Source organism: Pleuronectes platessa, chromosome 10 (genome assembly GCF_947347685.1).
Source record: "Pleuronectes platessa chromosome 10, fPlePla1.1, whole genome shotgun sequence".
NCBI classification, from domain to species: Eukaryota; Metazoa; Chordata; class Actinopteri; order Pleuronectiformes; family Pleuronectidae; genus Pleuronectes; species Pleuronectes platessa.
In genome coordinates, this window is record NC_070635.1 from 12150516 (window position 1) to 12663939 (window position 513424).

At 43.7% G+C, this 513424-nt stretch overlaps 39 protein-coding genes, 1 long non-coding RNA gene and 1 other non-coding gene across 79 annotated transcripts; 20 read left to right on the top strand and 21 right to left on the bottom strand.

Annotated features, from left to right (window-relative positions):
- The first annotated feature begins 358 nt into the window (after positions 1-358).
- On the top strand, positions 359-21483 carry nr4a3 (nuclear receptor subfamily 4, group A, member 3). 2 transcript variants are annotated; one of them, XM_053433116.1, is made up of 8 exons: positions 359-762; positions 3540-3710; positions 7446-8281; positions 12730-12859; positions 13922-14085; positions 14201-14400; positions 17597-17775; positions 19620-21483. In XM_053433116.1, the coding sequence occupies exons 3-8, from the start codon at positions 7448-7450 to the stop codon at positions 19880-19882; spliced, it is 1770 nt and encodes a 589-aa protein (XP_053289091.1). In that variant the 5' UTR covers positions 359-762; positions 3540-3710; positions 7446-7447; the 3' UTR covers positions 19883-21483. The 2 variants fall into 2 exon arrangements, with proteins under 2 accessions (XP_053289091.1, XP_053289090.1); XM_053433115.1 differs by lacking the exon at positions 359-762 and adding an exon at positions 4146-4227 and having other exon boundaries at positions 3635-3710.
- Positions 21484-24516: 3033 nt separating this feature from the next.
- stx17 (syntaxin 17) lies at positions 24517-33997 on the top strand. Of its 4 annotated transcripts, none has more exons than XM_053432632.1 (7): positions 24517-24703; positions 25869-26059; positions 26159-26224; positions 28302-28613; positions 28844-28894; positions 30615-30701; positions 32886-33997. In XM_053432632.1, the coding sequence occupies exons 1-7, from the start codon at positions 24685-24687 to the stop codon at positions 33126-33128; spliced, it is 969 nt and encodes a 322-aa protein (XP_053288607.1). In that variant the 5' UTR covers positions 24517-24684; the 3' UTR covers positions 33129-33997. The 4 variants fall into 4 exon arrangements, with proteins under 4 accessions (XP_053288607.1, XP_053288608.1, XP_053288610.1 ...); XM_053432633.1 differs by having other exon boundaries at positions 24517-24699; XM_053432635.1 differs by lacking the exon at positions 25869-26059 and having other exon boundaries at positions 24517-24699.
- A 576-nt stretch (positions 33998-34573) lies between these two features.
- On the bottom strand, positions 34574-45117 carry erp44 (endoplasmic reticulum protein 44). Its single transcript, XM_053432631.1, has 11 exons — positions 44942-45117; positions 42254-42326; positions 41319-41358; positions 40851-40966; positions 39880-40064; positions 39682-39797; positions 39424-39598; positions 39100-39211; positions 38841-38982; positions 36806-36908; positions 34574-36712 (listed from the first exon to the last, which is right to left on the bottom strand). The coding sequence occupies exons 1-11, from the start codon at positions 44999-45001 to the stop codon at positions 36602-36604; spliced, it is 1233 nt and encodes a 410-aa protein (XP_053288606.1). The 5' UTR covers positions 45002-45117; the 3' UTR covers positions 34574-36601.
- Positions 45118-45269: 152 nt separating this feature from the next.
- On the top strand, positions 45270-68746 carry invs (inversin). 5 transcript variants are annotated; one of them, XM_053432636.1, is made up of 19 exons: positions 45270-45348; positions 46963-47071; positions 52691-52790; positions 53917-54083; positions 55413-55586; positions 56120-56287; positions 56401-56581; positions 57214-57323; positions 57539-57710; positions 58731-58886; positions 59036-59157; positions 59571-59678; positions 59792-59898; positions 60001-60210; positions 62853-63055; positions 63187-63742; positions 64319-64461; positions 67683-67769; positions 67851-68746. In XM_053432636.1, exons 2-19 carry the CDS (start codon positions 47069-47071, stop codon positions 67964-67966), a joined length of 2883 nt encoding a protein of 960 aa, XP_053288611.1. In that variant the 5' UTR covers positions 45270-45348; positions 46963-47068; the 3' UTR covers positions 67967-68746. The 5 variants fall into 5 exon arrangements, with proteins under 5 accessions (XP_053288611.1, XP_053288615.1, XP_053288612.1 ...); XM_053432640.1 differs by having other exon boundaries at positions 53920-54083; XM_053432637.1 differs by having other exon boundaries at positions 45274-45348; positions 46859-47071.
- On the bottom strand, positions 67409-67481 carry trnat-ugu (transfer RNA threonine (anticodon UGU)). The gene has a single exon. It is a non-coding gene; the product is annotated as a tRNA-Thr (tRNA).
- Positions 68412-77690, bottom strand: tex10 (testis expressed 10). Of its 3 annotated transcripts, none has more exons than XM_053432643.1 (16): positions 77474-77690; positions 76866-77074; positions 76573-76760; positions 76160-76486; positions 75858-76070; positions 75133-75385; positions 74937-75049; positions 74497-74744; positions 73992-74127; positions 73434-73603; positions 72331-72508; positions 71272-71494; positions 69741-69821; positions 69442-69626; positions 69121-69331; positions 68412-69013 (listed from the first exon to the last, which is right to left on the bottom strand). In XM_053432643.1, exons 2-16 carry the CDS (start codon positions 77046-77048, stop codon positions 68891-68893), a joined length of 2832 nt encoding a protein of 943 aa, XP_053288618.1. In that variant the 5' UTR covers positions 77049-77074; positions 77474-77690; the 3' UTR covers positions 68412-68890. The 3 variants fall into 3 exon arrangements, with proteins under 3 accessions (XP_053288618.1, XP_053288617.1, XP_053288616.1); XM_053432642.1 differs by having other exon boundaries at positions 77454-77690; XM_053432641.1 differs by lacking the exon at positions 77474-77690 and adding an exon at positions 77318-77465.
- Positions 77691-77883: 193 nt separating this feature from the next.
- si:ch211-197h24.6 (uncharacterized) lies at positions 77884-84831 on the top strand. Of its 3 annotated transcripts, XM_053432646.1 has the most exons (12): positions 77884-78013; positions 78239-78302; positions 79493-79526; positions 80553-80630; positions 80713-80852; positions 80940-81065; positions 81249-81294; positions 81393-81458; positions 81546-81949; positions 82069-82173; positions 84380-84479; positions 84578-84831. In XM_053432646.1, exons 2-12 carry the CDS (start codon positions 78255-78257, stop codon positions 84619-84621), a joined length of 1191 nt encoding a protein of 396 aa, XP_053288621.1. In that variant the 5' UTR covers positions 77884-78013; positions 78239-78254; the 3' UTR covers positions 84622-84831. The 3 variants fall into 3 exon arrangements, with proteins under 3 accessions (XP_053288621.1, XP_053288622.1, XP_053288623.1); XM_053432647.1 differs by lacking the exon at positions 79493-79526 and having other exon boundaries at positions 77936-78013; XM_053432648.1 differs by lacking the exons at positions 77884-78013; positions 79493-79526 and having other exon boundaries at positions 78156-78302.
- Positions 84826-87423, bottom strand: rbm12ba (RNA binding motif protein 12Ba). Its single transcript, XM_053432645.1, has 2 exons — positions 87239-87423; positions 84826-87072 (listed from the first exon to the last, which is right to left on the bottom strand). The coding sequence occupies exon 2, from the start codon at positions 87045-87047 to the stop codon at positions 85251-85253; it is 1797 nt and encodes a 598-aa protein (XP_053288620.1). The 5' UTR covers positions 87048-87072; positions 87239-87423; the 3' UTR covers positions 84826-85250.
- A 1845-nt stretch (positions 87424-89268) lies between these two features.
- Positions 89269-91380, top strand: LOC128449462 (eukaryotic translation initiation factor 4 gamma 1). Its single transcript, XM_053432649.1, has 2 exons — positions 89269-90508; positions 90674-91380. The coding sequence occupies exons 1-2, from the start codon at positions 90293-90295 to the stop codon at positions 91178-91180; spliced, it is 723 nt and encodes a 240-aa protein (XP_053288624.1). The 5' UTR covers positions 89269-90292; the 3' UTR covers positions 91181-91380.
- Positions 91381-93009: 1629 nt separating this feature from the next.
- tmem67 (transmembrane protein 67) lies at positions 93010-100521 on the top strand. The gene is made up of 28 exons (XM_053432672.1): positions 93010-93236; positions 93812-93900; positions 94067-94157; positions 94249-94348; positions 94460-94523; positions 94637-94708; positions 94806-94868; positions 95259-95413; positions 95561-95669; positions 95756-95842; positions 96073-96138; positions 96227-96380; positions 96461-96581; positions 96697-96802; positions 96938-96994; positions 97097-97195; positions 97297-97395; positions 97725-97811; positions 97919-98018; positions 98101-98243; positions 98341-98481; positions 98610-98690; positions 98782-98898; positions 98994-99110; positions 99227-99334; positions 99467-99569; positions 99676-99818; positions 100244-100521. Exons 1-28 carry the CDS (start codon positions 93032-93034, stop codon positions 100322-100324), a joined length of 2958 nt encoding a protein of 985 aa, XP_053288647.1. The 5' UTR covers positions 93010-93031; the 3' UTR covers positions 100325-100521.
- A 2317-nt stretch (positions 100522-102838) lies between these two features.
- Positions 102839-111689, top strand: pdp1 (pyruvate dehydrogenase phosphatase catalytic subunit 1). The gene is made up of 9 exons (XM_053433067.1): positions 102839-102963; positions 105017-105304; positions 105395-105562; positions 106088-106299; positions 106683-106764; positions 107478-107572; positions 107669-107837; positions 107915-108133; positions 109558-111689. The coding sequence occupies exons 2-9, from the start codon at positions 105074-105076 to the stop codon at positions 109936-109938; spliced, it is 1557 nt and encodes a 518-aa protein (XP_053289042.1). The 5' UTR covers positions 102839-102963; positions 105017-105073; the 3' UTR covers positions 109939-111689.
- Positions 111690-114173: 2484 nt separating this feature from the next.
- Positions 114174-125333, bottom strand: cdh17 (cadherin 17, LI cadherin (liver-intestine)). Its single transcript, XM_053433388.1, has 19 exons — positions 125247-125333; positions 123663-123719; positions 123032-123127; positions 122302-122439; positions 122069-122204; positions 121683-121841; positions 121217-121369; positions 120239-120444; positions 120010-120141; positions 119764-119914; positions 118949-119158; positions 118790-118866; positions 118517-118705; positions 117563-117807; positions 116384-116514; positions 115957-116175; positions 115733-115843; positions 114732-114848; positions 114174-114605 (listed from the first exon to the last, which is right to left on the bottom strand). The coding sequence occupies exons 2-19, from the start codon at positions 123708-123710 to the stop codon at positions 114517-114519; spliced, it is 2607 nt and encodes an 868-aa protein (XP_053289363.1). The 5' UTR covers positions 123711-123719; positions 125247-125333; the 3' UTR covers positions 114174-114516.
- Positions 125334-131790: 6457 nt separating this feature from the next.
- Positions 131791-133719, bottom strand: gem (GTP binding protein overexpressed in skeletal muscle). Its single transcript, XM_053433389.1, has 4 exons — positions 133365-133719; positions 132984-133060; positions 132667-132868; positions 131791-132555 (listed from the first exon to the last, which is right to left on the bottom strand). The coding sequence occupies exons 1-4, from the start codon at positions 133717-133719 to the stop codon at positions 132272-132274; spliced, it is 918 nt and encodes a 305-aa protein (XP_053289364.1). The 3' UTR covers positions 131791-132271.
- Positions 133720-138717: 4998 nt separating this feature from the next.
- Positions 138718-151754, bottom strand: rad54b (RAD54 homolog B). 3 transcript variants are annotated; one of them, XM_053433392.1, is made up of 16 exons: positions 151588-151754; positions 150100-150275; positions 149775-149970; positions 143705-143926; positions 143128-143421; positions 142868-143030; positions 142495-142720; positions 141862-141948; positions 141653-141773; positions 141437-141576; positions 141055-141345; positions 140686-140849; positions 140334-140595; positions 139510-139576; positions 139222-139419; positions 138718-139145 (listed from the first exon to the last, which is right to left on the bottom strand). In XM_053433392.1, exons 2-16 carry the CDS (start codon positions 150244-150246, stop codon positions 138919-138921), a joined length of 2805 nt encoding a protein of 934 aa, XP_053289367.1. In that variant the 5' UTR covers positions 150247-150275; positions 151588-151754; the 3' UTR covers positions 138718-138918. The 3 variants fall into 3 exon arrangements, with proteins under 3 accessions (XP_053289367.1, XP_053289368.1, XP_053289365.1); XM_053433393.1 differs by having other exon boundaries at positions 138718-139142; positions 151560-151754; XM_053433390.1 differs by having other exon boundaries at positions 151560-151754.
- On the bottom strand, positions 144676-147472 carry LOC128450000 (fibrinogen silencer-binding protein). The gene is made up of 2 exons (XM_053433394.1): positions 146742-147472; positions 144676-146093 (listed from the first exon to the last, which is right to left on the bottom strand). Exons 1-2 carry the CDS (start codon positions 147146-147148, stop codon positions 145538-145540), a joined length of 963 nt encoding a protein of 320 aa, XP_053289369.1. The 5' UTR covers positions 147149-147472; the 3' UTR covers positions 144676-145537.
- A 2008-nt stretch (positions 151755-153762) lies between the features above and the next one.
- rnf41l (ring finger protein 41, like) lies at positions 153763-157665 on the top strand. Its single transcript, XM_053432859.1, has 7 exons — positions 153763-153923; positions 154037-154282; positions 154406-154612; positions 154738-154877; positions 156141-156303; positions 156383-156503; positions 156752-157665. The coding sequence occupies exons 3-7, from the start codon at positions 154407-154409 to the stop codon at positions 157145-157147; spliced, it is 1026 nt and encodes a 341-aa protein (XP_053288834.1). The 5' UTR covers positions 153763-153923; positions 154037-154282; position 154406; the 3' UTR covers positions 157148-157665.
- Positions 157666-157929: 264 nt separating this feature from the next.
- Positions 157930-172408, bottom strand: virma (vir like m6A methyltransferase associated). 2 transcript variants are annotated; one of them, XM_053432858.1, is made up of 27 exons: positions 172279-172408; positions 171734-171846; positions 169111-169197; positions 168094-168142; positions 167843-168005; positions 167605-167724; positions 166941-167147; positions 165636-166360; positions 165179-165316; positions 164873-165099; positions 164236-164763; positions 163986-164140; positions 163822-163904; positions 163119-163212; positions 162612-163000; positions 162352-162507; positions 162031-162266; positions 161697-161946; positions 161394-161611; positions 161145-161277; positions 160868-161011; positions 160634-160788; positions 160307-160403; positions 159467-159633; positions 159017-159363; positions 158454-158600; positions 157930-158358 (listed from the first exon to the last, which is right to left on the bottom strand). In XM_053432858.1, the coding sequence occupies exons 1-27, from the start codon at positions 172339-172341 to the stop codon at positions 158114-158116; spliced, it is 5436 nt and encodes a 1811-aa protein (XP_053288833.1). In that variant the 5' UTR covers positions 172342-172408; the 3' UTR covers positions 157930-158113. The 2 variants fall into 2 exon arrangements, with proteins under 2 accessions (XP_053288833.1, XP_053288832.1); XM_053432857.1 differs by having other exon boundaries at positions 166911-167147.
- A 1076-nt stretch (positions 172409-173484) lies between these two features.
- Positions 173485-185805, top strand: esrp1 (epithelial splicing regulatory protein 1). 5 transcript variants are annotated; one of them, XM_053431674.1, is made up of 16 exons: positions 173485-173869; positions 174314-174475; positions 174590-174706; positions 175038-175149; positions 175692-175925; positions 176593-176647; positions 176765-176875; positions 177028-177160; positions 177303-177345; positions 177938-178257; positions 179041-179265; positions 179356-179608; positions 181104-181284; positions 182588-182729; positions 183280-183369; positions 184423-185805. In XM_053431674.1, the coding sequence occupies exons 1-16, from the start codon at positions 173738-173740 to the stop codon at positions 184555-184557; spliced, it is 2445 nt and encodes an 814-aa protein (XP_053287649.1). In that variant the 5' UTR covers positions 173485-173737; the 3' UTR covers positions 184558-185805. The 5 variants fall into 5 exon arrangements, with proteins under 5 accessions (XP_053287649.1, XP_053287650.1, XP_053287652.1 ...); XM_053431675.1 differs by having other exon boundaries at positions 179356-179596; XM_053431677.1 differs by having other exon boundaries at positions 183280-183402; positions 184423-184560.
- A 1552-nt stretch (positions 185806-187357) lies between these two features.
- epb41l4b (erythrocyte membrane protein band 4.1 like 4B) lies at positions 187358-205938 on the bottom strand. Its single transcript, XM_053431680.1, has 23 exons — positions 205660-205938; positions 202069-202173; positions 201947-201989; positions 201373-201451; positions 201064-201108; positions 198530-198582; positions 197481-197601; positions 196851-196938; positions 196648-196736; positions 196266-196335; positions 195996-196165; positions 195088-195197; positions 194621-194654; positions 194284-194317; positions 194042-194145; positions 191974-192110; positions 191063-191193; positions 190844-190957; positions 190695-190750; positions 190455-190607; positions 190158-190278; positions 189909-190042; positions 187358-188470 (listed from the first exon to the last, which is right to left on the bottom strand). The coding sequence occupies exons 1-23, from the start codon at positions 205936-205938 to the stop codon at positions 188407-188409; spliced, it is 2334 nt and encodes a 777-aa protein (XP_053287655.1). The 3' UTR covers positions 187358-188406.
- A 437-nt stretch (positions 205939-206375) lies between these two features.
- LOC128448859 (uncharacterized) lies at positions 206376-207934 on the top strand. Its single transcript, XR_008339817.1, has 2 exons — positions 206376-207612; positions 207737-207934. It is a non-coding gene; the product is annotated as an uncharacterized LOC128448859 (long non-coding RNA).
- Positions 207935-208486: 552 nt separating this feature from the next.
- ptpn3 (protein tyrosine phosphatase non-receptor type 3) lies at positions 208487-224154 on the bottom strand. The gene is made up of 27 exons (XM_053431679.1): positions 224018-224154; positions 223050-223118; positions 222306-222447; positions 221263-221397; positions 221046-221088; positions 220508-220589; positions 219552-219596; positions 219403-219455; positions 219131-219248; positions 218946-219033; positions 218708-218796; positions 218567-218630; positions 218175-218377; positions 217962-218087; positions 217280-217441; positions 216675-216768; positions 216511-216588; positions 216313-216369; positions 215485-215641; positions 215193-215368; positions 214460-214550; positions 214195-214256; positions 213873-214019; positions 212999-213127; positions 211265-211410; positions 210477-210612; positions 208487-209086 (listed from the first exon to the last, which is right to left on the bottom strand). The coding sequence occupies exons 3-27, from the start codon at positions 222372-222374 to the stop codon at positions 209012-209014; spliced, it is 2625 nt and encodes an 874-aa protein (XP_053287654.1). The 5' UTR covers positions 222375-222447; positions 223050-223118; positions 224018-224154; the 3' UTR covers positions 208487-209011.
- A 5151-nt stretch (positions 224155-229305) lies between these two features.
- sgk2b (serum/glucocorticoid regulated kinase 2b) lies at positions 229306-233611 on the top strand. The gene is made up of 12 exons (XM_053432873.1): positions 229306-229472; positions 229871-229946; positions 230047-230116; positions 230222-230247; positions 230728-230785; positions 230878-230961; positions 231356-231487; positions 231728-231840; positions 232042-232261; positions 232354-232509; positions 232584-232673; positions 232759-233611. The coding sequence occupies exons 1-12, from the start codon at positions 229406-229408 to the stop codon at positions 232918-232920; spliced, it is 1254 nt and encodes a 417-aa protein (XP_053288848.1). The 5' UTR covers positions 229306-229405; the 3' UTR covers positions 232921-233611.
- LOC128449615 (transmembrane protein 244) lies at positions 232946-236504 on the bottom strand. Its single transcript, XM_053432874.1, has 6 exons — positions 236416-236504; positions 235999-236084; positions 234804-234877; positions 234588-234713; positions 234454-234498; positions 232946-234365 (listed from the first exon to the last, which is right to left on the bottom strand). Exons 1-6 carry the CDS (start codon positions 236446-236448, stop codon positions 234271-234273), a joined length of 459 nt encoding a protein of 152 aa, XP_053288849.1. The 5' UTR covers positions 236449-236504; the 3' UTR covers positions 232946-234270.
- Positions 236505-237810: 1306 nt separating this feature from the next.
- On the top strand, positions 237811-249049 carry l3mbtl1b (L3MBTL histone methyl-lysine binding protein 1b). 3 transcript variants are annotated; one of them, XM_053432875.1, is made up of 22 exons: positions 237811-237957; positions 239146-239281; positions 239780-239975; positions 240098-240296; positions 240814-240943; positions 241113-241164; positions 241667-241761; positions 241848-241952; positions 242069-242204; positions 242329-242420; positions 242518-242669; positions 243426-243529; positions 243871-243956; positions 244063-244173; positions 244268-244382; positions 244569-244671; positions 245725-245919; positions 246072-246173; positions 246280-246344; positions 246491-246663; positions 246895-246957; positions 247561-249049. In XM_053432875.1, the coding sequence occupies exons 1-22, from the start codon at positions 237884-237886 to the stop codon at positions 247687-247689; spliced, it is 2613 nt and encodes an 870-aa protein (XP_053288850.1). In that variant the 5' UTR covers positions 237811-237883; the 3' UTR covers positions 247690-249049. The 3 variants fall into 3 exon arrangements, with proteins under 3 accessions (XP_053288850.1, XP_053288851.1, XP_053288852.1); XM_053432876.1 differs by having other exon boundaries at positions 240125-240296; XM_053432877.1 differs by having other exon boundaries at positions 240125-240296; positions 243426-243502.
- A 2053-nt stretch (positions 249050-251102) lies between these two features.
- LOC128450087 (uncharacterized) lies at positions 251103-254880 on the top strand. The gene is made up of 2 exons (XM_053433534.1): positions 251103-251452; positions 251939-254880. The coding sequence occupies exon 2, from the start codon at positions 251953-251955 to the stop codon at positions 252757-252759; it is 807 nt and encodes a 268-aa protein (XP_053289509.1). The 5' UTR covers positions 251103-251452; positions 251939-251952; the 3' UTR covers positions 252760-254880.
- Positions 254881-259512: 4632 nt separating this feature from the next.
- On the bottom strand, positions 259513-268252 carry msh5 (mutS homolog 5). The gene is made up of 25 exons (XM_053432977.1): positions 268011-268252; positions 267807-267930; positions 267558-267638; positions 267216-267269; positions 266978-267099; positions 266762-266871; positions 266571-266606; positions 266102-266184; positions 265965-266010; positions 265459-265597; positions 265257-265319; positions 265037-265165; positions 264499-264571; positions 264315-264424; positions 264045-264125; positions 263827-263914; positions 263452-263519; positions 262657-262775; positions 262448-262574; positions 262056-262205; positions 261755-261829; positions 260302-260448; positions 260036-260173; positions 259873-259946; positions 259513-259757 (listed from the first exon to the last, which is right to left on the bottom strand). Exons 1-25 carry the CDS (start codon positions 268167-268169, stop codon positions 259637-259639), a joined length of 2517 nt encoding a protein of 838 aa, XP_053288952.1. The 5' UTR covers positions 268170-268252; the 3' UTR covers positions 259513-259636.
- Positions 268253-272587: 4335 nt separating this feature from the next.
- On the top strand, positions 272588-281440 carry LOC128449694 (B-cell receptor CD22). 4 transcript variants are annotated; one of them, XM_053432980.1, is made up of 10 exons: positions 272588-272860; positions 273950-274019; positions 274146-274505; positions 277356-277643; positions 278318-278569; positions 278668-278928; positions 279027-279117; positions 280720-280809; positions 280927-280999; positions 281078-281440. In XM_053432980.1, exons 2-10 carry the CDS (start codon positions 273971-273973, stop codon positions 281111-281113), a joined length of 1500 nt encoding a protein of 499 aa, XP_053288955.1. In that variant the 5' UTR covers positions 272588-272860; positions 273950-273970; the 3' UTR covers positions 281114-281440. The 4 variants fall into 4 exon arrangements, with proteins under 4 accessions (XP_053288955.1, XP_053288956.1, XP_053288954.1 ...); XM_053432981.1 differs by having other exon boundaries at positions 272588-272808; XM_053432979.1 differs by having other exon boundaries at positions 272589-272860; positions 274143-274505.
- A 4037-nt stretch (positions 281441-285477) lies between these two features.
- On the bottom strand, positions 285478-287650 carry LOC128449699 (uncharacterized). Its single transcript, XM_053432990.1, has 9 exons — positions 287560-287650; positions 287351-287411; positions 286889-287260; positions 286757-286783; positions 286613-286651; positions 286384-286498; positions 286156-286230; positions 285841-285922; positions 285478-285735 (listed from the first exon to the last, which is right to left on the bottom strand). The coding sequence occupies exons 1-9, from the start codon at positions 287617-287619 to the stop codon at positions 285670-285672; spliced, it is 897 nt and encodes a 298-aa protein (XP_053288965.1). The 5' UTR covers positions 287620-287650; the 3' UTR covers positions 285478-285669.
- A 994-nt stretch (positions 287651-288644) lies between these two features.
- Positions 288645-295231, top strand: si:dkey-238d18.4 (TBC1 domain family member 15). The gene is made up of 10 exons (XM_053432988.1): positions 288645-289670; positions 290978-291163; positions 291321-291439; positions 291911-292014; positions 292686-292753; positions 292880-293026; positions 293344-293434; positions 293537-293685; positions 293785-293926; positions 294022-295231. Exons 1-10 carry the CDS (start codon positions 289454-289456, stop codon positions 294188-294190), a joined length of 1392 nt encoding a protein of 463 aa, XP_053288963.1. The 5' UTR covers positions 288645-289453; the 3' UTR covers positions 294191-295231.
- A 732-nt stretch (positions 295232-295963) lies between these two features.
- hsc70 (heat shock cognate 70) lies at positions 295964-301312 on the top strand. The gene is made up of 9 exons (XM_053432987.1): positions 295964-296138; positions 297490-297694; positions 297875-298080; positions 298829-298981; positions 299064-299619; positions 299747-299949; positions 300052-300250; positions 300383-300615; positions 300800-301312. The coding sequence occupies exons 2-9, from the start codon at positions 297490-297492 to the stop codon at positions 300992-300994; spliced, it is 1950 nt and encodes a 649-aa protein (XP_053288962.1). The 5' UTR covers positions 295964-296138; the 3' UTR covers positions 300995-301312.
- Positions 301313-301861: 549 nt separating this feature from the next.
- On the top strand, positions 301862-304213 carry LOC128449700 (chymotrypsin-like protease CTRL-1). Its single transcript, XM_053432991.1, has 7 exons — positions 301862-302016; positions 302192-302295; positions 302400-302479; positions 302572-302653; positions 302801-302981; positions 303173-303303; positions 303601-304213. Exons 1-7 carry the CDS (start codon positions 301971-301973, stop codon positions 303760-303762), a joined length of 786 nt encoding a protein of 261 aa, XP_053288966.1. The 5' UTR covers positions 301862-301970; the 3' UTR covers positions 303763-304213.
- Positions 304214-304496: 283 nt separating this feature from the next.
- On the bottom strand, positions 304497-307343 carry lin37 (lin-37 DREAM MuvB core complex component). The gene is made up of 9 exons (XM_053432992.1): positions 306879-307343; positions 306589-306664; positions 306450-306500; positions 306296-306325; positions 306006-306091; positions 305694-305854; positions 305224-305349; positions 305006-305079; positions 304497-304888 (listed from the first exon to the last, which is right to left on the bottom strand). The coding sequence occupies exons 1-9, from the start codon at positions 306910-306912 to the stop codon at positions 304801-304803; spliced, it is 726 nt and encodes a 241-aa protein (XP_053288967.1). The 5' UTR covers positions 306913-307343; the 3' UTR covers positions 304497-304800.
- A 67-nt stretch (positions 307344-307410) lies between these two features.
- proser3 (proline and serine rich 3) lies at positions 307411-312221 on the top strand. 6 transcript variants are annotated; one of them, XM_053432984.1, is made up of 14 exons: positions 307411-307445; positions 307733-307872; positions 307990-308098; positions 308185-308444; positions 308633-308763; positions 308890-308990; positions 309529-309626; positions 309691-309827; positions 309913-310148; positions 310240-310745; positions 310815-311007; positions 311443-311614; positions 311848-311929; positions 312072-312221. In XM_053432984.1, the coding sequence occupies exons 2-14, from the start codon at positions 307862-307864 to the stop codon at positions 312142-312144; spliced, it is 2109 nt and encodes a 702-aa protein (XP_053288959.1). In that variant the 5' UTR covers positions 307411-307445; positions 307733-307861; the 3' UTR covers positions 312145-312221. The 6 variants fall into 6 exon arrangements, 5 of the variants coding, with proteins under 5 accessions (XP_053288959.1, XP_053288958.1, XP_053288957.1 ...); XM_053432983.1 differs by having other exon boundaries at positions 307430-307644; XM_053432982.1 differs by having other exon boundaries at positions 307430-307872.
- On the bottom strand, positions 312154-313684 carry hspb6 (heat shock protein, alpha-crystallin-related, b6). 2 transcript variants are annotated; one of them, XM_053432994.1, is made up of 4 exons: positions 313513-313684; positions 313266-313423; positions 312818-312940; positions 312154-312738 (listed from the first exon to the last, which is right to left on the bottom strand). In XM_053432994.1, exons 2-4 carry the CDS (start codon positions 313419-313421, stop codon positions 312583-312585), a joined length of 435 nt encoding a protein of 144 aa, XP_053288969.1. In that variant the 5' UTR covers positions 313422-313423; positions 313513-313684; the 3' UTR covers positions 312154-312582. The 2 variants fall into 2 exon arrangements, with proteins under 2 accessions (XP_053288969.1, XP_053288968.1); XM_053432993.1 differs by having other exon boundaries at positions 312154-312741.
- A 1423-nt stretch (positions 313685-315107) lies between these two features.
- psenen (presenilin enhancer, gamma-secretase subunit) lies at positions 315108-317112 on the bottom strand. 3 transcript variants are annotated; one of them, XR_008339862.1, is made up of 5 exons: positions 316959-317112; positions 316513-316594; positions 316228-316332; positions 315497-315696; positions 315108-315450 (listed from the first exon to the last, which is right to left on the bottom strand). XR_008339862.1 is itself a non-coding variant. In XM_053432451.1 (4 exons), exons 2-4 carry the CDS (start codon positions 316571-316573, stop codon positions 315557-315559), a joined length of 306 nt encoding a protein of 101 aa, XP_053288426.1. In that variant the 5' UTR covers positions 316574-316594; positions 316959-317112; the 3' UTR covers positions 315108-315556. The 3 variants fall into 3 exon arrangements, 2 of the variants coding, with proteins under 2 accessions (XP_053288426.1, XP_053288427.1); XM_053432451.1 differs by having other exon boundaries at positions 315108-315696; XM_053432452.1 differs by having other exon boundaries at positions 315108-315696; positions 316513-316591; positions 316959-317103.
- Positions 317113-319651: 2539 nt separating this feature from the next.
- kmt2bb (lysine (K)-specific methyltransferase 2Bb) lies at positions 319652-342021 on the top strand. Of its 3 annotated transcripts, none has more exons than XM_053433203.1 (36): positions 319652-319989; positions 321388-321466; positions 321639-325133; positions 325250-325431; positions 325572-325691; positions 325844-326030; positions 326176-326407; positions 326496-326563; positions 326653-326910; positions 327107-327213; positions 328048-328173; positions 328569-328682; positions 328924-329070; positions 329169-329261; positions 329358-329475; positions 329580-329693; positions 329857-330041; positions 330162-330263; positions 330558-330668; positions 330856-330932; positions 331146-331369; positions 331473-331576; positions 331698-331835; positions 332022-332180; positions 332287-332404; positions 332488-332566; positions 332661-332821; positions 332922-333089; positions 333191-336242; positions 336677-336777; positions 337031-337168; positions 337282-337534; positions 337845-337952; positions 338150-338233; positions 338653-338782; positions 338924-342021. In XM_053433203.1, exons 1-36 carry the CDS (start codon positions 319660-319662, stop codon positions 339197-339199), a joined length of 11538 nt encoding a protein of 3845 aa, XP_053289178.1. In that variant the 5' UTR covers positions 319652-319659; the 3' UTR covers positions 339200-342021. The 3 variants fall into 3 exon arrangements, with proteins under 3 accessions (XP_053289178.1, XP_053289179.1, XP_053289180.1); XM_053433204.1 differs by having other exon boundaries at positions 319652-319965; XM_053433205.1 differs by having other exon boundaries at positions 319652-319827.
- On the bottom strand, positions 339689-345124 carry igflr1 (IGF-like family receptor 1). Its single transcript, XM_053433206.1, has 7 exons — positions 344872-345124; positions 344592-344784; positions 344165-344192; positions 343543-343651; positions 343378-343458; positions 343132-343221; positions 339689-342462 (listed from the first exon to the last, which is right to left on the bottom strand). Exons 1-7 carry the CDS (start codon positions 344969-344971, stop codon positions 342137-342139), a joined length of 927 nt encoding a protein of 308 aa, XP_053289181.1. The 5' UTR covers positions 344972-345124; the 3' UTR covers positions 339689-342136.
- A 5110-nt stretch (positions 345125-350234) lies between these two features.
- Positions 350235-359720, bottom strand: zbtb32 (zinc finger and BTB domain containing 32). 4 transcript variants are annotated; one of them, XM_053433431.1, is made up of 6 exons: positions 359595-359684; positions 357515-357627; positions 356315-357377; positions 355285-355394; positions 353300-353476; positions 350235-351508 (listed from the first exon to the last, which is right to left on the bottom strand). In XM_053433431.1, exons 3-6 carry the CDS (start codon positions 357355-357357, stop codon positions 351279-351281), a joined length of 1560 nt encoding a protein of 519 aa, XP_053289406.1. In that variant the 5' UTR covers positions 357358-357377; positions 357515-357627; positions 359595-359684; the 3' UTR covers positions 350235-351278. The 4 variants fall into 4 exon arrangements, with proteins under 4 accessions (XP_053289406.1, XP_053289405.1, XP_053289404.1 ...); XM_053433430.1 differs by having other exon boundaries at positions 357515-357630; XM_053433429.1 differs by lacking the exon at positions 357515-357627 and having other exon boundaries at positions 359595-359720.
- Positions 359721-368130: 8410 nt separating this feature from the next.
- Positions 368131-398325, bottom strand: aplp1 (amyloid beta (A4) precursor-like protein 1). Of its 2 annotated transcripts, none has more exons than XM_053432053.1 (17): positions 398092-398325; positions 377848-378018; positions 376346-376475; positions 374644-374756; positions 373750-373943; positions 373322-373644; positions 371700-371827; positions 370952-371026; positions 370689-370847; positions 370097-370225; positions 369658-369757; positions 369200-369382; positions 369057-369071; positions 368890-368957; positions 368717-368782; positions 368428-368571; positions 368131-368280 (listed from the first exon to the last, which is right to left on the bottom strand). In XM_053432053.1, exons 1-17 carry the CDS (start codon positions 398155-398157, stop codon positions 368179-368181), a joined length of 2166 nt encoding a protein of 721 aa, XP_053288028.1. In that variant the 5' UTR covers positions 398158-398325; the 3' UTR covers positions 368131-368178. The 2 variants fall into 2 exon arrangements, with proteins under 2 accessions (XP_053288028.1, XP_053288029.1); XM_053432054.1 differs by having other exon boundaries at positions 368132-368277.
- A 913-nt stretch (positions 398326-399238) lies between these two features.
- On the top strand, positions 399239-421440 carry st14 (ST14 transmembrane serine protease matriptase). Its single transcript, XM_053432055.1, has 19 exons — positions 399239-399459; positions 406713-406860; positions 407491-407651; positions 408878-408948; positions 409358-409521; positions 410246-410281; positions 411306-411534; positions 412852-412991; positions 413155-413258; positions 413634-413743; positions 414473-414603; positions 415089-415193; positions 415964-416071; positions 416432-416545; positions 417360-417479; positions 417873-418053; positions 418684-418952; positions 419546-419682; positions 419826-421440. Exons 1-19 carry the CDS (start codon positions 399436-399438, stop codon positions 419985-419987), a joined length of 2514 nt encoding a protein of 837 aa, XP_053288030.1. The 5' UTR covers positions 399239-399435; the 3' UTR covers positions 419988-421440.
- A 1314-nt stretch (positions 421441-422754) lies between these two features.
- Positions 422755-454672, bottom strand: kirrel3l (kirre like nephrin family adhesion molecule 3, like). Its single transcript, XM_053432613.1, has 15 exons — positions 454056-454672; positions 433865-434020; positions 433087-433236; positions 430915-431072; positions 429129-429279; positions 428895-429000; positions 428414-428562; positions 428160-428287; positions 426848-426974; positions 426593-426693; positions 425667-425865; positions 424758-424865; positions 424503-424612; positions 424248-424337; positions 422755-424136 (listed from the first exon to the last, which is right to left on the bottom strand). Exons 1-15 carry the CDS (start codon positions 454093-454095, stop codon positions 423645-423647), a joined length of 2265 nt encoding a protein of 754 aa, XP_053288588.1. The 5' UTR covers positions 454096-454672; the 3' UTR covers positions 422755-423644.
- Positions 454673-513424: the final 58752 nt, after the last annotated feature.

The window sequence follows — 513424 nt, forward strand, 5'->3', positions numbered from 1 at the left end:
ATTTTATACACATTTACAAATAGAATAAACTATCTGCAAAGTAAGCGCAATATGTGAATGGCTAAGTATTATACAGTGGCATAAAGTAGCCTCACACCATGTGCTGTATAGAAATGAATGGTGCTCGCCCACTGCCTTCTCCCCTGCAACCATCAAACCAACCGCCTCTCCCTCTTTCGCTCTCTCTCTCTTCCTCCCTCTCTCTCTCTCTCTCTCTGGCACGGCGCGCGAGGCTTATGTGTCTACTGTACGGAGGGAGATAGGAAGGGGGGTGTCCACTCTGAGTGACGTCACCTCTCCCATGGCGTCACATTGACGTAGCGCATACCAGACGCTCTGTGGAGGCAGAGCCCACATAAATGCACTATTTGACTTTCTCCCCGAGCTCAGACGGGAGCGCACATAAACAAAGTCGCGTTACAAACTCCCCACACTTAGCAAATCGCCCAGCAGCTCCGACACGCTCGGCTCGCGGGAACGGACGCAGACAAACTCCTTACACTCGGGAGTTTTAATTTCTTTTAATATTACTTTTTTTTAATTTTCTATTTCATTTTTATCCTACTTTAAAGAAAGAAAAGTAAGAGGAAGAACTTTTTTTTTTTTGCTGCCGATGCATCCTGTACGTCCCCAATATTACTTAGAGTTTTTGTATTTACTGTAAATGTATCTTTCGACTCTTGGTGATTATTCTGGATGGGAGTAGAATACTTCATGCGAGGTTATTGCCGCATGTAAAGACGGAACCACTACAGCACACCAGTAAGTAAACTGTGAATGAATGAATCTCTGATCTCCTGCCTGTGTAGCGCACTTGTCACTTCACCGTGAGAGGACTTTTACGCACAGCTCCGTGCGTAATTTAGGTTAAATTACCGTAATGTTGTGCCATGTCCGCTTTATACCCGCTTTGTATTGGTCTGTTCAACTTGTAACCTGTTGATATGTCCGGCTCCAGATCGCGTGGAGCTGCTCATATCGTATCCGCACGCGCGCGTCTCTGTGTGTGAGAGTTTCTGTTGCCACGAGCGAATGAAGCTGATATTGAAATTTAATTTGGGCTGTGGAGGTATCATCGTGTCCTTTATGGTTGTCATGGAAATTAGATGCCTCTCACTCACACAATGGACAGTGGAGTCAGACAGGAGCACTAATGGTCCCAGTGGATAGACGAACCTAAACCCGGACAGAAAGAGGCGAGTTAAAGCTCTTTTGACTTCATGCCATGTAGAGGGTTTTTTTTTGTCAGGTGTAGGATTTTGTGGGGAGGTTGTGTTGTGAATGAGTGGTTTGTAAGTGTGACACAGTGTGTTGTGGGGTAAAGTGGAATAGTGGGTGTGTTTGTGTTTATATGTCATGTCACTGACAGGCATATGACTTCTGATTCGTGTCGAAGTAAACCCGCCACATGTCATGAAGCTGTCCCCTGACAATTTCTAATATTATCACTGACATCGTCTTTGCGAGGAAAATATTTCCTTGCGGAGAAAACACATTTCACCAGAAAATCCACCCAGTGTCTGAACCCCTTCAAGTAGAAACATCTGGATCAATTCTTATACAGAGTCAGTGACTAATCCATGTGTCATTTTAAAATACATCACTGCTGAGTTACGCTTCATCAGTAACTTGCTGATTTTGCATTTAGTTCTTTCACACACTCAGGTTTACGCATGCACGCAGGCACTTCTGACAGCTCCCCTCTCAGAGCTGATTTACAGTACTCACATATTTTTCCTGTCTCTTCTTTATGTCCCTCCTTTTCTCTGTCTCTGTTTGCTGGAACCCTCGCGCTGTCCGGCGTTATTGGTGCGAGGGGCTTACCGGGGGCTACCGGCACTCCGGGGCGCGTGCTTTGCAGCTCTTATGTCGTTCTCTTGGTTACCGGTGCGCGCAGGGCCAGAGCCCCTCACCGACCGACTCCGGCCTGAAAAGACAGCGAGGGGGAACCGTTTGTTCATTAAAAAAGTAGACTGAATGTCTCACTTTACAGAAACATGTCCATTTATTTACAAATGGAGATGACTGTTTAACCCTTCACAAAGGTAAAGACAAGAGCGCACAATCCCCTTCCTAATATAGTTTACAGAAAGGCTGTTTTGGCTTGAATCAAACATGATCTCATTCCTGTTTTCAGGCCACAACACAGAATTAAATAATGGCTAAACTTTTCCAAATCAACCCTAATAAAATAAGTGTTACCCAGCCTTGTTTGTTTACTCTGGGTTGTCTTCTTCAATTCAACATCTTTAAAATGTTCTGAGAGATATTCAGAATGAAAGTCTTAACCTGACCAAAGAACCACGAGAAGAATTGACAAAGGTTCCTCTCAGAAAAAGGTGTGTAGGTCCGGAAAAGTGCTTCACAAAGTGGACGAGTGTGGTGTGTTGACACAAAGACAGGAGATGGTGGCTGCAGGTGACTGCCTATGAGGGCTGCAGCTTGTCAACAGATACTATTGAGATGCATACGGGGAGATGAGCTCTGCCAGCCCCCAAAAAACGACACACAGTTGTGTTTCTGAGAGAGTGTGTGTGTGACAGAAAGGGGGCGCTCTGGGCCTTGAAATCCCCCGGCCGCTGTGCGTCCTGCTGCAGTGTGAGGGAGTTGGAGGTGCGCGGCACACAGGAGTCAGCGGGTCTGGTTTCGGGTTCAGACTCTTCCACATTTCTCCCTCTTCCTCTGGATGAACCGTGCGCAGCCGAACACGGCGCTGATCAGAAGGACGAAAAGCGATGGGCTGCAGGACGCACTGGCACAGACTGCTTTTATAAAAGTTTTCGCTTGTTTAGGTCTGTATTTGTAGGAGTTACGGTCTAGAGTGTTTTTTTTTACTCCAGGTTGAATTTCTCTTTTGCGGCACAAACGGAAAATTATAATAATAACGGAGTGATGCTTAGTGTCAGACAGAAACCTATCACCCACGTAAGTGCAAGTCTTGAAATGAGCATTAAGTCCTCAGTTGTGGTTCTTAATATTATCTTTGCAGCTTGGATTCATAGTCATCTCTGAGGCTCCGTTTAATTATTTTGTATTGATAAATGTCTTAATGTTCCTATTTTGCTTCAATAGAATAATTTCAGTCAGTTATTACATTTCGGTCTAACAGTTCGGTCAAACTAGTTCTTTCTTTTCATCCGATTTTCTGACTTCATCTCTCTTCATTTAATTTTTTTTAATGTGTGATTGCTTCCTTAGTGTTAAGTGAAATTGTTGGTTATTCTTTTTAAATTGTGGAAACATTTCTCTGAGTTCAGGTATTTTGCGGTTTGTGGATGTTATGCAGTTGAACCTCTCAGAGAACTCGCAAACTTAAGTTTTGGGAAGCATCGTGAAGACAGGATTTCTAGTTATTAAAATACTAAAACATCTATATAATTTACCGTTAAGTGTGTGTGTGTGTGTGTGTGTGTGTGTGTGTAAGCGTGCGTGTGTGTGTGTGTGGGGGGGGGGGGGGGGTGTGATGATCGCTGTAGCGGTGACGGTTCTCCTTTATTCAGCTGTCATCACATAGATGTAACCGGACATCTCTCCTCCAGACACAGGTTCGGAAGAGCGTGCCCAGCCCAGCTCGGAGCACCGGCGATCGGACACATCCACCGCGACACCCGCCGAGCCCTACCCGCTCCAGGAGCCCTGTCCCGGCCGCAGCCACGCCACCCCTCAACCCCGGACACCCAGCACCATTCAGCGCGAAGCTCTTTCACCAGGTACAGTCCTTTCTTTCTTTCTTTCTTTCTTTCTTTCTTTCTTTCTTCACTTCACTTTATTTTTTTCACAGTAACATTTTATGGCGCATGTCTCTTTTTGTGCAATTTTGTGGTGTGACATTTGGTGGTTTTATTGTACGGAAAATGCTTTATATTCCTAAAGAAGGACCAAAACAAAATTAAATCTCTAGATACCAGGATACAATTAAGTCTCTTTTGTCTTATTTCAGATTTCAATTAAAAAACTTGGAGAAATAAGGCACTCAAATTTAGATATATATTCAACATAAAGTCTCTGGTGGTGTCTTTGGAGTCTTTTTGGGGGCCACTGAATCCACACAATATTTTTCACGATTCAAGGACCAAGAAAGAATTCAAAAATAAAATCCTGTCTTTTTCTATTGACGTGTGCAACTTCATATTTTTATTTGTTAGATCTATGGCATTCTGACAATGAGCAGGCGCGCTCAGTTATTGGAACAGCTGCAGTTTGTCCAGTTGAAATGCACACCTCGAGGTTAGAGACTTTCCCTTCGCCTCACTCTGCTGCACCACCTGCGTCTGACTGCTTGGGTTGTCTGTCCCCTTGCTTAAACACGCACGCGTACACGCACACACGCACGCATACACACACACACACACACCACAAAGGCAATCTGGTGGTGGTGTTGGAGTATGAGCAGACGGATTTTCTTGGGTGACACTAAAGTAAAGATGCTCCACCGACACAACTCTATTTGTATTAGTTTGTGTGAGTGTGTGTGTGTGTGTGTGTGTGTGTGTGTGTGTGTGTGTGTGTGTGTGTAGCGCGCTCAACATTTAAAGCACCGAGGAGGAAGAGACCCAAGTGGTTTGACAGGTTCTTCTCGGGATCAGGGCGTATGTTGTTGGAGCAAGGAGCATATGCAGGTTCATGTTTACATCTTGAACATCATTTCAGCGTGCGTGTACGTGCTCGCGTATGTATTTATGCGCGATGATCAAAGGCTTCTTTCTTCACCTGACACACACACACTGACACCATTATAATCCTGATAATATTGCTCAACAACATTCTTTGCTCTCTCTCTCTCACTGTCTTACACAAACTCAACTTAAACCCTGTTGTATTTCTGCACACGCACACTCTCACACACGCACAGGGATGACACAAAGTCCGCACTGTGGTCTCCTTCTCTTCTTCTTCTTCTTCCTCTGATGCCTAATCGGTTGCAAAACTATTTAAGTAGGCTGCAGCCCAGAAATGCCCCATGACGCCCACAATGCTGCATGTGTGTTTTTTCCACGTGGGCTGAAGAGCTGGTCACTGGCAGAAGAGAAGAAGAAAAAAACCTCATGACGTCAAACACACGTAGGCCTGCAGCTTGACTCATATCCTCAGTAAAAAAAAAATTGCACCTAATTTTTCCTTATTTAGACAATTATATCTATAATGTGCTTATTAATGAATTGTTATAGAGTGTAATTTTGAGATAAACTCCAAACATGTGGGTTTTATCCAGGGATTATTTTCACAATAGTTGGATTATTATATTTACTCCACATATACTCACAGACAGAGAAATATCAAAATAGAGAATATATTAATAGTTTATGTACAAATAAAGCAACACACGAGTGAGTGATTGAATGAAGAACTATGAGGGCCCCTGAGGAGTTTTTTTTTTTCTTTAACTCAGATTAATGAAGGTTTGAGTCATTCTTGTGTTTTCTTCAGCCCCCACAGCCAAAACAGCTCCTCAGGTATTATTTAATGGTGATGGAGCGACTTAAATGAATGCGTCACTCAGTCTGATTTCCACTACGAGTAACATTCATGTTAAGCATCTGACCTCAAACTAAAGCTTTAAGGCTATTATAGGGGAAATGCGTTTTTGCCTGAAGTTTATTAGTAGAAGTTATTTAAATAAGAAAAACATGGGGGTTTATGAAGTTATAAGAGGACTTTTATTTCGGAGCTGCTCATAAAAAATAATGGTCTTTAATTCCCTGCCGTTTGTGTGCGTGCGTGAGCGTGCGTGCGTGTGTGTGTGTGTATGTGTGTGTGTGCAGTGTGTGTGCTCTAACAACAGCAGGGGCGACATGTCCCGTATTTGACCAGACAAACATGACGCGCGAGATGCACGGCCGATTACGGCAGAGCGCGCTCATGCTGGGCGTCAATGGGAGCAGAGCAGTGTTGACAGTTCCCTGCGCGAGAGCCACGAGCAAACACCACAAACGCTACGGCTACGATGAGCCCGCGCACACACACACGCGCACATGCACACTCAACACATACTCGCAAATGCAGGTGGAGTGTAATACGTCAGGAGTTTGATAAGGAAAGCCCATGTATTGGCCATCACACACACATACACACAATCTCTCTCTCTCTCTCTCTCTCTCTCTCTCGCTCTCTCTCTCTCTCACACACACACAAAGAAACAGTATAAGTTGGTGATCGGTTGTTCTGACTGTCAGAATTAAATCAAGGGGGGGACGTCAAGACATACTGACTGGCGTCTGCTGCAGTTAGAGGGTCTATCTGAGTCTGCATTTACCAGTGTGTGTGTGTGTGTGTGTGTGTGTGTGTGTGTGTGTGTGTGTGTTCTTTTCATATGGTGCATGAGGATGCTTGTGCATCAGAAAAAGAGTTCTGAACTGTATAATCAATGACCAAAGTTCATTTCTGATGTCCATAGGTCAGGGCTAAGCTGTGAATTGTGGTTAGGTTAAGGTTAGTCATGGATTCGTCATGGTTAAGGTTTCAGGCTGAGGGTTTATTTATGTTGTCAACAATGAGGGAAAGTCTACGAATATAGACCTAACAAGTATAGCTGCACAAACCTCTGTTTGAGTGAGTTCGTTTGAATGTGTGTGTCTGTGTGTGTGTGTGTGTATGTTGCAAAGCATCCAGCACCACCATGGGGTTCCATTAGAATTTAATGTTATCTCATCAGCGTTGCCATCTGACTATTAACCAGAGCCCACACATGCACCCACACAAACACACGGTATCACACACACACACACACACACACACAAACTTGGACAGAATCTCCGCTTTGACCGCGCTAATCTCCGGTGAACTGCAGCTTCTCTAACGGAACTAACTGAGGGAGAATCAGCAGCGGCTGTTGTGGTTGAGTGTGTGTGTGTGTGTGTGTGTGTGTGTGTGTGTGTGTGTGTGTGTGTGTGTGTGTGTGTGTGTGTGTGTGTGTGCGTGTGTGTGTGTGCGTGTGTGTGTGTGTGTGCTCCAAATATTTCAGCTCATTCAGCAAAGTGCAAGAGGTGCTAGTGTGTCGCAGGAAATTGGGTAAATGGCAGTAACTGGAAAAAATTACCTCAAAGCTCTTTTTGTTTTAAATCCCTTGAAAAGTGCATTCAGAAAACTTTTATAACATAGAACAATTTCTGACACTTCAAGAGCTGTTAAAAAACTGCCTGTTCCAATAGAGCTGTGCTTTGTCAGTCACTGTTCTAATTGTTGACCCTGTTTAACACGACCTTTATGTGCTGCTAGAGGAGTCCGATCCGATTGTTCCTCAGCTGTGCATCAGTCCTGCTTCTCTGTTCAAATCAGTGTTCAACTAATATGTCATCAAACGCTCTTCTCCGACTAATGATTGTTGCCGAGCAGCTGACATTGCTACTAACACCGTAACAGGGCTTTTGGAAGGAGGTGTGGTTTGAATACATGTGGTCTGATGTGCCACGTATCTCTAACCTACGTGTGCTCTGTCTCCCTGGTAGACATGCCCTGTGTGCAGGCTCAGTACGGGCCCGCCCCTCCAGGCTCAGCCTACTCTGGCCAGTCCTTCAGTTACCAGGGCGACAGTTACGGCTCTGACCTCATGACCCCCGACTACACCAAGCTGGACCTGGGCGGTGGTGAGATCTCCGCCGCCGCCGCCACCACCTCCCTCCCCAGCTTCAATGTGTTTGTGGAGGGCAGCTACGAGCCCAAGTCTTCCTGCCTCTACCAGATGCCCCCGCACCGGGCCACCATCAAGAAGGAGGAGGAGAGCTACCCGACCGCTCCGGCGCTGGAGGCCATGTCGTCCTCCGCCATGTACTTTAAACAGTCCCCCCCCTCCACTCCCACCACTCCATCTCTGCCCCCCCAGCCTGGCACATCCTTCTTGTGGGAGGATCACGTCCTGGCCCCTCCGTCGCACCCCCATTCCTTGGGGTCCAGCCTGGAGACAGGCCCCCTCAAGTCTCCCCGTTTTACCCACTTCTACCAGCACTCACCGCCCCACAGTGGTGGCAGCGTCGGTGGCTATGAGAGCCTGGGAGGTCTGATTCGAACATCCTCCTCCTCCTCCTCCTCTTCATCCTCGGTCTCCCATCCTCATTGTCCACCCCTGGACCAGCCAATGTACCAGCTGCACCGTGGGGCCGGGGGCAGCAGCCTCGCCTTCCGATCCCTGGCCCTTGGGCCCTGTGGCCCCCTCCTGGGAGACAGCCTGCCCTCACCTCCCCAGCGTGGCCCTCAAGGTGAGGGCACCTGTGCAGTGTGTGGGGACAACGCGGCCTGCCAGCACTACGGCGTACGCACATGTGAGGGCTGCAAAGGCTTCTTCAAGGTAATACTCCTTCAAAGCTTTTAAGTCATATGAGAGTGTTACTGCAAAAAAGAGGCATTGTTACAATTCCAGGCTGTCAGCTTTACTTTTAAAGAACATCATCAAAGCGTGACATTGCGTAAACAGTGACTGCAAATACAAATCTGTGAATCAGTGACTCTGTCCTCTCTTGAGAAAGCTAAGTCTGGTTTTATATCAGTGGATCTTGTGGTTTCTTATAAGACACGATCCCAGTATATACCTCCTCTTCTGTTAGCCTTGAAGTATTCGCTCCTGACAGCTTCTGACATCTGTGCTCTCAGTCCCTCCAACAGACCCACAAGCATTTCCATAATTGATAATCTACCTTGAAATATTACCAAGTATCCGTAAACTGACTGACGTGTTTCATTTGAAGCTGCATTTGCCTCACTCCCACTCTAGACCCTACTTGCTAAATCATCTTTTAAGTCATTATGAAAGCACAACATACCTGCAGGGGTCGGCTCTCTCAGCAACCCTTGCAAGGTCTGTGTGTGAGTGTGTGTGATTGCTTGTGTTGCGTGAGAACACGGAGTGATAAAAGGACATATACTTCCTCAGACAACCGAGGAAAATCGCTCTCCACGCCTGGCACTCAGCTACGAAGAAATAAAGTATGATGAAAGTGCCGTGGAAAAGGAATCCTCCTCGAAATTAAATTTTCCTTTCAGCGTCTTTGTAGTGAGTCAGTGACCACAAAATTGACCACAATTCACTGACATAACACTCGATATGACTCAGTTTGAAATTTGTTCAAATGATTCAGTCTAACACTTGTCATGTAGGTGTCTCACATTCCCTGTTGCTGCACCACAGAGTTGAACCTCCCCAAGGAGCCATGTTTAATCAGACCGTTTTTTCACATTAGACATGACAACAAACTTCTCCAGCACATGCAAGCGGTACAATACGTCAAGCACATAATAGTCAACTCAAACCCGGTATACTGAAGTAATTTCTTTGCACAGTTTTTGAATTATTATGCACACTTGTTAAGCTTTCTATTTGTTGCATGAGACAAGAGAGGGGAAATTAAGAGACAGCAAGAAGCCAGATGCAAACACATGTGATTGAATAATGCCTCTGGTAGGTGGAAATGAATTATCCCTCTTTTCAATTAGTTTCACAATTTGTTTTTATTTAGTAATTAATGGGAGCAGCGTCTGGTGGCAGCCGGCCGCGGGCTGTCTGCTTGCTGTACAGCGCTTTGCAGCCAACAGCCTGTCAAACCTCACTACGTTTCCTTTACACACATGCAGATGCAGCCAACCATGCACACACACTCACACACTCAACATATGCACACAACCACACATGCACATATAGAAAAACATGTTTGCGCGTACAGTACAGAGTGCATGTTTTTCACTCTGTTGTACAGGATGTAACAGCAGAAACACACACTTTTCTTTCCATATTCATATTTTCATGTCCATTATCCTGATAGTTTTATTCTCCCCTAAAAAAGTTTTTCCTGGTTAGATTTAATTATTCTTGAATAGTTATTACACATTAAACCATAACACAGGTTTTTTGTAATTTATTTAAATTTTATTAGTGCAATTTGAAGCGTATTTTTACTGTGAATTAAGGATAGCTCCTAAACAAGAAATTCACTTTTCATGATTAATTATTTTTGGCAGAATAATGTGTTCCATTCACATGCTTCCCATTAATATAGTGAACCTTTTCATAGGTAAATAAATACATTTTTAAAATTTTAAACTGGAAGACGACCTTCAGTGCAATACAAACATTGTGAAAGAGGCAACTCTGGCTGTGGTTTTGTTGGTTAAAATACATTGTCAGGTCAGTTCAGTTCAGTTCATCGCAGTGTGAATATTGTAGCTATTTTTTGTGGGAAAGAAAATTTTATGCATTAAGGACCAAAATCTCACAATAAACCTAAATTTGCATGCGCACACATGTGCATGTCTTACCTGTATAATTTTTTATAGATATGATTACTTTGTTATCCCATAAATAATATAATTTATCTCAAAATACCTTTACACATTTTTCCATACAAACCATCACTTTCTCTGCAGAGAGAAAGGGAGATTGATTTAGAAGCAGAAGAGAAGAGTAAGAGACAGCAAGAGGAGGAGGGGGAGCAAAGTCCCTAAAGGCTTTTAATTTAAGCCACGGCCATTAGCACATGTTACATGTCAAGAATCTGCCTCTGCATGCCTCCGTCCAGCCCCACAGCACCCGCAGCATGGGAGCCTCTGGAAGCCAGTGTTCATTTGTGAATGTGCTTTAAGTGAACATAAGTCATGCCTCAATTCTGACTCTTTTACCCACACAAACAATACTGCCACCCCAAGGTTTGGGTTTCTGATAGCTAGCAAATTTAACAAATGTCGTACTTTGTCCCCATATAGCCAGATTAAGCAGATACCATGAGGAGACATCTGTAGAGGACACATTATTCAACAACAAAAAAAGTTTACTCCACATTCCAGCACACCCACCCATCCACTGCCCTAAATAGAGAGATCTACAGATTTGATAATCATATTGGGATAATTGGATCTGTGTGTGTGTGTGTGTGTGTGTCCCCTGCACATATATAGAGGCAGCCCATTGATGAGTATCAGAGACGGATGAGTTACAATATCAGCCCTGATATGTGGCGTCTCTGTTCAGATGCCAGTGCTCCACGTCGCTTATTAGAAAGCGAAGTCACAGGACACACGCAGCAGAGTGGAGGGAGACAGGGCAGGAGGAGACAGCTGGAGACACACACCAGCACTTTGCATGAGAGCCTAATTTATCTTTAATTGATCTTCTCAAACTCAGGCCTTTCTTGGAGCCAGCTAAAAAATTAGGCCCCCGGGGTCACTGAGGGAAGGATTTCTACATCAATCACCTGGGTCAACTGCATCACCGCCCACAGGATGCTGAAGGGAAAAAACTCAACTCTTATTGCAAAACATGGAGAGAATCGTAAATCTAAACCTCAAAGTGTCACTAAGTTGAGAGAGCTCGAGTGCGTTGATGTCACCGTGCAGCTGGACAACTTGTACAGAAATAAAGACAGTGTTAATGTCTTTAAACTTTGCGTTGGCCTGGCTGCACACTTGTAAAGGTGCAAATGAATGCTCGCATGTCTCAGTGCGTCATCCGACCTCTCCTGCAGCCTTATGTTCAGTTCGGACTCTCCCACTAAACGGATGTTATTTTCCCCCTCAACCACATTAATGACCATAACCAACTTATCCCCGCGCGCACGGGTCACTGACCACTGAGGGGACGAGCGGAGGACATTCACAGTGATCTGCGGCGCCATGGCAACCACTCTCATCCGGCAGTGGCGACCATTACGCGCCAGTTCCGCGCTCGCGCCGGAGCATATGAAATAATTGGTGTGTTATTGGTCTCCCGGGGGCGCGGGCATGTGTGGCGCGAGGGGTTCCTAATTGGATTTATTTGTTTTGATGTGTTTTAGCGGCGCTAGAGAAGAGGGGAGGCCACGACACTTTGCGCGGGTTTCCGTTTGTTTTGCTTGATAGTTTGCTCGGGTGCTGTAGTTACTGTAGTGGAGTCTGCGCAGCTTGACAGGGAGAGTGAGTGGAGTGCACATGGAGTTATTGTGTGGACTCCAGGCAAAGGCGCGCCCAAGAGTGTTCTCATGCCTCAGGAGGCCTCACCTGGGACATGAAGTGATGGCAGGCTGTAGTCTGTGTTTAGTTTGCATCAGCGGTAATTACTCCTGCTTACTTTACTTTAAATAAACTCACCCATCTCACTCTGCGCTGCATAAAACTGAAGTTCAGTGTCCGACTATGAAAATCACCCACTTCTAATTCTCCGCGCGCGGGCACGTTCGGCCATTCTCCAGCATTTATGTTATTATTATTATTATGGTCCCCTGTCCACGCGCGGCGGGAGCGCACCCGGCTCCCACGTGGACCGTTTCTGGTTTCATCTTAATAAGGTCAGTAATAATCGCTGGAGCCAGTCAAGGAGAAAACCGCTCCCGCGGGGCCCATTGAGAGGAGGCGCGTGGGCCCGGAGGTGCCACGAGCTGACCCGCGAGCTTCACAAACTATCTGATCACGCAGCTCGTGCGGCCGCTGCAGCACCCCCCACCGACCCCCCCCTCACTGTCTCGCGGTACCCGCCTCGGCACGGCACGCCACGCGCTCGGTCCCCATTGTCAACTCGGCCGCTAATAAAATTGTCCCTCCTGCAGGCGAGTCTTGTTGGAAAATTAATTTTATCTAATTATACTGATGTCACCGCCGCCTTTCAGCGCGTAATTAAAATCTGACCTGCGAGCCTCCGCTTTCATTCTTTGATGGGGAGGCAGAAAAAAAGCTGAAATTGAATTAGACAAATCAAATATTAGGTGGATGATTGTGTTTGGAGGCTGATTATCGGTTTGCATGTTTCATCCTCTCTCTCTCTTTCTCTCTCTGCAGCGCACCGTGCAGAAAAACGCCAAGTATGTGTGTCTGGCCAGTAAGAACTGTCCTGTGGACAAGAGGAGGCGCAACCGCTGCCAGTACTGCCGCTTCCAGAAGTGTCTGAGTGTGGGCATGGTGAAGGAAGGTACGAGAGCGCGCACAGACACACACACACACACACACACACACACACACACACACACACACACACACACACACACATCTGATGCACCTATTGGCATCTATCAGCGAGGCATATTTCAGCCAAATGAATCCACAGCCTACAGTGGCCTTCAGGTAATATACAGTTGCAAAAGTGAAAGACCCACTCTCGAGCAGGGTTTAATTTGTCCATTCTGGGCTACCATAGAAACACAACATGGCAGTCTTCATGGAAGAGGACCCACTCCTGTTGACATAAAGGACTCACAAGGTTACGAAACACAGTGATTCTTAGTTTCATGTGATTATATACTAATACAAACATGATCAGATATAATATTGCTGCTGATGGATCTTCCTAAATACTGCAAATTGGACCTTTAAATGAAACACACACAACCAGGGCGCCGCAGCGGATATCTGACTTCCACTCCATGAAGTTTGTCTGTGCAATTAGGGTTTAATAGGCTCTAATGACCAGGCCTGTGGCGGCATCACACACATCCATGCAGAACTAACTCCCTTCTCCAGTGGAGGAAGCAAAAAGGAAAATACACGATAACAATAAGTACCCATCATCTTTGAAACGTCTAAATCTGGGCTTGTTTCAAAGCTGGGACAAAGAAAAGGTGACCAACCTGCTCACATATTCTCACACTCTCACACTCTCCATGTTTCCATCGTGTCATTGGACTTGCTGCACTTAGATGTTTTGTGTAAAATCAGAATCTTGCAGCACTAATGTGTTATAGGTCTCTCACCTGTCACATGCCATGCAAAATATCCACACACAGACCTAAACACAAACAAACCCACACAGACACACGTGTTTCTCTATCCCGTGAACACAGGTCTGCAGACCTTGGAATAGCTTCACTGCCATCTGCTGGCTGGTAGCCTTCTGTGTATGAACTGTGGGAATGTTTGGGAGCTCCTGAGGAACAGAGCTTCCTCAAATTCCTCTGACCAAAACAAAGGAAATTCAGCTTAGGCTGAAGAACCTTGTCATTATTGCCTGTTGACCTCGATCCTCTCTGGTTCACAGTGGTGCGCACTGATAGCTTGAAGGGGCGCAGAGGCCGTCTTCCTTCCAAACCAAAGAGCCCCCTGCAGACAGAAGGATCTCCACCTTCTCCACCCTTCAGCCTGCTCTCCGCTCTGCTCAGGGCTTATTCCCACAGCACGCCCCGTGACTTCGACTACAGCCAGGTACCCCCCCACAACACCCACAATGTTTCATTCCACTTCCACAAATACATTCATGGGTTCCCTGAGAAATAAAGCTTTGGAAGTCATTTCTCTCCTCTTTCTCCGTGTGCCACAGTTCAGTGCTGCCGACCCCCCCTCCTCCTCCTCAGACGCCGAGCACATCCAGCTCTTCTACAGGCTGCTCACCATCTCGATGGAGACCACGAGGTGCTGGGCCGACCGGCTGCCGGGCTTCTCCGAGCTCCAGCGTGACGATCAGAACCTGCTCATAGACTCTGCCTTCCTGGAGCTGTTCGTCCTGAGACTGGCTCACAGGTAAGAGGCCACAGAGATTCAGTTTCACACCAGCACAACACAGCACAGCACAGTGATGTGATGGATGAGAACTTGTGTACACACACACACACACTTCTGAAGGTTGTGGATCACTTCAAATATCAAACCTTCGACTTCTTCAGTGACTTAAGCTCATTTGGCATCTCATGTTGTGTTATGGACAGCAGGCAGTGGATGTGGTCTAGCATCACAGCACAGTGTGTAACTGTGCTGGCAAAGCTGCGTGCTGATGTGTTGGTGTATCTCCAGTGTAGGAGGAGTGGATCTGAGTAATCGACCATATGCACGAAAATTATGAATGGAGTCTGTAGCTATGACAGCAGCTGCACCCACAGAGTTCCGCTCCGCTCGTCTGATAGCTGACGCACAGAGAGCTCTGTGTGCGTCCTGCAGTCTGAAACTGTGCTCACATTGTGAGCTGTGAGTTGACAGGATCAATTCCATCTGAAAGGTAGTCAGCTGAGACACTGAAAAGGGCCGTTATGGAAGGAAATACATATTCAATTCAGCTGACTGATAAGAAAAAGGGTGGGTGGGGGGGGGGGGGGGGTCAGCTTCGTTTACCTCACACGTCCTGGGATGTGTTTTTTGGGGGAAAGTTATGTGTGTGTGTGTGTGTCTCACTCGTGGATACCTGTGGTGCCATTATGACTGCCCCGGCCCATCTCAGCTCCAGGATCGCCCTGGGCTACCGGCCTGCTCTTGTAAGGCATGTGGCTGGTTAAATTTATAGGCGGGAGGGGGGGGTCGGGCTACAAGCTCATCCTTTTGTCTGCACTGTTGTCTGAGGCCGAAACCAACACAGTCAGACACACAAGTGCACCTACTCACACACACACACACTCACTCACTGATGATGTAGAGTCCCAACTTTGTCTTCTCCTCCCAGCGTAGGTCCAGGTGCAGGGTGGGCAGAGGATGGGTGGTGACATCACAGTCCCAGCAGGAGGGGGATCAGGCTGGGACTCTGACTCACATTAAATGGTGGACTCATAGGGGCCTGTATCAAACACACTCATAATCACACACACACACACACACACACACACACACTGCTCATGTTCCCATCAGCCAAACTCCCACGGCACAGTGGAAAAGACACAAACACGGCACTGTCTTACTCTCTCCCTGTTCCGTGAGAGAGGAAGAAAAAACGACGTGGCCCACACTGCTCTATCTCGCCGTCGACCGAGCCCTGCGTTGACCCCACACTGAACTCAGATGCCTCGCGAACCCCCACCGCGAGTGTACGTCTGTATGCCTGTGAGTTTGTGTGTGTGTGTGCACGTCTGTGTGTGCTCAGTGTGTGTAGAGCAAATTTGCTCCGCTCTTCTGGGCCGGCATTGCTGCAAGCAGCCCGTTACCAAACAGTTTCTGTGGTTATTGGTTGATTGCCGTGGTGACAGCGTAGTCAGGGGGGAGAGGAATGTGTGGCAGTCATCCAGCGGTGTGTGTGTGTGTGTGTGTGTGTGTGCGTGCGTGTGTGTGCACATCTGCTGGACTGCTTGTCTGCCAGCCTGTCTCTGAAGCTCTGCTCATAATCAGACATGGGTCAGATTATTGAGAAATGACACTTGACGTTGTTCTCAACCCGTGTTCTCTACTCAGCATCTTTGTTTTTCTGCTTTGCTTTACAACGCGGACATTGTCAACCAAGAATCACAGACAGTGATTTGTTTCATCCTTTAATTCTGTTACATGGTCGGTCGCTCTTAAGACTTTGTTGACTATTCCACAAATTAAATTAAATGCCATCATTCAAATGCATTGTGCTGCATGTGGTAAAATGTCACATCGGAGGGTAATGTTTTAGAAACAAGCTAAATAAATAGTTTTAGTTTTTTCAAAATTGAAAAAAATGCAACCATAAAACTGATGCCTTGATTTATTTTGTTCAATATACAGAAACTGTTCAAGACAGTATACAGTAAGAATACATAAAGGGACTAAACATAGACTATATACATACATACAGATATATTTATATATATATTATACTGAATAGTGTAAAAGGTTATTCTATATACAAGGTGGTTGTCAAGCATGCAGGTGTGTATCTGAAGGATGCTGACTTCAATCTCCGCCTGGAAGAGACGATAAGGAGGTTGAGATAGAAAAAGAAATTCATCTTTCACTTTCCCTCAGTGACAGAGGATGGATCCGTCCCATCCATCTGCCTCCTCTCCATGAGTGAACCTCTCTCCTCCCTCTGCTTTCACGTCTCTCTCCCCCGTCTCTCACTCGTGGATCAACATTTTGGTCCTGATAGCTATATTTGTACGGCTGACGGAACCCATGATGTGCGAGCATCTGCGTGCGTGTGTTGTGCCGAGAGTGGGTGGAGTAGCCCTTTTAAACCGTAGTGAGGATAATTGGACACAAATGGCATTTCATCTTCTCCTCATAACTGCTAAACCAATGTTTGTGCAGGGTGTAATTTGAGGCTTCCCCCTCTTTAACCCCCCTCCTTTCCCCTCCTTTCTCTCGCTATTCTCATCATCAGCTGTTTTCCAGCCACCCACGTCAGCCGCCCTCGCCTTTGTCCTGCATATTCAATCTGTCTTATCTTCTCGCAGGCCTTTGTCTTGTTCAGATCCTCCAACTAAACACTCTACCAGCCCTCTGAAGAAAGCCACGCTCTCTAATAGGAACCAGTCATAGCCCTCCCTCACTCCATGCTTGTTCTCTCTCCCTCTCCGCTCGATGGTGAAGGAGTGGGATGTTGTGTGTCGTGAGGAGCTGATGGTTAAATGCATCCGAGAAGCCTTTTCATTTCCTCATTAAGGCTTTGTGTTTCCACTGCACACCGCAGCCTGGGCACATTAAAGCCGTAACAGTTTACCTATCTGCAAATACATACACACACACACACACACACACACAGAGCAGCCCTCTGCCCTAACCCTTCACCCCGCCCTGCCGAAAAAAGGAAACAGGAATGTTTTAAAATGCTATAATTTGGAAAACGCAACCTTAATCAGCCGCATGCCTGTGTTTGATGTGTGCCCCGCTTGTGTGTGAGTGTGCGTGCTGCCAGGTTTTCTCATTGTTTTATTGTAATTGTTTCCTTGCCCCTGTATCTGCAGCCATATTTACAATACATGAGGGAAAATGCGGCATTTCATTGGAAGTGAGATCTAACCAGAGTCTTTTCTCTTTTCTCTCTGTTTCCCAGGTCAGTGCTGTCAGAGGACAAACTTGTGTTCTGTAATGGCTTGGTGCTGCACAGGTTCCAGTGCCTTCGTGGGTTCGGAGAGTGGCTGGACTCCGTCCGGGATTTCGCCAACCACCTACAGAGCCTAAACCTGGACGCCTCTGCCTTCTCCTGCCTGGCCGCCCTCGTACTGCTCACAGGTAAGAAACACAAGCCAGTGATGTCGACTTTCAAAATCTCAAAATGACCGACAGGAGAAAGCAACATTTTAAAAAGCAAAGTCTTGAAAGGTGTCTTGCCATGAGGCTCCCAGCTGCCCCTTGCTAAACAAAAAACAAACACTGTCAATCAAGCGGATTTTACATAATACACAGATACAAATCTACACACACACACACACACACACCATCCTTTGTCCAGAGCTTTGTCTGTGGCTGATTCAATGTGACAGTGATCAGGTGGATATGTCCGCTAACGTCACACATGCACTCAGAAACACACATGTGCATGCGTGTTCTCACACATCCCGGCCTGAAACCAGAACCTGATACCCAGAAGCACCTGCTGCACCTGCCAAGCACCTGGCCCACTCTCTAATCAGTGTGCATGTGTGAAAAATGGAGGGAGAGTCACGGCGCTCTCTGGGAACACACACCTGAGACACAGGAGGGGAGGCAGCAGTTGAGTTGTCAGTACGTTTCATTACGAATGCATTAGAAACAGTCAATTACAGACGAAGCCCAAGGTGACGCCACTGCAATTAAGTGTTCACATTTAATTTTTATAACACCTTCACGTCAGAGCCTGTATAATCTGTACATAAACGTGTAATGGCTAAAATACCCCTCCCCCCACGCTCAGCCTCCCTACCTCACCCGCCCCCCCGGCCACCTCCTCTTCCTCCACCTCCTCTCCCGCTATCTAAGCCCTCCAACCCCGTCCTCCCTCTCTGGGGGAGCACTTAACTCTGTGCCTGATCGACCAGCCCACCGTGGAGCACAGCTCCGGAATGGCGCCTGCGCTGTTCTCAGTGGCACTCTGCCACCTCGGCAAAGCACACAGGCCCACCACCACAACAGAGCCGCCAGAGTCACCAGGCTATCGACTGCCTCAGAGTGGCCTGTGCAGAAAGGCAACCATCGATCCCTCCACAGGAGCTCGCACACACAGAGAAAGATGGGATAGGGGGAGCGAGGAGAGAGAGCGAGAGTGTGTGAGAGGTCTGAAAGCTGCGGTGAAAGGAGGGCTGGAGTGACTCCGCAGCCGCAAACACAGAAACAAACAAAAGAATCACATAAACAAACAATAAATAGGCTTCGGATAATGGATACCTCAAAGTGAGCCTGGTCTCACTGACAGCCTCCCTGCAGCACAGCTTGCGTGTGTGTGTGTGACTGTGTGTGTCTGAGTGTGTCTGTGTGTGTGTCTCTGTGTGTGTGTGGGGGGGGGGGGGCTGGACACCCTGTTCTCTACAGAATGAGTTAGTGTCACATTAAGCTTGGTACGGGTGCCACTGGAGTTGCTATGGGCAGCCGTGTGTGTGTGTGTTTGTGGATGTGTGTAAGCGTGTGTGGATGTGTGCGGATGTGTCTCTAATTTAATTTGGCTGCTCACAGGGTCGAATAATTTGCTAATTGTTGTGCACTGTTGTATCTGTCAGTGTCTTAAATTGCAGAGACTATTTGTGTGTCTGGTAGATATGTATGGTTTGTGTGTATGTGTCTTTGTGTGTCTGTGTGTGTGTGTGGGGGGGGGGGGGACAGAGAGTGTGCATATAAACAGTGTACAGGGGGCTTATTAGGTTAGACTGTGTATTGATCTGTAGTGAGCGCGACAGGTTAAGGCCTGTTAGGACCATGAGCCATAGAGGCTAATGACATGGAATTCAATATAAAAGAAGATGTAGCTAATGCTCCTTCAGCTGAATGAGCTCCGGTGTGTGCGTGTGTTTGCGTGTGTAGGTGTTTGTGTATTTCTTTTCTTCACTGACTTAATTTTTGGCCGTTTAACGAATTAATCCCCTGACGTCTGTGTCTCTCCTCAGAGCAAGTCCCGGGTCTGAAGGACTCCAAGCGCGTCGAGGAGCTGCAGAATAAAGTGATTTCCTGTCTCAGGGACCACCTGGGCTGCGGCCCCTCTTCATCCTCGTCCAAGGCCGCGCCGCCTCTGAGTCGCCTTCTGGGTTTGAGGGCAGAGCTCCGCTCCCAGAGAACCCAGGGCCTTCAACGAATCTTCTACCTGAAGCTGGAGGACCTGGTCCCGCCTCCACCGTTGATCGACAGGTTCCTGGACACTTTGCCCTACTGACAGCCCGGCCGGACCACGCAAACAAAGACCCACTTCACGTCCTGTTCAGGTGTTTTTCCCCCTGAGGAGCACGCGCACACGTCCAGAAGAGAGACTCGTTCCACTCTGTCTGATTCAGAACAGAGAGAGCCAATCAAATGCTTTCCACTCTTCAGGACAACCAATCAAGAATGTCTTTTCACAAATGGACAACCAACTAAATGCTTTTCACCAGTATAAAAGACAATTGCTCAAATGTTTTATCACTTTTTGTTCGGTCCTCCTATTTTTCTCACATGGGGGAGGATGACGGAGGCTGAGACGGACAATGGAAAAAGACTTATCACCGTCCTCTCTCCATCTGGGTGGCAGCTCATCCAGCATAAAAAAAGAAAGCAAGGTTTATAAGTACTGTTTATCTGTGTTTTCACTCCGGCTCGTCCAGTCTGAGGACTTTTTGGTAAAGAGGGAACGGGAGGTGTGATCGAATGTTATCAGAGCTGAAGATGTCCCAGTCAAACAGTGTATTCTACTTGGTCCCGCTGAAAGTGTGAGCGCAGACATGCAGAGACATCCCAAAGCACAACGCAGATATTTGATAAACACATGGAAGAGGCTGTCGAGTAGAGCTCCTGATTCCAAGTGCAATTTCATAAGTGCTCTCTCGCCACAAAAGGAAGAGAGACGGGGGAAGCGCCGGTTGAATTTTCAAACTCTAAATTATTTTATTACAAAGACGTGTCCTGTACTGTCAGTAGCTAAAAAGAATACGAGACAGTCTCCTCCTGCCGTTAGACAGCGGGGGGGAGATGCCGTGCACTAACGATTGATGACTGAGTCACCCAGACTTGAACTTGCTCTAGTATGTTATGTTTTTTTTTTATTATCAACTCATTTTGAAATCATGGGAGGAGTAAACGTGGAGAGAAATTGGCTTTTGAAGCACTTACACCCTGAGAAGGGCTAGAGGCACAGACACACACCTGAAACCTGCTCGCCTGTACGATGGCTGGGGGGGGCGGAGGGTGCTCGACAGATAGCTGTACATGTACGTCAAGGGGTGGAACATTCCGCAGTCATGCTCTTTTTTTCTATTCGTTTCTATTGTGGGGGGGGGGGGGGGTTGTGTGAGAGTGCGGAGGACACAGTTGCATACTGTCTTTGTGTGTACGCTTAGAGAAGCCAGGATCATATGCATGGTGTGTTATAAACTGTCAAGAGCTGCCATAGCCTGTCGAAACAGCTCGACCTGTGTTTGTGTCTCAGACTGCGGCTCCACGGGGATCTCCCCCCCCCCCGGGCCTCCACCACCCACTCACAGCAACAGTTTGACATATGAAAAAAGCAGATTATATAGATATAAATATAAATATAAATATATATATGTATACATATATATATATATATATACAAAACTAATATTTTGAAGTGTTTTTAGCTTTTTCAAATATTGTGGTACGAGTTGTGCATTGTTTTTTGAAGAAGAGAAACAAAAAAGGAAAAAAAGTTGCTGTTTTTTCAATGTCCCTGTTTGGTTTGAGTTTCCTGTTTGTTCTTTCTCTTTGGTTCACTGGATTTTATGTTCAGCACTTTGAAATCATAAATAGTTCTGATTAATCTGACCGGCTGTGTCCTGTGTTTTGATTCTTGGGAATTATGTCACATACATACACACAAATGTAAACATATAACAAAGTGAGCAAAGGACCAGATTTGTGATAAATACCTGTGTGTGCATTTGTGTGTGTGCGCGCGTGTGTGTGTGTGTGTTCTGACGCAAAAGCCTCTTGGCAGGTAAAAGGCCTCATCTCTCTCCCAAGGGACCACCGGGCTCTCACTGACAGTGGAGGGGGATTAGGGGATTGGGGGGGGGGGGGGAGAGATTCATGTTAGCATGAGGTCCAGATCAGCCTCCAGCCTCGTTAAACACCATCGATCGCCATGGTGACATTTCACAGCACATGCCGTCTATACTGTCACTGCCATCACTCACTAGCCCTCCCGCGCAACAGCATGAGTACTCACACTCAGACACACACACACACACACGATCTCACACACACACACACACTCTCTCTCTATCCGGGACAGCCAGGTGATTGATAGTAACTGTGGTTGTGACATTGTCAACGGACTCTATCGCAGTACGTGTGTGTGTGTATGTGTGTGTGGGTGTGTGTGTGTGTATGTGTGTGTATGCATCGGTGTGGTATGCACATGACACCAACTCCGCTCTTCCAAGTTATTCATAATTGTCCCTAAAAATGAAACTAAGGAACAAGAAAGCACAAATGACTGCAAGTCAACAATTACCAAAAAATGTCATGTGTGTGTGTGTGTGTGTGTTTGTGTCAATGTGTGTGTAGTTTTGTGACAGACAACGATTGGTCCACCACCTCATGCTTCTGGGATTGGGACATCGGTGTTTGATCAGCATGCAGGAAAAGACCACTCACACCATTTTTGTAGTTTTCCTGCGTATGTGTGTGTGTGTGTGTGTGTGTGTGTCTGTCCCTCTATATCAGTGGCATTTCTGAGTGACAGGTAAAATAACATGACTACAAAGCAGGGAGCTCTGCTTGATGAGGGAAAACACATACACACTACACGTGCGCCCCGACATGCACACAGCCACAGCCACACACACATTGAGCTGTCAGTCTCCCTGCCAATCGATCACTGCTGACAGAAAGCAGATACACCCAGAGTCTTAATTAGAACACACACACACACACACACACACACACACACACACACACACATACACACACACACACAGAGACGCATAAAGAATCAATTTTTTTCTCACTGTGGGTTCATAACTTTCCCTAATCTATTCAGAAATTTAAATTAAAGCGCTCAAATATATTCAATAAAAATAACCCCCAAAAAATAAAGCCAAATTCTCATGAAATAATATTTTCTACATATATAGAAGACATTTAGTCATAGTCCAGCTATAAACAACAGCATGAGTGACTGAGTTCCATTTAGCTGCGTCAGTTTCAAGGTGTTGATAATGTGCGCGCTGCCTCACTGTCACACTGATGCTGGGACACTGATACAGAACATTAGTGTTAGAAGTAAGAACTCAGCTTTACTGTGACAAGTCAAAATGCTCACTGAGCTGTGAGGATGAGCCGATCACACCTGCTTTCAGGAGCAGTGTAGATGCAGGAGGATAGAAATGAACGGCCCCATAGATACAAATGACTGACACCTGAGTCCTCCTGAGTACACACACACACACACACGCACACACACACACACAAACACACAGACAAACACACACACACACACACACAAATAAGTGTGAACAGATGTTGAATGCACTGATTGAAAGTCGCTTTAAATAGAAGCGTCAGCTAAATGTAATGTAATGTAACACATTCTCCCAATAGCAGACACATGAACCTGAATATTTGTAATGATAAACTGTTTCGATTTCATCCTCTGCTTTCCTCACCCTCAGTCTGCAAGTTCGGGAGTCCCCTGCAGCGGACACACACACACACACATACACACACACAGGCCAACACACAAACATACACAGACATCGGGGGGAAAACCCTGTAGCTGGAGAATGTACTTTACTGTGGCTCCGGGCGCAGAGCATCCACTACGGGTGGAGTGTGTGAGGGGGTGGCCTGAATGTCAAAGGTAAGAGGTGCTGAAGAAGAGATATGGAAACATACAATAGACCCACTCACATGAGATGGTCTCAGATAAGAGGGGGGAAACCCTGGTTCTCTCTCTTGCTCTTTTCCAAACACCAACACAGAATAAAACATCACATTTAGTCTTTCGCTCCACAGGATTGACACTATTTACACCTGCAGCTAAAAAGAGAGAAAAAAACAATATCTCACACTGAAATATATCGTTTCTCTCTTTGCTTCAAACTGGAGCAGTGAATAACAACATGTAATTGTCCGATGTTATTTAATCATGTCAGGTTTAGGGAGTTTGTGATATTTCTGTCGCAGCTTGAAATCTGGTCATGGTCACATTTCCTCTGATAGCGTAGCTGTTATGAGTTGTTGTGACACACGGTGACCACGCAGTCACTTTCATAACCACTATAGAATTATCACCACAGAGCTGAGCTGCAGCCAGAGCTTTGGTAAGTTTGAGTTCGTCAAATCCAAAGAGTTTCTGCAAAACCAACTGGGAAAATGTGAATTGGGCCTTTTATTTAGATATAAAAATATAAAATATACTCTGCAACTCCTATTTGATTTTCATACCACGTCTCATAACAGTGACATTTAGATTTAACATTTAGTCTAAATATTCCGTTAGAACCAACAAAGTGTATGTGTGTTGTAGCATAAAGTACTCATGTTATTTAAATACTACTACTTATAATGATAATAGTAATAATAATAATAATAATAAAAAGGAATTTTCCAGAATGTGATGATTCCATTTTTGTGATTGCTGTTTTCTCTTTTTGTTTGTTGCACCTTTATAGCACAAAACATTCAAATACGATCGGTACTAAAAAATAAACGCATCATGTCTCCATAGAATTCTTTCTTTGTGTAATAATATCTTTTCACCTGAGATACTAACACAGGAGTTATTAGTTTTCATCCCACCACGGGACCCTGTGAGGAGGAACACTTTGTCACGCGGGTGCTGGTGGAGGTCGGAAACCTTTCGCTGATGCACGGGGAAGAGAGTTGTTTACAAACAAGTAATTGTCAGAAAGGAAAAGTGAAAGCTTCGCTGAAACTTGCGGGTTTAGCTCAACGTTAGTTTTTTCATCGTCATGGAGACTCACAGCAGATTGTATTCTGTAATATGAAACACTTCGCTGGATGATATTTCCTCCGGTAAGTGTCGCCGTGTGTCCTTTAAGTTTCCTTTAGCCTTCCTTCCCTTAGCATCACACTGGTGTCTGGAGCTAATACAACTTATGTTTATTAACTTTATATTTCCCCCTTGAAGCATGTTGACAAACACCCTCACATGTTTTCTGGTGTTTGTCTGTCATCCTCCTGTGAACCACTTTCAGGGAATCTCTGTAGTATTATGTTTATATTGTTAACAGCTAATATTAACCATTAGTGATTGAGCAACTTAGCATGTGGATCACTGGAGTCTTATAAACATCCACATGGTGCTGTGTTATATGGGATTGCAGCTACATGCTATGACTATTTATTATTTCCTTAATTGATGAATCTATTCTTAAATTTCCAATCACCTGCTTCATGGTTTGAAGGAAAGAGTGAAGGAGTCAGGGCTGGGTGACTGGGCTGAAAATGACATGAAGACAAAAATATTTCACATCAGTCGATATTGCTACAATAAATGTCGCATTATTGTGACTTTACAGGTTACAGACAGATTTTTGCTCCTGATTGAAGGTTGTGGTTTTAAACTCTTCATGAGAGGAGAATAGGAGACACTTGATAAACAGTTAAACGTTTTACAAATCTGAGGTTGATCAATGATGGGTTATACTTCCTTACTGTGCCTACACAATGTAAATATTCATTTATAATCAACATACTGGACTTTTGTTATATTGCTTGCGATATTTTCATTTAACAATTTTCCATGTGAACCTTAACAAATAAAAACCCAAAGGTACTTCATTTGAAATTAAATGGAATATATATATTTATATGCAGCTAATTCAGTCACATTTGAGAAGCTGGAAACAGGACAAATGTGTCATTTTTGCTAAATTAATTGATGATCGATATATATTTAAAAAAAGATTATTCAAATAAATGACTGAATTCCCTCTTGACTGAAAATAAAACTGATTGACCGAGTGATCGTTTCACTGTAGATACTTTTCAACTACAAGTAATACCTCCAACACTCTTTTCACTGAGAGCAAGCTGGCGAGGAAAACATTTTAATCATCTTGTGGTGGTGCCAATTTCAGATGAGTGGGCAGACTTGCATGTGTCACAGAGTTTATTTTTCTGATTTATGTATTTTATTAACATACTCTGATGGCTTTCCCTGTGTCTGTGGGGGCCGATAGATAAAGCTGAGCAGGTTCAGTGTCTGAAGTTGCACAGAGGTGTTGGCTGTGGGCAGTCTGCAGGACACATGGCAGATGAAAGCAACAAGCTGACACTGAGGCGCCTGGAGGCACCGATCCACAAGTTCATTAAAGTGGCTCTGCCCACGGACCTGGAGAGGCTGCAGAAACACCACAATAACATACTGAAGGTGACGGCGGAAATCTGGCTGGAAACATGATCTCACGTCCACACTCGTACTTCCGGTCAACAGATGGACAACTCATACTTTTCTCCTTCATTTCCACAGTACCAACACAGCCAGCAATGGGACCGCCTTCATCAGGAGCACATCAACGCCAGCAGAACTGTTCAGGTATCACAAGAGACACTGTTTAAAAGCACCAGTGACATATGGCAAATGGTGACTGGCCTGTCAATACTTTACACTTAAAAACCATGAAGCTGTATTATATTTTTCCAGTTTCCTGATAACAATAAATTTTTCATTCAGTCTTCCAGCCTCTCTGTCATCACGGAGGCATTAACTACATTTTTCCAGTCTTACTCCTGCAGATGTGTGAATGTGAGGATTGTTCAGAAGATGATGTGATTCACCACCTCTCGAAATTGCATGACCTTGCCACAGCAGAGCGTGTTTGTGGCCGAGGTTTTCACATTTTCAAATTGAAAGTGACGACCAGTAGTGGCAGGACGTGAAGTGCTGTCTTTGTCCAGTCAAATATAGACAGAGTTCCTTGTGAGTGAAGGAGATGAGTGTCAGTCGTCTGTTTGACTGTTGAAGCCGACACCTTTCTCAAACAAATGCATTTTGAACTGTGTTGAAACACAATGAGAAGGTGTCTGGGACAGCCATCGGTTATTACCTCACCAGGTCACATGATGAAAAACGTTATGATCTCCATTGAGATCTGGTTAAATTTAATACATAAATTTGATTAAATCTATACACTTTGATTTGCTCAGTAAAAGTAATAAGTAAACATACCATAAAACAGGGAAACATTGAAATTAGAAATAATATAAAAGCAAAACACAGGTATAAAAGAGACTAAGGTATACAAAAATGGGCTGCCACAAGGGGGACACCACACCGGATAAGTCATCAAAGACTTAATTAAAGTTCTGCATAGAAATTCCATCTTCTGAAAAAAATCAGGATGAGAAAAGCCAAACCTTGAACACACCAACTCTTGTGTGTGTGTGTGTGTGTGTGTGTGTGTGTGTGTGTGTGTGTGTGTGTGTGTGTGTGTGTGTGTGTGTGTGTGTGTGTGTGTGTGTGTGTGTGTGTGTGTGTGTGTGTGTGTGTGTGTGTGTGTAAGTGCTTGTTTACTTGTTCACATGGTGAGTGTGAAATGCCTTGAGGGATGTTGTTGCCTGGAAGCCACCGTGTCTCTGAAGGTGAACTAAGTCCGAGCAGACACACACCTATCCTCTCACCATTCCCCACAAATCCCAGGGACATACGCAGAGTGCTTTCTCATGTCTGCACAGTGTTAATACAGAGGCGGGGGTAGTCTGCCCTGCTTTCCATGGGTACTGTATATACTGTAAGTGTGTGCTTATGTCCCAGAGATAGACACAGTAGCGAAAAGGTGGCTGAGTATGTTCAAGTTTAGACTGCCTTTTCTTTCCTTCTTGCTTTCCTTTCATTTGTCCTCTGCCGCTCCTTGTACAGAAACAGGCTGCAGTCTCTCTCCTCACCGATGATTGACATGTACTCTCACTAGCCTAGCACCAAGCTAGCCCCCCAGAGGAAGGCACAGGCAGACTCAGTGCCCCCACCTTTGCCACAGCAGCCACAGCAGACACTGTGAGACAGCGGCGCAGAGTCAATACTGTTGTATCATGAATATCTGCTATTGAGTATGTGGTGGGTTGTCTATCCGTCCGTCTGTGCGTTCAAGCCACTTACGGTCACGGTTAATTTGCAGGCTGACAGGTGCCTGACCCGACCGTCTCGGTGCTAATCAGTGTGTTTTTCAGTCTCATGCACGTGAGGACAAGTGTATGCATGTATGTTTATTCATGCTGCGTAATTAGCCGAATGTGTTATCGGCAGCAGGTTGACCCCCTGAGCCCGGGTCGTCCTGCGGCCTGGAGGGCTGATGGCTGGGATGTAATCCTCCTGTCACCCTCAGGGCACGGCGGGATGAGGGGGCTTGCTTTCTCCAGCCTCACATCTGAACCTTATTAAGCCGCCGCCAATGCACACACAGACAGACAAACCAAGCAAAATGACCATGAATGATTCGTTTTAGGTGAATTTAGAAGAAGTAATGCATTTCATTGCTTTCTAGAAGTTTTCAGGTTTCCGTAATATATGTAGCAGGTAACATCAAGTTAATTCCAGTTGTTTTGCTTTACAATATTGTGCTGTACGTCTTTTTATTTGTTTTATCTACATAATGTATCTAACTGTGGCCCTGCAGCAGCTGAGAGCAAACATCAGGGAGATGGAGAAGCTGTGTTCTCGGGTTCGTGTCGAAGACGCTCATGCTCTGGAAGCGCTCGTGAAGCCAGTCAGGGACAGAGCATCAGCCGCCGCATACGACTTCTTGCTTCTGCACTCTAACCCCGTGCCCCAGCCGGCTCCACCTCCATCACCTGCGTCTGCCAGCAGGTTCCACCATGACAACCATGTGGGCATGGAGTCGATGTCTGGCGGCAGTCAAATACAGCTGCAACTTCCAGAGATTCCTGCAGATCAGAGTGCGGCTGAGTCCTGGGACAACCTGGAGGAGGTATTGCATGTGTGGAACTCGATTCTGTGCAGAAAATAAACCAGGCCTAACATAGGGCTCATTTTTGGTCATGTGTCCTATAAGCTGTGGCAGAGTAACCATGTGAACAACAGGACCAGGACCCTGAAACTAAATGGAATTTGTCTGCAGTATTGACTTTGACTGCAGCTGTACATTTTTGTGATGAGCATCATTATATTGAAATAAATCTAATATTTTTTCCCTCTCAGGATCTGAAGGAGCTGAGTGGTTTGGTGACAGAGTTCAGTCTTCTTGTCCATGTGAGTATGAACTCTTAACTCTGCCCTACATCTCAACGTTGTATGCATTTCTCCATCTACATGTGTGCACAGCTACGCCTGTGAACAAAAACAACGTGAAGGAGTGAGTTTGTCTATAGCGTTTCCAGGAAGTAGTGCGTATTTGACCTTGTGTGCGTGTGTTGCCTGGTAAGGCTCCTCCGAGAGAAGGTTACACGGATCAGCCTGGGACTGCCGCTGGGGCCTCGGAGGCCCCTCATCGAAAGCAAGAGGAGAAGCGGGGGAGAAGACAGGGGAGACAGAGAGTGGGAGGATTTGGGTGAGGACAGCAGGTTGTCCACAGGGAGCAAGGAGAGAAACAAGGGACGCATCGGAGCAGGTGGAGAACAGACGGTCCAGATTATCACTCTATCCTCAGGGATGGAGGGAGAGAAGCAAGAAGGCTTGGTGAAGTAGAGATTATCAGCAAAAAGAGAGATAGAGAAGATGTACTTATGTTAGAAAAAACAGACAGAGGCATGGGGAGGTAAGAAAGAGCATAGACATGTTGTTGTGTTGTCTCTAGGGTGAAAGACGCCGTTAGGGGAGTAATATTCCAGCGCTCAGCCACAGTGGAAACACTGAGTGTGTTTGAGTGTGTGGTTGTGTCTGTACATGCGTCATGTGAGTGGATGTTCCGGTGCTTGTCTGCGTGCTTGTGTGTTTTTCTTTGTGTCGTCTGGGGCTGTCAATTAACTCAAGGATTATTTCAGCTTCAGATTTTTACCAAATAGACAAATTAAGGAATTTGAGAGTTTATACTTGTTTTGCTTAGATGGTCGACCGGAGACAGCAGTAGAGTAATCAAAACGTGACCACACTACAGAAAAAAATATTAATTTTAATTATAATTATGTAGCTATTGTGATAAAATAATGGTTTTTGCGATTTTTCTTGATCATTTTTGTTTTCGTTATTACAGTTTGGTTGCATTTTATGCCTCTATGAGTAAAAAATTGTGTAGAAATAAGAGGAATTGAGAGGGAGAGACGTTGCAATAATACCAGATTTGGCGGTTCCAACTCTGGCTGTAGGAATTTATTAGTACTGCACTACTTTCAAAGGATTATTGAGAAAACAATCTGTAGAATAGTAAATAAAGAAAATAGTATCAGCCCTATTAACATTTAATCCTGAACAGTATGGCTCATGCTTGTCGGATCTAACAAGAGTTAATCCAAGTCATTAGAATCTAAACTGTCTCAGTGAGAAAATATTTATTTACCTGGAAATGTAAGAGAAGAGGTAAAATGGACAGAGCTGAGTGAGGAGGTGAGAGAGGAAGAAGCTGTTTTGAAGAAAGGTGAGGAAGAGGAGGAGGAGAAAAGTGTCCTGGTTGTTGTTTGGTCACTGTGTCTATCTGGGCCTCACATGGAGAGAGACAGCTGCCACTCTGAATATTTCATGAGATCTACACAATCAAACACACACACACACACACACACACACCATATAGCCCTACCCCCAGTATAATCTCCATTGAATATACCTTCAGCCTCCACACACACACTCACACACACACACCCTTCCCATGTTATCTTGTGCCATGGAGCAGAATCTGGACACTAAAGAATACGTACTAGTGCACAACAGGTGGTCACTCATTCACACGAGCAAATGCGTGCGTGCGTGTGTGTGTGTGTTTTGTTTGTGTGTATATATGTTTATATGTGTTTGTGAGTGTCTAACTCCTTTGCATCAGTCCCAGCAGGAGACGATTGACAGCATAGAGGACAACGTCAACACAGCCGCTGCCAACGTGGTGGAGGGGACCAAGAGCCTGGGGAAGGTGTGTATATGCGTTTGTGTGATTGTGCGATTGTGTGTGTGGTGTTTGGAAGATAGGGAGATCGATGGCACTTTGCCTCCCAGCCATTCCACGGCGTTTGTCCCTATTGATCCGTTCGAATACGGAGGAAAGCTGCAATTAAGGAAATAGAGAGAAGAGAGGGATAGAGCAGAGGGGAGGGCAGGAAGAGTGATAGAGAGGTAGGATGAGAGGTTGACAAGCGTGGGTCTGTGTGTTAGTGTGTGCGCAGCATTAAAGAGAGGTTTGAATGACTGTTTAATAGTTTTTCAGGAGCAGCATTCAGGCGGCAATGTCAATTCGATACACTCTTAACACTGAGTGTAACTCAGAAGGACACATCAGTGCCCTTCACACATATTACACACTTGAAATGATGAACTTTTTGTCCGTATTACCCAGAATGAATCACTTGTTTTTCTCAAACCACAGTCACACATACACACACACACACACATACACACACACACACACACACACACACACACACACACACAGACACACACACACACACAGCATTGAAAGCAACGCTCTCTAACTAACTTCCAATATTTAGTTTGTGAAATGAAAGGAAAGAAATCTTCACTCTCTCAGATGAAATATTTCATATTGATTTTTGTTTCACTCACACTTTGAGGAACATAATGTAGGTGTGAAGTATTAAGACACTAATTTTAGAGAGGGTGAGGACATGAAGGTGTGATTCTCTGTGTGCTGAAACGTCTGTATATGCAGTCCTCCACCAGAGCATACAAATACGGTTTCTCCTGTCTCCTGGAGCAAGACGCTAAAGTCCAAATTGCTTTCAGGCAAGGGCATGGAGGGGAGAATTAAAGTCAATTCATTTCACTTACTTTGATAGTGATATAATGGCTAGAACACCACAAACCATATTCTGATCTTTTGTCTTGAGGTGGCAGCAGGAGTCCCAGATGATTATATTAATAGAGTGGCACTATATGGACTTCTCTTAGTGACTCAAGCTGCACTAAATTACACATCCTCATAGATATCAGTCCTTTTTAATGTGCTTGATTATTTCCATCAAGATGTATGAAATACACGGTGGGAAATCAGTGAAAATGTCAACAAAATGCCCAACCTCGCAATATTAATTAATGTGGGCAAAAAGTGGATCCACCCCTTTGTTCAGATTCAGACCTAAACTGGTTCTTTCCTGGCCCATGTCCCACCATTCCACCCAGTCTCAAGAAATCCAGTTCAGTATATTTTGCGTTCTCCTGCTTAAAGATAAATGCCATTGAAAACATAACTTCCTTTGCAAAGGTAAAAAATCTAGTTGGATAAAACCAACAGTATCTGCATGGCTATAATACTAAATACTGATAGGAGCACGGGCCTTCAGGCAATTTGAACTTTTGTATAATATAATGATTACTTCATATAAAAATATATAATTAAAACAAACCACATGGTGACACAAACAAAGGTTGACCTCTGTAAGTTTAGCAGCAGATGTAGTGGGCTGCACATTAGAGGAGAGGGCTGCGGAGAGATAACACAGATGAGAGGGAAGTCGGATGTTTGAAAGCTTGTAATCTGTCATCAGGTCAAACAGCAATACACACACATACGTACGCACACACACACACACACACGTTCAGTCACACAACACCCACATTTCCTGCCGTCTTCCACAACCTGTACCCAGTGTCCTTTTAACTCGGCTTGGATGAAATTAAAAAATGTCCTCAACTGCCACAGGGGTTGGGTCAACCTGGCTTTTGAACTAGATTAATTTAATGGTGAAGTGTTAATCAAGTGTGTGTGTCTGTGTGTGTGTCTGTGTGTGTGTGAGGACGGTCAGAGAATCAGTCATTAATTGCCATCAGCAAAGAGCACCTTCCACTGTGATGATAACGGCTGTAATAACACACCGGCCACATCTCTCTGATTTCCCCCGAAATGCAGATAATGAAAATGCTTTGATGCTGCTGTGGAAGAGTCGGTTTACATTTACACATGCAGCCTCGTCTTCTTCTCTTCCTTCATTCCCTTGCACCATGTGTGATCATGAAAGGATCGACACGTCCAAACTCTATCTCACTCCGTCTTCAAGCCACAAAGTACTAATACCTCCAAAGCGCATGTGTGTGTGTGTACGTGTGTGTCATATTAAAGTGTCTCTGCCTCCCGTCTCTCCAGGCGGTGGGCTACAAGATGGCGTTGCTGCCAGTTGCCGGGGCGCTGCTGGGCGGTGCGCTAGGAGGACCACTGGGGCTGCTGGTGGGGCTTAAAGCTGCTGGGGTGGCTGCTGCTGTGGGAGGTTCTCTGGGGTTCGCGGGGGGCAGCCTGGTCCAGAAACACCGCAGAGGCCGAGTTGATATACAGATGAAGCAACTGATGCCGCCACAACCGGAGGAAGCAGAGTCCAGCAAAGACAAATGATGGGGCTTGTCCTCTGTCCTCAGCTGCTGGTTAATCACTGTGGTTTCCCATGTTGCCCGAACAATTAGAAGGAGAAGCCAAACTCAAAGAGATTTCTGGTACCAAGCACCGCCAGGAATCAATGACACATATACAGCCTTGTTGAAGATCTGGATACTTTTATGTTTGTGTGGAATAGTGTTTCTACTTTTATACACACAACGGAATATTTTTTTTAATTCTGATCACAGCATAGCAGTGATTTATAATTCAGATGTGAGTTAGGCCAGTCTGACATAGCCTGACTCATTTAAATACATTTAACTGACACATATATTCTTTCACACGCTGGTTAGGGAGACACCTGTTTTCACCAGGGTTTGTCAGTTTACCTAGAATCATGACTCAATCAGCTTTTCAGGCACAGTCACACATAAACGAATGAGAAGCAAATATCGGGGGTCAAAGTTCACCAACACTCCACGAGGAGCCACACTGCAATTCGCCCCAGGAATCGAATGCTTCATTCTGGCTCGCACGGATTGGAAGTGAGAGGGAGGTGAAGGTTCGCCACTGAAACATTTGTGTGACCGGGTCCTTGTGCAGGAAATAACCATGTGTACAGCTCTACTACTGAGACTATATAATACTAATGTGTAAAGACAATGTTTTTTGACTGACATCTCTGTGGTGCTGCATTTATTCATTCATGTAAATTTAAAGCTGCACTGCTTCAGAGTTTATATCAGTTATTCTCCATTTACACACAGACCTGTTGTTTTTGCACAAAAGGCACCTAAGGGCCACAGTCCAGTTCAGTGACTCTAAGAACCGGCCGTGTATTGATTTCACCTCTGACGGTTTTCTGCCAAATAAAACCTTTCCTTTCACCACTGATGTCTTTATTCATAGGTTCCAACAAGTTCAACTTTAAACCATTTGTCATGTAAGATGGATATGAAGGAACATCTGAGTCCCAGAATTTTTCTCATATGATTGAAGATAAGTTGAAGTAGCGAATAGAGAATTACCTTTAAATCACAAACTACAGGCAGAGGCGAATGCAGTAAAATCCTACCAGGGTGTTTGTAGACTCAGTTATCAGTTGCATGTTGGTTTTTGTAGTTTTGTTACAGCGAACTTATATCCTCATCATTGAGAAATAAACCTCAACACAGTGAGACAAAACATTGATAAATTAACTAATTTAAAGTACGACAGAAGTTGTGTTAAATAAGCGTTAACATAAATAAGTAATACCTCAATGTAGTTGAGATGTAGTACGTAATATTTCAGATGTATAAAATTAGTAACCTAAAATTTTAATGATTTGATTAAAAAAAATTTAATTAATGAATTTAGAATTTTGTAAGACCCCAGCAGAAACACTATGGTTCAGAAAAAAGAACAAACGACAGCAGTAAAGTTCAGACAAACCCACAAACGACGCATCAGACAACACAACATCCTGTAAAATGATTTTTTAATTTACTTTACTCCCCTCTGAGATGACTGGTTTGGAAATGGCATCACACTACCCCCTGTTGACCTCCTGTATGTGGGCTGATATGTCACTATGCAGGCATCTGCTGGCCTCTGGAAGGGCAGGACGCACACTGCAAACTAAGAAGATGGGTCCCCCCCACACTCGTGATCTGGCTTCACTTCATTCAGTGGATCTCAGGGATCTAGACTTTGCACCAAAAAAATCCCCAAATACATCAGGGAGATAAAAGCCAGTTTTGAGAGGACTTGTATTAAAGTCTGAATGAAATTTCCACCGTTCACTGAATGATCTCTCCCCCCCAGTTGTCTCGAGACTTTTTTTTAAACACTAGGAGGGACACAGTCTTTCCTCCCCCAGCAGGACACATTTGACAACAGGTAATAGCAAAAAAAAAATAGCCATTTCATAAATGTACTATCATGTTAAAGTACAGTTCAAAAACATGTTTTTCCTCTACTTTGATTCCCAGGAACACAACTCAGAGGTGTCATGGCAAACATGGTGCCTATGAAAATGACCCGTTCCCCTTTGACCTGTTCATATTTTACTGTTTTAAAGCTGTGAAGTTATTGAGACTTTTAGACACAGAAGATCATTTCCAATTCAAATGGGATTTCTACAAATCAGTATCAGGGTTTAGAGACTGACGACTCACCACATTTCTTGTTGGATTCATATCCTTAAAGACAATTCTTTAAACAGGCACATTTGGCATCAATTTTTGCCGCGAGGTTATGTGGATAAATCTGTAAAACTACATCTCCTCCACCTTCCTTTGCTCAGTGAAATTAGAGCGTGAACATTTAATTATCCATGTAGGCAAATTCTGAATTGGACTTTAAAGTCTGGAAACAGATTTATCCTTGTCGTCATTTCTGTTAATTCATGATTAAGATAAATAAATTAACGTAATCAAAGGTTTTCCTTTATTGTTTCTGTTAGTTGCTTCAATTTGACGCTTTCTACCAAAACCAGCCATCCAGGGCTGGCAGCAGAGACGCCTCCATACAGCATGATGCTGCCACCAGCAGGCTTCATGGTGGGGATGGTGTCTTTTTGGTCATGTGCAGTGTGAGAACAGTGGTTTTTAAGTTTTCTCTGTTGATTGGTGACAAAAATAAAAAAGGTCAGAGGGGTGAATATTTTCTACAGGCACTGTAAGAGACATCATTATCTATTACCATTAGTACCAGGGATAGCAGGGGTGCATCTCAATAGGCTGGAGTAGCTCTGTCTCTTTATCTTCTGTTTCAAGTCAGGATTTGAAATTGCTTTAACCCTAATTTTTCTAAATATGTTTTCTATTCCTTCAGAGCTCCGCGGTTGTGTGGAGAAGATATGGAGATACAGCTTCTTCAAACAGGCATATAGTTAGAACTTGTGCTATACAAATCAATCCGACAAGAGTTGGTCATATTGAGACGCAGCCATGAGGTCAGTGAGACTAACTAAGCGTCTCCTATCAGACAAGCTGGACTGGACTACCCACAGATAAGAACCGTACAACTGGAGTGAGGGAGCTCATCCGTTTCCTACAAAAAGCAGGGTGATGAAAATCAAAATAAAATAAAGAAAACTCTGCATTTAATTTAGACCAACAATGAGACTCCCATGTAGCAAAAACATATTTACAAGCTCCAAAAAAATAAAAGTAAAAACACTTCTCTTGATGTCCTAATGCTCCCGACCCCCTGCCCACACACACTTCTTCTTCTTCTTTACCCCCCCCACTTCCTTTTAATCCAAAATAAAAATTGTATGTGAAAGAGTTATGAAAATATAGGTTATTCCAACATGGTTGTGTCATGGACTGTGCTCCTCGCCGTCTCCCTCTTCATCCTCCTCTTCTTCTTCTTCTTCATCTCTCACTCTTCAGTAAGGGTGTTGGGTGTTGCTGTTCTGTCCCGCTGGCCTGTCCCAACCCGAACCCCCTCCCAGACCCCGGGGCGTGGCATTGAGTCACAGGATCACTGAAGGACCGTACAGGTCACAGCTCGTCGCGGTCCCGATTGAGGATGGTGTAACGATTCTCGCTGGGCGCTAGCTTTTGGAATGAGCTCTCTGGAGGGCTGCTGGCCGCTTCTTCTACCGTTTCCTCCTGAAGAGAAAAGTCAAATTCAAAACCATCCAACTTCACATGACAAAGAAAACCCAACTGTCAGTGACTGTCCAGTGTGTGCTGCTGTCTAACCTGTCCAGGTGTGATGTCTGTGGGGTCAGGACCATGGTGGAACTCTCGGTGAAGCTTTCCGGAGTGAAGGTCTAACACAAACTGTTTCAACTTGCCAGGGATACTGCGAAAAAACACACAAATGTACAAATTGGACATCATGCAAGACATTTTTTACATCTCTCAAATGAGTGTACAAACCAGCTGGATTCTTCAAACTGTCTTCACTGGAAAACCCATTTGTAATTCGCTCATTTCAGCCACCTTCTCATCTATGTGCAAATTTGTGAGATTTAATCCTGAAAAGCAGAAATTGCTTAATTAAATATTTCGACATATGAGCTTCATGTGCTGATGCTGGAAATCCGCAGATGAAAGAGAGAGAAAGAGAGCCAGTCGTTCTTGTATCTGGTTTTCTAGCGCCACGGAGAAACCCCGTTAAAATGTAGCTTCTTATTCACACATCAGTTGTGTTGAAGCTGCAGTAGAAGACACTGGTCCTGTCAGGAGCTTGGGATCGAATCCCCAAACCAGCAATTAATGGACAACCTGCTCTGCGCCGTGAGATCACCTTCCCCGACAAGCTAAATACCAAAATGTCTTTCTGAAGCAAAGTGGTATGGGAGGCGGTCGTGGGGATGTGACAGTCCGGGAGAAAGGCAACAGCAAATCAAACCATAGGTTAGGTTACACTGTCAGGGGTTTTAATGGAGGACGTATCCCTGGACGGTGACCTGCATTAAAGACCCTTAGGCAGCTGTTGGAGAAATATAAAAGCTATGCTAAAATGTGCCAATTAAAATGGTTTTCTTGAAATAAATTAGCAGGCAGGAATGACGCTTGATGACTTTGCATTAGGGTTTGTTTAAGTTGCATGTTTGAAATATCATACATACATTAAGATGTAGGAATCATTCAGAGAAAGACATTATCCTGAATCCTGAGGGTTTTTCGTCTGCATGTGCAGGACTCATACGCCAGACCACTCGTTTGCACTACGGGAAATTCAATGTGCTACTTTAAAGCAAATCTCTTTGTTAGAGAGAATCTGAGGGTCAGACAAAGAAATTCCTGCACACCAAGTCCAACAATAAAGACAGACCTGCTTGAACTACAGAGCAACCACTAATATGAGACAAAGCAGCTTGTGGCAGTGGAGGACACGAGTCCCTGCGGACGTGTCATGAAGCCACATTAATCCATATCAGCGTTGTCCTGTGAGGAGCGCTTATTAACGACAGGTCATGAGCTGTTGTCATATCACACAGACGGAGCTGGTCCCCAGTTGCAGCTAACCCTGTGTGTCAGGACAACATGAAGACACACACACACAGACATATATATAACATACACTGCGCTAATGTAATTACAAGCTGTGCGCCACATGCAGTGGTGATGTGATGCAATTAGGTTGTGGAGGCTGGTCAGTCCTCGGGGCTTCTGTCTATCTGATCAGACTCTGATTGGGGACGGGGGGAGGCGGAGTGGTGGAAGGGGGGGCAGAATAAATACGATTAAATTAGATTAGTTTAGCACTTATTGCACGTGCCAAATCATGTCACATTAGCACTGGTGTCCTGGCCCATTCATAAAGGAGGGATTTTAGGAGGTGTGACATTTCTCTGATGCTCAGTGCGCGATGGACTGTGTCGGATGTGGTCCTGTGTGTGTGGGGGTGTGTGTGTGTAATGAAATTCACTTTATTTTAGGAGATCCTGTCATGAATAATTTCACAATGATATCATTTAGCTTATCAGCATCAGGCAATAACAGTTCAAAAATGTCCAAAAGGGCCGAACACATCACACCCATTTGACATGTGGATGATTCATGTGTTAATTACAGCTGCATCTGTGGTGAGTTGTCATTTAAATTTGGGCATTTTCCACTTGTATTAAAAAGTTACCAACTTCTAATTGCTAAGGTTTGGAAGAGGGACATATGTTGGTATAACATGTGAAACATTTCTTTGTGAGATGTGTCAATGCAGTCATTCATAGGCTTTGCACACATGCAGCCACACAATTATGTAAACCAAGTGAAAGGTGGTACTTACGCGAGGTCTTTGTAGTCGGGAAAGACATACATGTGTCTGAACGAGTCTATAGCGATGACGGGACAGTCGGCTGGAGTTTTCTGGATGTGGAGCAGAGGATGGCGGAACTTTTCACAGTCTGCATGAAGGAAGTTTATAGACCCTGAGGAGGAGAGAGAGAGAGAATACTGTTAATGTCATGAAAACCACTTCTTCACCCAAGGCTTCTGACGCCAAGCTATCACAAGCCGGACAGGTATTTCATTTCACAACCACACACCTTTCTCGCTGATGAGCTGGCGAGCCACTTCGTGTTGGAATTTCTCTAAGCTCTCTCCGTCTTCTCTAATGTGGAACAGGATGAGGAAAGGGATCCCTTCCTCAGTCAGCTCCTGGAAAACACACAAACACAAAGGGTCAAACATAAATGTGAGTCTATGTGGCTTATCAGATGGACTATCCACAGACTCCCAAGATTCCAGGCTGTTTTACATTGTAAATATCCATTTAAATCTACAATGCACTCATGCATAAAAATATCAGGTTAAAATATAGAAAATCTTAATACGAAAATTTATTTTTTACACAAAAGCAGAAAACAAACCTCTCCATTTTCGAAGGTGATCTCTCTGACCAGGGGCACACACTTGTCTTGGGCCCAGGCGTAGGTCAGGTCAAAGTTGGCGAGTGAGCCGAGGTAGATCATGTCAGGGACGTTCTCGCCCACGGGTTTGTAGATGATGTTGTCTCCACTGAAACGCTCGGGCTCGGAGACAGAGCTGGAAGTCAAAGTGGTTAAGAATAGTTTAAAATCAACTGTTATAAACAGAACATCAATGACTAGTATATATAACTGACTCACTCAAAGGCAGCCGAGAACGTGCAGTCGTCTCGAAGGATGTTGGAAACTTTTTCATATGCGTGGTAGCTTTCCGAGTCCTTTTTTTCAAAGTAACCAATGATGTTCCTCTTTGACCTCTGTTCAACAGGAAAGATGAGGTGTTAAGAAAATAACTGATTCACTTGAATGTTCGTTTTTTTATTACCTATCGCCACTTACGTCCAGAGTGTTAACCTCCTCCATCGAGTGCAGTTCTTTAACGGGGTCGACCTGCTGTTGGCGTATGAAGTCAGCTATGGCCGACACTGACCTCTGACCCCTGTACTCCCTCTTCATCATCATCCCATTGCGGAACAACTTCAACGTCGGATACTTGGAGATGCGGTACCGCTGGGCAATTTCCGCTACACACAGGAGGCAGAGGGGAAGTTAAGTAAAGAAGGACAAATCAATTGATGAAGAGGAGGAAATGGAGTGAAAAAACGTGGGGGTGGGTGGATGAGGAGCGGCGCAGCGACAGAGACGGCAGTTAAACCTCAGTCTGAAAACACTAGCTTCAGTCAGCTCGGAGCTCTGATCTCCCACATGAAAGAGTAAATATTCTCCCCCACCAAGAGTAAATATTCTCTCTGCACACAGTGAATGAACGTGTGTGTGTGTGTGTGTGTGTGTGGCAGGTGTCAATCTCCCTGTGGGGTGCCTCTAAGCCTCCAGTCTTCACAGGAACCAGCAGTTTTGTCATTAGTCTTCAAACAGTTTGCAGGTCATCAATAATTCTCTTTAATTTGCTTTATCTCAAAAGGCTGAGGCTGACGGTTTATGTGCCTGTGCTTTGGTGTGCTGGGCATCTACGTGTACATATGTGTATCAAATATAGCGACAGATTGTGTGTGTGTGTGTTTTTTGTTTCCTGAATATACACTGTGAGGGTGTTGTAGCCGTTTAGGGCAGTAAATCCCCATAAATAACAAACACAATTAGGAAACATATACTTACAATTCTAACAACTTGTATAATAGACTCATTATTTATATGAGCTGGTAAATAAATCCAAATAAATTTTCCAGATTCAGCTTCAACATTACTAATAATACTTTGACTTGTCTCTTCATATTTTCAGGTTTTATGTTAAAAAGGGTGGTACTTTTCTTGACACATTAACAAAATACACATAAAAGTGTTAAACTCACAGTGCTGGTCACAGTCGACGCGAGCAAACACCACCTGCGTGGCCTCAGGGAACTCCTCCCGCACCGTGTTCGATGCCTCCTCAAAAATTGGGTGGAGCATCTGACTGAATCTGCACCTGCAGGTTGGTTGAGGGAGAAACGTGTTGTGAGGTCAAAAGGCGTTCTATAACTTGTGAGTACATTAAGTAAATTTGTTTCCCTCATCTAGACGGGATCTTGCAGAGTTTGATTAAGCAGCTTAAATGTATTTCTACTTGAAACTAGATATAGACAATTTACCTCCTGATTAATTTCAACTCAGAAAACAGACACTACATAAAACCCATTAAAAAAAGTTCCCCTGCAAAAGACACTAGCATCATCATATTAATGGCACTAAGTGTAATTCATAGGAAATGTTGGCTTCATGAGTAAAACTGCCATAATGTGCAAAAGTCAGTGAGGTGGGGAGAGAAGCAACACACTTACCAGTCTGCATAAAAATTCACTAATGCCACCGCAGCATTATCTGAAAGAAAATGCACAGAAACCGGAAATAAATACATGACTCTATTCTTCATTAAATTCACTCAATATATATTTTGCTGTCAAAATAAATGAATTAGACTAATTCATCTTAAATGGCTCAATTTTCTATTTATGAAGGTAATAAAACAAAATAGCAGAAAAAGAGCCTTTAAGCAACATGAATTTATGACCATTGACTCATGGCTAAATAAATATATCCATCATACCACAGATTGGTGGAATGCCAGACAAAACGATAGTAAGTCTTCAACCATGTGGTGTTGTGCTTCAAAAGGTTTTCTTTCTAGATCATCCGACATTTAATAACTATGATGAATATTAAATGAAATTTGTAAAAGGACTGGTTAGACTATGAGAAGGCAGCAATAGGTGTGGTCAGTATGAACACATGTGTGATGGCAGGAATACAGGAAAAAAGTGATTTGCTTTTCCACCTCATGGTTATAAAAAAACATCTGCTTTCCACAACAACAACTCATTTTACATTACAGGTCAAGATCTTCCTAAGATGCTAAGTTTCACTGAAGTCTAATGGGCGACATGTAAACAGTCTGATGAACTGGACTGAAAACATAAAATCCTCCCAAAGTAACAAAGAAGATGAGAAATAATGAACCTCTCTCTGCGGCATAAAATAATAGACAACCAAGACCTGGTAAGAAAGAGTTGGGGAACTAGATTATTTGCTCTTTTTGAGAAAGAAAAAAAAAGGAAGGAAGTACAAAGATAAGCTAACCAGCTGCGGGGCTGTGAGTTAACATGGTGGTGGTATCTTCTCATCTATATCTTAGCAAGAAAAAAAAAAAAACACATATTCTCAAAATGGGGAAATACTCTTGTAAGACACTTCTGAGAAGTAACGTCTGCCGTCTTACTTAAGACATCATCAATGTTGCCCGAGTCCAGACTGGTGATTTCTGCTGCACCAGGGGTAGAGAGGCCCATCACCTGCAGACACACAGGAAAAAATAACCCATCAGCAATTGAAACAGAAATATGCTGCTTACCATAAGAAGGCGGCGGACACAGAGATAACACAGAGTGAACAAACACGTTTGTCAGCATACTGCTAATTGGCATTCGTACAGACTGAGGTGAGCACCAGTATTCAAATTGAAGTATCCACAAAAGAACTGAATACTAGGGTATCATTTTCTTTAATTCTGCCTATTTTTAACACATGTAATGTATTTGCCTTTTTATAATTTACATCAAGTCAAATAATGTGATCATTACACACTTCGATAGGAGCAATTTAATTTTTTTTATACATTCTCTTTTAGTCAGACAGTTTCTTTTACACATTACCTGTTAAACACATGGGATAGGGCATTTATTCAATATTTGCATTCATTATCTCTGAGAAATATGTATTTATCTTGATGAAAAAATATCCAGCATGTATTAAGGATTGAGTCGGTGCAATTTGGTGCATATCCACATCAAAAAACCGAAGTCTAGTGAATTTAAACGTGGTTTCATACAGAGACTGAAAATGTTTGTACTCTACTGATGCTATTTTAGTTCTTTCGTTTTTCATTCACCCTCTCGGGCATCCACACTGGAGCAAACAAAGATAAAGTTGTAATTATGGGGATTTCTGAACTCCAGCTCTGGTTACAGTACTGTATAAAAGAGTCTTGTATGAAGAGATTGGCCCAGAGAGAAGTCAAGGCCAAACCAGATATTCACTGGTGGGTCAAATGAGGAGAAAGAGCACAGAAGCGGGCGCAGCTGACTGCCAACTGAAAACACAGAGACCAAAATAAACAAGGAAACTGTAGCCTGAATTAACTCTTTAATCAAAGAGCCTATCTGCCAGATAACCTCATCGAAGCTGTGACAAATACAAATATCTTATATGGATTTAGTGACAGAAACCAATGGCACAGCCAGAGCTGGTGCTGCTCCACGCTTTTCTGAATAACTTAAATAAGTGAGTGAACTTCTGCTCACACTGAGGTCTGCTAATATATTGTATAATGTAAAATAATTTGATAAAGTTTGATCACATATTAAGCAAATTTGAGAATGTTGTGGATACAGGTGTTAATACAGTAGCACTGAATGTCAATGGGGACACTTCAAATAAAAGAAAGATTCATCTCTGTAGGCCACAGGCGTTTGGAATGTGAAATATCTAGAAAGGTTAATATTTTTGACATATGTCACATCCACTTACAATCAATACAAAATGTTACGTTTATTATTCAATGACAAAGCAGCAAAGCTAGTACCTAGTATCAAACTTTGGTTGGAATTTGAATTAGGAGCTTTAATTTAAAATTATCATTTTTCACGCAGGTTTAAAAATATAAAATTTCAAAACATTTGACATTCCTATAATAACTTCTTGTCAGCATTATGTTTATATTCATTTCATGAAAATTGGACTTTCACTTCCAACTAAAGCATGAAATTCATGATTTTTTGTTACCAATTAATCTCTAAATTGTATGCTCAAATAAAAGTTACTTGTTCGTTCTTTAAAACTAATTAGAAAATGGTGAAAGAATCACAACTCCTAAAAAGACCAGTGTGACATATTGAAAAGTCGTGTTTTGTCAGATCAACAGTACAAAATTGGAGTAGAGAATTGGAGAAGGATTGGAGAAGCTGAAACAAGCGAATTTTGTCATTTTATTATAGTGACTCCACCCAATTGATCAACAAAATAAAGATGGTAAATATTCTCTCTAGATCAACCAATTGTTGCAGCCTTATAGATATAGTTTCCTGTCTCCCTTAAAAAGTTACAAAGTCTCAACACAAAAAGCAGAACAAAAAGCAGAACAAAAAGCCTGTTCCTCACGCACTCTCAGTCTGGTATAAAATGCCCCAGCTGTTAAACCTGTCACGATTCTTCTCTGAACCTCTGATACAAGTTTTGAAGTTTTTCTTGCAGGCCCAAACTGCGCCCTGTCTAGTTCCGGGTTGTCAGCCAATGAGAATGAGCCACAACAGAGGACTTCACCAACCGGCGAGCATCATTCAGAAACACGCTAAGAGTCCAATAATAACGGTGTGCATCTCTGCAACATCAAATAAAAAGGCTTGGTGAATACTGCAGGGGCCATTCAGGAAATAAAAAGGTTTTTGATTAACCGTGCTAGCAGATAGCGCCCATCTTCCCACTGATACTGTGTGATAGCATCCGATGCTAACTGGCTGCATTACCCCCAAACAAACTTGGTGCAACTTCTACTCGTGTGTTTAAAGTTGGAGAACATACATTGTGTTCTGTGAGAGACGTGACGTTGTATAAGATGGATTACGGCTAAATAAAACCCCAGCTAACGTTATTCAACACTACCGGCTAAGTCGACACTGCACCTGGATAACTCGATTAGCCATAGGGGGGCAACTGTGGGTGGAACCCGGTGCAAAGGGCCCTTCGGTGAACCTGGTGAATACCTTCGGCCCCAGGAGAGAGTGGAATTGTCACCTTCAACACTTTATTAGCCACGTCTCATGCCACCACAGGCTCATCGCTTAGCTAGTGGCTAGCCGACGCTAGCTTAAAGCGGCTAGCCGTGGTAGTGCGTTACAGACCGCAGACTTACCAGCAGAATGACCGTGAAGCAGCGGGTGTCCAGAGATGGAGATGGGGCGAACAGTTTCATCGTACAGTGGAGGTTATCCCGGAGGTGCTGCTCTGGAGTTGTCCCTGTTCTGTCTCGACGCCGCTGTCCTCACCGCAGCAGGAAACCGACGGCGAACCGAACTCACGGTGACCACGGAAGCGGGAGCGACGCTTCCGGGTATGTCTCTGGTGATCTGGGTAATGCAGTTCTCAGAGCCGGGCTGACGGTGCGGCTGAGCGAGGAGGAAAACTCCAATCATGGCGGTTGGTGTGTGTGCGGCGGCGATGGGAGTTGTAGTATTTATTGACCCAGTCGGCGGAGATTGAACGGGACGCCTGGGAAGAAAACTTTCCCGTTTTTCATCTGAGAGGAAGAGGAATCAAAAGGTAAATACAGCACCGACGAAGCGGGAGTTTACGTTATCTTTTCCCAAAACACACTAACGTAACACTCAGTTTATCCGATGCCACACGTCCCGTTCTCTTTCCCTGATTTGACAGATTTCTCTGAAAAAGGGGGAGTTGCATCATTGGGACTTTTTTCTGTAAATCTCTCTTCATCCTGTTTTTCACCATCTTGCATGTGTGTTGCATGGCACTGAGGGAGAACACAGTCCACAGCACTACACTGGGGTTATAGAACATTTAGGTAGTGTGATGCAAAACTGGTCACGATCAGTTTGATCCCTGAATCCTGCAAAACTTGTTTGGGGGGGTTTAGTTGCAGAGGTGGAAGAGCGAATCAGATAATTTACCCAAGTGAGAGGTTAAACAAAACACTGTAAAAACATCCTGCATTTAAATCTCTTCTTCTTCAAGTCTCCAAAGTAAAAGTAATGCATTCTAATGACCCCGTTTCAAAGTATGGATCCTCCAAGGTCCTGCAAGACATTGATTAGAAATCATTTGCACAAAAGACGTTGCTTTTGGAAAACCTGTTTAAATATATAATTTCTCAGGCATTCAGGAGGTTTCCAAGTTGTTTTGTTGCACGACAAGTTACAACTTCATCACTCGTATTAATGAGCTCATGTAAATCCCAGCACCAGTTTTCCCCAGCTCCACCCTCGTTATGTCCAGTCAACCTCATAACTGAAAACACCCGTGCGGGGCCTTTAATCTATAATAATACGTCGTGTTTTGGGAAAGTCATATGTTTTCAATTTGGAATCAAAGCACTTGTTGTGACTGTAGCTGTCAGATAACTGTGCAGTAAAAACTTCAGTATTTCTCTCTGAAATGGCGAAGAAGAGTACAATTTGAAATACAAAGTACCTACAGTACAAAAGTACCACATTAGCTATTCTACTTGAGGTCAAGTGAGTACTTGCTATCAAATATACTTGATTTAAAAACAGTAAAATGTCTTGCCAGGAGTGGCCTATTCCTTAATGTTGTGTTATATTCTACTACATCATTAACTGTGCCTATTTTATATTCTGTTTAATACAATAATAATGATACAGACTCATGTCATTTTAATGCTGCAGATGATGCTCATGAAAACACTTGTATTGTCATATTCAATAATGACTGAGAGTGGGTGGAGGCCTCTTCAAAATCCATGTCATTTGTTTCTTCACCAGTGATGCTGCTGCTGCAGGAGTCGGGGTCTAATGTTGCCTGGTCGCTTTGATTGGATCAGTTGATAAATTCCTCTGTAATTATTGATTACTTTTTATAATCAATAATTACTTATTATTTATTATTTATAAAATATAAAAGCCATGTGAATATCTAACGAAAGTACAGATTTTTGCTGATGTGTGTCGTGGAGTTAAAGTGAAAAGTATCCATAAAACAATCTAATAAAGTAAAGTACAGATACATACAAAAAATGTACAGTAACTAAGTAAATGTACCATTGTACTTACAAAAGAATGATGTTTCTCACCAGAAGCCGTCTGTGACCAGTACAGTCTCATTATTATGCTGGCAGTCTTCAGTGGGAACAGGTGGGCTGCTCTCAGTACGTGAGTGATCCTCTTTTTCTGCCCACAGCAGGAGCCAGGATCAGGACAGGTAGGGGACCTGGACGTGCACTCACACTCACCAACAATGCGCTGAACTGGGAAACATCTGCCAGAGTGTGCCCTTCAACGCCGTGATGGTAAGAATCCATCACTCCCAGAGCAGATCCCAGAAGAGTTCCATTCTCTGTCGTTCCTCGCTGTATCCATCGGTTTCTTTGGTGTCTCCCCTGTTTTTAATTCTCTCTCAAGAGTCAAGACCATGGAGGCCATGTGCAACCAAACATAATTATGTGAGCTGTAACAGCCTAATTGTTAAGAAGATTAAGGTGGAATGTTGAATTGAATCCCAGCATTAATATTTTATGGGCTAAAGCTGTCCATGGGGGGTTCCCAGTGTGTGTGCAACTCACAGATGGAGTCAGAAGAAGATTGGCCTCTCTCTCCTTGTCAGATTATCAGTGATGAGGAGAAACAAGAGTAAGGTTTCCTCAGTGCTAAGAAATAAGAAAAAAACATAATCACAATAACAAAGTATTGATTTATATCATTGTATCATTTGACCACTTGTTGAGTTATTGTATTAACAAAGCATTTAAGATCTTATCTCAAGTATTGCAGAAATAACCAGTTTTCTTCTTCAAATTTGTACATCACTGGAAAAGATAAAATGGAAAACACAATACAATTGCCATGATAAATAATAATAAATACAAATATGAATTGTGTTTTGCTGCGATAAATTTACTGATCTTTTACCCGTAAGATCTGTAGAGGTCAAAATATGAAGCAGCCATTCTAATTTATTCTACATAAAAGTGTTACAACGCTATTAGTTTTTTTTTCCATGACATTTTGTTAGTGGAAAGAACCTATTTAATTTTGGTGCAGATCTTCTTTAAATAAAAATCAGGCATGTTTAGGGGACTGAGTAACTTTATGAATAATTTGGTGCAGATCCGGATAATGATCATAATCTAATGGATTTAAATTTGCTTTCATTAGGGAAACATTGGGCTTTTGTAATTGATGTTATGATTTTCTCTCGATGAACTGGTTGTTAAGTCAACAAATATCTCTATAAATAATGACAGATGTATTTGACTAGTTTCCAGTGCTGAATGTGTTGATCGCAAAACATGCAGTACACACCCGTACCACTCTGCCTGCACTCTAGATTTCATCTGACCGTCCTCACCCTTTTCTGTTTTCTCCATCTTTTTCCATTTCGCGTTGCTCTCATTGATTTTTTTGTTTGTTTTTCCAGCTGATTATGTCCCTGTACTCTGATTCGCCGATGGGCACATTGCTCTCTGCACTTTAATTGGACATTTAATTAGATCACAGTTTTAGTCCAATTAGACTCAGAGGTGTTGGGAAAAGGGAATGGAGGGGAGAAGAGGCAAAAGTCCCCGAGCTGGTCTCTCTCTCTGTCTCAGCCCCCCCCCTCCCTGTTCTCTCCCTCCTTTCCTCTCCTCGCTGTTTTTCTTCATCTGTCTTTTTCTGTCTGCCTCGCTGTCTCTCTCCCCCCCTCCCTCCTGAGGGCGGCTCATTAGTGATATAATGGGATGACACAAAACACACAGCTCTCCTAATTCTCCGAGTGTCTAGAGCAGCAGCTGAACCACACACACACACACACACACACACACACACACACACACACACACACACACATACACAAAGTGACAGTGTCTATGCTCACTGCTGCAAAACTTGTGTGGTTGTTTCAAGGAGTGTTATGTTATTAACTCTTCCACCTGTGTCGTACTGAAGGCAGGAGGGGGTAAGCAGAAGTGTTTTGAGATGGAGCCTGGGCGTTAGAAGTGCCGAGGTTTCATCTCCAGCACCGCCTGACAGTCTGCCAGTCACAGCAGCATCGACCAGCCCAGACACACACACACTCACATGCTGGGAGGAATCGTAGCCTATCGACACGCCGGAGTGCTCCGGTATGATATCACGACACCTAATGAGACTAAGTTAAGCCTCATGACCGGCAGCGCTAGCTTGCATATGCTAGTCAAATCCAGGGCTTCTCTGCACAAGGTTTAGCTCCCCTATGATTCTGCCCTCTCCCCCCTTTTGTTGTCATAGTCCTTGCACAGAGCTCAGACTCAGAGCATAAACAACACTGTGCCCCAGTGGGCCAAAACACATGGGCAAAAGTAAACAGACACTAACACACGCCCAGATGCACTGTATGCGGATATGCACAAACCCACACTCAGGTGATAGGTCCTCGGAGGACACAAGTCAATCCCTTGGTCCCTCAAGTAGTCGCACACACACACACACACACACACACACAAATGCTATCTCCCACCATCCACTCGCAGGAGAAACTTTACTCTTACTCTACACACACACACACACTTCTATGTCCTACTCTTTATATAGAATCACTGATGTTAGAGGGGTCTACATGTCATACAATATATGTGTGAGCATTTATAGATTGTGTGTGTGTGTGTGTGTGTGTGTGTGTGTGTGTGTGTGTGTGTGTGTGTGTGTGTGTGTGTGTGTGTGTGTGTGTGTGTGTGTGTGTGTGTGTGTGTGTGTGTGTGTGTGTGTGTGTGTGTGTGTGTGTGTGTGTGTGTGGGAGAACCACAGGCAGCAGGCAGGGGTGCTTTAGCCACAGGCATCACTACCTGACCCCCGTAGCTGTAAGATTGACAGCTGTGGTCCCGCCTAATTGCATTACTCTCCCAGGTGATTGGCTCACACCCTGGGGGCTCATTTGTCGGGATGCATTGTGGTAATGATGTAAAATAGCCAATCTGTGTGTCACTCAGCCCTCTCCCCCTGCTGATTGGCCCCGCTGTGCCCTAGGACTCGGCCCCCAGCTGAGGGAGCCAGCTCATTGGTCCTTGGGGAACCAGGAAGTCCCCCAGAAATAGGGCTTCACAGATTGGGCATCCCTGTGGGCTGATATTATACTTCCTCCCACCTCTTTACATGTCAGTCAAAACCCAGGGACTGATCCCTGCAGCCTCTATCTCCTATCTGAGACATAGGCACACACAAACACACACACACACACAAACACACACACACAGAAACATGTAGGTAATATAGACACCTGTAATAACACATGTCGACTAAGAGCCTAAACATTCTCTGATATAACTGAAAAAGTACATTTATGTTTGTGCGTGTGTGTGTGTGTGTGTGTGTGTGTGTGTGTGTGTGTGGGTGGGTGAATTGAAATAAAGGCCACAGGCTCAGGCTCTGTTCCCCACTGCTTACCCAGCATGCTCCGAGCTATATCCTCTATCAAAGCAGACACCTTCGCAGTGACAGACAGCTCGAGAAACACATAGACAGACACATTGTTTCCACACACAAACACACGCACACATTCACACACACAGGTACACGAACACACTTTGTCTCCCTGGTTTCTTTGTATGACTTTTTCAATAGCATCAATTCAAGTGTTAGTTCTAGCACATGTCAGGTGTGTATGTGTGTGTCAGGAGGCAGCAGTGTGTGTGCCAGGAGGCAGCAGTGTGTGTGTCAGGAGGCAGCAGTGTGTGTGCATGCGCCACTCTCCTGTCGGGTTGCTGAAAGGTTTCATGGGAGTTCGGAGGTTCTTTGTTAAACTCACTGTGGTTATATGAGGCCGAATATGAATAAAGACTGAGTAATGTCAGCATCAGCATGAATCGATTCTTGTACAGATGCACAATCACTTGGTCTGGACCTCAGCCTGTGATCAATGGTTTTCTCTGAGTTATTGTCTTCTTATTAACGAGTGGAGTGCTCCCTGAGGACCATGTATGAATGGCTAAATGAGTCCACTCTACAGCCCTCACCAGGACCCAGTGTCGTTTTTTACACCCTCCTTTGTTCGATTTCAGACCTGGCATCGCAAAAGCCTTTTTAGTCAAATTTGGACGCACTGTAGGTGTTTCTAAAACACTCAGGTCCTCATGAAACTCTTAATTGCCTGCTCTTGGTGATATGAATGTCCCTCACACAGATTCATATATTGACTTATGTCCCTCCCTGTCAGTGTTTGGGCCAAATTATAACTGCAAGATTATTCATCAATCAATTCATATTTGTATTGTGGCAGCTGGGGGCTTGCATATTGATTTAAAAAAAAAAATGCAGAAATAGATGAAAATAAGTCAACAAAAGTGAAGAAAAAGTTTGGAATAAGCAACTGGACGAGATGGAAATGTAGAAAAGCAGAATTTTTTTGTTTATTTCTTCGGATGTTAATGTCAGAAACATGATATTTGACTTTCTGATGTGCAGTGATCTCCGTTTTATCTGTATCTGCATGTGCTCTGTGTTTGTGTGTGCGTGCGTGCTCGCACATGAATGTACATTACTGACTCACTAATCACTGTAAATTAGGTATGTTTAGAGATGCTTGTGGTTGATTTTGGTAAAACCCCTGTAAAAATTCTCTCTCACGGAAAAGCATTTCCCATGACGTAGCAACATGTGCCAAACACGCACACCTCGACACACACGCGCTCACACACACCTTTAAGTGCTGCACCCACCGTCTTTCCCTCCAAGCCTCCCTCTTTTATACACACATAGAGCGACTTTGTTGTTAATGTAGTAACTAACCAGTGTACGCCACTACTTGGCAGAGCGTGAGAACACAGCGAGTGTAGTGGGTAATTGCCGTGCTGCACGCAGTGTCTACGGGAGCCCTCTTTATGAGGTGGAGGCAGGGAGGATGAGAAAGAAGGATGGAGGTCACCGGTGTGTTTCCATCTCCATTCAGATTCTTTAAATGTTCTCAAGAGTGAAACTGAAGTCAAATTAATCTTTGGTTTATTGTATGAAACATGTATATAAACAGGAGGTTTTTACAGGGAGTGAATCTGATGTGTTTCTGAGGCGGCTAATGAAAATGTCTCCGAGAAATCTCCAGATTGTGACGGGATTTTTCTGCCTCCAGCATTTATGTGTTTAGGGACAATAATTGATTTCTGTGTTGTGCCCCGCCGGGTTTGTCCCACATCTCTAAACCCACACACACACAGCAAGGCATACTGCAGTATTAATGAGACATGAATAAGACATGAAGAGAGACCCCCCTCTTACATGCTCACACAGGGTCTCCCCCTCCCCATGCTGCTTCCTGTCTGCAGATTACCCAGCTTTCACTGGGCTCTGGTTAAGTGGGGCCAGGAAGAGATTTAACCCCCTCAGCAGGAGCACACACACACACACACACACACACACACACACACACACACACACACACACACACACACACACACACACACACACACACACACACACTCCCGAGTGTCAGGAAACATTAGCTTGATTATTACGTTATTGGAAAATATCTGGTTTATTGTGTAGTTCACTGCTTAGAGAGCTTCAGGTGTTAAACTGGCTGAAATATGATTAAGATTTCAGAATAATATTTGTAAGTTTGCTCCTTTCTGACTCTCGCTTTTTAACATCACCTGCTTGAAATGAGACGTGTACATTCACACCCCAAAATAAAAAATGAGGTATGTTTTTTTTTGTGAGTGGGACCTAAAGTGATTTTAAAATTTGCCGTTAAACCTGTAGCATTAGTAATAAAAATATATGATTATGCTATGACGTATGCACAACTTATTTGTAAATGTGTGTCCAAGCAAATTCTGAGGTAAATGAATGGAAAGGAAACTGTCTAGACTCGGTTTAATGTCATGGTATGAAACACTTGATAAGTCCGCTCAGCGTATGTTGCTGTAGGTTGAGTCGTGACCTTTCATCTGTTTCTGCTGTAGGCGTCGGCGACATCCAGCCCGGGTCCTGCCTCTCTGGGCTCCCAGGTTCATGCTGCAGCTGTCAACGGAGATAGGAGCGCCCTCGTCAAACTCATCACAGGTCAGCAGTATACAAGAGATCGTTGGGGCGGCGCTATGAGTGGTTGGCCCTCTTGCCTCACAGGTTCCCGGTTAGAATCCCAACATGTTAAGGGCCTTTCTGACCGTAGTTTGCGTGTACTCTGGCTTCCTCCCAAGACATGTTAGGTGAGGTTAATCTAAGACTCGAAGAGTGAATGCTGGCCAGTCCAGTGTTTACCCCGAATTTTGCCCACTGACAGCGGGGATTGGCTCCATTTCTCCCCTGTGACCCTCAAGGGATAAGTGGGGTAGATAAATAAGAAATGGATTGGGATCCCACTGGCAAAGCATTATGACTTTATGATATGCATCCTAACACTATAAGCAAGACACCTGAAGCACAGAGGTCCCGCTCACATTAAGATATAGTTACGTGTTGCTTTGTTTATTTCTTTGAGGAAAGTCTATTGTATTTAGCCCATGTGAAGAAACGTCAGATTGGAGGATTAGTTGCAGCATCTGGTTGAAGTTTCAGGTTTTGCGTAGACAAACCACAGCAGAGCAGGTGTTCATCAGCATGAGGTTTGAACCTTCATGCTGCTAAATGACGCTGGAATAGCTCATATCATCTGTCCATTTAGTGATGTTGCTGAAAACTGATTCCTATTCTGACATGGAATAGAAACATTGGCAAAAAATACATGAAGAACATCACATGAGCTTTGCAAATTCTTTTCATGAATGGGCACCATTAGCCTCCAGGCTAACTGTGTTAGAGATGTTCCTACCTCCAACTGCTCTGAATAAATTGACTAATTTAGGTAAGTGGAAGTGGAGGTCCTATTAAACTTGTTATTTTTTTTTAAACGGCACGTAAAGTACAAGGGGCTGCATTCTAAAAACAGCTTACAAGATATTCCATCACAAGCCACTAATTGTACTTTCTGTTTTATATGTTGTGAAATTCAACACATATTGACCCAAATCTTGGTTTTGATAAACACCTTTACCCATAGACTTAAACCTGTGTGTGTGTGTGTGTGTGTGTGTGTGTGTGTGTGTGTGTGTGTGTGTGTGTGTGTGTGTGTGTGTGTGTGTGTGTGTGTGTGTGTGTGTGTGTGTGTGTGTGTGTGTGTGTGTGTGTGTGTGTGTGTGTGTGTGTGTAGTAGAGCCCTCACTGCGGGACCGTGAGGACCAGTTTGGTCGGACCCCTTTGATGTACTGTGTGCTGGCTGACCGCCTGGATTGTGCAGAGACTCTGCTGAAGGCCGGAGCCTCGGTCAACAAGACTGACCACAGCCAGCGCACCGCTCTGCACCTCGCCGCACACAAGGTATGGACAAACACACAGACTTAAAAAGAAAAAAGACCGGACACTGTTTATCCTGTAGTGTCTCTTTTCTGAAAATATGTTGCCATTCTTTTGTAAAGATAAAGTTGGAAGGAGTATGGGGATAAAGTTGGATGGAAAAGGGAATATTTGCCACAAGCTCCAGTGGGAAGCCAGTGCCCCCTAGTGGTTGTCGTCAGGGCCTAAGGGCTTGTGGTGGGGAATGACTTTCACTTACACACACCCCTGTAAATAAAAAATTATTTTGCTCGAGGACACAAGTGTTTCACAGTGTTTCTACGAAAGAAGAGGGAGATTTTCTCAGACTATATACGAACAAGAATATCTTTAGACAGATGGTCTGTGCATCAGAAGAACATTGGGATGTAGAACTAATAATATCCTCAGTTATTTATCATTATTATCATCTATTGGAGTGTACTGATACAGGTTTATAATATCATTGAAGAAAGAGGGGAGGTAATAGGTTATTGGGGCCTTTCTCATAGATGGGGAGCGTTTGTGTGTGTGTGTGTATGGGGGGGTGTCTGTGTGTGTGTGTGTGTGTGTGTATGTGTGTTTGTGTGTGTGTGTGTATGGGTGTCTGTGTGTGTGTGTGTGTGTTGGGGGATACTAGTGATGTCTCTTTGACATCTGATCAATAAGTGGCTGAGACAGCAAGAGAGGCCAGGGATTACCGATCTAATTGGACTGAGAATAGGGAAGACTGGAACACACACACACACACACACACACACACACACACACACACACACACACTCAAACACTCGCTGTCTAGATGCATGCTCACACACAAGATAGATCTGTCAGACTGCGGCATTGTGGTCACAGAATGGCAAATATACAAAACACACTTATATGTGTACTCAGTCATGTCTGCATGGACACGGACACACACACACATACGGACACACACACACACACACACACACACACACACACTTCGATGTCCTCTGACAGCTGTTACAAAATACATCTCCAAGTGGCCTGGTGACAAGAGACAGAAAGTGAGGATGATGATGATGATGATGTGGAGAGGACGACAGGTGGAGACTGGCTGCTCTTGTCAGGCCAAAGAGCCGCTGTTTACTGTTTAGCAGCTCCTCTCACTCGTTGAGCAGAGAGGCAGGAGGAGGGGACGGAGATGGATGACCTACCGATTGAACCAGACACGACTGAAAGCCTGGGGAGAGTGTGTGTGGGAGTGTGTGCGTATCCTTGCTGCTGGTTCACGACAAATGCTGAAGGGAATCAGTGATTTCTGAACTACTTTTTAGCACAGTTTTGAGGTTGTGTCTGTGTGTGTTGCAGGGGAATGTGCGCTTCCTGAAGCTGCTGCTGTCCAAACGGGCCAACTGGCTGCAGAAAGATTTGGAGGAGATGACCCCGCTCCACCTGGCCACCCGACACCCAACCCCAAAAGCGCTCGCCCTGCTGCTCAAACACATCGGACCTGGAGAGGTGGACACGCAAGACAAGAACAAGGTGCCGCTGTACAAATACACACAAGTGGTTCAGTCCGTAGTTTGACTTCAGGCAGAAACCAGCCCAGTTGGGCATCTCACCAATAATCTGCAAAAAAAGAAAACTGACGTAGTGAAAATAGTTTGTTAGGAGCATTGGAAATTTGAGGTCATGCACACGTAAACACAGAGAGGCACACTCACACAGCAGCGAACGTTCCAACAATCTGCGGCTTTGTACTGTGTTCTGCTGATAAGACCACAAACACACAGTCTCCTCTGTCTGTCGGAGCCGATGTGGATCTGACATCAGTAGTCGGTTTTGTAATAATCCAATATGCATCATCGCGTCAGATGACAGTGGTCTCAGGAAATCTCAGAATAGCTCAGTATGCGCTTTGTGCCGCACGCTGCCCTCGTATTTCGTGACCATTTCATAGTGGAATGATTTTGTCAACTTAAATGGAACCTGGCGTTACAACGGCCCCCTCTGTTCCCCTCTCCATTCATCCTCTCGTTCTCACCCTTTTGATTTCTCTTTCTCTCTTTCAACAGCAAACGGCTCTGCACTGGTCTGCGTTTTATAACCGACCAGAACACGTTCGCCTCCTGATCAAGCACGATTCCAACATCGGCATCCCAGACAGTGAGGGCAAGATCCCCCTGCACTGGGCTGCACACAGCCAGGAGCCCAGCGCCACGCAAACTGTCCGCTGTATACTGGTAAACACCATTGTGCAGACAGACAGACACACAAAAACAAGAAAACACAAGACTAAGTTCATCTTCTTTCAGTATCCTCACCTGTGTGTGTTTGTGTGTGTGTCTGTATTTAGGAGGCAGCTCCAACCGAGTCCCTGTTGAACTGGCAGGACTACGAGGGGCGGACGCCGCTGCACTTCGCGGTGGCTGACGGGAACGAGGCGGTGGTGGAGGTGCTGACTTCTTACGAGGGCTGTAACGTGACAGCCTACGACAACCTGTTCAGAACTCCACTGCACTGGGCCGCTCTGCTCGGTGAGTGAATGTGACCTGCTGCGGCCTGAATGACAGCTTTGCTAATAATGTCCTCCCATCATCGGAAACAAAACTCTAATTCAATTTGTTTTAATCTCCTTAGCTTCAGTCAAAGCCAAATTGGACTTGTTATTATCCACATGTTAAAAATCAGTTCTATTCATTTTCAGCCAATGTTGTTATTTTTGTAAGTAGATTCAAAACAAAATGTTAATCCGTTATCCTTTGGCAGGACAAAATAAATGACACTTTAACACAATTAAAAGAGATCACAGTTCTGGTTTCAGATGAATTTTAAAAGTGGGAATGATTAGCATTCCCCAATTAAAGTAGTAGGCTATTCCAACTTTTCCTTCTCTTTACTAACAGCGCAGTCTGTCCAAATGTTGTGCGCCCAAATGACACCATACAGTTCCCTTCAATAGTGGCCCTGGTATTATTGTCAATGTACGTTTTTTAAAGGTGGGGAGCGAGTCTTCACAAAACTATAATTATTAGTGATGGCAGACCAGAGACAGTGAAAGCTATAAAGTGCCCTTGTTTAGTACTGTTGAGGAATTGTCGAAGCTCCTTACTTTGTCATGTTCTTTACCCAATTTGTTGTCCCACCGATGTAAACGTGTGTTTTTCAGGCCATGCCAAAATCGTCCACCTCCTGCTGGAGAGAAACACATCGGGCACGATTCCCTCGGACAGCCAAGGGGCGACACCACTGCACTATGGAGCTCAGAGCAACAATGCTGTGAGTCGCACTCTGTCTCATTGTGTATGATAATGTAGGGTTGCTAAAGCCAGTTGTGTTCAGATGTTGAGATCTTTCTCTTCTTATAATTAAAAAGAATGTCACATTGTAACTTATATTAAATTTCGAAAATACAATGGCCGTGTCTGATTCATTGGCTTTTTTCTCATCATGTCCAGTAAAGTAAATCTAATTCTGTGTCTCTGTGTGAGTAGGAGACAGTTGGTGTGTTTCTGTCCCACCCCTCAGTGAAGGATGAACCTGACCTGGAGGGGCGGACGGCCTTCATGTGGGCCGCTGGGAAAGGCAGTGACGATGTCATCCGCACCATGCTGGGCCTCACCCCTCACATCGACATCAACATGGCCGACAAGTACGGAGGCACAGGTGAGTGCCTGAGGAGCGTGAGGAGGAACCGAGGCTCCTCCCACCTGCTGTGACCCCGCCCTTCTGTCTGTCTGCGGCGCCTGGTGACATAAACCATCCTGGTCATGTCACTTTGCACCTAAACAAACAAACACCTTTCACCAGAGGCGCTCTCTCAATTTTAGGCCTCGGATGATGACGATGATGTCACAGGGGGATTCCCCCCAAAGGTGCTAGAGAGAGAGAGGGAAGTGATACTGTCAGCAAAATTAGTGTGAGCTTGCTGAATAGACTCACACCACTGCCAGCGTGGTCCTCTGACGAACACACACACACACACACACACACACACACACACACACCAAGACAGGCTCTGACCCCCTGGGCTGTTTGGACATATAATCTTCACGGCGATAGTCCCTCTGCTCAGCCAGGCGGTCATTGTTTATGCATGCATAACATGTCACGGTCGAGTCATGCTAATGAGACGGTGTGAAGGGCAGTGGAGCTGACTGGTGCCCGGGTCACATCCATGCACTTGACTCTAGTCTGTATTGTCTGGGGATCAGAAGAGTTTGTGGGGGGGGGGGGGGGGGGGTGCACTGGCCACGAGGAGGCTTTAGTGTAATGCTCCTCATTATGGTTCTGTGTCTGTTTAACCCTCCACTGACCAGGGTTTAGCCACATGTCCTGGAACTGCAGTCCAGGACATGAATGAAAAAAGTCTGATTTATTTTTCAGTTAGATCCATGAATGATTCCTTGCATGGGATTTTCTTAAATTTCTTTAAAATATTGCATAATAAATACATTTCCTGGATCCACCCTCTCATCCAGATCACACACCAAATTGATTGTGTTCTTTTCTGACCCATACCTTCCATCTAACTTCATGGTAATCTGTCCAGTAGTTTTTGTGCAACGCTTATAAATAACAAATAAACAAGGTGGAGGTTATGAATGAGGAGTAGTAGAGTAGGATTCAGGAGGACATTGTATACTTTACATTATTGTAAGTGTGTTTGTGTGTGTGTTGACCCAGCGCTCCACGCGGCCTCCCTGTCGGGTCATGTGAGCACGGTGATGCTGCTGTTGGAGAAGGGAGCGATGGTCGATGCTCTGGATGTGATGAAACACACGCCGCTGTTTCGTGCCTGTGAGATGGGACACAGAGACGTCATACTCACTCTCATCAAAGGTGGGTGCATCCCATTTTTATTTTCAGTACTTTTCTATTTTTATTGACCATTAAAGAGTCGTGGCTGAGTTGATATCCAGTGATGATGATGAATGAAATTAGGTCTTTACATGCATCAGTTAACTGAAATGTAAGAGTTCTGCTTAAAGGTTCTGCACATGTGGACCTGGTGGACGTGGATGGTCACACTGCTCTGCACTGGGCAGCTCTGGGAGGAAATGCTGAGGTCTGCCAGATACTGATGGAGAATGGGATTAGTCCTAATGTACAGGTATGAAAGTGCACGTGCAGCAGGGGCCACAGTCAGTGCATGTGATCCTCTGTCATTGTTCTCATTTAGTGCACAAGTTCTTCCTATCATCTGATGTGATTGGATCTCGGGCATCCGTCTGTATACACTGCAAATAATATTAAAAAATAAACTATTTACATGTGTATATATATTTTTATAGTAATACTCATTTGTTTGGCTTTGGCTTCATCATGTAGTGCTTTCTAACCAGGACTGTAGATTGGTTCACAATTAATTACTCATAAATACCATTCATTATTTATTTGGATGGTTGAATCAATGAACATATGAGGATGAGGATATTACTTCCTAAGAAAGCTATAAGCTCAGGATCCACTTCATTAATCCTTTGCTATTCTTTTAATTGTTCTGTTGAATATGTGACTGGACAGGACCAGGCAGGACGGACTCCTCTGCAGTGTGCTGCTTATGGCGGCTACATAACCTGCATGGCTGTTCTCATGGAGTACAACGCTGATTCAAACATACAGGACAAGGAGGTAAAGATCTTCCCTTGAGTCCATAAATGGAACAACAATTCTCTCTGTGGTTTCTGAGATTCATTTGGACATGGTTGCAAAGTGAATGGATGTTTTTATTTATGGGTGTGCAGGGGCGGACTGCTCTCCACTGGTCTTGTAACAATGGCTACCTGGATGCAGTGAAACTGCTGCTGGGCTACAACGCCTTTCCAAATCACATGGAACACACTGAGGAGAGGTGAGAGCCAAGCCGTGCACGAAGGCTGCAGAGGGGAGGAGTCAATAAAAGTGAAAGTGGGCAAACGGATCCATGACTGACTCCGGTGTTTGCGTTGAACAGGTACACCCCTCTGGACTACGCTCTGCTGGGGGGACACAGCGAGGTGACACAGTTCATGCTGGAGCACGGCGCTCTCTCCATAGCAGCCATCCAGGACATCGCTGCTGCCTCCATCCAGGCCGTCTACAAGGGCTACACTGTCCGCAAGGCCTTCAAGGAGAGGAAGCAGCTCCTCATGAGGCACGAGCAGCTGCGCAAGGATGCAGCCAAGTGAGTGACAAGCACATGCACGCACGCACACACACAATCACACAGTTGTGTCTCCGTGACCAACCCTAATTACATTGATTTACGTTAATGTCTTGGAGACCTGGCGCAATTTTAGACCTGCACTGAAGTCTGGGCATTTTCCTGAAATTGTTTTGCCGAATGTGAGAACGCAAACATTTTTCAAGACAGCTCCGTTGTTAAATGTCCAGAAAATCCCCAAGTGAGACTACAGAAGGAAGATGTCAACACAAGCGAGTCGATGACGTTTCCAGCACTCGACAGACACAAAACTGAAAAATACAAAAAGAAAACAGATATCTCTGGATGAAAAAGAGGTTTTATACGAGACGCCGATAGAAGATGCTCATCTGGAAATAAAACAAGATAAAAAAGCTTTAGAGAGTAAGGGCGTCCATGTGCTCTAAACAAATACATGTGTTTTCCACAGTGGAATTTACCCATCATGTTCTGCCTCCTGCAGGCTACTCAGTCCCCGCCCCTCGACTGAACGTTCTTGAAATGTTCCCGTCGTTGTGAACGCGTCTGATTCAAACAATCTCCTGCTGGGATGTGAAATGCAAACTCCGGGAAAAGTCCGAAACCAATTTTCTGGGCAGCTTTGATGGAACCATACCTACTAATTGCCAAGCACTAACTTTAAAACACATCTTCGCCTCAGGATTTAATGATTACTGTTCTGACAACTCGTTCAAGTCACCATGAAAACAGATTAAGGTCTTCGCAACATGACGAATTTGTAGACTAAACAAAAATCCACACGTGTTAATTTACATGAAGTGAAACAGTGCACAGAGCCACACTTAACTTGGGCCTCTGTCATAGTTCCTGTGCTTTGAAGTTGCCTGTATTCACTGTGAGGAACTCATTAACCCTCTATTTGTCACTTGATACCATTTGCATTTAACCTTGTGTTCATCTCTCATTCTCTGTCTCTCTCTCTGTCCCTCCGCTCCTGGAGCAGTCACACTCTCTCCATATCTATCTTTCCTTCTGTCATCCCTGCACACACATATGTCTTCCCCCTGTCTGTCTTTCTTAGCTTGTTCTCTTTTTTGTCATTTGCTCACCAGCCTCCCCTTTATTTTCTCACACGAAGGTTTTAGAGAAGTAAATTTGTTTTAAGAAAGCACGTTAACACCAGATTTTTTTTCATCTTGGTATTTTAAGCTGGGCAGATCCATCGAGATGACAGCTCTGTGAGAAGATACTAAAAGTATTCTTTCACAGCTCGCATGAGAGAAGAACATACAAAGTTGAATTGCTTATTTTAACCGATATATATATATATATACCAGCCTCACCTTTATTTTCTCACACGAAGGTTTTAGAGAAGTAAATTTGTAAATTATATATATATGTGTTAACGTATTTATATATACCGTCTGTATAAACATTAGAATAATGTCAACAGATTACATTTTAAAACATTTTGAAAAGATATGAACTCAAATGAAGTGCATTGACCTGAACACCTTGAAAACGAATGGACTTGCTTTGTCAATTCCTTGAAATTTCGGTTTAATACCATAGATGAATAGGAAGAGTTCAGAATTTCCATGTTTCCCCCTGATATTTACATCAAGATGTGTTGAACAACTTGCACCTCTTATTTTAGATCGCCCAATTTTGTTGTGAGCAAAAGTAGAGGGAGGTCAATGTCAAATAACTTTTGATTAAGTTATATTTAATATTTGGTTGCAAAACCGTTTACGTCGCTGTTACCTGAGTTTGCGGTTTGATCCGTGGCTCCTCCGAACGCAGGCTGGATCAGAAACATGGCGTTAAAGATAGATACCGAATGAAATATGCAGATGGGGATCCATTGTGGCAAATTCCAGTGTGCCTTGATGTTCTCACAGGAGATGAGTGGTTTGCTTCTTGTGGTATGGCCGTTATCCTTTTTACATGGGAATCTAAAGGCTAAACTCAAGACTGATGTTCAGAGCTATTTAACGTTTCAACAGGCAATCTGAAAGGCAACACCTGGTCAACATCTGTTTGCCTTTTCAATCGTATTAGGGGAGGGGACTGTGTGATTGATATCACTTTAAAAACTACAGCTGTAAGAAGAAAAGAAGTGCAAATGCTCCTTAATGCTGTTTTTAAAGACACATAACTATGGTCAAAAACATATATAAAATAAATGAAAAAATATATAAAATACAAAAATATTTAAAAAAAATTAAATACATTTTTTTCAATTAAATTTTTTTTTTTTATTAAATTAAATTAATGCTGCCCAGTCCACTTCTGCGCAGGATTAATTTAATTTATTTGAATTTAATTTAATTTAATTGTTTAATTTAATTTTTTTTCTTTCTATTTAATCTTTGTTATTTTAAATTTGTTACATTTAATTTGTTATATTTTTTTATAATATATGTTTTTTTATTATCGTGTTTTATTGGAGTGTATTCAAACTTTGACGCCACGCCACGGTCACACCGTGTGACGAAAAATCGATACTTGAGTTAGTTTGTATCTCCATCTTGTTGTGATGACACTCATCTCTATTTGAAGTTGATCTGATGTAAGCGCTGGTACAAGTACCTCAAAGTAAAAATGGCCACTAAACGTTTTTCACACACACAACCTTTACCTGCCGTCTTTTTTGTGTGCAGGAAGCGAGAAGAGGAACAGCGCCGGAGAGGAGCCGTGCAGCAGGTTTCAGAGTCCAAAAGGAAGTTGTCTTTGGCGAGAGCAGAGCAGGACAAGCTGTCCTCAGTCAACATTATGCAGAACTTAACCATGAATGACACTGCGGTGGAAACAAAGACTTCTTCCAAAGCTGAACGCACGAGGAGCAAAGAGGAGAGACACAAAGGTACAATTATGCTCAAGTCCTGTCAAGTTGTTATGATGGAGCTCGCAGAGTGAATTGCGATAATGGGTTTCACTATTAGAGATAGAGATTAAAATATGCTTTTGTGTTTATGGCTCCTGATTCCACCCCAGCGGACCACAAGAGCAGATCCTCCAGACGACATAAAGCAGCCGAACCACATGAGGCCCCCGAGGCTTTGAGTCACCAAAGTCACGTTACCGATGACACAGTGTCTGGTGCTCCACAGACCACCAGGCTGAAGGAGCTTCCTTCTCCTGCCAGCTGCAGCCAACCCCCCAGCCTCAAACCCAGACCTCCCTCCATGCCCAAGGTCAGGGAGAGACTTTCCTCTAACACAAGCGCTCCCATCACAGGTGCCTCCTCTACGGAGCAAATTGAGGCCACTTCCAGAGAATCCATCCCTCACATGCCGGCTCCCGGCAAAACCAATGCACCCACCTCTCCACTGAAGCCCAGAAACAAGGAGCAGACCCCAGAGAGGGGCTCCACCAGAGACCAAAGTCTCACTGCCTCATTGAGGAGCACTTCATCTTTAGACCACAAACGCCCCTCCAGAAAGACTGGCACACATGGAGCGGTGTCAACACGCGCACACAGGGGACACGACAGAGAGCAGCGCCGGAGGAGGACCGAGGCTGCACGCATCATCCAGCGAGCCTGGAGAAGGTGAGCGTGCATTCGTGTTTGAAACCGAAGAAGAGGTGCTTAGAAGCTGAAGCTCAGAGGCTGGAGCTTCTGTGGCGGTGGGAGATTAGCTGTGCACATGTGGCGCCCACATGTGCACTCTCTCCCTCATATGTGCCACAGTTCCTCTCCTGTAATGCCGCCCTCATCTTCGATCTGGATGCCATCAACACTAGAGCAGTGGGGGGGGGGAGAGCGTGGGAGATGGGTGAGACGAGGAGGCAGGGGACCGACGGGCTGTAATCTCCAGCTTTCAAACTGGTTTAACAAGGGGCGAAAAGTTCAGCCATGCTGCTGTAATAGCTACCAGCAGCCTCTCTCTGAGTTTCTCTCTCTGAGTTTCTCTCAGACGCTGCCAGTACACTGCAGGAGTCCCTCTGTTTCCATTCAGCTCCACAATTAGATTCTGTGTGTGCTGCCTATTAGCTGCCTTGAACAAACTCTGTTTACCTTGTTTATGCTTTGTGAGTATTACAGTGAGGATTTGCCAGCTTTGAACACTGTTTGAGATGTTTATTTTTTTTAAACTGAAAGACGTGCATGGATTTGTGTCGGCAGGTTTCATGCACGCAGATGGAGGGAGGTGAAGGCCTGCGAAGAGGTGGAGTCAAACAAATCCCAAAACAGGAAGAATGTGGAAGTCAGAGCTCCTTCCGTGAAAACATCTACGAGTAAGAGCTCCGTCCTTCAAAGCATCTACGGTGAGACAATTTGCAAACCACATTTGTGCTCAACCTTTTATTTATGTCAACTTAAAATAAAACTTTTTTTATATGGCACTTTTTAAGACAAAGAACAAAAAAAACTGATAATGCAAATCATAAAATTCAAAACATAAATTGTATCAGGGTTGAATACAATTAATAGTTCCAACATGGTGGTGCAGTGGTTAGCGTTCAGAGCAAGATGGTTCCTGGGTCGAATGGGTTCTCCCCGTGTTTGTGTGGGTCCCCTCCTCCCACATCCAAGTCCACATTTCGGTCCCAACGTCTGCTGGGATTGGCTGTAGCTGCCCCTGTGATCCTTAACGGCATCAGCGTTTTGTACTTGTCAGTTTATTAGGTACACCAAGCAAAAAGAACGCAGCATTAAACAACAGTTCTGCATTGAATCCTGAAGGTTCTAATGGTCTGTTGTTGTTGAAACTGTAGGCGGCAATCTGTGCTCCTGTTGAACTGCGCTGGCTTGTGTTGACAGATATTCCTATTTACTCCCTATTTGTCCGTCCCATTCAAATCAATGAACACGCGCGCTCCTCTTTTTAGAACATATTACATTTGAACAGCTCGACAAATTGCAGCTGTTAGATTCATCTCAGTGTGCGTCGCTTAAAAAACTGAAAACACAGGCAAATATAATCCAATGAAATAAAACAAGCAGAGAGATGAACCAATTTACACTTGTTCACGCACACTTAACATCACATGAAGAAGAACTCTTCTCTATCCCCAGCAGAGCCACCTTCTCAAGCCACCCACCCCTCCTGAACCCTTGGACTCATTTAACAAAGAAAGGACTTTGATATTATGCATCTCTCTCTCTGAAACATGTTAAAATGTATTTTCTCATTTTTAGCAGTATAAGTGCCCTGAACTCAACACTGAAAAAAAAGACTTGATGTCATGGCAACATTATGAAAAATTCACAATAATAACCGAGCAGCACATTTTCAAACTGTTGAGGCTCTGAGAGCAAATGATGTAGTTAATAGTCTGGTGGAGGGAAATTGTGCTAATCGATTTTTTATTTCCAGACATGGGGATTGAATATTTTCTTTTGGCTGAAACTAAACAAGTAGAATCTATGACCTGTAAATCTGTCTGAGTCCGTCAGAGCTCACATGGAGACAGTCAACACACTCATGATATTATCAGTTGCATGAGGTTCACTGGGAGTAATAAGAGCCAAAGTGCATGTTTGTTGATGCTGATGAGAAAGGACCAAAAGTCCAAGAATTTCTTTATAACTTTATTTAACATTGTAATGGTGAAAATGTTGAAAAACATATCATCTTATTCATGGGTCCTGATGAAAAGAATCAGGCACATTTAGGGAGCTGATATCTAGGAGTTGGTTAAAATTTGGTGCAGCTTGGTTGACTTGAAGGGGACGTTTGGGCCTCGGTAGAGGTTTGACAGTAGAGATGAATATATCCTCCAAATTTTTCCTGCTTTTATTTGGGATTTGATCGTGCAAAAGTGACCAGAAATAAGGGCCAGACCCTTATTTCTGGCCACCCATTGCACGATATCTCCAACCAGGAATCGTCCATGCGTTTAGTGACCCACTTGGCATCAAACACCCAGCAGCAGCAGCAGCATGTGGTTCAGTAATGGTTCACTCCTGAAGGTGGCCGTCTCACGTTTAGCTCCCAAATTGCTTAAAAACCACAACATTGCAAACAGACTGAGATATAGTTGGATTAGAAGCTGGAAGTCAGGCTGGCTGGTTGTCATACCGGTACACTTGTAAATGTCTGGGTGCTGCTTCAGTCCACATACCAGGACAGTATCAGCCTGGTCCCCTGTGTGGACCCTCTGGTAGGGTTTCGCCCGGCAGACAGGCCTGACCTTCATCACACATCACCAGGTGATGATGGCAGGATGGACAGAAACTTTGCTTCGCCAAAACATACAAGCACACGCTGCACCTCTGCCCACAGATGCCCCCGCCTACACACACACACACACACACGCTCCAAGCTAACCTCCTGACGTGGTTGTCCCCTCCCCCTTCTCACCTCACCTCCCTCCCTCTCTCTATCTGACAGTCCTGGCATTGTGAAAAGTTCAGAGCTGTCACTGGGAATGTCAGACAACTGCGTAGAGCGATCTACAGAAAACACACACAGAGGCCCCGAAACAGTGCCACACACACACACAGAGGCCCCCGACACAGTGCCACACACACACACACACCACACACACACAGGCCCTGACACAGTGCCACACACACACAAATTCACCAGATTCTCTCTCTCATTTGCAGCCTCGTTTTTATCCTGAGTAGTAGCCTGAGATTTGACACACGACTCTGGACTGGGTCACGTCACTCGTTTAATCATCACAAAACCTTTTTTATTTATTTTTTATTTTAATTGATGTTAATCATTTTATCTCAAATATTTGAAATTAAGAGATTTTTTGTGACTAGAGTTTCTCTGCAGAGATTTGATTGATTTGTCGATCAAATAAATTATTATATTAAATAAATACCGTGACTCTGCACCGCGTTGCAAACATTTGTCGTAAAAAATGCAATAAAGTCAAAATTAACTTTCAACATTTGACAATCACTTATACTGTAAATACCTAATGAGGTGGTGTTGTTTGTATGATCTAAACTCTTCACGACATAAGACAGGCAGCAGCAGGTCACTGAGATCCGTACTCAAGCTCTTTGATGAGATTACCTTCACACTTGTTGGATGATTATTGTATTGTAGCAGAATTCAACAGTTATGGATCAAATATATTTTACAAGTCGGCCTTGAAGTGAAAGAGTGATAAATGTGCTCAGCTCCCTCTTGCAGGATACATACAAATGTCTTAAATCAGTCCCAAGTACATCCCTTCATACATCCGCTGTGTATTCATAATGTAGGCGTATTTGTAATTGGCCTTAAAAAAAAGATAAAGATGATTTCCCAGGCCCCAGCGAGATTTGAACTCGCGACCCCTGGTTTACAAGACCAGTGCTCTAACCACTGAGCTATAGGGCCTTAGATATCGGAGGTACAGTCAAAGGAAATTATAAAGAACAACCTTGTACAATCATGGGTGTGTCGCCTGACAAGATCAACCAGTTACAGGAGTGTCCCTGGCTTTGTTCCGCAGCACCTGCTGGTTGAAGCTGGTGACATGAGATGACGACATGGAGATACCATCCTGACACACTGACATATCTCTTTACTGTACTTTAGGAAACGCCGTGGCCAGACGAGGGCCTTCACTCCGGGGATCTCAGTCCCAGCTGCTCTTGGACATGCCGCTCCGCACCCAGAGCCAGTGTAAGTGCATGAACACACACACCCACACTTTAAAAGCAGTTAAAGTGTCTAAAATGTCATTTGTTTGGGCTTGATTTACAGTGAGAGGTATAGACTGTGTACACCTGACTGATGTGGTGGACCAAGCCAAGCAGTACTCGTATCACCTGCGACCGTATAGCGCTGGACAGGGGACCAGAGGACGGGGGAAACATTGAAGCCACACAAACCCACACAACTCATGTTCTTTGAGGTTTTCTCAGCTGGCTGGCTGGCCTCGCCTCTATAGAATTACTATACACATTGTTCGCATACTGTGCCAAGCTTTCTAAAATTAAGCCGTATGACATCAGAGCCATGACCTCACAGGGTGGGGTTAAGTCTACAGAAACGGTGTGTGTAAAAGATAACCTTTCAGCCATTGTGGAAGGAACAAATAGACCCTCCATCGGCCCTGTTCTCCATCGCTCTCGCACACACACTGAGATAACCTTTCCTCCCGCTGTGGAGCATGAGGCAGTCTATCAACAGCCAGTCATACAGATAGCCCACCTGCAGACACACACACACACACATACACACACATTCACAAGTTACTCCCTCCACACCAGTTTGCTCTTTAAGTGCTTTCCCTCGCAAGACAAGATGTATTTCTGAACTATGAAGTTTTTATTTACTCTTTATTCTGCATTTGCACAAAAATATTCCTCATGTTTGTTGCCTTTTGATTACATTATAAAAATAAAAAGTGAAACAGAGGACAATGCACTTTGATTTAACTTTGTTTTGCCTTTATTCAGTTTTTTTTGGGGGGGGTGTTTGTTTAGATTTTTTTCCCCCAAAAGTTACCAGGTACCTCGATAAGGACTGGACAATGTTCTGCAACAGCAATGATAACAATGCTCAGAAAAGGCAACAGGACAATTAACAGAATAAGGACGAAGCAATAAAGAGCTTTAAAACAACAATTGTCACTCACAATAAAAAAAAAAAACTTTTCCATTGTATCCCTGGCTGAAAGTTTTTGCCTTGTGAAATTATCAATACTGATCTTTGTCTGAGTTTTGTTTCACAAAGTAACTGCAACATGTCTGAGGGTAAACTGAGTGACACACCAGGTACTTGTCTAGTGAGCCGGTCGGTCAGTACATGTCTCGAAGGCCCAGGTTTCCACGGTGAGCAGAGGAGCCATGTGCCACAGTGAGGCTGTAACAGTACAGCAGGTCTGTCACCCACTGCTCTCTGGTCGCAGCCCGGTTGTACCTCTGAAACACACATATAGAAAGAAATGAGGTGAACAGCCTCCATTAGAGGTTAATGTACTTTGTCTCTACACCCAATTTCACTGTCAAACACACGTGCTTGTTTTTACCGTGAGGTTCTGTATGATCTCCTGCAGTAGAGCAGCATTGGCCAGCAGTTGGTTGTGGAGCGGTGCGTGCTGTAGCAGCATTGACAGGATCTGTCCGAGCTGCGGCAGCTCCTCCTCACTCAGATCTCCAACGCGCATCATCTGCAGAACCATCCGCAGCAGGCGAGGAACGCTGCTCAGCACTAACACACAAGCACTCCAAATCGCCTCCCTGGGAACCATTCGCAAAGGGGTTTTCATTCAAATTATTTTAAAATCATTATAGCTAACAGCAAAAGACTTAGGTCAACATTTCATATCCACAGTCGTCGTCGTTCAAACCTTTTATGGTTGGTTTCGGCAGGTTCCTCCTGCTGCAGCGTGACGACCAGAGCTATCAGGCTGAGGCAGCACTTAGACAAGAAGCGCAGCACAGGCTCCATGGTCAGGACAGACAGGTCCACTAATCTGGACACCGCTCTCAGCAGCCCGGCCACCATGCTGTCAGGAACCACTTCCAACTTGATCTGAGAAAAAACACATTCACACACATTCAGAGTTTTTACAGGATTTTCAAGTGCAGAAAAACAGTTGAAGGAATAAAGCTTAATTACAACAAATCAATGAAAACAATTTCTCACCAGGTATTTGCAAATTCCATTTTGCAAAATGTCATAGCACTGAGACTTGGAACCCAGAGTTTCCAGACAGTGGCACACCTCCTAAAAGACACACCAAAAAAACATTATCAAACACAAGCTTTTCCCCTCAGAGTTACATTTCAGATATAGATTCCATGTGTTAAAATATCTGTCACTCAAGAGGCCTTCCCATGTGTGCGACAGAAACATTTAATCTAAGCAATACAACAGCAGGTGAAAGTGATTTTAAGGTTATCTAGCTTCATTTAGTTATTTGACTCTTTGCAGTGGCTTGTAAATATGTGCATAGGAGAGCTGAGCATTTTTAATAAGCTTAAAATACAGTTTCAATTGTCTTGCCTACATTTTTTCTGAATACAATACATATTACTGATGATAATTTTTATTGTTACTGATATTGTCCTAAACTCTGTTCTCTATTTCCAAAAGCTTTAAATGTGTAAACTGAACAATGTTGTTTGAAACATTCAGAATGGTATTTTAAAGAGATGATTTAGGAATAAATTAAGAAAGTAAATAAACAGGCATTTAATCAGACAATTTATATTTCTACTGTACATGAACTGAGCATGAAGGCACCACAAAAGCATTTCAGGCCTTCACTGCTCAGCATACCCTAGAAAAGGTAGAAGTGTATGCCATCATTAACAGCATACACTTTTTTGGGGGGGGGGGGGGGGGGGGGGGGGGGGGGGGAGAGACAAGATTGGTTTCAGGTTAAAGAAAGCTTGACACCACCAACGCAGCTTTTCCTCATTAACTTCAAATCTGAAATCAAATTTGTCATTAGCTTTTATCAAATTAAAGTGTGGGCAAGTGCTGGGCTGCAGACCTGAGTGTGAGCCGGTGTGCGTCTGGACTGTGCACCTGTTGGCATTCTCTTCGTCATTAAAAACAATCCAACGGTCTCATTAGTCAAACCAGAGTTGACACAGTCCGTCCCTTAATGCCGCCCCCCCCTCACCACGTGGACCCTCCCACCACTTTCTTGTGATTGACTCAGACAGGGACATGAGAGAGGCAGGATCTGAGGCCCTAATTGAGCAGTTGAATTAGTGATTATAAGCCCCCCCACTTGCTCACACACTCACACACACTTGCCCCAGGGCATAGTTACGGTAACGGTAATTTCTGTGCAGAAATGTCACACTCCCATCATGCCATGGGCTCTCATTAGCATTTGTGCATATCCTCTATGCCCGATAACCACGCATCTCCAACCTGTGCAACGCGATAATGGTTCCCCTCTCAGCCTGAGTGCAACGATAAAGCTTCCACCCTCTGAGCCGTATATGAGAGACAGAGAGAGACCGGGGGGGGGGAACTGAAAGACCACGGCAGTGTCCAGAATACCAACACTTTTTAATTTTCAAAACAATGTCTCTTCCTTCACCCTCTTCTCGCTTCTAGATTGATTTCTAATACGTCCAGGTGTTGAGGAGCAGTAGCCGTTTGGTCCAGAATTATAATGTATGTGAGGTTTGGGGTAATTGTAGGAAAGTTAACGCACCTCGACTATGTCCCAGTGGTGCGTGAACTGTTCCAGCGGTACAGGGTAGAGACTGATGGGGAAGAGAGGGGAGCAAGGCAGGGCTTCTTCCTCTCCAGCGTCCTGAAGGGAGGCCAGCTTGGCAAACGAGAAGCCCGTCAGGGTGGAGAACAGGAAGCTAAAGAAGTCCACGTCCTGCAGGGCGGCTTCCTGGCTCCCAACTGACCAGCAACTCAGAGATGACCTGGAGAAGGTAATCAGTGACGATTATATACAATGACTGATGCAGAATGCGCATCAATATTTACACTGAAGCTGAAAAGGCAAAGCTTTCTGCACATCAAAATAATGTATGCAACATTTCAGCATTTTTACACTGTACAAACCACTTTCATTTATTTTCTAAATTTACTCTTGAATACGATCATATTTTTCAGTCTTAATCATGTCAAGTTTTATAAGAGAATTCATATTGAGTGCATGAAGACAGTTATGAAAAATTCTTCCTTGCAACCCTGTAAAAGTAGGAAATGTGTGTGAATAACAGTGCTTTTTGAAGAAGCCCTGGAGGAACATGCAGACTTTCTCCCCAATACTCCATGACGACACTACATTCCAGCCTCCCAAAGAGCTCTTTGTATCATACCCATTACACACACGTCCAAATCCCAATGAGTTCACCACTCCCTGCGCTCAAAATTTGTATAACACTGCCCCACTGACAAAGGTCAAAAAAGGTCTAAAACAAATGCAAGCGTTCACAGGGAAATGCAATCTGAAGATGAGTAAAAGAACAAAGATAAAAGATTGTATTGTCACCGGTCAGATGAATATCCGATATACAGGGTATCCACATCAGCACACAGGTGAGACACCAGATCAAATGTCACGGATTCCTCAGTGAAAGCACAACACTGCCATCTAATGGTGACTGGCAAGAATGCTTTCAGTCTCTACTACTTGCCTTCAAAAAGGTAGGGGCAATCATCTGCTGCCCAGCATCTCACACAGGGAAATCTCCGGATACAATCAAGTGAGTTCCCTTGCTCTCCTTAAGTCTACGAGGGTTTCCAAACTCACCTGAGGTGTACGATACGAATCATCGAGGTAGCGAGGCCGGCAGAGATTCGTCCAGCGGTGCAACAGCAGCTCAGGTTGGCCAAGAGAGACTGGGGCATCTTGGGTAGGAAGTAGAGCAGCTGCACCATTTGTATTTGGGACTCAGCCGGTAAAAGCACAACGACTCCTTCCTGTGGATCTTTAAACACACACATACATGCTTCTTTCACATTTACTTGCAGCGATGCCATGTATCCTCTAGGGAAAGGGGATTCAACATAAAGCTCTTTCAAGAAAAAAATGATACCAGGAAACCCAGACTTTGTTAAGGACCAATAAAAGAAAAAAGAAGGAGACAGACAGGCATGGCCACTACAGTGTGGGCACAGATAATGTGCGTGCGTAGTGCTCTGTCTGGCTCTGACGCACATGCTGATGTCAGAAGCCTTTAGACAAAAGGAGTCTTGTGATGGGGAATAGCTGGCTCTGCAGCAGTTTCTATCAGAATGCTGAACCCCCCCCCTCTTTCTCTCCTGGCCCCACACCAGCCCAACTATCTGACCATCCTCTGAAAAGTGGCCTCCAGGCCTCCAGAGATTTCTTATTAATGCTTTCACCCTCTGGTCTGGTTACAGTTCAATTTTGCTAAGTTGTCTGGGGTGGAGTTATATTGCCTCCTAGGGACACTGGGGTGTACACTGTGTGTGAGATGTTTCTCAGTTGTAATCAGGCCGTATTGTTTCTGTATCATGTACCATACTGAACAGTTTTCCATTTAAAATTACTAATTATAAAATGTTATACCATTTTATGTTTATACCTTCTGTTCCATGATACTAAGCTCAAAATAAGCTTTTTTTTAATGAGAATGATAAAGATTTAACACTTAATCTCAGAGTAGAAAATCTCTGCTGCTCTCTGTGGGTGGAAATTTGTAAAAAAATATATAACAATAATAACTACATGTAATAATCCTCGACATATTTGCAACACGTTTCAAGATCAGTGTAATGGCAGCTCTCTGTCCTGTGTGAGTTGGTCTCTACCTTTCAGTCACGACTGTGATACAGGTCCAATAATGATATAAAGCCTTAACATCCGTCTGTCTGATTGAGTGTGTGTACCATAGAGCTTGCAGGCGTGCGTCTGCAGACTGTTCAGCAGATCCTTGTTTCCTCTAGATGCAGCGGCGTGGATGGACTGGATAAGTCGTGCAGAGAGAGTAGGGTTACGGTGGCCCAGTTGGGACAACTGTACAGGAAGAGATGCCAACCATCGACACAGAACCTTACTCCTTCAGAGACAAAAAGAAGGGGTGAAGTAAATAGTGATATCAAGGCACAAGGGAAGGTTTTGACATTTAGGAATTTTCATTTGGGCTTTGATTTGTTGCCTCTCAACAAGAACAACAAAAAAAGAGTAAATATATTGTAGAAAGGCAAAATGAAGGAGAAAATATGTTTGGAAAAATGTGTAAAAAATCCTGCAAGGGTCTTTTTCTGGTGGATGGTGGTAAATTTGGTGGGGCTAATGCATGGTAAAGTAAAAATCAATGAATAAATAAAAAAAATTCATGTCTGCATTGGAGCAGACTGGTCTATCAGATGGGAAAAATGAACAAGACATGGGTCACTTAGCTACATATTACATTTCACACGCTATAAACCGATGAGGCAGGTTACCTGGCTATGTGTGCATGGCCTTGTTCCTGCAGGTAGAGCTTGCTGTAGAAAGACAGCAGCAGAGATCGTGTCTGCAGAGTCAGGTTCCTCTGCTTATAGTAGATGTAAACTGCTGCTAACAGGTCGTCTGTCACGGCTGCACAAACACACACATAAAGATAATCATATCAAAATGGCTAAACATTAAAAATGTCTTCATATGATTCACAAACTTGTATCGAGATAGCAAACCACAATCAGGATTACTCAAATATAAGACAACACAATCAATTTTAATTAAATTATTGGAGTGACGTGGCATGACCTGAGGACAGAACCTATTACATTTTGGAGTGGATCCAGATAAATGGGCGGATCCAGGAATTTTATTTCACACTTTCTTAAATATGACGAGATAAGGTGTGAGCCTTGGCAGAGGTATGTGCTCTCCTAGTGCACTAGGAATCATGCTTCCGAATTCATTAAATCAAAATACAAAAATTTTAAATACACGGCATGTGCTTACTTTTGCTCCTCTGCGTGAGCACCATCTTCCACACAGTACCCAGCAGCATGTGCAGCTGCCTGGAGCTCAGTTTCATTCCGTTGCCCAGAGTGTCTCGGACAAACGTCCGCAGCAGAATCAGCCAGTCTACGTCTGTCTCTCGGTCGAGTTCCTGCCTCTGGCTGAGGGACACCATCACCTGGCAAATTATGATGTTTAGGGCCAGGGGTTCCACAATCAGACCTGGAATGGCTGCAGTCTGTTTACTCCTGAGGAGAGGACAGTAAGATGAGGGTAGTTACAGCTAATTAAGATCTTCATATACAGCATGTGATGGTCACGAATCAAATATACCATAACTTTTAAATTATTATACCACCATCATCATCCATATAACTATACATGTATATATTTATCAGGAGGGATGAAGGATGAATGTTAGAATGACACAGATTCCATACCTTTTGAGATCGATCTTCCTTCTATGTTTAGGTGTGTCCTGGGCACCGTAGGGAAAGTTTTTCATGAAGTGCTGCTTAAAATCTGCCAGGTATTCTTTACTGAACCATGCATCCTACACAAAAACAAACCACTGTCATTTTTAAGAAATATTTTCTTGTACAACAAGCATAAATATCTGGTCATTCCTCATCTCACCAGTGCGTCCTGGTGCTCCTGCTGTGGTGCAAGTTTCCTCAGGAGCTGCAGAATAGACAACACCTGGAACATTACCGACATGGCATCTGCGGTGAGCAGGTGAGCGCCCTCGTTGTTGTCCCAGGGGGACTCACTTGCACTGGCCTCGACCCAAACTTCCAGCAGAAGAGGCACCAGTGTAGCTGCAAAGCTCTGAACAGCCTCAGCTGAGTCCAGATTCTCAGTCACCGCAGCTCCAGCATCCATCTCAGGTCTTCACAGAGGGATAATAACAGAAATGGTGAGATGGCATCGTTCTCCAGGCATTTGCATAGCCTATCAAACGGTTAACCATGATAGACCAAATGCTTTATATCACAACAGATGGACATCAGTTAAAAATTAAGGTGAATAATCCAGAAAAACATAAATCAAGGGATCTGACAGAAAACTATGATGAGTAGAAAAATACCGGTCAGTAAACCTGTAAGTACTGAATAACACTACATGTTTAGGGTAGTGTTGTCGTTAATTCTTTTTTCAGATTATTAGATTTTTATCTGTATACATTACTGAACACCAAACATACACACATGCACATCCCTGATGTCAATCGTCCATCACAAAGTTTAACTGACAGTGAGAAAACATCTTCATTTTAAGCCAATCTGATAAATAATTTTCATAACACTTCTCGGTTTCTGATTTTCATTCATGGATGGTTGCAGGAGTTTGTGGTATGGTACCTGAGCTTGAAGGTGGAACGTGGAGTTGGTTTGGCCCCTGAATGCTCATACACCTTAACGCCGATCTTGCTGTAGGTGAGCTCTTCCCAGTTGAGAAACAGAGGAGCAAGTCGGTCTTCACCACTGCAACCAAACACTCCTTCTGTTCCAACAGACGTGTCTCCTTGGTCCACTGGTTTCTCCTCAACTACTGCCTGCAAAAACCGGCCGAGCCTGAAACACAAATAAACCACAACGCGGGCAGCCAGTTAGGATTTTAGATATGTTTTTAAGTAAACTCTGTGTGTGTTGGACATACGTACCTGAGAAGCACTGAGAGCCTCCACTGCTGACTAGTCACCGTCCTGTTAAGACTGACTGATAGTGCCCAGGTTCGCCCCTTGGTATCCTGGGTCTTTTTGGCGCCACTGCTGCTTTGTCGGTGAGAAATCAGCTCTAGGAAGTTAGTGAGGAGCACTGCCGGCCGCGCTGCTAGCAAAGCAGGGTAGTGTTCCAGCAACACATCAAGGATCTTCATTGCATCCTCCTGGATGCCTGTCTCAATGTGGGTCATGGCACAAGAAAGGTGGGCACTGAGGAGAGGGAAAAATGGGCCCACTCGTTCTGCAGGCACAGACTGTGCAATGAACCTGGAAGGAGTTTAAGAAGAATGTTAATGTTTGTTAAGTTTATAACTTCTACTGTTGCATTTCCAGATTATGGTGGTTGTTCTAACCTGAGCACACGTGTAGCCACGATACGAACGTTTCCATCCTTGTCTGTGAAAACAGCTGCGACTTCAGAGAGCACACGAGAGAGATGCTGCTCTAACAGAGATGGATTGACGGACAACAACTCTTTCAAACCCAGCAAGGCACCGTGTTTCACATTGGCGTTGTAATGATGAAGCTGGGACATGAGTTCCTGGTGAGGTGCAGGGAGGTGGAGAGAAAGAACACAAATTGGAGTTAAAAATTAAAGTAGCATATGATTATACCACACGGAGAGAGAAAGAGGTGAAAGTCTCACATTGATACCGAGCTGTCTGTGAGTGGTGGGCCCACTTTTGTCCCTCTTCAGCTGCTCAGTTAGATGGATTCCCTTGGAGCGGAAGTTGGTGTTGGTGGCATTATCCGCTTTGGGCTTCGTCTTTCCCACTTTCAACTTGACCTTCTGGAAATCGTCCTGTCTCTTCTTCTTCTTGGACTTCATCTTGGCAGCCTAACTGTTTATGTTACCTGACATGGATGTGGGAAAAATGACACTGAATGAGTTTGTGTATGTGTTCATTTAGATATAAAAAAACATACTGACAGCAGAAATAAGAATGAAGTGTAGAGCTGCGTTGCTAAGGCACAAACTAAACGCATTGCTCAATCTTTGCTCTGACTAGTGAAGTGAGGGCAGCTAGTTAGCTAGCTTGTGGCTAACTGTATCGTACCCGGTTCAGCATTAAGTATGCAGCTCCTTCTTTTACTCACCACGATGAAGAAACTTGTTGTTAAATTACCATACGCGTCAAAAGCTAAGTAACAGCAGCCCTGCTAACTAATATAATTATATATAGAGAGAAAATATTCTGTGTGCACTCTCGTGGTGATGGATTGGGTCCTCCACCTGCGTGTGTGTGTGTTTACAAGCCGTTAACTCCGCAGCCCGGCGGAGATAGAAATCTTCTCTGACGGGGAACCCATGGAAGTAATTTGTTAAGATGTAAATTAATAACTGGAACTGGAAAAATTGTATCTGGAAAAATTAAATAAAATAGTTGTCCCCAAGTGTCCTGGGAAATTTTACACTGCATTTCCTTTTCCTCTGAGAGGCTTTAGCTGTGAGCTCTGGTGTCAAAAACGAGCGCACTACATAGTTGTCTAAGAAAGTGCCTTCAAAATATTAGTATTATTATTAATCATTATTATCAGTTTATCATTATTATTCATGTTTGTATCCCTTGAGATACTTCACTAAATTGTACGACTTCAAATTCAGTTTTGTAGGGTATGAAAGTCTATTCGGTTCCACTAACGTCACATGTCGTCTTTTTAAACAGGCGAAAGCACCGCTCACCCAAAGCCACTTTCGGGCTATGGTGTCTGCATTGTGATTTTACACCTTACGAAGAATACCCTTTGACATTGTGCCCCGAGGAGCTCTTAGTTTTCATTTAAACTTCCCTGGTAAGTTGTGAACCGCCTTCCCCTTTAATATCGGAGGTGTAGGTTGTATTTTATTTTTTATGGCAGGCGTAATGTTTAGAATAAACCCCGCCCAGCCCCATTGGGCCTGAGACGAAACGAAACAACGCAGTAAACCTGCTTATTATGACAAACCTCGACTCGGGAAGTTCTCCCGTATTTGAGAGCTTATTTTGATATATGTTTTATATAATTGGTGTCCCACAGGGGAGGAACTGAAGAGATGGAGGTCCAGGCTCTGATGAACATGAAGCAGGCTAAGAAGAGAAAGGTAAGCCTCACATTAGTCCAGATTAATCCGGTTAAAACATTTAGACACACGTCCCCTTCACCTGGCACCCGGACACCTGTAGAAGGAGCTCTGCTGGTTCCTCAAGGTGCTGTCTCCTTGCTGTCCACTGGCTGTGGTGATGCCTGATGGGGAAAGCCAGGCGGCAGCAGTCCCCGGCGGGTGGACGTCACTGCCTGCCTCTGTGCTCTCAGGCCTGCTTTATTTGGCCTCTGGAGACCCCCCCACACAGTGGTCCAGGCCTGTCAACCGCAGCCTGTGTTCGCCCCGGAGGTTTTTAAGAGAAGTCACAGCAGCAGCTCTTCGTCAGCAGGCATTCTGTCATTGACACCGTTATCACACATCTTTGGATCTGAAATTGAGCTTTGTTTGATTTGGACTGGTTCTATGAACCGATATCAAATGGCAGGTCGCTCAGTTTTTATTTCTGAGTGCTGTCACGCTGAAAATCAAAAAGGCTCAATGTTACACCGGTCCCTTTGACAGCAGGACGCACTGCCTTTAAATTTTTTGTATGAAACAGTTACATCTAACGTTACACAATTGGCTGAGAAACCAAGTATTAATGCAGTGATTATTACACACCAGTGAAATCAAATTACATTAGGGAATTTTGATTTCAGTTCCGATAGTTTACGTCTATGGTTTAGGGTCAACTTCCCTCGTGACCTCTTTCTGCCTATTACCTCGTTGTTAGTCCTAATAAAAGGCTCTAAAGGGGCACGTTGGAGAGCTCGTTTTCTTCTTCCCCAAAGGGGTTGTGACATCAGTTTCATTTTCCTGAGTAAATTACGGAGGTTACGACCTCAGTGTTATGTATTATGGCCACTACAGACATGGTTGCATATTATACTTTGTGTTGTGACCTTCATGCAGTTTCTCAGCTTGCCTTCTTTCTAAATACCAAATGTGACTGTTCCAAATTCTCATTTATTTCATGAGAATTTAGACTTATCCACAGACTACATGATTAAGAAACCTTTATTAATTTGTGTCTGTGACTGCCACTTCTTGGTGCAGGGGTCATGGAGAGTAAATAAAATAATGGATGTATGGCATAGATAGTGTGGCGCACATGGACGAGGAGTTCGGTCCTCTGCCAAGTGTCATCCTGTCACTAATGCCTGTATCTGTCTCTCTCCTTCATGTGGGTTTATTCCCTCCATTGACAGAGAAAGCAGTATCCGCAGCATTCTGCTGAAATAGGTAAGTGTTTTACACACGGTGCTAGTGCCAGTCCTGAGATATGAAGCTTGAGATCTATAAATCTTATTCTTCCTGCTTCATGTCATGCGGAGTGACACGTTCAACACTCTTGACTCACTCACTCTCAGATTGGGACTGTTGCGGTTGCATCCGCGGTTTTGGTCCGTGTAGATGAGTCTTTGCAACTCCAGAATCTTCCAAAACATATACCAGTATCTTGCCACTAGATTCCTGTTTAGAAAATCAAATTTTTAACTTTTAGAGCATTTTAAATATATATTGGGCCATTTTAGAAATAACTGTCTCCTAGATGTTGCTTCCTTGAAGACCAGCACTGTAAGCTCTCTTGCTACCAGACACCAACTGCACATGGTCTTAAAACAGTAGAACATACAATGACGCAATCCTACATCTCTGGTGGTTGCTGATTACCTCTTCATGCACTTTTTGTGCTGTGATGGGTGCTGTATGTTCTCATAATATATTTTTTCAACTGCAGAATGCAGTTCCCTTTTTTCTGAAGCCAGTGTTACATTGACTTCAGCAATAATGTGTATGAAAATATTTTTGAAAATAACCTTACCTGGTTATCACATAATTTTGACACATGCATTTTTTTTTATCATGCATTTGCTGGGCTGCATCATCATTGCGACACACAAGTGACGACTCTGTGGCAGGGCACTGTGAAAAGCAACGAGGCAGAGGAGCTTTTGTCCTGGTGCCCATTTGGGGCCTTAATCTGGGGTGAGCCGTTCCTGTTCCCTCCCACTAACTTCAAAAGCACAAATAAGGAGTGTGGGTTTCTAATGATGGCTCAGTTAATATCGACAGAATACAATTTATTGGCAATTTGACACTGCCAGCAACACGTTTTCTATCTGGTTTACAAAGATCACTCTTGTCTCTGGTTTCCTTCCAGCAATTATTAACGTAGTGGCTCACTAAAGTAGTTTGTTGAAAATCAACCGTCTTGTGAAACCATCGTTAAAGTTTTCTTTTTGCTGACCACTGTTGTTTTTCCAGTGTTCACGAAAGGGGACTCTATCCAGACTGTGCCCTCTCTCAGCACACTGTTGAAGGGGGTCACAGAGTGCATCATTGGTAAGCAGGACTATTTCCCTTACATTTACCTTTTCATCCTATATTGAAAGGCATAACCAATGATCAAACCCCTCTCCAACAGGTCTTCAGTATGTGTGGGAGTACCGCAGCCCCAGTAAATCTGTCCCACCACACTACCAGTGCAAAATGTGTGCTGTGTACCGCCTGCAGCACGACATGGTTGCCCACGTGAGAGGCTGGAAACACAGCTTCAGATACATGGTGAGTAAATGGTTCTTTTAGTCTGGAGCAATTATACGATATTGTGTAATTATTTGTAATAATTTGTATTTTTCTCCCTGTTTTCAGAAAATGGTCCATCCTCGCAGGGTCAACTGGGATGAGGGGGAGGCCGTCAAGGACCCCTCTGTAAGGAAGAGCATTAAAGAGGCTGCTGGTGAAGTGCAGCAAATGGAGGGAAGGGGACAGATCAAGGTGAGCGTCAGGCCCCTCTCACTCACATATTCTGATACTGGCCAAATTAACATGGTGAAATGTACTTTTGTGCTATGGTAGTGATTTTGGGGAATTCAGAGAATAGCACTAGAAAAGATGTAAAAAGATGATGGTGAAAAGAGTCAATACAATCCATGTGTCTGTTCCTGTGGTCGCTTTTAGGTGATCCTGAAGGAGCCTTGGGAAGTACCTGCTTTCGAAGGACTCCGTAAGTAACTCTCTGTGTATAACATGGGTTTTAAAGATTTCCCTGTTGGTTGCCTTTGTGAACTCCATTTGTATCTATTGCCCTTATCTCTGTCGCAGGTTCTGCTATTCCTAAAGTCATGCCTCCACCAGCTCTGCGAATGGGACTAAAGGCACCAACCTTTGGTAGGTCATATTTGTACTTGTGTAATTGTAAGCTCATCTTCTTTTCTGTGGGTATAATAAAATATAATTTATCTTTTTCTTTTGCAGGTCCCAGATTTTCTGGCTCGGGGTATCCAGGTGAGTTTCCTCCTGAAGGTGGTCCGCTCCCTGACTACCCAGTGGAAGAATATGAGGAGTCTGGTTTTGGAGAGTACTCGACCAGGCAAGATTTCCCGGACTCTGAAATGGAAATGAGACCTTTCTCAGATGGTATGGGCCATCATCCAGATAGGAGTGGCGATGGTCTTGGACCAGTTGGTGGAAGAGATGGCTATGGAAGGAGTGGACAGCTGGAGGAGAGCTCAGGTAGAATGTATCCTGACGAGTACAGAGTTGGCCCAATGGGGAGTAGCTCTATGGACAGACCAATGGACAAGCCAATGGAAAGGCCAGGCTTGATGGGAGCAGCTCCAGAAAGCAGAAACCCTCCCAGTGCATTGCTCAGTTACTTGGTATGTGTCTCATTTGTCAGTATGTTCCTTCCCAACTTAAGAAGAGTGATAATGTTTTTTAAATTATACTTTTTTTTTCTATAAAAATGTACAGTAACTTAACAAAATGTGTCTTTCAGGATACTTTCCGAATAGAGAACGAGAGTGATGCACAGCTGGTGCTGAAGGTTACACAGAAACTAACAGATGTGCTGATGGAGTACAGACTGAGGAGCGTATCATCGGTAGGGGGGAAAACTGTTCTCAAATCTGAAAAAATCTAATGTGTATGATTCAGGTGAACGGGATCTCTTCACACTAGTCCTACTGGAGAAACTAAAGACCTTTTTCAGTTTTCATGACAACTGAAGGCTGGCACAGGTTCTCTTCCATGTTCGGAAGGGGAGGGTGAGGTGAGGGGCCGTTCAGCTTGAACATGCAACTTCACCGCTAGTAGGCACAACACTTTACACACTGAACCTTTAAATGCCAAGTGCTCAAGGTAGTTGAACTGTTGTCTAGAATATTGTCTTTATCATATCCATCCTTCTGAACCTATTAAGATATTAACAATCTGAGCAAATGTGTCCAGGGTCCTCATTAATAACCTGTGCACATGCACAAAACGGGGCCTGAAAGATGCGTACGCCACTTCTCACTAAATTGTTTAGTGGCTTTGTAAGCCCCAAGGATCTGTTCAAAAATAGTTGACTAGGGTAAGTGTACAGAATCTGTAAGTATCCATTTAGCATAAAGGCAATGTCCACAACTCTTCAATCTTTAATTGTATATTTATTGCAATGGTTTAGCAGGGGCATAGCATACAGCATTGATTAAAATCTATATAAAAAGTAAAGAGTAAAGATATAAAGATGATAAAATGTTGTAGAGAGAGGAAAACGTTATGAAATTTGAGAGAGAGCTAACAACTTTTCTTCTCCTGCCGAAAGATCTGAATTCTGCTGAAAACTCCAAACTCGTGTCCTCCTTTAAAATCCAAGCTGTCGTTGTAGAGCAGGCCAGAGTGTCCGAAGAGCGAAGTCACAGTCCACAGCTCAGTTGGATTGTCTCTATGTTGACATACTCCCAGACGCTCAAGAATAATTACTCTAAGCTGTAGATTTACTCTGTAGATGCTTTCTCTAAAATGAGCAGACAGCATTCTCTATCTCTTGTCTGTATCTGGGAAGGGCCTTCACCGGTCAGCACGGCCGCTGAAAATAAAGAACATCTATTCCGTCTAATTCTCTCCTTAAATATCATTACCTATTTTACCATCCCATTTACTGGGAATCGTGTCCTCGACTAGCTCTGCTCCACACCCTGTCGCTGTTCATGTTGCGCAGGCTCTTGTTCCTCATTTGCACAGAGCTGTTCCTCTTTTTCAGAACAGGGGACTTCCAAATCAACATAATACCAGTGCTGGGAGGGTCAACAATACATTCAACTCATTTTACCTCTTTATTCATTACTTTTAAGAATTTACTTGTGGTTACATTTTATTCATTTTACCAGAGGCTTTTTACTTTACTCACCCATGATTATTTCTAGTATTTACAGCATTTACTTAATACAACAGTTTATAGGAAATCTCTATTTCGGCATGCTATATTATTATTTTACTTGCTAAGCTTGGCAGATCCCGCACCTCTTTCAAACTTCAATTGAAAATGATATAAAACAACTTACAGCAAGTTACAGAGCCGAGTCATTAATCATTTTTAATCTTCTAGAACTTTGCGTGTATCATGAAGTCCGAGTGTGTGTAAAATCGCTATATTGAACCTGACTGTGCCATCAGACGCACAGGAGATATCTCACCGAGAATAAAGAGAAACTACTCACTTTCAAACTTCCATTTCCGAATTATATCCCAGAGTGGAGGTTATGATGTGTGAAGTAATTGGTCCGATGGCTCTAAATATATAAATACTGCAGTGACTTGTGCGTAATGCTGCGCAATTGATGCACAGGCAGTGATAGGAGTGTGCAAATGGAAGGATTGGGAGGAAACAAGTGTTCAGCGATCACCAAGATTTTTGGTCCCATGATGATGATATCAATTCTATAGATCTATGATCTTGGATCTCTGTGCTGTTCTGAATCTAGTATTACACAGACCAACCATCAGGGTGATTAAAATATGTATGTATTCTGTTCTATCATACTTTCTGTCACTGTATTATCAGCAGCATCAGTGTATTATCCCTATTAATGACATCACTGCTGTCCCATAAGATCGCTCCTCACCTCCACCTCACTAACAAGCTCCTCGATGTCAGTGGGAGAAAGTGGCTCTTCCTCTTCTCTTGATGCCATGAATCCTACACACTGTTTTATAAATGAGGCCCCAAATCTTTCATTTATTTCACATTCAATGTCAGTTTAATGGATGTTTTAGGGAACAGGTGTATTGTCTTCTCCTAAATGTCATCTTCTTTTCATCCACAGGGTTCCAATCTGAACAGCTTGTCAATGAGCTCTTCGAGTTTCTCCTCTACACCTTCCAGATTGTCAAGTAGTAGTGACCGCTACTCGAGTAGTCTGTCAGGTAAACCAGCACCAGAAGATCATGTTCCAGTTGCTCATTTTGGAAACAAAATTCTTTGTTTTGTCTTTACCTAATGTATTTTCTTTGTCTTTCTTCAGGTCCACCAAGGTATTCTGATATTCAATCCAGGTATTACAAATAACAAGGATGATGTGAGAGCTTACTAACTCCTGTCCAGCGTTTCGATCAGTCATTGCATCCAGGAGTAGTTCACTTTGATATTCCTGCTTTCAGGCAATTTTTTTGTTGTTGTTTTACAATTATGTGCATGTTTTTCTCAGCTTTAAGTGATCGTCAGAGACTGTTCTCCTTTCCCCAAGATCAAGTTTTAATAAAAGAAATGTAGAAAGGTGTTTAGAAATTTATTTCAGTCGGAACACTACAATGAAACTATTTCCTTGGCTCTGGCCTTGTTCTTATTACTGAATGGAAAAACAGAAATTAACAGCAATGTTCCAGGACTTTCACAGATGGATTCCTACCCGTAACATTAGATGTCAGCCAGAGTGGATCCTCTTCCAACACTGGATGCCGAGATACTGCCACATAAATCTCAATCGCTTGCATTATCATCTGAAATTGTCTTTGCTAAATGACGAGCCTGAAACAGTGTTTAAACAATATTTACTTTTAAATCGACGGTACAAAATAATAACAGAACAAAATTAAGACATTTGATAGGTTAAAAAAAAGTTTAGAAATTCAATGGGCTGATTAAGTGGAGCAGAATAACAGCTGGAATATAAATGTCTTGAAGGGAACATGAAGATCTCAGTCATTCTTTGGCAACGGTGATGGCAATGTTTTTGCCAAGATGTCATTCATCTGCTTTACACTAATGCAGGTTAGGAGCACATGTGCCCCCATTAAGTCCTGACCATTGAGCCTTTGGGCCAGGGCTGCAAGCTTCGGTGACTTGAACTGAACTATGGCCTCACCAATACTGTTGCCATCACTGTCATGCAATATATGTATATTATCCATCGGTTTGTACTTGCAGAACAGGTTTTGTATTTGACTCACTTTTACATCTGACGCCAAGTTTCTAACAAACAAGCACGTCTGAGCAGCTCTATTTGAGTGTAGGGCGGATTTCCTCTTCTGATTTGGTTTCATCCTCATGCGCATCCTGGGATTGGTTTTAGCCATCATGTCCTTCATCTTTTCCTGTGTGACTGATGATACCTCAATGATGGCAGAACCCACATGGCACCCATTGAGATTTATTGCATAGTCATTATCCTCAATGCGGTTAAAAATAAGAAAAGCTGTGTCTGTTCTGTTGCCTTCGTTGTCCAGCAGGTGAAGTACACTTTTGTGTGCAAGGTTTGGACATTGAAACAATTCCTTTATTTCAGTCTTAGTCATCTTTTGGGGGAGATTACGGGCCATGACAATGTAGTCCATTCTTGGAGATAAGGTAGATACTGAGTCACAGTATGGTCTTGGCTTTTTTATCTGTCTATTTGGAGACAGATGATCTGACCGCCTCTTCCTCAGCGGTAATATAGGGAATGTTTGTTTGGGGTTTGGGTGGGGCTTCCCTCTCATACCATCATCAACATTCTCACATTCCTGCAGCGCACTGGTCCACATCTTCTCAGTTGCTCCACGTACCTCCACACGGTTGGGCCCCAGGAACTGATTGTTGAAATGAAGAGCATCGCATTCATCGTCCACTTTTGCAAACTTCACAAGGCAGCCATGGCCGCGTCCCAACTTCACATTCACCATGGCTTCCTGTACTTCCAACCCTGCGAAAAAGCTGCATATGTCTTCTTTTGTAGCTGAGGTAGGCAGACCAAAGAGCCTGACATATCCAGGGCTTGAGTCCAGGGTTAGTTCTGATGTCCTTACAAAATCACACGCGACAGATTTGCTGTCTGCATTGGGGAAATCAGTATTTTGCCCCCCCTCACTGTTTTGTTCAGGACTGGATGTCTGGAGCCTTTGAAGGACGGTGCACATCCCGAGAAGAAAGGCAGTATTGGGATCAAGTGTGTTCACTACTGCAGTTTGTAGAGTTGCAGTATTTTGATGCAAAGGCTGATGCCGTTTTGCAATGCGGGGATCAAGAGGCCGAGCAGTAGATGATGCTAGATTTAAAGTATTGAGATCATGTGCATTCAAAGGGGGCCAATTCGCATCCGGAGATGTTTGAGGACTCTTGATACCTTGTTGGGTGGGGGAGGGTTTATTTATATTCTTCTCCTCCTGTATCTTCATTTGTAACTTCTCCTCTTTCCTTTCCATCTGCAACGTCACATCCTGTGTCTTCTTCTGCAACTTCAAAGCCTCTTTCCTCTTCATATGTAGCTTTAACTTAAGCTCCAGCTCCTCCATGCTGCTGATGTGTAGAGTCACTTTGGACCCCTTGAGCAGATCTCCAGTGTGCGTCATGGCGAGTTTGGCATCTCGCTCGGTGGTGAATGCAATAAAAGCCTCTCTGAGACTTCCTCCCACTATGTACACGCCACCATTGGGTATAAACAGGCATTTAAAGAACTTCCTTATATCTTCAGTACCTGCCTTCACATCGAGCCCTCGCAAGCACAGGATTATGGCCATTTTGTCATAGCAGGTAGGGTGTGGTCTGAAAAATGAGGGCAGACATGGTGAGTAAGAGACACGAGGCTTTCAGGAAATCACGTGCGTCACACCGAGCACAGAGGAGAAAAAGGCGAACAATTAGAGGGGGGGAAGAAGAAAACAAAACAAGCTCGGCTTTTTCTCCTCCATGAAACCCCTCACATACTCACCGCAACTCAGGTAAAAAAACAACAAAAATACACCGCCGCGGTTAACAGGTCGCTTTGCTACTTGTTGCTGCTGCTGTTCCTCCGTCTCAACCTCTGCTCCAGCGGGCTGGATTCCACTGACTCCCCCACAAGCCGTTCTTCTGCTTTTTCTTTAGCGTCTCTGCTCCGCCTGTTCCCTCCTTTTTTTCACTCACTACAGTGTGAAGGAGGAACCTTTTCGCCTCCTAGTGGACCGGAGTGTGAGCTGCACCCAGCACATCACCACTGCCACTGCTATTTCCTGATTTTGTGACATAGAAGCTTTTGCTCTATCTATCTCTCTATCTCTCTATCTATCTATCTATCTATCTATCTATCTATCTATCTATCTATGTATGTATGTATGTATGTATGTATGTATGTATGTATGTATGTATGTATGTATGTATGTATGTATGTATGTATGTATGTATGTATGTATGTCTGTCTGTCTGTCTGTCTGTCTGTCTGTCTGTCTGTCTATTTCTTCCTCTCTATCTTTTTTTCCTTTACTTTTCTCTTGGCTTCTCTCTCACTCTCTCTCTCTCTCTCTCTCTATCTCTATCTCTCTCTCTATTCATATTGTTTTCACTCATTAAATATACATTTGTGATCTGAGGTCCCAAAATTATCAGATGACGTCAAAATCTTAGATAGTGAACTGCTAAGCAAAAAGAGCTATGTTTGATTTGTTTTGATGTAACTTTCATGAGTTAATTTGATCCATAATATTCTTTATTCTCTACATTTTTTTATCATTTATATATAGTAAATAGTAGGGTAGTTAAGTTATGAGATGATTATTAATCAATGTATTATAGAGAAGGGGTTAGATTTGTCAGTTCGTATCTCTTCGAATATGTAGATTAAATGATTAAGTGTTTAAAAAAAAAACATCCCTCTGTGTAAATAATATTTCTCATTTGTTTGTATATTTTATCCCTTTTTTATTTACATGTTCGAAATAAATATAAATATAAATGAAGGAATCATACATGTATATTTTCCTTTCGGTCAATTTCTGTTTATTTTGAGAACTTTCTTATATCTGACTTCATTAAACACAGACCAACTTTAATCATATACACGCGCATGGCCGGCCCTGGCAATGTTGGCGCCCTAGGCGAGATTTCAAATTGGCGCCCCCCAACATACACACGCAAACTGTCATGCATCCCCAAGAACTTTTTAACTGTTCTTCCGCCTGTACCAGGAGCCGCCCTTGTACATGCGAGTATTTATTTTCGTGAACAGGCCATAGACTATATTAAATAGAGCAGTGGTTCCCAAACTTTTTACAGTCTCGTACCCCTTCAGACATTCAATCTCCAGCTACGTACCCCCCCCCCCCCCCCCCCCCCCCCGACGCACGTATACAGCCTATAACACTTGAAACTTTGAAATTGTCAGGGATTTCAGGACTTATAATAATCGTAGATGACAAAATAATGTCATCTACGAAATTCTTAAGGATCAATTAATCGATTGTCGATTAATTATGCCCATCCCTAGTTTTGACTAACGGTCACTAACCTACCTGTAACTTTTTTTGGCAGTGTAATTATTTTGCTGAATATGGGTATTTTTGGCAATGCGAGTTGGCTATTTAATATTGCGCGATTATTTATAGCTCAGTTTGAAAATGTAATGGGCTTTTTCACTTTGAAAACGCAGATAAAATGTTCTCCCCACGTACCCCCTGAACCACTTCGCGTACCCCTTGGGGTACATGTACCCCAGTTTGGGAACCGAGGGTCTAGATTAACTAGATTTATCCCTGCCTTTCAATAGGGTTTTTAAAAGGACATTTTACCGATTTCCTAGGGAACAATCCTATTTAGGGGTAAGATTTCAAGCATAATCATTTGTTTGAAATGAGTCAAAAAGAAAATGTATTCAATGTTTACAAGAACTATGATCTGGTCCCATCTGTGCAATAAATGATTATATGTCAATTAAAGGAATTTACAGATGCAAGTGTCCATTTTCTAACAAATGTTGCTATTAACAGAAAGTGTTTTCTTCATTTGCAGTGCGTTCAGCTCTCTCGGCCACCGTAACCATGTAATCCCACCCCGGAGCGGCCGGAGGCGGTGTGGAGCATCAGACAACACCGTGGTAGTCTCACACTAAACCGGAAGCAAGAAGTCCCTCAAACGTGTATCCAACATGTCCGACCTCAGTGTTGTTACTTGCTGAGACGCTACGAGCCGAGATCTTTTCATTTCACTGCCCGCACATTAAAGTTGTCCAGCGACGGTTGAAGGAGCGTTAAAGCCTCAAAATGCCTGAGAGGAAGAAGAAGCTGACGAAGAAGAGTAGACACCCGTTCAATAAAGACACGGAGGCGGACTCTGACTGTACATCGTGCCCACTGACTTCAAACAGCGCTGCAAACGTTTTGCCTGGCATATTAGTGCCAGTGATTTCCCTCGAAGGACACATTTCCACGTGGTGGTTTGACCAAATTAAAACTGTTGTTGTAAAAACTCTTGAAAGCGACACATTTACCAATATGAAACAGGCATTATCGTTCCTTATTAGCATGAATGCTACTAGCCCCCCTATACCCCCCCCCCCCAGATAGATCTAAATTGATGTAGATAAATAGATGTACTTTATTTTTGTAACACACAGTTTCAGAAGCATCATCGGGGATTTTTCACTCAAACCGTTAAGTTTGAATTTAATGTTTATCTAATTTAAACTTGTACATTTAAAATTAAAAATAGGCTTTTTCTGAATTTTTTTGAGCGTTATCACTCAGGCTTTGTTCCTTTGATGAATGTCACTGAAGGTCACCAAAGCAGCAGCCATATACCTTTGAAGTCTGTCCCTACATAAGCGTCAGTTTTCAGTCAGTTTTCAGTCAGTTCTCTTCGGAATACTTGGCTCGTTGCACCTGAACTCTGTTCTTGCTCCTGAACTCTGTTCTTGCTCCTGAACTCTGTTCTTGCTCCTGCACCCTGTTCTTGCTCCTGAACTCGTTTCTTTGGATTTGCCTTTAAGAGAACTATACGATTGATTTGAATCAACATGATCCCAACACACGTGGGCTTTCTCGGCGCTGCCTCCTACGAGTCCGTCAGCTGCGTCACTGCAAACTTTCAAGCCTTCGTGACAGATCTGAGTCACGAGGACTTGGACGTTGAGGAGAACCTGCAGGAAATGGTTGAGCTCATTTTCAAGAGGGCCGTGAAGAAACCAGACTCTGCTGCAGTCTTCGCGGAGCTGTGTCAACACCTCTCAGAAGTAAGTGATGCATCTATGACTGGAAGCTACTTTATCCTGTTTCTTACTTAGTTGGACACCTTGTATTTGTATGCAGGTTGTAACCTTAATTCAACACACTGATCACTATGTATGTATGTGAGTTACATTAGTGTTAATATTCCTTTATGGTTTTCTCCTCTTCAGGTGGAATTCCAATCCTTGTCTGACTGGTCAGCCAGCGTCTCCTTCAGGTCTCTGCTGGTTAAACACTGCCAGGCAGAGTTCATGAAGAACTTGGACAAGGAGGGCATTCATCAAGAGAGTTGGTCCTGCCTGAAGCCAGTCCAGGACGTGAGGGTCACCGACCGGCTGAGGGAAGAGCAACAGAACACCAAACCTTCCGGTCGCTTCCTCAATATGCTGAGGTTTATTGGGGAGCTGTTCCTCTCCAAGGTGCTGGCAGAGAAATCCATGCACTGCTGCATCAGGAGGCTGTTGCAGAAAGGAGACGGGCCGTCTCTTGAGGGCCTCTGTCAGCTCCTCCAGATGATCCAGCAGGACCTGGAGGTGGTGACGGAAAAGGAAGTGATGGACACCTACTATAACCAGCTGAACTATATCACAGAGAAAGGGAAGAGGGCACCAAGGCTCTCCCTTTTGTTGAGGGAAACAGTGGATGCCAGGAAGATGGCATACTCCACCCCCCACTAAGTTTTTAATGAAAACTCATGTGGGAAATACAACTTATACACTTATACAACTTATACAGTGATGTTTGTAAATGGACACTAACCCCCCACTGCAACCCCTGCTCCTACTCTGTATAATTTGCACTGGGTGACATCATGTCTGTACTCTGTTTCTGGTTTGTACTATGTTGTCGACTAATGAATAAAATGTTTTAAATTTAATTTGGGTGTTTTTATGTCTTGCATGCAGCTGCCCTCACATTTCAATTAAAACACATGTGGGAAATACAACTTATAAATTTCCCTTTTTCCCAATAATCAATGAAAAGCACAGATGCCTGGAGAGTTTCTGGGACAACATTTGACAAAAGTACTTATTCTGAGCTGAACATCAAATCCAAATGAGAATTCAGTAAAAAAAACATAATTGATGTCATATTTTATCTTCTAACAGCTGGTTGTGTACCACTAGTTTCACTTCAAGCTGTGAGGATATTCAATATAAGCCTCTGGAGAGTGATATTTATGAATGGACAAAAAGCTTGGCTTTATTATATCATCAGCAAGAGCATGATATTATTTGACAAGGACAGACAAACTGCAGCTTTGTGTTGAATAACACTATTTTCAACCAATCCTTTAGACATTTCAGTGCATGTGTAATAAATACGGCATCAGAGGTCAGACTCCTAAAATTGGCTCAGTATCGTCTGCTGAAACTCAGAGACTCTGTCTGTGAGCTTATGTTTGTGCACTGGACTAAAAATGTGTTTCTTTTGGGAGACAAACTCGCAAAATATTTCAGGATTCCAGTAGCTTAAGTGTGACAGTTGTTGCATGGATGGGTTGGCCTGGCCTGCCAAAACGTCCTATGCACTCACTACATGAAAAGTTGTGCAACAGGCAGTACTGGACTGATTGTCTTCCTTGGCCCCATGAGCTTCTTCGAGTTATGTAAATATACAGTCATCACAAACAAGGCATTAAAATTAAGGCATATTACAACAGTGCTTTAAGGATTTATTTCTCTCATTTGTACACGTATAAAGAATTGCTTCATGAGTTCCCAGATAATAGGATAGACAGACAAATAACTGAGATTATTCCTGAATAATGAGCAACTGAGAATTTGAAATTGCAGGACAGTCTGACACTGGGTCCGCACAATACTGTCAGTGTCGGCTTTACTTAAGAGCATGCGATTCTGCTGTCTTCTTGCCATATCATGCACCAAAGAATGAGGCTGTGAATGAATAAATAAAAGAATAAATCATAAATATTAAGAAGTTGGGGAGACCAATTCAAATGAATGGAGGTTAATCTAGATCAGTGGTTCCCAAACTTTCAGACATTCAATCTCCAACTACGATCCCCCCCCCCCCCCCCCCCCCGACGCACGTATACAGCCTATAACACTTGAAACTTTGAAATTGTCAGGGATTTCAGGACTTATAATAATCGTAGATGACAAAATAATGTCATCTACGAAATTCTTAAGGATCAATTAATCGATTGTCGATTAATTATGCCCATCTCTAGTTTTGACTAACGGTCACTAACCTACCTGTAACTTTTTTTGGCAGTGTAATTATTTTGCTGAATATGGGTATTTTTGGCAATGCGAGTTGGCTATTCAGACTATTTAATATTGCGCGATTATTTATAGCTCAGTTTGAAAATATAATGGGCTTTTTCACTTTGAAAACGCAGATAAAATGTTCTCCCCACGTACCCCCTGAACCACTTCGCGTACCCCTTGGGGTACATGTACCCCAGTTTGGGAACCGAGGAAATAGAGGAACATACGCACACGCTACTACGTCATCACGCTGAACGCAGAGGATTGTGGGTAAGAGGAAGCCCGTTGTTTACCATGGCGACGGGGACGCTGCAGTTTGTCGCCATCAGACACAAAGTTCGTCTGGTGTTCTTTCTCTTGATTACCGCAGATTCACTTCGCTGCCAGCAGTCTGTTATTCCCTTCAGGGCTCCTGCGGACTGTGGCGCGGAGGAGCTCTTCGACATTTCCAGCTTGTCGTGTGTGAGGTGCGGTTCAAATCAGCTCCGGAGCTCCACAGGTCTGTTACCGCCTCGGCTCATCGTCCCCAGCACCGATTCACACGCGATACTCCGCCGTTAAATGCTGTTAAAAGACTTACATTTAAATTTAACTAACGTTGTTGAGATATAGTTATCAACACACAATGCAGAGAGGCCACAGTGACCCGGGTAACAGTTAGCTCGGGACAAATGTGTGATAATACAGACAGTTCGAAGATTAACATGAGGGCCAGACTAATATGGATGTGAAGAAAACATTAAAAAAAAAAAGGGGAATTCAACCATAAAACTTAACGATATCTTTGGTGTTTGGTTTATAAAAGGATAAGATCAATACCCAATATATGTGTTTTGAGAATCAATACAGTATCATAACACATAATATCAAGACATTGTGAGGTTTTAACATTTTCTTATTGCTATAAAGACTTTAGTGCTGTTTGGAGGAGGTGGGGTTACAACCTCTTGGGAGGGATTTAGTTTATATTACCATCAGGAAGGACATTGCTGTGATTTTTTAATAGACTATTATGTTAGAACTGAAGATTATATAAACTCCACTAACTGTGTTCTGGTTTCCTTCCCATTTTAGGACTGACCTGTGTTTGCAAAACAGGCTACCGAAGTGTCACCACTGATAAGGCATCCCTTACTTGTCAGCTGTGCCCCCCCGACAAGCCTGTATGTAGAGTTTACAACTTAATATCTTTATTTACTGTGTAGCACACATTATACTCTGACATTCCTTCACACAATCATCTCAAAACTACAATACAATGTGCCTTGAGGTATGATGTGATTTCGTGCTTCTATATAAAATTGAAATTAAAACTGTCTTTTTACACAGGCAGTAACTAAAGACGGGTTTGGGTGTATTCGCTGTCCGGGCAGTCTCAGTGATGAGGGGAAGTGCCTCTGTCCACCAGCCAATGTCATGGGTGAGTCACTAATAACAAATTGAACAACATGAGGCAATGGTTTTGATAATTGTTTTTTTATATGTATACATTACAACCTTTTTTTCCCCAGTGGAGCGAGACGTCAGTGGGAAACTTTTGGAGGAGGCCAGATGTGAAACATGTGATGGAAACATCAGTGCTTTGTCTGTGCCGAGCAGCAGTGGAGACAGGTAGCGTGGAAGTTACATCAGCGCAGGATCATCTAATAAGTCACAGAGAGTATGAGCACTGAAGAAGATTATTGAGATTATGGTAACAGATGATTTGTTATTGTCTTTCAGATGTGAGAGATGTCAGGCCACCTTCATTGACACCTCCTGCATGTGTAACCCTCCAAATATCCTTGTAAGTTCAGTCAAACCACGATCCCCAGTACTCCCTCAAACCATGTGCACACACCATTCATTAACAAACTGATGGAACACAAGTATCATCAATGGTTCGTATGTATTTTACAGGCCGGAGGATTATGTTTCCCTCCAGGCAGCTTCCAGACAAACGTGAATCCCAGTGTCAACTATGCCCAGTTGGTGAGTCATCCTCTCCCCTCCACTCTCACTTACTTAAATTATTTTTGTTAATTCTGACATAGTCTGATTTATGTTTTCTGTTCTGTTCGTCTTGTAGAAGCTCAGTGTCCAGTCCGCCTGGTTCGTGAAGAACCTCTACTCTTCATCAGCAGCCTGTCTTGTAATTCCATTTCTCCTTTTATCCCTTGTCACAACTTATTTTGCTCAAACATCATAGGGATCAACCATCTCGGTCTGGACAGCAATGTACTCAGTATGATACGTGAGGATATTTGGAGTGGATGGTTAGAACGTTAAGCTGGTATTTATGGCAAAAACATATTCAACAAATACATAGAAATGTTAACTTTAAATTGATGCCAAATGTTTCTTATAACAGAGCAAATCTAGTTAAACTATTCAAACAGTCTTCTAGTTGAACAACTGGAAAACAAGTGAAGTATGTTGATTGGTGGGATTTTTGAGTATTTTGTTATTATCAGGGGGCACTAGGTCTTTTCTGAGGGGTGAAATTTGTGATTACATGTGTAAATAAATTGTGTGTTTACAGGTCTTTTCCAACTTGACAGCATGCCAGGCTCTTGGAAACATGTGTGTGATGAACATGCACTCCTTTAGTGGCGTGTCCAACGACGCCTGTGGTCTATTCAACTCCATTTTCAGATCAATGGCTGCTATGAGCTCAACTCAAGACATTTCCTACTGGTACTCACAACACTCTCATTGCATATATGCATCATATTGTGCTATCTCTACTGTTTTAGAATGATACAAACAAAGTTTCATCCCCATTAACCCTTAATTTAGGTTTACCCAGAGATGACATTAAGCCTTTTAATGTTGTTTCTTCAGGAGAGCTAATCTGCCGTGGCTTTACTATGGGGACGAACCAGGACTGGCCAGTCGAGTGCTTCAGACCGATCCAATTCCTAATGGTTTCAGCTTCAGAGGAAAAAACAAAGCAAGAGACAAACCCTGTTACACAATTTCTAGGGATGACATTTACAGACATTTTTTGTTAATCAACATGTTCTGTGTATTTGACAGAACAATGACATTAAGCTGCTTGCAGCTGTCTATAATGTCAGGGGAGAGTTTCTCAGATGGGAAGAACTTGGAGGAAATAATCTACAGGTAAGGTATCAATGAGTCCAAATACACAGGAGCATTGTAACGCATGCTTGGTTCAACTGGATAGCTTTACGGTCGAGCAAATCTCACACTCTTCAACGTTAACAGTACGCATGTTTTTACTCCTATGCAGTTTGACGTCCATCTTTAACAGACAGGTTTTCATGTGACACATACAATTTAAAACACACAGATAATTTCACCACACCTCCTCTCTTCTTCTCTTCTTTAAGTTATGTCCGGGAACAGCAATCAAACAAGCTGCAGCCTACAGCTTTGGAACTGCTTACAAAGAAAGTGTGAGTGTCCAGGGCTTCCTTTAACTCAGAGTGCACATACTCAATGTGTAGTGCGCAGTTGTGTTATAAGCTGTATGTGTGTGTACAGTGTAAACTGTCGGTGGCAGAGCTGATGGATTCCCACCCCGAGCCGCTGTTCTACGATGTGTTTTTGGATCTTGGTGGTGGAGAGAACCGAAAACTTCTCCCCCTTCCCACACTCGTCTATAACCAGCAATATAATGGACGCTTCATCAACCAAGGTTCGATTTCATTTTGTATGTGTGCTTGTGTGTCTCTGTGTGTGATATTAATTGTTTTAATATATTTTGTCTCTACACAGAGAGCATGAAGAACTGGTACCTGTCTCGACGTATCTTTCTTGTCGACATGTTGAGTGGAAGAGAGAAGAGTGTGAGCTCTCAGCCTAAAGTCATCCGTGTGGCCAGCAGTGTCACAATTAGGTGGGCTCCTGGTGTGAATTACACTTCCATGATAAAAAAAATATAGAAAGTAAAATCTCTCTAAACGGTTTGTGCCATGGTGGTTCTGAGCTTTTCCAATGTGTGTGTTTGGCAGGTTCCAAATGGTTCCACGAACCCAGAAAGGACAAGTATATCCCCCTCTAATGACTGTAACCTACACAGATGTCCCCATCACGGATATCAATACACAAACTGTGTCTGTGAGTAGATCACACAGACACACACACACACACACACACAGACACACACATAAATGGTAACATGAGTCACTGACTTTATCTCAAACACAAGCTTTGGGTTGACTTATGTGTAAAACTTTATTTATCTGTTTCTAGACAACGTTTGCTGTGGAGTACGACATGGATCAGAGTGAGGCTCGCATCAAGACAGATGTGAGTAGAAGCCTGAATGAAATGTTGAGGAGCTCTTGTGAATGACCGAGGACACAATGCTGTGGTATCAGCCCAGGATTTTGAAGACCTTTGTGTTTGCAGACCGCTCTGGGTGTGATGGGCGGCGTGGCCGTGCTCTACTCTCTGCTGAAGACAGTCAGCTGGAAGAGAAGGATCGCCTCTCCGCTCATTGATGCCGGGGTACTGCATCTTTAACTTGTTTATAATTTAAAACACCTCCATCCACATGTTGGTGTAAAGCTTGGAAATAATCTTCTTCTCTCTTGTTTCTCCTGCCTCAGACAATGTTTAAGTTTTTGTTGTTTTACGCTGGAGATCTGGCCAACGTTTTCTTTGCAGTCACCGTGGGAACTGGGCTTTACTGGCTCATCTTCTACAAGGTTGGTCTCATTCCACTGGGACCTTTTTTTTATAGTATTGATTATTTGCACATTTGTGTTTTACTAACTGTTTTTACCAGTATCCCATTTCTGTAGCTGTTTTCCTTTTTAACTTTTTAAACTTTATTCCTTTTCCGAACACGTAACATTTCTTTTTCTCTTTGCATGGACTTTGGTTTGTTTTTTCCTGTCTGCACTCTTTAGACCTTAAAGGCAAGTCTTTTTCCTCCTTTACCTCCTTTGCCTCAACATTGTTTTATATACACAGATTTTGGCTGTGAGTTTTGTTTGTCATCTTTATTGAACTCAATTCTTCTGTGTCTGTTTAGGCCCAACAGTTTGTATCGGTGCTGTTACCACGGCCTGCTCAGGAGGAGCAGTTTGTGACATACATTGGTTGTGCCTTCACCCTAAAGGTGAGACAACTGATCTGAAATGTTGCTGTGTTGTTTTTGAACGCTAGGGGGCTTGTTTATTTTTGAATGCTTAAAAATAATTGTTTTCTGTATTTTTGTGTCCCCAGGCTGTCCAGTTTCTCCACAAGCTGGTCCTGCAGGTGTCAGTCGATGTATTTCTCATCGACTGGGAGAGACCACGAAGCAAAGCTATCAGAACTGTTCAAGGTACAGCCATATTTACTGTGATCTTATATTTTGTAGTTTTCCAAAAGTTTTATTGTGGTCACCATATTTGCCACTGCTTTAGCCTCTTCCGGTGAGCCAAAACGTGATGCTGCTCCGGTCAGCATCTGGAGAACCTACTTTGTAGCCAATGAATGGAACGAGATCCAGACCATCCGCAAGATCAGCCCAACCTTTCAGATCATGGCTGTGCTCTTTTTTCTTGAGGTACAATTTACACTCAGCACATACAGTACTTCTTTTTTTTGCAGCTTTGATTATCTCCCGTCTCCTCATTGCTGGTATGTCACCCTGTGTCCTCCAGGTCCTTGGTTTTTCTAACTTAGCGCTGAGGGATCCCTGGTCAACTCTCACCCGCTCCTCACAGGCGTACACGCCCCCGTACAGCCTGATCCTGCGCTACGGTCTTGCAGCTACACTCTGGCTCTGCATCGGCCTTCTGCAGGTAAAGCTGCCGCCATTTATATTTATCACTTTCCCCTGATCTTTTACTTCATTTAAAAAAAGAGTCAAATACAGTGTAAACTACATGTGTAGAAAGCTTGTTAAAAAAATAATCATTTATCCCAACAGGTGATTTTCTTCACTGTGTTTTACGAACACTTTGTGGAGGACAAAATTCGTCAGTTTGTAGATCTCTGCTCCATCAGTAATGTAAGTACCAGTGTGTTTACTATCCATCCGACAATGTTCTGCCTCCGTCTGCATTGTTTAATTGGAGTGTGTTTTGTCTGTGTCTATAAAGGTATCCGTGCTGCTGTTACCTCAGCGTTGTTTTGGCTATTACATCCACGGGCGTTCAGTGCATGGCCATGCAGATACAAACATGGAGGAAATGAACAACAATCTAAAAAGAGAGGCTGTAAGTGTACCAACAGACCACATGTTAAATATCCATAGAATAACTATGACCTTTCTTGTAACATTCATCCTGTTTCTGCCCCTTTCGGTCTCAAGGAGTCTCTGTGTGGTCAGAGAGGGCTGCTTCCCAACACAGACCTCCAGACCTTTCAGGTGTCGCTTACCAATCGTCTGCGGTCCCAGTACGACAGGATTCGGGAGCCACTCAGCAGGGTGGGTGCTTTCGCTGCCATGTTTGTAATTCTGTACTAAACACAGAAAACCTAAAATAAACAAAATAATATATAAAGGGATTCTCCGTGATTTGTTTGATGTCTCCTATGTTGCAGAGGAACGGGCCTTCACGGCTGAACGACGCATCTACAGCCAACCCGTTTGAGCAGAACATCAGAGCCTACCACACCATGAACCACTTCCTGGGATCCATTATAGACCATGTTAGTACAAATTTGCTTAAATAAACTCATATTCAGGATGTGTATCTATTTGTTTGTACATGAGCTGTTTTCATTGACCTAGAATATTTTGCACAAACAGATATGTTTCTCATGTTGCCCTATTTACCCTAGGCTCACCCTGACATGGATTATATCGTCAAGGACAAGCTGGTGTTTGAGCGGGTCATAGGAATGGAGTTTCTTGAACCCAGTGACAAAAGCATATTTTACAACGGTAACGACCTTTTGGCCTAGACAGGCTGTATGTTTCTAGTTGTCCATATACATTGATGTTTGTGTACATGACAAAAACACATATCTGTTTGTGTTTCTCACATCAGATGAAGCCCACTCCTTCAGCGATGTGCTGTTTTATGGGAATGAGGCCACGCTGCTGATCTTTGACACTTTGTTCTTCTGTGTCGTCGACCTTGGATCTCAGAGTTTTGTGCTTGCAGCTGTTCTTACATACGCACAGCACATGGTCAGTATATGTTGTTATTGAAATGGACATTTTTTTTTTTTTTTTGCACAATTAGACGTCTATGTGGAAGATTGACCAAAATCTTAAAGGGCAACTTTAAGTTTACGATTATTGCCTAGAGACTATAACGCTATGGCCTCTTGAAGCCTAAACTTTATGGTATCTCTTGGCATTTGGTTGGGGTCTCACTCTTTGGGCCTTGGGGTTATAAGAACACAGCTCTCATCTCTGGTCTTTGCTCATTTGTACATGTCATTCAGGTGATGTGTACTATGTGCCCATCTGCAGATGCTGAATTTAACTTACAGAAAAAAGTTCTTTACTTTGTGCTTGATTCACAGAATTTGCCACCACAGTTTACAGTTAAAGTTGCCTTTACTTTGCTAAAAACATCTATGTATTGAAAACCATCTCATTCATTTCAGATATTCCGGTTGATCCGTAACTTTCTTGGAAGGAAGAACCTCGTCAACAAGACTCTGGTGGATGAGAGATTTCTGATTTAAATTCCCAGCTGAGTAATTTCTTGTGTCAGTGGTAGTTTAGTGCCATTATTTTCAAACATGTTTACTGTTCACAGCTTGTGCAGCTTCTTTTTTGTACTGTTCTTTTTCGTGTACAGTGTTTTTACTTCTAATGTTATTATGATGTAAATATCATAAGTTTTGTAAAGAGTTCGAATTTTATATTGATTAAAATGTTTTGATACAAAGACAATCTTGTTGAAAGTTGTGTTACTGTAACAATTTATAATTTTTTGTGTTTGCAGAAATATCAATATTGGAGGAAACATAGGTCAGTTTGAGTGGAGTTAACAGAAAGACATGTTTTTACTTTCTATCTTTTAGGAGAGAGTTGCTCTCTTTCTACATTTGAAAGCACTAAAATGATTAAACTATATATATATATATATATATATATATATACATTACTGTTCAAAAGTTTGGGGTCACTTAGAAATGTCCTTATTTTTCAAAGAAAAGCACAGTTTTTTTTCAATGAAGATAACCTTAAATTAATCAGAAATACACTCTATACATTGTTAATGTTGTAAATGATTATTCTGGGTGGAAACGTCTGGTTTTTAATGAAATATCTACATAGGTGTACAGAGGCCCATTTCCAGCAACTATCACTCCAGTGTTCTAATGGTACATTGTGTTTGGCCAGAAAATTTGAAATTTCATGTGAAACTCGCCAGTCTATTCTTGTTCTTAGAAATGAAGGCTATTCCATGCGAGAAATTGCGAAGACACTGAACATTTCCTACAACGGTGTGAACTACTCCCTTCAGAGAACAGCACAACGGGCTCTAACCAAAGTAGAAAGAGAAGTGGGAGGCCCCGGGGCACAACTCAGCAAGAAGACAAGTATATTAGAGTCTTTAGTTTGAGAAATAGACGCCTCACAAGTCCTCAACTGGCAGCTTCTTTAAATGGTACCCGCAAAACACCAGTGTCAACGTCTACAGTGAAGAGGCGACTCCGGGATGCTGGCCTTCTAGGCAGAGTGGCAAAGAAAAAGCCATATCTGAGACTGGCCAATAAAAAGAAAAGATTGATATGAGCAAAAGAACACAGACATTGGACAGGGGAAGATTGGAACAAAGTGTTATGGACAAACAAATCAAAGTTTGATGTGTTTGGATCAAACAGAAGAACATTTGTGAGATGCAGAACAGGTGAAAAGATGCTGGAAGAGTGCCTGACGCCATCTGTCCAGCATGGTGGAGGTCATGTGATGGTCTGTGGCTGCTTTGGTGCTGGTAAAGTGGGAGATTTGTACAAGGTAAAAGGGATTTTAAATAAGGAAAGGTATCACTCCATTTTGCAACGCCATGCCATACCCTTTGGACAGCGCTTGATTGGAGCCAATGTCCTCCTACAACAGGACAATGACCCGAAGCACACCTCCAAGTTATGCAAGAACTATTTAGGGAAGAAGCAGGCAGCTGGTATGCTGTCTGTAATGGAGTGGCCAGCGCAGTCACCAGATCTCAACCCCATTGATCTGATGTGGGAGCAGATTCACCGTATGGTACGCAAGAAGTGCCCATCAAGCCAATCCAACTTGTGGGAGGTGCTTCAGGAAGCGTGGGCTGACATTTCTACAGATTACCTCAACAAATTAACAGCTAGAAAGCCAAAGGTCTGCAATGCTGCAATATCTGCAAATGGAGCATTCTGTGACGAAAGCAAAGTTTGAAGAACAAAATTAATATTTCATATAAAAATTATTATTTCTAAGCTTGTCAATGTCTTGACTATATTTTCTAATTATTTTGCAACTCATTCGATAAATAAAAGTGTGACTTTTCATGGAAAACACGAAATTGTCTGGGTGACCCCAAACTCTTGAACGGTAGTGTATATATATATATATATATATTATATATAATGCTTCTTTTTTTTTAATTGTATAAAATGTAGCATTATTTCATTTGAATAGTTGACACACTGGTCTTCTAATCAAGTGTGGGATTTATTTGCTCAGCTTATTCATTATTTTATTTATGTAGATATATGAAATAAAATAAAGCAACATTAACCTCTACCTCTTTAAGCCTCTTTAAAAATACCTTATTCAATATAGAATACCTAACAAACACATGGACAGAAAAAAAATCTACTTTCGGGAAAAAAAGAAAAAAAAAGTGATGGAAAGAACTTGGTTTTATGGATGCTGACTTTGTGTTGAACTTTCTTGATTTTTACTTTCATCATATAATAAAACATTTCTTACTTCCAATTTGATAGGGTGGTTAGTATGTGTAGCAAAATAATCCTCCTTTCCCAGATAGCTTCAGTCTCAAAGAATTTCGACTTGTATAGCCATAAATCTTGATGTATACTTTTTAAGTTGGATATATATAATGCACTCTTTTATTAAGTAGGCAACAGTGATAATGGGTTTGAAAGTTTGTTTTTCTTTTAAACTTTATTAAAGATCAGCTGCTGGTTTGAAAGGTCTCGTCCGTGCGTGAGAGGTGGGGCTGACGTCACGATGGCTGTCACTGCCCAGCCAATGAGCGTTGAGTGTGCGGTGCGGTGCTGCGGGACGACACGCAGCTCAGGAGACAGACAGAGCGTATAAAGCTCCGAGGAGGAGACATGACCCCCGCGCACTTACTCTCCTCCCTGTAAAGGTGAGTCTGAGCTCCGACATGTTTCCCACTCTCGGCGGGTTGGTGGTGGTTGTGTAGAGCGGCTCCGGGGAGCGGCTCTCCTCTGGCCCGGGGAGTGTAACCGGAGCCGGGCTGTGGTGTCACCTCAACTAGCCGCGCTTAGCACGAACTTGGGTGCTGCTCCACCCGGGTTAGAGACGCACGTCCCGATGGTTCATCTGTTCGTGTCTCACTATGGCGACCGTGTGTCAGCCTGGCTCTGGTGTGACGTCGTGACTCCTGCTAACAGGACCGACGTTAGCCCGCGTTGCACGAACCTGCTACAAGCTAGCGCGGGCTCCTAATGTCAACAAACATGGCAACTTTGGTGCACAGCTCCCGAGCGCGAGCGAGGCCTCCTCTGTCCCATTCTGACTCATGCACTGGGTGAGGGAGGAGAACTCGATGCTCAGCTTTAACCAGGACCAGCCCCTGTAGGATCTCCCCTCTACTGCACTTCTGGGAGAGGGATCCCTCACATGTTGGTGTCCCTCTCTGAGATCTCTACGTTGTTCCCCTGTTAATGGGGGTTTGTGGTGGTTTTCCTCACTCTTATTGATGGTTTGGGACAGAGGATGCCTGTACCTCTAGTTGTCAGGTGAGCGGTATCATCTGCTGCAGGAGACTGTGTGTAGACTTCACTCTGCAGGGATGCAGATCTACTAAGGTTATGTAATGAGGACACAGTATAAGAAGAGACCCAGCCTGGATCCAGTTCAGTTGGCCATGACCACACAGAACATTTCTCAAGATCCAAATGTCAGGGCTGACAGCTAATAATAGCGAGGCGTGCAGCACTGCTGACCTGTATTTGGAGACGAGTGCAACCCAAGCCAGGACATCTCCCTGTGGGGCCAGCTCTAATACCGGTTCTCTTCAGACTGAACGGTGACTTGTCCTGCAAGGTCACTAACACAAAGTCAGACGCGTTTCCATCGGCCTCAGCACTCAACAGAGATGCAATGTGGTATCCTAGGTTTGGTATTCCCCTGTTGAATGCACATTGAGTAGGAAGTGCATTCAAGATTAACAGATAATTCAGGGGAATTTTCCAATCGTTTCATTTCCTCTATACTAATTCTCAGGTACAGGTGGTGGATCAACTTCAAGATAATTCTGAATGTTGTCTTGTCAGATTCTCTCTCTCTCTCTCTCTCTCTCTCTCTCTCTCTCTCTCTCTCTCTCTCTCTCTCTCTCTCTCTCTCTCTCTCACACACACACACGGCAGAATGAAAACAACACAAGACAGCAATAGAGAAAGCTCAGGCCTCTTTAGTTTTGAGATGTGAAAAGTGGTTTGAAAGGAGTTGATGTGAGGGACAACCTTAGTGACCTGGGGGGTAGAATGTGTGATCAGTGACATAGTGGGGGGGGAAGACCACTGACAGGTTGGTAGACAAATTCCATAGTAACCTTTTTTTTAAACGTGCATCCTAGTTTGTGGAGCTGTCAAACTGTAATTTCATTATAGAGAGGGAATTCTCTTATTGAGCCTGTATACTGTTTGAATTGTTTTGGAATCAAAATGCAGAACAAATGTCCCCAAGATAGAAAAACTACAATTCAACAGAGGTCACTGCTGATCCTGAGGATGAGGGGAAAAAACATGTACCTGTCAACTATGGTGTTTTACTGGCCATAATTGTATGATCTTCCATTTATTACAAATGATATTTAATCACATTTCCCACCATTGCATCTTTTCTTTGGTTGTATCCACTTTGATGGTCTCTTTTACTGTATTACACTACCTGGGAATGAGGTTTTCATCTAATGTTATCAAAGATTGATCACAATGTAAATATCATGGTTAAAGGTCAAGTACATGGCCAGTTAGTGAGCGGCTCTTCAGACACATGTATCTTGTTTTGCAGGGACTTATATAAAACCCTGCAGCTGTAGGCCCCAGCTTCAGAACCTCGTGACACCATCATCCTGTTTGCACACTGTTTGCTTAATGGAGCCCAGAGGGAACACTCTCGGCTCCAGATGGTTGTACTGACTGTGTGTCTGTCTTTGTTGGCTTCTTCAATAGGTCTAAAAACATTGGTGGTGAGCTGTTTGTGTGTGCGCCTTCACTGCATCGTCAGTCATGCACGTGACATCTCAGCTGCTCAGGGGTTTGCCCCGCTCCAAGGTCCTGGCCTCCACTCTGTTACCATGCCAACAGCACCAGTCCCATTCAGCCCAGCGACCCGCCTCAAGACGGTTGCAGGGTCACCAGCACTTACGAAGTTACCAGACTGCCGCCGCGCTCCGTAGCTACATCCTCTCACCACCACAGGTCAACTCCATTCTCAAAGCCAACGAGTACAGCTTCAAGGTTTGTGGGGTTTTCATTACTTTAAGAAAACATGAATCTCCATCTCTACACTTAAGTTCTAAACTAACCACTTGTATGTTGTGGTTATAGGTGCCAGAGTTTGATGGGAAGAATGTATCAGCCGTAATGGGCTTCGAGAGTAACCAGCTGCCAGCCAACGCTCCCATAGAGGACCGTCGCAGTGCGGCCACATGCCTGCAGACACGAGGAATGCTGCTGGGTGTGTACGACGGCCATGCTGGCTGCGCCTGCGCTCAGGTAGAGCTGATTGTGCTGCTCTGTGCAACTTGATGGGACGTTTCCTCTGATTTCTGATAGTGATTCTTGCATTGCTCCAATATTTGGTATTGGCACATGACAGAGTGTGCTGGTAAACAACGTCTTATCTAATATGTGGGAAAGTTCCACTTTATTCTTATACATGAACTTCTTATTTGTTTATATGAGTTTGTCCAGGAATTGAGTCCATATCAAGGTATACTTAGGACATTTAGAAAGTAATTCAATTCAAATGCATTCAGCCCCAGATTACTTACAGATATTAACGCCAGTCATTTCTAAAGCATTAAACATTCACTGTCACTTTAACTATAGTGTATGCCATCAAAACATTGGAATCCACATGTTCTGTTAAGTTTTATGGTATATGCAGGTGTTAGGCTGCACATCTGTCAGAATTAGCCAACAAAGAATTATTTGGAGGATTCATGGTTTAATGGTCAGCTTGTATATTTATACCCTGTTGGATCTTCATCATTATCTTCCTCTCTTCCTCTCTGCCAGGCGCTCAGTGAGAGGTTGTTTTACTACATAGCAGTGTCTCTGCTGCCCCACGACACACTATGTGAGCTGGAGGCGGCGGTAGAGTCTGGCAGGGCCCTCAGTCCCATCCTGCAATGGCACAAAAGCCCCAATGACTACTTCAGCAGGGAGGCTCAGACTCTCTACTTCAACAGCCTGCGGACCTACTGGCAGGAGCTGATCGATCTAACCAGGTGAGGGCTGGAAAACCAAATCAAGGCTGCACAACAGAGTCTAAATGTCAATCACACTATTATGTTACAGCAGGTAAGTGTTTGCCTTAATGCAATGCCCAGCTTTGGCCTCTCAAAAACACCAGACGTAGTATCTTATATGGTAAAACAAGGCAGAGGAGGAACATATTGAGATATAAAATCAGGTTTCCGTGGAGTATATATTTCTGCCCAGTTTTTTAGAGTTCGCCCACATTTCAAACTGGACTCGCTGGTTTCTTCATCTTTACCCACACTGATGCTGGCTCGTCTGTTTTGACAACAGTGCTTTTATTGTTCTCAGTTCTCGACCTCTGGCTCCCTCCCTCTGTTTCACACACGTTGCCCTCCTTCTCTGTTTTCAGCCCGGGGGAGGTTCCAGACACCCGTGAGGCTCTGCTGAATGCGTTCAAGAGGCTGGACAATGATATTTCTCTGGAGGCTCAGGTGGGAACTGTTTGCTGTCGTAATGACAAACTGCGAGTTTGTTCTCCCAAAGGAATATTGATCCAATCAGGAACTCGGATGTTCTCTGGGTAAAACTGGTGTTTTGACATCAGACCATGTTTCAGACTTGCATATTTGCATTGTGAAATAAGCCCTGGAGCAACACTAGGGATGAGTAATCAACACACATCTGAAACTCAGTATCTGTGACTCAGTTTGCTAAATATTTCAATTTTAGAACTTCCTCATTTAGTTTTGAATTTAGACCTGATTTAGATAATTTATGTAGAATCCATGGGAATTAAGCTCACAAAGTATAACCTGCCCATCTACTGACTTAGGTCTTACCTGAAGGCAAGTGCACTGATCTATCACATGTTTCATTAGAAACATGTTCATAACATACTGTAATCCTATGTTGTTGGAACACCTAAGGAATTGTTTGTCCAGGCTCAAATTCATGACAAAAATATTCTGCCATTGTCCAAAGTCAAAGGCATTGATGTTGAAGTCTGAATCAAGCTTTTCATTGACTTCAGTTTAATGATTAAAGTGTAGGACTTTCACACATGTTGAATATTTCACCTTTCCCCCACAGGAGCAGGCCAAAACAAATGGGAACAGCCAAATTTAAACTTTTTTTATGGTCTCAAGAGAAGCTCAGATGTCATTTCTTCAGCGTGTCATTTAAACCATGCTCTCTATCTACGCAGGTTGGAGACCCGAACGCTTTCCTGCACTACTGGGTTCTGAGGGTGGCCTTTTCTGGAGCAACAGCTTGTGTGGCTCACATCGACGGATCAGACCTGTACGGAGAATAAATACATACATCCATATGAATAAAACTGATAAATATTTCATGTAATATTTCAAGCATTTCTTCCTCTCCCCTCTGTTCCCAAAGGTTTATAGCCAATACAGGAGATGCTCGGGCGGTGTTGGGGGTGCAGGAGGAGGATGGCTCCTTCAGCGCTCACACACTCTCTAATGACCACAGCGCCCAGAACGAGGCAGAGATGGAGCGGATAAGAGGGGAACACCCTCCATCGGAGAGAAAGACCGTTATAAGACAGGTAATGCAGCTACTACTCTCCTCAGTGTGGTTGTTTACACCATTTTTTTTAAACGTCTCTTTGTTTTTGAAAACCAGGACCGGTTGCTCGGCCTCCTCATGCCGTTCCGTGCGTTCGGGGACGTGAAGTTCAAGTGGAGTATCGAACTGCAGAAGCGCGTGTTGGAGTCTGGACCCGATCAGCTCCATGAAAACGAACACACCAAGTTCATCCCACCCAACTATCACACACCACCATACCTGACGGCTGAGCCTGAGATCACGCATCACAAGCTGCGGCCACAGGATCGCTTCATGGTGAGAGGAGAGGCAGCTACACAAATATATCTCCTGTTTATTTGAATGATAGAGGCTGTGAAGTATGGGATTGTTAGACTAGGTCCTCAGTGTTAATTCTGCCTCTGATTGGCAGATTGTCTTTCAAACATGCCCGTCAGCGGGTACAATACCAGTCCTACTTGTTTTGTCAGAACAGAGATGTGGTTGGTGATTCAGGGTTCAGGAACCTTTCATTAAATGCTGAATGAAACTAAGATACATTTTGAATCTCACTTTTAGATGGGACAATTTCAATGCACCAGTGAAAAAGTTGATAACAACCACTACCTGCAGCTTTTATCACTCACTTAATTCATTCTGAGATCTGACAAAATTCCCCCAAGCAAAACTAAATGTGCTTTTCAGGCTGGCAAAGAAAACAAAGTATCATAGAAACAGATGCACAAGGACAAGTAGTGTTGCACGGTGTACCGGTACTAGAAAGGTACCACGGTACCCTTTATATTTTTAGTACCGGTACTTCATTGAAATAGCAGCAATCAGGGCGCACTCGCTGTTCCGCTCCCTGTCACTCTGCATGCAGACTGCGAGGGGCGGGGCTGCCAGCTCTCACACATGCAGGCGGCCCTCACTCGCAGCGAGTGATCTCAGGGGAGACATGGCATCATCTGCAGGAGCTCTTGCCGACCGTCCTCGGCTTATCGAAAAGAAAGATGCCAGAAGTGAAATCTGGAAATTATGTGGCACGACCGGGCGGAGACATAACAGGTGGGGCGCGCGAGTGGGAGGGTGAATGTGAGGCGCAACTAATGCTTTGACGTCCGCATCTCTTTAATGGCGAAGCAGTAAAAAAAAAGTCATTCTTTCTCTGGATCCAGGGGCCGTAACCCGCGGCTCTTCAGAAAAAAATTAAGAAAGAAAATGCTATACAAGCAAAATAACCAAAAAATTTACTTATGTGGGCCTGTAGGCTAATACTAATATGAATGCCATTTGTTAAGTGTTTCAAATAGCTGGGCAGGAACAAGCTGGTAAGAAAGGGAACCTTACAGATGTTTTATTTATTACTATCAGATAAACCAGCATCGTTTCGTATTTGTGGTATCGTATTGAAAGTATCGGGTATCATGATATTTTGGCAGGTATAGTATCGAAGTCATAATTTTGGTATCGTGACAACACTAAGGACAAGAGGAGTGGTTTTTCTTCAGGGGTGTTGTCTTGTTTCTGGGCTCATGACTTCATGTTGTGTTGATGTTTTTGCGATTGATGTATTTCTTTTTCCGGCGGCAGCATTTCCCAGAATAGATATATGGTGTGATGTCACAAATATCAGTAACTGATCTATATGTTAACATCTACAGTGAGTACGTGAGTAGCATTCCTTATCTGATGTTACTCTCATTCATTTCATTCCTCCTCTCATGTGTCTGTCCCTGCAGGTGATCGGCTCTGACGGCCTCTGGGAGACCCTCCACAGACAGGAGGTGGTTCGCGTTGTGGGCGAGTATATAACGGGGGTGCACCAGCGTCAGCCTCTCAAAGTCGGAGGCTACAAGGTCACCCTGGGACAGATGCAGGGGCTCCTCGACGAGAGGAAGGCTCGAGTGTCTTCGTCTTTCGAGGATTACAACGTATCGACCCATCTGATGCGTCACGCGGTGGGAAACAACGAGTTTGGCACGGTGGACCACGAGCGGCTGTCGAAGATGCTGTCGCTGCCTGAGGAGCTGGCTCGCATGTACCGGGATGACATCACCATCATTATCTCTCAGTTCAACCCCCATGTGATCGGAGCACAGAGACAGGATGGGCAGTCCTGAGCCGGGTTCACACGGACGAGTACACACACTTGTGTAAATGTGTACAGCGTAAGCAGACACTGTGGATAAACTAAGTTGATATCTGAATTATAGTTTTATCTCTTTATGTACAGAATTTGTATGTTTTTAGACATTACTACAGCAGATCCAGTTTCTTATGTTAAGTTAAAGATCACTCTTTAAAATTCTGGATGGAGATCTCTTACACAACATGTTATTTATTACTATAATCTCTATCGGAGTTTCATACATGCTCATGAGCGAGGCTGAGAAGATGCTGTTACGAATGGATTCTTGTGCCAAAAGATTCGACCTCCCACTTCTGAAAAGTGCAGTTAAAAATATAGAAATTCCAAAGAGGGTGAAGGTTGGGCCTTGAAGAGTGAAGAGGCCTTGTGGCGCTGACTCGTCTGTGCTACAATAATAAGACGCTCTTCTGCTGTCTGGTTTTGACACAAACACCCCAGGCACAATCCTTTTCACTTTGTGGGGCTGTTTCTGCATGTGAGGGATCGATGTTACAACAGATGTTACATATGAGACTAATATCATTCAAATATACACTTTATATTCAGTATTTTTCCCCGGAGTGGGTATTTGGATGATGATGTTGACTCCAGCACACTGGATCTCCTGTGAAACGACGACTGTTAAAGAGCTGACGTTAAATAGGACATTCATATCCATACTGGATCGACGGTGTATAACCCACAATGCATCTGATTTAAAAAACAAACACCCTTCAATTAAAGTTGAAAAATCACAGTGCAGGGGTTTCAGGCCTGTGTGACACCCCAGATGCGTTTCAAGATAAAAGATCACATTAAATATATCCTGTTACACAAATGTTTGCTGCTTAAATAGACAGAAATACTTTGACCTTTTTGGGTGTTTTAGAAATCCTTTTAAATGAAATAACTGAGATGGAATGTGGTTCAGCTGCTTACACCCAATGTGCGGAGCAGGCTATAACCTGTAATGAGGGAATGCAAATAGACGGCGCTTCCTTTTAATGGGTCTCAAGGCAGAAAGGTTGAACCACTGAGCTGGATTTCGTTTCTGTTGCAAACCCAGTGCGCTGGAGTCAAATACTCACAGTACGAGTCCTGTACTCCGTCACTATAAGCAGACTGGTATGTACTGGGCTTTTCTGTGACACTATCCTGTGATTATTGTCGGGCTTGTTTGCTAACAAAAAAAGTAGGAATAAAATGAAGTATTGTCCATTACTTCTTTGGTTGGAGTGACAGTGGTATATGGAAATCAGTGCATGTGTGAGTGAACCTCTGACTGACTTACTGAAGCCTTACCCCAGTCAGAGCATCTGGTTACAGCAGCGACGCTTCATCTTCTGAGGGGTTGGAGAAAAAGGAATTTCTCATCTAAGCTCGTTTGGGTTGAAAGGGACTCCTGTTACCTTATGTTATTTTCCTGGTTATTTTATTGTCTGTATGAATAACCTTTGCTTACAGAGTAAATTATTCCTGACAGCAGTAGCGTGAACATAGAAGCCGACCACACTCCTCTCTCTCTCCAGTTTAACTATTTTCACAGGGACGTGCTTTGCGCCCAAACGAATGAGCAGAATGTAAATGTTTGCATCGCGCTGTTTTAATATTATTAAAGATATTTTATTAAGCTTTAGTGTTACGTTACACAGTTCATCTGCAGTTTTATGTATAAATTGTAACTTATGTGGATTAAGTTTTGTATATGGAGCAGTTTAATAAAACACTGAATACTCACCTGTTGATACGACTGTTGTGTTATTTGTTTGACACTGCCTCAGGCAGCAGTCGTCACTACTGAGCTCACAGTGTGTGTTTAATGCCACATGTGGCAATGACTCTGTGGTGTGAGTCATAAAGTTATTGTCACGAGGTGGTAACTTTACCACTAGGTGATGCTGCTGTATCAGGAAGTGACCAGTGTTAAACTATCCGCTCTGTAGAAATGCTGCCATCAACAGGACACGTGTAACCGCTGGATTACAAAATATACATCAATAAATAATGTTATTTTATTCATTAAAAATAATGAAAAAGTTAATCCATATCCTCTAAAAACAATTTTTGAGTGGGGGACAGTCCCAGCTGTCATTGAGGGAGAGGTGGGGCTCACCCTGGACAGGTCATCATTCAGACTCACATTCACACCTATGGTCCATTTAGAGTCTGCAGCTAACCTAATCATAATCTACAAGTGTTTGTGGGTATTAAACTCTCTACTTTTGATAATATGAATGTGTTTTTGATTACAAAAACCCTGACATCATCTGTAAAGGTAAAACTATACATAGTCTATATATGTGTTTATGGGAACAATATATGGAGATCTAGGGGGCGGGGGGGAGCACAATTAACAAAAACTTTTGTTTAAGGAGGAAATCTAAAGCTATTCACTTTTTCTATTTATTTGCAGTAGAGGGAAACTACAGAGTAAACTCACTGACTCTGCTGAGACGTAGGGAGATTTACTTTGAGACTTTAATTAACGTCTCTTTTTGGTTGTCACCACCCCCCATGTCCTACTTTGGTCACTTCCAGGCCTCCATCACTTCCGCTGTCGTGTGCACACTTATTCCGGGACTTCATAAAATCAGAATGACGTTTGCTCCTGGAGTTTATTTACATGGTGGTAAGTGGGATTAAGATGCAGGAACAAAGACTGTTTGATGTACAGAATCCCAACAGAGGACGGCTCATCAGCCAGTTCAATAATACACGTCTATGACGCATTTGTGGGTTTAATGTTTAGAGGAGATGAGACAGCTTTTATTGATTTCTAAAGCAGAAAACATCATTTCAGTCCTTGATTGACAAAATTCAAATTAAAACATTTTACAAAACACAGAAACTGTCTCAATGCATCTCAGGTTTATATTTACAAAAAAAGAAGTGTCATGGAAATAATTTCGAAGCATTAATTGATATTTAACACACAAAAAACAGTAATCATCAAAAATACTTAACATAAAAAAATCATAACCATTAGATAAATGGACTTAATCATCACATTTCATCAACTTACACTTACATTGGTAGAATTATAATAAGAGTTTTTTTTTATGTTATATGTTCATAATTTTCTTTAAATTAAGATGCACAATTGATACATTATGTGAGTGTAGCGTCAAACTTTGGAATCTCTCATGTGTCACTTATTATTGGTCCCTGTTTTATTTGTTGAAAATAAAGAAAAACAAGTCACAAACCACCAAATGTCTGACGTGTGTGGATCCTTTGGGTGGATTTTAAAATTCAGTCAACTGACCTTTAAACACGCTCTATGATGTCTGTTGATTAGAGCTGATTGTTATTGTCAAGTCATTATCCTCCCTTCCTGTTTCTATATTAGGATAAAATAATTGTCCGGTACAGACAAACAGTGTCTGAGTGGAGATGGTGAGTCTTGATATTCTGAGGTGGTCACGTTATCCGCCACACAGTTTACTACCCTTGTCTTTACTCCCACCACGTCTCCTCCGGCCCACAGCCTTTCACCGTCTCCCACCAGTACCCAGTGAGTGTGTGACTGTGTGTTGTTGTGGAAAGTGTTGCTGGGATACAGGCGAAGAGAAAGTGCAGACATAAACACTGAGGAGGCTCCTTGAAGAGTTTGCCTGTAACTCAGTCGGCTCCTTGGCCTCTGACAATGTTCTGCTGTTTGAAATCTGCAGCAGGCGGCTCTGTGACTCATCCGCAAAACACTGCACATGTACTGAAAGGAGGCATGATAATGGCGGCACACGTGGCCCCCACATTCAACATGTGTGTGTTTTGTAACTTGGGCTGTGCGTTGCTTTGTGTCTTGGCCTCTTTGTGCTGCATAAAGGCCCGCAATCATGCCATTCTCTTTTCAGCACGGCTCACAATATGTGGCCCGCATCCCACTGTCACAGAGATGACTCAGAACGTCACTCCCTGCTGCATCACCTCGGCCCTGACTGATCCACAGCACGCGGACATGGAGGGAGGAGGAGGAGGAGGAGGAGGGGGAGGAAGAGGAGGAGGAGAGGGGAAAGAAAAAGATGGACGGGACTGTGAACCCAGAGTAAATGCGCGTCAAACATCTGGATAAAGGGAAACCGTGGAAAGGAAGTTGAGTGTTTTGAACAGAGGTGTGACAGCCTGTGTGATGTGTCACCTGCTCCTCCATGTGACTGCAGTTACATGCACCCACACACAACAGACACGCACACAAAGATGAAGTGAAAACAGCAGTTTTTCCCAGTTTCTTTGTTTATTGGGAAAGACAAGGGAAAACATAAACAGAGCTGTGATATTGTTGGTTTATGATGTTCGACATTCAACAGTTAAGAAAATAAAAAACAAGTTCTGGGCAAAAATCGAATTGAATCATGGAGTTGAAGACAAATCTTAACCAAAAAAACAGAGTCTGAGAGTCATAATAAATTAAGTGGAGAAGGTGCATAAACATTGTGATTAGTACGGGATCACCTCATGGTTCAATTAAGTATGCACAGCACCCATTCATCAACTCCATCTTGTAAATAAAATAATGTGTGTGCGTGTGTGTGTGCGTGTGTGTGTGTGTGTGTGTGTTTTTTTGTGGTCTCTACATCAGGGCATTCACGTCCTCATCCGTTTCTTTCTGCTTCTTTTCCTTTTTATTTCCGCGTTTGATCGCTATGATGAAGGCGAGAACTGCAGAAGATACGGAAACAGAACTCAGTCACAGCACAGAACAAACTGGAGTCAGCACAGAGCCGGACACTCACACGTGACTGGGGATAACACAATAGATACAGTGTCATGGGGTGTGAGACTTACGGCAGAATCCCACTGTGCCGACCAGGATCCCGATGGTGGGTCCCATCCCGTATCTGAAGCTGCGACCTTCTGGTGCCATGTGGCAGTAGCCCAGCGCGGTGCAGTTACACACTCTCACTGGGATGTGGAGAGGAGAGAGCAACACACACGTGCATCAGAGACATGCTAGTTAATCTCTATTTTTCTTACAACAACGACAAAACTGACAGTTTGTTAGTCCATCACTGAAAGCAACACTTCTGCCCTATGCTGCTGCTGCTGCTGCCCAAAACAACACAATGAGAGCAGAGAGTGTAAACACTGCACAACTAGACAATTACTTCAATCTGTAAAGCTCAGTGAAATAAATGGACCTGTACATTCAGGTGAATATGTTCCACATTATCTTACAGGGGCAATTAAGAGGTAATGTATTAATTATACATATTCCTATATGAATAAAAGAATAATTAATACTATATTCAACTATTTTACAATTTTAGTTTTTGTCGATGTTGTTTTAGGTATAACCTAAACCTAAGTTTATAACCGAGGCTTTTGTGTTACACTTGACTGCATAATATTGAAATTAGAGTCTGATCGATATATCAGCCTTACACAGATATATCAGTTTCGGCATTAATGTTTAGCCATTGCCGAAAAGATGTTCAAATAAGTTTATTTTATTAATTCAAGTAATATATATTTTTGTGTATTTGTGCTCTGTTATGTATAGTATATGTAAGAAACTCATGGTTAAACCATATATTATATTTTACAGTATTAATAGTCATCATTGCTGCTTTTGTAAAACAGCTAATATATTGGAAATGTTTTATTCCGTAGTAATGGTCTCTGCATCAGTTGAGCTCTAACTGAAATGTGCCTCAGATATTCTTCCCCCTCATGTGGTCTCAGTCCAGCTCAACACTGAAGCAAACCACCAGAGTTCATGTTACTAATGGGACGTTGTTAGGATCAGTTTTTGTTGTCTTTCCCCTCATGTGACAAACTGGACTCACCCTCAAACCGCTGGGAGATTCCCATCCCTGCGTTGTCTTTAATGTTGATGGCAAGTGGAAAGGTTCTATCTTCAATGGGTGATTTCCTCAGGGTCAGTCTAGCCGAGGTATCTGCGTGACACAAACGGAAAACAAAGGAAAATGTGACCATCTCACCTTTTCAACTATACACTCCACTTTGTAATATTCTCTGTGACTTCAGTGGTAACTTTATGTCGACCTACCGTCCACGCGGCTCAGCTCCCAGTTGGGGGACTTCTTGGCGAAGGCGAAGGTGAAGGGCTGGGAGAAGGGAGCGCTGTCTGCATCCTGGGCCCTGAGGATGACAGGTTTGGGATTGCCTACGCAAATGAAGGACTCGGTCTCGATCAGTTTGGGGATGTTGTCGTTCACGTCCAGCAGCCGCACGGACACCACGCGCTCAGAAGACATCTGTGGGTTCTCTGTAGTGGGGGGATAAAGAAGGTGCATTGGTTTGTAACTACTTAATTAGTGGTTTGTTTTAGAGGTCGGAGTTAACAATACATGAAAACGTTGTCATGTGAACTGCTAACCCCTGTACGGTGGCTCTGAAGTGCAAATTACAACGACTACGACAACAGATTGTGTGATAACTGAGCAGCTGTGATGTGCGTCCCCGTGTCCTCTCACCCTTCTCGAAGGCAGTGATGGTGACTTCGAAGGTCTCCACGGTCTCCTTGTCCAGCTTGTCTTTGGTCCTGATCTGTCCTGTGGCAGCATCGATCTCCAGCCAGCCATGAGTGTCACCCTCCAACTTGAAGCTGCACAACACACAAGAGGAGTTACACACAACATCACACACACACACATATATAGAGAGCAGATACTGAAAAGCAGGGAAAGTAATGGAGAAAACAACAAATCAATATTCGGTTTCAGGGGGAGTTACGGTTAGGGTTAGGTTTAGGGTTAGGGTTAACCCTTAGCCCTGATGTTCCCTAAACTATGAAATCCTGGTGTGTGGTCAGTTTGTGGTCACTCCACTGTCACTCAGTACATCTAGGTAGAGACCAGCTCATAAACTGCAGGGGAACATGGACATAGTGTGTCCTTGAAGTTTCTAAGAAGATGCTGTGAGGTCATCTCTCAGATCTCCCTCCACCAAGGCTGACAATCAATATCACCATGTTAAAGAAAATGGGGAAAAGATGATGGATTCCATTTATCGGGAGGTCTTCCACAACATGTTCTGGGAATCAGTTTTTTGCATATTCCTGCTAATTAACAATCAAACGCTGATGAAAACATTTTATATTATTACACTTTTAACAAAGGGGTGAATGAGGGGACACATTACTCTCTCATAATTATCAGCAGCTGCACTATGAAGGATAGTAATGGAATAAGTATCAAAAAGAATACACAACACATAAATAAATGTGGAAATATACAAATTTAACACATAAATAAATGATCAATTTAATGCAGTTTGGGATTTATTTATATATTCCTAAAGTAATTAATTTATACCGTTTGTCCTTCATACTGCGAATGTTAATTGTAGTAAAGGTTTGTGTCATCCGGTGCAACAACTTGGCACATGAGTGAGTTTTTATCAGCTGCTGCTAAGGGGGGTGAAGGACACAGAGGGATAAAGTAGATCAGGCCACACAGATAATACTGGATTGTGGAATCAGTTCATTGTTGGTTTCAGACAATAAAATGCTGCTCGTCATCTTTTTATTGAAACTCCATTTTGCTCCTCTGTTGCACCACGTCTGACTCTACCAGGTCAAACTGTTGAACCAGAAGCTGTTATGACAGGGACACTGAGCGGCTGTGTGTGTATGTGTGTGTGTGTGTGTTTACCCGATCTCTTTGCCCTCTGGGTCCTTTGCCTCCACATTGAGCAGCACCGATCCCTTGGTGGTGTTCTCGGGTACGGTCACGTCCAGGATGTCCAGGCTGAACTCCGGGGACTCGTCCACGTCGGTGACCGACACGGTGACGAAGGCCGTGGATTCGCTGCCGTACTCCAGACCTGTCATCAGCGGCTCGGGGTTACGAGCGTCGATCTGGAGCCTGTAGGTGGGAGACGCCTCAAAGTCCAAAGGCTGTTGGGTGAGAAAGAAAGTGGTTATAGGAAACGTGCAGGGCGGGTTTCAGAGGTTTTAATCATGTAGTATTTCACTGGGAATTATGTTGCTATGAAATATGTGCAGTTATCTGCTTTAATCAATGGGTTTGTCACGTAACATTCACTCAGTGTGTCGAGCATTTAACCTTTTCACATTTAACCTCAGGGCAGAAACGCAGAACACTGACAGCAGCTTTCAGAGCTGACAAGCATTATTTACTTCTTTACTTTGAATTTAGAAATATGTCTATGACAAGATAAACGTTTCATTTCTTTGTGACGCGCATCTTAATGTGTAACAGAAGCTCTTAGAGGAACTGGGCTATGATTTACACAAGGAGACTGAAGAAATTAGTTAATACGCAGAAAAAAAATAAATATATATAAATTTTATATCTTTGAGTTGTGGTCTGCTGAAAGCAGTATTTTGGGAACTTTACTTTTATTATGATGAGATTTTAATTTATTTATTTAAAAGATAATTATTTAAAAAAAATAATGTAAAGATCATATTGCATATTGTAAAAACGGTATTTAGCTGACAACCCCCTAAAATGTGTATCACAAAAATACAAAAATAGAGAATCAATTGTGAGTTTTTGAAATACAAGGGGCCTCAAATGTTGAACTCACTAATGTGTATGTGTGTGTTTGTATTGGAGATGTAGAGAATAGAGAAGCTGCACCTTGACCATGACGACCTGACCGACACCACTGCCGTCTGTTTCCACGGCGAACACGTTATCATCGTCTCCGGCGGAGATGTGGAACTCGATGAGGGAGCTGCCGCTGTTCGGGTCGTCAGCGTCCGCGGCTTTGATGGTCACCACAGTGTGTCCCACAGGGGTGTCCTCTGCCAGAGTGTGGCTGCCATACTGCACACACACACAAAGAAACGTGAAGGGAACCAGCCAATCAGCACGAGGAGTGAGAGCCAGGGGCCACGTTCAAACACTCACATCGTTCTTCTCAAACTCGGGCTTCTCGTTGTTCACATCGATGACCTTGACGACCACTTTACACTCCACAGCGAAACCTGTGAGAGAAAAACTGTGAGTGCGACAACTTGATGCGAAAACCGACATCACCATGTACTTCATACAGTGTGTGTGTGCTACCTGGGTCGCTGACTCTCACATCCAGCATGTAGACCTTCTGTTCTTTACGCTGTAGCATGCTCAATGCCTGGATTCTTCCAGTGGCTGCGTCGATGGAGAAGACCTTGTTCGGGGTGGATGGATCTTCGGGCAGGAGGGTGTAAGTCAGGTGAGAGTTCATCGTCTCTGGTTGATCGTCATCATGGGCCATCAGCTGTCCTATCAGGCTGCCTGGAAACAAAAGAGCCGGAGCTTAGGGACCAAAGACATTTCATCCATCCATCATCTATTAGCTTTTCCTTTGAAGGGTCGTAGGTGCACTGGAGCCTATTCCAGATGATATAAAGTGGAAGTCAGGGGAAAAACCCGGGACAGGTCGCCAGCGAATCACAGGCCGAGAGACAAAAAACCATTTACACACAATGTAGAGTTTCTAATAAATGTAAGCCCAATCTGCATGTCTTTGGATTGTGGGAGGAAGCTGGAATACCTGGAGGAAAACAACACAGACACAGGGAGAACATACAGAAAGACCCCAGGCAAATCGGGATTTGAACCGGGAACCTTCTTGCTGTGATGCGAGAGTGACAACAACTACACCCAATTTTTTTACTAGTTAAAATTGGTCTTAAATTTAACAGCGCTCCAGAGGTCTCTTAAGCTAACGAGAGTAAATCAGAGTTCACTACAGCTCAGTGAGAGTAACTGTCCTTTTTAGATGCATTGTACAAACCACCACTGGGCATATAAATAATTTGCTCAACCAATATTTATATTTAATTTGATGAAAATTCTATTTGATTTTGTGTTATGTCGTAATCACACACACTTCTTACCCACAGGCTCGTTCTCCTGCACCTCAAACACACTCTCCTCCTGTTCACACACTGGTGCATTGTCATTCACGTCCTCCACCAAGACCTGAATCTCCAAGGGCCGATCCACCTCTGTGTTTTCGACATCCTTCGCAAACACCACCAGGATGTACTGGAAACACAAAGCAACAAGTTTGAGAATAATACCCACAATTCATCTTGATTTCAGAGTTAAGAGATGGAGCAAACCACTCATGTGTCACGTACCATGTCCTTGTCTTCTCTGTCCAGCGGCTCTGTCAGGAGGATTTCTCCATTTTCTGAGATCTGGAAGGGGAATCTCAGCTCTCGCTCTTTCTGCACCAAACTGTAGACGGCCTCTGGCTCGTTGGACTGGACCTGGATCCAGAGAGACGGGAGGAACCCAGGGTGAGATGGTTAATTACTGGACATGGAGCCGGCCTGGCGAGTGTCTGGCGTGTGTAGCCCACCACACCTTTCCAATGGTCAGAGGGTAAATTCCACCTAAGTTCTCTTTCACAGTTATCGGTCCAGGGTTGACCCACAGGTTCTGCTGCACAATAATGAGAACTCTGGTGTTTCCAGTCAGCGCGTTCTCCGACTCGCCTCCCAGATCCTGCACACGCACAAACAGGATGTAGTCCGGGTCGTCCATGGGGTCCATGTTCCTCCTCTTTATTTCTGTCACCACAGAAGAAGATAGAGTTTGCAGTTAGAGCTAACAAAGAGAAATCAGTGGAATTGGGGATGGATTTCTAAATTTGGAAAGCTGAGTCACACCAATGACGACTCTCCACCGACGACCTCATCAACTCACTACAATAAAACCCAGCAGCCGCGCTGATCCCTGACAAACACTCTGTTTTTGAATTCGTTAGCATCCATCACTCAGCGTCATCGAGTGCTGCAGCTTTTAAGGTTAACACACACCACAAAATGACTGGGAACAGAAACAGAAGTCGTGCTGTGAGAATCTGTGACATTTTATAATTAAAACGATGGATTCATTTCGTGAGGATTAATCAGCAGACCCAGTTGTGATTAATATGCAGGTGCAACCGTCTAGGCTGCATTTGGTGTGTGGTGGAAATGCAAAGAATAAGCTTTACAAAACAGCAGGGGATGAAAACTACTTATTAATTATTAATAAAAAAGTATTAATATTTTATCATTGAATTTTTAATTGTTTTCACCCTTTGTTTTTCCTGTAAGACTTCTTGCTTGCCCTGTTCACTATTGTGCATTTTGAACTCTGATTTGTTTCCTCAAGAAATCAAATAATTGTTTAAATAAAAATATCTGATATTCACTTCTCTATCATTAAAGACCAACCAGGTTGTTGAGGTACTAACTATTTTTCCTTGTATTGTTAATGATCATTTAATGGATGATCAATCGTTTTTTTGTTTATATTGTCATTTGGAATGTTATTATTTGTCATTTGGAAACCAACCTGCTCTCTCCACACAGCTGAAGAAGGGGTTCTGTTCATAGGGGACCTTCGGCTGTGGACAGTAGTCTTCAAATTTTGTCTTCAGAGCCTCGATGCTCTGATCTTCTCCCCGGGCGTACTGGATGCTCTCTCGGGCCTTTAGTCTCTTTTCCCCTGTTGAAGGACAAACATGACTCAATTCCCACACGTTATGTATTTTCACATAAATGGTGCCTCATAGTGCACAGATGTGTGCGGGCATCCTCAAACTCACACACTCAAAGTAATCAGTGATCAACATGACAACATCATGCCACACATCTAGGCAATCAGCCTCCAATCAGGTTTAATCTTGCGCACACAAAATGAGTTGTGTAATCTGGATTTAGAGTGTCACTATACTGTCAGGGGTGCACGGATTATAGATTCTCCCAAGGACACTCTGTGTGTGCTTGGTGGTGTTTTGATGGAGTTTGTGGTGCAGCACCTTCTTCTGTGGTGGAGATCTCTCCGGTGCTGGGGTCGATCTGGAACAGGAGGATGTGGTTTGTGCTGGGCATCTGGCTGACCAGGCTGTAGCGCAGATGAGCATTAGGAGTCTCCTTGTCGTCCTCATCCGTTGCAAACACACGGGTGAATGCGGCACCTGGAACAGAACCATGGAAAGAACCAACCAATGTCTTTACATCGTTTTGTAGTACTTCCTGACTGGATTCTTATGGAGCGAAAATACGTAAAAATACATCTCCATCCAAACATGAGCCCAGTGCTGAATACTCATTGCCCTCAATGTGCATAAACTTTACAATCAGCACATATTTTTATTGATGGCACATTTATTTCTACAGTTTCAAGTGTTTCTTCTTCTCTCACCCGCTGCACTGTGTTCTCTAACCACAGCCGTGTAGTCATTCTGCTCGAAGGCTGGAGCCTTGTTGTTGATGTCCAACACATTTATGGTCACGTAAACTGGACCTTCCACCACTTCATCTTCTGCCAGCGCCTCCACCTGGACACACACACAAAAACACACACACACATATAAATACAGGTTTGCTGCTGCAGTGCATAGGTGTAATTCTCTGTGTGTTTATTAATAAGGAGACCTTGATAATGTAATGGTTATCTCGAGACCAGTCCAGTGGTCTCTCCAGGAAGAGCCAGCCGTCATTTGAAATCTTGATGTCTTCCTGACCTTCTCCACTCAGCCGGAAGCTATTCACACCTGGATGTGTCACCTGGAACTATGGGAGGAAAAAACAGATTTTTTTATTGCAAGATTTGACTAAACATCCTCATTGGCTGCGATTCAATTAAGAAATACAGACAAACTAACAGATCTAATACTGCAGTGGAGAAATTCTCAAATATCACATTTAAGTCAAAATAAAGGAGAATTATCAACAACGTGTATTTCGAATATCAAAGGTAAAAGTACTTGGCCTCTGTGACTAATATTTGACCATAAATTACTTCATCAGATTGATGATATTATTGCATCAAAGCATAAGTAGCATAAAACTGCTGCAGATACTTGAGGTCCCAGTGGTTTAATCTGATGGGGAATGAGATGATTAATGGATACAAGTTTGTAGTTATTTTTCAGACTTTTTGTGATTACATTGCACAATAGTACCACTTAGGGACTAAATCAATTACTAAATGAAACCAGGCGAAAAGATCACCAGGAAAATCTCCTCTTGGTGGAACTTCTAACACCTTTAACACATCTGACTCACACTGCTTTTTCGAAAAGGGCTGTTATAATAGATTTGAAAATGAAATGATGTGCACGCATAAAGTAGCGTGCACCATATATATTCATTCGTGTATTACCTGATACATGGGATACGGCACCGGCGTCCCCTCTGGCACATCCAGCACCGTGTTCTCAAACGGGCCCTTCTTCTCCTCCAGGTCCTTCCCACAAGCCTATCAAAGCACAGACACAGAGGTCGAAGGTCACTGAATACAGTACGGGCTGGGAGGAAATGGAACCTCTCACACTCACGCCCACATTTGCCCTTTTTGCTTCGGTGAACTTGCAGCTTCAGTCAGGGTTTGAGGGGCAGTTATTTATTGAACCACATTTACAGGACGAGTGAAGAAATTCATGTATTACACTGAAGGACGTGAGAGCAAAGTCTACAGACTCTGACTGAGGTGAGCAACGACCTTTCACTTCCCTTTAGTGTTTTACATGAATCACTTCAGGTTTTCCTGCACACGTCTGTAACATAGCAGTGGTTTCTTTGCACAAGGCGCCGTAAAGGCCAAAAATGAAATCTCCTTTTCGTGCATTTTTTGTATGTTTCAAACCTGAGCCAGAAATGATATATGGATACAGCCAAGCATGAATCCACTGCTCCAACGGTTTCAACGACCTTTTTACATGTTCATGTTTCAGAGCATTATCAGGAAAATACATTGAAGGAGCGCAGAGCAGTTGGCAGTGTTATGTACTCACAATGCTGAGCAGGAGTGGGAGCATCAACAGATGCACCACGGGTGTCATGATCACAATCTGGGAAGGGAGACGAGGAGGAGGAGGAGGAGGAGCAGGAGGAGATATGGAGATTGAAGGGAGGAGGCGAAAAGAAGAAGAGAATGAAAATTAAACATTTAAATTCACAAGGCCCAATATTCATCGTGCTCTGCGGTGACATTCATCGTATCTGGTGCTTGTACAAAGTCGTGAAGAATGCGTGGGATTTATTATCATTATTACTCAACTCATCTGAAGAACGTCAGCACATTATGCTTGCTCAATGAAAGAAAAAGAAAATTTGTCATCTATCTTTTAAAAAATTCACACATGTGCACACTATCTCAGTCTATCCTCAAACTTTTAGCTCAATATTAACTTAAAGTGCTGATAGGTGTACAGCAGCAACGACCAGGAGAAAGAGAGAAGTCAGAGCTTTGTAACCAACCTGTTGCTCTTTGTGTAACCCAGATCCCAGTGAATGTGACACAAGTACACAAAGGTCAATGTAAAGTGTGTAATACGTGTGTGTGTGTGTGTGTGTGGCTTGAGAAGTCATCACACATGGGGATATTTTCTGTCCCACACACACTGACTTTGCTCTACAGCTTAATCTTTATTGTGCCTGGAAGACATTGCATTGAGACACACATAGACTGAATTATCCTTACGATTGACACATGCTTTGGATAACAAGTGGAAAAAAACGCGTGTTACGTTCAATAATCTTAAAGAAAACTGAGGTAATCTGTATAAATTGACCGTGTTCAAGAAATATATGAGGAACAAGGACAAAGCTTGAGATTTCCTGTTGTAAAGTGCCGGCGAGGGAGAACGGGGAAGTCAGCCACCACAGAAAGTGAAGGTGACATTGAGTCCTGGCCAATGACCTTTTTGTAGCTCAGCCCGACAGTAAAGACACCTAACGTCGCCAACACTTTAAAGGACTCTTTTATTAGCAGGACAAAGATTTATTACGTAAGAATTTACCAGGACCTTTAACCATTTATTAGTGTCCTCGACCTCCACTGACGGACACATGGTTAACTGACAAGGCATTAGTGGCGTTACCAATCAACACACAGCAACATGCTACGAGTTGACTGACCTCCAGGGAGGAAAGTATTACATATTGAATTATTTCTGTATTTTTCCAACAAGGGCCAGATTGACAAAGTGGTAAAAGTGTGTTTGGGCACTGAAGGGCCTCCTGTTCTCCTCTTAAATTAAGACTATCCATTTATTTCACAGCTTCTATAATACCAAATCTAGTTTCCCATACTGGTCAGTTTCCCCTAATACCAGGAACCACCAATAACCCTGGAAGCCACTGAGGTTGTCAGACAAGCCGACACCTGAAACAAATGGCCCTGACAAAGTCAAGTCAAGATCACAGCGCTCCCTCTACAAACTTAAAACCTCCGCCATGTCAGATTCAGCCAGTGAGAACCAACAGATGTTGTCCAGCGTCCTTACTTACACAGCCCCTAAAAAAAGATCTTTAAAAAAAAATCAAAATCACCCAACAAATCCAAAACTGTGAGCCAGGAGAGCACAGACACTTACCTTCCTGGAGAGATCCAGCAAGTCACTCCTCAGCCCTCGGAAGGATCAGAGCAGCCCCATCCTGTCTCTGGTCAAACGTTAACCAAGGGCTAACCAGCAATGTTTTATTGGACCTAATGATTGTCTAATCACCCTGAGCTCAGCCAATGCAGCTGACGAGAGAGAAGCAGACTGGAAGGACAGAACAATGACACTTACAGTCCTTTAAAAGACAAACCCATTATCACTTCTATCTATTAGTGACCAAAGATACATAAAATACTCATAGTTTGAGCTCTAGTGTAGTGATATTGATACAAGTTGGAGAAGTTTCACAGTAATACTGTTTGTTTTTTTTGCACTTTTCTGACTTCATGTGCTTGAGCTGTGAGCTTCAGGAGAAAAGTTAGGATAAAAGAAGAGGTCTGAGTATTTCTCCAGAAATGTGCTGTTCAGCGTCTCAGTTTCTGAGTTGGGCTCAGACTTTGACCTCTGCACCTCTGCACCGTTTCCTGTCAGATTTTCCATTAGTGGCTTGGCCTGATAAGGAGCCATGTGTGTGTGAGAGGAGACAATAGGACAAACAGATTGCACTGACAATCCATTGCCTCATAATAATGCAAAGCAATGGGAACATTCTTGTTTAAGCACACACAGTTAAAAAAATCATAGCAGGTTTGATTCCAGCTGCTTTCATAAACTTTACCACCATCATGACAAAGTAACTGATAGGAGAGTTCCTTCACTTTTAAACATTCTGTTGTGTTGCTGCTTTCGACTAAAATCATCAATACTCCATGACGACAAAGATAGATTATAACTCACAGTGAGAGGTTTTTGCCAATGTCTCATCTCATTTTCGTCCGCTTATCCGGGGTCGGGTCGCGGGGGGAGCAGCTCAAGCAGGGGGCCCCAGACTTCCCTTTCCCGGGCCACATTGACCAACTCTGACGGGGGGATCCCGAGGCGTTCCCAGGCCAGTGTTGAGATATAATCTCTCCACCTAGTCCTGGGTCTTCCCCGAGGTCTCCTTCCCACTGGACGTGCCTGAAACACCTCCCAAGGGAGGCGCCAAGTGGGCATCCTTACCAGATGCCCGAACCACCTCAGCTGACTCCTTTCTAAGTAAAGGAGCAGCGGCTCTAATCCGAGTTCCTCACGGATGGCTGAGCTTCTCACCCTATCCCTAAGGGAGACGCCAGCCACCCTTCTGAGAAAACTCATCTCGGCCGCTTGTACCCGCGATCTCGTCCTTTCGGTCATCACCCAGCCCTCATGACCATAGGTGAGGATAGGAACGAAGATCGACCGGTAGATCGAGATCTTTGCCTTGCGGCTCAGCTCTCTTTTCGTTACAACGGTGCGGTAAAGCGAACGCAATACCGCCCCCGCTGCTCCGATTCTCCGGCCAATCTCACGCTCCATAGTACCCTCACTCGCGAACAAGACCCCGAGGTACTTGAACTCCTTCACTTGGGCTAAGGACTCATTTCCTACCCGGAGTAAGCAATCCATCGGTTTCCTGCTAAGAGTCATGGCCTCAGATTTAGCGGTGCTGATCCTCATCCCAACCGCTTCACACTCGGCCGCCAGCCGATCCAGTGAGTGCTGAAGGTCACAGGCCGATGATCCAATGAGGACCACGTCATCTGCAAAAAGCAGTGACGAGATCCTCAGACCACCGAACTGCAACCCCTCCCCACCACGACTACGCCTCGATATCCTGTCCATGTATATCACAAACAGGATTGGTGACAAGGCGCAGCCCTGGCGGAGACCAGCTCCCACTGAGAACGAAACTGACTGGCTGCCGAGGACGCGAACACAGCTCTCGCTTTGGGAGTACAGGGATTGGATGGCCCTGAGGATAGACCCCCTTACCCCATACTCCCGCAGCACCTCCCACAGTTTCTCCCGGGGGACCCGGTCATACGCCTTCTCCAGATCCACAAAACACATGTAGACCGGATGGGCATACTCCCAGGCCCCCTCCAGGATCCTTGCGAGAGTGAAGAGCTGGTCCGTAGTTCCACGTCCGGGGCGAAAACCGCATTGTTCCTCTTCAATCTGAGGTTCGACGATCGGCCGAACCCTCCTTTCCAGCACCTTGGAGTAGACTTTACCAGGGAGGCTGAGAAGTGTGATACCCCTGTAATTGGCACACACTCTCTGGTCCCCCTTTTTGAACAGGGGAACCACCACCCCGGTTTGCCAGTCCTTTGGCACTGTACCCGACTCCCACGCGATGTTGAATAGGCGTGTCAACCATGACAGCCCCTCAACACCCAGAGCCTTTAGCATTTCTGGCTGGATCTCATCAATCCCTGGGGCTTTGCCACTGCGGAGATGTTTGACTACCTCAGTGACCTCCACCAGGGAAATTGACGACGAAACACCATCAACCTCGAGCTCTGCCTCCAACATAGAGGGCGTGTTATTCGGATTCAGGAGTTCCTCAAAATGTTCCTTCCAACGTCCGACAACCTCCTCAGTTGAGGTCAACAGAGTCCCATCCTTACTGTACACAGCTTGGATGGTTCCCCGTTTCCCCCTCCTGAGGTGCCGGATAGTCTTCCAGAAACACTTTGGTGCCGACCGAAAGTCCTTCTCCATGGCCTCTCCGAACTTCTCCCACACCCGCTGCTTAGCCTCCGACACGGCAGCAGCTGCAGCCCTTCGGGCCTGTCGGTACCCTGCAACCGAGTCAGGAGTCCTCCAGGATATCATATCCCGGAAGGCCTCCTTCCTTAATCGGACGGCTTCCCTGACCACCGGTGTCCACCACGGTGTCCGAGGGTTACCGCCCCTTGAGGAGCCTAAGACCCTGAGGCCACAGCTAGCCGCCGCAGCTTCAGCAATGGAGGCTTTGAACACCGCCCACTCCGGCTCAATGTCCCCAACCTCCACAGGAATGCCAGAAAAACTCCGCCGGAGGTGTGAGTTGAAGATACCTAGGACGGGGGCCTCCTCCAGACGTTCCCAGTTCACCCGCACTACTCGTTTGGGCTTACCAGGTCTATCCGGAAATTTCCCCCATTCCCTGATCCAACTCACAACCAGATGGTGGTCGGTTGACAGTTCCGCCCCTCTCTTTACCCGAGTGTCCAAAACATGCGGCCTCAGATCAGATGACACGATCACAAAATCGATCATTGATCTTCGGCCTAGGGTACTCTGGTACCAGGTACACTTATGAGCACCCTTATGTTCGAACATGGTGTTTGTTATGGATAATCCATGGCTAGCACAGAAGTCCAATAACAAACGACCGCTCGGGTTCAGATCAGGGAGGCCGTTCCTCCCCACCACGCCTCTCCAGGTATCTCCATCGTTGCCCACGTGGGCGTTGAAGTCACCCAGCAGAACTACGGAGTCCCCTACTGGAGCCCCATACAGGACTCCATTCAGGGTCTCCAAGAAGGCCGAGTACTCTGAGCTGCTGTTTGGTGCATACGCACAAACAACAGTCAGAGTTTTCCCCCCTACAACCCTTAGGCGCAGGGAGGCGACCCTCTCGTCTACCGGGGTAAACTCCAACACCGCGGCGCTCAGCCGGGGATTTATGAGTATCCCCACACCCGCCCGGCGCCTCACGCCCTTGGCAACTCCGGAGAAGAATAGAGTCCAACCCTTATCCAGGAGTACGGTACCAGAGCTGAGACTGTGCGTGGAGGTAAGCCCCACCAGATCTAACTGATAGCGCTCCACCTCCCTCACAAGCTCCGGTTCCTTTCCCCACAGCGAGGTGACGTTCCACGTCCCCAGAGCCAGCTTCTGCCGCCCGGGTCTGGTCCGTCGAGACCCCTGACCTTCGCTGCCACCCATGTGGCTGCGCACCCGACCCCAACGGGTCTTCCCACAGGTGGTGGGCCCATGAGATGAAGAGAGGGGGGGTGCCACGTAGTTTGTTCGGGCTGTGCCCGACCAGGCTCCGTGGCAAACCCGGCCACCAGGCGCTCGCCATCGAGCCCTCCGTCTGGGCCTAGCTCCAGACGGGGGCCCCGGGCTTCCTCCGGGCCGGGTCACATCTCCTCTTCCGTCGATATTCATTGAGGATTTTTTGAGCCATTCTTAGTCTGGCCCCTCACCTGAGACCACTCTGCCATGAGAGACCCTACCAGGAGCACAAGGCTCCAGACAACACAGCCCTCAGGTTCACAGGGACACGCAAACCTCTCCACCACGATAAGGTGACGGTTCCAGGAGAGGGATATTGATATTCATTTTTGCTAATGTATTAAAATGAAAAACTGACATATCACTGTTCACTTGACTCTTGAAATTGAGCTCAGGTGACTCCCACTGCTCTTCATCGTCTTTGACATATTTCTGTGAGCTATATCAGTCCATCCTCTCATCTAGAGTCTGTAACACTCACCAATGTATCACAAGGACGACATAGACAAATAACCATTCGCACCTTTACAGGCATTTTTAGAGTTTCCAACCCTCACCCTAACCCCAATCTGCATTTCCTTGGACTGTCAGAGGAGGCCGGACTGAAGTCCACCTTTGTTAAATCCATTCGACTGGACCTCATTTAGAAACACACACGTCCGTCTATAAGTTCCCACAGCTGACAAATACATTTCAGAGCAAAAACCAACCTACAGAGCTCAGAGACACAGATCTGGGGAAGGCTGGTTCCCAGGAGCCACAGTGGCCTCTGTAGAAATAGTTTCCTACAACCAGGACTCCTCTGAGAGCTGCAGCCACACTGAGCATTCGAGGGAGAAGGGCCCTGTTAACAGTTGTGACAAAGAACCTGATGGTGACTCTGGCCGAGCTCCTGAGATCCTGTGCGGAAGTGGGAGAAACTTTTGAACTTAATCCTTGTTGTTTGTCACCTAGCTGCACGTATACCTGGGATTATCTTCCATGCCTCCTGACACACACATCCTTTGCAGAGAGCAGTGAGCTTTATACAAGCTGTAGAGAGCTGCTTAGAAACAAGGCAGCGACATGTGTGAATGTGCAATTTCTGAAAAACAGGCTGTGAATGAGTCACCAAAAAATCTGTGACTGCCGTGCTGATGGTTCAGTGGAGGAAGCTGTTATTTCTGATGGAAGTGACTATTATGTAAAACTCTGGTTCAAACGTGTGCACTGTGCACTAAGAGATATTCTGTCCTAACATTCACCATCTGCCCAACGCTCCTGGTCTGAACCAATACACACACACACACGCACACACACACACACACACACACACACACACACACACACACACACACACACACACACACACACACACACACACACACACACCTACTTCCTGGGCTGCTCTGAATGTTACCTAGGCAACACACTTTCTGATTTGTACCGCTCCTCCCGTAGAACTGAGTTTGAGGGCGGAGCACTCTGTGATGTTTGCTGTCACACTGTTTGACCCAAATCTCCCATCAGCCCCTGAGCTGCCCAATTTCGGCGTCCAATCAGGTGACACACACACACACACCCCCAGAGAGGTTTGTGCAGCTGTCCTTGTTGGCAAATTGCATTGACTTCCATTCACCACAATTCACCTTACCGTTCCCAAGGCAACTAAACCTAACCCTGAATATTTGCCCGAACCTTATTCTAACCCTCATCCTGAAATCAAATCTTGATCTGTTTGGAAAAGGGAGGATCAGCTAAAATGTCCCCACTACGTAAGGTTCTCAAAGTGCTCCTCTCAAAGCCCTATGTAATAGAACATACACACAAGTGTGCGCAGGCACCCTCATTAGGACTTTGCATTGATTTCCATTCGTAGACAACATGACCAAAACCTTTTTCCTTACCTTAACTGTGACCAATTAATGACTAACACTTACCTTAACTCAACCACAATCTTAACCCAAAACCTCAGAAATGATGTTTTTCCTCATACCGGCCTTTGGTCCCCATGTGGTCCACTGGTTCTCCTTCTGTCTTAGTGAGGACACTCATTGACATGATGCTTTCATTGGCCCCTTACCTTAACCATCCAACCTTCATGCCCATTTAAAAAAGTGAAGACCGGACAAATTGTCCTCACTTCCTGAGGTCTGTGCTTAAAATGGACACACACAAACTCTTGTAGTCGTATCTTAGTGAGGACACTAATTGGTGTAATGAACTCCCACCCTCACAAATGAATGTCTAATCTGAAGCTATACACACGAACAGTCAGAAGACTAATTGTGTTTGTGAAAGTTCAGCTTTAGTGTCACCTCCTGACTCATCTTTTGTCAGCTCAGTCGTGTTGTTGTTAAACTCTGTCCGCACAAGTATGTCTCCTCTGTGTTGACGATGAGTCATACATGCTAATATCCAATCAGTGAGGTCTGACATGACAAAAACACAAAGGTGACTGTTTTTTTTCTTTTTCAGATGATGTCACTTTATTTCATCAAGCAACACTTGAAACTTCATCCAAGTAACAAAATACAATCCATGATCGCTCCGGTATTTATTTACAGGAAGTGCAAAAATACAACACGTTATAAATAATGTCAAAGTAACTACTTAATGATCACAATTAAAAAAAAAGAGATTCATACATAAACTACACTTAAACATCAGTAATTTACAACTGGTCGTCTTAGCACTTAGGATTTCAACAAACAACTCAACTGACGTGGCAGCGATGAGAGCGGAGGGACGAGGGAAAAGAGGAGGAGGAGAGAAAAAGGCTGATTTGAATGTCTTTGTTCAAAACACAGGAATGAAACAAACATCGCCTCCGCCTGTCAGCTCGTAAATACTCCAGACATTTCTGCCGCACAGTGTTTGTGTCAGTCACTGCATTAACTGATTGTCTGGTCCTTTACCAAGCCTGATGATCTGCGTCAGTCCACTCAGCCAGGTTCAGACTGAGTCGTGTGAGCGGCAGAGTAGAAATCTGTTCAACGCCTCTCAGTCGTCTTGTTCTGTGCTGAGGATGTGAACCCAGTGAGGGACCGGGTCTGAACCACCCAACGGTTAGCCCTCAAGCACCAGGCTTCCCTCCAGGCCATGTCCACTGATTCTATACCATCAAGACTGGTTTTAGCGTAGAGTTAAAACCAGGGTCTGTTGAACACCTAGAGCACAGACAGGTCATGACAGGACTTGGATTTCAGCCTGAAGGCCATGCTGGGGTTGTTCTTTGCCACCACCTTGTCCAGGAGGCGCTTGGCCTTGGTGGGGAGGCTCTCGCGGCGCGTGTTACAGGCGCTGTGCCTCCGACGCTTGTTGGCCTCCTCGGAGTCTCGGCGCAGACGCAGCTGCCGCACGATGCCGCGGAAGGCCTCCCAGACGTTGTGCTGCATGGCCGCTGAGGTTTCGATGAACTTGCAGTCGAACACGGCAGCACAGGTGCGTCCGTCTGAGGCAGAGAGTCAAAGATCAGTGTTTGCATTTGGAAGAAAAGGTAGAAACTCACAGTAACTTGTGTTCATCTCTCACGAACACAAAGGAATTGTGTCTCCGTCCTCACCATTGACTGACACCTCTCTGCGTCGCACAAGGTCACACTTGTTGCCCACCAGGATGATCGGGGTGTGCTGAGCGGGACGGAAGCGGCGGAGGGTGATCCTGAGCTCGGAGGCTCGAATGAACGAGGCCCGGTCAGTGATAGAGTACAGCAACAGGTAGGCATCCCCTGTCTGCGCGTGACACTCCTGAGCCCGTTTGTCAGTCTGAAAAACACACACCCACAAGACACACACACACACAGTTAGAGAGAGGAGATGCAGACAGATGTGCTCCCTCCACTCTGATCCATGTGAGTCAAGATGTCGTTATTGGTCTCACCTCTGTGTCCCACGTGTCCAGCAGAGTGACAGCTGCAGATTCTCCGTCCACTTCGATCGTCTTTTCACACATTTCATCTGAAATCACACATCGAACAAACAGAGGAACATTTTAGCATCAGTGAAATCATATAATCATCATATAATCTTCATATTATCATTTTGACAGACATGTGCTGGATATCATCTATCACAAACATGAGTTTTATCAGAAATTAAAGTGTGTGGTTCATAATGCTTTTATCACCTTTTAAACTTAAAATCAATGTATTTTTCTTGTTGATTTATGTTCACATAATATGTAGTTTTTCTCTTGTAATGTTTGCACCAAATAAAAATGGATCTATCAGTCGGAGTATCACTAAGGTCATGATCTCCTCACCTCCACTCAGCTCGCAGTCGTCGCTGTCCATGCTGTCCGCTGCTCCGGCGAAGATGCTGGCGAACGCCGTCTTCCCGACCCCGCTGGCCCCCAGCAGCACCACCCGGTACGGGCGCCCAGGCTCCGGCGGCTCCCCGGCGGAGTCGGTGGAGATGATCGAGTCCGCGGAGGACCAGCTCCCGCGGCTGCCGTTCGACTCCCCCGCCGAGCTGGTGCAGGACTTGGAGCGGGAGATGCAGGCGGGGACCCGGGGCAGGAAGCTGTCCGGGAGCAGGTGGCTGCCCGGGTCGCAGATGCTCCACCGGTGGAGCTCGGTCTGCAGGCGCAGGCTGTGGCGGCGCACGGTGGACAGCATGGTGCCGCGGGCAGAAGTTAGGATGAAGTGGATGAACCGACCTCTGTGGGATTAATGTGGGTTCTTTTCTGCAATGTAGCGATTTAAAAAACGCTTTTACGCATGTCTAGTTTCAGAGAACCAGAAACCAAAATGTGCGTAAAGTCAGAGCCAGAATTAAAAGGTGCGTAAAGTCAAGGAGGATTTAAAATCAAACTCTTTCTACAACAGAACCAGGCTCAGGCATCCAGCGATAAAAGCTTAAGTTTGATCCGGACGTGAGGTCGTAGATTCCGGGGAGATATCCACAGCTTGTGTCTCCTGGATGAGAGTTCCCCAGAGGGTCTGCTGCAGAGTCTCTAATGCTGTGATGGGGATTCCCCGTGGTTTATATGAAGAGGAGGAGGAGGAGGAGGAGGAGGAGGAGGGTCTCACAAGTGGAGCATTAATATCCACTGTGGAGAGGTGGGTATTTACTAATGTGACTCATAAGGGATTCATCATGGTGCAACGTCTCAAGGGCTGGAAGACATGGCCATAATTATATAAACATCAACATTTAACATATCTGTCAATAATGACAATAATCCAGTTATTACTATGTTTACGTTTAAAGACTTATTTTGCTCTTGAGTAAAGGTTTCGGTTTTAAACTCTTCTGTCATGAGCAGAGAGTGACAAAACATTTTACAAAGGTAGAACATTTTGTGTTAAACTTCCTCACTGTGCTACACAAATGAGAGGCTTATTCAGCTTGTGTGTGAATTATTTACTCACTTGTGCATCATACAAATTGAATACATTTATAAATGTTGGGTTTTGTGTGGGAGCAGATGAGAATAGCTGATCCAGGACCTGAGCCGTTGCTGGATGATGATTAACAGACACAACAGATGCAAAATAAGTTATTCCTAAAATATGCTTAACTGTTCTCTACTTGGAATAATAGTTTTTTGAATGGTTATACCAGAGATATTTGATGAATAATTCAGCAAAGGATGCACGCCACAACTTCCAGGAGAAAGGACAAAAACAAAGATTTTACCCTGAATTCAATAATAAAATCTGCATGAAGACATGCTCCTGTCTGAGTGAAGCATTATCAGACAGAGCTGTACGGTGAAAAAGAGACAGGGAGCGGCACAGATAACAGCTTTATATCGACTCAATCAACACACCCTCTGTTGGCTGCAGCACTGTGGCTGTTAGTGAAAACAATATCTATTATGTCCGACATCTATACTCTGTGTTGGCTCCTCAGTGTCATAGAGGATCTAAACAGAGCCTTCAAATCAGGACCCTGTGTACAAAGGCTCGACAAAGAGGCTTAATATAAGCCTGAGGTCTGCTGTCAGCAGCACCAGCACATTGTTAATGGGTTGGAATCCACCAGTTGGTATTTGTGTTAATAACCCATCTACTGATGTACACAAATGCCCAGAGTGACCCTGCATCCCATCAAGGACCCATTCCACTCGTCAACAAGGGATTTTCCTCCTGCAGAGAACCTCTGTGTGTGTGTGAGCGACTCGGGGACTGAGAGCAGGGAGAGTTATTACGGTAATAGTGGGATTATACTGCTTTTTCGGCTGTGGGTTTTCAGGACTTTGTATTCGGGTTGTGGCCTCATCCTCAGGGACCTGCTGCTCTGTATTACAGCGCTGATCTGGTCTCTGCCGACAGATGATTGGGTGACGTTAAATCCTTGTTAAGTGCTGGAGCGGGACCAGGGTCAGGAGGAGGGGAGCGATGGATGGAGGGATGGAGGGAAGGAGGGATGGAGGGAGGGTTGTGCTCTGGCTGGCTGCAGATTGGCAGGGTGATGTTGACGGAGCAGTGAGAGTTGACCTCCTTCTTTTTCGTCTTTTGCTTCACGTAAACAATCTTTCGGGAGGTCAGACAGAGTACAGAAAGGAAATGCTGAGCAACACGTAAAATGCTGAGTAACACAAACCGAATTTGAACAAAGTTTGTGACGACTTCAGAAAACGTAGTCGTGGTTTACTGCCCAACAACCCAGTTCCTGACACGTAGAGGCTGCTGGGAAACAACAGCCTGCTCAGTATTTAGTTACAGTGCAGAAATCAATGGATTTATTTATCCAGGGGACAGATGTGCTGTAGAGTAACAATCTCTTGTTTTTGAAGGACCTGTTCAGTTCACACCTTGAAGCTGCTCAGTGAAAACACCAGTCAGATCTGATGGTCGCCTCTGTGTGACACTGACCGCAGACAGATTTTACTGAGACTCTTTCCACAGCTGCATGTTGAGCACAACAGTAATGGATGAATTGGCCGATTATATATTTGAAAAGATGGCAATGATCCTTAAGATGTCTTTATCAAACCCTTATAAAAAAGAAATGAACAGTTACCTTCAATGTTCTATTATAATTAACTATAAATAAAACAATAAAACAACTATATCAAGAGGACGCATTTAAAGATGAATGACTTTTTTTAACGTCTCTGCCTTTCAATATGTATAATAAAAGTGTTTATAATGGCAAACATAAGCACAGATAGTGATGCAGGCTCTAGTTAAAATGCAACGAAGGTGTAAGAAAAGCAGTAGTGCTAATTTGATCTGTGTCTAAAATGACGAACATGTCACATAATGTTTTAATTAATTCACTTGATACTATTTTGTCAATATCTTAGGGTAAATTGAGCAGCATTTCTGAAATATGTTCCCAGAGAGAATTAATCTATAAATGGATAATATGCATACTTTATCATAATGTAGAATTTAAAAAATAACCAAGCAAATGTCTCCTCATGGAGAAGTTTGAGAGAAAGTTGTGAAACCAGGAACACTTGTCGTGAACTGACCCTTTAAGATGCAGTGGCCTTGCTTCAGAAATGTATTACACAATCAAGTCTAGAAGGTCTATTTCAGCAGCGCTGCCACAAAGAGCTCCACAGAGGAAGGTGCAGAAGGCCAAGTACACCTATACAAACACAATTATACAACAGCTACAATATACAATAGCAGATACAATGTCTATGGAATATCTTCTTGTTAGCTCAGTACATGATGTTCAGTGGGTATTTGTGCCACAGTCACGTTGGATTTAGTGTTTAGTATATAACTCTTGTCAAACATCATGCAGCTCGAGCGCCATTGATCCTCAGACTGATACTGGATGAAATGATGAGAAGTGGGACCTGAAATTCAGATGCACTGCAGAGGTCCGGAGATCAGAGGGAATAAACCTGCGACTCAGTCTCTCAGAAAAAAACCAACTGGATCCTTTCCCCCTCTCCAGCATTAGAAAGTCATTCATTCCATCCCTGCGCCAGGTCTTTGAGCTGACGGAGCTTGAAACGAGGGATTGGCAGCGCAGGCAGGAGCGGCTCCTGAGAGCTTTGCACAGACAGATAACCACTTCATCATTATCACCATGCACCACCCCCCCCCCCCCCCAGCACATGACCTCTCAGACTATTAGAAAAGTGATTTGGATCAATATCCTGCTTGGACGAGTGACACTGGTCTGTCAGACACGTGTCCTGCACCGATACCAGAGAGCTGCTGAAACAACAGACACCATCTCACATGGCCGACGTCAGGCCGAGGCAGGAGCGGGAAGAAGTGGCTTGGTGATAGTTGCTATGCCACCATTGGTTTCAGTCGGAGTTTCTCTAATGTCTGGAGTCATGGAGTTTGTACTGTGGTTAAGTTTGGGCTTCTGGCCAAGATCTAGGGATCATCTGATAGTGAGTGAGTCGGTCGGCTCAGACTGAAATATATCAACAAATATGAGATGGATTAACATGAAAGAGTCTGGATTCTGGAGCATGAATTTTAATTTCTGAACATTTGTTGTTTTGTATCATGACATGGTTGTGTTGTATGTGCCCAAACAATTTGGCAATTTACAAATACTAAAAGTCTCCTGGGGTTTTATTGTTTCTGGAAGACGGATGAATCTTTTTTCCAGTATTACCTGAACTGTCATTAACCCACCATTTAATTATATTTTATTACTCAATATCAAAAATGGTTGTTATTTGCAGGCCTTCTGAGCAAGTGAACACGCTGGCGTTAGCATTTATCTCAAACCAGGGCTGTGCCAGATTACAGAGCCACTAGCCTAGAAATGGCATTCACAGTTTAAATTCACACTGCTGCCACAGAGAAACAGCAGGTGTCGGCATAGTCACCACACTGTCCCAAACACGGTGCACACGCTGACAGGGAGCAGCGCTTCAACTGTTATATGCATTAAGGACAAGTTCAACGTCCCAGAGACCCAGTTATTACACAACAAAGTTGCTTAACAAATCCCCACAAAGTGGCGATCATCCATAAAACAACAATTGCTCCCAGTTTATGTAAAGGCATGCATTGTATTAGATCTCAGTAAATCTGACAGACCCAGCCACTAATCACACATGAATTCAGGGACACACACTCAGGGAGACAGACACACGCAGAGCAACACGCAACACACCCACACACATAACTCCCACGCTGCAGCTTTGTGTTGAAGGGCATATTATCTAAAATAACAGACTGAGTGATGCGGCCTCACTAGACATCACTCAGGTCATGACATAACAAACTGTGACAGTAAAGCACAATAATTCTGGTAAAACACAACTGCCTTTGTTTTTTCCTCGTCCTTCTATCAGAACGCTTCAGGTCCGGTTGACGCACTCACGATGTCGACAGCATTAAACTACAGTAGATTACTCTGAATGAGTGGCTGTGTACATGTTCCCTCCATACCACCCAGCCTCTGTCACCTAAACATGTTTCAGAGCCACATAAATCCTCTGACCCAAAGAATTATGAGTCTAGATGGACACTGAGGGACAGCATGTGGATAAAGAGCATTACTGACACACAAACACCTCTCATATGTTGTATTTAGACACAAATCTAATATGGTCTTTCAAAAAAAATATTTTTCAGTAAATAAAAAATGTCAGTAACAAACATACAAACATTTTCATTTTGAATGTAATTTATTACATAGAATACAGTCAATATCTTTAAATAAATATGAAGACGGTCGAGTCAAGAACCTCACGAGTAGAGTCATTAAAAACTGCTGTTGAAACGTGCAGCAGTTGTTGAATGTGTCGTCATGTTGGAACCAGACTGCAGACAAAGCCCAGAGAGGCTCAAGACAAACATGTAGAAGACGTGTGTGTGTGTGTGTGTGTGTGTGTGTGTGTGTGTGTGTGAGATTCATCTTTATCTGAAGTGTATTTACTGGACTGTGTGGGAGATGGTGGTCTGGAAGGCGAATGTGATGTGTTTTCGTGCATGGTCGAGGTAGGGGTCTGCGAAGGTGGGCGTGTCACCAGAGAAGTGTCTCCACTGCATCAGCTCGGACATGCTGAGATGCTTCAGCGGCGCCACCCCCCCTCCACGGCCACCTAGACGGCCGAGCTGGCAGCGCCTGTCAGAAACCGGGTCCTCTTCCTCTACGGCTGCTGAGAACGAAGACGAAGGTGAATCAGAGTGAGGTCAACTGGTGTCGGTGTGTGTGGGGCGTGTTTATGAGCCTACCCTGGACTGATCCGTCCATGCTGCAGCTGCAGTTCAGAAGGTCGTGAGTTAGAGACGGCGTGTCCGTCAGGCTGAAAAGATCTCGCAGTTCATTGGTGGAGAAGCTGGTGTGGTCAGCGCCTTTACCCAGGTCGACCACAGTCCCAGAAAGCCCCTGTTTGGAGACCTGTCTCTGGAATATACGCTCCTCAATAGTTCCTGTGAGGAAGTAACACAAACCAATGCAGAACTGTGACTCAGTCGGATTCATTGACGTGTGACTCATTGTAAGAGTCATTGTGTCCTGACCTGCAGTGAGGAGACGATAGATGTGCACAGTCTTCTTCTGGCCATCTCGCCAAACTCGAGCCATGGCCTAGACACAGAACAGAAGGTAATGATGTGGTGGAGAACACACTTGCCCACAGTGCCCTCTGGTGGACAAGGATGTAGGTCAGTGTGTTACTGTACAGTCAGTGGGGACTTCTACACGTGCACATAGGTTCATTTTGTCTGAGCTGATGGAAAAGAGAAAATTCCTGTATTCACATCGACTTTAAAGATAGATAATAAAGACATTAAGACAAAGTAACTCATTATAATGTTTTTTCTTTTGTACACAATAACTTATAGGTAATGTTAAAGAAAGGATACAAAATTGTGGCCTTTGTCATAGTCGTACTTGGGTCAAAATGTTTCACTTATTTCTTACACCGGAACACATCACTTTTTAATTGTTCACGTAGGTTCACCTTATTCTTTAGGTTAAACACATATTTGATACTCTCAATATTTGCATACATGTATTTGTTTTTCACACAGACTGATAATGAGCAGCTGTTTCCTTTAAAGTTCATGTCCAGCAGATGATTGAACAGCAGTTTAACTTTTAAATAGTATTAAAATCATATATCTACAAATCATAAATTCCAGTGATTGAAACAAGTCCACTTGGAAGGCGGCCCAGATAGTTTCAGTTTCCAGAGGGAACCAGATTAGGTGTGAAAGTACCATGAACGTGGGCGTGTGCGCGGCCTCTGTCTGCCCTGTAGCCATTGGAGTTAGTCAGAGAAAACAGTGTTGCAGACTTTGAACTCTGTTGGCATGTCCGTGTGGGTGCATGTGTGTCTTACCTGCATATCGTTGGCAGGGTTCCAGTCAATATCATAGAGCACCAGATGGGAAGCACCGATCAGATTAAGTCCCACACCTCCTGCTTTGGAGCTCAGCAGAAACACAAAGTTCTGAGAGTAGGAGCTGTTGAAACTGTCGACCAGTCGCTGTCTCTTGTTGGTAGGTGTGTGTCCGTCTAGTCGGCAGAAGGTGTAGCCCATGTGCACACAGAAGTCCTGGAGCAGGTCAAGTGTTTGAGTGTAGTTGGACACTACGACCACGCTGCAAGGACACGGATACACTGTCAAACCTGCAGTATATACAGCTGAAAGTGTATTTATGTAAGTGTAAACACCAGACACACACACACACCTGTCTGAAGTGCTGAGCTGTCTGATGGCAGCCAACAGGTCCGACAGAACAAGGAGTTTTCCTGAATCGGTCGTGTTCAATCCTCCTGACGAGTAGGATTCTGGGAAGAGATCTACCAATCCGTCATAAACTGAACTCTCCTCTGATCCGTGGTCAGCTTTCTTCTGAAAACACGACAACAAAAGGGGCTTTCAGTCAAAACTGGGATTCATCCAAATATCCGGGGAAATTCTACAGCTAAATACTACACTTTAACATCAGAACTCTAAAGACTCGAGAGTTTAATAAGTAACTACAACATACAACAATCAGCTACATTCACTACAGGGTGAGACTAGTGCCACTCCCTGACAGCCAATAAAGTATGACCTTGACGGTGGAGTACAGCAGGCTGGGGTGGTTACACAGCTTCTTCAGTGCAGTGATGCAGGCCAGGTGGGTGTGAGTTTGCGTGGAGCTCTGAAGACAGGCTCTGAAGACTCGATGGCACAGGAGACGCCTGTAGAGCTCTAGCTGCAGAGGGGATGGGTCACAGAACAGCGTCCAGTCGAGGCGGGGGGGCAGGTACCTATTGATGATCTCCTGCGTCCGTCTCAGGATGAACGTGCCGGTCAGGCGAGACAGCTCAGCTGCTCGCTCCTCACCTAAAACTCGCTCCTCCTGTTGGCAGAGAAAGACAAGTTGACTCCAGATGAAGTGTCCTCGTTACAAGAGGTGTAGATTCACAGACAACAGACAGGGGGCGCTTTACCTCTGTGCAGGAGGGTTGTCTGGAGCGCAGAATTGGCTCCTCGTACACTTTCCTGTATCCCATCGAAGACCCGAGAATCCCTGGGTTTACAAACTCTATGAGAGCATAAAACTCCTGCAGGTCGTTCTGTACTGGAGTGCCTTCAATACACAAAGACAATTCGTTATAAAACCTGCACAAGACGTCCTCCGATCTCAGAAACAACCGAGTGTGTACCTGTGAGTATGACCCTGCGACTACAGCCGAGGCTACTGAGAGCAGAGGACGTTTTGATGGTGCTGTTCTTTAATCTGTGACCCTCGTCGCAAATGACAAGACCAAACTCCACTTTTTGTACCTGAGAAAAACAAGGAAAATACAATACACGTTGCAACGGGTGAATTTGAGTCATTTGAGTTTTAAAGTAAAATCAGTTGGGATCCTACCTGCTCTTGGCAGCGCAGCAGCATCTCATAGCTGATCACCAGAACGCTGTGTAGAGGGGACAGCACAAACTGCTCTATCCTGTGGTCCTGTCAAGAAAGAAGTGATGACTTAATACATGGTTAATAAAGGATTAAGGGGAATGATACTTTGATATAACTAATTGTTTTATTAAAAAGTAATTAATTGTGACATATGTAAGTTTTCTCTGCAAGCAAATGTAATTTCCTACCAAGAGCTACAGCCATTTTTGAATTGACTCACATCAGTAGATTAAAAGAAGTGACAGAAATAAAAGCAAAACAACAGCAAACAATGGCTTTTCTCTCCACCACTGGTCACAGCTCTTGGCGAGTAAAGGATGAAATGTGATGCTAAACGTTTCTGTTGGACTGGTAAGATAACACTGGTTAATGCTTATGTTGGCTGTATAGAAATAATAAAACATAGAAGTAGCAGCTTTAAAGCAGAGACAAATCCGAGCAGAACGGATTCAAAATATAATAAAATTCTGAATATAAGAATAAAGAATGTGCATGTGGGTGCTTAACGGTTTTCAAGAAGGAAGACAATACTTTTATTTTCACATATGCTCTGAAATCTCTAGGAGACCCCCTGTCCCGCCTCCCCCTCACCTGATCCACAGTGAAAACACTGATCCTCTCGCGGCCCAGCCACTTGTTAAACTCTGCACCCCAGTTCTGCACAAGGCTGCCAGGTGTAACCACAAGGACACGCTTAGTAACTGGCTTCGCACCATACGGCCCCTGCTTCAGCAGTGTCCAGGCCAGTGCCACGCTCTGGAGGGTCTTCCCCAGTCCCATCTCATCGGCCAGGATGGCACCGTAGCGACCCACAGCTCTGAAATACACACACAGCAAACACATAGATATGATTTACTAGGAATCCTGATTATAGCTGTGATTAAACTCCTGTGAGGCAGAAACTGAATCATTTAGAGGTTATTCAAACAGCATTGAGAACATTTTACAGGAATCCTTCTATCACCTCATTCCCATGACACACTCATAGAGGAAGAGCAGGCCGTCTCTCTGGTGAGGTCTCAGGTGAGTGGTCAGGTGCGGGTCAAGCACAACATCAACTACAGGAAGTCCTGACTTGTTATTAGACCACTGGTGGTTGGGGGAGGGACGAGGCATCACCAGTGCACCTGAGGATGTACAGTATATACATGATATCCTAAATAATTCATTCATCCAGGAAAAGCTCTATTCGAAGAAGTTACGTTTCTTATTTCATCTCCATACCTGGAGCTTGGGCGTCATGGCGAGGTCTCGATGTTTGCTCTGGTTTAGTTCCTGGAGGCTCGGCTCTTCCTGCCAGGGTTGGAGGGCAGAAAGGTTTGGCTGCAGAGCGACGAGGAGGGGGGGGAGCTGACGCTGTTTGTGGCACCTCACTCTCTATTTGGACCTCTTGGAAACAGCGTCCCTTGGAAAAGGCCTCGGCAGAAATGATGCCCATCACCTCCACCTCCTTCCCACCAACCATCAGGGTTTCTCCATCAGAAAGAGCGGCCAGCTCTGACACCTTGTAGCCAGTACCTACACACAAAAGAAATGATATACATTGTGAATAATATTCAAAAGTAAAACAGCTTAAGCTTTAGAGTAATATTGAGGTTGTTCCCAAAATCACCACACTCTTCTTTAATATAAAGTGTCCTCAACAATTCCCACAATGGAAGAGGAAGCTATGCAAAATGGCATTTACTCTACAACTGTTCCACGAGATCTAGAATAAAGATTTGTGCACATGCTGCAGACAAATCTAAGCTGCAGCTGAACTGCTGATATACATTGATTGTACAAAGACAAAATGTCTCACCTTTCCCGATGTCTTTTCCTTCCATGTCTTTAAGAGTGACTGAGCGTCCTCTCGTCACCAGGACTGCATCCCCCTCCCAGCGCTTATGTTTCTTCTTACTGGCCTTACACCACATCACACTGAAGTAACGCGCTCCATCCTGACTGCAGGCAGAGTCTGACCCTGCAGGGGGCCGTGGGGTTTGAGGAGAGCCAGGACTCAACTGAGGAGAACCACTCACCCCTGTAGCAAAAAGAAATACAGCAGAACAGACTCAGACACAATACTGACCAGCAGAGGTCCCTGTTGCCCTGAGTCTACACGTGAAACCAGCCCTTCAAACCAGGTTGACCAGCCCCATTTACAGGCCTGAACCCCTGAGTGATCCTCTGGTCATCCCAAGTTCAAATAAGAAGCTAAACAGCTGTCAAAACATCCAACAAATGATGTTAGATTTAGTTATGATGAGATCCATGTTAACTTACATGTTAAGTGACAAAAAATAAATAAAAGTAGAGGAACAATACTTTCCCCAAGGCTGATTGGCCATTTTATCCCCATAATGGATATACATGTATTGGAGATAAGATAAATCCTGATCCACACCTAATTTCACCTGTTAATAGATATTACCAGGCTAATTGTGCCTGACTTTTTCCAATCATTGCATTATTTCTCAATTTTTTTTTTAACTGCCCTCTTGCAATGTTGAGGAAAGTGAAAACAGAAACCTGGATCCAGCCCTTTTATTGAATCCTCAAAGTGAATATGTTCTTCTTTGGCCCATACCCCAACCTTCCTTCAAGTTTCAAGAAGATAAGGTCAGGAGTTTTTGCGTGATCCTGCATAATAGAATACAAACCGTCAGACAAACAGCAATGAAAACATAACCTCCTTGCTAAAGGTAAAGATGCTCCACAAGTCAGCTGAAATCAGGGGGGGGGGGGGGGGGGGGGGACGTTGGACATGTAATAAACACAGGACCAGAACCGCACTGACCTTGTTTTTTTTAATAGAAATGAGCAAATACGTGGACAAACTGTAAAATAGACTGACAACACTCATATACCAACAACACAATACAATCAATGCTGTACTTACATACTTAATAACAATTACGTCACGAAACCACAGCTCCCTTCTTATGTTCACTCAACTGGCCGTCGATTCAGCCACAAGGCAGAATTTCGGACTGACCCTGATGCACTGAATTTGTCATTATAAGCATTATATTATTTTAAGGCCTTTGAAAGTTTAACTTGTGCTTCAGTCATTGTACCTGCTCTAAAATGCCTAATAGGTTTATCACATCTGATTTCTACAGATGTCATAGCAGGACTTTTTATTTACAAATAATTAACAGGGCACTAAACGACCTCCCTGATATGATAGTGACTATAGATCTTCAGACAATCTTGGATAAAGATCATTAATGCTATGCTAACATTCTTGTATTTTTACGTGTTGGCGGCTGAACGTACCAGCAAGGTACACATCGATCACGACTACAAATGTTCCCTTCCAACATCTGGACTCTAACATTTATTGGACCTGTTTTGGTCCATCACAGTGTTTGTAAAACGAGCATCTACAAGTTTTGTTACCTCTGCTGTCAAAAAGTGCAGGAACAACGATAAACTATGAACCTTGACGAGCAACATGAGGAAGGATGGCAACACGAGTCTGCCTTGTCCTGCAGTATCACACAGGATCCGGTGTCTGTACGAGGCACTATACGTTTCCACAGAAAATTCAAATTCAGAAACAGCTCTCGCTAAACTCATGAGCTGATCCGGGACTCGCTGGGGCATCTCTCGTTCCGACCCTGCTCACAAATGTGTGTGTTTGTGCTTGTTATAGAGGAATTGACAGCCCATGTCTCAGTCGAGCAGCCTTTAGTTTCTCCACTTTGATCTTGGCTCTCAGAAGTTCCTCCTCCAGCTCCTGCTTCCTCTTCAGCCCCTCTCGTTTCTCCTCCAGGAACACGGCCACCTTCCTGTGATTGGCCAACACAAGCTCGTGCTCCTCTTTGGCCAGCTGCAGAGGGCGAAACCTGTCGGGCTCGTGGTGGGAGTAAATGTCGTTCTGGTAGAGGTCGTGGCGTAAGGGCAGCGGTGAGGGGGAGAGGGGGAGGTTAACGGAGGAGGACGTAGGAGACAGGGATGCTTCGTAATCCTGCACGCTGTCCAAGTCCTGCTCCCCGTCCTGCTCCTGGCCGCCGCCCAGCCCTGGCCCTGTGTGCGTGGAGAGAATGGGGAGTTCTGGCGGTGGCTTAACATCCTCTTCAGGGTCCAGCTGGACCACCTCATGGGGGATACTGGGGACAGCTGCTGAGTAATCCTGGAGTTCAGCCAGAGAGGAGCTGCTGCCGGGATGTTCGAGGGACGAGTTGTGCTTGCTGTATATTAATCTACAAATTGAGAGAAGGATAACAAAAATTGAACGGACTCCACAGGGTTTACACTACATCTAATCAATGTCTGCATTTTAAGTGAGCTCACTAAATGCACACTAGATTAATCAGTATCGGGATTCATTTATTAATCGGAGTAGACAGGAGGGAATTAAGCGATTTACGTAATAACAAAAATTTCTGGCTTCAGCCTCATAGATGCCAACAATCTCCTTCCTTTTCAAGATGTTGTGTCACACTGGGTAACCAAGCTCAACACAAAGTGAGAATTTGTCTCAAAAGCAAACAATTAATGATTTACTTCTAATCTCATGGACCGATTAATCAATACCTGACCAGTGGCGAGTATTTTGTGTGTGAATCTACTGACCAGCTGCAGGTAAACGACAGTAACTGAAAACAGAACATGCTGTGTTTTCCCGCTAAGCCTGACCATGAACACAGTGTAATCTGATTGGGCTTGGGAAGAGCGAGTCCTGCCCCTCCCTCCTCTCCTCTCACAGTTGAATCTGTGTCTTAACTACAAACTGTTCAGGAGCTACGGATGGATGTCTGCACTCAGTAAAGTTTCTCCTGACTTTCGTGTCACCCCTTCAGTTCTCTATTGAAGTGTGTTGCGTTTGTTTAAATAATATCTCACTGTACCTGCGCAGTGCCTGGTCCTTTTCATGGATGGGCACGTGGTGAAACAGGTGAGGGATCATCTCCATGATTCTCCTGGTTGGCTCAGAGATGCTGGCTCTGTACTCCGGCTGGGCGTGTCTCCGCTGCATCACTTCCTGCTTGGCCGACTCCTTCAGCCTCTTGTAGAGGGTCCTGAGGCCCTGGGCCGTGCGATGGGGTCGGTCCCCTCCTAAGGCGTTGTACAGTTCGGCCACGGTGTCCCAGCACTTGTTCTTGTCCACGATGACTGCGTGCTTGTTGGTGTGCTCCTCAAGGATGCGGATGTGAGGACGAACCAGCTTCAACAGGTCCAGCTTCTCAGAGAGGGTGAAGTTGGAGGAGCGAGCTTTGCCCACCATGCTGGACAGAAACACAGAGCTCGATGCCATCTTATAGCATAGCGGACTCACACTGACCAAGTCAGGCTTTACGGCTGTCGCCCCTCCGTAGCCCCACTCGATAATATGGCTCCTTACGACTCCCACCTGTCTTTTTCTTTTTGTCCCTAGTGCTGGATCCTCTCAGTCCACAGTGATACAGCTACCACTGGTCTAACTCCCATACCTGCCTCATGTACCTCCTCTTCTTCTCTGAATCAAACCTAAGCTATGTCTAACATGTACATGGAGTCAGACACTACTCCTGGCTCCCCTCTCAGCTACGTTGCACAACAAAAAACAGCCTGTGCTGCACACAATAAGAATCAGGCTTAACTAGGCCAGCCTCGTTTAGGCCCCCGCCTACCACAGAGGGCTTTGGATGAATTCCTCCCAGCTTAGGCTGACGTAGCTAAGCCGCTTAAGCCCAGCCCGACCTACTTACAGCTCGGTCTCTGTAAACCCCAAACCAAGCACAGCACAGAGCAGCGCACAGAGCAGCTCTGCCGCCACATTATTACACATGCACATCTGCAGCGGCTCTGCACAAAGGGGGGAAACAGTCTCCACAGAGTGTGGAGCAGGTTATCAGGGGCCAGGAGACCGTTTTCCACAAGTGAGCGACGCTTTGAAATAGCGCTGGCTTAACTAACTGAGTGGGGGAGGGGTCCGGGAGCGCGCTGCGCATGCCCGCAGACAAACACGGTGGAGAGTGGATGTAAACAATGAGTCTGGACTCGGCGTTAAAAACACCGATGGGTGGAATCGAAACATGTACGCGGGGCGAAAGAGCCAAACCTGCAGCGAGCCGCAGATACAGTGTGTGTGTCTGTGTGCGCGTGTGTGTGTGTGGAGGGTGCAGGCACGGAGACAGGGAGCGGTGCCTCTCTGAACCGAAGCACAGTTTTAATCTCACCGCCGCTGCCACCACACCAACCCGCCAATTGACATGATGCTGGACCTGCTGTCACCCAGCCCCAGCCTTAACATCTGTGCAGTGTGTGTGTGTCATTGTGTGTTTGTCATTATAAAACACACAGCACGGAGAAAGAAGAAGAGGGCTGTCTTCCAGGTTCACGTTTTTGTTGTGTATAAAGGAAAAAAAGAACACGTGTCTTTAAGTGCCTACACACCGCTGCACAATCATCGCGCATTTATCTGTTGAAGGCAACACGGACGCTGTGCTGTTATGACCATGTTTAATAGAACTGAGTCGCTGTGTGACAATAAGAAACAACGTGCGGTGGAGCTTTGTGTCGAACCTGTCAGAACCCTCATGTCTCTGAACAGGAAACAGCATCTACTACTGAGAAGTCTGAATTCATTCACCGTTTCAAGAGTGACATATATTCACAATCAAACCTTATATAGATGCAGAGATAATATAATCAGAGGTATGAGTCATAATAATTAGCATCTGAACAGGAAATGCATTTTCCATGATTGCATAAATTTCCCCACAGCTCTTGATATTATTGTGAGTCAAGAAACTTGTTACACTTTACACATCGGTCGTTTTTTGAGACACAATCTTATTTCTAGCATTTTGCCGACGCAGTGATTTGCACCTATCGACACAGCTTCCTTACATTTGATTCTTTTTTGTATGTAATGTCTAGTGAGGCATGCACTGGACTCTTGGTCAAAAATGGATTTCATAAAATGTTTTGCACGTTGGATCAGCTGCATGACATCCTTATATTGTCAGTACACATTATATATACATTTTTCCGGTTGTGATGTTTCAATGAGAATCGATGAGGTATCAGTTTTGGCTGTAAATATGATATATCTCTCTCTCAATGACCATTATATCACGAATTTAAGGATCTGGCACAGAAATGTCATTTCATTTGTACATTTCCTTCACATTTTTTTTTTTGCCTGAGGCAGATTTTTAACAAAATAATGCTCAATAAAACTTACAGCTTCTGATTCCTGTGTGCAAGTGCCCTCTTTTTATTATTGTCATGGAAATTATTGAATATAACTGTCCTCTTTGAAATGTAACAGATCCTCCTGTCCTGACAGCTATGCTCAAAGTTCAGTTGGATAGACCTGAGGAAACATCATTATATAAATTCCACTTAATGTTTGCAGCTGCCTGATATCAGGAAATGTTAGTTACTTTGAGCCTAAATGCCCCTGTGACTATTTGATGTTCTGCCCAATGTCTATACACTTGGGAGAGAGGGGGGTATTTTGCCCCTTCGCTGACAAAGTCTGACCACTGGACACCTACTGCCTGCAGGATGTCGAAGGATGACATGAACCCTTGAGCAATGCATACAAGCTGGCCCATCTCATCTCACCCTTTGTCAGAATCTTGATACCTGCAGTGGTGTTGAAGATTCTGTCCCGCTTGGCCAAGTATTTGCTCAGTAACTTTGTTTGTGTTCAAATCTATTCTCTGTAAATTGTTTCTTGACCAATAATTAAATACTTTGATATCATTGAATTGATCACTCAGTCTGATGGTTTATTTCGTCGCCACGGAATTAAATACAAATTCCCAACACAATTATCATAGGTATTATTTCTGCGCAGCATTCATATCAATAAAGTATTGTTGTTGCATCAAAATCTGCACATTACTATTCAGCACGTAAAGTTCCAGTCATAAATCGCTGTGCCTTACCTGCTGTTCTCTTGTCTTCTGTATAGTCTGCACTGCCGTTGTCAGGATATGTTTTGTTGTTTTCATTTTCCTTACTCTCCGTTGCACTGAGAACGAGAGCCAGAGCCCTGGACAAGGCCGGAGCAGCCGGTGCAGCTTTGGGCTGAACATCACACCTTGACTTAGTCGGAGCGGGTGCTGATAGACTTCTCTGGACCTGCATGATGGGGCAAAGAGAATTTGTAATCTGGGGAGGTTCAAACAATGCATGATGATCTAGGAAGATGATGGAAATCAAGTGAATACAGGGGGATCAGACTCCAGGTAATCGATGTAGATAATTTACCTTTTCCAGTGCATTGCCTAATCCAAGTTTAGGGGCCAGGGTCTTGGATAAAGCGGCAGGACATGAGGTAGAGGCCCCAGGAGGCATAAACCGAGGCTTTTTCCCTGCATTACCAAAGAGCTGGCTGGGTGCTGCCGAGCGCCTCATTCTTCTACCAGCAGTCCACAATTATTTATCTAGTTAAGACAGAAAACAATACCAACATTACATCATATCACCTAATTAAGAGGCAATTTAAGAAACAATCAGTTCAATAAGCCAATGCATAGGGTAGAGTGATGTTTGCCTGTTTATTGTTTAAATCCACTTGTCTCAGTGTTTCCCCTGAATAAATTCAGAGATGATGCCTTTGACTTTAACAGAAAGAGGATTTTTGGTGGCGTATAAACCCGTTGTTACTGAAATTAGTATAAAGACATGGATTTGATTAATTACCTAATCAATAATTTGTTTAGTTTTAAAATTGCAGACTCACTTATCTATATCAGAATAACAAATTAAAATAAACAAATTACAAAATATAGCGTTTAAAATATAGAAAGTCCATCTTCACAGATTAAAAAACACATTTGTTTGAGTGTTTCCAAGAACAATCACATTGAAACCTCTATTTATACATAATTCCTCAGCAGAGCATGAAAGGTGGAGACATTGGTAGACAACAACATAAGGACTGCAATCGTCCATCTTGGAGTTTGAGCTGAATGCTGATGATGGATGTGGATCACGGTGGTGGATCCTGATCGTGGACTATGATTACATCAAGGCTGCTTGACATACAACACGTTGACTTATTCTACCATTACTGACAATAAGTCCTAAATTCACTTGTCATCGCTGCTCCGTTCATCTCTGTCAGACATTTTCTTTTGTATAAATACTTGCTGCATCTGTTACTGCTCTCTCTGAGGTTCCCATGTTTTCCCCTGTCAATAGGGTTGATTGTTGATTGAATTGATTTATTGCATTCCCATGTGCCACCTACAGCTTTTTCACTTTTACAGTGACTAAAGCTCCAATACAGTAGTTTGCTGTGTCTGAAGTGAACTACATTTGACCCTAAACGTGCTGTCTTTAACATCTGTACACAGAACATGTTGTGCAAACACCTTACAGTACTGATGCAAATAAACCCTTCCTAATGTTTAGTCCTGCATATTTTACTATTCTCACTAATCACTTCCTTTAGGACTTGAGCTGCCACATAAGACAAAGATCTAATCGAGGTCTCTTCACGTTTTAAGCGTCTTTCACACGCTGACACATCCAGATCAACACGTCCAGCTCTGTGGCTACATGACGCTGTTGTATCATGTAGCAGGTTAGCATGACAGCTAACTGGCTCGCTGCAGTCACTCGCTGTGTAAGCGCTGTCCTGTTGGACAAAGTGAGACAACGTCTGATAGTTACCGACACGAACCAAACGTCTGAAGAAGACATTCAAAGTATCAAACTCTCACTTTATTCCACGTTCACTCGTTCACTCGCGTCTCGATCCTTCAACTCCACATCCTGTTCCGTTTCTCCCGCGGAATGATTCAAAGCCCCCGATTGGTTACTCCCACCGCAGTGGGCGCGGTCCAGAGGAGTGAGATGCGCTCGTTTTTTGATTGGACTCGAGTTTGCCGCACACCTCCTCTTCTGCTTCTCCTCCTCCCGCCCGTCCCCGTGTTACAAATCGAGCACACCCAGAATGCTCAAGACAGCTGACCTCGCCTCATCCCTTTAACTGATGACGTCACACATAGAAGAATGCTTTGCAAAATGTAGAAGTTGTTGAGAACTGTTGAGATATTCAATAATGTCTGTAAGAAGGAGTGATTTCAGAATTATATTATTTCCTCTCTTATTTGTCTTATTTGCAGAAGAACACGTCATTTAAGTCGTTATAATTATATTAACTTATGATAGTAAACAAATTTCAAATGATGTCTTAAGTTTCTCAATATGATGACGTTTCTCAATATTCTATTTTATTTTATTACAGGATAACAGATTAAGATGAGCCTATACATCCAACTCTTTCTCTGGTAACTAAAATAAATATAAAATAATTAAGTTGGTAGTGTCTCAAAACTATTTTAGTTATAAAAAATATATATATTTCTAGGAGGATCCTCTTTATTTTGATATAGTAGGTCATTATTTTGAGGTTGTCATATAGTCCCAATGAAGATTAAGATTTAGAAACCCATCATGAGCATAAAAACATAGTAGGCATTGTTATACAATACGTTATTCTGCACAATCATTAATGCTTAATATTCAGTAATCAGTAGTAATAATAGAGCTGAAATGCAACACTCGATGTGGCCTAGTGGGTAGAGTGACCGTTCTCGGACAAGAAGGTTGGCTGTTAAAGTCCCACTCTTCCTCATCTGCATAACAAAGTGTCCTTGGCAAGATACCGACAGTGTTGCAAGTTCACTACTCTCATGAACTAGTTCAAAGTTCAGTTCATACAAGTAAACATGAATAGTTCACGTTCATAGTTCACCATTTAAATTCTGAACTAGTTCATAGTTCAGTTCATTTCATAGTTTTAAGGTGGACAGTGAGAATGAAAGACTTAACTTGTTAAAGAAAACCTTATCCATCACTACCCCTTGCCTTTACTGTCGGAATGTTTATCAGACAGTGTGTACAAATCCCTCAGATAATAATAAGGTGCATCGGATCTCGGATGTAGTTGCTGAGTCTGCGTCTCTGCTTTCTCTTGCCATCTGTATATGAGACCGAGAGCTGTTGTGTTGCAGGTATGGCCTGCCCCTTTAAGGAAAGTTTGTAGTGTGTGACGTAGTGCACCAGGGTATTGTGGGAAAATACGCTAAAAATGTGTTTATAAGGAGAAGTGACAGAGCACCTAGAGGTGATGCGAGTGTTGCTCCTGCTGTATATCCGAGAAATAAAGTGGCCGCATTCCAAGTAAAGGAACACAAGCACATAATCTCCTGTGGGGGGGTGGCGGCTACAGGCTTGCGTAGGTCAGTCACCTGTGAAGACCAACATCATCTACCCCTGAACCAGCGCGGAGAAATGATGATGAAATGTAATATAAAAATTTAAAATATAAAATTAAATATAAAAAAATGTAATTAAATTAAATATATATTTTTTTAATTAAATTAAATGGGGAAAAAAATAAAAAATAATAACTGCGCGCGCACATCCTGCGCAGAAGCCCATTGCGCACATCCTGCGCAGAAGGATTTTTTTAATTAAATTTTATCCTGTTTTTATATTGAATTAATTTAAATTAACATAGTGTAAGATATTTTTCAATTAATAGAAGAAGTCCTGCCAATTTTAAGTGTAACATATTATTGCCAACTTTTAAAATGGGAATGAGTGGGATTCGAACCCGGGTCACTGTTGTTAGAGACAACAGTGACCCGTTGTCTCTCCCCCAGTTAAGGTGGGAGAGACAGAGAGTAAGGAAAGATGAATAAAAAAAAAATTAAATTATCAGGTGCACAATTCAGAAAGCACCGCAAAGTAGAGGTGCAGGTATCTGAGTCATTTTACATTGTAAAGCATCCACTCCACTGACACCGACCTCACCCACTATAAATGGACTGGGACGAGTCCAAGAGGTTGCACTTTGATGTCTGTGGTCTGATAGTGTGTTGTCATCTGATGTCGTGCAGTCTGTAATCCAATCAGGGAGGGGGAGAGAGTGTTATCCATGGTAATCCCACATGCAGAGAGAGAGAGAGAGAGAGGCAGAAAGAGAAATCCAGGGTAGCTTGGGTCATTAACAAAGACACAACCAGTTGAAGGGCAGCAGTGATCTCTGAAGGCGACGCCACTGCTCAGCGTTATTGGTAAGGCAAAAAAAATAAAAACAAAGCCCACTGCTGCAGAATGTGTCTCTGTGAGTTGAGCGCTTCCTCTCATGTAATTCTGTCTGTCTCTCTGATCTGATCTCGTCTGACAGCTGCCCGCCCGGGTCCCAGGTTGTCAGTGGATACCTCTCCATGGAGACACAGTCCCAAAGGCAGGGGGGGGGGGGGGGGGGCTCTGGGAGAGAGGAGACCCTCACTTTGATGGAGCAATAAGCCAGAGAGAGAGGATGAGGAGGTTGTAGCAGCAGCGAGGTCCCCTGTGGAGGAGCCAGTGGAGTGGATATCAACAGGAGGAAAGAAGGCGGAGGAGGTGGAGGAAGTGAGAGTTAACTTCTCAGGTAGGAAACATTCACATCAGATCTGAACATTTAAAAAAACTGAAGAAACAAATGAGCCAATAGAGATTGAACCTGGTTCCCTGCCCTGGTCACGTTTGCTGTGATCGACCTGTGTGCTTGCAGGATGGGGTTTGATCTTGAGAGGTTTGTGGGCTATGTGAACGAGGGTCTGCTGTGCTGTGTGTGCCGAGACGTGTTGGAGCGCCCCCTCCAGGCGCCCTGCGAACATGCCTACTGCAGCGCGTGCATCAGCAGCTGGCTGGTCCATCACCACTCCTGTCCTGAGGACAGACAGCCGCTGGATGTGGGGAGTCTCAAACCTCTCTACAGGTCTATATCATAGTTCTTCATATGCAATTCCTCACAGCTTCATCTCCTTCTATTCACCGGCGTCATGAATGCTCCCTTCTCATCTCCCTCCGATTGTATTCCTGTCTTTGTGTGTCTGTTGACAGGTACATGCGTAATGACCTGAACCGTCTGCAGGTCCGTTGTGTGAACGCAGCCCAGGGGTGTGACGTGGTCTGCCCCCTGGAGGGCCTGCACACACACGAGGATGAGTGTGAGTTTGCCTTCGTATCCTGCTCCAACACAGGTAGGACGCCTCACGCTGACTGCAGGGCCGCTCATCTCCTGGCTCCTGTTACACCTTTTATTTGATCCTAGTCGTAAGATTCAATTGCACAAAAGTAATGTGACACCTGAGTGTGGGGGGTGAGCAGCAGGTGAGACTTGCTGTCATGGCTACTAAACAAACTAGTGCACCGGTGGGACTTGTTCAGAACTCAAAGCTGCACAGCACAGACTCCCTCTCACACACATACATACACACACACACACACACACACACACACACACACACACACACACACACACACACACACACACACACACACACACACACACACACACACACACACACACACACAGTGCAGTGAGGGTCGACTTTCCATCATTCTTTAATGAGCGTTTTACAAGTGTGTATTCGTAGTATAAACAAGAATGTGCTCACATTGTGACTGTGACCTGTCATCGGCAGGTGGAGAATACATATGTTACCGTTGTGGTAGGTATAGTGACAGAGTGTGTGCATGCCGTGTGACTTTTTGCTGTGAAATACAACAGACACAAACAGCAACATATTATTTAACATCAGATTCAACCTGATATTTAATGTCACTGTATAAGATGTCATCATTACATTTGCATCAAAAAGGATTCATTTAAATAGAGTATAAATATAAAATAATTACACAAGGCTGTGACAGTAAGTTCTCTTTTTTCCTCAATACTAAGCTTAAAAGCTGGATTTCAGTAAACATTTAAGAGCATCCACAGTGAAATTAAAAGTCTATTTTCAAATAGATGGCAATGTCCACCAAGTAACAAGAAATTTCAGATCCTTCTGTATATTACTCCAGAAAGAGAGGGCACCGCTTTTTGGCAAAGTTCTGTTCTAACTCTGGGGATCAGCATTGGTAGAATATTGTGAGAGGGTAGGCCATGCTGCATTTTGGATTTTACACATGTGTGTGTGCAGGTGCATGTGTAAAATTTTGTAAAATTTTAATTAATAAACTACCTTCACATTTTATAATTTTTCCTCGAAAGAATTACAAAAGAGTGAATTATAATGATTTTAGAAAATCAGCAGCAAGTTCAACAAACCTGGATTTTTCTTAGTCGCATCTTCACATTGGACCTGTGCATCACATCACATCAGTCTTAGAGATTTGGTTGTTTTATTCAAGTCGAGAGACATTTCGACTTGAACAATATTGTGGTGCTGCCCTCTCTAAACCCAGTTTCCTTTTTGTATAACGCTGCATCCTGTCTCACGGGGCCTCTCTCCTCTCAGGTTGTCCCGTGCAGATAGAGAGGCGAGGTTTGGAGGCCCACTTGTCAGAATGTGCCTTCTGCAGCAGAGAGTGTCCCAACGGCTGTGGTCACACACTTCTCTCCAGCGATCAATCACAACACAACTGTGTGGCAGAGCTGCGCACAGAGGTGGAGCTGCTCAGGTGCGTCTCGGGACTCGTCGCATTGAGTTGGAATGGCTCTGCACATCATAACCCTGGTCTTGTTGAATGTTTGCTGAAGGGCGGAGATGCTGTGTAAGTTGGAGGAGGTGCGACGAGAGATGGAGTCTCGCTTGGACTCGCAGAGGAGACACATGGTGCAGAAAGAGTCCCAGCTGAAGAACGAGGTGGAGGAGCTCAAGGTAACTCCTCAGTTTTTAAAAGGAGAAAAGACGAAGTACATTTACTGAATCAAATGTTTGATGTCCTGGCACATTATTGAATATTTATACTACATATACACAATTACACAGCATTTCAGAGAGATATTTACTTTCCTCACTATGAGGTTTTAGAGTAAAAACATGAGAACTACAGTATATTCATGCTCAAGGTTAAAAGTTCTTCATAGCTGCATGTTGGTGCATCCTGAATAAACCTCTCCCTCCAGGATCAGTTGTCCCGTGTGATGTGTGACATGCGAGCCCTGTTGGGAGCAGAGCGTCTGAGGCGGCAGGAGCAGGCCGAGGCAGATCTGGAGAAGAGAGAGCTGCTGGAGCTGCTGAGAGAGCTGCAGCCAATCAAGAGTCAGCATCCCGTCGACCAGAAGGCCAGAGACCAGCACCAGGGTGCGCAGCCCGGTTGGGAGCTACACACTGACACTAGACACCTGCAGAGGAAGGCGTCCTTGCATTCCTCCAGTCTGTCTCTGCATTCAGGTCAGGCGATGAATGTGTCAGGTCCACCACCATCACCGCAGCTGGGTGAGGGGGGGCGCAAGGTTGGTACCCGGAGTCTGACTCTGGACTGCATCAAGAGGAAGAACCGGGAGGTGACCGTGATCTGAGACTGGACTGATGAGTCGTCAGCCAGATCTGAGAAGATGAATTCTTTTTTGGAAATATTTTGGCAACAATTTGGATGCAATTACATGCACTGTACTAAATAGTACAGGAAGTTATGTAGCCGTCTGGTATGATGAGTTTTAGATGTTTTTTTTTTTTTAAATCAAATGCGGGTGTAGATTAGAATTGAAAGACATTGTTATGCTGTGAACTGAACCACATTGCATCTTAAGGGCAGGTCTTTTGTGTAATTTTACATCTGTGGATTTCCAATTTATATTATAATTTATTTTGTAGTCGTGCTCAGCTCACCCTCATAATATTTGCAAACAGACCATTGTGTAACATCCCTTGTTTTTGTATTCAGCAAGTTTCAGCAAAAACATTGTTACATCGAGTTAGTTTACTTGATTTTAGAACCAAATTATTCTCATATTCTTTATCATTGATCCATCTGATATTTTGTCCATTCAAAAACTGGCTTCATAAAAAAGTGTACACTAAAATGTATTAAAAAAAGATGAACAAAAATAAGAAAATGGTTTCTTGGGTTTCAGACTACAGAGGAAAAGTTGTACAAGGCAACTCTTGGAGGGCCGCTGGCTTAGCGTTCATATTCTACTGCAGTGTGTTGTGAAAGCCTACATTATTTTGATAGAACACAAACACACAAATATTGTCCTGGATGTTCTCATGTTGCATTTTTAGGTTCAAATAATGTTGTAGATCACGTAACCCTCTGCAATAGTTTCGCATTTTAATAAGCATACGGGTAATAAGAATGTAAAGCTCATTTACGATCACCTTTATTCTCTCAATACAACTCATAACAAAACATAAAACATCAACACAGTCTGAACGTCATTGTGACAACATCATCCCACCATGTTTCCATGGAGACAGTATACAACATATCCTGATTGGTCCATTTGTTGCCACGAAAGGCTGCAGTCATTACCCAGGTGAATTTACCTGGTGAAGGAGCGAACGTGCCTGCCCCTCCCACCTCCGCTCCCACCTCCGCTCCCTCCTCCTCCTCCTCCTCCTCCTCCTCCGCCGCTAAACTTGCTCCCCTGAGAACCTCTCCCTCCTCCGCCTCCCCCGCCTCCTCCTCCGGCACCGCCGCCGCCACCTCCACCCCCGCTAAGCCATGACAGGCCGGTGCCTCCTCTGCCCCGCGGAGCTCGGTCCCGAGGAGCGAGGCGATACGCACCTGGAAGAAACAGAGAGAACCATATTTTCAGCTCAGTGTTTAGAAATTCCTACAAAAAATATCCTGAAACGTGTGCGCATATCTGCATGACATACTTGCTGGGGGTTGTCTGGACGGCAGCGGTCCACGTGTGAAGTTGCTCTGGCCTCCCCGGGGTTCGCTGTAGGTTCCTCTGTGAGTGATGCCTGGAATTTGGCCGCTCCATGATGACCCTCTGCCTCCTTCTCTTCTAGTGTAGTTCCCTGCCGAACCAAACCGAAATGATTTGTCACCCTCTACTGGCCAAGAAGTGCTTCTTCTAGACTACTATTTTATACTGCTCAGTCTAAATACGTTAAGTTCAATATAAAAACCTGCAGCCCAGTTGCTAACTTTATCCAGAGCTTTCAACCACATCTGACCAACTTCATCAGTAAATGAGGTCTGCTCAGTTTTCATGAAGGTCAACATGTGACCCAGGTATATAACTAATAGATGGTTGAATCATGATGGAGTGGTGACAACATTTATGAAAGCCCTGGTAAAAGCCAGGAAGTGGATCTTGACAATACATTTTTGAGTCAAACTCCATTGTCAAGACTGATACTTATACATTCATATTGCAGAAAAGATTGTGAGTGTCTGTGACTCAGTGTGTGCGTCATCTGTGTGTACCTACCAGTTAGCAGGACGCCTTTAGGTTGTGGTGGAGTGAAAAAGCGAGCCTGGCTGTGGAAGGTGGCTCTGCCTCTGTTGCCGGTGAACAGTCCTCTGGTGGGGGGTTTGGGTGAGCTCTTGGGCAGTCGTTTTTGGGCCAAAAGCCCAAGCGGCGTAATGTCCTTAAACTCTGCTGCCACAAAGTCATCCACGTGCATACTGGGAGGACGGGAAGTGTTCTGTTTGCGCTGCCGGAAGATATCGTGGGGTCGGCAGAGATTTTGTCCAAACCCTCCTCGACCTCCGCGGCCACGTGGAGCAGCCATGATGTGGGCTCGTTTAGCGGGCTCGCAGTAATCCGATTTACCACTGCAGGGACAAACATTCAATTACACTTAGTAATTTTAGCGAAGATTATGTGAAAAAGTTTAAGGATATTAAAAGGGACACGAGCCGAATACTGAACCTGAACCTTGAAGTGATGAACGTCTCATGTTTGTGTTTGCCGAGTCTGAAGCCTTTTGTAGTCTTGGTGTGACCAGGGGAGGTCGGCTCAGACAGGAAGGAGCGCTCCAGCTCTGCCTTCAGGTCCAGTTCTGGACAACACTCCTGAGCCAGACCCACCAGATCCACCTTCACCTTCCACACAGAGAGAAGAGAGTGGTGACCGGTAAACACTGTGTCCCAACACTGAAGCTGATCATCTGTCACCATTTTCATTTTCCAAAATATAAACAACTTCATTAAGTGATTTCACAACTCAATCTTAAGAACAAAAGAAAAAACATAAGGACGGCAGCTATGGTCTGAGAGAAAGAAACTTTTGTTTCTTTGTCTCTGGTTCTGGTTTGAACCAAACAAGGTCCCTTTCTTTCGGGTTGTCACCATAGAAGTGTGGCAATAATATATTAATTATTTTTTGAATTTATAAGAGAGGACAACATTTCAAGTTTTCTTGTTTTTGCCGGTGTTGATCTTATTGCGTTTATAAAATATGTGTAGAATTCGACTCGGCTTTATTTAGTTTACTTATATTACTGCCAAAATTCATGTCCTTGTTGTTATGTTGTTTTTCTGTTTAACCATGTTGTTTGTAGCTTTTAAACTATACATTGTTATCATGCTCTTACTTTGAAAAACATTGAACTAGAAAAGAAAAGATAATGTGCAAAAACAGTCATTCTACAGGAAGTAATAACATGTGATTAATAACACACCAATTGAATGAGATAAAAAAAATTCTGTAATTGTGAAGCCTCACAAGGTCTCATGAGATCTTGCACATGCACTGTGTGTTTACAAGCACACTAACCATGTCAAGGTCTACTTCTATGTCATCAGTGTGGAAGGGAGAGAACCACAGAGCCTTCAGCTGCTCATCCAGAGCTTCTGACAGGATAAACACCGTCCTGCAGATGAAAAGCGCACACAGGTTATGATTAGTCAGGCTCTAGTTTCAAAGAAAGCCCTTGTACTAAAAGCCATGTTAACACCATTTTGTTATGAATATTTGATAAGATTATTCTGTCATTATACATTTTCCTTTACTAGGATTGTACATGCTTTCACTATGGTGGATGACTTTAAGGACAAAGACCTCAAAAACTTGATATCCACACACACACAAAAACAACTGAACCTGTGGTTAAATTGGGCCCCGAGTGTCTCGGGAGCCGGCAGAGTGGGCTCAGTGTCAGCAGCTGGAGGTGTGTCGGTGGCCGTCTCCAGTGTCTGCCTCAGAACAATCACATTTTCCAACATGGCCTCCAGTGATTCATCTTCTTTAGAAAGCTTCTACAGACAAACAGACAGTTAGTTTAATGTCAAGGCCTCACCAACCCTAATTAAAACCCCATAAATGCATCATTTGTACCGTAATCTGTTTCTCTAAAGTCGGGAGCGGATGTGACTCAGACTCCTCCCACTGCAGCAGAGCTTTCATCTCAGAGCCGGACAGGAACCGTGGAGGATGGGAGAAGGAGGTCTCTTCACCAGACCCCTGAGCCTCGTCGACACACTGAATTAGAACAGACAAATCCAACAATAAAATCAAACTATCACAGACTGTACGGAAATCTATGAGAGAACAAAGCTCAAGTGTTTTTCATTATGTAACAACTGCTTATTTAGACATAGAGCCAAGAACTAACCATTGCGTCTGTGTTGAGAATCTGTCTGAGGAAGTCCAGCAGAGCTGAGAGCAAATCTGCTGAGTCCTTGTTAAATGCACACACCAGCCTCTTTAAGAGTGAGCAAAGAGCCGCATCATGTTTCTTCAGCGCACTGAAAGAAAGATGAAGTGTCACCAACGGCTTGTTTGACTTAGAGAAGAATCTAAAAGTAATCACAACAGGAAACAGTGGTTATTCCAAGAAACATGAATGATACATTGTCATTACACTTTGAAGTGGTAAAGTCCATAGTCGTGCTCTGTGAAGAATGTCAAGGTCCTGAGAGAGGTGAGGAGGAGAGGGACGCTGCTCTCTGCATTCCCCAAAACCTCTAACAAGGCGTTGCACACTGATGACATCATCTCTCGCCCCGGAAGTGCATTGGCTAGCTGCTCGACCTCGGACACACAACTTTCACCAGGTGGAGATATCACCAAAGAAATGTCCTGATGAAGACAGAGATTTTTAATATCCGTTTTATTCCTCTGCCTATATGGACATGGGTTGTTTCATGCTCACTTCATTACTTACTTGGTCACACAGTGACTGTAATATTGTCCCCACTAGTTCGCTGCACTGCTGCTGTTGTAAGCAGGCGCCGGTGGGAGGAACCAACAGGGGCAGAAGCAAAGGGAACAGATCGGCCATTTGTTCATCTCCGGACACCGACCCGGACAGGAGGTGTAATGCTGCGCTCTTACAAGCTCTCTGTGACACCAGGGCATCCATCAAAGAGAGCAGACGGAGGGCCTGGACCCAGCACACACTTTTCCCCTCCACCCTGCAGTTAGCAATCATTATTCAGTTAAAACACAATTTAGAGCATAATCACAATTAACTTAGTGTGTGAATGTGTTTCACTCACGGCTGCAGCTCCTCCAGCAGCAGCTCCACCAGGGTTTTCATGATGAGCGTCGCAGTGGGCGAAGACAGGTCTGCCAGTTGAACTAACACTCTCCGCAGCATGGCTAGGAGAGGAGGGCATGTAGTTCCACACACACACCTCAGCACCTCGGAAAACACTTTCCACTGCGCCCGTATGTGCATGCTCCACAGCTTCCTGGTGTTTAAGGCTACAGCCACATCTTGGACTGAGATCACCTACGGAAACAGCAGTATGTCACCACCAACATGCTTATGTACCACACAGATAAGCAGGCAGAGGGGTAGGAGTGAGATGAGGTACCTGAGTGCTCTGCATTGGGAGTGGCAGAGGCAGGAGCTCAGACAGCAGCGTCAGACCAGAGAACAGACCTTCAGGGGCTTTCAGCAGTGAGCCCAACACCTCCTTCAGCATCAGCGACCAAGTGTTACTGGCCAGAGTCTCTTCTGTATGAGTCACCTGCAGCAAACACACACATTGTCTCAGAAAAATGATTCCCCGTGACACTTTGAGTTGTATTGATTGGTTACGCAAAATAGCCTCGTCCTCCCTCAGTCACACACCTCCTCATTGACACCCTGTGTGAAAGTGAGCAGCACATCCACAATTAAAGCCTGCACTCTGGTCTCCTCCCCGTCCAGACGTCCAGATGCAGGGATGGAGCAAACAATCATGTGGAGCGTCACCAACACACTGGCAACACGAGTGTCCCTGAACTGAAAAGCTCCCCGGCGGAGGAGCTCCGTCAACATGGTGCGCAACAGCCTGAGCGTGCTGATGCATATACTGAGGATCATGCAGCGTTGCGGCGTGGGGCCCATTTGTCCGTGTACACGCCATGGCTGCAGCAACACGCTGCACAGCTTCTGCAGGATACGCACACATGTATCCAGACCCTCGCCTGAGAACAGCTGAACCCCTGCGAGACTCCACTTGAGATCCCTCTGCTGACCTGCAGAAAGGAGGCGACATGGTGAGAAATGTGCATGATAGAGAAGACTAGAAGTGTATTTACGGGGCATCTTAATTTCTGATTCATTGAAAAATAAAGCCATGCTTTGCGTCTTTACCTTCGACGGAAGGAGGGGGGCTGGCAATGTGACCGAGAACCCTGAGCGCAGTGACAAGACCAGCTCCGTCCGCAGTCAACACATTTTCCACATTCTGAATCGAAGAGAAAATACATCTTTAAAGATCACAGCAATCATTATTTGCATATAGCCTCGACTCAAACATGCTACGGAACAGGTATATGCTGGAGCTGTTCAGACTTGTCAGTGAAGTGCTGCATTCCAAGGCAATGTATATCACTGATGATTTTGAAGTTCACAAGCAAGATGTGTTGAGGACACGCTGTTTATTGTGTGTCTTCTCGCTTTGTTAACAGTTTTGTTGTTTATAAAGTTTGCATTCTTATGTAGGTTATGGGGATATGAGCCTGACCTGTTTTTTTTAGCGTGGCGACAAAAATGCTAAATTTTCCTGTGATGATAAAATTGAAAGAGCTCTATAAATATCAGCTGAATAAAAAAGATTTTACTTAGAGAGGTCAGTCCCTGGTGATTCGGTTTATGTGAGAGGCTTTGATTCCTTCCAAGAAAGAACTCAATGTTGTAGACAAATCTCTTGCAGCCACCCAAACACTGAAAACTGAGATTTATCACTCAGGAAGTATTAGGATTGTCTTCAGGGAATATAAGAGACTGAGAGTGAAAAGTGAAAACATAGTGAAATGTTGCTTTATGCTGGATGTTAACTGAGTAAGATCTGTACCTGTTTAATGTACTCTAGGAGGGTTGGAATGCTGCCGATCTCAAAGCGAAGTTTTTCGAGAGGCTCCAACCATTTACTGAGCTCTGAAGAATAAAAGAAAGAAACAGTCACACCAAAACCCTCATATGCAACATCATAACTAGGTCTACATTAACGATAGCTACCTTGTAACTTGGCATTGGTGTCATCAGCCTTGGCTAAGGCGAGCAGTGGAGAAGCAAACTGTTCCATCATCCTCAGGTCATTAGAGCTTTGCACCACGAGTAACACCAGCATACAGGCATAATTATATGTCACTGCTTTGCGAGCCTTCGCTTCACTAAAGGAGGAGAAGACAAAAACAGTGGAAACATAATCAGACACCAGTGCAAAGTGATGAAGAGGAACAAAAGGCGAAGAAGATAACAGCTGTACCCCTGTCCATCTTTGCTGTGGTGCTGGAGCAGGGTCACCAGACAGGAGAGGTTGTTGTCCAGGCTACAAACGTGGGCCACAGCACTTCGACCGGTCTGAGTGAAGGTCATCAGGTAGAGCGCATGCAGTAACCCCAGTACCTCTGCATTGTCACCTTCCTCCAGTCCAGCTCCTCCCTCTCCTCCTGTGGCCACATGGCTCATGAGCTCCGACACACCCTGCAGAGCATGCAGCGCCTGCATTAACCACACACCAAAGCCCTCTTCCCCGAACCCGGGCCCGGTGAGAGCTCCCTCTCCACCGGTCAAAGTGCTCTCCTCGCTCTCGCCGTCCGACATTGAAGCCAGAAGACGTAGCAGCAGGTTGGTGGGGCTGGGCTGGGCGAGGAGGAAGAGCAGACCTGGCTGGGTGAGCGACAGGAAGCGCAGGATCTCTCGGATTGCTGTGGTGACACCTACGTGCCCAGCCGCAGCAGCTGCCGACAACACCACTGTCGTGCTCTCCAAGAAATGGCATGCGTGCATATACCTGTGACAAAAGGAAGAGCAATATTATAAATCTAATCAGTCACAACATTCAACTATGTGTCAGAGTTTCTGCATTGTGTAGGGTTTGGGGTCAGCAGGTAAATATGTACCTATATAGTGCTGGATATGGATCGTCTCTCTCCTGTGGTCCCGTTATTCTTGCAGAAGTCGGGAAAGCTTTCCCAGGTGGCTGCACCATGCAGTAAGGGGCCGTCTCTAGCAGGTGATGCAACTCTTCCAGAACCCCTGCCAACCTATCGAGCTCTGCCTCGCACACAGGGGGGTAGGCTAGCGATGGTTCCTCCTCCATGGGGCTGTCGGCCTCCTCCATGTCCTCCTGTGGATGATAGCTGCGATCAATACAGAAATATATGTACTCTGGCATTTCAAGAACACCTGTGTGTGCATCTGTGTACCTGCTGTGTTTCACTCCATGCTGCTGCTGTATTCTGTAGGTCGACCAGTACCTCGTACATGTGACTCTTCTGTAATATGGCGTTGCCAGCAGTTATGACCCTCACGGTTTCTTCACGTAGGAACAGCTGGACTAAATGCTGAAAAGGACAAAGATCAACCTTTATACTGTTTCTTCTATTAGTCAGTGTTTCTACACAGGTTTGTTTTCTGCAATTGTCAAGGGTGGGCTGTGATGTGGACTAGCTTCTAGGTAAATGACAGAATCAATTAAATATGTGCTGCATTCAAAAAGTTTGAACATTGAAGATCAAGAATTTTCATTGGATTTTGTTCTCTAGCTCTAAGGAAATCCAATTGGAGTCCAATGTTAAATAATGAAGAGGAAACCTGAATATATAGTGTACTGTAAACATAGAAATGATTTGGAAGTTTCTGTGCTTGTTCATCATTGCTTACCTGATATCCGCTCTTCTCCGACTCTCCTGTGTGTAGGAAAGCTTCCACACCAGCAGGAGCGCTAGTCAGAGCGTCCAGAGCTCTAAGGATACAGAGCTTCAGAGTGGAAGATAAGTGGTCTGCGTGGAGCAGCTCCAGTAAAACACCCAGGGCCCCTTCACGCAGCAACGCTGTGAGGCCCTGTGGGCACTCAGTCAGGTGTGATGCAAGCTTGGCACCAGCTTTCAACTGTCTGAGGTTCAGTGCAATTGGCTGTGTGAGAGCAACCTCCATGCTCAGAGCTTGGAGAGCCCACTTGGCTAAGATTCCAACTGGATCCTTCACCTCGCTGTCTTCCTTTTTAATTAAATAGGCCAACCCTTTGCTCAGTTGTCCAGTTGCCTCTTCCAGGGCATTGACCCAGCGAGCATCTCTGTCGTCACCAATGCTACCCAGCAGCTCCTTTAGTTGGGCAACAGCGTCAGCTTCTTCTCCAGGTTCTTTTGCATCACCAGCCTCCCTGGGCTCCTCAACAATGGCCTTCTCAAACTGGGTATCAAAACGAGTCTTGTAAGGGGGGGTGAAGTAGAGCAGGGGCCTGAGTTCTCGCTCATATGGGTCATACTGGACCGGTGGGACAGAAGCCAGGTCCTCCGTAGTGTAGTCCATGTCAAAGGTGGGCAACTTGAAGCTACTATTATCCAAGTCGTCTTCATCACTGGAAATCTGCTCATAACCATCGTCTCCTGGTAGCATGGGAGAGATAGAAGAGCAGGACAATTGGACAAAGTTAATTTACAGCAAAGAAATCCCCATAAGGCTTTAATTACTATTTAAGTCATAGAAATGTGCATGAGAATGAATGAGGAGGCCAGGGACTTCTACATATTTTCTTGCTTGTTCATAGATATATCCCCACACCATATCACTCAGACACGGCAGCATCACTCCAAACAATCAGGGTTAGTTTGACATGCGGGATGAGACGACAGCACAAACTCAGCCAAGGCTGTGAGGATGTGTGAGGTACCACTGCAAACCACAGCTTATGAATCTCGATCATAAGCCTTCAGAGTAAGCCGGCCGAGGGCTACTTGAGAGTTTGAAGCATCCAGCAGTTGTAGATGATGGCAGCATGACAGAGCACACACTCTTGGACTGTCAATCAGCCACAAATGGACCCTTCTCCCGTGGCCCCTTGGGAAGTCTGGTGAGTTTGCGATACCAAGGGGTCCAGGGACCAAGAGTCCATTTGGGATTGTAGCCTATCCTACTCTCACATAAGCACTCCCCTACCTTCCTCCATTTCCTCTTCCTCGTCCTCACCCTCATCTTCCTCCTCCTCTTCTTCCTCCTCCTCCAGAGCGCTTCCCTCTGTACGGGCATCCTCTTCCTCCTCCGGCTCCTCCTCTTCATCGCCCTCCTCTGGCTCAGCATCTGAATACGTCTCATCGGCAGGCAGGGATCTCTCAGGTGACACGGCCTCTAGGTAGTCGTCGCGACCCTCGCGCGGCTCATCTTTGACCACGCCCACTGTAGATGTCCCAGCAAAGATGCACAGTTTAACCAACATACCCTGAAACTGCAATTATTCTCAAAAAATAATTGTCAATTTGTGCACAAGAGTTCTGGAATCATCATGGTGTTTTAACCCTTTTAAAACATAATGCTTATAATTTACGATTTTCCAACCTTTTTTTTATTTTCCCACCTGGCAGGGAGCCACTGGTTTTCAATAATCAATTTACACTAGGAAAATTTAGGCAAATCTGCAAAGTTTACACATAGAAAACCCAATTTCAACCACATTACCATACCGTAATAATCTTGCTAGCACAGATTTAGTTCAACATTATGCTGGCTGTCATGAATTACTACATATAGCAACACCCAATAGAGATTCTCTGTCCTATTGTTGTGAATTAACTGAAACAATGGGAATCCTTGCTTATAGACAATAAGTAAAATAACAAACTATTGAAGCGCTCACCCGTCACTTGGACCTGCTCCTCATCATCATCATCTGGTGGTGGAGGTCCAGGTGGAGTACGAGGCCCTCTGGGTGCTGGTCTGGGTGGGCTGCCATTGTATTGGTCGTCTTTTTCCCACTCTTAAAAACACAAACAACAGATTTACGATGCGATGAAAAAATTAGGGAAAAGAAGTGATAAACTACTCATTGGATATTAAGGTGGGATTATTGGGTAGTTTCAGCTGGATTTATCCACCTTGTTTAACGATCCTCTTTGGCCCGGTTTGCTGTTGTGGGGGTGGGGGTGGTGGAGGAGGGGGCGAGGCTTGGTCATGTCCGTGAGAGCGCTCCGCTGTACCGTACACTGCCACAGTCAGACTGGTGTACCAGCCACGCAGCACCAGGCCGTCTGTGTTCACCTGGAAGGACAAACACATTGAGATATTCACAAATCTAAAGGGAGCTAAAAAAACACTGAACCAAATTTTAACATGGACGATCATTTACCTTCCCACTGGGTCTGAACACAATGGACTTGTTCTCATCATATTCCAGACTGTGGGGGGACAAAGTGAGAAAGAGAAGATTAAAACATATGTTCAATTCTACAATTTGAACATATTGAAACGGCTGGCTTTAGTTATCAACAGTTCAATTCTAGATTATCCTTATTTATAAACAGCACTTAATTCTGTGCAATTACGTTTAAAAAGCATCGTCATTGTGCCACAAATCTTCCCCTTCTCTCATTTCCTGTCAGCTGTCAGCTGATGAAGCAGATTTATTTTGCAACCTTGCCTCTTCAGATCTCGGTAAATTATTGAAATTAAGTAATCCGTGAAGGACGATTCTGTCCTCAGTTGAATTTAATCAACCTTATACATAATTGTGAGAGAATCACACACCATAAAAATAAATGCAGCTATTAACACCAACATACCATTAAAAATGTATCTTGCTTAAAAACAAAACACATTAGGGTTATCACCAGATCACCCCACCAGCCTACCAAACTGATTCTTAGGCTAAAAAATATTTGAGTCATACTTGTTTATGTTGTGAATATTTAAATATGAATGACAACGGTTCAAAAATATTTCTCCAACATTTCTCGTGGAGATACACGAGGTCCCCTTAAGAGTTTTCTCTTACGCAACGGACACTTCTAAATAAAGGTTTATCCTCTGGTGTCACTAAGCACACCTCTTTTATTATGGAGGTGAGAATAAAAATGCTTGGCTGTATTTCAGTGGGACCTCTAAGTCTTTGTGTCACTTGTAGTTACTGTGGGTGGGGTTGAGTTTCTGGAGAGACCAGTTAGCCAGCATGGGAACAAAGAGGACTGATTATGGGTGGGTGCAGCCCGGCCTCTGAGAACCAGGTTCAGATGCTACCGGGACTGGCTTTACAGGTGAGACAGACTGAAGCACTTTCAGGACCGATCCAGGAAATGCAGAGATGGAAAATGAGGAGGGGCTAGGAGGGAAACAGAAACAGAACGTGAAGAGTGAAGATCATTCCGACCTGCCCAGTCTGTTGAAGGCGGGGTGGCTGGGTTTGGCCACATTATTGAAGAACAGCTCCAACTGGAAGGCGTGAGGAGACGTCTCCCTGGAAACATAGAAGCACATGTACAGTGAGGAGATTTCATTCACGAGACTTCGACAGTAATGAGTTATACATGAACATAGGGGTGGGCAATAAAATAACATACATTACGTGGATCCTTTATGGGTAAACCTCAAATCTATTATAAGTCAATGGAACACATCTGTTATGATTCTAAACATTTTAAAGAGCATAATATCCCAATTTAATTGACATTTTCAGGATGTGTGTTTAGTAATTTACATTGATTTATTGTTGAGGTTGGTCGTGCTATACTGGATGACATGTATTATGACCTGACTTGACATGTTGCTATTGTTTATGTCTTCTCTGGTTTACCAAGTGTGAACCAAGGGGATATCAAATTTATAGTGTGTAACATGCATTTTTTTTATGCGTCAGAGATAGGGATGTCCCGATCCGATATTGATATCGGAAATCAGTCCGATATCAGCCAAAAAAGTGAATATCGGATTTTATCGGACTGAATCTAAAAACTCCGATATAAGCGCTCCGATATAAGCTGTCCATTTACCGCTCCAGGACTTCTATAATAGGTGACTCTGGTTTGATCACACTCCAACACAGTAGGTGGTAATGCCCCTTAATTAACGTTGGTGCCGGCCGCGGAAGAAGAGCGTCTCTGATCCAGCATATACAACCCACGTGATCACAACAACGACAACGTGTGTGCCTGCAGCAAGGTGTAGTGATGTCGGCTGTGTGGAAGTATTTTACCGTAAACTCGGACAAAGACGTTGCAGCTAAATGCAACATTTGTCAGGCGCAAGTGTCCCGTGGAGGGACAGAACCGGGAAGGTTCAATACAAGCAACCTCATCGCACATTTGAAAAAACACCACAAAAAAGAACATGAGGATTTTCGCGAGAGCAGCAAGGCGAAGCAACAAGCCTCTGGCTCGCTTCAGCAACCCACGCTGGCCGAAAGCTTTGCAAGACGTGACAAACTACCACGGGACAGCAAAAAGGCAATGGCCATAACAGAAAAGATAGCCCAGTTTATTGTGCTTGATGACCAGCCCCTGTCGGTGGTGAGTAATGTCGGGTTTAAACGCTTAATGGAGCACCTCGAACCTCGCTACATTATTCCTATAGTTTTTGTTGTTTTTGTCCCTGCCCACAGTTGTTTCCAACATATGCTGACAGTAGAAAAATAACTGATGTGAACTTGAATTGTTTGCACTTTAAAATTTAATTTATTCTATTCAATTGTATAATGATGTTGGTAACCAGTGGTTATTTTGCACTTTAAATATAACATTTTGTTTTCATTGGATTTGTTGAGGTAATACTCTTATGTTGAAGGTTAAAATTTATGTAACCAATTGGTTAATAATAAATGGGTCAGTTTTTCCTATACCTACTGTTGCTGACTATTGTTTTCTGTTATATCACTACAACATCAGTAACAGTAACATCACTTTATCAAGCCTTTTCTAACATTCCACACAACAAAATAAGGAATAAATATATGTATGATTTGTGCCTATATCGTATCGTATTGATATCGGTATCGGCCAATACTCAAGGCTACAATATCGGTATCGTATCGGAAGTGAAAAAGTTGTATCGGGACATCCCTAGTCAGAGACTTTCCATACTGTTTATGCTTTAACATAGCAAAGATTATAAAAAATCTATTCCCAAACTATAAGGACATCATTATATATATAAGTTTAATAATGTATGTCCATGTTGATCACCTTTTTTATCAACTACTCTACTTTAGTTTGAGCACGGTTAACCACCGAGAACATTAATCCAGTTAAATTACTTCGAACATTTACCCAACAGGCTCCGTGAGAATCAGGACCTGCTTAACAATAGATCTCAGGTGTCAAACTCACTCATGTGTTATTTTAATGCAGTGGATCTTTCCATTTCCTACAGGAACACATAGATCTCAGGTATCTGTAGCAAACAATCATCTCTGAAGGCGATCATAAGGAATGAGGTTCCTGGGTTTAAAGCCAACAGAGATGCTCCAATCCAGCCTTTTCTCAACCAAAGCAGTTCTGATAGTTTGTCTTAGGGTATCTGTCGATTCCAAGGATGGCTTAAGTTCCAACACTCTTATTTTCCCAAATTTAAAATCTTAACACCAGAAAGGAAACACGAGGGCAGAAAATGATGTAGTATTAAACCCAAGTCAGCAGTTTTGTAAAGCCTTTTTTTTTTTTACTACGTCTAAAGAGTATTAAGTGTTCTATTCTTAAGGTAAATAATATATCCATATATATATATATATAAACTATATTTAGTGTAGACTATAAAATATCTGATAAATTGAGGGTCTTGTTAGTATACAATGCTTAGATTAATTATTAGAAAATTCTTTGACCTAATATAATTCAATATTTCCAAAAGAATGACCATGAAGTGGAACAAACGCCCCCAAAACAAAACCTGACCACTGCAGACAGCCATGATGGTGGACTGTATTATTTTCACATGGATGAACCCAATGGGATGTCAGCTGAATGTTTGTGCTAGTGTGTTTGTGTGTGTGTGTCTCTTACCCAAAAGCTCTGCTGTCAGGTAAGTTACTGTGAGCTTTGATTCCTGGAGGAATGACCCGCACCTCTGTGACGAACACCCCGCAAGGAAACCGCACCACATCCACGTTGGTTAGCTGAGTGGACACGATCACAAATGAACACACGCACACAGTTAATACAGAGTAGATGAGTGACCTGTGCTGCTCCCTCTGAGATAAACATGGCCAGGCTGAGACCTAACAGTTAGCATTAGCCACCTGGCTAGCAACACAACACACTGCGACAGGATGCACAGGAAGGCAGCTGCAGTTGCATGACTGTGTGAATAAAACCACATTTCAAGCTCGTATTGCGATGCATCTGAATGTGCAGGTGTGAAGTGTGTGGTTCAATAAAAGCTGTTAACTGCGGCGTTAACGTGCGCTTCTGTTAGCCAGGCTAACATCGTTAGCTTGGAAGTTAGGCATCACTGTCCCAAACTCCAGAAAAAAACAGATGTAGATTTTGAATGCGGGCAGCTCTGTAGGGAATCGAGCGGCGGTGCGTGCAGGCGTCGGGACAGTTACCTCTGCATTCTGGTGTTTAAACGTATCTAGAAACAGAAGCTCCGTGGCAATATCCCCCGCCATTGCTTCTTCTGATGTCGGTCGGGCCAGGGGGTAAACTTCCGGGTTGCAAGAACACTTCCGGAGCAAGTTCAGCTCCAGGAAGGGAAACAAACAACAACATGCATGATATATTTAAACCCCCCCCGCCCCCCCCCCCAGTAAACACATAACTTTGAATTCCATAAGTGTAAAATATATGTAATTGCATAATCATCATAATTATTATTATTGTAATAATAATAATAAAACTAATAATTTCAATAATAATAACTTGAAGGGAAAGCACCAGCTAAGTTGTCAGAGTAATGATAATCAAATCTGAAAATATATCAAAGTCAACTTTATGGTTGTATCTGCTGGGATTGAAATATCATTTCTCTCCGATGCCGAAGTAGACAGATCATATAAGTGTGCAACATATTAAGTACTCAAAACCTAGTACATAGTACAACAAAGTACAGTCAAAAGCCACACAGTGGATAGGATGAGAGTAATGCAAACCCTTGAGATAAATACTATATTATCTAATAATTTGTCAAGTTTCTCTCCGTTAAACGAGGTTGAAAACACAGTTGATCATTTCTATTGGCACTTATGCTACAATAAAATGTGGTGTTTGATTATAATTAATTCTCTTCTTTTGTTGTCGTGGTTATTTAGTGCAATAGTTTCATCCGGTGTGAGAAGAGGTATATTTAATTGTGTCATTATTTAATGATAGTTTAGAGATGATATAATAACAGTGTATCAGTTGGTTAACTAATTAAACATTTAATACACCCCTTTGGTTATTTGATTTTTTATATGATAAAGCTTTGTACTTGCAGCAGCTCATTTCTGCATTGATTGTTGATTATTCTTTATTGGTTGATTGGGCTCTGTATTCATACACATGGCCTCAATAGTAATATATATAGCATTTATTTACATTTCTAAAAACAATAAACATAGAAAAAGGGACATTTTGATTGATAAGTTAAAGGTTTTGAGGTTTTCTCTTCTTCTAATAGTTCCCGACCTGCCGGGGCCCTCACATCCTTCTCCCTAACAGAAACACACATACAGATGTATAATGTGTCCGTCCTCCCTGCTCTGCCACGTCCCGACATGTAAAGCACCTGGAGGAGGGCGGGGGCAGGTAGAGGGTCACGTGGTCGCACAGGTAGACGCTCCTCTACAAATACCCGGGGCAGGTTCAGCCATTGCTCCGAGATGGTGACTGCGGGAGGTTTCGCTTGATCCTTCACACGCGACGAACCCTGGATCTACTGGAGCTCTCACCTTTCCGCTCAGGTGTCGTTTGTACCGGCGTCCCCTCTCCGTGTCCACCGACTCACCGCTCGCTATCCCCGCGTAGTACTGCTTTAAGTTTTTGCCCCGTGTTTTCTGTTGTGTCGGGCGGAGTGTCTGAGCTCAGATGACGGCGCAGGTAGATTACCTGGTAGTGGCTTTCACCGCCACATCTGGCGCCAGCGGGGACCTGCTGGGATCCGACGAGAAGGAGCTGGTGCGGCTGGTCTGGCAGCTGGTGGACGTAAAGAACAAAAAGGTAAAAAAGGAAAAACAAACCAAATCCTATTAACACACCACTAACTGCACTTATCAAAGTTATTCTAAAGTAGAACATGTGCTGGTACATTAAATGAGCAGTAAAGTAGAAAAGAGACTTAAACATTAACAATAATACTAATATCAATAATATGTGTTAATTAAATGGGCCAAGTTACGAGTCAGATAAGTTTGCTCTATGTACACATCTATTAAACATCTACTAAAACATCTACAAGTCCATTATAAGCACTAAAGTTATCCAGCGAGTACAAATGGTGTGACTATTATTTTATGTGTAATAAACAATATGTAATAAACATCTATTTATTGGTTATTTGACTCGTCTATATGTCACCAAACTGTCATACTGAATGTCTTGTAGTCAGTTGAGTTTGTACGTAGGCTGTTTTCAAGACACGCATGTATTTGTCCTGTGAACCAGTTGGGCCGGGTGAATGAGCTCCTCATCAAGCCTGACCTCTCCGACATGACGGAGGAGAAGGAGGAGGAGGAGGATGTGGTGGAGGAGAGCGTCGAGGAGGAGAATGGCTCGGGAGCAGAGTGCGTCTCCACATCCGCAAACCTCGAGGCAGCTTTAAACCAGGTGATAATGTCTCCCTCGAATAAGACGGGTAGACTTATCGTAATTATCAACACACCGGGGATAGAATATTAACATTTTTTTCTATATTTTCTGAACGTTTGATTTCCTCTGCAGTTTCACCTACAGCTGACAAATGAGGTGAACAGTGCGGGCGCAGGCACGTCGGTGTGTTTGTGTACAGACGGGCAGCTCCACATCCGCCAAGTGATTCACCCCGAGGCCGCCAGCAAGGTGAGCGGGCTGGGTGGATGTTCCCTCGCTGCAGCCTCAGAGTGTTGTGTCAGCGCTGTGCTCCTGGTTGAACGCGATCTCATGGTGAAAGTCGAGAGAGACGGTCTCGCAAACAGGTCTAATGACACACGCCCATGCACATACCTATCTCGTTCTCTCTGGGGCAAAAAGCATCTGCGCACAGGCACTCTGATGAAATGCTCACACACGTCTTCCAAACCATGGCGTTGCGCAGACGACTCAAGCAGCTTGTGCAAACACCAATATAAGTGCAATAAAACGGCAGCTGCCACATGTTCACATCCTTCCTTTTGATTTCCTCCCTCTCAAGAACATCCTGGTGCCGGATTGTTTCTTCTCGTTCTTTGACCTGCGGAAAGAGTTCAAGAAGCACTTCCCCTCGTCTGACCTCAAGGCTTCGAATGTACACACCATGGCAGAGTGTATCCTTCAAAACTGTCAACACGTGAACTGTTTGTATTTGTTTTGCGAGTGCCTCTTTAAACTTTTATTTTTACTCTGCTGTAAGTTGTTTATTTAACGCTTAACTCTTGGTATTTTGGATTGTTTTTCATATTAGTTCCTTGTGTGTTACATGCTCTCATGTGCACATTATAATGCTCGGAAACACACAACACACGCATTAGAGGTTTACAAGGCACGGGGTGTTGGCTGCAGGACTAGAGGTTTTGAAATGCAAATAGGGAAACAATGGCTGCACCTTACAGAGTGTTCAGTGAAACAGTGTGTTTAGCCAACAGCGAAAACCCCACACACCCACTGGAACCGGAAAACTAACATCTCACTGTGTGTGTGTGGGTGTGTGTCTTGCCTTGCGTGCTATAGTTTCTCTTTCTGCTCTTTGGGGTTTTTTCCCCATTGGTTTCTCCTACCCTCATAAAGCCAAAGCCATATATACGTGTGTGACCTGTTTTTATTATCTTGACTGCACCTTGTTTACATCCCTTGACCGAGTGCCTCTCAGCTCTGGGTCTACCTGTTGATGTGCCCCCCATGTGGGAGCCCTCAGCCACCCCGGACACCTCAGCCCCCCTGGACACCTCAGCCCCCCTGGAGACCTCAGCCACCCCGGACACCTCAGCCCCCCCGGACAGCCCAGCCATCCCGGACCCCTCAGCCATATTGTCTGCAGAGGCAGCCGTACAGCAGGTCAAGATGATGGCCAGCATCGTCCTTGCATTGCTCTCTGAGCCATTCGGTGAGTCGAATTAATTACTTGATTTCACACAATGTGTTAGTGCGGCAAAGGGATGTATTGTGTGTTTACAAGTAGGATCAGAGTAGTACACTACTTCATAAATAATCAGCAACTAATGTGGAAATGTAATAATTTTCAAGCAAAAATCCTGAATATTTAATGATCTCCTTAGGGACTTTCCTCTTTTTGTGCTATATAATTGTAATGGAATACACGTAACTTGATTATAAACGGTTGCTATAACTAAATCAAGACATGTTAATGTCAATATCTGGGAAATTGGGGTTTGGTGAAATGTTTTGCTACTTTTTGACATGTGACAGGCCAATCAAAAAAATCAGTATTTTTAAATAACAATTAGAATGGCACTCACCTCCGCCAAGGCCCAATAGTCCCCTTAAATTCAAGATGCTTCAACTTGACACACTTGTAAAGATATCAGTCCCCTATATATGCCAGATTTTTTCCCACCCACATCCAGGACTTCCCTATCTCGCAGTATAAAAGAAAGTGACATTTTTTCCCCTGGATCCAGATCTGCACCAAAATTCAATGTTTTTTCCCCTCATTCATATCACATCCACGTTTTGTGGAAACCCGTCCAGTAGTCTTTATATAATCTTTTTGTGTAATAATCTTACCAAACTGTGTTGCTTTCCTATCGCAGGTCACACATTTTCTAACTCGGAGAGAGTTAATGAGAAGTTTGAGACTGGAACCTGGTGAGTACATTTAGCTCAATACGAATATACTCGTTGTTCTCTGCCTCTGAAACCAACTCCATGTCCCCTCCTGCTGTGCTAATGTGTGTGCTAATGTGTGTGCTAATGTGTGTGCAGCAGTAAGATGGAGAAAGTGTGCGACTACACAGTGATCCGAGCCAGAGGGTTGCCATGGCAGTCCTCTGATCAGGATATTGCTCGATTCTTCAGAGGACTCAACATTGCCAAGTACGTTGTTGTTGGTTTATCAGAGGCGACTCTCATGTATACAGGCTTATATGTGGACATTTCATATTTCCCCATCTTATATGGGACGTGTCCATTGCTGTTGACTTAAGGTTTACAGAGTGCTATAAGGCTTTCTATGTTGTGTTGTTCAGAGGAGGGGCTGCACTGTGTCTGAACGCTCAGGGGAGGAGGAACGGAGAAGCTCTGGTTCGTTTTGTCAGTGAAGAACACAGAGACCTGGCTCTGCAGAGACACAAACACCATATGGGCAACAGATACATAGAGGTAACCTGTCCGAGCCCATCTAGACATTGCAAATAAAGAAAATTTACACCACACCACCCTAGATTTAATTTAGTTACCTTTATGTTTTCCCTTCATACACCTGATGATGTCAATCATTCTTTACCAACTGCTTTCCTGGCAGGTTTACAAAGCAACAGGAGAGGACTTCCTGAAGATAGCTGGAGGTGAGACAATAAAACATTGGACTGCTATCAACAACTGACATATCATTTATTATCCGCAGTAACCTGGGTATAAATTAAAACTGCATGAGCTCAGATCTATTAGGTTTCTTGTTCTGGTATTCGTACAAAATGTACAGTTGTTAGATTTAATAGATTCCAACAGGAAGGACGTGCTCTGGTTTGAAGATGCCTGGTTCACTTCACCATATTGGCAAACTCGCTCAGGCAGCCATATTACCCAGACTTATTGTTGCATGTAGGAGCTTGTGTTCAGCTATTTTCATAATTCCATTTAGATATTTGAAGATCAGATATCTTTGTATATAGCTTTCAGTCTCAATGGCTACTTTGACCAAACTACAGTGCAACTGACTTTTTTCATAGAATGATAATAACTTCAACGATGTAGCTATTAAGTGCTTCATCATACAAGTGGAGTCAGGACTGAAAGAAAAGTGCAAACAGTGCCACAGAAAACATAACCAAAAAGTAACCCTACCAAGGAAAACTGAATGCTTTTACAGGCTACAGTGTGATCATCGTAGCTTCTTGTGGTTAAGTGGGTGTGTCTGTATCCTTGTGTGTGTGCCAGGTACCTCCAACGAGGTAGCGATGTTCCTGTCCCGTGAGGACCAGATCATAGTGAGGATGCGGGGTCTTCCATTCATCGCCACACACGAGCAGGTGCTCGCCTTCTTCTCCCCAGGAGACGGCATTAAAGAGACATGTCCGGTCAGTGGAGGCAGGGACGGCATCCTATTTGTTCACTACCCAGACGGACGTCCCACTGGCGATGCGTTTGTCTTGTTTGCCTGCGAGGAACACGCCCAGTGTGCCCTGAGGAAACACAAGGAAATCCTGGGGAGAAGATACATTGAGCTGTTCAAGAGCACGGCAGCAGAGGTCCAACAGGTATGTCAGGGTGTCCGCCTGAATATGGGTGCGCTTCTTTCCACACTGTACCGCACAGTGGATTCATGTGTGTGTTTAGTTATACATTGACAAACGTTTCCAATATTTGCTTCATCATTTTCGGATTAAGGGTTTGTTGATCTTATTTGTTTTTCTTATCTTGTTGGTCTATTGTGGACAAAAAAGTTTGTTTGTGTGCACACAGCTTAGAGTGACAATGTGTGGGTGTGCTCCTTTTCTCCACAGTCAGTCGTAGGAATTATTATTGGTTTAGAGCTTAAGGGTGGGAACCTGCATAACGAGATGGATTGGAACTGTTTCCTTCTTTCTCCGCCTTCCACCGCTCCCTTCTCGTGCGGTGAACACATGGACTCATTTTCTTATCTATGCTAACCGATCAGTGCACGCCCACAGACGTATCTATGCAGATGCCTTTTCTCATGCTTCTTTGTATGGCGGACTAAGTGGCTTTATTGGTCCTCTCCAGAAATGCAAACATGCAGGTGACGTGCTGGCAACAAGCCAATTCCCGTCTCACACTGAAACACCTTTAAACACAGTGTGCCCAAGTCTTTGTTGTGCACAAGGTGTGTGTTGACAGGTGACTTTATTCTTGCCCCTTTTTTAACCATACATAAGAATGAATGTATCATAATCCGTAGGTGTGTATTTTGGAGTAGGAGGAAAATAGGGCATCCATCCCTTTCTGATCCATTGACAGTCTTTGCTTCAGGCAGTGTATGTTATTTTTAAACTGTGTGTGTGTGTGTGTGTGTGTTTTAGGTGTTGAACCGGTACTCATCTGCCCCTCTGATCTCTGTGGCCCCTGCCCCCTTGGTGTCAGTCCTACCTGCGGTGTCTCTTCTTCCTCCTCCGGGTGGTTTGAGGGACTGTCTGAGGCTGAGGGGGCTGCCTTACACAGCGAGCATAGAGGACATCCTCACCTTCCTGGGCGAGTTTACACACGACATCAGACCACATGGTGTGCATATGGTCCTCAACCAGCAGGTACATGCAAAAACCCGCACTGACACACCCATAGACTTCTTCTTCTGGCGCAATGTTACAATAATTTTTTCCGATCGTGCCTGTTTCCAGGGCCGTCCATCAGGCGACTGCTTCATCCAGATGACCTCAGCAGAGAGAGCACTTCAGGCCTCACAGCGGCTCCACAAGCATGTGATGTCCAGCCAGCGAGGGGCGAACAGCCGCTACGTGGAGGTGTTCCCCTGCAGCGCAGAGGAGATGGGCCTGGTGCTGATGGGAGGCTCGCTCTCACACACACTTACACACACACACAACCGGAGCAGGAGTGGGACAGGGCTCAGCCCGCCGCCATGTAAGTCCAGACGTAAGTGCTGCTGGGAGCTGGGGGTGCTTCGGGACTGCCGGGTAGGTGGGCTCCTGCCCTGGGGGCAGGGTTGCTGGGTTTTCTCTAATCTAGTACTGTGGGAGGATGAGACCATCTGGTCTCACGAGGAGGATTCAAATCTGTGTGTGAGAAACTTTGTGTTGGTGTGTGTGTGTGTGTGTGTTGGTGAGAGTGTGGAACGTCTTTAGTGATTAGTGTGATTAAATCATAAATTTGCATGCACTGAGAAACTTCACATGGTACCTGTTTATTCTGCACTTCACAAACTGATTAAATCTTGTAGTTCATCTCTGCAGCAGCATGGTGGTTACTTGTTTTACTCCCTAACCAATTCTCCAGTAATTCGTTAACATCTGAAACGGTTGGAAAAGTGTAAGCGAGACATCTTCAGTCTCTTCTCTTCTACATTATGTAAAAATGTCTTACAACTGTCCAGTCTGATCAAATTGGTAGTGGTGGTTGTGGGAATTAGCATCAATAGACTGACGCGCCTCAGCGTCTCCTCTACTTGTCCAATCGGGAGCGCTGGGAAAGGTGGGTAGAGCTGAACGCTGGTGCATAGATGTGTAGATGAAGTCCTTCACTGTAAATGTGCACTCGTGCACCTGTAGTTTTCAAAGCAAGTTCCATTGAATAATAGGTTGAATGAAAAAGAGACAGAACAGTGATTCAAGGTCAGACATGGCTGGTAGTGAGGCCAGGTTAAAACAAGGGTAGATACACGTCGACTGCTAAATCCTTCCAATGTCTCAATACACTGAGGGGACCGATCAACTTTGGTTTGCTTTAAAAGAATGTGGGGCTACGCTGAGGAGACTAACGACAAACTACTACACATTTTTTCACCCAATTAACCTTTGAGGGGATTAAAGCCTGATTAACTGGTCCACTGATACAAATTTTCATATCTATTATTGTCGTTTATGTTCTGATATGAAAACAGAATAATCAAGGCATTAAATATGTGGATTTAGGATTTCATTTAATGTAAACAAATATTTTTTTTTGTTTATCTTCTTCAAGTTCTACATATTTGGATTTATTTGTCTTTTCATTTTAATTATACATTTATATTATAATCATATATAATTTATGATGACATCTTAGAGTTGCACTTATTATGAAAATGCATACAATATTTTACTTCCTAATATCGGTACTGGTATTGGCTCCAGAAGGAATTCACGCTTGAAAACTGCTCACCTGGCAACCAGATATTCTCATAAAGCCACAGTTTAGTTTAACGTGCTGCACAAAGAAGCCTTCGCTCTGTCACACACACTGAACGGTACATGTGTCAGGTGCTGAGTCTTTATTAGTTGCGGCCATTGTTTGCAAGTTTGCATGAGCGTCTCGTTGAGTAGCAAACAATGACCAGACCTAACCATCGTGACCCTGTGTACTTGTGTTGCTGTTTGTGTGCGTCTTTGTGTTTCTAAGTCGTGCGTCTCTCCCGCTGCTCTCTCCCCACCAGGTCTATCGCCTCCATCGTACGCCTTCTCTCCTGCGCCATCCGTCTTCCCTTCAGAGGCCGCCGCTGCCCTCTACCCTCCCATTGGTCAGGTGTTGCTGACCCCTCGCCACCTGCCACCAGGACACGCCTACTACCCCAACACAGCTCAGCTTTACATGAACTACACAGCGTACTACCCCAGGTAACCAGCGATTATTAAAGATGAACAGAGACGGACACATGCTGATATTCTTGCTAACTACCTGATTCTTCATTCTAGTGACTTTAATTGTGATTGGATTGTTCTTTCACTCTGGACATCTTAAAAATGAACCAATCCTCACATTGTTTATGACGAGTTATGACGTCACTGGAGATGCTATGTTCCAAAATATGGTTTGGAAGAATTTTTAGGTTTGCTAAAACCCATTCAAATACTTTCAACGTTCTTAAGTACCTTACTGATGTGACCACTCCTGATCATCATTGGACATATCTTTTGTGAGAGCTTTGTCGAGTCTCCAAATTATTTGTTAGATTATCTAATAAGAAGTGTTTGTAGAAATGTCTACCCTCTTTCCCATATGGAGTGAACCACTCTGTCAACGCCCTATCTCGCCATGTTTAAGAAAGAGGGGAGGGGGGGGGGGGGGGGGGGATGCCTGGAGTCGCACGTTCGGCCGGAACCGCTCGAAAATGTAATCGGTTCTGCTTCAGGCTATGCCCCGCCCCTCAAGAAGATTTCATGGCAATCGGTTCAGTAGTTTTTTCGCTGAAAGACAAATGACGGCCTGGAAAACACAAACTCCTTTGTGGGTCTAATGAATAGATTTAAGTGGCAGCTGATCTAAACAGAGCCTCTCAGACTTTGTGTTGACTTGCAGGCTGTGTGCTGCTGAGTAAGCAAATAAGAGACTAAACCAGTATTGTTTATATGTTTGATTTCTCCGAGCCTTCTGTTTGCATTGGTATTATTTTGATTACATAAGTACACAGAAAAAAATCCAAGATGTCTTACACTCACTGCAGCTAATGACATAAACATGTACATTATTTTGGTGAGTTCTATGACAACAAAAGTTTTGCAATAACACAGTCGCATTTCCTTTCTTTTAAAAAAAATGTCCTTTGAATGGGAAGTACATTTCAGTTTGGTTGGTTTGTTTGCATCGTAGATTCTGTTTGATTCACCAGAAATAGGCAGGAACAGTTTTCCCTTGGTTGAAAGGCATCTTGCCAAGGAGAACGGTTGGGACAAGGGTAGTTAATAACTGAGCTCTGTGGTATCAGAGAACTTGGTAAACATCGGTGACCTCTGTTTCTCCCTTGTGGGCCTTTCTCTCCTGGAGAAAACAGGCTATTTACAAACGACACCTGAAGTTAATCCAACACTTATGAGCTTTGTTTGCTCTGAATTTTGCAACTTTTCAAAAGTAGTTTTTCCTGCTTTCGGGATATTTTCAGGATTACAGTCTGTCCATGTGTTCTCTCTTTTCTTTCTCTAGTCCGCCTGGCTCACCCAACACCTTAGGATTCTTCCCCTCCCCCTCCTCCATCTCCTCTCAAGGGGGGTTGATGCGTATGCCAGGTTTGCCTTACGGCAGCAATGGAGTCAAAGAGCTGCTTAATGCAGTGCAGGGATACCAGGTAAGAGACGGCTCTACAAACACAAAACACATCTTAAGGTCTAGGAGTTATGAATCCATACCAGTGCTCTGTAACTTCAGCGTTCACATGCTTCTCTGTAAGATCCAAGTGTCGTATTCAAATCTCCTTCTATTGTGGGTGTGTATTGTCAGGCATCCACTGTGTTTGCCCTGAGGCTATCAAACTAGTTTATCCCGTCTACTCTCCCTGTTCTGTCACTCCTGCACTGCTGCTTGCTTAGACTTGAATTGGATGAACTCAAACCTTCTTTAAACTTTGAAGTGAGTGAAGAGTCTCAGGGATATATGACACAAAAGAGGGTTTGTTTGGTTCATACTTATTAATTAATCACTAAATACGAATTATTTAAATTAGAAACCAAAAAAGGTAATAATTAATAATAAGAGTGGAATTTCAGATTGTCGAACGCCTCTTTGACCTCCACGGTGGACCCAGCAGGTCCATGTGGTCTTGCGGTTAGCTTCCATGGTTGCCTGTATTTCAGCCCCCTGTCTCTGTCATTCCTCCCCCCCCATTCCTCATACTACAGTACGCCCCCGAGGATGCTCTCTTGCACGCCCATGGGGCCCTGCATGCTCACGACCCGGCCAGGACAATGCTTACGCAGCCCAAAGAATGGGTGTGTATTTAAGGTGTCTAAAGCAGGTGGCAGGTAAGGATTGGTTGGGGGTTCAGCAAGGGGGGGCGATCTAGTTTAGACAGTGATTGTAGCTGTGGCTTGGGTCTTGACTGGTCACCGAGGGTTACAGGACTCGACACGACGAGTGACGTGTTCTTTCTAAAGAGGGAATTTTCCACTAACCACGCACAGAAGCAACAATGGACATATCTCCTTGAGTTGAGTGGTTAGAGGAATTCTCTTTGATTCTCAATCAATCCTTTGGTTTTGTTTTATATCCTTGTTACAGGATGTTGTTCTCTGACTGTAGGACCCTTTAAATCTGCCTTATCAACCACTGGCTACTATTTCTGTCATCTGAGTCTTTATAGGTAGCAGCATTACGCTAATAGAGTCAATTGACTGTTCACTAAACCCTGACCTATACTGCCAGAACTACGCATGGCAGTAATCAAGCCTTGGATTTCTCCATATGCTAAAACAATGTGTATTCATGGCTCTGTAGTAGTAGATTTACTTGGTTTCTCATGATTTCGTAAAGTAGTAGTGTCTTCATCAGGTTTTTAAAACAAAAACATAGAGCAAAATGTTAAGGAAAGGCCACTTTAGTCATTTGCTCAAGTTAGACTTGTTAAAACTATCTAACTGGGGAGCCTGCCAGCTCAACTGGTAACGAGGCTTGAGCTGGTTCGGTTCTGGTGGGTGTCTTTCCCACCCTCTCTCCCCATTGAGCTGTTTCTGTCCTATCAATAAAGGTGAAATGCACAAACAATATATACAAGTAATACCAGTAGTAGTAATCGTTACTTCCATGTGTTTGCAAGAATGCAAAGCTTGACAAACATAAAAAAACGTAACTCAGGGGGACGTGGTTTAGTGAACGGTCAGTTGCTGGTGTGTTTAGTGTAATGTTCATTAGGTGGGTAATTGCAGGTGTAGCCCTCAAGCGGTGAAGAAGGTGGCGGCTAACATCTGGTGCTGGTTTGAGTTTGTTGCTTTTGCACTGGGATAATAAACTTCTGTCTCTCTCTCCCTCTGCTTCCCCCACTCCAGAGTCCCTTGGAGTCCGTTTCCCTCCTGAACAGCAGTCTGATTGGTCAGTCCAGCGGAGGTGACGCCGCTCTCATGTCCCTCCCTGCTCTCATGTCCAAGCAGGCGGGACAGTACCTGGACCTGACCCTGCTGTAGGGTCACACATATACAGAGGTCATGTGAAAGTGACTTGTGATGTATTGTTAGGTTTAAAAAAGAAAAAGAAAAAAAAAAAAAAGAGTCTTTTAGCTGTGTTATTTATATCTTTAAGATCAGAAATTAATGTATTTTATACCAAAATCATTGGGGCCTTAGCCCAAAAAATAGCAGTTTTGTCTTATATTGCACAGTGTGTATTTTAAAAGCTTTATAGAGATTTTTTTTAAACATGTTACGATATTTTAATCACTCTGATATATTTGCTAGCCAAACTAGAGAAGAAAGACCGAGTGGCAACCGAGCTAAATCTTTTCTGAATCTTTTCTGTGAAGAGTGAACGTGCGAGTGTGAAAACGATGAGAGTGAGTATTACACATGGCTGTGTTGACGTTTTAATACTCAATCTGTTTATGCAAATACATTTTATGTTTATACACATTTGATACAGTACATAGTGATTGTATTGGAAGCTTTAGTGCATGAAGAAGTTAGTAGTGAAACTAAGATGTTTACATTATGCCAAATATCAATGCACTGCTAATCAATAAGACTATTAACGAATATAATAGCAGTATCTTTGAATGACTATGTTACACTGTGAGTTTGTCAAATAGTCGGATCCTTGCGTCAGACTTCACTTACAAAAACAAAAAAAAGGAAATGTGACATCTCACACATCCCTTGTTGTGCGCCCTATACGGGTCAGGTTCCTTGTTGTGTATTTGCCAATGTTCTCTTGCCTTTTGTGTTTGGATTCCCACCTAAAAAAAGTATAGCCCTAGTTCTAGTAACCTCACCAAGGGGTTGTACACTTGTACACGGATCATTTCTATCACAAGCTCTCACCTGAACGAGTCGATGTCAGGAGCCGGAGTTTGTTTCTGGCGGATTTGATTACATGTTTTTTGTAAAGTAAAGACTCATCAGTCCCCTCACACTTTCCCTTGTCTTCCTTCCACCATCTGCGCTGATGTTGGGGAAATGTGATCGAGTAAACAGTTGAGTCTAACGAAATTCCTTTGCCAATTCCCCCGATAGCTAAATCCTTTGCAGAGCAGGTGGAGAGGGAGTGAAGCACACCTCCGATGTGCACCTCGTGAATTGAATTGCCATTTGTTCCCTGAAAAGTTTCTGTTAGGGCTCCGTGTTGCTGTACTCGCATTCCACAGTCGGAGCGCAAACTCCTGCTCAGGATGTCCCGCTGTGGCCATGCTGAAAACAATAAATAAACATAACATGAAGTCGGCTGATCTCCAGGTGTTTGATTTCGCTTTTTGACCGGTGAGCTTTTCATTTCTCTTTGCGCTGTACTTATTGTGCTGTCAAAGGTGGAGCTGCCGGTGACGGGATCTAGCTGCAGGTGAAACAAGGGGATCTCCCTCTCACTGTCATCTGTTTTCCACATTCACACACAAGCTATGGCAAGGAAACTATTGTCCCTCAGACACACTAAACACATTATGTGAGGCGATGGCCTTCTTCTTTCTTTTTCACACAAGGTGGAAAAGGGAAGCATAGAGAGTGCAAGAAGGGGTTAAGAGAGTGGGAAGCAAGACAAAACCATGTCAGACCCCCTCAGGGCAGATTTGTCATTGTGTAACACAATCTTGTGCACCCCACCCAACTTGATCCCTTTTAAACACACACTCACTCTGCCACTTACAAAACCGGCACAGCAACACTATTAGAAGCCTAAAAGCAAAGCTCCAAATACTGATTTCAACCTGAATCGTTTGACAGGCAGATTTTAAATACACAGTACATCATCTATCGTGGGGAAACAGCTGTGTGATGTGTTAGTTTATTAATTAAATAAAACTTGTGAAAGTGTTTTATCCCAGTTTGAAATGTGTTCAAGAATTGAAGTGTGAATAATATACATTTCAAGAATTGAAATAATATGATTGTATCTTAGATGAAGTCTAATCCAAAGGATATCAGGAAACGAAGGGGGGTGCAGACAGAAAGAGAGGATGATTGTCTTTGATAGTCTATGGTGACCGCCCAAAAGAGCAAAACACAACCAGAAAAAAATAAATCATATAGCACAATGCGGTGACACAATGTCGGTACCTGCTGCAAGGCTGGTTGCTGATTGGCTGGAGGCTCATTCCATCTTTTTTACCAGACAATAAATGCTGACTAAGCATGTTTTGCGATTTGCTCCTGTGTTTTGCACTCCTTAACCTTTAGCTGTTAATGTATATAATGAGTGTTATGGAGTCAGAGCTGCTGCCTGTGTCCTATTCCTCAGTGGCAGTTGCTATAAATCTTATTTTAGTGTTGGTTTTGGTTAAACTAGTCCCAATGTGGGATTTGGCTAAAAATCAAGGTTGAAAGATGAAAAATGAGGTGAAATGATATTGCATTTTTGTTCTAAGTCTGAGTAAGCAAAGGGTAAAAAGACATTTGAATTAGGATGTGTTTATATTATTTACCGACTTGACACGGCGGGTTGCTATAAATATTTCTGTCACATCCACACTAATATGAATAGTTCAGATGTAAACATTCGCAGCACATTCCTCGGCTTGTGCCAGATCCATTGTGCATCTTGTGCTAACTGGTTCACAGAGGGATAAAACAAGAGGTGACTGCAGTGTAACAGGTGTGTAGAGGTAGATAAATCAGTTATATTCTTTATAACAACATTCCCTCAGAGGGAGGGTGAGGCCTTCACACACACTCATACACATACACACACACACACATACACACACACACACACACACGCAAGTAAGGCGAGGCCGGGCCACATTCCCATGTCAGTGCGAAGACCAAAGATGCTACTACAGAGTTGTCAAACTCATGATGTGTCTTTTATTAAAATCAAACCGAGGGCAGAACAGCTCAGTCAACACGTTGAGTACAGCAGGAGGTGAAACACTCCCTCAGATGTGGCCTTGACAAAAGAAGTGCATTTGTTGAGCAGCAGGTTTATGGCTATTTATAAGAAAATTACATCTGAAACAAGTTTGACATGAGATGAAAACACTGACTGCCTGCAAACAAAAGCAAAGTGATTCAAGATCAGCTCCTGGAGACAACCTGTGCTACAGGATCCGTGTTGTCAGCCGTGACTGCGGCTTTGTCTCCTTCCAGTGGACAGACTGAGAGTGCTGCGTCTTAATCTCACAGTACGATCCAGTGTCCACATCACCCACACGCAGTCATAATTCACTTTCAATTCAATCTGTTCAGGAAGTTTATTCAACCTCAAATGCTGCAAATGCTTTGCCATGTCAAAGTGGACGGTTGACATGAGAGTAAAGGCATTCAGGAAACAGGCCCTCACAGCCCGCTCTGTTATGTTCAGCATATTAAGTAAAAAGTTTATTTACATTGTGAACAAACTGATTTGAAGGTGAATTGACTTTTGGGTTGTTCGTTATTTAATGTGTAGACCTTGATGCTTCAACAGTCGCTGTCTGAAACACAGTTTAGACGTCAACATGGACACAGTGATGATGAAATCACACATAAACCTGTACCACAGTTATCATGCAGGCAGTACCAGTCACATCTGAAGCGCGTCTGTAGTGTGTGTGTGTGTGTGTGTGTGTGTGTGTGTGTGTGTGTGTGTGTGTGTGTGTGTGTGTGTGTGCGTGTGTTCATTCGATTCTCTCACTTAGCCTATAGTTTATAGTTTTAATCCAAAGAATGTAAAGAACCATCCTTCTAAAATAACAGTTAAGCAAATATAACAATTGCCTTTATGCAAATATATATTTATAACTGCTGAATGCATTATGCAAATATACAAATGTTGATTGCAGCCAGCGACTTTGGGACTTCTTTCTTACGCCTCCAGTCTAATGTCCGTCAAAGAGGTCAAGGGTCAAGGTTTCAGAGCTCGGTCATCAGGAGAGCTCTGAGTATCTTCTCTCTGTCCAACCTGGTTTCCTCACCGCTGCAGACACACACACACACACACACACTTCACGTTATAACAAGGTTACAGCTCCACTTTCATGTAACCACTCATGTAACCAAATAAATGTCTCCCTGAGAATGAATGGGCATTTAAAAAAAAAAAAGAGATATGAGGTTAAGATTGCAAAAAAACCACAGTTTTAAATCCTTTTGATAAAAACAACACAAAAAGATGAAGTAAATACTGAAGCCGACCTGAGTATGAGGCAAATAAGCTGTAAAACCTTGATGCTTCGATTATCTAACGCCTTCAGGGAAAATATATCTACACAAACACTTTATGATTTGAACTATGTGAAAGCTGCGACCGAACATTATAAAGATGTGAATTTCACATTTTGAGTCAGCAGTCACACAGACGGCAGTCTGCTCTGCTAAACCTATTTGCTTATTTTTCCCTGCCCACAATTATACATTTAAACGCCATAATAATTCCTTTATTGAAAAACAGATGTAAGAACGTCAGAGTCTAGACTTAACTCAGTATTGGCCTGAAATGCAGTTAGACACGACTTGTATTTAAATTACACAAAATCCTGTTATGGATGAGATTCCAAAGTTATGTAAAATAATGAAAAACAAATCAATTTAAAAGCAAGTGCTGAGAAGAGCTATTTTTCAGAGCAACTGTTGTCTAGTGTTTTAGGTCTTTGAGATGTCTTTCTTCTCCTGAACCACCTGAATGATTCCCTCTATCTTCAGAGCTCTGTTTGTTGGTACTGGACGGTGACCAGTATGTAAAGATCAAACCAGGGCTGTTACAGTAACATGGTTTGAAAGTGCCTATCAGGCAACAGCACCTGGTTCAAAATGTTAAAATAGTTTGTGAGCTTAAACAAATATCAACACAGTGGTGGAATAAGAACATAAACTTACATAATGTAAAACTAAAGATATATACTCCATTACAAGGAGAGATCCTGCAGGTCAGCAAAATAGACGGATTTGATGGTAAAATGTCTGTGTAAATATTTCTCCTGTAGAAAAATGGCTCCTGATATACTACTGATATATTATTAATCATTGTGTTATTGGACTCATACAATAATGTGTAGGCATAAGCCATTCAAATACAGTTCACTAGGTTAGGCCAGAGGGTCAGGTCCTCCCACAGGTGGTTAACAAATACAATTTGGGGGTCATGACTCATGAGATGATTATAGGGAGAGAAAAGAAGAAACTAAAAGTTTAAAAATACAGAAAGATTATTCGATTATTCTCATTGAAACGTTTCTTGTCTTTCCTGTTCATGTAAACATTCGACCTTCGACCTTCAATGAAACCACCTGAGAAAGACAAAAGCCTCTTGGGACCACACATTTGTTTGTATGAAATCTTGATGTGAAAAGTACCAGCAAGGTTCCTCTTTAAATGCTGTGAATTGAGTCCCACAGAGAGGAGTGGAGGGGTTTTACCTGTCGCTATGGGCGGCGAGGTAAGGGACCAGGTGAGGGTTGGAGCTACCGTAGCAAGAGGGGGAGAGGTGGGGGGAGGGTGAAGGAGAGCGACAGCATGGACTACCCAGCTCCAGAGCTGGCATATTGTCCACCTGGAATACACATCAATATATATATATATATATACAATATATACCCTGTTTACTTCTAGCTGATACTGTGGGGGTGAATTAATCCCCGGATATGAGGAGTGTGAGTGTGTGTTACCTGTGGGTATATGGACGGCTGTATCTGTTTGTCCAGTGAGTTGCTGGAGCCTGACTTTCCCATACTCTGCAAGGAGAGGGCTGCAAAGGCTTCTGGGAGATTATCTTCATCCTCATGGTTACTGATGTGCAATAAATTGAGAGTGAGGTTGAGTGACTTACATGACCTGCACACTGTTCTGAAGAAAATTACATTTTTCACAGGGCAGAGGCAGTGCATGTTTCAAGTTTTCTGATATTTATTTATTTTCGATCTCCTTGAGGCTCAAACGCTCTGCCCTTCGGCGAGAATACTCACAAGCTGAACTGCCTGACCAGTCGTTTCCTGCGGTTGGTGCTCTGGTTGGCGTTGGGGTGCAGTCTGTCCGGCGTTGGGATGCGGTCCTGCCAATGAGACGCCTTGTCTGCAGCCAGGCTGGACGCAGCTGAGTCTTGGGATGAGCTCTGATACCTGAAGGAGCAGAGTTATCACATGGAGAGTCAGTCCTATGTGTTAGAAACACGTGTAAGCATGTGGACATGGTGTGGGACCACTGGCCTGTCACTGAGCGTCTCATTCGAGTTCTTTCCTCTAGGTGTTGTCGGAGCTTCCTTCTATATATTGGAGGACAGAAGGATGCAAATATTTAGTTTCCACTCTGCTGTGCTGTTAAAGAGCCAGCTCAGTAAACAGCTTCATAAACTCACCCTGAAGGCGGCCTCCATCTGGGCTTTGAGGATGTTACATTTTAGGTGGTCAGGGAGCATCGCCGGGGAGGGGGGAGGGTGCAGAGACTTTTCAGACAGCTGCTTCTCCTCTCCCTGCCACAGGGAACAAGCAGAAAGGTTAAAAGAAAAGAACAGACCTGATCCACCTCTCGTTTTGTCAGTAGATTGGGACGACAGGGCGTGGGAAATGTGTCTGACCTTTTTGTCGATGTTGACGTGAAGCGAGGGCAGCGAGGGCCAGGGAGGGGAATCGCTGTCTGACTCCAGGGCTTTGAGGAGAGACTGAGAGATGTTCAACTCATCCGCCGGGGAGGGAGGAGCTCGACGTTCTGACACACACACACACAAATCACACACCACAGGCCAGATACTGTCACAGGTTCAAGTCACGGTGTTACTTAGATGAAAGCTGATGAGGTTGAATGTCGGAGGGAAGGTGACATTTATTAGGGCCCGAGCACCGAATGGTGAGAGGCCCTATTGAATCTGTAATTGTATTTAAATTGTATAAAAGACAACACAAATAAACTAGCTCAGCAAATCTGCCCCTGAGCTCTCTGCCACCTTAGTACAATGGAGGTGAATAACCTTGTGTCATTTATGTCAAAAAGAACATTTGAAAAACTCAGAATATTCAAAAAGCACTTTGAATTGCAGAAAATTTGTTTGAAATGTTTTATATAAATAAAGTTAGTTTGATAGGTTGATACTTTCAATTAGTTTCACTATTATTACTTTGACAATTGGTGCACACTGTTTACAGTGAGATCTGGGGATTATCATACATATACAGTACAGAAAAGATGGATGGGTGGATGGATAGATGCCATTAAAGGATAAAGAATCAACTGAGTCTGTTTTAAATCAATATTCTGCTGCACATATGCAAATTGAAACCGTTTTTCTTGCAGGCATCAATTTATATTGAGGATTTAAAGGTCCTGAATCTAGAGTTTGTCACTGGGACCTGATACTTTCATGGCCAGTTTGTACAAAAAATGAATCATTACAGCAGGCAAAACCTGTCCCAGTGATCACACGGGCACATGACTATTGTTTTAAGACATGTTGGTGCTGACACACACACACACTGCACAAAGTGTACTCACTGTTCTTGGTGTGTGTGTGGCAGAGTGTGTCCTGGCTGTGTGTGTGGCGTCTGTGATGGTGGATCTTGCCAGAGTATGACGACTCATTCTCCTCGACGCTGAACTGGTGTTCCGACGCAGGACCGCTCAGAGGGAAACTGAAGATGACACGTGATCAAAACAAACTTTTTTTTCTACCAACTGGACTCTACAATGCTGAAATTGACATTACATGAAAGGAAAAAAACTGAAGGACACACACGTTTTTTGCATTTTCCAGTTTCAAACATCTTGTTTATTTGAAAAGCAATAAAGAAAACACACCTAAAGGCATCATGTGATTCCAGTAAACATCACAGAGTAAAAGGCGACGCACTACAACACCAAAAAACCTTGGCCAAGTTCTCTGTAAACAGCTGGTTGATTGAATTCATCCATAACCTGATGTAAATTGAATGTAAAAGTGTATTCAGCATCCTCACTTCCAAAGCACAAACACAGCAGATGCAGGAGGTTTCTATCTCACACCGAAACTACATATATATACTATACATAAAGCAGCTTTAATCCCTAAACCAGCAGAGAGTATGTGCTTATCTGGACCCTTCCACCTGAGGAGGCTGAGACCTCACTCTGCTCTCGCCTCACTTTATTCCCCTCCGTTCAAAGTGATAAGTCAGCTTGGGCTGGATTTCTAAGGCACAACGATAGATTTCGTCTTCCAGAGATATTGCAGTAAACATGTAGAGGGATTGAAACGTAACTCGCAAGGAAACCAAGGCACAAAGCGACTCAACCTGCTCCTATCTTTATCTCGCCTGGGTCCTAGTGTTGTCTTTTATAGTACATAATGAGTTTTAAAAGATTGAAACCATATAGAACCATGCATGACAACCAGGATCATTCACATAATTTGGGGGAGGGGGATATAAAGAGGAGGTTTAGTTACAATCAAGTCAGTGAGTTGTGTCTCCCTGCAAAAAACTGAGCACTTTTTTATTTTAGCCTATATTTGTTTACATTCTGTCGAACAGGCACCATTAGAACATGCAGAATTATACCATTAGCAGTTCATGTTTCCTATCAGTGGTTTAATATGATAATAAAGAAAACTTAAAACGACTCTCAGGAAAGTTCTGGAGTTAAAAACGAAGAAATATTTTCCTCTCTACAATTTCTAAGGACATTCATAGACATTCACCTCACAACAGAAATTGAAAATATCCTCGGAAAATGTCCCACAGAATCAACAAATGTGTGAATATCGACAGTTTGTTCAAAGCAGAGACCGTATATAATGATGGACGACGCGTCTCCACTTCCTTTCTGTCATGTCGTCCATCTTTATATACAGTCTATGGCTCAAACTTACGACCCTACAAGGAAGCATGATTTTTGGTGCATTTTGCAGACATTGGGGTTTCAAAGGACATGAGCTGTGTGTCATTGCCACTGCTCCTTGTTGACAAGGGGCTAAATTACAACTGCCCATTGTTTTCAGAACACCAGCGTGCACTTGTCCCTTTCACCTACCACATGTCTCACCCTTCGCCTCACAGTTTGACCCTTTGTCCCGATTGAAAGATGTGAATGTGACAAAAAGATGAAGACAACATGACATTGACATTTGGACTCAACAGAGCGGGGTTCGAGTCTGTGTCAGCTTAAGTGTTAAGAGTCTGGGTTTGGAACGGATTCCCGGGACTAACAGGGGTCAGAGTGCTGTCATGACTTTGTCCCTGTAAACCACACTGATGGATCCCGGGCGGATGCTGCTGGTTCGCTCTGGAGCGCGAGGATGAGTGGACACGGGACTCGCAGAGTCGACAGAGGGCCTGAACATAACAAGGAGATGGAGATCACACACACACACACGTAGACGGAGGAAGAAAAGACACACAGACAGACAAACAGGGATATGATGTGTATGACTGACATGGAACGTGATGAAAAACAGATCGTGTGGATTTGGAGATGAGTGACTCAAAACGGACACTTGCCCTCTGCCAAATTTCTAAACAAAGACCCCTGAGATGTCCTGGACTATCTCTAAACCTTCCTGGCCTCTGTGTGTGGTCCGTCGGCTTACCTGTGCGACGGCGTGTGTCCGGAGGGATGCAGGTAAACCGGGGGCGTGAGAGCGGGGTGGGCTGGGTGCCACGGCTCGTGGCCAATAGGGATGTTGTGCTGGTACTGGAGGAGGGAAGGAGAGGAAAAGGGATTGAAGAGATGCAGTAATTAAATGTTGTCACGGGGGAGAAACCAGATCAGTGGCTGGCGCGCGTGCGTCTGTGTGTTTGTATGAAAAGTGGGTTATATGAGGTCACTCACTGGATGGAAGCTGGGATCAGGGCTGGCATGAGAGCTGGAGAAAAGAATGACAACACTCATTACTGGCAGATTAACAAACTGACTACATCAAATTCTCTGTGTAGTAGTGGTGGGAAAACCTACGAGGTGAGGACATTTTACTTCTCTTACACAGAGGGGAGATTTTAGTTTTAGCTTCAAGATTATCCAAGCCGTTATGTGGATTAAGGTCAAGGTTAGGGGATAAAGAATGAATGAAATAAATGGAATGTCCTCACAAGTACAGTGACCTGAAAGAGCATGTGAATATTATGTATAGTTGTGGGTGTTTGTGTTTTTGTGTGTGTGTGTGTTTTACCTGATATGTTGATGCTTGGCAGGAGAAATGGCAACTGACAGAGGGAATTGAGACGTCGGTTAGCAAAGAAAAGGGACATAGCATTCATAAGTCTGTCTCTTAACTGTATTCATTTATATTTATCTGTTATATTACAAAGGGAAATGAAGTGCAAGTCCGATTTATCAGCCTAGATATTGTTACTGATGCTCAGCTTTTGCCATCTCATGAATTCTTGTTAAGTTTTGTATTCCCGGGCAGCACTTGATCATTTATTTACACAAGCCTGTGTAGATGGGAGTTACGACAGCGATACCTTTTTTTATGAACGGCTCTACTTTCATTCTGCATTGCGTTCTACAACACCGTGAATTCAAACGGCACATGCCCTTTATGAAAATGTGTCTCTCACACATTATCACATGTCAAGGACAGAACAGGAGCAGTTAGTCATCACCGTCGATTGTGTGTCCGCTGATGAGACCCACCTTTGCCCAGTGACTGTGAGCGGGAGGGGTAACGCTTGCTCGGCCTTCTCTCGAATGTGCTGGTTCTCCTCAGTCTGCCCCCATGAGTGGCCTGATACTCCGTCTTACCACTGAGACAACAAAGAGAGAGAAAAGGTCCACAAGTTGATTTCAAGACCCAGCACACTGCAGATTTCACTACCAGGGAATTGGAGTTAAAGGAATTTATTTTCACATTCAAAAAAGGCACACTTAAAAATGATTACCGTGCCATGGCAAAGAAAACGGATCCTATAACTGACTGACTGGGATTAAGTGGGAAAATACACCCCGTGTAAAAAATATATGATATGAAAATATAATATATACAATAATTAATCTGAGAAAACCTTTTATATTTTTCTATTTAACAGCCTTGAAGTGTGTTAGCTCTTATTTCTAAAAGCATAGGTCGCTCATTCATTTCTGTTATGATAATACTATAAAACATAATAATTGAATGTTCTAGACTGCTGACATTGGTATGCTTATCATTCTGGATGACAGTCCAAAGTAAAAGTGCATTCGTATTTTTACTTCCACCACCTGTAACTCTTCTCCACTGACTCAGTCAAAGTCAAACAGACTTCACACTGCCTTGTTCAGCTGCTCCAGCAAGTGACAGGAAGTGGCCTTAAAGTGTGAGAGTTTTGCTTTGACCGTGTCTGATTATAATCAGAAGAAAGCAAACAATATGAATGGGAAATCTCAGTCGCCATAGGAACAGATCCATGTAACCATAGATACGCTGTAACCATAGATACACAGGCTCTGTTTTATGTGATGTACAATGTGCTGGTGCTGAGGAGTCGACTGAATGGTCCTTGTTCAGGTGAGTCTCATCCGCGATGTGATGCTCTGTTAGTGAAGAGCCCGTCTCTGTGCTCTACCTGAATCTGAAGCGGGAGCCGAGTCGTGTGAAGTCACTGTGGTTGGTTTTGCCTGTGGCTGGTTGTCGAAGCCGGAAGAAGGCGTGGCTCTCCACCGCGCACTTCCACAGGTGTTTGCAGGTCTTGGCGCTGGCCAGCTGGAACACAAACGTGTGCTCCTGCTCCCGACCCTGCACAGTCGGGAGAAACACACAAAGCAAACACACTAAGTCGTCTTTCGACTGCGCCTGGGGATGTTTGTGTTATTGTTTTAGCTGCAGGAACACAAACCTGATCGTCGTCCTCCACCACAGCCAACGTCAGTCGACTCCTTTTAAAGTCCAGCTGAGTGATTTTGGGCCTAGACATCCCACAGAGACACACAAATAAGACAGACTCATTGGAGGTGCTTATGTATTCATCATGATATCATCACCATATCTATATCCATAAACGTGTGAAGAATTACTTTGGCTTTACAGAAATCCTTATATATTAATATTATTGTACATATTTCCCCTTTTTTTTGCTTTAAACATGACAGAAACAATTTATCAACAATCAAAATGGTTGCTTTATCTATTAATATGTTGTCGTGTTACTAAAATGTCCTTTATTCTACCCAATGTGACACAACACCCACTTTATGATGAGATGTGTTTGATGCACTTACCAAAAGAAGAGCCCGATTTTGTTGGAGCCTTCAAATACTAAGATCCCAGTCGGAGTGAGACCGAGAGCATAATCTCCTCCATCTCTGCCCTGAAGATAAAACACACAAACACACACACACCTTTAGCTCTCAACAATAAAACACTTTGCAAGGCACTCACACATGTTGAATGACATTTGTGACAGTAAAACACAATCACACACCTTGACAAAGTGCATGTCTACTCCGTAAAGTTCCAGCCACTTGCATTTGTTGAGGAAAGAAATCTCTGCTTGAGAAGGGCTCTTCCCCCTGAAGATTTAAAATAACACATCATGTTGAGATTTCACAACAAAAACAAAAGTCCCTCCGTCACTGGTGCAGCTCTGCCTGAAAAAGAAGACTCTCAATAACAACACAACTTGCTAAATGACCTCTGGTGGTAATTGGTGTGAGATCTGTGGGAAACACTCGGTGAGCAACTCTCCGGCTGCATCACTGACTCCATCTTGGTTTTTGTGTGTACGAATGACTATGAACTTGGCGTGGGTTCGTCCTCGTGTGGCTCGGTGAAGCAAAGCATATGTGTATGTAATCTCATCTGAGATGGGAGCAATCAGACCGTGGCTGGGTTAAATACTGCCTGGAATCAATCAGGACCCTTCCGGGATTAATCCCTTAATCCTTCAAGCAGACCAGTGAGAGCAGGACCGAGGCGGAGGAGGGGAGAGCGCAGGGACAGTGAAATTTAGACGCCGTCCTCTGTGGCCACGCTGATTCAGATTTCAGTAGTTTGCTTTGACGCGGCAAAAACATATTACTGCATCCCGGAGCAGATGCACGTCGCGTCTCACCTGAGGTCCATCCACCTGCTGAAGATGTCCGCCTCCATGGGCTCGCTCTGTTTGGGGCTGAAACGAAACTCCGACACCAGCACAGGAGAGTGACCTAATGAGTCACAGTCTCCCAGTTCACCTGGAGGAAGTCGCACACAAAAACATGTCAGGTACAGAGGAAAAGGAAAAGACATTCAGAAATACAAAAAGATGAACAGAACATGCTTTTAACCTCATATACACCTTCTATTGTTAGTGCAGGTCTTCAAACGATGTCATTTTTTAAAGCATTAAATAAAACTCTCTCTTGAAGAAGAAGAAGAAGAAAGAAGGAATGAAACTCTTTCTCGGTTCAGCTCCCTCTGGAGTTTAGCTGCTTCATAACCAGCAGCTTATTGTGACTAATGTTAGCAAACCTTAGACAAATATTGCTGTGGAACTGACACAACTGAGTCAATTGTCTACTTGTGCTACTCTAGCACTTCGTTTTACTGTTTACTATTATCCAATAATTGTTACATGTGGAGCAGAAACATAGTTCTGCTTTAAAACTAAACATCCCTGTATCTTCAAACTGCTGCCCCCCAGTATATAGATATACGAAATTGTAAATAGAAAATCGATTTGTAATTAATTCACTGGCTTTACAATAGGTTTTGAAAGAATATCCTTGCTGGTGCATTAAAGCTTGAATATTCCAGATATGAGGACAGGCTGCAGAAGACCAACAGTCTAATGCACTTTTCACAGAATCATGATCTTTTGTCTTCTGGGTTTAACTTTCCAAGGATGCTCGACTTGTGCAGCAGCAGCAAGGAAAAGGGTTCAAGTTTCAAATTTGCACATTGATTTTCATATCCAAATGAAATGCAAGCAAACCACCTGCTTCCAGGAATTCAACAGGAAGCAGTAATATGAATTATCTCTAGTTACTGAGCTCTACAATAAATATCACAAGTATGGTCCTGTGAGAGGACGGACAGTTGATAAACTTCTCAATATGATTGTTACTGGAAATAAATGTAATAGGTGAAATTGATATGAATGAGTTTGGGAAGTTGACTTACTTTGTAAACAAAATGCCGCCAGCTCTACGGAGGTGTCATACGGACATTTCAGCCTGGAGAGAGAAAACGAGACGCTGATGATGAGCCTATCCTAACCACGGTTTGGTGTGTACATGTTATCATGTGTTAGAAAGACATGACAGTGTCAGAATGACCTACATGGTGTGTGTGTGTGTGTGTGTGTGTGTGTGTGTGTGTGTGGAGCAACCCTTTTCCCAAAATAAGCAGCCCTCTACTGTTCCTGATCTTGAGCTTTATAATAGAGTTGGACTCTAGGGATGTGTGGCCCAGATAGAGCCAGGAAGAGACAGCAAGAGAGAGAGAGAGAGAGAGAGAGAGAGAGAGCGAGAGAGGGGGGATAATACACTGTCTGAGTGTGTGTTTGTGAGGAAGAAGAAAAAAAGTGCACAGAAATCTCCCATGCTGTATTGTGGGTGACCTGAGTGTAAACAGAGGTGTGTGTGTGTGTGTGTGTCCAGTTTAATGCTACTTGTGAGATCCAGATGTTTTCAGTATTTTTACCTTTTAAGAAACATCTTGAACAAATATAGGTTTGTTGACATTAGCATCACCAGTCTAAACAAACTGAATTTGGGGTTTCAGTGACTTTACACCTAGTGAAACTATGGAAACAACTACTGGAATGATTACCTTGATTCTTTCATGCTCCCCTCAGACACAACTGTACTAACTTAGGTGATCTCTCTACGTTCAGCGCCACCATCTTGTCGACAAGTCAAAATTTCAACTCAGCCAATGGCCTCCGGTTGCATTTTTCCCGACCCTCCCTCCCTTCACCTTTGATTTATCTATTTACCTTCTTGCCACATCCCTCATTCATTATTCACATGCAGCGAACCTCTCCCTTCTGTACGTTCTCCAGATACTGCTTGAGGCTCGCAATATGATCGGCTGAAACATGTCCATGCTGAGTCTAAGTGAGTGTAGGAGAGCGTGTGTGCATCTGTAAAATAACTGTATGTGCACGTATGTGTGCAGCAGTGTCTCATCCGCCGGAACGAACTGGGGATTTTGTTTATTCGATGTGCTAGGACACACTGTTGTCTTCCATTATTTAACATGTCTGTCTGCTACACGTCCAAGGTGATGGGATAATCAATTTAGACAGACGTCTTGTCCCTGATGTACTTATTTGACCTAAAGTGGGTTTGCAAGACAAACATCTTTATCCCCTCCCTTCCCTCATTCTCTTTGGAACAAACACAACCTCCTCAGGTCCAATTAACTGCTTTAACCTGAGTGTCATGTTCAATGAACTACCGTCTCTGAGCATGTTGCATCTGTCGAGCCACTTTCCAATACACAACATGTGAAGAAACAGGTTTTGCATGACTCAGTATGGCACGAAGCGCTGAGTATCTCTTGCCTGACTGATGCAGTGCCCTTCTGGTGTGGCTCCCTTCATGCAAACCCCTACAGATGGTCCAGAATCTGGTCTTCACTCAGCCGTAAAGGGCAGATGTCACTTTGCTGTTTGTTGACCTCCACTGGCTACCGGTGACCGCATGACTCATGAGTAATGTTTGCATACACAGTGACACAGGGACTTCTCGGCCTGCACCAATCGACTTATTTCTTCTCAACCACCAGACGCACACGAGGCAGTCACAGCCCAGACTGTTCACGACTGTTCCGCCCTGATGGTGGAACCGCAGTTTCTAGATGGCCAACATGTCAGCAATTCTGAAATACTTTATTTCACACTGGAAAGTCCCACAATTAAAATGCTGACTTGAACCATAACCAAGACTTCAGTTTTGAAGAGTGGCACTGATTTTGCCATTTACAACATAAGCTATCTCATAAGGCATTAGAAGACAACCTAATTCCATACAGGGTTAGTAGCTCAGAGCTGTTAAAATATGTATTGTCCAGGGTTCATACACATTTTGACCAATAGATTTCCATGACTTTTCAATAACTTTAAACCAAATTTCCATGACCGAATATTTTGTGAAATCTCGGTGTATACGCGGAAAAGTGACAAAATGTAGTATTTAAACTAACAATGAGAATTCCAAGGCATACAGTATACCTTAAATGACACAAACCCAAGTATGCCTGCTTATATTTTGAGTGTATTTCTTTAAAAGCATATGAATTATTTAAAACTCAGCGTAAATGAACGACATGAAAATATGAATATAACAAATTTCCATGACTTTTCCAGGCCTGGAAAGACAAATTTAAAAAATCCATGACTTTTCCAGGTTTTTCATGACCGTAGGAACCCTGATTGTCCGTTATGTAAAGTCCACATATTGAAAACGGTATCAGGAAGGGTCAAGTGGTATCAGACAAACTACTACTAATAAACTAACAGGCCACTTACTGTGCACTTCTCTACCTTATCTCTATGCACTTTGTCTGTATGAAGTTTGTCATACTTACTTCAAAGACCCCTACCGCTTTGAATCCTTAGCGTTGTCCCTCACTTGTAATTCACATTAGATGAAAGTGTCTCCCCAAATGACTAAATGTAAATGTAAAGATTGGAGGACAAAGAAACTTACTTGCCAGACAGAATGTCTTGCCGAAGCTGCAGCACAAACAGGTATCTGTTGGTGGAAACAAAATAAATAAAAAAGAGTGAGAGCTTTACACCGAGGGTGAACATAAATCAATTCATGTATCACGAGCTTCTCCTCGCCGCTGACACATAATTAGCTTTAACAAGTCTCTGTCCATTTGGACCTGATTTAAAAGTGCCCATAGCAGCAAAGTAATTAGCCTCACGTCCCCTTCGGACCCCTACACTGCGCTCCAGAGGAAAAAACTGTGTGCATGCATGTGTGTGTCGGATTTGTGTGTGAGATCTTTACCTTGTGAATTCCTCACGCAGGTTATTTGGCTCTGAGGAGTAAAATTTCACCCTGAAGAAGAGTCTGTACGGAGACACATCTACACAAGATGAAGACAAGAGGGGTAAAAGCATGAATAAAAACTGACCATGAAAGACAGGAAGAGAAAGACACGGAGCAAGAGGAAGGGCTAACTCTATGAAAGATGTATTTAATCAAATTGAATAATTTCAAGATTTATTTGATCTATTTCATATCATCCGTTCACTCTATTTGTTTCATGCAGTTCATCTGTCACTGTCACCAAGGCTATAGATCTCCATTTGATCTTATATCTCTCTTACATATTTTAATGTGTCTTTCCTGTTTGACTTCTGCATCAATCTGACACACACAACCACGCGCACACACACGCGCACACACACACATACCGTGTATCATTTATCCTCACTACTATCTGGAGAGCAAACAAGGCTTCTAATGCCCATGTTAATCACCATGTCAACAGTTGACAATACACCACCTGCTCCCTACTCAGCGCCTTCCATGTGCACGCTGCACATTTCACTTAATGAGAAGAACAGTTCAAACCTACCTCGGATCTGCTTCTTTATGGGCTTGGACATATCCAGCCAGTGCTACAGGAGAGAAAAGAAGAGGCGGTGAGAGGGAGCTCTATCGGCCGGTGCTGTACAGACATAAGCACTCGATACTCACTGAGACTTGGTCTGTGTCCATGAACTGCAGTCCAAAGTAGTCTGTCTCAACCAGATCTATGTGATACATGATCTGGTCAAAAAGGTCCTGGCCTTTGGATTTGCTCTAGAACAAAAATGAAAGATGAAAAGTTATTTTTTTTACAACCAAGTCGTGTGTGTGTGTGTTTATGATCTTGTCTGGATAAAGATTGTGTTATAAAAACTAGAGGTGCATCATTCAGGGAGACCACAGATTGGCCAGTATGAAATTTCAGGTGTGAAAGTGGATTAGAAGCAGACCTGGTGTCCATAACAGGCGCAACATGAATTGCAGTGAAAGTGAACGTGGCTGTTGTCACTGTGTTTGTGTGTGTGTGTGTGTGTGTGTGTGTGTGTGTGTGTGTGTGTGTGTGAGTGTGTACTCAAGATATGGGGACCTAAATCTATTTACACATCAAATTCAAAACTAGGCCCTCATCACATAGATCAATGAATTTTAAGGTGACATTTTTTTGGTTTAGATTAGCGTGAGACAAGTAGCAGTTATGGTTGAGGTTAGTTAGAGTCATGGAGACACACAACTCTTTTTGTGTGTGTGTGTGCATCTGGGTCAGAAGGAAAGGACAAGCCCCTGACGGAACGGCTGTTATTCAGGCCTTTGTCTTTAACACACAGAGCCAAGAACACAAGTTAGTGGACTTAAGCACGACTTTGAGTGTTATCTCCCAGACTTTATCTAAACGGTTTACTAGCAAATGTGTGTGTGTGTGTGTGTGTGTGTGTGTGTGTGTGTGTGTGTGTGTGTGTGTGTGTGTGTGTGTGTGTGAGATCGGCGCATATGAAGGCCTAACCCGAGTCTGACCCATATAACACAGAGTGGGTGTGCAGAGAGATGACAGCCTTGTACTTTGGATCCTGATAACCAGTTCAAACTTCCCGGTGAGCGTTTGAAAGTGTGAGGAAATCAGTGGCATTAAGGGGATTGCGGATAAAAATAAAAAATAAATCCCCACAATGCTTTTCCTCATTCTGCTGCATGAGGTGTGGAGAGGCTGGTTGAAATCACAGCCTCTTATCACATGGGTGCACGTGCACGGAAAAGTTTGCCTCACAAACAGTGAAGGGAAGATTTTACAGTTTCTCTTCCGCCTGTTGTTTTAGCTGCATTCAGCCTGAAGTGACAGACTAATAAGGTTTAATAGGCGAGTTTCAGCCGCGTTCAGTGCGCCTTTGTCAATGCCTGTGGGAAAACTAGAGGGCATGAACAAACTTGTTCGAACACACCTGTGACTCAACTGCCAGCTCGACAAAGCATGTGTCATATTGTTGCTGGAGCTGCAATACCTCAGCAGAAGATGGGGCTCTGTGTCATGACAGTAATGTCCCTGTAGGACTAAAGAGAAAGACTTCCTATGTGCCGATAGCCCACCGTACACCGGCGGAGCGTTTTCGGAGGTGACGCACGCACGCAACAGCTTCAGTGACACACACGACCTTCAAAATGAAAACATCTTACGAGGAGCCACTTACGCACGCAAGCCCACACACTCGCTCATCATCCCACCTACCCCTCACTCGTAGCACTTGAGTCCACGCGTTAGTCAATCAGATCAGGGAGTCGGGGAATAGAGACAGAGAGTGAGAAAGCGACAGACAGAGGGAGAGACAGAGGGAGATGGATGGAGCACAGGAGGGACGTGGAGAAGAGGAGGGAGGATGAGGAGGCCGAGTGTGAAAGAGCAAGATGATGAGCAAGGGAGAAGGCCACCGAGGGAGTGCAATAGAAGATTAGGATGGAGTTCAGGGGGAGAGGGGAGATGGCTAGAGATCAGACGCAGGGAAATCGAGTGGCGGAGAGAGAGAAGAGGACGAAGATGAAGAAGAAGAGGAAGAGGAAGAATAAAGTGATAGGGAGGGATGCTGTAAAAGGGCAAACACGGGGCAGCTTCAGGTATCTTCAGTGAGATTTCCCTGCAGTCAGAGTGGGGACGTAATGTCATCACCATCTGGAGCTGTTCCTCTTACTGAACAGAGACTCACTCACAGTATAAAGGCCACTCTGGTACTACAGGCATGGAAACTCTGCTCATACTGATTAAATCTCAATGTTAGGTTTGTATACGGACATGGACTGAGCCTTCTGTTCGCCCTCTGTTTGTATTTAGTCTGTGTTTGTGCATGTTTTCTGAAAGATTAGCGATATGGACGAAACAGACGAATGTAGCCAATAGAAATTTCAACAATGGCCGACATGTTCGAAGAGAGACTTTGTGAGTAAATAGGACCACGGTCTGCGTGGTCTTCTTTCTTAATAGGCTCGTTATCGCAATCGCCTTAATCGACGCCATGTTTGTTGTTGTCAGATACTCTCAACTCTGAGCCGCCCTCTAGTGGGCGTATTGCCGAGCGACCATACTAATGTAAAGTATGGGTCGGACAATCTGTGCGAGCGAGGAAGCGAACGGAACATTGACTTCCTGTGGCGAGGCAAATCGCAGCGTGGCTTTGCATGGAGTTCAACTTTGGTGAACAAAATTTACCGTGACCTTACAACTTTTGAAATGGAAGTATCTCTTCCAGTACATGGCATCAATGAGCCCTTAAAGGGATAAATCACAGAAAGATGAACGTGCACTCATTCTCTCCTCACCACTATGCCGATGGAGGGGCGAGCGAAGTGTTTGAGAGTCCACAAAACACTTTAGGAGTTCCAGGAGTCAACAGCGTTGCAGCTAAATCCAATACATCTGAAATAAATGGTGACGGACTCTTCAAATGTAAAACCAATATCGAAAAAAAAAAAAAAATTCTATTTGAAACAATGTTTTTCGCCTAAATGTCCGTGGTAGGGATGCCTAAGGTTGCCCGCGGGAAGGCACCATTGGTCAAGTGCATTTGTGTGCGGTGTGTGTGTGCGAACGTATCTCCAGCTGAGGATAACAGATTATGTTTAGGCTAAAAACATGATGTATATAAAGTCGTTTCAAGTCGAATTTGAATGTCGGGACTAACAGACCCTTGTATGACCCCACAGGAGTCCTAAGGAGGCATGATGTGTTTTTTTTCTGTTGTTTTATGACGTTTGAAAAAATTATTTACTTCCATAGTATTGGATTTGGCTGCAACGCTGTTTACCCCTGAAACTCAAACACTGTTTTGTTTACTCAGAGACTTCACCCGACCCTCTATCGACATATAGTGGTGAGTAGATGAGGAGTGAATTTTCATTTTTCTGTGAACTTCAATATCTAGAACTACTATAAAGTCAAACACAATGTCCCAGATCACAAGATGAGATCTTGGAGTTTCTCCTTTTGTTGACCGACTGTCGACAGCTGACATAAGAGAGACAGTATTTGAGCAGGTTGAAGCAGGGACTTTTTAGAATTAGTAATCAAACCTTTAAATCAAATTATATCGCAGTGACCCTTTCAATTTTTGCAAGGACCACCATGGACCAGCCTCTATGGTCCCCACTGGGCCCCGGGCCACACTTTGGCACACACAGATCTGGACTAACACCTGCTCCTGCATCACTTTCTCTGTTGACACACTCTTGTAAACACGGGGAGCCGCTGGCAGGACAGCGGACAGGCTCCAGCTCACTCACAGGCAAATCCACGTTGACATCCGAGCCGTCCAGCAGCAGGACCCGGCAGCTGATGGTGGTCCTCGCCGTCCCGGCCGCCGGGATGTGGACCGCCGCTCCACCGGTGACCACGGCGGGCACGTGTACGACCTGCTGCTGATGGGCCAGGAGCATGGGGTTCCCAGTCACCCCGGCCGCTCCCCCTCCTCCTCCCCCTTTCCCGTCCCGCTCGTCCCTCTCTCTCGTCTGGAAGCGGCTCCGCGAGCGGCGGCTGAACGTCCGGCGCAGAAAGCCCATCATCTTCCCGACCCACAAGACGAGGAGGTCCGCGTTGCGTCCGCCACGGCCGGGCTCCAGCTCCTTTCTCCTCCTCCTCCTCGTCCTCCCTGGGGCGAGGAGTCACTCAGCAGGCGCGGCGGAGACTTCAGGGCTGCCGATCGGTCCTCAGCTCAGGCTGGATGTCGGCGGCAGCGCGGGGACTCCAGCCGCATACTAATCAAAGTACCACAGGTCGAGCACCGAGGCAGCAACCAGTTGATTTCCAGCGGCGGAGCCCGGTGGGAGCGATGGGACTCGGTCACGGAAACAAACAGACGTTTCCCTCTCCTGCGCACCTGCCTCCCGCTCGCTGTTGCGCACCGACTCTAGAATCCCGGAGAAATCCCGTCCGGACTCAACCCGGAGTCACACGGAGCCGGGCAGGGAGCAGGGCGGTGTGTGGTCGCCTCTGGGTCCGAGGAGGGGCTCCGGCCGGCGGGTGTTGCTTTCTCCGCGCACCGGCGAACCGAAACTGGAGCGTTCACCTCCCAGGTAAAAGTCAACCAGCGGAACTGGACAAACAGCCTCAAGTGCGCCTGCGTGCAAACAGCGCAACAAACTTCTGTTCCTCCCGACTGGACGACCCGTCAGCGCCGGGGAAACAGCGCCACCTGTCTGCAGCGGAACTCGCGGCTGTGGACTAATACAGATCAGGAGTGGGTCCCAAGCTGTGGTCCGCGGGTTGACCAGTGGTCGTTAAAAGGTTTCCAGGAGGTCTCAGTATAATGATGTCTTTATTTACGTGGGTTTTGCCCAGAACCAGAAAAAGATAATCACGTTAAACTTTGACTTAAAATTCAACTGAAAATCTAACTTATTTTGTACAGCACATCTTATAATGTGATTCCAAGAGCGTCAACCAGCCTGTTTGATTGCTTACGAGACGGAAAAACTATTTAATACTAATTAACATGAGATTAAAAACAATAAATGAAATGAAAAATACAAAATAGTTAAAATATTATGACACATTTAAAGATAAGAGGCTTTAAAATCTATTTTTAAACACAGTATACACTAAACAGTTTAAAAGATAAGAAGTCAAACACACAAACCCAATAGATAATTTATTCTTCTGTTGGATAAATGGGGTCAAAATGAGATACTTGAATCAGTGGTAAATTATCAACAATGTGTATTTTTATAACAACAGTACTGATTGTTCTGGGGGAAAAAGGCAGATTTCTAAACATTAAACTCCCCCAGTTTCCCATTTCTACCCACCTACACAGAAACAGGGATTAGCCCAAAAGCATTGATTTTCATATTGAGGAAGAGGAAATAAGAATTTAAGACAAAGTGCCAAAGCTAAACTCCCACACAGAACGTGTGTCATCATTGTAATTGAGAGATAAATATAAACCCTCTCCAGGTGTCTCCCAGCCCCTTATACGCATATTCCCTAAACTTAGGTGAACCTGCCCCAAAAAAGAAAAACCGACTCTTTTTCCATTGCCTGTTGACGAGTTTGCCTTTCTGTTTTTCCCCCTACTATCATGTTCAACACGACAAAAACACCAAAAGCTGAGTGCAGTCACCCGGGTGTCATGTTTCCATCAGAGCGGAAGACGATAAAAACCGGTGTATCCAGCACAGTCATCTGACCTGAGAACGAATGCTGATTGTATCAATTCCATTTGCAGACAAAAACCAGATGTTAGTATGAGTTAAATATGTTGTCCTGCAGAATCTGCTGTTTCTTGCTATAATTTATCTTATGGAGGTTATGTTTGCATCTTTGTGTGTTTGTTACCAGTATTACGAAAACATTTCTCCACAGATGTCCATAAGATTGTGTGGAGGGCTTGGGAGCAACCCAGAGAAGAACTCAAAAAAATTTGTGGCAGATCTGGATCGGGGGACACATATTTTCGCTTTCTTTTACATGAGACATTTTTTTTTTTTACGTTTTCATTGATTTCACAGGAAATAATTCAATAAAGTGTTGATTGAAATAAAATCTGGCATATTTAGCAAAGTCATGCTTATGAGTGTGTGCTATTTGGTGCAGATACAAATACAAACCAGGAAGTACAGTGAATTTAAATGTGGTCTCATAAGGCAACTGGGCCTTGGTGTCATTCTAGTTTATGAATGGGGAGATAAGATTCTGCGTCATTCCTCTCAAGTAATTTGAGGGTATTAGTGGGTACATTGCTAATACTTACATTTTACTGACAAAAAGAAACACAGAAAATATATCAACAGAACTGCAAATCATACAAACTTCTACAATTCTTAATGAATGTCATCATCAAAAACCTGCAGGGATACTTTAATACACACAGAAATTTTGTGATTGGTTATACTGTCTTTATTTAAGCCAATATTTTGGTCATCACCAAACAGTTTGCACTGATTTGCGCTGCTGAGATAGTTGCAGTGATATGACGCCAGCTTTAGAGGCACTCGGCTGAAGGTTAAATAAGCAGACGGCTCCTCGCTTCAGTGAGCAGCCTCATTCTGCAAGAGCGTGTGACAAAACGCTCACGCTGCCTCGCCGTCAGAACAAACGACAAAAGCACAGACGTCAGTAGAAATCAGTGTGTTTATTTAGTGTCGTAATAATTTAAGAGTGATGAGCAGTGGGTCTGGTGCTCCTCCGGTGGACAGCATGCAGCGCTGCACCACCATGACCTTCCAGTATCTGCGGCAGTGATCACCGGACAGAGACGAACTACAGATTACAGCGGCCCTGTTCGATTCCATTGACTGGGAGGCACCAGTCCAAGGCACAAGTCGCTTCATGAGCAGAGGCATCATGGACAGAAATTAGCAGCTCACACTTGTCTCTATGGAGACCACAGCCTCTACAAGCTTAATGCACGATCAGCAAAAACCCTAGGTTTAAGATTCCTCCACTCACATTGAATCTGGGTAGACAGCTGTAGTCTGAAGCTAGTTACACTCTGCTATATGTTCCAGTCTGTGTACCAGTCCCACAGGCATGACCGAGGTCGACCTGTTAAAAAGTCCTTCTGTTAAAAGTCGCTTTCTTTGAAATGAAGCTGAAACAGTTCAACTGTGTCTGTTCCCGTCCCGCTGCTGATCTCAGTTAAGTTGCTTCGGATCCGCCATGTTTCTCTTTGTAGACTCGCAGAACGGCCTCGCACACAAACTGGAACTGATACTGAAACACACAACACACAAAGATGTATTAGTTACTCGACCACTTTTTAAATGATAGTACTAAAAATACGCAACATTTTTACCTCCGACAAGGAGATTAAGTTTTAGTCTGCGTTTGCTTAATTGATAGTTTGCAGAATTAAATTATAAACCTGTATTTCCCCCTGTTCATAAACCAGCAAGCAGCCGGGGTATAAAGGCATTAGTTTAATGCATAAACAGGTACAAACTAACGATGCAGCACGGAACTAATACTCCTTCTTCAGTCGGGCAAAGTAGGGATATTTTCTCGGTGACATTTATGGGTGACGTGCATAAAAGTTTAAGACCCATATCTTCTGAATTTAAGAATAATATGTACTTTTTAAGGCCTTTTATCCGTATCCACCCTAACAGCTGTTTTGGGAAAACTAAAATGAATATTTGAGTTATACTCAAATTAAATTAAATTCAATCTGACTATATAATTGTATAAAGGAGAATGTATAGTATAAATGGACTCAAACATGGTTTAGTTGTATTCATAGGATTCGTCGATATAGTGACGGACTTATCCTACACCACATGGATCCTTAGTGTTAATGTTTGTCCTCTGACTTTGCAGGTTTCCATGTTTCCATTACATATGAGGGGGAAACCTGCGTGTCAGCACATAAACAGAGGGAAGAAGCCTCAGGGGCTGGATCCTCTTTCATAATACGGGTGATAGTGGCAGCAGCCGTGCTCCTCGAAGCAGGCATGTGACTGGAGGGCAGCCATACTCCCAGTACCGCCTCCTGTCAAAGCAATGAGTAACACTTTCCTCTCCCTCGACAACCACCGCTGAGGTACCACAGAGCGCGGCTTCCAACCTCAGCCCGCCTGCTCTGGCTCATCAGCGGAAACACTGAGGCAGTCGAGCTTCTGTGAATTACTGAAGGTTACAGATGACAGGACTCGCAGATGTCACAAATCTGTGCCACTGGCCTTTAAAAAGGGATTCTGAGCACAGTGAATTTTAACTGTCAGTCTCCTCTCCTGTTACTGACATAATATTTTCAGAAAGACAGAGCATTAAACAAATTTGTGACTGAGAGGATTTCTATTAAATCACATTAGTGAATGTTATTTTTTTAATTCCTACATAATGCATAATGAATGTCAGTTATGAAAAGGCATGAGGCTAAGATGTGAACACAGCGTACCACATATAAGGTTCTCTGTGGTCATACCTTTAAAATGGCTTTTCCTACAACACAAAAACAAGATGCCTGGTGCAGCAGAGGAGCTACAGATTACACGTAGACAGACGAACCCTAAAACTAAGAATTCAAAAAGAGAAAGACCGACTGCTGTGGCCTGAAGTATCGTGTAACGAGGGAAGCATGAATCCCTGCTCTGTGTCTTTGTACCGTGGTCTGAACCATCATGGCTCGCTGATCTCTCAGTGTTTTGACAATGTCCAGTGGGAACACTGGCCGACCCTCATCCAACAGAGTCAGCGCCGTTTCCATAGTGATCAGAACACCTGTCCGTCCAATCCCAGCGCTGAAAATGCAATGCAAAACAAACAAGGTGTTAAGTGTGTAGCAGTACATGCTGGCGGTGTTCTGTGTGTGTACTTGTACTTATATCTTGTGAGGAACACTTAGTGCATCATGGGAAAGTGAGGAGGTTTTGGCCTGTCCTCACTTTGTCACAGGTCTGTTTGAGGGGTCATGTTAGGGGACAATGCATTTAGTAGGAGCAGGATTCTCTAGGTCGGGGTTAGACATTTAGCTCTGATGGTTGAGTTTAGGTCAGGGTAAGAGGCAAGGGAATGCATTTAAAAGCTTTTTTTGACTTTCACACATGCACATAGCAGCAAGAGATTCTCCACACAGACAGGTTCAGGAGAGCACTCAGGTGAGTGGGTGGTGACAGACGGAGAAAGTCTGCAGAAACTCAGAAGGCTCTCACTCGTACATTTGCATTCACTCATACAGCCACTGCCGAGAAAGACCGCGGGGTCTCCAGGGTTCAGTGCATTACTGAAAACAGCTCAAGTGTTAAATGGGAGGAGAGAGACTGAGGGAAGGCACACAGCGAAGGGTCAGGTCGGAACCGAACATTATGGGAATGAATTATGGCCAAAGAGTGTCCTCACTAAGATAGTACAAGGATATGTATGGGCGTGTGTGTACTTGTGTGTGTACGTTACCTGCAGTGTACCATTAATGGCTCCTCGCCTTTCCTCCTCTCCCTGACTGAACTGATGAACAGTAAGAAGTCCGAAGGGTCATCGGGTACACCGTGGTCCGGCCACGCGACATACTGCAGGTGTGTGACTGCACGCTCCTCGCCCCGCTAAGCACACGCACACAACACACACACACACACACACACACACACACACACACACACACACACACACACACACACACACACACACACACACACACACACACACACACACACACACACACACACACACACACACACATCCAGTGCAAATACACACAAATGACAAGAAGAGAGGGAAAGTGAGAAATAATGCGAGTTGCTGGATAACCAGTGGTTAACTTGATAATAAATCTTTGGGAAAACATCTCCCACATGAGAAGAACACGGCAGCGCTACAGGCTCAACCACTGATATTACCCCGTCAGTATGTGAGGAAATAAAAAAAACATGGAGGGTGTGATGGAAAAAAATGAGCAGGTGAGGAGCACATAACACGCATGTGACCAGTAGTTGACACTGAGATTAACAAGTGAAGAGGGACACAGAGGGATGAAAACCAGAAAACAGTTGGGTTCGGGAGATGATAGAGGGAAAGACCTCACAAAAAAAAAAAAAACATTAGGCAGGGAGGAGAATGGCTGAGTTTAGAGTTTCTAATGGGCTTGTGGCCTGTGACTCCATGGGGGGATTAACTCGCTCCGCCAGAGGAACAGATGGGCCCACACAGCAGCTACTGTGTATGCATGTGTGTGCATTCATACTTCATGCCTGCTTGAGCATCACCAATTTATTTACCTGTATGCTGTGGAACATTATGAGGAATACAGCTCCTCTAATCTCGTTATGTTTCATACAAAGTGTTTCAGTCCTGATCAGAAAAAATCCACACCTGCCTAAACAAACACACACACACACACACGCACAACCACACACGCCACATCATTTGTTAGCGCACACTAATGCACATGCACACCCACGCACGCACACAGAAACGGAAGTGGCCGAATGCTGGCTGCAGTCAGTTTGCCAGGAGTGGCCGCTGCCTGTGGTGAGCTCTGTTACGTGGCATATGGCACAAACATGGTACATGCCACTGCAAACAAAAGAAGTGAAACATTCCGTGTTGTGTGGCCGCGGTCATGCTCCGCTCATGTTTCGTGAGGAAATTAAATATGTCGACTGTTTGGTTTTTGATTGAACGACTGTTTGTCCAATTCAATAATCTGATATCAGAAAAACAAACTCTCATTGATATGTCCCTAATTGAAGTCAAAGCCTTGTTTTGTTTGACCGAAAGTTCAAATGCTAATAATATTTAATTTAATTTTATACTATGATAAAGAGAAGTTTCCCATATGACAAGATATGTTCACTTAGACTTATGTAATTAACTAGAATGGCACCCAGCAGAGTCTGGAGCCAAGGCCCAATAGTCTGCTTATGACACCACATTTAAATTCACAAGATCCAGCTTTTTATTTCGATCTGCTCCAAATTTATCACACTAATAAAGATCAGTCCCTTAAACATGTCTGACTGATCGAGATCCATGAACGATTCTCTGAGAAATCAGAGAAAATGTTTAGAAATGCATTTTTCAAAGAAACTGAAAAAAACAGACAGGGGTGAAAACATAAACCTCCTTAGAAGACTTAACTATGATTTAATTATTGTTTCACATTAAGTGGTGGAGCTCTGTTTTCTACTGTACCTGTGTGTGTGTCAGAGTGAAGTGCCGCGTCACATACGCCAGGTTACACTCCTCTGAGTGACACTTCACCCGCATGTGCCCGTAATCCTTCACTTCAGGGGGATGCGGCCAGTACTGGTGGCACTTGGTCTGCAAAGGGACATCACATGAAATATGACATGACTTCATGTGTGAGTCATCAGTCCGGATAAAGTTTATAAAACTGCTGCTGCTGCTGCTGCTGCTCCGCTCTCATGGAATCAACATCAGCATTGGTGTGTTCCAGCTCGCAGTCAGAGGAACAAAGGCAATACATCAGGAGCAGGATATGAACTGACACAGGGTGTGTTTGTGTGTTTGTGTGTGTGTGTCTGTGTGTGTGCACCTCAAGTACAGAGAAACAAGCACTTGACGGATGTCAGGCAAAAATACCAATTAATAAGAGCATCTGGTTGCCAGGGAACAGGCAAGCCGAGGCCGAGACATCTTCATTCAGCAGGACCTTGATATCCTGTGTCTCTCTGAGGATGTGACTTCACCCTCAGATTATCTATCACTGGCGTCCCACTCACTTTTTACATTCAGCTGTTCTCTGTGCGGTGAAACCCTGTCATTACTCACGGCCGTGCCAATTGATTATTTTTGTGAGCAAACCTCATCGTCAAACCGTTTAATTACAGTAATCGTGTGTCGAGTAAACATGAAGCAGCGCGTTGCAATGATCACTGTGTTGATACATGTCCGACGCTGAGCTGTGTAGGTTCAAGTGTTTCCCCTCATTCTTTGCTCAATTCCACCCCTTAGTGTGAGTGTGTGTGTGTGTGTGTGTGTGTGTGTGTGTGTGTGTGTGTGTTTTTTACAGTATGGAAGTGTGGAAATGAAGAAGTATGTATACCCGTCCCCTCTCTGTCAGAGTTGTGAGCATGATGATGGTGTGTGTCTGCTGCTCCCACACAGTTTGCCAAAAGTGAGTGCAGGTCTGTGGCAGTGGACCCTGAGCCGCAACATAACGTAAACACACACCAGACACCGGTGGCACCACCTAAGAGACGGACAAACACACACACACACGCAAAGACACACGCACACACACACACACACACACACACACACACACACACACACACACACACATGCATACACCACACAGAGGATGAATTTCTATGAAATGTCAGACCGGAACACAAACAGCTCAGCCTCATTTTACTGATGTTCACCTTGATGTGGCTGGCGTTCACATAGTCCTCCTGGCCCTGGAGCACCACTCTGGTGTCATCATCTGAAAGGAGAGCAGGAGAGCGCCACGCGGGGGGGTCATTACAGAGCCGTCCGTGCACCGCAGGATCGGCCAATTAAATTTCATGAGGAGTTGCCACAGCGGTGAGCGCCAGATAAATGTAAGCAAGGTAACACAGAGCCACTGAGGGAGGGGGGGGCACAGGAGGCATGTCGGCACAGCCAGTCAGAGTAAGCAGCACTTACAAGGTAAAACATCCTTGTACCGATTCTTTTCCATGTTCTCAGGGAGCCGAGCGCAGGTCAGCGACAAACCAGGCTTCCTCCTGTATAAATTCTGCAAACAAACACAGAAACATACAATAATTAGAAATAGATACAAAAAATGAATGGGTATTTGGGCATTGACTCCTTTCCCATTGCAAGTAGACCAGTTTGGCTTTGTGTTTTTTCCCCCAGTGAGTAATTTCAATGTCTAAAACGCGAAGGAAACTGAGAAGCTCTCTCACCTCACTGTCTCATTGCATTTTAAACCATATTAAGAATGTTGTTGAAAGATATTCCCAAGATATAATAAAAAAAAAAAAATTGTTCACAACTCATGCCAAAATAAGGAGGTAATCAGCACGTTCATCTGGGTGTGGACCACAGCCGATAAAAACCTGTGTCTACTGTCTACCCTGTAGTGAAAGCCGAATGGATCCAATCCCATTGCAGACAAAAGTCAAATGTTAGCGGCTGTCGATGGGTTTTCTGACCAGTGGAATAGGGGCTAAACAGAAACTACAAATTCCAGGTGAGCAACAGCATCTTTGTTTAGGTGCAAGTGAAGATAAGAGCCAACGTCTGTCCACACAACAGCATTTAAAGGCTCATTATGATCCCACTGAATAACAAGAGGAAAAACAAATAGACCCATTTGTGTGGTTTGGCTCTACATCTAAATTCACGGGTTCGCTCCCGCCTGCATTTAAAATACCTCAAAATGGAAACAGAGCGTGCCAGACTGTATTCCTCTCTCCAGCTGCCTCATCGATTCCTCCAGTGTCGTGACCCGCTCCGAGGGGCCAGGTGACTGAACTTTGTCTCCCTGCGATTGGCCGGTGAGCGTGAGGGCGGGAGGTAACTGCAGCAGGGGCAACACTCTGCCAGGACCTGCCACGCAAGGACGGTTCAAGGCTGTCATTAATATTCACAGCGACATGACAGACAGAGCGCACTCGAAGATCAAACGCTGCCTCAGCACTTCTCTCCCTCTCCCCCTCACTCACCCTTACGTCTGATGAGCAGGGCGAGCTCTCTGGAGTGCGACTCTCTGCTGGCTCGTATGAACATCACCACCTGATCATGGGTGTGTTCGGAAATGTCTCGACCGTTGATGAGGACGACCAGGTCTCCTTCCAGGAGTTTGGGCTCACATCGACCTGCCTACAAGCATCAAAGGAGCATTTATTACAGCTTTATCTTTATCTGTGTAAATATCAGACACTAAATAACAGAAAAGCCAAAGTGGAACTGTTAAATATCGTATGAAGCCCAGACTATATGCCATGTTCGGCGAAAAAACTTGCCAACAGATGTATTGGTTGAGATATATAAAATAAAAAAAAATTTGTTTAACCATGAACTTTATGAAGAATAATTATTATTATTCATATAATAAATAATAAATAAAAGAAAACACAAATACAAGCAAATATATTGAACTTGAATTAACAAAACAAACATTGTTTAAATGTAAAATGCAAATATTAATGCACAGCTTTTCTGCTTTGGCCATTGTATCGGTTGGGTTCCAATATCCCGCTCGAGGTATCCTACACAGTTTCCTTATTTTCAGAAGTTACTATTTGTTTTAGACCAACAGCCTGAAACCTAAAGACTCTGAGTTGGATATCAGAAAAGAAAACTCCTCAGACCTCAGACACCAGAGAAATAAAGTTGAAATAAAACTTATCGACGATCAATTTGTTTGTCAAGCTAATAATCAATTACTCAACCAAATGAAACAGCTCTATTCAGCTCAGTACATTTGGTTACACATCAGTTCTTAATCACAACAACCTGGAGACCAACACAACACAAATACAGCCTCTTACCGGAGAGTCAGGTTTAACATGGGATATGGCTAGAGGCATCTTCTGATCCACCCCACCCTGGGAGGAGTTAGGAAATTGAATGAAGCCGGGTTAGATTAAAGAAACACAATGTGTCTAAACTGAAATAAAAAAATGTAATTTCTCCTTTTGTGGTGAGATTAAGAGACGTAGAAAAGTAAGAGACAGAGAGAGACTCACTTTGACATTGAAGCCAAACTTGCCCTCATGATCAGGGGCAATACATATCAGCATCAGGTCTCCATCGCCGAGAGCACCCTGCATGGACAAGTACTGTGAGTCAAGGTGAACGTACATGAAGGGGGACACAGAGCTCCCTCAGAGCCGCTGATAAGAGATCAGACCTTGTCGTAGTGGTGGGAGCTCTCCTCCTCTCCTATGCTGTCATCACCTGTGAACACAGCCTCATCTGGTCCTCGGGTGAAAGTGGCAGAAAGACTGAAAGAGATGAAACAAGGAGATTCATTTTCACTCTGATTTGTAGCTTAAGAGGTGACTTTCATATATTTGACGATAATGTAATTTTCCCTGTTCTCTTACCTTGATCATTTTTTGACCATATTTTAATACTTGCATAACTTCGAGGTGAATTAATCGGAGAAAAAAACAGCAACTGTGATTTAAATGGTAATTTTCTTTCCCTTTGAATCGAAGCACCGGAACCGAGTGGTGCTTCTTCATTCCTGAATAAACCGTCACTGCCTGAAACTCATCAGTAAATCAGACAGCAGCAGGAAGTTTCTCACAGATCTCACACTATTAAAGTTGTCATATCATCTGTTTGAACTGAAATACTGCATTATTTATACTGAAGCTCTTTTAGTTAAACGTTGCTCTAAATCCAAATGTCATTTCAACAAAGAAACTATTAAACTCCCTGCTATCATACGTCCGGCCACCAAAGTCCGAGCTCTAGAGAGACAGTATTTCTGTTGTAAGTGAAACTAACTGATGTGGTGAATTGTCTCCCTCGCTGTCCTTGCTGCTGCTCACAGACGCCCTGTAAGTGTAGAACACGTCCTCCCCCTCCGACATGTCTTTCAGCTCATTGGTCAGCTCCACCGAGGACGGACGCCGTTTACGGACACCGTGACGAACTCGAGGGCTTCGCCTGCCGGGGAGACAAAACAACAAGGTTCAGGGTTACTGGAGAATCACATAGACACATTTAATCATGTGTTATTTTTAACAGCACAAAGAATACAATTGAACAACAGTTTCACATTTCAATGTCAGCCTCAGGATGTATTCATTTTCCTCAGAGCGTCTCATCAGGTTTATATTGAATAACTATGGTATATTAGCAAATATCATTCAGTTACTATTATGCTAGACTTTGACCTGGATAAACAGAAAAAAAAATCTGTGTGGCTGAAATCCTTAATAAAAAGTTTAGAACCAGACAGATTTGGATCTTTGGGGCTGATGCAGATAATAATATTAGGGAATTAAAATGTCTGCCGATATATATTCAAAATATTTTTGGCAATGACCCTTTTGACAAAAGAAAATGTTTATGGATATTCTATCCTTTATGGCTAAACCCAATATAAAGACAACCAAATTCAAAGATATAGAACATGAATGGGAAATGAGAAAATCCCAGCTGGTTTTACGGCTGCGGGTCGTACCAGTTTGGGGTAGACGGCGGCGATCTGGAGGGCAGACTCTTGGTCTCGAGATACTCTGATGAAAACGATCTCTGCAGAACTGGGTTCCACACCATCCCTCCCACCACTCGCTGGCACACTGGACCCCTGCAACGTGAGAGGGGAGAGACTGAGCATTTGTAAAAGTTCAGTATTGATGAAAAGAATATGAGAAAAAAATTGACAGAGGCTGACCTCTCGTTTTTGCTGTTGCCGAGGCCCAGGTGCTGCGTTATCAGTTTGGTGTAGGACTGAATGGTGCTGTTGTTGTGCTTGGGGCTGCGGGTGGAGCGGTTGGAGGAGAAGAAGGAGTGATGATCCACACAGGACCTCCACAGGATTTTACAGGTTTTGGGACAGGGCAGGTTCAGAGACACCTCACAGTCCTGCGTCTCACCCTGCAACGTACACAGGTGAGAGTTCTGATTTAATTCTTTATAATGCGTCATATGGATGATACAAATTCAGCCGCTCACGTTGCATTTGTTTCTGGCTTATTCTCACAGTGCATCCAGATATTAAAAAGCAAGAGTTCGCTCTCTGCAGGTCTTTCCACGAGTAAGAACAAACAAACGGTGGAGACTCACGTGTTTACGTTTCAGATGTATATGGAAGCGCTTCCTCTTAAATGAAATCTTGATTATATTCCCCCTACAGGACAAAAAAAAATCAATTAGTCGGAGAAAAACACCGGGAGCAGACATCGAATTAACAGCAGCATCACTAACCAGGAGTAGAAATTGGAGCAAATCATATTGCAGAATATTGCAACACCACTTGAGGTCAACCCCACCATCAGAGGGGCATTGTTGACGTCCTGAGAGAGAGACACACACACAAACAGAGAGAGAGAGAGAGAGAGAGGGAGAGAGAGAGAGGGTAAGAACAAGTGTCATACAAGAGTTGAATCAAATGGATCCAGGGGAATTTAAATCAAAGTGTGATATAGTGAATCAACAACGCTACCAAGGCGGCGTGCAGCTCCACTCCATACAACTCCAGCGTCCTTGCCGTGTTGAGGAAACACAACTCCGCCTCGCTCTGCTTCAGCCCCCTGGGAACACGCGCGCACACAAACACATCGTCACATGCAACAACAGCAACCAGCTGCACATCAAACCAGTTGCTCTGCAGGCGGCAGCTGAAATTACTTGTGCTGTGGATGCAGATCCTCCACTTTACACAGAACGTCTTCATCTTGTTCGGGGATAAAGTGGCACTTTGAGAGGTAACCAGGGGGCCGGGTCGGACAGTGATCGCCCATCTCCGCTGCAGATGATGGAGAGAGACACAACACATTGATATCCGGGGTGCTGTAACAGAGCTGCTGCTGCTTATTGAGAGCTTCCTCCACAGGAGTGATCGCTCACAGTTATTATTAAGTCATTAATCATTCGTGTCTCGCGAACCAGATGGAACTTACACTGCACGGCGTACGAGGCCAGCACCACAGCTGCACTCAGCGGACACTGCAACCTGCAATCATTATTACATCATTACACACTGTAGCATCGCAATACAAACTGTTGAGTTGTGTTGGGGCTTGTTGTTGTGTTCGTGTGTGTCACTCACCGTCCTTCTCTAATGTCGCTCCTGATCTGGAGGAAGTACATGTGTCTGCAGGGACAAGAGAACAGGAACTTTATCAACCGACTCCTGCATGTGAGCGTCAGCTACGTCTTTAAAGTGGTTTGACTTATTGGTGTTTTAGATCATGCAATATTATCACATGCATCATGTGAAATATTTATCATATTCATAATGTCGGCCTGAAACACTGCATTTACAATCATACTTATCCTACCAATTAAAGGCTCTGTGCAAATTTTGACATTATTTATTATTAATCCAATTTATCTTTATCACTCAGTTTACTGCATCCTCATTCTCTCAACTTATGCTTACTTATTCTTTACTTTAGAATTATTTAACTTTTATATTTTATTGTATATTTTTTTTTATTTTGTACATTTCCTTTGTAAATCCTTATAAACAGGCCCAATCTTGAATCTCAAAGGCAATTGGCAAAATCAAAATGTATTATTAACAATATTAATGACATGAATGAAAAAAATATGGTGCAGTGCCAATGTAACACCACATCCATTAAATCTGGGTTTAATTTGGTTAATGTAAGGCCTCCATATTTCTTGCCTCATTATATAAGTCTTAGGACACATCTAAGCTTTCCAATAAAAGCTTCCCTGTCGCAATTACAAGTTAGAAGGTGGTGTGAGGATTATTTACAAGTCGACAACTCGTAATTACTGTATGACATGAGATGACCAAGCACAGCTCTTTGACTTTCATGTAGAGCTGCCACTGTATCTCAAAACTGAGTCTAACATTGATAGAGCATAACAAACAAGTAAATCCTTCAATTTTACCCATAAGCCCGGCAGAAAGGACCTTTCTGTGCCACACAACTTGTCCAGATCAATACTTGATATATGCTTGCTGTATAACACACACACACACACACACACACACTAACACACACACACACACACACACACTTACAAACTCACCTTGTCTGTTCATGCTGCAGGGAGTTGGGATCAGAGATAAAGAATCGCACTCTGAAGTTCAGATAAAAAGGAGATGCGAGACCTGCAGGGAAATGTCATCTCATCAAACGTGACCTACAGGACCTTCGCTGTCTTACATCTCCTCCCTAGCTAGAGATGTTCCGATAACATTTTCCCTTTACTGATAATGAGTACGATAACTGGACTTTGGGCATCGGCCAATGTGCTGGCGTACTGATCTAATGCCAGTGGATTTAACTGGAACTTCTTTTATTATCAAGTTTAATAATTGTAACTGAAAAATAACACAAATACATAAATCTACGGATGCACAATGATTATTTCCTTTAAATATCTGTTTAAGTGCACTTCCAGCATGAAATATTATCAAACTGCTGACATTATCATATTCGCGTGCAAGCTGAGGCCCGACCCACCATTTTCTGTATTTCAGATGCTGCTGTCGGTATCGGAACACCTCTATCTTGGGATCAAATTAATTTCAAAATATGATAAAACCCTGTGGAATGAGATATACCTTTTATCTGCTTCTTCAAGGGTTTCTCCGGCTCCAGCCATCTCTGAGAGAAAGAAATTCATTAAGTATAATGGCTAACTAGAGCTTAGAGAGGTGGGGGGGAGAAGCATTTGTACAAGAATACCCTGTGGCCATCATCGTCTAAACAGCAATCAGCGAGTGTGATGCATTACAGACTCTCAGCCCTAAACGTGCAGGAGAAGAGGAGTGAGCTCACGGGAGAGTGTGTGTTGGCTGTGATGGAGGCGATGGCTGTGCTGGACTCTCTGATCTGCAGACTGAAGAGCTGCCTCTCCTGCAGGCCCAGGTGGTTGCACACTTGGTCCAACAGCACCACGCCTTCATCCTGCTTCTGAAAGACGGGAACAACAAAGGACATTATCCTACCAGCCAAAACTCTGACTGACATTAAACAGGCGCTCATTTGTTATTTCACCATTTCATATGCTGCAGCCCTGCTTAATGTATGCAAAAGGGATAATTATTGAGATTTTTCAGTGGATTCCTCTACATCATAATCAATGATGTATATATGCAGGTGAAAAGCAGATTTTCAAAAGACTGACTGCAGCACAAGCTCTGTAGATTAACTATTCATTGTTTCATTATTGTTTTATTAATAAATCTGAAGGATAACCCGCAGCTATTCGGCTTTTTCTATCAATGTTTCTTTTCTTTTTCTCTGGAGAGGACCATGTTTACTGTAACCTTCGGCGAATGCTGTGTTCCTACAGCCGGAGAAAAAAATACTTTTGATGCGTGTGGCCTCAAAGTCCAGGTGAATCTGTAAAAACTGGCCTCCCAGCTTTAAAAAAGGAAAATAATTAAGCTTAAAGATGCTGCATAGAAACCCTTGTTGTTGTCTTTCTGTGTGTGTGTGTGTGTGTGTGTGTGTGTGTGTGTGTGTGTGTGTGCTCGTTGGGCTGCCTATGAATAGATAAAATGATCATCTAAAAGTTTCCCATGTGTGACAAGCTGTGTGAGCTGTAGGAGGCGAGCGAGTCCTTCACATCAAGGTCAGAGTGTAGAACAATGAGATGTGGATCAATGTGAATAGGAAAGAATAGTCGCTCACTATATCAAGTGCTGACGTTAAGATCGTTAGCAGAACAGAGACGGACGAGAGCAACATCTGATCTCCTCCGCGGCAGACAGGAAACAGTGTGAGTGTGTGTGTGTGTGTGTGTGTGTGTGTGTGTGTGTGTGTGTGTGTGTGTGTGTGTGTGTGTGTGTGTGTGTGTGTGTGTGTGTGTTACGCACGCTGACTCGGAAGGTCTCGATGGTGCCGTTCAACAGCTGAACCAGGCAGAGAAGGTCCGGTTTTGGCATGTCTGTTACCAGGGTAACTCTGCCTCCCTCTCAAGACAAACACCTCGCCCTCAGCTCGTCACTGAGAGGGGACCTGAAGACACACACACACACACACACACACACACACACACACACACACACGTAAACACGTACACACACGCACACAAAAACAGTGTCAGATGTTTGGAGGAAATGTCTTCCAATGAAAGCCCCTCCCTCAGGATGACATTTTGCAGTGAGTAATATATGTGTTACATGAAGCATCAGGCTGCAGTGAGTAATGCACCATGAATGCAAAGGAGTGACTGTCTGTCTGTCTGTGTGTCTGTGTGTGTGTGTGTGTGTGTCTCTGTGTGTCTGTGTGTTTGTGTGATTCCTTATTATTCGGCCTGGTCTGAACATGTCCCTTCCCTCTCTCTGCTGCTCTCCCTCTGCATCTCTCCGCCTTTCGCAGGCAGCTGAATGATAAGAATGTTAAACATTTTCAGAGTTGCACACGCCCAGCGGCGGCTCTGCAACTGTCCTGCTAGTGGAGGCAGTGCCTGAGAACACACACAAACATGCACTGCTAATGCATGCATGTGCACAGGCACTCAGAACCCAATACCTGACCTTCTATTTGCCTATAGCTGCCCATGTGTGTGGTTCTGTGCACGTGTGTGCCTCTGTATGCATCCGTGTGTTTGAACGTACATGTGTCCTGTGTTGTTCTCCAGGTGAAGGATTAATGGAACGGGCCCGGCCTGTCTCTCAGTGTTTTTCCTGAAAGGGACACACAGTGTTTGAGTTAATGTTTGAACACAAGCGACTGGCTGTGAATGCATTAAGACCAGAGCTGGTCCCAGCCTGGTGACTAGTCCTTCCTCACAGACAGGCCTCTGATGAATAAACAAGTGGATGCTATATGTAAAAGCAGATTCATTATGATGTGGCAGGTTTCACTGGCTGTTTGCATCTATTTGTGAACTTCCTGTGTTTCTGTTTGTATCCACACAACAGATACACACAAGGAAATAAATGAGGTTATCAGCACTGATGATGCTTTAAGGGTATGGTCCACCCAGATATGATGGTGTAAATGACTTTGTTTATAGTCAAATTAGAATGTCAGGACTGACGGACATGTAGATGACACCACAGGAGCAGTGTGGAGGCATTTGATGTTTTTGTTCTCACCAGTTACTTCAATTATATTGGATCTGTCTGTTTACCCCTGAAATTACCAAAGTGGATTTTTAATTTTTGGGGTGGACTATCCCTTTAAACACATATCTATACTTTTCTGACTCATCTGTATAAATGAACAATAAATGATAAATACACACCATGGAGAGTAGAAGTGTGAGAGCCTGGCCTCTCCTTCTGCACATTCGATTTAATGAATAACCAGGGGCCTGACTCTGAGGAGCCGTGTTCTCTCACAGCTCCAGTCGATCATAAACCCTGCTGTGATTTCTCTGCACTTTGAGCCGCAGCGCCGAACAAGGAACCTGTTGACAGGCTGAACTTTCCTGCAGCTACACCCCGGAGGAGGAACTCAGCCCGGGCAGTCTCTGCTCCGCACTTCGCGCAACTCTCAACTTGGCAAAGTGGCTGTTTTCTGTTAAGTTGTGTTTGGGGGAGAGACGGCGTGAAAGTGTGTGAAAGAGAGAAGAGTCTACCTCGGTCGTCCCGCTTCGGAGACGGATCACACCTCGGCCCGGGGCGCGTCGGAGGATCCAGGTAGAGTCAGGAGGTAAATATCCGGGACAAGTTTCATCCCTGCCTGCGCTGCTCACTGCGCGGCCCCGCCCCTCCGCCGCGCGCGCTCCCGCCGACATGCGCGCTCTCCGGGGGGCGCGCTGCACAGCTCAAGAAAGTACGTCCCACAGAAGTACTGAGAAGTACTTGGAAGTACTGGGAAGTACTGAGAAGTACCGAGAAATACTACCCGTTGTTAGTAAAGGGTATGAAGTAAACGTAAAATATACCCTAAAATTAAAGTATGTAAAATAAATCTATAAAAATAGAAGTTATAAAAAAACGTGACTATGATATTAATGTAACCAAAATGTCTTATTTAAGATGTATATAAACAAGTATGATGATGATGATGATGATTTGTATCAATCTGGTATGGTAGGGGCTTCTGGCGTAGGCATATACTGGGGCTGTGGTAAAGCTGAGTGATACCTTTTTTATTTTGGAAGAATAACTTCTATAAAGGATAAGATTCAAAGCAATAAAGATTTTAAAATGCATTTATTTACTCTGAAAGAGGAACTAATTTAAGCCTAAAAGTTAAAAGTCACTGTGATTGTTACGCTAACTATAACAGGGCAGGGCAATATGGCTTAACATTATTTAAAGATAATATTTTCATTCAATATTGATAATTACACTATTATATGGAGACTGTTTTGATGAACCACTTCAAGGGTAAAATAAGTTCACCAGCTACACTTGAGGAGATACAGGACAGAAACGTTAATAGTAAAACTGCTTTTTACCTTTTCCTGATCTGATTCTGGTGGGCCTGAGTCTAAAGATGCTCACCGACAGCAGGCGGATGAACTTAATAGTTATATGAAGACAACAAATACTCACAGGAGGAAGAAGGGGGAAAAAAGACTACGGTCAGATCCTCTGGTTTGCTGTCACCATCTACAGGACAGATGGAGTACTGCTGCTGTCATGTGTAGGCCAAGTCTGACGTTGTTTTGACCTTTCTGGATTTTAAATGATCCCAGATTTCTGACTATGTGGGAAAATAATTGACTCCAGTTTTTCCAGATATCACTGATTTAAATGTTAATGCTGATTAAAAAGATAGAAATTAGTTTGGTGCTGAAGGAAAGCGACGTGGGCAATAGTGGAGGAAGGCTGGTGAGGATTGGGGCTTTCTAATATTGAGGCCAGAGGGTGCTGTGGGCTTTGGGGAAAAGCTTGGTTCAACTTGCCTCCTGTTACACCTGGTATAGAACCGTGTGCCACATAAGAAATGGGCCAAATACAAACAGGTTACAGCCTCAGTGGGCTCTGTACCACTTACATTCATTCATTACCACACATCTAAAAATAACTGAATCGACAAGTACATACATACATCTGCAGGGGTGATCAGTGTAACAAGTAACCTTCAGTGTCTAACATACATTTCAGAATGTCTGTATGATAACATACAAACATGTCATACTTGTTTCTTTTATCCTTTGCCATTATTCTGATTATTTTATATGTGTCCTTGATTAAATATGTTGTGTTATATCATTAGCTGTCTTTGATTTTCAATGACATTTAATTATTTAGCTGTTATTATTATTATTGTTATTATTATTATTATTATTATTATGTCTTTGTAAGACAAACGTTTATACGTGGCCCTTATACACAGATTATTTTTATTTTTTTAAACCCTGACCAAACAGAATTTTTATTTGAAGAATTAGTGTTAATTACTTGTGTTAATGTATGCAACATAAAGGTAGAATAGTTAAACTTACAAATGAAATGTCACAATCAGTATCAACAGTGAAAACAGAGGTGAAGAACCTGTGATGACTCTCGAACCGATTCACTGGTCATTACACAGGAAGTAAGGTTGATCTAAGAGGCTCTAACATTCTGTCAGATACAGAAAAAACAATCAATCAATATTGATCTACTTTTACTTTTGATACTAATACCAGTGTGTATTGGTAGTACTTCTACCATGTCCTTTTACTTAAGTAGTATCTCAAAAGGAGGAGTATACTCTACTTACTTTTCATACTAATGGGTGGGTACTTTTACTACTACTTGTTCGAACCACTAGATCTGACAGCTGAATCGAGCGCTTTGTGTTCAACATCACCTGTCGCACGCTCCCCCACAGTTTATGCAAACCAGTCCCAACCAGTTTGCATGGTGTCAGTGTGATGAGGCAAGAGGCTGCAGTCTTGTCAGTCAAACTAGCAGAGACCGGTTCACTTTGGGGTGACGACCCCCGTGCACCCCCCACACCCGCAGCCACTGTGAGAGAGAGGAACCTCCCCCGGTCGCTGTCTGAGGATCAGCTTTCTGGAACAGTAACCGCGACACCCCGGACTCTCACTCTCCAAATTTAGACCCCCACCATGACACAAGGACCAACCTGGCGTTATTTCAGTAGCTGCACCCCGTGTCCCATCTATCTGAATCTCAACCTCTTATTCTCATATCACACTGAAGTTCTCTGCCACTACACTTTTACTCGTTTCCATTCTGAAACAATATTTCCTGTTGAATATATTGTTCTTATTTTTATCTCAGGACAAAGCCCAGTCACTCCTCTAATCGCTCATATGTGAGTATAATTTGTGTTACTGATGCACAAGACACATTTTTATTTGCTCCATCTCTCTCTGAAGAACTTGTTGACCACCTGCTGTGTCAGACAGACTCAGGACAGCTCCTCTTTCTATTTCCACTTATTATATAATCACCTGTTGATAATGAGCCGTTCTTATGCTTCTTGGCTTTCACGATGTCGGAGAACAACAGGAGCGTATGAGCTGCTGTGATATAAAACCACGAGCCCCTATAGCTGCATGGGAGCTGCTGCAGGAGTCAGCTCATGTATCACAACCATGAAACTGGGTCTGCCATGGAGTGGACAGGCCGTGCTGATTCTCAGGCGCGCGGCAGCCACATGAGACCGGAGGACAAATGTATGGAGTTGTCATATGCCGGTATGCTGTCACGAATTGACGCATGTCGTTTAGTTTCCATTACCCATTAACTACCCTTAGGTTCAAGATTAACGTGTGTGTTGCAAGACCTCCTCTGGTAAAAGGGCTACTGACTCTCTATGTGAGCTGGTGTGTGAGTGGAAGGAGCCTTAAACTGACATGTACCGGCCTCTTGATATACATACATGTCACATGGGGTAACACACACATGCACACATCAACAAGTACCTGTCCCACTGTCAGTCACAGACTTACTGGTGGTATGCTGGCCTCCCTCAAACCACCAGTGACTGGAATATGTGAGGAGAAACCCACACCCGTAATAAAGAGGCCTGGGGAAACAGGCAAATAAAAAATAAAGAAGGGTGTGTTTTCAAGGACATAAAAATAAGTTCCCTCTAGAAGTAAGTTAAGTGGGTTACTATGTCGCTGGGACAAGTTATTTTTCGCAGAGGGAGCATGAGCCGGCTATGCTGCCCTTCACATGCCAGCAACTTGCCGTGCATTCAGGGACCCAACACCTATCGCCCTCCCATTCATCTCCTTTGACTGCAAACTAGTGACACATAATAGCCCAACTCATTTTGCAGGCGTCTCACAGACCATTTAGCCTTTCAAGCTCTGGCCTGCTCACAGACTACACTTCAGTGGTTGATGTCTGTGTGGTAGAAGTGGATTTCTTTCCGTCTTAAGCATATAATTATAATTTTTTTCCTCACCAAAATTTAACAATATCTACTGACTATAAAAAGTAAATCGATTAATTGTAAATAATAAAGAGAAAAAAGACCATACTTTAGGTGGGTGAGTGTTTGCTGTGCGTGCTAGTGTGATGGGGTCAACCAGGGTGATCCACCTTTAGGTTGGGATACAAAGTAGTTAACCCCTGCAGCACTGTGTGAGGGTTAATAACATATAATGGATGGATTTATCAATGTATAATGCAGAATTTACTCATGCTTCATATATGAGCAATAACCCACTCCTTCAAACTGCTTCTGTAATTTTTAACAGCATTTAAAACTGCAGACATGATGGACTATTTAACACTTTATCAATAGCAGTAATGGCAAGTCACTTTTGCTATTGATCGGAAATTGTAAACCCAACAACCTGGTATTTATGTATTATTAATATTTATGAGTGCGAACCCGATGAGGTATTAGAAAGTGTGAATTTGTTTTGCACACATATCGCATATCAACAGCTAGTAAAACTCAAGTTTATAAAGCCTCCTGTTGAATGTGTTAATTAGCATTGTTAAAAAAGATTGAGTTGTTTTCCCTGTTCCACGGACTCAAGCGCCAAAACAAGGAGCCACATGAAATAAAATTCAATTGCCAGTGGTTCTCAAACTGGTATTCTGGGTAAATAGTCAATGATAATAATAACTTTATTTGTGAAGCTCTTATCCAAACAAGGTTAATGAGTGCTTCACAAAATACATGACATTTTTTTTAACTAATGAATATAGATACAAGGGAATTAATTTTTAAGCACCAAATCATAACATATTAAGGTTGAGACCAACAAGAGACTGGATCCTTGTTGTTATTTGAGATTTTCCACATCCATAGCATTAACAAATTATTTTTTACAGCTTTTAAACAATCCATTAAGTATTCCCTATCAGAAAGGATGTCACATTTCCAAACAAATGTTCCATTAGATGAAGTTTGCTAGTGCTATATATTCTCACGAAAGACTATAAAGAGGGACGACATGAGAGCTTCCTCAAAAGGGAAGCCAAATAGTCTCTTTACTGGCTGCAGATAAGGTCATAAATCCTGCCTCCTCCATGTTAGCAGAAGGGACATGGACCAGATAAAAAAGTCAAAGTAACGACAATTTAAACAAATGTTTTGTCTTAGATGTTTTCTGCTATATGGGTACTTCTTATCACACTGAGGTTTTGTTGAAATGTAGATTTCGATTTTGACTATAAACAATTAGTCAATGATTTATAAACCATTAACTAAGCCATTACATAGGCTACAACTTTATTTTAAAGTTTATAAATTCTGCCCAAGTAGATTTTTTTCTTCTTCAGAGCTTCCTGGTTCTCCTCCCGTAGAGACAGACTCGGGAGTAGGAATGACTGAGGCAGATTCTGAGTCAGATGCTGACTCGGACTTCTGTTCGGTTATAAGCGCTCACTGCTCAGTCGTGACTTCTCCCAGGCGACTCAAACGCTCCGCACCCTCGCGTATCGTGTTACGTCAGCGGTGTGTGAGCGCGCGCCGGTGACGCTGCGGGTCACTCGCTGAGCAGCTCTGCTGCGAGTCGCTGCGTCTCCATTGACGACCAACTTTCTCTCCTCTTTTCAACCTTTATCAAACATCAAAGACTCTTTTCACCAGGATGACGGTGACTCCGGAGCGGACGATGACTAACGCCAAGATGACGCGACTTGTGTCGTTTTTATCAGGTGAGCTTCAACTGTAACCTGCGTTTCTAAAACATATTCTATATTTATTTTATTGTTTTAGCTTTGGATTAACAGCAAATTGATCAAATACAGACACATACAGAAAACAACTAACAGTTAATTTTCAAACATCCTCCTACAAGTGACAGAATTGTAAATTTGTGATAGAAAATACTATATTAAAGGGCTTTTATTAAGTTTTAATACTAATAAAGTCAAAAAAGCATGTTTTAATGATCACATAACTGTTTGTTAAAGTGTGTCAGTGCAGCTCACCTGCTTTCCGCCTGTCTGTCTGTCCCCCTGTCCCGCTGTCCCCCTGTCTGTCTGTCCCCCTGTCCCCCTGTCCCGCTGTCCCCCTGTCTGTCTGTCCCCCTGTCCATCTGTCTGTCTCACAGCTCTTCTCAAAGGGAAGAAAGTGGCCTTCAGTGATTTCTTACACAAACTTGTCTCCAGTCAACAACTCTGCCAACAGTGAGTGTGAGAGTTTGAAGAAATGCACGTGCATAATTCCTGTTTTGTGTTCAAATGCATGAAAACAACTGTCCTGTTTTTCTTGTCTATTTAATTGAAGTTTGGACACCCAGAAAATCCTGCGGCCACCCAGAAGGCCGAGAAAGGAGAAGGTCAAGAAAAGCCCGGCGGTGAGCACAGAGAGGAGGATTTTAAAATACTGAGTGTTGACAGGACATGAAACTGAATCTGACCTCCTGACCCTCGCTGTCCCTCTGTGTCTTCTTTCTCCGCAGAGCTCAGTGGACACAGAGACCTCTCAGTAAGTCCTTCTTGCCCTTTGACGTCTCTGTAACCCTGAACAGTTATAAACAGGGTATAATACGTTTCTGCTGAATGTATCAATAACTCGTAATGTTTCAATAAGGAGTCTCAAAACATATAGGAAATCTGGATAATATTTTTTGCTGCTTGATGTGACCAGAAAAGAGTAAATGATCCCGTAACTTTTGCTCTCTCAGTTTCAGTTTGTTCTTCTTGAATTATTCTTAGAGATTTAATATTATTATTCATTCGTTCTGATAATAGAAAATAGAGAAATGTTAATCAACTTGGGCCCCAAAGCTTAAGGGGTCTCAAGCGCAGCTGGGGAACCACTGGACAAAGTATTCTGTTCTGTGCACTAGCAATAAATTGTTTATTATCCAAAATAAACGTAATAAAAAGTGATTAGGGATTTACAGATTGTGCCTTATTATGTAGTTTTCGAATTCGGACTGATTTCTGCTGCTGTATTAAACAGGACGAAGCCGTCAGACTTTGACTACCTCAAAGTTATCGGCGTCGGGAGCTTTGGAAAGGTGGGAATTTTCTATTCTTGTTTTTTTTGTGTTGTTTTTTTTCTCCAGAGAGGGTGCAGGGACCTGACATGTCATATTTCAAATGGTTACAGGTGCTGCTTGCAAGACACAGAGAACAAGGGGGCTACTATGCTGTGAAAGTGCTGCAGAAAAAGATGATTGTCAAGAGGAGAGAGGTGATACATCAGTCTGTCTGTCTGTCCATCAATACGTCTGTCCGTTGTCCTACCTGTCTGTCTGTCTGTCTGTCTGTCTGCTGTCCTACCTGTCTGTCTGTCTGTCTGTCTGCTGTCCTACCTGTCTGTCTGTCTGTCTGTCCGTCTGTCAGCTGTCCTACCTAACTGTCTGTCTGTCTGTCTGCTCTCCTACCTGTCTGTCTGCCTGTCTGTCTGTCTGTCTCTCTGTCTGTCTGTCTGTCCACTGTCCTACCTGTCTGTCTGTCTGTCTGTCTGTCTGTCTGTCTGTCTGTCTGTCTGCCTGCCTGTCTGTCTGTCTGTCTGTCTGTCAGCTGTCTGTCTGTCTTCTGTCCTACCTGTCTGTCTCCTCACTGTGTCTCTCTGGTCTCTGCAGCAGAGGCATGTGATGGTTGAGAGGAGCGTGCTGCTGAAGGGGCTGCATCATCCGTTCCTAGTGGGACTCCACTTCTCTTTCCAGACGCCGACGATGCTCTACTTCGTCCTGGACTATGTCAATGGGGGGGAGGTATGAGTGTGAAAACTCTCTCTCTCATCCGTGTGATGACTGAAAACTGTAGTAACAATAGTAACACTCACTTTGCCCTTAGCTATCAGTTTTTATAGACGTGAAAATGAGAGTCGAAGTAAAAGTTATGTGGATAAAACCAAAATAGTTTGCTACATATGTATGCATATTTAATTTAAATTCAAAGACGCTGTCAGTCTTTGTGTCACTTATGACGACTGTGTATCTGTTTGTCCTCAGCTTTTTTACCACCTCCAGAGAGAGATATCATTTTCCGAAGCCAGATCTGCTTTCTACGCGGCAGAGATGGCCACGGCGCTCGGCTACCTCCACTCCCTTGACATCGTTTACAGGTACTGAAATCCCAATGAGTTGCTCACTGCAGAGAGCACTGCAGATAACATGTTTTTCACAGACATACCACTAGCCCCCACCACTGTCCTCCAGCAGCACTTCAAAAAACTAAAAAGAGAAAAGAAGCAAATGTAAAAAGTGTGGAAAATATAAGAAAATCCTCGTAAACTAAACCAAAACGTCCATCTGTTGTCTGCCAGGGACCTTAAACCAGAGAACATCCTGCTGGACAGCGGGGGTCATGTGATGCTGACTGACTTTGGGCTGTGTAAAGAAGGCGTGGCCGCAGGGGGGGTTATGCACACGTTCTGTGGGACTCCAGAGTACCTCGCTCCGGAGGTGCTACAGGGTGGCCCCTACAGTCCAGCAGTGGACTGGTGGGGACTCGGCACTGTGCTGTTTGAGATGCTCTATGGACTGGTGAGTAAAAGTGAAAGAATCTCTTTCCTTTCCATCCTCTTCCTTATTGTTCCTCAGCACCTTCACCTCACTCTCCCTGTTCTGCCTCTCAGCCTCCATTCTACAGCCGCAGCAAAGCAAAGATGTTCGAGAACAAACTCTACGCTCCTCTGCAGCTGGGGAGCGGGGTGTCTCAGGCGGCCCGCTCACTGCTAGAGGGCTTGCTGGAAAGGGACGTCACCAAACGCACGGGGGCAAGCTGTGACCTGGTAAGTGCACCCCCTGAAAAAGAGAAACAAACTGTGACAGAAGCACAGAGGATCTAATGTTGATGTGTTTGCAGGAGGAGCTGCAGGAACATCCTTTCTTTGCCTCCATCGACTGGGACGACCTCCTGGCCAGGAAAGTGGAGCCTCCCTTCATCCCTAACGTGGTACGAGTTATTCGGAAATGAGTGGAGGGCACTATTGTTTCTAATGAATGCAGCGTACCTGAGTGTGTGTTTGTGTTTGCCACAGTGTGGACCCTGTGATATCAGCCACATCGACCCCGCGTTCACGCTACAACCCGTCCCGGCCTCCGTGAATGAGCGCTGCCGGGCGAGCGGTGCCAGCGAGGCCTTCCCAGGGTTCTCCTTCATGAACCCAGTGGAGTACATGACACCACAGCCTGTGTCATAACCACAACCAAACCTCCGGGAGCACAATTGTTCAAATATTTATTTTTTTACATAATAAATTATGAAATCAAGGCTAATTTAAAACAGATTCTTACTCTAATACAGCAACAGCTTTATTTCACTGCTTCCACTTGACTAAATGATGTGTTTGCATATTTTATTACAGTCATTTTAACTGTATTGTCATCATCATAAGAAATAGGCTGGTCACTATTTCACAAGTCCTCGGTACTTCAATGCTTAAGGGGCATGAAACAATAAACACAAAGCAGTTTCATTGTTCAACACTTGAAATTTAAGTCTTTGATTCACAACATATATTGCAACATTCCCATTCAGCTTCTACATTCACAGTTTACAAAGGTAAAATACTTCACAGGTCTTATTTAAACCCTGCAGAGTGACAAGGGGATTGTGCATCAGAAGCAAAATACAGAAAACATCTCCTTGTGGCATTTACATGACAATCCTTAAGCACTCTTTGGATCCAGCTCTGACTAAAGCCATGTTCAGACATATGTCAATGTCAACAATGTCTATATTATTTATAGAACTCATTTAAAACAACTTAGTTGACTAAAGTGCCTTACAAAGTAAAAGGTACAACAAGAAAACAGCAATACGCAATATATCATAATAGTAATGATAATAAAATCTGCTGGGATAAAAACAATAAAGAAGAGATCTGCTTTTTACAATGATCTGCTTTTTACAATGGCTCGGCCGCCTCTGGTTACAAGTCTAGTTTTAGGCAGATCCAGGAGCAGCTGAATGGCTGAGCTCAGCTCCCCAGATGGAGGGTGAACATGAAGAATTGTCCGGGTCAGACATGTTCACATCAACATTCATGCGAAGGCTGTTTTCTCTCTGTTGTGTTCTGCTACAGCACATCAACACTATAGCGTCGGCCCTCCTCAGCAAAAGCTCAAAAGTCTAAATCTTTTCCAACCTGAGATATTTGTATTCTTTTTTTTGCAGCCATTACGTCACCCACTCGCTTGCTGTGAATTTTCCAGACATTTTCCTGCTGCGTTCTCTTTGGCTCACTCTGACCTCTGCCAGACATTTTACTAGCGGGCAGGAAAATGTCCAGACTTCAGTCAGTGTCTGAAAGCAGCTTCAATACGTGAAGGTGAGTTTCTTTTCTAGAAAAGAACAAAGGTAACAGAACAAGCCGAACACTGACTGGTGTCTCAAGACCAGAGCTCCTGGTCTGATCCCTTATTCTCCTCTTTACAAGTGTGTTAATAAAGCTGTTGGAAGTTAATCAATCAATCAATAAACTTAAATAACTTTTAAAGAATTAAAAAATAAAAAATAGAGTTATTTTCAGTCCTGGACTATGTCATCTTCAGTAGATGCTGATGGAGGAGTAGCTCTGGTCGCTCTGGCAGGTGAAATAAGCAATCAGCTGACCGTTACAGATCATCAGGAACAAGCCGCTACCTACGGATCAACAGAAGAGAGCATTAAAGTCAGCCGAGCTAACAAAGACAGCTGCAATAAGTTACAGATAAGGTCTAATTTAATTTACCTAAAGCCAGCCACCACTGCCACACCATGGGGAACTCCAACATCACTGCAGCATGGAAACAAAACACACAGTTTCACAACACGTTTGGTAACTTGTGTGAGTAACCTGGCTGGTGTTGTTGTGTTTGTCCTCACCGACACTGGTGATCGCAACATGCAGGAGAGTGACAGTGAGGGCGTAGTCCCACACCCGCCTCCTCACCACCGCGGCAAACAGGAGGCCACTGCAGAAGTAGGTGAGCTCCAAGGACAGGAGGTTCACTGAGGGAGACCAACACAGAGAGAAAATGCATCATCTGTTCAAAGTTCACACTCATCGTTCATTGTGTCGCCTGCGTTAGCGGCGCTCACCCAGGTATTTGGAGTTGGATTCAGTGGGCTCGGTCTTAAAGTCGAATGGGATCAGTCCGTCGAAGTGATCCAGCCTGAATGAAGAGAAATCACTGTTATTGGTCCAGATTGGTAAAGTGCTGAAAGTGCAATTAGTGTTAATGTGCCTTGAGCCCTTCAGGTAAATACACTGGGTCACAGGATGTGGACAAACTAACGTAAAACTCATGAAACAGGACTTTAAATCGGAGATAAACCTCCCTCCATCGTGCACCAGAGCTGTTTTTATGTGCTTTGTGTTAGGTCATACTCCTACAATGATGGCTCCATGGCCAGATTAACCTGGCAATTTGGCCCTTAGACAAAAATGAGACGCTCGGGTCCTATTGACCCCCAGTTCCTGCTGCTCTGTGTGCACTGCTGTCACCTCTCACCTCCACACACCCATTAAGTACCAACTGCACTTTATACATGACCTTGTGTTTTTCCAACAATCCTATGGTTTGTGTGTGTTATTATTTTTTAAACAGATTTATTTTGGAATATTCACCACAAATAAAAGTTGATAAGAGAAACCCCTTTGTCACCATGAGTTAAGAATGCCTGAGACGTAATTTTGTTTGTAATCATGTTGTTTGGATGTACATATTCCACAATTTGGAATCTGCAAATTTGCCGTTGATGTGTTATCTTATTTGATAACACTTTATTGTACAGACACGGCAGCTTCCTGTAGCTTCTTTGAAAGGAACAGATATATAACTGTAAATGTATCTGACAGTTCCTGGAAATTACTGTAATTAGATAATAAAGATAAGGGAGGTGAGAACACGGCTCAGTTGGTTCAATTGTACAAATTAATTCCACTAAATTACTAGAGGGACCCAGATATTCATTCAATATTTCTACTAGATTACATTTTACAGTAGTCTTTCTAGACTCGACACAATGTATTAATATTGTTGCTAAATAAAGTGGTAATGCTCATTATAACTGTTGTGTTAACTGTTTAAACTACATGACGATGCCTTATATGCCATCATATAGTTGTGTGGTATTGAAACTAATAACCAAGCATGAGGATAAGCATTATGATCCGTTATTAGCCACACCCTGGTGATTATGGGGGATTGAGGTGCTTGTGTTTGGTGGGCAGCTTTCGTGAGTGCATTTTGCGTGGTGTATGCGTGTGCGCATGCGTGTGAGGGATTCAAACCTGAAGGCACCGAAGCACACGCTGGCGATCATGTAGAAGAGAGAGTAAAATATGAGCAGACACAGCAGCAGGTTGAGGAGCACGGTCTGTGGGACGGAGACACACACAGAGACAGGGGAGGAGACGTGATTTCACAACAACTCACTGTTTTATAATCTGTCAACAATACAACAGACACACACACACAGACAAACACACAACACGAGCAAACCCCTGGAGCTGTGTGAGCAAGCAGACACACACCACCACTCTTTAACTGCTGCAGAACCTGACCTGCTGCACACTTTGGTTATTGATAACTGATGAATAATCGATGCATGTCACAATAAAACGCACACAACAGCCGCCTCTGCACCATCGATCTCCTCACGGCCACCGTGTCGCCCCGCACACACGCGTCCCCTCGTCCCTTCTTACCTTCGAGTCGACCGCTTTGCCTTTGAATGCCATCTCATGCTTGTTTATAGGCCCGAGCGAAATAATGCGGGGCTGCTGCGGGGATGCGCGACCCCGTTAATCCCGCGACTCACCGGATCTCTCGCGCCATCTAGCGGCGGAACGCAGGGCGCAGGCACGAAAGCGGCGCCCCTGCGTCCACAGCCCCGAGAGTCTGAACTCGTTTCACCTCGTATCGCTGCTTTCAAACACTCTCCCCTGCGTGCGTGCGCCAAGTGATCGCAGAGTCATTCATGCTACTGCAAACAAAGTAATCAATTAATAAAATATAAAAACACGCAGAGGGTGCCGTCTATTTCCTGGACATTTTCGTGCGAAAACGGCGAGATGTGCGAAACGTCCGTCAGAGGAGAGCCGCCCTGTGGTGGGAGGGATTGAACACTGCTGCAGGTTAGCTGGAGACGATCGTTTGTGTTGAACAGGAGTCTGTGTGTGTGTGTTTTGACACAACAAACACACATAAGTAACGATCGGTCCACAGTTGTGTCTTCAAATCATGTAAACACGTCCCCGAAGTACCACATGTCTTTGTGCGCAGGAGCTCAGGATCCCTGCCAGAATAAAAAAACATGTCTCCACGTTATATCACCCTGGATGTTATTGTTCATTACAGAGCTGAATAAGATGCACATGTGGTGCCCGTTCTCCCCGATTCCGCTCAGCGCGGCTTGTTTCCCTTTGTTATCGCATCATCTCACACACACATGGATGCGTGTTAGCAGTAGAATGTACAATTTGGCTGAAGATGTCACTTGAGGTGATTGTGACAGGGCTGATCTGATTTAATCCATCTCTCAGCTCCGGTGTGAACGGACCGATCGCAGCCTGAGCTCGGGAGCTGGAGGTTTGGGGCTTTGAGGGGTGTGGGGTGGGGGGGAAACAACCGGTTTCCAGCCCGCAAGATGAGGCGGCGGCTCCCGGACGATAATGGGAGAACACTGCGGTCGGTCCCTGCGCTCCGCCGGTCCACACACACTTCTTAACAGGGGAGGAGGGGGAGACTTGTGCGTGCACCGGGTGAAACATGAGCCACGGTGCGAGTCCCGGTTGTATCGGCATGCGAAGTGACTTTTAGTTTTTTTATTCGGGGGCCGTGTCGCGGCTGCTCACGCGCCTGGGATCGAGCCCAGATACAGAACTTTTCCGAGCCCCAAAGTTGTCAGGCAGCGCATCTTGCACGCATGCGCACATCCGTCCTCCGCTGCTCTAAATAAGAGTTAAAACAGAAACGAGGTGAGTTCCACATTTTTTTTAAAAACAACACCGCAGCTAAACACATTTTATTTCCACGAGCCGAGGAGACATTTGAAAAGCCGACATTCGTGCTCCTCCGAGGGGTCAGTTCACATTTATTTCCCTCTGTGATTTAAAACGGAGAGAATAAATCGTTTTTGTTTTTTCTCCCCCAAGTTTCTATTGAAGAAATTAAATGAAGCAACAATGGAGACAGGAGCGTCGTGTTGTTGCGAGTGTTCGTGTTGCTGAGGGAAATATTCGCGTGAGGTAAAATGCGTTTTCCTGCTGTTATTATCCGGGGAAACTTATTTATTACATATTGTCCCTAGCTGGCTGCATCCAGTCACAATGCTATGGAGGCTAGCCGCGGAGCTAACCCCCCTCCGTACGTTCAGCTGGGCGGAGTGGAGCTAGCTGCCTGATAGCTTCATGTCAGCGGTAGCTAGCAACCTGGGCTGACATTCCGTGACAAGGGGAAAGTGAAGAAAATCGCCGGAGCGAAGGAAAACACCAAGTCGGGAAATTACACCGCAAACATCGGCTCCTGTTCGACGCGTAGTGGCTCCGCGCGGTTTGTTTAAATGGGTAACTTGAGTAATTTACATAGTTTAAACGTGTTGGTGGCCTCTTCCTATGCTCCGCCATTTTGTATAAGACGAATGCTAATCATGGGCGCTCTTGAATACACTTTATTTATGGGCAGAATAAAACTGGGCTGCGAGGAGCGGAGTCAAACTTCCCCCAGGCGCAGTGGTCCGGCCTGTTGTTTACTTTGCACATGGTTATGGCCGCGGTGCAAGCCCCTAAGCATCCCTTAATTCATTGTTGATCCTGCGTCAACACTAAAACGTTATATCGCAATATTAGTCGGATTAAAACGTGTTGAAGTTTGGCCGCTCGGCGCAGCAAACAGTGTTCTCCTCAAATGTGATAAACAAGCGATCGCGTCGTTTGTTTGTTACCAGGCGAACGGCGGATTTGAGGAGATACTGATAAAACAAGAAAAAGATGAACTTGTGTGGTTAACTTAAAGTTGAGGCGTCTCTTCTTGCCTCTGACAGTGATCGGGGTGGAGGTTCGGTCTAACGAGGCCGGTTGTGCGCGTATCCGCCCGCGTGTTGACCAGCAAAACATTATTATTATTGACTGTTTTGTCTGAAATCGAAGTGCATGGTGTCTCCTGCGAGCCGGCGCACAGTCGCCATCTAGCGGTGATGCTGCGCAGTGCTGTGTACAAGTGCAGGTAGACACTGTGTGTGGAGCTCAACGCAGGTATCATGATGATCACACACAGGGAACACAAGAGATACAGACCAAACAGACAAAAAACAAAGGCGTGATTAGATTTTGCCCCTGAAGCTGTCTCATCCATCATTTTTGTATATTTTGCACATCTGTAATGTATAAGGTTGATGTATGACAGTGTTTTTAAACCTGGCTTTTCTGTTTTTGCAGGTCAGGGGTTATTAGAGGAGTGGGAATGACCGACACTCCACCCAGCGATGGACCCTCCCAGAGTTCGGAGTTTGACATGATGGGTGCTCTGGACTGGAAGGACGGTATCGCCACTCTCCCAGGAAGTGACATCAGGGTATATGAGAGACATATGTTTGTGTTCACGTCCAGAATTCGTCATTTACTATTTGTGTATATTTCACTGATTACACACAGATTTGTCTTTGTGGTTTTAAGTGTTTCCGTGTGAAGGGAGAACATATTGCTTGAAAGGGTGATTTGGACAATAAAATTATATCTCATAAAAAAAAAATAGATGTCTCTGTATCGAAAATGTTCACAGTAAGTAATTTTTTCCTGAATGAAGGTTGTGGTATTAAACTCTTCCTTCTAGACAGAGAATGCAGTAGATCAATTATTTCTTACTTGAAACAAAGACCACATCTGCAAGTATCATAGACAAAAACAAATAGTTTCAAAAAAGAATAAGGACAAATGCCGATGTTAGGGAGTGTGACGATTGCTTCGGTTGTCATTTGGAGAAAAGCTGAATGAAATTACCACCTCGGCTTAACAATGTCCTTGTAGCAACGCTGATAAGCATATCTGCTTTTCTTTTCTTTGTGCCTTTCAGTTCCGCATGACGGAGTTTGGGACTCTTGAGATTGTCACAGACCCAGAGGTCAAAGGGCGAACGGCAGAGCCTAAACGGGAAACCTTGGACCCAGCTCCGACTCACACGCCCACCCCTCCTCCAGAGGGCCAATCACAGACGAGCAAAGCCAAAGTTCCAGCCAATCAGGGTCAGCCAGGATCATCTCAAGCTAAAGGTACCACAGCACCTGTTTAACCCCTTTTATCAGTGTTTTTATACAGAGCTGCAGTATTCTCTTTAATGATCTACTCATATTTTTTACGATAAAGACCTATTTTTTGTCTTCCCTATCATCAGCTTCTGGTCCTGTGCTTCTGTCCCTAGCTGAGGGCCCCAGTGTGGAGGATGGTCCCAGTGTTGAAGTTGGCTCCAGTGCTAACATGGGCCCAAATGGGGAGCTTTCAAGGTGCCGGGCCTGTGGAGGTCATGTTTCACGGGATGCCCTCTTTCAGGGAAGGTTCTGTAGCTCCATTTGTGCACAGCCTTCCAGCGGCAGGTGAACTCACATACCTTCTTTTCTCTAATGCACAGGTTTTCAAAATGTGAGTCTGTGGGCCACCCCTCACAAAACTTAAAAAAGGGCCCTCCCACCACATTGTAGTTCACTTGCTTAGCTTCAGTCAATTTCACTCAGGAATTGAGCAAAGATAGTCTAATGTTGCTGTTTGAAATAACTTCAGGCTGCTTTAAATACATAAAAAAACATTTATTTAATAAGTTTTGAAATAGGGAAATAAAACAATACAAATTTCCTGAACTGAATCTCTGAACCATCCCTTTAACTAAATCACACATATTTAGGCAGTTCAAAATAACCTCCTCTTTTATAGTTAATGTGATTTTTGTATTTCCAATCGCTTTAGTTTCCCATGTACTGCAGCTGTTTGGAGGAGAACCCTGGGGAGGCCTGCCTCCAACTTTGAAAACTTCTGCTCCAACTCCTCCTTGTGGTTCTTCGGAAAATGTTGGTTTGTTATTTTCACTTGGGTCAAATCTTTCTCCTTTTTTTTAAGATCATCTCCAGGGGAAGCACGGGAGAGTCAGACAGTTGAAGGTGAGAGGCTCGGCAAACGTGTGCGCAAAAAGAGGAAGATCTACATGGACTCTGGTGATGAAGAGGAGGACAACCAAGAGGAACCAGAGGTCAGGAGGATGCTCCTAAGCATTTGTCACTAGTGTCTTCTTCCATACCTACTGGCAAATTAAAATATTATCTTCTGTACATTTTTCAATTGTTCCCCTTGAAGAGTTGAGAGAACAAACAGGAGACCTGAGAAAAAAAATTGATGGTTCTGTCTTTTCTCCTTTGTAGGAAAAAGCCAAGATTCCCAAAGGCAGGAGAGGCTCTAAGATTGCAAAACTGGGTAGGTTAGACCACTGCCTGGAGAAAATGTTTTTCTTGTCTCCAGGTCTCTACATCCTATTAAAATATAAATTCAAGGCTGTAAATGGTCGATGTAAAGCACTATTCCTCAAATTCAGTTTTCAAAACTTTGCAACTTTTTTCTGGTGAGAAATTAAGTCAAATTCGAAGAGTTTCCTCTTATGTATCACCAGTAGCTTTTATTTTTAAATATTTTTTTCTGTTTGGAATTTAAAATGACTTAGATTCGATTGAACCTTTTGTCTGTAAATTTAACAGTTGACAAGAAGGAATTAGGACTGATATATACTTAGGTTCTAAATCTTTATATTTTGTGCATTTTCTTATGTACATGAAATTCATAGTTATACCATCACTTATACATATTCTACATATCATACAGATTCTCTGGTGAACTTTCCTGCCCTGTAAACTGGGCTGATCCTTTAAACTGAACTGAGAGTTTTATTGTGTATCCAATAATGTTTTTCATGCCCCTGTAGGGACCGCCCCTCCCACTAAGAAGCGTGCTTGGAGCTGGCCTGCTTACATTGAAGAGGAGAAGGCCGTCGCTGCTCCTGTTAAACTATTCAAAGAGGTATTGTCCGGTTATTTTTAGATTGACTAGATGATGTTTTTTGTTAAACTGAATTGTGCTGTGATGTACATTTTTATCTCTCCCAGCATCAGTCGTTTCCTCAAAGCAGGAACAGTTTTAAGGTGGGGATGAAGCTTGAGGGACTGGACCCGTCACACCCATCTCTGTTCTGTGTGCTCACTGTTGCAGAGGTACGAGTGCTAACGTGGTTTATGGATTCGGTTTAGCCGAATATTGGGAATTTCTTTACATCTGTTCATAATTTTGAATGTCACAGTCGTTATTCAAGTGTCTCTTTCCCTCTCAGATCCAAGGATACAGGGTAAGGCTTCACTTTGATGGCTACCCAGAATGCTATGACTTCTGGGCAAACGCTGACTCGTGGGATATGAAACCAGCGGGCTGGTGTGAGAAGAACGGACACAAGTTGCTGTTGCCGAAAGGTAGACACAAAAATGCTCACAACACACTGCCTTTTCACAGTCTCACAAATGAACAAAAAATTGGAAATGATTTTTTTTTATAAATAGTTTAGTTGCAAACGTCATGACACAGTTTGTGTTGTAGGTTGTAAGGATGGAGAGTTTAGTTGGAGCATGTATGTGAAGAACTGCAGAGGGCAACTGGCCCCGAAACACCTTTTCAAGAGCCTCAACACAGTGAGCATTAACCACACAACCACACTCTTTGACGCCACCTGGTAGCTTTGTGTATTCACAGATTAAATTAGAGTTTCAAATCAATTTTCCTTTTCAGTCTGTGACTCCGTCTGGATTCAGAGCCGGGATGAAGCTGGAGGCGATTGACAGGAAGAATCCCTCGTTGATCTGTGTAGCAACCATCGCTGCTGTTGTCGACAACCGCCTGCTCATTCATTTTGACAACTGGGATGACACCTATGATTACTGGTGAGCCTGGCTTGACACTGAAAAAACAGGGATGATCCAGAGATATTCGCTAGTCCACCTAGGGCTCTGCTGTAGATTGAAATCAAGTGAAATCATTAGAGCTGCTTTCAGGGAGGCACTGAACCCCGGATAATCTCCTGAAATTATTTGAAGGGACTGTATGCAAGAACACAAATGGTCGAGTCAGGGACTCCAGACTATTTCAGGAGACATATCTTGGAGAATGTCCAAATGAACCTGTGTGAAATTTGTCACCACCACCATGATGCACCACGAGTGACCGACGCAAAATTGGAAAGAAAGATGAAGCAGAGAAGCCATTCAAATAGACGACTCCAACAAAGATGTCAATTTGGAAAGACATCGAGATTCCAGAGCTTTTGGTGAAAAGGGCTGATGTTGATGTGCTGCAAACAAAAACATGTGATCTCTGCATTGGAATTGTTTCGTTACATCCTGTCTCCTGTGCCACCCGTCGCCCAAACTTTTTTTTTTCTGTTGCTGTGAAATGTCTGACCAGAGAGGGTCCTGCTGCATTCTTCAAACATAAAATGCAAACTCAGGAGAAACTCCAGAGCATATTTCCTGGACTGTTTTCCGTCTACATAGCTTCTGAACGATTCTAATGTAGTGTGCATATGAAAAGGTTCACAAAATGAATGCGATATGGTTTAATAAGTTTGCAAATGGATCAGATCCACATCACCAGACACACGTTGTATCTGTATGTTCACCTGCGTGTTGTGATGTGTTAAGGTGCGATGCAAGCAGTCCGTACATCCATCCTGTTGGGTACTGTGAAGAGGCCCAGCTAACTCTGACCACCCCAGCTGGTAAGACACAGACCAAGACACATGTGGGTCAGTATAATCTACTTTCATATACTGTAGGGCCGGACTAATATAGGATCTAACTTTAGCTAATTAACGGTTTGACTCTACTAATAAAGCTGAAATTATCTAACACTTTTCTGGTATATTGATTTACCACTGTTAGAATGAATGACTCAACTCTTTTTAATATTAAATATTCAGGGTAATTTTAAATTGCCTGAATGGTGAAATGCATGCTGCTGTCATTTCCTGCAGATGCAAAGCTAGTCTCTGCTTTTTTATCTGTAATACTATAATGGTGTCTGTGTAAATGTTGGTCTCTGGTCAGTGACTGATGGATCTAATGAGATTGTATTTCACTTTCTTAGAATATAAACAACCTAAGAGTTTTTCATGGGAGAAGTACCTGGAAGAGACGGGATCACAGGCGGCTCCTGCTCGGGCTTTCAAACCGGTACAATTCATAAGCACAAATACATAAACAGAAGATGTTTATTCCTGTATGTACAGTAGCAGTCTGTATGAAACGGTGTTTTTATTATGATGCTCTGTATTTGCAGCGACCTCCTCATGGCATCCAGTTCGGGATGAAAGTGGAAGCTGTCGATAAGAGGAATCCAATGCTCATCCGTGTTTCAACGATAGTCGACACAGAGGACCATCGACTGAAGGTGGGACATCTTCTCCTCATCAAGATGCTCTTTGATTCCACTCTGTGTTCAGCTTATGGCTAATTATCTGTCCACTCCCCCTTTGCTCATCTAGATTCATTTTGATGGCTGGAGTTCAGAGTACGACTACTGGGTGGAGACAGACTGCCCCGATCTGCACCCTGTAGGGTGGTGTCAGAAAACAGGACACCCACTACAGTACCCTAATGGTGAGACACACTGAAACTCTCCCTGTCTCTCCTGCTCTGCCTGCTATTCAATCAGAGGAGTCGTAAAATTGTAATTTCAACAGATGAGTCAGCAGTTAGCAGTCAGAAGAGTTCGCCTCTTCCTTCATTTAACTTATGTAATGAATCCAAAATCCTTATGTGTGTGTGTGTGTGTGTTTATTTCAGGCTCCAATGAAAATATATTGACTGCCCCAGGACAAGGATGTCCTACCCCAGGATGCAACGGGGTTGGCCACATCAGAGGACCTCGCTATGGGACACACTACACGTTAGTAGCACATACTCAGTTTTATGATTTCACAGGAGACATCCACATATGTTCTCTGTTGAAAATGTGTCAACTCTGCTGCAGGTACATACTATTTGGAGTTTTAGAATTGCTCAAATTAAGAAGTTTGGAAATGTCGCTGGTCGCCAAAAACTTCGGGGCATTGGTTGGTGTGGACGGACGGAAACAAACTTGCTGATTGGGTCCTTCGGCGATTCGTCATGCTCCTATCATATGATTTCATTCCAGAAGAAAATAACCGTCCTCATAACAGTGTAGAACGCAACATTGACAATCAATTTCAAGTGTTGCTGATCTTGTTGTCTTCGCTAACAGATGCAGTGAAGTTAAATTCTGCATTTGCAATCCTACAACTGCTAACATTGATAGGACGCAAGCTATTACTAGAGTAATATGTGTGAATTTGCATGTCCAGGGTGACGTGAATGTCTTCCTGTTTACACAGACATGCACCTGTCCAGTGTATGAGTGGTCATGTGACATGCATTTGGACAGGATTGGATTAAAACAGATACAGAGCCAAAACGCTGTTGTGAACAGAAATTGTCTCTGTTTGACAAAACATGTTTTGTTCTTTTCTTACTCTGAGAATACATTTATTTAATACATTAATTTAAATGCTCTAGTGTTGTCTCTAAAATACAAATCTTCTACATTTAATTTCAATTTAAAAATAAATCTTATCACTGTTTCTCTCGTGCTGCTCAATGAGTTATTTCACATTGGTAAAATCTCATGTATTCACATTTTATCTTTGTTTGGAGCCTGTGCTTTCAGTTAGTGCAGGAGTAGAAGAAATGGCTTCAGTGATCATAAATGTCGATTGTGTTTGTGTGGGTTGCCGCCAGCATAAATGTGTTGCTTGTGTTTGTGTGTGTGGGTGTTTGGAGCCTTTAAGGTGATCTTTTTAGCTGCAATTCCCTCCTAATTGTTGTAACCTGTTTAATGATCTCATTCACAGTTATATAATGAGTGTTTCTTGCAGTGATGGGCCTGGGTAAAGTTTGTGTGTCCTCGTGTGTGTGTGTGCAGCCAGGTGAGCTGTCCCTATTCTGAGATGAATATGAACAAGGAGGGCCTGCTGCCAGACCGTCTCAGCGGAGAGCGACCCCTCGCCCTCAGTGGACCTCATCCTCGCGGGCGACGCCCCGATCTTCACCCCAACACTACGACGCAGACCTCCTGTACGCCTGAGCCGCCCGAAGGAGCTGAGGACTCCCAGAACAGGTCTGCCGCTGAACACGCACAAGGACGACACTCTACACCGCACAAACACACTGTGAAAAACACTCACACTCTCAGGAGCTCTCCAATCAGTGTGTTGAATGCAATTCTATCCAGTGGTCGGCTCTTGAGATGTGGGTAATCTGTGTTGCTAGGAAACCCGGGACAGTGGAAGCTGAGCGTGTAGGGCGCAGCAACCAGCCTGAGCCACCGGGGGGAGCCAGCGACCAGAGCCACAATGGAACGAGACCTAAACGGTAGGAGTTGTGACGCCATCGCACCAAGCCATGCTGCTGCAGTTCAGTACAGAGGATGTTCCCGTGCCTCAATGTTTAACTTACAGTACATTGTTGTCTTCCTCAGGACTGCACCAGTTCCTAAATACCTGAAAATGCACTATGTTAAAGAGGAGGTCAGCGACAGTAAAGGTGTGTGTGTGTGAATTTATGTAAAATGAGATGACAAAAAGTAAATCACCCCCTCATCCCCACTGACTGTGTCTCCTCCTCCTCCTCCTCCTCCTCCTCCTCCTCCTCCTCCTCCTCCTCCTCCTCCTCCTCCTCCTCCTCCTCAGCCTCTCCAGATGCCATCTCTCTCCAGCAGGCCCTCCACGAGTCTGTGTTCTCCCCCGGCCTCTCTGCCTCCCCCCCTCACCGGGTGGCTCTCTGCTGGGACAAACACTGCCAGCTGCTGCCCGAGGTCCTGGGGCTGACTGCCAAGAGAGTGGCCACTTGGAGCGCCGAGGAGGTCAGACGTGCTCACTCACTCACACACACAGCATCAACACATGAAAAGCAGACGATGTCCTCGTTCCCCGACTAAACATGAAGGCCTCGAGTTGTTCAGAGAAACAAAATTAATTAACTGTCAGCCTGAGATTCATGTTAGCCACTTAAGATAGTAGATAAACATGTATTGATTAAAATATCATTTGTTTGGCGGCTAGTTTGTAACATTTTGTCTCTTTTTGTTGATCAGGTGGCCAGTTTTGTCAAAGGACTTCCTGGATGTAAAGAACATGCTGCTACTTTTAAAACAGAGGTGAGAACTTCCTACAGATAGAACATATAGAAATTCAATCTACTGACAAACTCTATGATCATTTTTTTATACATACTTAATTATTTGTTAATATTGTAGATTTAAATTCATATCTTTTATAGTTTGAATGCTAATAAACAATGTAAAAAATTACGCCCTCATGATGATTTCAATTGTTTAGGTTTTTCAGTAATGTTATAAAATTATGATATATTCCCATGCTATCTTAATTTATTTTTCATTTCAACATGTTTTCGTATGATTATTAAGTATCATTAGTGTTCAACTATGTTTGATCGAAAGGGGGCCGACAGTGTTTGTCACTGGCTGATTAATGAGCAGCTTGATTATTTCAGGAGTTGGTAGAGATAAAAAAAATGGAGCTAAAAGAGAATGAATATTTGTTTTCTACAGAAACACAACTCAGCAAATCCAATAAGTAGCTGTGTGTTGCCTTGCAACCACTGGATGTGTAAATAATAGATTAACTGTTGTGGCAATGTGCGATGAAGATAAAGAATAGGAATCAGCCACTTCAGTTGAAAGAAGATTGTTCTAAAAAAAGAGTCAAATGAAATTGAATCCTTTTTTTTGTGCCCTTAGCAAATAGATGGCGAGGCTTTCCTGCTACTCACCCAAGCGGACATCGTCAAGATCCTGTCAATCAAGTTAGGACCCGCCCTGAAGATCTACAACTCCATCCTCATGTTGAAGAACGCCGATGAAGAGTGAGACCTGGCTCTGTGAGGAATCGCTTCCTCATTTCCAGGCTCCTCAGCTCCAGTCTCCTCAACAAACACTCGGCTGAAGAGATTTGAGATTGATTTCACGTTTGCTGCATTGATGCAGCTACAGAAAAGAAAAGAAAAGAAAGCCATGATCTTGAAAAACGTCCATCTAACCCCACCCCCAACCCCCCTGCCCACCTCCTCTCGTCTCTCTGCGAGGGGCACTGGTCGACCCTGAGGGAAGATACCATGAGGAGTCCACTTATATTGTGTTTGTTTACCTACCAAATCATATACAAAAAAAAAAAACTACAGCACCTTTAAGGCTTCTTAATATTGTACAGATAATGACTTGGATTTAGTGTCTCCATTCTGTTGCATTTCTTGTTTTATTTGAACGGTATTGAAATGGTGCTTGAGCTCGGTGAAGATTGAACAAGCGTGTTTGTGGTTTGTTGCTTTTTACATAGCAACCGTAATGCGTGTGTTTCTTCTTTTTTTTTTAAAGCTGCAAAATACAATCGTGGGGTGTCGAGGTTTTTCAATGTGAAACCCAGTGGAGCAGAAGCACTATGTAGTTCAGCCTTTCTCCTCTAGATGGAGAAAGTGAGCCACTCCACAGGCCCAGAGGCAAGAGAGTTGGGTTAATTTGGAGTTGGCTGAAGTTATGGTTGAATGGGAGGGGGGTATCAAATTAGTGTGCATTTGTGTGTGTGTGTTTGTTTGAGAAAACGAGGATGTAATTTCCCAGCAGCCTGTGTGTGTTGCTTCTCTGTTGTGACAAGCAGGGCTAAGGGCTAATTGTTAATTCAAGGAAACTTGCAGTTTGTTGCTGTGGAGTGAAACAATGAACCAGCTTGTGTTTGTTTGTCTGTTTTATTTTTGGGAATGGCACATGAAACCGAATGTTTAAAAAAACAACACATCTATTAGTTGTTTTGTTGATAACGATCATTTTGTTTGGTTCAAATAACCTCTTGTCATTCACGTTGTAAAAAGTATATCGCTACAAAACAGAGCGTCTCTGCTTCGTTCAAGAGTTTACTCCTTTTTGGTTATGCTAAACCTTGACATCTGTCTCCAGGGAAGGACATTGTGACAGTGGACTGAAAACACAAGCCTGGATTCCTGCATAGATTTTGGGAAGACAAAAACAGAAAGAAAAGGAAAGCATTGCCGGTGTCTTTGTAAATGAGCGTGCACTTCAGCCAGTTGGAATGTGTACATCAGCAACTGTTTATATGCAAACAGCTTTTATTTATGTATTCTAATTTAAGGGGTAATGGTACGCTGGCTGCTCTGGAGGGAGATGTGGCTCTTTGACGGAATGTGTGAATGAATGAAAATAAATGAGATGCACACTGCCTGCTGTCCTCAGCTGACCTCAGTCATTTCACCACGCACACACACACACACACACACAGAAACACAGACACAGACAGATTATCTCCAATTGTGGTCTTTATCTGTGCATTTTGGAGTTAAAGAGGTGGAAAACACATTTACTTAACTACTCCACTTAGTACATTTTTGAGGTACAAGTAGTTTGACAAACAGTCACAATTTAAGGTTTGTGTACTTTTCTAGAGCTTTTAACCGTATCATGGACTTTTAGGGCAAATAGAGATTCCTCTTGTGGTGCAAGTGACTTGAACTCTATCGCAGGAAGAATCTTTTTTGGTTGTTTTGATACGTTTACCCTGGATTTCAGTTTTTCTTCCAACACTGGGAGTTGGACAAAGCAACTTACAACTTGCAACTTCAAACTCAACTTAAGGGGAACTTAGTCGCCTTTTCCAGAGCGTCCAGTCTTTGAAGATTGATCTGATGTACAAGCTTGGAATCTTTCATGATTTCACTGTCTGCTTTTTTAGGACAGATTTTTACCTGTACTGTATTTGTACACTGTGATATTGTTGCTTTTAGACATTTAAATTACCTAAATAACTAAAATGGAGGCACATACGTCTGCAGAGGCCCAACAGTCCCATTAAAACCAATCAAGCTGCATTAATTTAAACATCCTCATAGATATCACCTCCTTTAATGTGCCTGGTTTTCTTTTCATTAAGAACCATGAATTATTCTCTGGAAAATCCCTCATCCAACAATGTTAATGAAACTGATAAAAGCTATGGTCCCTTTAGTCCCACGTCCCATCCCTCTAAGTTTTGTGGAAATCTGTTCTGTAGTTTTTGTGCCAGATAAAAACAAACAGTGGAGAAATCATGACCTCCTTGGTGGAGTTAATAATCATAATGAAAACCAAATTTGCTGTATTTATCGAAATGTGGTTCCATTGCCACCAGTTCATTTCATTCACATTAGGTTCAGAATCTCTGGATGTGATGGGGAATCAATCACAGTGACCTGAAGCTCACACCAGACTGATCATGATGTAATTCACTGTAGATGTTTCAAATCAGTCTGCTCTTGGATTTCACTTCACGACTAAAGACCAAGATAACATTTTCATTACAGAAATCGAATGAATGATGGAGGGCAGTTTCTTCACCTGTGTGCTCATAGACATTTATTTACTTCACTATCAAATCCACGGCTCGAGATTATAGAGACATTATGATTTAAGTCACAAATCTTAAACACGATTCAGCAAAAAAAAATGTATTTTCACTTTCAATTTCTCAAACCTTTGAAATTAAACATTGAATTTTTCATTTCAGAAATACTGTAACATGAAGTTAAGTTTGGATCAGATAAGAGAAACATCAGGACACCTGAGCATAGAGCTTTAGAGTAACCTTTAAACTGAAAAGCTCTGAGGTTGTGACCCCTGCTTACTGTAAAAAACATGCCACTGAAAACTGGGTCGCTGTTACACCCATGACCCAAATGGAAAATAATGGTGAAAACCCACCCACAAGCCAGTGTGCTGTGTGGGCCACATGTGGCCCGTGCCCAACAGAATGCAACTTCCTGTTCACTACACCTGGTTCATAGGCAACAGGCTGCAGCATTAAAAGCCATGCCACCACAACCAGCGTGTGGGTGAACATGTATTTCTACACAGCCAAACATTTCAACAATACACCACCATGTCCAAAACTCCTGCTCCTGCCTGGTAAGACAAATGACCCACCACTCAACAAGGACACCTAGGGACCCATTTGGTGTCCTGCATTCTACAGGGCTCCTACAAGTGGGGTCCTTTAAGTCAGCAGTATGACTCACTGCTATTTGACTTGAGCGTTTCCTACAGGCTCCTCTGGATGCACTCCTCTGAAGAACACTCGATGGTTGATGATCACTCAGAATAACAGAGCTCACCGTGGGACTGGCCTGGAGCAGCCACAGATTCCCACGACCCCTCCTCCACCACACGCACGCACACACACACAGACACACACACACACACACGCACACACACACACACACAGACACACACTCACACACACACACGGGGCTGCACAGGCGCTCAGGCAGTGAGGAAACAGAGGCAGAGCAGCTTTGCACCACTTTTTTTTACTGAGACTGTTATTTACTATAAAAGCGTCACTTCAGCAGCAGCAGCCGCACTGAAAAGACGAGGAAGAAGAAGAGAAGCGTCTTCATCCGCGGAGGAACGAGGTGAGGGAAGAAGTGTGGATGTAAGAATCAAAGTGCTGGAAAAGAAGAAGAAGAAGAAGAAGAAGGAGAAGAGGAAAAAGACGCACACGGCGGAGTGGGAGGAAAAACGCAACTCTGCCTGATGTATCTCGATGATGCCGAGGATCCAGTTTCTGCTCCGGATTCACGTCCACAACAAGGCAAGTACCCGAGGCGATCGCTCACTGGCCGCGTTCACATAACACGACACTGATCTGCAGTGAATCAAGCCATGAATTTAAAGAGGAGCCGCATTAAAGATTCATGCGTAAAAGCGCATGTGAAATGTGGCTGTTGGATCAGCCGGTGTGTCGGAGGAGGGAATCGAACAGTGAGTGGAGTTGGGGCAGTTATTGTACCAACGTGACTCCTTTTATTCTCTCCCCTTTAAATGACTGCAGTGAGACAGTGGAGTGAAGTGACAGGGTCCCGTCGTGTTCGATTCCCCTGATGGAGGCATGAGAGGTTCAGGAGCAGTTCAGAGGAGGAGATGGTTGAGGAGGGGGGCTGCAGGGGCCGAGGGGGGGCTGGCATCTCATTAACTCGGCCACATGTCGTATTAAAGCAGCTATTTCCTGTTGTGTGCAAAGCAGAGTGAACTATCTCCTCTGTAACACCCCCTGTGCTCTTCTTCCTCTCCTCTTCAGTGTGAAGCCAGAAGATGACTGCAGCCAGTCCAGTCTGCAGCACCGCCTCCTCCCACTCCTCACCTGCCTGTCTCCCAGCATGCCACAGGCACCTGAGGATAGGCAAGGCCTTCCAGACCAAGCTGCCCCTGCGCTCTGCCCCCGGCGTGTGGCTTCTCCTGGGCGTAGTGGTGGTCGTGGTGGGCATGAGCGTGGCAGTGGCGGGCTATGTGTCCGCCGAGCCGAAGCCCGTGGGAGGCCGTGGCAGCACCCACGCCGAGAGGATGAAGCTGACGGGGCCCGTGGTCATGGGGGTGGGCCTGTTCATCTTCATCTGTGCTGCCACGCTGCTGTACGAGAACCGGGACCAGGAAGTCCTCAAATACGAGACGTCTGACGACCTGGAGGACCTGAAGGGGAGGAACAGCTGGGAGGACTCGCAGGAGCAGCCCAGCTTCGGCTGCCAGGAGCAGTGGGAGTGTAAAGACACAGAGCAGGGATCCTGGGCTGCTCCAGCCCACACACTCCCACTCTCAAACCAGAGCTGGGGGCCTCCTCTTCCTCCTGCTCTGCCTCGCACCAACAGACACACCATCAGCAGCAGCACAACATCTCTGAATGCAGGAGGTGGAGGCAAGGAGAAGGTGGACATAGAGGAGGAGGAGAAGGAGGAGGGAGGGTCAACCCTACTGGCCCGAGTCTTGCACCATCAGGAACCGACTCCTCACCCACCTTCCCCCTGCCTGTCCATCTCCCACTCCGCCGTCTGCTCGGACTCCTGCAACTCCAGTGAGATCCACTTCAACATACGGACAGACTCTCCTCTGCCGCATCAACACTGAACCCCCCCCCCCCCAGGTTCAGCTTCTGCTGTCTCATGAAACATGCATGACGAGGCGCATTCTGAAGTTTTCATGTGCAGACACAGACTATGCATTCCTCAACGAACTCACGAAGCGTGAGCTTGTACGTTTTAGTCCCTCGGAGGGGCTCTGAGGCTCTGAGTCACTGTCTCGGAAGGTTTATTTTTTTTTTACCCCACATTGTTCCCTGACTCACTCGCATTTAAAAGATTGGAGCTATGCTGTTTGATGTCAACTCAGCATCTTGTACGACTTTGATCGCTCCCGTGCCCAAGAATCCTTAAAGCCACTGCTTTCCTGACCATATTTGGACGCAAGGAGGTTTGCTGAAAAGTTATTTGGGTGCCACACTCAACTTTAGGCTTTCCCTCTTTCCCTCTCTCACACACACACACACTCACTCACTCACTCACTCACTCACTCACTCACTCACTCACTCACTCACTCACTCACTCACTCACTCACACAAAAGCATCTACATTTCTCTGCTTAAGAGGTTCACTGAAGAGGATGAGCTAGATTAGGGCTCAAATGAGTCTTTATCTGATCTCACACACACTGTAATCTGCTCTTTATCTGAGAAAATTGCGTCTCGGTATAAACAAGAGAAACACACACACACACACACACACACACACACACACACACACACACACACACAGAGGCCACACTCCTCTCACTCCCCACCTACAGCCCCGCTATAAATACCAGCTGATGCGTTGTGCAAGTTTGGACTCCACTTCTAGTTTTGGGTTTTACAGTAATTCAAAACGTGTTTGTGATTCCCACCGCTCAGCTGCTCAGTTCTGTCGAGCGTGGCGAGTCGAAATCTTCAAGAGTTTGGAGAGAGAGAAAAAGAAAAGAGCAAAAATCTGGTGAGGCTGGGACGAGTTATTCCTGACGCAGCGCAACGGAGAGAAGCTGTCCTCTCTCCCACCATCACGACCTTTCATCTCCTCTCTCTTCATCACCACCGCTTTCCTACGCGTTATTCAAATCCTCCTCAATCCTCCTGCTGCAACCCCCCCCCCTGCAAAAATAAAGAAATAGGGCACAAAAACAATGCAGAGTGAAAAATGTTATCAGGGAAAGTTAGGCCAAATGAGTGTGTTCAGTCGGAGGGGTACGCAGGGTTTAAAGGTTTCAGGATTTTAATTATCACCAGCATTTTCTCCTGCAGCCTCTAATTACACCGGGGATCGGTGTGAAGGTTTTTATAGGTGCTTCAGGACTGCAGAGTATTTCCTTGTTGTTCGGGCCCATGCTGGGATCCGGCCATCCAGATGACGAGCGAGACTGAAGTGTACAGTCATTTGCAGCCACACATTTTTCTCACTAAAAACATCACCCCTCACACACAAACACACATTCACACACACAATCAGTCGGTGGAGGGCTTTGTGTAGGTGCAGTGAACATGTATTTTTCAGTGGCCGGGATGATTCGGAGAGACGTGTGTAAATCCTGCAACGAGCCGCGAGCAGAGTCCTCCGCTCTCATCGCTCGGAGGAGCAGCTCCCTCCTCAGCCTCGCTCACACACACACACCACAGCCCTCAGTGTGGCATCATGGGAAGCAGTGGTGGATCGAGGATTCCTTCGACTTAAGGGGCCATAAAGGGGCCACAATTTACCCAGAGGGGGCAATTATAGGTCCAAAGTCAACGCACAAGTCCTGATTCAGAAAGGTGCCTACTGAAGTCATTCCTTGTTTATGTTTTTGATTCAAAGCCACACATCTCTGAATATATTGAAAAAATTGCTCCTCATTCCAGCACATTATGTTCTTCAAAAAATCTTAGAAATAGGTTGTTTTCTTTAAATCACATTGTCATGTTTATTGTTTGTATTGTTAGGTTATAAAAAGGAAAAGACTACTGTCAGGACAGGGGTACTACAGGGGCTAATCCGATTTGAGCTTGGGCCAGTGCCCCCCTGGTCCCACCCCGGGATCCACCACTGATGACAGAAAGATAATGGTTTGTTGAGCTGAAGCTGATGTTTTCTTTAACGATTAACCTGCAAATAATGTCCTGGATTACTGTCATTTGTTTTTGTCTTCACTCACTCAGAGTTCTGCAATAAACCCGACATTCATGAAGGTTCTAATGTCCAGTTTGTTTTGAAACAGTTTTATCTCAGCTACACACTCTCATGGTGGTGGCTGCAGTTTGTGTTGACGGCTGATATGATAGAGCTCCATGGTGGAAGAAGCTGTGACCACTGTGGTGAATGATGGCTTTCACCACATTGGATTATTTTATTCACCCCATTCATATCTGTGAGGATCGAAGGAAATACAGCTCTTTGTGTAATGCAGCAAGTTTAACAACTTCATTCTCCACTCTGAAGGCTGTCAGAAAAGAAATGGCGCCCCAGCATTCTGATTGTTACCACTGCCGAGGTTCTGTTTCCACCCGTCTGTTGGTTTGTTGGCTGGTGTTTGTTTGTTAGCGAGATAATGCAATTACCCGACGGATTACCATGAAACCTGGAGGAGGGCAGAGTCTGGGGAAACTGGGGATGCGGATCAGGGGCGGATCCAGGAACGCGTGATGATGTTATGTTGAGGGGACTGATATTTCTGAGTGTGTGCAATTTGTGTAGATCCAAATAAAAGTCCTATGTTGCCATATTATTGAATGGAACTTTTCTTGGTGAGCTGACCCAGACACAGAGAAGAAGAAAATCCACACTCACTAAAAATACATTGTAGACTGTGAAAAACATCAATAAAATCAGAGCCCTTAAAAAGAATAGAAAAAATCCTAAAATCTATTTGAAGTCAAAGTTAAAATGAATAAAACCAATGCTTAAATAAATTAAACCTAAAATAATTATCTGCAGCGACCCACTAGATAAAGTGCATAGTACAAAAAGAGATCAGCTTTGCTGACTATAATTAATATGACTCATGTTGATTTATATCAAAGTTATTAGAAGTTAACAGAGGTGGTTAACTGTTTCTAGCTGCTGCAGTTACCATCATTTATACTGATGGTCACATTACACTTAGATGTGAAATCTCACACCATGAATTTCAGTATCATCACACACCTGCACACATCACTGCAGCAACAGAGTGTTCAGGAAAATCTGTAAGGTTCCTCTCCAGCTCAGCAGCGTTATATAATTCAGCAACACACGTTTTATGCTGCATTGAGAATATGACTCGAATCGAATCCCCTCCTGTGAGATCACGCTGTGTGTGTGCGCGTGTGTGTGTGTGAGTGTGTGTGAGTGTGTGTGTGCATTGATACATATCTGAGCAGACGGACAGTAGGCTGTAAGCTGCTTAACCCCGCGCTGACTCAGAAAACATGCAATTTCTCGGTTCCTTAAGAGGCAGAGGAGCCATCATCAACATTTTTCTTTGTATAGAAAGATGAGAGGCTGAGGATCAACCAGCCTGAAGACGCTGCTCTGAAAAAACAGCTTTCATTTACACCTGTAACAGCAGAAACAGGGATTGGGTTAAGACGTCTACACGACCAGGTGGATAGATGGAGATATGTTTTCCAACACCATCGTTGTCCACATCAGACATTCAGTGTATTTTTTTTTTTAGAATCAGAGGGAACCTTCTTTTAAAACAGCTTAAAAACCAAATGTCTTTCCCTGACATTTAAAGAGACATAAAATCCTTCCGGCGTCGTTACCACACTTCTCCTTTCTCCTGCAAATTACTGCTGTTTCCCTGCTACTTTGCAGTTCTTCACTTTGATCATTAGCCGCCTCTCAGTAGTGTGACCAGCGCAGAACAAATAGCAGGTGTATTCCTGACTAATCCAATTTCAGTCCGTGCGTCCGGTCTCCTCCACAGTCCTTGTGGTGCATTCAATGGAGGAAGCGTCATGTTCAGAATGAGAAATCTAATATTTTGTGTTCTCGCCATCACGGCGCTCGCTCCCACTCAAGGTAAGAGGACGTAGTATCAGGGCTCTAGATTAATTGAGCTGTAGATTGTACATCTAGATAGTTTATCTAGTTCAAAATAATAGTTCTGCAACTTCTAAAAAGCTTTATTAACCTCTGGTCGATGAGTTCTTGTTGATCAACAGTTTTTTGCTGGTTTGGATTAGGATGAAATTTTAGGACATTTTGGTCCGTGACAGCATTTTTGTCAAGATCAGGACACATGGCCCATCATGGATAGATTTAATGAAGAGCTAAGTGACTAATTAGGGATAAAGAGTATGTGTTAATTCATACCAAGTTTAATAAGCTTTTGGATTTGTGAAATATCAGCAGGGCCTTCATCATAACGTGTTACTTGTTTTTATTTCTATTTCTATATATCGTGAGTTGACTAAGAGGTGACGTGAAACTCTGCATTTTATTTCATACACTTATTCTCTGTTGACTTGAATCCACCGCAGTCTACTTTCACTCCTGGACCAAGTTTGATCTACAACTAATTTGACCTGATTCATCAAATTATAGATAATTTTCTTAATTATTCAGGGTCATTATTTGGCTTTTAAAATAGTGTAACTTTTCCCACTGGCTCAAAGGTGAAAATGACCCAAACATATTCAAGTTAATGTAAAATGAGAAAAAGCAGAAAAATCCTTATATTTGTGAAGCTGTGACCATCAAATATTCAAAAAATGTTCCACTCAAATACATTTTCTGTTAATTAATTATTTGCGGGCCTATAAAAAAAAAACTCCCATCATTAATGTTATAAAGTTTTTGTTGAAAGTGTTTTGAAAGCGGTGTTTCATGGTAATTTGAGATGCTGCGGGACAGTCTGCCCTCATTGATCTAAATGAGACAGATTATGTAACACAGAGCAACAGCCCTACACACTAACGTTACATCCTCCGAAATGAATTCAACTGCTTTCGTCAACATGCACCTAATTAACCGGCGGCTGAGCCCAGATTTAGACCAGGAGGTGAAAATAATGAACGGTGCAGAGTCTGTTCTTCCCTCTCAATAAGCCTCACTCCACTCGTCTTTTATCTGCTTGTTCACCTGAGCTAGCACGAGCTAACAAGATGAGAGGGGATAAGGATTGTGAGTCTCACTGAAAAACATCTTACGGTCCTGGTGAAGAGATTAGACCTCCTCCCAGCCGCAGTCGATGGCAGCGCTGAAGCCGGCCTCATGGTCACAGCATGTGGTCCGGCAAAAAGGGGATAAGTGCTTGAATGCTAATGTTGAAATATTCCTCCTTCGTAGTTATTTGAATATTATACAGATGTGTTCAAATGTGCCTAGAGTTGCCACTCGCGTTTGGAGGAGCAGTGAAGCGCGGCGCAGTAAAGTCACATCCCTCCTCCTCCGCTGTGGGTTTCTGCCAACGTTTTCTATTAACTCAAGTATCTGTCTGGATAAATAAAAACACGATGCTGCCCCTAAGACTTGGAGCCCACTCTAAATAACACAAGTCGCCCAGTCAAAAGAAACACATTCCAGACTGCTGCGGAATAAACAAAATGTTTCCAAGATGATGGAGCGCTCGGCGGAATGTGGCTCTTTGGCTCGGTGCCCTCCAACAGCACGACACTTCCCCCATTCAGCCGCCCCTGAATTATAAATGTGTCCAACAAGATATTACATGAACGCTTGGAAATCTGAATAATCCAACGCATGTTATCCTTTAACCTGACATGCAGTGTTGATGACTGTATATTCTCTGGTGTCCTGATTTTAGCATGTCTTTTAAATTGTCATGTTTAATATTTTTGTTTATATGCTGTTGTTTTTATCTTGCTTTCTATGCCACAGGTCTCCTGTGCAGCAGGTTTAATGGGGTTATATAATGCTTATAATAAATAAATACAACTGTATCTTTATCTGTAGAGAATGGGAATTTAAAGGGACTGTTGGGCTTTGGCAAAGGTTTTCTCTCTACTGAGTGATATTCTACTTTTGCTTATTACTTTGCTTTTATTTGAGAGTCTCCTGCAGCATCTGAGCTGTTCTTGTGTTGTTCTTTGGGTTCAGGTGAGGAGAACGAACAAGGGGAGCCACTCAAGGATTCGTTTACAGAAGATGGAGAGTATCTGGAGTGTTTCCGCTGCGACCTGGGCTTCTGGGACACCTGCTACACCACCCAGACCAAGTGCAGCCTCGGCGAGCGCTGCTTCACAGGCCGAGGGAAGGCAGGTGCGGTGGATAAGAACTTGTATCAATTCATATCTGAGCATTAGAAAGTGTTTCAAGGTTATCGGGATGAATGCACTTTATCTTGACACAGAACATCTTCTTATCTCCACAGCGGATGTTCTGGAGGTTAAGACTCTGGGTTGTGTGAAAGCAGAGGAGTGCGATGTGGAGACCTCGGTGGAGCTCTTCCCCAACCAGACCGTCTTCATCATGACCAAACACTGCTGCGACAAACCGTTCTGTAACTCCGCCCACCGACTTCCTCTCTGTACTCTTTTGTATGTCACTGTGGCTTTTCTAACGACCTGGCACGTCACTGGACCCTCAACGTGATCACAGTAAACATTCTTCATTCAGTTACTGATCTTAAGAGAAGAGATGATGAATGGACTGAAAATTCACCAGCTTTTACAGATTCTTTTGTACTGTCTGGTAGGCCACTGAATTATTAAACGTTACTTGTCATGGCATAAAATGTATTAAAATAGAGTGAATCTGTTTTGTGTCACATTTATTATTATGAAATGTACAAACAGTACTTACATGGTACAAAACACAAAAGGAAATGGAGCTGGGATTTTGTAACTGTCAGTGCCACAGTTAATGTACAGTGTGAGAAGATAAATGTAACCAGGTAGAATATCACTTAACGCCCACTCCCGACACCGACTGACCACCACTGAGAACTGAGACGAACTGACCACAGAGCTGCAGAGAAAGGTTTGCAGAGGCGGAACAGTTCAGCTGTGGTTCAGCAGCTCTCCAGCAGAGGGCAGGAGCTCGTCCTTCATGAAGCCCTGCAGATCCAACTCTTTGTCCTCCAGGTTGAGGTTCAGAAACCTCTCCACCACAGACCTGCACCTGTCAATAGAAACACAGTAGAAACACACACACACCCATGCTTAAGACTTGCACATGCAATGCTCTCTAGTGTGGGCTTTGATTTGTCTTTCTGTGCAGTTAAAGTTTAACAAACCGGTTTGCCTGCTCATCTGTTGAAGCTTTGTCAATGCGTTTGATGGGTCTTCCTGTCCTGTAAAGTTCAGACACCTGGAGAAGAACACACCCACCAACAGTCAGCCTATCAGAGCATAATTCTGTGTACCACTGTGTGTGTACGTGTGTGTGTGTGTGTTTACCTCCACTCCTCTTTGTACAAGACTAACTGGCAGGCCTGCCAGAGTTGCGATGTTGGCAGCATAGCTGGAGTGACATATCCCTTCTTTCAACTGGTACAGAAACACCAACTCATCCCCGTCCACTGCTGTCTCTAGAGTCTAACACACACACACACACACAAAACATATCTGAAATGAAGACATGGTTTACATCAGTAGATGATGGTTATTTGGAAGTCTTCATTATTCTGCAGCAAATTAGTTGGACCTGATGTGTCTGTCAGTACCAGGAGAGACAGCAGGGCAGAGGAGGGTAGAAGGCCCAGCTGCAGCAAGCTGTGGAAGTTAGTAGCCAACAGGACGTGAGGAACGTCCACTGGAGCTTTCCTCAGCCAGTGAGACATGGATGCAGCCAGCAGCGACAGCCCGTCCACCTGTAGGGGGACATGACACAGTTTCTGAACAAGGAGGACGCTGCTGTGGGTCAAAGTCTTCAGTCTTAATTCAGGTTAAGCTCTTTACTCAAACCCTTTATAGACTGACATTGAGTTGTTGCCACAGATAAACAAATGAACAGGACTGTCCTTTGTGTTGGTCTGTGGATGAAGAGAAACACATACCAGATGTTATCCTTTCTGTTTGACTCAGTTTGTTTTTTGGGAGTTGTATTATTTGTGCTCTTTGTTCAGCTTGTTGTTGGCAACATCATTGTTCATTTGGAGTTGTGATTCTAACATCTCCTGAGGGAAATATCTGGCTCCTCTGCACTTAAATGTTCTGTTCACCAGGTGGTTTCTAACTGCGTCTGTCTGTGTCATTGTCACATTGTTTTCACGTTGTTTTTCATCTCTTATATCGATATAATAAAAATAACAATCATAGCCATTTTAACTCTTGTCATTTTCCTACATGAACCTGGACGCGTGACAGAAATTATTAAATCTAAACTGGGGATTTTATTGGATGTGTTTGTTTGGCCTCTGCCTCCAACGCCTCTATTTTTTCTTCTTCAGGCAAATCAAATTGGTTTGGAAGTTGGCTGTCCCTCTCCAGAGTGAACTTCAAGACAGTGATAGAGGACAGAGAACATAATGACACTCTGAGTGTTCACTTGCTAGTATTTAGCAGCAAATATGCTCCAATTACCAAAAATAAAGTATATTATAAATTCCAATAAAACCTAGACAGCAGTCATTTCAAATAGCTGTTATAACATTCTATACATGTCGCTTTCACAACATTCAAAACGTAATCCTTTCTTTCCTGCTAAAACCCCAAAACAATTCCCCTATTTAGCATATGTGTATTTAAGAATATTCAACACATTCAATAAATTACCCTTTATCAACTCCTAATCATTTATAAGCAACTGTGTTTATTCATTTATTCGTCAACAGATATTCACAGTAGACGTTATACTTGTTGACAAATACTTTACATCCATGAACACTTAAATATTCTTACATCTGGTTAGAAACACTAAACAGAGGCACTGGAAGTAAAGTGTTACTTCCCTTGCCTGTAGGTGGCGCACATCAACACTTCTATAACTGCAGGTCTGAACAGCTGCTGCTAAGTGGCACATGGTGATCTGCCCAGAGGGTGTGTTCGTGATGTAGCTCTAAATGGGATAATATTGTCTGGGATTGTTTTCAGGTGCCTCACATTAATGACACTGTGTGTCCTTGTTATGTGCATGTGTTTCTAATTCACAAAGTTCTGGAACAAGTTGGTTCTTACTGTGTTAGTTCCTTTTCCAAATTCATCGATGAGAACTAATGAGTTGCCAGTACTGCAGTTGAGAGCCTGGGCCATCTGGAGAATAAAGACACAAACAGTTATAGTACACTACATTTGTGTGTTTGCAGTTACACTGTTTGCATCATTTAAAATTTCTCGACAGGTGGACAGTGGGAGGTTGGGACTGTATTCCTGGAAGTTCATGTTTTTTATTTCACACACAAGCACACAAACACACATCCACATTGTAGACAACATTTGCGTTCATAGAAGTGTGTGTGTCAATGTGTGTGTTAGATACCTGGTTGAGGTCAATCATGAAGGTGCTGAGGCCCACGGACACAGACTCTCTGCTCTGCATGCGGGTGAAGATCCCATCCACCAGGCCGATCTCCGCCTCCTTCGCCGGCACGTTTGAACCAATCAGAGCCATGAACACAATCAGACCCACCTGCCTCAGTCAAATCAGAGAAACACTCAGTTACAGGTAACGAGCCAAACAACATTTTAACTGAGGTTCTAGAACCGAAAGACAAACTAGTCTGGCGATGCCAAGCTAAAGTTAGACCGTCTGGAATTGTGAACTATATATTTTTTACATCATGATATGACAGTTGTCTTTATCTATCATCATGCTCAGGTAAGTAGTATCTTAGGTGCAACTACTGGTTCTGACTGTTCTGACCGTCTTACCTGTTTGAGGTAGATGCTCTTGCCAGATGAGTTGGGTCCCGTGATGATCTTGACTCTGCCTTGCGACTCTGTGCTCTGGAAGGAGTTGTCCACAAACACAGGAGCGCACAGCTCCAACAGTGGATGTCTGGAAAGCGGTGGAAAAATATACTCAATGAAGATTTTTGTGTTGCAACAATAATTTCCATCTCACGTGTGAGTGCTTATACCTGCCCTGTGTGATTGTTATGCTCCTGTGGCTGGTAAGCTTAGGTGAGGTATAGCCATACTCCTGGGAGGCGCTGCTCATAGCCATCAGACAGTCGAGCTCTGCAGCGAGATCCAGGACCTACACAACACAACACAACACAACACATTAAACCCGCTAAAAAGAGGTCTTCCAGAGACAGACAGTGACAGGTGATGCAAGAGTAATACATTGGAAGCTGTATATTTAATCATGTGATTTAAACTGTGGTGATATAATAAAAAATTTAAACATTCTGAGCAAATGCATGACAAAGAAATACATTGTGTTACTGCAGAGACTAACCAGTATGAGGATGGTGAGTGTTTCATTCTCAATAGAGAGATTTGGCTGAAAGACCAGTTTAACAAAGCTTAATAATTTTAAAATCCAGTGAGTCTATAATGTAATAAAGCTGTTAAATGTTAGAATAAACTACAATCTGCCCAAAAGCAAGGACATTCTTACCACAGCTAAAATATATTAAAAAAATAAATAGTAATTTGTCATCTGCCCTCAATGACAATAACATTAGCAGTTGCATCATGAAATATCCACAAATCAACCATGAGGAAAATATCATATCACTTAAAAATGACCTTTTAATGGGTTCGAGGCCTCTTTCATAATCAAAATGAACAACATTTCCCAACTTAGGGAAACACAGTCAATCATAACAAAATCCTCCTACGCACATTAACAACATTACTTTCACACCAACTGTCATTTCGTCAGAGTCCTGTTTAAACACTTCAAGTGGACAGTGAATCACGCCAACCTTGTAGAGGGAGCTGCTCCGCTCCAGGATTGAGTTTTGCAGTTGTGTCATCACTGCCGTCTCCATGTCTGAGAAAAGGGGAAGTGGACCATCTGGGACTAGAAATCTATTGTTTATCTCCGCCAACCTCTGCAGTTTCGGTCTATATACAGTCACCATGACCTTTGACCTGTCGCCACTGATATCCAAACTGGTCGAAATTTAAGTGAACATTTCTGCCAAATTTATAGAAATTCCTTAAAGGCGTTTTAGAAATTTTGTGTTCACAAGAATCGGATGCCTTCTTCCACTGGTTGTCTTTGGCAAGAGGGCATAAACAGATCTTGGGTAATATGCTGTGATTGGTGTAAATCTGAAAGGGAGAAAGTCAAAGACCTCTGATGTCACAGTGCAGGTCTCCCAGGAGGTGGTCTAACTCCTTGGTTCTCTGGCTGCGGTAGTGCAGACGGTCCTCTGAGAGAAACTAGGTCACACACACACACACACACACACACACACACATGGTATAAACACTGATAATGCAGATGAGAAAAACATGAGCGATTTCGTCAGTTTTAAAAATCCGAACAAATACGACAAAATCAGAAACAAACCATAAAATCAAGCCCCTCTATCTCAAAATCCTCCCTCTCCACCATACTGGGCAGGCGAGGAACAGTGAGCAGGAATCCAATCTGTAAAGAGAGATAACTATGGTATATGAGCACTCATATACAGTATAAAGAGCTCTAGGTAAACAGTTTTCCTTATATCTGAGAGATATGACTCCCACAACCAACATGCAAACAAAAGGCAGAAAACGAAATAAAAATGTAATTGTTGAACAGATGCAGCATGTAGCAGTGCAGATATAAAGATTAGACCAGAGGGATGTAGATGACGCAACAGGAGGGGATGCGAGCCTCCAGATGCTCCAGCTCTCTTCTGGCGACATCTGTCAGGAAGTCGGACAATCCCATCATCCTCCTCTTCTCTGACAGAGGGAGATAGTGTCATGAGGAGTTCATGTTAAAGTCACACAAACTAAACTCAACACTTTGTACTCACTCTCATCTATAGCAGGGTCCACATTTGGTTTGATGGTGAAGCGATTCTCGGCGATGCTGGCTTCGAAATCCACCTGCATGTCCCAGTTCAGAGATGGACTCAAACTCATTAATGAACAATAAATACTTTTTTAATCGGCATGAACAACCAATTAGAAAATAATAAAACAGTTAAGGCAGAAGAACAAGGACTGAACCAGTGAAACCTTAAAAAGGCTAAATGGCTGTTTAGGTCGTCATTACACCTGTTGATTAACACCATTTTAATCCCAAGAGAGTTGTGTTGAATGTAATAAAGAAATTGGTTCCCTAGTAAAACATATACAGTGGGAACCAGATATCATGGATATTGTGATCAACCGTATGGATCAAAAAGCTTGGGACAGAAATGTACACCTATAGTGATCAAGTAGTCCGCTTACAGTGTTCATTTCTGGTGTTTTTTGGTGTGTGTATCGAGAGAGAGAGAGAGAGAGAGAGAGAGAGAGAGAGAAACGTGGTTTCCACTGTAATTGAGATGTAATCAATCCTAAACTCACAACTCGGCTGATGACGGAGGAGATGTGGTGGAGGTCATCGGAGAAGCCCTCACTGATTTCACGAAAGAGCTGAATGGATTGAGCCAGGTGCCGCACTGTGTCCCTGATACACACTGTACTGTACACCGTCTGACAATCACACACAAACACAACATTTTGTTCACATTCAATATAGCTTGTCACATGGAAATAGTGTGCATGTTAACACTGCAGCTCCGACCTTGTAGAGACCTTGCCAGTCAGTAACTTTGGTGTGAGAGAGTGACATCCTGCGTAGAAGAGTCTAACACACAGACACACATACACACAAACACAACCACAATGACACGTGGTGTTAATGTACTGGTAGTGACGCATTAAGGTTAAGTGTTAAATAGTCACAGATGTGAAGAAATGGAGATCATTCAGCTCAGATCTGTTACTGGTATGTTTCTGATGTTGCGTAGTGAAGACTGCAGAGTGCTCTGGACGTCTGAGTTCTGAGGCGATGAGAAGAAACGTATCACTTCCTGTCTCCGGTGTAAAACAGCCAGGTCCTGTGTCGGCCTCAGAAACCACTGGCTGACAAAAGAAAGGACATTTCCAATTATAGTAAAAAACCTTCAAATATGACCATATCGGCCCAGAATATGTTGTGTACTCCAATATGATAGTGTAAAGAAAGACTGAAGATTTACATGAATGTACATTCCCACAGTGATTGCTGCATGAAAATAAAACCACCATAAAATAATCACTATAAAAGTATATATAACTTAGTACCTTGCTAGAATTATGACGTAAAACATTGAACTACTTTATATAAGTCAATACATTATTGGCAGTAGTAGAAACAAACACAGGCAACAAAATTAAATTGAGTTTTGTCAAACAGTATTTTATATTTGCTGTTATGGTTTTTTATGAATGATGTAGAGTTGTTTCTCACCGGAGCAATCTGGAGCCAAACTTACACCTACAGCGATTTAGTATACCTGTATTAAACAGTTATAAATGATAGTTGTTAGCGGTCACATGGTTATAGAAGCTAGAGAATAAATTAAAGATTGCTATGCATCTGCGTACCATAAAGACTGAGTCCTTCTTTTTCGCCTGAATGCAGCTTGTACACAGATGGATGGAGTTCAGACTTAAAGATCTGCAGTACACTGAAACAATTCAAATTCAATGGTGATCTCTCATTCATCTAGTTCTCCTGTGCTCGCCTGCTTCAGGTTATAACAAACCTGGAATAAGGTATTTCATAAAATCTGATGTGATCTATGGGTCACAGCACAATAATCATAACACTGAAGTAACACTCTAAAAAATTTAAATAAAATACAACACAAATTAAAAGTAAACGAATATACAATATAAAGAAAAATGAAATATATAACATAAGAAAAGTCAGTCAAATGTAAAATCTACTGGTATTCGGTGTCGCTGTATATGGATTACGAGCAGCTAATTCAATAAGAGACTCATCAGATTGCATTTTTTATAAATGTATAATGAATTCTTGATTATAGATTTGTGATCTGTTCATTCTTACCTGTACGTGTCTCGATCAATAAACACCACACCTTTCCTACATAGGGATGAAGCATAAGCAAAAGAGAGGTTTGATTTCATTGGAAAAAAATATGTATTCAGTGTTCTCATTATGAAAAATGTGTAATCACAGTCCTACGTGTGTGTGTGTGTATGTGTGTCTGTGCATAGCTGCATTTATGTGGGTCTTACAACGAGTAGGCGTTGAACTGCAGGATAGGAACTCTAACACTGCTGTCTTCCAGTTCCACTCCCACTCTCCTCCTGTCCAGACATTTTAGCAAAGCGCCCACTGTCCTCAGCTACACAAACACACACACACACAAACAAAAATGATGGACAGTTTGCAGCCAGCTCCTTCAGTATGATGGGTTGATGGAGAGGATGATATGTAAACAGCTGGCTCACCATCAGAGGCGAGTCAAAGGAGATGCAAGAGGAGAGGTAGGACATTTTGTCTCTCTCTGAAATGGAAGGCGGAAGAGAAGGAAGATGGGCAGAGAGCAGCCTCTGCTTACTAACCTCCAGACCTGCAACATTCAAATCATGTCATACATTGTGGTAAATCATGCTAATTTTATGCAAAAAAAGAAATCCTGCCAAAAATGATGAGAATATTGTTTTTTATGGGTGAGAATCTCTTTACCAAAGTCGACATATGGATAAGTAACCACCTCTGGTTTGTAGTCTGGGTTTGAACCTTGGATAGAGAGAGAGAGAGGAAAATGGCAGAACTTTAAATAAAAGGTAATTTTCAAAGTTGTGGTTTCACATGATGAAATTGTTACTAAAGTTTGCTCAGAAAGATATTTCTCATATCAGCGTATAATAGTTATACAACCACTATCTGGCTGCAGTGTCAAGTAACTCCTATCTCGTTTAATTGCCTTGACCCAGAAACAACTTGTCTCACGTCATATCAAAACTAAACTCTCTGTGACATTTTTCCGTCTCCCCTTCGCTATGCTAATCACGTCCCAGAGCTCACCCAGTTGTTGCAGGAAGCGGGTCATGCAGCGCTCCTGCTTTGCACTGGTGATGATCACATGGGGACTAACCTCCTGGATAACTGGAAAAGAGAAATAAGATGAGGCTGAAGACTTTTAGACTGAAGTTTTAGACTGAAGTGTCAGTCTAAAAGTCTATGATATTTAGACAATGCAGTGCATAAGAAAACATGAACCAGTCTCTTTGGGAAAGGAAGAATTATTATTGTGTCAATAACAGGTGTGTTTACCTCTGGCCAGCAGTTGGAGCTCATGGTTGTCAGGCATGTCTATCATATAGTGCAAAGAAGAGTTCTCACTGTTGTAGAAGCAGAGGCCCACTTCTCCGTGCTGGGCCAAAACACTGAGTAAAACCTGGAGATATGCAAAACATGTGAGAGTGTGCATCTGACTTCTGCAATGACCCTGCTGGTGAGTGTGACAGCTGAGCTTACTGCAGCTGAGTCGTCCTCCTCTTCATCTCCATTTATGCCTGGCCGATCGAAAACTAGTTCTCCTCCTCCTCCTCTTCCTCCTCCTCCTCTCAAACCTTCCAGTGTTGCCATGAACAGTTTAGTCTGCAAAGGACCAGTAGAGTTATAATAATTAATCATCTACATCAGTGATTGACTGTACAAATAGAAAAAATATCTTGACCTGCCAAAAAGGCCGGTTCAGTGATCGGCCTAACTTGACGTCACCCTGTGAAAAGAGAACAAAGAGCAACTTAAAACAGCCCTGTACTTTGAAGGCCTTCCCTTACAAAGTGTTTTTTACAGACTCATAAGCTCATTCTTTGAACAACTAAGCCTCAATGTTCCACTGAACCACTAGGAAGGTGTGTTGTTCCAGCAGCGGTCAGATTTCTTCATGAACACTTTTAGTTGTGGGCTGGATCCATGGCAGGTCAGCTGACAATCATGTCATTGAATGGCTGTTTATGGTGTTTTCATTATTTTGTGAATGCAATTTTTATGTTAGTCTGAATTGATGTCATATGAGTTTCCTCACTGGGAATTTATAAAGCTGTCTAAATCAATCATTTATTTACAGACAGGTAAACGGTGAATCTCACTCAGCTCCGTTATCTGAGGGGACCTGGAGATTCAGGTGAAGAAGTATTTTAACAATTTACACCAGTAAAAGCAGATGTAGCACACCGTAAAAATACTCCATTACAAGTAAAATACCTGTATTCAAAATTGTACAGAGGTAAAAGTATATAGTAACACACTGGCAAAATGTACTAACAATCTTGAAGGTACCAATAATCAGTGTTTGCGTTGTTAGTGGATCATTTTTATCAACATATTTAGATATAAATGGCAACTGTGTGGGGCTTATAATGCATCATACTTTAAAAACTTAAACCTCAAATCTTAATCAGAAAATGAACTACTAACTATCTATCTAATCTATCAGAAAAGTATAAGCTAAAAGTTGAGAAGGTTATGAAACGTTATGTAGCAAAGGAACCTGTAACTAGTTAATAAAGAACTAGTTCCGGGAATTGTACTGAAGGGAAGTACTTGTAAGTAAAAGTACTTATTTTCCTTTCACAGTCAGTATCATATCATTCGGATAGCTAACATTATAACCAACTTTAGCTAGCATTAGCTTAACCAATGTGTGCAAGCTAGCCCAGTTTAACCAGAAACAACAGCATTATTAGCTGTATTCATTTTATTCAGTGGACATATACTCACATGCTGGGTTTGGACTTGTTACAGGAAAGAAAAATGAAGCATTTACACATAGTAAACACGACTTTAAACAGAAAATTAGCCTTAGCTGTAGCGCTGCTTGTTCTCATTCACTGTGCCAGTGGCGCCATTTTTTTCTGTCTTGCTGTTTTCATGGCAACATCTTTGGAAAGTGGATACACTGAGGGTTGAATGTTGAGAAAGGATCCAACATGGAGTCACTGGGGGCCCTGAAAACAGGTCAATCTGAGGAGGGCTGTTTCAGACAGGGTAAGAAGATGCTGCTTTAAAGGATCCTTGTGGTATTTTAACCAAAATATGTTACAGACATTTCATTAAGACCCCAAGGAACCATATCAAATTGTGGTAAAATGGGCGTAATATGTATCCTATAAAGTTTAGTTAAACTAAGACTGTTTCCTAAATCTGATTGAATTTGTGCTCATTAAAAGATAAGAGTGATAAAGGGCTGAATTAATTTAAAATAGTGCTTTTTAAATAATGATTTAATTATTTTCCTGGCACAAAAGGGTGAATGAATAACAACAAAAAGAAAATAAACAAATATCTGTATCAGCTATCAGCTAGATTGTTGTTTTAAGCATCGGTGTCAGCCAAGAATGTCCATATCGATGGATCCCTAATAAAGTGAGATACATTTTTAATTAAGACAAAGATTCAAGTAGAAAACAAGATGTATCTGAAGAATTCAATCACAAGAGGCACAACTATCAACTGTCAGATAGTTTTAAAGTGTCCCTCAGGTATGAGAGACTCTAGTTAAGGGTATATTTTCAGCTTTTTCCATTTTTATAAACAAAAATCGTGTTATGATTATATCTTTGATGATAAGGTTGATGCTATTATTATTACTACAATTTTTCGTTTTATTTATAATTATTTTTAATCTAGTCTTGTTGCCATTGCCACCATTTGTTGTTGGTATGGACTTAAACCTCAAAGTAGCTCTAAACAAAATATCCATCCTTTTGATTTTGTATTTCATTCTTAACTTTGTAAAATGTTCTTCACAATTTAGGCCTAATCTCATCAAGCCTGCTCCTATATCTATAATATATATGTGACAGGTTTAAAGGGGAGTCTGACAATGATTCTAAAAGAGGTTGTGCTGTTTAAGATTTTGAATATAATATCTCAATGCTGTGAGCACAACCACCAATATTCTGTTCGCTTAAATTATTCTATGATAGTGGTAGAAATCTCAGAGATGCTAGCAAAGCAAAACGTGTCTTTACTGACCTCTAGTGGTTAAACTTCCTCTTGTGAAGCAGTGGTGAAAGAATGCATTTTGGTTGAGGTGCTGCAGACTCCAAAGAAACCCTCAAAAGGCAACTTGCAGGTTAAAGATATCAGTGAGTAGGAAACTTGACGATGAAATTTGATTTTCTAAATATTATATGTATATTTGCATTACTGTGACATCTGTGGAGTCGTTTTTGTGAGAGAATTAAGGGTAAATCCATCAATACCACATTTCACACACTCATTGATATGAGTCCTCTTCACATGCCTGATTTTTATCATTAAGATCCATTAACTGTTCCCTTGGACATCATGAAAAGAAGGCCTGTCGCACAGCGTAAAAGAAAGTGATAAAAAAAATCATAGTCGCAATCCTAAGTGTGGAAATTAGTCACATCTCACTGAACTTAACCCCACTTTGGTGTCAGGGTGAGGAAACATTCACATAAAGTTGTTGCAGTCTTATTATACTTTCATTTCCTTATACTTTTATACTCTTAGTTACTGTCATTGCTCTTGAAATACTTTCAGAGCAGTAAAAGTGTAAGTATAAAAAATAATAAAGTAAGAAAGGTTTGACCAGGACACTGAATTTCCATATTAAAACACATAGTTATTGTACATTAGCTGTATTTGCTTTTAATTCACTAACAGCAGAGAGTTGAAACCCTGAAACTGAAGAAACAAGGACAAGACAGTTTAACTATTAAACAATGGAGGTGTGTTTGTGATTAAGAGAATCCCCCAGTGATTGATTGATCAGTTGACTGATTGGCTAACTGATTAAAATGCAAGACTTAATATGAGATCCATTCATCAGCTGTGTTTAACTTCTATTGTTTGTGCTGTGTTTAATCTCATCCAGGGAGATCTGATGAATTGCTCCTGTGAGGACAGGCGAGGCCGGGCCTTCAGTCTCTCCTGCAGGTCTGTCTTTATAATGGAGGAGCCTGACACTTCTTCTCACTCGGTGCAGGATCTTCAGCAGATCAACCAGCAGCAGCGTGGAGGAACATCGCAGAGGCCTGTGTAGGTAAAAATCTATTTGTGAGGATTCTGTGGGTTAGCATAACTTTATTACCTCCATCTAAGAGGTTATGTTTACATCTGCTTGTTCTTTGTTCTGCTTTCCAGTATATTTTCTTAATTTATTTAAACATAGCAAGCTAGGATGCCTTTCTACATTTTCACAAAAGGGGACTGATGGGTCATTGACCGAAGTATGTACTCTTTTGAGTCTAGTTTCAGATATTGAAAGCATTAGTCGACAAATATAAAATGAATCACAAGCACTCTGAAACGAAATAGATAGTAAAACCAAGACCCAGGAAGTGACATCTAAATATGCCGCAGAGGATTTTGGGGTCAGACTATAGACAGGGAGAGACATCTTGTTTATTCAAGTGGTAGTCTGAAGTTAAATCTGTTGACAGAAAAATATGAAGCAATCAACCATGCTTAAGGGACTGATATGAGTTTGTGTAATTTGGTGCAGATCCAAATAAAAATCGGATCCAGTGAATTTAAATATGGTTTCATAAGCGGACTGATTGGCCTTGATTCTACTGCCGGCCATCCTAGTTTAATCTGTCAATAGAAACATATTCATTCGGTGCATTCTCATTTTTTTTAAAAACACAGATCTGCTGCTGGCACATCCCCAACTTCCAGATCAAGCACATATTCCCGACATGGGTAACTCTGGGTCAACCAGCCTCATCATCCCCACTCCCAGAAAACTGTCCTGGGGGCGGCAGAAAGAAGACTGTGTCAAGCTGCAGGACTTGATGACCCAGTGCGAGGAGGACCTCTGGAGAGTCAAACAGAAGCAGCGTCTATCTGTGAAGAAGGTCCGACGCACTCGCAGCGCCGGCTACGCTGATCTGACCGATCAGGAACGCAACAGCTTCCATCCGAAGAGGGGAGAAATGCTCAACCCTGCTTTCGTTGGAGATCAGGGTCTGTGGATGAACTGAAATCACCATGGCCAATTGGAACTCAGCCAGAGGATCCTCTCGACTGTGAAGGTGCAACAGCAAACAGCTCATATGATACTTCTGCAACACTTGCTGGTTTGTCACTCATGACATCTGATGAGTAGTTTCACTCTTCTCAGCACTGTAGAGCTGATGAACGGAAAGAGAGACCTTGTAGGTGTTAGAATTTTTTTTTTTGATGTCGAGACATATGACAAGACAGCCCGTGACGCGGTAACTTATACAGGAGATAACAGAGACAAGGACATCCTGTCTTCACAGCTCTCTGTTCATGGTGCTCACAGTGACAGGTAGAATGAAGTTCCTTTTCATCGTCTGAAATTGGTTTGATTTCTTAAGAAGGTTTGTAATTCTCAGCAACTGAACCTCCAGTGACCTTTCGTTTACTCAACATGTCATTTCACTCAGCACTTGCTGTAAAGGTTTCATATTTGCCTAACCTGGATCTTGTCATTGTAGTATACCTTCTTTTCTTTTTTTCATATCATTTATGGCCAGTTCTCTGCAGAAAATGTGTAATTAAGACGTTAGCAAGCGTGATGGGAAAATACATTCAAACCTTTCCGTTGAAACTGTTTTGAACGCTTGATTACATTTTAGAGCAGAAGAGTCATTGCTCTCACATTTTAGAAAAAACATGTTTGTGGTTTTCTCTGAAGTTTGGTCATGTTGTTTGATGGAGCAAATAAAATCAAACATACACTTCATAAATAATAAACTACAATTCATCGATTTAAACCAGAATGTTCTATTGTTGACTTTATTTCATGTACCACCTGTTGAGCACGTCAGGGCACAGTGAAGGGATTTTACAGCGTCAGTGTTTCAATTGTCACCTCTTCATTCTCTCTGAACTCAAGATAACTAAGCAGTTTACTAACAAACGGCCCATTAGCAGTACTTACGATAAGTTAATCAGGGGGGCTATAATCCTTTCAATTATCTGAGTATCTAATGAATAATTAGAACCAGCTACACAGACGTTTTTGGGTCACCACAATAGGTTTCATTTAAGTGGAATAAAAGAGGAGAAGTAAGAAGCAACTAAAATAAATAAAACTCCCCTACTGTATGTCAAAAGAGGGAAGCGAGAGCAGGGGGGTCACAGTTGAGATAAAGAGATGGTGATTACAGATGCATAACAGATATTATTAAAATAACTTTCTTACACATTTATAGTTATTTTGTGTGTTTGTGAGTGAAATATGGGGGAAGAGCTGGAAATATTGTAAACAGCCAGGTGGAAAAGAGGGATACTGAAAGGATGATTAATAAGACTTCCCTAATGTCTCATGAGACAAAAGTACAATTTTGTGTGTAACTTAGTGGACGTGCGGTGGAATAAAAATGGAATGGAAACTAGTCATCTCTCATCAGGGGAGGGACAGCGGTGCCACATTAATCTGGAAATGTTTGTCACTTCATCTGCAGATCCGATCGCGACAGGACGAGATGGACGCTTTGAATCGGCGTCTGTTCTTAGTGTGGCTCTGCTTTAACGGTAAAGTGCATATACAATAATCTTTTATAGTCAATATAGACCATAAGCAATGTTGTTCTTTTTTTTTGTTATTATCTCTCTCCTGAGAATAATATTTATATTTTTCTTTACATTTTATGACAGTAGCTCAAACCGAAGCTTCGTCTTGGACCATTAACGTGCCGTCCACAGTTAAAGGTCACCCTGGCTCCTGTGTGGTGATTCATTGCTCTTACAACTACCCAGATAATGGAAAGAAGGCGACTCAATTCACAGGGATTTGGACCGATGCCACGCATCATGTTGTGTATCACCCAGTCAAGTCTAATATTGCGCCACAGTATCGGGATCGCACAGAGATGCTGGGAAACATCGAGCACAAGAACTGTTCACTGAAGATTGATCCGCTCCAGCAAAGTGACCAAGGGCCGATTGTGTTCAGGATTGAGATGGAACACTTGGATAAGTTTTCTTACAAAGATCACCAAGTCAGCATTACAATGATTGGTAAGAAATACACAACAACTTTCTCAATAGTAAAATATTTACGTGATTCTCTCTTCTTGTAATAAAATAAATATTCATTAAATTTAGGGATGCACCGATATGGAAATTCTTGGCCGATACCGATACCGATACCGATATTTAAAATAACAATCTGGCCGATAGCCGATACCGATATTTGTTTATTTTCTTTTTGTTGTTATTCATTCACCCTTTTGTGCCAGAAAAATCATTAAATCATTATTTAGAAAGCACTATTTAAAAAAATTTCAGCCCTTCATCACTCTTATCTTTTAATGAGCACAGATTGGATCAGATTTATGAAACAATCTTTGATTTAACTAAACTTTATTTAACAGAGACATATTATGCCCATTTTACCGCAAGTTGAAATGGTTCCTCGGGATCTTAATGAAATGTCTGTAACATATTTTGGTCAAAATAGGGTAATTTAAAACAGTACCTTTTTACCCTGTCTAAAACAGCCCTGTTAAAATATCATTATAGAGAACGCTCTTCTCATTGATTTACGGTAGCAGTATTGCCCGTTTATTAGATGTGTTACGGCTTCTATGTGGACGTATGTTGTCAGTTCCCTTGTTACCTGTGCATGAGACGGATGAATAGAGCCGGTGCACATGAGAATAAAATACTTAAACAGACGCTACGCTCATACTTTTTACACCAAGTTACACTGCGTGAGTCAAGATAACTTAACAAGCCCTCCTCAGTTTTACCTGTTTTGAGTGTCGGGCAGAAATCACATCGCGTCAACAACCATCGTGGCCCTTCACGATGCTTGTTTTAATTAAACAGTCGGATTCCCCTGGTCCGCACCAGTTCTCAGTCAGCTGCTAGGCGCCAGCCGGAGGGTTCCCCCAGTGGTCGCCGTAGCTGAGGTGATCCGCGAGAAGGGCCCGACACGCGTCCAGAGTGGCCGCCGCTGACCGCGTACCCGGTCCCCTCCAACGCCTTCCGCGCCGACGATGGACACCGCCCCGCGGTACAAGAGAAAGAAAGCCCCCCCACCAGTGACGCCGTGAGGTGCCACCGGATGAGGACCTCCCGGTGCCGCACACTGAGCCTCCGGCGGCGCGGAGAGGAGGGCGACGGAGGGACTGCTCCCCCAGCCGCGGCACGTGCCCAGCGGTTTTACCACAAATATGAACATCGGCCAATGATATCGGTGAAAGTCAAGTTTATTACCGATAAGCCGATATCAGTAAACGAGGCGAATATCGGCCGCTACCGATGTTCGGCCGATAAATCGGTGCATCCCTAATTAAATTATATTCCTTTTTGTCAGAGCATTCATGAATCACTCATTCAACTTGAGATGCGATTATGTTCTACTTAAAATTATAAACAAAAAAGACTTAAACACTTAAACACTACCACAGTGTTTTCTTCTGCGGTAAATGTTTGTTACCTCAGCCAAGGAGGTTAGGATTTAATTTGTGGTTGTTCGTTAAATAGTTTTTTTCTATTTCTTCAAAATTGCGAGATTTTTTGGTATTTTTCATCATTTTACTAGATTTCGCCTAGAATAATTCATGGAACTTGATGATGTATCATGGATGTTTATGGGACTGTTATTTATGAATGTGTGAAATTCGGTGCAGATCCAAATAAAAATTCTGGTGATTTTAAATGTGGTTTCATAAGGGGACTGTTTAGATTGAGGTGTGCGCTTGACTGAGTGTCCCACTAGTTGTTACAGCGTTGGAAAGTTCAGGTCATAACCTTTACCCCAAAGACAGAGGTGCCGATAGGGATTATTTTAAATGTCTAATTTAGCCAGGGACTGGTTCCTCATTTGTCACTAGTTGGTTTCCCTCATCTGGCTCATTTGACCATAACAGTATAACTTAAGATTCACTTCTATTGACAGATGTGTAAAAATGAAGGGAGATACAACAGATCTCAACAATTCCTTCAAGTAAAATAATGTGTCCACAGGAGTTCTCTCAACACGTTTAGTAAATATCAGACTGAAAAGCTTAGAATATATTTGAGCATGATGTGAATCAGTGGGACCTGCTATGTAGAAAAATAAAGTGACTTAAGGGCAACTGCTTGAATCAACAGGAAATAGATTTCGCACAATTCTCTGCAGTTGCTGGTTCCTGGGTTGCGGATAAACGTACTTTTTTATTGTTAGCAAGCTAATGGTTCCTGTTTTTTTTGCAAACTAAGCTTTGATATAGTGCTCATCTCAACAAGGCCCAACTATGCCCTTATAAAACCACATTTAAATTCACTTTCATTTGGATCTGCACCAAACTGACCAAACTCATATCAGTCCCCTAAACATGCCTGATATATAACCAAGATCCTCTGAGAAAACAACAAAAACGTTGAAAAATGCTCAAAAATCTCAGAATCTTAAAGAAAGTGAGAAAAAGAATTCTAATCTTAATCCACACCAGAAGTTAATAACAATTATAACTTTATTTGTAGAGCCCTTATCTAAACAAGGTTACAAAATGCGTCACAAAATACATGGCAATAACAAAACAAAATGAATAAAACAATAAAAGGTAGGCAGATGAAGGTAGGGACATATTCAAAATACTTATCGCCAAATCATAACATATTAAGGTTGAGAACCGAGGGTTCTTCGTTGGGTCACACCCCACCCCTCCAATAAATTGCCTGGAAAATGGTTCAGTAGTTTTTGTGTAATCCTGCAAACAAACAAATGAAAACATTATCTTCTTGGTGGAGGTGATGAACAAGTGAGGACAGAGTACAGAACTTCAGAAGACTGCATCATCGATTTGAACAGATGAAGTGTTTTCCTTTATTTTCATGACAGAACCCTTACAATCACAACCTCTCTTGTTGTTCCAGGTAAAGTCGATGTGGCTATCTCACTGTCAGAGGACTTAGTTGAGGGTCAGCTTGTGGTGGCGTACTGCTCCGTGTCTCCCTCCTGTCCCACCTCCCTTCCTGTCTTCAGATGGAGTCACTCTGGAGAGGAACATTTTCATTCTCTGGAGTTTGACGACGACCAGTGGAAAGCGAAGGCTGCTCTGACCTTTCACCCGACCAGCGCTGACCACAACAAGTATTTACAGTGCACCGTACACCACAGCGGAGGGCAGCAGCAGAAAACGTCCAAGCTCCTCCAGGTTAAACGTAGGTCTATACAGCGGAGCTGACAGTAAAAGCAGGGGTTTCAAACGTCATAACGTTGGATGCAGGAGGGTTTCAAGGGACTTCTGGGGCCACAATCACCTTTTCATGCCGAACTTAGAATTTGTGGAGGTCCTCACAAAATGGTAAAAGTGTAATCATAGACTGTTCATAATGACAGATGACTTTCCTCCCACTATCCAGAAAGGAAGCCAAAATATCCCTGATACAAACGTTGGCGTCTTGCGCCGAGAGCTTCACCTGGAGCCAGTCGATCATAACGTTACACCGCATCAAACATCGTCACCTGAACAAAGATCGGTTTGATAAAAACAATTTTAAATGACTGAAGCCGTCTTTGAGAAAAAAAATTGACTTGTACATTGACTTTTTTATTTGGTGTGTGAACTGTAGCCAGCCACTTGGGGGGGATTGAGACATTTTGTCACAGTCTATAAAGGTGGTAAGGCCCCCCCCGGGCCGAAGCCCTGAATTGCCAACCCTGTTGCATCGCCCCTGACTGGATTTAGGTTTTTGAAGGCCTCTAAATAGACTTAGTTTATCTCGTTTATATACGTGCATTGGCCCCTGTTTCAGCGTTATAAAAGAATATAAAATATAAACATAATGTAACACTTGTTGGTGGAATCACAACCAGTTCCTTTGTTTTCTTGCAGACGCCCCAGTGAATGTGAGGGTTGAGTACAAGTCTGATGTGAAGGAGGGAGAAGCCGTGCAGCTGACATGCACCAGCGACGCTCATCCTCCCGCCAGCAGCTATGAGTGGTTCAGTGAAACTGGTGCTCAGCTGCATCGGGGAAACCAATACACGATGCCAAACGTCTCCAGACACATGGGTGCATTGTACTGCACCGCCATCAATACAGTGGGACGAAATAATTCCAGCCCTGTGCGTCTCACTGTGTTGTGTAAGTACAATCCATGAAATGTAATGATAAAAAAGATTTTTATTTGTTTTATTTGAACATTTTTCGTACGGCTAACTTATAATTACTCCTTGTTACAGATGCCCCTGAGATTAAGAGCATCTCCTCCTGCTCCTCAGAGGGAAAGATGGTAAAGTGTGTGTGCATTGCTGACTCCGAACCTCCCTGCATGGTCCATTTTGTGCTTTCTGAAAGAGTCCTACCAGGTACCAAGATAGAGAGACACGGCTCTGTCACCATCGGAACCCTGCAGGCCGAGTTTGAATCCTCTGAGTATGTCCACTGTCTGGCAAACAACACGGTGGGCAACGGCAGCCTCGTACTCTCACTACCTCTGACCGGTAAAGAAGTGTTTCAAATGATATTTCTGCATAAACTACTGACGGTTTGAACTGTGGAATAAGAGGAAAGTGACCGCCGGTGGCTTCTGTTTGGACAGGTGCGATGCAGAGTCTCTATATCGCCATCGCCATCGGGGCAGGCGTGCTCCTGGTGATACTTTTAATGGCTGTGAGACTTGTTAAAAAATGGTAAGTGGGAATAGAAAACATTTCCTCCCAATGAAAGTGAAGTCAGTAATATGGTAAAGCATCTTGGTACTGCCCAACTACAAAATAGCATGCTTAAAGAAACTGGAAGTTGATTATAAAGATGCTATGATTATTTATTATGACTCATATGATGAAAAAAAGATGGTCGAGTGCGAGTGAAATGTTTGTGGCTGCAGGAGTTAACACATTCCGATCTGTCCTGAGAAATCTCATGTAGGAATGATCAGTGATTCTGAAAATGAAATCATCTTTCACTTGGTTTTGCACGTACGTATCACTTCTGAAGAGGCATTGTTATGGTTGTCTTTATGTTAGACATTCACATTTATATATTTATATATTTTCTCTTTTGGGGCGTATGGATCTAATAATGTATCTGATACTAGATAAGCCACTTCACTTTGGCCTCTGACGCCGGGTTCACACCGGACGCGGAAGCGACGCCGAAGCGAGGCGTGAGCGCAGCGCCAATCCTCTGGCTCCCATCCACTCCCATGTTAAACCGCAGCGCTGAACACACCGGAGGCTGAATCGTAGCGTTGTGCCGCGGCTGCCTAGCGCCGTGAAGCGATCGTTTCGGCGTCAAGTCTATTTTTTCCGCTTGACGCGAGCGTATCGCGACAGGAAACACACTGAAAAATGATTTTAAACGATATAGATGACATATTTTATATGATATAAATGATCAAATATACATCCCATACTTTGTATTCACGTTCTGTTGTCTTGGAGTTTTAATTTTACCACTTTTACCAACCACATTATTTAATGTCCCCCTCTGCCCATCCACTACAGCCACACAAGCAGTCATAAAGATAAAAAGAGAGAGGGGGGGGGGGGGGGGGGCTACGTATTCTCCACATAGGCTTGAGTGGAGAATACGTAATTTACCCTCGACACCCGACATTTACCGGAGCTAACAGCGGAGAAGTTCTTCAACATGGATGACATTAAATTAATCATTGAAGTGGAGAAGTAACTTGAGTTGTTGATTCTCAGCATATGTTGTATAAAGACAACACCAAAAAAGACACATGTTGGGACGCTGTTGCTTAATGTTGGAGCAACAAGTAAGTATATGCTTGAAAAAAATGATTAAATGCCGTTTTTACTGCAGGCTGATAACAGCAGAAGTATGTGATATTATTAGTAATGCGCGGCGCTTCGGCGTCGCTACCGCGTCCGGTGTGAACCCGGCGTGAACCCGGCGTGAGATGGAGAAGTTGGGTAAATGTCTTAGAAGGCAGGACAATCTGTGTCCAGGTTTGCAGTTTGCTGATGGCAGCACAGTGGTAAAGTGGTTAGCACTGTTGCCTCACAGCAAGTAGGTTCCCAGTTTGAATCCCAGCGGTCTTTGTAGAGTTCTCCTCTCGCCTGGGTTTTCTCTGAGTACCCTGGTTTCCTCCCACAGTACAGAAACATGCAGATTGGGGTCCATAGGTATGCTTGTTGTGAGTGTGAATGATTGTTTGGTCTTCAGCCGACCACCTGCAAGATAAGCCGTATAGATAATGCAAATGGATGGTGTGGCTACATTTGTTTTTTTTCTGGATCCTAAATTAAAAGTCCTTACTCTTCCAGCAGGGGGACATCTGGAGAAACACCAACACCTCACCTGAGCGGTGTGAGGGAAAGCAAAGAAGAGCTCTCTGAATGTGCTACAGTCCAAAGGTGACAGAGATCAGCCTCAGTTTGAACCAAGCAAAAGTTTCCTCATGACTTAACATGACACAATCTTGCATAGTCTCATGTACATTTACTGTGTGTTTGTGTGTTTGCACTCTTCAGAAAAGACATGAACTACGCGGTGGTAACGAAACCGTCACATTTTGTCGACGATCCTGTGTATGGCAACGTGGAGGCATGTGAAGTTTTCTTTATTCCTTCATTATTTCAGTGCGTGAATACAAGTCTAACTGTTACTTCACCTCCTACACAGACTGATTGGGATGACGCGATCTACGCCAACGTGTAAACATCGCTGAGTTTGGTGCAGCTGCAGTTCCTCTGTGTGGAGGATGTGGGTCAAGACAACTGTAAAGACAAATAAATGCTGAAATGCAATTTTCTGTATGTGTTAAACAAGCATGTGATAATTTTCCTGTGTGCTAAAATTAACATATTGGAAACATATTTATCAGAAAAAGTTTCCTGTCTTAAAACAACTTTGTGATTGATGCACACTTGTGTCCGCAGTTATTGTTTCTCCGCTTCAGAACTTTCCCTGTTTGCTTTTCAGATCAACATTATGATCCTGTGTGTTGTGGTTAATCCCCATTAAAGAATTACAATGATATACTTATGAATGTGGTACTCTCGATTTTGTTTGTTTAGTTGTTAGTTTCAAAGCAAGATTACGCAAAAACTACTGCACATATAAGACGTGGTGGAAGGATGTGATATCGGACAGGAACTTACACCATTACTTTTTCACTTCCTTTCAAATTAAGAGATACGGCATTTTTCAACTCCATCATTGATTTCTCAGAGAATGATTCATGGATCTTGATGAAAAAAATATCAGGCATGTTAAGGTGTGAAATTTGATGCAGATGAAATGTGGATCTAGTGAATTCAGACAGGGTTTCATCAGGGGACTGTTGGGCCTTGGCAGAGATAAGCAGCCTTTCTAGTTAATGCAGTACCAGTTCCACAAAAAAATTAAGAGTGTTTCCTCTTTTTAAGCTTTTACTTAAAACACAGTGAGAAACCCACAGCGTTTGAAATGTCAGCTCCTTGCTGATTACAACTGTTTGAGTCAAATGCGAAAACGACAGAAAGGGCAAAGGGGAAGCTGGTCACCATCTTGGATTGATAAGAATACTGAAGTAAGGCTATCACACATTTCAAATGTCCTATAGAGTGATACTTTCAGTTCAGCTTCACACTTAATGATCACACATCTCGCACGACTGAACTTCACAGTTGTAGATAATATAGCAAGACACACTGCAGCAAGCAAGACACACTGTGGCCTGCACATTAACACAAGTGACACAGTCCAATACTATTTCCCTTTAACCGTTTTTACTTTGATAATGCCATTGAACATCAGACAACAGGTAATAAATTAATCTCTGGATATATGAAAACAGCATGTAAGAAAACAGAAGTTTCATCGACAGCAGAGGTGAAACAGAGAGTTCATTTTGCAAATAAATTGAGAAAGAAAAAAGTACAAACAAACCCAAAAGTTCAGGAAAGGTTATGCAGTCATACGACGAGGGCTCTTTCTTTAGAATACCTTATATCACATGATTCATTTCCACAGAAAAAAGGTTGGTGCTTTAGTGCTCACGACAAACAATCAAACATTTTTACCACAAAAAGATTCTATAAAAAAAACCATCATGTAAGGCAACAGACTATAACCCATCTGTCTACAGTACCTGCGTGTATATGTAAAGTGGAAACTCAGCGAGGAAACACAGTCCACTAAAAACACAAAAGGGAATTTTTATTTTAAACAGGTTTTGGCTATAATAGACTCTACTTTATTAATTGTTAAACTTTCTTACAGGAAAAACTTACATTTTATAATATGAAATAATGTAAATAAATACCTGCTATTTGCAACTCCTGTTAGTCTACAGCCGTGAAGAAATTATAAGAAAATAAACATCTGGACACAGGAGTAACCGACACACATAAAAATGACAAGACAACCAAACTGAAAAAGACATGAAGTGACAACAAATCATACAGACATGTTGTCCTTATAATATTGAGCCTTTTATGCTCTATTTATGTCTCCTTTCAGTGAATCTGAGGATCTTTGTGGTCGTTCAGGGTCCTTGGAGCAGAACTGGAAAGAGTCTATGTAGTTCTAGTAAGGAACATGCTGACACGATAAAATACCGTTTTTTTTTTTGTAGGGAACATCTGGGTATTACAAAACACACAAGTTCACATTTTAAAACCTTTCCTGGGCGGCCTCTCACGATCTCTGCAACAGTAAGCCAGAAAATTATAAATAATAACCCGGTAGTTGCTGGTTCTGCATGAACATTATGAGACACAGTTCATCTTTCATAGTCTAGAGCAGTGGTCCTCACTGGGGGGGCGCGGACACTCTCCAGGTGGGGTGCAATGTCACAGACACAAAAAAAAAACAAGTAAAAAAAAAAAAACGACCGACGACCTATCACTGGTTAGTGAAAGCTCCCTCAGTGGCGAAATGCTAGGGGCTGGACTGACAAAAAAAAAATCAAAGCCTTCTAGCTAGCTAACTTCTTCAAACTGCAGCTAGCCCTTTTCTCCTTAACACCTACCTTTACATCTTCAATCATCCACCGTGTTGCAACAAATAAAACACCAGCACTTGACTTACTTACTGTTCTGTGCTGTCCCTGTCCACATTGTGTACTGTTCGTTTGGTTAGGAACCATTGTCTAGCTCAGCCTTATTCATTATTCGTGTGCAAGTCGCTCACAGCCACACATACAAACACACTAACAAGACCCCAACGTTTCAATTAGAACTTTATTAACATCACACACACTGTATCAGCAAACAAACACAACTATGGACAAGTTTCTGATTCGTAAAAGTCAGACAACCGATGGGCCAGTTGCGAAGAAGCCAAAGCTTCGCAAATATGACGAGAGCTATTTGCAGTTTGGTTTCACCGTCACTGGCACGACTGAGCAATGTCCTCCGTGTGTTTTGTGTGCCGAGGTGCTGGCAAATGACAGCATGAAGCCATGCAAATTAAAAAGGCACCTCGACACCAAACACCCCGACTTGAAAGAGAAGCCTGTGGACTTCTTTAAAAGGTAAATGTGATGGCCTCCAGCAACAACAATCCACCATCTCCGAGCATAGCACTGTCTCAAAGCTATCTATCTATCTATATATTGTGTAGAGCTGTGAAAAATAACGCGTTAACGAGTTATGATTAAATTACAGGATTAATTCGTTTTTTTTTTTTTAACGCATTTAACGCATGCGCAGAAGGACCTTCCAATTCCGCCGCCTCTGCACTAGTTGCCGCTCTAACGCCGGGTTCACACCGGACGCGGAAGCGACGCCGAAGCGAGGCGTAAAGGCAGAATAGTCCCGCGACTGCAACCGCAGAAGGCAACGCAGCTGCATCGACGGACTCGTTTTGGTTTATACTTCTCTAACGTGCTCTCTTTTTATCTTTATGACTGCTTGTGTGGCTGTAGTGGATGGGCAGAGGGGGACATTAAATAATGTGGTTGGTAAAAGTGGTAAAATTAAAACTCCAAGACAACAGAACGTGAATACAAAGTATGGGATGCATATTTGATCATTTATATCATATAAAATATGTCATCTATATCGTTTAAAATCAATCAATGTAAAATGTTTCCTGTCGCGATACGCTCGCGTCAAGCGGAAAAAATAGACTCGACGCCGAAACGATCGCTTCACGGCGCTAGGCAGCCGCCGCACAACGCTACGCTTCAGCCTCCGGTGTGTTCAGCGCTGCGGTTTAACATGGGAGTGGATGGGAGTCAGAGGATTGGCGCTGCGCTTACGCCTCGCTTCGGCGTCGCTTACGCGTCCGGTGTGAACCCGGCGTAATGCAGTCAGACGGCAGCTGCCATTCAAACAAACAAACAACATGGATAATTCTGATGAACCTGAGGACCTTCTGGACGGGAAGATCGTGTTCCAAAAAAACAAAGATCGAACATTCAGTAAAACCAAGGTGATATGCACACTCTGCGAGAAGACATTATCGTTTCGACGTAGCAATACCCGCCTAACCACCGCAACGCGAAGCATGTGTTGCTCGGCGAGGGGCGTTCAAGTGGAATGCGCCAAACCAGACTCACTCGCCGGACACATTGTGCAAAAGAAGCGGTCAGCTTTACTGTCAGAGAATTTGAACAAGTTAGTTTGCCTCACCAACTGGCTAAAGAACGAGTAGCTAAGAGGGCCTTTAGAGGCATTAGATTGTATCATTGTGTGGTTAATGGTTGTGTGACAAAAAATATAAAAAATGTCAACCATCCTATGGCTAAGATTATTATTATTATTATGGTTTGGTTTGATTTGATTTAAAAAAAAAAAAGTTTTATTCAACCACACAATGGCTAAGGAGCCCGAATATTGTTTAGGATGAAGATTATATTAATGTTCCATATGGAAAAGCAATGATAACTGCTGAAGAACTGTTGAGTTGCAGCACAAAAGAAAAGTTAAATGTCATAAATCTTGTTTTCACAAAAATATTCCGAGAAAATCGGTAATGTGATTAATCATGATTAATCCATAGAGACCTGTGATTAATTTGATTAAAAATTTTAATCATTTAACAGCTCTAATATTGTGGTGTAGTTGAGGACGGTGGTGGCGGGCGGCATGGGGGGGGGGGGGGGGGGGGGGGCAACTACCCCTAACCAGCTTTGGGGGGGCCCAGCTTGCAAAAGTTTGAGAGCCCCTGGCCTAGAGGATGTTTCACAGACATGAACTAAACCCCAAACAATGCAGAATTCAAAGATTGCAAATGAGACAAAGGTTTAAGACTAAATAGATTCATGAAATTCAGCTATTATGCAATTATGAGTAATCTACATTTCCGTAAACATTTTGTACGTGATCCTCTTCCACCTGATCTGTAAGGGCCTGCAAAGACACAAGGAGTATAGGTCACAGTTAGGTCAGCCATTATTGTGTTAGCTACTTTTTTTCTTCGGACAGTACAAAACAGAGTGAGTTGGTGTGTTGTACCTCGGTGTTGGCGTAGATGGGCTCATCAATCATTTTCGGTTCAGATAATGCTTTGTTTTGTTGATTTTCACAGGATGCCACTCTGAAAAGACAAAATAAACTTGTTTGGTTTCTAATAGAGAAGAAAGAAGAGAGAGGAGATCATGGATGTGTCAAGAAGAATGTGTCACTTCACATGCGAGTCAGAATTATCCACATATCTTCAGGATTTATGTGACTGGTGCTAAACTTTGACTCTTGTATTGCTCCCGTACACAAAATAATGATGCAAAATAACACTGGGTTTTGATTTAACAACTGTATCATAAAACAAACCGTTGGGCTGGGTCCTCTGATGCTCTGCTAAAATTTGCATAGTATACAGATTCCTCCCTGGTGAAAGATTGTGACCTGTAGAAAGGAGTAAAGCTGGAGAGTTTGTGGACGTGGTTATGAATAAAATGCAAAGCTTTAAAAAAAAAAAAAAGACACTTGAGGATAACCCCGGGATCAGTGGCAAATACTTTTACGTACAATTTACAAACGATATAAAATTGAAGTTACTTTTTGCACTTTTTGTGACAGCAAACTGCAGAGACGACGACGACAAAGAGGAGAAGAACAGAAAGTGGAACAGTGATGGCTGCATACAGGGTTGAGTAGTCCTGGTTCATAGGCACTGTGGGAGAAATTAAATCCACTGAGAACCGTAATTTTCTCAATGAGACAAAAACGACTGAATTAAAGATTTTCACGTGATAAATATGTGTTTGAAATAAACGCAAAAACTCACTGATTGTGGTTGCGAAGGTGAACAATGGGGGGTTTGTACCTTCAAAAAAACACAAAAATAATTAGTGATTAAGATTACATTCTATAATCTTTGTAATCTGTTGTGATATGAAACATTATACATATTATAGCCTGTTTATCTTACCTTGGCTGGGAAAGTCAGGTGCAACACCTGGCCAAGTAGAAGAAACATGTGAAGTGTTCATTTAATTTGACTTTTCTCAGGAATAAAAGCATAATTTAGACCATATATAAAATACTTTGCCAATATTCTCACCAGACACTGAAATGGACACAGGTTTCCTTAAGAAGCTGTAGTTTTGACCCTTTGCGATGACTCTCACATAGAGACTAGGTTCATTATAGGTGACATTCCGAATCTTGAGGGAGCAGTGTCCTTCATCTTTTTTTCCGATGAGCTCGGTGTTTCCTCTGTATTTCTCCACCACGAACGTTTCATTCGTATGAAGGACAAACTGGTTTTCGTCTTTGTCTCCGGTTTTGAAGCTGCTTCTCTCACGTCTTTTCCAGTAAACCTGAACATCATTGGTGTGGTATTCTTTCGGATAAGTAAATATGCACAGTATGGTCACGGTTGAGCCCTTTGTTGCATTAATGCGTTGAGTGAGATTGATATCCCATTTTTGACCTGTGTTCAAAACCAAACCCAGTGATTACATATGGATTTACTAAGTATAAACTTCATAAGATCATATTCAAAACACAACATGTCTCCCACCTTTTGAGTAGGAGGTCAGGATCAATATGAGACTCAGATCAATCAGAGCCGGCAGCTTCATCTGATCCAGCAAACAAAACATTCTGAAGTTAATTCACATCACAATCCTGAAACCTTATAAACAACAGCAGTGTCCAACACATATAGGAACCAAAATCGTTATGTATTATATTATATTCTGTTATTTACACCATGAGGCAAATACTCACTGCGAGAGGGACCAGAGACTCCATGCGTTGTGAAAATGCTCTTGATGTTAGTGAAATCATTGGGTGTGTTTCCTGTTGTTTAGAGGTGAGGAATTGCCCAAAAGAAAAAAAAAGGGAAGTTATGACAGAAAAGTTAACGCTGACTTTCTCTTAGTTTAGTTGAGGGTAAATGTCTTAATTCATGTTGAGCTTGTGTTCAATGTTTTTATACTATGTTTTTATTCCTCATTGAGTCGGGGAAAGTATGAAATGTTTACTATGAAATGCAGAGATGTGGAGGAAGTATGTATATGTTAAATGAACTGCATTTCTATTTTACATTTCTTGTCTTAACATCCACTCAAAGTGCTCAACAGTTTTTTTTCACACTACAAATAACATTCACAAATACACTCATACACTGCAGCGCTTTTCTATCACACCTCCTTCACACAGCTCCACCTGCTAAACCACAGCTACCCGCAATGTACAAATGAAATACATAAAGCCTGTACCATGTCAGACCTTTCCCGCGTATAGGGACGTCACTTGAACAGCGAAGATGAAATGACACTGAATGACACAATTATATCCTGCAAGAGTATAATTAAAGCACAACTCAACAGTCCAACAGTTTACTGTTTCAGGTACAAGCAAGAGGGTCTTGTTTTATCGTGTTTTTGCATTTTGTTTTCAGCAGCAGATCAGACAAAGATCTCAGTCGAGTTATGTCAATTTTACACATCTCTCACAAAAAAATCACAAAGGTCTTAATAAGCGTTATTTCTAATTTGAACGTCTTTTGATTTATTTCTAAAAGATTACTTAACGAACTTTGGAAATAGCTGACATGTACTGTGTGATTATAGATAAACCAGGTAGGATGAACGCAAGCTTCACTCTGCACCATGGACTGCTTATAAAAGGTGTAGAGCACACAAACAAATAAAAACTGACAGATTATTGTAGAAGTGTTTGAGGAGGACCTACTAATGACAAGGAATCATTTTGAAGTAGCGCAAGAGCTTGAACACAGGCAGAGCAAACAGCCCAGGATTAGAATTCGCACTGCACCATTCAATTCAATCAATTCTGTATAGCGCCAAATCATGATAGATATTATCTCATGGCACTTTACATAGAAGGTCAAGACCTTAGGCATGATTGAAAAAGTCAACAGTTCCAACAACGAGCAGCACTTTGGTGACTGTGAAAAAAGCAATTCCCTCATTAACAGGATGAAACCTTCAGCAGAACCAAACTCAGTGTGGGTGGGTGGCCATCCGACTCGACCAGTGGGGGTGCATGGGAGGAGAGAAATGGACAGGAGTGGACAGATGGGTGGAAAGAGAAGAGAGAGAGAGATAGGGGGGAGAGAGGAGAGAGTTTTTATAAATCATTTTTTTATAGGGGTGGCATTTTTTTTCTCTATAGCACCTGCCCCCCAAAATGTCTTTGGACGGCCCTGGCTCTGATATTATACCGTAAGTTTTGAAAACAGGTGGATGTGGTTTTGTGTTGTACCACACGCTGCTGTGCTTTGCGCGGTCGAACCACTGGGTGGAGTGAGATCTGCCCCTCGCAGACCCGGAGTGAACTTTGGCACTGAAGTCTCCACCTGGAATGTGGGCCAAACTCTGCTCTCCGGGTGCGGTCATGTGACTCTCAGCTGAACGAGACTCAACAACAGGCTGCACACCTACTCCTGGGAATCGTCTTCCCGAAGCTCTGGAGATCTGGATCTTGAGTCTCACCTGTTGGAGGAAGCCGCGCCTGGTGACTGCGCTCAGCTGCGCGCAGGGAGAGATGTGCGTGGGGAGGGCGCAGGGGGCCACAGGCTGATGACCGGTCTGTCACCAGGTCTCAGCTCCGTGGATGCAGCTGCTTGTCTCTACCTGTGTGAACTCTGCCAGACATGGACAGCCTGAGTGACGGGAGTCCGCGGCAGGAAGCGGTGGAGCAGGAGAGGAGCCAATCATCGGACAGTCGCCAGCCAGATGTCCGCTCCCGCAGGAGGGTAGCGGCGGTGAGCTCACCTGCTCTGTCCGCCGCACGACTCACCTTGCCGGGGATCATGGACGCCGAGGGCAGGGTGGACGAGTCAAGACTGAGGATGCATATATTCAAAAACGGTATATCTCTATCTATCTATCTATCTATCTATCTATCTATCTATCTATCTATCTATCTATCTATCTATCTATCTATCTATGATAAACGCTATTGCTACTCTAACAGCAATAGTAATCAATCTTTCGATTCCACCTAACCAACTAACCAACTAACCAACTAACTAACTCACATGTGGAAATGCACCTTGAACAATCACGTTATTGCACCTGCACCCAGAATTATTGCTAAATAAACTTTATATCCTTCTTGTATAACTTGACTTTATAAGAAAAACTTTATTTTGACTCATATGCAAAACTGTTCAACACGAGGCATTTGTCAGTGGCTCAGTTTTTGACTTATTACAGTAGAAACTAATGATGAGCACATTTAACTTAGGATCTTTAGGTAATTTCTCATATTGAATATTGTTTTGCATGAGGCCTGATAGAAATCTTTTTTTGCATTTGTCTCTGCATTTATTACCTTTTTGTCACAGATTAAAATATATAGTTTTATTCCCCTCAAAAATACAACAGTGCCCATTTTAGCATTATTTGTTATGCAGCAGGTTATTCAACTTGGAATTCTATGATCACGTGTCAGGATGCATCAATGGCTTGTGATCATTCCTGCGGCCCGAGAGGGAGTCAAGTGATGCTTTGCCTCAGGAAACTGGCTGAGCCACAGACTAAACCCTTCCTTAAAATCGAACACTCTTTTGTGCATCAGAGCCCCTCCAGCCAAGAACCCCAGCATGACTACTGACATAAAACAACAGGCGATTATAGAACATTTCGGAGAGGCACACTACGATCACATGAGATTCAGCAGTCAGTGTGTGAGACTAAGAAACAAGGATAACGCTGGATTAGTGACTCCAGTGTTAGAACTGATACATACACAGTCCTCATTCAACTTTCCCTGTCTCTCAGACACAAGACAGTAAGTATCTGTACTGGGGTGATCTTACTGTGGTTAAACCTCACACTGGATCTCTCATCTATGAGCAGGAATGTGGAAACAGCTCCCTCCTTCTCAGTGGCCCTCTGACCTTTATGCACATTCCAACTACAAACGTGGAATCCAAAGATTAAAGAACTTGCAGAAGAAAACATTACATAAGAAGAAGCAGGGCAAAGTTGACAACATTTTGGATCAGTGATTCTAAAGTTAAGTCTTGCCATGTGATCCACTCAGGATTTGTTTTGATCTGGTCATGATTGGTTTGACTGAATGATCATTGTTAAGTCTTTGTTGGAAAGCTCTGCTTAATTGCTCACTATGTGTTGATCACTCTAAAAGTATTTTTTGAATTGCTGTCTAGGTGGTGTGTGTCCCTCCGAGCGGGGCCTGGTGTGGCGTTTCCTGTTCGGGATGTACCCGTGCAGCTCCACGGCTTTAGAGCGCTCTCTGCTGCAGGAGCAGTTGGTCGTTCGATACCGGGTCATGAAAACAAAATGGCAGCAGTTCCTCCCTTCGTCTGTGCGGATGCATCTCAACGGCACCGACCGTAAAGACCCAAACACATATTAACTCTGCCATGATGAAAGTCTGATGTCTCCTCTGTGCGTCTCCCTTTCATATTTATTATTCTACATGTGTTTCTGTCCTTCTTTCGCTTTTTTCTTTGAATGTTGATGACCCATATGAACCTGTCTCCATTGTAGCTGAGCTGGTCGCAGCTGTCAGCTACTTTGACCAGAGGCAGTTGGAGTCCCAGCAACAGACCCAGGACCAGTCAGAGGAGGTCAGGGACAGACTGGCTTTCCTGCAGCTTCAGGCACAGGTTAGTATAATTATAAACTGCTTGAATTTGATCTTTTCTATAACGTTTGCTTTTCTGCTTTGGTTCTGTTATTTAGTTTCCGTAGTTCCTTCTAATAAGTTCCCATTGGCTATTTGTTGGGAGAGAAAAGCTCAGTTGTTGAAGAAGGGAGGAGTGTATGTTTAGGTAAATTACACAACAGGATCTTATTTGACTGCTCGTCAGGTATTTACATAAGGTATCAGTCGACCTCTTTGTATCAGCTGACGTTTTCTGTGATCTCAGAATGTCCTACTTCACATGGAGTTTTACAGAACTACTCTTTAAAAGTGTTTGCTTACCACCAGATTACAGTTCACACATATCCCTAGTTCTGGTGGAAAGAAAGGAGAAAAGAATGAAAATGTTTTTTTTTTTAAAGCTGATAACACTGTGATAATGATCAGTTATGGTGAAAATACATTTGTGTCTACATTTCCCTCCTGTGAACAGATATTATTCGAGCGGGTCACGTTTGACCCAGTGGAGCTCAGGGAAGCCACACGAATCATTGACAAGGACGCACCGAGAACTAACAGAGACCTGAGCTATTACCAGTAAGTGTCAGACATTTTGATTAATATTTTTTACTCTGTCAAAAGATCATGAATAAATTTTAACAGCAAATATAACAGATCAAAGTTGTCTCCTGCCCATCAGGACCCCAGAACCGTCTGCTTCTCCTGAACCCTAGCATGTACAATACAGAAATAATAGGGAGCGAAAGTTGAAATTGTAGTTTGAGTTTTGAGGAACAATATTTGTTTTACTATCAACTTGTAAAACTGATATCAAATGTCACATGACATCACAATACGCTGCGTTACTTCTGACACAGACTTTCAGGAGCAGTGTTTTCTGTGGCTCAGACTTTAGGCGTTCTAATTTTGCAGATAACTTTGGGGTCGGCTGTGACAATTATCCATTTTCCATACACAAAAAAAACTACAACATACTAGAGGAAAGAGGAAAACTGTAAAAAAAATACTGTTTATGTTTTTAAAGAATAAAAGCCATATGGGTTAACTATTCAAAATAATTTAAGCCTCATTGTTTTTTAACCTGTAAATAAAAGGCAGCAACCAACATAATATCATCTATTCTCCGGGATGAGTTCCATAATTAAAGGAGTTGATTGTCAACAATTAAGTCATATATTTGTATACAGTGCTCTTCAAACACATTTGTCCAGTGTTTTAACTCCTGCTGCTCCCTTCTCTGTGTGCAGGGCTGAAGGTTCAGGTAATCTGTTGGTGTTGAGAGATATCCTCATCACTTACGCTGCTTTTCATCCAGGTAGACAACAGAAACAATCCCATCTCATGACACTGACTACATCAGACTGCATTAAAGGCTGTTTGTTGTGCTGATAAACACATGGACTATTTCTTTGTGCACCTCTTGTCTTGACCGATGATCCAGAGGTCAGTTATGCCCAGGGAATGAATGACCTGTGCAGCCGGTTCCTGGAGGTTCTTGACTCGGAGGTTGACACGTTCTGGAGTTTCTCCTGCTACATGGAGAAATTCTCCAAGGACTTCAGAGCCGATGGTCTGCACAGAAAAATAGGTGAGGTTATACCACAAAGAAAATTCATCTTCGTGCATATCATAACTGTTGTTTCCAAGACATATGTACAGTATATGTAATAGAAGTCATGACCTCTAGTGGTAAAAGAAGGATATTGAAAACTTATTATATTTCCAATTCACTTGAGATCAGATATATACAGCATTTATCAATGTATTAATTGTGCAATGATAAGAAGTTTGGTTGTAGTGCAGACAATTACAGCAAAATGTAATATATGTATTCAATTAAAAGTTTGTTAATTATACTTAATGTGTTATATTTATTTTAAAGAGTTTTGTTTAATGTCATTTTAGAGTTGGAGGCAGCCCTGCTGAAGGAACTGGACCCACAGCTTTACACTCACTTAGTCACAGACAGTATGGAGAGCTTCACCTTCTGCCACAGGTAGATCTTTGGCACCCTTCTCTACTCATATTCTATGTAAGGCTGTTACTGTTTATCCCAGGTGCACATATATATTTGTGCATTTGTTTGCCCTTCTTCAAGGTGGCTGCTGCTGGGTTTCCAGAGGGAGTTTGAACACAGCGACGCACTGCGCCTGTTCGAGATCCTGAGCTGTGACCACCTGGAGCTCATCTCCCAGCAAGTAGACCGAGCCAGGTATCAGGAGCGGCTGGCACAGAAACACAGCACAGGTGAAACCCAGGAGTCAAAACCGTCAAAGCACAGGAAAGTTGCCTCTTAGACGTCAGACATTAAAGTAGTGAAATCTCTTTGCTGTATAATGTTCGCAGAGGAGAGTCCAGAGTCAGAGCTGCAGGCCGTCAATACTGACTTCACCTTTGAGCTCTTCATCTGTGCAGCCATCCTGCTAGAGAACCGGGAGTCTCTGCTGCAGTGTCGAGACGAAGTGCAGCTCATCCAGTTCACTACCAGGTTCGTCTGTACGCTAAGATGCCAACAACAATATCAAAGAATTTTGTGCATTTGTGAATCAGTTTCCACGTGTTTTTATTTTTATTTTCATGCAGTCTTCAGGGAACACTGGACCTGAATAGCACGCTGAAGAAAGCCGAGAAGCATTTCTACAACTACTGCAAACGCTGCGCTTGGGATTACATGAATGGACACTGCAGGGAACACAAGCGAGAAGAAGAGGACTTTCTTTATCAAATCCGCAGTTTATTTGTGTTGAGGTGATAGCTGCTATTTCAACACTTGATCTTAAGAACTCTTATGAAACATGGAAAGTATGGGACACACTATTGAATCCCTATTTGGAGTTTTGATGGCACATAAACACAAAGGTTTTATTTCTGAAGGAAATGCACTGATGTTCTGACGGCTGCTAAACTTAAATGTGTTTTTCTGTGTATTACATCAATGTACAGTATTTATTGTATTGAGGTTAATCAGCACCCATTCTGAGTCACTCTGGTTGTCCTCCTATATCATGAATATGAAAGGCTTTGTGTGTTATATACTCAGGATCAAAGCTTTAAAGGTTCAATGTGTAGAATCTAGTGACATCTAGTGGTGAAATTACATTTTGTCTAGAAAGGTGTTTAGTGTTTCCAGTTTGGGCTACTGTAAAAAATATGGTGGCCTCCGTACAAAGGACCCTCTCCTGATATTAAATATAAAGGGTACATTCTAGGTTAAAGAAAACAACAATTAATACAATTTAGAAGAAACACACCATTGAAAACATCACTAGGATTATTTTATATTTAATTTCGTCCAATAGAACCCTTTCAACTAAATCTTACACGCTGGACCTTGAAAATATTTTTTCTTCTGTGTTACGCAACAACCAACTGCCAGAAGGAAACCACTACTTGACAGACAAGTGTCTATACTGATATGAGGCGTGTCACAACAGGTGGTGGCTGCGGCAGTTACTTAGAGTGAATCTAATGCCAAATGGCAGATGTGTAAGAGAGTAACAAGAATAGACATCAAGCTTGTAAGCTGTGGAGGAATCGTGCAGAAATACGTCTTGGCCTGTTAAGTTTCTACTTTATTCATTCAAAACACAGGACAACTACAGTTATGATCCACTTTCCAAAAATGTATAATTACTAGAAGCAGAAATTATATGGATTCTTCTCCCTTGGAACCCAACCCCGTAGGCAGTGCTTGACCTGATAGCTAAAGACCAGATGTGGATTGTACAGTACCAAAGTAGAAGTGGTATTTCTCCTTATCTCTGATCTGCCATAAAAGTGATGTTGTATTTTGCATTCATTTTGTCATTTATTGCCCACTTGTGGAACCAGTTGGCCAGTGTTCTTATCGAAGCTGCACTTACAGTAGGCAGGAGTGACTGTGTCCTATTTAGTAAGAAACAGACAGACAGCTACATCAGGTATCCTGTGCAGGTTATTATACCTCTGTATGATCAACTACTCAATTCTGCTTCCTGTTCACCCAATCTATCTATCTAAGATATCTTGCACCACTAACCCTGACATGTGATTACGTGAGATACACGTGTCTCTAACACTGCTCACAGATGGTCTGACCTTCTCTTACCACCGCATGCCACTGATGTGCTATATATGTACTAAAGTCATACTTACAGTAGGTATACTCAACGAACCATCAGTACTTTTAAAGTGAGCTATACATGTGAGCAACCTTATTCTGTTTCTATCATGCATTAATAACTGGAACACTGATTGTTCATTTGATTGCAAAGGTTTTCTTTCCAGAGATTTTCATATTGGCTAAAAGGAACGTTGGGAAAACATCATCGGTCGCACAGCACTGTCCAAAGTGTGGGACAACCTGTGGACAACATTATCCATGTTCAGGAACTGCCTTCTCAGTGCTTCAATACAGACACGTTTAGCTGAGATGTCAAATCAAACCCCTGTAGCAGAATTACAGCTACAGCAGTAAACCAAATTTAGGCAACGAGGAGAACCATGGGCCTAGAACTTTCCTTGGTGGAGTCACCTGACACCCCGATGAGCCGTCCCTGCACAGCGCTCTATAAACACTCGAGAGCAGAGACGCTCGCCCTCTTAGTCCGCCTGCCAGGGAAAGGAGAGGAGCTCAGACGTGGGTGTTGAGATCTGGGCGAAAAAGAAAGCACCACTTGAACTTAGTCAACTCCCAAGTTGTGAGGATCTGAAAGAGCAAGGTAAACTGTCTGTAATAAGCATTGCGTTGAGCCTGGCTTCCTCGTCTGTCTTGCTTGCTGCTTTAAAAGCTAAACTGCCACATGTGAGAGGATTTCCCACAGAAGAGAGGCGTGCATGGCTTCTGTCAAACAATGGCATGAGGAGCTGAAGCAGAAGCCCTTCCAAAACGTACACTGTGACAGTTTGAATGATTCCTTTCACAGCTCAGACACAGTCGAATGGGATCTCGTCTCTTCAGGATTGCCTCAACTAGAACAAATTAGTGGATTGCATTAACTATACAGTGTGGCTTTGACTGAATCTAATATAAACCCCCGTCCATGTAGCACGTTGCCACAGGCCTCAGGGCTGTTACATGCACGGCTGTTTTTTTGCCGTGCACATGGAGAGTTTCAGATGTGGGTGTAGGCCGGAGGTGAAGGAACAGTGTCAGCATTTTCTGCCTCCTGTTACACAACTGGACAACGAGTGATATTTCAATAATCTTCTCTAGTAGCAGCTGTTCTGGGGCATTAGAATTTTTACTTTCAGTAATTTGACAAACATAATAAAAGAGAAACCATCAAACGTATTTAAACTTGAATTAAAGACAGTTTTGTGCTTTGTGTTTTTGTGTAATATATATACTCTGTGCTTGTCTCTGCTTCTAAAGGTTTCTTTCCTGCCACTATTTTTCAAAGTAAAGTCCCAAGGAGGGCGGCAACAGGAGGCTTTAGTCAAGTTCTTTACAAATCAAATGATTTTAGTGTTGCACTTCAAAGCTGCAGGTTTCTGTGGGTATCTTTAGTCACAAGGTCCTCTGCTTGAAAAGGAACCAGGTGCGCTTTTGCCCACCAGTCACTAATAAATGATCTATGAATTTGTAGCCTCCTTCCATTCATTGCCACGCAGAAACGTTGATACTTTTTATAGTAACTGTGAGCAATTGAGAAGCAGCTGTTGGAAAATAGACACACACACAGATTACTATATCAGGTTCAGTAAATCACATTTCACCGGCCTGCCTGAGACACTGTAGTGTTATGTTGCTGAGGGAGAGAAGCAGTGAAGGAATGAGAGGCCAGCGTGATATAGTCATTTGGTATATAATGTCAGGAGGCATATTAATCCACTATGCCATGGAGGCCACACCACCAATAGCAGCGCTTCACTTAGCCGGCATCAGGATTTATGTTACTAACACGGAGAGGCACACTTTTCCTATATGTTGGTGTAATTGTAGGTGCATATGCATGCTTTATTTAATGCTTATACATTTTTTAATTCCAAGTACAAAACAATAACAACATGAATACATCCAGAATTAAAAGGGCTATACAGTTATTAACTGGTATCTTTCATTTATCAAAGATGTCTAAAGGACCAGCAGTCGGCATTGACCTGGGCACCACATATTCCTGTGTGGGCATCTTCCAGCATGGAAAAGTGGAGATCATAGCTAATGACCAAGGAAACCGGACCACGCCCAGCTATGTGGCCTTCACAGACACTGAGAGACTGATCGGAGATGCCGCCAAGAACCAGGTGGCCATGAACCCAGCCAACACTGTATTCGGTGAGAACCGCTACGCCAACGAGGCAACAAGCTCACAAACACAGATCAAAATATTCTTACATTCCTCTATGTGTTGATAAATAATCCCAATGAAGAGGAAAAGGCAGCTCTTGTTATTTATTGTGTATAAACTCTGAACATAACATGAGACTTACAAAGTTTTGTTTTCTTCTACGTCAGATGCTAAGCGTCTGATTGGTCGTAAGTTTGACGACCCTGTGGTGCAGTCAGATATGAAGTACTGGCCCTTCAAAGTTGTGAACGACTCAACCAAACCCAAGATGGAGGTTGAGTACAAAGGTGAGATCAAGACCTTCTTCCCTGAGGAGGTTTCTTCGATGGTCCTCACCAAGATGAAGGAGATCTCCGAAGCTTATCTTGGGAAGGTAGTTAATCAAAAGTGTCTTATACTATGTTTGACCTATGAATATTGTTACGGTTTGTGGAAGGAGATGGACCCAGGATGCAGAGGTAACAAACAAAAAGGTATTTAATATAAAAAGAGTCTTTAAACAAGACAAAAACAAACAGGAACACTAACACAAGTAACTCTGGCGTCAAGGCGCACGGAGAACAAGGAACGAGGAAGCTGGTCGAGACAGCAGGAACGAACAAACAAACCTTATCTGACCCGTGTGGAAACGGGTAGAAAACAACGAGTACCAACCGACCAAGGGCTTGGGGAACACAGAGGCTTAAATAGACACAGAGGGAAGGCAGGAACAATTAACCACAGGTGAAACACATGAGGACTGGGAAGACAATCACCGAAAGGAAGTGAAGATAGAAACCACACACAAGGGACAGATACTACAAAATAAAACAGGAAACAGAAAATACCCTGATGAGACTGAAATTAACAAACTAAAATGACAGGACGTCACAAATATTTGATGTTGAGAAGATTTTGGGTTGCAATGGTTCTATACCACTGTCACTACCTAATAGTTGTTGCTATAACAGTCAACCTTATCTAAGATATGATACTGCAAAATTATGGCAAACGCTCACATTCTCTGTCTTGTGGCCTCTAACTACAGGGTTAGAGACTTGCAACATGCTGATGCTAGGAACGTTCAACAGTGTGAGTACACAAAGGCTACTTGTTGACTCAAAGTCTTTCTATCTTTACAGACGGTCAACAATGCAGTCATCACGGTTCCTGCTTATTTCAATGACTCCCAGCGTCAAGCCACTAAAGATGCTGGAGTCATTGCTGGGCTCAATGTGCTGCGCATCATCAACGAGCCAACTGCTGCAGCCATTGCTTATGGCCTGGACAAAAAGGTAATAAACAAATTAAATGCAAACCTTAAATTATTCTCATGTTCTTATGTTCCAGTAACTAGTCTCAACTATTGGCTTTCAGGTTGGCAGTGAACGTAATGTCCTCATCTTTGACCTCGGGGGTGGTACTTTTGATGTGTCCATCCTGACTATCGAGGACGGCATCTTTGAGGTCAAGTCCACGGCCGGTGACACTCACTTGGGCGGTGAGGACTTTGACAACCGCATGGTCAACCACTTCATTGGGGAGTTCAAGCGCAAGTTCAAAAAGGACATTAACAACAACAAGCGGGCTGTGCGACGTCTGCGCACCGCATGTGAGCGTGCTAAGCGCACCCTCTCCAGCAGCACCCAGGCCAGCATTGAGATCGATTCACTCTACGAGGGAACGGATTTCTACACTTCAATCACCAGGGCTCGTTTTGAAGAGCTGAATGCCGACCTGTTCCGTGGAACCCTTGATCCTGTGGAGAAGTCCCTGAGAGATGCCAAAATGGACAAGGCCCAGATCCATGACATTGTCCTGGTCGGTGGCTCCACACGAATCCCCAAGATTCAAAAGCTACTGCAGGACTTCTTCAATGACCGCGAACTCAATAAGAGCATCAACCCTGATGAGGCTGTGGCCTATGGTGCAGGTAGATACCTCTAGCACATTTAGTTTTATACTTATTTTCCTGCCATTTAATTATTTTAGTAACAAAGACGGCAAAAAATGTCACAGTCATCGTGGCATTAGATTCACCATTTGAAAATGTTCCACAGCTGTGCAGGCTGCCATCTTGGCTGGTGATAAATCTGAGAACATCCAGGACCTTCTCCTGCTGGATGTGACGCCCCTGTCCCTGGGAATTGAGACCGCTGGAGGAGTGATGACTGTCCTCATCAAGAGGAACACCACCATCCCCACCAAGCAAACCCAGACCTTTACCACCTATTCAGACAACCAGCCTGGTGTGCTCATTCAGGTACAGACACCTTGAAGAAATAACAATTTACTCTCCAGTGACCATTAAAGTGTTTAAGGTTAAGAAAATGCATCAGATTTTGATTTGAGTCATTGTTTTCAGGTTTTTGAAGGTGAGAGAGCCATGACCAAGGACAATAACATTCTTGGCAAGTTTGAGCTCACTGGTATTCCACCTTCTCCCCGAGGGGTCCCTCAAATCGAGGTGACCTTCGACATCGATGCCAATGGAATTCTCAATGTGTCTGCAGTGGACAAAAGCACCGGAAAGGAAAACAAGATCACCATCACCAATGACAAAGGTACAGTAGATGACCAGTAAATTAAAATACTTAAAAAACTGCACTTATATCTAGAGCGCTGAAAAAGCTAACTCCGCACCAAAACTGAAAGAGAATAGGAGGTACAGAGCTCTTTATTTCATCCCCCCACAGGACGCCTGAGCAAGGAGGACATTGAGCGCATGGTGCAGGAGGCAGAGCTTTTCAAGGCTGAGGACGAGGTCCAGAAAGACAAGGTTACAGCCAAGAACTCCCTCGAGTCTTTGGCTTTCAACATGAAGAGCACTGTGGAGGACGAGAAGCTGCAAGACAAGCTCAGTCCCGAGGACAAAAAGACCATTGTAGACAAGTGCAACGAAATCATTGCCTGGCTAGACAAGAACCAGGTAAAAACCCAATGAGTGAACCATTATTCATGCTAGAGAACAGACAGAGCTTCCTCTTTGCTTCACATTGTGTAAGCAGATTTGTATCATGTGTAAATGTAGCACAATTTGCCACTTCCCTTTATTATTGTTTTTATACTAAGTCATCAGTAAAAATCAAGTCTTTTTTCCTTCTGTCACCCAGACGGCAGAGAAGGAGGAGTATGATCACCAGCAGAAGGAACTGGAGAAAGTTTGCAACCCTATCATCACGAAGCTGCACCAGGGTGGTATGCCAGGAGGGATGCCCGGTGGGATGCCTGGTGGGATGCCTGGTGGTTTCCCTGGTGGAGCTGGAGGTGGCTCCTCCTCCGGCCCAACTATCGAGGAGGTCGACTAAACACTGCTGACAGTGGATTTACCTCAGATCCCAACACACACTCACTGTATTACACCTATTTTCTCAGCCAGAGTATGACCATAAACACTAGATCTCATGCTTATCTGAACTTTAAATTCTTGGAATGATATTTGACTAATCTAAGCAACTAAAAAAGACACCTACACAATTTTACAATATTCACTCACATAAGATGCAATTCCAATCTGTTTGCTGTTGTCATTATCTTTTTCTCCACTGAGGATTTGCATGAAGCTCCCAGTCTATATCTGTGATTTCTGGACATTAAACCAATAAAGATCATCAATGGGATTCTGATTTTGAAAGATCTGCTGTGTGGTCCTTTTGAATTGGAAAATATATCGTCACATTTCTGAATCACTCATGATAATTCATACAGTATATTCATTAATGCAACCAAGAAATATTCCCACTGTAAAAAATAAAAAAACATGATAAAATAAAGGTGTAACTGCAGAATGTATCTGTGGTATTCCCGTCCTGTGAAATATGGAACATATACGGCTCAATAACTGAACCTGATTCGAAAATATCCTAAACATGAGTTCAAGAGCACGTGGATTCTACAAATACAGAAAACAACCTCTTTCAGAGTAATAACAAGGGGCGGTGTTGTGGCTTCTTACCAGTGGAATAATTACACAACTATTTGTTTGCGAAAAGCCACAAAAGTTCACACGAAAAAGACAAACATGAGCATTAGATATAAGACCTATGAGTAGATGTATGCTTAGTGTGGAATCATCTCAGGTGCTTCTCACCAGATGTTCTCTTCCCTGACCTATCTCACTTGTGTGTGTGTGTGTGTGTGTGTGTGTGTGTGTGTGTGTGTGTGTGTGTGTGTGTGTGTGTGTGTGTGTGTGTGTGTGTGTCCACATGGACGTCAGGGTTTGGTATAAAAGTCAGTGTCCCGCACCACTGAGACACAGGGACGGGAATCACAGCCGCAACCGCCATGCTCTTGTTCATCAGTTGTCTTGCCCTCGTGGCTTCTGCTCTTGGTGAGTGACGAGCTGGTTAAGCATTTATCCGTCAGAAATCTGCTTCAGCAACTGAAGGTCGTCTTGATCTCTGACTGCTTGCACATCAATCTGACTGATACTTGCTGGTATTTACAGTATATGCCATATTCTGGGACGTGCTCATCATGTTTTTAACTGTGTGACTGGGCCTCAGGGTGTGGAAGGCCCTCTATCCAACCCCAGGTGAGCGGATACAGCAAGATTGTAAATGGGGAGAATGCTGTGTCCGGGTCCTGGCCCTGGCAGGTTTCACTTCAGGTAACCTCAGTAACACACCTTACACACTCACTGACACTGGAGGTTTGCTACTGGCCCATTGATGAAAAGTGACAGGAAAAAAATATTGTAAACATGACTCTTAGGATGGCAGAGGATTCCACTTCTGCGGAGGATCCTTGATCAGCCCCTACTGGGTCGTCACTGCTGCTCACTGCACTGTGTCGTAAGTAACTTTGTGTTCCACATCCTCACGAGAAAAAGTCTCCACACTATCCCCTCTGCAGTCACTCCTCTGTCTGTTCTCCCACTCTACAGTCCCAGAAACCACCGCGTCATCCTGGGAGAACATGATCGTCAATCCAACAGTGAGCAAATTCAGGTCAAGTCCATTGCCAAGGTAAGATATACAACACTGCAACTTTTTCTTCTCTAAAAAATATATTGTAATGAATAAATCATTTACAGGCTATATGTGTCATTACACTGCAAAGAATTAAAATCACATTGTATGTTACTTATGATTTATACTCATCTCTCCGTCCAGGCCATCACTCACCCCTACTACAACCGCCAGAACTTCAACAATGACATCACCCTTCTGAGGCTGTCCTCCCCAGTGCAGATGACCTCCCGTGTGGGCCCTGTGTGCCTGGCCTCCTCCAGCACCAGCATCCCCTCTGGAACCAAGTGTGTCACCACTGGATGGGGCAAGACTGGTCAAACCTGTGAGTGAGCGAATACTATCTCAATCTTAAACATAGAGGGTTCATTTACACAGACATAAAACGAAGCAGGTATGAAAAGCTCTGTTTCTGCAACGGAAAAATATCAAGGCACTGCCAAAGATTCACTAAACCTCCCTGAGAAAGATTCACTTGTGCAGCCGGCCTCATGTCCATTTCTTATCTGTTCTCAGCAAGCCCCCGTCTCCTCCAGCAGACTTCCCTGCCTCTGCTCAGCCCCGCTCAGTGCAAAGGGTACTGGGGTTATAACAGAATCACTGATGCCATGATCTGTGCTGGTGCTTCTGGAGTGTCGTCCTGTCAGGTAACAAATCACCTCAAAGCCTTCAAACACACATTCAGGGGGAAATAAGTGATTCTTCAAAAGCAATTACTTTACAAACCAATGTTCACAATTAGGTTTTGTAAATTTTTGAAAAATATTTTTGCTAACAAATGTAAGACATGATTAACAAAGAAACTATGAGTACATTTTTAGATACACATATCTATCATGATAGTGTTATTTCAGTATTCACAATTTACATACAACTAGTTTCACATTTTGCACCCATGTATGCTATCGAAGGTATATCTAAAAAGCCCATTTGTCTCATTTTAGGGCGACTCTGGTGGCCCCCTGGTTTGTCAGAACAGTGGCGCATGGTCCCTCGTGGGTATCGTCTCCTGGGGCACGTCCAACTGCAACGTGCGCACGCCTGCCGTGTACGCCCGCGTATCCTACCTGCGCAGCTGGATCGACCAGACCGTTGCTTCCAACTAAAGCCATCGTTCAACACTTCTGCTCCGCTCTGTGATTCTTCACAGAATTTAACACTGTAGAATTTGAATGGGAGTGAAAAAATTCCCTGCACCAGGCTGAAAATATAACTTTAAAAACTAAATTTGGTTTCAAGTTGTTTTTCATGTGCAAATTGTGTGTTTAGTTCATGTTGTGGGGACTTAAATAGGTTTGCACAGTCACATTATGGGGACTTGAACTTCTTATGGGGACAGGATGCAAATCCCCAAAAGGAAAATCTTTTTATTTTAAACAGAAGACAAGTAGGGTAAGGGTTAGGCTTCAGCAAATTAGGGTTAGGGTTAAGGTTAAAGTAAGTTCAGGAATTCAATGTAAGTTAAGGTAATTTCGTCTGAAATCCAAGAGACACAACTGTGTGTGTGTCTGTGTGTTGATATGTCCATGTGAATAAATGACAGCATGTTAATCTAAAGATCCTATTGTGATAGTTCAGTGTTATTTTTCCAGCTCTTTGATTGTACTGTAGATTTTACAACATAACATCATTTAATTATGTTTATGAACTGACACTAATTTCAGATTACAAAATGTAATCCCAATTATATTTTCAGCTATTATGCATATCAGAAGGATGAGTCACTTTACCTATATATTATCTTAAAGAAAAACTAAAATCTCCTCTAATGTCCACCACCGTTCATTAATCAGTGGCCATCTTAACCACCATTTATGTGTTGAAACAAGGAAGCAAATCGTAAACTGGAACAAACCAAAATTAACTTTAATTAATCTTGTTAATGATGACAATTCACAAGTCAGTTTTTGTTGAAAAATACTGCTGATGAGAGAGCACATCAGACCAAACAATCCCACATCACACTCCAAACTTACAGATTCTTTGCAAAAACAATTCTGCAATACATCGGACGTATGCTTCATTTAAGGCTCCAGGTTCAGTTGATGCATTCGTATGAGTCTACTTGTCTCTTGGAGTTTTACTCCACGTTTCCTTTTCAACTGCAAAAAGTCCATTCCGAGTTGGTGAGCTAGCAGCTACAATTAGCGATCATAGAGCTCCTTCATCTCCTTCAGGATCTTGATGCTCTCGCTGTATCTTAATTGGTTCTTATTGGAACACTCCTTCCATCTGAGAAAACAAAAAACAAGACGTCAGTTAAAGTTGCTCCAGATATTTGGGTGTTTCAGTTTTTTTTACTAAAATCAAGCTTTCACACACTGAAATGGATTTTAATAACCTGCATACTTTTGCCTTATCTTCTTCCAACGCTCCATGTGGTCACATATGAGAGATCCTGGTACAGGAACTGTCGATGCTAACTGTGGAAACAGAAACCATTTAGATGTTGTTAGTTATAATTCATTATGTTCGTGAACTTCATGTAATGACCGATGTGTGTAATCTAAATTTCACAAGTCAAGTAAAACAGCATTAATAATTTTCATGCACATATTAGACAGAACCTTGGAAACACTGGGTTTTTCGGTATGAGGGATCCTGAGATTGATTGGTTCACCGGAGGTGCTGATTGGACAGGAGGTTGGAGGGGGGAGTCTGGTCACAATCTGACCATTGATCACATCTGAGACCTGACAAAAGACATTTGAAAGACGGAATACAGTAACAGAATACAGACCACATCACAACATTATTTAGACTGTACCTTTACCTATGCCACTGTCTACTAGTGTTAGATTTCGTCATATAAACTTTTTTTATTTTAACCATTTATAGTTTATGAATTCACACCATGTCTGAAAAAAAATATAAAGATTTAAAAACTTGAATTCCTAGTCAAGTGTCCTCCCTCTGCTCGGAGAGATCTGATGGTTCAGATGATGCTTTGACCATTTCAGATTGAATTTATGAATACAACTGTATTAAGTAGCTTCCTTACTTTAAAAAGTTATCTAACATAACTGTGTGGTCTCACCTCCTCCTCTACCATGCTGTGTGGGGGGCTTGGGTAAGCGGCCGGCTCTCGAACAGATGGATTATTTCTCATCCACGCACGGCAGATAGGATACAGTGGGGTGCTGGTGTTGAACTGAGCCAGATCCACACTGCGATCAAACAACTTAATAATGTAAGCATCTAGAAAATAGAGAAAGACAAAAAAAAAAAGAGAAAAGGGTTAGAAATTGTCGAATTTATTAAAAGGAAAATGTCACAGTATTTGAAGGACAGGACAAATGCTACAGCAGAACTTTCTGTTGTATTATTTTTAGGATTTGCACTAAGTTACTTTGTTTATGCTGATTGCTCTCTGGTAAGCCCTCCTCCATCTCTTTTCGCTTCTTCCGCCGGTGCTGTGGAAATCGAGCTGAGGGTCTGAAAATAAAAGGCAAAACATAGATGGAAATGCTATAACATGTGCTGAAAAAGTCACTGCTTCTGGTACATTTTCATTCATCTTAGTAATGTGATTAAAATAGATGTAAATCATTGACAGACCAACAGATACACAGGGAAATGTGATTTTACAGCAACTAACACAAAAATAATGTCAGCTCCACTTTCAATTTGTCCACTTGCCTTTTTCCAGAAGACGATGGAGACAAATCCCTGCAGAGAGCAAGCAGAACTTAAGAAAACAGATCTTTATACTCTCATGTAGATTTGACACATATCAAGTGTATCATTGTTTGTATGAAACTGTGCAGCGCAAATACAAATAATTGATCCTTACTTGTTTAAAGAGTCTGCTGACGTTTTCCCAGTCTCCCCCTCATTTTGATCCCTGTACAAGATACAAAGACATGGGTTTAACTGTAATGCAATCACATTGAAACATTAAAGATGTAACTAACAACAACAATAAGTCTAACCTTTCATTTTCTGTCTTCTCAACAAGTCTATTCAACACTGCATCCAATCTGGTGCGTGCACCAGCCCCCTCCGCATCTGCAGAACAGTGAAACAGGGGAATAAACAACTTCACATAATAACTGTATGTTATTTCACGAAACTCACATTATCTTCATGCATTTGAATAGTGACAATAGTGACGTAATGTGATGTAAAGAGGTTTCAAACACACTAAGATGGTGACACATGAATCACTGTGGGATGTTTTGAATTGTTTCCTAAGGAGGGGGGGTGTTGGTGGTCCTCTTACCTGGCCGTTCAGTCTTGATCTTGACGTGGTGCATTGTCTCCACCTTATAGACGGAGGTATTCAACACGGTATTGATAGAAGAACAACTACTGCTGCAGCCACACGTTCACGGCCGGTGACCGGGACGCACAGAGTCCTACGCGACTCAGCAGACCCAACGTAAGACAGTGACAGCCGATTGTTTGCTACTAGCTAGCTAGCTGCTGTTGTTGTACGCAAGCAGTATCTATTGTATAACGTCAACGCCAAATCACAAACTCAATCCACGTTTTGTTGCAGTTAGCTGGATGATAGTTAGCCCTTTTCTGTTTCCATACATTCACTTGAAACACACTGTGGAGAGTTTGTTTTGACGTTAGCTCGAACTGTAGCAGCTGCTAGCTCAAATCACCGATGCTAACTTAGCTTATTTTGAGGAAAGCGTAGCAGTGACAGACTTTCCTCTTCCGCGCGCTGCTGCTCTCGTATTAAGTGATTGGCTCTTGTGCCGTGACGACATGCGAAGTGATTGGGTAAATGTCATGTCCATCATCTTGAAGTCGGCGCCTATTGGCTGGTTCCCTTGCAGTAAGTAACGATCGCCGTAAAGAGTGAAGCTTTGTTTTGTTTTCATCGATAATGTTTTAATTTCCACCAATAGCAAAGTATCTATGTTTTCAATGACAAAGTAAGAAGAGCAGGAAGGATCTATTTTTAAGATAACAGCGGTTAAAGCCTCATTTAGAATCTCACGAGGGATCGTGTGGCGCTGGTGTTTGGTTCCATGGTAACTTTGTTTTGTGGACGAACCAAATCATGTAACGTACTCAAAATGCTGCCGGATGACGTGGACATCTTTCTGTTTTATATTAAAGTGAGACGTAAGTCACTCAGGTGCTCAGAAATGCGTATGCAGCTTTAATCTGGTGCCTGAGAGCTGAGGTACAACCAGAAGTAAACACACAGAAACAACCTCTGTTATGAACCATCCGTGACTTCCAGACATGAACTCCAGGTAAGATCTGCAGACATCATTTTTTTTTTAAACGATGAAATCTGTTTAATCTGAAGACCACACTTTTAAATCACTCTTATTCATTGTTACAGTTGGTCACATGTGTTGTTTTTGCAGTGGAGCTCTGTTCACAAGGCAGAATCCCTTCCAACCAGCCCCCAGAGAGGGGAAGGTCCACTACCACCCATCCTGTAACCAGGCCCTTTCAAAAAAGAAGAAAAAAACAGTATGATCTTTACACATTGTTACGAGACGCATCCAATTCCAGTGTTTCTTTCACTAAATCCATCATTTTTGGATGTTCTCCTGCAGGCTTTGAGTCCTGCACGTTTAACCCGGCGATCCAATCCACAAATACACACCCCAAACCCAGCGAACCAGCAGCCGTCTGACAAATATAATCACCGTTTGGCTGCCGAAGACAGGCAGCCTTACTTTTCAGAATCCTGGCCCTCTTCTCCTGCTAGCACTGCAGCCCCGTCTGACATGGAGAGATTCAAACCCGCCGCAAGAGCAGGGACATCCAAAATTCCCTCTGAGCTCGGACTTCAGCAGGATTCAGTGCTGGCAAAGTATGCTTTAGTTTCACTGAGTTAAAAGCAAACCATTGAACATGGTGGTGCATGTGTCTTTTGTTATCCTCCTAAATAGAGCTGGAACTTTTTTAACAGTGTAATAATGCAAAATGTGACAGTAGCTGTGATTAAAGACTGTGAGATAAATATAAACTGATTAGTGGTTCTTATATTTGCTCTTCCAGATACGTAGATCGTTTTCGCCATGGTCAGCCACAGAGTCGAGAGGAGCGCCAGCAGGAGCAGCTGTCTCTCTGGTGGATGTCACCCTCATCTTTACCTCCCAGTTCAACGCCAACTAAAAGAGCAGATAAAGGTGTATTCTCCTTACATAATTATATTTTAATGTATGAGTTATTGACTGATGCCAGCTCCTAAATGCGGATGTTGGCGACAACCTTTCTTACAAAAATACTTCTATGTAATCTCTTCTTCTGAGCAGATCAGGTCATCCAGCCTCTGAGAGAAGATCATGTGTCTGACATTTTCAGTCCAGTTGGAGAGCGTCGTCATATCAGAACCTCTTCTCCATGCAGAGTTTCCGTAAGTTTGAGTCTTCTAGGAAAGAGACACAATATAACCTGCTATTCTATTGACGTGCTTAGTTGTGAGAAATGTTTCTTTAAAAAGTTGAAAAGTTTCAATTCCGTCATAATTCTATCTTTTTACGTATGCTGTAATGATAGAGTATTGGGTCTCCACTCTGTCCTGGTTTAAACCAGGCTCATGTGCAAGAGAGAGACCTTATTCCAGCGACGTGTGCATATAAATATTTGCATTTCAGCACCATGCCACATGTCCATTTGGAAACCTCTGTGTTTACTAGATTCCTTGGAAGCCATCTTTTATGCAACCTTGTTTGATACATTTATGGTTCTTTCACTTTGCTCATATCAAATGTATCCCCCTCTCAAAATTATAAACAAACATTAGTATATTAATAGCAACATAAGGTTGTGTACTGTGCTTGATTTAATTTTTTTATTCAGCCTATTAACACAAATGTCACAAATTTGATTGATACAGTTTTATTCCTTCAATAATTATTGTGAATAATAAGTGGCTTTTTCTGTTCCCCCAGATTTTGTCAGACACTTCCCAGGGTGAATTTGAAGATTCAGAGATACTTCAAATTCAGGAGAGGGCCGGCAGACTCCTGCTGAGAGGGCATGAAGACCAGTGAGTAACATTAATAATAAGTTACTTTATTCCCTGAACTGTAAGTCACCTGTTATCTGTCTAGCAGGGAATGCAGTCTGAGTGATGGATCTGTCCCTGTCAGCTCAGAGGGCCTCGGCTGCTCAGATTTCTCTTCTCCGGTCAGGATAGATGAGCCGCTGCGAAGACCTTTGATTCCTGGTTTTATTACATCTACCACTGGTGAGGAAACTTTTTTTTGAGAATTGAAATTTTAAACTGCTGTTGGGTCAGTGTTATTGTTTAATGTGTTGATTAATATTTACAGCGATGATCAGCTCATACTCAAATCAAGCTGTGGGCTCCCAAACATCTGTCATTCCCTCTTTGAGGCCCCCCACACGCCCTGAAGAGGACATCTTGTTCCAGTGGCGTTTAAGGAGAAAGATGGAGCAGGCCAGGGAGGGGCCTCAGTCCCTGCAGCACTCCAGTCAACATGGTACCACGGTTAACTGGCGGGGTTCCAGTTTACGCCATCCCTCAGCTGATGAACATGCGTACAAGGTTGGAGAAATTATATTTATTCCGCTTGGTTTAATATTTATTTCAGATTTACAAAATAATTTCAACATCTTGCTTCCTGCATCTTCCACAGCACCAACAACATTCTCAACTTCCTGAATTCTCTCAGAAAGATTCTCATCCTCTCATCACTGCTCCCCTGCCAGAAGCCAAAGAAGCCCTCACAACGCTTCCCACAGCTTCAGGTCCACCTCCCTCTCCTGCGTTTGTTGTCTCTGGCTCTTCTGTGTCTCAGCAGCAGACTCTTTCCCATGTCCCCGCCCACATGCATCTACTCTGCGATATCTTGCCCTGTCCCATTCAGTCATCTCATGCTGGCGCACAACAAAACATTTCACAGAGGACAGATGAACTCCACACCGAAGTTGTCAGTAAAAAGACCCAAGTCCCTGATAACCGAACAGATAACTTCACTGAAGAGCCTATTCGTGAAGGTTCATCATCCTTAAATGCCTCATCTGGAGATGAAGAAGAGTTGCCTTTTCACAATAGAAGCTCTGATATTAACAAGAAAGCTCAGACAAAAGAGTCAGAGAGGAGGACAGCAGCGTCCATCCGAAAGCAAAAGAGATCAACAAGGTGACGTGTTGAAAGATGCACACAGCATTCAAAATTCAAGCCTAAATGCTTAATCTAGATTCATTGCAGATATGCTGTGGCCAAGGAACGTGCCGATGTCCCGAGCTCCACAAAGAGGAGTTCTTCACAGCGGAGACTTCCCAAAAAGGTAATGCCTTTGGTAGAGCTGCAGCAACAGGAGCGGAGCCAGAGGTTTTCTGCTGGGAGCTGCGCTGGTGAACATGCACCACCTCCTTCTCCAGTCCACAGGGCCTTAGGAAAGGTCAGCACACGCAAAGGTTCTTCCTTGCTTCAACTTAACTTGTTTTCTTTTATGTTCTTTTTCTAGATTCACTAATTCAATAGTCCTAAATAGTTTCCCTTAATAACTTGCAAAGCAGAATAACTGATGTTCACTGTGATTATGCTCAATATGCAGCAGTTTATGATGATTTATAAATCTTAGCTCCTGATATTGACACTTGCTATTTATTCAATCCAAGAAATACTGTATTTTTGGGGAAATAATCCTCATATGCTGTCTTTCATGCTTGAATAACATGAGAATCGGACAAAAATTCGTATACACAAATATACTGCATTAACAGCAGGTCTTCAAAGGCGCGACCATCGCTCTGCAAACCTAGTATTGATTTTTTTTTGTGTTAATATAACTTTGGTCATTAACCAGTAGGGTGTTCTCATTTGGCCCTGACAGGCGGTTTCAGAAGTCCTCTTTCCTACGATGGATTCATCCACTGCTCGAGGGTCTCCTGATTCTCCGGCTTCTCCTCCTTTCACCTCTCTCGCACCTCCACGATCCACAGCTCCTCTGTGCAACACGCAGAACTCTGTGGAGGTCATTTCACAGCTGCTGCAAGACGCTGAAGGTGAGTTTCCGGCAGCACAGAGCACCAACCTTGTAGTTAATGGTAGGGGAAATACTCAGACCTATCAATAGGTCTGAGTACAAGCCCTTAGGTCAAAACACCTCAAACTGTCAATATTTTTATTGCGTATGCTGCTTGAATTTTGTGGTATTAATAAGCACATACTGCTTGTGAGGTCATACTAACTTTTGCTGCTCATGACCTACATTAGCATTTTTTTTTCATTGTTTCAGATTCAGATGAAAAGGAGTTTAAAGACGACACTTTATTACAAGTTCTTCGGAAACAAAGAAAATGGGTGACAGAGCAAATCAGGTAAAATGTAAACAACATCATTGAGCTGTTCAAATTGTCGTAATTCATGTAAATTCTCATCACTCATTTAATCTTATTGGAATCATTTAAACATGTCACCTATAAATTGCTGTATAATTCTACTATATTTTTTTCTTTTTAGTGAAGTGGAATCTTTGCTGACGGAATTCCCGGACGAGCAACAAGTTACATCAACATCATCCAGAGGCACATGACACAGACACTTTTTAAAATTTTTATAAAAGAAATAAAGTTTATTTGTTCTTTCCACATTAAAGATTTTGGAGATACATATATACGCATCATTAATCACAATAACAATACAGTGAATTTTTTTACAAAAGTTGCTCAAAAAGAAGCAGCAGTTTTATATGTGCACACGGAATATTTACAGAGACTGGTTCCTTCAAACATAATGAAAGATGGGTGAGTAATAACAGGGCGGTATATACAAACCTTTGAGAGCAGGGAATATTTAAACCGTGCCAAGAACAGATCAAATGTGTCCTTTTGCACGTGTTGAGTAGTGCTAGGACTGAAGGAGCCTGAAGTTATTTCTGTTTGTGCCTGTGCGCTCATAAAGTCTTCTGTTGCATTTATTATCATAAATGGTGGTGATGGTGGAGGGATTTGACTGTGTGGTAATAATGGGATTAGGTCAGGGATGTGGAGTTCTCAGTCTGCATCATAGGTGCAGATATGATCAGGACGCCCTCGGGAGACATCGCCGACTCCAGAGCCATGGTGTCCACTCCCTTTGGGATCCGGTAGCGGCGGTTAAACTGGCGGGTAGTAAACCCAGGGCCGTCCTTCTAAGAGAAAAATGAGTTTAGTCTATAACGCACATCAGAGCTGATGTAAACAAACAAACCCCCAAAAAATACCAACCTTTCTTTCTTCGTGCTTCCCCTGAACTTCTACAAAGTCCCCGATCACTTTAACCATTAGGTCCTCTGGGTTGAAGTGCTTTACATCAACTTGAACTGTAAATCCAGTGCCGTCACAGTTCACCTGAGAAAATCAGTTAAAAATACTCTGTGTTACTACATAGACATAAAATAACTAAGCGCAGCAAGTAGCAAACTGAAAATTCCATTTTCCACATTTGCCCTTCGTTGACATCTCTATTAGTTGTTGTCTTTTCATGGCATTCATCATGGAATCATTATGGGCTGAAGAAGACTGTAGATGCAGTATTAGTCAAAATAAAAATATTTTTGTATTAGTATTCTCAGCCTATTGAAATTGTTAATAATGGTTATTAGGTATCAGTTTTCATGCAGTTCTACTGATCCAACATAAATACAATCAGCTTTGTCTTCTCAAAACAACTTACCTCTGCCGAGCTGGTATTATCAGCCTCTGGAATCAGTAATTTCTGGGACCAGTTATGTTGTCCATAAGCCCCGTTCAGCCGAGGAATGAGAGGTGGTAAAACCTTCTCCCATGGGATACCCCCAGCTGGCAGACTGGGTGGCAGGACGAAGTCCATTTCTAATCAGAAGAAATTTAGAAAAAGAAGAGTTGACTTGACACCAGCTGAGGCCACAACGTTGTCAGACAACACGGTCCACAGCACTTACCTCTGCTTGAATTCCCTGACCAAAGCAGTGCTGGGAAGGAAAAGGACAGCCCCCTGTTCAACACCTGCTTGTGTTTAGTCCTGAAAGAGATATGTGTTCCAGTGACGAGCTGCTGCGTCCGTCTGTCTGGCTGCGGGCTCCTCTCCCTCCGGGTGCTGCTGGTGACTGACTGTTGTTGTGGCGTCAGTGTGTATTTTATACCAGAGTTGCATAATGAGCTTGGAATCCGTAGTGGGGCACCTTGCTTCTGTTATGTTCAGGGCGAATGCGTATACCCTTGGGTGTTCAGGCAGGGCCTTATAGGAGGGTATTGTTTGGGCTGTGGTGCAGCTGTTGCGGGCTTATGGCATTTAACATGTTTATTAACTATTATCAATGAGGTAGCCTGCAGTTTATGCCAGGGGTCGATGGGAATAGACTATTGTATCAAGTTGTGTCGCTGTTGTGTCGTGTGTCAGCCATGTTGAGCAACTAAATGCTTAAGGCTGGACGTCAAGGAAGGTCTCGCCAAAAATAAGTTCAAAAGACGGTGTTGTTGACCCTCGTGAGCCGACACCAGACAGACGGTGACAGCAGGGGCGTCAAACACATGGCAGAGCACATGTGCTACCAATAAACCACTTTCACCTCATCACTCATTCTCACAGCAGGGGAGAAGCAGTCACATCTTTTTTAAATAAAACAACATAGCTCCATGTAAAAAGATATTCCACTACAAGTAAAGTATTAAAAGAAATCTACTTGGAAGTGTCACAATGTCCCGTTCAGCCGAGGAATGAGAGGTGGTAAAACCTTCTCCCATGGGATACCCCCAGCTGGCAGACTGGGTGGCAGGACGAAGTCCATTTTCCATTCCGAAGAAATTTAGAAAAAGAAGAGTTGACTGGATACCAGCTGCGCTATTGCATAATCCATTTGTCTTTTTTTTTCTTATTACTGATGTGTTGATGCATATACTTGGTCTAAGTGGAGCTATTTGACATACATTATGATGAGTAGTTGAATCTTTAACAATCCGTAAGAAATAGGAAAAGGAAGTGAAATTACATACATAAAAAATGTGGTTGCTACCACTTCCCTCTGAGAATACACAATGTCCATGAAAGGACTCCGGATTCCTGAATCTACTCCCTATAAATTAATTTTATTGGGTGACTCCTTGTATCATGAAAATCCCTCTACGTGCCGACACATCCTGTTCTTGGCACACACAGGTGAAGTCAGCAGTTATGTACAGAGGGCACATGTTCCCTCTGCTAGTAATGTGGAACCTGTCACTTAAGCTTTGACTTCGGGTGACTAAAAATGGCCCTGATTATGTTATGAGTCATATACGATGATAGGGAAGTGGGGACATTTGGAGGGATCAAGCTATTGGGTTTCACAACAGGCGCCGGCAATTGTCGGAGACCTCTGTAACAATGCTAAATATTAGGAGTATATATATATATATATATATATATATAGAGAGAGAGAAATAGCTCACTGATAAGTCATCAAACAAAATGTCCACAGTGATACATAGGAGTCTAGAGGGATAATGATATTCTAACAAAAGTATGGATTTCTGACTTTTCACTGAGTACAACACTGACTTGGAAGTTTTGATAGTTTTTATTCACCATTCATAGACAAGTAAAAATTGTTTTGGGTGCACAATCACATACAAACAATAACAAAAAAAACAATGTTTAAGTGAAGGAAAAAAAATGTTGAATCAATTGTTCAATATCCTGAACAAACCTCAATGCACATCCAGTTTTGTCATTAGATACTGTACATGACAGTGGACACTGTCTGCTATACAGGATTAATCACACTTCTCTAAAAACGTTATTGGTTTTCTAGGCTAGCACAAAAAAAGAAAAATTTCAAGTCCTACAGCATTTATCTTTTGAAGACATGAAGACTCTGTTAACGTGTTATTTAGCTGTTGAATTTTGCTCCAGACAAATCACCCAAAGATTTCACTGAAGATTTATTTTTTTGGTCCATTACAGTGGTTCATTCGTTACTTTCAAAAGACCTATTGTCAAAAAGCATCTCAGGGAATGCCCAGTGGAATTGTAAAGGAGAGGTAATCTCCCACTGCCCCCCACTCTGCTCTGTAGTGCTGGAAGATGGAAATCCATGTGGTGAGTACTGCTACCCAAAACAGCAACCCCAGCCCTGACCGCTTCACATCTAGAGGAGAAATACACAAAATATGATTACATAACTGAAAAGCAGAAATTCACAAAATCATTTTATATTATATGACTTTGTCTTAAGCTTTGTTTTAAAAGATATAGTGAGTAAAATTGCAAATAAACTACTTGATGACGTACAACACGAGTGGCACAGGTTGACTTGGGGAAGTACTAGAAAATTCTAAACACCAATTTCTACCTGAATTGCTGTTTTGAACTGTTAATGTCCTACTCAAAGGTAAAGATGAGCTAAGTGGGTCCAACTAAATTAGGTATAAGCTTTAACAAAAGAAGGAAAAAATATTATTATAAAAACCTATAGTTAAATAGGAGTGTATGGGTGTATTAAGAAAATAGATGCATCAAAAATGCATTCCCTAGCCTTAGGAAGAAGCATTTTATCAACTTGTTTAAACTAAAAAAAGGTTTTCTAATAACACTTCTGTAACTGTTGCTGCAGATTTCTCTGGATGCGTTTTATTAAATTTAGACAAGTTTAGCAGGGGTTTGTAAAGCTGACACTTACATGTTTTTATCTGGAGTTGTTCAGTGTAGGTTGGTTTCACAAAGGCCTCCCGAAAGAACCAAACAACATTGACCAGCCAGAGGAACGGGAGGAGTGCAAAGCCAGCTGGGGGAAATAAAAAAAACAACATCAAGTATATTTTTACAAATCTACATTAATTTACAAAAAGGTCCCAGTCACTGGAGCTACACTGATAGCTCATCCTCCCTCTCACTACGAGGTGAGGTGCAGTTGAATACAAATAATGAAATGATCCCGACATGATTCATTATCTACTACTCTCACCTAAGTAGTATTTTCTGCAGAGGCCGAGCTTCTCCTCATTGGGCAGTCGCTCCAGGTTCATCGTGGATTTCTCTGGTTCCTGCTGGAGAAAGAAAAACAAGTTCCAGTGCAGAAATATCAAAAGACAAACTTTAGTGAAAAAGGAGGTGGTGGTGGTGACGGCTGCGATTAAGACACGGCCGTCTACTGAGCAGGGCAATTCTTCAGCTAAGTCATGTTCAAACTCTTTAAACGATGAAGCAGCCCTCGGGTGTCTGCTGACCCAGCTTCCATCGTCAGATGACTGGATGTGTAAACTCAGGGAATGTTAGCATCTCGATAGCTTAGCAGGCGACAGTTACAAAGAGCTGTGGGCAGTAAATTACATCGGTCTTCAGATTATGGGCGGCGTCGTTTTTGTAATAGTCTAAGGGTCGAGTATAATGTGCGGCAATGTGGTGATTTACCTGATGTTTAAAAGCCAAACAGTGTGACGATGGTCGCCAGTGAACCACATAAGAAAAATCAACACTTCCTCCTTCTTCGCTCCAGGGCCAGCCTGATTCTTCTTCGCCATTTCTCTTTGTTGTTTCTCGGGTAAGCGCGTGCTAACGTGCGCTGCCTACAGCCACCTAGTGTACCGGAGTGGGAGAAAGTGACTTCATTTGCTTTTATATAAATACAAAATGATTTACAGTTTTTAAATTCATCTAAATTAAATTGAGATTACCTCAATTCGTCTCATGTATTCTTCTTTACTCTGCAGTGCATACCAGACTTTACACATGCTTTTTCACATTGGGAAATAGTTCATTATCCAGTGTTGTGCAAGTTCACACCTCTCTACTAGTTCAAATAACTAGTTCATAGGTGTAAACATGAATAGTTCACGTTCATAGTTCAACATTTAAATTCTGAATTAGTTCATAGTTAAGTTAATTTCATAGTTTTAATGTGGAAAGTGAGAATGAAAGACCTAACTTGTTAAAGAAATCCATCACTACCCCTTGCCTTACTGTCGGAATCTCGGCTACAGGCTTGCGTAGGTCAGTCACCTGTGAAGACCAGCAACATTTACCCCTGAACCAGCGCGGAGAAATGATGATGATGACAAATTAAATTAAATTAAATTAAATTAAATTAAATTAAATTAAATTAAATTAAACTAAAAACTGCGCGCACATCCTGCGCAGAAGCCCATCGAACACATCCTTCGCAGAGGCCCAATGTGCAGGAATTGCGCGCGCAGTTATTTTTTTTTAATTATTTTTTTCCTGGTTTTATATTTAATACATTTTAATTTACACAGTGTAAGATATTTTGCAATTAATAGGAGAAATCCTGCCAATTTTAAGAGTTCAGCATATTGCCAGCTTGAAAATGGAAAGAGTGGGGTTCAAACCCAGGTCCTTCTTGTTGGAGAGCGAGCGCCCTACCGACTAGGCCACACCGCCTGATGATTGCCATGAGGAACTAAGCACGCTAACAAGATGGACCAATTATCATGCGTGTGTGTCCGTTTCATTTTATGCTGTATTTTCTAATTTACTACATATATTTGACAGCCTTGCTTAACCCCTTAATGCCTGAATTAATTTCTAATTATATAAAAAAAATATTATTTGTGTTTTTGGCTGTCATACAGATGCTTAATTAATAGGAGATTGTTAATTTCAATATATCACATACAATAGATATGCAATTAAGGTATGAGACATATTTGCGACATTAGGCATAATGGGGCATAACCTTAATTTAACACATTTTCCAGTCTCTGGTATGTAGAATAATGCTGCATTTTCTTGAAATTGAATAACAACATATGTTTCTGTACAATCATTGTATTTCAAATACAGCTTAATACCTCAAAATAAATTTGCTGCACAGTCCCAAGTGGCTTGTATATATTTTTCACTCCGATCACTAGATGGCGGCAGAGTGCTTCCAATACCTTCCTTGGTATGTGTAGTATTTGCACCATCAGGCACAATCGTCACCTCGGCGGCATTAAGACCGGAATGGGGTTTGAGGTGAATTCGCGACATTCGTCCACAAGGGGTTAAAAGTTACTTTTATATTTTTGGCTTTTAGATACTGGATGATTTAACATACTTTAAAAACCTATTGTTAGAGAATAACCCAGCACTTGCCAACCTTATCTTCGGACGCGTTACAAGAATCACAGTCTGCTTTGATGTCCTCAGGCTGCCCCCTGCTGGCTGCTGGGTTCCTCTGCTGCTCTAGCTTGGTTTGTGCAGCTTGTGATTAACTAAAGTTGTTTAAATAATTAAATAATTATTAATGTTGGTGACATTTCCTTGATAAATGGGTGGAGTTTTTATAGCCTCTGCTAAGGAGGTTATGTTTTCATCTCTGATTTGTCAGTCAACAGGTTTATGTAATAACTACTGGACCAATAGGAAAACTTGGAAGCTTCGCAGAATCTGTCGACCTACAGTTTTGGCTGATCCCCACCTCTCCATTCGGTCTAATGTTAATCTTAATAGAAACATTTTGAAAAGTTGAATGGGAGTCAATGGGATGCTTCAAGAAAAGGAACGATCAACAGTGTCAGTGATCATAGATCAAATAAATATTTGATGTATTAGACAGTTGCAAAGGTGAAAGATTTCACCTTTTTCAAGCGGGCCAGTAGACCCGGTCAGTATCTCATTCTCTCTCTCAGCTAGTATGTGTCTCTCGCTCTATCGTTCTCTCAAACTGAAACAGTCTCTGGGGTAAACGGCGGGAAGCACCTTGCACACATTAAACATTTCTAGAGAGATATTTTGTAGTTGTTATTATTACTATTATTTTTAGTAGTAGTACTAGTAGTAGAAGTAGAAGTAGTAGATGTAGTAGTAGTAGTAGTAGTAGTACTAGTAGTAGAAGTAGAAGTAGTAGAAGTAGTAGAAGTAGTAGAAGTAGTAGATGATGTAGTAGTAGTAGTAGTGTCATATATCAATCTATGGACCCTCTTACATTTCTGAATGGTTGTGTCACGTACAGCCAGCAGAGGTCGACTCTCCTCTTCTTCCTGCCGGTGGAGCCTCACCCAGAAGACTCGCTTTCCCTTGCAGCATTGCGGCCCCCCTCCCATCTCGCGCCTTCCCTCTTGTCTCTGGTCGAGCTGCTAGCCGTCGGTGTGTGTGTGTTGTTGTTGAAGCAATGATGGCGGCAGCGGGATGCGGATCAGCAACCGCGGCTGCCGTAGGAGGCCAAGGTGGAACCGCCACGGCCAGAGGTCGTTTCCCCGGTCGGCCTTGGTCGTCACGCAGTCGTTTGCGCTCCGAGAAGCGGTGGCAACTCGGACGATCAGGCTTAGAAGCTGATGATGTGAGTAACGGAGGGCCAAGGCCCGCAAACATGGTCCTCTCGTTAAACGATGACCAGTCTCACTTGCGCTTGCTCGGGATAGAGGCGAGCCACCAGGTCCTTGGCCAGGCTGGGTACAACTCTAGTGGGAGTGAAGAGGTGAGGTCCCAAACCGAACCAGGAGTTAGTATCTTTATTTCACCTTCTCCCATTTTGTGTGATCGTTAAATGTGTGAGAGTGAGTGCTGTCCACAGCGCTGTGACTGAGTGGTGCCATGGAGAAATGTCAACATCCCTCTGCTAGGCTAACGTTAACTTAAGCTTGCTGAGCTACCACTACATGCTAGCTGATGTTAGCCCAGTGCAGCTGACATTTAATTCACAGTCGCAGCACTATCCCACTTCAACAAAGCAGCGGAGCACTGCAAACTTACACCAGTTCTGTCCCGCGGTGACGCTTACGGAGGTTAAAACTATTAACAGGAGGAAAACGGGGGTATTTGGTATTTATTCTATATCCAGGTAGTGAGCTAGTCCATTTGTAAACAAGGACCGCAGTTATTTCAAGTGTGGCCCGCTCGTTATCGGGCCAGAGTAGCAGCTAGCTAACATTAGCGAACACAAAGAACGGGAAGGCTAGCTCCTCCTGCGGAGCTGCTACATGCTAACTGCGCTGTGTTAAAACGCTGCCCATATGCGAGCAGAGTTGTGAGCCTAGCTAGTTTTAATAACACTGAATAAACTGCTGCAGGTCTAACGAACGTCCCCGAGACCCAGAGACACTCGGATGAGAAAGTTTTGATTGTGGCTCGGTAGCTTTTCGGTTGACAGAAGAGTTTTAATGTGTTCGAGGGTAGGGTAGGGCTATCTGCTAGCATATGTTGCCACAGGTTTAATGGTGGTGCAGGAGTGTGCCAGTGCCACTTGCAGCCTTGTTGGTGGAACTGGAAAGCGTCACGTTCATGCACATGTAGTCGTTAATGTTCCCGATCCCCATTCACACCAGTGGAGCTGCTCGTAGACTTTCATGTCTCAGCTCCGGGCATGAAGTAGCGGTTCAGTACTTAGAAAGTGAGGGTGGCTGCAGACACCTTGTCTCGAACACCCAAGTTGGATTCATACGAGGGTTGTAGAGCTCAGATCTGGCAGGTGAAAAGTTCCCCCATAGACAGCTAATGCATTTTGGTTTTATTCTAATTTAGATCCTTTTGCTGTTTAAGTTGTGTTGGGTGAATGAAAATAGTTGGTTGAATGTGGATCGATGAAAACAATTGTCCATTGTGTGTCATTGATATTCTTTTTATGTTTTTCTTGCCATTATTATTATTATTCTCAGGCATAGCATTTTTTTCAAATAAGCTAAGATAAACTTACATTTAGAATTTTAAGTTGCCATTATGCTGTGGATGAATCCATCTCCAACAATGAACATTTATAGAAATATTCCCGCTTTGAACTCTGTTAACTTGGTCTTTGCGGTGGATATAGTTACTGTAATGTTTTTTTGTTATACTTAAGCAGCTATACGCAGAATGGAGTCAAGTAATGTCAAGTCTTAATTGCCTGTTTTTATTTCTCAAGGGAGATGACTTCACAGGATTTGAAGCTGATAGAAAAGGTCCCAAAGGGCCTGCATGGTCTCGACAAAACCCTTCCAAAGGTAAATAACAACACATCACTGCACTCATGACATGTTAACTGTTATTCACTCACGACACAGCTTGCAATCATTCCATGTGATGTATAGGAAGCTTTTTTTCTTCTAAACTGTAGTTTTGACTGCAGTCGAGGAGCTATGGTTCTGTATTGTCTAATGTGTCTTTGTTTTGTAGGTGATGCTGTCAACACAAAAACTAAACGACAAAGTGAGAAGCTGCCCCTCAAAATGCCAGAAGTGGAGGCAGCTCTAACCCCAGCTGATCCTGTAAAAGAAATAAACTCACTGGAGGAAGTCCCCGTCTTATCTCCTGAGACAAAACCTGCAAAGGATTGCAGGAAAAGTTCGAAAGGAAAAAACACCATGGATCGACAGTCCACTAAAAGCGGAGCCTCATCAGCAGCACCAAGGATTACTATAAAATTGGTGGCCAAAAAGAAAATGAAAACTGTTAAGGAACCTGCTTCACAGAAAAAATCGGTGAAGAAGCTGAAGATAAAAGGATTTCAGGATCAGTCTAAAACCAAGGACATTCAGGGCGACCAGATTTCAAGTGCTCATGTCAAATTAAAAACTGAACCACTTGAGGATAAACCTGTCACAGAGGATCAGGGAGAGGAGACTGTACCTGCAAGAAGGCGCGGGAGATCTGCCTCAAAGACAACAGAGCCTGTCAGCCAGACCAGCGCCAAAGTTGTGTGTGATGACCAAAAATCGAAAGAGGGAAACGTAGTCACTGCAATGGAGAGTCGGATTAAGGAGCCAAAAACAAATGCAAAGAAATTAAAGCAGAAAGAAATTGCAACAGAACAGAGTTCTGAAGTTAATCAAGTAGGAGTTCGCAGGAGCAACCGAGTCACCATCCCCCTCTCTACAAGTGCAGCTGAACCAGAGAATCTGAGCAAAAGTGATGACATTCTGGTGGAGTCAAAAACAGAAGTTTCTAGAACTGCGGAGGCCAAACCATCTTCCAGAGCTGACAGACGAAGGCAAAGCAAGAGGCTTAATAAGGATGTAACAGTGCCAGAAAACCATGATCCGTCATCCACAGAGACAAAAGAGGACATGAGAGTCCCAAGTTTAAAACTGAAAAAGATCAGAAACCCCAAATTGGATGCCCTGGCCAGTAAGAAAAGTTCGACTCGTAAGAAAAAACGCAAAAAATTTGTCTGGACTTTAACATTAGTGAAGGGGGAAGGTCAGACTCGGGGGACTGAACACACTGACAAAGCACCGGAGAAGAATGTGAGGGAAGTGGATCCGTCCACTTTTTGTGACACAAGTGTCAACAAGACTTTGAATGGAATGGATGTAAAATCTAAACTGGAAAACTCCGCCCCACAAGAGAGTAAAAGCATGGACAGCGAGTGTTCTCAAAGAAATGCAGTCATATCATCCGAGGAAAAACCCACTTTGCATGTGGAAGTTGAAGTGGGACCGGTACCTGAAGTTCCTCCTGGAGAAATAAACAAGACGGATTGCGGGAAAGTTCCGCCTCTTCAGATCAAAAAGGTATCCTCTCCTGGTAAACATAAAAGCTCCAAGCCATCATTTTTAATTCAGCAAGTCAGTCCTGTGTCTGAAAAGGTCGAAGATGTTCCCAAAGAAGTCAGTGAAGTCAGTGAGGATAAGTCATCGTGTCAGGATACGGTCGTCAACCCATCTAGGAGACTAAGGAGGAGGACGTCAAGCATTGATTCAACACAAACAAAGTCTGTCAGTCATAAAGCAGTGACCACTCCGAAACGAAGACTCAGAGCGATTCCACAGGAGGACGCAGCTCCGCTTGTGCAGATTGAAGAGTCTTCTCCGGTTCCAACTGAAGATTCAGCTACAAATGCTGTTCCTGAAAACTCTAGTCAGGTTTTGGCTGAGGAGCCCTCGAAAGTGACGATTGTAGACACCACGAAAGTTCCTGAAAAGGATCCCTCAATGATTGCTGGTGATCCCTCACAGCCGCCAGTTGAAATCTCTCATCAGACTGTAAAGACTGAGGTCGAACCACAGATTACAGAGGCCAAACCATTGCCTGTGCCTTCCAAACCTAAAAGAAGTAGAAATAATAAATTACGAAAAAAGAAGTCTTCCCAAACGAAGAAAGCTGTCATCTCCCCTGAAATCCCTGTCAACACAGAGTTGGCTCCAGTTGAAGCTACTATCACAGAGTCTGTAGAAAAGGAGGATACGTCTACTACACTTTTAGAACCAGAGGCAAGTCAGCCAGAAGCAAAGGATTGCACACAGTCAGAGGCAGCACAGATCTCTGTGTCAGTGGAAGCAGAGCTTATACAGTCACCGGTTAAAGAGGAAACAGACATTCAGTTGATAGATAATCAACATTCTTTGGTGTCCGAAAGCCAACCACCATTAGTGTCCGAATGTCAAGCACGTGACCGAAAAACACTGCGCCATAAAAAGAGATCTCTCAAAAAAGCAAAAAAGAGACGGAAAATTTTGATTGGCCAACGTCAGAAACACCGGCACAGAAGCAGAGACGGGAAGTTTGCTCCACTTAAATCATCTGACGGTCAGAACACAGTTGAAGAGGATAGTGACATGTCCAGCCCATTGGCCGCTACCACACCGGTCCTGAGCTCCAGACTGATCGGAGTGCATAAAAAGTACAAAAAGACACATTCGGGTCTAAAGTTTTTCGGCTCTAAAAGACCAGAACCACAATCTAAAATAATTTCCAAGCTGCTAGAAATTGGGTTTGAAAAAGATGATTTAAAGCAAGAAGAAACGGAGACGTTAGTTGATGGGGGGCAGGCAGATGTCAATACCCAGCCTGGCAAATCGAAGTTTGTCAAAAACATCAAGCACTTCATTATGCCTGTCGTAAGTGCTAGATCCTCTCGAGTCATAAAGACCCCGCAAAGGTTTATGGATGACGCTGGAATGTCTGTACTGCCTCGAAGAAGCTCTCCAAAGAAGGGTATACAGTTTGGTTTGCCGATACGTCCGGGAAAGAGGCGAGACTATGGGATGGACAGACCAATATCCCCTATCCTGGGGGTCGAAGAGGAGGACTTATTGAGTGAAGCGCAGCTGGATGTCGATCTGTTTTCAGCTCAGGATCTAGAGGACAACCTTGATTTGGCTGACAGCCTGTTCTCTGAGAGAAAAAGCAGCAAAAGTGAAAAGAGGAGGTCTTTTATGAAGAACTCTAGCTTCAAGTGGAATATGTCAGAGGAGTCTAGCGAGGAAATGTACACACTGGACAAATCTCCAGAGAACAAATGTGAGAATCTGTTTTTATCGGCACCAGTTGATAAGCCCACAGAACTGTCCACTGACCTCCTGGATCCTCAGAAAAAGAGAAGCTCCATAAAGTTTAATAAACAAACAGCTCAACTCAAGATTTATCAAAGGCTGAAGAAGATGCACTCACTTCTTCCCAGAAGCAAAAATACAACAGAGATGGACTGCGTGAGTAAACCTCTTCCGCCCCCTGTGGATTTGGCAGAAGGACTTGATGATGAGGCCATGAGCATCAGCCTCAGGCAGCGGAGTACAAACGTTGAAAAGTCCAAGCTCAAGATTGAAGACCTCGATAGTCCGGGCGTAGTTAGGAAAGTGTGTGTTCGGACCACAAACTCTAAGACACTTTTATTGCAGCACAGTAAAGAGAAGAGTTTAGCGATGAGAGACATCACCCAACGTCACTCAGGTAAGAAAAAATAATTAATATTATTTACTACCAAGAAAACAGCATTTTGTTTATTTCTGATGTAATCTTGAAGGCCGTACCTCGTAATGGACCCTGGCATTACTTTATATTCACAGGAGAGCTGCAGTCAGAGAAGACCTCGGGCACAGGTCAGAGCGATTACCCCGGGACTGTGGAGAGGGGAACGTCACAAAGAGCGCGCCTCGCTGGTGCAAATAAAAGAATGTTCAATCTCCTCAGGAAAGCGAAGGTCCAGCTCATTAAGATTGACCAGCAGAAACAGCTGAAGTCTTCTGGGGTAAGGTCCTGGTGAACACAAGTCCACTCTCAGCTGTTGTAGACTTGTAACTGTTCATTATTACAAAAGTTTGACATTTTCTAGATATTTTTTTTTTTAGGCTTGTAGTGATGCCTTGTGTTTGTCCATCAACTCTGCAGCTGTTATCTGGGCCGAGTGGTGCCAGGTCTCGAGATGTGAACTCTAAGAAATTAAAGAGGAAGCAGAGGGGGCAGCCGCATGCTGCTGTTCCAGTCAAGACAGAGTCGCCCCAAGGACAAGTAAGTATTCAACTCAGTGGGCACAACAGGAGAAATCGATTCCAACAACAAATTCTGTCTCTGATTTCACCACTATTTTGAGTTTTTATCTTTTGGAGAATGATTCAGATTTGCAAAGGAATTGAGCCCTTGTCTCTTGCCCCCCTCCTCAGCCTCAGCTCGTCTCCCCGCTGTGCCAGGAGTTTCGTAGAGCAGGAGGCCCACGAATCAAGCACGTGTGTCGCGCAGCATCTGTGGTGCTGGGGCAGCCTCGAGCTTTGGTCCCAGATGACATTCCCAGACTGAGCGCTCTGCCTCTGCATGAAAGAAGTGGCATTTCCCCATCTGCCATCACTAAAGGTGCGTAGATGGGACCTGATTGACAGACACGTGTAGACGTCTTCTCTTAAAATATGCTTATAAACTTTCCTCTGACTTGAATCTGATGACTTTGTGGCGTTTTTTGTTTTAGCTGCTTGTTCTTATTTTCTTTTTATCGTTGCAGATGCCGGGTCTCCCTCAGAGTCGGACAGTCCTGGACTCTCAGATCCAAAGGTCACCAAAGTCAAGAAACCGTCGAGTTTTGCGAAACGGAAAGGACTCGGGCCGTTTGGGTACCGCTCTCGGAGGTGCGGCGTGTGCAAGGGCTGCAACCACGAGGACGACTGCGGCGACTGCATAAACTGCCTCGACAAACCGAAGTTCGGCGGTCCCAATACAAAACGGCAGTGTTGCGTGTAAGTTGACATATACTTCATCATTACCCGTGGCGGAGCACGACAATGTGTTCAGAAAAAATGAGGAATTCTGTTTATTTTCTTCAAGGTATAAAAGATGTGATCAGATTGAAGAGAGGAAGGCACGCAGACTGAGTGGAAGGACAGCACCCAAAGGTAGAGTCTTCACCTGAGCACGGAAGCTTCATGTTGTCATATGTTATAACATTAAGTGATTCAACGACGTGCCTCCTCTCTCTTTTAAGGTGCTTCCAAGCGACAGCGATCTTCACTTAGCGGGGGTCATTCAAGTAATGACGAAGGAAACGAGGGCGGCGCGGACTCACCATCTGGTCTCCAGGGCGACGACAACAGTCCGTCAGTAAGGAAACAGCCGAAGCGTGTCGTGAAACCACGCGTCTACTTCGACCTGGTGGACTACGAGTCAGATCTGGACGAGAAAGGTCTCTCAAGCTCTGCGTCGCCAGCCCGGAGGAGAGGAACTGGATACCGTTTCAATCAAGGTGAACTCTCAGAATCCAGTCAGGACTAATGCTTAATTTACAATTTTTTTTCTCAACACCTCATATAAATATTTGCTTAAATATTATGCAGAGCTTTGGGATTTATAAACACTTTTCTTTAAACTATTACAATTATTTTTGCTTCTAAGTTAAATGCGTCTTATTAATGAAACCTGTTTCTATCTTTTTTTCATAGACTTCGTATCACTGGATGGTTTCCTGGGAGACATTTCAGATGAGGAAGTCAGGCATCGGAAGTCCAGTTCACACCGTGTACAAGCTGGGAAGCGTAAACCTGAGAAGGTGGGTGACTCTGAGTACATTGGTGCCAGGTCTATGTTAGAGTTCCACTCACACACATGCTCTGCTGAAGGGTGGAAAACCAGGCTGTGCTAAAATGTTAAAAAAAGTCAGCTGGCCAGCATGGGCACACTGTGTTTTAGTTCCCAATTAGTGACAGAAACCTGCCAATTTTGCCTCTTGTTACCACGCCAAATGTAAATTGCCAGCTTGTTGGTAGGGTGTAGCTGAGAGCGTCTCCCCCCCCCCCATTTCAGCCTTTTTCCAAAATCCAGGCCTCTTTTATTTTTTCCAAAGAGACTCCAGTTCTTGTTCAGCCACTCCTCAACAAAGGAAGGATATGATGCTGTAGGGCCTTCCACATTATTTGAATTTAAGATAAACCAAGGCAAAGATTAGTCAAATGTGTCCGGTTGTTTTCACCTCTGTGGCATCATTCTGTCTGTATCACATTCATTTCCACATGGAGCACTAGCCACACAAGCGTAATTGTGGAGACACCCAACCTGTGCCATAGACTCCACAATAAAAGCTGTGTTCTTCCCTTCCCTGGCCCATTCCAAAATATCTTCTTTGAAATTTGCACAATATAAACTAAACATAACAGTGCAGCATTTTATGTTAATGTTGTAAACGGGATCATGGCAAAGAGAGCTGCAGCTGCCAAATGCCCACCTTGCATCAGGGCTCCACAATATCCATTGCTGTTTACAGTCCACATTGTGCCATGCGGCGTGTCATCCATGATGCATATGAAAACACATAGTTAAAAGAAAGTATATCAGCGTTTTAAGGTCCATCACTGCACACATTTAATAAGTAATGCTTGTCTTTCAGGGTCAGACACCTCAGGTTCCGTTTGAGCAGACTCCCCCCAGTGTGCTGGCAGCTTTGGCTCATGGGTTTGAACAGAGAGACGTGGAGTCATCTAAACCTACTCACAAAATCAGGGTTGATTTCAAGGTAGGTCACTTTTCTTGCATTGTTACAAATGTTGTAATATAAATGGATTTCTCATGTTCATGTTCAGAAAGAAAACATGTTAATCTCAAAAACACCAAGTCACACACAGTTAAGGAAAGCTATGTAACATTATTAATATTGTCCACTAGAGGTCAATATTATTCATAAATGAAAATCACTAACGTCTATAGTTGTCTTTCCTGCTTCCCTCAAAACTCACTATATAACTTACCCATCCTGAAGTCAACCCACTGAACCTTTGTAACTGAAATGACATGGAAAAAACTCTGTATATGTATTTATGTGAATAATAACAACGTTTTACACAACTACTGTGAGCAGCGTCCTCTCAGGTGGTTTTTTGTTGTTGATGTTATGATGTGTCCCATTTTCAGGAGGACTGTACTTTGGAGAACGTGTGGAAAATGGGTGGTTTGAGTATACTGACATCTGCGCCTGTCATGCCGCCCTATGTCTGCTTACTTTGTGCCAGTAAAGGGCAACATGAGGTAACTGCACAACACATTGTGCTCTACTTTAATTGAAATGTTGCTTGACAATAACCACCTGAAAATTCTTAACTATTAACTGATATGATTGTTCGTTTATTTCGTACATAATGTAACACAATATCATACAGGTTGAAAAAAACATATATTTCATTATGTTTGAAGAGACCCTAATTTCATGGCCATTTTGAAATAAAAGGCTTCTTTGTTAATGCCAACATCTTCTTTTTTTTTTTTGCAGATGCTGTATTGCCGAGTATGTTGTGAGCCCTTCCATCAGTTTTGCCTTGAACCAGCAGAGCGCCCCTCAGAGGACAACAAAGAAAACTGGTGCTGTCGTCGCTGCAAGTTCTGCCACGTGTGCGGCAGGAAAACCAAGCACTCAAAGGTAGGAGCTGCTCATCTGACTTGTTCTGTCATATTTTTTATTTGGTAAGATTCATGGAGTTCAGTTAGTAAATGTTATATTTGTCACGTCTGCCTCAGCCTTTGTTGGAGTGTGAACGATGCCAGAACTGTTATCACGCCTCCTGTCTGGGACCAAACTATCCAAAGCAAAACAAGAAGAGGAAAGCTTGGGTATGTGGACATTGTTTTAAAATAGAATTAAACAGTGAAGTATGTTTGAGGTTGGAACACATTGATTCCTGGTCTGATCTGATGGTTTTTGTGCAGGTTTGTATCACATGCATCAGGTGTAAAAGTTGTGGCGTCACACCGGGTAAGAGTTGGGAAGCTGACTGGAACCATGACAAAGGCCTCTGTCCAGACTGTTCAAAACTATCTGACCAGGGTGAGAATTCAACCTCGAAATTTGTCAGAGTTAGTCAGTCCTGTATAATCTCCATCAGCACCAATCTGTGCTTATAGTAAGCATCTCTATGTTTCTCCTATAAGGTAACTACTGTCCAATCTGCTTCAAGTGCTATGAGGACAATGACTACGACAGTCAGATGATGCAGTGTGGCACCTGTAACCACTGGGTACATGCCAAGTGTGAAGATCTAACAGGTATGATTTTTGCTCTACATCTTTCAGAGGAGAAAAGAACCCAAACTAATGAAATAAAAGGTCTATTGTTATTAAAGCCTTGTTCTCAGGTGCTTAAGCGGTGTACTATTTTAGATGCATTGCTCTTCATCCACACTTTAACTCTTGTGTAAATTCATTTCAGATGAGCTGTACGAGATCCTGTCCAGCCTTCCAGAGAGTGTGGTGTATTCATGTCGGCCGTGCAGTGTCACCCAGCCCAGTGCCTGGAGAGAGCTGCTTTACATCGAGCTCAGGGCTGGGGTGGAGAAGGTGCTAGCGTGCCTGCTGTCCTCCACCCTCACTCAGCACCTTGTTACCTGCTCAAAGGTAAGAGACTCAGCTTTCACATCCACCATGTGACAAGTAATGCTTTTATGTGATTATTGTACAAATATTTACTTGTAAATGAAATACGGTGTGTCACACATGCATTTGTTTCTGCCGTAGTGTGTGAAGTTGGTCGATTCTGACAGCAGACTAGAAGGACAGCCAGCCTGTGACCTCCGAGCTGTCGGCAAGAAATTTGATAAGGGCCTTTATACCACGTTGGTGAGTACAGAGCCTCCTATTCATTTTCCTGAATTTGTTGTTGGATTGAATGAGGCTTTATGGACATTAATATTTCTGTGAGAATTGATGGATACTGTAAAGACATTTTTTTATAAAAACAAAAAAAAAATGTTTGAATTAGTCTCCGGGGACAAATAAGGTTGTTTTGAATTTTGAAAGATAATGCTCCAGCTCCTCTTTCTACTGTAACAGTGTTTTTGAGTGGTGGTCTCGTTCCTCCACACCTGAAAAATGTGGAAGTAAGAAATTAATGTAATTGTTTTGTCTTTATAGAAAATGTTCCATGAAGATGTTGTTCAGGTGGTTAGAAAGAGGCTTGAGCAAGAAGAGGATCTTCCGGAGGAGAAGAGACCCACTGCCCTGGCACGCTCTTACTACCTAAAGGTAATGTAGGACCATAAGCACATGTCTGCTCGTCATTTCTTCATATTTAAGTTATAATGTGTAAAGCTCCAACTTGTTTTTCATTATTAGCTAATGGTAAATTAAAAAAACATTAAAGTGACATTATGTGTTTAGAAATGCAGGTGCTTTAGCATTTATCATTGACCGGTGTGATTTTTCCGTAAAGCTCCTGGAGGAGGTGTTTAATTGGTTCAGCAGCCAAGACCCAAAGGTGTGGAGCTCTTGTACCAAAGACATGCCTATGTGAGTAATGGTTTCCATTGACTGGTTTATATGCATGTGTACATTTAATTGAAAATAACTGCACATAAATGGCCCCTGCCGATAACAATTAATCATCATTATGCATTCTGTTTACTTTATACTTTCTTGTGACTTTGACGTGCAATTTAACTTTTGCATTGAAAGGGATATTTATGAGCTTTCAAACTCTAAAATGAATTCTTTGGTTGATAGGGGGATGCTGTCCCAGGCTGTTCATCCTCCAACAACAGAGCACGTTTATGCTCAGTGGCAGGAGAGGGAGGAGCTCATGTCGAGGCCCCCACTGCGGCTCCTGCAGGAGGACAATGAGGAGAGCTTAGACGTTAAGGAGGAAGAAGCAGTTTCTCCGATGTCTGGGGAGCTAACAAGCCGGAACCACTTCAAAAGCAGCAGGGCTGGCAGGCACAAATTGAAAGGTAACGCTGTCACTTCAGGAGAGGGGATGATGACATTTGATACCTTTTTTATATTGCTACACAGTGATTGGGTTTGTAATGTTTACGTTTGCATAACCATTAGGGAAAAGAGGGCGGCTTTCTAAATCAGATCCAGACACTGGATGGTCTAAGGATGACGAGAGACAGTGCTCGTTGTGCCAAAAATATGGAGACCTCAAACCTAATGTAAGTAACTTTTTAAACACAAAGTAAAAGTTGACAGTACATCTGAAATACTGTACATAGCTCATTTATTTGTAAAACGGTGGTATTCACATTTTCGTGTATTTTTGTATTTTTTTTACAGGATGCGGGCAGGTTGCTGTATTTGGGCCAAAATGAGTGGGTACACGTCAACTGTGCTCTGTGGTCAGCTGAGGTGTATGAAGAGGACAATGGCTCTCTATTACACGTACACAGTGCTGTCACAAGAGGGCGCTTGATGGTTGGTTGCTAATCTATCATGAAAACTGATGTTAGTGTAACAATGTGTGTTAATCTACAATCTGTAACTTTTGCTAAAATGCATTTTCTGAACTAAACTCTTATAATAATGCATCAGTCAGACTCTACTACTTGATTGCTGACTCAAACTTTACATTTCACTCCCATCCAACCCAATCCCTCTTAGCGATGTGAACGCTGCAACCAGACGGGTGCCACAGTGGGCTGCTGCCTGACATCTTGTCAGAGCAACTATCACTTCATGTGTGCCCGTTCCCGCCACTGTGTCTTCCAGGATGACAAAAAGGTCTACTGCTACAAACACCGACATCTCATCAGCGGCAGGGTACGTTCTGATCTTACAACTTCTCTTCTGCTGAGCATGGCTACAGTTTCAGTACTTGGTTTGATCATGCTTTTTTTCATCACTTCTGGTCCTTCTCGTTGAGCAGATGAGATCTGGTCAAGAGTTTGAGGTTAACCGGAGGGTGTATGTGGATTTCGAGGGGATCAGCCCCCGCAGAAAGTTCTTGACAGGACTGGAACCAGAGCTGATCCAAGTCATGATTGGTAAGCTTCTTTTCATTAGCTGCCTCTTTCACTCCTGTTAACATTTACCAGCATAAGCTTATACAAATTATGTCATTACACAGGTTCCTTACAGATAGACAAACTGGGTATGCTGTCAGAACTTTCAGCTTTCAAAGGAAAACTCTGTCCGGTGGGGTTTCAGTAAGTTGCATTTCACAATTTCACACATCACTAAATTAATAAAAGATAGCGTTGAAGCATTCAATTTAAACTTCTTTTCTCGTTTTTTCCTAAGGTGTTCTCGGTGGTACTGGAGTACAGTTAATCCATTGCGCCGGTGCAAATACACCTGTAAAGTCCGGGAGGTTCGGCCCGTTGTCCCAGAGAAGCCTCTTGAGGAGATGCCCGACCGAGGAGACAATCACACCATCGCTCACGGCCCCTTTCCACTACCTGGTTTGTGTGTTTCCTAATGAAAATTGCATCAGGAAGTGTTTTACTGTAATTTGATAAAGATGCTAATAAGTTGTAAACGGATGTTTTGAAAAATCTTCAGAATCTGAGGTACAAGAGGCTAAAATGACAGACTCCCAACCCCCGACAGAGGACCGCTTAGTCCAGGCACCTCCCCCTAAGTCCGATCACAGTGCAAGGCCAAAGATTCCGAACTATCCCCAAACCAGGAGACCGGCTGGAGGAATGTCTCGACCTCTGCCATCTCCAGGTGAAATATAAATAAATTCTAAATATTTGCAAGAATATTTTATCAATCCATCATTTCAAAAGTATGTGTCAAGCTGCTGATGAATTCTGTTTTCTTCTCAGGTTTAGGCAAGTTGAAACCCCACCACATATTAACCATAAGTGATCTGGAGGAGACTCGGCGGGTTCGTCCCCACGTCCCACATGCACATCCAACAGGCCCCCGCGGTCGCATGTCCCCCCCGCCTCTGGGCCCTCTGACTGGACCGATCACCCTCCGTGCTGGAAAATCTTCCCATCCCACTTCCCCACTGTTCCCACTTGCTACAGACAACCAGATAAGTTCTCAATCGTCCCGCCCAGTCGGAGGTAGAAGTGCTTCCTCAGTCAGATCTGGAAATACAATGACCCACGGTACCTCATCTTTCCTCCCTCAGTCTCCCTGGCAGGACGGTACGGGAAACTTTCCTTCTTCAAGTCTGTCCTTTGCTCGAACTCGATTAACATTTGATCTGAACCAGTCAGACTCAGTCGAGGTGCCGCACAACTTCTTAGCTTCACCAGAGCCCGAAGATGTCTCTCCAGCCAATGGTACTTCACCCCAGGGAGACTTGGACCAACAGAGGGATGAAGAAGAATTTCCCTACAGTTCATTCCACAAGGATCCCAGCCTGAGTCTTGGCCAAGAGATGAGGACAGAGCTGGAGATTGAAGAGACTCTCCTGAATGAAGGTGTAGCAATGAACTGTGGGGGGCAGATAGTAGTGGAAGGTGATGATCGGGAAGAATTTTGGGGCAGGGCTCAGGACGTGAACAAGAGGAAAAAGCTTGTTGCCAACCTACCTCGCCCTGCAGCTTCAGCCAGGGACGACTTGGGAAGCACCTCCTCTGATGAGGATGATATGCAGCATTATTTTGACTTCTCTCGGACAATAGTCAGTCGTCCTGGATCAAAAGATCTTTCCAAGTCTCCCTCCTCCCCGTCCTCCCGGCCTATGGCTCAGCTTGATGGTGTTGATGACGGCACAGACAGCGACGCGAGCATAGTGACCAACAAGGATGTTCAGAAAGTTGATGGTCCTACCCAAACTCGGATTCAGGCCAAAAACCTGAATAAGAAAAACGTCCCTGAATTGGAAGCTGCAAACGGCACAGAGGGTGTTCAGAGTCTGTCTCCCAAAGCATCGTCCATTGATAAGCACACAGATTCTTCATCAGTTATCGTTTCAGTTGTCAGCAAAAGTCCTTCACATGGTTCAAATCAAGATCCACCTAAATCATACGATACTACTCCGTCAAATGACATCAACAAGGGATTTGTTTCTCTAAAAATGTCTACAAGCTCTTACACCGAGACTGTGCTTCCTACTCCAGATCATGATGCTAACTCGCTCACAAAGGTGCCTGAGACCTCATGTTCAGTGGGGAAATTCCAGGGCTCCATTCTTGGGTTTGCTCCCGAAATGCCTCTTGTTCTTGAGAGCTGTAGCACCAGTCCACATTTAACTGACATGGTTCCATTGCTCGAGACACAACAGTCTGAAGCCTCTAAACCCCAGAACTTGAAGCCTGACCGCTTTGTATCATCAGCGGAGGCGTCGGCTGTGTTAATGAACCACTTGACAGCCAATACAATGGAGCCATCTCTCGCTGATGCTTCTGATAGTAGTCAGCGCATCTTGTTGGAACTTCTCCAGCCACCTTCAATGTCTACAGATACACAAAACCCCTCTCAAGTCCTTGTAGACCCCTTGCAGATGTATACCTGCTTACCAGGCTTACCAAGTATTACACTGCAGCCTGTAACATCCTCACAAGAGTCTGCATCCTCCATAGAGCCTCTGTCTACTAAACTAACCACGCTTACTACTGTTGGAGACATGACACAAACACTGCTTAGTGTTGCTCCACAAAACGATCCCGTGCTGTCAGCGACATCAGGCGCCCGACCTCCAGCAGGAACGAGTGGAACTGTCTCTCTACCCATCTACTCCACACAAGCGCAGGTACTGGGCTCTACGGCTGTCACCATCGTTTCTTCCACTGCGTCAATACCATCTCTGTCTGTGCTGACGACACAGTGTTCAGCTGCTCCAACCACTATCCAGACCACCTCAGCCCCTCTGATCCTCAATGGTTACAGCGCCACATCGGCGCAGAAAGACCCCCCAACCGGCCACACAATCTCCATCAACTTTTCCACTCCCAGGATGGCTTTAGAACCTCAACAGCCAGTGTTGTCCCAGGCGTTACCTGGTCATGCCATTCTTACTGTGAAAGAGGTGGGGGGCCCTAACGTGGATCCCACGCCACACGTCCTGCTGGTGAACCGCCTCGGGCAGATCTTTGTGAAGAATCCAGAAAGCAACACTTTTCAGCTTCCCACCCCCAACTCCTCCTCCTATAACTGTGTCACTCAGATCGCAAGTCTTTTGCAAAGCAACGCCCTGTCGGCCACGCTGGCAGCAGCTGGCAACATGCCCGCACCACCCCCCAGGCTCACTGTGGCAGCCGCAGTGCCTCCGTCAGTCACACCTGCAGTTCAGAATCCAACCACAATTACACAGCTGCTCACCAACAACAGCAACGGTGCGGTGGCATCAGTTAATGTGAAGAAGTCAAGGAAGAGCATAAAAACCTCAAATGACGAAACTGCAACGCAATTGAAGAAACCAAAGAAGAAGAAAGATTCCAGAAAGTCATCCAAGGCCACGGTACAGCCCGCCCCGTCGGCTGAGGAGCCCCCCACCGCCCCTTCTGAAAGTGCCCAAGCAATTATCAACCAAGCAATGGCCAGTAACTACACCCCCAAGTGGAGTGGGCTTCGAACACTCAGCCCCTCCTCGCTGGTTTTGCCACCTGGCCTATTGATTGAGCCAGAGCTTCCTGTGTCTCCTCCCCCTGCATCGCCACCAGCAGCTCCTGCACCACGACCTCGCACCCACGTCCGCATGAAGAGAGTGTCCTCGCTCTCGGACCGCATCGTCACAAAGAAATCCAAAGTTGACTTCCTGCCACCAGAACCCGTCAGCGAGGACCAGGAGCGGCCCATACCCACCTTTCCCAGCATCTCCAGCAGGGCCTCAGGAGTCCGCATCAAGACACCAACAGTGAAAGGAGTGCTGAACCTGGACGAGTTAAAGGAGGAGCGAATCAGCGAGTCCGAAAGCACAGGGTAAGATTTACTTGTTTGAAGTAGGGATTCAACTAATGATTATATTCAATACAGTTTAATTTGACCAACTATCCAAATCCCAAAGACATTTCATCCTTCTATTGATTCATATAATTCATTACATTAAAGCAATCTCTAAACTGAAAACATTAGCAGTAACCTATTTTAAAAGGTGCTAACTCAATATGGTTCATCTGCATCCAGGTATATTTTTTGCACTGTTGACAATTTCAGTGAAATCAGTCACTTACATAAAAAGCATCTTTATGGATGTTCTAGACAAATACTAGAACATCCCAAATCTGGGTTTGGGAAATAGTATACTACATTTGAGATTAATTGAGTTTTACACTTTTTGTTTCATGTGTCAGATAAGATGAGAAAGTGTATGTGCTTATACGAGATTTATTGTGTTTTTTAAATATCTTTCTCAGGTCGGATCCTTTGGATTACATGTCTTGGGGTGAACAAGGCAAGCCGCATGCTTGGGAACCAGTTGGACACAGCAACTTGACTGACTGGAAGAAATACTCTGGTAAGCATGAGTTGTGAATGTGTAACAAAGGATTCCCACTTTGTCTGCTGTGCTTGACATGACATTAAATAAAGGCTCGGACTGAATCTGCTAAGTACTTTGATCGAATGTGACCACAACAGAACCTGCACCACATGACCTCCTCTCCACCACATGACCTCCTCTCCACCACATGACCTCCTCTCCACCATGAGAGGAGTTGCTAGAACAGTAGGAAAGACTGAATTGTATAAATTGTGTTTGTGTGTGTCAGGTGCTGCTTGTACCTCAGACGACGAACCACCGCCGTCTGAAAAGGACGATGAATGTTCAGCTAACAGAGACCAGCCGTACTTACAATTTGAGATCACCAGCGATGATGGGTTCAGTGTAGAGGCAGACAGTATCGAGGGTAAGGCTAATATTTCCCTAATCATCAAAGTGATAACATTAGTATCTTTTTGTTTTGTTCTGAATCCACTGGTGTCCACCGTATTCACTTACAACTCCACATTTTCCTCTCAGTGGCTTGGAAAGCTGTGATAGACGGGGTGCAGGAGGCACGAGCGCTGGGGAGGCTGAGACCTCTCACCTTTCAGAGGCTCACCGGGGCTCGTATGCTGGGTTTGGTCCACGATGCAGTGGTGTTCTTGCTGGAGCAACTTCAAGGAGCCCACCGATGTCAACCCCACGCCTTCCGTTTCTTCAAACTGCTCAGCCAAGAGGATGATCTGCCGGTCAATGCCAGTGGCTGTGCTCGCTCTGAGCTCCATCTTAGGTACGTTTCCTCCTTTCTGTTGCTGCACTATGTGAGTCAGAGCGTTCACAAACAAACTATTAACACCAATATGACCACACAGAACTGACACTAGTCGGGATGGGCACCAAAACCTTTTTTATCAATTCTGATTCCCTGATTGATTATTAATAATCTGGAGTTTATTGCTTCTGTTCTCTTTTTTAAATAATTGATTCATAAGTGGATTTGTGAAACTATTATACTTTTTGTATTTGACTTCAGTACACTATCTGATTGTTCAGTTGATGCTCACCTAAACCTGACATTACTGTCTCTTTTCTCTTAACAGGAAGTCCACGTTCGATATATTTAACTTCCTGGCTTCTCAGCATAGGCAGCTTCCTGACAATGGGCCTTATGATGATGAGGAAGATGAGGTTCTGTTGAAGTCCACAAGGTCAGTCTTCACTCGTTTTGTTTTATTGCTGGAGTTATATGTTTTCACTGTTGTGTTTTTTTGGGGCATTATGAAAATGTATTAGACACCACATGGTAGCTGTTAAAATTAAAAAGTAAAATTCTGTTCACCTCCAATTATTTAGACCTTTCAGAACCAGAATGTTTTTGATGAATTGATTTCTGTCCCTTCTTTAGACGAGCCACCAGTTTGGAGTTGCCCATGGCGATGCGCTTCAGACACTTAGAACGAACATCCAAGGAGGCTGTTGGCGTCTACAGGTCAGTCCTACGTTTTCACCATAATTACAATTCTCTGTGGAATTGATGACGGCCCACTGGCTGAAATAAAAGAAACTGAAGAGCAGATTTAGAAATGGCTGTGGGTGGGTTAGATCTCTCTCAATTACTAATACAATTATATTCTCCTGCTTAAAAAATATGCACAAAGCATTTGTCAAATGTACATTTTGCCCTGATCGCAGATGTACAAATAACCTTATTTACTACATCTACTGAAATTCTTAAGGGTAACGATGAATAAGATAGATGGAAGGCTGGATGTACTTATGTGAGATGGGTGTCGTATGTGTATTGACAAAATTTCTGGTCAACAAGTTGACTGCAGAATTCATCACACCGTTTCTTTGCATCACTTCTGCCGTCATGAACTAATCAGCCTTCCTGTGTGTCTGTTGTAGGTCTGCCATCCACGGCCGAGGTCTTTTCTGCAAGAGGAACATCGAAGCAGGGGAGATGGTTATCGAATACGCAGGCATCGTCATCCGCTCAGTGCTCACTGACAAAAGGGAGAAGTACTATGATGGCAAGGTTGGTCTGCTTTTTCCCCCATTGTATCAGTTTCATCTGAATGCATGTCAGTTATGAACAGTAACTGAGGGTTGGGGTTGAGTGAGGTTAGAGCAAGCACCTGTAAGTAAAAAAATAAATAAAAATGTTTTGTTATCGCAGGGTATCGGCTGCTACATGTTCCGCATCGATGACTTTGATGTGGTGGATGCGACCATGCACGGCAACGCAGCGAGGTTCATCAACCACTCCTGTGAACCCAACTGCTACTCCAGAGTGATCAACGTGGAGGGCCGGAAGCACATAGTCATCTTCGCTCTGAGGAAGATCTACAGGGGGGAGGAGCTCACCTATGACTACAAGTTCCCCATCGAGGACGCCAGCAGCAAACTCAACTGCAACTGTGGAGCGCGGCGATGTCGACGCTACCTCAACTGAGCGACCCCTCGAATGAGGAGGGGGGAGGATCCCCTTCGCTAGCAAGCCTTAATGTCTGATGGCACTGGATTGGATTTTTGGGAGGACGTGGGCAGTCGACATAGCAGGTGAATTAGCCACTATGAGACCAGGGAGTAACACTGGGCTAGTTAGATGTGATATGTGGACATTTTATCGGTTGGACAATAACAGGAAGGGAGCGCGAATTCCTAGGCTCTTGAAAAGTTTGTGTTCGCAAGGTTCTTCTTTGTTCCCATGTCCCCACAGCAGTACGTTTACTGGAGGCAGGACAACATGTTAGGCTCCTGGATCTGTCCGGACGACACCAACAGAATTTATTTGATACACACGTCAAGCCTTATCTGTTTGATTCATCGTTGAAAACCCGTAGTTAAGATTTGAGGGATACCTTATACGTTTTATTCATTTCTGGGTGGGGGGGTTGTCTGTTTATGACACTTTTGATCATGATTGCTCCATCGTCCAGTGATGGGATCATTTTAAAGCCCCGTTCGTGCAGGTGGTGAAGTCAGTTCCCGAGCCATACATTCACCCGTACCTTTATTTGTGCATTTTATCAAACATTTAACACTTCTCACGTTGTTGATAGATTTTGTTTTTTTTCCGTTTTCTTTTAGACGCAGACTTTTTTCATATATAACAAACATGGTGCTAAGCTTTGACAGGTCGTCAGTTGAACTAAGCTGTCCTGTGAATCGGGAATCGTTTAGCTGTTTATTCACCCTGCTGAGATCATGTATCTTACATTTATGCACTCGAGCAGTACTCTTACCGTCATTGGAGTATAGTGTCTGCTAGGTTTCACACTTGGGGTCTGCTGTTTATTCTTCTTTCTCTTTCTTCCTGTGCAGACTTGCAATGTAGATTATTGCAGTTTCAGTCAGTAGTGTCATATTTATAAGAATGGAAGCAGGAAACCTTTTTTTCTGCTGATGTACAGTGTATGTAGCAAACACTACCCAAGCCAAAAGCGACGAGTTGTGGTGAATATCAGTTTTTAGATATATATATATATATATATATTTTATTACTCTTATGGCAGATGCTCATTACATATTGCAATAAGACTTTGCTGCCCTGTAGTTGCGCATTAAAAAACCCATAAAAACATACACATCCTTTTCATCTTTGTGAAACTTGCGAGAGTTTTATCTCTTGATCAGGGAGGGCACTGGCGTAAAGCATCGCTTCTGAGTGTGTGCACTCAGCTCCTGCACCAGGCTTGTTGAAAACAGGGTGCACAGACTTTACAGATGTCGGTCGCAAAAAAACAAACAAGAAAAAAGTCTGAAGTAGGGCTGAAAGAACACACTCAGCACCTTTTGATAATTGTTTTTCATTGTTCTTAGTCCATGTTCAGTGCTTTCATTGACAAGGCTAATTGAAATCATACACTGTTCAAATTGTATATTTATTCATGTTTTTGATTTTGAGTTTTAATGGTTAAAGGTTGTGCTTTGTATAAACGGTGGTGGTCTTGTGTATTAGGAGATCTCCCCCATCTGTATCTTTATTTCTTTTTTTTTTTATTGTTTACAAATTATGTCCTTGGTTTCACTAATTTACTTGAATTTTCATTTGGGGCAGTTATGTCGTGCATTTAAGCCTTTATGACAAATTGTTCTAAAGCAGGTATTTTTAAAGAATCATTTTTATTTTTTCATTTAATTTTTTCTGTTATGGTAGATAGCTGTCGGTCTTAGAATCAGACACAGGAGTAAATTGAGCACTGTTTGCCTTTCCAAGCCCATAATCATCGCTTTGTCTTCACACCGTTCTCTCCAGACAAACTGGAGCAAATTTCCATAATGTTTTGGACGTAATCTTTATCCCATTTCCTTCTTGCATGTCCAATCACTGGGATGGAGCCCAGATTAACATGTGTCAATCACCCACCTGACAACGAGAGCAGTCACTCCCAACTCCTTGCAAGGATTCTACCTCAGCTGTTTAGACAGATGTCTGGGAATACTGATGCAAAAAAGAGAGGATGATAATTTAAGAGTTGCTTGGTTTTAATTTCCTGCAGAGTGTGTGTTTGTGTGTGTGCACGCGCGTCTGTCTGTGTATTATGTGCGTGCATGTGTGTGGGTATGCACCTGAAATGAAGGATGCAAAGCACTAGTCAAAACCTTAAGTTATCATGACCATCTCTCCCAGAATCTGTTAAGAAAGCTGTATGTTATATATACACACATATATATATAAATAAATATATATATATATATAAATATATATATAGTAGGGTTATTTTAAAGTAAGTGTAAAAGACTTAAAGATGAGAAGATATGTGATCTTTAAATTTACGTCTTTGTAACCATGTACAAATAAACCCTGAGTTTGTAAATATTTGTATACATATTTCTAAACCGGTTTAATTTTTCTATGCACTTTTTTTTATTTATAATGTCATTTGCCTAATAAAGATGTTAAGATGTTTGAACAAAAACAAGTTCCTTTGTGTGTAGCAGCGTGAAGTTAGCGTTTATTGGAATATTCTAGAGATTTGTTGAGTAATATTGATTATTGTATTTCATTGTTAAGTTACAAACAAGTGGGTAAAGAAGATTTTTAGAAATTTGTCTTGCATTTCTAGTTTTAGAAAAATAGTCATCAGCTCAGCTTGCACAGAGGAAGCACCTGTGGACAAAAGCAGCTGCTAATCAGACACGACAGTATCTTTGTATCGACGCTGCTCTGAGTCATTTGACATTTCTCACTCAGGACAAAATCAAATGTGGCCGGAGCCGGAGCAGTAGAAGTTGCCCCACAACTCTCATAAGTTGTCCGTTGTTATCAGTTCAGTGAGCCACCTTTTCTCTTTGAGTAAGAAGTTAACATTTGAAAGTGTCCATCTCACAGGCATGATTCCATTCTGCATGGGGCTGCATCTCTGGAGTCCCCAGTGCAGGAGGACTACACGGGTGAGTCGGGCGGTTGGAGTTGGGCAAGAACGGCGATTGCATCATTGCGCTCCATTTGACTGAGCAGCTTGGCCAGGTGTCCCACTGTCCAGTCAGGGTGGCTGCTGGTGACCCGCTCCAGCACAGCCTTTAGGGGGCTCTTGCTGTCCTTCATGGAGTAGGTGTAGGTGATCCAGGTGGAGGGGAAGGAGCACTGCGAGGCCAGGTGCTTGGTGTTCTTCAATAATTGACTTTCCGGATCTAACAAAATCACCAGCTCCTCCAAAACATCCAGGTTGTTCAGCACCGTCTGTAAAGGCGCTGACAGGATGTCAGGACCTACAGACAAAATATGTACGTTGTTATACTGGTGATAAAACACACTGGTTTGTGCAGCTGGGACGCTGATAAGCAGCCACTTTACATTTCACAGGCTCCTACTGAGTTAGATAATTTTGATGCCTGTCTCAGACATGCAGAGGACTTTAAAACATTAAACTTCTGGTATTTTTCAAATTGGATCTGATGTCAATTAGTGTGGGTGAGATGAATGGTATTTGCTAAAGTTTGTCATCAGGGGCAGTCACAAATGTCCACTAAAATTGCAGTTTTTTGTCCAATAAAAGGCTCAAATTGGTATTTGGGGTCTTTGATGAGAGTTTGACAACTTAACACATGTCTCGCTTAACCATTTAGTCAAGACTCAGCGCCCAGTCACACATGAGAATGAAGGCAAATGTCACTGGTCAAAGCTCCCCAAAGTGGAAGTGACTGAGGAGGCGCACCGGTCTGACCTACTACATTTGTGTATTAGTGACCGTGCCCTTGTGGGACCTGGGTGGGTGGAGGCAGACAGACGTGAAAACGTGTAAGTGAAGGTGAGGTTGGAAAAAACTAATGGAATTCCCCTTTAACATCATCACAGAAGATCATATTTCAAGAAAAGGTAGAATGGGAGTATCGCAGTTTTGCAGTAGTTTTACATATTTTCCAGTAACTTCCACTCACTGAGAACGTCGTTGCTGCAGGCAGAGAGGGGAGCGAATCCTTCTTTAGCCAATGAGGACCTTTTGCTGAAATGCAGTACAGGGTGTCGACCTGCATCCCCCCCGAGCATGACACACACACAAGTTAGTAAACAACATCAGAACTGCTGTAAAATTAACCCCTAACATATAAACAGTTGTCCAAAGAAATTTCGTTTCTGCTTCCCCCCCCTATCTGTATCTACAGCTTCCCTTTCAATATTCCAACCTTTGTTTCGCTTCATGTAGATGATGTAAGCCGATATCAACATGAGCGTGATGCAAATCAGGATGGTTAACGGTACGGCCCCTGCACAGACCAAAAAGACGGGGTTGAATTTAGACCTAGAAGAAATGAGTTCCTGTTGTGTAATCGAGAGAAATTTGAACCTACATATTACAACAGAACTAGAAACTGCTGTTGTTGGGTTGAAGGTCGTTGGAAGACGTGTCCCGGTGGGTGTGAAGTTAGTGTGTTTGTCTGAAGGAGGGTCTGTCTGAATCTGAAAGGAAAACAGAGGGAACCTTTCGTGACAAATACGTTCAGCCCGCACTTGGGGCAGTGGTTCTCAGGTCTGTGGATCAGAGTGAACGTTTCCAGATCCATCCATTCAAATTATCATCATATGTGAGTATTCTGTGTCGATGGGCTGAAAATATTTCTAAAACATTTTTCCTTCAAATGATTCAAAGAGACGTACACGGGGGGGGGGGGGGGGGGGGGGCTAGTTCCTTCTAAAGAGGAACTCAAGATTTGAAAACAACTTATGATTCATTCCATGAAATCGGGGTGACTTTTTAAAATTGTGTTATCATTTCCCGTTGTGAAATTAGATAATTTCCTCTTCTTGTGCAGATTGAAGAGCACATGGAGAAGTTCCCTTTTCTACATGAAAAATGTGAGAAGTTACACGTTTGATTTAGCCGCAGAGAAACGCAGATAAAGTAAGTCAAATTAAAACTTCATTGAAATATCACAATAGAGTTACACATGTCGTGGAGTGAACTGTACTCACTTTGACAGGAACCTGTGTGGTCAAGCCTCTACAGAGAATCAGAGAGAAGACAAACACCGGGGCTTTTACACTGTTAAACACACAACTTCCTAATTTGACATTGTGTTTTGTGATCTGTCTTTTTTAGTTTTAGTATTTGACATTGAGTCTTTTGATCTGATGTTGTGTTTGGGGGATTTTCCATTGTGTTTTTTTTTTTACTTATTAAGTCTTGTGATTTGTTGTTGTGTTTTGTTTTGTTTGCATGAGTCGTACTGTTTTGTGTTTTGGTGTGTTTTGTTTTTTGTGTTTTGTGATTTGATGTGTCGTTTTGTTTTGTGGTTGTACTTTTTTACATTGCAACGGCTGTTCACTGGAGATAACTCATCCCTTTATAAATGTATACAGGTCTTAATTAAGGTGTGCTGTGGGAGTGATGGATGCTTACCTCAGCTCTTCACACTCCGTGTCAGTAGTTGTGTTACAGGTCCTGATAACGTTACTTCCAGGCGGACATGAAGTGCACTCTACACACAGAGCTCTGCTGCCGTCATTGAAAGAGTTGGCTTTGCATTTGCTGTGCCCTACGTCGTGTCTTCCTCCGTTGTCATCATAGCCACAGTTAGGATTGACTTCATACCCTGTGTCATTAACATAAAATATAACATACCATCATATCATACAATATAATAGAATGTAGTTCAACAGGATATAATATATCGACCTACCTGGTTTGAATTTACACGGCACACATGTTGCAGTATTAGTATTATAGTAAGTTGTTAGGTCGATGCATTTTTCGGAGTGCCCCATCTCCTGAGCTCTCATCTGAACGCGTGTGGATCAGGATCGGAGATAATGTCAGTGAATAAAACACCTGCTCTGTCCACGTGGCGCCTCCCGCTCCACACACACATTCTGTGAAGTGTGACAAACTGCGGAAGGCTTTTAACAAGAGCAGCAAAATGTGGAAATGTCACCTGCACATGTCATCAACTTCCTCCCGACACGGATGTTCAATCATCATCAAACGGATCTGCTGACTCATTCTCTCTAAATACGACTTACACAAAGAAAGAGAGAACATCCACACTATTAACAACTTTAACTACAGTGATACATGCATCTTTATTATTTCTTAGTTTAAAAGATCAAAATGTGATCATGGACCATATGACGGTGGATTGCGAATCAGAGATCGTGGATCAATTTTTCTAGTTTTATTATTGTAATGTGTGGTCATGCTTCAATTTCTGTCCTCTTTAAGATCATCGTCCCCTCAGCAGTCGGACCTTTAGACCATAGCCCTGGTGTATGGCACACACACATTTTAATATATTTTAGTATTTTAACAAAGGACTAATGGATGTTTAACGCTCTTTTTATGTATTGTTATGATGTGTATGGGTTGTGTGTGACTACTGTTGGAAACCAAATGGCCCCTCGTTATTATTTAATTTTGTCATGCAAGTGAATTGGCTTTTTGAGTGCTCAAATTCTTACCAAAATTAAATTTATATATATATATATATTTTTTTTTTTTTATTTAATTTTTTTAAAATTATTATTAACCTCCTGCCCAGACGTGCACTGCGAAATTCAATTAATTTTTTTAATTTACATAGTGTAAGATATTATGCAATTAATAGGTGGTTGAAGTCCTGCCAATTGAAGGGGTTTAGTATCTTGCCAAGGACACTTCGGCATGCAGATGGGGAAGAGTGGGGATTGAACCGCCAACCTTCTTGTTGGAGAACGACCACTCTACCCTTAGGCCACACTGGCGATTGAGATGAGTGTCATCACAATTGTTCTGGCCAGAAAAAGGCCAGACTTGCTAATTCCTCACCACAGTTCAAATGGGACCAACCATGTTGAATAGTTATCACTTAGCATTTTCACTTCTTATATTGATTTCAGCTCTGAAGCAGGAGGATCATCGAGTTGATTTTATCAGTTGTTGAAGGGAATTGAAGTCTGTTATTGATTATATTTTAAATTCTACACATTTGTATGATCAGCTGAGACCCAAGTTTCATATACAGTGCCTTGCATAAGTATTCACCCCCTTTGGACTTTTCTACATTTTGTCATGGTATAACCACAGATTAAAATTTATTTCATCGTGAGTTTATGTAATGGACCAACACAAAATAGTGCATCATTTGGAAGTGGGGGGAAATATTACATGGATTTCACAATTATTTACAAATAAAAATCTGAAAAGTGTTGAGTGCATATGTATTCACCCCCTTTACTGTGAAACCCCTAACAAAGATCTGGTGTGACCAATTGCATTCACAAGTCACATTTGCAAGTCACTTAATTAGTAAATAGGGTCCACCTGTCTGCAATTTAATCTCAGTATAAATACACCTGTTCTGTGACGGACTCAGAGTTTGTTGGAGATCATTACTGAACAAACAGCATCATGAAGACCAAGGAGCTCACCAAACAGGTCAGGGATAAAGTTGTGGAGAAATATGAAGCAGGGTTAGGTTATAAAAAAATATCCAGAGCTTTGAACATCTCTCTGAGCACCATAAAATCCATCATAAGAAAATGGAAAGAATATGGCACAACCGCAAACCTACCAAGAGGAGGCCGTCCACCCAAACTGAAGAGTTGGACAAGGAGAAAATTAATCAGAGAAGCAACCAGGAGGCCCATGGTTACTCTGGAGGAGTTGCAGAGATCCACAGCTGAGGTGGGAGAATCTGTCCACAGTACAACTATTAGTCGTCTACTCCACCAATCTGGCCTTTATGGAAGAGTGGCAAGAAGAAAGCCATTGTTGAAAGGGATCCATAAAATATCCCGTTTGGAGTTTGCCAGAAGCCGTGTGGGAGACACAGCAAACATGTGGAAGAAGGTGCTCTGGTCAGATGAGACCAAAATTGAACTTTTTGGCCTCAATGCAAAACGCTATGTGTGGCGAAAACCCAACACTGCCCATCACCCTGAGCACACCATCCCAACAGTGAAACATGGTGGTGGTAGCATCATGCTGTGGGGATGCTTCTCTTCAGCAGGTACAGGGAAACTGGTCAGAATAGAGGGAAAGATGGATGGAGCCAAATACAGGGAAATCCTTGAAGAAAATCTGATGCAGTCTGCAAAAGACTTGAGACTGGGGCGGAGGTTCATCTTCCAGCAGGACAATGACCCTAAACATACAGCCAGAGCTACAAAGGAATGGTTTGGATTAAAGAATGTTAATGTCTTAAAATGGCCCAGTCAAAGCCCAGACCTCAATCCAATAGAGAATCTATGGCAAGACTTGAAGATTGCGGTTCACAGACGGTCTCCATCCAATCTGACTGAGCTTCATCTTTTTTGCCAAGAAGAATGGACAAACCTTTCCATCTCTAGATGTGCAAAGCTGGTAGAGACATACCCCAAAATACTTGCAGCTGTAATTGCAGCGAAAGGGGGTTCTACCAAGTATTGACACAGGGGGGTGAATACTTATGCACCCAACAGATGTCAACTTTTTTGTTCTCATTATTGTTTGTGTCACAATAAAATTTATTTTGCACCTCCAAAGTACTATGCATGTTTTGTTGATCAAACGGGAAAAAGTTTATTTAAGTCTATTTGAATTCCAGTTAGTAACAGTACATAATGGGAAAAAGTCCAAGGGGGGTGAATACTTATGCAAGGCACTGTAGGTGAGAGTTGAACAGAGTCTGTGCCTTTAAGTTATTTAAGCTGCTGACAGGTTGTGGTTTCCTCTTTGGCCTCATGAGGTACTGTGCGTCACTTGTTCCAGGTAGTGGTTTCTATCTCGATAAGAGGTTGAACTTTTTCAGCAATCACAAGCAAGTCTAGTCTAGCCATCTCCTGACCATACAGTTGTGACATTATTAAAACGAACAGATGCAGACGTCAGTTGCCTGTTACAGTAGTAGGGGGTGCCAGTGCTCCGGCTGACTCCAGATCTACCTGCCTCTTTGTTATAAGTTTGTAGTTTTTTCAGGCAATCCACAGATTGTCCTCATTAGGAATTGATCACTTCAGTCTTGATGAGGAGTTAGAGCCTGACTCATGAAGTCTGGAAACAGATTCCTCATGGGACTTTCCAAAAGGTCAACAAGACGCACGCTCTGACGTCTGTTCTAACATCAGCACGCTCACATGCTTACAATGACAATTCAAAAAACCACATGTTTAGCAGGTATTTAGTGTACACACTGTTCCTTTGTTCAGTGTATTTACATGCTCATACTTCCTGAAGAGCAGCAAAAACAAAGTAAAGCAGCAGCTCCTTTATAGGTTGATCAATTCCTCCTGCTCTACAATAGACTCTTTAAAATGAATCCTGGGATCAACGTATCACGAGCTGGCAACGCTCAGTATCTCTCTTTGTAGAGTTACGTGGTTCACACAAGACAATGATGCTGCAGAAGGACATTTTCACAGCATAGACAAACGGAAGATTAGTTGGAAGGACCTGGTGGGAGGTGAAGCACATCCTCCCTTCAACCACAAACCTCCAACAGTGGCTGAATCAAGCTCCAACTTCAGCCAGTATGTACAGCGGGTAAAATAAGTATTAAACACGTCACCATTTTTCTCAGTAAATATATTCCTAAAGGAGCTACTGACCTTAAATTCTCACCAGATGTCGGTAACATCCCAAGTAATCCATACATACAAAGAAAACCAAGGAAATAACAAACAAAATATATAAATAAATAACAAAATAAGTTCAGAAATTAAGTTATGTGTCATAAAATGGAATGACACAGGGAAAACGTGTTGCTCCTTCAATTTCATGAAGTTTGCCAGTGCCGTGTGCTGAAAAACCGCCCCACACACCATGATGGTCCCACCTCCACACTTCACTGTTGGTGTGGTGTTTTTGGGGGTGATGTGTGCAGTGCCCTTTGACCTCCAAACATGGTGTGTATTATGGGATCCAAAGAGTTCAATTTTGGTCTCATCTGACCAGTCTATATTCTCCCAGTATTTCACTGGCTCATCTATGTTGTGCAGCAAACTTTGAACGAACTTCAACATGCGTTTTATTCAGCAATCGACTCTTGCGTGGCGAGCGAGCAAATAGGCTACGACGGCTGAGTGCATTACTTGATGTTTTCTTTGTACCTACAAATTCCAGTTCTTTCTGAAGCTCTTCACAAGTGGTCCTTGGCTCTTGGACAACTCTTCTAACTTCATTTCACTTCACTGGGAAATGATGTTCTTTCCACTTCCGGATTATGGACCCACAGTGCTCACCAGGGCCGGGTCTAGACAGGCATGTATGAGGGGGCAGCCACAAATCTTGAGGGGGCATTGTGCCTAACCCTAACCCTAACCCTATTTAGTTTGAGGGGGCACAACATTTATTTGAGGGGGCCAGGCCCCCTCTTGCCCCTGCCTAGACCCGGCCCTGGTGCTCACTGAAACATTCAGAGGTTTGGAAATCCTTCTGTAACCAAAGCCGTCAGTATTTTTTGCAACAATAAGGTTTGCGAAGGTCTTGCACCTTTAGAAATATTTTTACTGAGAAAAATGATGACGTATTCAATACCTTTTTTACCCGCTGTGAGTCTTAGTATGAGTGTACTGAAATGCCCGGGAAAATAGAAATAAAGAGAACTGCAACAGGTTCCTTGACTTCCCGGAACCTATTTAAAGGACACCATTTGGACAGATGAGCAGCTTCAGTTTCAGACATGTGAAACTGAAGCAGAGGGCACCCAAATCCTCCTGCTTTATTTGATGTTATTCCTCATTTCATTGCTATATTGTTTTTATTTATTCTATTCTTGTTAATTAAATGTATTGTTAGGCACCTTGTATTCCAACCTTTGTTTTCAACCCTCTAAAGCTGAAATCCTGACTGTTTACAGTGTGAAGACTTGAAAGATAGCGACATCATGTGGCCAGTAATGTGTAACTCAGTTTAAAGAGGGTGGACCGTTCAAGATCTTAGACTGATTCAACACAAATATTCACGTCCAGCTCATTATTGTATGCACAGGTATGATGTGTGAGGCTGGAACATCTTATATTGATGCAGAGAGAAAAGGAATGATGTCCTCTTCTCCTCCAGCTCTTCTTTGAACATTGAACAACACGTGTCTGATCAAACAAAAATCATTGTTTATTTTTCATTTGAATTAATTTAAACCTATAAATAAAAGATGTTGACACATTAACATATTTATCTTCTATCTCACACACATGAAACCAGCAAATACTCTTCAGTGGACTACAGAGGTATGACAGTTAGAGTAACACACTTTACTTTTGAGACACACACCACTGTATATCCATGTGTGTGAGGATAAATGAAGGCAGTGAATGATCATCCAGAGAAAAATTTAAAACTGAACTAGTCACTAAAGAAGCTCATTTATTTAATCTCGCCCCATTCGAACGACCTCGCAAATCATTGTGTGGAATTTGACTTACTTTGGTAACACAAACAGTGTCGAGGCTCACAGCCGTGTTCTCGGCACTCATCACTCAAAGGGCTAGAATAAATTTATATTTATTTATTTAAGGATGGACTAAATACATAGAATGAGATAATGTTAATATCACATTAGGTAAGAAAATAGGTGAATCTTGCATGAAATGCCCTGAAATTAATAAGAAATCTGTTTTTATTTTCCTGCTGCAAATGGACATCTCAGCCACTGGTCCCTTTTTGACATGCAGCTATAGAGCAATCTTACAGAACCTTAAAAAAGGTTGTTACAGTTGTTCCCCTCATGAGGGCGCTATCAACCTGGATCTAACTTATCTAGCTAACACAACTGGTCCAGTGATTGTGAAAGTAAAGGGAAGACGTCCCTGACATTGGATGAATACGAGCTGTTTATGTGGCTTTAATGCACAAACATGACCTAAAGTGAAATAGTAAACTCTGTGTGCTCCTGTTGGAACGTGCGTGGAGAAGTTATTGCTACAGTAAAGCCCTGGTTTGTGGCCCTCGTGCATTATGACCTCAGAACTGTGGTCAGTGGTGTTAAAGGACATTCTCACACAACATCATGAGTTGATCCAGTTAAACAGATTCTTATCTCTGTGACTCGAATATATTGATGCTACACGAGAGCCACAAACTAAGGCCACACTTTATGAGAACTTTGTGCAGATGGAGGTGTCTGTGGGGCGTGGCTCAGATGTGGGAGGTGTACAGGTAAGTGCTGTTGATGTTCCAGTCAGGGGGGAAGTCTTGCACTGTGTGGCTCTTGACATGTCTGTGCATGGCGACCAGGCTGCTGCAGAACTCGAAGCACACCGTGCACTGGTAGGGCGCAGCCCCGCCGTGAGTTCTCAGGTGCTTGATCATGGCTGAGTAGTCTCGTGAGCGCTGACCACAAAGACGACATTCGAAGGGCTTCTCCCCTGGAGGCAGAGAGAAGAGAGAACACAGGCCCACAAGAAGAAAGATCAATAGTCTGTCATATTAAATGGATGGACTTCATCCAGATCTCCTCTATGATTACATACTAATTTAATAAAAAGTAAATTGATGGACATATCATTCTGAAGTGAATTTAACAAATACATTTAATTCTAATGTAATAGTAGTAAGTTACTGTAGTTTTCTGGTTACTAGTTTATTATAATGATTATATTCATACTAAATTTGTTATATTATAAGTAGGGCTGTGAAATGATTAAAATTTTTAATCAAATTAATCACAGGTTTCTATGGATTAATCACATTACCGATTTTTTCGGAATATTTTTGTGAAAACAAGATTTATGACATTTAATTTTTCTTTTGTGCTGCAACTCAGCAGTTCTTCAGCAGTTATCATTGCTTTTCCATATGGAACATTAATATAATCTTCATCCTAAACAGAATTCGGGTTCCTTAGCCATTGTGTGGTTGAATAAAACTTTTTTTTAAAAATTAAACAGAAATTATTTGAGCTTCTTAGCCATAGGATGGTTGACATTTTTTATATTTTTTGTCACACAACCATTAACCACACCATGATACAATCTAATGCCTCTAAAGGCCCTCTTAGCTACTCGGTCTTTAGCCAGTTGGTGAGGCAAACTAACTTGTTCAAATTCTCTGACAGTAAAGCTGACCGCTTCTTTTGCACAATGTGTCCGGCGAGTGAGTCTGGTTTGGCGCATTCCACTTGAACGCCCCTCGCCGACCAACACATGCTTCGCGTTGCGGTGGTTAGGCGGGTATTGCTACGTCGAAACGATAACTTCTCGCAGAGTGTGCATATCACCTTGGTTTTACTGAATGTTCGATCTTTGTTTTTTTGGAACACGATCTTCCCGTCCAGAAGGTCCTCAGGTTCATCAGAATTATCCATGTTGTTTGTTTGTTTGAATGGCAGCTGCCGTCTGACTGCATTAGAGCGGCGACTAGTGCAGAGGCGGCGGAATTGGAAGGTCCTTCTGCGCATGCGTTAAATGCGTTAAAAAAAAAAACGAATTAATCCTGTAATTTAATCATAACGCGTTAACGCGTTATTTTTCACAGCTCTAATTATAAGCTGTCTAGTATTAACTTATAATAAAGTTGATTGTATAATAATTAATTCATCATACATACAACAATGTGTTATTTATGTAATGCAGAATTGAAATACTATATATACGATTATTATTATTATTATTTTAATTATATATGTATCTACATATGTACACACACATATGTATATATGCATATATAATAATAGTTTGATATTACTGTTGTATGGTAAAAAAGTTGGTAAAATACAGGCTTCCGTCTAGAGTCACTTTCAAGTCTGCAAGTTTCAACTTTCGTTTTTTTTGTTTTAAATGACTCTGCTTTCATTTGTGCGTCCATGTTAACAACTAACCTGTCTGTGCCCTGTCTGGCTTTATAGACTCATTGACTTAATGGGTGACAGACCTAATCTATTACATTCACTTTTCAGCATTTCAACATGAGTGGCTGTTTAAAGTCCCAGTGCACTAATTGTTTTGGCCCATTTGACTTCGATTTCACTGGATTTTTGACCAAACTACATACATATATTACATTTTGAAATTCCCTTACGGTTTGCTTGTGAGGTTTAACTCTAGTGTTCCACAACATAGAACAAAGATTACCAGCCATCATTGTATGAAATCATAGTGTTTTATTCTAGTGACTTGAACAGACAATGAAAGTAAAAAAAAAGAAAAGGTAGTGTTTACCGGTGTGAACTCGGTGGTGTGTGTCCAGTTGATGTTTCAGACTGAACTTTTTGGGGCAGTGTTTGCACTGGTAGGGTTTTTCTCCACTGGTTGATTGTCGCTCTAGCTGATTGGACGGAGGCTCGCGTTGCACAACATCTCCTCTTCCACAGAGCTGACACCCTGCACAGGCCTCACCTGTGCAAAGGGGGGAAACAATTGAAGGTGTGAATGTTGTGGTCAACACAGTGTCCTGACTGAAAAGCACCATCACAGTTGTTCTGTACTTGAGTCCTCGTTGGATTTTCACTTTAAAAGGCAAGGTGAGCCTTTTCTTTAAAAAAGTTTTAAGTATTTTAAATAAAAGTACTTTTTGAGTCTAGCCTATTCCGCAACGTCAGTACTACTTTATTATAGCTGAGTCTCAGTGGTGCCCCCCTCTGAATCCAGTTCAGGTGAATCTTTAGTGATTCTGATGCAGGAGGCGGGGTTTAATGTAACCTGACCGCTCTGATTGGATCATTGGCCTGTCCCTCTTTCGGTATTGATTACTTTTAACAATCTTGAACATGTAACTGTAAAAGTAATGGGGTAGAAGGTGCAGATATCTGCTGTTGGAAGTACCTGAAAGTAAATAAAGTACAGATACATGAAAAATGTACTTAAGTACCTCAAAGCCTCAATGTTGAGACCGATTAATGAGTCAATTGAAAATAATTTGATAGTCAATAGTCAAAGTCCCGATCTCCATTTTTTAAATGTGATGCTTTCCAGCCTGTCGGTTTATAAACTAAATCCCACAGAGGTTGGGACTGTCGGTTATAATAAAACAAGACATTTCATTTAGTCACTTTGGTTTCTTCAAACCAGTGGAAACAATCAATTTCTTGAGAAAATAATCAGCAGATGGATCAACAATGGAACAACATTAGTTATTAAACCATTTGCAGTTTTCAGACCAGCTAAAGTCGACAGTGGCCACTTAACTAAAGTTTACTGCATGAGCTTCAGAGTAATTTGTCAGTGAGATGTACAACATTTTGAACAGATGCACACTCTTCAGATGCACGTCTATTTTAGGTCTACATCCTGTTGCAAGACAATGAATTCAGTCTGTATGAAGTTACTTTCCTGTCAGTCAGCATGCACGTCGTCTGCAGCCACGTATGTTAGCGATTGTTTAAAAATACAAAGGTGTGACTTTGAGGTTGAGGTAGTGACTTCAGACTCTTTCGGTACCTTATATATATTTTTCAAGGTTTCAAGTAAAAAGCCTGGGCCCCCGTCGTATAGACAGGATGCCGAAAGAAGAAGCCGGTGTACTGTAGCAGCGGAAAATGACAGAATAAACCACAACTATTGAACACCCACCACTGTCTAATATTTCTCACTGTATAAGAACAAACATCTTATTTAAACATCACTTTAACTTCCAATGCCCTTGTTAACATGCACTGATGTGATTTCAAATTTCTCATTTGATATAATTATGTCTCAGATCCTGTATTGGAGTTTAATTTACCACATTGCCTTTAAAGCAGAGTCAATGTAATCTCTTGACGTATGAACACAATGTTCCATTGAAGAGAGTCAGATAAAACATCTGTCAGATTACACATTACAAAAAGGATCCCACACACATCCACAACAGACTATTTTATTTCATTGGACTGCCTGAAATTCTATATAAGAATTTATGATAAGATGAGTTTTTTTTTTCTTCTAGTAGCCAAACCGCTGCTGCGATGTAGTACATACTGTACTGTATGTATGTCGCTGTATCTAGTAACCACACTACTGCTCCTTCTGCACCATGCTCTCAAAACCACAACTCTCTTCATCACTTTCCATTGCGTAGCTGAGTATCTTGAGGAGTTAGGGGTCAGGACAAGAAGCGTCTTGTACTGACTTGTTAAATCGATCACTTCTATGCAGAGCCACCCTCATTACAGCCTCGATCTTAATGTATATATCAAATCTGTTGGTTTTTACGATCATATCAATACCTGTTGTCGAGGAGGCTGACTCCTGCTGCGCTGGATCACCAGGGTCACGTGTCTTGCACTCCTTGCAGTCGGTTGCTCTCTCCGCTCTGTCTTTGGGCACTTGAGGGAAACTGTGGAAGAGAAATGGTGTTCTGCTGCAACCGTCAAACAAATCTGCACAAATCTCACCTGTTACCATATAAAAGAAACTCTTATTTGTGTGAGAAATAGGTACTTTAGATATACAGCAAGTAAAAGTATTACAGAGTAAATATGTTGGTCCGCATGAATCTTACATTATGTGTTATAGCAGATTTGATCCAACTAGCATATTTGAAGTAAAAACCAAGTTAACACTACTCTAGAAGGAGTGGTATAATGAAGTGACGCTGATGAATAGCTATTTTTTATTTCCACAAACAACCATAGATGGCAACTTCTTGCGGTTCATTTGTGGCCAAACACTGAACTTTATGTTAGTGGGTGGAAAATCTTGAATTCTGCAAAGGAGGGGAGAAATTTAGGGGGCTCCCCGTGTCACTGTTCAGTTACACTGTGTGGAACACTGCACAATATACAGTGCATTGACTTGAAAAGAGTTAAATCAACCAAAACAGAGTCAAATTGGTTCTTAACACTAGCGACACGAAAAGTGTGATGTGTAAAAGATACATAAATATAAATAAATGCAGTGACTTGAATTAAGATGATTAGAAATTATTAATTTATTCTATTTTATTCTAATTATTGAATTCATCCGATATCTTGGTCTGAAGACCAGGACTACGGTTGATCGTTCGGAGGAGTCTGACTGACTTGGGGCCGACAGTGAAGGGTTAACAGGTGAAACTGCCGCAGCTGGAAAGTGCAGGAGGCTCGATCAGACACATCTAGACCCAGACAGCAGTGAGTCAGGTGCTGCAGCGCTCGCAAGGGAACAACTGAGCAAACTGGGGGATTCTAAATGAGTGTGAGAGGGAAAATAAGGAGACACTGATTGAGAATAAAGAAACTGGACTTTCCCAAATGGTGTGTCCCAGTGCTCACTCACCTCGGCTCGACGCTCTGCCCGGCCCCGTGAAACGCTCTCTGGCTGGATTTCTTTGCTTTCAGCAGGCCTTGCTTGATGATGCTGCCCATCCCTGTGGAGCCAGTGTAGAGGTTCTGTGCACAGTGGGGATAAAGGCCGGAGTGGCCCATCACAGAGTGATGGACTCGGCTTTGAAAGTGGGGGCTCAGCAGGGGGAACATGTGGGGAGCAGAGAGGGAGAATGGGTATGCTACTGGAGAATGATGAGGGAACTGTACACCAAAGAAGTTTGAGTAGTTCTCTGCTATCTTCCTCAGGGTGCTCACAGAGTTCCACATGTTTGCAGGGAAGGCCCAGGGAGAGGAGGAGGAGGAGGAGGAGGAGGGGGAGGAGGAGGAGGAGGAGGAGGAGGAGGGGGAGCTGGTGATAACACTGTTGTGGGGTGCTGGTGACAGAGGGGACAGTCTCGGCCTCTTTCTTGAGGATGGGGATCTGCTGGGGTTCTCAGCAGCTTCAGGGGGTGAATGATTCTCTGTGACAATGCTGTTGCTTGTTTTCTCCGCTGTTGAGGGAGACTCTGGGAGTTTCTCCTCTTGAACCGGACTTCCTTTTCTCTTGACAGCCGCGTCCGTTGCACTTTCTGTTTCTTCCTTGACATCTTTGGTCTCTCCTCTCTCCTCCTCTCTCCTGGCTCTGTGGTCGAGGGTGTCCAACTGTTTCCGGCACTGGTCCTCCAGCGGCCGCATCTCCAGCAGCTGGGCGGCCCTCAGCAGCAGGTACAGGTCTTCCACGGACACCTCTACAGCCTGGGTGTAGGTGAAGTCCAGGACCTGCTGGAACGTGCGTGGGGAGAAATACTCCAGCGTACAGTGGGCCGGGCTGTCCGTGTCAGCCTGGGCCAGCTGCTGCGCCAGTCTCCTGCTCGCACAGGCCAGCACCAGGCGATGAGCCCTGAACGTGTGACTCTTCACCGAGATGATGGCATCGCAGAGTGACCCTGAGCGACGCAAGGCGTCCGCCTGCTGCAGGAAGTGGAAATATTGGGTGTTGTTGATTCGGAACATTTCTGAAGTTTGTAGAGATACTGGTGGAGAGAAAAAAAAATCCAGAGCAAGATAACATTAGATTATGCCCACGCTGTGGTTACAATAGTTAGATTATCAGTATTTGCCTGCCTGTTACCAGGAATGTGACATCTGTAGATGTGCTAGATGTACTAACCCCGACCCAGTGTGAAAATCCCTTTTCAAATCAGCAGCAGGAATTGGCTGCAGATGAACTGATGAAATGTTTCTCTGTTTTTCTTTTCTTGGGGGGGGCAGAGCGTATTTCAGCTACTTTGCAAAAACACAAGAGATTTTTTATTTTAAAGCAGAAATAACAACCCCTAAAGTAAAGGTAAATCTTCACAAACAGTAGAAAATCAAACAATATCCTTTTTATTAGATCATCAATCCCTCAGTAGAATATCCCTCAGTAGCAGTTTTGTCTGATGTCGTGTCTGGTCGACGGGTGGAAATGTACTTTTTGATATTCGTCGCTCACATACACACTTTAAAAGCCACAAAGCCCTAACAGTACATGAAACCATGACTAATGACTGTACACACGAGTAAACATGAGTAAAGGTTAAACATCAACTACAGTGCCGCTGTATTTGGGCACCACAAACATCACAAAGACAAGCGTGTGCAGAGGTGGAATATGTAAATTTGTAAGCATTTTACCGAAAGGTTTCACATCTATGAAAACAATGTAGTTGTAGCTTCAAGGTAACGGACGCCTGAGGAGTTCTCATTTAGTCTGAAGTCTCAAATGAACTTTTGTTGTTAAACAAATTCATTTATTTAAGTTATAAAAAAAGACCATTTATTCAAGATTATTTATAAACTAATGTAATTATATAAAAACAAAATACATATGTTTAATTTAATTGCAGGTTTTTGTAATATGTTTGTCGCTGATGTTAATTGTATGTATTTGGTTGCGTATAGATGTGGGCAGCTCCTGAATGAAGTAGAAAATCTCTTCTCAATGGAATGGAATTCATATGGTATTTATGCTAATTTTAATTCCTATGAAAATTTAGCATGCGTCGCAAAGTGAAAACGGCATTCAGAAGCTCTGGACTGCCTGATTCAAAATTGTTATGTTATCGATGAAAAATACACAATATAACTGAAACTTTTATTATAACTATTGTTATATTATTATTATTCTACATTTCTATTTCGACTTAAAGTGGTCATTTTAGTGCATGATTTTATTTTCATATATTACTATAGCTTCTACTGCAGTTACTACTACTACTACTACTGCGAATAATATAATATATTATTATTATTATCATATAATAATAATAATAATAATAATAATAATAATAATAATATTATATAATAGCGTATTAGTACTCGTAGCAGCCGCACTGTGACAATTCCAATGCAGCTGGTGCATCCATGTGACGTTTTACAATGCATTTTGTGATAAAGACGTTTAAATCAACTTTGTTTAACGACATTAATTACTGCACAATGAGATTTTGCCGACACATTTAAAGTAGTGTCGTGTTTTATGTAATGATGTAAGGTACAAACCTACAGAAATTCCACAGGGATGATCTCTTTTAATTGACAGACAGTTGAAAAGTGCGGCTGTGCTTCAGTGCGTCAAGTCAGAAACTTTAATTGTAGCTGTTCATTAGATTCTAGTTGTCTCCTCATTCATATTGATGTGATGCACCTGACACATACACACTGTCCAATTTCAAATTCAATACGAATTCAGCAGCGCTCTCCTGACCCTGTTGGCCCTTGAATCAATTCTTCCGTTGTGTGTTTGTGTGCATTTTAGTCCCCGTCTAAATCTTTTCATCTCCAGAATACATTTGGTCTGTAAAATAAATTGTGCAACAATCGATTCTCCACCGATGCTGCTCAAGTCGACTGCGCGCTCTTGCAGAATTGTGTCATAGTTTAGCAGGTCTCTGAGCTCCCTGCAGGCTCGCTGCTATCACACACAGGGGGAAAAACCGTGCATGCGTATGACAGACTTACACATCCTTTGACAGGACATGAACTTATCTTTGCCACAGCTCTCAAGTTAAAGACTGGAGTTTAGAGATCTAAGAAGTCTCCACGGGCCAACATGAGATCAATTACAGCACATTAGTTTGTGTTGAGAGAAAAATCACAGAAAACACAAAGTAAGAGACGGAAGATGAGCAAAGTTAAAGTGCGTCTGCTTGTTGTTTTCACTCTCAAGAAAATTAAGAAGCAGCAGAGTTTGTGGTTGAGAAACTTACCCGGTGTTGAGTGACTGTTTCTCCCTGGAGAATGACAAACCACCTCACATCATGACTGTGGAATGACTTCTAAAGAGACATGAGTCTCTGGGTACAGGCTTTGCTGTGGGACAAGGTGGTTTCCTCTTCAGTCTGTACAGTCCCTCCTCTTCAACTCCTCTCTCCCTCATTGGCTCATCGATTACTCTGCTTAATGGATTGGTGCTTTAACCTTTTCCTAAATATACGACCTCTTTGTTTGATTTTGTTAAGTTTTGCTAAAATCATGGAGCCAGTTTTTGTATTTAATATTCTTTAGGTTTTAATTTGTATAGTGAATCGAAAGTGTACGCGAAACACAAAGTTAAGAGGACATTTTTTTAAAGCAGTGTCTCTTCTGAAGATGATAAAAGGTTGACCTTTGTGTGTGTGTGTGTTTTGTGTGTGTGTGTGTGTGTGTGTGTGTGTGTGTGTGTGTGTGTGTGTGTGTGTGTGTGTGTGTGTGTGTGTGTGTGTGTGATTGTGAAAGAGGAGGAGAAATGGGGACAGTGGTTTGAGGGATATTTGCGTGCTCGCCCTGTAGATGCTGTGAGCCTGTGGAGGCTGTACATGATTTCCTGCCCTCAAGCCTCCCTCGTGGTCACTGCATTAATAAGTTGATTTGTGCGCAAACATAAACCACTTCAAAGACACTGATCTGTAACAGGAAACATACAAACAATAGCCCAGTGGCACCTGAACGCAGCGCGAGGCCTCACTGAAACCTGCATCCCTCGAAATAGAAAATATCTTCTCAGGTCTCAAACGATGTCAGATACAGATGTGAATAAAAAGGGCTGACGAGACTTCAGGTTAGAAGACTTTGAATACAATCTGACTTGAGAACAATTATAAATTATAAATTCAAAAAATTGCAACCCGTGAAATTACCATTTCAATTGAACTAACTTAAAGAGATCAGTACCGAAAACCACCAACCAACTTTTTTACAGATTGTAATATAAGTTATAACAAATATGCATGTGGAAATACTTTTGGAAACGTGCAAATGTGTCGATGTTGATCATATTGTTAATGTGATTTGTAAACTTCATTTGTATAATGGAGCCCTTACAGGTCGGTGTTTCCGTTGCACAGCCAAACATTTCAAATAGCTGGTGTTTGAATTGAGATATTTAACAGCTAAAACCCTGTTATTTGCTCAGGAGTTGGTGGAGAACAAGAATAGATCAGAAAGGAGACTGGATTCCTCCGCTGCTCAGAAACATGACAACTTATTGTTGCTCCATGTCTGTGGGATGTGTAAATGATAAATGGTTTGTATTTGTATAGTCTTGATAACCACTCTAAGTGCTTTACAGTACAGTTTATTACCATTCACCCATTTACCCACACATTCATACAGTGCATCTTTGTGCAGCACTTTCGGGTTCAGTATCTTGCCCAAGAACACTTCGGCACACGGACTGGGGGAGACTGGGCCTCCTGAGCCACCACCCCCCACCCCCCCAGTTTACAGTCCGTGGTGTCAGTTTAGAATCTGTGGTTTTTGTACAAGCGTGAAGTTTACGCTGTACAAAGAAAATAATTAACAGAAGAAAATGTTTAATACAAAATGAAACTGAACTACTGAACTTTTGCTAACTAATACCAGAGTTAGCAAAAAGTTTTCCTGTTAGTTTCCTGTTGAACAGACTGGTGTGGAGTTTGAACATCGCAGTTGGAAAAAAGATGGTATATTTCTGATGCAATGAAGTCTGATAAATGGGAGAGAGCGTTAACTCATGTTAATATCACTTGGCAAATTCCCAGTCACACCAGTCACATCTGGTGTGAACTGAGATCAGCAGAAGGAAGAGAGAACATCATGAACCTTTTCTATAAACTGATATTGTTTGGATAGTTTAAAAAAGTTTGCTGTCAATTGCCGGGTTTAGTTTGATTGAAAATATGATTGTGATGTAAATAAATATGTGTCTTTAATAATTGACAAAAATAATGGGTAATTATTCAGGTAAATCACATATGAAGTTGAGTGTCATCAGCATAGCTTTGACATTGAATGCCAATTTTACAGTTGCAGTTATGGAGACAGGAAGTAGATCAAAAATAATTGGTGCAAAACAAAACTTTGTGATTCTGAAATGTCTCAATAAAGTTACTTATCAAGATAGAACAACAAAAAAAATATACAATATAGTACTGAAATATACCCAAGAGGTTTAAGGCATTAGTAGTTTTGTAGTTTTGTCTTATCTTATCTTATAAATATTACTGAAGAGAAGTCTTTTTTTCTCCAAAGTAGCCGTATGGGTAATATTAAAAATAAAAGTACTGTATAGATCAAGATAGAAATTCATTACCAGCAACAGTCCTGATAAGTTTGAGGTTTTATCTATTCTACTGAACACTATGCTCTTTAATCAGACCATTAGTTAGTGTTGCATCATCGGAAAGGGATTTAATATTGACAAAGCTCGTCCAAGTTGTCTGAATTATGAACAAGGTCTACAGCATTATGTGAATTTCCTCTTTACAGTGAGTATATATATTCATATATACTGGCGATAGTGTAAATTTGAAGGAATCTAATCCCACTTCTTTAAGGTTCTAACATCACCTCTCGCAAGTAAATAAATTATACTGTGGAATTTATTGTATCATTATTAAGAAGGAGGATAAAAAGGTACATCACATTATGAAGACCTAACCTTTTTGGGTAACCTTACTAAATGGCACCTTATATGATAACAAGGATGGAATATATATCATATGTTGTCTACATTGCATCCACGCAGTGAATTATACATCTAATGATGGTTTGGTCATGTTGGTGTGACAGGTTGGAGAACAACAACAACCTCCGTGAAGAAAACTGTTTTCTTATCCATTACGACCTTGGAATTTTGGGCTAATTTAGTTCTTGAGGTTGAAAATATTCATTTTGTTAATTAAATATTACATAAAAGAATTAACGTTCAACTTACATGGTATGTTGCACTCCTTTGTACGTTGCCTGTGCAGTTCAATGAGCCAGGGTGCTAACAAGGTTTTACAGAGGTTTAACAGGCTGACGCTCAAGAGGTAGAGGGGGTTGCCCACTAACCAAGAGGATGGCGGTTCGATCCCATTCTTCCCCATTCTGTGTGCTGACGTGCAAGATACTGAAACCCTAATTTCCCCAAACTTGTGTGAAATCCAAAAAGTGCTGCACACAGATAAAGTGTATGAATATGTGTGTGAATGAGTAAACGGCAAAACTGTTCTGTAGAAACGCTGTGAGTGGTTCTGAAGAGCGGGAGACTTCATGTACAGGCATTGAAGACCTTTTAGCATTTGCTGTTTATAGAAGGATTCAAGGAACATTCCGATTTACATCTTTCTCACTCAAACACATATTCAAACCCAATATTTAATCATGAAGGTTCAAATGGAACCTCTAATACAGGAAGGTCCACTTCTCTAACTGAGAGTGTAGATGTGTAGCACGGTGTCTTCCTCATGTCAGGGATGCATGAAGCGTTAACCACAGGGTGCTTTCCTTGTAATTTTCCTTGTGATGGCTTCCTTGTAATCGCAGGTTTGACATGTTGATGCATCGGGGGAAGTGCAACACTGACACTTGTTGTCTTTTCCACCCTGTTCCACTGGATCGGCTGTTTGCACCTCTCCCTCTCTTCCGGCTCTGTGCTTGTGTGACATTTGCAGACGCTGTGAACACCTCGGTGTTGTGCGAGCAGTTGAGCGCCGGGTGCTGCTCAAACCACTGGACAGTCAGACATTAGCATTTAAATGTCAACTTGTGCTATATGGTGAGGAGATGCACATAGGGCTGCACCTACCAGTAATATCAATACTGTCACCCCCCCCCCACCCCCCCTCCCAAGCCCATACACACACTACACTCTTCAGCACCTACACTCCCCTCAGTGTCAGTTGAACAGCCACAGTCAGACACTGAACCCAGCAGCCACGCTGACTCACTCCACTGTGTGGGTCTCACGTCTACGAGCAGTAAACAATAGTTTTTCCTTCAGAATCCAAACACCTCGTGTGACGACGAGGACGTTTTAATCTTTTTATTTCATCAACGGCTCGGCTCACGTCACGGCACCTTTGATCTGCACGCCGAGGGGGTTTCATATTGTTGCACTGTTGAATGAATCAAAGTGTTGACACAACTAAACAAAACGCACTGCGCTGTGATAAAAGTCTGGGTTGCACGACTCGTCCTACATTACCACTGCGGTGGTAGAGTGAGCAGACGACTTCAGAGGAACCACTCTCAAGATGACTGATGTGCACTGGAGGCATCAATGACTAACTGTCACTGTACAGCCACAGAGCCCTGTTCACAGCAATCTAGGTGACAGGACTACCAGTCAGTGTTGTGGTTTGGAAGAAGTGAACCTGCACAGCGCTCGGGGGGGGGGGGGGGGGGGGGCGAGCCGGGGCTCCACACTTCTTTGTAATTTGTGGGTGCAACGAGTGTGGGGGCCTCGCCCAACATGGTGTGTGTCAGGCTCAGGTTGTGCTTGTGTGGGAACTTTGTCAGGACAACTTGATACGCAGAGGGTCTGCTCATCACTGTGTCCGAGTTCAACAATACAGTACATCCTTCACATACTTACTACATTGAATTACAAATCGTCATGGTCACTTATGTATCAATCAATCAATCAAATTTTATTTGTATAGCCCATATTCACAAATCACAATTTGTCTCATAGGGCTTTAACTTGGTGAGCAATCCTCTGTCCTTAACCCTCAGCAAGAGTAAGGAAAAACTACTAAAAACTTAAGAAACAATACAATTGCAATAAATGTATACACTATATCTGTGTACAGGACATGTTTTAGCTCAGGCACCTGATACAACACAACTCAATATGCAATGTTGTACAAAACGATATGAAACTGAAATTGTTCAAACATGTATGTTGCTTCTTCAGCTTGTGTAGCTGCTGAGGCAGCATGCATCACATCAGGGTTTTCCTGACATATAGGAAGTGAACTTCAAAATAAGCTTCACAGAAACGACACTGTGGCTTGAGAGGTAAGTGAAACTACACTCTGCGAACTGAGAGAAAAGCTTATCTTTACTGTGGTTTGAGTCCATATTATGTACAAACTTGACATTGATACCCAGATGGGCAGGGTTTGAATACATTTTTCCTGTAAGACCACAATTTCTTACTTATTTTGGTTATTCAGTAATGGAAATTGCTGCACTTTGTATCATAATGTAGCATAAACACATGTTTTCTTAGTGTGAGGTAGGTTTCTTTTCTACAGAAATTCAACTAAGGGGATACTGGAGAGGGAAAAACCTCATTTTCCAGTGAGTAAGCGAGATAGTTTCCCCCGTGATGACAGTGGCTCCCACATCACAGAGCTCATTACGCAGGTAACGTCAGGGTCCATTTTTCCATCACCGGCGTGGTGTTGCCTCTGTGTGCTGAGAGCTCAGAAAAAAGACAGACACACTATTTTATGGGTCATTCAATTTTTTTATTACACTATTAATTAGCCCAACCAGTTTTAATTTCTCAGATTGCTTACAAATACAGTAACACAACAGAGCACCTTTTGTCTTTTCTTGCCAAATTAGAATATCTGTCTGCTTGTTTGTGGAGCCTGTCTTTGGTTAAAGGTCTGAATAGAAATGAAGGACAGCTCTCTCTGCGATGCTATCGGCATCCCTCGAATCAATGCACTGGAATTGAAATCAGACAGACACAATCAATATCGAACATTTAGCAACCTGTACACAAATGGAGTAATTTTGTTCTACTTGTGCTTAGTGCCACTCCTCGTCAATTAGGCCGAGGGCCGTGTCCGTCTACATTTCACATTTCCAAACGTTATAAACTCGTGTTTTTCCTCGAACAAGCCTCTAAAATTACATTACACGTGAAAAGCATGACCCCTTGATCCAACTGATTATTACATGTAAATAAAAAATACAGAATAATTACATCCAAAACACAGCTTTTGTAAAAGGCAATAATGCAGCAATTAAAATCTCAATAACATTGTTTATATTTCGTCGGGGGAAGTTAAGGGGACGGACCAACAGAGAAGTTTAGAGTTGGACAGAGGGTTGACGTACAAATGTGACTGGAGTAACTACAGTATACACCATCCTAAGTCTGCTAAATGCTGGTAGGAACCCTTCAGTGGTTTGGGAAACACAGGCAAGCTTATTCTCATCTATGGTCTCAGTAGTATCATTACAAGATCGACTGATTTAAACTGTGAACATACAACGTTTTCATTCACTAACGTAGCTGTACAAATTATACAAGGGCTATGACTTCTCCTCGTCAACCGTCATAACACGACCGCAACCTGCAACTCACCGGCCTATAGCGAGAGAAACCCACGATTAATGCAGAATTTTTCAAAAAAAAACTCGACAATCCGACTCTCTTGCTTATTTCAAAGCAAATGTTTAAAAAAAAAAAGTAAAGAAAAACAAAACACGCGTAAACGACTCTTCCTCTGAATGGACGTAATGAAGGGTTTGAAAGAAAAACCGCCACCGGCGTGGAATCGATAAGGGATGAGCAGATTTTGTTTTTTATTTTCTGTATCGATGATCTCTACTACAGAACTACAGAATGAAAAAAAAAAAAAAAAAAAGCAACGCTCCACAACGTGACCTTTCTGAACCACGATCTGATACAGTGGCTGAAGGAAATCAGAGTGACACATGAAGCAGTCAACGATCAAGGAAGGGGGGGGCAGTCCCCTTTTCTAACTCGCCTCTACGGGGTATTATGTTGATCACAAATATGACAAACTACTATGAATCATTCAGTGAAATGCCGTGTTACATTTACAGAGCAACTAACATTCAGTGGTGTTGAGTCCAGATAGGTCAAACTGGCAGGTTCGGAGACATACAGTCTTTTTTTCTTTAACGCCCATCATGCCTGAGTGTGGTTTGGTTTTTCAGACACACACACACACACACACACACACACACACACACACACACACACACACACACACACACACACACACACACACACACACACACACACACACACACACACACACACACACACACACACACACACACACACACACACACTTCACACACACACACTTCACACCACGGCTGCTGTGGCCTCTCTGACCTCCGCTGCCTCTTTCGTACAAGTTCCTCTGCTCTGATACGCACCTGACAAATGTGAAAGATGAACAGGCTGCTACATGAGGTGATGAGGGGGGGGGGGGGAATCAGGCATGTCTGTGGTGTTGCGTTCAAACGTCACTACTGCTATTAAGTTCTACTAGGGAGGCGGGGGGGGGTGATGAGTCACTGAAAAGAAGATGGAATCTCAACGTCTACCTTAAATACATTCAGAAAGAAGTTACTGTGTCGTTGTCTTGTGCTGGTTTTTACAACAGTCCGTTTTCAATCAGCCATGTTAGGAAAATGTTTTTCTCCCTCTCGTATCAGCACAATGTTCTATTGTTATGTATTATTTCCATTACATCGATGCAAATTAACCATAGAAATGTCTACATCTAGTCGTATGTTATTTCGTACGTTATTTACAGTGTCCACTTCGAACGGTGACATTTTCCGAACTTCTCAAGAAAGCAATGACAGGAACAACACAAATAAATACAGCAGCATCATACACCAAGTTGTCATGCTTGAATTAAAAATAACGTACTTCTGATTATTCCTGTGCTACCTTTCTTCAGGCAGCAGGAGAAATCAGATGAACTCATTCACCGACTAGGTTAGCTAAATGGAATATTTGGTATATTTTTGCCAAATGATCAATAACAAAGAGGGCAGATCCTCTCAAGCCGACAAAAACAAAGTCTTTTTGTACCGCCAGCAAACACTTCTGTTTCGACCTCGTGTGATCTTTTTTCAAACGAAAGCCTAAATGTCTCACACATTCCAACCAGACGCCCCCACGTCAATGTCCAATGTTACAGTAGCTCATGGAGGTCAGCTCGACAATTCGCTGTGTAAATTGCCCCTTTTTTTCTTTTTTAAAGATCTCTGAGTGGGTTTTAGAATTGAAAATTATACCATAGTTTAACGAGGGTGTCATTCACACTCATCTACACAGATACATTATATCTAACTGTGGTACAATTGGAACAAATAGACTACTACTGAAAAATAAACACTATAAAGCATTACGCACCGTTCAATTTCAGTGTCTAGTGAGGAGCGATGGATCAAGTCATGCCACTGGGATGGTTTTTCCTGTCTGTGGTGTGAACGTTTTCAGGATTACGAAAATGCTGTGGCACCGCTAAAGGAGAGAACGACCCTTAGACTCTAACCCGGGAGAGTACGAGGTTACAATGGGTGAGGTGAGTTTGTGGCATATCTCGTTATTCACATTCTGGTGACGATGGTAACGTTGCTGTTGGTCATCTACAATGGGTTTGGGATGTGGCCCCGTTCTTACTCAATTCTTTTTAAATGTTTGCAACACGTCATAAATCCGTCAAAGGGGAGTGTACTTGTAACAAAGAGTGTGTGGGGGGTGGGGGTGGGGTGGGGGGGGGGGGGGGGGGGGACAAAACATGTGGTCGGGCATGACTTGTTGGCGCCCCCGGTGTCTCAGTTCATCTGCTCAAAGAATTTGTAGGTGGGGTTCTCATAACCGTGGTTCTGCATTTTGTTGAGCTGCCGTTCCTCTGGTGTCAGCATGGGGTCGACCTGCTGCGAGACACACAGGGGCTCACATGATTACAGGGTAACAACAGGTTCATGAGCACAGACCATCCACTCAGAGAATCCTATTTTTCCCATGGTAAACTTCATATTAAAGGCCACAGATTTCATATGAAGGCCCGTGTGGGGTCGTACCTCTACGATGCCGTGGCTGATGGTGCCGTACGGCTTCCTGCGCACCAGCAGCAGGCTGATCACCATCACCATGGCGATTGCCACGGCCACCACCAGCAGCCCCACCATGGCGCCGCGGTTGAATGTCTCCAGGGCGTCGGGTTGCTATGGAAAGAAGACATTAAAGAAGGAGGACACGCAGGGAGAAGATTAAACGTGTCAGTTTCATTTGAATTCATGTTTTTCTTTTGTGCATTTCCATTTTTCATTTAAACAAAAGAGCGTCGTGTTGATTGTATTCAGTCCTGACCAGTTCATCTCTCGCAATCTCAGCGGGCTTGTTGACGACCTGCTTGAGCTCTGCAGAGGTGTTGATCTAAGCACAGAGACAATGAACATGAATAAAGATAGCATACATACACAAGCCAATTATTTCTAAGTGCAAATCTGAATTATCTCCATCTAAAATTATAACGGTCTTACCTTTTCCTCATATTCATAAGTAGGGCCTCTCTCGGACGTGGTGTAATCATATTCATCAACTGCAGACACTGTAGATGGAGTCAAAGACGCAAGAACATGTTTAAGTGTGAGCAAAAGTAAAAATGAGATAAACATTTATGTTGTTATGATACTGAACAGCGGCTCACCTTTCTTATTAGACTCTGCAGGGAGGAAAAAAGGTGGAAGTCAGAGGAGAAGTTACATAATTATGTATTACACATCACTTTACACAATAGGGACAGAATTAAGATTTTTTGATTTGTATGTGTGTGTGTGTGTGTGTGTGTACCAGTTGGTTGTTGACCAATGCGGGGAGGATAAGGCCTGCTCTGGAAGTTCCTCTCCTCTTCCTCTTCGTCGTCCTTCTCCTCCGCGCTCTCAGCCGGCAGCAGCTCCTCCGTCGTGCGGGTCTCAGAGAAGGAGGTGGTCATGAGCTCCACGATGTCTCCTCGCTCGGCCTTGAGCAGGTCCTCTGCAGGTCACACATAATGACAATTTGAAAAATCAGAAGTCCCCTGGTGGCTGGCTGCAGTATATTTCATAAATCCTGCCTCCACCATGTTAATTGTGAGGACATGGAACAGACGAGCAGCGCAGACTTCATCTCCAAACGCACACGATGGCAGAATTTGTATCAAAGGATATTTTAGATTTCTGGATAGTGGGAGGATGTGGAAACGCTTTGTCCATCTTCATACAGTCGATAACGGAGACTGATCAAAATAATGGGCAACAATTTACACTTACGGATGTCATCGTGCAGCTCTTCAGCCAAATTAGGATCCTTGTACAGCAGAGCCAGACTCTGGTTCATCCTCTCCTCAATCACATGGAGATGCGTGTACACCTGAAAAATAGAAAAAATTCATTGGACTTCCGCTTTTTTACCAAGAAAGCAAAAGAAAAGAACATGAGCCGTGAAGAGAGCACCACTGAATTGGTTCCTTAATTGAATCCACGATGGAGTCCTGTCTAGAGCGGCTTTTTCTGAAGTCAGCAAAGACAGACTTTGATGTTGGTTTAATAATTCGTATCCGTTTCACCTCTCACAGATCAGTTTTTATTAACTGATCTTACGTTCTAACTCTTCAGTCCACAATGTTCTGTGTGTTTCATGGTCAGCAGAAAAAGAGCCTTGCATCCCAAAAAGCAGAGATGAGAGCAAAAACTGATTTCAGACACACACCTGGAATTTCATCTGCTCAGCCTTCTGGGGGTCGACAGCTACAATATGCTCGTAGTGCCTGAGTGTGTGTCTGCGGTCCTTCTGCTCCGCAGCCATGTATCGCTTCAGAGCCTGCAGCACGCGCTCCGGCTGGAAGACAAAGTTGAAGAAATCCCAGAGATGGAGTTAAAGGTTTGTTATTGTCACACACTTTGTCGTTTTTGTATTCTTTGGCCTCCTCTGTGCTCCAAGATGCACTTCCCAGGAGTGTTTCAAGAGAATTTGGGGGCCAAAGTTAAAACGGACCTGTGGGGGCCCTACATTGGACCAAACCAAAACAAGACACCCAACCCACTACCAAAAAAACACATGACACCAAACCCCGTTATTACAATGTTCGAATGATTCTTTTAGTAGCAAATTTAGTGCATACTCATACACATAAATAAGGGTAAATAAGTAAGTGCTGACCCCCACCACTATCCCAAAGCACATCACACAAACACATACATTTATGCAATATATTCATACATTGAAAATCAATTTGGCAATGCCCCTCAGCTTGCCAAATTGCCGGCCCTGCCCACCCTGTTGCAACGCCCCTGACACTTACCTGAGGGGGATCGGACTGTACGGCAGTCAAGTAGTTCTCCAGAGCCAGACGGCGGTTGTTGTTGAGAATAGCCTCCACTCTGGCGAGATGAGTCTCCACCAGCCGCTGCCTCTCTCCGGCGACCTGCTCCTCCAGCGTCTTCAGCACGGACTGGAAGTGCTGACAGAGGGAAGACGAGGGAGGAGGGACAAGGACCAGGTTAATCTCTTTCCACGGGAGAATCTAAACCGCAGAGTAAAGCAGGACAGAGAAGGTCCACGTACCTCGTTCAGGGCCTGTCGCTCGGACTTTGGCAGATTCTTTGACTGGTTGTCTGCCTCGGCCCATTCCTTCATAATCTGAGGAAAAGAAAGAGGCTGAATCAGTCAGATACACCAGAAAGCAGCAGACTGCCTCTTATTTAAAGAACACACCGGAGACAGAGAAGTGTCCATCCTGTCATCAAAGAAAGTAAATACATGTAGGCCCCGAAATGACAAAACACGAACAGGAAACGAAACATGTGAGTTATGAGGAATGTAAGGTCTAGTACAAACAGCTTTAAACACGCAACCCTGCATCTATAAAGATATGTTTTTTGAGATTAGCGGCTTGGCAGCAACATCACATTCTCAGCGTGCAATACCACAGCCAAACACACAAATCAGAAAAGAAAATCTTGAAGTTGTACAGAAGTCTTGTTGAGATCGTGAGCAAAGATAAACACCCACATACAGGCAAACATGAGTAGATACACAGTGTGATGAACTCTAAGCTCCCACCACATATGAAACTCTGCCTTGGTACATTGATAAACTATGATAAGGTTTATGGAAGGCAATGGCTGGTTTCTTTAAAAAAGCATTAAACCAAAAATAATAAGGATGGATTAAATTTGAGAATATACCATCAATGTTACCGCCCAAACCAGTTTAACACTTTTTTGGGGGCATATGTGGAATTTATTTGTATCTTTTCAGTTTCTGAATGCAGGTGAAAGCATGAGCCTGCTCTCATCCCTGAGAAACACACCTCATTGATGCGCTTCATCCTGCGCTCCTCCAAGTCGGTTTTGGCACGCAGGAAGTAGGCGTGCTCAGTGTCGTCCACCGGCTTCTCGAAATAAACGTCGACGCCATCTGTGGGCCCGGGCGTTGTCACTGGATGGGAAAGGGACAGAAAACAGAGGTTGTTGCTGCTGTGCATTCTGCAAGGGCTCTAAGGCATGGGCCTGTAATTAAAGGGTCAAAACATGACAGGGTTCGGCTGAGAAAGTAGTGAGACTGAAGGACTGGAAGGGGGGGGGGGGGTGAACACGTAAAAATGGAGAACCACTTTGTCCTGGAGAGAGTCTGGATGGAAGATAATAGTTCTTATGTTTTATTTATAATCCAGGCACAGAACAAGGAAAACCCAGAACATGTTGTGTAAGACACAGGATTAATCGTTACTCTACTTTGAGGAGCTTTCAACTGATCCAAATTTAAGAAAATAATATTACGGGAAAAACTGCTGACATTAGGGTCCCCAGTTTGTTTTGAGTCATTACTTTTATCATTTTAAGTCCAAGAGTTATTTAAGGTGGAGGATAATATTTTTATGATGTAAGTGGCACAGTTCGGTTTAGAAATGAAAGGTACAATATATAACTTTGCCCGGCTAACTGGGAGGAAGTGTGTGTTGTTCATACATACAGTGACCACTATCCCAGTGTATCATTCTGAGGTTGTCCTTATTTAACTTCATATGTTGGTCAGCTGCTCCATTTACTAAGCAAACTAAAGTCATCACTGCTGAGGCCTGTGGGTTGTGACTGTTCTGACACGCACGCGCACACACACACACACACACACACACACACACACACACACACACACACACACACACACACACACACACACACACACACACACACACACACACACACACACACACACACACACACACACACACACACACACACACACACACACACACACACACACACACACACACACACACACACACACACACACACACACACACACACACACACACACACACACTGTCTGTGAAGATGCCTGGAATAGACTGAGGATGTTGAAGTGCAGCAAATGCGTCTCAATCGCCCCCTCGTGGCCGCCTGTGGTACAAGCCATAAACCCTGCCTCCTCCATTTAAGTGGATGGGACATGGGCCAGACAAAATGTTAAAGTCAATTTTTTTTCCTCAAAGATGGTGTCTGTCATTATTTAGGTAGATCTTCACACTGACGTATGTGTGTGGGTGTTGATTTAGTTAAGAGGTGAAACGTTGTGATTGCTGAGACTGATTCACGATTGGTTGAGTGCTTGAATCCGCGCCCCCTCATTACTGCGTAGACCCCGGCTACAAATGTTCAAGATGGCAATGTTCGAATCCGGGATATTTTGGCTTTATTTCTAGATGGTGGAGCGTGGTAGATACTGATACCACATCCATGCATGAGGTGGATGGATGAGAAAAAAAGGCATCTTCCCATCACGGGCGGATAAAGGGAGGCGGAGAGCAACGGGCACAACTCTGTTCTCTATCACTTGTCAGTTTTGACTATGTTTACTGCTACTAAACAAGTTTAAGTGTGATTCTTCTCAAATAATTAAGAAAGATTAAGTGGAAAAATGAGGGACACTCACAGCTGTCCTTCATCAGAGGTGCAGAGGTGGTTGGTTTGTGGCTCTTCTCGTAGTAGAACGAGTCCAGATAGTCGGTAGTCTGGTAGGGACCTGAGTCAATGGGGTATTCATACTCCTCTGGGTCTTTCCCTGCTGTCGCCTGTGCTTCATCCTCATCCTCATCCTCCTCCGCATCCTCCTCATTCACAACCTCCTCCTCTTCCTCCTCTTCCTCTTCATCCTCCTCTTCCTCCACCACTTCATCATCCTCCTCTTCCATATCGGCCTCGTCCACATCGGTGACAGGTGGAGAGGGGCTTGGGGTGGGGGCCGTTACTTTGGTGCTGTGGAAAAGTGTCAACAGTCGTAAGTCTGATGGTGACCGGCAGGCACAAACCTCAGTTCACCGACATCTCTATGTGGTCAAGCTGAATATATTCATGTCTTACACAGAAGTAAGTTTTCCGCTGGTCTCGGATGTGAATGTCTGAGGAGCAGCAGGGATCTCTCTCTCCTCTGCGTCTCCTTTACCACTGGTGCCCCCCCGGCCCGGGCAGCACACGTACTCGACGCCCCGGAAACGGTCGCCACACGGCAGCAGCATCCCGTAGCTGTGGAGCTCCAGATTGTCGGCGCTGCATTCCTGAGAGGAAGACAATCAGATGCCCAAAGTTAGAAACACTCTGTATTGTGTATTTGATAATAAAACTCTTGAATCTTGTATTGTGTATAAGGGTTAGGGTTGAAATGAAAATGTTACGTCACCCCAAAGTTTTGTGTGTGTGTGTGAGAGGATGGGGAATGTCCCTGAATGGTAGACAATGTGCTAGGATGAGGGGTTTGTTGTCAGCAAAGATTTATTTATTACTTTTTAAAATATAGAGTGTCATGACGTACAGATGTCCCAAATGGTTGACTCTACGTCAGCATTGGTCCTGCAAGGTCCAAGACAGCTTAAAACACTAGGTGGCTTATGAGACATGTTCTTAAATTTGGTTATAAATATAATATCAAAACCAGCAATAATGAATTAAAAACAACAGTCCTACAATTTTGTTTAAAACTAAAAAACATGTTTCAGTGCGGTTTCTCTTTGATATTTGAAAGTTCAAAGAAAGTTTCAATTCTGAATATATGAAGGAGTGTTAGATCTTGAACTCTGTCACCTTTTCTTTTCCAACAAACACTTCAGGTAGGTGACAGACCAAGTATGACGTGATACACAACACACAACTTGACTCGTCTATGGTCTTCTACTGCTATGTGCACCAGTAGAAAGTCAAATAAAATGACTTTTCTGCTTGAATGTGAGTATAAAACTGCCATTTCCCCAGTCCTCTCACCTCTTTGGCTATGTTGTGCCAGTACACGTAGCTCTCGCACGCATCCATCTGCTCCTGGTGGAGGAATCGGCAGCGGTCGGGCACCAGCAGGGCCTCGCTCACGTACTCGCCCCCTGCAGGAAGAGTGTGGTGAGGTCAGTGGAAGGTGACTTCACGTAGCGTCAGTGTTAAAGTTAAACTGGACTTGACCAGACGTCGATGCTGCTTTAACGTGAATAAGCACAGGCTGTTGGAGTGCGATTGTGAACCAGCAGAGTGAAATGGGAATGGGAAGCACAAATTACCTCTGACAGAAATCATAAATGTGTTTACTACAGCAAAAGCAGCGAGTCACAGACATAAAGTCCAACGTGCTTAGCTTAAAATGAATATAAACCATTTATTTCAGAGACCATAAATGTGGGAGACTGCTTTGTTTCATACAATAAACCACAGAGAAATGAAGAACAGCTTTTACAGTCTGTTTCTAACTTCATTTAAACCCTGCTCCTTATACAACACTGTTATTGCCTGGGGTTCTTTAGGGCTCGTGTACTAACGGATGTTTTCACCCCTACGACAATAGCATAATAGAACATCAACGAAACCAGAGTCAGTTCTATACAGTGCTGTGACGTACGGATAAAAGTGCTTCATGACTTTAGAGTGACTCATCGTTCATTAGTCATCCTTTCATTCACTCGTCTATCGTTGGCTGACATTAACCCCCTGGTGGCTGGAAACAGGCATGGCCCTTCTGCAACACACACTGTGGAGCTGTACATGGTGCATTGTTTGTTTCAAACTAATTACCATGATGTAGTAACTCCATTAGAAAACTGTGGCACTGGGAGAGATGCAGGGTAAGATTGTACCTGGATATCAAACCGTGAAATCACAGTGAAGCCATGTGTGGAACTAAAGGAAAATCTAAAGTCATCACTCATCATGTGAGCTGATGGATTATTGGTACAGGCACGAACATGCTCTGACACCGAATTAGGTTTGTGTCACTCTTCATTATGTTTCCTAGTGTTGATATTTCACAAGACCCTTAAAGACACAACAGGATCCGTTTTGTGTTATGGTGAAATCTCCACAAGACACACTATTTGTTTAGTCAGGGTTTCTGCAGGTTTCAACAAGTTCAATTTAAGAGATTCAAAGTCGTTTTAAGACCGTCAGAAATGAAAAAGACTTATCGCAGCCCCAGAGTTGCTTAAAGTTGAAGATGAGGTGAAGTGTTAAATGAACGTTAAAACAATTAACACCTACTTTAACATATTTATAACCCAGTGCTATAAAATATTTTAACTATTTAAGACATTTTAAGGCCTTAAAGTCCTGATGATTACATTTTAGACTTTTTTTTTTATACCCTGTTAATTCTAACTGCTCCTGTTTAAACTCCTGTTATTGATTTTTTCAATTTGTCTTTGAGAAACTTTGAGAGTAGAAGCCATTTCTAGTTTCACTGAATAGATGCCATGATCGCAAGTAAACCATCATTAAAGAAATTATCGATTCTTCTTTGAGCTTCGTTATTCTCTCTGTCCTTCAAAATAAAAAACTAACCGAGCCCGACCACAACCCGACTGCTCGTGTTTGAATCCAACTAGAGCAAGAGCTTTTCCCCGATTACAGGCATGTGCAGCGTAAAAAACAAGGAGATAGTCCTATGTATTGTAAGTATCTAATGGGCAGCGATGTGTGTTGTTCTTACCTAGACAGCGGTAGGGCAGCACTATGAACGGATGGGGCTGGCAGTGTCCCCAGCCTTTCTTACACCAGGCGAGGATGGTGACGGGTCTTTGTGACTCCTCTATATGGGAGATCGGAAGCGCTGGGTACATCTGGACGAGGAGGCACATGCAGACACACAGAACAGAGAGATGGATGGACAGAACGGAGGGGTTGGAGACGAGGGGAGCGGTGGATGGAGAAGAAATGGTCAGAGAAAAGGTTGGGGGGGGGGGTAAACGTGGCAGGATCAGGAGAAAACAGGAAGGGTCAACAGTCAGTGGGGAGACGGCTAACAAGGGAAAGAGTCATGCAACATATTCTCTAACTGCTCATATGAAGCTGTGAAAGGGCTTTGGGTATGTGAAACCAGATTTATAACTTCAGTGAACATGGTTGTCTTAAAACATTTTCAAATCTAACTTATATTTAAAGCAACACTGTGTAACTTTTACTGAGCAGCAGCGCCCTCTGCAGCCACATGTGGTGAATAATTATGTCAGGATTGTGATTAAATGGCTTTAATGTAGAGAAAAAGCCTCTGACTGCATAGTCCCACCTGCTGAGCTGAAGCACAGCGGAACTGTTTATTACCCATGATCCATGGCTTCCCGAACTAGAAGAGCTGCTGCCGTAACAAATACGCAAAACTGTTGTTTCAAATTCTTGATATTTTAAATTTCTCTAACTAAATATCAGTGATAAACGCTGGTTTTCTGATAGTCGCCGAATAAGCTGAGGTGTTCCGGGTGAGAAGTCGGAATTGAAGCTTCACTATTCTCCCAATTATAAGTGAGTGTACGATCAAACCTATTTTGAAGCTGCTGTTTTAAGGTTTCAAAAAGTTACGCAGTGTTGCTTTAAAGTCGAGGCCAATAGTTTGAGGCACAAACTTATAATGAGGATGAATGGGGAGAGTGCCCATTGACTGAATGCATGAATCTAAAATGCTTTTGCCCCGAAATCCAGACACAATATATATATTTTTTTAATAATAACCATCACAGGCGCATTATGTGCCAGCTAATCTCATCACAGTCCACTAAGGCCCATGCTATGTGTACTTTGGCTTCCAGGTGGCGCTTGGTTGCCTCTACAGTTGCACTTGGAATGAATATTTACAAAGGGGGGGGGTTGTGGAGAGTATGTGTGCCTGTAATTACCTTACAGCAGAAGAGCATACATATCGGGTAACAAGAGGAGGATAAGTGGATGGTGGCAAAATTGAAATATTGCAATATTTCAACAGGCCCCTATCTCTCTACTATATATGGTTATATATATATAGAATTAATAGGGCAGGAGTTAGACAAACCAAATTAGAGAAAGATAATGTGAAATAATTTCTTCTTATCGATTTCTTGTTTCATCCTTTCATTCCTTTGCCATTAAGATTCTGATTTTGATAATGCTGCCGTTGAGATGTATTGATCCAGACTGATGGTCATTAGGGCTGACGCAGCCTTATTTATTTCGGGATCCTACCTTCTGACAGTAGGCCAGGATTTCGCTGGGGTCTTTGAAGCAGCCCTGTTGGCCCCAAGAATCCGGTTCCCACTGGCCAGTCTGTAGGTTCATGTGCAGGAGCTGACGGCCACAGAACATGGCAATCTGCGGCTGGGCGCCTGGCCCGTTGACCTCGGCCATGGCCAGAGCCTAGAGAGAGAGAGAGAGAGAGAGAGAGAGAGAGAGAGAGAGAGAGAGAGAGAGAGAGAGAGAGAGAGAGAGAGAGAGAGAGAGAGAGAGGTGAGGTGAAGAGACGTCGATACAAACACAGTTACAGATAATATTGTGTTTGAAGCTGATCCAGGGCGAGTACACCACGGATAATTCCTAAATGCACTCCAGCACTATCCAACATTAGGGCCGAGAGTGTAGGCCAGGGCGCAAGACTGAGAGTGAGTCAAGGATCGAAGATTGAGGAAGGAAGAGGAAGCTAATGCACAGGAGAACATGGTGCACACGGCGAGCTGTAAGAGAATATTGGTAGAGCTAAAAATCAGGAGAGAACCACAGGATACTACCAGTTGATATAACCCTGTAAGGTAATGAGGAATAGAGCTAATAAAAAAAACCTGACTTAAGAATAAATATTGTTCAAGGTGTACAGCAACAATATGCACGAGTATGTAAAAGATGTCTTCCTCCTGGTTCCCCTCCTCCATCGTCTTTCTAGGATGTTGTTATTGATCATTGGATATGCTGCCTCTGCCTGGGCCGGGGCCCGGGGGACCCCACACAGAGGAACAAACAACAGCCGGGGCTGGGAGTCAGGTGTTAATACAAGCTCATTGACCGACAGGCCACTTCACTACATTAACACACAGCACAGAGGGCCCGGGGAGGAATATAGGAGGGGAGGGGTTAGGCAGAGAGGGAAAAGCTCTATAAACGGCACAAACAAGGACTTCATCTACCTTCACAGACCGAAGACATGACGGCAGCGAGCCCCCGAGAATCACAGGAGGGCGAAAAAAGCATATCGTGTTCCACTAGAAGTCTGAGTCATCTCTGGTGTGAGAAAAGTGAGCTGTTTACCAAAGACAATCACACGGCAGGTCACACAGCTCCAGCACGAGATGTCACTTTTTCATGGCATCACTTGACAGTCACATTCATGAGGGAGAACACGTGATAATGTTTACATGTCCAACCCTGAACCTCTTCAATAAGGCATCCCGCGCCCCGGAGCCCATGTGTATCGCATCTCCTTTCATGTGCGCTGACAGACAGAGAGATGGATCTACTGACGACAGACGAGATGAGCGACGCGGAGCCAATTAGAAGGAAATCGCCCAAAGGGAAGAAACTGTGGGGAAAAGAAATACGGTTCGAGTGCCGCCTGATCAAAGGGAAGCCCTTCTCTGGCCCGACCGGAGCGCCAGCGTTTGAAGTCCTGATTAAAATTCATACAGAATCAAATAAATATATGAAACCCCTTTGAGTAAATGTACAATAAATATAATGAGCTCAGAGCAGTCTGTGCATTATAATTAAGCTAAGAGGAGTTTGTGTTTCTGCATGTCTTTGCAGATTTCTTACAAATTACGTCTCGGCTTTTCCATTACTGCTGACCATTTCCAAAAGCAAAGCAGAATTTATGAATGGACTTTTTCCTACTTCATCAGCCACGGTATTTCTCCATGCATTACGTGCTGGTTGTAGATTAAACATTTTATTACTTTCTCTTCTTTAAACGTAATTCATCTTTTTAAATGCTCCAATTTGACCTTTTACACTTTCTTGTTGTGAATAGTTCTCATTGTTTGTCTTCTCAGGTTTTTAATGCTAAAGTCTGAAGCTTCAGCCGTCAGCACATTGTCATCTCCACTGTGATGGATTACTCTTCTCAAACAAGTTTCAAGTCCCTGCAAGTTAATGATCACCACATCATTCAATGAATGGAAAAAATGTGATACTGCAAAGATATAGAAAACCTAAAAAATCTAACATTACTGCAGTATAGCTTTAAAGAGTGGTTGGGTTGGGGATTTTTAAGTTCACAGTCAATTAATGTTTAAAGGTTCAGTGTGTAAGATTTAGGTGAAAGGGATCTATTGGCAGAAATTGAATACGAAATAATCCTAGTGATTTTTTAACTAATGTGTTTCATCTAAATAACACAAATTGTTGTTTTCTTCACCCTAGAATGAGCCATTTATATTTAAATACTTTAACAGTAGTCCAAAGTGGACAAACCTAATACCTTTTGAGTTTGTATTAAGACTAAAGGATACCACAGGTTCTCCTTCATGTTTTGAAGGGAAGGGTGAGGTAAAGGGGTATTTAGCTGCAAAATGCAACTTCACCACTAGATGTCACTAAATTCCACAGACCTTTAACCTTATCTCTTTTATTTATATCTTTACAGTATGAAATGTTGGATTCTCGTGGGATACAAACTGCGTGCGTTCGTTTCTGACAGTGCTGAATTGGAGCTTTGTATGGGTTAAGTGTATTGCTGGATAAGCACAGAGAAAAACACTGCTGAAGCTGCTGAACAAGCTGCTGAGCTAATGTCTAAATAGATATATCTCTTTGATATCTCAGGGAAGGTCAGTACCGCAAAGAAAGAGAGAGAAAAAAACTTCCGGATATTTGAGAAGATAACCTGGCAGCTCCCCCTGGTCCGGCTCTCTCATTCTGCCTCCTCTCCACTACTGCACTTGCAGAAAATCAATGCTGAGCGACTGCAACTGTATCACTGCGTTCCCCCCCCCAATCAATAGCAGTCCATCAGGAGCCTCAGGTTCTGACCTCCGGCACGGCAAGGCTGCACACCCAATCTCCAGCCTGATCTGGGACCAGATTAGATCTCCCTCTGGTGATAACCCATAATAAGAAATACCATTTCTAGATGCACACTTCTGTCAGCCGGTTCCTCCTTGGCAGCAGAAAACCTCCTGCTTGTTTGTGACCCAGTTTGGAGAATAATCACTGCTTCACCACACACTGGTTCCCAGTGCAGACAACCACAGCCACAGCATCACATAAACATCACCAAGGGGCTGACGTCACATAGTCACACTACATTATGTTTTTGTATTTTCACAGTAATAATAGGCACTGCCATTAGTTTAAGTTAGTCCCTTTTAATCTTGGTGAGATGTAGTTGCTGGATGGAAAAGCTCTATATGGTATTTTATTTTGAAAGGGCTTCATAAGGTTCATATCATGGACCGTTTTTGTTCTCTTAAAATAATCACTGACTTTTGTTGATGCAATTCCAAGGATTGTGGGAAGCATCAGGCAAGACTGAGCTTGAACATGAGCATGAGAGAAGTCTGATTTCATTCCAAAGCGTGTGGTTGTTTCCTGTTTGGAGATGGTGCATGGTTTTGTTTGCTTTGTTTATTTGATCAGGGTTAATTCACTAGTGTGAAATTTGAGGTATCCAGACATTTTAAAGTGCATCCCACTCAGTTCGATATCTATAATAGATACAATTATAGCCCCAGTTCACTTATAATTGACAGCAGTGTCCAAAATGAATCCCAGACAGAACAGAAATGCATTATTTACAGTATGTCTGTGCAAGGTCTGACAGGACTGTCAACAAAGAACAGAGTCTACCTACTGAGGACCATACGTTGGAAAAGGTCAGGAGACATGTTTTCTGTGCTGTGGGTCATTGGACCAAACACGTCCACAGCAAATCTTTTGTATCTGTTCAGAATAGTACATAACTGTGTCGCGATTCAGGGGCTGCATCCTTCAGTGGCTGAATTTGAAGACTGATTGTGTCCCTTACCAAAGGCTCCCTTCAAATGTAACTGACAGATGCATTTGTCCGTTCCCAAGCAATCAGAGATTTGACCCGTCTTGGTCAAATGTAACTATCTGCCTGTGTGTGGCCGAGCAGCAGTAAGGGCAGCGGCTCAAAATAGCTTACTGTGCAAGAGAAAGAGCCGGTGACGCAAATAGTACAATGCACCCTCTCATTTCAGTTTGGCCTTCGAGGCCTACTCAGTCAGACCGAGGTCTCCGAAAGGATTTGGGACACATCTAATAACTACTGATACTTTTTTAGTAATGCTAGCAGCACGGCTCTATGGAGTGGACAGAGCGTTTGCCATCAAGGCCCCAAGGCTCTGGAATGAGTTGCCTGAGGAAATAATAGTCTGAGACAGTGTTTTCTTTTAAGTCTCAACTAAAATTGTGTTTCTCTTTGGAAAACATATTCTTCATTTACAGGGAGTGCCAGGCTATTATTGTTATATATCTCTATTATGATAACTACCACTATTATTCATTTAAATACATGCATAATTCAATTATTACTGAGCAATATTTTAAAAACATGTTTTTACTTGTAAATATTCAAAGAGTGAAATATGCTTTTTCCCATAATGCTGTTGGGGTCTTCAGCCACGAGATTGGATACAGACAATAGTCCTAGGATAAGCTCTTTGCATTTAGAAATAGCTTTGGCTACAGTGAATGAAACGTATTCCTGTGTTTTCTTGAATTTGTTCAGGTTTTTTATTTACAAATTAAAGCTGCAATTTCAATTTCCTTGACCAAACTGCAACACGGTGTCTTAGTGTAACACACAATCTCCATTTTGAAACCAATTAGGCTTTGGAAAGTCGAGACTGTTGTGATGTGAGCATGGCCGAGTTCGTCTCCCTGAATGCTCCCTGTCTCCATCAGGAGCTGAGGCACACTGATCCATGTGGATCCACAGTAATGCTCCACAATCTGTCAACAACTGTGCTTCTTCTGTGCTGAAGGTCGGGCTGAGCAGAGCTGCCGCGCATGTCCCAGTGAGAAAATACTGAAACATCTCCGTAGAGTGGCGGGTGCAAACACCACATATCATGTCCTAGTGCTGATGAGGCTGAACAGGCAGACAGCCCAGAAGCCTGACAGCTCCCCACTGCAGAGAGCGCTGCATCATTAATAACGACCTGGCGATATAAAGCCTGAGACACGGAGGCATCGATCGGCTTCCTGCCTTTTCACCAGCTCCTTCGCGTCTGTTACCTCTCTTCGTGTTCTTCTTTCCTCAGCTCGGCTTTTCCTTTTCTCTCTCCACACCAGCTTACGATGCCTAACTTCACAGTCACGTGTGCTTCCACAGTCTCCATAGCAATGAGAAGCACAAGGAAACAAAGTGATCCCACGGAGACAAGAATTCAATGTGCACTGGACCAGAAGTACGGGAACAGCTGCTGCAGAAATAATAATACTTTCACGGATCTCCCTCTAGTATTGACAATTGTGCTTCAGTGTGGAGCCTCCGAAATAAGCGTCAACAATTGAGGTGGTCGTGCGACAGGAACACCGCTGCCATTCAGGGCTGGGTATGGGCCAGGCCAGTGCATTTACATGTTCCTCCAGCATCTTCCACCCTCCTCTAATTAAATTTTCAGCACCTGTTCCGCCCTTATGTTGCAGGATGACTTCATCCTCTGTAATGATGCAATCTCCAGGCCCTGGCAGGCAAGCCAGAGAGGCAGGGGCGGAAGGGAGGAGCCCACCCATCATTTGTCACCTTTTTACAAGTCGCTGCCAGACTGCACATTGGAGCAGAATGACATAAATGCATCAGAGGCCTTGAGTGGATGCAGAGTCCTTCAATAATGCTGTGCCGGGAGCACCATGTCAAGAGCCATATACAGCCACATTCATAAAGGATGCTACATATTTCAATGGTACGTGCACGCCAGATGACAAAATATTAGAAGATGGACCCGCTTGGTTCATCATTTCCCTGAGGAGCTTATCTCTGCTTAGCAACAGGGATCTGGGGTATCCCATAATAGATAATGTACCAATTACCAATTCAAAGAACTTATTATTTTTGTTTGTTTCTCCGAGTTCTCTTCGCTCTCTATTTTATGACGTTTTGACGTTATATAAATGTCATAAAACAGGACCTAGGTACTACAGGTGGACAGTCGTGATAGCAGGGAAGAGCAGGGAGGCAGGAACCAGGCGGGATCGAGAATTAATCACAGTGTTTACAATGTCAAACAAAAATTTCCCAATAGGATATGTTGGCAGTACAATTAAAACAACATTGCGTATCTGCAGTGAGCCTCTGGAAATTTACTGGAATTGCTCCTCGTAAGATGAACAGTGCAGCCTGCCCAGTTACCATTACTCATGTAGATAACACACCCACGTACGAATAGGCCTCATAGATCCATAACCCAAACATGCATGAAACACACACACAGGCACACACACACACAGGTCGTCCTGCGCACGTCTTTGTGTTTCTCCGCAGCACAGATGGCTGAATAGTGGGTGTCTTCCTGCTCTCTGGGCCCCTCCCTCGCCCTCCTTCTCTCCCTCCACCTCCTCTCAAGGCCGATGCACCTCGGCCGCCCCATCCTTGAAATCCCCCTCTCCTCTCCCTCCCCATCAGCTTTCACACAACGCCTGACACTCTGCTGCTCGGCCTACCTCCCCCCCCCCAGGCCAGTGCTAAATGGCCAAATAGATTTAGGAGCATTCATCACTGTAATCATGTTGCTTAATTATTCATGGGCTCCATCAGGCCTCTTCCTGGTGTGGCGTGTACTTATTAGAGAGTAGCAGCATTAGTCTGCCCGACTCTCCCGGTGCAGAGGGGACAAAGCAGGATAAAGCAGGTTAGCTATGTACACTGACACTCATTATTATACATCTCTAACTAATGGCTAATTGAAGCCATTCATTTTCTATTCAGGAGGAGGCTGATGGGCAGAGTGGAAAATATTGCGCCGTGTTTTGTGTATTGTTCTTTTGCTTCGCACGGTTTATCACAAAGTAAAGTTACCTACTGAAGACTCGACTGAATCTATCTCATATCAATTCTTTGTAACCAAACATTTTTGACTTTCAGGTTGCTGGGAATGCACAAAGATCATGGCCTCCTCTAAGTCAGCCTTCATCAGTCCAGATTACAGCGCTCCAGCCCCCCAGCTGGGCCCACTGGAAGCAGATGGCCCCATAATCACCAGGGTTCATCTCGTCCTCACACAGCAGCCAAAACCAGCTCCAAATATTTGATTTCATTTCAAGTATAGCTTAAAATAGAGGACATGTCAGATGGCGTCACCGCGAGAGACTCCATAGATCTGGGGATTGGCAGTGCTAACCATTTCACCATTATTGTTATTTTGGAGTGTGTTTACTCCGGGTTGCACTGGGGTCTGTTTATATATAAAATATAAAAAATCCTAACCAGCACTCGAGAGGCTGCTCCATGGGAACAGGACTTCATCTATCAAAGGTCACCGTCTCCTCATGGATTCACATGATACAGACTTCCCTGATGTATTATAGCACAATGGGATTAGAGTGTGAAGCACGGGGAGCACAGACTTTCCCATCTGGAGCTCATATGACTAGTATCATGTTCACACACATATCCTGCTTCTCTATTGCTCTTTATTTAATACACTCAATGCCTCACACACCTGAACTCTACTTCCACTGTGCAGGCAATACAGTAACATTTCCTTTGTTTTTTTTTTAAACATCCTGCCTTTCAGCAGCATCCGTGGTAAAAACCTGTCCAATACAATCAGACGAGCAAAACAGGAAACTCCCACAGATACACAACTGATTTCATGTGTGGTTTTCCCAGTTCAATGGAAAGGTGGTACTGAGCATTATTCGGAATGAGACGAGTGATTGTGATACTTGTGTTGCGTTGGGGAGGCTGAACCTATACTCATCACTGCCTCTCTGTTCCACCCACACTTCAACAAATGCCTCTTCTGAGTCATGCACCACGATGGCGCCACACGGTGCGTTTTTTCATCTCTCAAAAGCGTAGTTGGGCAATTTCACAAGCCTCTGTGTGCAGCCGCCTCCTGCAGATATGTGGGAGACAGACGACTGCGTAACACCCTTTCATAAATCCAATGAGAAAAACAAAGAGTCCAAAAAAACGTTAAAGGCCAGGCAGGAGTCGGTCTCTCCTCAACACAGCCAAATTAAACGATTTCACCTTCTGGTACAAGCGTTGATGAATTTCTGCTGTTACGTAACACCGCTGAACCTCCTTCACAGTTAAGCAACACTGCCTGGGAATGCCAGCATTTTAATGCCAGACACTGTGAGCCCGTAGATGTGATTTCAAGCTGAAGAGCCGCGCTACCTCAGGGGATTGGAGGAATCAACGGCTTAGCAGAGATTTGAGCACCGCAGGTCCATCTGAAACATCCTGATGTCAACACAATTGCCACCGAATCAGGGATTTTACGCAGGCAGGTTGAGATTGCCACAATGCAAACAAGCTCTCAAAATCTGTATTTATATGGTAAATACACTCAAGAGGCTTGAGTCACAGCCGCGACTCAGAGGGCCACACTTCTATTACCGAGTGCATTATGGGCATTGACACAAATGAAATGCAGGGATCAATTATTTTTCTAAAGGTTACTGTTGCCTTTTCTCCCACATAATTCTAAAGGCTTTTGCTCTGATATGTATAACAGAATACTTGAATGGTAAATACATCAAATTATCTGAGATCGCAACAAGAACAGGAAAGACTCTGAGCTGGATTTATGAGATTCACTCATTCATTTAAACCCTGGAACCAGATCCTGAATTTTGCAGGTCAATAGAGATCAAGAAACAACACGATTTTCAATTTCAGACCTCGGACATTAATAGAGATGATAACTCTATTAACCATTTGAGTGAGTGGCTATCAGACGAGTGTGTATTGTGTGCACAAGGAGAGACGACTGAAGGCCTTAATGCAACGACATAATGCCATTGAGCATGTTTTAAGTAGATTAAGCGAATCTCAAAGCTTTAATGAGGTCATGTTTAGGTTAAAAGATTCAAATAACTGATCCACTTAAAGACAGCCTGTCTTTCTATGGTCGCTCTGACAAACAGCAGATTACCGGCTTCTTCTTGCCTTCTTCTGATCTCACGCTCTGGGCCTTCGCTGCCTCTCGACTCCCTCACTCTGTCTTTGATGCTGTTGTGTTTGTTTCTATCTGGGTTTCCTTCTTTGGATCCGTTTGTCGTCTCTATCGCACAATTCAGATTATTCTCTTCCTGTCACTTCCTGTACTTTTGAGTTGAGCACATAGCTGGTACATGAGACTTCTTCCTATCTGTCCCCACTACATTCATTTGGAGGGTTTTTCTAAAGCGAACAGCCCTTGGATTCAAGAATATTATCAGAAACACATATACATGGATTTTAACAAATAAAACATGTTTATTCATATTATTTTTAGCAATCTATCAGTGTTTAGGGACATGGATGCATTCAATACATGTAACCAACTCTTTTGACACAACAATCTGGTGATCTCCTGTTCTGTCTCTGCTGCATCAGTATTCATTTTACTTTATACTATTGTAATTAATTGCTTCTTTCAAATTGCAGGTCTGATCTCATCTAAATAAATAAATTGGTGCAGAGCTGAATTTACTGTTTGTATACATTATAGTAGCAGAGCAATAAAACAAGTAGAGACTCTCAGCAGAGGCTGGTGACAAAGAAGGGGGGGGGGGAGGGGGGAGATGCAGAGCTAAAACATTCATATATCTCTTTCCTTCTGTCTCTTATTAATGCACATATACAATTCTGATAACACCCCATGCCCCTGGGAGCCTGTCTAGCAGATGCATCTTATGGAAATGAAGCTTTGAGGTTATGTTTGAGGCACAGTGTGTTAATATTATTATTATATAGAATTGCGGAGGTGGACGTGTAGGCAGAAGGCTCAAAGCAAGAACACCCTTTTGTTTGTGACAGAGACCCCAGATCCATTCCAGACACTGTACATTATATACAGCATTATATATAGAAGTAAATATATGACATTTCAACTCTATGTCACAGCATGTTGGTGCAAGGCTTTTATTCAGAGGCCTGTGGTGTCACCACAGTGGGAACAAACTGGTCTTTAACTCCTGGTGAGAGTTCACAGAGGACACCATCACTCATAAAGGAGTCCAGCGCTCTCACCCATCAGTTCATCGAGGGGATAACCTCTTCGTAGGTCTCTCAGTGAGAGTGTTGCCCCGCACAGCACAGTATCTGGCTGACTACCCACGGTAATGAGGTGCTCTGTTAATGAACGGCGGGATAAAGCGCTAATGCTGGCTCCACTGGGACCAGCTCACCACTGACTCAAAAGCAAAGAACAACATAAAACGAGGCTCTGCTGAAGGCGGAGCAGATGAGACAGCGTGCGACACAGCAGGTGGTGCTCTCCCTCCTTTGACGTCCATCAGCGTCCTCTCGCTCGTCCTCCTCATCTGCCTCTGTTGTTCCCATCAAACCCGTAAACACGCACACGTTGTCGTTTATTTTTTTTTTAGCCCTCTCCTCCTCGTTCTCCCTCTCAGCATCACTTGGCCACTAAGGGTGGTTGCCATGGTAACACCACCCACAGGAGCCGGCTACCTTCCCTGTTACCCTAGCAACTGGTTCCCTACAGAATTTTAAGCAAGTCTCTCTCTCTCTCTCTTTCGTTCTCACATGAAAGAGTGTGTTTGGTTCGACCCTGGGCAGGTCGCTGATCGCTGGCTTAATGGTTGGTTAGCTTCCCTTATCACTGCCTGTTGGTTGTTTGCACGCCACTTACATCTCTTATGCAGCACCGGGCCCGGCTGAGTCGGGCCAGTCGTGTCTGGTGCTCGCTCTGAAGAGAGGAAACCACTCTCTCTTTGGAGAGATCAAAAACGTGAATGTTTCGGCAGTAGTATCACACAAATATTTCTACTATCCTCATTTCTCATCGCCTATATAAAGACAAACAGTGTCAACAGCAATGCCCTGGTGTTATCTGAGCTTCAGGAGTATGTGGATAACTCCAAAGACAGAGATGTAGTTAGTCACATGATCAAATTTAAAAATAAATAAAATATTATTATAATTTGACTAAAATATTATGCATTTTGATAATTAACTGATAATTATAGACCAAATGCTAAGATTTGCAATTTTCCTGTATTTCACGAAACAGTTAATATTTTTGATGAGACTCTTTGTCAGAAGAATTTTCCATATTGAATTAGAAGGAAAATGTTTCTTAGTCACACTTAAATAGAATATAAAAGGATAGAATGACTCTTGCTGAATCTCAGTGTGATGATTCATTAGCTCACTTAATAATTCCTCACATGATTCCTCTGCTCCAGGGTCACGCTTCATGGTTTATACACAAATGATTAACTTGCCATTTAACTTAACTCGGTTTGAACAACAATTTTTTTCTATTCGCTTCAACTTTGCCAAAACCAAACATTACAAAAGTCGGGATATGTACAAATCATAATCCATTGACCGAGCTGTAACTGCTTCCATCTTGGGTTTTCCACTCATGCTAAACCTAAAGGCACAGTGATAAATATTTTTGGAATATTTTAACTTCTTTTTATCATTTTTCTAAACGCCCAAGTGTCTGTATTCACTTCATTCAACACAAGACCTAGAGACTGACGAGCGCAGTGTGATAAAGCCACTGATAAAAACATAATAATGCTAAGTGGGATCATGTCAGACTGGCATGTCCTGTCTTGCTTTCACTCTCTCAGTGTTATTTTATATCGGGCCACTCTGGTGAGATAATGCTTGATGTGCAGAATCACTCAGTAGATTAAATATTAGTGTTATCTCATTTCCGGAGGCCACAGAGTCTCCACAGACTTTTCCAAATGAAGGAAAATGGTTTAATCGTTGAGACAAAAAAAACAAAAACTCTAACCGCCATCCGGAAACCTCCATTTGTGCTTTGTCCTCTTCAAAGCCGCAGCTCCAGACTCATGTGAAGTATCCAATCTGGTGAGCTGAGCTGTTAACTGGCACAGCTTGGCCTTGGCGAGCACAATGACCCTGAGCCGAGAGGAGAATGAAACGGTGTTTGTCTGTCCCCATCGCCGGCTGAATGTTATTGTTGATGATTAACAGAAGCCCCGGCAGCACCTGAGTCTCTCTGTCGTCTGTGGCTCAGTGCAGCACCACACAGGCTCTTTATACACGAGTGACAGTCCGATCATTCCCGGCCAATAGCGGACAATTAGAAATAATTAAGCACTGGCTGATTTACAAAAAATGACACGTTTGCAGACATTTAAAGTTTAAGAGTTGGTAATCCTGGAAATGCTAACGAGAGCAGGCTACACTTTGAAAAACTGCAACTGAACCATGCCCCCGTCCCATCAGCCCTCTGGTCTAAGCTACGCCCACTAAACTAGATGAACGCACACTGCCTGACTGCTAGAAGCCGTCTTTTCGTGACTCGGTCCCCAACATCTGGCTATCGTCTCTGCTTCAGCACGGAGTTCGACAGATGAGATGAAAAGAGTTTCAGAAACAAATTCCCAACCCTACCTTTAGGTTAAAAATCTCTTTACAGACATGTTTCATTACCTGCGGACAGATACAGACCATCGGACGACCTGCTCTCTAAACATCAGCATCGACCATTGCAAACCTATATCGTTGAACCACTACTTTGTGGTAAGCATGCCATCTGTGGCCTCTGTATAAAAGTCAGCTGCAGGCATCTTTTTGGAGAATCTGTGCTGGGGTTGCTGAATACTGAACATCGAGTCAAATGCTGTGGGAACATTTTGTCTCATGGGACAGAGTGTTTGAGGCTCCCCCGCTGGAAAATTTCCCTCTTTTGGAATAAATTCCATCCTAGAACGCATTAACGCCGGCAAATAAACATCTGCGGGGAAAGATTTGGTTACGAAACTCATTGATGCCCAAAGCTGCTGATGTCAAAGAGAGGCATGCACTGAATATCACCTCACCAAACCTAACACGAAACAAAACCCTCCCGTATCACTAATCAGGCCAGCAAGAATAATTGGCTCGACCCCCTATCCCCTATCTGAACTGGGCACCCGGTCAGGGATAAGGAAAGCCACCCTGATCAAAGAGCCCCCCCCCCCCCCTCCCCCGAACCAGTCCTTCCAGTTACTGCCATCAGCCAGACGTTACCAGATCCCACGAGGCCAGAAAAACATGACAAATCCTTCCTTCCCTCTAGAATTACGAAACTTAGCAATTTAAAATAGACACTGCACTTTAACCTGTTTTTGTCAGTTGCTGTTTTTAACAGTCTGTGCTTATGTGGCTATTTTGGAATTTGGTTTAGACGTGCATGCCATGTGTACTAAATGTACATCGTGTGTATTGTTGAGCCTTGTTAAAAGGAGACTTTTTGACACTTGGGACAAACAATAGAGTTTATCTATATATCTAAGGTCTGTGTGTCTGTTTGTCTGTCGATCCATACATGGAAAGTGATAGGGAGCATGTGAGCATGTTGATGGCTTTTCTAACACTAGACAGATGCAAAAGTGAAAGAATGCAATTATCTCAGGATGAAAAGAGGAGCTGTACATGTTGAAGACGCCGACTAAGATGTCAACTTGAGGCAGAGGCCGACGGGTTCTAAACAAATGTATGCAGCAAACTGTACATCATGTCCTGCCTCCTGTATACCCTACCAAGGCACCTCCACATATTCCTGTTGCTGTGAACGACTCTGACATGAACAATCTCCTGCTGCGTTCTTCATATGTGAAAGGGAAATTCCGGTAAATGTCTGGAAGGTTAGAAATAAAAGGAAACTTGATGACTGGTATTGAATCTGGCCGCTTTGAAAAATTGGAAGAGTGATGGTAGAAAACATGAGGGTCAAACATTGTGAGTGCACTAGTGCGGTGTGGTGATAACAGAGAGCTACACAGAGGCAGAGTCCGATCTCCTAAAACGTCAGGAATGAAGAAAAAGGCAAAGTACAGGACAAAATAAAAGGAAGGATGAGTTTGTATGATGAATTATTCAAGCACAATCAAAGTGTACACAGGGAAAGTGAAAGGATGTCACTGGCCACTGGGAGATGCTGAGACAGACCGAGGAGCAGCGTCTGGAAGAGAGGGCGGAGGAGGAGGAGGAGGAGGAGAGGGAGAGGGAGAGGGAGGGAGGGAGGGTGTGCCTTTGGGCTGTGGCAGGAGAACAGAGGAGGCAGGGGCAGAGACAGAGATGAATGGGGGGGGGGATCTGAAAGGACAGGCCTGGGGATTTTCTTTTGTGCTCTCCGGAGTGATGCTGGGGAGTGGACCTGGTGGCCAGAGGAGGGGTGGGGGCAAAAGAAAACCAGGTATGAAGACAGAGGGGCTGGCTTGGTGCGTTGAGAGGCTGCGTGACAAGTGCCAGAGCCCCGTCAACGAGCGAGAGTCCAGACCTTTCCATTCCCTTCAATAATTGATGCGGTCTCTGCGGCGCCATCTTTGCGAAGCAGCAAGTGTGCGGTGAGCGTGCCTCAGAGTTCCTCCGCGAGTGGAACTGTGAGACCTGATGCCGCGTTCCACTACAACTCAGAATGACGTCACACCCGAATTACCCGAGTTGATGGTGCTCCAGTTGCACGGGAACGATGCTAACGTTAGGCAGCTAGCCATTGTTAGCAAAAAGTAGCATGTCCACAGATTGTAATTGGGCAGCTCTATGTGTCCAACAGCTTTAATGACAGAAGTTCTAATAAACAGTCAAAACTACAGCTTCCGACTTGAGGGGGAGTTCCAGTCGCAGTTTCCCACTCGCGAGCTCTGAGGTTTAATGGAATGCCATATAATTATGACGGCTTTCTATCCATCAATGCCGCTGTGCCTTTGTCGAATTTAGATTAATGTTATATAGGTTCATTTTTTAATCCGTCTGCAGGAAATGTGTTTTGCAGCCAGTGGAGAAGAACTTTCTGCCAGACACTGCATCCACTTCCTTCTGTAACAGCTTCTAATGTTCTACTGTAGAATATTAATAACTGGCCTGATGAGTGTCTGTGCACCCTACGACTCCACAGTCTCTCAATCCAGGCAGCCAAGGCCGTTAAGGAAATTAGATTTCGCAGACCTCCTGCTTTTCGTACAACTCAGCGTTCCACTCTGGCCACAGGGATTTTCTTTCCTCTGTCCTGCCCCCACCACCACCACCACCACCACCCCATCTCATTTCCAGACCACCTGTGAATACATGCACCCGACAGAGACGGATCTCTCTGTTCCACCAGCCAGACCAGAGCAGCAGAAAAAGGGCCGGACCCCTCCATTATCATGCGCTCCACCCTGCAAACCCACACAACATTCTGCATGTACTACATCACTTACACTCTCTCTCTCTCTCTCTCCTCATTCGCCCTCTTCCGTTTTTCAAATCCTCCACTGCGCCTGGGAAACCTCTCTTTCTCTCCACCAGCCCTCAATCTCTTTCACTGCACTCTCTCTCTCCCTCTCTCTCTCTCTCTCTCTCTCTCTCTCTCTCTTTCCTCCTGGACACGCAGCACCAGTGTTATCGCCACACTGCAGATGTTTTTCCTCAGAAACACATCTCATCGGCAGGACTAAACATCTGCCATTAAAAAGAAATCCAACCCATTATGCTTAGTGCGGCAGTTTATGTGTCGACTGAAGACCTCGTGCTCCGGTGATATCTCTGTCCTGCACGACTCCAGAGAGGAGCCAGGGCTGGACGCGATCAAGATGGCCGTGCTAGCCACTCAATCCCTGTAGGTCAGTTTGTTCTCAAACTGGGAGGGAGGGATAGAGCCGATGTAGCGGGGGTGCATGAATGACCAGGGGACAAACATGGGAGTGAAACTAAGCTGAATAAATATGATTTATGTGGAGAGAATAAACAAATGTCCATCCTTTTTTTTCATGGCGAGTAAAGGTCTAAGTGACACTAGACAAAGGTTTGACAAGTGCAAACACACATATACTTGCACATCACTAAATGCCACAGTCCCATCTGGGCTTTAGCTTTGAAAGGAGTAGGTGCCAGCATATATGTTTGATCTGCACACACTCAAGACCAGAAATTACAACATGAATCTACATGCATGTTATATCTGACATTCACTGAGTGGATGATGAAAGGTAAAGCAATCTTTGCACAACCTAGACGCAGCCGTGCAGTCTGGGACGCTGAAGAAATTAACCAATCAAATGTAGTGCATCAGTTTTATGCATGACAGACTATAGAGATGACAGAAAGTGATGAGCCTCAAAAGCAAACATCTTTAAACTCTGTATTGGGAATAACTCTCTTACCAACTGAGACCCAACGTTCGAAAATATTGCAACAAGGCCAGAGGACGTGATTGAATCATCTCAATCAAGTGTTTGGCAGAGCTTTCCCCAAATCTACCGGGAGGACATGATGCTAATGTGCAATTAATGTCATTTTATTTTCCGCAGAGAAGCTGGATGAACCCTGCGTCTGGAGATAACACCAACACTCCTCATTTCCACCCAGAATCTCTAAACAACGAGCAGCCACGGTGAAAAATAAACCCCCTCCACCAGGCTCTGTTAGGATGTTGACGATTGCAACAACGCCCCAAAGGGTATATTACTGTCATTTGTTAGTTTATCACCTCCACGGCTCAATTGCCAAAGCACATTTACAGCACTCCTTTCCTTCGGTAGAGTGTAGCTCTCATTTCACAGTGACTCTGCAGGATTTAATCCAGGCCCTCTGTATGTGTGTGTGTGTGTGTGTGTGTGTGTGTGTGTGTGTGTGTGTGTGCGTGCGTGTGTGCGCTGTGGTTCAAAAACTTGGAAAAGAAGCCAGATGCAGAGAACAGGGATGAAAAACATGTGATACAATAAAATGGTATGTTTTATGCCCACTGGCACACAGATATAGTGGAGAACAGCAAGCACACGGGAATCCATTAGTGGAACCTGATTATCTCTTGGCTCTGAAATTAATTAAGTGAGTGTAGGGCAGTGTGTTTGTCTGTGTGTGTGTGTGTGTGTGTGTGTGTGTGTGTGTGTGTGTATCTGGTTGTCCGTATCTTTTCTCTTCTTCTTTTAAAAAAACAAACAAATCCATGTTTGTGACTGCACTGAAAGGCAGATGGGGGTGGGAGCTGCATGAATCTGTATGGCTGTATTCCAGCAGGCTTGAAACTGCTGTTAGTGGTGGTGGTGGTGGTTGTGATGGTGGTGATGGTGGTGTCGGGGAGAGTTTGACTATACAGCGACTTCATGACTTTTACTGTAATTGTCAGCCACAGTTAAATCTGCTTCCTATCCTCACACTCTTCCCTCCTCTGTTCTCTCCTTCTTTCCTCCCTTTGTGCTTCATGTTTTCTCAGACCTCGGGTGTTTCCTGCAGCCTGTAGATTCAGTGCAGACGCAGTAGGTTGGTTTTCTGCTGTTGTTCTGCAGCCTCTCTATAGAGGGTAGTGCTCTGGTTTCCACTGTCCATTGACCATTTATCATGATGAATACAGAGCTGATTGACTAAAGCTGAGCATATTACCTGTAGTCCCCCCTTTTTTAATCAAATAAAGCCACACACAAGTGCAATCACTGTATGATTGCTTTATTCAATCACATTTTCCTGCAGGAGGTTTTTCACTTTAACAAAAACTGACTCCCTGCACTTTGGCTTGTGGTTTTGCTGATGTGTGAGGAATCAAAACATCAATGGGTTCTTTGACGACAGATACTTCAGGATAATATGAATTAAAATTCAACCGACAGCATCATTTCTACAGTAGCAGCTGCTTCTTCAGAATCTCTGACTGTTAAACCCGTTGCAAACAGCAGGGCTAAAAAGGACTGCTAAGTTACAATATTACATTTATCTATTTTAGATATTTCTTCATATTGTGTCAATGTGGCGAGGGCATTCATTCGATTATTTCATTTCCTGAATTAGTCAAACTAGACCTTGGTTGTCTGGTCATTTTCTCCATTGATTTCCCCCGAAAAGTTATTTCAGGGCTATGGATAAAATCCTTTACATTGGTTTGTGTCATCTTCACATCATGGTTGTAGCTCATCACAGTATATATTGTGATATATGACAAATTGGAAAGAATGGAAAACCTTATCGGGTATGTTATACATTCGAAAATCATATATAAATCTAATAAAGCAGTTCCAGCAACAACCGGCAAACTACAGCCAAATATGTTTAGGGGATAGCTAACACAAATGTTATTTATACTTTTATACTTATATATATGAAATCTCTCAGTATATTGTTAAATCACCCTTATCCACCTCTTTATTATTATATATATATATATATATATATATATATATATATCAAACGTCCTTGCTATTTACAAAGATATTAAATCATATTATGGACTCTCTTTAAAAAAGGGAAAAAACTAATGCAAGCCACATAAATGCCAGTGAAACACTAAAGAATAAATTTAATTAAAGTTAATTCCTTCTGCTTCCGTTTAATGCCGGGCTACACTGTGGTTGTGTGTCAGTGGATGACCTTTTGTGTCAGGATGAGAACCGTACAGTGAGTCAATTACTGTAGCCGAAAGCTTTGAGTGCAGCTAAAGGGAAGTGCTATTAAAACTGGGATACCTGGGATGCCAGTGGTGGACTAGACGTGTGTGACAGCCTGGCAACAATCTGTCCGTCACAGCAAAATACGACACAAGATGATTCTGGATATGTATTTCAGCAAAAGAAAAAAGAATCCCTGTCTTCTCTAATCCGGAGCACTGTCTGAAAATTCAATTTACAACTGTGATTACGCACTGAGAAAATGAAATCACTGTGCCGACAATATTAAATATTACGCAATAAAAAAAGAGATCAAAATATATTTGCCCAATTCCCACATTTCAATTGAATGGATGTTGAGCAAATTAAAGGGAAGCTGACAGTTTCATTAGGACTAATACCACAGTGTAATCCAGCCATGCAGCCAACCCTCTCACGGGGTAATCTTCAGTGTAAACCTTCATGGGCAGGTCTCCTTGTAGGAAGCTAAAGCCTGTTTCTCAGCATAGCAGTAATCCCACTAAGGCTCTTAGAGAAGTGAAATAATTTCAGAATGAAAGGAGAGGCTTTATGACGGGTACACACTCACGGTGGAAGATGGCTAATAAATAAACATCTCACAAATCCTCTTATGGGAACTTTTTTGGGGGGGGGGGGGCGTCTGAGAAACCAGCAGGGGAGATGGTGGCACGCTTCATCTCAGACATCAGGAGCAGCTTTGTTCCCCCCTCCGTTCCTCCAGGTGGAAAAGTGCGTTTGACCTGAACCACAGCTCCAGCAGGGACATCATGACTCATCCTCCCACCTCCTCCTCCCCTTCTCCACATTCACACACACCTCCAACGCCACCCCGCTGCTACGCACAAGTGCACACATGCTCCAACCTGAATTTGTGCCACCGTTGTGTTGCAGCGGGAGGTAGCAGGGGTGACTGAGGAGAAACTGAGAAATAGAGGTTGAGTGTTTCAAGCTGTAGGCCTGGATGCTGTACAGGTCGTGCTAATGGACCTACAGCAGGGGGGGGAGGCAGGAGCAGCTGGTGGCCCACTGATCTGTCCCGTACCAGGGGCTTTCACAATCTCCTCTCAAGCTATTGATGGAGACAGATGCCAACAGGATGACCCCGTATCTGTCCTTAGTGCACCCTGTGTCACCCTCTGCACAATCTATGTCCAATGATACATCAAAGTCATCCCCTGCTGGTGGGAGCACAGACATTCTCAAGGCAACACGTATAGAATAATATGACAGATCACACAGCAGCCGTGCACCAGGGTGTCCATGTAAGATTTAGATTGGGCTTCTCTTTCTCTTTGCACGTTTCAAACCCGTCAGTGCTTCTCCATGAAAACCAAATGTGACACAGAGCATTGAATATGCATGACTCCATCCTGCTCGAGATCTGCACCACTCCACTAAAGAGGGACGGATGCAGAGCTGCAGGCTTCCTCCTTCTCGCAAGGCCAGATGGGATGAAGTGAGACAGGATTTGTTCTCCATCCCTCCACGGAGCCAAAAAAGGGTCTTTTAACACCGTGCGTCACGTCGGGTGCACAGGCCCCGGGCTGGAGCCAAACGTCACACCACACATGTACGCAGCCCCTTTATCTTTTAAATCCCATGACTCTGAACCTCCATTCATATGTTATATTGCACGATTTAGCATTTTCAAACCCCCCTCAGCCATCACTGCGTGTTAGTGGACGCTGTGAGTCAACGCTCTTGTTGACACAGGACGGTGCTGGAGGATGCATTTGCAAAATTAAACATGCCCCTGGATGAGGGTGCGTGTCAGCAATATGGAGACAGGAGAGCAGCTGTGTGCGTGGCATGTCGACGTGATTACAAATATGTATCAGTGTGCGTGGGTGCACGATTTTACCCGAAAAGACACATTGACAATCCAGAGAAAGATGCAGAAAGGAAAAAGAAATGCGCCATCGTTACATGTGATTCAGCTCGCTTCTCTCTTACCTCGACGCTCGTCCACACGCAATAGGACAATACAGCCATCAGCATGGGTAATGCGGTATGTCCCATTTTTCCTCTCCTTCTTTTGTCTCTTTTTTTTATGACGAACTTGCTCTTATGGAACAACTGACTCCAACATACGCGGCCGGGTCACATCAGCTGCGGCGGTGGACGGTGCGCTCCGCGGCCTCTTCCCTGCCTCTATCTCCTGCGTCCTGCTCGCTCTCGCCAGCTGGGATTGTGTGTGGATGAAGCCTGACAGAACCAAGCCCTGTTTCTGCGGGTATTCATCACACACTCTTTTTCTCTTTTTTTTTTCATGGCCTGCCTGGTGGTGTCTTAGTATGGAGCGACACCTGGTGGTGTTTGGGTGGTGGTGGCGGCTCACCGGCTGATCATGTGCGTCAAAGGAGGAGAATCCAAAACAAGAGTCCACGTTGTTGTTGTTATCGCTGATGAGTCAGTCGGTGTGTGATTTTTTTGTTGGGGGGGGGGGGGGGGGGGGGGGGGGGGGGGGTATTCTCCTGCATGGATGTGTCATCAAGAATCACACTTTCATGACTCATGCTGCTCACGGACACGTGTCTTCTCATGAAGTCTAATGCAAAAGTCCAAGTACTGCAGTTTGTATTAACTGCACACATAGAAGCATTTATAAACTGTTTTCACAATGTAAAATCCATAATGTTACCATAAGCTGGACGATATTACCGACCATCATAGCTAGATTAAAAAAAAACTATTATACCAGCCAATATCTATAACTTTCACAATAAATGTCATATTGTCATTCATAGACTGATTATTGCTCCTTAGTGAAGGTTGTAGTCTCAAACTCTTTATGAGCAGGAAATGAAAAACACTTAATAAACAGCAAACCGTTTTTTAAATCTGTGGTAAATAAGCATTATATAGTTATCCCTATATTGGTCTTTTGTTTCATTGCTATGGATGAAACTCATATTGTGATTATTATTTAAATTTTCCTAATGCAATGCACTGTGTATTTTATATACAATAATAAACGTATTTAAAAGTTGTTCTGTATATTTAGTGTTTACTTGCTCTGTGTCCCTGGCTGATGATGAACTCAGACGGGTGCCGGTGACAGCTGCTCTCAGGTCAGCGGAGGCCATGGTGGGCGTGGTGAGTCTCATGGGTGTGTGAGGAAGAGGCTGCCCAGGTGTGTCTGAGTGCTCGACGAACCAGGAAGTGACTCTGGGACCTGGAGCCACCGAACCCAGCAGCGGCCCTTTCTGCTCCTGAACGCGACACACTGACACGGTCCCTCAGAGGAAACAGACAAAGTGTTGGATCTGGTTGGACTCCACCTGCTCGCGTCCCGAAATGTCCGCCAGATACCAATTCGAGGTGAGCGTCACTCTGCGCCTCCCACGTATTTTCACCTGTTTGCTGTGGTTCACGCGATAGATTTGGCGCGAGCACGCAGTTTGTGTCTTTACAAGAATAGTTGCACAAAGTGTGTGTGTGTGTGTGTGTGTGTGTGTGTGTGTGTGTGTGTGTGTGTGTGTGTGTGTGTGTGTGTGTGTGTGTGTGTGTGTGTGTGTGTGTGTGTGTGTGTGTGTGTGTGTGTACACAAGCCTTTTTGTGACTTCTGTGGGACATGGTTTTGGTTTGGAGGTCCACAATGAATGGAATTCCATTGTGTGTCCTTACAAGAATAGCTGCACTGTGTGTGTGTGTTCCTCTACTTATGTCTTTGAGGACCATTTTAGGCATAGGCCCTACAGAGTGAGCACATTTTGGGAAAGTGAGGACATTTTGACCAGTCGTCACTTTTTCAATGGGGCTGTTTGAGGTTTAGGGTTAGAATTATGTTTCGATTAGGGTTAGCCATTTCGTTTGGATGGTTAATGTTAGGGTAAGGGGCTAGGGAATGTTTTGTGTCAATAAGTGCCCTCATTAGGATAGAAGTGTGTGTGTGTGTGTGTGTGGCCTATGAAGTGACTGGCATATCCCACACATGCTCCTCATACCTTCAGTCCTTGACAGCGATCACTTAAAGATAACTTCATTTAACCAGCAGTTTGTTTGTGGCCTCCAGGCTCCACACCAAACAAGTTTCCCCTCCATCATAGACAGAGGAGTGAATGATTAAACCAGTGCCACTTCAAAAAACCAGTCCTCTCGTGGTGTGTTTCTTTTGACCAGAGCTTCTGTCACACTGAGGAAAAAGACGTTTTGAATCTGATGTCAAAATGAGCGTTTACATCGTCTTTGCCTTCAAATAGAAAGAAAAAGAAAGATGCTCTGATAAATTATACAATATAACTAAATTAAATATTAAGTTATTGTTTGAAATGTGGGTGATTAAATTATAGATTCTGCAGAATCTTGTACCACACTCAAGTAGGGCTTAATCTATGTCCTTTACCAAGCAGTCAAGTGAAGTCCCAGGTCATCCTTTTCTGACTTGACATTTACCTTTTTTAAAAGAGAATTGTTTGAAGCTTCAGATATAGAGAAACGTATTAAAGCTGGATGAACCATTCCTACAATCCATCACTCAACATTATGAAGTGTTTGATGTGGTTCTGTTTAGATATTAAGGAGGGTCGATCTCTGCTGTTCCCCAATCCCAAAGAGAGCTACAGGCCTACAAAGCATCCGTCAATTGTAATGTGTCAGTATTAATATATTTAAACTTCTAGTTCTCTTTTGTGTTTCTGTTGCGTTTTTATGAAAATAATTTGTTTCTGATCAATACTTGTTGAATGTCATTTACTTTGGTAGAAGCATGGAAAAAAATATAATTTCTCGACACACAAAGACGTGCATAGTATTCGTTTTTCCCAGTGACTTTCAAACCACTCCTGAATTTTTTAAGAGTCAGTTTGTGTAACTGTTTCTTTCCACTGCACCACCAGGCTGAGGTGTGGTGAGGCATCAGTAGCACAGTTGCCAGCAGGTAGCAACATTCAGCTAATTGACGGTTTAAGGTCAAATCAACAACAGATAAATGTGAACTTCATGAGGAAACTTGTTGAATGATTATTGAGTAAAAAAAATCTTTTTTTGTTAAAAGGTATATACTTGTTTTTAGGAAATCAAGGACTACCACAGTGATTTAGACTGACTGTTTTCTGATTATAAACCGATTTGTTTGAGTTTAGAACAGGTTTGGCTCTTGTAGTGTAATATTTAAGCATACTTTTTTTAGCAATGAAAGGCTGTGAAAAACTTCTAAAAGCCCCCCCCCCCCCCGTCCTATGTTGTCAAATTCTCCTGGAACATGAGAACTTTGTGTAAAAACCCTTATAGTTCTTACAACTGCATAATTCCATCTTGTTAAATTCCAGGGTCATGGACCAAACATTTTTGAACGAATAACGAAGGTTAACTTCTCTTTTTAAAGGGATTCTTTAAAGTGATCACACTCACCCGCTCACTTCAACCTTTGTCTGACAGCTTCCTGAAAACTGTGGAAACACAAACTGCAGTTCATCTGTATGTATACTGCTGAGAATGAGAGCCCACGATAACAAGGTTTAGCAAAGAAACCGCCTCTTCTCCCTGACTATGGAGCTACTTTAACAAGAACTTACAAGAATCAGTGGCATATTGTCGAAGTGCCACCTCAGGGAGAACGGGATGCTCACACTGCCTTTCTTAAAAATTATGTAGTTTAATCTTTAAAAGAAATGTGTAAGATTTCCCCCAAAACAGGGTGAGCTGAATATTGAATTGAAATATTTACTAAGTTCTGTCTTTTGGGAAAGAAATTCATTGTGGCTAAGATCTATGTGAAGGACTGAATACATGTAGTATTTATATCTATTTGGAAAAGGATGGATTTTCTATCTTTTCACAGATTTTCAATTTACATGGATAAACCACACAAAACTCGACTATTGAACTAGTTTCAAAATGATGTACATTTAAAGATGGATCTAAAACAAACACAAAGTTGGCATAACAGAATCTGATCATCTTTTTTCTGAAAGACTTTTAAATGACATTAGTGAAAGTGTTGATAAATTCACGATTCTTTCTCTGTTGATATTTGATTACACACAGACAATGATAGATAGAGGATCAAATGGGAACACTGTGATTAATGCTGTTTGGTGGTGATCTCACAGAACGCTTCTTCAGGCAAGGCCGCACTCTTTTTCTTCTCTGCCCACATTTCAAGGGTAGTCGTGTTGAAACTGAGCAACAGAAGTCAAGTGAACGCGGCGCTGATGTTGCATCTCTTATCGACTCCGCTGAATGATGCATTCACAAACGCAAAAAAAACTGTAAGAGGACGAGTTTAATTTTTTAACACAGGCGTTGTTTGCCTTTTAGCTGCACCTTTGGCCATCTTGTGTAAAATTATAATCGGTGATGGAGTTTGCATCCATGTAATGCAAGCAACAGAATTCAGCTTCCTTTAGTGTTCTTCCGTCCTTCAGTATGGAAATTGCAGTGAGGGTATCATAGCTTATATCTTGAGGCTGCGGCTGCCTGACACTTCCTGGCTGATGCTGCAGAATGGCCTATAAAAGGCTAACTGCTAACGTCTGCTCAGGGGTTACTGCCAGGGAGGAGATGTGTGTGTCAGCCTTTGTTTACGGAAAGGAAATATAAGACCGCTGAAGCCTAAATTATTATTTCATTTGCTGCCCGGTTTGACCAGGACTCGCCGGCAGAGGAGATATTGAACCTTCAGTGGGGCCGTCCTGGTAAAAATAAAGGATAAATAAATAAAGCCAGCATTGATTGGCTGTCGTGTTTGATCGGACCTTTTGGTCTGCGGGCTGGTTTGGATACATCAGTGTTGGTGAGTGCGGAGAAGGCATGAGAACTTTTGAAAGAAGTTAACCAATTTTACACAGCAAGGCTTGTTCATAGGTCAAGAGAAGTACTGCAGACACATGTGAAAAAGGCTGTATGAAGTCTATTGTGACTCTGATATGAGTTTGAGGCAAAAATAAAACACTATAAAGAATTATTCAAATATAATCTTAATCAATAGCAATATTTCAAAGTTTTCTATATATATCTCGATGTAAAACTTATAAATTGTGCAAGCACTGTGAGGACGTGTCACACAATTGATCTACCGCAGATAAGTAAAATGTCATTCTCTGCTAATAAAGAAAAGTTTAATATCTTTCGTCATATCGCCCAACCCAATCCTAATTTCCCCAACCCAAATCTAAAATCTAAAACAACATCTGAGGGGACAGGGGGTGGAGTTAGAAAGAGGTGAGGTCACCAGACGTCTGCAGCCGGCTCCTCGTCACTGCTTCAGGGGGAACAGCTTGGAGCTAAATTCGTCACAGCTAGGAAACACACCCTGACCTCTGACAAACTTTGTCAGTGGTCGAGTTGCATGGTGGGTAATGTAGGTGCCAGGTTTTGACAAGGAGGGGGGAATTGTGAAAGGGTGGAGCAGTCTTTCAAGCTGTAGCCCAGAGCCAACTCTTAGAAAATGCACAAGGTGAGCTGGCAATCCACTTCAAGCAGAAAGAAGTAGACGGTGGAGTCAGTTTTATAAATGTTAGGGCTGCATTTCTTTCTGTATCTTGTATTATTTCATAATATTGATTCTTGGTGCAGAATAATCAGCAAGTCGGCGAAAGACTTACAGCTGCACCTATATGAAACCTATAGGGAGGTGCATACATGATGTTCACCCCCAGTACGACCATGAGCTACAGTGGAGCTGCTGCTTTTTGATGGAGGCAGTTGGTTGCCTCCAGCCTCCACCCGTCACCAGACTCACACTCAACTTATACCGATAGAGGCAAATGGGTCACAAGACAGTGTATCTTTCTCTAAAGTATCGGCCATATTACCATCTATTAACACAGACTGTTTAAATGTTCGCCAAAATATATTTTTTAATCAGTCGATTTAATGTCTTTTCTGCCTGCGCTCACTGTTTATTATTTCCCATTTTTTATGCCTTCCTTCCTTTTCATGTAGATCAACTGCCGAATAATCAACATGAATAATGTTTAGAGCTTTTTTTTTTCTTCCCACCACTGTGCTCAGTAGCATTATATATTGATGATTGATTTATTGAATGTGGAAACTTGAGGTTAGCGTGGCAGACCTGAATGGATCGGTAGCAGAAAAATATGCTGCTTCAGTGTGTTCACTGAATTAATGGAAAACCAAGACTGTAATAGTTTTGTATTTAATATTTATATATATTTTTTAATTTAGCCGGATTATCACTAATTTATATATATTCAAGTTTCAAAAAACAAAAACTTAAAAATAGTCCTGTTATTGATGCATTTAATTTATAATACGCAACAACTCTTCATTAAAAATGTCAAAAAACTACAAGACCTATGTTATATATGCTGTTGACTTGAGGACTAACATTATACAAAATGTTTCCAACAATGTTCAATCCCAGAGAAATGTTATTTGAGTTATTGGGATGTTTCAGTGTCGTCTCAACTTTACCTGTTGTTTTGTCTCTTTGCTTTAACTTCTGGTGCAAATGACAAAGTAAGAAAACATGTTAGTCAGTTCCACGCCTCGTATTAGTCCCTTGTAATTGATTAATTCATTGCTGTTTGTTGCGTAACATGAAGAAAACTCTAAAACATTTCTTCATCCATGAACAAGATTTGCGAACAGTGGTGAGGACAACTCCCATGATCCCACGCTGCTTCAGGACGTCATCCCACTAGGCCTTTATTATTGATTTGATTGAGAGACAATCAAATCTAAGTGGGGACTAAGTTGAATGTTGCATGTAAAACTTGGCAGAAGTAACGTACTTAAATGTTGACTTGAAAATGACTTCTACTACACTGTTAGTATTTTGTTTGTTCAGAAATAATCAAAATATATGTGAGTTTGCTTACAATGCATTCAATCTCTGCTTTATTCTAACTAAAGCTTTAGATGAATTTGATAAATCGTTTATAATAAGGACTCGTGTGGGAGAAGCAAATCCTGCAGGCTGAGCTTGTCTAAACCACACCTCCCAGCAGTAGCAGCCTCTTTTCCAGACCAGTTATTCTGCTTGGGAAGACTCTCTGTCGACTGATCCTAACTGTCTGTGTTCACGTGCAAGTTTCACTTCCCGAAACTCGGGGCCTGTTACACATCTCAAATTGTTTTAGAGTAAAACATTACATATTCAACAGTTTGCATCAGCGCTTTGTGGCGTTTCCTCACGATTCTGTGTTGAGAGACGGACAGACACTCCTTCCTTTTTAATATGGATTATTAAGCTGCACTGGTGTTTCAAAAAAGCTCCACAGAGTTTAAAAATGGGTGGTATTTCTTTTAGAGGGGTGAAGAATGGGATATGATGAAGAGCATGTAATGGTTTTATTAAGCTGTGATCAGGCTGACTGATAGGGAGAGACCCTGGAGCACTGGCTGACCCCGTCTCTAATGATTCGCCTCATTCTGGCCCATGATTGCTGTTCAAGATTCCAATTAGAAAGCATGTGTGGAAGCCCGGCTTGGGTAAGAATAGGCCTTAATTGCCATGAGTTATCATCTAGACTCGTGTAATTGAGCCCCCATCTTAAGGGGCAGCACATCTGACAAATTGATTTAATACCAAAGTGATTCTTCATCCCTAATGGCACTCGGGCTTCTTCACTCATGGGCTACACTCCCTGAATTCATTGTGTGTTGATTGCTGAAGCGGTCCCAAACCTTTTCTCTCCGTCCGCCCACTCGAGTGAGCTCAGCAGCAGACGCACTTACAGTATCGACAGAGAGAGGACGCACGCAGCCTACAGCACCGTGCCCATGTTCTCCACAAGGTTATCCCTCAGTAATGAAGCAATATTCTGGATGCATGTAAGACTAGAAAAGTGTGTGTGTGTCTGTGGGTGTGTACGGGGGGTATGATTGTAGCAGCTCAGTCACATTTACTGAACGGGTTTGACCAGTTTTTTCAAACGTATACAAGCCGCCTGTTTGAACTTGTCGCTCTTGGAAAACAGTGTGAGGCGTTTCTCATCAGTTTGTTCTAAATACATGTCCTTGTACAGCAGTTAATATTAATTGATTTACATCGGATAACAAGTCCACTACTTGTACAAACTTGTCAAACATTTTTGATTATTAAAAAAAACTATATAAAAGCTAGATTTGAATTTGTTGTTTCAGTTGTAGAATTAGGGTGTTTACAGTGTACACGCTGTAATACAAAATAACCCAAAATACAACCATATATATATAGAACGTCAATAAAGAAAATAAACATAAATCCACATCTTCATGCATTTTTTTATTCTGTCAAAAAAAAGTTTTCACATCGTTGCATATCTACAAATTTAAACGCAGATCCCTTTTAAATCAGTTTATTCCTTTAACAGCTACATTATTGTCAGCCAACCAATAAATCGCTTGGGCTAATGGAGGTTTCAAGGTAAAGGGCCTCTACTATTTATCTTCATTGAATTGGGATGAATTGTAATTTGTTCTGTCAAAAACTGTTTCCAATGGTCCAATCCATGATGAATCAGTTGGAGACCTATTTCACGTTTTTTGTTTAAATAGATTAGTTATTCACATTAATGTACACTACACTTGGTCTGGAAACAGCTCTCATTGTACGTTACAGTGTAATGTAATTTCCACACTGAACACACTTACAGTACGTTTGTTGACTCTGTTTTCTCGATCAGGGCCACAATGGTCGCCATGAGCGGATCGACTTCTTGACCAACAAAGAGAAGGCGTCGTCAAAGCGGAAAACCGGCATCATCGTGGGGGCTGTTCTGGCTTTTCTCATCCTTGCAGCTGTTGCAGCGTTCCTCATCTGGTGGTTTGCCTGTGAGTATAAAAAATAAGCTTCCCTCTATTATATCATCCACATTAGAGACTTTGAGGAACTGTGTTTTTATATATTTTTATAAAACAAATTTTAAATCATAAAAACCACGAGATGTTTGGTGTCCTCTGGAAATTTGTCAGTATAAACAACGTTATTGTAAATAGAATTAAATGAGGAACTCAGAGTGTTTACATCACTAACAGCAGCCTCTGTAAAGTGGATCCTTTCCACTGGCTGTGAAGGCACAGCTCTTTGATATGAGTTTAAGAGTGGCGTGTTTGGACTTTGTAATTTCCCATTAGTGTTCGCCTTTTTGACAGCTCTGCCTTTCTCCTTTAATAATGGAAAGGAGACGAATGTCACAGAGTCCACGGGCGCAGCTTCCCTGTCGTTTACACACACAGGGTCTGATGAAAAGGCCTCTGAAGTCCTGATAAACAGCCTCTTGATTCAACTGGCGGTTTTAATTGCTCCGAGAGCCCAACTGTCTTCTCGATATCAGATCACGCTACGCAACTTTTAAAAAAGGGCTTCAAGGCCCCAAGTCTCCTCTTTCATCAGAGGCAGCCATCTTATAACATGTTGTTGATCAAACACTGAACTCTCATCTGCCTCTCTCCTCCTATAAGTTAAAGATGCAGATTCAGAAAGCACCCTCAGCAAACAGAGCAGGCCGCCGCCGCAGCTCTTCAGTGGGCACATGAAGCTGACTGGTGTACCATATGATCAGAAACTGGAGGACACAGACAGCAAGGAATTCAAGACGTTGGCGCAAAAGCTGGAGGCAATTGTGAGTTTGTCACTCGAAAAAAGACGACTTCTAATTTTCCATGCCCCCCCTCCCCCCTCCCTGTCATCGGTATTGTTTATTGTTAACTATTTTGAGTAGAGTATTACAGCCAGTTAAGGATTCGCTGTGGGTTTTGTTTGGCAATGTGGAAATGCTTTTTAAATATGCCCCTCGCAGTGCACTGAGACTGCTGGAAGCACAGTTGTGTGGGTGGAAATAAAAGGCTGTACATTCCCTCAGTAATTCCCTCAACAGCATCTCCTATTATTGGAGACAGTGGAGATGTTTGTAGCACCACTTAGGAGCATGTTGATAACAAAGAGGAAAAAAAAAACCTTGCTGAAAACCCATCAGGCGCTCGCTTCCTCAGTGAAAAGCCACTGAAGTGAGGGTGTCGGCTGAGAGTTAGAGTGGAAGGGTGGGGGGTGAATTTTAGATGATGAGACGACTGGGGAAGAGCTTTATGATGTTCTACATTTGTTCTCGCATTGAAACAAAGAGGATTTTCAGATCGCTGCTGACCTCGGATGCTGTTTACACGGCAGGTACGACTGTTGGTGGTTCGGCCTCAAGTAAACAAAGTCGAGCATGTTTAACCAGTTATCCCACAACTTCACTCTGACACTCTGTAGCACCGCCTGTCTGTGGATGAACGCTCTAACTCCTGAACCACATTCATTCGACCATATCCCCCTCAATCAGGAGCTGAGACTATTGGTTCTATCTGTTTACCATATGAAAAAATATTTTTATTAATATCTGTGACGCTGTGAAACATAATTGTGATGATTTGACACGGAATGTACCGAATGTACATTTTTAAACTGGACATTATATTTTTTATTTTATTTATTTGTTAATTACTCACTTACTATAATTTATTATCCTGTGAACTCCTCCTCTCCCTTCATTTCACTTTTATCACAAATCTTACAAATGAAAACAATGCATTTTTTTTGTATTACTGTACATGCATAGTGTATATGGTAAGGAATACTCTGTATGGTATCGACCCGCATTCACACCCACCAACCGTCTGTATCCATGTCTGATTCAGTTCGTAGCTCAGTGCAGCTGAAGGCAAGACGGTTAATTGAGAATCCCACTGTTGTGTGCTTTGCGTGGAGGCAGTTTTCTCATGTTAACATGCTCATTTGTACTTTGTCTTTAGGCAGACAAGCAGCAACCTTGTACAGTTGAGTAAAACAATGTTTTTCTCTTCACAGCTCGGGGAAAACTACAAGAAAGATCCATTGCTGGAGGAACACCACACTAAAACGGTGGTCACTGCGTTCAGGTACCGTTGGGATCTCGAGCTCCGTCTAATTTTGTTATGCCGCTCAGCAGTCCGTTGTTATGCTTCAGAGGACGTGGCACTAAATCTTGTATGAAGGAAAAGCTTTGTTGCGCTGACCTGTGAGGGTTCTTAGTTTGAAGTCCACTGCATTTTTCAGCACGTAACAAATTAAGGTTTGATGTGGACTGTTCACTCTTGACTTGTATGTAGTGAATTATGAAGTTCCACGCTAACAATGGCAGTGAATTATAACCGTTCAAACCCTGCAGTACGCAGGATGCAGGTACTACTGGAATTGTCTTTTTTTTAATTGTGATTTGGCAGAAAACCCCCAAATCCCCCATGTTACACAAATCTTACTCTATATTAAATGTTGTGCTCTCTGTGCTCTTTCTCTCTCTTGCACCAGCGAGGGTGTGATAGCCTATTACTGGTCCCAGTTTGACATCCCGCCCGAAGAGGAGGAGATTGTGCCCGAGTTCTCAGAGGAGCGGGTGTTGGAAGCACTGGAGACCAGCCTGATCGGGCAGCGCAGCATGGAGACCATTAAGATCACAGAAATCACCACCTCGGGTTTGTACCACACAGGCCGGGGGAGGCGGGGGTCACATCGAGGGGCAAAGAGACGGGGCACAACTCGGTGTTTACTACAGCTGGCTCCAGAATGTGACATTTAACGGAGATGGAAGATAAAGCGCAGTGAATCCAGATTTGAATAAGGTCATTGTCATCTCCTATCAGCATTGGTATTCTGTATGCTTTCCATTTGTATTATAGGAGCTTGCTCTGATTTGTGCTGATAAGATGATAATAGATAAGCCAGACCTCTCGGCTTGTGCTGCATCTGAGATTGCACATTTTATGCTGTTTGGATCCTCTAATGATATTAGCTGGGCCCTGGCCTGGCTCGAGACAGCCATTTCTCTTCCTTCTGTCTTCTCAGCATTCACGTTGCATTTGTCCATTTCCTGGCCACCATCCAAGCACCGGCCCCTATGACTCAGTGGTTTCTGGTCCCCTTTTAAAATGATTTCTGTGGGTATGATTTGATGGTGCTGTCCCAGATAGTTAGACTGAGATGTATGGCTTGCTGCTGTAGGGCCAGGTGAGATGGAGCAGAAAGAGCTACACGCCATCGCCGGTTCTCTTAACCGACGGGAAATGGAACAGAAAATGTGCAACCCAAATATTTTAGGCTCATGCATCAAATTCTATCAGCCTCTCGACTTTAGTGACCCATTCTTACCTTTACCTCCTGTTTCTCTCTCTCCTTCCCTCCCTCCCTCTCCGTCTCCAGTCACAGATCATCGCATGGCCAGGAATCCCACAGCCAGTGAGTACGGTGCTTCCCATTTCAATCACTCGCAGCTGTAATTTTCCAGCTGGCTACACGTTCCCCCTCCTGCCAGCGTGTAACGAATGGCTGGCCTGTACTGTACATGTGCTGCTCGAGTCGTAGCTCGAGGAGCCTGTATCCGGCCGAGCCAGTCAACATGTCCGGCACTTTTCTTTGTCACCGTCTGCTGATTTATAGCCATGGCAGAATTAGACTGTATTACATTATGTCACAATAGCAGGTGTACAGTCCCAGCATTAATCTGTCTTTACATACATTTGTTGGGTAACCAAGTTTTCTACAGCATCTTAGACAAGGCTAAAGATTCAATTATTTTAACTTTTGGCCTTTAAAATGTCTTAAATACTTTATGTAGGTCTTATATATTATTATTATTATTATCAACTATATTTACATTACATCTTTCAAAATCAATTACCAGGTGCTTTACAAGTTAAAAGTTGAAGGCAAACAATAGTAAACAGTTCCAAAGCAAATGATAAGAAACTATTTAAACAATTTAAAGATCACACAGCATTAGAGCTCGGATATGGAGATAAGAACATTTACAGATGAGTAGAGTAAAAACAAGGTGAATTAAAACATTATTAATGGGCCGTATCAGAACTGGATAAAAGCACATCTATAAGAATGTGTCTTTAAGAGAGATGTAAAGTAGGATAAGGAGTCGGGACTGTGTAATAGCGAGTAGGGCCTAATTATAATGTTAATTTTAATGCTACTTCTGTTGCGCTTTAAATATTAAGATAAATGTTTTGGCAGCATGAATAGTTTGTAATTTCTGTAATAAAACTACAAACAAGACTAATGTGGAAGTAATAACTGCACTCGCCTTGGCTGTAGGAAAGATAGTGGATCATTTCTTCAAGGGTATTATTTATGATATAATGTCAACAGTGAAGTGGAAGAGGATCCGATTTTAATTAATCAGCTTTACACCACTGTTGCCTTCTTCCATTCATCTGTTGACAAAATGTCTAACCCGTGTTGTCGTTTCCAGCGGACTGTTTCTTCCGCCTGGAGGCTGAAGAAAAAGTGAAAAAGTTCTCGTCTCCGGGGTACCCCAAGGGCTACCCCCCCAAGTCAAGGTGTCAGTGGCAAATCCGAGCGTCGGAGAACAAAGTCATATCCATCACTTTCCCTTTTTTCCACATCGAGGATGACTGCTCGGACGACTTTGTCTTCATCTATGACTCTCTGAGTCCGGACGAATCTCAGGCCATCACAAAGTAAGTCATAGGGCTGAGGATGTCCGCAGGGTTTGGGTTACATGTCAGTTAGAAGTCATACTGGTACTCTTTAAAGGTTAAATCCGTCCATCAGTTATCATGTCATTTGCTCACAGTGTGCAGTATTCTTTGCACTAATGTTCCTCCACCTGAGAGGCATTTCATTTCAAAGAAAACCAGTACATTCAGTCGTCGTCAAATTGTGACACAAATCACATTCTGTCTTTGCCTTGAACCTCGGTAGCAGGGTTTGTTTGATAGGGCTCAACCAACATTTGTCTCATTTATTACGCCTTGAAGATCAGAGAGGGGGGGGGGGGGAGAATATAGCTCGACATGATTCCCAGAGGACAAGCACCGGGAATCACTTTGTATTTGACTGAAATGTTGCAGAGGGATTTAGAAGCGAAGGCTGTTTTGATGTGGGTGGAAAACATGTTCCACTTCATTCCTTTCACAGCGTTTGTGATTACAACCGTTTTTTTTTCCATCTTGGCTCTGAAGCCTTTTCGTGCCACATGTCCCGTTTTATTGTTAACTTTTTGAGACCTCAGTGAGATTGAGTTGGCTCAAAGAGACCTCTCCTTTCAAATCTGCGAAGGGGGCAAACCTGAGTGTACACCACTGTGTGTAATCTCACTTTGTGTTCGGGGGAGTGGTGGAATTCTGAGACTGCGGGCTCTTGAATGCAGCATCGGTTGTAGCTGCAGGCATTTTCAAACTCGGGAACCATTGCCAAACAAATATGCGTTACCAAGTGATGCATAACATTTTTATAATGCTATTGAGCGATCAGCTTTATCCAAGGTGACATGGGGTTTATGAGAGCCATAATATAATACTCTATAATGACATTATTGTACTGGAGCTAGATGTATTGCTGTTCTTGCAGTGTCATTCACAGCTCCATGGCTCCGCCGCCAGCAGTGCTGAAACTTTTTTCTAATGTTCCTATAATGTCCGACTTTGAAACTGCGCCTAAGCAATTTCTATTTAGCGTTGGCACATCTCGCTTTATTTATCCCTTTCTCTACCTCTCTGTGCTCATATATTGGTTTATTTATTTTTCAAAATTATTTTCCTAGCATTTTAAACTTGTTTGCCGCGTTGATGTTTTAGTGTTTCTGACCAAAAAGAATCACATCTGTATTTGACTCTAAAGCGAGGCACATCCTCTGAAACTGTAAAACTCCATTTACTAAATGCATCAGACGTTCAGCCTGAGCTACACGGTTATTGCAAACACCTTTTTCTTCTTCCTCTTTCTAATTCTATAATGGGACCTGATGTGTGCACTGCTCATCCTTTTTCTCACAGGCAGTGTGGTCAGAGGCCTCCCTCCAACCCGCTGAAGGTGGTGTCATCCGGCAACATTATGCTGATTAACTTGATCACTGACACCGCGGTCCAGAGGCCGGGCTTTCAGGCAGAGTACAGAGCCATCCCCAAGTCTCAAGGTAATGAGTCAACCATGTGTCATCTGTATTCACTATGATATCTGCCATAAGCTCACCTCGTTTATAAAAATAAAATAATGATTTAATCTTTTATTTGAATATTATAATTCTACAATGCAAATGATAATGTGCCATGAGATAATATCTGACATGTTCTCTCCAGTGCAAACTTGCGGTGGTGTCCTCACTGAAGACAAAGGAGTCTTCACCTCCCCTCTTCACCCCGGCTTCTATCCTCCTGCCGTCGACTGCAAGTGGACCATCAAGGTTTGCAACACTGCTCCTCTTCCTCCTGGCCCCCTCCCCTACCCATAACCCCCTCCGCCCACCTCCTCCTCCATCATCCTTAGCTTGCCACAAGAGGAACGCTGAGGCAGCACTATAGAAGCCAAGCTGTTCAGTACCTCTTCTATCTTCATCTGTCAGGGTGCTGGTGCTGCTGCAGCTCTGGCTGAGCTGCGGCATTTTGCGTCGGTTTTGTTTGCTGGTGTGCATGCAGCACTGTGTGTGTGCGTGTTGCTTGTATTCAGTGCCTTCAGATGGACTGCAGATACATGTCTTTGGATGTAGGCGGGGGGAATGGCATGCATGCATGATAAACAAGGTTGTTATGAACCAACCACCTCTTCCTCTGTGCTGCAGGTCAGTGATGGGTTCAAGATGCGGGTGAAGTTCATCATTTTCAACATGAAGGAGCCTGAAGTGGACACCCGTTCGTGTCACAAAGACTATGTGGAGATTATGGGCACCAAGTAAGACTAAAGTCTGTAAATGAATAAATGCTTTACACGTCTATATGAATGTGTTTCGTTGGAAAGTTCCAGTTTTATGTCCACTGGCTCTATTTTAGGAAGTTCCACTGACCAGTAAATAAAACCATTGTTCTCAGGCTAAATGGCTTAAAAGTAGTTCAACTGAAACATGAGCAGTTTTTAACAAACCCACTGGTTGGTCAGACTTATCAGGAAGAGAAAACAAAGGGGAAGGATAAGAGAATGTTTTGCATACAAACTTCTTTGTTCAACTTTGACCTGCTGTATTTTCCTCTTCAGTTCCTGACATTGAGTTTCAGGTTTACCTCCAAATAAAATATTTTGAACTAAACTGTTGGTTTGTTTCCAACTCCGACTGTTGGAAACAAACTGTTCATATCTCTTGCCCCCTTAAAATTTGTCACTTTAGTTTGTTTTCGTCTGTTTGTTGTTGGATCCAGGATGAAAATTGGGATACAGGGTTTTTTCCCGCATTTTCATGATAATAGTTTTGTGCATTGATAAAAAACTTTGGTGCAGATCAAAATAAAAATCTGGATCTAATGAATTTAAATGTGATTTCATAAGGGGACTGTTGGGCCCTGGTGGAAGTATGCACTATATTGTGAGTTAGTAGTGCCTGTTCCCAATAGAATTCCTCCAGTTATAACATCATCATAAAATCACACCTGTCATAATATTCCTTTAAACATTGGTTTTGTGTCACAGGTACTGTGGAAAAACGTCCTCCTTGGCTGTGACCAGCTCCAGCAACGTGCTGGAAATCCTCTTCCACTCCGACGAGTCCTTCACCGATAGAGGCTTCAGGGCCGAGTACGTCGCATACAATCCCAAAAACCGTGAGTTAAAAGTCTCGTCTGGCGCCCACGTTGACACACCACTTGGAGGGTGAAATGTTGTGGCGTGACAGTGACACTCATAGCCTGCCATTACGGAGCAGCGCAGAGGGAGTAGCTGTGCCGTCTGAGAGGCCACGAGACGGCAGCTGACTGACAGTGGAGTGGAGCTGTCTTAGAGGCTTTAGAAACTGCTGCGGTGAAACTCGAGAGCTAGACTAATCACCAGAGAGCTTGTTTATTGGGTCCATTTTATTTGCCACTGTCAGTCACAAGCACTCCACTTTCAATACCCTCCGCTCTTTATGTTGTCTCCCAGTTTGACTGAAATAGATTTATAATTGCTCCGATCAACAGGGACAAGCATCGGCCACATGATGGATGTTGTGAAACTACACTGTCGCCACCCTTCGCTCAATTTGTCACCGTCCTCTTGCTCTCTTCCCCCCCCCCCTCTGCTGTCTCTCCATCTTTTCACTGTTTTGCAGCGTGTCCCAACCAGTTGACTTGTTCCTCTGGCTACTGCATCGGTAAAGAGCTGAAGTGCGATGGCTGGAACGACTGTGGTGATATGAGCGACGAGAGGGACTGCCGTAAGTTGACCCAACCACACCGTTCCTGTCTTTCCTCAACGTTTTTTTCCCCTCTTTACTATTCCCTCTTCTCAGCTCCGTAAAGGAGAACACAATTTGGGAAATACTTTGAAAGTTAGTTTTCTTGCTTGGAGTTGGATGACAAGATCGATATCACTCTCACATCTGTTGGTTTAACGCTAGGTTCTGATAAGCATCCATTTACCATAGAAGAGTAGAAACGGGGAAATGATTGTCCTGTCTGTCGGGCGAGAGGTGGGGCCAGTGTATCACATGGTCACATTCACACCTATGGACAGCTTAGAGGCAGGACGTATAAACTCCACTATGAAAGTCACACGTTTTGTTTACACGGATCAACACCAGCCTTATCGTCACAAGCTTATTTATCTGTCTGTTTTTATCTACTTTTTGTGTTCTTCGTGCTTTCCGCAGTTTTGTGTCCGTCCCGTGTTTAGAAACGTCATCATCACTGATGTGTGAAACAGCTTCTCTGTGAACAGCCCCTAAGACACAGCCCCAGGAAAAAATATTGATTTTATTAATTTCTTTTGTGTGCAGCTTCATATTTAATGTGTAGACTTGAGATCGTTCCCAAACTTCTCATCCAACTCCCAGAATACATATAACCCCCCCCATAACTGTTAAACAATTCTTTCCAGCCATTATCGTTCTGTAATTATATTTATATCACTTATTTGTGCTCCTCTCGTATTAACCCCTTTCTTCTTTTGCACGACTAAACACAAGTGACCCTTCTGTCCCGTCAGATTGTGGCGAGGACCAGTTCACCTGTGCCAACACTTTGTGCAAACCCAAGCTCTGGGTGTGCGACAGTGTCAACGACTGCGGAGACTGGAGCGATGAGAAAGGCTGCAGTGAGTATTCCCGTCTCTCTTTAAAGTGCTCTTCAGGGGATCCAAAGCCCATCTAATGCTATGCTAATTGTGCTAACATTAAAGAAACATCAGTGCTAATGCTCTGGTCACTGACTGCTGGGCCGTGTGCACTCATTATCCTATCAGTAATGGAGTTTGTTTGAAGCCTTGCCCAATTTGCCCAGCATCTGTCCAGGCTCTTCATCATGTGTAACACACGCAAGAAGAATGGAGACGGATGCAAGTGTCCACCGTGGCTGCTTCACTAATGTCGCTCCGTAGCCTATTGCCATGTCGCCCTGTTCAAGTTCATCTTTGTCTTATCATAATATCCTCGTCACTGTGTCTCTTCGCCTGCAGGTTGTGAGGAGAACGAGTTCCGCTGTGGGAACGGGGAGTGTATGCCCCAGTATGTCGTGTGCGACAGTAAGAAGGACTGTATGGATGGAAGCGACGAGGCCTCTTGTGAAACCTGTGAGTAGCCTGGTTATCGTCGCGCATTGAAAATTCCTCGACGGTCATTTATAAACACGTTACACTAAACAATAAACAAATAACCTTCGTCCACATTCCAGTGGATAATCAGAGTTTTAGATCAGGCATGTTTATGCTTCAGCAACAGCTAGGGGCAGAGAGTCTGTGCTCTTGTGAACACGATATCTCAGAATCACACAAAGGCAATTTCTTCAAAACTGGTTCAAACATTCGAATGGAGTCAAAGAAGAACTGATTCAATTTTGGTGGTTAAAGGTCAAAGGTCACATGACCATGCAAATCCCTTTCTGTGCCTAGTACACATGTTAAGAACCTCTTGAGAGAATACTTTATACATGGTGCAAATGTTCACTTAGACTCACGGGTTAACTAATTTGATTTATGGACTCAAAAATTAACTGATTAGATATCAGTGGTGAAACGTCATGACCTCATGAGTATTGAAAAAAGTAGACTGAAACTGCTGTGGTTATTGGAGGTGTAGAAACACAGCTCTCTCTTTCTCCAGCTCTCAACCTCCCTCACTCCCACAGTTTCACACACAAGCTCATGCAAACATGCACAGAGGGCAATCCTGCATTCCCTTTAGATTTCACGTCTGTGATTAAAGATGAATATTAAACCCTGAACTCTGATCAATACGACCAATCAAGGCCCTCTGCTCCTCAGTCGGGAGGCATGGAGCGTTCAAGTGTCACTGGGAAGCTTTGCTGATTGCTCTGTATTTTACTGGTTAAACTTGGACTGAAATCAGTGTTTTGATTTGGGCGACCTGTCTCCACTCCACTTGTAGCTCCGGGTATCTGCTCTGACTTCAGCTTCAAGTGCAAGAACAGTGACTGTGTCAATAAGGTGAACGCCGAATGCGACCGCATCGAAGACTGCTCCGACAACTCCGACGAGGACAACTGTGGTAAGTCAAAGTTACTTCCCCCTCGGAGTTCTCAGCTTTCTGAATTTTTTAAAACGGCTGAAAGTGGATCTTATCTCTTAAGTGTCATTCAAACCAGATTATAGTGGAGCCGAGTGCTGCTGCGCGCTGGGCTGTCTATTAGAAAAAAGCCCCAGGCCCTGACTGCTTTATTTATTTTATTTTTCTTTGAAAGCTGCTCTTGTCATTGCTGAAGTTTTATTTTTTCCCTACCATTTGAGCCTCAGGGTATTTCTGTATTTTCCCTTTTTTTTGATCAGCTAATATCCTATATGATGGCTTCAAGTCAACTTAATCTCATTTTCAGATTTTCCTCTCTGATCAGTGGAGCCAGCCTCACCTAGAACTCTCTGTATCTTCTCTGTTACATCCCAGATTGTGGCACCAGGCCTTATAAACTGAGCCGGATCGTGGGAGGGCAGAACGCTGAGAAGGGGGAGTGGCCCTGGCAGGTCAGCCTTCACTTCCAGAACTTCGGACACACGTGTGGCGCCTCCATCATCTCAGACAGGTGGCTCCTCACAGCGGCTCACTGCTTTGTCACCAGAGATCCAGCGTGAGTCACAGCGGAAACATCCACACGCATGGACATCAGGAATGTCTTGTATTTACCATGAAACCGATTCCCTTCATATGTTCCCTTCTATAAACTTAAATTATTTCCACTACTTTATTATTCATCAAATTAATTAATATTTTTTAGATGAGTGGGCTGAAAATACAGCTCAACCATGAAAGCATGCAGCTGCATTCAAGAAAGTGTCCTGTAGGTGGAGCACTAACCATGCTGTTCCACCTGAGCCACGTCAGTAGTGACTGAGCTGAGAAACGTGTTCGTTTTCACACATTCACGGCTGCTGTTGATGTTTGTTAAACAAACCGAGGGAACTTTAGTTTATATCATGGCTTCTAATTTAATCTCTGAGCATTGTTCAGATTTGATATTGGAGCCACTGCAAAGGTTTTCTTTATAATTGTATATATCTTCATACGCACTGTGTCACTTTGCATGTGTTAGTACATGGTTCATGAATCCAAACCAAGCTGTGGTGACACTCAGCTCAGATGTTCAGCTTTAGTTGAGAGGTTCTGGGCGTGTTAAACCTCAAAGGTACCACGTTGTGTTGGATTGTGCCACCTCATGCATGTAAACCTCTGCCCCGTGACGCTCTGCGCCCCACCCCAGGAACCATATGCCTGACAACTGGCAGACCTACAGCGGCATGCAGGACCAGTTCAAGCAGGACGGCGTACAGCTCCGCAAGCTGAAGAGGATCATCTCCCACCCAGATTACAACCAGATGACCTTTGACTTTGACGTTGCACTGCTGGAGCTCAGCGAGCCGCTGGAGTTCACCAACACCCTCCAACCCATCTGCCTGCCGTCTTCCTCCCACGTCTTCCCAGCGGGCATGTCCTGCTGGGTCACAGGCTGGGGCACGCTCCGAGAAGGAGGTATTATGCATGAATTGGTGCTTCTGCTTAGAGCTGCTCTAGTTTAGTTTGATGTTTTTCTCTCTAACGTGTTATTATCATTAGGATGTGAATATTTTTAACTGTTTTTGCTGAATCAAAGTTCACCCACTCTCAAATTGTGTTCCTCTCTTTGGCGTATCCAATTGGCATCAAAATTAAGACGTCCCACTCTTCCCCCCCCCCCTTCTTTTTAACAATGAGCTGTTCATCTCTGCTCTTCATCTTCTTTTCCTGTCTGCTACTCTTCTACTCTTATTCTCTTTCTCATCCCATCCTGTCTTCTTCCCACCATTTCTTTATCTCTCCTGTCATGACATACTTCTCTTGCGCTCAACCCTCCCTCCCAGTTCTCTCATATCTCATCTCATTGTAATGTCCTCTTTTCCATTAAGCCCATATCCATATCCATATATCAAGACCATGTCGGCTCTCCTGCGAAGCCTCTTAAACCTTCATTAGCTTGCAGTAATCCAGCCCGTTAACACCTTTTGATGTTAGAGGCAAATGGGGGGGGGGGGGGGGGGGGGGGCGGCATGTGGCAGAGCGCTGACCCCCTTGCGGTGCTCTTGCAGGTCGAACGGCACAGGTGCTGCAGAAGGCGTCGGTGAAAATCATCAACGACACGGTGTGCGACGTGGTGACGGAGGGACAGGTCACCTCCAGGATGCTCTGCTGCGGCTACTTGGCAGGAGGAGTCGACGCGTGCCAGGTGAGACCAGTGCAACATGTTCCCAGAGGAGAAAGACCGGAACAAAGGGGCTGATATAGATGGGTTCTCACACCCATAGAATTATTGTGCTCTCACTTCCAAACCCAATCTAAGAAGCAGTCTCCCCTGAATGTGCCCCCCAGGGAGACTCCGGCGGCCCCCTGTCGTGCTTCGAGGAGAGTGGGAAGTGGTTCCAGGCCGGCATCGTGAGCTGGGGCGAGGGCTGCGCTCGTCGGAACAAGCCCGGCGTGTACTCGCGCGTCACCAAGCTGAGGGACTGGATCAAAACGGAGACGGGAGTTTGACGCTGCTGTGATGAAGAGGGAGCGATGCAGAGCGGGGGAACAACCTCAGAGTGCCAAAAATAACGGAGAGGGAACATTTGAGTCTGATTCAGGACTCCGAGTCTCTCCAAGATGTTTTCATTCAGCAGACTGTTGCATGGACCCAGCGACTCACATCAGTGACTCACAGCACTTTATTTGGTTGCCAACCCCCTTTTTCCCACACACACACATAAACAAACATAAACCACAGCAACCCACACTTTGTAGATAGATTATAAAGGTGTAAATCTGTGAAGCGCCTTTTGCCCACATCAATCATGTCATGTTTCCCCAAGTACAAAAAAATCAAATATATATATTCTGGGAATCATTTTCCTAGTATTTATAAAATGCAACATTTTAAGATTATTGCAGAGTTTTTACATTTTACCTGAGCTTCTCCCTGGAAAGATCATTTTAAAATGTAGTATTATATATTTCTAAAAAAAGGGCAATTCTGTCTCTTTGGCTGCGGCGAAATTTTGCACCTTTTGCCAATGAGCTCAAGCTCATTTTTAAGCGGAGCACAGCATAGGTTTAATCATTTTTTTCCGCCAGGTAGCCATTAGTCTTTTTATCCTGTTTAAAGTATAAATATCAAGCTGCAGAGTTGTGTTACAATTGTATGCACCATGTGATGATAACAGAAGTTTAACCAAATACAAAAAAGGAGAGGAAAACAACATGCTCAAATCCATTAAGGGGCATTTTCATATTATACTAAAATAAATGAAAGTCAGAAGGTGCCTGGAGGGGAGACGCTGCATTAATCAATCTTCAAGCCCACAGTTCGCCGTGGAAAGTTTGTAGCTGGTGGGCTAAAACATACAACAACTCCAGCAGGGTCCCTGGGGGGGGGGGATTCTGATCCGAGATGGGAGAGGTGATGCTTGAGTTGTTTTATGTTGCCTTAGGATCTGAATCTGAATCTATCTGGGGCAGGGATCAGTATTTTAAATTTTACACCTTTACAGATGGATTTGCTCAGGGTGATTGACGTCTTCACTCTCCGGAGGGTCACTGCAAACCCACGGGGTCGGGACTAGATACCAGAGCAATGCAATGAGGTTTTAATCCTGCGAGGGTTCTTAAATGTTAGTTTAACTGGGGGGGGGGGGCGGGTTGGGGTATTTTAGTCAGATCCTGGATAAGCGAACCAAAGATATGCAGAAGTATTGTTGTGCAATTCAGAAGAAAGTTTAGTGGGGAACGTGGCTTAGTGGATCTCACTACCTCCACAGAGCCTCACGGTTCATGTGAATGTGTGTTCTCCAGAAAGCAGAGAGTAAACACAACTTCCAGAAAGATATTTCCATGAGCACTGTGCACCGACATGAACTCACTGTACTTTATACCCTGTCTTTGTTTGTGTTTTTATATGGTTTGATACTAAAGTTTGAGGATAATAAAGATCATATATGTGACAGCGTTACCTGAACAATTTGTCTTTGACGGGGTCTCGTTTTGTCTTGTGTTGTGCATGTTAAGTGTTTGTCTTGTGAGACCTTGTCCCTTCTCGCAGTGGAATTGTAATGAGCGTGTATCTCTCCTCCCCGTCGTGAGCAGCCGCTCTACCTGGGGAACAGAGGTGACAAGACAAACTCATATTGTCAGATAATACCTGCCTTTGTTACAGCTCTATCCTATTACCCTACAAGATGGGCACGTCGGCGTCAGGAGGGGGATACACATACAGTGGGGGGTTCCGCGTTCTCATCTGTCTTCATTAAAAGCAGCGCAACCACTGGGGGAATAGGAAAATCAACATAGACAGTGCCGCTAATTTATGTATTCATCATTGTTGCTACATGGGAAGCTTTGTTTGTCGCTGCTCCTCGTGCCCAACGAGGCTGATCAACTCTCAGGATTCACACCAGCCAGCTCTTTATCGGAAATGGTTTTATTTAAATATAAATATGTGTACAAAGGTACAAGCAACGATAGCTCCTTTTTAGCAAATAAAATTCTGAATACATTATTAAAAAGAATAAACAAACAAATGGCAATTAGTCGTGTTCCAAGACAAAGCATAGTAACTGCATTCAATGATTGATGAACAACTCGGAGAAGAAAATCCATGGTGCCAAATAAATCAACCAAGATAAAGACATGTATATAAAGATACTTTACAATAGAGCAGCTTACACGCTGTACATTAAGGCTTATATAAAATATAAAAATAAAGACAAGCGATGATGTTTGCCTCTTCACTCTGAAGTAGACACTTGCTCTCTCATCAGGCTGCCTGGTAACAGCTTTGTGGACAAATGGCAGTACAGGCATTCATACTGAAACATCCAGGAAGTGGAATGCAACTGGGCCAGGTGCACAAACCAATGTGTCAAACATGAAATGGACATGAATATTAACGCTGAAGATTTTCACTAGACACATCATTTGCATGCAACAGAGAGAAAGTATGGGCTCGGCCATTTGTACAGATACTTCATGTTTCAGGGTAGTACTGTTTCTTGTAAACATCTCGAGACAATTTGATTGAGTTGTAAAACTTTTGAGAGTGTGTGGTAAACACCAGGACTGCCTTACACGTCTTACACCCCCCCCCCCCCCCCCCCCCATCTGAGCCTGCCGAAGACACTGCTTTTACTTTCAAGCTTATTTCAAGTTCAAGATTGCCGCCATTTTCAAAACCGCCGTTTTTGATTGTTCTGGTAAAAGCCGACTCATCATTTTACAATCGCAAAATACAGCAGACGACACCCCCGTTCTCCCCCCCCCCCCCTCTGTACAGTTATCACCATCTTTGGGTTTTCATGGCCTAACCTTGTCCATCTCGGTACAACACACAGTTAACATACAGTCCTTCATGAGAACGAAGGCTAAAGTACACATTCTCATCACATCTCCTTCTTCTATCCACCGGTAAGCAACACGACTTATCATCGGAGGAAGCTTCAGGAGTACAGCTCGGGCCCGAAGTATTCCACCGATGATTGGACCCTTCTTACGTACAGTGGCTGTAGCACATGTTGGTCAGTAGAGCTAGCCTGTTGTGCAGAATAGTTTATGTCGGTCTCCGGGTACAGCTCAGGCTTTTGTTGATGATCGAGACACAGATGTGCTTAGAACTCCTATCGCATGCCAACAAAACACTGACTGAGAGACAAAAATAGCTTGTTCGCGTCTCTTATTTCTTCACATATGTCTAAGAGGGTCATATCTTCGTTCAAAGTAAACTCTGGAATGCAGGGAACCAGCTCCCCCAGTCGCTTTGGCCAACCATATTCATTTGATTTATTTTTCTAATTGGCCCTCGCACTGACTGAATATCTCCACAGGTTGGAGTTGTCACACAGATAACCTGTCGAGGTATCCCACTGGAATCAGGAGTTTGACTGGAACACCACAATCTGCTGCATTCTCCAGCTCAGCAGCTCTACAGTTTGAATGAGTGTAGATCCTGCCATCAGTCACAACAGGTTGGTTATCCCATAACCGAAAACACACAACTGCCTCCAAAAGTACTGTCCAAACGTGTCCTTCAAGGGACCGTCCAAGGAAAGAAAGTCTCTGTTCTTGTTAGTCCTGCCACACACATACATTATGTGGAGGTGACAGTAGTTATCTACTCGCTGCTCCCGTAATCGTCTTTTCTTCATTTCTCTTGTTTGTCCGTCAGACATGAGTCTGCATACGTTGTGAGGGCCGGCCATAGTCGGACTGCTGGGAGGACACTTGTGACGAGGCGTAGGAGAAGCGAGACGAGCTGGACACCTTGCTGGCCTGATCTGATTGGTCATACGCATCCACCTTCTCATAGGACGCGGGTTTAACGTAGCTGGTGAAGGCGCGACCATAGGTGGCAGGTAAGTAGGCGGAGCCACTGTACTGTGGGTCAGTGGGATAGACGCTGGTCCCCTGTGCAGGCTGCTGCTGGGCCGCCTGCTGCTGTTCATACGAGGTCCTGCCCGCGGTGGTGGTCGCGTACCGGTGGGAGAAGTCGTAGACTCGAGGCTGTGTGCCGTGCTGACCGTACATGGGGCTGGGGGAGGGCAGCTGGGATGGGGTGTAGACTGGGCGGGTGTTGGGCACGTACTCAGAGAAGCCACTGCCGCGGAGGTTAGGGTCTTCATGGCCGCGGACATTGTAGTAGCCGTTGGTTGGGTCCTGTAAGAGTGACGGTGAGAATAATTAATAACTGTAACATGTATGATGAAAAAAATAAAACATGGCTGCTCTTTTGAGAGTGTTTCCTCAGGTAAGTGTTGTGAGTTGTACCTTGATGTCCGATCGCTCGTCCTCCTCCTCCTCCAGAAGGTCACTGTGTTCTGTTCGCGACGTCCCGGGAGACTCGCTGCTGTTTGGAGCCTGAGGGAAGACCAAGCATTTCTGAAGATTTACTAGGACGAACAAGACCTCACTCGAATAATCAGGAATCAAAATGAGCATTATGTCACAGTGTTAATGTGAATTTGTCCCTAATCATGAATAGAGACGTCTGATATACAGAGGAAGTGGACAAATGAAATTTACCATCGGCTCTTTGACGTCCTCCTCGTCATCGTTGCCTCGTGTGGCGTTGTGATCGCTGTGAACGATCTGAACTCTGATGTCGCTCTTGGAAAGACGGGTACATCTTTTACCTGCGGGGATTCAGAAGTGTTTAAAAATTAAATCTCAAAATGTTCGATGTTAAAAATGCTCAAAATAGCAGAAACATTGTGAATTCTGTTTTGATTGGAAGAATTGGCGAAGGAGTCTCTTGCCCATACTGACCGTTGAGCTCACCTTTGCCTGTGTGCCGGCAGCAGAGGGAGACCAGGGTGATGACGCAGATGAGCAGGACACAGCCTCCACCCACTGCTCCACCAACTATTATCAACATGGGCATGGCTTCTGTAACAAGGACAGTAATAGAGGGGGGGGAAGATCGTTGTCGGGGAAAAGAGAGAAGGGATGAAACGAGAGATAGTGTCAGCATCAAGAGCAAACAGATCAGAACAAAAGAAAGAGAGAGATCCATTCGTTTGTTTTGCTAATCCCAGAATCCTCGGCGCCTGTATCCATTCCTCCACTGTGAGCCCTGACCTGCTCACAGCCAGCGTATGCTCACGCGGGCGATCTGACGTCCCGCAGCCGGGGCCATTGTCTCTAATCTCTCCGAAGGAAGGGTAACCAGGCCTGACATGCAATGAAGCAACAGACAGTAATCTAATTAGAGATTCCAGGAGATACCGCGGCCCATATCTCCGGAGACCCCACTCCGCTTCGTTGATGTAAATTACTGGCGAGGACCTTATTTTTGGTGTCTGCTGCAACAAAGGCTTCCACTGGCGTCAGTGTGGTAGTACTACTGCCTCGTTGTAAGCTCACTTCAAGGGGCTGCAGCCTGAAACGCTGAGCTCGGCTCTTTGACACTGACAGAGGATATGAGTCCAACCACAAACACATGTGGCTTCCTCTAATTGACTTTTGTCCCCCAATCAATATCTATGTTATGGGGCAAACATATTCATTAAAGGAACCATCTGCTGATTAAATCACATCGATTGAGGCGAGTATAATTAAGATAAGCGTGAGGCACGAGCACTGCTTTCACCGAGTCTGCCCCCCCCGCCCCCCGCCTCTGATTGAGCGAATCCCTCTCAGTTCTGCACAGGGGCCATGATGGGCTTTGACACTTGAGTCGGTGCGTACCTTGTTCCTTCAGGGTGACCAGGGCGGTGCCGGTGCCGAAGCGGTTCCAAGCGGTGCAGTTGTAGCGCAGCTGGAAGTCCTGCGCCAGGATCTCAGACAGCACCAGAGAGGACAGGACGCCGTGGTCGCTGGTGACCGTCTGCACCGAGAAACGACCGGAGGAACCGGAGGACAGGTCCATGTCTCCAAAGGTCCACACCTGCGGAGAGGAGCAAAGGGGACGGACAACGGGGAGTAAGTCACTTTTCTGTGAAGGATTCCTCGTCTGTGAGCAGAGCAGATTCCTGCCTGGCTGTTTCTCCTCAGATCCCCGCCCGTGGCCGACTGAACACCGGTGTCTCCCTCTGTTCTGCTCTCTCTCTGCCGACCTCTGCCGTGCTCCATGGCTGACAGAGCTCACAGGCTCATGTTTAAGCTGCCTCCCACGTCTGCCCTGCAGGTGAGGCCTAAGGAGGGTTAGGTAGCTGCACTGTGAAATAAGGCTGCTCTGTGCCGTCTCCAGCGCGGGGGGGCCAGCGGGGCACCTGTCTCTCACTCCTCCTCACACCCTCATTATCCTCCCTCAGCCCAGCGTACGCTCAGCAGGTCAGCGGGGTCAGAGGAGTGATGCCTCTCGGGCCGCTAATTGAATGTGGTTTGGCTGAAACCCGCAGGAAGCCGGCCCTCCTACAGCTCCCCCCCCCCCCCCAACTCTACAATCTCTCCAGTCAACGTCTGTGCAATTACAGTTGTGAATATGTGTGTGAATGCAATTTGTGAGCGTGTGAGGTGGAGATGAGGCCGGGGCAGAGGTGTGAAGGTGGGGTCAGGGGTAAAGCTCCACCGGGTGTTTGCCTCTCATGTGGGGGCGTGGCTAGAATGGAACATGGAAGCTCTGGAAAGAGAAGTGAATGACGCACACAACACAAACAAGCAGCTTCGCTTACAATCTTTTCAGGCGGGGGGCTGCTCTCCACCCGGCACTCCAGCTTGCCCTTGGAGTGCTTCACAGCGTGCTGCGTGGCGTCCGCTGAGATGATAGGTGGACCTGCAACACGAGTCAAAGAGAGAAGAGAGATCAATACAAAAAAAGAGAGATTTTAAAATTCGAATAATACATTTTTCAGATGGTAATTTAAATGCTGCTTATTCAGCCGATCCCTCCCAACATCAGAGCAGGGAGCAGGACACCAGCCACTCACCGTTCACAGTCAAAGTCACGTCTCTTTCTGCGACTCCGATCCGGGGTACGATGGCCTTGCAGGTGTAGGTTCCGGCGTCTTCCTGGGTGACGGCCTTCAGCTGCAAGGTGTTACCGTTACTCAGCACCTAGTGAGACATCCAGAGAGGAGAGAGAGAGAAAGGTGTTACAGAGAGCGAGGGGCGAGAGAAAGGAGCGAGGCGCTGGGGGAGAGGAGGCGGACAAAAGGCGACCGGGACCTCTGTCAGCGGCCCGGCTCACTGCAGCGGCGGCGGCGGCGCAGAGGTGGGCTGTTGACCATTGTAACCGAATGCTGGCGGTTTTTGAGTTGAATTCCATTGTGAAGAGCTTTAATCACAACATTAAGCACTCCAGCCGCCGCGGAGTGGCCGTGCTGCCGGGGAGATGGCTGTAATTAAACAGTGGGGACGGAGCGCACCGCGGTGTGAGTGGGCGCTCGCCTCTGGAGCCGCCACGCTCGCTCGCTGCTTAGCTCATTGATCCTGTCATTCCATCAAGCTGTGATTAATCCATTTACCCCCACTCTCCGTCCACCCCTCCCTCCCCCCCCCCCTCCACCTCTCACCAATTTTTTATTTCAACACACTTACAGAGTAACCCAATTAATCCATTACTCGTGGCGGTGTGAGGAACAGTGGCAGTGGGTGGATTAGAAAAATGTCTGCGCCTTCTCCCTCCGAGGGGCCGAGAGCGTTCACTCTTTGAGATGACAGCGTCGCTTACACCATCCCACAGCATTCTTTACTGGGGGTGGGGGGGGGGTTCTCCTGCTATACCTCGGAAATTATATTAGTTGCCAGGAGAGAGGCTCCTATGGGATGTCATCACTGATGGTGTGTACGCTAAAGGACTTTTACCAGGATTAAATAAATTGAAGGTGGAAATGTCCCATTTGTTCCACCTATGAAATGGACTTTGAGGAAAATGGTGCTCAAAATCAGTCGGGTTAGTTTTAGTGTCAGAAAAGTTGTTGTTGTGATTTCTGTTAGTCCGAGCCACACCTCGGCTACTTGTTGACTGGTTGATTGATCGATTGATTGACTTAAGAGTTATGACAGCGTGTCACAATGCTGAATGAATCTGTCAGTGGACGGACAGTTTTCTGCCAGAGGCTGCGGCCCGTAGGGAACGTGGTGAGAGGAGTTGTTGAAGACTCAGCCTCAAAAAGAATGTGTGGGGGAAACGTGTGAGGGCTTCATGCCTCCAGGCCGAGTGTGAGTGGGTCTCTCTGGAGAGATGGTGTTGAAGCTTCACCACCAAGAGGAGGTGTTGGCGAGTGTTTGTTGCCTTACCACGCTGGAGCCCTGCTTGGTCCAGGCCAGGGTCAGAGGAGGGTTTCCAGTCCACGCGCACGTAAAAGATGCATCCATCCCCATGTCCACTGTCATAGGCTTTGGCTCCGACATCAGTCTGGGGCCGACTGGGATAAAGCAACACAGACACAATCAATGAGAGGCTGCTTTAACAAAAACATTCACCTGCAGAAAATCTCAAAATCCTCTGTCTGGCCACAGTGTCCACATTGTCTCCCTCAAGCTAAACTCACATTGGACATCGACCAGGGTGCTGACGTTGGTGCTGCCCACCGAGTTGGACACCTCACAGGAGACGGGGTCTGTGAAGTAAGAGTAGTCCACCGTCACCTCCAGGCTGTCCCCGTTTGCCTCCGAGATGGGAACTCCTCCTTTGGACCATCTGGGACGGATGAATAATCACATTTTACAGTCACATTAGTTCAGGGGAGGTACTTAGCCTGGCGTGTCAGCGCCGCTATTAGTTGATTAATGGCCGCTGTCAATCACAATCAAACGCTGCCAATCAAGCAGCCCATTTAGCTCGGTGTAGTCACGTATCTACTTAACACGTTGCTCGGTGTCTTCTCCACTTAGACGGCGTGTTTGCAGCCAATCACGTCTCGGAACAGTTAACCAATTGTGCGGTGACATTTTGGATGTGACTATCTGCTGGCTCCGCGTGCAGGTTTGCAATCAGAGTGAAATATGTAGATTAAAGCAAAGGATTGATACCTGTAGCCGGTGATTTCCGGATTGGCCGAAGCGGAGCAGATGAAGAGGACCTTGGCTCCCTCGGTCACGGTCTGGGGCTGGACGGACAGCGTCACAGAGGGGGGGTCTGTGCACAGGACAACACTCATTTTAGTGACATGTTTGTGTGACTTTGTCGGATTGTGAATGTGCAAATAGCACGCGCCCTGCTACAGGTCTGTGACGGGCATGTTCATAAGCAAGCTGGACACTCACGCTGGACGTTGATGGTGATGGATGTTTGTCGCCCAGCGGGAGCAGCTGCGTTCAGAACCCTGCAGGTGTAGGTGCGGCCCGAGTCGCTGTCCTCCGGGATGATTGGAAGCATACTGACAGCCGTCTCCCTCTTCCCATCCTCCATCTTTGTCTGCAGAGTCGGGGCAACAATGTTAGATGATGTTTGCTTCACGTCCCAGCTACAGCTTACACACTACATTTTCAAAAGAGACTCCATTGCAGTGGGGGGAGTGTTAAAATCAGCTCAGTGTCACAAAAAGTAAGTCACTTTCCATTTGTGATCGGGCAACTTAGGAATATCGCTGTGACACGGCGGGTCTTATTTTTTTTTTTCATGTGTGAGCCATTTAAATTGCCATCCTGTTCTCTGGCATGGCAGTTAAATCATATATTTTATGATGCAGCAGGGGATATTGTGCTGTTCCCACATTTCTGAGAGTGTTCCCTGTCAGCGCTCCTTATTTGTCATCATCTTTTAAATCTATTTACTGCTCACAGAAATCAATACGCCTAAGTGAGGAAAGGTGTAGATTCTGAGGATATGGCTCACTGCTCTCTCACTTTCTTCCCCTCTTCCGCACACGCACACACACACACACACACACACACAAAGGGAAAGAACCCTGTGAGGGTGAAGGAGCCTGTGTGTCTTTTGTTTTTTTTGTGGGGGGGGGGTTGGTGGTGACAGTGAAGAAGAAGTGTCACACGTCTTTGAGAAGGAGCAAGGACGAGCCGAGCCTTTTCCCTGGACAGTCGAATCAATGGAGCAGGCCTTCCACTTCCTCAGCCAGACACACAAAAAGTGTTTTCATGCTCAAATCACATCACTCCCTGTCACCAGCCCTCACTCGGGCCAAAGCTTCCTCTGCCCACGGTCTCACTCCTTGAGGTTAGCAATTCTTTTTTTTCACAAAACGATCTGGCCAATCAAATCCACACTCATTCATCTCCTCTTCTCTCCTCTCCCCTCTCCTCTCCCCTCCTCTCCCCTCCTCACCTCTCCTCTCCTCTCCTCTCCCCTCCTCTCCTCTCTCCTCCCCTCCTCTCCTCTCCCCTCTCCTCTCCCCTCCTCTCCCCTCCTCTCCTCTCCCCTCCTCTCCTCTCCCCTCCTCTCCCCTCTTCTCCTCTCCTCCCCCCTTCTCACTGCAGCCCGTCGCCTCCTTAAATCTGGCGTTTAGCGTCCTTTAGCGTGGTCAGGGAGCATGAAAGATGTGACACTTTCCCAGCCGTGCCTGGCTTACGCTCCGGCTCATCCCGATTGTGTTTCTGCATTGTTGTGGGTGATTTCTTCTCTGCAGAAACTCTACTGTATGAAACACTCATGCCTGTCTGAGCTTTAGCATGCTCCAGTTATGCCCTAGTGTCGCGGCATTAGCGAGCAAGGAGGGGGCTGGGTGTGGGGGCGGGGGTTAGCGTGTGAGGGGGGTGAGGCAGAGGAGGAGGGGTAGCAAGCTGGGGGGAGGGAGCTGGGGGGGCGTCAGGCGTGAGCGAGAATGGGAGGGGGACTGCAGGGGATGAGGGAACAAATCTTGTGAGAGAAGGGTGGTGATGGGTGGAGAAAAAAAACTCGGAGACCTCGGAAGAAGGATGAGAAAATAAAAGACGAGTGAAAGAAAGGGAGAGGGGGTTTTACACCCTGAGAGAAAACACTTCTGTTTTGAACAGCTCTGCACTTCTTTCTGCCCGCTGTTACACTTTGCAGGATGGCGTGGGTGTTACAGACTGAATGACCACGCCAAACGGCAAAGATCTGTTCTCACTGTACCTTGGAGTAAATCGCAGTGTCCATAACCTCGCCATCTCTGTACCAGGTGATCTCCGCGGCAGGTTTGGCTCCCGAGGCTCTGCAGGTGAGGTTGTATAGCGTGTAGGCTTTAAGACGCACAACGGGGCCGCCCTCCACCACGGGGTCTGAAGGAGGAACTGTAAAGCAGAACAAACACAACCCTCAGAACAAGGAAATAAACAAAACACCAGGCCGGCACAGAGCCACAGAGATGTCACACTGATTGTCAGCATGTATTGCTCTTAGTTCAGCATCAATAAGACATAACAACAAAAGAGACACACAATATCATCTCATGACCAAGTGCCTGTTTTAACAAGGTGGAGTTAGAGGCAGTGGGAAAAAAACAAGAAACAAAAACACACTCGACCTTGTTTATTGCCTTTCCTGGGACTCGCATTATAACTCTGTTTGCTCTTACTGTTGCAGAGTGATGTTTCAACTGAATTGCTTATTTGTTCATTTATTTGCATGGTTTTGCACGCACCACTGGCAAGCCAAGCGTGCCACCCCTGATGAAGGCGTCTATCTCCCCAACCAATAAGAAAAGGCATAAACATGGGGTTTGTGCTGGCCTTTCTCGCTCCCTCCACCGAACCAATTTCACTGTGTGTATCTGAATTGTCAGAGGTCCTTCCGCTGCCGCGGCACGGACACTAATGGAATCCGAGTGCTAGGTGATTTTAATTTCCATGCCGATTCCCCTGACTGCACTCCCGCCGTTGACTCCTTTGACTGTGCAGGATTGCTTTGGTCTCATCTGGCCACAATGATTTACACACACACACACACACACGAAGGCATGTGCACACATAAAGAAATCACAGAAAAAAGAAAAAGCTACATCTCTCTTTAACATTCCTTATGTCCAAACATAAACATAAATTGCAGGTTCCTGAGTTACCTGATTTAAATTTTCTAAAGTTCATTTATCTTTATGAAAATGCTCCATCAAATGCAGATCATGTGTCCAAACCACCAGTCCTTCTGAGTCATGTAGAAGTGACAGTTTTATCAACTTTCTCTGCAGCCTCCACACAAACATGTGTGTGGCTGTGTGTGGGCATGTGACGGCCGCTCTGCTTTGTGCTGCTCTGTGCGGATCTGACAGTCACGAGGCGGAGAGGCGAGCTGACGGACGAGGCCGAGCTGTCGGAATCAAATCGTTTGGTTGAAATGTCTCCACGTTCGGCTTGTGAGCTCGATGTGCTTTTTCCTTTTCAGGGCGCCCTGTGTGTAGCGCTCTTCACCCTGCCGCTGTGAGACACGCAGGATACACACCTTGGCAGCAAGATACTGAAGATTGTACAGCAGCCTCTGTGGTGAAAGCGCTGCACTGGGTAGAGCGCCATGCATGCACTTGTTCCCTATGAGCCCCCCCCCCCCCCCCCCCCTCAGTCCGTGTACTTGTGGTTGAATATACAGTATGGACAAATGACAGGACTAATTAATGGAGTGATATTCCTCCACGTGCCACCAGATGCCAGCAGTGCTTTGGCGATTCAAATTCCCCCAAGACCTGCCCCCCTCCCCCCTGCTCCTTCTCCTCCCCCCCCCCGCCCCCCCACCTCTGAACGTCTGTGTAAAGAAGTAGATCACTCACATCACGTTAATGTAAAAAGCGCCTTGCGGTTGACAAATGTTGTGGCTCACTGTAAAATGTGCTAACTGTGCAGACCCGGACTTCCAAGCGACTACGCAAGTCATTTGTGACTGCAGCAATCACATTACCCAAGACGACGTCCACAGCCTTGATTATCGCTTCTGAGAGCAGAGGGGTTTCCTTTTCTTTTTTTAAATTCTGGTTGGATCTCATGGCTGAGCTTTGCTTGGTTTGAATTATGCTTGCAGGACATGATTTCTTAAGCAGGAAACTAGATTTACAACGGTGCTATCTTTGAGGGACGATAAGAAATGACTCTATGAATTGCAAATCACTCGGAAGTACGTTTCAATGAATTTTTTATTTGTCAACGTTAAGTTGTGTTTTGAAGGATTATCTTTTTGTGAGTCTTTTTTTTTTAACGTTTGACTACACACTCCTCTATCTTGTGATGAAGACACTCCCCGGATTGTTCCCAGGCGCTGCCAGCCTGCAGGCCTTGGCACGAGGGCTGAGGCTGAGGATCATGTATGAGCCGTGTATCTTACCTAGTACAGTGAGCTTGGCACGGTGGGAGCGCAGCCCTGCCTGTGTAGCCTGACACTCGTACACCGCGTCATCCGCCAAGTCTGCCGAATCGATCAGCAAGCTGTGCTCGCCTGATAGCGGGTCGCCCATTAAGGAATAGCGCGTCCAGCCTGCGTGAAGCCAGAACAGAGGACAGAGTCAGAGATAAACAAACGACCAGCAACAAACACATCATGAAAAGGACTATAAAATGAACAGGCTTGTGTCTGGAACAAAGACAGGAAACCGTGGCGCGGCTCTTTAAGAACCAAATGAAAGCGAGCGGCACCTCACTGCGCCGGGCATCGAGCCGCGGGTTAGCGGAGCCGCGTGGGGCTGGGAATGCAACACGTGAGAGGGCTGCTGTACGAGGAGTCTGTCCTTTAAGCACAGACACAATAAAGATGGGGTGGCTGAGGTCGAGAGGGAAGCTTCTCTACCTTCTCTCGACTCCACCACACATTTAAATGTCAGCGTGTGACAAAAGCCAATTGATTATCCACCTTCCTACAAGACCCTTAAAATGCTAAACAACAAATTAAAGTTTGCTGTGTGCAGCAGTAGCCGGCCTGTCTGCAGTACATTGTTCTCTCACCATTCATTTGTGTAAAACCTCAGCGGTTGACAGAGAGAGACTCGGTCTCTAATGAGACCTGGCATTGATCGCAGTAAGACAGACAGAGACAGAGAGAGAGCAATAAACACACAGAAAGCAGTGGAGAAAAGAGGGAGGCGGGAATAAGAGGTCGGTGATCATACCTGGAAGGTCTCTTTCTCCTCCCAGTGCAAGGCCATCTTTGGTCCACTGTACCATTCCCCGGTAGCCCACGATCACACAAGGCAGAGTCACTGACTGACCGGACACAACCACCTGGTCCTGGGGCTGCTGGGAGAAGTAGGCTGCTTGGGTGGCTGCTGGGAGAGAGAGAGAGAAGAGAGGAAAGAAACACGGTGTGAATATGGCATCTCTTTGAATTAATATTTTTCATTATGGTAGATGGACAATTTATACTGAAGGCAGCACCCTGCTAATGGCATTTCAGACAGTGTAATGGCAGGAGGTTTCTGCAGTGCCAGCAGAGATGAAGCAAGAGGAAAACTTGCACTTTAAGTGGTGTGAAAAAAAAACAGGAGGACTGCAGGAGAGCAGACTCCTGTGAACCGGTCGGCTCACTCTCCTGTTCTCACGGTGCTCGCTGAGAGAGCTGACAAAGCTGACGTGCGAAAATATTATTTTTTTCCCCCTAGAAATGTAGCTTCTAAGAGGAAGAGTCAGCTGCACCTCATAACTTATTTAACTCTTTCCCAAAGACCATATGGTTATACGCTCGCTGACATGAAGCGAACACACTTCTGGGGAGGGAAGATCTGCCGTTACTTCAGCGTGCTTTCTGTAAAAATAGATGTTAAACAATCAAAACTCCATTAAAGCCCCCGGGGGACCTATCCGTTTAGAGACTGCTGAAAGTCAGCGAAGACACCTGCCACTGTCTCGCTGCAGTGTTTAAGCACGGCGCACGGTCTCACCGGATTGGCTGGCCGGCCTTCACAGGCATACAGAAACAGCGTGAATACGAATCCACGGCTCCAACTGTTTGTGGCACTATGCTAAAGATTGAGTATTACATACCCTACTGGTAGGGGATGATGGCAACACTCCAGAGGTAACTAATCCTCGGGAGAGGGTGGGAGGAGAGGGGGAGAGAGGCAGTTGGTTAGTTATCTAAGTGGGGTGTCTGTGTGAGTCTGGAAAAAGGACTTAGAAAAAAACCTTCCCTCATTCTCCTTCTCCCCTTCTTTGTTGCTCAGTGGAGAAAGGATGGGAAGGGGGACAGAGAAAGATAAAGAGGGTTCTATTCAGGCAGTGCTAAGCCCCCCCCGCTCCCGAACTGCTTCTCTTGGTGGGAGCGCTTAAACAGACAGGGTTGCCCCCCCCCCCTCCCCTCCCGGCAAAGAAAGCTGCTGAAAGGAGGGCAACATACGGCGGCCAGAGACGCGCTATTGTCCTCTTGTCCCTCTCTTTTAATAGGCCTCTTCATTTCCAATCAATCCTGCTAAATGCAAGTTTAATAGCTTTTCAATAGCAGCTTTTCCCCCCCAGAGGGTAGCTGGGATTTTCTCTCTCTCTCACACCCCCTTTTCTCTTTCCACGGCTCTTCCCCCTCTTACTCGCTCCATTCTCTCGAATTTGTTTTCAAAGGGGGGCTTCCGAGGCTTGTTGGCAGTGTTTATTCCGCACTCAATTATCCACTTCATCTCGGGCTGCACCATGGACTGAACCTTGCCCATTGCCCCCCCATCTCCCCTCGCAGCCCCCTGCCTCTGTCACCCGACAGCACAATTACAGCCGCCAAACCGTGAGCTCATCAGGAACGTGAGGTCTCCGCCACGCAGGCCGCTGTGGCTGCTGACAACTGCCTCCAAAATCCATTTTTCACATGTAGCCATAAGAGTTGTTAATAGACAGCTGGACCGAAAAAGGGATCAGGGAACAATGCGTTTTAGCCCGTCAATAATGTCTCCCCGCGCACCATTTTTTTTTTTTTTTCAATGAGTTTGAAAAGATTATTGAGTCGTGGGTGCAGGTAGACTGTATGTGTGTCACACACTGTGGATCAAAAGGGGCCAATTTGAGAGCGTCAATGAGAAATGAAACGTCTTCTTGCTCAGGCTATTAAGCGTTTAGCGGCGGCTGGCATTTTCTCGTCATACCTTCAAAAACGATTTTTTTTTAAGTCCCCAGCATTCTGCCATTTACGAGCCATTGAGCATTTTGATCGGCCTCCCCTCCACACAGCGAGGGAGGGATTTTCCTCTTTGTACGTGCAACAGTACAAACATTGATTGCGATTAAGTATCTTGCCCAGAGTATCTAAATGTTTACAATGGGTAATAATTCACTGCATTGGTGGATTGTTTAGAAGGATTACATGCAGTGAATTGTTTTTCTTTACCCCTCCCACGTACAATTTCTCATGCTCACATATGGCAATTAACACTATGCACACACACACACACATATGCAGCCGTATAAATATAGAGTACCGAGTATGCACTTTAGCGAATGTCTTCACAGTGATGAGTGATTCATTGCTCTCCAGAATCCCTTATTGAAAATGCTCAGCAGAACATCTCGACTGGCTAATGACTCATGCCAGATTCCTTTAATTCCTCCTTGCCGAATTAGACAATTCTTTGACGGTGTATTAGCAGCTTAATTACATGAATACATTTCTGAACGGGAGAGAGGGAGGAACAGAACCAGACAAAGAAACAGTGGAGGAGAGGCCGTCAGAAGAAGGAATCGAGCTGTGGGTGTGAAGAGGCTTGTTCCTGATGTGCTTTAGTGTCATCGAGACTCGTGCACATACACAAACACACCCAACAGCTTTCCGTGTTCCCGCCAGACTCGAATGGAGGAGCCGGATTGTTGGCTGCTTCTGAATCATGTTCGGAAAAAAGAAAGATTTGAAAACCCCTTTGAAATCCCAATGTTTCTACAGTGGATGTGCTTTTTATTTGGCGCGTTGTCGTAAATGTTATGCAGGTAAATGTGTACAATGTGAATTAGGTCTGCCACGTGTGTTGAGCTTAACGCTGCTTTAAAAGCAGTTAAAATGTCAGTCCCTGTCACAGAAATACAACATTTACTCTGTTTTTTACCTTGTCTGTGTGTGTGTGTGTGTGTGTGTGTGTGTGTGTGTGTGTGTGTGTGCGCGTGCTTTTCCATCCCCCAGTAACAAGGTCAAAACACATTTGGCCTGATACATTTTAATCCGGATTTCTCAAAATGGAATATCATTTCACGCCACTGGATGCACATGGGGCTAAGTTTATGTGTGTGTGGATTTCTGCCTGTGTGTGAGCCGAGTGTGTGAGTGTGTGAGTGTTTGCCTATCTGAAAATGTGCTATGTATGTTTATGTCAGTGTGTGTGTGTGTGTGAATGTGTGAATGAGGGTGGGGCAGTGTTAATAGGGAAAGCAACTTGTCAGGCACTGGAGGGCACATTTAGCAGTTACTTTGACACAGTGACTTTGCTGTTTTCTGTCACATGGTCGGAGTTAAGTGCAACACAGCCTCTCAGACTTGGACACAACCTGTTAAAGAGCTTTACGTTGACCCTGGCACGGCCTGCACTCGCTCCGCTTCATCTGAACTGATAAGAGATACATTCACATCAGGAAGGATCAGGAAGAGATGGACAGATGTCAGCAATGATCCGTCCACCGCTGGGCATCTGCCTGGATAGAATGAGATTGAACCAGTCACTCTGTGTGTGTGTGTGTGTGTGTGTGTGTGTGTGTGTGTGTGTGTGTGTGTGTGTGTGTGTGTTGGTGCGCACTGAAAATGTGCATGGGTAAGTGCTGGCCATGATGCTAAAGACTGGGAAAGATAATGGCACAACAGATGACCTTTAGATCAAATGTGGCACTAACATACACAGTACAGTGCATTTACCACCAAGTCACCGCAGTCATAATCTGTTACGGCATTTTAGTAATCTCACACACACACATGCACACACACACACAAGCACACTAAACCCATTCCACTTGATTCCAGGCCATAAGTCAATTTAACGCAGCATTCAAAAAGTCGGGTCCTTCAGATAAAATATAAAATAACATCAGACCCTCTTGTTTGTAACAGCTCAGGCGATGCACTCTGTCCATTTCACCGTGCTTTTACAATGACACTCAGCTGCATATGTTCATTTACTCTTAAGAGGCTCCAAGCTGCGTTCGCAGAGTCTCTATTTTAGTCCTGATTTTATTCCATGTCCTCATTCCCATCCGGTGCAAAGAGTGCAACATCCAGTCCTGTGGGCTCTATAAATATAAGTGCTCTCAACTTGACTGGACAATTTGCTCCCTGCAGTAATAATTCAAAATGTTAAAAAATAGCGCCCGATATCTGCTTGCATTCTTGCCCGGAGGTGGAGGCAACATTCGGAGCCTGGCTGGTGTGAGTATTCCACAATAAGAGCCAGAGAGGAGAAAATGAGGAGGAGAACCAGACGAAGAAAAAAAAACGGCACAAAACAGGGCAATTGGCAAAAAAGTGTCAAGCTTGGAATAAACAACCCTTTTCCCCAAATGCCATCCATTGTGCCTTGTCTAGATAAGGCTTCTAAATCGGGCTGGAAAATGCAAGCTCCATTTCTCTCTGTATGGAATTATTATCCCTTTGTTTTGAGTCAGGCTCTTTTGTCTTCCTCTTCCTGCGTGTGTGCTTGTGTATGCATGTACATACACACAGACAGTATTGCTGAGGTAGCTGAACCGAAGATTATGTCCCAAAGGGCACCCTGCACCCATCTCATGTTTGATTTGGCTACTAAGCTCATTAACATGAGTCCTACAGAACTTCTGAGGGCTTGAAGGGGGGGCCAACAGCAGATACCACCCACCAACTTGTGGCACCCAACACATGCACAACATGTGGGAGCGGCACGTCAGTGTTTTTCTTTCGACTTGGATCGTTGGAAGCTTCAGATTGTGCCTGTGCAGATGGCCTCCGCTTTCTTACCTCCATGCGGCCGGGACTCTTTTCAATCCCTTCCCTACCGCGTTGCATTCCAGCTGCCCTCCCTCCCTCCCTCCCTCCAACTCTCACTATCTTTTCTCCCATTCTGCGTTTTTGTGCCCAAATTGCAGTCTAACAGCTTTTTAAGAGCTGTTTTGCTGGAGTTTAATCCTCCTAGCCTCCCCTTTCAGCCTTTATTCCATTGTGGAAAATCTTGGCTCAGACCTAGACCCTTTTTAGAGAGTGAACCCGCTCATCCGCCCGGCCCCCCTTGCCGCACTGATGATACCCCCACCCAGGGCATTCTCTTAAATTCCTGCATGCCTCTGCAATCCAGCCCCATCCTCTCATTCCTCTGTTAGGCACTCGTATGTCTACAGTCAGTGAGCCATGATCCTTGAAATCAATGCCTAGCAGGGACCCTTTGAGAGTTATATAAGGTGTTACTAATTGTTGATTTGCTTTCTCCATGGCCCTTTCTGCCATCACTCTGCTTTTATCCAGACTCCATGTCAGCTGTCATCTCTTGCCAGCCTCTCTCCCGTGCACTTTCTCTGCGCACCTCTTCCTCTCCTCTTTCCTGTATCCCGTGTCCCCTTCTCTCGCTCCCTGCATCCCCGGTGCGAAAATCAAAGGGGTTTGTGTCAGCTTGTCAACACAACACTCAAGAAAGCGGGGCAGGGGGAACAACAGGGTTAAAAAAAAAAAAGAGCTGCTGCTGCACGTTCAAAAGACAGGAAAACTGAGGTAAAGTAAAAATGGAAAAAGTGGGCTCTTGTCAGCCTCCAATTGAAAAAAGGAGCCGGCCTGAGAGGGGGACTGATGGAACGCTGTAATCAGTCTGTCTCCGAGGCTGTCACCACCGGGTTTCTCTCTGCTGGAATGGGGCACTACACACATCAGGGCCGCAGCGAGGCTGATCGCATGGGCAAGCAGCGGCAGAGTTTCTCCCTGGGTACCTGCTACAGCAGATGCAGTGGATAGAGTAATAGAGTGGTATGCATACAGGGAGAGGAAGAAGGGAAGGAGAAAGGAGGGAGGGGGGGCAAGAGTGCTGATGTGACATAGTCTGTGTGTGAGTGTGTGTGAATGGTTTGCGCACTCACTGTGCTGCAGTGCCCGACAATGTGCCATAAATACACTCGTTCTTGCACTGTCTTCTCGCCACTCGCAGACGCACGCTCACTGTCACACACGCGGCCCCATATCTTTAGGGTTTCCAGTGGGCAGAGGCATCTCTCCGAGTATAATTCTAGCACGGCTTTTAAAGCAGCTCCCCCCCCACTCTGAAGCCAGGAGCCAGAGAGCTGAGAGCTGACTCCCGGGTAGACAGATAGCAAGTGACTGCCTGGCTGGCTGGCAGGAGGACAGGAAATAAAAACGCCAATAAAAAGAGGGGAGAAAAGAGGAGGGAGCCGGTGGTGGCGGTATGAAATTGTCTGTACACATCAGCCAGCAGTGTTGACAAGATGGTGATTGAGCTAGTCTTGTCATTCGGTTCCTGCTTACCCCCTGGTGTTTTAACTGCAAGACAGCTGCTTGTTGGATCTGTGTCACTGTTCCAGCCCTTTTCTGTCTTCATCCCCCCCCCCCCCCCCCCCCCCCTCCCCCCACACACTACTTTTTTTCCCTTTGCCTCTCTATGTCGCAATTTCGCTCTCCGGCTCCCTCCTCCTCTTTCAGCAGTGTTTGGATGGAAGGGCTTTCAGTATAATTTACTGTGCTTTTAAATCATTAACTTCTTGTGCCGTTTGCAAAAGCCCTGGTTTAGTGTGTGCGTAACAGTTGACATGGAGGATAGAACAGCAACAGTGTGCATCATGTGACGGAGAGGGAACTCAAAGATGGGACAGGATTAAAAAAAATAAGAGGAAATCTTTTTTCCCTGATGTAGACACGACAAGTAAGCTTAACATATAAATATATATATTAATAACAGATTAAAAATCCACAAAACCATGACAAGATAATGGTAAAATTGCCTCCATCTCTTGCTTTTTCTAAAAGGCAGTGGAAATGAAAACAAAGGAATCCTCTACATAGATTCTGTACTGGGACTCTGGGCCGAATGCCCTGGGGTGTCAATTAATTTAGTCTAGGGATTTGCGGCCTACTCTTCCTAATTGAGCCCAGTGGAGACCCCCTTGGCTCTTCATGATAGGAAGTAGTGCGTTTCATAATTAATACTTTTTTCCTTTATTATTATTTTTTTAATGAGGGTGGTAATGTTGTAAATGTATGAATCTCATTAGAGTAAAAGGGCCATATACGCTATTGTTCACTTGTGCTGGGTTTGCTGCTGGTGAGATGAATAAGAGCGAGACGCACTCAGAGGCAGCAATGGCACACCGAAGTCAAAGCTGTGCTTTTGTGTGTTTTTGAATATAAAACACAGCCAGCTCAATGAGTGTCTCATTAGTGTTGCTTAATATGTGTGCTTTTTAAAGCTTAGAGGTTAATGCCCGACTTGCCTCCATTTCACTGGAGCTCCCTTTAATTTGATGCATAATTCTTTTTTGTCAGCGGCTGACAAGAGCCTCTTCAGAGAAAGCGGCTGAGCTGTGTTGTGAACTCTGCATCCAACAGGAACACAAAGGAACACAAACACTTCTAATTAAACCTGCTTAAAATGTTTCTCCTCACGTTGCTTCTCCACATTACCGGAGCGGTCTCTGAACTGTCCTATCGTCCCATCTCTCTGTCCAGGGAACATAACTCCTGGCGATTAAACAAATTACCTCCACTCCCAGGAGAGCCATAGATCCTGTGAAAACAATAAGTGTGTGATTCACAACGCTGCCACCTCTCTGCTCGTACAAACGGCCTTCAAATTGCCATTTATTAATCAATGTCTGTGGTTAGTCTGTGACCAGAATCTCTGCTCCCTTTCATCGGGAGCTGGAGAAAAGACAACTATTAATTTAACATCAAATGTCACAGTGTCTATAAGTTCAAAGATTCACTTAAATTTTCTGATGACTAAGAGCTACCAGAGCACAAGAAAGAGCTGGAAAAAAAATGTTACCTGCCAACCCTCAATACATCCTGCTTTGTGCTGAGAAAAAGAAGGGAAGGGGAAAACTAATTTCCTGAAACTTCAATTCTTAAGCGTTGATTAGTAAAGGAGCATAATTAGAGTGAAATGTGAAGTCAGGGTTTTTGTTCAGATTGCGCTGCTTCCTCTAGAAAAATCAGGCCATGATTAATGAATAAATGATTAATGAGCGAACTAATTAATCAATTAATTATTAAGCAAGCACTCTGAACAAGAAAACGGGTAGCATGATGGTGAACGGTGGATATAAGGGATGGTTAGGGTGTGTGTTCGAGAAAAAAGGATCTAGGATAATCTGCCTTGTTTGTTCTGTCGGTTTGTTTTGTCTTCCGTTTGGAAGGGAGGATGAGGAAGAGGGCGGATGGGAGGAGATGGAAGACTCAGCCCTCGTCTTGAGCTTCCTGAGTCAGCCAGCGCGGTCGTGTGTGAGAACACTGCCCTTAAAATGCTGCATTTGCGAGTTCCATCATGTCGGAGTCCGGTACTCGAGGTTATGAAGGAGCGAAGCCCGACATAAGATTTGCCAACAGCAGCGTTGATGTTTTTGCATCGAGCTGTGACGAGCCACGCGAGATCAACACCTCTGAAAAGGGCTGAGGGTGACGTGAAGTCCCCTTCCCTAACCAGTCGTCTCTCCTCCCCCTGTCTTTAACTAGGACACCCCATCAATCTTTGATAATGTGCAGCGTGGGTCTCTCCTGTGTGACCAGTCTGATGAGACATCACAGCAGGGATTGATGTATGAAATAAGGCTCAGAGAGTAGCTGTGATATACCGGGCCATTTCAAGTCAAGTTTGACCTTTTTTCCCCACATATTAATCGTCGCTGTTAAAAATATATGTGTGAGACACCACCCCACGGACCAGCTCAGCACATCTTATTCTTTAACATGTGCTTCTTCTATACCTTCAGCTTAGTAGAGGTGGGGGGGGGGGGGGGGGGGTTTCCCGTGCCTTCCAAACGTCCCAAGAGCTACTACACATCCGGATATGGGACACAACATATTGTTTCATAAGCCGATGGGTTTATTGTTTCTATTAAAATGCAGCATTACTCTATAAAGCTGCATTTCCCCCACCTCCCCCTGACACCCGGAAACACATCCTCAAAGCCAGAACATGAGAGAAGGATCTTTCATCCCTGCATATCTTTCCTGGCGTTTACTGCTGGCCTTATTAACGGAGTAGTGAGTGACGGGGGCCGAGTGTGCTGGGAGAGTCTCGGGGGGCTTTGAAGGAGGCAAACGATGAAGCTGCAGCAAGCTGAGGGCGAGATCATTTTTAATGTTTATCAGCTCAAAGTGCTTTGTAAAGTTCTTTGTCTATGTACCGTCTTCCCCTGAAACTCCTTTTACTTCTCTGTGCGTTGTCGTCTATTGTTTTTTCTCTTACGGCCACTGGCTGGACTGGTGCTGCATTCTGTCCTCAACATACCATGGCATTGCAGATTTCCTCAGAGTCGACTGGGTGTGAATGGTCTTTGTCACGCTGGGTGGGTCAGCTCATTGACTATGAAACCCCCGAACATATGGTGGCTGTGTGTTGGGATGTATCACGGCATAGAATACCAAGGGTTGGGCTCTTGACCCTTGCGTGGCCTTTAACAATTTACCGGCTGCACCAAAGTCTGTGCAGGGCTTGATGAACTTAAACACTTGATTATGCACTCTGTCTTTGGGGTGTGTGCTTTCTTCAGGGTCTTTAGAATGTGTGGTCTGCAGCCGGGGCAGATGTGTAGTATGTGACTGTTTTACCAAACGCGCACATAACACGCGCCTTCTCTGCAGTGCCACTGACACACACAAATGGACACACACTTTGTCTGCGACACGTTGCTCGCACGGTAGACGTAAAGCAATGCTAGACGGTAACAGTGCATGTATCTTTGACGGCCAGGCTTCTACAGAGAAATCTCCTTTTGTCCTGGTGCGATAAGCCAGTTAATTAAGTGTCTAACAGGACCGTCTAGAGCATCCGCTGCGGTGACATTGGCTCCAAAACAGAACCACTTTACACAGGGAGCTGAGTTCAGCTTCTATCCCCACTTCTGGTCGAAATACAAAGAGCATTTTTTAGCAAACTTGAAACTTTTGAAACACGTCTCTTGAGGCCCTTTCTCTCTTTCAAGCATTTTATCACTCCATCTGCAAAGCAAGACTTTCTTTGCAGGTCACATCTACTGAGAGGCCTCAGGTTCGGGGCTCTGATAAACAAGTGGAGCGTTACAGGCTCATAAGCCCATCTGGTGAGATGATCGATCATTAGACAGAGTGTGAAGATAACTCCCTCAGCTTGCCTGCTGGCTACCGCTGATCCCATATCACCCTCGCAGGATATGGTATGAATCACAGGAAGTTGAGATCAATCTATATAGATTGTGCCGCTTGATTACAAATAAAAAAAATAAATCCCATTTGGCTTAGCCACTCGAATGCCTTGGAGTCTGGCTGTGTTCGTGTGGGTGTGTGCAACGTGCGCCTCTACGTGTGTTAAATAATAGCCTTTTAACTTTCTCCTTTTACCGATTTCTGATGTTGTTGATCCCTCTCCACAATCTCTCCTACCTGTACTCGTTTACTCTGCTCAGTCCATCCTGCTCTTAAATCTCCCTTCTTGAGGGAGTCTTCTTTTAAATCTTAATTAAAACAGACTCCAGAACCCCCCACCCTCCCAGGGGCTGGCTGAAAGCAGCTTAGAACAATCAAGAGGACGGATTAGTAGTGAGAAGAAAAGAAGAAAAGAGGAGATGCAAGAGAGAGAGAGAGAGCGAGAGAGAGAGAGAGAGACGGGGAGGGGGCTGGACAACAACAACGACTGAGGAACGGCAAAGAAAAATATTGAGAGAAGCGAGAGGACTGACCCCTTTCCTTCATCCCCCTGATCCTTTCTCCTTCCCCCTTCGCTCCGTCTCCCGCTCTCTCTCGGGGCTCAGGAGTCTTGGCCTGACCTATTGACATTCAGCTTCTCGGCAGATTAAGCAGCGAATGGAGCCTCTGCAAAGGGTAAACACACTGGAGGAACAATGACCAACAGGCGGCAACCTTATTGGATTCTAATTAACTGCCAGGAGAGATGGCTAGGGGCATGTTAAGTGCTGTGGGACACAAGTTAGAGCACCAGATCTCAAGTACCACAACTCACATCACCAACACTCCCCCCCCCCCCCCCCCTTTTTTGTAGATAGTCTCTGTCCTCCTCCTTTATCCCTTTCTGTAGCTCTCTGTCCTTTACCATTCTCCTTTCTTTCAATCTATGCTGCTTCACATATGGCCCAAGAGAATGGCAAACAGAAGCTTTCTAAAAGCGCTCCTTGGAGAGCTATTTGCCATCCTTCTTTCCTGGGCTACCTCTCCCCTTCTCTCCTCCTCTTTTTCAACAAGATGGAACGAGGCTCATGCCCTAGAGGTAGCTGTTTGAGCGATAAGGTTAAAATAAGCTGAAAAATAGGGAGAGATTATTTGATATTGAGCAGATTGAATTATCTGGTGTGAGGGATGAAGGAAAGCAAAATCATTTCTCTGCATCGCCCTCAGGAGGAGCCCCACCTGAGGGAGTGAGGGCGCTAAATGGGAAGGAGCAAAGAGATGAACCTGCAGTAGTCACAAATCTGAAAACACGACCTGTTCTTTTCTTTGTGTTTTTGAACTCCTGTCCAATTAACCACCATGCCAGTTTGATTGTGAGACCAGGCAGGTTTCTCGGTATATGTATTTGTTAGTGGTGGAGTGAGTCCTCCATAGTTGGAGTTGTCCCCTCATTAGCCCAGCTCACAATGGTGCTGTGGTTTCCAGGGTCCCCTATATGGAACCACGAGCTCTAATTAGAGTGTTTTCATTAACGTGTTAGTGTGGGAGAGCACCATGGCCATCATGGGCTGAGGCTGACACAGAGGGGGGGGGGGGGGGGGGGCGCAATGCCCCACTGGAGACAGGTCATCGTCGCCTCTGTAGGCATGTGAAGCAATTCATTAATTGGTGAGAAAACACACACACACACACACACACAAAGCCAAGTGCGTGCAAACACACAGACACACACTCTCACACCTCAGTGTGAATACACATACTAATGCTATGGGTATTCCATCAACCTGTTGCTTGTTAACACATTACCTGGGATCAAAGCGGCAAAGGCCGGAAGGTGAGAGGACTAGAGGAGCCATTATTTGTTGAGGAAAATTGCAGCCCAGTGTTATGTTTGTCCTCTGGAAAACCGGCCAGAATAGAGGTTTCATTCGTCTCACAAAAAAGGGAAAGATCTGTTGCCTCGTCACCATCATGTGAGAGTCTTTGAAATCCTCAGAGCACTTTTTTTTTCTGTATTAAAGCTGGGTGGAGACTGGGAATGAATCGGAGCTTCAGTTCTGAGCCGAGCCTGGAGGTAAGAAAGGGATCCTCATGACCACTGTGCATTTCCACTCCATTACAGCAACAGTCATGGCTGTAAAAGGTTGAATTGGGCCATTGATTTCTCTCATGCACCCTCTTTTCCACCCCTCAAAAAACTGGTCTGTGCCTGTTCTTTTTTAACAAAAAAATCACATGCTCAATGACAGCTGACATAAAACCAAAAGTTTAAACACACACACACACACACGGACTTACAAACACAACTAATACAATATGACCCAGCTTGAGTTCCCGGGGAGTTAAACAAAGGACTGAGCTTAAATTGGCTTTTAAAGAACTCCACAGTACAATCAAAGAGTTGACTTGAGGTACTATGGTGTGTCAGTGGACTGTTTATAGAAAGAAGGGGAGCTAGGCCAGGGTCTATAGTGCACTGAATGGATAATCTAAAGTGTGACGGCTCAAGACTTTCCCTCTTCAATAGGGCCTCCAATCAGGCCTGACAGCCCCTCAATCTGTGGTCAGCTGTTTTAACTGGCCTGTGATTGAGTGGCTTCATTAAGAGCCTATTTATCTTTCCCTGTATCACAGTCCTGAAAGACCGGTGACATGCTGAACACACCCACGCACTGGCTACACGGGAAACAGAGCAGATGCAAAACAGCATTTGCTCACACAGTTTCAGTTTCCAGATAATTTGACATTTTTTTTAAATAATTTTTTCAAAACTGTGCTGGTGTCAATAAACTTCTCTTTTACCGGACCACCTCTATCATTTGAATGGCTTTCCTGTAGCTTTTGAACATGAAAGTTCTCACAAATAAAATTGTCATGGCTGTGGACCAAGTAGCCTGTGATTCCTTGGAGGGGTTGGCATGTTGAAGGGTAATACCGCCCACACAGAAAAGCAGGCCAGGTCCCCCCCATGACCTTCCTCAGACAGAGACCCTCCCAAACAGGCCACAACAAACAGCTTTCTGTACCCACTCTCTGCCTTTGATCTGAAGAAGCAGAGATGCAATCTGTCTCCTGTCTCCTCTCTTCTCTTTTGCCCTTTTCTCCTTTTCTTTACTGCATCTCCTTATATCTCTCTTTCTCCTCCTGCTTAGCAGGTGTATTAAATGAGGGGACTATTCCAGCAGCATTGGGGCGCACCTCAAAGTGCAGTCTGTGAAGAGGGCTTTTCTCTCCCTCCCTCTTATCTTTTATCCCTTCCATCGCCTCTACTCTCCCTTTTCCTTTCCCTTTATCCTTCTCCATCCCCTTTACTCCTTTTAACGGGTTCTCTTGCACTCTTGAATGTTAAAATGCAGTGGCCCATGCCTCTCGTCAATTTGAATTCATCTACACCTCCCTGTCTATCTCCCTCTGTGCATCTCCCTCTCAGCCTATTGTCTATTTAGCTATACATCTAATTATGCTGTCTCACTTATGTAATTAGTGCAAAAATAAATGGCTTCGGTAGCTTTGTCTCTGCCCGTCACCCCTCCCGTTGCAGGCTCTGAGAAAACAAATTATGGAGAACAATAGGTACAAATGGCTTCTGCACCAAACCACATGATGGATGCAGCCTGGGTTCCCTGCATCTCATCCCTTCCTCTTCCCTTCCTCACTTACTCTCTTTATTCTCCCCCCCCTTCTCCATTATCTCCAGCTCTATATGTCTCTGTTTGGGAACAGGGGAGGACTTGCACACTCTCTCGCCCAACTACCCTATCATTGTATGGCTGTATCATCTGTCTTCCCTTCTTGGCACTGACACTATATTCACACTGACATCATATTAGGCAGGGTCCTTTTTCCATCCCTTTCCTTCTCTTTCTCTTTCTCTGCCCCACTCTCTCTTTCCCTTCCCCTGCTGTTGTCTCCACTGGCACACTCTCCTCTCCTCTCCTTTATCCCCAGAGCATTCTGCACACCACGACTGCAAAGCCAACGCCTGGGACTTTCTAAAGCAAACAGCCAGCATCCTGTGCCGTAGTCCCATCTGTGGACAGTCTGAGCAGGGAACAATCAGTCCCTCTCCTCCTCTGCTTCGTTCACTTTCCAGCCCCCTGGGATCTGCACAGCTCTAGGAAGCCTCAGTCAGATGGGTGCAATGTGCTGGAACAATGGTTGGGTGCCTCCTCCAGCAGGGGTGTTGGGTTCCCCTCAGCCAGCTAGGGAAGCACTTAGCCAAGTGTTGTTGCCCTCCTGGCTGCAGCTTCACAGGAATGTGGCAGAAGCAGAGAAGGCTCCCACTATATACCTTACTTATACCTCACCCTCATAACACCCCCTATCCACAACTACACTCGCACACTGACACATGCACACATACACAACCCCTTTCTGCATGTCCACGTGGACACCTGAGATCTAATGTTTAGCCCGGGGTGTTGAAATATCAGCTTTCTATTAATCCCCCTCAGACTTGCAGGCAGTTGCACCTTTGTTGTTTTTTTCACCTCTGCCATGCTGTAAGAAAAACAGCAGGTTTGGTTTACACCAATACAAGCGTATCCATTACCTGAAATTCTAGGCTCCTGGCAGTAAATCCCTTTGACCTCTCTGCCTTCTTTTTCTTTCTTCCTCTACCCCTCCCTCCCCCCCACTTCTCCTGCTGGGCCCATTGCAGTTTCTGGCGACAGCGGAGAGACCCACCTTGCCCTCCGGTCGGTTCAACCACCGCCCACACACCTCAACGTGCTTTATGTCGCCACACGGCTAAATGACATTAACATGTTTTGCCATGGACGGAACCACATTTAAAAGCTTGATCGATAAAGTTTGACTGACGTCCCTCGCAGTTGAAAGCAAATTGGCTGACTTCTCTCACAGACCTCCCAGGGTGAGTTACTGAGTTCTGTCTGAAATCTGGCCCCGATCGCCCCCCCCCCCAGAAAAAACAAAAAGGAAATAAAACACATGAGTACGCTTTCTCCAACCCTTCACCCAGCCTCCTACAACAACACAGAGCCGTCTTCCACTGTGCAGAGGAAGAAGAAGCAACTAAGCTACAGGCAGTGCTCTATTTTGGTTAATGGTTGAGTCACTAACACAATATTAGCACTGGCGTTTCTGGCAGTTTGAACTGAGGGGAAGGAGAGATGAAAAGAACAATAAGGAGGAGGGGGCTGGACTTCAAGGAATGAATACTTGGGGTATGTAGTCCCAAAAGCATATGCACTGTTTCCATAACTAACACAGTGAACAGCAGGCAGGCAATCTCTTGTTTCCTTCGATGTGTTTTTACCCCTAGTTGGATAAGGAGATGACATGTCCTGAGAACTGAAGCATCATTAATTAGACAGTTGGACTTTGACGAATCGCTCCAGAAAGGGCACACAGCCCTGAAGATGCCAAACACTCATCTCAGCTCATCATCCCCTGCCCCAGTGTGTGCCCTTGACCTCTGCGAGTGTGTGCATATGTGTTAAGGGTGTTGCTTCCGTGAGCTCCTTGTGAGTCATTTTCCTGATGATTTGCACATGCCACAAGCCCTCGTACACTATGCTGAATACTTCAGATTTTCTGTTCAATGAGTGACAGTCAAATTTCATACAAGGAGAACCGAAATATATGTAAAGTAAATCAGCGTGTATTGTTAAATACATTTTGACTGATGGTATTCCTAACTGAACTTTTCTTTTTCCTAAGCCCCGGCTGCCAGAATCCCTCTCCAACAGAGCTATCTCCAATACAAGGTTAAGGAACACGGCTGGTGAAGATAACACGGGAACAGATATTGCTGCAACGCAGAAGATAAATTTCAATTTGCTGTTGGTTTCTGTGTCTCCGCAGGAGATATGAAATTCCTGTTTTGCAGGGCAGGAATTGATTAGAAAATAAAAATGAATGTGCAGTCTAGTATGTCTGCAATTTTGCTGTTGTATGTTGGATTCTGGGCTTGGGGTCTTTTGAAATGGTGATACATCTCTCTCGAAGGAAGTGACACTTGAATATTTGGGAGAGATAAATGCAATCCAAGTCTTTCTGAAAATAGCTTCCACTGTATAAACGTGACTGTTTCCCTCAGGGGCTGTTTTAATGACATGCACAGAATTAATCCCGGTTTCTCCCCCTCTCTCTTTTCTTTCCATTACAGCGTTTGTACAGGGGAATACAAGAGTAAACAAGTTTGTGTTCTCCCCACCAGTCTGTACACTTCTAATACAGCCTGAAGTGCTCAAGCTGGGGAAGAAGACTCCAGGCAATGGCAGGAAGCTGACATGGCCCCTCCATTGTCCTGTTCCCTGTCATTTCCTCCCCGTATCCTTCGACTGGCCCCGAGGAAGACAAGGTGAGGATGTGCGGAGACAGACACAAGGAGAAAGCGAAGACAAAAAGAGGATAGGCGGGGAGAGGTAAAAATAATACTGGAAGGGGCCAAGTGTCATCCGTAGTTGGCTACCTGCATGACTATACTTGGGCTTCCTGTGTTGAGCCATAGCGGCGTAGACATCCAGTTAGGTTGCTAACAGCTGATAGCGAAGCCTCAGGACACACTGCCAAGTTCTTTATCTGTGTTTACCCGTGTGGCGAAGCTGATTAGAGACAGGCAACATTATGAAGCTCCATTGTTTCCTTTCTCCTTCCAGTTTCTCCTTTTCTGCACATAGCCAGTGAGTGAGTGGGAAGGGGGAGAGGGAGGATATCTGTTTATGAAGAAGGGCAGAAAGACAATGGCAAGAGTGCATGACATGTCTTCAGGATGAGAGGAAGCAGCAGGCCATTGTTTAAGATCTCGAACATTCGTTACCGCCTGTTTGTGTATGTGAGTGTGAGTGTGAGTGTGAGTGTGAGTCTGCACGACCAAATGATTTGTGAAGGTGAAAATCGAGAAGCTTTCCACAAGTAATGCCGTTTGTTAAAAATGCTTTGGAGAACTACCACACAAATCTTGGATATAGATTAACATATAGCTGTAGCTAGAACAAGAAAAATGGATCTTTACATTTTATTTGTGGCCACAAGTAAATCTAAATTCATGTTCAGTACAACACGCCGGCAGCGAAAACCATTACACAGAGACAAGAAATCAAAGTAGGCCAAAATTCATCTATAACTTTGCCATGACTATGTCTCCTAAATAATGCAAGACACTTGTGTTCAAGACTCTGCTGTGTTCGAATTCTGCTGCGTCTGCACTACTTTGCACCTCGTATCTAACTCATCGGCTGGCTGGGGCTCCTGCTTCCAAACTTCCTAGCACTTACCCTCTCCCATTCTCCGTCTCTTGGTATCACAGAGGCATATGCTGGGAATGAGGCTGAGTAAAAAAGTAGAGGGAGTGATAGAGAGCATGTTTGTGCGCTGGTGTGACAGAGAGAGACAAGAGTAACAAGATGGAGAAAAGGTTAACGATGCTCAGCGGTCTTCCTCAGTGTTTCCCCGCTGCTTGTCAGCTTAATCATCAAGACGCTGGTGACACATCCGAGTCTTATCCCTGCAACACGACCCCCCCCCCCCCCTTCCTCCACCCCTCCCCGGTTTTAAACTCGGTCTCCCTCTGCCTGGCCCTACTGCTTTCACAAGAATTCAAAGGGCGACAGAACTGCAGTTCATAGAATATGCACAGTTCCCCAAAACAAACAACTTGGGCCATGTTGCCACCGCATCCACAAACAGATCTGGGTTACATGAGGAACAGACAAATCTGTGGTAATGGTGAAGGGAAGGATGATGGGGTGGGGAGACGGGGGCACAGTCAGGCCTTATAACTTCCTCGGCTAGATTTCAGTAGAGTAGAGGTTTGTGTGAGTCAAGCTTTCAACCTTTGGTGAAAGTCTGCCGGGCGCCTCCGGCCCATTTAACAGCTTCGCTCTCATGTGCTCGTGTTCCATAGTCACATATTCTGTAACCGGGCAAAAGAGTTGTGAGAGGAGGCAAGGTGGAACATTTCCATGGCGGTTCACTACAGTGAGACATGAGGGGCGACGTGACTTAAGAGGAAGGGAGAGAAAACTTGTAATCTCAGCTCGCAGCCTTTGAACTTGGCCCGATGAGACGCCGGCGACCCAAAGCAAAAGGTTCCAAAGAAGAGCTCACTGAAGATTACTCAGAATACTGATGCAGTGTGGAATCCAATTCCTCCGGGAGCCAGGGGACTCTCCGAGAAACGAAATGATCAGTGTTGTACAAGGCTGCATACGTATAAACTTATGCACTATGGTATAGATTTCCATGGGAAGCTGTGTGCCGTGGCCAAATTTTTGATCCTGTAAAAGACATTTATGAGGGCAACCAATTATGAGCATTGGTGACTGTAGGACTGGCACAATAAATGAGGTCTAGGGTCTCTTAGGTTCTAATTAGGGCAGCTGCTACCATTTGTATTATATGTAAGTGTGTGTGTGTGTGTGTGTGTGTGTGTGTGTGTGTGTTTGGGGGGAAAATATGCCACTGTCTGGCTACCGCCTTTTCCCATCCAGCTGTTGCTAGTCTGTCAGGGAGCAGAGTTCTACTGGTGTCAAATCCCTCCCCCCCCAGCATTGAGTAATGGCAAAACCATGCGGAACCGAGCCTGAAGGTAAAGACGTACTCACAACAAATGGCTACTGAGCACGCCCTGCCATTTGTGATCTTTAAAGTTATGTGGAACTCCATGTGATTCCATCTGGAAGCTTCACACGGTGTGACTGGTGAAGGAAAATAAATGTTTTTTAAAAAGCCTGAAAAGATTTCAATGTTCTCTGCTTTGTCGCGGGCTGAGAAGATGTGTCAGTCTGTTGGGTGTTGAGGGTTAACACCTCGCACTGGTTTATCAACAACTCTGGGGGAAAAAGCTGAGAAGTTAACAGTTGCTCAGTGTTAATTGCTGAGGATTTTTTGGGGGGATTCAAGACATTTGCAGCACTAAATTATAAGAGTTAATTGTACCAGCTGCTCCGAGCGTCTGTGTGTTCAATGTGAATTTATTTATACGGGGGAAAATAGAGATCTTATTTTCTGTGTCTTTGTGACAGAACGACAGTTGAAAAAACTTCTCAAAACTGCTTATATATATTATTTGTGTCCTTTTCCTCATACATTTGATTTCTATAGATACACAGTAATTTGAGTAGAAATATGTGGAATGTTTTATTTTTTTTGGCAACAGGATTCATTAACAAACGGAGTAACTCAGAGTTTCTCATAAAACGCAGAAGGGGTGAGGGGGCAAATGGGGGCAGACAGGTGCGTTGTGTCTCCAGGAACAACAAATGCTTTCTCCCTCTGTCTTCCCCCACTCTCGCTCAATCTATCTGCCTTGCTCCATCACAAACGCAGCCTGTCCCCGCGAAGCCGTGCACCCTGCGCACCTTTTTCTATCCATTTTACGCACCGTTCACAGTGCCCACGATTGTGCCGGAGTACAACTCAACGAGCGCAGCTTCAGATCCGGACCACGTCACTCCATTTTCACATCGTTTCATCAGTCTTAAACCGCTCGCTTTAGTTTTACTGTTTGATAGAAATCAACGCGGGGACCGTTGAACTTCGGAGGGGTAGAGATTTCGAGATCTCCGCGCGGCGCTGCCACATTTCTACGCGCTGTTGTTGTATCTCCCCACAGCTGTTTAAAAAGTCGAGAATTTCATCCTCATGTAAAACACAATAAAATGTTATTGTGAATGGACACATGGTTGGATACGCACACGCGCCGCACTCCGGAGCAGCGACTCCCGTCGAATAAGTTATCTTTCCGTTCGTGCGCCGTGTGCATCCGTAGCCTGGTGCCCAGCCACTACAACAGAGACCGTCTCTGTCACACGTTCGAACCCGCACCAGAAACGACCCCAGCTGCCCCGCATCGTTCAGCGGCGCTGCGGGTCGACTCTTAGTCGCTGGAGCCTCCTGACTAATCACTCTTTTAAAAACTAATCAAACATTTAGTGGTAATTAACAGCAGTGGAGTGTGGCACTGCAGCAGATTAGATGCCCCCGTACATCAGCGCACTGGATGGCTTGACGCAGCGCGCCAGCACGGAGCGCGGTCCATCCTCTCCATCCAACATAGCCCCGCGTGAGAGATGCAAACAAAAAGTGCTTCTTACCTGTGGCCATAAGGCAAAAGATGAGGTATAACGCAGGCATTTTAGTTGCTCTGGCCGCTGATTGTTTGTTTTTTGGTTGCGTGGAAGGATTCGCTCGCTCCGTCTATACACGCTACTGGGCTGGTGTTGGTCCTCCGCGGCACTGGAGTATCACCGGACGGACAAGCGCACTGGGATTCGTCTGTAGTAAAAATCCAGTCCAGGGAAATGATTCTGGATGGTCCAAGCAGTGCGTAAAGTCTCAGTCAACAGAGCATCTCCATAGTTGGTAACTTTCCTCCGCTGTGTCTTCTGCCTCGGGCTCCCTTCACCTGTCACTGGGCTCTCCAGCAGTCCAGCAGCCGACAGGCGCCTCAGTCAGATGCTTGGTCCGCGGTCACTTTTGAACCAGCTCGATCATGCTGCGCTTGGAAGCGACCTCTCGTCTCCGGCACGGCGCGGTGATAAACCCCGGGTGAAGTTGCCTCTCCGCTGGATTCCCTCTCTCTCTATATCTCTCTCCTTCTCTCCCTCACACTCTCTCTTCCCCTGTCGGTCTCCTCCGTTTACTTCTCGCTGCCTCTTTCCAGTAGGAAATGCGCACTGACAGTCATCTGGTGGGGGGAGTAGCCTATACCCCGAATCTGGCAGGAGCTGAGTCGGAGGAGCCCCTCTGCCTCAGACGCTTGCCAGGGGGGGCCCAGCGGCCCCCGCCCCCAGGGACCCGCTATTGGCTGGGCGGGCGTCGTGGGGAGGGTATTTAAAACACTTATTCCGGTGAAATGACAGTCATTGCATTTTAAGATAGCAAAACCCACGTGGAGACTTGAATAAAAATCTAATTGAAAATATTTAATGATGGAGAGAAAAAGACTGATTGTTGGAAAATGTAGAATATTGTAGCAATAAACTAATCACCTATAATAGGCCTGTTACAGAATATAGAGCCCCTTTCCACTGGTCAAAAAGCACAGCAACACCTGCTAACATCTGGCTTTGGTTTGCAATGGAAAATTGATTCAATCAGCATCCTCTCCCGGGTCAGGTGACTGCAGAAGACACATGTTTTAATCAGGTCTGGCTCTGATCGGCAGTGATGGATACATGATGGCCAGGGAGGAGAGCGCCTCAGTTGTTGATGCTGCCTGTGATGTCAAACGTGATGCACAAAGAAAAAAAAAAAGGCAAACTGTGAGTTGAGTGTGTATGAAAAGCCTGCGTATAGGCTACCTGCTTAGTCTGGTGTAAAAGAGGTCAAACACACACCAGCACAATATATATCTTAATTTGAAGAATTGTTAACAAGTACATCTTAATGTGTGTCAATATGTTACTTCGGCCACTAGGAGTCTCTGAATCGAAACAATAACAAAATACCTGGTTTGATAACTTTGTGCAGCAGGGTGGGATCATACGAGTTGTTGTTATCAACACTAGTGCTGATGAAAACCTCCTGATACGACTCAGGTGCAAATCATGTTCACAGTTGAGGTCATGCATTACATTTTACTCACACAACCAACAGCAATGAATAAACGTGATGCATTACAGATATAAACAGTGGAAGTAAAAAACAGCTGACTGGCTAACTGGCTGGCGATATGTTGTTTGGACTGGGAGTTGTAGTAGCGCCACAGGTAAAGCAGATATGACAGCATGGTAACCAAAATGAAATATCCTATTACCTTGAATAAGATTTTGGATTTTGGTGAACATTGTTCAAAACATTTTGGATTATGTATGTAGACAAATCAACAAAATATACACAACGAAATATCAAACAAAAACATAAAGTATATGCCCCCCTCATTTTTAGATATCTTCATGAAAAATTTTGACATTTTATATCTTTATTCGCCTTTTGACGGCTTCCTGAATTAAAGAGACCCTGACTCAAAACTGCATCATTCGCTAAACCTATATAGAGGTTTGAAAAACATTATGAGGATTCCCAGAACTGCTTAAGTTGAAACTTTTCCTTCTGAGTGAAGTCACAGAACCGTCTCATTTGCCAATGGCGATCAATTTCTCATTAGAAGAAATGTAACAAATGAAAATTGGTATCTGATTTGATCCCTGCCCTCCATTACCCAACAGATTTGGAAATTAATTAAGGCGAATTACGTATAAGTAGTTGCATTCGTGCACGATCAGCTGCAGACGTTTTGGCAAATGGTGAAATCATCACTTCGCTCTAAAACATCAACACGTGAAAGAACAAATTAACAGTGACGGTATCAAACAAGTAAAACTGTCAACTCTACTGGATTTGTTGATGAACCCGACTTTTCGTTACCGATTTACCAAAACAACTTAATTAAGCCTAGGTATCATTATTTTTTCAGCTCTTGAACTGAAGTAGCTTCAGAGTTTATGCAGTTTAAATTCATATGGACTTACTGAGTGTTCTTTTGAAATATTATCTTCTTTGAAGTTCACTCAAAACACCTTTTTTCCAGGTGCAGTTTGATCTAAAATGAGCATATTGTTCATTGTCATACAGTGGGCGCTAAAATGAACAGAAAAGAACAGAGTAATTATCATACTTCAACAAAAGCTAAAGCCGTCATAAAGAGATAAAAACAGTGTGGTCTATCACTTGCCTGTGGCTGTTAGGCTGGTTCTTTGATGTCATTCATTAGTTATTCAAGGATCTATTGATTAACCAAAATGCCGGGCCTTGCAGTCATCTGGTTAATCAGTCTTTTCTATTGTATATTGTACCAAGCAATGACTTAATTTAATGTTAAAAAAAAAACTCTCCGCACACACACACGCAGACACACACGCCCTGTTAACTCAACCAGATGGTAAGCGCTCCATAAGACTGAAAAATTCATCAAAGTGTGTAGATCTGGACACTGAGGTCTTCAGTGGATGTGGATTCAAGCAAACATCATCCGAGATAATAAGAGTCTTTCTTTTTGACATTTTGAGCTGCAATTAATTAAAAGCTGAACCACATAATGATTAGGGCTCACTCCTCATGCGGCCCCCCTCCCCACACTCCTAACAGTAGTTCTCAAACCCCAGGGCTGGCCTTTCTGTTTATTGCCTCCCTGTAATGCAAACATAAGGGTCCCCTGCCAGTAAACACATGTTGATGGAAGAAACAGCTTGCACAGCTGGGAAGCCAACCACGGTTAGAGTGAGTGAGCACATGGGTAAATGAGTATATCTGAGTGTGAGTGTGTGTCTATGTTTGTGTGTGAAAAAAAGTTGTTGTCAGGGTGTGATTTAGGTTGTGTGTGTGTAGGCACTTCAATGTGAGAGACCGAGGATAATCAAAAGAAACAGTGCTTTTTGTTTATGTGTGCGTGTCGGCAATGGTGTGCACGTGTGAAACCATCAATGAGTGACTGAAGGCGAGGGGCGTGGGTTGGCAGTAAAACAGCAGGGGGCCTCTACTACTTGTTGCTGTGATAATAAAATCAACATCCATTGTGCAGAGTCTGTCACCAGGCACGACGCAGTGATTGAAATGTATGATCTCCTATGGCTTCCACAGATGGACGGAGAGAAGAGGGCAACACAGATGATGGGTGCGTCACCACCAGCATCAGTTTGAGCCAATAGTCTTAATTATGCTGGCCTCCATGGCATCAAATGGAGGGCGCCCATACTCCCCAAGCTTTTGAGCATGTGAATAATTTATAGATAAAAAAGGGGGTTTTCAGCGGTGGGTTTATTAATAATAAATATGGTTTGATATTTACTAAACTGTTCAGAGGGAGAAAGGGGTGACAGTTAAGACGTCGTTTGCATGGTAATTGTAAAGAGGTAATAAATAAGGCATGAAGGGGAGATATATGGAAATGCGAATCGCAGGGAAATGAGAATAATTTAACAAAATATTATCCCAGTCCCTATTTGACCTGGGGTCAATTAAAAAAAGAGATGTCATTCCTGGTGAGCGGCATGCTGAGCCATAAAACTACAATCACTAGGTTTCTCTTTTGTCTTGTTCAAAGGCAGATCTGCGACTTAACAGAAGGAAAATGTCTTCACACGGATACACACCATGTGTTTTAGCTTGAGTGAAAATTAGACTGAACAAAATCAACATCGTTATCTACCACAAGTAAAGAAGACATTTCTCGCTCTAAAGTAAACACGGTATAGCAGGTGCTAGAATGTGAAGAATGTGATTTTTGTTTGGTTTCAAAACCTTCTGTTGCTGTTGGAAAACTCACGTTTCCAATATAAACGCATATCGAACATACATTATAAAACGTGTGATATAAGCATATGGAATGAAATCGTGCTTTTATGTTAAAGCCCACTAATAATTCTCCCCTAATTGGATCTGTATCATAATTAATAAGCTTGGTCTTGCGATTAGAAATATAGCCTGCCAGGGTGATGAATATTAACATCCCTGCTCTGTATACTGTAGTGTATGTCCATGTTGTGTTTGGGTTCCTCAAGGGGTCTAAGGTTTATGCTGCTATCCATACGAGAAACATTACACCAGCTTTTACTGTAATTGTGATATTGAATGTTGAGCTGATCTGTGTCAACTATAACTCTGAATGCTGCTACAAGCTCATAACTCATAGGACATATAACCTATGCTGGGCTGTATCCATCTGCCCAGCCTGCAAGCAATTCAAAACCTGTCTCCTCTCTCCCATTCCAATAATATGACGTCAGTCCACTGCACTGGTTTAAAATTTGCAATTAAGCATTTTCTTTATGTGTGATTGACGAGCAGGAGGAGGGCCATTAAAAGCTCAACGCGGACCAGGGGCTCACTCTGCAGTCTATAGGACTATTTCCTGGCTCATATCAAATCCATGTCCTCTGCCCTAATATCAGAATATGACTCTGGCCACCCATGGATTCTGTTTTTGTCTGTAATGAAAGTCCCTCTGGGGATCTGGTTGAGGGATTCTTTTCCTCGGGGGTCAAGGAGAGGTTGAGGCTACTGGATCAAGCTGTGCTTAGAGATGGGTGTGGATTACAGGAATGTTTCTGTTTAACTCCGTTTCTACAGATATGTAGGAAAGATCTGCCGTCTGACATTACAGTAGTCATGACTATAGTGGATCCCTTGTATTGGCAATGACATCATTACAAAAAGAAGGTAAAGCCACACACTTGGTCACTCTGATGCATTTTTTATGAAGATTCAGGCCAAAAATATAATTTTAGCTCTGAAAAAGACAGTTTTGTTATTATTTAATAAAAATAGAAAGTGCAGCTTCCCCTGGTTCATTTTGCAAGCCAGCATCTCATCAATCCAGTGTGCATATTCCCCCTTTTCTTCAATAATGTGATTACAGCATCCCCAAAATGTAAGATCAGATTGACTGGGTGCTTGGCGAGCCTAGCTGTGTCTTTGCTGATAAGTACAGCAGTAAGCTGTCTAAAATATTCATGCACTGATGCAGAGTTGTTGTCCCTTGATGGACCTCACCATGTGCAACATCTGTTCCTGATGTCATGCACGTTTCTGTGTGCCAGAAATGCCCTGATGGTGTCCGTGGCATCTCTGCTGCACTAAGCCATGTCCAGACTACACACTGCTCCACTCAGCTACGATAAATATCGAGACAACGATAGCGATCCAGTTGCCTGGACAGAACTATTGAACAGTTCTGCCAATCCATACTCATAGATTTAGCCACCGCGCTCTCATACTGACATCAGCAATTCTGCCACTCGCTGATGAATGTGTCAGTTGGCTCTATCAACAGTTCATCATTATTCTGTGAATATTCTACTATGAGTCACAACATAAGGGAATCGTGGAGCAGTACTGTAACTAGGGATGGGCGTTCGATTAAATTGTCTTCGTCGATCGTCGGGAGAGTTAATGACGAATTTTCGATTAATCATTAATATTTTCAAGTTCAAAAATTCACTATTTATAAGCTACATTAACATGCAGTGGGGAAAAACAGCGTGTTTCCTCATTGAGATCTTTATTACAAGATGAACAAAATATGCGCAAAAAACTGCTCTGGGGTCAGACGCTAACGCAGCCTGGTGACCGTCAGTCCAGCCGCCGAAAAACCCGCTCTGAGGGGACTGACGTCGCCGTGATACACAGGTAGCTCCGTGCTAACTTGGCTAGCCGGGCCGCGGCTCCGGTGTTTGCGCTCCCCTCGTCCGTGTCAGACAACGCAGGCTCCTCGTCTCTCCCAGTCTCTGGGATAGCTTCGCAGTGTTGGCAGTGAACCAAGTCATTTTTTAACTCACAATGGTCCCATGCAACACTTCGCCGTGACCTCTTCATGTTTACTTTGGAAATGGAACTACACGGTAACTCGCAGCCAGTCGCAGGTAACTGAGTAGGACTGTGGCGTTTTTTTCAAACACTGCCCCCCGTGGTGAAATGTGTAATTAGCGAATTCCTCGATGAAAAAATTATTTCATCGAGGAAATTCTTAATGATCAATTAATCGATCGTCGATTAATTATGCCCATCCCTAACTGTAACATTATTATATTACAAAATATTTAGTGAGCAGCCAGCACAGTAGACTGCCCACGTGTTAATGCATTCTGCTCAATAACAATTTAATGAATATAATTATGTTTCAACATTGTAATTTTAACCAGGCAGCAGTAAGAGGCTCATCATACTTTGAATGCAAGTTAAAAGGGATGTAGACACATTGTTTTGACACATCCACAGTTCCTAGAGGTCACTGGCAACTGTGGATGTGGATGACATGAAAAAGAGTGTCAACACTAAGTGACTCCAAATAAAAGAATGCATTTAAGAAAATAAAAATAAAGAGAGTCCGAGAGAGGGCCAGAGACATAGTGGGCGGGACCCAAACGGTTTCCTTTGCAGAGAAGCGTTCTCTATTGCTACTTCTACTTTTATAAGGGACATGAGAGGACAATCTGGTTTGAATATTGCTACGCCCAAAACACACCCATGATTAGTGGAGAGATGGAGTAAAATCCTTCTGAACAATGGAGTGGTATCAGCTTTTTCCGCATTTAAATTAGCAGAAGAAGAATTTGGACACACCCTGGATTCACTCGTACTGTGAGCTTAGCCCATGAGCTCAGGGTTGTTGAAATGGAGCCCAGAGAACTGGCAGTAATCTAGGTGAATCCTATCCTGGGTGCAGTGTCCATGCTAGGACAGAACTACAGTCACAGCTTCCTTCATCACTGGGCTTGCCTCGCTGTCTGCTGACAATCACATGAATAGGCCACGACTGGCTGCTTGTTTTGTGCCATGATCCTTTGCTGCTCATGCCGCTGAAAAAAAAAAAGCTCTACACTGCTATAAATAATGGATGACTCGTCCTCTGTCACTTTTCATAGCTTGTCAAGCCACGGCCTGGCCATTATTAGGGTCTATCCTCTTCCCCTTTCTGCCTCTGACTCCAGTTTTGTTATTGTTCTGGTCGACTTGCCTGCACACCTACTCGGCGGGTCGGCTGTCAGTCTTTCTATGGGTTGGAGCAGTTGATGGTTGCCACAGAGAAGAAAGAGATGCTTTGGGGGCCTGAAACAAGATGGGCAAGTATCTGCTGGATTAGCAAAAGCATGAAATCTGGCTTGACCTGGAACAGGTAGCTCTAGACATTCACCAAAGATGTCATCAGTCTCCTGAATATCATATCCTAAGGTGCTGCCAGGGCTGTGGTTAGGAACTTATCATCTTGAGACAGACATTCTTTCGCCCATGGACCCATGGCTTTAAAGTTGAAAACAGGTCTGAACCCCTGGCACAAAAGCGGAGATTGCTTATTTGAACAGACACACAATATTCCCCAATCCACCCATCCAGCCGAAGAAATCATGGATTATTTACATATGCAGCTGGGTCTGAGAAAAATGAATGAGGAACATCTGGCTGGAGGGGATATGAGAAAGATGTAGACGTTTGGCCTCTGCAACACAAACACAAGGGCGTGTCGAGGAATCAGAGGAGGATGTTGTTTTAGGGGGAGACACTAAGAAAGTTAAATCTATTTCCACCCAGTTATTGGTTTCAATTCTTTGTTTGCTCAAAATGTGCTTTGGCGCCACCAGGCCAGGCCTGAGGCAAGTGTTGTCCACCAGCAGCTCTCGGCTCTCGCAGACCGAGCCACTCTCTCCATCTGCAGAGTAATAGCATCAAATCAAGGCCTGCAGCAAACAAACCCTGACAGATCCTCTCATTTGGGATTCACTTTGGGACAGCTGTGGTGCCATCCAAAAGGAGGGATGGAGAGGGGAAAGCCAGCAGTCAGTAATGTATGCAGAGTGTCTGCACGTCCTGGATGACAGCAACACGAGCGCTTGTCACAGGAGACATCAGTTCTACTTAGTCACAGCGCTGCGGGGCAATCCATATGACTGCAGTGCTGTGCGAACTCTATTAATAGTTATCTACCTTTCAGGAGTTATTATGCTGAGTAGGAGATGACAGAGGAATATAGTGGAAAAGTCCCAAATGAGGAAAAGAAACAGGGTCTGTGGGCATCTTTTGTGCCACTTGGTCTATTGCAACTTCAGAATCCTCCTCCAGCTTCCTCTCTCCCTCACCCTGTTCCTTAGCCTGTGTGGCCGGGCGGTCTGGTGCCAGACCCACAGTTTATGTGAGAGGCATAATAAGGATTAGTTATGGGGCAGGAAGGGGGGAGGGAGGAGAGGGGGGAAAGGAGGAAAAGATCAGCAGAGGTGGGTACAGAGGAGGGACTGAGCACCAGTGATAGATGGTATGAGGAAACGAGAAGGAGGATGGGAAAGGTAGGCAGGATGTTGGTGACTTGCTTTAAAATCAAGGTCTTGAGTTGGCCATGGTTAATTTTTCATCATACTCTTAAATTAAAAATGTGAACGGTCATCACTTATTTGTCAAATTGTCTAAGCCTAAAGGTGGATGTCACATTGGGTTTGCAAAAGGTCAAAGGCAGGGAGGAAAAGTGTGGATCAAAGACTGCTGATCCCACCAAATACCCTGCAAAACTATCTAGTTTAAGGGGCATTTACTCCAAAAGGAGTTCCTAGTCTGTAACACTGAGTGGAGATGACATGATTTAAAATGCAACATCTGGAATGGCTTTAGCATACTTATACAACATACCTTCACGGTCCTATATGAATATAGCGAAGATATAAACAAAATATACCACGGCATACTTATATCCCCTACTTAAGTCAAAAAAGCCGGTAAGTTAATACCCACATGCTCTAAATCAATACCACATTCCTTTCAGTGTAAGCATAAATATGGATCTTACTTTTCCTGTGATTATCATAACCACTCACATTTGCAGTAATCGTCTCATGGTGCTTCCCCATAAGCATGAATATTTAGAGCTACTAATATCAAGTGAATCCATTAGATTTCTGCAGATTATTTGAATGTCTTGTTACTGTTCACCATTCGTTCACTCTGTCTTCCTGCTGTTTTTGGTTCTCTTTGGAAAGGAAAATAAGTATTTATTCCAGGAAAACATGCAAATACACAGCTACTATAATCAACTTCCCCTGGCGGTGCTTAGCATGCCTCATTTCCAAGATTAGAATGGAGGAGAAGGGAAAATGATAGACTGGTGTTACCTCTTCAAAATTGCAAATGTGTAGATCTATGGATGAGTGCTTTGCCCACAGCTGCCAGCTAAAGGAGAGAGGGAGACACAAAGGTCCCTTGTATTCGGGGCTAAAGACTGGCCGAGAAAGGGAGCGAACGATCTACAAGTGTACCTCAGCTGTCGCAAGGGTCAATAGATCCTTTCCATCCCACTAAATGAGCCGACAACCCTCACTGTTCTGCCATTGACCAGTCAGCACTGGTAAATCAATGTGATGCCAGACAATACTAAGTAAAAAAAAATTGGATTCCAGCTTCATCTCTTTGCTTGAACTAGCGTTAAGTCAACAATGTGACATCAGATACAAGCAAAGATTTTGTTGTTTCCAGTTTGAATAGGAAACAGGCAGGGAGGGGAAAGTCAGATCCTGTGCGATTGAAAACATGGCCCTTATTTTGTTTTTACACATCTGGAGACTGGGTTGCTTTCGCCTCGTTCCCTCATCTCTTCTCAATAGGCTCAGGATAAGCATCTGTTACCGGGGACATCTCTGGAGATAGGGCAGCCTAACAGATTGTGTTTGAGGGTGAAAAGGTTGTTTTGTCTCAAAAAGAAGTGTGATTTACCACATAGGCTTCCTGTTAATCTCCTGACCTCGCCGACTGGAAGAGATAACAAATTATGATTTTCACCGGAGATGCGTTGGAGGGTTGTAGTCAGGATTGTAAAACTGTAAAACACCAAATTGCTTTTGTCTGCCAACAGTGGCACAGGATTTTGCAGCACTGAAATCACCCAACTGGCATTTCATGTATCTCTGATCATTTTATGGTGTAAAACTGAATTAGTTATGTGAATCTTCTCATCTTGATGTAGGTTATTTTTTAATTAGGAAACAAGACTACCTCATCCTCATCTGCATGTCCACGTCTTGGTAGAGATGCGAACATTTTGAGCTAATTTAAATAAATGCACAGTTAGTCTGCGTATTGTTTGGGTTACTCTGCTCTGTTTTCAGATCTATTAATAGCTGGCCATTCGCTCTCGTCAGTTGCTTTCCTTCCAGGATTTCCTGTTTGCATATTTTTGTCGCAACTGCATCCCAAGTTCCTGTGTTGTCTACTTTCTCTGGCAGTTCCTCTATTAGGTCTTCATAACAAGCTTTGAGGAAAAAGGATCTGAGAGAAAGTTCATCGTGCCCCTGCCCTACCAAAGCAGCGTGGCTCAAATTGCACAGCGACACACCCCAATTACCTCTGTGACTTTATTTTATTTTACACAGGAGGTTGTAAGTTGACTCTGACAAATGAATGGCCAACTAAATAAAGATTACATGAGTCGTCAATCAGTGTTCAAACCATTATACCTGGTACAAAATAAAAGAGGTAGGAGGAATTCAGACCTTATGTAAATATTAGTGTTATTATTTCATGGCTTGGCAAAGACTTTCATCCCAAGTGACTCACAAATTCTGGAACCCATTTGCAAAGCTTTGCTTTGCACCAGAGAAATGCAGGTAAAGTACACTGCTCAAGGGTACAACTGTTCCACATAATACGTGTTGTATTAAAGCAGGTCGTGCTCAAATTAAGTGGACCCATGAATTGAAATGAAAAAGGCCCCCTTTTGAGAGGAAAATAGATTAGTTCTGCTGATAGATGATCACTTGAAAGCTGATGTGAATAAGTACATTTTGACCAGTTGCAGTAAAGCTGATTTATATCAGTTAGGATGCTGTCCTGGGGGCCACTGCAAGGGGTGAGGGATATGGCAATTTAACCATGAATACATCAAAGCCTCCTAAAGTGGCTTAATGCCACAGATATGCTTTTTCATTGTTTACATTGTAGAATGCAATTTAGTGCGCAGACAGGAATTTTTTAAACAGAGCTTTGAAAATTACAATCTTAAGAGAGTTAGCATGGTTAAGTCAAGTTAGTAACATCAAATATTGCATATCATATATTGTTTTGCTGTACACTTCTCCCTAAGCAAGTCTGGAGCAGCTCTGACCTTTTAATAAGAGTATATTAACAGAGATCCCTGTGGTGCTATTCATTATTGTTGTTACACTGGCTCAAGTACCTTGGTGGAAACTAGAAATTGTGGGTCTCCTCAACCAAAACCTGCTCATTATTGTACATGTGAACAACTTGTCTGATTCATTAAGCGTTTCCCGCACTAAGAGAAGCAGAGAAAGCAAAAGAATGAAGGAACTGTAGGAGAGAGGGAGGATGATGGTGGGCTGCGGTTTAGCCCAGGCGTGCTTGAAGTGAAATATGATTGATTAGTGCATTCTTAGGTTGACATGCCCTCACTGCAGCTGAAACCTGTTAACTCAATGTGCCCAGACTGGGCTGAATGAAGAGCCAAACCTGTTGTGACTTCCCCATGGCAAATATTATGGTTGGCTGGCCAGGCCTCAGCTCAAGTAGGGTAGGAGAGATATAAACAAACAGTCAACTATGGGATTAAGGGTGTGTGTGTGTGTGACACTGGATGTCCATGTTTGGCAGCGTATGCATATGTGTGCATGTGTTTGTATACATATGAATGCATGCGTGAAATAATGGGCTATATTTTCTCTTGGCTGACACGAAACATAATATAACATGTCAGAAGCCGAGTGTTCCCTAGCATGCCATCCCTTTTAAACAAACATGGCATTGTGCAAATCTGACCAGAGACAGACACAAGTAATGTGAACCATGGGAATGTAATAGTACATGGGGAGATATCACATCCACAGTTAATGTCACCAGCTTGAGTCATCTTTGTTGGATCACTTTAACAAATAGGCTCTTTTCTCCTCTCTTCATTAATCCTAGATGGGTTAATGTGGATTTAACACAACTCTGGCAAAGGTCAGATTAAATCAATTCTCGGTAAGGCCAGAGCTTGGTCCAAGTCCGGCTGGGGGAAATACAATAAGGAGCATCGTGATGACCGGGGTGTGAGACTATCTGTCAGCAGCCATTAGCGGTCACATCACAGCCACAATGAAATCAGAGTCTTGCTGAGAGCTGTCATTATAGGGCTGTTTGAGAGGCTGCAGGGCCAGGCTCCAGATCTCTCTCGATTCCACAGTCCTCCATGGGGACCTATACATCCACCGCTGCTTATTCTGTTCATTCTGTTAGGCTAAATTCACACCTGTTTCTGCGACTAATTACCAGACAATAAGGTGAGGAGAGGAGGTGTTTTGAATTCATGAGAGTATCAAAGAGGTTATTTAGGCCAAGGCTCCTCAGGTGTCTTTAGTGCTTTTATGTCCTGTTCTTAGAGAGGCACCCTCATCATTTCTTACACAAATCAAATTAAATAATATGCCTTTCCTATAAAGTTGCTTGTTAAACCGTTGCTTTTTTATACTCAAGTAGAACGCTTCTGGTATCCTAGCTCTCTCTGCTTTTGTACTATCATGAACAGACCTGAAATTCTAATTCATATTTATAAATGCTTGCAAAATTCACCAGGAGAGTTCATTTGTCACTGATGCTGATTCAAGAAAAAATATTTAGCAATATCATATGGGTTCCTTATTGAGAATCATTTTCTCTTTTTACACCAAAAATAAAGTGGCGCAGCAGCTTCTCATAGGTAAACCTGCTAAAAAATATGACCTCAAATTGCCCGGAGACAAGTTTGCCTTTCGGTTCCAACTGAGAGTAAATCATACAGTGCTTATATATATATATCTAGGAGTTCTTCTACCATTCACCCATCCCACAAAAAGTGGTCCAGGTGAAACCACTGACCACTGTTCAGCAGATAAACTGCTCTACCTCCTGAGCCGCCTGAGTGAGCAGGAAAATAGATCTGTCATCTCTCCTCCTCTTGTTGATTCTTTCAATGTCTGAAGCTCCATGTGAAACACGGAAACGTGTGTTTTTAAAACTTATCTGGGGACTGCATTCACTCTTAAAGCCACAAGCAGATAGCTAGCATGGATAGCACTGTTAGCCATGCCTGGCTTCAATTTAATGTAGTCACAAAGCCTCTGCCTGCTGTTAAGATAATGTTGTGCTACCTGGAAAGCCCATTGAGCTGTACCCAGCATGCACTTTGGTGGTGTGACTTTCTAAAGTACGATTATTACTGTTGACATTTTTTAGTGTTAAATATTGTTATGTGTGCCAGTTAAAGAGACTCACCTGTGGGTAATTAATTATTGTGCTATAACATTAGTCATTAGAAAGCCTACAAGGATAAGCATGATTAACAGTCATCCCCTCTCACTGCAATAGATATAGTCAAAGAATAAAATCATATATTTTGCTGCCTATGCAGCCTAGGTTGCCTATATGAAAAATTCATATCAAATGGGAAATTTATAGCGGTATACAAGATGAACTGTTGTACCGTTCAGCAATACTGCTGAGCCATTTGGATGTAGGATCGAAATTGATTGCACCTTTTTCACACTTAAAGACAAAGGGCAGATGTTAGTGGGTGTTTTTTTTTTTTTGTCCAGTGTGGAAGCGGTTGTTGTAATATTGACCATGGCGGCTGAAACAGTAGCTCACAGGGAGTCCAGTGTGGCTGTCACAGGTCCACGCTTGACAGGCTCACACTTTAACAGTCCCTCTGCTGTGAGCGACTGTCCTCTCCCTCCTGTCTGCCCCTTATCTACTTCCCTCAGCCCGTGCCACACACACACACACTGCTTTTCATCACCCATCACACGACGTGTACTACAACTGTCTCCCTCGGCCACCTCTGTTCCCTGCCCACTCAGGGAAGATGACGTGTTTGATGGCCAAAATCACTGCAATGTCTACCTGCCCTGTCTCCTCAGCAGCGAGCACACCACAGCCCCAGGGTGGGGTGGGGTGAGGTGGAGGGGGGTTGAGTGAGTGACATGTTTGTACTGCTCAGCGCCTTCAGAACTGATTTAATATAGCTGATATGTTGTTTTGTTTGTTGCTTTGTGTGTCGCTCTTAATTAGCTCCATGGACAAACAGAATGTCCCCCCTCAAAGCCAGTACAGCTAATCAGGAATGCTGAAGAGCCGGAGATGAAGAACAGAATGACGCTAACCTCAAAATGTCAGCTGGTGTTGCATTTCTTATTGTTTATTCTCACAATTTCACACACTGGTGTGCATGATCATGCTTAAGGCTCTTTCCATATTTGAACTCTGCGCTCTATTCATAGCTATTTCTTAAAGAATTTTTTGGGTTGGGAAAGAAATTAAAAAGGCTAAGAAAGCCTCGTGGCTTTTTTGTTGAAAGGATGGAAGCTCATTATTGGGAAACAGACTGAACCTTGGCCGCCCACGCCATTCATCTGGGGAGCCATGAGGCTCATTATCCTTTTGGAGAGTCCACAGGTCAGAGCACCACAACCTGCCCTCTGCAATCGCCACAGCAACGAGACCCACATAACCCAGAGGTGACATTAGATGACATATTACTGTCTTTTGCTGTTATCATATTAGCTCGACAGCCAAGCCAACAGGAGATAAGTTGGATAAGATGAGGGGGCGGCAGTCACCAGTCACTTAGAGCGTGGGTGATTGATTGTGGTAATCTGCTTAGAAAACACTCGTCCACAAGCACTTAAAAGTTCCCATTACAGGTCGTGACTTGGTGCAATTTCCCAAAGCTACAAGGACTTGCATTCAATGAAATTTTAGTCCAGATTGATGAATAACAGAATATTCTAAATATCTATAAATCGAGCCTCACACTTGTATAAATGAAGAGATTCTTTTAAAAACACCATTAGAAATACTGTTAGAAAATCTCCCAATTTACATGATCTGTCTGCTCGGATAGTCAGTGTTGATGTGGACCCGAGCAAAGCGCCCAAGCAGACTGATTTACAAGATGCACATAAATGACCCAGACTCCATCCTTCTTCAGGGTTCTTGCCCCTATGGAACTCTACTTTGTGAGCATGTTTATGACTGTAATGGGTGTGAGAGCCCTGATAATGCTCCCGAGAGTCTCGCCCACGCACTAAGAACTTAATATTATGGTCTTACAGTTGATAAAAAGATAGGATGTAATGGATATGCTGCACAGTTTTTATAATCCACCTGCCAAATCACATTCTGAATCTGCTCCTCCGAACCTCCAGGTGCACCCACCCTGCTCTAGTAACAGCCCCCTGTATCTTCAGGTGTCCTGCACCACTCTTTGTCCATGTGCCCCTTGAGTTCTTTGGTGGACATTCTGCATGCCATGTATCACAATGAAGAAACCAATCTTGCAATGCTCCTCTTGCCGTGTCCCCCATCTCCTTAGTAAAGCTAGATGTTATAGACTTTGCCAGTTACTCGTGTACAGCCAGAGACACACTCTGAAAGAGCCTTGTGTCCTCATACTAAAACTGACATGATATAGGTTTCTGACATATAGTTAGCACTGTTAATGCATGTTGCAGTCTGGGAATCTTAGCACAATGTTTCCACAACTTTTATGAATTAAATGAATATTTTCAGTGATGGAAATTAACATCATATTTTTCTGTTACTCTGGCAACACAGCTTTTTTGTATTTCACCTGTCTTCTGTCCTTGGGTTAAACAAATCAGCAGCAGAGTTATGCCACAGGCACCAGCTGTTTTCATCTGCTTGTTGCTATTGGAAATGATGGCACTCAGACTCAAGGGCCCTTTCTTAGCCTTGGTTGAGGTAGCTATCTAGTCTGAGCCTCTTGGCTCTTTCTATATCCCTGCTAACAGCATGGCCAGAACCTACCCTTATCACTAACCTTACCCGAGCCCCCTCTGCGGGTCTGGCCGAAGGTAAAGGGAGGGAGAGAAGTTGTAGTTTGGATAATGTTTCTATAATTCCGGCTCTCGCTGTCCTTTTCAGCTTCCCACCCTCTTTTTCTGACTCCCATGGCTGACTGATAATGAAACAAAGCTGCCGTCCACTCAGCTGTGTGTGAGTGTCACATGTTGTGCTCGAAGCCCCCCCCAGTTATTGTGAATCATCTGCGACAGAGTAACTGGAGCACACGGTCACTCTGCCCCCTGGTTCTGCCTTGCCAGTGCTGAATCCATCGCCTGCCCAGGGAGAGGATAGAGAGGGCAGGCAAGACTTTGCTGATATCTCCCCTCCCTCTCCCCTGAAGCTTGAGGAGATCAAGCCTGCATGGGTGGCCCTGTCTGAGACTGTTTGCTCTTAATTGAGTTGCTCACTCAGCCACTGGCCCTGGGGGACACCTCTGTGTCACTTCCTATGATTAACCTAAATTTCATCCATCGTCCAGGACCGCTGCCAGGTCTGGTAAGGCCATGAAGTATGTGTTGAGACACCCACAATAAAAGAGCAAGGAGAGGAAAGGAAGAGGGGTGAGCTGAGGGCCGAGGTAAGATTTGATGATGGTGGCAGAATAAATCCACCAATTAATTTGCACATCTATACATAAAACAGAAAAGTGAGGATGAAGATAATTAGGACACTCTGGACTCTACCAGGTAAAAGGTCCAACGTTCCTGCCTCAGCAAAAGCTATACTGCATTGATATCAAACATATTGAGTTGGTCAAGTTGATTTGAAAATGGCCTCTTCTCATAGCAAGTTCCATTAAACAGCACTGTTGCGGACCGATTTGGGCTTTTTAGCTCTGGCGAAGCTCCAGTGGATAAAAGGTAATATATGGGGCTTTCTGTGAGTTTGTCTTTGACTAGCTAGCTTATTTCCCGGGTAAGTAACAGGAGATCAAATGCTGTGAATGAAGAGCCATTCTGTCCAGTTCTACACTGGGTCAATCAGACCTTCCATTTATTGCCACTCCAGGAAGTGGTATAAATCACGTCAGCCAGCATCGACCAGGGCCTTAGTCATGAACAGTAGCTCACAACAACACATGGATTTGCTGCTGTTTTTGATCAATGTGAAGTTATTTAACAGCTTTGATCGGCAACCATTGGCGAGGACTATTGTTTTCCTTTCAAAGGTTTTCACAGGTTTTACTTCTGTTCGCTCTCACTTGATTTCCTTCTCACTTGCTTCCTTTTTCATGCCTATTTTGTTTTCCAAACACTTGTGTGCATCGGCAGCCCTCTCGCTGCCAAGGCACTCATGGAGAAGTGATAGGCATGGGGAGTCTGTGGGCCAGCAACCATGAAATAAATATGGATGGTCATGAGTGAGATGAGCGAGGATCATCTGTTTTGCCATCTGCTTGTGCGAGAGTGTGGATGTAATGACTGTAGTCCTGCCTAGCCCAGTGAGCCCTGCGTTGTAGGGAAGGCGCTTGACAGAAACACACACATACTGGGCCCACAAATTCATACACACACACCATGCATGTACATCATTCAAGCATGCACACACACAATTTCACAAATAAACACCAATCTTATTGTACACAGCCAGTTGTTCCGCCTTAAGGGTACAATACAAACCAGTGCTTACACACAGAGTCACAGCAGCCCAGCAGTGGTTTCCCCACTAGGCTCAGGTACAAAGCCCCGGCTACTGCATGTGTTCGACTGCCCTTCCTCTTCTGTGAGCATCTGGCCCGCCTTGGCCATTAGAAATGACAGGTTGACAATTGGCAGGCAGGATTGGTGTTGATGATTGTTCAGCTGGCAGTGTCCTACCATGTGACAATCTGTTAGTGTCTCCGCATGAGGAACAACGTGGGACTTATGTTCCCAGCACTCTGGGCATTGAGGGGAATAAAAAGCTGCACCCCTCCAGCAACACCAGCAACTCCCCCACCACCACGCTGCTCTGTCCCCCAAGCAGACAATCCTCTTTTTTCCTCGGATGGCTTCGTTTCTGAGGGCTGGTAATAGTATGAGTGTATGTTTATAAAAAAAAAAGAAAGAAAGAAAGAAAGAAAGGGGCAAAAAAACAGGCTGTTGAATTATACATATTCCTTATGGAGGGTGACACAGTAGGCGCTCTCAGAATCAATCTTGACGCTTGGATGGAATCATAGAGCGCACAGAAAATGGCAAACATTGCTGTGGCTCAATGGCCTGATGCTCTCATAAATATGTTTTTATGGCCCTGAATGAGTTGGGGCACGGGGATGTTTGGTGCTCATAAAGGTGTGTGTGTGTGAGTGTGTGAGACTGTGCAGCATACTGCTTCATACTAGGGGGTATAAAACATTCCTAATTTAATTAGCTTATACGATACGAAAATAAATAGAATGTCAACCATAGTTTAGCGTGTTATACATCATAAATCAGGAGTTCAGTGTGAGAAACGGACTTGATTGTTTATATCTGATTGTTTCTCAGTCTGTCTCGCAGAGGATGCGATTACTATATGCTGTATTGACCATTTGCACAACAAAGTTACAAATACATCTAATGCAACACAACGCTCTCAAATCAAATCCTGCCTCATTTACAAGATCCTCTGTGGAAAAATTGAACATTCTGCTGTCTCTGATTTTTCATCCATCCTTTGGGTTAAGTGTTGTCTTGGGAACTCAGAGAAAAGCAGGCGGCTAGGAGTGGAGTGGGGTGAGGGAGACTGTTAAGAGGCTCTTGAACTATAGTCTACTGTCAGTGGAGAGTGCTGAATGAGAAAACTGTCCAAGAGGAGAAAAGAGAAGCAGAAGAAGCAACATCTCCGTGGCTGGGATGATTTGTTTTGCTTGTCCACACCCCCTGAAGCTGCCAGGCTCCACCATCAAGGTAATACACTTGAGCAAAACTGAGCAAAGCTCCATACCATGCACATCATCATGGGATGGGAGAGTTAAAGCGGCTTTACCACTTGCCACGATGTAGCTTTTCTGCTCTCTGTGTTGTTTACAGTCTGTTTGTCAGTTCCCAGTTTCTTTTGTCTGATTAGGAATTTCACCATGTTCTCTTTGGTAAAAAAAAACTAAAAAACAACAACCAAGCAGCCATCCGTTTCAGCTGTGATGTTTTTCTCCCTCATTCAGTTTGAAGCTACACCAACTGGCACACTCTCTTGCTTTTTCATGTTGTCCTGGCATTTAAGCTACAGCAAAAGCACTTTGAAATTCATGGCTCCAAAAAAAAGTTATATCCGTCTCCACTGATGTGTGGTGTCCACGGGACATGCCGCTATGTTTTTAACCTGTGTAATTTGGTGATCAATGTTGACCCTGGCTGCCCTACACCTTATTTATCTCCTGTTTCATTGAACCTTTGACAATCACAAAGACTGCAAGAACTCAGGTTTGGATGCTTGTTGTGTGTTGATGCATAGGGAGTCCCATTCCTCTTCCCTGGCCGTCTTAATGCACTTTAGCTCTCTGATGATTCACCTGCCAATACTCCAACGTGTCTCACTTTCACGCCTTGTATGCTCACATAAAGATTAATATTAAGTTGAGGATTTAAATAACACAGGCCAAAGCCTGGCACCAGCTCTATCCCTTGCTCCTTACGTGGCTGGAAATAGCCAAGATCTGGCCCAAAATGTCACAGGGAAAGTGGGATTAAGCTCAGCTTGATGTTGCCCATCTCTCCACTTCCCTGCGTTCCACTAGCACTTTCCCAGCAGCACTTTCACATCTTTGTGGGTCACATCACAGAATTCCTGTCATCAAGGGCGGCGGGTTTTAACGTCAGCGACTGTGATATCTCCTCCCCAAACCCTTCCCTCTCCCTTTTCCCTTCAACCGATAACAGCTAATCCTCGCCTCGTATTAAACTGTGACCAAGATCAATTAAAACCCAGCCTCACCCTGATGGCAATCTCCCTCTGCAGCAGCCAATGGTGAGAGAAGATTGTGTGTGTGACCGTGTGTGTACAGTAGGAGAGTACACATGTGGATGTGCCTGACTGTCTGTGTTGAAGGAGAGAGCCATATCAGAGAGCCGTCTCCGTCCTCTTCAACGGGTTGCCATCGGTTGCCAAGCCTCAGGGATAGGCCTGCCATTGATTCCCATCGCCTCTTAACAGAGATGAAAGACGATAAAAAACAATAACAGAGATGAACACAACACTGTTGGCCATTTGTGCATATAATGATTATCCATATCTTAATTAGTATTCTTCCCTTTGTTGTAATCACTGGCCCTATCATTGTTATGAATTCTGTAATAAAACTGTATAGTGTTTATATGTGTTTGTGTGCTACTGCTGACACAATGCCGGCAAATGTGGGTCTACACACTTCATTGTTCCTCCCTCTCTTGTTTCTCTTTTATTGGATCAGTCCAATGGAGATTTCTTGCACAAAGAGGATTCTCCCTGCCTATTGTTTTTACTTAGAAAGTTGAGTGTTAGTGGGCAGTATTTTCTGTTGCTGATTGTTTGCCAGCTTTATGGTGCGGAGTTGTTTCCAAAACCATTGGCATCATACAGATACTGGTTGGCAGAAATTGAAGGCTTGGTCCTGGGGTGCCAACTGTGCTCTGGCGTGTGAGATGGAGGGATGGGTAGTGTGAAAGACGGGAGGTAAAGAGAGAAAGTCAGAGGACGGGGAGGGGAAGCTGGTGAGCATGGTGGCAGGACAGGGCGGGAATAGAGGCGGAGTGGAGTCTCAAGCGTGCAGAGTGGCTGCCAAGCCGACTGTCATGTTAGCCACTGGGACTGGCTGCTGTGGGCCTCAGGTTGTTTTGGTATGTACATCAAAAGGACAGGCTGTGAACATGAAAACACAACTCATTTCCCCCCCATCTATCCCATCTTTCGCCTCTCTCGCACTACTTTATTCTCTTGCTCTTAGGCTCTCTTTTCGTCTTCTTTCCCACGAGAGGCATATCCAAGGTGCTGCAGCATCTTTGAGCTCAGGAGGAGAGACAGCATGCCTGCAGGGTTGCCACGACAAAGTGCAGGAAGGACCCGGTAGAGGATAGAAGTGAAGAGGTGGCCAGAGGTCTGGGAGACACAAGCCTAACTGTTGTGTTGTCAGAGGTGACAGAGGAAATGTGTCCACCATATTTTCAGCACAACAGTTGACCCAGAAAAACTAGACACACGCTTGTCACTGCACCACAAACCCAGAGGAAACTGCCATCTGCTGCCATTTTCACCCTCCTTCAATTGTGTCTGTGTTTCGTCTTTTACACTGCTGTCAGCACTGTTTCAATTACATCCTGCAGCTTATGTCTATAGTGGATTACTCCAGCTCGGTGTTCCCGTGTAAGGCTGTGGGTTGACTTGTGTTTGTAGGCTATGCAGGGCTTTCTTCTTTTATTATAGTCCAAATACAATGGAATTCTTGGCCTGCAAGCAGTTCCCTCCCCTCCGCACCCCAGTGTAAGAATGAAGTTGTGAATGATCCAAATCACAAGAAAGAAATCCAATTTTGATTCCTTAATGTTTTCGTTTGTTTTGCTTTTTTCTAACCATTTATTTTTTATTTTTAGTCGGTGGGGCTTTTTCTTCTCCAAGATTGCCTCTGCTTAGTTGTGACCTAGTTTATTAAAAGGGGGGAGTTTGGCCAAGCCATGGGAATCAGAGGCAGATTAACTTTCTGTTAGTTCTCCCTAGCAAGGCTCCATATGTCAAGAGCTGCCGCTGTAAAAAACAACAAGTCACTAAAAGAGTAAAAAGAATTTGCAGGGGTGAAATGCCTGCTTCACCTTAGCAGCTCCATCCCAAGCAGGAACAAATGGAATGCTGAATTATGCTTTGCCACAATAATGCCACAGTTTAGTTTATCAGCCTACACTGATAGTTATTACAGCATATTTGAGTGTGGCATCATAATGATAAATGTGTTGTGCATCATCAGGCAGCATTGCGCGTCTCTAAATACAATCATGTTTTCAGTTTCTCACTTACTTTATGATAAAGAACAACACACGGAGATGGTGTGGCGAAATGGCGGTGCTATAACAAAATAGCAATTACTCTACCATTACTTCAAAGGAGAAAATTATAAGAGAGAATTTATAGCCGGCCTGTTTTTCGACCCACTGTGTGTTGTCTCCATTATCAGCTAACACTGCTAGCACTGGAAGCGTGCAGGGGAAAACACAAAGCAGCTCAAGAGGGTCAATCACAATTCTCTCAGTCTCCACACATCCCTGTAGCCCTGATGTGTACTGTAATTGCATTTCTGAGGAGGTGCACACCACAGCACAAGGTTTTGTGTGGAGCTTCGTTAAGAAGTGAGTGGCTAGGAGAAGGAAACAGAAACGGATTGTATCGCTTTATTAAAATTGTATTTCCAGCTGGAAGTCATTCAGGAGTCAACAGTCAACTCCAATTTCCAGCCACAATCGCTGTCCAACACAAACTCTGCCAAATAACACAACATCGCAACGAAGTGAAGAAGGCGTTCGACAGATTACTTTCTGATTGGGAAGAATAAAAGGCATTAGCGGTTTGCAGTTTATTGCTGTTTTCGAGCGATGGGCTTAAAACATGTTAGACCCACCTTGGGTCATCTGTCGTCTGCCCTATATCTTCATTGTTTACCTTTCCTTGTGTTTTTCTGTGAGTTAGCGTAAACACATCCATGTTATCCACAGCCTTGCATGTAATTAAATATATTCAGGAGTGATAACCTCATTGAATCTCAAAGCATTTACAGGGTCATCCGCCTGAAGACGGCTTACAAAGGAAATCTGGGATCAGGAGTAAATGACAAGAGGATAAAGGGATAGGAGATAGGAGACAGTAAAGGGGGGGGGGGAGTGTTTGGCTTCTTGTCCTTCAGAGGGTGGGGGCTAGGTGGTTATTTAAAGGGCTATGAACCATCTTGAAAGTGTTGGTTTGAATTTCGTTCTGTCTTCGAGAAGTGTTGTGTGGATTCTGTATTAGTCAGGAAATGCTGCCTCTCACTTACTCAATCGCATGCTCACACCAATGACCCAGTAAAACTGTAGCGTCCTGATCTGGGCTCATCCCAAGTTAAGAGGCAAATCCTTCTGAGCCTCACACATGGAAGACCCGGTTACTTGCACACACACTGGACAAGGAGGCAGATCAACACCAGTGAGACGACTACTCTGATAAAGCAGCGCACATCTAGACTCCTGTAGACCAGTTTGAGTCTACCTTCTTTATACAATTATTTCTATCATCTGTAATTGAATATTTGCTCATGCTCCTACTACTGCTGTATTGTTGTTTCTCAAACTATAATTTTATGTATTTTTACACATATATAGATATATCTTAAAGAGAGAAGCCTCTTACAATTTCATTGTGCGTAGGATGACAGTAAATATCTGTGAATCTTAAAATTAGAATAAACACTAATTAGGTTTACATGGACAGCAATATTCAGAATATTGACCTTGTTCTGAATCAGACATGACATATTCCATATACATTCCTGTTATGTCACAGAGCATATAGTCTGCTCACTCCAAAACGGGACTTCCTTGTGGAGCCAGCCATCTTGTTTACCCTCGAACGGAGGGCATGCACCGTCAAGAAGTTGGTAATTGCTGTATGTTGACGTCGCAAAAATGTTATAATGCGATTAAGACCTATGCATGTCTATGTGAACAATGACATAATACTGCACATGTCTTAATTGCATTATTGCCTATTCAAAGTATAACCTTATTCAGGTGAAGGTTAGTTATAAGCAGTAGTTGGTTCAAACCTAAATACTGTGAGATTTTATTTGTGCAGGTGAGCGTCCTATAGTTATTGGTGCAAACTAAATCACAGATCTGGATATAGTGTTAATAGACCAAATGGCAGGAGGACAGCACTCTGTGTCTGCCTCGCTCGTCCTCTCTCTCCCACTCAAACCCACTGACTGTCTGTCACAGTCAGACTGACCATCAGCAGCATCACAGGGAGGAATTGGGAACATCCCCCCTTGTAAAAATAAAATGGTTGTAAGGTTATAAAAGTGAATGTAATGTCACATGAAACAGTTGGATAGTTGGCTAAAAAATTTTTTATGTCCAGATATCAGGCCAACAGCCGGTGCTTATGGAAAACCCTGATTATAAGGGGAGCAATACGGCATACACAACATGCACTCATTTATTCTCATGCTACTACAATCAGGCCAAACAGCGACAACAACTAGACGCAGGATAAAAAAATAGTAAATTTGGATTTCTAAGGGGAATAAATAAACTAACCCAAATTCTACTCATATGGTCAACTGCAGTGCGATGATGAATTCAAAAAGTTCATGTGTTTCCAAATGAGTTTCCTGATTATGTGCACACATTTGCATGGTGACACAGGATGGTCACATCATGTGTATGAGGCGCTCAGGACGGACAAAATGTTCCCGCAACTAAATAGTCACTGGGAGCAAATGCTATGTAATGTGGAGTGATCTAATGAATGCAGAAATAAATCCCACACTCACAGTCAGAACACACACGAGCACACACGCACTAATCAAGACGGGTGAGTCCTGCAGGCAGATCACTCATCTATGTCTCTGCCTGTCATTACCTGCTCTGCTTCATGCGAGGGCAATCGGGTAAAGCTGCCCACTGCCTCTGCAGAGCATTACTGCAGGGCCCCTCATGGTGGTCGCCTCCTCCCCGCCACTGAAAAACTACCCATGGCTACTTTTAAACTTGTATCGGATGATTAGACTTGGGTTGCATCCCAGAACACCGCTCAGCCCCAGCAGGGATTCAGCGGGGAGCGTCGCAGCCAATGCATAATTTCTCAAGATGGAGGGACTCACACTGAGCCAGTGAGTCTCTTTCCTGCAATGGAAGACAAGTGAAAAGCTTATTGGAGAACTAAATAAGACCGTATTGAGCAGATGAGAGAAAAACAAGATTGGGCCTTTTCTTCTTGACTCTTTCAGGCAGACTGACCCGTTTAGTGCGATATCAATACGTTCACATTATTGATAAAGAGGAGCAGGATACTTCCTTTCCCCTTATTCGAGGGGAATAAATCTCACTTTCCTACTCATGTCTCCCGTTTCACCTGCTCTCTACGTCTTCTCCTTCATCTCCCTCATTCTCCATAAAGGGATGCTCAAGAACACACTCTGTAATTCTCTCTCCTCAAACTTATCCACATCTTAATTAAAGGTTTTATGGCTTCCCTAATTTTCATTTTGTATTCCTCTTTGGTTATCTTATCTAAATGCTTTAATGGAAGGCAATTTTCTAAATCTGGAGAGAAAAACAGCATTTTTGGAACAACAGCAACGGCATAATGTTATGAAGATATTTGTGGGCCTCTCTATCTGCCAAATGAGGAGATTGCAGTCTCTTTCATCCAGTTCTAATCAACGGGGAACATGTGTGGAAACTAATGGTATTTTCTGTTTGGAAAACAGCACCCGCTTCACCTCTGAGTGGGACAGTGTTCTGGATTGAACAGATTATAGACTCTGCTGTACATAACAAAGGGTCAAACATACAAAATGTGCATCTTTTATTTTTAATGGCTTATGAATATTTAACTGCCTGGGTCACTCTGCAAAAAAATTGCACAGTGGAAATCAATAAATTCTTTTTTTAAATGGAAACCTGGGAAAAGCATTTAGTCTCACCAAAAATACTATAAATTACCCAGAGTTTAATCTCTTGAGCACTCTGCCAGGAGGGAAAAGCAGTCATTCCTGACAGCGTCGAGTGTGTGTGAGAGAGAGTTTGTATGCCTGTGTGCAGGCGTGTGTTCTTTATTTTCGGTTGCGAGCCCTCTGTTGTACCTTTTGCAGTCGTCTGTACTTTTTTGGGTGTCTGTGTGTACAGTGCATGACTTCATTCCAGCAGGATTTATGTTTACAGTATGTGTTAAATGCAACTATAAAGGCATCTTTCATTCTGCCATGCTCATAAATTTAATTTCTAAGTCAAGAAACATGAAACAGGAATTAAAAAACAGACTTCCACTGTGACTGGATGTGCGCCAGCACACTTTCAGCCAATTTTTTCTCCTTAGCTTTTTTCTTTATCCAATACTTAAAGGTTTTAACTGGGGGTGATTGTGCAGACCTATCTGCCAAGGGTTTTAGGGAGAGCAGTGGTGTTACCATGGCGCTCGCACCCCTCTCGGGGTTGTAAACAGGAGCCAGTCATTCCCCATTGGGATAATTTTGCATGCAGGTTGGAGAGAGAAAGCTGCTGCCCCCCCCAATGCATTCCATCACCATCACCCTAAGGGTCCACTGCTCCAGCCTTATTTCGACACATAGCGGAGAGCGGTACACAGAGAGGTTTGGGGGCATAGAAAAGGATGAGGGTGTCAGAAAAGGAGAAAGAGGGTTTTCAGAACAACTCATTGAGATGGATGGGAGGAAGGAATTATCAAAGAGATACAGAAGAAAACTGATGTGGTGAGTGGTGAAGGGAAGGGAAGAGAAATAGAGACCTATGTGTATGGAAACAGTCTGAATTTGAAAAAGGTAGAGAGGGATTAAATGCTCTGAGGGTGTAGCTGTCTGCATTTACATATGAGCAAAATTCTACCCAAGATGATTGCTCCTCTGCAGCCTGAGGGGGAAAACTCTTAAACATGAGATTTCAAAACTGAGCCCAAGACGACTATAAGCAGCACAATCTAACATCAGTAGTTCCTCCAAGAAAATGTTATCCTACCACCCTTAGCGGTCTTAGTGAGACCCCATAGAGAGTCCTTGGTTAGTGATGGGGCCATAGTGATGAGCAGTCACGATGCAGTGTGGGTCTGAAGCAAACTAGTGGAGCTTAGAAGCTGGTGTCTTATCTCAGGCCCAATTTTTTTTTATTTACTTTTCGGAGTCCAATCCTTTTATCTGTGATCTAACCTGCAATGACGAGATAAAGCTGTGCTGCCTTTTCCATAAATGCCCTTATCAGAGTTGTACAAGCTCTCCATTGCCAATGAGATGGGCAGGATGATCACTTAGCATTCAGTATGCATACCTTCACCTGCGCTGCCCTGTGTTTCACACACTCTTACCCACAGATAGAAAACACACAAACAAGCGCACACATACTCCTACAGTACATGAACTCATACACAAAGCACAGAGGCACACACACACACAAAAACACACTTTTCCACTTGTGTTGCTGCGTCTACAGGCTATTCACGGTAATAGCTTGGGCTTTCAGCCCTAAGTGTGTTTTTTTTCTGTTCCAATCATACAATAGCGCCTGCTGAGCTGGCAAGTAAGAATATCAAACAGCAAATGAAATTCCTGAGAGCCGTCTGCACCAACACCAACTTGTAACATGAATTTTTCATCATTTGGTGTGGTAATATTACCTCATTAGAGTACTCAGGCAGCCATTCAATAAGCGTGGTCATTCTTCCTGCCAAGACGGGATCAGTGTTCTATCCAAACAGCTCACTTCACCCCCAACACCTCAAAAATTCATCCCCACACACTCATAATATCTTACCGTTGGTGCATTTCATTAATATTTAAGGAGCGTCATGTGTGACATTGAAGATGGACATGCACAAAACAAAATATTGGTGACATTGGTGCTTTGTTTCATGCATAAATCAAATATGTTCGATGAATGCATAATGCCCCCAACATACTCAATATTTCTCTCACAAACAATCACAGTATTTCCTTTCCTGTCTGCTCGTCTGTGTCCCTGCCACTTTTTCATTCATCGTTGTTCTTCTGCTGGGATCAAAAGGTACAGACACAGAGTGAGGTGGGTGAGGGGTGCGAGGGGAAACTGTATTACCGACCCACTATTGTGATATCTGTACAAATATTCCAAGCAGGTCTTAGGAAGTCGAAGTCACTCTGATGTGGTATATTCATTACTTCGCCAGCTCTCCAGCCGTATGCTCGCTTGCAGACAACAGCTGCTAGCTCTTTTGGTGGGTTGAGCCCGGTCTCCAGGTGGAGTCAGGAGAAAACACCAATTTCACCCGGCTTCTATTTATTTGTGGGATGAAAACATCAGAGGTTGGGACACTGCAAATCTGCAGCGTCTAGCAGGTGTTCAGCACACGTGGTAAGGAAGGGCTAGCAGGTTATTTATTAATTTCTCTAGGTAGGAAAATATTTACGTGTTTTGACTGCTTTGTTTGCTCCAGGAGTATGTTGTTGTTTTTGTCTCGTACATTGTCCTTGAGCGGTGGTTTAACTATTTTCACAGCAGGAAAACCAGAATATGATGATAACAGTCGGAACACAGATTTCAGAAATGATCCATGATAAGGAGCTAGTTTTTAAGAAAGCAAGTAGTATCCTGGAACTATCTTAAAGGGATGAACGGGTGACTACATTTAAAAAGACAAACATTTTTTACTTTTACAATAGTTTACTTTGTGGGTTTTTTGAGTCGCTCAGTTTATGAGACGCATATTTAAACAAATTGAAAAAAAAACATTTTGCGTGCAGGATGATAATGTGATTAAGATGTTAACATGTCTACTCAATGCAACTATTTTGAAATACTCCACATGTCTTCATTGGATTATAGCTTATTCGGAGTATGACCTTATTCGGGTTAAGGTCATCAGAAAATGCTGTTTACATGGTACGTGTCTTATTCAGATTATTGTCTTAATCAGGTTGATATTTGATCCTTCTATTCGATTCTAGCGATCTATTGGTGTTGTTTTTGGTCTAAAATACTTTTTTGAAATAAAATTATAGCTTGACTGTTGACAGTGATAGTAGAAAGTCATGGAGTTTTAAGTGCAGGGCACTTTGGTGACAGGTTGGTGGAAAAAAAGCTTGACTTAATGGACGGAGGGTGACGCAGGTCATACAGAACAGCGATTAAGTGGCATAAATGTCTGTGTGTCTGTGTGGACAGATTTATATTTATTTTTATTTTCATGTCAATATGTAATTTTTTGTCACAAGTTCAAAAATCGGTCTGTTTCCTTATCTTTAATTGCTGTAAATCTTCTGTTGCTGTACATGTTACTTGTACGTAATACATATTGAGTAAATCGGACATTATACGTTGTTATATCTCCTATCTACATTACTTTCCTTTTTTTCCAGAGCAAAAAAGTAAGGATTTTCTGCCCCAATCTGTTCCAGTGACATAACTATATATTTATATATGTTTCAACGGGTCCTAATCTACATTACACAGATTAAACAGGAGATACATGAGGATTTGTGAAGATCAGCAACTGTTCAGAGACAGAAAAAAAAAAAAATCTCTTTTAGACTCTTTTTCTCGTCCCAATATCAAGTGCAGAGTGGAGGCCTGCCTTCCTCGTAATCTTTTTTTGCATGTTCATGTCAAATAGTAACAAGTCCCACATCTTTCTGCTCACATAAGCCCCAAATCCTTTATCTCTGTTGTTGCTGTGGATGATGCTTAGAACAGTGATGTATCTTGCCCCCCCCCCCCCCCCCTCCAAGCGTACATTATGTTTGTCGTTCTAATCATCTTATTTACTGGTTATGGTCCCATAAAAAAACGCCTCTGATGATCTCAGTCACAAGGATTCATAATGATGAGGCATGACGCTCATGATGGAATCAGGAATCGCTCCCTGACTAACCTGTCTGTGGCACAGCTCCATTGTGCCCGGCCCTACAGCACGCCGCACAGCTTCGGGTTTTTTGTCTCATGCTTAGAACCCGATCTGGCACAAGGCCGCTTAACAACAACAGGCGTGTGCGCTGCATCGCTTTATGGAGAGCAAGACAATTAGGCTACAATCAAAGCATATAGAGACCCAGAAAGACCTTCCCCCTTTTATCTCCACCAAATCCGATTCGAATGGATGAGAGCTTCTTCAAGTACAATGGCTGTACAGCTCTCTGAAAAGACATTTTCTTCCCGGCAGAAATCTTCAGAGAGCTCCATTTTGCCAAGATTTTTATGTTTCGAGTATGAAACATGAGAGAGGGGAAGAAAGAAAAATGACTGGTTGTATAATGAAGCCTCCCTGCAAATCCACTGATGTTTAATATCTCCCAGAGAATAATATTTGATACAGTGCATGCTCCACGTCTATGAAAAGTGATAATTTTTTCTGCCGTAACACCCGAAAAATCACTGTCTCTCCACAACCCATGAACAAACGCTATAGTAAGACAAAGAGAAGAAGCAGGAAGATTATTTTGATGGAGGAATTGTGTTCAGCAACCATGGCTGCCTGTGTCTTGGCCTCTGTCAACCTTATTGCTTTGGACCTGTTTCCCAGCTCCTCTCCCTGCTCCAATATGATAAGATTTACTGGCATGTCCAAATGGGTAATCTTGTTTATTCACTGTAGCTGTTTGGATCCCAGCATCACCAGGAGAATTAAAGGCTCTGAATCTCAGCAGGAGGTCAAGCGGGAAAAAAAGGAAATGTAGTTTTCAGTCTCTATTCTGCCTCTGTGTTGGTGTTCATTAGTGTTGTAACATCTGATATTATTTTCATGGCAGCTTACTCCTCTGTTGTTGATCTCACTCTGCATAGCTCTCTCCTGCCTGAGCTCTTCAACCCAGCATCCCCTGGCGCGCACGGGTTAGGGTTAGTGCAGTGAGTGTGTGTGCATGAGCGTTTGTGTGTTTATAAGAGAGAGAGAGAGAGAGGGCGGGAGAGACAGAAGCCTTCAGCACTGTATGCTGCTTTGCCCTCAACAGTGCGCGTTTGACAAGCCACATTTCAGATGCAACTCTCTTCTTCTTGAGTCCATACCATTGATCCCACATCTAAATGGCAAATTTCTAAATTGCCACTAAATTATTGAATTGATCAGTTGGAAAAGCCCAGCGATATTTGGGCCAGAAGGGGAAATGGAGCTGACAGCCTGCAGGGTTAAGCAGGGGGGTGTGGCCTGTCACATGAGCATGTTCTCTTTCTCTCTGCCAGAGATCTTCAATTATAAGAGGCTTGTACTGCTTTTGCATCCCCCCCGCCCCATCAATCCTTCACCTCTATTCATATAAGCCCGGGCCTTTACCACTTTGTCTTATGAGGGAAATCTGCAGCAACCGAGAGTTGATCTCGTGCTTTTTCACCACAAATCCTCTGTGCAGATCTTTCTTTGAGAGACATTTGACAGACAGTATTAAAAACCATGTTACTCTATGGCCGCTGTCCTCCTCTCACCCCGGGAAGTTGGAAGGTCAGGATCGACCCCCATCTCCGCTCATCACCGCCCCCAGAATGTTGTGAAATAGGTTGAGCTTAATCTGTGATACGGTTCCGCCATCCTCAGATGAGAGGGGCATGAAAACAATCCCGGCTGAGCAGATGTAATCTCGGGATTCAGATAGCGGCAATATGTAGCGACCGTAGCACAGGGACAACACGGCTCTGACATGGCAACGTGCACGTCACGCGACAAAACAGAGTGCGCCTCTGTCCTCCCGGGGGCCGACAATCTCCCCATCAGTGAAGCGGTTCACTCACCAAATCAATTCAGCAGCAAGGTAGAAACAAACCACACGGACGAGACATCCTCGGTGACAGAGAGCTTTCATTTGCTCTCTTTCTCACTTTCACTTCCTAATAGATAAGACATCAAGATACCCACAGGGAATTGTTTGTGGTGGTGTGTATCCATGTTTGTGTGTGTGTGTGTGTGTGTGTGTGTGTGTGTGTGTGTGTGTGTGTGTGTGTGTGTGTGTGTGTGGGTGGAGGAGATGGAGGGATGGCCGGGGGGATGCAGGTTGTATGTGATTGCATCAGCCACAGTGGTGAATGCGGATTCCTGGATTTCACTCACGTATAGCGGGGCCATTGAAAGGAAACAGGTGGCGGAGTGCGGAGGGGGCGAGGGAGGGGGGGGGGGGGGGGGGGGGAGCTATTGTAATTAATGCTGCAGATGCTGCTTTCTGCAGCGCATCTGGGCAGTGCTCTCATTTCCAGAAATCTCCTCCAAATTCTCTGCAAATCCCTGCAGGGCCTTCAGAATCCCTTTAAATCTCACAGCAACTTCTTCTATTTCCCCGTGTTTCCTGACCATCACCTCCTCCTCATTCCCGTAATGTGGAACTTACCCCAACCACTTTTTCTTCTGCATCCGAAATATTTCATCTCCTCTCCAATAATTTCCTTTTTTGCAGTGGTCTTCAGTTTTTCCAGCCCCTGTTAACCTCTGCTTAATACTCCTCCCAGCTCCTCTCCCACTCCTGCACACCTTTGCACAGTTCAGCAGACCAGCGCTGTGTGTTTGTTGCAGTCACAGCGCTGGGCAGACCAGTCTCCTATAATTACGGTGTGCTCAGGATTAGAGTGAATATGCTTTAACATATTCAGTCTGGTATTATCCTGATATCCCCCGACACACTGCTTCACAGGGGCGGCAGAGCTGGGCCAGGACGCCACCTCACCACAGACAGGATGCGGAGCGCCAGGTGGAATACGGAATCGAAAAGAGGCGAAATGGGACCACAGGGGGTTCAGCTCTTCAACAGAGGGAAATAAATACACCAGGTTTGTATGTATTAAAGTGAAAGTGTTGGAGCCTTTTACATAAAACATAGGGCAATTTAGAGGGCAAGAGAAAAAGCGGAAATGATATAGCGTATGCAATATTATCTGCTCTATTCCACTCCACTGTCATTTTGGAAAATTGCAACGCGCAATACTTTCAGGAGAAAAAAATAGGTAGACATATTTTGATTTGCATTCATTCACAAATCAAGGGCACATTAAAATGAGGGCAAAGAATTCAACAATCTTCTGAATTTTCCACGCTCTTATCTCCCTCCGCTCGGCAAGCAATGTGCCAACAGAGCGCTGGGGAGAGAGGAAAAAAAGCATCTTTGCATAAAATAGCAAGCGAGCAAAATCTAAAACAGTTGGTGAGGAACTCTAAATAATCACGGTGCTTTTGGAGATGAATACATTAGCATAACTTAGTCCCAGTGAAGTAATCACTCGTCTCAGGGTGAGAAGATCCCCTCCAGGCTCATCTCGCTCCTGCTGCTTCTTTCCCCCCCGAGCTCAGCCTCGGCAGAATAACTGACCCCCTGAGAACGAGGAGTACACGGGACACGTGGCACAGAGAGGAACAAGTTGAAGACCCCTATTGGTTTTCTAGCAAAGTGCCCTCGGCAAGTGATAAGATCCTATGCATAGAAAGATAAATCCGCTACAAAGCATCGTTTGGTGGGCCTTTGTGCCCATATCACCACGGGAGTGACCACATGTACTGAAGGAACCCCAGCGTTCAAATGAAGCTTTGACCAAGTCAGCATGTGTTCATCACAGGGAGAATCCAAGTGAAGAGAACAGCCTCCAGATAAAAAACAAAGACATACTTCATATCTAAATTAATGGCGCAGTAAAATGTATGATTTTTGCTAGTGTGACAGATCCTTGTTGTGGCATGACTGCATTTTAATGTGAGCGGCTTTGAAGTTTATTTGTTTTGTCTCCTTAATTTAGACATTTTAGACAAAATTCAAGCTGCTGATAGTAAGTTTATATTTTTTCTGATGTGACGTAAAATATTGAGGAACAATTCAAAATGATTTTTAAATACTGGAAAATGCATTAAGGAATAAGTAAGCTAAACTATAAAGCTCCCAGTGCATTCATTTAAAGATGATTTACCCAACTTATTCAAAGTGTTCAAAAAGCCCCACTAACACTCACTAACATCTGTTTTCTGTCTGCAACAGGAAGGGATCGGAACAGAATTCACTCAGAGGTCAAAACTGAAATATTATGACACGTATTGAGCTTCTAAGCGATCGAACATTAGATGTTTCAGAGGCCAAGTAAGACAAGTCAGTAACAAGAAATAACGATACATGGCTTAAACTCTTATCTATGTCAGGAGTACCAGTGATGGAGGAAGTACACAAACATTTCACATGAGTTAAAATACGCATTAAAAGTCAAAAAAGTTAACTTTTCTACTTAAGTAAGTAAGTACTTGCTTTTGAGTATACGTTTCATTATTAAAAGTATAAGTACTTGGCTAGTGTATATCCTACTTCCTAATGCATGCGTAACTACATCATTATGGTTGAGTCTCAGCTATGGTCTCATCCAAATCAAGTTGAGGTGTTTCCTCTTCACCAGTGATGCTGCCGCAGGTGTTGAAGGAGGAGGAAGGGCTCTAACGTGACCTGCCCGCTCTGATAGGATCAGTGGATCAATTCCCCCCCACCCCTACTTATAAATGATTTAAAACATTTAATGCAATGCAGAAAGTGTAGATATTTACTGATATATGTGGTAGAGAAAAAGTGAACAGTACCTGACAATAAATCTACTTAAGTGCAGATACATGAGGGTACAGTAACTAAATAAAATTTACCTTTTACAGTTACAGCCCATCACTGTGGAGAACAAAAGACCAATAGATAGAGAGAGAGAGAGAGAGAGAGAGAGAGAGAGAGAGAGAGAGAGAAATAGATAGATAGATAGATATAGATAGATAGATAGATAGATAGATGGGAACAATGAATGGGTTACAGCAACATGTCAAGGGCATTGCACATAGAGTGAAGAACAAGAGACAAGCGTGCAAACCTGCAGGAGTTGTTTGCAAAGGTAAAGTCAGGAATATGGCTTAAACACAATATGAATATAAGATATGCAAAGAAAACTCCCAGTTATTGAAGGAGTAATCAGACAGAATCTATGTGGTTCGTGGTTTTGAGACTATTCAACAGGTGAGTGAATAAATGACCAATAGATCATGGTGTCTCTCTGCTCATTATGGGATGTCTGTGATAAACCTCCATAAAGCACACGTGATATCTCTCTCTCTCACACACACACACACACACACACACACACTCAGACAGAAGCAGAGACACGTTTAACCATCAGGGGGGACACACTCCCAGACGGACATTGACTGAGAGTGAAAGTGACTCACGTTGTTTTACGTCTGAATCCATTATCCTTCCTGTGACGGGGGTGAACTCTGCGTGTTTGTCCGAGGGGACGGTCACTGTTGTTGGGGTGGTTGCTGGCAGGCCTCGTGCCTCCTCCCCCCGTGGTGCTGGCTGAACTGTCTTTAGCTGCTAGCATTAGCATTGGAAAACGAGTTAGCAAGAAAGTAGTTCCACGAAGCTGTCCTGAGGTGACAGCATGGATTCAAGGGTGCAATACCAATATTGACCACCAAACTTTGGGGTGATAATTAGGGGGGCGCTGTTTCACTCATTACAGAGAAGAGCCATCTCACAGGTAGAGATAGTTTCTGCAGTTATTGCAGCTTTTGTTTTTTGTTTTTTAATACACCCTGTGTTGTGAATAGTTTGGTTATATATTTCAAAGCTTTCCTTTTTTCGCTCACAGGAGAAAAATGACTCTTCAGGGATCCAAGCTAGTTGCTGAAGGAGATTCAAGGTGGGACAAGATGAAGTAGCTACAGGAAATCAAGGATGATGCAGCCATTTTCCAAAGGTAATTATGTCAACAATAAATATGAATATTATTTATTATCATTATCTGATGGTGAAAGGTGTGCTATGCTGAACCATCTATCAATAAGTAACCAAATTGAAGATAACAAGAAATGCATCTGTATGTATTCTGCATATAAGCCTTTTAAAATCTATATTTTGATTAAAAGATTGCATAAGCATTATACATATTGCATTTAATTTCACATATGCAAGATCAACACATCTTTGATGCCTGATTATCTTCATTATAACATCATTTTTCATCTTGCCGCAACAAAGGGTGATAATGTAAGGATTACCTTAAGCCACATTAGTATTAGATAGTATTTAAGATATTTCTGTTGATTTCAATTACACCTTGTTCCCAGTTCTACCTGAGCCACTGGGAATCAGTATCCAATCGGCAGCTTTCAGCTCATGCTTTTGTTTTGATGGTCACTACACCCATTAAATTTAAAGCAAACTCTACTCAGGCAGATGGAAGGCTAAGATAAGGTTTGCATGGGCTTGCAGACCAAAGCAGAGCTGAAGAAGAATATGCATTAACACTTTTCTTTCAATGGGTACAGAATACATATACGGTGTGTTGGCCCTGAGAGCTCAACGCACTGCAACTCATGGAAACGCTAGCAAATGGCGAACTACAACCAAATCCTCGAACAAACACTCAAAACACGACCAAATTCTCACAACAACAGTGTTTTCTGGGGACACTAAAAATCACAAAATGCTGCACATCCATATAGATAAGGTGACTTCATCTCAAAATCGGTGTTGCGTAGTGTTTAACTTTTTGTGCGTGTTGTTACTATGATACAAGCATGTCTGTGAAGTAGTGACACAGTTGCTCACGATGATGCACTGACCTTGTTATTGACGGTTTTGTCCTGCTGTAGATGTATAAATTTGTGGTAAGAGAGTCATTCTCAAACTCTTCACAACAAAGTCTCCTATCGCTGTCGTTTTTTATTTTGAAGAAATGTTGCTGTTGAGCTTTTTCAAATTCTTTCCACCACGCTTTGAGCAACACATACCAAGTGACACTGAGTCAGATCCGCGGGAAATACTGACGCACGGCACTTTGAGAGGAGAAAGAAAAATTGTATTGCCATGTCGGGAGAACTGTGCCTTTATCCCTCTGTGCTCATGTGGGTCATGGTCGCAGAGAATATTCCCACTGAAGTGGCCTTTATTTAGATTCCAGTGAAACAGAAAGAGGCTAAAAGTGAACCTTTCCAATAGAGCACCAGTCTTAGGGAATACAACGCTCATTCACAACTGACAGAGAGCCTTGTGTATTCCATTGTGATACAGAAAAGTGCACATTAACATAGTCGTATTGAAGTTCCCGCAAGAGGCGCCTATGTATGTATCTCAAAAAATGCTTCCGCTTCTATCATCAGTGTGTAAGATCTTGCATGAGTCACATTGTGGCATATTTGTGATGCTTTTCCTCCTTTGTCTCTGCATCATGTGGGATGTATGCTAACTGATCGATTAGGAAAAAATGCACTATATTCTCCATTTACAGTCAATGTGATTGTATTTTGTGCTTCAGCTTATCTTTTATACCCACATCACATCAGTCATCTCCCTCTTATCTCTTTCTCACATTGTTTGTATTTGCTGACATCGCTGCCTGTTGTCTCCTTTAATCAGAAACGGTGTTTGAACAGCTTTTCTTCTCCTCTGAAACAGAAAAGGTGTTTTCGACTCGCGGTGTGATTCCAAGCATCTCACGCTTTTCAGCATTGAGATCTTCCATAATGACTGCTTGAGAGATTCAAGGTCCAAAGCCAACACATCTCTTGCATGTACAATGAGTGGCATGGCCGCACGCTCAAGCACGCATGCAAAGCAATGTAAAGGAATCTGCTCAATAGCTGTTTTGCTGGGCCAACTTTTCCTGTACTGAACTGTGAAACAAAAGCTGTTGAGTTGTGTACACTAGAATCTGTGCAAGTTTGTCAGTTTGATATCTGAGCTTGTTGGCGTTGTTGGTGGTTGTTCTCTCAGTGGGATGGCCATACTTTTTGTATACATGTGTTTGTGTGTCTGAACTGTTGATTTTGTTTGTGTTTGTGTTTTTGCACTGGTTGTGTAACTTGTGTGCATGAGTTTGGCAGGGAAAATGATCAGGATGGAAAAATGTGTTGGCTTACTGACGCGCTGGCGAGATCTAAATGAGAGCAAATGAAAAAGGAGGCCAGGAATAGAAGTTGCTGGATGAATGGATACTGAGAAGAAGATAAAAGGGTTTGATAAAGACAGGGACAGTGAGTTCTCCATCGATGTGAGAACCCTCTGATGTTACAGGTGTTATCGTTTAATCCGTCCACTTTCTGCAACTGCCAGTTGCTAACGCGTCACCCTCTCCCTTCTCATTCTTTGTGTGTGCCTGTGTGTGTTTCTCCTCTATCGTCTGTTTCCTCCAGCCTGGGTAAATGTCAGAGCAAGCTGCTGCTCTTCCCAGACCACGCCGTGGGAGACAGACCAACCTCATCGCCGTGGCAACCCTCTGTTCTGGCTCAAAGAAAGAGGCAAGGGTGGAGAAGAAAGGAACTTCTATGCCTCTGAACCCCCACTAGTTTCCTCATCCCCCCCGTCCTTGTGCATTGTAGCCCAGGCCTGAACCATGTGGCCAAGCTCCCAGGCTTCACTGGTGACTGGAGAAGAGGAAGAGAGGAGGGCTGCAATAGCTAAGTAGGTGGTGAGGGATATTATCAGATCTATAAGTAAATACAAAAAGTAGAAAAAACACTGCAGAAATATTGGCAGGGAGAATAATTTAATTGGAAAAAGAAAAAGGCATTCTGTTTAATTCTTAAAGAGAAACATTTTGCAAAAGACATTTCTCATACGAGCTAAGGAAAACTTCACTAGAATTACAGAAGAGCTATTAGATTTCCCAGAATACATCCCTGGCTCGGAGCCATTGTATTTGGTTTCAATTTATAGCAGCAGGAGGCAGCCTGATACCTTTCTTCTCTGGTAATGGCTTTCTTCTCCAAGCTGACTTGTCACCTCTAACAAGGACTGTACCTTAAGGGATTTCTGTGGTCATGAGGAGTAGTAGTATTAGCCTGGCCAAAGACTGTCACTCATATCCAAAGTAAAGACTTTTTTTTATAACCGATTTGTGCCAGCACAATCGGTTATGGCACTGAGTTGAGCCGCTGAAATTACAGCATTTAGCTATTACCCTCCCAGAGGGAGAGGTAGGTGACAAAAATCGAGAGAGAGGGAAGGAAGAAGAGTGGCAGTGGTGGTCAGAAGTGAGGAACCATCTGGTTGTAGGTGAGGGACCATATTTAACACTGGCACAAGCCCAATATTGTGTCTCCTCTGCATCCATGTTTATTTCTGCAAATGTTCCACCATCCTATCTGTTCATTTTGCTCCCTGCAGTTCTCTATACCTGTTTAATATCCCCATTTCTTTTTCATTTCCTTTGGTATCGACAAACAAACGCACACGCAGAGAGTCCATAAACTTCAGCATGTCTGTCAGCTGCATTATTCTGCTCTAATAGTTCAGATTTATTCATTTGTTTGTGTGTTGCTGTCTTATCAGTTCCTCTCTCTCCTACTCCTGCATTAGAAGCAACAGGAAAGTCCGCCTCTGACACGCTGTTACTCACCCCTGTCCCTTTATGCAACCCATTTCATTTCACCCACGCCACCTTCCTTGCAGGCTGCTGTATCACAGTAAGGCTGCATCTATGGAGAGTACAGACGGCAATCATCCTCCTTCACCTTTGCCACGCTTGCAGCTAAAGCTTGTGCACAGTTTGTCAGTGTGTGTGCTTGTCTATGTGCACAAATGCTTAGATGTGGATGAGTGCAGTATTTGCATGTGAATGTGAGTTTTCGTATGTGGAAGGGCTGTTTTGCCAGTAATAATCAGTGATTACACATATGTGATTGCATGTTCCCTCATTAGAACTAATATGCTGTGTGCATGTGCATGGAGGGCAGAAGGGGACACGCTCGCCCTGGGTGCTGTGGCAGGTGTATCTGAAAGAATTTCCATGTGAGATGCCCAGTGTTGGTTGATCTTAATAATATATTTTTTTGAAGGTGTGTATGCATGAATGCATTTTTGCGAGCACGTGTCCTTTGTGTGTCTGTATGGACTTGTGCGTATACATAATGGTGTTTTCTGCTCGGCTGGCTGTGCCGGTGTTCGCCTGTGTTCAGGTTGCACATGACCCCAGCTCCACTGGGAGGTCTGTGTCTTTCATGTCTCCCGTTCAGTTCTCCCTCAAATCTGGGTCAAAGGATAAAAGAATAACCCCTATTCGCTATTACACACACATGCTCACACACACGCCGGCCTTTCTGGAAAATGACTTATCAGAGACTTGAGTGGTAACAAGGTGGCATTGTGGAGGACACTGAAGCAGACAACTTTTAAAATTCACCTTATGTAGCAGCAGACATGCTGTCCTAAATCTAGATGTTGTCACCTCTCTCTATTAACAACAGTTATTCACTGCACCAGTTACTCATCCAGTCCTTTCCCTTCTTTCTTCCTCTGTCTGCCTCAGTTTATTTCTCTACATCTCACGGTTGACCTTGCGTTAACCAGATGAGAATGCTGGATTTGCAAGTCGGCAGCAAGTCGATTAGGGATGTGTTGTGGCTCAGTGTCTCCTGGCATCTCTGTGTCTGTCTCTTCATTTCTCTCCTTCTCCTTCTCTCTTGCTCCTCCTCTAGTAGACTTCCGTTCTTTCCCTCACTAAGCCTCTTCAACAATGCTGATGCTCTGCATCAGCTTCAACCCTCAGAGGAGGAAAGAGTCATGCTGGGGTATTTGTGCGTGTCAGTGTGTGTGTGTGTGTGTGTGTGTGTGTGTGTGTGTGCTGGCATTCATGGGCATGCGTGTGGCAGTTAGGGAAGATAGCGCTTGACAAAGAACAGAGCATCCTCAGTCCCTTGCGTTTCTGGGCAGTGGCTGTCATTGAGGTCTTTTCTTTTTCTTGTAAAAAAAAAAAAAGACTGAGGGGAAGCAGGGAATTGCACTGGGACACCCTGCCTCTCTCATAACCTCAGCCCTGTGGGCCTCAGGCTTGCAGCAGGGCAGTGTGTGTGGAGGATGTTAAGACCTACTGCCTGTCATAGATAAAGGCTGCAGACCTCCTACTAGCAGCGGGACACAACCATCTGGGAGGACCACTTGCAATGCCTTATTTCAATGTAATGTCCTGCTGTGCACCTTCTCATTCATACATACACAGCATCCTTAGAAATCCATGCGGGGCCAAACAGGACCCTGTCAGAATGATGGAGAAGTCTACTTGGCACACTTGTTGTCCCCAGCAACTTTTAAAGAAAATCTGCCAACACAGTGAGGGTGCCCTATCACTCCCACCCACCACCTCCTTGACTCCATCCTGCCCAGCCATAGTACATTGTTCCTGGACTATTGTCTGTCTATTGAAAAGGGGTGTAACTTATGTGTCATTGTCTAAGAAGTCATCAATGCCTGGCAGGGGTCTATAATGCCAGAAAGGTGGATTTCTCTGCCAGCCAGCATGCTGCAGATGGCAGAAAGAAGTAAAGGCCACTCTGTGCCTCTTGCACTGTTCCAGCACCAATTATTGTGATCATCCAGATTACACCAGCAGCTTCCATATACCTTCCAAAGCTTTAAATATTATGCTCTGCAGTTGTTTCAGCTGTGTGCAGCTCCTTGGCTCGTGGTCCGTGCATCAATCAGTCCAAGAGGAAAGCAATGGCTCTTCTCTTCTTTTTGCACCCACATGCTTTTTTGTTCTGTAATGACTGAAACTGTGCAGATGTGTAGGTTTCAAGATTACAGACTCTCTGTAGTGCACTCAAGCTTGATTAATTAAACAGCACCAGACTATCAACAGCCTTAGCAGAGTGAATGCCCAAAGCAATGTATAAAAAAAAAAAACTAACCCAAATTCACTTGATCACTGGAACAAGAATTATCCTCAAATAACAAAAATGTTGGATCAGTGCCCTATTTTGCGATGTTAAAGTTGTTGGATCTGCTCCCTGATCCGTATCCACACTTTAAAAAAATGGGTTCTCACCTGACCAGTACCACATCCTTCCACCGAGTTTCATGGTGATCCGTCCAGTAGGTTTAGCATAATCCTGCTAACTAACAACACAAATCAAATGCAGACTATAACATTACGTTCTTGGCGGAGGCAATCAATAATGATACCGATCATTCAAATACTTGGATGATGATGGCAAAGGCAACATCTGAAGGCTAAAAGCTTTCAGGTCAACCCCACCTTGATGTAACCGTCCACCTGTTCTGCATAACAAAATGTTTAGTTTGATTATTTGTATTTATTGTTGAATGTGTGTCATTTATAGTATCGGAGTGCAATGCGAGCAACCACAATGATAATATCAAAGGGGCACGAGCATATTAGTGGCATGGACTGTGCGCACAGGTCTACAGTCAAGATGATAGGCTTGTGACACAGGTACACTATGACAGTGGCTTGAGGTAGCAATCTCCACCCATCCGGTTTCTCCTCTCCAATGACTCCGGTGCTGATCTCCTATCTTTACCACTGGAACCTCGAGGAGCGAGATACAGAGCTATCCTGGGAAATTACCCTGTCGACAGACGGCACATTGAGACTTCGTTAGCACAACCACCCAACCCAGTGCCTCTCTAGCCTGATCGAACAGAGCAGCTCTCCATGACAGAGTAAACAAAGCAGAATCACAGGGATGATGAGGAAAAGAAGGTTTTCTTTTTCAAGTGATTCAGTCGCTTCAAATCCCCGAACACCCATGTGGATTTGTTTGTTCACGCATTTGCACCTATGAGTGTTTTGCAAGTTGAAATTTCAAAGTGGGTTTCTCTTTGTTTTAATTATGTTTATTTTGTGTGTGTGTGTGTGTGTGTGTGTGTGTGTGTGTGTGTTTGTGAGTGATATATGTGTCTCTATGAGGTTATTTTGTATGTTAATTTGATTGTGTTAACATGTCCAATTTGAAGTACACTATATAATACATTTCAGTGTTTGTATTAATGCAAATATTTATGTGTTTGTGTGGTTGTGTTGACATGGATGTGTGCGCTCCTCTCTGCCTGTGTGTGTCTCCTTGTGCGCTTTAGGCAGCGAAGAGTGTTTGTGTTGAGGAGAAAGGAGAAGCAGAGGAGAGGTGTAAGTCAGAGCCTGCAAGTAAACAACCTGCAGTAGCTACAGTAAGTGTCAGTCTTCCTGCCTCTCTTCCTCTGCCTCCCTGCCTTCCTCCAGTCCTACGCTTAAACAAACACACACAGTGATTGTGCTGCCAAGTTAGTGAAGAACTTGTTCAGCAAACTTCCCGGGCCCCGCGCCTCCACTAGGCTTTTTGTGCCTAAATTGATAATTGAATTGACTATCGCCATGTAATCAATTAGGGTGTTCTTCCCCAGCTCTGATTCAAACAGTTAATTGGCTTGTGCCACAGAGAGGCTGAGATGGAGAGCAGACTGCTGCAGGAGGGACTGTTGGATTACTACAGATGGGCTCGCAGACCTATTTGCATTGTGCCTGACTTTAAGTTCTTGATTGCCTTTCTGCTTTGGAAATTGCTCAGGTGCGAGCTGCACACAGGTTGCGATTGGACCTCAGTGACAAACCCTGGCTGTTTTTAGTGAGGAGGGCAGGGATGGATATAGAGCACACACAGCAGGTTTTTCTCTCCGCTTTGATCTCAATCTTTCAGACAGACGCATGCAGGTTTTTCTTCCATTTAACGCCCTTTGTTACTTTTTACCCAATGTCCGGAAAAATTCTTTGCCACCTGCAGTCAGCGCTGCTTTGTCTGAGCACACAGGGAGCAAAGCATTTCAAGTCCAAACAACCCTGCGGTATTGATCCATCCCATACCTTATTCCATTTTATCCTCTAAAACATGCCTTTTCACTCGGGTGACTTCTATTCAAAGCCATCCAGGGAGACCTGTGTCAATGGGGAAGCTTGACTTCATTCCATAGCTCTGGAATCCCCCCCAGGGTCTAAGCATAGGCTGCTAGACCATGACAGGCAGGGGGCTAATAGGCCGGATAGGATTGGATAAAAGAAGAGGGGGGGTTGTTGTAAAAAAGTTTTAAGACCAGGACACCGCCATCTGCTTTTGTGGTGATGAGCATCAAAGCCTGAAGGAGCCCTGTTGGGTCTCTCTTTCAGATGGCCGTCCTACATATGGGCCTCATATTTCACCAGGACAGTCAGCCAGCCAGGCCCATTGGGCCACAGCCGAGGCCGCTATTCTGTCTCCCTGCATGGGTCCACAGCCTTTGAGAAGAGCAGCAAGATTACTTTTATTTCTCTTGAGAAATGTGGCTAATAAATGACCAGGCCTGACCCACAGGATTTGGGCCTGCAGCCCCACCTCTCTATATGACGGTATAGAGGAAGAGGGGGTCTATGGGTGTGTTACTGTTGAGAAGAATGTTAGAGAAATGGGTCAGTGCATGACTGCAACGACATGCTCCCAGGGTGATTAATTATTAAAGTGACTAATACTACATTTGCCTGGCAGCATCAGGGGCTCTGGTCCACATTGGTGGCACCATAACAATAATCAGCTCCTATGCATCTTTTATACTTTATCAACCCACCCGTCTTCAGTTCTCCCCATCCGCCCGTGTCCCCCTTCATTTCAACTATTTTTTTTATTTTGCCCTGACAGATTTCTGTTTTCCTCCTCTGTCTCTCCCACTTGACAAATAGAGACCTCATTATCTAATTATGCCTTTTCACTCATTCTTCCTATCTCCTTCCTCTGCCTCCTTCAGCCCCTTCTCTTGTTTCCCCGCCGTCAGTAGCGCAGCCTCTATCTATAAGGGACACCGGGGGGATAAATGGGCTCCTTGATGAGAAATGGGAAGGCCAAACGCATATAATATCAGTGCTGATGGAAACCAGCCACTCCTGTCTAACTCGACTTCTCCTTCGCTTTTGCCAGACTTTGCCTGCCTCAAGGTAGCATATGGCATTCTCTCAGACTGCTGGACTCGTTGGCCTCCCACACAACAGTGTGCATCCATCTCTCCCTCTCTCACAGCTCTTTTATGGGCTCTCCAACAGTTATTTTCTCCCGTACCCTTCTCCCCTGATACTGTGCAGAGCCCCATCCCTCCACATTCTATTTCACACAGCCACACTTCCGTGGCGTTCACTGCAGAGATGGCTCAGGTCTGGCAGTTGGTGAGAGGAGGGCGGTTCGAGTCTGGAAGGTGCAATCATTAGTTAAATATTAGCCAAACTGTGCTCTATTCCCCTAACATCCAGAGGAGGGGTGCAAGAGTCATACCCTTCCAAAACAATGGGCCATAAGGGGGATGTTTTTTTTTACGTGCACACACTTAAACACACAAACCTCCCTTTCTTCCAGACTCATACAGATGGTGTTCTCTTTGTTAGATCTCGCACGTAAGACCCAGTGCATCATACCCCTTGAGAGATGTGTTAACCTTACCAAGGTACAAGCAGAAGGGGTAACAATAATGAAGGTGGGGTCACAAACAACAATAGACAGGGACCCACAATTACAGTCGTACAAAGGGAAAAACACGTCCGATTTGTGTTGCGCCTGCAGATGTACGAATTCTGAGGTGAGGACAAAAAGTTAGTTAAAACAGTAAAGTTGAGCAGATGGTTACACACAGCGAAAGTTGTGTTTACTGCACTTTGTTTTACTATGGCCAGGGGTAAGTGAAGCTGAATGCAGTAAGAGTCATTTCCTACCTGGTAAAAGTCACTGTCGAGTGGCCGATGAATACACGGGGGTGGATTTACTGTGATGTGGTGTCTTTAAATGACAGTTGGGCAGCTGCTTTATGACTCTGAGCTGATGTTATGGAGATTTTGCCTCTGGGTGAGTTCTTTGGTGATTATAATGAGGAAACTGAGAAGAGCAGTTTGAGGTCTTACTTGGAGTAATGCTTTGTCCATGTGGTTCGTCGTGTGTGTGTGTGTGCGTGTGTGTGTGTGTCTGTGTGTGTCGTGTGGGAGCCACAAGCTACACGCTCGCGGTGCACAGGATTCGTGCTGTTTGTGTGGTGAAGGGTGTGTGGAATTGATGCCGGGAGTCTCGGAGATCATCTCTGCTCTGCCCAGGAAGCCTCTGGTCAGACAACAGCTTTCTCAGCACACTCCCTCTATTCTCAGCTTTTTATTTTCCCTCTCCCTTCCTTCTCTTCTATCCTCTCACTGCTCACTTGCTGTCGATTGTCACATGTTCCTAATGTTTAAACATCATTAAATGAACTGTGAACTTGGGGAGTTTTCTTTTGGAATGATTTATGATTCACAATATAACGTGACAATAAAAATTCTCGTGGAAAATCTAAAACAATAAAAGTCCCTTTGTGAAATAGATACGTCTAACTTGAGTTACAAAGCCCCCCAGTTCAATAGGATTGTCATCGCAGCTGTTTTCTTTTTTATTTATGTCCTGTAACTTCCATATAATGTCCATCATGTGGTTATCCACTCTTCAGGTAAGTCGGAGCAGATGGGGCTGAAATTGGAAACAGTCTGATTCGTCCAAGTCCATTGCTTTCTTCTCTGGTTGCACCTACGAATTCATCTCATGTCTCCTCGCGTCTTTTATTCTTTCTGACCAGCGAGAGGTGGTTGAGGAGAAGGTTTTTGAGCTGGGAGACATAATAGAGCAGTTTCTCTTAAGCAAACCAAAAGTGAGCAAGAAATACACTTGTGAAAACACAACGTAATTCACCACTTGTAGCTGAGTGGAACCTGACCGACTGAAACACCGGTGCCGAAGACCTATTCACACAACGAGCATTAATATAGACAGACAGAGATCTGTAAACCCCCGTCGCCAAACACCCGTGTGTTTCCAGCTTTGCTCGATCATTCCCCAGTATCCCCAGCAGAGTGAGCTGGGCAGGCACAGGTGTGAGCAATTAGTCGGATTCCGTAATGCACTCTCCTGCTCTCAGCTCTCTGCTCTCCGGAGTCCCAGACGGGGTCCACCGGGCAGGCAACGGTGCAATTAGTTCAATTTGGTAGAGTCGATTCATCCAGCAGCAGCAGCCCCCCCAGTGCACTTTCTCGCTACAATAAAACACCCCACTATGAAATAGGCCTAATCCTCACTTCCGTGCAGAGGTTCTGCCAAGCAGACAAACAAATCTACAATTCACAGTGTCATTAAAATGCACTCTGGGTATATAGCTCGTTCAGATGTTTTGTGTGTGAGGTCAGGCTAGGTTAGGTTAGGTTGGGTTATCTCTTGATAAGGCTCGGAAATCTTTAACATTTTAAGTTTGAAGAACGCTGCAGGATATTGTCCACGTCAGACAACATTTCTGGAACATTGAGAGATGATGCCTGAGTAGATTATGCAGGAGGTAGAATATTATCTAAAAATTCTACTGCGGAAAGCTTCTTTTTTTTTTCGGCACACTCACCAAAAGCTCTCGAATCTTGTTGTCTTTCCCAAGCTGACTTCTCTGTCTGTGGCTTCTATATATTTGTGTGTTAGAATGGTCATTAACTTGCTCAATGTGAGTATTTTGGAAGTTTGGCTGCTGTATTCTCACATGCTCTCACTCTGACATTTTACCTGGGGGCTGGCAAGAAAAGTTGTGGAAAATGTCCGTTGTAATTGACTTTGACATTCATCCTCATATACAGCCCCTCAGGAATGTTCCGGGGACGTATTTTAAGTTTCAAGGAGTATAATAGTAATAAGTCTGTGGTCCAGTTCAGACCTGATGGGAACTTTAGCTCAGAGTGGTCCGATCACAAGTGGACAAATAAGTTCAGATGTGAACGCACCCCCGATGTTTTGAGGATGTGCTTGAGATCAAATCACTCAGACGATTAGGAGATGGTCTGGGACGCTTGTGGTAACATTTTGGGAAATACACTTCTTGTCGTTCTTGCTGAGTTAGAAGATCAATACCACTTTCATATCTGTCTGTTGAGATTGAAGCCACAGCCAGGAGACTATTAGCATAAAGACTGCAAACAGGGGGAAATACACACAAACACACACACACACCAGCATCCCCACAAAATAAACACTGCCTGTGTAACAGTCCTAACTTATTGAATAATGAGCCTCTTGCTGAGTCCAAAAATCCACACTTTGGAAAATTTTCAAAATATTATGTTTGTTCAATCTGTAGGTTTAAGCTGACAAAGTCATATTTTGTACTGCATAATATTTGTATACATTTTCTTTATTGCGGAACGGTACTATTTTCTATATTTATTTTCGTTAATGTTTTTATTTAACATTTTAGTTAATGTTTCCTACAGTTTTCACATCAATTCTGGCCGGTGGCCTATATGATTGTTTATTCAGACACATTAAACATGTCTGATCGCGAGTCCACAATATCCTAAGCCCGACTGTGAAGATTAAAGCTCAGTGTATGTGTGCCAAAGAGGTGGTACAGATAAAACATAGCACAGTTGCCCCATTCACAGTAATTGAGGTGCAATCCGTTGCCCATATGGCATATATTTACCATGTTCACACACTCAATAGCATCTCCATACACACATGTTCATAACCCTTTTAATCAATTAGTCTTTGGATTGCATGGGAATGTCAGCTGGTAGCAGTCAGGCCCCCCTCCAGATCCTCTCTCTCACACACACACACATGCACACGCACTCACACAAACACACAGACACACATGCACATGCACAGGCAGAAACGCACATACGCACATGCAGATCATAATAAATCTCTTGTCCTCCCCCAACCTCCCCAGATGCCCTTATTTCTGGATACTGTCTATGTGCAATATGTAGATTGCTCTTAACTTTGCTGACAAAAAATAAGAATAAAGGAAACAAACACAGATTAAGCAAAGTAAGCCAAATGCATGTCATTTCTCTAGTAGATGTTATTTACTGAGAAAGTGTGTAAATATATGCTCATTTCTCGCCTTAACATGCGTGTAGCTTCACCTGCAGTTATAATTGTCAGTAAATTGATCCTAACCGCCCACCCCATCTCACCACCTTGCCACATCAGGAATGCATAGACACGTTCAGCTCGTAATGTTCTTTACCGTTTGCACTGTTTATGCAGCCGGCACACTCATTTAAATAACCTTGATTACTTTATTTCAGTGTGTGTGTGTGTGTGTGTGTGTATAAGTGGGCGCATGTGTTTGCGTGTGGGAGAGAGGGGAGAAACAGACAGGTTACAGAGGTAATGCAGTGTTCCTTGGCACTTTTAATTTCTGTTGATTATGACAGTGTGCTGCCTGGCTTATTTGTTATTATATCATAAAGTGTGTTTATTTTAATAAGGCTTATAATGAATGGCACCATTAGAGAGTTGAATTCAGGAATGTGCACAGCCGGAACAGTGATGATTGCCCGTTCAGGTTTTCCACCGTTTTTTTAAAGGGGGGCTGGCGAAAGAGTCTGAGGACTGAATCACATTGTAATTAATAAAGTCCATCCATCCATGCACAGTTTTTTCTCGTAATATTGTTGGCGCTGGGAGGAAAACACTGTTCTGTTGTTCCTTTTTAGGAAAGTTAATAGTTTTGTGCTTCAACAGTTCACACTAGCGATGTAAAAAAAAAAAAAACATCGAAAAAAGTAATCAAAAAGTTATTCAGTCTTAAAACCGTCCGTTATGTAGTCAGAAAAAGGGGAAATAAAGGCTTCTCATAAAATCGTGTTATCTATCACACTTGCGTCCCTGCAGATCTTCAGCTTGCCAACGCAAGAAGATCAGACTCTTAATGTTTTGTAGGAATTGCAAACAATGTGCATAGCAACTTTAATCAGCTCCTTCTGCTTTGTCTTTGCTGGTTTTCTCCTGCTTTTGCAATTAAGCAAGAATTCCTTTTGAAGTTGATTGCCCCATTCTCTCCCATCGCTTTTGTCTGTAGTTATTCAAATGAGAGCAGAGCGACCTGGCATACCACCCAGCATTATGCCTGCTGAGTTTATACCACTGCTATAGACCATAAACAAAAACTGTTTAATTAGGTGCCTCGCACTTTATTAGTCCTTTACTCATACTTAACACACATGCGTACACACACACACACACACACACACACACACACACACACACACACACACACACGCACACACACCAGCATCCCACCTAAATACACACAACACTGCCTGTGTTACAGTCCTAACTTATTGAATAATGAGGTTCTTGCTGTGTTAGACCAAAGAATAGTTTAACTGCAATGAGGACCAGTTTGTGTGTCTTTCTGCGTGTGTGTATGTGTGTGCGTGTGTGTGTGTAAAGGTGTGTGTGTGTAAAGGTGTGTGTGTGTGTGTGTGTGTGTGTGTGTGTGTGTGTGTGTGTGTGTGTGTGTGTGTGTGTGTGTGTGTGTGTGTGTGTGTGTGTGTGTGTGTGTGTGTGTGTGTGTGTGTGTGTGTGTGTGTGTGTGTGTGTGTGTGTGTGTGTACTGTGTGTGTGTACTGTGTGTGTGTACTGTGTGTGTGTGTGTACTGTGTGTGTGTGTGTGTGTACTGTATGTGTATCTTTTGGATGCTGACAAGGAGGAAGAGCTTGTTAAGAAAAATGTTTTCTTGGCTAGAAAAGAGCAGCTTTTTGCTAACTGGCCTGCCTTTGCCAAGATAATAAAGAAGGGAGGAAGTATTTGTAATTTTCGACTAGTGAAACCACCTCCATCTTTAAAACTTATGCAGCCACATGTCCTGACATCTTTTGTCTTAACTGCTTGGTTTTTCTCTCACTTAGCCCCCCCCCCATTGTCCTTTTGACAACTTTGGCCCAATGGACTCTTTAGGCCGATCACCATGGAGACCCACCTTTAAGTGGCGTGGGAGTGGTGCAGGTCAGCGGAGGTCAAGCCGAGGGACTGTTTTGGCAAACGGAGCACGCTTCATTAGGCCTTTTGGCTTGGGGTTCATTAAAACTGCAGGAGAGGACATTCCAGGAGACTCCATTAACCAAGCAGTCTTGTGACACGCCGTCAGGCCAACAGATTTCAACCATCTTGTGTTAAACTGCCATGCCCCCCCCCCCCACACCTCCTCCCACCCCACCACACACACAGACACACACACAAACACAATGGACACAATGGCACATACACACAAAACCTACTTGAACCCACATCAAAAACAAGTGTAGAGTTCATACACACACGCAGAAACACTTGGAATCACACACACACTCTCACGACTTCCTACGTCTCCTGCCGCCATGCACCCTCCCTCACACAATAGCCTCCATCTGTTGGCCCCTTCAACTTTCCCCCGGCGATTCCTCTGGGGGCTCTAAGTCTGCAGGCGGAGGAAACCCCAGCCACCCTGCAGTTAATGCTGTGACACCCTCAGATCAGTATAAAGGCTCAGAAGGAGGGCAGTGGAGGGAGGGGCAGAACGTTTCGGGAGGAAACTCAAAAGAAGGAAAATAAGTACCTTTTATGACGAATTAAGTGCTATAGTGGTTAAGGGTAAGATGATTAGGATGGAGTGATGGGGTGGCTGGAAGTTGCAGGGGCGGGAATGAAATGATAGAAGGCACAGGGGAAGAATAAAGGAAAGGCACATGCTGTTTGAGCCTCGCAGTCCATATATTTAATCTTGTTGTTCAAGTGGAGCACATGCCAGAGAATGCGGCTAAAGTCACTTAGAGAATCCCATCAGATGGAGCCACGCGATATAAGTAAATCAAAATGCTTTGGTTAGACCAAAATGCATGCTATCGCACTTCTGAGAGACTCTGTCAGATCAGTGCTTTTAGCTCTCCGCTGTATAAGCAGGTATAACTGGATTATCCTTGTGTTTCGGTTGGCAAGCCTTATCATGTAGGCTCTATGGTCGGTCAGTTCAAACTGGGCAGATTACAGTTTGCAGAGAAGAGGTTTAGCCTCGTTTGGAACTCTGATATGTTAATTAAAGTGGATTTTCTGGAAAATGGGACGGGCAGGAAGGCAAACTCCACCTCAGCAAAGCCATAAGCCCATCTGTTGGCAGAAGTGTATTTGGGCCTGATTGTGTGTTTTTTAAAGTCTCTCTGCTCTTTTACTTCTATCCATGTGAGAACCAGGCTGAGCCCGACAGAATTAAAAACGTTTTGTGAGAACGGGTCGTTTTGGCCTGTGATTAATAAAGTAAGTGGCTGTTTAAAAGGACCCGCAAAATTCTGCATCATTATTTAAGATCCCTAAATAAGGAAGATGAAGTGTTTCATTAAAACATTGGTGGCTTGGATGTAATCTTATTGTGTAGCCTGGGGTTCCTGCATCATATAATGTAACGACTGCAATTCCTTGATCCTCTCATGTTATGAAATGGCTTTGTCTGCAGCAGGTAATGTGCGCGGGTCAATCTGCAGAAGTTTATTGACTTTTTTTTTGCCTTGTAGCTTTCAGCCAGCACAGCTAAAATTAAAGTTGGTCAGTTCTGTTTCACGGTTTAAGTCGATAATATATGAGACCCACTAGCAGCTCGCCAGGTTCTCTTGGAGGGACCAGTTCTTACACATTTTACCGTGTGGGGCTAATAAAACCACAGTCTACATATTATTTTTAACCTCAAAAATGGCAGCAACAAAATTAGGGAGTATGGTGAATTCAGCTTTGATGGTCATTGATTTTACTCTACATGAAAACAATGGAATCGTTCATTATATGAGCCTCGTCTGTGCTAGTGGACACTACATGGGCCAAACCAAAAAGTCAAAGAACGTGTCTAATACATTTTCTTCGAAGATGGTGTCACGCATCCTCACTCAGTAATAGGCAAAGTATAAATTAGATTTGAATCATTGAGTCACTCCTTTGTATTACTACATTACCAGACCTACTTCAGTAATATAAGGAAAAATGACAGTGTGTCAAGGAGCATTACCGCTAACCTTGACACACTGTGGTTAAAGCTATGGTCGTGAGAGTTAGGAAAGGTTGAGTCTAGTCTGTGCAGGATTCCTGATAGAAGAGATACGTGTGTGTGTGTGTGTGTGTGTGTGTGTGTGTGTGTGCGTGTGTGTGTATGTGTGTGCACAGGCGGGGCATGCACAGTGGTTCATGTTGTATACATGCAGTGTTTATGTGTGTGGCTGTATTTGTGGACAGCGGAACATAAATAATAGAACACAAGGGCTTTGTTATTAAAGTGGCCTTTTATTGGCTAATAGCTTTTGTCACAGGCTGGCTTTGGATCCATTCAGTATCGTTTCTTTCCATGCCTTGTTTTTGCCCCCGTTTTTTAGCTTGCCCAGATTTAGCTCGGTTTCATCCGCTAATCCTTCTGTTTTGTTAGTGACACTGGGAGAACAGCCTGGGCTGTGTGGCTCAGCCCCGCCTGTCAAAGCCTATAACATCTCTCACCAGGATCAGGTTATTGCCTGAGCTGTGCGTATCTTTATATTGAATTGCTTGTGATAGGAGGTCCTGGTGTTGTGTGTTTCTCTCTCTCTCTCTCTCTCTCTCTCTCTCTCTCTGTGAATATGTGTGTGTGTTTATTGTACATGGGTGAGGTTGCTCTGAATAAGTGAATGGGACACACAAGAGTGGCTACCACAATTGTCTTTTCTGACCTCAAATTTCAATATTGTCCCCTCATGTCTCTTCCGCCTGCCCCGGCCGCCCTTCCTCCCTCCCTCCCCCCCTGCCCAGCGCCACGTTCTCTGCTCCGCTCTGCACTCGTCCATCCCCACCGCGGGGGTAATAGATGGGGCGGTGGAGACGGCGAACGTTAAAGTTTGTGGGCCGTGGATGGACAGCTCGGCATGAATATCAGTGGCCCAGAGTAAGCGCTGTGGAATTGGATGAGCGAGAGCGAGGGAGGTGTCAGCACTTTCCCTCCCATGCATTTTCACTCAGCCAGATTGAGTCTCATTATCTGACCCGGCTCCTCTTCCCTCGGTGACCTAATAATATTGTTTTCAGCGATCCTGCTCAGCCTCTGACCTCATGACTTCACACCAGAATTTATTAGATAAAAGATTCTACCTTCCCAAAGTAGTCAGGTACTTTTGAGCTTTTGCTTCTTTCTTGGACACACCTAAGGATATTTACTCATTTTTACTGTCTTTTTAATTATTAATTACTCACTCAGCCTTCAATTAAATCACTGTCTCTAATCCTGATTTGATCTATAGACCCTCTCACACTTACTCAGTAAGCCTCCTCCTGCTTTACCTACACAGAGATCTGTGTAAAACCTCATCAATACGCTCTGATTTGAATGGTCCACTGTGTTTGTTATTAAAAGCAGAGTTACATTTGCAACATTGGTGAATCAACATGGCTTCGTGGGAGCTTGTTAGGCCTCTGAGGTAAATGGGGGGAGATTTGGGAAATAATCCCTCCTCAATCTGGACACCACAGCTGGTTTTCTCAAGCCTCTCCATCCATCCCGACACATGCGCACACATTTGCTCACTCACAAACAGATGCCCTGCCCTGCACTCCCATGTTGTTGCAAACATGCATGGGGACACGGGGACGGAGGATTGGAGGGGAACAGCCAAGAGTGTATCGGTGTGTTTAATTGGGTTTTTCCAAATCCGTCTTAACCCTGACACACGTACTGTCCACACGCTTCGGCATCGCTTGGCCCGCAGGTCACCCAGAGACAGCAACTCCAGAATCTCGTCTTGCAAAACATGCCAGCAGCGGGGCAAGGTTCTTGTCCTTATTCAGACTTCATCACTTTGACAGACTTTTGAAGAAAGTGCTGCTGAAGCGGATTACCGCTGTCAGACTTGTGAAAGCCCTCTTATCTCTGTTGGCTACTTGTTATTTTAGTGATGCCATGTAATTGTCATTTCTGGTTTCCTCAGATGCATCCGACTCCCAGTCTGTCGCTGCCTGTTGAATCTCGTTCTCCTGTGGTCGACTGGTAGCCAGATCGGCCTGGGGGGTGGAGGTTTTAAAAACATGCTGACCTTGTCCACAGATTTAGACGATGAAGCATCTCTGATATGGCAGCTGCACTGTGGCAGGCAACAGAAGATGGGTCTCAAATCAGATCGCCGGGTCAGATGGCTGTAGTTAATGCCGGGGCTCGGATTTTGGATGCAATACTCTCCACCTCAATGCACAAAGACAAATTTGCAGGCTTGTGTTGGAGACCTCAGCTAATTGAGTGGTTACTAAGACCCGGTAGTTAAATTAACTGCTTCCTAAGAACTGTGGGCACTGAACTAGTTAAATCCTCTTTTTGGCGTGGATCGCATATTGTACGCTGAATGTCTCTGGCTCTTTAAACTGTTAGATTCTGACTCCAACATGTCATATTCATTTTGGAATTAAGCATCTTCTATTTTTTGGGATAACTGACAGAATCTAAGCTACAACATTGCTTATGGCAATACAGATGACTGAAGCACTCCCCCCTGCCCCCGCCTCCCTGCACCATGCACCTTCCTAACAAATACTGCACACACCCACAGGCACACATAGGAACTGAAACACACACAAAACATTGCATGCAGTCTCACTCCCACTCCACTTTTTGAATCAATCTCCTGGACATGACCCCATCTTTCCCTCTTCCACGTATTGTGTTGCTTTCCACCGTAGTGCTTATTGCTTTCTTTGATTAATCTTCCTCTTTGCTTTCCCTGCCGCACTGGTCTGAGTCAGTAGACTTCCTGTTGGTTTTCAAAACAACTCCTCATGTCAACCTTCCTTCCTCCCGTCTCCCCCCAATCTCCTGCTCCACCCTTGTCTTATATTCATCACTCCACAGCCCATTTTACAGTATCTTTCTGTCTCCTTCCTCCATCCGTTTCTCTCGCTCCATTACCTTGCCCGTCCGTGTCCCCTTCATCTTATCCTCTGCCTGTCCAACCTCCTGACATGCATTCTCTTTACCCTCTTTCTGTATCTCCCTCCTCTTCCCTGCATTTCCCCCTTGCCATTCATCTTCAGGTCCTCTGTCCGTCTCTCCCTCCCCCTCCTTCCCACACTACCTCTCTGTCAGGCCCCAGCTCTCTTCCTCCTCTTCCTTCGTCTGGCAGTGGAGCGCTTCCACTCTTGCTGACAGTGCTGTTTGTGTGAACTGAGTGCTGAGCTTCACAGCCCCCTCGCCTCCTATTGCTCCCTCCGCCGCCTCTCCACCTCATCCTCCTCCTCCCTCCCTTCTTTCCTCCTGCCTCCCACCTACATACCCCTCCAGGCAGGGGAATTAACCTTCCAGCCCTGGGCTGCTGGGCTTAATGACTGTCTGTGGGGCCAGCTCTAGCTACACAACCCAGCTGCTAACATCTGGGCCACACACACACCCAGCTCACACAGCCCTTACACAGGCACACACTACACACAGAGCAGCTACTGTACACTGGCACTCAGCAGTGTGCATAGCATAAAGTTACAGTCTTTGAATTTGTGCCACCAAGAGGGTGTGCGTCATTATCACTCTTTCTTTATTGCTTGCTGCAAAAATGTGGGAGTCTCTCTCCCTCTCTCACTGCTCTCGCAGACAGTGCTTGCTCTGCCATTACTGCACGGCTGACCCACAGTGAAAACACAGATGCAGCAGTAGCCTGCAACTGCTTTTGTGTTTATACTGTGCAAATAGCGCGTATACGTCTCGCCGCCACAGAGCCACTGCACCAGTGTGGACTATCAGCACATCAAATGAAAAATACATGCTCACAAAAAATAAACATGACCTTTAAGTTGTCTTGCTAGAAAAGCTTTCAATATGTTCCGCAGAGAAAATGTCGGTGTTGTCCAGCCACCGTTAAGTTGTGAGTACATAATTGAAAAAGGGAGGGAGGGGGGGGGGGGGGTTCTTTGGCCTGTCTCTGTCTCCATCACTAGATCACCCCAGGAGTATTCAGTATGGGAAATACAGATATGTGGATACTCTATTTCATTCATTATGTATGAGCATAAATGTTACAAACTAGCGGCTGTGAGGACATCCATGCTGCTTCTGTGTCTGTGTATCAGACTGCTCTGCTCCTTCCAACCCAGTGCAGTGAAATCCTAAATCCTGGGATTTGTGAACGTTCCCTAGAAAGACAGAACTGAGGGAAAGTACAGGCACAGGGATGTTCCTTCCATCGTTTTAATGACTCACTGCAGCTTTATCAAGATTTTACAGTTATTCATTAAATTCTGCTGAAACAAAAGGACCTACAACGTTTTAATCCTGTCTGCTTCCTTCTGGCCTCAAGACAAAAAATCGTTTGACTCCTTGGGGCCCAATGATACTGGGGGTTTTTTTTGGGGTCTATTTTGCTGTTCAGGTTCTCGCCCCTCTGCATCCATCTCCACCAGCACTTCTCATGCGCACACCTTCCTCCGTTGTTCTTCTCTGCGACTGCCTCTCTGCCTTGCTCTTTATCTGTTTGCCTCCTTCTCAGACGAAGGAGTGAGAGAAGGGGGAGTCCCATTGGCATTCTTTAACATCTCCGTGGCTCACTTGTGTTCAGAGAGCCATCTGTAGATCAGGAAGACAGAAAGACGCTCCTGAGCCTCGGCGTCGCTCAACAGGTAAGCACAGCTCCCTCTCTCACATGCAAATCTGTACACTTATTCAAATATTCTTGGCTCCTTTTTCTCTTTTTTTTTAAGAAGGAGGTGCGCCCTCAATGTGTGTGAGTGTGAGTCTGTCTACCTTCCTCACCTTCTTTCTCTCTGTGCACCCTATAGGCAGGCAGATGTGCTTGAGTTGGTGGAGGTTGAAAGAAGGTTTTGCCTCTCTGTCTCTCAACTTTTTCCTGGGCAGAGCAGGCTTGCGAGTGTGTGTAGCGAAGTCAGAGTAATCCAGTAAACTCTCGACACTCTCAAGCTGAAGGGAGTGGAGACAAAGTGCACACACTAACGCCGAACTTGAGCGACTGCCTTGACGTAGCACAGGTCAAAGCTGCTGCTGAACTGCTGGACCAGGCTGATATGATTCGCTCTGTCTTCCCTGGAGGCTGTGTGCGCTACCATTAGGTCTGTGCTTAGCACATCTAGCGAGTTCTTAATCAGACTGCTTAAATAATGTCATGTTTTAATGCACAATCAATGATTCGGATGTGATGAGATCCTGCAGATAATCTAATCTGCATCTTTAAGAAACCCTTTTCATCTGCAGTTCAGTGTTAAAGCAGTAATGGCCCACAACGCTGCTTCTTTAATCTACAGTAATTGGGCCCGCAGGCAACTGGAGAGATTGGTAAGAGGTTAGCTTGGGATAAAGATTTAGGACCACATCTGAATTGGGCGGCTGGATTGGAGGCTGAAACCTCATTTTCTGCACATTGACTGATTTCATGGGGTTTCACGTTAGATTGGTCTATGATTGAGTCGTTTGATGATGTTATGAAAGACGCCATTAGAAAACTACCTGTTGGGGCCACGCTGGATGGTTCAGCTGCCTCCGATGCCCTTGTGGAGAGAGTGGCAGCCTTGTCTCTGCAAGCAAATCAAATTTTAAATCAAGCTTTCCAATTTGCATTTGTAAGAACCTGGTGGAGAACAAGGTGGAAAGAACTCTGGCAATGAGTGCTGCTGTAGTAAAATATGTGAAAAATCTTTAAAAAATCGGAGGATTGAATAATAATTCAGCCCGCTTTTTTTCAAATTTTATATTTTAAGCAAGTGTTAAATGAAATCTCACAGTTTTTTCCACTAGTGCGTCACTATCCCAGGTTGTTCATGCAAAGAAAACAAACACGCATCAGTGAATCAACATTCTCATGACTGGCTGTATTTTTAAAGCAATTAAGGCAGTTGTTTGACTTGGTAATGGGAATGTTGGGAGGTCAGGCAGGCTGCGTCTGCTTTCATTAAGAGGCCAAATGAAAGTGATGACTCATGAGGTCAGCAGCAACCTTTTCTGCTCCTCTTTGTCATTGTGGTGCAGTAAATTGAAAGAAATCCAGTTTTACCTATTTAGAGACGGATAACTATAAACTGCAATGCATATAAGAAGAAAAGTTACGTTCGGCACGATGCAGTCTTTGTGTTTGAGTGTTTACCGACACGACGCATTAGAACAGACAGAGATAAGAGAAGATTGGCTCCTTTAACCTCAGAAAATAATTCTATTCACTGAAGAGCGGAGTAATTGTCCTTGTGTGTTCAAAGAGTGTGCTGGGGGCTCTGAAATACACAAATGTCTTGAGAGCGAAAAAAATAATTGAGTGTGAGTTAATTCTTATCAAAACCTGTTGGAGTGCAACTAATCGACTGCGGGGGGATGCGTCAAAGAGCCGTTGCCTTCAATTCATTGTGTCTATTCAGATGAGAAAATATTTAGTTTTCAATTAAGTAAATCACTATTATTTGTTCCACTCCTGCAGCAGATAAATTGAAGTGATTACAAACTGACAAAAAAATCCTGGTCAAATAAGGAAAAGTATTAGATGCCACAGACTCTTAACCAGCACTAAGGACAATCTTCTTTTTCTAGCAATCACAACAAAAGTGTGCCATGAAAATGAAGGTGGGACATTTTTATACTCAACATATACATGTATATGTCCATTCAAAATGAAAATACACTGTTGTATGAGACACAACGTTTTTCAGGCCTTTCTTAGTCCAATTGCATGTTTTAACCTTTCCCTTATCCCTAAACAACAAAACACATACTCTTGAATAACCCAAACAAGCAATATACTTACCTCCACTTGCCATTTGTTTATTAGCAGGATGAGGCAAAACCTAATGAGACAATTTTTTTGAACTGTTGTGTAAGGGTGGCATATTGGCCAAAGAAGAACACAATACATTAAGGAGCAGATCAGTACAATGGGACAGATCCATTAATTGGGTGAAATTTAGTGACATTTCACTGGAATAATGCAGACACCCTGACCAGAAAATCTGGGCAACTGATATCTATGAGTGCGTGCAATCTGGTGTGGC

Excerpts from the sequence above, each read along its gene's own strand:
- nr4a3 (XM_053433115.1), top strand. The coding sequence starts at position 4,164 with ATGAGCAGGCGCGCTCAGTTATTGGAACAGCTGCAGTTTGTCCAGTTG. Across the intron at positions 12,860-13,921 it reads TGTGGGCATGGTGAAGGAAG|TGGTGCGCACTGATAGCTTG; the intron begins GTACGAGAGCGC and ends TCTGGTTCACAG. Across the intron at positions 14,401-17,596 it reads GTCCTGAGACTGGCTCACAG|GTCAGTGCTGTCAGAGGACA; the intron begins GTAAGAGGCCAC and ends TCTGTTTCCCAG.
- stx17 (XM_053432632.1), top strand. Across the intron at positions 26,225-28,301 it reads ACGCCAGCAGAACTGTTCAG|CAGCTGAGAGCAAACATCAG; the intron begins GTATCACAAGAG and ends GTGGCCCTGCAG. Across the intron at positions 28,895-30,614 it reads AGTTCAGTCTTCTTGTCCAT|TCCCAGCAGGAGACGATTGA; the intron begins GTGAGTATGAAC and ends CCTTTGCATCAG.
- erp44 (XM_053432631.1), bottom strand. The coding sequence starts at position 45,001 with ATGAAACTGTTCGCCCCATCTCCATCTCTGGACACCCGCTGCTTCACG. Across the intron at positions 40,065-40,850 it reads CGTCGACTGTGACCAGCACT|CGGAAATTGCCCAGCGGTAC; the intron begins GTGAGTTTAACA and ends TCCTGTGTGTAG. Across the intron at positions 36,713-36,805 it reads CAGACATCACACCTGGACAG|GAGGAAACGGTAGAAGAAGC; the intron begins GTTAGACAGCAG and ends TTTTCTCTTCAG.
- invs (XM_053432636.1), top strand. Across the intron at positions 54,084-55,412 it reads TGCACCTCGCCGCACACAAG|GGGAATGTGCGCTTCCTGAA; the intron begins GTATGGACAAAC and ends TGTGTGTTGCAG. Across the intron at positions 55,587-56,119 it reads ACACGCAAGACAAGAACAAG|CAAACGGCTCTGCACTGGTC; the intron begins GTGCCGCTGTAC and ends CTCTTTCAACAG.
- tex10 (XM_053432643.1), bottom strand. The coding sequence starts at position 77,048 with ATGAAGTCCAAGAAGAAGAAGAGACAGGACGATTTCCAGAAGGTCAAG. Across the intron at positions 76,487-76,572 it reads GTGGCTACACGTGTGCTCAG|GTTCATTGCACAGTCTGTGC; the intron begins GTTAGAACAACC and ends AACTCCTTCCAG. Across the intron at positions 74,128-74,496 it reads GCTCACGCAGAGGAGCAAAA|CCGTGACAGACGACCTGTTA; the intron begins GTAAGCACATGC and ends GTGTTTGTGCAG.
- si:ch211-197h24.6 (XM_053432646.1), top strand. The coding sequence starts at position 78,255 with ATGGAGGTCCAGGCTCTGATGAACATGAAGCAGGCTAAGAAGAGAAAG. Across the intron at positions 81,459-81,545 it reads ACTAAAGGCACCAACCTTTG|GTCCCAGATTTTCTGGCTCG; the intron begins GTAGGTCATATT and ends TTTCTTTTGCAG. Across the intron at positions 84,480-84,577 it reads CTACTCGAGTAGTCTGTCAG|GTCCACCAAGGTATTCTGAT; the intron begins GTAAACCAGCAC and ends GTCTTTCTTCAG.
- rbm12ba (XM_053432645.1), bottom strand. The coding sequence starts at position 87,047 with ATGGCCATAATCCTGTGCTTGCGAGGGCTCGATGTGAAGGCAGGTACT.
- LOC128449462 (XM_053432649.1), top strand. The coding sequence starts at position 90,293 with ATGATCCCAACACACGTGGGCTTTCTCGGCGCTGCCTCCTACGAGTCC. Across the intron at positions 90,509-90,673 it reads TGTGTCAACACCTCTCAGAA|GTGGAATTCCAATCCTTGTC; the intron begins GTAAGTGATGCA and ends TCTCCTCTTCAG.
- tmem67 (XM_053432672.1), top strand. The coding sequence starts at position 93,032 with ATGGCGACGGGGACGCTGCAGTTTGTCGCCATCAGACACAAAGTTCGT. Across the intron at positions 94,709-94,805 it reads GTGTCAACTATGCCCAGTTG|AAGCTCAGTGTCCAGTCCGC; the intron begins GTGAGTCATCCT and ends TTCGTCTTGTAG. Across the intron at positions 98,482-98,609 it reads TCTGCATCGGCCTTCTGCAG|GTGATTTTCTTCACTGTGTT; the intron begins GTAAAGCTGCCG and ends TTATCCCAACAG.
- pdp1 (XM_053433067.1), top strand. The coding sequence starts at position 105,074 with ATGCACGTGACATCTCAGCTGCTCAGGGGTTTGCCCCGCTCCAAGGTC. Across the intron at positions 107,573-107,668 it reads CACATCGACGGATCAGACCT|GTTTATAGCCAATACAGGAG; the intron begins GTACGGAGAATA and ends CTGTTCCCAAAG. Across the intron at positions 108,134-109,557 it reads GGCCACAGGATCGCTTCATG|GTGATCGGCTCTGACGGCCT; the intron begins GTGAGAGGAGAG and ends CTGTCCCTGCAG.
- cdh17 (XM_053433388.1), bottom strand. The coding sequence starts at position 123,710 with ATGACACCCGTGGTGCATCTGTTGATGCTCCCACTCCTGCTCAGCATT. Across the intron at positions 121,370-121,682 it reads GATCTCCACCACAGAAGAAG|GGGAAAAGAGACTAAAGGCC; the intron begins GTGCTGCACCAC and ends GTCCTTCAACAG. Across the intron at positions 117,808-118,516 it reads GTCAGGTCGTCATGGTCAAG|CCTTTGGACTTTGAGGCGTC; the intron begins GTGCAGCTTCTC and ends CTCACCCAACAG.
- gem (XM_053433389.1), bottom strand. The coding sequence starts at position 133,719 with ATGCTGTCCACCGTGCGCCGCCACAGCCTGCGCCTGCAGACCGAGCTC. Across the intron at positions 133,061-133,364 it reads CGACTGCGAGCTGAGTGGAG|ATGAAATGTGTGAAAAGACG; the intron begins GTGAGGAGATCA and ends GTGTGATTTCAG. Across the intron at positions 132,556-132,666 it reads CAGAGAGGTGTCAGTCAATG|ACGGACGCACCTGTGCTGCC; the intron begins GTGAGGACGGAG and ends TCTCTGCCTCAG.
- LOC128450000 (XM_053433394.1), bottom strand. The coding sequence starts at position 147,148 with ATGGCATCGAGCTCTGTGTTTCTGTCCAGCATGGTGGGCAAAGCTCGC. Across the intron at positions 146,094-146,741 it reads AAGGACCAGGCACTGCGCAG|ATTAATATACAGCAAGCACA; the intron begins GTACAGTGAGAT and ends CTCAATTTGTAG.
- rad54b (XM_053433392.1), bottom strand. The coding sequence starts at position 150,246 with ATGAGGCGCTCGGCAGCACCCAGCCAGCTCTTTGGTAATGCAGGGAAA. Across the intron at positions 140,850-141,054 it reads TGCTGTACTCCACCGTCAAG|AAGAAAGCTGACCACGGATC; the intron begins GTCATACTTTAT and ends TCGTGTTTTCAG. Across the intron at positions 140,596-140,685 it reads CAGCTCAGCACTTCAGACAG|CGTGGTCGTAGTGTCCAACT; the intron begins GTGTGTGTGTGT and ends GTGTCCTTGCAG.
- rnf41l (XM_053432859.1), top strand. The coding sequence starts at position 154,407 with ATGGGGTTTGATCTTGAGAGGTTTGTGGGCTATGTGAACGAGGGTCTG. Across the intron at positions 154,613-154,737 it reads AGTCTCAAACCTCTCTACAG|GTACATGCGTAATGACCTGA; the intron begins GTCTATATCATA and ends GTCTGTTGACAG. Across the intron at positions 154,878-156,140 it reads CGTATCCTGCTCCAACACAG|GTTGTCCCGTGCAGATAGAG; the intron begins GTAGGACGCCTC and ends CTCTCCTCTCAG.
- virma (XM_053432857.1), bottom strand. The coding sequence starts at position 172,341 with ATGGCGGGGGATATTGCCACGGAGCTTCTGTTTCTAGATACGTTTAAA. Across the intron at positions 166,361-166,910 it reads GGAAGAGGAAATGGAGGAAG|GAGACGATGGTTATGAGCAG; the intron begins GTAGGGGAGTGC and ends CCATGCTACCAG. Across the intron at positions 160,789-160,867 it reads CTTTAGAGAAACAGATTACG|AAGCTTTCTAAAGAAGATGA; the intron begins GTACAAATGATG and ends GTTTGTCTGTAG.
- esrp1 (XM_053431674.1), top strand. The coding sequence starts at position 173,738 with ATGACGGCGCAGGTAGATTACCTGGTAGTGGCTTTCACCGCCACATCT. Across the intron at positions 173,870-174,313 it reads TGGACGTAAAGAACAAAAAG|TTGGGCCGGGTGAATGAGCT; the intron begins GTAAAAAAGGAA and ends CCTGTGAACCAG. Across the intron at positions 182,730-183,279 it reads ATGCAGTGCAGGGATACCAG|TACGCCCCCGAGGATGCTCT; the intron begins GTAAGAGACGGC and ends CTCATACTACAG.
- epb41l4b (XM_053431680.1), bottom strand. The coding sequence starts at position 205,938 with ATGATGGGCTTTCTGCGCCGGACGTTCAGCCGCCGCTCGCGGAGCCGC. Across the intron at positions 202,174-205,659 it reads ATGTCAACGTGGATTTGCCT|AGCAAATCCAAAGGCCAGGA; the intron begins GTGAGTGAGCTG and ends TTTTTGTTCTAG. Across the intron at positions 190,958-191,062 it reads ACGTCAACATCGACAAAAAG|GGAGAGGAGAAGCAGCTGTC; the intron begins GTCAGACACATT and ends TCCCTGTGGCAG.
- ptpn3 (XM_053431679.1), bottom strand. The coding sequence starts at position 222,374 with ATGCCAAAACCGGACCTTCTCTGCCTGGTTCAGCTGTTGAACGGCACC. Across the intron at positions 219,249-219,402 it reads GGCCTCGTACGCCGTGCAGT|CGGAGATGGGCGATCACTGT; the intron begins GTAAGTTCCATC and ends CATCATCTGCAG. Across the intron at positions 216,370-216,510 it reads AGTTTGGCTTCAATGTCAAA|GGTGGGGTGGATCAGAAGAT; the intron begins GTGAGTCTCTCT and ends AACTCCTCCCAG.
- sgk2b (XM_053432873.1), top strand. The coding sequence starts at position 229,406 with ATGACGGTGACTCCGGAGCGGACGATGACTAACGCCAAGATGACGCGA. Across the intron at positions 231,841-232,041 it reads TCCCTTGACATCGTTTACAG|GGACCTTAAACCAGAGAACA; the intron begins GTACTGAAATCC and ends GTTGTCTGCCAG. Across the intron at positions 232,510-232,583 it reads CGGGGGCAAGCTGTGACCTG|GAGGAGCTGCAGGAACATCC; the intron begins GTAAGTGCACCC and ends ATGTGTTTGCAG.
- LOC128449615 (XM_053432874.1), bottom strand. The coding sequence starts at position 236,448 with ATGGCATTCAAAGGCAAAGCGGTCGACTCGAAG. Across the intron at positions 234,878-235,998 it reads GTGTGCTTCGGTGCCTTCAG|GCTGGATCACTTCGACGGAC; the intron begins GTTTGAATCCCT and ends CTCTTCATTCAG. Across the intron at positions 234,366-234,453 it reads GCAGTGGTGGCTGGCTTTAG|GTAGCGGCTTGTTCCTGATG; the intron begins GTAAATTAAATT and ends GTTGATCCGTAG.
- l3mbtl1b (XM_053432875.1), top strand. The coding sequence starts at position 237,884 with ATGAAGCAACAATGGAGACAGGAGCGTCGTGTTGTTGCGAGTGTTCGT. Across the intron at positions 241,165-241,666 it reads CTCTAAGATTGCAAAACTGG|GGACCGCCCCTCCCACTAAG; the intron begins GTAGGTTAGACC and ends ATGCCCCTGTAG. Across the intron at positions 244,672-245,724 it reads CGCTATGGGACACACTACAC|CCAGGTGAGCTGTCCCTATT; the intron begins GTTAGTAGCACA and ends GTGTGTGTGCAG.
- LOC128450087 (XM_053433534.1), top strand. The coding sequence starts at position 251,953 with ATGACTGCAGCCAGTCCAGTCTGCAGCACCGCCTCCTCCCACTCCTCA.
- msh5 (XM_053432977.1), bottom strand. The coding sequence starts at position 268,169 with ATGATTAATTATTATAACTCTACTGGTCCTTTGCAGACTAAACTGTTC. Across the intron at positions 267,931-268,010 it reads AGGAGGACGACTCAGCTGCA|GTTTTACTCAGTGTTTTGGC; the intron begins GTAAGCTCAGCT and ends GCATATCTCCAG. Across the intron at positions 263,915-264,044 it reads TAGAGGGGCTTGATTTTATG|TTTCTCTCAGAGGACCGTCT; the intron begins GTTTGTTTCTGA and ends TGTGTGACCTAG.
- LOC128449694 (XM_053432979.1), top strand. The coding sequence starts at position 273,971 with ATGGACGCTTTGAATCGGCGTCTGTTCTTAGTGTGGCTCTGCTTTAAC. Across the intron at positions 280,810-280,926 it reads GAATGTGCTACAGTCCAAAG|AAAAGACATGAACTACGCGG; the intron begins GTGACAGAGATC and ends TGCACTCTTCAG. Across the intron at positions 281,000-281,077 it reads CTGTGTATGGCAACGTGGAG|ACTGATTGGGATGACGCGAT; the intron begins GCATGTGAAGTT and ends CCTCCTACACAG.
- LOC128449699 (XM_053432990.1), bottom strand. The coding sequence starts at position 287,619 with ATGATTTCACTAACATCAAGAGCATTTTCACAACGCATGGAGTCTCTG. Across the intron at positions 286,784-286,888 it reads TGTGTCCATTTCAGTGTCTG|GTGTTGCACCTGACTTTCCC; the intron begins GTGAGAATATTG and ends CTACTTGGCCAG. Across the intron at positions 285,923-286,155 it reads TCAGAGGACCCAGCCCAACG|AGTGGCATCCTGTGAAAATC; the intron begins GTTTGTTTTATG and ends TTGTCTTTTCAG.
- si:dkey-238d18.4 (XM_053432988.1), top strand. The coding sequence starts at position 289,454 with ATGGACAGCCTGAGTGACGGGAGTCCGCGGCAGGAAGCGGTGGAGCAG. Across the intron at positions 292,754-292,879 it reads TTACGCTGCTTTTCATCCAG|AGGTCAGTTATGCCCAGGGA; the intron begins GTAGACAACAGA and ends CCGATGATCCAG. Across the intron at positions 293,435-293,536 it reads AGCTTCACCTTCTGCCACAG|GTGGCTGCTGCTGGGTTTCC; the intron begins GTAGATCTTTGG and ends CCCTTCTTCAAG.
- hsc70 (XM_053432987.1), top strand. The coding sequence starts at position 297,490 with ATGTCTAAAGGACCAGCAGTCGGCATTGACCTGGGCACCACATATTCC. Across the intron at positions 297,695-297,874 it reads CCCAGCCAACACTGTATTCG|ATGCTAAGCGTCTGATTGGT; the intron begins GTGAGAACCGCT and ends CTTCTACGTCAG. Across the intron at positions 298,081-298,828 it reads CCGAAGCTTATCTTGGGAAG|ACGGTCAACAATGCAGTCAT; the intron begins GTAGTTAATCAA and ends CTATCTTTACAG.
- LOC128449700 (XM_053432991.1), top strand. The coding sequence starts at position 301,971 with ATGCTCTTGTTCATCAGTTGTCTTGCCCTCGTGGCTTCTGCTCTTG. Across the intron at positions 302,480-302,571 it reads GCTGCTCACTGCACTGTGTC|TCCCAGAAACCACCGCGTCA; the intron begins GTAAGTAACTTT and ends CCCACTCTACAG. Across the intron at positions 303,304-303,600 it reads CTGGAGTGTCGTCCTGTCAG|GGCGACTCTGGTGGCCCCCT; the intron begins GTAACAAATCAC and ends GTCTCATTTTAG.
- lin37 (XM_053432992.1), bottom strand. The coding sequence starts at position 306,912 with ATGCACCACGTCAAGATCAAGACTGAACGGCCAG. Across the intron at positions 305,855-306,005 it reads GAGCAATCAGCATAAACAAA|ATGCTTACATTATTAAGTTG; the intron begins GTAACTTAGTGC and ends TCTATTTTCTAG. Across the intron at positions 305,080-305,223 it reads AAAAACCCAGTGTTTCCAAG|TTAGCATCGACAGTTCCTGT; the intron begins GTTCTGTCTAAT and ends CTGTTTCCACAG.
- proser3 (XM_053432984.1), top strand. Across the intron at positions 310,149-310,239 it reads CTGATGAACATGCGTACAAG|CACCAACAACATTCTCAACT; the intron begins GTTGGAGAAATT and ends CATCTTCCACAG. Across the intron at positions 311,008-311,442 it reads TCCACAGGGCCTTAGGAAAG|GCGGTTTCAGAAGTCCTCTT; the intron begins GTCAGCACACGC and ends TGGCCCTGACAG.
- hspb6 (XM_053432993.1), bottom strand. The coding sequence starts at position 313,421 with ATGGACTTCGTCCTGCCACCCAGTCTGCCAGCTGGGGGTATCCCATGG. Across the intron at positions 312,941-313,265 it reads ATAATACCAGCTCGGCAGAG|GTGAACTGTGACGGCACTGG; the intron begins GTAAGTTGTTTT and ends TGATTTTCTCAG. Across the intron at positions 312,742-312,817 it reads GGAAGCACGAAGAAAGAAAG|AAGGACGGCCCTGGGTTTAC; the intron begins GTTGGTATTTTT and ends TTTTTCTCTTAG.
- psenen (XM_053432451.1), bottom strand. The coding sequence starts at position 316,573 with ATGAACCTGGAGCGACTGCCCAATGAGGAGAAGCTCGGCCTCTGCAGA. Across the intron at positions 316,333-316,512 it reads CTGCAGAAAATACTACTTAG|CTGGCTTTGCACTCCTCCCG; the intron begins GTGAGAGTAGTA and ends TATTTCCCCCAG. Across the intron at positions 315,697-316,227 it reads ACAACTCCAGATAAAAACAT|ATGTGAAGCGGTCAGGGCTG; the intron begins GTAAGTGTCAGC and ends TTTCTCCTCTAG.
- kmt2bb (XM_053433203.1), top strand. The coding sequence starts at position 319,660 with ATGATGGCGGCAGCGGGATGCGGATCAGCAACCGCGGCTGCCGTAGGA. Across the intron at positions 327,214-328,047 it reads GGAAGCGTAAACCTGAGAAG|GGTCAGACACCTCAGGTTCC; the intron begins GTGGGTGACTCT and ends CTTGTCTTTCAG. Across the intron at positions 338,783-338,923 it reads AGAAGTACTATGATGGCAAG|GGTATCGGCTGCTACATGTT; the intron begins GTTGGTCTGCTT and ends TTGTTATCGCAG.
- igflr1 (XM_053433206.1), bottom strand. The coding sequence starts at position 344,971 with ATGAGAGCTCAGGAGATGGGGCACTCCGAAAAATGCATCGACCTAACA. Across the intron at positions 344,193-344,591 it reads ACGGAGTGTGAAGAGCTGAG|AGGCTTGACCACACAGGTTC; the intron begins GTAAGCATCCAT and ends GATTCTCTGTAG. Across the intron at positions 342,463-343,131 it reads CTGCAGCAACGACGTTCTCA|GTCCTGACATCCTGTCAGCG; the intron begins GTGAGTGGAAGT and ends TTTTGTCTGTAG.
- zbtb32 (XM_053433429.1), bottom strand. The coding sequence starts at position 357,357 with ATGTTCCGAATCAACAACACCCAATATTTCCACTTCCTGCAGCAGGCG. Across the intron at positions 355,395-356,314 it reads GGGCAGAGCGTCGAGCCGAG|TTTCCCTCAAGTGCCCAAAG; the intron begins GTGAGTGAGCAC and ends TCTCTTCCACAG. Across the intron at positions 351,509-353,299 it reads ACACCACCGAGTTCACACCG|GGGAGAAGCCCTTCGAATGT; the intron begins GTAAACACTACC and ends CTCTGCCTCCAG.
- aplp1 (XM_053432053.1), bottom strand. The coding sequence starts at position 398,157 with ATGGGACATACCGCATTACCCATGCTGATGGCTGTATTGTCCTATTGC. Across the intron at positions 373,944-374,643 it reads GGCACAACATAGCCAAAGAG|GAATGCAGCGCCGACAATCT; the intron begins GTGAGAGGACTG and ends TCTTCCTCTCAG. Across the intron at positions 369,758-370,096 it reads CTGAGCAGATGAAATTCCAG|GTGTACACGCATCTCCATGT; the intron begins GTGTGTGTCTGA and ends TCTATTTTTCAG.
- st14 (XM_053432055.1), top strand. The coding sequence starts at position 399,436 with ATGTCCGCCAGATACCAATTCGAG. Across the intron at positions 408,949-409,357 it reads ACGGTGGTCACTGCGTTCAG|CGAGGGTGTGATAGCCTATT; the intron begins GTACCGTTGGGA and ends CTCTTGCACCAG. Across the intron at positions 416,546-417,359 it reads CGAGGCCTCTTGTGAAACCT|CTCCGGGTATCTGCTCTGAC; the intron begins GTGAGTAGCCTG and ends CTCCACTTGTAG.
- kirrel3l (XM_053432613.1), bottom strand. The coding sequence starts at position 454,095 with ATGCCTGCGTTATACCTCATCTTTTGCCTTATGGCCACAG. Across the intron at positions 433,237-433,864 it reads AGGAGAAAGAGACCTTCCAG|GCTGGACGCGCTATTCCTTA; the intron begins GTATGATCACCG and ends GGCTTCACGCAG. Across the intron at positions 424,613-424,757 it reads CTGCCGGCACACAGGCAAAG|GTAAAAGATGTACCCGTCTT; the intron begins GTGAGCTCAACG and ends GAATCCCCGCAG.